The 543495-nt window shown below is 44.6% G+C and overlaps 4 protein-coding genes, 4 long non-coding RNA genes, 1 other non-coding gene and 2 pseudogenes across 18 annotated transcripts; 4 read left to right on the top strand and 7 right to left on the bottom strand.

Moving 5' to 3' along the window:
- Positions 1-11680: 11680 nt before the first annotated feature.
- Positions 11681-23427, bottom strand: Zbed3 (zinc finger BED-type containing 3). Of its 2 annotated transcripts, none has more exons than XM_076552081.1 (2): positions 23304-23427; positions 11681-14083 (listed from the first exon to the last, which is right to left on the bottom strand). In XM_076552081.1, the coding sequence occupies exon 2, from the start codon at positions 14067-14069 to the stop codon at positions 13341-13343; it is 729 nt and encodes a 242-aa protein (XP_076408196.1). In that variant the 5' UTR covers positions 14070-14083; positions 23304-23427; the 3' UTR covers positions 11681-13340. The 2 variants fall into 2 exon arrangements, with proteins under 2 accessions (XP_076408196.1, XP_076408197.1); XM_076552082.1 differs by lacking the exon at positions 23304-23427 and adding an exon at positions 23151-23226.
- LOC121823030 (small nucleolar RNA SNORA47) lies at positions 17100-17238 on the bottom strand. The gene has a single exon (XR_006064324.1). It is a non-coding gene; the product is annotated as a small nucleolar RNA SNORA47 (small nucleolar RNA).
- A 377-nt stretch (positions 23428-23804) lies between the features above and the next one.
- LOC143268707 (uncharacterized) lies at positions 23805-28989 on the top strand. Its single transcript, XR_013044817.1, has 4 exons — positions 23805-23943; positions 25611-25718; positions 26756-26866; positions 27370-28989. It is a non-coding gene; the product is annotated as an uncharacterized LOC143268707 (long non-coding RNA).
- A 68747-nt stretch (positions 28990-97736) lies between these two features.
- Positions 97737-324982, top strand: Pde8b (phosphodiesterase 8B). 8 transcript variants are annotated; one of them, XM_016000316.3, is made up of 22 exons: positions 97737-97929; positions 229441-229497; positions 242193-242383; positions 245251-245310; positions 248358-248415; positions 253765-253853; positions 259850-259928; positions 263616-263756; positions 265270-265358; positions 267309-267369; positions 292898-292940; positions 295680-295757; positions 298396-298472; positions 299752-299916; positions 303674-303719; positions 304113-304248; positions 305179-305377; positions 315272-315489; positions 316766-316886; positions 319636-319803; positions 322014-322143; positions 323144-324982. In XM_016000316.3, exons 1-22 carry the CDS (start codon positions 97903-97905, stop codon positions 323251-323253), a joined length of 2343 nt encoding a protein of 780 aa, XP_015855802.1. In that variant the 5' UTR covers positions 97737-97902; the 3' UTR covers positions 323254-324982. The 8 variants fall into 8 exon arrangements, with proteins under 8 accessions (XP_015855802.1, XP_015855801.1, XP_015855799.1 ...); XM_016000315.3 differs by having other exon boundaries at positions 229438-229497; XM_016000313.3 differs by lacking the exon at positions 97737-97929 and adding an exon at positions 127717-128369.
- Positions 103655-116070, bottom strand: LOC121822799 (uncharacterized). Its single transcript, XR_006064036.2, has 3 exons — positions 115586-116070; positions 107193-107606; positions 103655-105863 (listed from the first exon to the last, which is right to left on the bottom strand). It is a non-coding gene; the product is annotated as an uncharacterized LOC121822799 (long non-coding RNA).
- On the bottom strand, positions 176050-178568 carry LOC143268781 (large ribosomal subunit protein eL22 pseudogene; annotated as a pseudogene).
- On the bottom strand, positions 190255-190647 carry LOC143268775 (small ribosomal subunit protein eS12 pseudogene; annotated as a pseudogene).
- Positions 324983-327742: 2760 nt separating the features above from the next.
- Wdr41 (WD repeat domain 41) lies at positions 327743-381812 on the bottom strand. Of its 2 annotated transcripts, none has more exons than XM_076552079.1 (13): positions 381613-381812; positions 379383-379498; positions 353602-353650; positions 351411-351542; positions 348499-348561; positions 343118-343229; positions 340920-340982; positions 339273-339383; positions 334289-334473; positions 332338-332459; positions 331537-331625; positions 330406-330539; positions 327743-328154 (listed from the first exon to the last, which is right to left on the bottom strand). In XM_076552079.1, exons 1-13 carry the CDS (start codon positions 381661-381663, stop codon positions 328002-328004), a joined length of 1380 nt encoding a protein of 459 aa, XP_076408194.1. In that variant the 5' UTR covers positions 381664-381812; the 3' UTR covers positions 327743-328001. The 2 variants fall into 2 exon arrangements, with proteins under 2 accessions (XP_076408194.1, XP_076408195.1); XM_076552080.1 differs by having other exon boundaries at positions 327929-328154; positions 330328-330539.
- LOC143268705 (uncharacterized) lies at positions 370904-378192 on the top strand. The gene is made up of 2 exons (XR_013044815.1): positions 370904-371418; positions 376281-378192. It is a non-coding gene; the product is annotated as an uncharacterized LOC143268705 (long non-coding RNA).
- Positions 381813-381974: 162 nt separating the features above from the next.
- LOC143268706 (uncharacterized) lies at positions 381975-388389 on the top strand. Its single transcript, XR_013044816.1, has 3 exons — positions 381975-382182; positions 386888-387013; positions 387926-388389. It is a non-coding gene; the product is annotated as an uncharacterized LOC143268706 (long non-coding RNA).
- Positions 388390-498496: 110107 nt separating this feature from the next.
- Otp (orthopedia homeobox) lies at positions 498497-508340 on the bottom strand. Its single transcript, XM_076552076.1, has 3 exons — positions 508039-508340; positions 506387-506796; positions 498497-500676 (listed from the first exon to the last, which is right to left on the bottom strand). Exons 1-3 carry the CDS (start codon positions 508073-508075, stop codon positions 500146-500148), a joined length of 978 nt encoding a protein of 325 aa, XP_076408191.1. The 5' UTR covers positions 508076-508340; the 3' UTR covers positions 498497-500145.
- Positions 508341-543495: the final 35155 nt, after the last annotated feature.

The following is a 543495-nucleotide window of genomic DNA, read 5'->3' as shown; positions in this document are numbered from 1 at the left end:
AAAAAGGAAATAAAAAAAAAGCCTTTGGGGGTCAGTGTCTTATTTACCATCCTACACTGTTCACTGTGAAGCTAACACTGGAATTGTCTCTCTTTTTATGGCAGTAAGTATAAACCTTAGCTCTCCATCTGCAAAAAAAATGTCTTCAAGATTCAGAAGCAAGTGCAGGAGATGCTGATAATGAAAGAGATACGGTCATGGAAATAATTCACAATGAAAGGTTACCCGTGGAACTCACGCTGTAGTGGGACAGGGCATGTGGGGGTGAGCGCCGAGAAGTCAGTTATGACTAAAGGTGAGAAGAGGACCAATTAACAAGTCCCTAGAGGACTAGCGTGGGAGAATTTGGCCCTATGAGTCCTCATTTGGATAGTGTTTCTTTGTGCCCTTACACATGCATGCATGTACATGTGAGCCCGCGCACATGCACACACACACGCACACGCGCACACACGCACACAATCCACTTGGAGGATTATTTCCTCTAAAATAGAAATGAAATTATATTTTGGTGCTGGTTGCCTGAGTAGGTAACAGTAGGACCTTCAGGACAGGTTTTGCTTCTGGTGGGTCTCCTTCAACATGCTCAGTAAAATGACTGTGTTATTTCCCACCTTTAGTCCACTTCGGAGGGGGAAGTGTTCGTCATAGGCATTTTTGCTAAGAAAATGGAAAACTAGAAAACAGTAGTAAAAACGGAAATATGTGTATATAGTACTTGCATTCCTAAACCATTTTGCAGCTCTGAAGTCTCAGGACTTCACTATGAATTATTAATGTACCACCGAATAAGTGTCTCGGTTTCTGTCTGGAATTTTATCTCACATGTCTCTGTCAGACAACAAGAGAGATGTATGTGGAACCAGTTGGTAAACTGTAAACACAGAACATACGTGAGCGTCTATTAGTTTAGAAGCATAAATGTGAGCTATATACAATTTGGGTTATGCACAAAACTGTTTTAAATGCAAATTTTAAGTAGTACTTTATTCACATCGTGCAGATTTGCTAATTTATGTAGTAGCTTTTAAGTGCTTGTTTTAAATTGAACTACAAGTTGCTGAATTTTAAGCAATTTAACATCTTAATTTCGGCCAGAACATGAGAAATTTACAGTCGAGGACTGAAGAAGCCATCCACTTTAACAGAAATCGTTTTCTGGTATTCCACACATCTGGCTAACGGAGCGCTCCTCAAAAGGAGCACTTTTTTTTTTTCAGCTTTTGAAGCAGGCTCACTTCCAGCATTTCCTTTTTACTCTGATTCTGATTGCTTCACTCAGAGGCTTCCCGGTTTTCAAGTGAAAAGCTATTTATTAATTGGGCATGTTTCCCAGGGACAGGCGGAAGGTAGAAATCCCAAACAAAGGAAACCAGGAGGCATGAGGAACTCGGTCAAGTCTGGGATAGCAGGGGTACACATGGCTGATGGCCGGAAGCACTTTTGAACCTAGCCCCTAAGTTGTCCTCCTCAGGGACATGTGGACACAATCTCCTGGGAACCTGGCCACATGGGTATTTTTCTCTTAAATTGTCGCCTTCATTTCTGCTTTGAATTTGTGATTCAGAGCATTTCAGTTGCTTTTTCAGACTTTAGAATAAGATGCCACTGGATTCCTCAGAGTGAGATGGCGATATGGACCGGCTTATCAGGGCACGGGCTGGGCTTATTGCTTCCCTGCCTTGTCGTACTTTTGGCTTGTGGTGAACTGACTTGGGACTCTGGCCATGTCATTCATGTCTTAGGAGGAATGGGGCAAGTGTGGTGCAAGATGCCTGTTCTTTTCTGTCAGGGGGGCAAGTCCTCAGGCTGACACTGCCAGCTTCTTAATATCGCCAAGAGGCTCATTCAGAGCAAGCAAAGGTAGCCACAGCTGGCTTAAGCCGGTCTTGAACCATCCATTGGAGCTGAGCATGTTGCTGTTAGAACACAGTTGAGGGTCAATGGACAGTGGAAGTTTGGTATAGATCCTGAGTAAGCAGGTAACCATTGACCACGTGACCTAACCTCTCCTGAAGGAGAGGCTGCGGTTGGTTAAACTATGATACATCCTTACTATCTTTGTATCCATTCCAACAGAGACTCCTGTACACTGGTCAAGAAAAATATGTCAGTGCCTTCTGATGTTTAAAGGCAAGTTCAGCCGGGCGGTGGTGGCGCACGCCTTTAATCCCAGCACTCGGGAGGCAGAGGCAGGCGGATCTCTGTGAGTTCGAGGCCAGCCTGGTCTACCAAGTGAGTTCCAGGAAAGGCGCAAAGCTACACAAAGAAACCCTGTCTCGAAAAAAACAAAAAAACAAAAAAACAAAAAAAAAAAAAAAAAAAAAAAGGCAAGTTCTAGGATGTGCAGAATCTATTTTACAAACAGGGGCACACATTGAATTATTAGTGATCCAAGGAGTAGGCAGACTTTTCCTTTTAATTATACTATGTGTCAATTATATCTAGGGTCTCGCTCATGCTTACACAAATACCCCACTACTGAGCTGCACCCCAATGACTACTGAAGAGTTAAGCAGTGAAGGGCTTCCACTGGATTGTCCCTAGCAGGAGAACTGGTTGATTGAAGGAAGAAGAGGAAGGCTGGAGACTTGGAGGGTCCGTGTGGCTAGCAGATCCTCAGCCTACAGCAAGTGCCGTGCAGTCCTGGAAGGCAGGAAACCTTGTGTGTCTTCCTCACTGCTGTTTCTTAGAGCCTAGCTCAGGCCGGATGCTTGGCAGGTCCTTGGTAATTCAGGACTGGAATGTGGTGCACATTGCGTGTGTATCAGGGGCTGCACTAGACACTTAGCTTGTATCCCTGGCTCTCAACACTTAAGAATTAAAAAACCTAGGCTTAAGAGGTATTTTTGTTTGTTTTGTGGGGAGTGGTGGAATCCCCAGCATTGTCCATATTAAAAAAAAAAAAAAAAAAGATGGGGGCTCTATTTTGTTGAAGGTCAAAACCTGCTTGCAGGAAGTGGCCGTGATACCCCATCTTGCTGGCTGAGGGCTCTTTTGAAATGGGTGGAAGTCTCCGGTGCAGAAGCTGCAAAAAATCGGTCAAGTGCTGCTCTGTGGTGACATTCTTTGACTCTGGTAGCCGTGAGCCACTGGAGTGGGCAGCTAGAAGCTGGGTCACAGTCCCTGGGCAGCCCCCTGGCGCATCTCTAACCCTGCAGCACCAGTGTTAGCAGCTCGTCATCATTGTCTGCTGTCTGAGACCCTTGGTCCCAAACGCTCATCAGCTCCCCGGGACTCACAGGGAGCTCGCCGCTGTTCTTCCCTGGCTCCTTACAGCTCTTCCTGCTTCAGCCTCAGCCTCTGCTTTCTTGTCCTTTCTCTCTACTTCCCTTCTTGCCCTGGCCACTCTCACTGTCCAGCCAGGGGCTCCAAATGCTGGTCTTTATAACTTCCACACTGCTGCTCCTGTTGGGCCGACCAGGGTACCTGCCTTTTGGGGCACAAGACACCTCACTCAGTCTCTGTCTCTGTCTCTCCCTCCCCTCCCTCCCTCTTTCCCTCACCCTCCCTTCTTCCCTCTTTACCATTCCCTCCCTCCCTCCCTCCCTCCCTCCCTCCCTCCCTCCATCCCTCCTTGCTACTAGCTCAGACTCCTTCTGAAAGCAGATGAGCCCATTCTAAAGAAAAGCCTGTTCTTGGGCCTGCTTCCCAACAGCCCTGGAGGCAGCACAGGAGACAGACTGTTTTGGACAGTCACAGCCTTGTCTCAGCACCAGTTACACTCCTTGATGCTTTGGCTTTAGACCAACCACAGCCTTGTTTCTAGGCAACAGCTATGTCTCTCTGTTAGACCACCAGGGGGCGTGCTGCCCCTCTGGCCAAGGTGGAAGTAGTTGCAGGGTTATCATAGAGTTCTTCTAGTCTTACGGCAGCAAAGAGTCTAGCGCAAACTGTTTTGAACAGCCTGGCTGAGGTGATCTCTGCATCCGCGACACCACCAGGATTGATAAAAGTCCCAGTGCCAAGTAATAGGCCACCTCCTCTTAGCCCGTGTCTTAATCGGGGTTACTGTTGCTGTGATAAAACACCATGATCGAAAGCCAGCTGGGAAGGAAAGGGTTAATTTAGCTGACACTTCTATATCATAGTTCATCACTGAAGAAAGTCAGTACAGGAACTGAAACAGGGCAGGGACCTGGAGGCAGGAGCTGATGCAGAGGCCATGGGGTGGAGGGGTGCTGCTTACTGGCTTGCTCCCCATGGCTTGCTCAGCCTGCTTTCTTATAGAACCCAAGACCACCAGCCCAGGGAAGACACCACCCACAATGGGTCTTGCCCATCAACCATTAATTAAGAAAATGACTTACAGCCAGGTCTTTTGAAGGCATTCTTTAATTGAGGTTCCCTCCTTTCTAATGACTGTAGCTTGTGTCAAGTTGACATAGAACTAGTCAACCCAGCCTGCCTCACTGCTTAGCTGCCATTGCGGCCACAGTGAGACAGAACCAGCTGGAATCATTGGGTAGCTGTCCCAAGGTATCCGGAATATTCATAATGGCTGGTGCTGGCATAAAGGGTGGTCCCAGTTGTTTATTAGAATGAGTCTTTTTGTTCAAGGCAGCCAAGGAGGCAAGGAAGAATCTAAGGGCTGCTACTAGGGAGCCAAACTGCCCTGTCCCAGGATGCCCAAAAGGACTTTGTAGGTAAAGGTACCCCTGCCAAACTTGATGACCTGAGTTCCATCAGGACCAACTTGGTGGAGGGGAAGAGCCAACTCCAGTAGGTTGTCCTCCGACCGCCATACTTGCACCAAGGCATGTAAGCGCATGCCCACACAGGAATCAATAAGGGATAAAACCATGAAACTCTTTGTATTGCCACACCTTTAACATTGTCTTCTGTTTGCAGGAAAATGAAATGTCAGAAGTTCTTACAACGAAGACTTACCTCATAATTAACACTAGCTATTTTAACAGATTATAACCATGCTTAGCGCCTGCCCAGTGGCCCAGAGAGAGGTGTAACCCCCTTGTGCATCTCCACAGAGCTGGGGTTTTAGTCTTCCTTCTTTTCATCCCCAGGGGATGGGGAAGAGCATAAGGTGAAGTGTTTGGTGGATCTGGGTTCAAGTTAGAGCTCCAGTCCCTCTGACCTGAATGGCTATTGGAAAGATATTTAATCTCTGTGCCCTGGGTTTCCTTGTGATGACTGGAAAGTTAATGAGACGGGACTGTGTGGCACTGCATAATGAACCCTCAACAGTCAGAGAGTGTTGGCACTGTTTCCTTCTGTGCTGCTGAGCCTCCAGGTGTGTGTGTGTGTGTGTGTGTGTGTGTGTGTGTGTGTGTGTGTGTGTGTGTGTGCTCGTGAATGTGAGCCTGTGTATAGCACAGTCCTAGAGTGGAGATGTGGTTACAGGCATCAGGGAAGATTAGAAATGGGGTTATGACATGCACTTCATTCCCCACAGTGAAAGGCAGTAGGTAGTGAAAGGTGTAGACAGGAAGACTTGAGTTGGGAACTGAGTTTCTTAATGCATTTTGGAGAGTAAGTAGGTTGGTAGGGGAGATGGGGAGAAAAGACAGAAGCCATTGTAGGTGATCTTTACCATCCTCGAAGGAGGAGTGGATTTGACAAGACTTTAGAAAAGAAAAATAAGATTTTAGAAACTCGTATTTCAGCAGCATACATCGAGCTAAAAAACAGTCCTGGGGTGCTTACCACAAGCTGGGTGCTGTTTTGGATTCTTAGGGAGACCACAATGAACAAGGCATACAGATAACCTGCTGCCTTCATGAATCCTTGTTGTAAATATTATTTTAAGATGTGTTACATTTGTTTATGCAATGGAACATTTGTAAAGTGATGCAAAGATGTGTTGCATTCTTTTATGTTGCATTTGTCTAACTCTGTAAAGCTGTGTTACTGTGCCTGTCTAAAACACCTGATGGTCTAATGAAGAGCTGAACAGTCAATAGCAAGGCAGGAGAAAGGATGGGCAGGGCTGGCAGACAGAGAGAATAAATAGAAGGAGAAAACTGGGAGAAAAAAGAAGAAAGAGCAAGAGAATAAGGAGAGGACACTAGGGGCCAGCTACCTAGCCACACAGCCAGCCACAGAGTAAGAGTGAAAGTAAGTTATACAGAAATAAGAAGAGGAAAAAGCCTGGAGACAAAGGTAGATGGGATAATTTAAAGTTAAGAAAAGCTGACAGGAAACAAGCCAAGCTAAAGCCGGGCATTCATAAGAAAGAATAAGCCTCTGTGTGTGATTTATTTGGGAGCTGGGTGGTGCCCCCCTGCCAAAGAACCAAAGAGTAAAAAAAAAAAAAAAATCCAATAACAAATCCTATGTTTATTTTCAGGTAGATTTGGGCAAAATTCAAAGGCCAAATGAGGCATGAAAGACCTGATAATGCCATGGTTTTGATCCCCAATAATTTCTATTCATTTACAAAGTTTTAAAGCTAGATTTTTTTTGGGTGGCGTGTGGGAGTCAGCTGGAGTCCAGCTCTGACCTGTTGAAGGGTTCTAGGGAGGAGGAGAGAGGAATGAGAAAGTATTAGAAATATAGACCTAGGTGAAGAGAAAGACAGACACAAGATAGCTTCAGGAGGGCCCTGGGTCAATACCCAGTCATCTCGAGATGTATTCTAATGGGCTTTTTATACACTACCAAGGGGAGAGGCAAAAGACCTCCCTCTTTCAAGATCAAAGCACAATGTACAACCAAGTGTAGACCCTTCAAAATACCTGGTAACCACGCCCCTGGCCAAATCATCCTATTATGCAGCCCTGCTGGGTAAAGCAAGCTCAGATTCTCTGACCTTGAATAAGGCCTTCCTTACTAGGGATCCCCTGTGGGCCCCCACAGTGTATGTGTGTGTGTGTGGGGTGTTAGGTGGATTTTTATCTTTTTTCATGTTTTCAGATATATCTTCAAACCTATTTAGAAGACTCTTAGGAACTCTGTCTTTAACTATTCTTAGTCATCTTTTTGAGATTTGAGACAGGAGGATGACAATAAAATCTTGCCAAGGCTGTGGCCCCTCATTTGATAGCACATCTTATCTTAACACCCGAGGTTTTAGCAACAGCAGTGTAGACACTGGGTTGCACCCTTTTCAATCTAGCAGTAAATGATGGTCATGCCAAAAATCAAGACAGAAGCTGTGAGCCAAGCTGCTTATGCTGACTGAGATGGTCCCTGGAGGTCAAAGAGGGGAGGCCCATGTATGTGGACAGAAGGGTGTCCCCGCTTGCTCAGGAAGAAAGTGCTCTCAAAGTTATTCTATGGAGAAGTGAGCTCTCCTCTGTGTGAAAACGCCATGCACTGCTCAGTGAGCAGAAGACAGTGGCTGGTGGAATGTTATTAGATGTATTTGAACATGTGAGAGTGAATTACTTAACTGCCCATTACCGGCAGACTCAAAGGTTAGGAAGGTCACCGGCTCATTCACCTGAACATTACTTAACTTGACCAAAAGCCCATGAGAATCATTCTGAAAGAACAAAGCCCTCATTACCATTTAATGTTTCTTTCTTAAAGCCCTATTTTAATTCTAGGAAGTCTGATCTCAGAAATGTCGTAATTAAGGTTTTCATAAGAAACATTTAATACTGTTTAAGTACATAATTACTGCTAGTGTTCCATGTCATAAACCAACTAAAACGGCTTTAATCTCTTCCGTAACTACACTGCCTCACTTAACCCTAAGGTATGGTGCTGTCAGACCAGCTTATTAGGCACACAAAAATAATTACCATGGCTTTATTAGAATCTCACCTTATTAGTCAGAAGTATTAACCTCGCTAATCATGAACCATAGTCGCTGGGCTCTAGCACTATTTTTAAATATGAAAAATTTTCTGAAAGACGCAGATTTGCTAAGTCAAAGGCTATCTTAAAAAACTGGCTAGATCCAGTGAGTGCTCGGAGAGGGGTTTGGAAGCAGGGAGCACTTTTGAAATGACTGTATACTCTGCCAGGTCACTGTGTAGGGACAACTTTTGTGAGGCTTGTCATGTGACCTATAGTCATGGGTAACCATTTTGATTGGAGGGAGAAGTTCCTTTGGGGTTGGGAGAATGACTTTGTAAACTGTTTCTGTGGCCTCACTCAAGAACTCTGCCAGGGAGGGAAGCCTGTCCTTCCCAAGGGCCTTGGGGTTAGGTGTGAGCTCCTTTTCAGGTAAAGTAAGAAATGCAAGTCCTAGGCATGGGGCCTAACCTTATGCCAGTATTTGCCTGACTAGTATCCTCCTCACACCACCCTTGGCTGTTGTTAGGCCCAGATCACGGGGACCCCCAAAAGACCACCACAGAGACCAAATCCCATATGTAAAAGCAAAGAGCCTTTATTTCAAGCTCCAGCTTGGTCTCTGTTTGACACAACAATGATAGCAGAGAGCCCTGAGCCCAGGCAATGTGGGGTTATCATAGCAGAGGTAGGTAAGGGGACTTTCAGGGTTTGAGACCCTGATTTGTCTAGGGGTATCTGTAAAAGGGGACTAGGTATGTGCTAGGCTCAGGGACACCTGGCCATCTTATTTAATCTTATCTGACGGTTGGAATGTTGGGGATGTCAGGTTCTTTCCCTTAGATGCTGGCCCATCGCTGAGTGGATCCCTGGGTGATGTCAGCTTATGGCTTTCCCCGAATCAGAGTGTTGCCTGCCAGTAAGCCTGTCACGGCAGCTGTATCTGGACCTCTAAGCCTGTCATGGCAACTGTGTGGTCAAGTTGCTTTGCTATGCCCCCCCCAGCCATATGATGACATTGTTTCTAAATGCAGGTAATAAGGGAATCTTGTTAGCCAAGCAACTGATTCACTGAACTAGCGATTGTTGCTCTGGTGTCTTCCTTTAACAGTAGTGTATCAGAGCCAAGGGGACCTTAATTAGATTGTCTCATCCACGTTCCAGGAGGAAACACTGAGGGGAATGGTGGGTACCAAGTTCAGACCTTCAGAAATGGAGCTCTTGAGTCGGTTTGTTCCAGCTTCCTTTCTGTTGCTCCGATACAACACTCTGACCAAAGCAACATGCTGGAGGTAAGGGTTTGTTTGCCTGACACTTCAGGTCACAGCCAGTCATGAAGGAAGTCAGGGCAGGAACCTGAAGCAGAAGTCAGAAGCAATGCTGCTTGCCAGCTCACCCAAATGCTCATGCTTTGTTACTTACACAGCCCAGGATCGCCAGCCAGGGAACGGTGCTGCCCACAGTGGGCTGGCTTCTCCATGTCAATCAGGACAATCCTCGACAGACATGCCCACTGGCCAGTTAGAGCTGGGTAATCCCTTAATTGAGACTCCCATCTTTGGCTGGGTCAAGTTGACATTAAGGCTAACTAGGGCAGTGTCCAGGAGAACAAAACGAAATCCTAGGCAAAAGGCAAAACCACAACAGTGTCTGTGACTCCAGTCTGGGATTTTTTAAGGGCATAGCAGTCACGGTGGAAACTCAGTCCACGCCAATCAAATCCAAGCCAAGGATGACAGTTTGGTGGTATCACTGCCATGCTCCCCCTACGTTCATGCTTCTCCTCCGGTTTCCAACACAGAGTGCACGGAAACATCATGACAGGTGAGAGTTGTAATTTCAAGCACCCATATTCTCCTCTCTCATTACAACAGCAGGACAGCCCTGTCACCTTAGACAGCCCCGATGATACACGCAAGACATGTCCTGGTTACCAGCCAGCAATGACGGCTCCCTGTGAGCAGTCTGCCCTGGCCAGAGGGTTGATCCAAACCCTGACCCCACCTCTGAGCTCTCAGACTCCACCTCTGCTGACTCCAGAATGCCAAAATGCCAGCTCTTCCCAAGAGATGTTGTGTTTGCCAGGAGCCGTCAAGGCCAGAGGCAGGATGCCTGTAGAGGAACCTGGAGAGAGGTGACCTGCCACTGCCACTCTGAGTGGTCTGAGCTCATTTTCCTGTCACATGATGGCAGAGTAGACTAGGGATGGATTTCTCTCTAGGCTTTTTCAGAAATGGTGGTGATATACACCCTTGGGTTTGACTAAGGAAGTTGAGCACAGAGGGAGAGGGTTTGTCTGCAAATGTAGATGGTTTTATTAGATAAGTAAGGTTTGGCATAGGAAATTGCAACTGTTGATGTCTATAGACAGAGTTAGCCTCCTCCCCGACTCCCACAGACAGCACCCAATCCCTTCCAGCTCCTGTCGGTATTCTCTATAGTAAAGGGTCTAAAAGTATAATTCTAAAAGTGACTCCTTAGTTTGATGGCTCTGATCATTGGTGAGACAGAAAGGTAACACTTCTCAGGGTCTTCTTTGCTTCTAAAATATCTAACTCAGATCCTACAGCCTGATTTATAAATGTACCTGAAGCTAAATTCCAATCACTGGGAGAAATGACATTAGGCTAACATAAACACTGCAAATGATTAATGAAAGAGCAGGTTTTGGGAAACTGTCTTTCTGTTCTTAGACTGTGGCATGACATTCACATGACCTGTGCAAGAAAAGGGAGTATTACAAACTATTTTCCATGACAACCGAAATTTGTCTATTGGGGTCAAACCAATAACTAATAACCGGCACCTTTAAAAATCTTTGTTTATTGACTAAAGATTATGCAAAATTGAACAGGGGTGTGCTGCAAATGCCTTTAATCCAAACACTCTGGAGGCAGAGGTAGGTAGAGCTCTGTGAATTTGAGGTCAGCCCGGTCTACATAGCAAGTCTCAGGCCATTTGGGGCACGCGCGCTCGTGCTCGCGCACGTGCTCGCGCACACACACACTCACTCTACTTCCAGTTAATCTACTTTTCTGTTGGGAATTTTAGAGAATTAAAGACAAATGAATTATGACTCACTACAGAAGAACTTGTAAAGTATCAGAGTACACCTGATACCTCAGATACTTGTAAGCACAGGTAAGTGACACCCCCACCCCGCTGCTCAAGCCTTCCAGTAGGGAAGGCAAGAAACCAAGAGCTATGTGCTGGCTGGACTGTTCAGAGGAGTTAATACCTCTATACAAGAGTCGTGGTCTTACAAACCAGTGGGGATTTATCACATGCTAGGCAGGTACTCTGCCACTGAGCTGTACCCCAGCCCTGGGTAGGATTTATTCCTGGAGACTGAAGGGATTTAGAGGAAGGCAAAATGAAGCAGAGGTACTAAGAACAGGCTGTGGGCCAAGTTGAGAGATGGGGGCGGGCAGTGAGGCATGTCAGGAGGCGGAGCGTGCAGTGTTTCATAGGACTCAGTACTCCTTAGGATTCTGTGAACAAGTTCCAGCAACTGCTTCATCATGGTTGTGCATGGGTGAAAGCCTCTGAGCATGCCTTCTCCTCTACCCAATAACATGCCAGGGGTCACTATGTGGCTGAGTTGTGTATGTGTGTGTGTGTGTGTGGGGGGGTCTTTGGAGACAAGGTCTCAGGTAGCCCAGGTTGGCTTCAAACTTGCTATGTAGCTCAGGATGACCTCAAACACCTGATTCTCCTGCCTCTACCTCCCAGGTGCAGGGAGTCCAGCAGTGCATCATCATGCGTCTAGTCTAGCACAACTGTGGCCCATGGTGAATGCTCAGGAAATGTGAATGTCACTATTTTCACCAACTAGAAATGGAGGCAGGTGAGCTGTCCACACCCAGGGGACAGTGCAGCAGCTAGGAAGGACACGGCAACCTGCAGACAGCGGGCCACACGCAGAGCCTGCCTTGACCACTCCCCCAACTGTAATCTTGTACAAATTAACCTTCTCCCATTTTCTTTAAAAATATTTTTATTGCATTTGTGTGTGGGCGTGTCATAGTGCGTGCATGGACGTCAGAAAACAACTTGTGGGAATCGGTTCTCTCCTTCCACCATGTGGGTCAGATCCTGATTTTGGACTCGGGTCTTCAGGCTTGGCAACAAGCACCTGTACCCACTGACACCTTGCTGACATTTGTCTTGGGCATGACGCAGGCACAGTAGCAACACCTCACCGTGGAGCTGCTGTGTGCTTGATAGTGCTAGGTCCCCAGAAAATGCTAGTTATCTGGTGTTGGTGGTGGCAGATATGCAAGCAATGGGAAGAGCCATGGAACAGGCAACTGGGCATGAATGTCCAGATCCAGGGCGGACAGTCACGGCTGGGATAGCTCAGTGAGTTGCTAGCAGAAGTTACTTAAGCTCTCTAAGGAAATGGACCAGGGGCTGAATTTAGAAGTTGGCCCATCAAAACAACCAGACACATTTAAAATACAAGTGGATGCTTAAAAAAGCTCACATATGTGATATGAATGCATATATATTCATTTTATTAGCCTTTCAACTTTTCCTAGATGGTTCAAGTTAAAAAAAAAAAAACAAAACTTGAGTACAAAACTCAAGTAAAAACATTTTGGGAACTGTGTACACCTTTAGTCTCAGTGATCAGGATAAGGCAGGTGGATCTCTATGAGTTCGAGGCCAGCCTGGTCTGCACAGTGAGTTCCAGGACAGCCAGGGCTGCATAGAAAGACCCCGTCTCAAAAAACAAACAAACAAACAAAAAAACCACTTTAGAAAAGCATGTTCTACATCAAAAGAAGGGACCTCAGAAAGGGAGAACAAGGGCTGTGGAAAACCATATTTGGTTTTGGGTGGTAGCTTAGCCCGCAGTGACGCATGGGAAGGGACCAGTAGAATGGGACATGGTGAGTGTGGGCAACAAGGACTTCTTGACCTTCAGGGGTAGCAGGCATTGCTGGAAACAGGCTGAAGAAAGGGAGGGAATGAGATGGGTTGATGCTGTAAGGTGGCGGGGTGACGTGGCCTCAGGTTTCTCCTTTGGTTCAGGGAGAGGTCTTTGGGGGCCTGTAGGGCAAGGGACTGCTCTTCTAGTGACAGATGATGTCTTGCTAGTTAGGTGGCAAGAGGTGAGACAGGAAATGGGAGAATATACCTACCACTGGGTCCCATCCAGGGAAAGATGAGTTAAGGAAAGAGGTGCTCATGGCCTTGGGTGGAGGGGGGGGCCATGTGAGGTGACTGGGGCAAAGAGGGATAACTCTGGGATTGGCAAAGAGGCCCACTGTGGGGTTCTGTGGATGCTGAAGGCAGGGAGCCAGGGAGTCAATGAAAAAGTCCCGTTTGGGGACTTGGTGCTGGGCCAAGTTTAAACATTAGGAAAGAGTACACCGGATTCCTGGATTAAAAAGCCTCCTCTTCCCTCCCCTGCAAGGCGTATAGGCAGGCGGTGTGATGAGTCTTTGGTGTTTAGAGAACCTTCTGGCTTTAAAAGCCTCCAGCCCTAAGGCACTAGGCAGAGGTTGCTGGAGCCGGTTCCCCTTGCAGTGCGGTCCATCCCGTGCACCCGATCCAGGCTCCTGGAAGGAGTCCTTGGGGCGCTGCCGGGCGCCTGGCGCGGGGTGCTTAGGCTTACTCATGGAGCGGCCTCGCTACAGCAGGACCTTGGTGATCACGTCGTCGTCGCCCTCGAGGACGTCCCCGTCAGGGTCCTCCTTGAGGAGCGGAGGCGGAGGAGAAGGCGGCGCCGGGACCCCCAGCCCCGGGCTCCGCTCCCGCAGCCAGACGCTCAGCGCCTGGCGCTCGGCCTGCAGCTGGCGCCGCGCCTGCGCCATGGCCCGCTCCTCCTGCCGCAGAGCCCTGCGCCTGCGCTCCAGCGCGCGTTCGGCCTGCCGGAGGGCCGCCTCGCGCCGCTCCAGCTCCTGCTCGCGCCGGCTGCCGCGCACCGCCAGCTCGCCCATCTGCTCCAGCAGGCGCGCCCAGTCGCCCTCGGCAGCCGCAGCGGTGGTGGTGGCGGTGGCGGGCGGCGCAGGGCAGGGCGCGGCGGGCGGTGAGCCCCGGGCCCCGCTCTTCTCCAGCTCCCGCAGGTGCGCGCCGCTCAGGTGTCGCCACAGCGCCCGCGTCCACGCCTGGAAGCCCGGGTGGCCGCCCACCCGCTCCCCGCACAGCCGGCAGGTGGCCCAGGTGCCTGTCGTCGTCGTAGTCGTCGGGTGCCCGGGCCGAGCCGGGGCCAGATGGAAGTAGCCCCAGGCCTCCGTGTAGGGCGTCCCCAGGTGGCCCGGCGCGGCGGGTGCCAGCCCGGGACAGGGGCCGCCCTGGCCTGCGCTGTCACCAGGACTCCAGCTGTCTTCCATGGTCTCCAGGGGCTCTTCACTCCTCATTCCTTCTGCAGTGTCTGCATCCAGGGGGGAAGAGGAAGAAGAACAGTAACCCACTGGCCAATGACTAAGTTCTTTCCATGAGGAAGACAACTCACCCACACAACACACTCCCCCCACCCCCAAAGCCTTAAAAAGGTGGCATCTGCTCTTTGATGGACAAGTTGGAATGGACCAAATATATGGATCTAGACAAACTTTCTCTGAAAGTTAAAAAAGAAAATAATACTTAGACTCTGAGCTCTTCTGGGGACTTATCTCAGGAAGGATCATAGCCAAGGGAGAATCAGGCTTAGTGAACTAGCCAGTGACTGCTCATATTACCATGCTGCATATATACACACATACTTATATATGTATATACATAATTACACATATATGTATATACATACACATATACAGTGTATGTTGAGTTCCCTATTTTACAAAACAAATAATGGGCATAAAGGGCCAGAAATGTCCTGACATAATAGTTGATGCTTTCAATACCCAATGCCATCTCCAGACAGATCATCCAAACAAAAGATAAAATTTCAGAGTTAAACTATACTGTAAATTATAGATATATGCAGAATATCCACCCAAAAGACACGGGCTGTAAGTTCTTTTCAGTGGTCTATGGAACCTTCTTTAAAACAGGACTCCTTGTAGTTTTCAAAGAAAGTCTTAATAAATACAAAGGCATCAACAAATCATAGTGCAGTAGAACAAGAAGTCAAAAGCAATCTCTTTTGACTGTCCATACATTTAGAAGTAGACCACACTTTTTTTAAATGAACAGTGGATCTTGAAAAAAACTCAGGAAATTTCAAGTGAATATGAAAGCAGAACCTCTGGGGTACAGCCAAGGCAGCTCCAAGAGGACAACTTATAGCTCTGCATGCTTACATTAAAAATCTAGACAGGTTGCAATAAACAGGCTAATGATGTACCCCGGGGCCTTACAGAAGGAACAAGTTAAACACCAAAGGAGTAGATGGCAAGAAATTATTAAGACAAGGACAGAAATTAATGAAATGTAAATTAAATGAGTAATTTTAAAAATCAATCAAAAAGTCAGTTCTTTGAAAACAACAATCTCAGAATGACAACCCTCTAGCCAATATAACCAAAATAATGAGAGACTATCCCAGTGTGTAAAACTAGAGATGGACTGAAGGAGGGCACACCAGATCCTAATGAACTCAGAGATTAGCACGTGTTTTTGAAGATGTTTTCCAAAGCACTGTAAAATTCAGAAGGATTAGGCAAATTCCTGACTACATATAACCTACCAAAATTAAAATCTAGAGGATATGAACAATTTAAACAGCTTATTAGCAGGCAATGGCATTAAAGTCTCTCAACAAAGAAAGGTGAGGTCACTGCTGAATCCTATCAAACATTTAAAAGAAGAAGCTAATACAAATTCGTCTCAAAACTGTTAACATAAAATAGAAAGAAACATTACTAAACTCTTTACAAAGCAAGCATTCCTCAATGCCAAGTCCAGATATGGACTCAAAGAAGAAAACTACAGACCAATATCTCTGACCGCAATAGGTGCTGAAGTATGATCTGTCTTTCATTTCTTCAAGGCTTTCCTGCACTTATTGAGATCATATGGGTTTTCTTCCCCTGAAGCCTATTTTATGTATGCTCTTACATCTATCATCGAGAAAACCATCACCAACAAGTGATGGCCAAGACATGGGAAAAGGGAACCCCTCTCTAAGGCTGGTGGGAATGGAAATTAGTGTAGTTATTATGCTCACCAGTGTGTGTGGGGTGTTCCTTAGAAAATTAATGCCATAATACGTTACTATCTATCTGTACCATATGTGGTGTATATACGCCTGAACAATTCAAAGTCAACACACCACAGAAATATTTGCACATCCATGTTTATTGCTGAACTAGTCATAATAGTCAAGATATGGAACCAGGGGCTGAAGAGATGAATTAGCAGTGAAGGGCACACATTGCCCTCTCAGAGAACTCAAGTTCAGTTCCCAGCACCATTTTGGGTGACAACTTATAACTCCAGGTCCAGGGGTACTTATGTGCATACATCCCCAAATACACATAATTAAAAATAAAAAGTACTTTTAAGAAAGATATTGAACCAGCTTAGATGTCTGTCAACAGATGAATAAAGATGTGATATATAAAGAAAAGTGAAATTATGACATTCACAGGGAAATGGATGGAATTGGAGAGCTGTATGTGAAGTTAATAAGCCAGACTCAGAAAGACAAATGCCATGTTTTCCCTCAGATACAGAATATAGATATAAGTTTATTTATAAACGTTAGGTACTTGTGTAGGACATGGATGTAGAAAGTAGAGAAAGGAGTCTATAGGGTTAGGGAGGGGACAAGAGAGGACAGCAGAATCCATATGTCATAGGAGCAGAAGGTAGAATCATTTAGGGGAGAAAGAAGACCAGTAAGATGGTCAAGGGGGGCAAGAGTAAGAACAAAGTGTGGAGATATATCTATGTATGAAAGTGTCGCAGTGAAACTTGAATCTATCCTTTCCAGGGCTCCTTTTAATTACTAGATATAAACAGAAGACGGGATACTATTATAGTGAATCTAATTTGTTTCATAAGTGTAAAATGATTTGACTATCTGTACCATATGTGGTGTATATATGCCTGAACAATTCAAAGTCAACACACCACAGAAATATTTGCACATCCATGTTTACTGCTGAACTATTCATAATAGTTAAGATATGGAACCAGGGGCTGAAGAGATGAATTAGCAGTGAAGGGCACACATTGACAGGCATGTGAGCCTGCACATTCTTTTCACCTGTGTCAAGGGCTCAGAGTTCCCATTGCTGATGCACCTTTAACAGTGCCAAGGGTGACTCCTGACTGCCAAGCTTTTGGCATCCCCGTGAACTGTGAGCTGGGTTGCCTGTAAATTCTGAGATGCGCAGAGGAGTATCTGCCACATGTGCTATCTGCACTGGAAGAGTTAATGTGTGCAGAGCAGGAGAGTGCTGGTTTTATGTCCTTCACCTGAGCCAGGGACAAGCAACACTGAGATGTGGGCCAGCACAGTGCTGCCCCTCCAAGGTGCTGGAGAGGGACATCCTTTGCCTGGTCAGCCCTTTGCTGTCGGAGGTCTTAACCAATGGAAGGCAGCATGGTATGGAACTGCCCCACCTTCTCAGTCCTCCATAGTGGGCTGCATTCTGGCTCCATGTGATGGGACTTTATATCTAGGGTGGTACCCCAGTCCTAACATCTGTCCAGCCCTGGAATATAGCCCGAGTTCATTTCAGCTTCACCTGGAGCACGGCAGAAAGCCCAGGCTCATCCATCTAGCAGTGGAACTCCTCACCACCACAGAACACACCAGGAGTTCTCACAGGGGGAGTTTAAAAGGCAAATGATCCAATATAAAACCAGGCAAGAAACATGAGCAGGCAAGTGACTTCAGGGCCAATTCAAATGTCTGTGGAAAGGCAACTCTGTTCAGGGACGTGCTATGAGGGCAAGAGCAAAGTGTCATCCTAACATCCAAAGACAGGCAGGTGTAACTATCGAAGTCAGGAAGGAGACAGAAAATAGGGCACATTCACTTTCCTGCTGAAGGTTGGAGCGCTTTGAGGAAGGCCATCTGGAAGTTTCTACATTAGTTAAAAATAGATAAGATATCCATTCTGTAGAACTAAAGTTATATGTGGTAGACTGTTTTATTTCATCGTTATTTAGAATGGGAATCATGGCTGAGTATATAATGCCCGTTTGCAACAGAGAATATTATGCAGTCATTCAAAGGATGGGGAATCTGCCAGGTGTTCTAGGGGAAGTTTTGGGGGTGGGGAAGAAAAGCTAGATGTTGTAAAGTGTATACAAAATCCCATCATTTCTAGATAATACCAAATCACTATAGTATTGTAAAGATACAGATGTGCCTCAATTCATGATGCAGTTACAGCCTAGAACTCATCATATGTGGAAAACACTTTGAGGAGAAACTGCATTTAATATAGTTAGTCTACCAAGCACCATGACTGAGCACCATAGGGCACTACAGAGCATCTGTTGTTTCTTCTCATGACTTCCAGGCTCCGAAGAGCTGCAGCTGGACATTCCTGCCCAGATGCCCTTGCCATGTGCTGTGTGCTACTAGCCGGAAAAGATCAAGTGTCAAGATAAAAACTACAGCTTTTATGGAATGTCTACCTCTTGCACACCACCATCGCGTCCAAAACTAGATGGAGCCATCTCCACAGATTTAGGTTAGGAAACAAGGAGGAGACACTACAGATTGAGGCAGAAGGTGATGGGAAAGTAGGAACCACAAAAGCCAAAAAAAAAAAAAAAAAAAAAAAAAAAAAAGCCTCTAAGAAAGCCATATGGTCAATATACTTATGCCTTACCACAAAGTATATATACAGCAGGGTCTATATGTAAATAAAAAGTGACTTTTAATAAACAATCCTCGGCATATCAGCTATGAGTTCAGATAGGGGCAGACCTTACTTAAGGAGGCTGAAGGCGATGGTCCCAAGAGTAAAACCCCTGCTAAGGCACTTGAGAGATCCATATGCACAGGGAGATGCCATCGAGAGGAAGGAAGTGAATGTATAGGGTCAGCCAGTACAGCATGGTTTCCGTGTGCCTTGCACAAGCAGGAGATCCTGTACCCACCGGAAGCAGAGGACATGATGGGAGAGGAAGGGGTTCAACCTGTGGACCTCCTTGACACAGAGCAGACGCGTTAGCTGCACCCGCTGCAGGTGCCTCTCCCAGGATGAGGATTCCGTGCTTCTAAAGGGTGGCCGAAGTGGGGGATGCCGGGCTCCCAGCACCATGCAAATTTAAGGCGTGGACTACAGAGGAGAGACTGGCATTTCCTGCTCAGCTTCCCCTACACGGAGATTTCGGTGGCTGAAAAACAGTGTTGTGTTCCTCGTGGGCATTCAAAATGGGAAGAATCCCTAAGGATTCGTAATGCCAAAGGGAAACCAGCGAGGTAAGAGACCCATGACCACTGCTCCTCAGATTTTCACTTCCTAAATGGACCTTCACACAACAAATAGCCTGCTCATCACTCAGGTCCGGGGGACCCCGGGAAGGTGGGCTAGCCCCAGCTGGGCGATGTCTGTTCTCCTTTATCGAGCCCCAAATCACGATGCATAACCATTAATTATGTGTGCAGCTAACAGAAAGAAAAGGAAAAACAAGAGCGTCCTTCATTCTTTTCCTTGAGCATTTTTTAAAAAACAGGCACAAAGTGGCCAAGAGATGCGATTATTTTGCTTATGTCCACTTATTCCATCCCACTCTCTCGTCCAAATGTTCACTATGCACCCGCTCAGAGTTCCACACGAGCCTGCTGCCGACCAGACCAGCTGAGAAGGGCAGCACAGACTGCCTTCTGGTAACTCACTCACCACCTGGGAGGGGGTGAAGAGAGGTTTCCAGTGCTAATTCCGATATCCTTGGTTAAGGTTAGACCAGGGTTCGGCTCCAACGAGCTCTACTTTGTTAGTCTATAACTCGGCGTCTGAGTCACTGTTTTAACATGAAACATAGTCAAGCTACACCCAAGTACTGCTGGGATGAACGCAACTTAGCCACAGCAACTTAGCAGTGGAACTTTTGAGTCCAGTTTCAAGGGTGACAAAGCCAATGTGAAGTCTTTCATGGCAAGAAGGGAGCTGAGCTTCACTTGGGGATCTGCTCTCTGGAAGGAGGACGGGTAAGCTTACATCTGTGGGAGATAACAGATTCCCATTCATTATGCCTGCATTGGAGTCTCTCCTGAGAAATTCTATTCTTCTAGTAACCTATCAGGTTAAATCCAGAGTCCTCACTGTGACCTCCCCAAGTACCAACCCAGAAGCTGAAGGAAGCCACTAAAACCCGCTGAGGTGGCTCACCACGTTAGGCACCTGCCCCTAAGCCTGATGACCTGAGTTTGAGCACTGGGACTCACTTAGTATAAGGAGAGAACCAACTCCCACAAATTATCCTTAGACCTCTACACACGTGGGCACCCACACACATACACAGAAAACAAATGCAAAACTTTTAGAAAGCTCTTGGCATGGTCTTCTTATACACTATACATATGACCATATACATGTATACTTGTATGACTATAAATTTTGTCATAAGACAAGCAGACATTTCCACTATTGGCATAGAAGCACAATCTCTATTAATTCTTTCGTTGGCAGGGGTTCTTCTGTTTTCTTTCTGTGCTGTTGGAGACTGAACCCAGGATTCACACACACTAGGCGAATGCCCTGGCATTGAGTTACAGCCCCTATAAGTGGACTTAATAAGGAAAAAAAAATTATATATATATATATATATATATATATATATATATATATATATATATAGTCTCAAACTCAGGACAAAGAGCTGAGGTGCCTATCAAAGGGGAGGACGGCCTGGTGGCATCTCTCTCAACAGCACAATACCTATTACAGAGTCCTGGCTCCTCTCAGCACTTCTCAGTCTGCCCCTGACCTTAAACCCCCCAGCTCAAGGGCTGGGCTTCCCTTCCCCCAGTCTCTGATCCCCAGATAACCTCAACCATTTTGGCTACCCAGGCTCTTGGTGTCTTGCCCTCCTGGCTTTCTTCTGGCCTCTCAGCCCCTTTCTTCTCCCCTCTTCCTCTCTTAATCCTCCCCACACCCCCTCTCAAGAACCGGTTTAGTCTGGACCCTTCCAGATGCCTCTGGCTGTGTTCTCCCTCATCTCTGCAATAACCCTCCTCACCCCGTACCTAGGAGCATCTCCCCCATCCTTTCCACCATTCACTGCAAAGCCCCCTGCTTGGAAGTACACCTTTATTTCAGATACCCTGCTTTGTGTAGTTCATACAGTCATTCTACAAACGACCCATGGAAATGGATTTCGCTAGGGTATGCTTATGCTTGCACACCTTAGAAGAACTGGGTAGGCTAGGGGCCAAAGAACCAGGAAATGTTTTCCAAAGGCAATGGCAAGGGAGGAGGTTTGTCCTGCAGTCAAGGCTAATCACCTCAGTTTGCCGGGCGGAGTAATAAACAAATATGTGCTGATTGAGCCTAGATCTACCATGAGAAGCGGACACGATTATGAAATCCACAGATTATGTGGAAGCACTAACGGCATGTTCGTCTCCTTCATCCAACAGTGCTTTAAATCAGAGCAGACCACAATTGAACAATTAGCCACGACAGCTGAGGTGTCAAGGAAACTACAGTCCGTTCACCTGTGATCTGTCTATCTCCGAGAACCTATTAGTTCCCTGCCATGTGTTCATATATTTACAAATAGACCCAGACAACTAGAAAAATTAATCTGTAATCATCAGCCAGAAGGCACACATGAAATTAAAAGCCAGTAAAGGGGCTGGAGAGATGGCTCAGTGGTTAAGAGCACTTGCTGCTCTTCCAGAGGTCCAGCATTCCATTCCCAGCATCCAGGTCCAGCTGCTCCCAAGAGCCTGTAACCCAGCTCTGTGGAATCTGACAGTCTGTTTCCACAGGCATCCCTCATGTACATGCACACACACGGGGGCGGGGCATACACATAAAAATAAATCCCTTTTTGAAGTTGGTAAAAATGACTGCAAAGTGTAAAATGTATTGTGAAATAACAGGTTAATGTGAAAATATTAGAAAAAGGTTACATATGGGCTATAAAACAAAACACACACTGGACCCGTAGCTAATGACGTTACCTTAATGTTTTAAGCTGAATTCTCAGCTATTTCTACTATTAGCTAAAGGCCAGTAAAGAACTCTGTTAATACATTTTAAAATGAAAAGTATAAAGCATTGTGCCCTAAAGTGGACCTTTATTGCACTTGGGCATTAGTTTATTATATATACATATATAATATGTATATATGTGTGTGTGTATAACACACACACACACACATTCCCTTGAGAAAAGGTGGTGATCCAGTTTATCTTGAAGACCCTCATTTCTAAGGAATCATGAGGATTTAAAAATGCTCTGCTGCCAGGTGGTGATGGTGAACACCTTTATTTCCAGCACTTAGGAGGCAGAGCCAGGCAGATCTCTGTGAGTTCGAGGCCAACCTGGTCTACAGAGTGAGATCCAGGACAGGCTCCAAAGCTACACAGAGAAACCCTGTCTTGAAAAACAAAACAAAAATAAAATGAAATAAAATAAAAATGCTCTGCTTTGAAGACCTTTGTTTTAAAATATTTTTAAGTTGAGAATTACCTGGTTTTGGACTCTTGGTATTTTTACACAATTTCCTAACTTTTTTTTGTCACTTGCCTCGAACTATTTTGGAGGCCAAAAGGTGTACTAATACAGTGCAGGAAACTGCCAGGAGTGGTGGCCCATGTTTTAAATCCCACACTTGGCAGGCAGAGGCAAGTGGTCTCCCTGAGACCTAGGCCAGCCTAGTCTACAGGCAAGTTCCAGATCACCCAGGGATATACAGTGAGACCCTGTCTTTAAAAAAAAAAAAAAAAAAAAATCAGGAACACTAATTATTTCAATTTATGAAACTAACCTTTAACAGCTGTTCTAAACCCCGGATCTCAGCGATGGCAAGTACTTATTTCTTTTTTCTCCCAATGAGGAAACCCACAGCCTGTTTAGGAAAAACTCTGGGAAGGGTCACGGACGGCTTACACCACCAGCTCCAGACAGTGCGCTGGGAAGGATCGGGGAACTCTTTTGTTTGTGTCTAGTGGAGGAGGGGATACTGGCTCACACCGGTTTTCTTCCCTGCACAAGTGGGAAACACGAACTAAGTCCACACAATTCGTGCAAGAGGCCCCTGCTGGGCGCACAGCTACCGGCTGGGCTCAGAGTCAGTCTTCAGGGCAACTTTACCGGGATGGTTTTTCCTTCTTCCCCGGGAGCTGGGAAGCCCAGAGGCCTCTCCGCCAAGCCAGGGGTGGCAGGCACCCCCGGCAGGCACTCACGGATCCCGCCCGGGAGCAACACGACCAGGGGTCTCCCGAGGTCCCCGCGGTCTCCCCGCACCCCACTCACTGCGCTCAGGCCGCAGGCGTCCCTCCCCTCCCGCCACGCCTCCACCCGCGGTCTCCCCCGGCCCCCGCCCCCAAGGCTCCCCCCCAGGACCTCCAAACTACCGCAGCTCCCGGGTGTCCACGTAGCCCCGTGATGTCCTCGCGGTCCCCCGTGTCCCCCGTCCTCCCGGCTCCGCGCCGCAGGCGTCCCTCCCCTCCCGCCACGCCCCTGCCCCCCGGACCCGCCGCGCGCCGCAGTGCCCCAGCCAAGCTCACCCGGACGTCGCCGCGATGCTCGCCCCTCGCCTCCCGGCTCCTCGCAGACATTTTGTCCCGGACGGAAAGGGCCGCTTCCCCCCTTAAAGCCACAGCGCTCAATTCGAGCATCTGGGGGCGTCCGGGATTGGGGGTGGGGGAGCGATGACGCGTGGTCTGGACGCCCGAGCGCCTGGGAGCCCCTCTTAAAACCATCCCGGTCGATGAGGGGTTTAGAGGAGCGGGTGGAGAACTAGTTTAATGAGGTGAAATTTTTCCGGGGTTTTAAAATGATGCAAGAGCACAGTGATGCTGAACATGTTAACTGCGGTTCTGCACGTTTGCGTTAACCTTCCAAGACCTGGATTCAGCTGGTCCAGGTCCTCCTCGGGGCGCGGTGCTCGCGATCTTTCATCAGTTTAAGATCTCTGATGGGGGAAAAAGTCAGAAATCCTTGCAATCAAGGTCTGAAGAGGAAAAGGTGTTCACCAAAACATCAGCATGGGGTACTACTTTTATCTTGATTATATCCAGTAACAGCGTCTTCGTGATTTACAACAATTACATCAGCTGCGCGCGGCTTCGTTCTAAGGCGGTTTTCTGTCTTCCACGCTCTGGGTGGAAAGATAAACTTTTTCAGGACTTGCTCGCTGCAGTGCGGGTGAGCGCCCTGGGGCTTTGCAGGTCGAGGGAGGAAGTCCTGTTGTATAGTGTTTGCTGTTTCAGCCAAGTAAATATTCCCACCAGGTGGATTTTAATCTACAAATAGTCGTAAAGAAATGACTTTGCCAAGTTCCTGGATGCACCAGTTAGCTCTTGTGAAATGGCACATTCTGTTCTTCGTTTATTCATTTAAAAATTGCGCTTTTTTGTTTGTTTGTTTGTTTGTTTTTGTAATTACTGGTGTATTGGGGCAGGCAGAGTGGTGGATCTGTGCGTGTATGAGTGCAATGCCAGTGGGGTCCAGAAGAGGGCGATGGATCTCCTGTAACTGATTGGGCGATTAGCAATGGCCTGTAACTCCAATGTGGGCTAGGAATCCAACTTGAATTCTCTGGAGGGGTGGTGGTACCTGCTTTTACCCTCTGAGCTATCTCTTCAGTCCAAAGCCTTGCTAGCTGGGAGACGATGAGCAAACAAACATAAAAATAAAAGAAACAAGAAATGATTGGGTAAATAGTACAATCCATGTTGATTGCTTGGGTTCAGTAATTTAGAAATGGAATTGCTGGGGATGAACCCTTATCCTTGCTCACAATGAGTGCTTGCTTGCTGGGCCATGGAACTATTACTACAACCCTCCTCATTTTTTTTTTTTAACCTGATAGGTAAACCATGGAAAGTCTATTTGTTGACTTTTCTTTTTACTATGCCAAAAAAGATTTCAGAAGAAAGAAAAGCCTGGTTAGGTATCTCTAAAGGAATAATTTTGCAATGGAGAGGTTAACTATTAGATCCCTTACTACCTTTTAAATTGTATTTAAAACTGTTTTCATACACCATTTTTTATCATAGTCCTTTTTTAACCCACCAAATCAATAAAAAAGCACATAAAAACATGGTATATTATACTTATAGAATGAATATACATATTATGAGAATGACTTACAGGCTGTGGCCCAGATAATCCAGCAATGGCTGCCTATGAACAGAAAGTCCAAGAATCCAGTAGCTGTTCAGTCCATGAGGCTGGATGTCTCAGCTGGTCTTCAGTAGACACTGGAATCTCAAAAAAAGTAGGCTCTAATGCCAGTGAAGGAATGAACTTGCTAGCAAGCAGAGAGTAAGCAGGCAAAGAGCAAAAGCTTCCTTCTTCCATGCTTTATATAGGTATGGGCCAGATTAGAGGTGGGTTTTTCCACCTCAAAAAAAAAAAAAAATCGGGATTACAGGTGTATCGTTGCAGAGTGCATTTGTTTAACTATGTAAGATGTGTTGCATTTGTTTAATTATGTAAAGATGTGCTGCTGTTTTTACCTTGCCTGCCTAAGGCACCTGATTGGTCTAATAAAACGCAGAACAGCCAGTAGCAAGGGAGAAGGTATAGGAGGAACTTCTGGGCAGGGAGCGTAAGTAGGAGGAGGAATTTAGGCTTGGAGGAGAAAGAAAGAAAAAGAGATGCCAGGGAGACACCAAGGGCCAGCCAACCAGATATGAGGGAAGCAGGAAAGCAGGACACACAGAATGAAAGAAAGGTGAAAGGCCCCAAGGCAAAACGTAGATGAAGAGAAACCGGTTAAATTAAGTTGAAAGAGTTAGTGGGACAAGCCTTGGCTAAGACCTAGCATTTCATAGTTAATAATAAGTCTCTATGTCTTTATTTGGGAGCTGGTTGATGACCCAAAGAAAATTCCAACTACAGTGTATCTTCTTACCTCAAAAATCCTGAATGGAAGTGGATCTTCTTACTTCAAATTATGCAAAGCTCCCTCACAGGTATGCCCTCCATTTTTGGGTTTTAGTTAATTCCAGATGTAGTCAGGCTGATAACCAAGAATAGCCACCACACACGGAGATGGGTTTGTGTTGGCTAATTACTCGGAGCATGAGGCCTGGTGTGTGATTGATGTACAGTATTACTCTGTTGGCAAACAAATGTCCCCCTCTCTCTCAGGGGGAGTGGGACTTCGTGCGGACTTCTTCCCTGCACTGGGTTGTTGTCTGGCTGGCTGGTCCTTTTGCAGCCTTTACACCCTGTCACATCTCTGTGAGTTATTATGTGCATCAGCCTTACTATGTCTGAAGGATACTGTTTCCTTGGAATCATTCACACCTTCGGTCCTTACAATCTTCCCACCTCCTCTCCTACATAGATCCCTAAGCCTTGAGCGGAGAGATGTGATGGAGACATCCCGGTTAGGACTGAGTGCTCCGAAGTCTCCCACTCTCTGCACGCTGTCCAGCTGTGGGTCTGTGTTAATTCCTGTCTACTGCAAGAAGCTCCTCTGATGAAGGTTGAGTGCTGCCCTGATTCCATCTGTGGGTGCAGCAATGTGTCACTAGGAGTTGCTTATTGCTGTGTTAGTTTAGCAGAATCTTACTAGTAGGTTTTGCCTCAGGGGCCATAACCTATCTAGTTTCAGGCTCTTAGCCTCATTGACAGTGCCAGGTATGGCTTCTATCTCATGGAGGGAGCCTGTCTACCACTTTTTTTTTTTTTTCAAGACAGGGTTTAATTTTGGAGCCTGTCCTGGAACTTGCTCTGTAGCCCAGGCTGGCCTTGAACTGCCTGCAGAGAGCTGCCTGCCTCTGCCTCCTGAGTGCAGGGATTAAAGGCATGCACCACCACTGCCCAGCCCTGCCTACCACTTTTTATCAAAAGGACACTTAGCATTACAGATATCTGATGAAAAGTATCTAACCTGAGTGAGTTCAATTAAAACTGTCTCTTAATTCATGTTTTCTATATTAATGAACTTATCACACTTGGTATATTGTTTAGTAAGAGGCCTCATTTATTTGCTTGTTTTCAGGGGTGGCGACGGAACCCATGGCTTCTCTGATGCAAGTGCTCCATCCTGGGGCCACATCCCCAGCCCAAGGTGTCATTCTTTGAGTGCCAGAGAATCCATTTGGCAGCTCAGGTTGGTGGCACACTGTATCTGAGGCCTAGGCAGAAGGAGTCCAAGTTCTAGGCCAGCCTGGACAGTTTAGCCAGACTGTATCTCAAAATTGAAAAGAAGAAGGCTGAGGCTACAGGCCAATAGTCGTGGGTACAGGGTTCAGTCATCTGACTTCAAACCAACCATATAATGAAGTATATGATATTTTTGTTAGTTTACAGTATGGTGTATTCTCCTTTTTTTTTTTAGATTTTAAAATTATTTATTTGTGTGTGTGTGTGTGTGTGTGTGTGTGTGTGTGTGTGTGTGTGTTGAGGTCAGAGGACAACTTTCCAAAGTCGATTCCCTCTTTCTGCTATGTGGGTTTTGGAAATTGAACTCAAGTCATAGAGTTTGGTGGTGGCACCTGGATCCTGCTAAGCCTACTTCATTGGCCACCCCATCCCCCTTCTTTTACAATTGGTCTTATTATAAACCCAGGTTGGTCTGGAGTTGGTGACTGGTCCTTTGGTCTCCCCTTCCAGAATACTGGGCTTACCATTGCGTACACCACACCTGGTGTATCTTTTTCATGATGATGGAGTCTTGACCAAGTACCAGATCAGTCGGCCAGCTTTAGAATCCCTATTAGCTGGGATTGTGAACCTACAACGTGGCATCCACCAGACAAGCAGAAACTGGGAACTGGGAGTAAGCCCGGAGTTTCATAAGAGCTGCCTTCAAGATTTCAGCTGAGGGTGATGCAACTCCAGGAGAGCGACGATGACGTAAGAGGAAAGTAGTCCAGCCCCATAATGAATTGAGAACATCCAAAGACATTTGAAAGTGATAACATTTCAAGACCTGAAGATTTCGGGACTTGGTCTCCAGGCATTATGATTTGTTATGCTAGCTAGATGTGTTTGGTCTATTTTTTTTTAAACACCAGAGGAAAACGAGTCTGTCTTTCCTATGTTTGATATCACACTTAACAGTTTCTATAGTTAGACATCTCTTCTTTGTAGTTTTAAATTAATTTTTAAATCCAATTACAAAATATGCATCGAAGTAACTAATAACTGTAATAAACACTGCTTTCCCTTACGTTTTTTGCTTACATTCCAGCAGGAAAAATATTCTTCAGTTCATATCTGTTAGTTCACTCAGTGGCAGTGCTACAGACAATGGCTTATGATGATGGCCAGGCCCAACCCAGGCCAGATTCTTACCAGGTAAATGGAAACCTAAACTCAGCATTCCTCAGAAATCCCTGTGAGGTGGCCTTCTGCTTGCCAGAAAAGCTGCTGCTTCTCTTCTCTGCCCACAGTGGTCAACCATCTTGGGCAAAGTGCATCTAGTTCCCTATTAACCCAAACAGCCTGCTCAGAAACCCCCACAAGCTTCCGCTCTCTACTCCCTGAGGCCCCCAGCAGTGTGTCCCCTAATAAACTGTTTTTCTACACAAGGAGTGATCTAGATTGGTGGTTTCACTGGACCTGGCTTATAATATCTCGGTGGGGGCAAATCCTCTAGCTTTTACTGTTCTCTTAATAATATATAAATAGTATCTAATTTTCATTAAAAAAAAAGTCCCTCGGCCAGGCAGTGGTGGTGCATGCCTTTAATCCCAGCACTCGGGAGGCAGAGGCAGGCGGATCTCTGTGAGTTCCAGGCCAACCTGGGCTACAGAGCAAGATCCAGGACAGGCACCAAAGCTACACAGAGAAACCCTGTCTGGAAAAACAAAACAAAATAAAATAAAATATAAAAAAAATCCTTCATTTCTGTGTGCTACCCTGGAATTTGGCAAAGAGTAGGGGTTCAAATTTTATTGTTAAGACAGAATATTTGTAATCCAGATTCACGCCAGAAATAGCTCAAAATCAGCTGTGTCATATTTATTTAAAAACAAAAACTGTTTGAGAAAAGTATTTATGGAGATTGCCTAAGATATACAAGCCCTGAGCCATGAACTTGGAGTACAGCATTTTGGTGCATCCTTAATGTGGGTTTGCTCTGTAGTTTTTTGCTTTTTTAATACTACTTTATCTGGTTTGTGTACCAGACTAATCTGGCCTCAGTAAATGAATCGAGAAGTGCTCTTTTCTCTTCTATTGTCTTAAAGAGTTTATAATGATCTGGAAACACTTGAATGGCAAGAATATCTTTTTTAAACAGAGGGGGCCATCTGGGTCTGCCCGTCTCATTATGGACACACTTTGTTCTTGTCTCACAGTTCCACACATCTCTAGAATGAGTGTTAGTCATTTTCAACATCTCATTCCCTGTCTGGTCCCCACCTCTCTCCTCCTGAAACCCTTATTCTAGCAAATGCTCCTCCTGTTTTCCTGCCTTCGTATGTGGCCCACTGAGTTTAACTAGTTGTCTGCAGGAGTGTGGGTGGGGCCTACTTCCTGGAGCAAAGGTAACTTCTCAGTGGCCATACCACTGAAGAAAGTGACACCCTCTACCCCAACAGCCGATAGCTTCTACCTGTCCTTCAGGAAGAGGTAGAGCGTCTCATGGGCCCCTCCACAGCCCCGAGGGAATGTTATTGGGCCTAACCTCCTGACGTTCAGATAACCACAGTTTCAAGCTGTTCCTGAGTGCAATGGTCATCTTTTTGTTGTACACCTCCCAGTTCTCTGGCTCTTGCATTCTTCATGCCTCATCTTCTATGATGTTCTCTGATCCTTAGTGGGGGTGATACAGTGATTCCCTTTAGGGCTGAGCACACCACCATCACATATGGGTTTCTGCACTAACCACTGTCCACTGCTGTGAAAAGATTCTCTAATGAAGGTGTAAGGGACCAGCCCCCACACTTATTTACCCCAGGAACTCTTGAGGCTTGAGCGATAAGAGACTTAGAGAGTTGAGAAACAGAGAGAACACAGGATAGACTCAGGTGGGCCTGGATCCTTATCCACCGGTCCAGCACTTTATTCCAAAGTCTATCTATAACAATGCCAAGGGGTGGAGCAAAAGACCTCCCCCTTGCTAGGTACAGTCAAGTGTAGACTCTTACAAACACCTGGACCCAGACCTGTGGTCCAATCAACCTCTTATACGGTCCTGCTGGGTACAGCCACTAGGAAACCTAGTGGGCTCCAACATGAAGGCTGGCTGAAACTTTAATCTATGGGTATAACCATGAGGACTGAGATGACAGTTTGACAGTGTGACTCTGTAGCTAAACAATAGTACTAGCTAGATTCCCCAGTAGGGCCTATGACCTCCCAAGCCACAGACTCTGGACCAGATTTACAAAACCATTCTCTCCTTTGCAGAGGGCCTCAAATCTAGTCAGAGAGCAGTAGGTTGCCCTCATTTTTTAAAGATTTATTTGTTTGTTTATTTATTATGTATATAGTGTTCCTCCTGCATGTATGCTTACAGGCCAGAAGAGGGCACCAGATCTCATTACAGATGGCTCTGAGCCACCATGTGGTTGCTGGGAATTGAACTCAGGACTTTTGGAACAACAGCCACTGCTCTTAACCTCTGGGCCATCTCTCCAGCCCCATAGGTTACCCTCATATCAGCCATGCCAGTATTGTACTAATTAGCACATCTTGTCTGCAGTTCCTAACTATAGCTCACAGGATTCACAGCTGGATAAGGCTGTTGATCATCCCCCCCCCCCCAACAGTCTGCCCGGCACCATGAAAAGCTCTCCAGGAGGGAGGGGCTCCCAGCTCAGGTCCAGCTTGATTTCTCCATGTCCTGTGACCAACGCCAGTGGCGTGTTCAGCAATAGGGGTCTTACTCTCCAATGGGTAACCGAGCGCAATGGCAGTAGCCTGTATCCTTTCAGATGGATGTATCTGAACCTGCCTGGCCCACATCTCAGAGGGAGCTATCCTCCACCTGGCACTGGTTCTTCTCTTTAGGAGCCCGTGGCTTCTGGGAGGAGCATTATCTATTCACGGAGGGTAAAATGGATCGTTCTTTTTAAAAAAGTACTAATTACATCTCTTCATGTGTTTCAGGTCTAGATTGTTTCTTCTTGTGCCAGTTTTGGTAGTCTGATAGTGTGTATCTTTTAGGGACCCATTCATTTCACTTCATATGCTGGGTATAGTCGCTATAGCATTTAAGTCCTTTTTATTGCTGTCGGTTGATGGTGACATGCTCTCTTTCATTTGGTTCCCATACAGGGTTCTATCAAACTGTCTCTTGATGTCATACCATCTGCCTTCAGTGAGGCAGCTTGTAGGAACACTTGCATGAAGTTCATCATCAGATGCTGCTGCCCCCTTACAACTGACTACTGCATCCCAAGTTTCCTCTCTGTAGATCCGGAGACTTTCTCTGATGTCATAGTGTCATAGTGCAGTGCATCTCCAGGACAGCTAGGACCTGGTGTATATAACAAGCTGTCCTCTTGCTTTAGTTCTCCGGGAGGCTAGTTCAAATTTAGTGCATCAGTTTCACAAAAGAAATGGCTTAATGCATCAGATAGGCATTCTTTCATAGTTCAGGTGACTGGAGGTCAAAATCAAGGTGTCAGCAGGTCATGCCACTCAGTTTTTAGGAAAATATTTATGGAGATTTCTCCTGAGGACATGAATTATAAAGCTGTGTGTTTGCACCACTGTTTTGTAGCAGAAAAAAAGATGGCTGTCTTCCTATGGGAATTCTCAGAAAGTCATTAGACATCACTTTATATTTCTTAGAACTATTAGGAAGAAATGGTTTAGAGATTTGTCCCAGATTTCCAGCTCATTTTCAGAATCCATTAGTCCACTCTCCCGGCAAGCCTGCCTCTATTATGTATTATCTCTCACTCTCCTCTCCCGCGGTTCAAAGGTGCCCTGGAAAGGCTTTTCTGGCCGTTTCACTCGGCACCACACTTGCAGTTTCTGTAAAAATGCATTTAGGTGACCGGATCATCAGAATCAAACTCGTCTACTGCAACACATCCTGAGAATTGTTTCTGTCTAAAAGTAAGCTTCTGTTTTTGCCTTTTAGTTGTAAATTAAAGGACAGGGGTAAATGTTTTGGTTTATTTTCCACTGTCATAACAAAATCTCAGAGGCTGGATACAGTACAAAGAAAATAAGTTAGTTTAGCTTATTTTTTTTCTGAAGGTCCAAGCATATGGTACCGGTATCTGCTTCTCTCGTGAGGGGATTCACAATGGTGGCAGCCTATGTAGAGGGGTGAATGGCAGGCTTTCTTACAGACCCAATCCCTGGACAACTGATTTAGTCCCAGAAGACCTTCATTAATCCCTTCTAAAGGAAACGCCCATGACCTAATCAACTTTCCAGATGACTCCAGCTTTCAACATACCTATAATGGAGATCAAACTTCTGGGAAAAAATATGGTATTTGGGGGAACTTTTAGAAGAAACACATGTACTAATTGCTCTTCTCTTGTGGTCAAATACTTGACAGTAATAATGTAAGAGAGGAAAGAAGCAGGGGTATAGAATTGGTAGAGTGCTTGCCCAGCATGTACCATGTCCTGGGTTCAGTGCCCAGCACTTTATAAAGCTGAGCCATGCTGGCACACATCTATAATCCCAGCATCCAGGAGGTAGAGACAGGAGGACCAAAAGTTCAGGGTCATTCTCAGATACAGAATAAGTTCAATGTAACATGAATCTCAAAAGACCTTATTAATAAAAACAAACCCAGAGCCAGATATTGAGGTGAACGCTGAAAGATCAGAGAAGCAGAACAAGCCACAGCTAACCTCACCTCGCCAATTCCCCAGCTGATCTTGTTTCCTCAAACTGGAAGCCTCTGAGTCCTCACCTGAATGGATCTCAGCTGAACTGCTGCTAAAAGCCTAGAAGCTTAACAAGCCCTCTAGTTCCTGGTCCTCACACCTTATATACCTTTCTGTTTCCTGCCATCACTTCCTGGGATTAAAGGCATGCGTCTTTTCCAAGCAAGACATGAGATCTCAAGTCCTGGGATTAAAGGTGTGTGCACCATGCCTGGCTTCTATGTCTATCTAGTGGCTGTTCTGTTCTCTGACCCCAGATAAGTTTATTAGGGTGCACAATATATTGGGGGACACAATACCACCACAGGTCAAGACCAACCTGAGCTACTTGAGACACCGACTTAAGGAAGGGACTTACTTGGGCTGTGTGAGAGGGGCCAGTTCATCACCGTAGGGAAGTCATGGCCACAGGAGTGTGAGGTGGCTGGTTTTATCAGATGGGCAGTCAGGACACAGTGTGGGCAAGAAGCAAGCCTGAGAGAGCCCGCAAAGCTCATTTCCCGGTGACCCATTTCCTTCAGCTGGGCCCAGTCTCCTAAGACTTTCATAGCGTTTCAAAAACAGCACCGCTGGCTGGGGAACCAGGAGTCCAAACACACGAACCCAAGGGAGACATTTCACACGCATCCAGAAGCGTTCTCAAGTGATAGCACGAGAGGAGGGATGTGAAAGCAAATGGGAAGAGAGAGAGCAGCAGCCTCAGGGTCTCGTCTGGGATGCACAGAGGGGAGCAGAACAGGGGACAGGACACAGGGAGAGTCCCCACTGCTTGTTCTGCCCTCCAGAGTGACTGGCTGGAGCAGACATGGCTGCAGGCCTTGCTCTCTGAGATTTTAGGAGTCCATCTCTCCAGCTGTGGTCAGGGTTGACATGACCTGGCCCGGCTGGCCAGACATTTCCCACAGGTTCCAGAAGGTTTTATACATCCCTTTTGTAACAGGAAAAAGATACACTTGCTCAGAAGTGCTGGTTTAGAGATTTTTCTGAGAAAATTATAAAGACCAAGACAGGAATTAACTCATTTTTCTTTTTCTTTTTCTTTCTTTCTTTTTTTTTTTTTTTTTTTTTTTTTTTTACTTACTCTGCACCGGGAGAAAATTAAGTAATCACCCATGGATGTGAGACTTGGATTAGATAAGTAGATATCTGATATTCAGGTCCACAGTGTGTTGCTCTGTCTCCAGAGAAACTGTCAGAACACTATTACATTGGCTTTGTCTGGCTCTGCTTGGAGTCATCCAGCCTGCCTGCCTGCCTGGGGTTTAGTCATTCCAGAATCTTCTTCTCTGATCTCCCAGATGTACCTGTTATTTGAGTCCCAACTCTTATGAAGACTTTTTAGATCACTTTGAAATGGCAGGTGCCCCAAATGGTATATTTTATATATTCTCCTCCATAGAGCCAGGTATGGTGGTAGGCAATGATAGATTTCAGTAAATACTTGGAAGGGATCGAAAAATCCAACACAAATAACATGATTAGGAGTAGATCTCAGCAATGGAGCATGTGCTTAGCATGTTCGATATCTTGGGTTGATCCCTAGCACAGCCACCCACCCACACCAACACATGTGATGTACCACTTATGTATGGCAATAATAACCAGCTTTATGGACACAGAAAGCAGAATGGCCGGGTGGTGGTGGTGGTGGTGGCGGCGGCGGCGGCGGCGGCGGCGGTGCATGCCTTTGATCCCAGCACTTGGGAGGCAGAGGCAGGCCGATCTCTGTGAGTTCAAGGCCAGCCTGTTCTACAGAGCGAGATCCAGGACAGGCACCAAAACTACACAGAGAAACCCTGTCTTGAAAAAATAAATAAATAAAAATAAAAAAGAAAGCAGAATGGTAGTTGCTGGTAGCCAGAGAAGAAAGAGGGGGCCAGTGATTAATGTGGACAGTGTTTCAGACTGAGAAAGCCTCTGAAGTTTGCATAATGATGTGATGCACTGAATGATACCGAACCATGCTTTTAAAGTCCCACTTTGAACAGCATGTTGGGCAGACTCTAGCTCCAGAGCTCAGCATCCCACTTGCCAGCTCCATTTTTTTAAACTGAGAACCTTTATAGCAAGCTTTTAGTTTAGGTTGTTTGTGGGAGCCCATTCTTGGGTTCCTCGTGGCTTTACCCAGCAGGTCCGAATAGAGGATGATCAGGACCACGGGCCTGAGTGCAGGTGTCTGAGATGGTCTGCACTTGGCTGTGCTGGGGGAGGAGGTCTTTTGCTCCACCCCTTGGCGTCTCTATAAAAACCCTGGGCCAGAGACAGTCGGGGCCCGTTGGAATAGGTTCCAGGCCCTCTCGAGACTATCCTTTATTTTCTATCTGTTTATCTCCGCAAGGTTCTCCGCTATAAATCCTTCTATCTAGTATTTCCTGCTGCTCACACTCAAGAAAACTCTGGGGAGCTGTGGGGGTGGTGGGTGAACGCCCCACAGTTGTTGTCTTTAAAGTTCGTCTGCATGAGAAGAGTTAGGACAGCCGAAACCCACCACAGCAAAGTTTTCATGTCTCAGAGTCTGGGGGGGGCAATCTCAGGAATGACATACTCATGCATGGGAAGTTTCTGATCTGTTCTCTTGTTTTGTTTTTTCTTCCGTGACTTCTGTGTGGATTTAAGCACAGCAGACCCCACTCATCCCCTGGGATGTGTGCCCTCACATGTACCCAACCCCCTGGAAGGGCACCACACTGGTGGCTGGGCAGGGGCGGCGGTAGCTCCACCACCCAGAGCACCAGGGCTCTTTTCTTTCAGACTGACTGTCCCCACCCAGTTCAAGAAAGCCACCAGTGGCTCCTGGGCTTATGTGCTCATCTGTGCTCTTTTCTCTAGATCAAGTTAGAAAGTAAAAAAGTCGACTGACTCTCTTACCTCGGTGGCTGAGGTGCTATAGGCCACAATGGGAAGGGTAGTATCCCCTGTGGGAGGGGTCCCTTAAAAATAGGACTGTGGGTAGGGGAAAGTAAGTTCTCCATCCTTCCTGCACGCTGTGGGCAAGCCAAAGGGCCAGCAGCTGCAGACTTCAGCTTGAAGGCCCCCCTTTTTATTGATAATTATTAGTATGCTCTGACACCTGTTTCAAACTCTAGAAAGTTGGCATCTAAAATTATTTTTTGCCTTGGTTTCCTATTGGGACATTTATGACGTTTGACAGCAGAAATGTTTCATGAAAAATACTTCCAACAGACCCAAGACGTAGTTTACACATTGAGACGGCTATCATCATGCTTCTGTTTATTAGTATGATACTGTATTATTTTACCCCATTCCTCAGTACTATGGGATACTTCCCCCCTTTCTTCAAGTCGGTCTCCATTTGATGGTGACTGAGAGTTTCCGTCTTCTCCATAGGTTGTACATTTATAGCCCCGGGACAGAGCAGGGATGCTGGGTACCTCAAAAATACTGCTGGGTTTGAATAACATAAAAAACGACTTCATTGAATTCTAACTTGGGACCCTGTGCATGTAGCTAGTGCAGAGCGGAGACCAGAACTCAGGATTCTGGCCTCAGTCCCCAGTCCATCTTACCTGTTCTGAACGGAAACCGTCCACTACCACATGGGAAGGGCCCAGGAGCGAGCAATGGGGAGCAGAGGCACGTAGCTGAGGACACGGGCTTTGACAACAATGGCTCTGGAGTTGGGTTCCGCCATGCCCCGGCTCTGAGAGCTTGCTGCGGCCTCTTTGCCTCTCTGCCCTTGTGTGACTTTCCACGGGAGATTGTTCCACCCAGATGGAGAGGGCAGTGTCAGACCAAAGAATGAACTCCATCCAAGTGTAGTGGTGAACCAGAGATTTTTCTTCGAGTTGCTTATAGGACTTGGATGATCTTGCCGTTGTATCAAGAGGTTTGCCCCTCACAGGGTGGGGGGTGGTGCATGCCTTTAATCTCATCAAAAGCAGAGGCAGGGCAGAGAGATCCAAGGCTGCACAGAGAAACCCTGCCTTGACCCTCCCCCCCCAAAAAAAAACAACCAACAAAGGGAAGTTCACCTCAGCATGGGTGACATCCCCTGAGAGCCTCATTGCTGGTGTTTCCCATGAGGGTTATAGGCAGCTACAGTACTGAAGCATCTCCCCCAGTAATTATTGACCACTGTTGTGAACTCAGTGAATATGTCCACTTTATCTTCCCTCCACGAGGCTCTGCCAATAGGTCCCATCTCCTGAGGGTCTCCTGTGGTGATTCAAGATGGCAGCCATCATGTCCGACCCAGACGGAACCGCTACACAGCAGCTCCGTTTACCCCTTCTGGTAAAGTGGTTTTACTATTTTTTGTCTGTCTGTCTCCTCTGCTGCATCCTTGCATGGCTTTAGTGACTTGGACCTGATTGGGGTGGCCAGAGAATGAAGACAGACAGATGGCAGACAGACAAAAAGCTCAGATCAGGTGGCCTGGGCTCTCAGCTGGGAAAGCTTCAGCATCACAGAAGGTGCAGTGTGTTTATTATATGGAGTTGAACAGAGAGGTGGGGTTATTGTGTACAGCAGGACAAGGAGGTGGGGCTATTACAAAGAGATAAACAAGGAGGCAGGGTTATTACAAAGAGATAAACAAGGAGGTGGGGTTATTACATAGAGATAAACAAGGAGGCGGGGTTATTACATAGAGATAAACAAGGAGGTGGGGTTATTACATAGAGATAAACAAGGAGGCGGGGTTATTACATAGAGATAAACAAGGAGGTGGGGTTATTACATAGAGATAAACAAGGAGGCGGGGTTATTACATAGAGATAAACAAGGAGGTGGGGTTATTGTGTACAGCTTGGTTGAGGGGATGTCAGTCTGGATAGGAGCAGTCACTGTAGGGGGCAGTCTTCAGGATGTAAACATCTGAAGTGGGGGAGAAAGCTATAGTAGACACACTACACCCACACTGTCTCACTCACACTAGGCCTCCCAGGGAAGGCTTTGCCATGCTTCTGACTTCACTTTAGGGGAGGCTTTACCATTCCTCCGTGGGTCTAAGGCTCTGGGTTCTTTGACATGGCTAGCTCATGTCAACACATACACCTGCTCAGCCCCGGCTTTCTTCACTCCACATTCCCCTCTTTCCCTGCCTTTTTCTCAATGGCTAGGGCTTCTGATTGAATATCAAATGAAACTGATGTGAAGGGCATCCTTGTCTGTGAAGTTCCTTAGAGAAAAATATCCAGGTTTTTACCATAAAGTAGGGTAAATGACTTGTTGGTTCTTCACAGGCATGCTACAATCTGGTGTGTGTGTATGTTTTAAATAGCACCCTATCCGGTCAATTCTAAAATAAAAGCCAGTGATAAAATACTATCACACATACACCCAAATCTTTTGTTGGACTAAATTCTAAACAATTGCTGAAATTACTCTTGAAATTTCATGGATGTGTTATGTGCATTTCAAATGCACACATTTGTGCCAAGTATCCTTTAATGATGGTATTTTACATGGGCATTGAAAAGAATTACCAGTTAGGTCTAGGGAGATGACTGAGTTGGGAAGTGCTTGCCTCGAAAGCATGAGGATTTTATTTTGATCCCCAGAACCCCTGTAAAAAAAAGTCCAGGCATAGTGACCAATGCTTTAATCCCGGTGCTGGGAAGGCAGGGACAGGTGGATCCCTAGGGCTCGGTGGTCTGCCAGTTTATCCTATGTGGCCAGCAGAGGCTATCCTCTGGCCTCCACACATGTGCATATATGTCATCCATCATTCATACACAGGTGTACCTGCATACACACACACACACACACACACACACACACACACACACACACACACACACACTTCCCCAGTTATGTGGGTAGTGTTGTGTTCCCTACCTCTCTTCCAAGCGTACCCTGAATTGACCCCAATGCATGGTTCTTTTCAGGAAAAATTTTCTAACAGGTCCCTGTTAGAAATCCCTGCAACTTGCTTCAAGTGCACTTTGTATCTCCACTGTTGAAGATTCCCATATTCCCACATTTCAACCTCCAAGTCCTCCAAAAAATTTTTTTGGGCACAATGATTGAAAGATGAAGAAACAGAACTTCCCTCTATATGACCACTGGAGATTTTGTGTTTAAAATTTGAAACAGTGGAGCTGTCAAATGTAATGTTTTCATTTGGTGAGGGGAAACTTTTATTCCTATATTACATATTTTACTGATTTGAGCAAGATCTTTAAAGTTGAGAGTTTTTTCACTTTAATTATGATGATTGTTGCTTATTACTAATTATAATATCCATTTTTTTGGTGACAGATCATTATGCATGTCTAAGACTATTTTCCTTAAAAATACATCGACGTGTCTCAAGGGTATGGAACTCAATAGCAGAGTCACTGCTTCCCATCATCCATTCCCTGGGTCCCATCTCCACCCCCTCCAAAGTTAATGGAATGAAAAAAAGTCTTCATTTTTACATATTTGTACTGTAATTGCTTCTTTCTATTCTTATTTTTCTACTCTCTGATTTATTTGAATGCTTCTGTATAGAGGAGTCAATCAAAGAAACTCTTTCAGAGCCAGCTTTCTACCTCTTGGGGTTGAAGATGACAATTTTAAGAATTTGTTCTGGTTGTGAAATTCTATGAGTCATCTGATCAGGACATATAAGGAATTGTTCTTACTGTTGTTTGAATTAGTGAGCAACAAAAGAGACTCTGGAGACTTCTCAGATGGGATAGAAAGAACAGCAAGATAATGAAATATTGAAGCGCTTTCTAAAGGCAACAATGAGTTCATCCTCAGCTGTTTCAATTGTGCTCATTCCCATCACAGACGATGATTATACACTTTGTGCCCAAGGTGATGGGGTCTTTGCTAAGTTAAGCTGGAGAGGTAGACTCCAGTAGTGACTAACCAAAGCTGTGTCTATCCCCAAAGCTTCTTCTAGATGCTCAGCTCACATCCATCTCTGCCTGAGCTGGGAGATGAGGAAGAAACTCATGTCTGATGCTGTCCTTTTACTGACAGATTCATATATAGTATCAGAGGTCAGACCTCAAGATGTCCGTGGGCCAGCTGCATCTTCGGAATCACTGCAAGAGCATGCATAACCATGGAATCATATCTGGGAGCTGGGAGCTGCCCTTGAACGTATTTGTGGTTTGGAGAATACATGATGAAGTTTGAGCACCATTCATGTAGAAGGTATGGTCAGTGAAGGAAACAAGACTGGAACCATGGTACAAGGCTGAGAAAATAAAAATTAACATAGTTTTACTGCCTTTGTTACAGCACAATGCTTCTAATTACTAAATGGATATTCTTTTGTCCATAAGACTTATTCTGCAAAATCAAGACCTATTTCAAAGTAGGGCCAAGGGCTATAGACTCAAAATAGAAGATGCTGCTGCTAAGACAAGTTCCAAAGCGACACCTATCACCCGCAACCCATGGTGTAAACGAAAGGGCAGGGAAACCGTGGGTCTCTAATCAGAGTTCAGTCTCGTGAACTCTACTCTGAATAGACTTGCAATGGGGGCTTGGCCCCTGGGACTTAGTAGCTAATTATAAGTACTGCCGGGGAACAATGGGTAATCTGCATCTCAGCTTCACGTTAGATTTGTCATAATTGTGTCTGTCATGGCAGCCAGGCAGAGGGAATGGAGACAAGCTGCAGCTTTCCAGAGAGGTTCCAAGATGCTGCTCTGCAGGCTGGAGACGGGGTGCCAGTTGTCAGCCACAGATGAAGGCTGAACCTCTCGTGTCAGAGGATGCAGTACACGCCCAGGTGCCTCTGTGTCGGAGGTCAATGACCCCTTGCCCTGGGCCATGAGGTAGCTAGTTTTTCCCGACAACACTGCCTTTTTAGTTATATCTCTCACTCAGCTGTTTCCCTTCAGTAAGTTGGGTATCGGGCAGTGAGCTTCCAAGTTCCATGTCAAAATCATTTGATACAATTCAACATCTTTTCAAGATGAAGGTTCTCATCAGACTTGAAGCTGAAGATGCTGTAAGTTGCTACCTGGGCTCTTTTAATAATTAAGAAAAATCACTTTGACTATTAAATTAAGAATGGATTGTGGTAAGATAGGCAAACATCAAGGACATATCTAGGAAGGTATTATAGTAGGTCAGGGAAAGATGAAATCTAAGACTTTGGAGGCATTCAAAGAAAGGGAAGCTATTTGGTAAATTAAAATTGACAGGGTATATTCGGAGATTGGCCATGGGGATGAGAAAAATGACAAGGGTAGCATCCTGCTTGGTTAGATGGGCAGAGCTGCCCTTACCCAGGAAAGTCAGAGTGATGGGGAATTCCATTCTCTTCTGGAGGGACCCAGTCTGTGCCACAGGCCCCTAAGATCAATGAGAAGAGTCTGATATCTGTGGGAAAACTGTGTGATACGAATGGGCATGAGGTAATTCCAAGCATGTGAATAGATTTCAGTATGTCAGAATGTCGATGAAGGATGTTCTGAACAGTTCTGAAGCATATTGGTAGGAGGATGGACCATCATTGATGCCAACACCAGAGAACAGGTGAGAAAGGAATGCTCTGGGGGCCTTTACAGCAAAGCTCTTTACTATTATCTCATTTGGACATTGTTCTAGCCATGTGAGGTAGGTGTTGTCCTCTTTTAGGTAACTGGTGTCCCAGTTTATCCAATTATCTGCCCAAAGCTATTGAATAGTGAACGGGTTTTTAAATATAAAACTTCTGAAGCTGGAGATCCTGTAAGTCCCACTGAGGATCATTAGGAGAGCTGAATAGAAAACCTCTTTAAACCTCTGAATTAAGACATGGTCTCCAGCCGGGCAGTGGTGGCGCACGCCTTTAATCCCAGCACTCGGGAGGCAGAGCCACGCGGATCTCTGTGAGTTCGAGGCCAGCCTGGGCTACCAAGTGAGCTCCAGGAAAGGCGCAAAGCTACGCAGAGAAACCCTGTCTCGAAAAAACAAAAAACAAAAAACAAACAAACAAAAAAAAAAGACATGGTCTCCAATGCAAGTGTTAAAAAAAATGGAGAAGAAACACTATAAATGGGGAAGAAACAGATATAGAGGTCATTACGATTGGCTTTAGTGTGACTTGACACAGTTAGAATCACCTGAGTAGGGAGCCTTACCTGAAGAACTGTCCCGGCTGCATCGATTGATGTGGGGAAAGCCAGACAAAAATCATAAGGTGCAAAAATTCAAATATCTAAACAGATGAATAGATAGAACATGGCATTCACAGATAACGGAATACTTTGTAGTCCAGGCTGGCCTTGAACTCACTGTTTCGCAGGAAGGCCTTCCACTGTGGCAGTCCTCATACCTCAGCCTCTCAACTCCCGAGCTTGCAGGTGAATACACCATTCCCAGCTATCATTTATAGTTTTCAAGTTTTGGTTGGGAATCTTAGCATTTAGCAGCTAAACTATCTTTCCAGCTTTATTATTCATATTTTAAAGGAAATGAAATTCCAACATATGCTACAAAATATTTGAAAGCATGAAAGAAAAGGTTTTATATAATTCTATTAATACAAAATTCATAGGACATAAAGGTTATTTGTAGGTGGGGTAAGGGGAGACTGGGGGATTCTGTTTAGTGGACAGTTTTAGTCTGGGCTGCTGAGACTGATAGATGGTGGTCATGGCTGTCCATCAGTGTATGTATACTTAATAGCACTGAACTGTGCCCTTTAAATGGGCAAAGTGATAACCTTCTGTATGTTTTATCACAATGAAAACTGTCTTGAAAGTGAGCTCCGCATGTTCAAGGAGGAACTATGTCTGATTTGTCAGAACATGCCATTTGATGGTAGCAACACAAATTCAGTTTTATGTAGTGGTATCTATGTGTATTTCCTACAGAGCTAAACAATCTGTTTGCATAAATTTAAATTGCATTTCCTTCTATGATTTCCAAATAACATGTTCAGAGAGCTGCCATAAATGAACAGTGGAAAAAAACAAAACAAAACAAAAACCTCTTCCCATACTTCCACATCCCAAGGCTTTCCGCCTCCTTCCTTAATGCTATGTATGCCAGGAAGATTCTAGCATCTGGACTCGATTTATTGCAGATTGTTATTTTGCCAAAGTCTGAAGAAACCATCCTACTCTTGGATTGTTCCTTGCCAGGACATAGATTTAAGTCAAGGAAGAGAGCTCCAGCATCCACAGAAGTCTCTGTATTATTCAATTTTTTTTTTTAATTTCTATTCTTCCCCAACAGCCTCAAGACCTGGTGTCATAAGCATGCCTGGGTTCCTGCCCGTGTGCTTTAAGCAAGTCCTTTCATTTCCTCAATAAGTCATTTCCTCCTAGAGCAGAGCCACGCTTTGCCATCTGCCGAGCGGAGTCCTGTCCGTGATTGTGTTCCCGGAGTCCGAGAGTAGATGCGGGTGAGGGCTGGGAGAAGAGCAAGTATCTACTCTGCAGGGCAAGTGTCTACTCTGCAGGTTCAGGGTCGCCTAGCAGGGTGAGCCTGATCCCCTGGACGGTTAAAACACACCCCGTGATTCAGCATTTTCAAACCCTGTCTCGGGTCTTTAAACCTTCGAGTTTTCCTAGCAGGAGCCTGACTTTGAAAGAGGACACCGACTTTGGCTTTCATCCAGTCTCTTTCATAAGCATTACTGGATGGCTTAATTTTCAAGACAGTATCCCCTGCACCTGCAAAAGATGCCTCTTTCAACGTTGCCATGGCGATTTCTTTCTCAAGCCCCACTGCATTTGAGTAGTTAGTAAGCTCACCTGACTCTGTCATTTCCTTTCTTCAAGACTTCCAAAGCAAATTCACAAGGCTAATGACTATTCCGTTCCTTATGCTGTAATTAACATTGCCACCATTTTGTTCACATACCACAGCTACCACGTGACCTGGGGCTGCTCCGTCCACCTGTGTGTCACCCCTGTCCTCCACAGGTGAAAGTCCTGTGTGGCCACTCGGCTGCACTTACTGTCCGCAATGGCCTGCTCTTTCTGTCCCCTTACGACACCCCAACCACGGAGAGCCCAAAAGGAGGAATTGCCCAGCATTTTCCAACTGTGTACTTGTGCCTGCCCAGCAGCTACCCAGGGCATCATGGATGCTGGTGTCAGAGAAGTGCTAGAGTGACATCCGGAGGTCCAGTGTCTGGACTAAGACACCATCACTCTGTGTGAAGCTAGCCGGTGACTTCATGGAACGGTGACCGGACTGAGTGACTAGTGCTGTGGGATGGTCTGTATGTCAAATCTGTTGATCTGATTGGTCAATCAATAAAACATTGATTGGCTGGTAGCCAGACAGGAAGTATAGGCGGGACTAACAGAGAGGAGAATTGAGGAAACAGGAAGGCAGAGAGGGAGACTGCCTGGAGCCGCCACCAGAACAAGCAAGATGTAAGGGACCGATAAGCCACAAGCCACGTGGCAAAATATAGATTAATAAAAATGGACTAAATATAAGAGTAAGAGCTAGACAATGATAGGCCTGAGCTAATGGCCAAGCAGTTTAAATAATGTAAGCGTCTCTGTGTTTATTTTATAAGTGGGCTCCGGGACTGGTGAGACTTGGTGGGACCCGGAGGAAAAATCTCTCCAGCTACAGACTAGACTAAAGGGATGTGACTCTCACTGCTCAAGGTTCTGGTAGCCTCTCCCTGGGATTAGCTTTCTAAACAGTCTCGGCTCAAAGCTGAGCCTTTACTTCAGCCCATAGAAGTTGGAGGGCAATGCTTAGGTACGTTCACCAGAACAAGGACAAAACCTATTACATAACAAATATTCTGGCTCCTTTTTGCCTGTGTGGTGGTTTTGACCCTGAGCTTGGCCAAGTCTCAAGACCATGATCACAAATCTACTTCTCAGGGGACAGAGGAGATGGCTTAGCAGGTATGTTAGGACACTTGCTGGGTAGGTATGAGAACCTGAGTTCAAATCTCCAGCAACATGTAAAAAGCTGGGCATGGCTACAGGTATGTCTGTTACTGGGATGTGAGGGTTGGAAACAGGATGTCTGGGGCTTGCTGACTACGAGCCTAACTCTAGGTTCAGTGAGAGATCCTATCTTAAGGGCATAGTGTGGAGCATGATAGAGCAGGATGCCCAATGCACTCCTCTGGCTTCCATGAATGTACACAAGTGTATGTATGTTCCTGTCTCTATCTTTCTGTGTTGTTCTTTGACTCTGTCTGTCTGTCTGTCTGTCTGTCTGTCTGCCTGCCTCTCTCTCTCTCTCTCTCTCTCTCTCTCTCTCTCTCTCTCTCTCTCTCTCACACACACACACACACACACACACACACACACTTCATAGTGGATTAAGGTAGAAACTAGGTTTAAGAGTCCTAAACTTGACTGCCTTGTCATTAGCCAGATGGTAACTTAATAGTAACTTCATTTGCTAGCAGTTTGCAGTGTAAAAACAGCTCAGTTTCTTTGTTCAGCTATTCAACATGAAATCTGTTATGTGAGCTAATATGCTCACACAAGAAAATTAACAGTTTTTCCATGCTACTTTATTGCTGATGGGACCTCCCGGTTGAAAGTATATCTTGGTATGGGAAGAAAGACACACACTTGTTAGAAAGCCATCATGAGTATTTACCAGTGGTTGAAGTTACAGCTGTGTAAGGCTTTCCCAAGACATATGGGAAAATTCCAAACAGAACACAGAGAAGAATGAAATAATAAATCCCATCTTGCCATCAGCAGCATCTTCACCCAGATGCCTGAGGAATCTGGAATGCTAGGCATGCTTTTGTGGGTAGCTGGATGGTCATCGTAAGAGAGGAACATTTTTCTCACTGTTCTCATCCCAGCTTGAGTGAGCGATCACATCGCCTAGCTTGGAAATGGATTTTCCCCCTCCGCAGTAGGTTTATTTGCTCAGGTTTCTGTTTGCCAGAGGAAGCCAGAGGGCCCGGGGCCAGGCACGAGGCATGGCTAGCTGTGCACACTGGAGAGAGCCATGTCCTCCTGTGTTTTGGTAATTTGCTATAAATTGGTGCTGCTGATCCTCAGAATTTTATCTAGTTCAGTTCTTCTCCTGTTGGAATAGCATTCGTTTTCCTTGGCTGTGGGATACGGTCCGTGATCTTCGCACTGGCCCTCACATTACTGGCTGGTGTTTCACGGTCACCGAATTGGCATAACGTCACCCACCTTCTGCATAGTTGACTCTTGTGTTTTCAGCAGCAAGGGCTGCTCACTGTTTTCCATCTTCGTTCAGGGAAACCAGAAAAATGTTGCTTTGAAATTGATTTTTTTTTAAAAAAAAGTATGTTTTTCTAATGAGATTCTTCTGTGCCCTTGATTGTGTTTTCCCAACTCTCTTTTGATTTCACACCGAGACTCAGTTGTTTTCGAAGTCTGGAGCCCAGGGGAAAAAGTGGGGGACTGTACTCTATGCTGATCAGAAGCCATATGGGTCTCCGGGGTTTCATTCGTATAGAGTTATGGAGGGGAACTGCATTTAGAGGGATATTTTGGCAAACTGGAGTGCGTCGGGGGAAAAGCGAACAGGTTGGTCCAAGCAGTGCATGATGAATAATTAACAGGGAGAAGTAGGCCTGGGCGAGACAATAGCTGTCTGCAAAGGCTGTGCTGAAGTACAGATAGGACTGTGGGGCAGTTAGTGGGAGGCAAGCTTCAGCTTATTATGGGATTGCATTGCAAGCAGTCAGTGTTGAAGCTGGACCGACTCGTGGAGAAGTGCATTTCCCTCTTTAGAAGTTATACACAAAGCCAATATGCAAGCATCGAGGCAGGTGTGATGGATGTGACTGAAATCCCCCTTGGGAGGCTGAGTTAGGTAGGAAGGTCACTTGAGCCTGTGAGGTCCAGGCCAGCCTGTGCCACATAGGGACACTGCTTTTTTTCTTTTCTTTGCAGGTGTGTGTGTGTGTGTGTGTGTGTACACTTGTGTGTTGAGACCCTGGACATCATCGCCCAAGTGCTATGCACCATTTTATTGATAAGGTCTCTCACTAGCCTATGACTTACTGAATAAGGCTGGCTGGCTGGCCAGTGAGTGTCAGGGATCCATCTGCCTGTCTCCTCCTTTCCACCCCTGGGATTACAGCAGTTACCACCCTACCTATAAAAAATACCTTCAAGTTTTTTTCGACAGTTTCAAGCATGGACATAAGGAATTTTAGTTGTTTTCACCTCCCCCGATTCTCCTTGCTCATTCCCCTTCTCCTGATGAAGCTCTTCTTCCCAGTAAGTGCTCCTTGGGTTTTCATGTCTTTTTTTTTTTTTTTTTTTAAATTTGTTGTAGTTGGGAGGTTACTCAGTGGAATAAGGGCAAATTACCAGTGACTACAACACTGAAGAATACCTCCCTTCCCCAACAACTGTTAATTGCTAGCAGTTCCTCAAGGAGCATGGGGCATCATGGACTCCCCCCCCCCCAATTCATGATGAAGTGTTGATGAGCCCAGGCATCTGAAGGTATTGTGCAGCCCAGCTTCTGTGAGATCGTAAGTACAAGTGCTATGTCATATCCGGAAGACATCTTTTTGCTTCACGCCTTGCCGTTTTCTGGCTCTAGTATTGTTTCTATTCCTATTTCAGTCATATTTCCTGAGCCTTGATGGTGGTGATATAGCTACCCTGTTTACGGGGGAGCACCTCATTACCATGTATTCACAGCATTTTGGTCAGTTATGGGTCTCTACATTAACCTATACCCAATTCAGGAAGCTTTTCTGACAAAGGCTGGGTATGGCACTAACCTATGGGTATAAAGAAGGTTGTTGACAATGGGACCCTTTAGCAAAGCAGGAGTCCTAGATTCCCTCGCTCTCTCTGTGATTTCCCAAAATACAGACTTTTGACAGGGTTCACAGAACCAGGGATAAGTTCTCTCCTGTGGAGAGGGCCTCAATTCCAATCAGGAAGCGGTTGGTTACCCACATAACAGTCATGCCCCTGTTGCGCTAGACAGTTGTTTCTTGTATGGCATTTCGTAACTGTAGCTCACAGGAGTCACAGCTGGATAGGACTGCTGATCATTTTTTCTCTCCCAACAGTCTACATAACACCCTCTGGAGCTATGAAAGCTACCCAGTGGGGAGGAGGCTGCCAGCCTATCTCCAATTTGATATCTCTGTGACCAATGTCTTTAGTTTTTTTAGCAATGGAGTATTACCATCAGGTTCTGGTGGACAACCAAGAGCAATGGCGACAGCCTCCATTCTTTTGAGGGTGTCTCTGGGACCTCCCTAACCGATGACTTGAACGGAGATATCCCACTTCTGGCACTGGAATTTTTGTTTACTAGCTATGACTTCTGGGAAGAAATTATCCACCAGGAGGGTACCTCTGTTTAAAGCTCTTGTTTTTAAATAATAATTGTTTAAAAAACTTGTAAAGTAGTAGGTTTTCATGTGGCGTTTACACACATCCTTAATTTTGGTTACCCCTCCTTTCCACCTTCTCTTCTCTACCTTCCCAACCCTTCTGCTTAGACCCTCCCACCTCCTAGTATTCTCTTCCTTCACTATTGCGTATATGAATTACATCTTAATTAATTACCATCCATTGATTGACATTTGATCTGGTTACATTTCCTCACTCTTATGATCCACGGGTCCTATGGAAGTCCTGACTTTGGCTTTTTGAAGAACCTCCATACTGACTTCCATAGTGGTTGTACCAGTTGACACTTGCATCAACAATGAACAAGTATTTCCCCTTGCCCACATCATCACTGTCATCAGTTTTATTGATTAATAGCCATCCTGATGGATTAATTGTAAATCTCACAGTAGTTTTTTTATTTCCCTGGTGGCTAAGGATGTTGAGCGCTTTAAAAAAGTGTTTCATTATTCATTTGTGATCTTTTGAGGGCTTGCTGTTTAGTTGGGTAAACCATGTTCTAATTGGGTTGTTTGTTTTCTGGATGACGAGATGTTTTAGGTGCATGTATATTTTGAATATTAGTTCTCCGCCAGATGTATATCTGGCAAAGATGTTTTCCCATTCTGTAAACTGCCTTTTCATTAGATTGATGTTTTTTTCATTTACTGTGTGGAAGCTGTGCAGGTTGGTTTTTTATCAACTCGACACCACAAACCTAGACGTATCTTAGAAGAGAGAATCTCCACTGGGGAATTGCTTCCATCAGATTTGCCTGTAGACAGGTCTGTGGGGGCATTTTCTTGATTAATGATTGATGTGGGAGGGCCCAGCCCACTGTGGGTGGTGTCACCCATAGGTAGGTGGTCCTGGGGTATTAAGAGAGCAAACTGAGCAAGCCAGGAAAAGCCGAGCACACACACACACACACACACACACACACACACACACACACAGGTCCTCATATTGCAGTGAGTGTGGGACCACTCATCTCTGTGCCTGTTGCAATAATGGGGAGCTACTGGGTGTCATCTGCCTGAGAATTTCCTTCATCTCTTCGTGACAGATTTTCTACTTCCTGTCTTCTTCTCTTTTGGTTCAGTCTTTCTAAGTTTTTTATTCTCTAGTAGTTTTCCTGAGAAAAGACACCAACAGAGCAAATTAAATGGACTGCATGGCTCCAGCGCCTTTATTCTAGCCTATGACAGACTGGTGATTTAGATGGATCTAGGTATGAACTCCCTTCATTCAGAATGTGGGTGACATTCCATTGCTTCCATCTTTTGATGTTGCTTCTGAGAGGTTCTGCCAGTGTGCTTTTCAGTCCTTTGCATAGGATGACTGTTTCTCAGTGCTGGGATTTTGTCCGGATTGAACCTGTTTGCACCTGTGCATGCTGTCACAATTTCTGTGGGTTCATGTGTGTACCAGTCCTTTGGATCTAAAGTTCCACAATCGCGTATGTGATAGATTAGATTGTTCTTCACAGTATTTACTCCTTACGGGCCAAAGAGATGGCTCTGCACATAACAGAACTTGCTGCTCTTGCAGAGAAGGAGGGGGGGGTCATTTCCCACCACCAACAGTGGTGGCTCACACCTGCCTGTAATGCCAGCCCCAGGGAATTGGGCTCTCTCTTCTGGTCTCTGTGGGCATCTGCACATTCATACAAACAGACACATGAACACACAGAGAACATAAATAAAAATAAAATCTTTAAGAGACTTTTTCTTTTGTGTGTGTATCAGTGTTTTGCTTGTATGTATGTGCACCGTGTGTGTGTGTGTGTGTGTGTGTGTGTGTGTGTATGTGTGTGCTGTGTGTGTGAGATACCTGCAGAGACCAGAAGAGAATGTCGGATCCCCTAGAACTGGAATTATAAATGACTGTGAGTTATCATGTGGGTGCTAGAAATCAAACCCGGGTCCTCTGGAAGAGCATCCAGTGCTCGTAACTGCTGAGCCATCTCTCCAGCCCCCCAAAAGCAAAATCTTGAAAATATGGATCTCCTCTCCTCTCCCTGTCACTTACGTTGGCGGAATGACTTCCCTACTCCTAACTCCAGGCCTGGTCACTTGGCTGACTTTGTCAGTATGAGGAGGGCAGCTGAAGAGCCAGCAGAGGCTTAAAAAGCGCACGTGTGCTTGGGTTTATTCTCTTCTATTTATGCCATCAGAACAGAAGAACACGCTGGTGGTCCAAAGAGGAAGATAAATAGCATGTGAAATGAAGCCAGTTAGTTCTAGCCAAGCCAAGCCTGCATCAGAACCCAGCTGAGCCCAGGCTGCAGCTGCCAGCACTCAGCTGATTCACAGGTCACCGAGAATGTATTGCTGTTATTTTAGGCCACTGTGGTTTTGGATGTTTTCCACATGGCATTTTGTGAGGATAGCTTTGGGTATTGGACATTGGTACCTTATTGGCATGAGAAATTGATAACAATTATGTGAGACAGATACAAAAAAAAAAGCAAAAAAAAAATGGCTTTGGTTTGGGAGACTCATGGGCACAAGCAAGCTGTGATATAAGTTAGAAAGAAAATGGCTGTGTTATGCAGGGAGGAATAAAGTATTTTCAAAAGTATCAAACTTGGAAATTGGAATAGATACCAAAAATATTTGAATTTTTGCTGAAAGATGTCCAGGCAAAGGGGTGAAACTGAGAGCTAGCTGTCATCAGCTGCATGTATATTATAGATCCTGTTCATCAGAGAGAGAAGCGTTCAGGAAAGAGCCAGTTTTGAAGGAAAATGTACACAGACAGGAGAGAATCCAGGGAATTCTGCGATTGCTGAGTTGAAAAAATAAGGCTTCTTTATCTTGGGCCATTTGAGGGACCATATGGAAGTCTCCTATGGTAGAAGCTCCCTAAAATATATACACATATGAACAGAATCTTAATGGAGTCACCCAATAACAGGTGAGACAGAGCCCAACCAGATGGGCATCTCTTGCCACCAAGAGAAACCTCCAATGCCAGGAATGGGTTACATCTTGTTGAATTGTTGGCCAAAAGGACCCCCATGGAACCCCCCCCCCAACCTCAGGCAGTTGTCAAGGCTTTTGGTGGCTCCTCACAAACTGATAGTAAGGCCCTGGAAACCAAGAGGCAGAAGCAGAAGTGGCCTTGCGTACTATGATTTCTAATGACCCACTGAATTTTTTTTTTTTTTTTGCTTTGTGTTTCTGCATCTCTGGACTCCTCAAGGTTAGAAGTTCTGTTTCTCAAATAAAACATGCTCTTGACAAAAAGACATGCAGCAATGGCCTCATTGTGCCACATTTTTTTTTTTTTTTTTTTTGTAATTGTAATTTTTGAGATAGGGTCTTGCTATGTAGTCTAGGCTGGTCTCGAACCATGACCTTTCTTCCTCAGTTTTGCAGGTGCTAGGATTTTAGGGGTGGTGGTTTGAATGAGAAACACCACTCACAGGCTCATGTAGTGAAGACTTGTGTCCTCAGCTGACCGTGCTGTTTGGGAAAGTTATGGAACCTTCAGGGAAGGGAGCCTTGCTGGAGGAAGTGTATCCCCGGGGTGGGGGTGGGGTGGGAGGGTGGGGGGAGTGGGGCCTGGAGATTTGATAACGTGGCCTCACTTTCTGTTCCCTTCATCTACTTCCTGTGTGCTGATGAAATGTGACCGGTCTGCTTCTCAACTGCCAGGCCAGCCTCACACTCCCACTGCCAGGCCTTCACCACCTCGATGGGCTGTATCCCCTCTGGGACTGTAAACCAGAACAAACCGGTTTGTTTTGCCCTTTTGTTTTTCTCTAACTTGCCCTTTTCAGAGTATTGTGTCACAGCAACAGAAAAGGAACTAACACTCAGTCTGTATTTGTCTGCACTTTAGACCGTTTGTATCCTAAGGCCCAAGGTCAAAAGAGGAGCAGGATTCTGGCGGAGAAAATTGATTTTTGGTCAGGAGTAAGATGTGGGACTACTTGTACACAATGTGGGGAGAGAGGAAGGCATATGTAGGTCATTTGCAGGGATCCTCATGAACATCTTTTCAAATCTCATCCTCTACTTGTAAATAGACACCACAATCAACTGGGCTAAAAAGCTGTTATTACGAATGGCTAAGACATTTCTAGAACGATTGTAAATCACCAGGAGAGCCATTAAGAACTGCAGAACTGAGAGTGAGGGATCTTAGACTGCATGGTGCAAGAATCAATATTGCTTGTGAGCTCAAGACAAACAGTAGCACCAGACGTTATGGTCATCATTAGAAGAGAGGCCCATCAAAGTCATGGAGAGTTGGACCTGTACAGGAAAAATATGGACTATCTCAATCACAGAGGCACTGCTCATGCGTCCCTTTAGGAGAATCTGTCATGGAAGGCATAATTGACTGACAGCACCAGATCTCTGCCTTTGGCTCCACCACAATGTTGGACAGAGGCCATGTTTTCTTAGATTACACTGGCCAATTATTGGATAAGATGCTGATGCCAGGCTGTGCTTGCCTGTTACAGGACCCTCTAATGAACATTTGCTTTAGAGGCTCCCCTTTGCTGTGGCTGAGACCTTCTCAGAACAGTGTTGGAGTCTGAAGCATTTCCCAGTCTGGCTTGTCATTGCTATTTCCTGGGTACTGACCTGCACTTTGGTCTGAGGCCTCTCCCACCTGCTCCTGATCCCTATCCCTTCACCCTTTACAGGTAGTTCTCTCTGTAAATCTCTTCCAAACCCATTCTCATACAATCATATGCTCAAGAAAATCCAATGCTATAAATGCCTCGTGGCGCTTTATGGCACTAGCTAATTGATTCTGCATGCATCGTTTTCATCCACTGTGCTGAACAGGAGAGACTCTTCAGCTGGGGAACTTCAGACTTCCAGTTGGAGGAAATATGTGTTGCTTTTGAAAACCTTCTTCCCAAATTTCTCTTTCTAAATGTCCTAGGAGTTGAATGTCGGACATCAAGATCAAGCTTCTACTTTTTGACTTTCTTGTCTAGCTCTCATGTCTTTGTCTTCCAGCTCTGTTTTCTAGAGACTTCCACGACATCATCATTCCAATTTCTGTTCTTCACTTCTAAGAGCCTGTTATTGCGCTAGTTATTTCCTTTCCGGATGATACCATTTTCAACCTCATGAACGCCCCCCCCCCCCCCGCCCCCCATCTATTTAAGGATGGTGTTACTAGTTACTTTTCTTATGGCTGCAACCTAATACCCAACAAGGAGCTATGTTAAGGAGGAAATGTTTATTTTTGTCCTCAGTGTGAGGACACAGTGCACCAAAGTAGGGGCAAGGTGGAGACGCAGGTGGTGACTTCCGGATGTAGCCGCAGGAGTGTGGGGCTGCTTGTTCACATCTAGGAAGTTCTGGGAGCAGAAAGTGAGGAATGTCCATGTTAGTCTGGCTCCCCCAACCCTTCCCTTCTTAATTAGTCCAGGATCTCAGGCAGTGGATTGGTGTGTGGGTTCCCCCAATCCCTGTTAACTCTTGTCTGGAAATGTCCTCAGACATGCTCAAAGGATGCTATGGTGGTTTGAATTAGAATGGCCCCATGGGGTCACATATTTGAATGTTTGGTTCCCAATTGGTAGATTGTTTAGGAGGGGTTAGGAGGTATGGCGTCGCTGGGGGTGTGGGCTTTGGGGTTTCAAGAGCCCACATCAGGCTCAGTCTTCCTCTCCTTACCTCATACTTAGAGACCAGATGTAAGCTCCCAGCTGCTGCTCTGGTGCTGTGCCCATTTACCTCTGGCTGTGCTCCTCACCATGATGATAAGGAACTGATCCTCTGAAACTGTAAGCACACTCAAATTAAACACTTCCTCTTATAAGTTGCCTTGGTTATGGTGTTTCTAACCATCCATAGGACAGTAACTAAGACAAATGCCTTGATAATTAATACCTTGCATATTTATTTATCCAATCAAGTTGATAATCAAAATTAACCATTACAAGCCTACCACTTGTCCTCTTGACACCCAAACACATCACTTTAAACCATGATAGCTCAGCCCCTGGTCCCCAAAATCTCATAGCCATTTTAAAATGTAAAATACAATCAACCCAGCTTCCAAAGTTCCATAGTCTTAACAGTATCACATTGTTCAAAATTATTTTACTATAGTAGCAGGAAAAACAACTAAGACAGACTTCCTTTCAAAATGTTCATGTTAGACTCTTGCTCCTATGTGAACTCTTCTTTGCCCTCATATTTTATGGATTTTGTTCAATTGGAGAATTTTCTACCTGCAGGAGTAAATTATATATATTTATACATGTATATATATACATACATATATACATATCTGTATATATATGGTGTGAGGTAACATAATTAAATCACCCCAAAGTCCCAGTAGACTTAGGAGACAGCGAACCCTTAGACTCACCACTCACCACAAGTGTGTTGCTCACCCTAGAAGACATTAAAAACAAGAATGGGGGGCTGGAGAGATGGCTCAGAGGTTAAGAGCACTGACTGCTCTTCCAGAGGTCCTGAGTTCAATTCCCAGCACCCACATGGTGGTTCACAACCATCTATGATGAGATCTGGTGCCCTCTTCTGGCCTGCAAAGTGACATGGTGGCAGAATGTTGTATACATAATGAATAAATAAGGTTTTAAAAAAAAAAAGATCAATACTAAAAAAAAAAAAAAACAAACAAACCAAGAACGGGTACCCAGATACCAGAGAAGACAATGTCTACTTCCTCCTGGTCTTCTGTCTTTGTAGAGCATCACTAAGAATTCATGAAGGCAGTGGCTCGGTGAGCTGTCTCTGTCCTAACACTCGTCTGAAGCGGGTTTCAATAGGAGGTGGAGGTTTGTGTTCAGGAGGTAGGCTCTAGGAGGTACTGAAGCACAGGAGGCGGAGTCTATCGGGAGATTTGAAGGAGACACATGCCGAGAGACGTTTGTAGGGCAGCCGCAGGGTTATAGAAAGGTCAGGTACTAGAATAAAGACCCAAAGAAGACAGTGAAGGGCAAATAAAGGCGTGGAACAACACAACAACACGCCATGTTAAGAATTCCCCTGCTGGGGCTGGAGAGATGGTTCAGCGGTTAAGAGTGCTGGCTGCTCTTCCAGAGGACCTGAGTTTGATTCCCAGCACCCACATGGTAGCTGGCTCCTGGGACCATCTGTAACTGAAGTCTCAGGGGATTTGAGGCTCTCTTCTGGCTTCCTATGGCATCAGGTATGCACATCCTGCACAGACATATGTACAGGCAGGACACCCATACACATAAAAGAGATTTAAAAAATTAAAGGTCATTAAAAAAGAAGACTCTCCCTGCTGAGAGCAATCGCTAGTCTATCTTCTTTTTGTTTGTTTTTTAAGTTACCTTTTATGTATCTTTGTGTGTGGGGGGGCACATGCCACAGAGCATGTGTAGGAGTCACAGGACAACATGAAGAGTCAGCTCTCTTGTTCTGCCGAGTGGGTCCCCGGGGATTGAACTTAGGTTGTGAGACTTGGTGGCAAGCACCTTTACCTGCTGAGCCATTTCACTCTTCCCAGAATAAGAGAATTCTCCTCTCTAAACCCAGCCTATAATACCATTATTGCCCTGTGGATGAAACTGTCTTTTGCTGGCTGGACCAGGAAGTCCATTATCAGCTACAACATTGGTTCCATGAGAAAATGTACCCAAACACCAAACTGGAGGATCTACAAAGAAAGTTTTAAACACTCCCCATTATACTCCAAGGAGTCTTTAGGCGTGTAAATCTTAGTTACAGCGAGCTGTATTATAAAGGAAATATTTTCACAGAGATAACTCTTTTAATCTATAGGCAATATAGGTCATTAGAGCATTCTGCTCAGACTTGGGGCCCATAAGTGGAGGATGTTATGGAGAGATTGGAGTGGAGCCAGGGGAGACAAAGTGAATGATGAAAGGTTTTGAAATACAGCCCTTCAGGGAAAAGTCTCCATTAGCTCAGAAGAGAGAGGTGTGCATAGACTGAATATCAGCCTTCACACTATGGAGGGATGCTACATTATTGACACCTACTCGTCTTTTCTCTGTCCACAGAGGGCAGTATAGAAGGAAATGAGTTTAAAATGCAGAGGAAGGGATTTAGGCTGGTCATCTGCCAACCCAAAGATCAGAGACCCGCTCCAAGTACTCAAGAGGCCATCTCGCCAGGGAGCAGCTCATTCCTGGGACTCTTTTTGATTTCTCTGATTGTTTGCATGTCAAGTTCATGTAGACCTGCTCATCTGCTTACAGGTGTTTATTTGTTATATTTGTAAACTGGTGAGCTGGGTCCAAAAACACGAAGTATGAAGTGGACTGAAGTGTGAACAGTCCACATAAGAGCAGTCTCGGCCTTCAGCCTGTCTCTGACAATGCTGCCCAGAGGAGAATGGGGTCTGGAAATAGGGTGGTTGGCAAGATTGTTGATTTAGCTCTGTGATACACTTGGTACCATCAGGCCACATCTCAGGTCTTGTTGGGGCAGTTCTTTTATTTTTATTTATTTATTTATTTTTGGTTTTTCGAGACAGGGTTTCTCTGCATAGCTTTACACCTTTGCTGGAACTCACTCTGTAGCCCAGGCTGGCCTCGAACTCACAGAGATCCAGCTGCCTCTGCCTCCTGAGTGCTGGGATTAAAGGCGTGTGCAGTCCGTATGTGTTCAGGGGAGTGTGGACAACACAGAAAAGAACAACCAAGACGGAGAGAAGAATCTAGAAACTGGGTCACGTGGGACTAGTTGCAGGAACTGTGTGGTGCCTGGGAGGTGAGGGGCCAGGAAAGAAGCTGTTTGCAAAGATTTTCAAGGGCTTTCAGGTGGAGAGGAGATTAGAATGGTTGGTTCTCAGCAGTTCCAGAGGGCCAGCGTGGGGGCAAGGAGCCCAGGTTGCAGGGACAGAATGTCAGCCGAGAAGGGAGCAATTGTAATTATTGCAGATGATCAAAGGGATTGCGGTGTCTAGTGACGTAAGAAATACTTGTGCAGAGATTAACTATCAAAAGAACACTGGAGGGGGAATTTCTGAACTTTTTTTTTTTCATCTTGTTAATCAGATAACTTTTTTTTTTTTTTTTTTTGAGATAGTGATCCAGCAAGAAGCCCAAGCTGACTTTCGACTTGTAATCCTCCTGCCTCAGTCTCTCCGGAGCACCAGCATCAGATGCACAGGGATCACCACCACACCTGGCTGGGCTCAGATGGAACTTCTTGGAAAGTGAAGGCTTAGCAGAAGTCTTTTTTTCTTGTGGTGCTCTAGAGGGGTGAGCCTTGCAGTCTTAACCACTAGAGGGACTCAGGGCAGCAACATTGCTGGGCCACCATCCACTCTGCCGTGAAATCACAACGGACGCTAGCCCTGGTTTGGTCTCCACAGTTCTGTGGCCTGCCCTATCTTCCCCATAAATCTTGCTGGAATGAAAAGATCTTATTAAACTCATCAACTTCCTAGAGGCCTCTGTACATGAGGAACACTCAGGGCTATTTACCGTCTATTCAATGTTCCATTTGTATACTAAACAGGCCTCTTCTAGGAATCCAAGCACTTCTTAAATAACAACAACAAAAAGAATTAAAACCTGTGAATTTAGAACATATAAAAATTTGCAAGCATTTAAGCATTGCTTGATACGTGCATTTACATGTGCACACACATATATGTACATAAGCATGTATATGTATAAATGTATATATATATATCCATACACATATGTACATATATATATTTATTCTTCTAAAATCACAATATATCTGAGACTCTTAAATGCTATAAATGTCCTATAGGCAGAAATGCACAGGCGAACCATCAGAATGCTGCATACACGAAGTAAGCGGTGGATCTGGCTGTGCAGTTGAGATGATTCTCCCCCCTCCAAAATATTGACAGTGCCACCTGGTTTCTTCTCGGTACTTAAAGTAAAATGCTGGAGGGCATGGGTGGCAGGGAGGCGCTGGCAGGCAACAAAAGGCACCGGAACTCAATGGTTTTTGAAAATCCTCAATCCTTGCAGAGGCAAAAAGATGTAAAATTAAGAACTTTCCCTGGGGCGCTGGTGAGATGGCTCCATGGTTAAGAGCATGTGCTGCTTTTACAGAGGATCAGAGTTGGGGTCCCAGTATCTGCTTCCCTTGGCTCAGAACATCCTCTAAGCCCAGCTCCAGGAGACCTGCTCCTGTGGGCACCTAACTCACATACATAGGTCTACACACAAACAATTAAAATAAAAATAAAGTGCATGAGGGTGCACGCCTTTAATCTCAGCACTTAGGAGGCAGAGGCAGGCAGAGTTCTGTGAGTCTGAGGCCAACCTGGTCTACAGAATGAGTTCCAGGACAGCCAAGGCTATGTCTCAAAACAACCAAATAAAATAATGGAAACTTAAAAAAAGAAATTATGTTTGAGCAAGGAATTCAAATGGAAGGGGGAAAAATCTCCAATGGAGATTGAACAAGTTTTGTTAAAACTGCAAAGATGTCAGGCACGTGCAAGCCTTCCCAAGACACAAAGGATAAATGAAGTCCACAGTCTCTGTCTAGTGATGACGTCATTTGGAAGCTCAATGGAAATGTCCTTCAACCCCTCAGGAGGAACCCACATAGATAAAGAAGGGCTCGACTCAAAAAGAGCTGCGAACACAGCTTTCATGTAAGGGGAAATTCATGGGAAACCCACAAGGTATTTGAGGAAATCATTTCTGCAAAAACGCCACCAAACCGAAATGGATGGAAAGGGTACAAAATGATAAGGCAGCTGGTGGATCTCAAAATTGCACCAGCAGGGAGCAGGTTCCCTGAAAAAAGAAAGACCCAGAGGGTGTGATCAGCCTGGCCTGGGGGAATTCTTCAAGAAGCCTTAAGGTTGCAGGTTTTAAGACTGGCAATTTTATTTATTTATTTATTTTAATCTACTCTTATTTCTAGATAGGGTCTTGCAGTGTATCCCAGGCTGGCCTAGGACATGCAGTCCTCCTGCCTTGGCCTTCTGTGGGCTAGGATGTGGGAGCCCACAGAGGTTTCTTAGTGAGATCTGAGCTTGCTTTACACAGTAGGGCTGCATTAGGGGATGGCTTGACCACGTGCATGGTTAAGCAGGTATTGGGAATATTCTGCACTTGGCTGTGTTAGGGGGAGGTCTTTTGCTCCACCCCTCAGCCCTTGACCAGAGACAGAAGGAGCTGGTGGGTTCAGATATGGCACAGAAGCTGAGATTCTTCATGATAGACCTAAGCACACATGCCTGTCTGGCCCAGGAGTCAATAGACTGAAAGAGAATCTGGGGAAGAGTAGGTTCCAGTCCAGATGCCCATGCTACAGAAGAACGCAACTGACCAGAAATGAATATTAAATACAAAGTGATGAATTTAGCATGGTTTTAGTTTTGCTTGCAGTTGCTGTGATTAATCAACTTTAATAGAGAAAGGGTTTATTTAACTAAAAAACTCTAGGTTATAGACCATCATTTTGGGACAGTCAAGGCAGAGACTCCTAACAGCTACTCAAAGCCACAGTCAAAAAGCAGGGAGAGAATGAAGTACATGCATGAGACTCATCTCACCTTCTTCATTCTTAAACAGCCAAGGACCCAAACCAAGGGGATGGTGCCACCCACAGTGGGCAGAGTATTCCATTAACCAACATGATCAATATAACCCATCATAGACATGACCACAGGCCAACTTGACTTTGACAGTCTCCTTATTGACACTTTCTCCCAAGGTGATTCTACTTTATATCAAAGTTGACAAAACTATTACAGGTACCTAAACAGCAACACAGAACAGTCAACACATGTGAGTGTAATTGCCTTTTATACCTAACATTAAAACTACAATCTTCACTTTCCACAGCTCAAGTAGCTACTGTGTGGAGAGTTCTCTTACATGGCTTTACTAAACCATGCATCTCCATCTGTCAGTGTTAGTTTGGGTTGGTTCCAGGTGTTGACTGTTATGAATCAGCCACCACAAATATTAACATATAAATCTTTAGGGGGAATGCATTTTTAGTTTCTTGAGTAGGTTTCTAGTGACTGTATGGTAAATGCATGCTTAACTTTAAAAATAAATGTGGCAAATGATTTTCTAATTCTCCATTCCTATCAACAGTGTGGAACTATAGTAATCTCATTCACCTGCAACTCACACATACACGCCTTGGCTTTTCTCTCATCTTCCTTTTCTTTCACTTCTATGTCCCCAAAATTATTTCCCCCCAAACTATATGCACCACGTCATTGTTTCGAAGATACCCATCCTAAAGCAGTTCATCATGGGACTTGTTATAAGTTGGGGTGCATCTATGGACAAGGGACAATGGGGGACTCTGGTCAATAGAAGGTACAAGTGTGATATAAGTCAATTGCTGAAGGCAGAAACCCTGCAGAGGATTCTGGGAGGGCATCTGTTGACTGCTGGGGGCACGCACAATGGCATGAGATGTGGGGTTCGCGCTCCAACTACAGTCACTGGAATTCTCTACGAGGCCGTGAGCCTCCTGTCACAGAAAGAGCTCAAGGATTGATTGAATGCTCCCCTGTCAACGATGCTGTCAAAAAGACTCCTGGGAGAGTGGACCAGGTATCCCCGAAAGATACTAGCTTGCAGTTATGAAGCTACACACTAGCTCCTTCTCTCCTCTAGGTGTATAGTGTGCCTTTGTCATGCCCATTTCATCCATGAGGAAGAAAGACACAGGCAGGTTAGGTAGGTAACCAATGTCACACAGCATGCAAGGTGTAGGTCAGACACCTTTCTTAGTTAGGCTTTCTAGATACCTTACTCTGAGCCACTGTCCTCAGTGATTCTAAAACAGACGTAGTCTAAAGGCGTTCACATTTGGGGCAGGGTTGTTTTTAAGATATAACTCTGTATTTAAACGTGAAAAAGATTTCACATGAAGATCCTGTTTTCCAGTTTCTATGGAAAATCGGGGGAAAATCTGTCAAAACTGGTCTTGCAGACTCTGAGGTTAAGTCAACAAGTAGGAGGCGCTAAGGAGCGGGTGCCTCCTTCAGCTGACTGCTAGCTTGGGAAGTTTTGAACCTGTGGGAAGTGAAGGGTCCAGTCGAAACTGAGTTGTTTCTTGCAGAGCGTGGAGCTGGGCCCACCTGGGGCCTCAGTGGTTATCCAAGAGATGAACACCCACTCTGGGTCCTCTCCCCCTCCCCTCCTCAACTCTGATGAGGAGAAGCTGCTCACCCTGCTGGACTAAGAGATAACACACTAGAACGTTTTTTTCTTTTTGTCCCAAGCAGGACGGGGGCTCCAGAGACCTACACATCCCGGGCTAGGCCTGGGTTCAACAGGCATTTTTATCAACTGGAAATGTTTGCTTCTTTACCAATAGTGTCTGTGCCCGAATAACCGAATAACCGTCCCCAGGCAGGTGCTTTGCATTAGGTTGAGCACAATGAGTTCTTTGTAGAGTCCTGGCAGAAGGGAGTGGCAGGCAGCCTCCACTTCTTGCTCCTTAGCAGGGACTGGGCACAGTTCTGAGCCATGGGGCTCAGAGAGGCTGTGTGTGTGTGTGTGTGTGTGTGTGTGTGTGTGTGTGAGAGAGAGAGAGAGAGAGAGAGAGAGAGAGAGAGAGAGAGAGAGAGAGAGCACTTCCCTAAGCCACTTGCCACTCAGCTCAGAGTTATTCTCTCTCTCTCTCTCTCTCTCTCTCTCTCTTTCTCTCTCTCTCTCTCTCTCTCTCTCTCTCACACACACACACACACACACACACACACACAGAGAGAGAGAGAGAGAGAGAGAGAGAACTTCTCTAAGCCACTCAGCTCAGAGTTGCGCTCTCTCTCTCTCTCTCTCTCTCTCTCTCTCTCTCTCTCTCTCTCTCTCTCTCTCTCTCTGTGTGTGTGTGTGTGTGTGTGTGTGTGTGTGTGTGTGTGTGTGTAGGCTTTGCTCCAGTGTCGTCAGCAAAGCTCATTGGGAGAGGGCAAGTCTGGGGCATGGCCTGGATGACAGTATGACGCACACACCTAAGCCCCGAGGCCACTGATCCCCCGCGGAGCCAAGCCTGTCCTCCCTTGCTGGCCAGACTCCCAGGCCAGCCTTTCTCTGCAGAGGGCCACCTCCCTCATCCACACAGGAAGGAGGGAGGGCTCTGCCTGGAGTGGGAAAGGAGCCACACCAGTGTCCTGTCGTGTCCACACTTAGGAGTCCCCATACCCAAAGAAAAGTGCCTTGTTCTCTTACAGGCGATTTTTACCCAGGAAATAAGAGGACTATAATAATCTTAAAGTTGCTTAGCAGTCTCGTGCACTTATATAACAAATGCACATCATGTTCACCTCCCTTTTTCTCATGCCTCCCCCGCCCCCCGGGGGGGGGCTTCTCAACAGCCCCCCTCCATTTGCATGTTTTTATTTTGTGTGTGGCCCACTGAGTTTAATTAGTTATTAGTCCAAATGTGGGTAGGGGGTTGTTCAGTGGAGTAAGGGCAACGTACGGTCCCTGATGAGGGTGGGGCTTTGTGGGCCTCTCTCCCCGTCCATGATGAACTGTTCATCCCACCCATTCTTTCCCTTCCTCTTATGTGATGCTCCCTGACCTTGGGGAGGGGGACACAGCTGTCCCATTTAGGGCAGAGCGCTCCACCATCACTTACCCTCAGGCGGTTTTGGGTTTCTGTGTTAACCTCTGCCTGGTGCGATGTGAAACTTCTCTGATGAAGGCTTGGGAACCTGAAGCTGGGGCTGGAGAACGAGGATGTGGGGCCCTCTGTGACCCTAAAGGCAATCAGGCGCTGGTGGTGTTTTTTTTTTTTTTCTCGTGTGTGTGTGTGTGTGTGTGTGTGTGTGTGTGTGTTTTAAAGCCATTTTGCTCCCCTGTCTTCACCTCTTGAATACTGGGACTCAAGAGAACAATTTTATTAGTATATGTTGTTATACATAATAGATTCATTATGACATTTTCATACCCATGCATAGTATAGTTTATCATAGTCATACACACACACACACACACACACACACACACACACTAATTCTCTTCTTTCCAGCTAGCTCTCTCTCTCTAGTCACGCCTTTCTGAGGGTGGGGCAGGAAGGTAGCTCCGTGGGTGGAAGAGCAAGCCTGATGCTCTGAGTTTCATCCCTGGTGGAAGGAGAGATCTGATTCTCCAGAGTGGTCTTCTTACCTCCGTAAGAGTGGAGTGGCATGAACATGCCCACGTATACATACACATTGCATGTACACACACACACACACACACACACACACACACACACACACACATACACACTGAGTAATAAATAATAAATAAAATAAAATTTTGGTGGCCCCACGAGTTTCCTTAAGGCTGGTTACAGGACTCCCTGGAGGAGTTTGTTGACAGGATCAGGGACACCTTATCTGTGGCCCCACAACTGAGGAAAACGCCCCTCCCATATCAACCATCAATTGTGTATGAAAATCCTCAGAAAGGCGTGGAGTCCTGTGAGGCCCGCCCCCTTTCCATGGCAGACAGGGTGTTGACGGGCCCAGTCTTGTGTGAGGAATCACAGCTGCCATGGGTTTGAGAGTGCTAGAGCCGTGTTGTATTAGTCAGGGTTCTCTGAAAAGAACAGAATTGAGAGAATGAACATACTCTTTAAAAGGGGATTCATTGGACTAGCTTACACATTGGGGTCTGGGTAGTCCAACAATGGCCGTCTCACACTAGAGAATCCAGTAGGTTGCTCAGAATACAAACCTGGGTGTCTCTGAGGTCTCAATCCAGTGCTGAAGGCCTGAGGAATCCTGGAGAGCTGTTGCTTTTTATGGTGGAAGCCCTAAGGGGTTGCTTCTAATGTCAGTGAAGGAATGCCACAGCAGTAAGATAGAAGAATTACCAGCAAGCAGAAGGCAAAATTTCTTTTTTCCATATCGTTTCGTCTAGGCTGCCACAAAAAGTGCCACCCATGCTTAGGGTGGATTTTTTTCATGTCAATGATCTGATCAAGAAAATCTGTTACAAAGGAGAAGAAAGGTGAGGAGGAAGAGGAGAGAAAGTAAAAAGATAAGGAGAGAAGGAAGGAAGAAAGAAGAAAGAGAGAAAGAAGGGAACGAAGGAAGGAAGGAAGAGAAAAGGAAGAGAAAAAGATAATTTGTTACAGGTGAGCCTAGCAGTTTGCCTTTTAGTTCATTCCAGATCCAGTCATGTTGACAACCAAGATTCGCCATCACACCTCACGCCCGGAAGTCAGCATTCCTCACCACTCCCCATTTCCTCCAGTTCTTACATTCTTTCCACTCCCGCAGGGTTTCGTGAGCTTTGAACGGTGTGGTACGGACGCTCCGTTTATGGATGGGCCTTATTCTCAGTGCTCATGAGTCTCTCTCTGCTGACCACTGCGAAGAAAGCTGCCCCACGCTGACAGCGGCAGTCTTCTGTGAACATAAACGTAATTACTGATAAGGTCATGTGTTGGGCACATCATGCCCATTTGAATGCTGGGGATTTTGATGGTAGTGAATCTGGAGGTGCAAAGGGTTCACATGGTGGGTAGAGGCCAGGATACCGATGAACAACCTATCATGAATGGAAGGCCAGGTCAGCCCTAAGGCAACCACTTACTGCCAAGTGCCAATGACACCTGGGATTGAGAAACACTGTCTTGGAGGAAGGTGTCTGTTTGCTTTGCATTTGATTTTTTTGTTTTGTTTTGGGACAGGGTATCATGGCACCCAGGCAGGCCTCAGCTAAGGATGACCTGAAACTCCTGATCTCTAAGTCTCTGCCTTCCACATGCTGGGATTAGAAGTGGGGACCCCAATGCCTGGCAGTTCTTTTTAAATACTTTTCAAAATTTAGATATTTAAGATTTTTTAAATGATAAGGGCTTAGATGTGACTCGGTGGGGTAGCACCTGACTAACAGACACAGGCTCTGGGTTCCATCCGAGCACCGCCAAAAAACCAAAATAACAACCAAAATTTATTATTTTCTAATCCGAGGAATAAAGTAAGTTATTCAACATACAGGTAAATACGATGGAATTCACGAGTATCACCTCATTATTGATGGATGACAATCTTGGCGCACAGTGGGCTCTCAATATTTGTGCAATGAATGAATGCATGGCATTGTGCAATCATGTGTCTTTCTTGGCTTGTTATAAAGCTGTTATTGCCTTTTCTGAACCAGTCCACAGCTTTGTGGGGAGTGGGGGTACATACTGTACAGTCTATTTGTATTTCAGTACACTTGCTTAGTTTCCTGCTTTGGATTTTAGCAGCTGAAGCGCTGACTCCAGCCATGCTCCGTTTAATAAAATATTGCCAGATTTATTAGTAAGCTTGGCCTCTCCCCCTTCTCAACCCTTCTGCTATTGTTTGGGTGAGTTTGACTTGAAACGTTTCCAATGTATCTCTGCAAGAACAAGATTTGGTATTGATATGGATGGCAGGCATAAAGCTGTTTCTCATGGAGGAAGAAATATCCCATAATCAAACGATTAAATAGTTATGTATACCCCTTGACTCACACAACTCAAAGTTGTATGATTCATAGTGTTGGCAACTGGGGGCCTTGGTAAAACTGAGTCCCACTTCTGGTGCCCCTTGGCACCCTCCCAAGTTGCCCATGGCCCTGGGTCCCCGTGGACTGTTTTTGCCACATGGCAAGTGGCCCATAACGCTGTCACCACCTGAATTTCTGTCAGACTTGTTTTTTATTTTATAAGAATTGAACCAAAGGCTTTGAATATGCCAAGCAAATTCTCTACAACTGAGTGACATCCCAAGGCTCTGCCTGACACTGTCATGTGGCTCTCTGATCCTCCTCTAGATATGAGTTCTCTTGGGGCAAGGGCTCTGTCTCATCCAGCCATTTCTGTATTCTCAGTGCTTTGGATGGTAGAAGACATTCACTAAATATTTACTGAACTAATGAGTTGCAGGGCAGAGGGACTTCGACACTGAATGGTCTACCCAAGTCCATACCAACCCCCCGTCAGAAGTGGTCACATTGCCAGTGACCAGATGTATGGTCCCTGTGTGACCTACCCAATCTCTATTCGAAATACTGGATTCTTGGCTTTATATCCTCGAGTCCCTGGAGCCTTCGATGAGATGCAAAATTGCCAGAGAGCAGCATGGCACTGACACTATCCCAGGTTGTAGAAGCCACTGCAGAGTGATCTTGTGATGTCACACGAAGGCCAACCTGGTTTGCTTAGGACAAAGGAATTTCCTGGCTTGCAAGACTCTTAGTGCAGTGAATTGGTCACTCTATGTGACAACAGCCTTCCATTTCCGTGGAGATCTGTGATGTCCTGCAGTAGACACCTTCTCTGTCAAACTGTGTCCTGTTGCCAGGCAATCATGGTCCCTTCCTGGCATATGGGAGACATCTGGGTGGTCACTGAATTTAGAAGTCGCAGGACCAATATATCTTCACAGGGACAAATTAAGGCAGTTGCTACTCAATTTAAAGTAAAGGCTGTGTGTGTGTGTGTGTGTGTGTGTGTGTGTGTGTGTGTGTGTGTGTGTGTGAGAGAGAGAGAGAGAGAGAGAGAGAGAGAGAGAGAGAGAGAAAGAGAGAGAGAGAGAGAGCTCTGATTTTCAACACTGACGGCACTTTAGAAAAGTGCAAACATTATGGAAAGCAGCAAACAGTGCTGCAGGTGAGTCCTCTCCAGTGGCCCCTGAATGACAGCAGCAGCGGCCTGACTGACATGTTGCATAGGGAGAGACTGAAATGCAGAGTACGGCGAGTGTCCAGTCAGGGATGTGGGTCCAGGCCTATTAATCAGGGAGTATCCAGAGTAATTTTTATGAACACAAGTCAATATTCTTGGGGGTGTGAAGAGGAATAAAAATAAACCCTAACTTAGCTCCTGTTACACTTCTGATAATTGCTTCCTGATTTCCACGTGCACTATCACACCTAATTTTCATAATATCTTCTTGAGCAAGTTAATCCCTCTGACTGCTTCCTTATATGAAACAATACTAGTAAATAATTCATGAGGTCATGGTGAAGATTAAAGGAACGCATTTGAACCACAGAGCAAGCCTGTGTCCGCTGCTAGTGTCACCAAGGCAGGTACATCTTGGTTTCATATGAAAAGAACCTCGCCTTCCACATGTTACCCAACAGGCCTAGGATGGTCCCTCCGTAAACCAGAGCGGAGAGTCGCCTGAATCTCATTACCTCATTTCTTTAGCTCTAGGGCTGATATACATGTAATGTAAGAAAAATAAAACCAGGGCCAGCGAGATAAGCCAGAGGTTAAATAAGTACTTGGTGTGCAAGGCTGACAGCCTGAGTTGGATCCCCAGGATCCACACAAGGGTGGAAAGAGAGAACCAACGCCACAAAGTTGCCCTCTGACCTCCGTGTGCATTCCGTGGCATAGGTGTGTCTACACGTACCCAGATAATAAATATTTAGAAAAGAAGAGAGCAAAACCTCTCCGGGGGCTGAGGAGAGGGCCCAGTGGAAAAAGAACATCCTGATTGCTCAGGATGTGAGTTTCTTCTTTGGGACACCTGGAACCCACGTAAAGCCGGTTGGGGTCACACGCGCCTGTCGTCAGAGTGCTCCTCCGTCGAGCTTTGGGGCAGAGGCAGGTGAATCCACGGAAGCTTTAGCCTAGCCAACTTGATGTGTGCAACCGGGCACAACTAGGGACTCTGTCTTTAACAAGGCGGAGGGTGAGTACTGACCCCCGGGCTTGTCCTCCGACTCCCGCACATACGCTGTGGCGCATACCCACTTGCCCTCACGGACAACGTTGACAGAAAATCTAGTTTTCATCCTGTAGGGAGCACCGCAGAGACAATCAATTTCAGTTGTCGGGTTCAGTGGTATTTCCTTCTGCTGCAAGGATCGAAGGGAAAATGTTACACCGTTAATAAAGACAGCAGATAATAAAAAGACTTTTTTTAAAAAAAAAATTTTTTTGGCCTGGGCATTCATTATGCAATCTTGGGGGCAGCTAATTTGTTTTCCTAATTATGTTTTGCTTAAGCTGATTTTAAAATTAGTTTGTTTATCCTGAGCACACACTGATTAACAGCAGGGAGAGGTGGCCTCGAAGCATCTTGGGTGGTAGAGGGAAGATATTTTGAGATTTCAGGCAATTTCCACAGATCCTTCTCAAGTGGCTACAGAAGGTAGAAGGCTGAGAAGTTGACGGTGCTATGAGCATAATAACTATGGTGATTATTGTTGGGATTATTTAAATAGAAGCTCTCAGCTTGCAGACCCGGAGGTAAAGAGACCCCATGCTTCTTGCTCATTTTTCAATGCTAATCAGAGTTCAGCTAGTCAAGGGAGGTAGATGGGAAAAGGGAAGAAGGGATGGGGAGAGGGCTCAGGCTGTGTTCTAGTTTGCTTTAGTTTTGTGGTAAAGGCCACACCCAAAAGCCATCGGGGAGGAGAGGGTTTATTTCACCTTACAGCTTATAGTCTATCGTGAAGGAAGTCAGGGCAGGAAGTCAGGGCAAGAACCTGCAGGCAGGAACTGAGGCAGAAGCCATGGAGGAACACGACTTACTGGCTTGTTCTCTTTTCTTTCTTACACAATACAGGACCACCTGCCCAGGGGTGGTACTGCCCTCAGTGGGCTGGGCCCTCCCACATCAGTCATTAGTCAAGAAACTGCCCCCACAGACTTGCTTCCAGGCCAGTCTGATGGGGGCATTTTCTGAATGGAGGTTCCCTCTTTCCAGATGACTCGAGTTTAGTTAACAAGGTCTCACCAGCTCAGTGGGTAAAGAACTTGCTGCACAAACCTGCCTGCCGGAGCTGGATCCCAAACATCCATGTAAAAAGCTAATTACATGTTAATTAATTAATTAATTAAAAAGTTAATACTCATGTCTGAAATGCCATGCCAGCACTCAGAGAGAGAGATGGGAACTGAGGAGAGGAGACTCCCTGGAAACTCAGGGAACAGTAAGGTTGGCATAGGTCGTACTCAATAGCCCTGTCTTCAAACAAGGTGGAAGGGAATGATCCACACAGAGCTTGTCCTTTGGCCTACGGGACATGGGCATGCCTGCGTTTACTCACACATCACACACAGAGATTAGTAATAATAATAACAAATTTCAACGAAGAGGAGAGTTGGGATATAGCTCAACCATAGAGTACTTAGTAACACACACACACACACACAGAGCTCTGAAGGTGACGGAAGGAACTTTCCATCTCTATCCAAGGATGGTTGAGTGCCTATTGCGTACTGTGAATCATACCAGTTACTGAAGACACCAAAATGAACGAGGCCATTCACGGTTCGCTGCTCTGAAACCATGCACTCTGGTGAGGAAAGCAGAATAGGAAACAGAGAGGCCACAGCGGGTGGAATCAGCATTCTACCAAACTCAGAACCAGCGCTAAGGAAGCAGGAGGCTGCCTGCCTGAGGGAGGGGGAGAGGGAGCAGTTCCTTTGCCCCTCTTCCTGGCTCCCTCAGTTGCCAGGGGAGAGAAGTATAGAGAGTGAGGTAGTGGTGACAGGTGGGCTGCTGGGAACCCCTTCAGGTTCACAGTCTGCCAGCTTTCAGCTGTTTTAGCAGAGAGAGGCACTGAAGAGTCCGCAGAGACAGGGGTCAGAGGCCGCTCTCGTTCCTCTGGCTTTTGTGGCGTCTTCAAGATGAAGATCAGCTGGGTGACTCCACTTCCTGCTACACAAGGCCGCTGAAGTCCAGCTCAGCAGGGTGACCATGGCTTCTGGGCTCTGGTCACTTCCTTCAGTTGCCCTTTTAGCCTCAGGGTGTCACCAGCTCCTCACTGGTGCTAATTCCTAGTTTCCCTCACTGACCCTGGTTGGTGGCTCAGCTTTCCCACCACTTGGGAAAACACCACCCACCTGTGATTCACTCATTTGAACCCAGGGAGCTGTTTCTGTATTTCTAGATGGGCTCTGTGCTGCTTGGTCTCTGTCAACTCGACACAGAATTTAGACATAGTCTGGGAAGACGGAATCTCATGGAGGAATTGCCTTCATCACAATGGCCAGTGAGCATGTCGGTGGGGCATTTTCTTCATTATCAATTGATCAGGAGGGCCCCCGGCCTACTGTGGGAGGGGCTACCCCTGGGCAGGTGGACCTGGGAGGTATAAGAAAGGTAGCTGGACTTGAGCTTGGAGAGCAGGCTAGTAAGCAGCTTCCATCACTGCCCCTGCTTCCAGGTTCCTACCCTCACTTCCCTCAGCGATGGACAGGGAAATATAAGCTGTTATGGAATATTAGCTTAAGATGTGTTATATTTGTTTATGCTGTGGAATATTTGTTTAATGATGCAAAGATGTGTTGCATTCTTTCATGTTGCATTTGTTTAACTCTGTGAAGCTGTGTTACTTTGCTTGTCTAAAATACCTGAGTGGTCTAATAAAGAGCTGAATGGCCAATAGCAAGGCAGGAGAAAGGATAGGCAGGGTTGGCAGGCAGAGAGAATAAATAGGAGGAGGAATCTAGGGGAAAAACGGTGATTGAGGAGCAAGAAAAGGAGGACAGGAGGATGCCAGGTGTCAGCCACCCAGTCACACAGTCAGCCATGGAATAATAAGAAAAGAAAGATGTATAGAATAAAGAAAGGTAAAAAGCCCTGAGGCAAAATGTAGTTAAAGAGAAATGAGATAATTTAAGTTAGAAAAGCTGGCTAGAAATAAGCCAAGCTAAGGCTGGGCATTCATAAGTAAGAATAAGTCTCCATGTATTTGTTTGGGAGCTGGGTGGCGGGCCCCCAAAGAATAAAAAACACCAACAACAGTAAGCCACATGAACCCTTTCCTCCCCAACCTGTTTTTGGTCCATGTTTGATCACAGCAACAGAAAGCAAATGAAGATAGGCTGTGATGGCTGGGAGAAGGGTAGCTGAGGGGTAGGTAGGGATTGAGGGAGTCGGGGCCTCCCGAGGGATGGGGACGCTTGACTTGACATTGCTCTTAAAAAAGAAGACATTTGCTAGATAGACATCCAAGGAAGGCCATGTCATGAAAATGTTTGGAGGAGTGAGATGCTTGAGCATGAGGATCCAGGAAAGACAGACCACCCTAGCAGTGCGAGCCACCAAAAGATATTTAGAAAGGGAAATTTCCAACCACTTTAGCACTGACCAGCTCTGTTTAGCATGGGTGTGGAAGGCTGAGGAAGAGACTCCTCGCTTCAGACCAGAAGGTACCAGGACTTGAACTGCATGCATCAGCTAGATATAACAGAGGAGACACATCCTAGCTGTTATTCTCTCAATTCTAAAAAAAGAAATCTCTTGTTTCCGTGGCACATAATGGATGTTCAGTAAATATTTGTTGGGTGAATTAATTATATTTGAGTAGCTAATAGTATTTGAAATGACAAAATATCCACAAACACATGAATATAGCTGGGTGATAGCATTTGGGTGGTGCCTTTTCTTCCCCACATTTCTATCACTTAGCCACAGTTCCAGGGGCTGTGACAATATTGGAGGTCTGCTGGAGTCTGTGGCGCACTATCCCTGTTTTCTGTCTTCCAATTCAGGACAGCACAGATTCTCTCTGCTGGCATGCTGGTTTCCCAGCCCATGACAGTTTGCTTTAATTGTCAATTTGACCCAACCTAGGGTCACCTAGGAAGCCAGTTTTGCTGAAGGATCACCTACATTGGCTTGGCCTGTGAACGTATTTGTGTGGGATTGTTTTAATTCTGTGGATTGCTATAGGAAGACCCGGCCCATTGCAGGAGGCACTAGTCTATCAGCAGTGGTTCCTGAACTGCGTGAGAGTGTAGGAATGGAACTGAACCCAGCAAGTGGATGAACATGTACATGCTCACTGCTCTCTGCTCTTGGCCCTGATATGTGACTAGCCTTCCCCACAACACAGGGGCTGTAACCGGGAATTCTGAGCAGAAGTAACCCCTTGGTCCCCCACGTTGCCTTTTCTCAGGGTGTTTTATCACGGCAACTGTAATGAAACTAGAACACAGTCCCTCTCTGTTTACTTAATGGCCCCTCCTATGAGAGCTGTCCCGTCTGAGTTCATTTGCAAGCACCTATATATTTAAAGCTGACATTTCCTGAATACCCACAACAGGACCAGGCACATGCTAAAACGGGTCCTGTTTGTTCCAATTCCCCTGTCAGGCCCAAAACACAGGAGTTACTTTGTTTCCATTTTACAAATAAAGGTAAAGGAAAGGATGACTCAGCAGACAGTGCATGGATGGAGTAATTGCCTGAGTTCACACTACTGTTTCTGACTCCAGGGTCTAGGCTCTGAGGTGTGAGGCCACACCTCCCACCTCTGTATATTACATGTACTTGGAGATGGAGAGAAATGTAAGATATACGGGGGGGGGGGGGGCAAGATATTAATGCTCAGAGTAAATCTTGGTACTAAAAACGTACGGTAATTCCAGGCAAGAGACGGGGGGATGGGGGTGGGGGGGTGGGGGGGGGGAGTGTGCTACCACCTGGAGTGTGATTCCTGGCTGCAGGCACGGTCCGGGATAAGGAGAGATCAGCGGAGGCTGGAGCCAGCAGAGGGCTTAAGAACTGGGGTAGGGTTTAACCTATGGCCTTCCTGCCAGCTAAGCAGATTTGCTGAAGACCTTTGAACAAAGCAAGGGCAAGCAGGAGGTCGGGAGTGGGCTGATGAAAACATCAGTGGGAAGTTAGCATGAGTGTGAACAGGGCAAAGCATCTGCTTGGTTCTCCAGATCTGGGAGCTGGTGGAGGAGCCCCGAGGGGTGGACAGTGGGCAGAATGCCTTGACTCCCATAGCAGACTCTTTCCACAGGTGCACACTTCTAGGTTGTCTGTTTTTCTGGGATGCTAGCTTTTCCTTTTGGGTGTGGCCGGCCCCCATAATACCCACGTTCATAGCAGGGAAGACAAATCCCACGGCGGCTGAGAAAGAGACATCTCTCAAAGTTCACATGGGGGGATAGGCTGCATGATAACGTACTTCTTAGGCAACATACTCCTTAGGTGGCAGGAAAATGGCCCCAAGGATTCCAGAAGGAATTGGAAATTCTGATTATGGAGGGAAGATGGTGCTGGTCCTCTCTAGTAGCCTGTATCTTTTTTCACCTGCCCCTCATTTCTGCCCTTGGTGGTCCCCTTCACTGCTCTATATGGCTTAAAGGAGACTTGATCTGATATACTATCATACACAGAAGTATATGCCCCAGATGGCCAGTCCCTCAGACTATTCCTGGGCCATAGTGATTGAGTCAAGTACAGGCAGCCAATCTCTCTCCCTCCCTCTCACTCCCCGTCTCTCTGTCTCTGTCAAGGTTGAACCCAGGGCCTCATGCATTCTAGGCAAGCACTCTGCCACTGAACCCTGAAAGATGTCTGCAAGAGTCTCTTAGGTAGCAGCTATTTTGGAGATTTGGGACGTTCACAGAGTGAGGATGGTTTGTTCAATGAAGGTTAAATTTTGCCACCTGGGGTAGAAGTGCACAAACAGAGGCATAAACCAGGCGTTGAACCAGAGGTGGTTCAAGGAGCAAATACAGCGCAGCTATCTATAAACCCTACATGTGGACACTCGGATAAAGGGGCATTCTGTAAATATCGTGACAACTCTTCCCCCAGAGAGATTACAGCAGCTCATGTCCCTTCTAAAGTTCTAAAAACTTCTCTTCTTAACTGCCTGGAGGGAATCTGGGTATCTAATTAAAAAAATAGTAGATAAGAGGTTATGGGATTTCTGTTTTGATTTGTATTTCTTTGATCTCTAAAGAATTGTCTTTTTAATATTCATTGCCCATTTTTCATTTACAAATAGCTCCTTTGTTGCATCTGCAATATTCTATTGGTGTGCATACCATTTCCATGTTGTCTTTAAGGGCTCTTTCTAAACCGAGGACCTTACCAGCTTTCCTGCTTACAATGATGCTCTCAGTCTCAGTCAGCCATTCTCTTGACTGTTTGCTATGATTTAAAAATACAACATTAGCATAACTTATATGCATTAAAATGTATCCACCTTTAGTGTACAATTCATTGAAGTTTTTAAAAGATTTATTATTTGTATGTATGTGTGCCTGTGTGAGTTTATGTGTACCACATGAGAAAAGGAATCTGCAGAGTCCAGAAAAGGGTGTAGGATCCTCTGTAACTGGAGTTACAGGTAACTACGGGTGAGCTGCCAGGTGGGTGCTGGGAACTGAACTTGGATCCTCCGCAAAAACAATAGACACTCTAAATCCTGAGCCATCTCTCTAGTTCCTGACAATTTACTTAATTTTAATAACTGTATGTCCATATGACCATGGACGTCACAATCCAGAGACAGAATATTTCTGTCACCCTGGGGCATCCTCTTTGGCCATTTTATATAGATAGAACTTTCAAAACTTCTTGTGCATGTGTGTGAGTTTACGGATGTACATATGTTGGTGTGCATGTTCATGGGTGTGCACACACATGGAGGCCAGAGGTCAATGTCAGTCATCTTCATTAGTCCCTCTCCACCTTATTTTTTTGAGAGAGGATCTCTTGCTGAGCTGGGAATTCGCTGTTTCAGGTAGACAGGCAGGCCAGCAAGCCCCAGCAGCCCTCTGGTTTCTGCTTTTCCAGCGCTATGGCTACAGGGGCATGCATCCATGCCTGGCTTTTATCTGGATGCTGGATACAAACTGAGGTCCTTTGCCTGCACAACAAAAGAGTTTTACCAGTTAAGTCATGGTATCGCTTCTTGGCCTTTTGACTAAGGTCAAGTGCAATTAAGTCATGGTAAATGGAGGCAGAGTCTTTCTGTCCTGATCCCTGATCCCAAATACCCGGCGGCCAATTCCCAAATCATCACACAGAGGCTTAGATTAGTTATAAATGTTTGGGCTATGGCCCAGGCTTGTTACTAACTAGCTCTTACATTTAAATTAACCCACTTCTCTTCATCTATTTATTGCCATGTGGTCCGTGGCTTACCGACTCTCTGGCATCTTGTTTCTTGTGAAGTTGGTTTGTGTTTCTCAACTCTGCCCTTCTTCCTCTGAGTCCTTAGTTTGATTTTTCTGCCTAACCTTATCCTGCCTTGTCATAGGCCAAAACAGCTTTATTATCAGCCAATGAGAACAGCACACATTCACAGTGTACAGAAGGACCATCCCACAGCAAGTCATCACTCTAACCCAAATTTCAAAAGTATTTTTATTAGCTTTTCCAATGCTAGAACTTCACATATATGAAACCATACAATATGTACTATTTTACAAAACACAGTGTCTTTTAAATTCACCCATGCTGTGTATAGCAGTTGTTTATTCCTTTTCATTGTTGTGTAGTATTCTATTGGGTGACTATATGGCAGTTTGTTTATCCATTCTGCTATTGGCAAACCAGAGGTTCTCCATTGTTATTCTGAGTGAGGTTGACACGAGCATTCAAGTATACATCTTTTTGTGGACATGTTTTTGTTTCTCTTGCCTGAGCATCTAGAAGTGGAATAATCAGAATATATAATTAGAGTTTAACTTTATAAGACATTGGCAAATTCTAAAAAGAAGTGCTATTTTACACTTGAGCCAATACTGAGGAAACTTTCGCCCATACATCCACCTTCATCTACAATTAATATATTTAGTATTGGGCTTTGCTCGGTTTTAGCCATATGATTGGGTATTTCTTGGGATCTTGTTTAGGTTTTTTTTTTTTTTTGGTTTTTCGAGACAGGGTTTCTCTGTGTAGCTTTGCGCCTTTCCTGGAACTCGCTTTGGAGACCAGGCTGGCCTCGAACTCACAGAGATCCGCCTGCCTCTGCCTCCCGAGTGCTGGGATTAAAGGCGTGCGCCACCACCGCCCGGCTTGTTTAGGTTTTTATTTGCATTTCCCTCACAGCTAAGGTGACAAGCATCTTTAAGGACCCAATGAATATGTGTAGCTCTTTGGCTAGACACATTTTTAAAAAATGTTTCATTCATTTTTATTGTGTTGTCTTATATTGGAACAGTAAGAGATGTTATCTGAGGGAAATGTGGCCAGGTAATAATTCTGCGGAATATATCCCCCCAAATAATAAACTCTGCTGGGACTAATAATTGGACTTAGCAAGGTTGTAATATTAGAACTTGTGGCCAATATAGAACATCAATTATATTTATATGTACCAGCAATAAAATTTGGGTGTGAAATATTAAAGTACCATTTATGGTGTCATCAAAACTTGAACTATTTGGAGACAGTTTTATTTTATTTATTGATTTTTAAAAGTTATTATAAATGAATGAGTTTCTTTTTCTATGGCCCCTTAATATCTATGTTGTTCTTACTGACACGCCCCCTCCTCCTTCTGGTCCTCTTCTCCCCAGCCCTCCCCGCTTCATGGCACATGTATCCCATTGCCTTCTTGCTCCCCTTCTCCCTTCCTCTAAGATCTCTTTGTCCCCTTATGATCCCTTACACTCGCCTAGCCTTGCACAGATATTAAAATCTAGAATCCATATATGAGAAAACACACAGTATTTGTCTTTCTAAATCTGGTTTATTTTGGTTAGTATAATAATTTTCAGTCCATCAGTTTTTCTGATGGTGTCATGATTTCTTTTGTGTGTGTGTGTATGTATTTCTGAATAAAATTCCATTGTGCATAAGTACCACATTTTCTTTACCCAATCACCTGTTGATGAATATCCTGGTTCCTGGTTCCATTTTCTGACTATTGCAAACAGTGCAGCATTAAACATGGATGTTCAAATATCTCTGACATATGCTGACCTAGAGTCTTTTGTGTATATACCCAGGGGGGGGGCACAGCTAGGTCACATGGCAATTCTTTAGAGATAAACTTAGATAAAATATAACCAAACCTAATGTGCAGGGGAAAAAAAACACATAGAGCTGCTGAAAGAACTTGAAGATACACATCAGTGAAAGACTCTATGCGTTCGTGTATTAGATATAATATTGATAAGGCATTCATTGCCTTAAATTCATTTATAACTTTGGCCAACCCCAATTAATACCCCTGAAGTTATTTTATGGAGATTGACAAGTCAACTCTAAGACTTAGAGTGAGCTAAAGGTCATGTAGAATCGCTGAGCAAGGAGAACACAGTTAGAGAGCTCATACTGATTTCAAAACAGGGTAAAGTTGAACTAATCAGAACAATAGGGTATGGGTGGAAAATAGACCTGAAGTCAGCAGGGCAAGACAGTCCGGTGTACACCACACATTCACAACCAGGTGATTTGTTTATTTTCCAAGACCTTTTGATGAGGTAAAGATAGTCATTATTGACAAATGTTGCCAAACACTTGGACATCTGCACGAAAGAAAACTGTCAGTCTGGGTTCCATAGAACAGACCAAGATTCACTTGAGAGGAGCCAGAGACTTAAATGTGAAAGCCAGAATGCTAATGTTCTGGAATAAGGCCTTAGACAAACAGCTTGGAGACCTTGGTGGTAGACAAAGCTTTCTCGGTGCACAAAAGTTACTTAACCTCAAAGAACAGACTTGATAAATTGAATTTCATTAAGGGTTTCTGCTGTCAAAATAATGGAGAAAATTGAAAAGGCAAGTCTCAGAGTGGGAGAGCATTGAAAAATGGATGCACTCAGCAGAAGAGTGTATTGTAGATGCTTTTGATGTACAAAAGCTTACATTTCTTACATAGTCAAATGTATCAATCTTTTTTCTCTATAATATGCCTTTATTATTTTTCTTACATCCTATTAAGCCTACCTATATAAAAATTTATAATTTTGTGGCTTTATAATTAACTGGCAATATCAAAACCAGGCTTGGGACTGGCACTCAGTCACAGAATACTTGCTTGGTGTGCATGGGGCCCTGGGTTCAGTCTTCAGCACCACAAAAATACTATTATCAAATTACTCCAATTCTGCTCATTGTTTGTCTGCTTCCTCCTATCTTAAAACCCCCTGTTAATTGGATAGCAAATACTCACATAGAAACCCCTGGGTCTGCTCTGGGCTTTTATTCTGCTTTCAAGGCAACAGTCAAAGACTGTAAATTCTTTTTCTGTTTTGTACCTATTTATGTTAATCTTGCTTTCTCTCCCTCTCTTTATCAACCCCACTCTTTTCTCTTTCTCCTTTCTTTGAAGGCAGTGCTTCTCACAGTCTTCTCATTGTGGTGGCCCTCAACCAGAAAATTATTTTTGTTGCCACTCATAACTACAATTTGCTACTGTTATGGATTGTAATGTAAATATCTGTGTTTTCCAATGGTCTTAGGCAACCCTCGTGAAAGGGTTGCTTGACCTCTACAGGGGTCCTGACCCATGGGTTGAGAACCACTGCTCTAAGACAGTGGTTCTCAGCCTTGACCTTGAAACACTGCCCCTAGTGTGACAGCAAGTAACTGCCACACCTGCCTATGACCTGTCCCTGAGGTGTGGCCAAGAGGAGACCCCTTAAGACCCAAGGTGTGTACATGCTTGGCTCTCTCTCTCTCTTGATCTCTCATGGGCCTGGAGGCTGGACTGTACCTCATCTCTCCCAGATCCTGTAACCGACCCCTTATTGGCTGTAAGTTACCCCAGTAATAAACCTCTTTTGATTACCAGATAAACTACGTGGAATTACCCCATTAATAACAGTGATATTGGATTCTAATTGTTCTTTGTGGCAGCCTCTTTTCCCTACCAAATCATTTGACATTGTTTTGAGTTAGTGAGAATATTCTTGACTTTATTATCTAAGTCATGTTTACTTGGTAAGAGAATACAGAAATGGGGGTGCTAAAGCTAGGGGTAAACTAGCCCATTATTACTCAACAGTTCAGCAACCCTATTTCACTGGGTAGAGAAAAAAATGTGAACCACTTTTTTCAAATCACAGGAGCCTAATACATGAACAACCTTTCCCAAAGTGCAAATCTCCAGATGGGATGAGGAATTATTAACCATTCACAATAGCTCTTGGCAATAATTGAATTCTTTGTACCAATAACTGCTATTCATATTCATTGTGAGCAATCTGAGCACAAAATAGCATTGACGTAAAATGGAGAAGTCAGGTTCAAAGGATGAATTGATCTTACTCGCAGGAAAGTTAAGCTAAACTGATTTCTACATGTCCTTCAGAAATAACCAATTGCTATTGACTTTGCCCATAAGACAGGCATGTAAACCAACAAAAAGGACAGAGTATCTTCAGAGCCCAGTTTTGGGGTAAGGATGAGTGTTAACAATGGAATTCCAGGGGACCCTGTGGGACCCAACATTAGGACAGGAGGGAGCTGGAACAATGCTTGCAACACTCAGGCCCTCTTAGAACAATGCCTCCCCAAAGTTCTGTCTTTGGGAAGATTATGCCTCCACTTGTTTGGGAACAAGACCCCTTGGCATGGTGTTCCCATGACTCATTTGGGAGCAACAGAAAAGAATATAAAGATTGATACACCCTATAAACTCAAGATTATATTATTGTGCTCTGGGATGTGAAAGGTAGATGGGGAAAATTGAGTTACCTAGTTGTTGTATGAGTGTGGATAGCAGAGCTTAAAGAATAATCATTTCCCTTCAAATAACTACTGTTAACAGCTTGGTACAAGCATTGCTAGTCATATCTTATAAAACAAAAACTCCTATTGCAAGAATACAAGAAGGCGGTGGTTCTCCCAGCTCTTTGGGTCTGGCCCAAGGACTGTTGAGCAGCTGTCTGTGAAGCTGGCCATTCTCCTCCCTCTTAGCCTCGCTGTCCAACTGACCAGCAGATTAATAAGGCTTAATGTCATCTTGTCCTTCAGTCCAAATGAAGAAGCCCATGTCCCACAAGGAGTTTAGGCTATGTGGCTTCACTATTTAAGAACTCCGTGCTCTTTTCAGCAGAGTCTCCTTGGGACCCTTAGCGTTCTCCACAAGTCAGTTAAACGTGGCCTTGTGACCCATGGCCTTGTCTTCTCTGTTTGCTGGTGTTATCCATTAAGGACACTGAAGGCCAGCCTCTAATCTTACTTTCTAGTAACCATACTTTTTATGTGGTACACATGGACAGGATGGAAGTGGAAACAGCCTGATGCTGTGGGTCAGCAGGAGAGCTGGTGTGAGGGCCTGAGAGGAGGAAGGAGAGAGCAGTGACAGGTTCACTGGTGACTTCAGGATGACCCAGCTCCCTAGTTGGAACAAGGCGAGCCCTGGGGCTAAATCCCAGCTATCCAAGAAGCCAGCCAAGTGGGAAACTGAGTGGATGTGGGGCCTTTACAATAAATCATAATGGGGTCAGCAATGTCCTAAAAATCGTACATGAGAATAAATGATGTGGTTCTGGTAAGTGCACAAGGCCGAATTCTTCTGGAAGTGCTCCCCTTTGACTCAGCGCTCTGCATGAAAAGCCAAAGTCTGGAACTGGAAGCTCACTTCCCACTTGCTCAGTCCTTCACTTGCTGCCATCGTGTGTCTGCACACAGAGTGACCGATGTCTGCACACAGAGTGACCGATGACCACTTCAGCGTGTAGGACCAGATGGTGAGAAGAGATGGTATCACCAGGGTCCTGCATCCAAGATACCCTGTTAGCTCTGGGTTTCCCCTCTCACCATTCAGAAGCATCCCCTGTCCCCCATCCCTAGATGTCCTCCCGGTTTGGGTTGGTGCTAACAGTATTCACCAGAAGCCTAGGGCATTGACTACGAAAGTATATGGAAGGGGTTGGGTGTGTGGGTCTCTGAGGCAGGAAAAGGTACCGTGGGAGTGACTTGAAGAAAGCAACTTGAGGAAAGCCCAGGTGGGGGTTTGACTTGTCCATGAACTTGGACATTGTCGCTCTGCTGTTAGCTGACTACCGAAGCAGCTCTTGAACTTACTGGGGTCACAGCAGTGCTGTGCTGATGAATGTGAACAGTTGACTTGGAGAAGGGACAGTCAATATGGAAGCTTCCCAGAATCCCCAGGGTCAGCCCCAGTGTCTTGCTGTGGCTGTGCTACAATGCTACCCTACAGAGCCAATGGGCGTAAATGGCTTCAAGTGCATCCACAAGAGGAAGAACAGTATTGATTGCCTTTGCCTTTTACGTATTTGTTTAAATGTATGCCTACTAGATAATTTAATGTAGCTGTATTATTTATTTAATGTCGCTGACTACTGGCAGTGATTAATTACATCTTGTGAAATTCCCCAGAATTTGACACTGGGCTCCCACGAACCAGTCAGTGTAAGCCAATTCTAGTGTGCTACTCCCTCCAAAGAAAGAATGACAAGATGCTGAGCGTCATCTGGAGTGGAGCATCCAATTTCTAAAGAGAGCACAAGGCTCCTGGCTCCCATTTTACCCATTTTCTGGCAGGAAAACATCTCTAAAACAGGTCTAGAGCAAACAATAGGGTTTCTTTAACAAACTACAACAAACCATACAAAAATAAAACCCTTCCCCATCCAGGAATAAATTCCCCATCTCGCCTCACGGCTGCAAATGTAACATGCTGGCAAGGGTTATTCAAGAAGTTTGTTTTTGGGATATAAGAAACAAGGAAGCTTAAAGGGAGTCTAACTAGAACCTTCTAGAAGGTTCTAGAAGCCATTTGTGGTATTCAGATGCAGGATACTTGGGTTTGGGAAGAGAAGCAGGAGACAGAATGGAGGAAATCATCTCCTTGCCCTTCTGCCTCAGGCTGGTCTTGGCACAGTTCTTGAAGAAGAATATTCCTTCATGAGAGTCTTTTGATAAGGGGAAAAAAATCCTCCCAGAAATATGTCTTACAAAATGGGTCTCTCAGCATTCAGGCTAGAGCATCATCCATGGTGCCATAATGGAACACAAAGTGAGAAGGACTTGAAATCCATGCACTGCTAAGTAATCCTGCCCCACTGAGCTCACACAGAGAGGAAAATGGCCAAATGCCATTTCAGTCCATTGTCAATCCAATCTGCCTTTTCTGGTTGGGAACAGTTAGAAATGTAGTTCTAAAAATAACACTGAAAAGTGTGCCTTGGAATAATTACATGTATGTAAAGTTAGCTAAAGCTTCCTTTGTGTGCACATGTGTACATGCATGTGCGTGTATATGTGTGTGTTTGTGTGTGCACTCATAGGGCAGGGTCAGAGCATGAATACTACCTGACACACACATGAAACAGTTACTTTCTCTGCCATTTTTATGTTTTCTTTCTAGGCAGCAGATGCATCTAGATCAGAGACAGGGAAGAAAAGAAACCGCAGGTCTCCGTCGACATTTGTGAAGACCTATGAGGACGTAGGTACTGTGCACAGCACTTTCCATTGGTTATTCCTGGCACCACTTACAGACCTGGGGGCAGGGGATGTTCTCAGAGAGAAATGCCAGAGTCAGACAGCCAGGAAGAGATAGTGTGACTTAAACTTATCTATGGGTCACCCAAGGCCATTGGTTCTTTTCCCACGCTGTACATTGATTGTGTTGTGGTGAAACTCATTCTTCCCGAGTCAGCCCAGAAGTGTCAGAGAAGTAGGGACAGCATCATCTCCATCTGCCATCACCAGAACCCCCCCCCCCCCCCCCCCCCGAGAAAGCTGAGCTCACCGATGTCTATTGAATGCAGTGGTTTCAACGCAGAGATTTAACGTCTGGGTTTCTGCATAGTGAATGCAGTGGTGTGGCCCCAAGAGTCAAAACATTAAGTCAGATAATGGCAGACACTCATGGGGACTTGAACTAACTGCTACAGTGTATTCATATATACACTTCGTTTTTTGAGCTTCAGGGCACAAAGGCTGCTTAGTATCCAGAAAAACTTAATAAAAGAATAGTGAAATCATGAGGCGACAACTCAGGGAAGGCTTACACTACAAAATGTTTTCAGATGGTTGTGTGCCAAAGTGTGTTTAAAATGTGCACCAACACTCCTAGAATTATTTACACGCTGCTTTCCACCAGTACATCAAAACTGACCCTCCATGTGCAGGTCCCCCTCTCCTGTACTCCTTTTCTCCTATCTGAGAAGAGAAATATCACCTCATTAGTTTGTCAGGACAGCTTCTGGTAAAGTCTGGCTGCTGCTTCTTAGAAGAGAGGTATTTTGTTCTGTTTTATTTCATTTTATTTTGATGCAGGAACTTGCTATGGCAAGGCTAGCTTTGAACTTGCAATTCTCCTGTCTGAGCTTCCTAAGGACTGGGACATAGGCATTAAGTCAGATACGGCAGACATTCATGGGGACTTGAACTAACAGCTACATCACCATGCCTTGCTGGAACGGAAATTGAGGTATTATTATTATTAATTTTGTCAACTTGACCCAAGATAGAGAGTCATCTGGGAAGAGGGAACCTTAATTCAGAAAATGCCTCCATCTGATTGGCCTGTAGGCAAGTCTATGGGACATTTTCTTGATTAATAATTGAAGTGGCAGGATCCCATCTACTCTGGGCAGGATGCCACTTCTGGGCAGGTGGTTCTGGGGTCATGTAAAAAAGCGAGCCATGAGAAGCAAGCTAGCAAGTAGATTTCCTCCATGGTCTCTTCTTTCCTTCCTGTCTTGAGTTCTCTCAGTGAAGGACTGTGGCCTGGGAGGTATAAGCCAAATAAACTCTTTCCTCCCCAAGTTGCCTTTGGTCACAGTGTTTATCATCGCAACAGAAAGTAAACTAGAACAGAGAAGAACGTAGACTGGAGGACATCGAAAGGGTAAGCAGGAAGAATTATGGCATCTGCTAGAAATGTGTCCTTCAGCCCAGCAAATGTCCACTCCAGGAGGTGATACCTACCCCATGGGACCCTGAGGGAAGCATGGTCCCTATCCATGATCAGAGCCCCATCTGTTTTCACTGAGAGCTCCCACCACTCTGGGGGTGGGGGTGGGGCATTGAGCAGAGGATCTGTTGATGAGGAAGTGGAGTGGAATGTGAGAATCCTCGCTGCTGACGTCAAGTTAGCCTTTCATTTTATTTATACCCGTGACATTATGACACAGGATCTAATTTTTCCATTGTATTTTTTTCCCTCTCTCTCTCTGTTAGGAATCAAGTGATGACAAGTAAATTTATGTCTGAGCCTAGAAAAAATATTTCAATGTGAATCCACGGGCTATAGGGGATTCCGTCTCTAACACCCCGGTGCCTCTCTCTTTGAAGTGGTAAAGTAATACAAAGGATCAAGGAATCTTCATCCTGTGGGGCTGACTGCCGAGACTCCACAGTGGAAAAGCACTCAGTTGCCCACTCCTCGCTCTGGAAAGGCTGTGTCTTTCCGACGTGGACACTTGAGGCGCCGGGGAGCCGTGAGGCCACGTGACAGTCCTGGCACAGAGCATGAGCTGTGGCCATGCAGGGGAGCTCAGGACCAGCAGCGGGGTTGCCCTCCCTGAGCCGGAACTGCTGACGTGGGACTGCCCCATGGGCTGTCCTCAGCTGGGATCTCACGGCTTTTTACCTCCCCAAGGCAGGGCAGATTTCCGAACAAAGAGGAATCCAGAAGGCAGGAACAATGAGGAGATGTTGGGCTGTGAAGCAAGTGATTTCCCACGTACAGAAACCGCGTCTGGGGACGTGCCTACAGGGAAGAGAATGGCACTGTGCCCTACTAGTAGACAGCCGGCTTTCCCCGGACCCTTGCTCTGCAGCTGGAGGAGGGTCCTTAATCCTGTCCCTCTTACCTCTTCTGGGGGCCTCAAACCAGGGGCAGTTCTCTAAGCCAACCTGTGTCCCCGTTCCGACCCGGAAACGAAGCTCCAGGTGGATCTCCATGCACCTTCCACCTCCAAGGCCAGGTTGCTCACAGTGTTTTTCAGCCTCTGACCCTGGAGAAATTGGATTTCCTTGTACCCAGTTTCGAAGACGTTTGTTTTTCAGGCTTCTGATGCAGCGATCTGATAAGAGAGGCCCAGGGCCTTCCCCGTTAGAGAGAGAGCCAACAGGGGCTGAGGACCTAAAGCCAGAAGACAAGGACACCCCACCCTGTGAGGTGGCCCAGTGCCAGGTCCTGTCACCTGAAATCTTCCTGGGTATTTGGAAGGGCGTGTCAATGGTTTTCACTGCCCTGACCTTGGTGTGTCCTTGGTTTTCATTTTGTGCCTGGGTTTAAAGGTCTCTGTAGCACTAATGAAACAGCCTGTGTTTTATTGAGGACACACACACTTGACTTGAGGTTGCCTTCTATTTTCCTGTCATCTTTCTCTAAAAACTGAAGAAAATTGTCATAGATTAGCCAGGGTTCTATATTCCTACACCCAGAAGGCTGAGGCAGGAGGATGGAAAATGTGAGGCCAGCCCGGGCCACACAGTAAGTTCTAGGCCAGCTAGGGTTGCATGATGTTACCCTGTTTTAAAACAAACAGAAGGGGCATGGAATAGGCTGTTACCCAGCAACGGAGCTGGGGCAGACAGAATTTCATAGCCAGCACCTAACATCAAGCCCATTTCTGAATTCCCCTGTGGGTTCCATCAGGTCCTCACAAATGTTCCCCACAGGCAAAGTGCTTCCTACTGGGTACTGGGGGGAAGACATGGCCGTTTCTATCCCACAATCCTTTTGAGTATTGTCTAGGAGCTTCTGTGTGGTCCTAAAGACTCAGACAATAAACAATGAGCGATGCTATTGTTGAGGGGGATCTTACAGTACAGTTCCATTGGTCACAAGAAAGGGTGTGTCTACCAAAAAAATTTCTTCCTTCCTTCCTTCCTTCCTTCCTTCCTTCCTTCCTTCCTTCCTTCCTTCCTTCCTTCCTTTCTTTCTTTCTTTCTTTCTTTCTTTCTTTCTTTCTTTCTTTCTTTCTTTCTTTCTTTCTTTCTTTCTGTAGGACTAGAGCTCAGCAGTTAAGAACTCAAATTGTTCTTACAGGGTACCCAAGTTCAGTCCCCAGCAACCACACAGGCAGCTCACAATTGTCAGTAACTCTGATACCTTTGGCCTCCCACATTCAGGGTGATACCTGCACCCACATTCACATATACAGACAGACAGACAGACAGACAGACACACACACACACACACACACACAAATAAATCTTTGAAAATTATTTTTTCAAGGATATTGAAGTCTAGATATCTTTACCTATGTAACCAAGGCAATGCAAAGGGCAACACTGATTCCATGTCACACACACACTATGCCTGGAAGAGATGAATGAGACACTGGGTCACCAGGAACAATGCCAGCACAGCCTGGCTTGATCCAGTCCATGCTCTGCGTCATGACAAGCAAGAGTAGCCCAATCTGAAAATCTAGTATGGTCAAAAATGTTTTTGCTGCCCTACTTGATAGAATTATTATCTCAGTTTGTCAGCACACAACAAATTGCCTGAATCCTCCAACTTTTCTACCCTTTACTTATGTAAAAGGATAAAGGGGAGTTGTGGTTCAGGGGCCCTGGGTGGTGTCCCACAGTGTCCCCCTGGATGGAAGAAGGGGACTTGGCTATCTTCATGCTCTGTGAAGTGGTGGGCTCCATAAGTACTCCAACATCTCAAGGGCAGGGAGAGTCAGAAGCAGACTGGGCAGGAGAAACCGAAAGAAGGGTAAGTGTTTATTGAGTGCCGAGGGATGCCAGGTACAGCGTAAAACTCCAGATACACGTAGTCCTTACTTTCATAAGAACTCTTCTGCTAAGCAAGATATACTTTAAAGTTTAAAGTGGTTCTCAACCTTCCCAATTAATACAACCTTCCCTTTAATACAATTCCTCGTGTTGTGATGAACCCCAAGGATAAAATTACTTCGTTGATAGTTCATAACTGTAATTTTGCCACTGTTCCAAATTGTAATGTAAGTGTCTGTGCTTTTTGATGGTCTTCGGTGACCCCTGTGAAGGGGTCATGACTCTCAGGTTGAGAACTGCTGCTTTAAACAAACACACTGATGATCCTTCAGTTTACAGGCTGTGAGACTACTGCATGGAAGAGGACACCAGCAGGGGCCAGGATGGCCTGGGGACATGGGGTCAAGGAAGGCCTGTCTGGGGCAATGCAGTTAAGAGAAAAGCTCAGAACGGTGCTGGTCAAATGTCAACATACACCAGAAGAGCCCAACAGTTTGCTCTGAGGCTGGATCCTGGTCCACACCCCACAGAGGTTTTGACCAAGGATCTGAGTGGACCCCAGGAATGTGCATTTCCAAGCTCCTGGATGATGCTGAGGCTGCTAGTTTGGAAACTGCAATTTGAGAATTACTTGTCCAGAGGGCCAGTCTGATTAGCTAGTAAAGGGAAGAGAAAGATCAGAGTGGGTAGAGGGTGTAGTGTTTACAGACTCCCAGAAGTAAGAATTCCAAGAATAGAAGCCCAGTGTATGTGGAAGACAATGAGCTCATGGCCCTGTGGCTTTGTGGGCGTGTTAGAGATAATCTGGACCACACCCCCATCCTGAAACCCAGTGCAACTGAGCCATCACTAGTTGCTGTGTCTAAGAATGGTCCCATCGACTCTGGGGATGTCCTGCTGCAGCATGGGCCTGCAGACATCCTGAGCATTTGAAATGGTGAGGCAGCGGAATGGATGAGCATTGAGTAGATGCTCTAGCCTTGGTAGTTTCCCCTCCTCCCTCTCCTCTGAAATATGGTCCTATCTCAAGTTCTCTCCTTTAGTTCTTAGAGAATGTGCTCCCCAATCGGTGGTGAGACTCTCATCTCGCCCCCCTTCAGTAAGAAGCACTGATAGAGAAATGCTTCACTATCCTAAGGGGGCGCCCCAGGATTCTAAACCAGTGAGAGCACTGCTTCCATTTTAGGGTCCAAAGTACACAATCACCCTGAGGTCAGTCCAATTCTGTCCATGTCTACTGTGTGCATACCCTGTGCCAAGAGCAATGGCCAGTACGGGGGAGACTGAAGCAAAGAAGATGGGTGATCTGCCCACAAGGGACGTACGGTCACGTATGTACTTCTCGGACATACATATAAATTCCACAGAACAGTAGGATAAAAAGCTACAACAAAGCCCTGTACAAAGGGCAGGGAAACTCAGGGGAGAGAGAAGCTCTGCCTTAAGAAGGCAGAGGTCACAGATGGCTAATGATGGAGCCACACCTAGACAGGAAACTTCTAGAAAATGAACAGAACTGGAGAATAAACGAACAAATCCCCTTTAAGAACTTCCTTGTTATTGTTTTAAGCTATGACCTAAATCATCATCCTAAGCTTCTAGAAGATACATACCCACATGGTGTTGAATTTGATTTAAAATATTACATAACCCTTTATATATAGAAACACATATGGAAACAATCTGAAAATATTTCTTCTCAAATATAGTGGCATTTGCTTTCTGAATCTTCCATTTTTGGGTGAATTATGCGAAATACGGTTTGGTCTTCGGAGACTCGGAAGAAATTGTATTGCCACCTCAAGTGCAAATGATTTTGGTTGCTCATTCGTCCATTCATTTATTTCGTCAGCCAGCGAAGATTTAGCTAGAAATGTCAACTTTTGAAATATTACTGCGTGTCACGGGAGATGTCCGGCCCTCAAGACCTTTCAAAACCTAGGAGTTGGAAAAGTAACTGAGTGTAAATAATTCCGGCACAAGCAGGTGATGACATGTGTAACTACAAACAATGTGGCCCCAGGACATAGAAGAAAGCAAGTTACCGTCTTGGAGCTTGGCCGTTTATGGAGAAGAAGCCTCTTGCATGGGAGGTGTAAAGCAACCGAGCACACAAAACCAAGGCTCTGGGTATGCAGTCCATCCAGAGGGCTAGCTAGCTAAGCGAACAGAAAACTCGAGATCGTGTGGGAGTGGTGCTTTCTGCTGTTAGGAGCATAACTTGGAGAAAGAGCTGGCCTGGGTGATGCCTCACAGTAAGGGTGGAACGTGATTCCTCTGGTTGTGACTTACTAGAACTTGAAATGGCAAGCACTTGTCAGCAGCCTCCCTGTACGTGTGTTTCACTCGATGTCTTAGGCCTGGCCTTCGTCTTGGCATACTTCCATCCTATCAAGGAGAAGTTTGGGGTTTTTGTTTTGACAATCTGTTTGTTGGCAGCAGTAAAATCACGACGTACTTCCAGATACTTCTAAAGCTCACAGACAGAAGTAATATATTTTTTTTCTTGAAGAATTCATGATTCTGTATCTATAGGTTGAGAGGCACAGGATGTGAATCAAGTTCATCCTGGAAAGGGGTGAGTGGCTAAGAAGCAGGTGTGGGAGGGGTTAAGGGGTGAGCAGTACCTGTGAGAAGCTCTTCCTACCCCCGGGCAGGTAAAGCATGGAAGACTCCACTGCAGGGCTGCGTTTGGGAGATGCTGCTTAAGGGCACAACTGCCACCAGTGCTCTGGGCCCTGGGGTGGTGCTTCCTTGGCTAGACCTGCTTCACTGGAAGTCAGAGGGCCAGGGTCCCTCAAATGCCTATGCCAACTTCCTAGAACACAGAGTGGGTGAAGGAGATGAAAGTTGATCTTGAGGGGCACTTGGATATTAAACCACAAACCCATCCTGACCATCCTTAGCATCAGTATTTCTATGATCCCAAAGGAAACCCAAGTCACAACAAGCCTTCCTTCGACAAATATCTTCCAAACATACGCGCCATCCTGAGATTTTTATAAAAGGAAGAAACTCGGGGAATCAGCTGGACTGTGAAGGATGTCTGAGTTGGAAGTAGATTACAAGCTTGTCCAATATAGCAGCAGAGCCAGGGTGGCCATTGTGAAATTCCCAATGTCCAGCACTGTGCCGGGAACCTAACTGGCCATTAAGATTTCTCTGAACAACTCAACTAATGAAACATTAAGAACCCAAAGCAATATAAAAAACATTCATTCAGAACCTGAGGAACAGAGGAGTTCAAAGTTCTCATCAGGAGCCAGCATTCTTGGATCTGGGAGAACGAGGTGGATGACCATTGGCTCTTCTGCCTCCAGTCACTCTTCGCTTACAACTTCCACCTCCTTTCAGGCCATGTGAGGATGGTGGATAGCCCCTCCCTCAATCTTTTCTAGTCACCTAAAAGAACAAGGTTCTAACCCATGCATGCAGTTTTACCTCAGTTAATTCTGCCACTCATTTATGCAGTGAAGACAGCTGGGTTTGCCTTGCACCTGGAAACCCTCAAGTCAGACAGATGGAAGGGCTTTTAACGCAGTGGGAGCTGGGTACAGGATGTGCGAAATGGCAGCCCTGTCTGGCTGGGTGGAGAGTAGACAGCCAGGGGGGAAGCAGGACACTACACCAGGCTGCAGGTATCAGCAGGTGAGCTGAGTGCAGATGGAGTTAGTTCCCTCTTGTTCATTTAGGTCTGCCATTGTATCATGGCAGACAGCATCATGGTAGGGACATGTGTGCCCGTGAGAAGTCACATGACAAGATAGGAAGCCAAAGAACCTTAGGAGTGGCAGAGCTTATTGCTTTATAACAGCCTTCTTACAGGAACTAACTGGACTCCCATGAGAATTTTATCAGTTCTTTCGGAGGTCAATGGCATTATTAATGACCTCATACACTTTCCCTAGGCCCCACCTCTTAAAGGTCCACGTAGTCCCTTCTACTTCACTGCATTGAGAGCCCAGTTTTCAACACACTCAAACCACACGTGAACCATAGCACCAGTTCTTGGTAGAGAAGGGGATGAAGAGATCTGTCAGGTGGGTACAAAGTGGATGTCTGGGTTGGAAAGAGCTGAACACGGGTATGGACAGGTGTGGAATCCTCACTACCTACTTTGTTTTTGGAAAGCCAACACCTGGCCTCTAACCCTACACATAAATGGAAGGCAGGTGAGAAGGGTGGTTTGAGTCCATTTGTTAGTTGGGGTTTTAACCCCTAGCAACTGGAGGTAGGGTACAAGGCCCGCAAGCTGTTATTATTAGCCTGAGTAACCATATGAACACCAGACACCTGATTATGAAGGTGGCTGGCTGGTTTTAAAACATCAATTTGCTTTCAGAAGTCTTTGTTAAATGGGATATTTATAAATTTGAGGATGATGACTTGTGTATTAGTCTGGGTACTCTCTGTAACAGAAGGAAAACCAATTTGGGGAGTAGGAACAGAGGAAGCAGGGAGAAGAGCTGGTCAAAACCTAAGGGGAACGTTTTCTTAATTTGCCTGCATTACCTTCTTAAAAAAAAAAAAAAAAAAAAACAAAAAACTACTAAGAGTTGTGGGAATTTGATGAAAATGAATTTTTATTTTTAGTAGTAAATCTTGGGAAACATAAGTATTTTATAATTGACCCCCCGCCCCCCGGCACCCACACCTCATCTTTTAAAGGACAAAATAACCCTTCCATTAGAATGTGTTGCTTAGAACAGGGCCTGCTGGCATGTCTGTGATCTCAGTTATGCTGGAGACTAAGGTGGGAGGGGCCCAAGTCCAGAGGCTCCCTGGGCCACAGAGGAGTTGGAGACCCGCCTGAGTAACTTAACAAGAAAGGGCTTGGGGTATAACTTTGTGTCGGAGTTCTTGTCTCACATGCCGGAAGGAAGCCCTGCAGTCCACATCTCCCCCCTACATATTGTCAAAAGTAGGCTTTGGGTGAAATGTCTCTATTCTCAGTAGGTCCTTGCTTTGGAAGAAGTTATTCTGAGATCAGCTGCTGGCCCACAGGTGGATTCCCTTTCCACAGCCACCCATTCCGTCTCCCCTTTGGAAGCCGGCGGTCACTTTTGGGACTTGCTCCTTAGGTCTGTTCCTCAGAGCTTCCTTTGACCTGTGTGTTGATGCCTGACTTCCCAATCCTAATCCGAATATGTTTCCTTCACCTGCTGGCCTGCTGGATAGCTCTCTTGGGTGAAACATGGGCGCCTCAAACCCACACGCTCAAAACGCCCGTTCAATCTTGTTTGTATATAACTCATTTCTGTCTTGGTTGGAGGACTCAGCATCCCTGAGTTACCCACACACAACCACAAACTCCCAAATCCTAATTTACCCCAGAGTTTCTTTCCCCCTTCTTTTCTTCCCTCCTTCCCAACGCTGCTGACCTTATGAGCTCTTTCTGGATTGTTATGAATGATCTCCATGTCTCTGTTGGTCTTCTCCACTCCAAGATTCCCTCATCCACCCTTCACAGGTGTCGTACACAATCCACCAGCTCTTTCTTGTGTTGGCTCTTTCTGGGGCTCCCCGATTCCTAGCTCCTCCCATTAGTGGGCAAATCCCCTAGCTAACTTCACTACCTGTACATGTTTTCCTCCTGTCTTGCAGGCCCCAGCTCTCTGTGGGCTCTCCCTTCGCTACTCATCCTCTAAGAGCTGCCAGACCCAGAGTGTATTTCTCTGCCCTTTGCTCCTTTCTGGTGACTCCTCCTCCTCAGGTGACGTCATCCCGGTTTCAGCTCATAGGAACATCTGTACACAGATGGCTCCCAAGTTTATGTCTACAGCCAGCTAGCCATTGTTTCAAGTTATAGGTTCAGAGATCTAACTGCCTCCCTGACATCTTCCCTTGGATTTTGTGTTAGTTTCCTTTCTGTTGCTATGACAACCACCCTGACCAAAAGCAACTCAGAGAAGGAAAGGGTCTATTTTATCTTGCACTTCCAAGTCATGGTTCATCACTGAGGGACGTGAGCCACCACACTTGGCTAAACTTAATCTTTGCAAAGTTGTACCTGCAAACCATATTACTAGTGTTCATTCACATGACATCTGACTTTCCGTTCCTTTCTTTCTTTTTGACTTGAGACATCCCAAAGTCAGGGATACAGGCTGGGAAAATTTGGTCTACAACTCTGTAGGAAGTTTGTTTCAGTGATTATGTCAAGTATTTCTAGATGGTTATAAGAAATTGGGGCTAGTATCCTGGGTCTAAGGCGTTTTAGAGTAAGGTGGCCAGAGGTGACACCAAGTGGTTTCTCAAAGTCAGATGATGGGGTTGTATAGTCCTTCGGTTTGGGGCAAGGATAGTGATTATAAGGCAGTGCTGTGCCCACAAATGGATGAATTACAGGTGGGCATTTAATGCAGGTACTTATAGGGATCTCAATGGTCATGGAAGGCCAAACTTTATCTTCTCTAGAAACTGTCAAAGACCAGAAACACTCATCAGCACTAGCCAGTTGGTCTGCCTTCCTTTCCTTTCCCCGCCTTCCTTCCTTCCTTCCTTCCTTCCTTCCTTCCTTCCTTCCTTCCTTCCTTCCTTCCTTCCTCCCTCCCTCCCTCCCTCCCTCCCTCCCTCCCTCCCTTCCTTCCTTCCTTCCTTCCTTCCCTCTCCCTTTTCCCCCTTCTTTTCCCTTTTTCCTTCCCACTCCATCTCTGTCTGCCTTTCACAAGCTCTTGCTACATAGCCAAGGCCAGCCTAAGGACTGCCATTCTTTTATGTTAGTTTCCCAGGTGATGGGATTACAGGCATGAACGACTGTATCCAGTGTTTACTGGTCGTTCATATTGTGAGAAACACCAGCTTGTCAATGAGTACCTTTAACATCCTTTATCTTTGAGGAAGAGTGACCAGTGGCACACTCAATGGAACCTAAATGGCACACCTTGTTTTAGCTTTCTTAATCGAACCAGAATTGTGCCACCAATAGATTATCACTGCCGGAGCAATAATGGGTGACCAGGCACCTTGTTTCCTATGAGGAAAACCCTTCCTTCTTCCATTACATCTTCTTGCTGAATTGTAGACTTGCACAGCATGTCTGAAAGTCAGGAAGCCCACTAGCCAACAGCCAGTCAGAAGTCACCTGACTTCAGCTTATAGCCATCCAGATAGACACAGGGTCTTCAGCAAGGCTGTGAACTGGTGAAACTTGGTTTGGCTGTCCATTTCATTCACCTTCCCCAGCAAGATTCATCTTCCTAAAGAGAGCAAACTGAGAACAGAATGCCCAATGAATGGTCTTTAAAAACATTTTTATTATATTTGTATTTGTTTATTTTGTGTGCATGCATATATATGTATATATATATATATATATATATATATATATATATATATATATATGAGTGTGTATGAGTGTGTGTGTGATAATGCATATGCCATGACACTTATAGAGGTCAGGGGACATTGATTGTGGAACTCACTTCTCTCCTTTTACCACGTGGGTCCCCAGATTTGAACTTAAGTCATCAGGCTTGGCATCAGGCACCATTACCCAGTGAGCCATCTTTTGACCCTGATGAACATGTTATGGAGATTTTAGAGGGATGCAAAGTCCAGTGCTGAACCAATTAAAATAAAAAAGACATTGAGAAAATGTCAAGCTCTGAGAGGAGAAGAAATTGATAGGCATGAGTAGGGAGAGTGAATATTTTGGTGCATCTAGGTTGAATTTGTTGTATTGGCTTTGCCGATGTACCTGGCTTGGATCAGAGGAAGACGGCTGGGACCCAAATAGATTATTTCATCTTGGCATTAGGGTGCCCGATGAGGGACATGGGGTAGGGACACTACAGTGCAAGTGGTGGCTGATTGGTGTGGACAAGGAAGAAGGGAGGTGGGAGGCGGAGCTTGATTTTGGAGTCCTTACTCACTTGAGGCACCAGGTTTTGGTGGGGAAGCTTTGCTGTGAGCCATTGGTGAGATTCACACTCAGACACAGCCAGGTCAGGGACGGTGAGGAGCGAGAGCAGAGCTCCACTCTCCTGCACCCCGCCCGCCCCACCACACTGGAATTCTATGCCTGTGGTTCTGTGTCTCTTCCTCCTTTCCTGCCTCAGCTCTGCTTCCCTTCTTCTATCCTTTTCCTCCCCTCTTCCCCCTTTACCCTTCCTCTTTTAGAGTCATACTCCACTCTGCAGTGCCTTCGGAGGTACACAGTGGATAATAAATATTCAGGATTGGGCTCTATTTCACCACACACAACAGGAATGCAATAGAAAACATGGAAATGTCAGGCGTCCAAAGATGCTTAAAGCCTAACAATTCATGCCAGCTGTCAGAACTCAGGCTGAGGATGTCGAGACACTGTCTGGCTTTATGTAATATCTCAGGAACAATGGACCATTTGCAGCATGTACTGCAAATAGACACCCTTCTATCCAGCATCTCTTGAGAGCTCTTCTGGAAAACTCCAAGAAGCAAGTGGCATGGCTTGCATCTGTCTTTTATAGATCATTAGAAAAGGGATTTGGAGACTTTCTGTTTCCTGCATTCTTTCTGTTCTCTTCCTTTGTTTTTTTCTTAATTTATTTACCCTTTTTTTCTGGAAACACTTCTGTTCTCCATCTTTGAATCCAGTTTGGCAAAACATCCTGTTGTGAAATATTATTTTAGCTGGGCAAAGATGTGGTACATTTGTTTATGTTGCGGAATGTTACTGTTCATGTTGCGGAATGTTACTTTAACTGTGTAGAGGTGTGTGTGCTGTATTTGTTTAACGATGTAAGGATGTGTTTCGCTTGTTCGTGCAGCATCTGTTTAATTATGTAAAGATGTGTTTCACAGTTTCACCTTACCTGCCTAAGGCTCATGATTGGTTTACCAGAGTCAAACATCCAATAGCTAGGCAGAGAGAGGCAAGGCAGGACTGGCGGGCAGAGAGGACGAATAGGAGAGAATGAGGAAGAGGGAGAACAAGGGAGACGGAGGGAGGCACACCTGGGGCAAGATGCCAGGCAGCTGCCAGCAGACACAAGAAGCAGAGAAAGTAAGATACACAGAAGGAAAGAAAAGTAACAAGCCCAGAGGCAAAAAGGTAGATACAGAGAAACAGGTTAATTTAAGTGAAAAGAGCTAGCCAGAAACAAGCCTAAGCTAGGCCCATCACTCAAAACTAATAAGAAGTCTCTGTGTCGTGATTTGGAAGCTGATTGGTGGCCCCAAAGAAAATGCCTGTCCCCTTTGCCTGCTGCAGTCCACATTTTTCTCCATCCTCCACCAACTCTCAGCCTTGGCATGGCTCTTCACCGTTGATGATTTTCCTGGTCTGCGTCTCCTGGGCTATGCAGGCCTACAAAGGCTCTGAGCATGGCATCATAATACATTATGCAGCTACCTTAAATTGTTCTGGTCCCTTTAATTCACTTTCTCTTGTCATATTTTTTCCATCTGCAGAAGGGAGACACATGTCAGTTTTTCTTTCACTATACAACAAAACACTATACATGTACTAGTTTCAAAAAAAAAAAAAGAAAGAAAAGTTAGTTCAACCAGTAAAGTGCTTCCTGTGCAAGCGTGAGGACCTGAGTTCAGTGCCCAGCACCCACATGAAAGCTGTTGCTAATACTGCAGTCTGTACCTGTAATCCCAGCTCCCAGGAGGTGGAGACAGCGGGATCCTCCGGGGCTTGTTTGTCAGCCAGTCTTAACTGGATTTGTGAGCTCCAGGTTCAGTAGCAGACTCTGTCTCAAAACTAAACCTGGGCACAATAGAGGAAGATACCTAATGCCAACCTCTGGCCTGCAAGTGTACACACACACACACACATACACACACACATACACACACACATACACGCACGCACGCACGCACGCATGCACACATGCACGCACACACACACACACACACACACACACACACACACGCACACATGCATACATGAATGCAAACGTATACATGCACACACTCACACACTCACACATACGCATGAAGACACTGCTTACTGTCATAGTTCCTGTGTGTCTGAAGTAGGGTGTAGCTTTTTGGAGTCCTCTGTTTTAGCTTCTTATCTGAAAAGCTCAGTCAATTTATCATTTGGGGTTACAGTCTCAGCTCCAGGTGAACCCCAGGGAATGGTCACGATCAAGTCTCCCTAGTTGTCAGCAGAATTCAGCTCCCTTCCATCTGTGTGACTAAGGGGTCTCAGTTTCTAACCAGGTCTTGGATAAGGCATCCTTAGCTCCTTGTCATGTGGGCATCCTAACACAGCTTTCTAGTTCCCCAACGCCAGCAAGCTGCCGAGTCTCCCAGAAAGACTGTGTAACCCACTCTCTGTGGTAACATCACCACTGTCAGTACCACATTCCATCAGTAGGCAGCAAGTCACAGGTTCCACCCACACCCAAGGGGAGGGGATGACACAGGACATGTCACAGGAGGTAGGGACTACTGGGGGCCATCTTAGAATCTGTTCCGCAGAGGCACTGCTTGTGGGAAAAATATTCCACAAAACCCATAAAAATTGTATTAATATGGCTCTCGAGTCTTATGAGGGGACTCTGTATAGCAGCTAACACCAAGAAAATCTTTTTCTTTGTCTCTCCCCACATCCTGGGATGTAGGTGTTACTTCTAAAAATGGCTTCTTTTCCTGTTCTGCAGTTAGACATCTCATCAGCTTCTCTGGATGAGAAAGTCAGCAGGAACAGATTGTTTGGTCTTTGCTTTTGGCTGGACTGACTCAGTCCTGTGGGTAGCTCTCTAGGTCATTGTTAGAAATCCCTCAATTCTGGAGGAGCCAGGTATGTGTACCGTCTGGGATGACATCCACGGACAAGATGCCACCAAACCTTTTTACAGTGGAGACATTTGCGCAGGTATAAGGGGTTACTTTTTAGAAGAGCTTCACAGTATGTGCCTAGACCGCTAATGAGTCCAGATCCCTAAACAGATTGGTGGGGGCAGCTGCGGCAGAGGGGGAGGATTCAAGGATTATCAGTGTGCTTTTGGCTTGATCTGTGTGACTCATGTTTACAAATTGTCTGCCCAATTAAGGCTGAGGGTTCACCCCCTACACACACACACACACACACACTGGTGTGCTGTTTACACATCCCTTTAAATATGAAAGATACCCTTTACTGTATATAATACTACAAATGGGGATATACGTATATATACATACATATTATATGTGTAGGTATATATATATATATATATTCATACATTTATATACATATCTGAGCAGTATAACATTTCTTTAAAATAATATAAGCACGTCTGAGAATATAGTTCATATCACTTCGGGGATATTTCAGAGTACATGTGTAGCATGTACCAACCCTTCACAGTACCCAAAATATAGACAAATGGGGGGAGTATGCAAACAAATTTGAGTTGAGAGATGTTGTCAAACTTGATCGGCTGTTTCCTGGGGATAGAGCCCCAGCGAGGGGATTGTGGAGAGCCCTAGCTAAGGTCAGCAGATGTTTAGAACCTGAATCCTGAGTCCCAAGAAAGGCACCAGGTTCCGGAACGCCAGTGAGATTTGACTTCCTAGGATTTCCAGGAAGGCGTTGCTCAGAGTCCAGTAACTAGGAAGCCGCTAAGCCACACAAAGTCGGGGATCAACATCCTCGGAGGGGCGCTAGGACCCAGGCACTCGCTGGCCTTGGGACCTTTGGAGGAGTGAAGGCAGTGGAGGCTCAGATTGGCAGGCAGAGTCCCTTGAAGCGACCAGACCCTTCGCACGCTGGAGCAAGCAAGGCGCAAGGCGCATGGTGCATGGGCACAGCAGCTGGGTGCGCTCTATGAGTGGCTGCAACCAGGGGCACGTTGTCGGGACGGTAGCAGGTGATCGCAGCGGGCATGGACCAGCAGCAGAGCACGCGCCAGGTGAGCCCTGCACGCGTCTGCAGAGAGCTATCCCAGGGATCAGGCACAAGCTTGGAATCCTCCCCGGACTTGGCTTTGAACCCCAGGTGCTGCGATAGCCTTCCTTTCCTTCCAGTCTCTCCACGTTTGGTACCTGGCTCCTCGTCTTCCTTCCTAGGGAGGTACCTGGAGCGTCTAAGATGCCCGTGTTGCAATTTCTAATATTTAGCGATAAGCCCTGCACACGGCCCTGTGCCTGGCCTGGCGGCGATCATTGCTTCCCTGCACTGGCCTGTCACCTCCTGTTGCGCGCGCTGTTCCCACGCTCCTTCATTTCGCTGGTGTGGGGCCCCTGGCTGTCCGAATGTGTTTGCAGTTGCTACAAGCTTAGCTTCTTTTCCAGGAAGCGAGACACGCAGCTTTAGTCCCCCGGTGCGGGTGCGGGTGTAGGTGCGGGTACAGGTGCAGAGATACAGGTAGAGACGCAGGTGTGGGTGCGTGCATGTGTGCCTGGCGCCTCCTGCTGTCACGGATCCAATGCAATTTCCTGCATAGGAGGATTCCCATCGCGCCAGGTGCGAGAAGATATGTGTGTACCCGGGAGGGAAGCAGCGGTACCCGGGGTGGGGGCGGGGGGAGAAGAAGCTGCTTGTGAGGGTCTCGTGTCCTGGGGTCACAGAGAAGTAACCAGGAGCAGGGTGAAGGAAGGCGGGGCTTGGTCCAAGGCTAAGTGGGTATCGCTGCACTGAACTTGGGAGCATTTTGAGAAGGAGTTAACAGTTAACTGAAACACACTTAGTTGTTACTGTGAGAGGTGAGAGTTGCACCAGCCTTTAAAAAAAACACAGTCTTACTAAAGGGTCTTAAGCTCCTGTAGTCTTCTAATGCCTGTAGGAGTACCTGTGACGGTCTATAAAGTTTCTGGCACCAACTACACACTGGCTTACCTGTTCTAGGTTGAGGGCTCCAGGCAAACACCCCTCAGGGCTTCTGCTGCGAGCTGCTGGGACCGAGGACCTTCCTTATAATCATTAAGTTTGAACTCTGAGTCTCCCCTCAGTGCATGGGGGGGGGGGGGGTGGGGGCGGGGGGAGGGGCGGGGCGTTTGGCATGCCTGCTTTGAAGGCCCTTTGACAATCTGAAGTTTTAATTTCCAGTGCCTCTCTAAGACAGCCTGCCTCCAAACTGTGTTGGGAGCCAGTCAACAAAAACATTTACCCAGGGTGCCAGGGGAGGTGAGAGGCAGAGGACCCGCCCTCTAAGGTTTTATAATCTGCCCGTTTGCCATGGATAGTTCTTGCTTGACTGCCCTCCTGACCTTGAATGGGCTGTTTTCATTTTGCAGAGGCTGGGTTTTCCAAGAAGTAGAAACTGAAGAATGATAATTCACCAGCGGTGGGAAGAACAGGGATGGGAGACAGGAGCTGTGTGGGGCTAATCAGCTGTGAACAAAACAGGCCGCATGTGCTGTCACCAAGGCTGAAAGGGAGTCCTCAGTCCCAGTCCCGGGGTCCTCTCTGACAGGAGTTTGCCAGATTCAGAGACAGCCAATTCGTGTCTTCTGTTCTTTGCAGTCTTGCTACAGTGTGTGCTTAAGTTCCGAAAAAGCATTTATAGTCTGAAGAGACACCGGGTGAGTGTGGTTTAGTTAAATTTTGATTCCAGATGTAAAGTCACAGAAATCTTTCATGCTTATGATCTGGGGAAATAAGCTCAAGTGATGTTGTTGGTGCTCAGAACACACTGGGTTAAACCTTACGGAAAGGTCTGGCTGAGCTTTGAATATGGCTACATCCCTCTGAAAAGATCCAGTCTTCACTGTCTTACACTGGCCACCCTCTCTTGGGCATGAGGAGAGAGGCCCACACTTAGCTTCTGGAGAGAAGAAGGCACAGTGTGCTGCATGTCTCACGGTGTGTGTGTGTGGGAGGGGGGCGGGCGGTGTGAGCCTTCAGTAACATCTGATAAATACAATTTACTTACCTGGGAATGACTCAGTTAATATTAACTTCTCAGAAAAGCAGTTTATCAGTTCAGCAATGAAACAATGAAATTCTCTTTAGAAGCAACATTAAATATTGGAATGCCTAATATCACCAGAGCTTAGTGGTAAGCACTACTTTGAGAAAAACAGACACTAGCCTTTTTCATTTTATTTCAGGATGAGAAATAAACAGAATGATTTATAGGGTTTTTTTTTTAACTAGAGAATTTTTATAGAAATAAAAGAGCCAAAGTAAATACTAGTCAAACCACAGGAAATCTTGCTCCTCCAGGTTGTCAGAGATGAGCATCATGGGATGTGAATATTGATTATGTACCTGCACTGTGTGCATTGCCCTGGACACTTTTAGCAGGGTCTCCGGGAACACACTTAGCTTGATAGGAGACCCGTTTTTTTACTTTTTTCCCTCTGATATCCCTTAGCTAGTGGGTGGGTGAACTGCCCAGCTAGCTGGGTTCTGTTACAAAGATCCAACCAAGCACAATGAAAAAGGGAATAAAAAAAAAAAAAAAAAAAAAAAGGAGCCAGAAAGTGTAGAGGCAATTGATATGCCTCAGTGCACTTAAGTTAAAACATCTTCATCTTTGATTTTCGTGTTTTTATCAAAATGACATAAGTGTTTTACATCGGCGAAAAGACTGAATCCTTTATAATTATATAGATCTGAGTTGGGTGTGAACCATCATTTATTAAATCAATTCCCAGCACATTGGGCACTTGGATTACTTAAACACATATATTATTAGCATTGTGGTCTTTTCTTTATTTATACATGTGCATCTTTATAAGTGTGCATGCCTGGTGTGTGTGTGTGTGTGTGTGTGTGTGTGTGTGTGTGTGTCTATTCAGCTATTTCTAGTAAGTCAGTTCCTAGTGGTGGGATTGCCATGTGAGAAAGCACGGTTACCATTAGATACAGACTTCTCACTACATACTAACTGACTCACCTTGACAAACTTGGCACCTGGGCTTCAGTTCTTCAGCTGATGTGGTTTGGATTTTGGTAAATCATTTGATCTGAAGAGATCTAGGGTGTATTATCTATGACCTAAGGGAGGTAGGACTCATTGGTTGCCAAAGCCTTTTTCAACTCTAAGATAATGCAAATATATGCAATTAGAGGTTGAACAAATGAAATAGTTTGTATATGATTTTATTTTACACACAGAAGTGACAGTTTTATTGTCTACTTTTTTTTATAACTTCATACATGAGTACTACATTTATATCACTTTTCTCTTCTCCAATTCCTCCTCTGTTCCCACTACCCCTTCTTGAATTTATGACTTCTTTGTCTACTTCATATATGTACACACACACACACACACACACACACACACACACACAATTTATATTGAGTCCAAATCATGTTGCCTGTATGCACTTTCTTTAGGGCTGACCATGGAAAAGTGGAAACCAGTCAGGGGTGTGCCCCCCCAAAAAAACTGATTCTTCCTCTCTCGATAGCCATTCATTGCCTGTAGCTCTTCATCTAGTGGTAAAAATTGTTAAATATTTCATTGCCCACGTTGGCATGTCAACTAGTTTGGTCTTGTGCAAGCACCCGTATTGTTAAGAGTCACGGGTATAGTTTCCCTGACACAGCTAGAAGATACGGTCTTGTAGTGGTGAGCACTCATTCGGGTGCTCAGGGGCTTTAACTCATGCAGTTCTTCTGTGATGTTCCCTGAGCCGTAGACGTAGGGATTGCAGTGTAGATGTCCCAGTTGGGGCCTTTTGACCAGTTGCGAGTGTCTGCAGCAGCCTGAGTAGCTGCTAAAAGAAGCTTCTTTGGTAAGGAGAACTACACTTACCTATGGATGTAAGGATGAGTATTTAGAATACAGTTGTTGGAGGCTATATCAGTTTAGGAAAATGGCAGTAATATGTCCTCTGGGATCTATGACTTCTCCTGCCATGTGTTCTTGGCTAGGTTTGCAGTACCAGGAGTGAGTTTCCTTTCACTGAGCAGGCCCTAAGTCCAATGAGATAGCTGTTGGTTACCTCTAAGATATAAACAGCACTAGTGCACCAGTGGCAATATTTTGCTCAAATTATATATATATATATTATTTTTTGCTTTTTCGAGACAGCATTTCTCTGTGTAGTTTTGCGCCTTTCCTGGAACTCGCTTTGTAGACCAGGCTGGCCTTGAACTCACAAAGATCCGCCTGCCTCTGCCTCCCAAGTGCTGGGATTAAAGGCGTGCGCCACCATCGCCCGGCTTCAAATAATAATTTAACATGGACTCACTTGATATGCCATGAACTCCTAGCACTCTGGTGCCCTGGCTTTTGTGAGGTAGATTTGTATGTTAGAAGTGGCTGTGCTGTAGTTATAACTCAACCATGCGATTTCAGTGGGTTAAATTAAATAAATACGTCTCACATTTTATGTCCAAAGTAGGTTAACAGAGTGCTTGATTCAGGCAGCCTCTCAGAAAACCAGGCTGGCGGGAGCTCTGCCACCTTGTAACTCTACTACCTGGATCACGTGGTCTTGGTGGTCCCATGGCAGGGAAGAAGTCCGACATGGTAGAAAATTAACAGCTGCCTTTGAATATCTCAGCTCATGAATGAAGTTTAGCTCTTCTATTTTGTTTCTGTGCTTTGGTCAGAATGAGTTCGTAGACTTACTCAGATACATGGGCACAGAGAATGTTATCTTCCTTTATGATGATGAAGAAGAAGGAAGAGGAAGAAGGAGGAGGAGGCCGAGGAGGAAGGAAGGAAGAAGAGGAAGAAGAGGACGAAGAGGAGGAGGAGGAGGAGGAGGAGGAGGAGGAGGAGGAGGAGGAGGAGGAGGAGGAGGAGGAGGAGGAGAAAACACATGGTCTGGTCTAGATCAGTGTGTTAGGGCAGATGTAACAAAGTATCAAAGGCTTACAAAGGAGAAATCTGATCCTTCACAGACATTCAGATCAAGGTCCCAGCAGGCCTGCTTCTCTGAGGACCTCACTTCTGGCTTCCACACAGCCATATGGGCTCCCTCTGTCTTTAGTCTTCTCTCTGCATGACTGCCTTCTGATCTCTTCTCACAAAGGCACCAATCACACTGGATTAAGGCCCATGCTAATAACTCCATTTAACACTAATTCCTTTTTAAAGACCCTGCCTCCAAATGTAGTCACCTGCTGAAGTACTTAGGGGTTAGGACATCAGTAAACTCAGGGCATTGCAGTTCAGACCACAGTGCACTGTTCCTGTTAAACAACAAGTAATGAGATGCAGTCACTCCGTTTTTATTGGAGGAGTCCTGTAAATTTCTAAAATATTATAGAATTATTTTCCTCTTTACATCTTCACCCATCTCCCTGGTCCCCTGCCCTCACATTTTGCCACAAAAAGCATAGTTTTCTGGGTATTATTTAAAGGAACTTGATGTCAATAGATGCATCAAATTTCTTTTATTAATGGAGGTAGCAACTGTGTACATGCATGGTGAAGGGAAATCAAAACTGAAATCGTGGACAGTCTGAGAGCCTTCCTATAGGGCCACAGATACTGTGAACACTGCATTTCTGGACATGACTCTGTTCCGAAAGCTAAGTAGGGACAGTGGCGAAGCTCGTTGTGTCTTGGGGACTGATCACCAGCATGAATCTGTGACCACGGTGCTGCTGGCTGGCAGCATCTGATAAATGGCTACCAGCCAGGCAGTGGCTGGATGGATTTGTCATTGTCTGTGAATGTGTAGGTAGTTTTGGCTTTTTTGTTTTCAAATTTTCTATCAAAGGGGATGCACTGCTGATTAATTGCTGATGAGTTAATTTCAAAATGTTCTCCTATAGTTTGACATTCAAACTAAAAGTCATTGTTTATACAGAGAGTCAAGGAAATAGAGCATGGGGCATAAATTTGATATTGATGAAGTAAATATTTGTCAGTGAAGGAATGATGCAATATCAACTTTGCTTTCTTAGTCTATTTTTGCAAAGTACAAGCTTTTAAGAAAGGCAATCCCCAAGCACATATGGCTAGATTTTCACTATTTGAGGATTATCTATTAAATGTCAAGTATCCAACCTGAAGGCAGAAGAAATTACCTAACCCATTGGGGTAGATGAAAATAATCAAGAAATGGGAAGCCAGTGGGATTGATTCTTATATCCTGTAGGACTGGCCTTAGGCGGTCATATCGCTTAATAGACAGCAAGGATGTTTCTTAGTGATACAAAAGTGATTGTATTTTGTGTACCCATGTGCCTTAGAGGTGATGAAATCTAACAGCGGTGGCAAGAATGATAACCAGAGCCCCTGTCTCACAAGCTGAGTCCCTTTCCCTCGACACAACAACGTCTATGTCCTCTGGCATGGTGTTGTCTGGCCTCAGCTTTCTGACTTGTGAAAGTCACTTAACGTGACCCAGAACTGAGTGTCTCTTCGGGAGTGAGGTATAGAATGTCTTACTCTATTTGTACTACTATAACAAAATGTCCAAGGTTGGAAATTTCATAAACATTGAAATTGTATTTCCCATAGCTCTGTAAGATTAGAAAAATCTAAGATCAAAACATCAACAGGTTGCATCTTCTGATGAGGACTGCTGTCTGCTTCCAAGGTGGCTTTTTTTTTTTTTTTTTTTTTTTTTTTTTGCCATGTCCTCTGGGGAGGGAGTGCCATGTCCTCACATGGTAGAAGGGACAAATAAGGTAAAAAGTGACACAGTTTCCTCTGAAAACCCTTTTAATAACTGCAATCAACCCATTCATGAGGGTGGAGCCTCACAAAGGGCCCACTTCCCTATGTTGTTGTTCTTGGGATTAATTTCCAAAACATACATTTTGAGGGATACATTCAGACTATACCATTTTCCCTTTGGTCTCCAAAATTCCTGTCCTTCTCACATATAAAATCTACTTATTCCATCCCAATAGCCCACAAGTCATAATTCATCCAGCACCAACTCAAAAGTCCAAAGTCCAGAGTCTTATCTGAATCGCTTCTGAATGAGACTCTAAGCAAGATTAATCCTAAAGCAAATTACCCTCCAGCCACGGGCCTGTGAAATCAAACAAGTCATACAGTAGAGATAATCCCATTGTGTGTGTATATATTAGACTGTTTTCTATTGTTGTCGCCGAATACCCAAGATTGGGTAATTTACAAAGAAAACAAATTAATTTTTTTTCAAAGAAACTTAGTTAGTTCATGTGTGTGAGTGTTCGCCTGCATCTATAATGAGTCCTTACTGCAGGCCTGGTGCCCACAGAGGCTGGATTTCCTGGAACTGGAGTTATGGACATGTGGGTGCTGGGAACCAAACCCTGGTCTTCTTCAATAGCTGCAAGTGTTCTTAACTGCTGAGTCCCAGAAATATATTTCTTACAGCCTAGCCTAGAGTCTTGGGATCAGTCTTACCCCCGTGGCTCCAAGAAGCATTTCCATGGTTGGGGAACTCTGCAGCAATTCCAACCTCACCTTTCTCCTCTGCGTCCCCTTGTTCAGGGACTCCGTGGTGGCTCTGCTTCTGCCGCAAATGTTTACCAGGGCCCTCTCTGTTTGATGGAGCCTTTGGAATATAGGTCAAGGAAGCCATGGTTACATGGCTCATCTTCTGAATGTATGCAGCATTAACACCATGTGAACATTACCAAGGTTTTCTGTCTGTGCCCTTGAGCAGTGGCCATTGTGTCATTTGGACCTACTTCATCTGGACCTCATGACTGGGTCTGCCAGAGAAAGACCTTTTGTGGACCCCAGGTACCAGCCCACCCCATGAAAGCTTTCTTTGTGGAGTTCTGGTCTCCTACGATGGAACTGTGGCTTGATAAAGAGAGGAGGAGAGGCGTCCTCTGGTATCCCCGCTATCTCGTCCTCCACTATGTTATGATACAGCAAGAAGGTCCTCACCAGACCAAGCAGGTGCCAGCACCATGCTTTTAAATTTCCGGGCCTCCAAGAACCATGATCCAGCAGCAAACCTTGGTGGCATCCACACGATGCTAAGTCTGCGAGAGAACGGAGTTGAAAAGAATAAAAAGGCTAGTCCTCTAGCACGGTTATGTCTATGGAAGGTCTGTGGAGACACATTCCCTAGAAGGAAGGTGACTTAATAAATAGCTGTTCATGAGTTCCTTACCGCTGCACCTCTCCAGGAGGTCACGTGGGTTATAAATAAGGAAGAAATGATTTCTCAAACACCTGCTCTCTACTTCTACTTAGAAGTCTCTAAAGAAAATTCTATATCAGTTTTTGTTTGTTTGCAATACAGCATTTTGGACAGCTGGTGAGTCGTTCTGACCCTGTCCCTGCTGGTGATGGAATGATCTGAGGAAAACTTGAGATGAAACGTATTGACACAGAAGAGAGGGACCATTGCCCGGGATTTCTGTCCAAAGAGAACCATTTGTGGCACTCCTTTTCAATCCTCAAGAGAAAACTCAGTTTTATGCTAGAACAGCACTTTCCGAGGGACAGTGGCCACCAGAGCGTGTTCACCATCTATCTGTCTCTCATGGGGTGGATTTTGCCATCTAAGGGCACTTGGGATCTTGTGACATGGCATGCACTTGGAGTTCTCGGGGTGCTGCTTCTCCTGTTGTGACTCTTCCGTTAGAAGTTCACCGCGGATCCTTGCAAGAGCAGTAGAAATCCCCTGGCTACAAGAGATGCATGAGGGGTGGGGATAAACGGGACAGTGACAGCAGGGGAAGGCAGCTGTGCTCGGAGGAAGGGTGAAGCCGTGTGTCACACACAGCACACGGTGTCAGCAGTGACATTGTCCGGCGACAGCACGCACCACGCACGCATGCACGCACGGACGGACGGACGAGGCTCTGTGTCTGTTCCAGGCGTACCTGAGAGCCAGGTACGCTGGTGAGGACGCTGCGGGGTAAAATGAAGCCTCCAGGTGAAGGATGGAGGGGAAGAGGCTCGGGATGCCTCTTCTGATCCCACTTGTCTTAGACGGCCTCTTGCCTCAGCCCAGGTTTAGCTGCGCCACCCTGTCCTCTCCAGTCCCTTCCCCTCCCTTTGGAGGGACTTACCCAGACCGTGGGATCTCGTCTGCCTCCACCGCTGTCCATGGCAGTTGAAATCTGGAGACCTATATTCCAAGCAGGAGTAACAGCAGGCGTGGAGGCCCTACGGGAACTGTTCTTGTGTGTGAAGTGAATCAGCAGGCTAGCGGAAACACAGCAGGGGGGTGGGGGTGGGGGGTGGGGTGGCAGCGGTAAGGGGGGGCACTGGCAAGGGGGGGCAGTGGGGGCTGAAAGCAGACGGGTCATAGAGAGCCAGGCTTGTTGAGACCTGGTGGTCTCAGACTTGTTGAGACCCACCTGACGGGAGGTGATGGCTTCTAGAAACTTCTGGTGAAAATCCAGGGGCTCTAAATGAAGTTAAGAGATGTGCTAAGGGACCACAGCCACAATCCAGGCTGGAGATGCTGGTGTCTTCGGCCAGGATGGTGCGGCGGAGATGATGAGAGACAGGTGGATTCTGAGCCAGTTTCCCAAGTGGAGCAAACAGCGTTTGCAGGTGGGTGTTTGCAGTGTTTGCAGGGCGCGAGAAAGATCAGAGGTGGTAGAATCTCTCCGAAGTCCTTCCCAGAGCCACACGGGGTGAACGTTTACCCTCAGTCCATTTGTCGGGTTCGCTCCCTGTGCGCATCTGTTTTTTTGCTCATGTCTTCACGAATTCTTCCCCATGAGTGGCCTCGGAGAAGCTGGGCTGATATCAAGAACGATCATTGTCTGCGGAGATCGAAAGCCAGACCTTGAGTGCAACAGTTTACCATCTCATGGTCAAAATAAAGGGCTCCTTCTCCTGGAGTTCCAAAACCTTGAGAGCCTGTAAGATAACTACAGAAGAGATAGGGACTGTGCTCTGTCGACTGAAAAAATGAGAGCCAATGAATCACGGGGATTATTTGTAAAGATTTATCTTTATTTTATGCGTATGTGCGGGTGCCTGCTTGTATATATATATGTTTACCATGTGAGTATGAGTGCCTGCTTGTATGTATATGTATACTGTGTGTGCATGGTGCCTGCTTGTATATATATATATATATATATGTGTGTGTGTGTGTATGTGTGTATGTATGTATACTGTGTGTGCATGGTGCCTGCTTGTGTATATATATATGTGTGTGTGTGTGTGTATGTATGTATACTGTGTGTGCGTGGTGCTCAGGAGACTAGTAGAATGTACCAGATCCCTGGAACTGGAGTTGTGAGTGGTTGCGAGCGGCTGTGTGGATGCCGGAAGCTGAACCTGGGCCTCTGTGAGAGCTGTAAGCACTCCTAACTGCTGAGTCATCTTTCTAGCCCCCAGAAATCGTTTCTGGCACAAGGGATGAAAGGCAGAGAAAAAGGACAATGTTCTAGTTTCATTGTGTTTCTGCGTGTGACAAACACTGATCAAAAGCAACATGGCAAGGGAAGGAATTTATTTTTTATTACAAGTCACAGTCCATTATTGAGCGAAACCAGGGCAGGAACTTGCTTTCTGTTCCACTCAGAATTATTTCTAACCAGGGAATTTACTCACTGCCATGAAAGTATATCAGAAACCACGGACAAATACTGCCTCATGATCTTTCTCACAGGTTGATGTTCAGCTAGCTTCTTTACAGAGCCCAGGACCACCTGTCCCAGGCTGGCACCTCCCACCGTGGGCTAGGCCCTCAAGTATCAGTTGACAACCCACCCCAGACATAACATAGGCTCATCTGATCCAGGAAGTACATCAGCCGAGGCTCCACCATCATGTGACTCCGAGCTGTGCTAACTTGATGGTTGATGCTGACTAGGACACATCCTTTAATAGTGCAGTGGCCAGTTCCAAGAGGATTCACCAGAAGGCAAGAGCGCAGTGTCTCTAAAGTCTGATTTACAATGATGAGGGTGAAGGTTGTTCCCATCATCCTTCTGGGTCTCACATGTGAACAAACTATGCGACCTGTTTAGACCATCTGTAGAACTGTAACTGGGAAGCCTCTCCACATAGATTTGTGGGAGACCAGCTCCCACATTTTATGACAGGGAGCTCTTGAGGAGAGAGGGATAAGAGATTTAGATAGAAATACAGAGGGGAAAGAAACAGAAACACAGGATAGCCTCGGGAGGGCCTGGATCATTATCCACTGGCCCCTCCTGTCTCTTCTAAAGGGCTATTTATAGGAATGCCAAGGGGTGGAGCAAAAGACCTCCCCCTAGCTCAGCCAAGTGCAGACCGTTCCAGTCACCTGGTAACCATGCACATGGTCAAGCTATCCTCTAATGCAACCCTGCTGGGTAAAGCAAGCTCAGCTCTCACTGGGAAACCTTTGTGGCCCCCACATAGATTCTACAGGTCTGAGGAGAACAGAGTGACAAGGGGGCTGAGCTGTGTCCTGTGGTCAGGAGCCGAGATGTATTAGTCTTCCCACAGGTTGCTATAACAAAATAGTGCATGCCGGGGTGACCCAAACCACTGAAACTCATTTCTCACAGTTCTGAAGGCTGAAAGTGGAAAGCCAGGGTGCTGGGTGTCGGGGTTTCTTCTGGGGAGATGTTTCTTTCTGACTTGTACACACCCTGTCATCCTGCTGTGTCTTCGCATGACTGTGTGTGTGTCTGTGTGTCTGTGCATGTGTGCATGTGTATGTGTGTTTGCGTGTGTATGAATGTGTGTACATATGTAGATGTGTGTGTGTGTGTGTGTGTGTGTGTGTGTGTACTTTACAGTGTCTCTTCCAGAAGACACCAGTGTTATTGGATTAGAGCTCCTTATCCTCATCAAAGCTTACCTACCCTGCGGAAGTCTCTCCTGTATGTGTGATCCCATTAGGCTTTATGACTTCAACTGGGAATTTGGGGAGATAGTTTTGTTTGTAATAGTTAAATGCTGCAAATTAAAAAAAAAAAAGCTTGCTTGAACTCTATACAGCTGCAAATAAATTAAACCACACGCCTTTCAAAGTATACAATTCATGAGTTTATTTTTCTAAAATAGGGTCTCACTATGTGGTCCTGACTGGCCTGGAACTCACTACGTAGACCAGGCTGGTCCCCAGCCCACAGAGATCCACCTGCCTCTGCCTCCCGAGTGTTAGGATTAGAGGTGTGTGCCGCCACACCTGGCCTCAACTCATAAGTTTTGATGAAGAATTTCATCGTGTGATGTACAATCACTATCGTAATGTGATACAATCCAGGTCCACCAACCCAGTCCACGCTTCTTGAGGTTAGTTCAGGACAAGAGTCACCAAGCACCCACTGATCTCTTCTCTTAGGTAGCGTGGCCTTTACTGGTCTTCCATCAACACCACACACTGTCATGGAGTCGATTGAAACGCCAACCACAACCGGGCTCAAGCGTCTGGACATCCGGTCCCCTGACGTGGCGCTGTTTGGGAGGCTGTGAACCAATAGAAGTTGAGGCCTAGCTAGCGGAAGTGCATCCCTGTGGGGAGGGGCCTGAGGTTGCATAACTTCGCCTTGCTTCCTGTCCTCGCCTTTGCTTCCTGTGCCTCTGACACGTGGGCATGCAGCTCCGTATTTCCTCTGACACGTGGGCATGCAGCCCCGCGTTTCCTCTGGCACGTGGGCATGCAGCTCCGTATTTCCTCTGACACGTGGGCATGCAGCCCCGCGTTTCCTCTGACACGTGACATGTCAGCATGCAGCCTCGTGTTTCCTCTGACATGTCAGCATGCAGCCCCGCGTTTCCTCTGACACGTGACCATGCAGCCCCGCGTTTCCTCTGGCACGTGAGCATGCAGCCCCGCGTTTCCTCTGACACGTGGGCATGCAGCCCCGTGTTTCCTCTGACACGTGACATGTCAGCATGCAGCCTCGTGTTTCCTCTGACATGTCAGCATGCAGCCCCGCGTTTCCTCTGACACGTGACCATGCAGCCCCGCGTTTCCTCTGGCACGTGGGCATGCAGCTCCGTATTTCCTCTGACACGTGGGCATGCAGCCCCGCGTTTCCTCTGACATGTCAGCATGCAGCCCCGTGTTTCCTCTGACATGTGACATGTCAGCATGCAGCCCCGCGTTTCCTCTGACACGTGACCATGCAGCCCCGCGTTTCCTCTGACATGTCAGCATGCAGCCCCGCGTTTCCTCTGACATGTCAGCATGCAGCCCCGCGTTTCCTCTGACATGTCAGCATGCAGCCCCGCGTTTCTGCTGCCACAGTGCCTTCCTCGTGACGGCCTGTACATCATCTTCACACCACAGGCAGAAGAGGACTGGCCTCTTTCATTTGTTTCTTACCAGGTCTTCGGTAGTAAGAAAAGGAACGCATATCTGTGACCTTTTGTGGCTGCCCTGTTTCAGGCAGTATGACAGCGAGTTTCATATATATTGATAAAAGTGTCTGAAGTTGGTCATTTCTTATCTTTTAGTTTTTCATTTTATGGGCGCACCACATTTATTTATTCCTTGGCTAATGGACCTTCAAGTTGTGTCCAGTTTGGGGCTCGTATTTAAAAATCTTCTGTGAACGCCCAGAGGGAAGCCGTTGAACACAGCTGACTAGAGGAAGTGGCATGGTTCTGTGCTGAGTGTGCAGTATATTTAATAAGAAAATTAATACAGCAATTGTGCCAGCACATGTAGCCACATGTAAGAGTATGGAGCAAGTGCCGGTTAGTTAGCCACACTCATGGGTGTGTGGTGAGATATCCTTGTGGTTCATAGGCATTTTATTGATGACAGATGGTGAAGATTTATTTCCCCATGTTTATACTGTCCATTTTTACTTCTGATATTGTGAAGTTATTAAAATATTTTGTCCTATTTTTAATCAAGTTGTCTATCTTCTGATTATCAACTTACGTGTGTGTGTGTGTGTGTGTGCATGTCCATGTGTGCTTGTCTGTGTGTGCGTGGTGTGTGTGTGTCCACGTGTGCCTGTGTGTGTGGTGTATGTGTGTGTGTCTACATGTACCTGTTTGTGTGTGTAATATATGTGTGTGTCCATGTGTGCCAGTCCGTGTGTGTCCATGTGTGTATGCCTGTGTGTGTGTGGTGTATGTGTGTGTGTCTACATGTGCCAGTCTGTGTGTGTGGTGTATGTGTGTGTGTGTGTCCTTGTATGCATGTTCTCTGTGTGTGGTGTTGGGGCTTGAGCCCAGGGTCTTGCTTATGCTGGACAACCTCTGTCCCATCACCCACCTCCAATCCTGTGAGGTAGATATATTCTGGATGTCTTTTTCTCCCAGTCACTGACTTCCCTTTTTCTTTTCTTAAAAACTCTTTACAAGAACAGACTGCCAAGCTTCTGTTGAACTCCAACACACACTTTTTTCCCGTTTGGTGGCACATTCCTTTTGCATTTTTTTCTAAGCAATCTTTGCCTACTCCACGTCTGTAAACATCCATGTTTACTTCTAGATGTTTTTAAGCCTTGGATTCTTTGCTTAATTCTGTGACCCATATGGTTAATATTTGTGAACGGTATAAAGTAAGGGTCAGGGTTTTTATTTCTGTGCTGATTTTGTTTCATTGCCTTGTGTACACAGCCATCCTAGCACCGTGCTGAAAAGACTCCACATTACCAGTTGACTTCCATGGAACTGTTATTGAAACTGAGTTGATGCGCTGTCCGGTACCTGGACAGTATAGTGTTCCATCTGTCTACTTGTCCATCATCACACTGGCTCTACCTCCTTTGTTCACCGTGACTGTCTATTCAGTCTTAAAAGCAGGCGTAATCTTTCCATGTTGTTTGCAGAACTCATTGAGTTATTGCAGACCTTTTGTATTTCTACCCAGATCTTAGAGTCCTTTGGTCAGTTTCTAGACTGGGATGGCACTGAACAGATCCAACAGTCAGTTTTGGAGAACTGACATCCCAGCAACAAGGAGTCTGCCATGCAATCGAGTGGATCTGGATGAGCTTGAGTTTCTCACACCTTTTGTTGATGTTTTAGCTTTTTCGCAAGGAGAAATGTTTATGCTTCTCAATATGATCGTAAATGGCACTTCAAATGTCAAATTCCCAATTCCTCATTACTAGCCTATAGAAACCGGGTGACCTGTGTTCTGAGATTTGCTGAACTCACTTACTGGTTCCAGTGGTTGCTTTTGAGGTTGTTAGGGTTTTCTTTGCACACTCGAGTGCTTGTGAACAGAGCTCTTCCTTCCCAGCCCGTGTTGCTTTCTGTTCTTGCTTTAGTGTGGTAGTGGTGAGGGTCTCTAGTGTAGGTGTGGTACATGTTTTGTTATGGATATGAGAGGCACTGGATAATTCTCAGCTAAGAATGATACCGAGTTTTCTCCTTTCTTTCTTTTTTGATGCAGTGGATTGAACCCAGGGCCTTTCATAAATGGTTTATATGAGCACATATAGGGAATTGTCAGGTGCTTTCCCTACATTGATTCCACACTGCTGTGTGTTTTTCATTTGTTCTAGTAAAGTGGTAAGTGACATTGCTTCATGATAAGTTGTGCACAACTTAAAATCGCCAGTTCAAAGTGTCTGATGAAGCATACTTCACTTCACAACACCATGCAACCACACCCCCTGTCTAGTTCCAGCTCTTCAAGAAGAAATCCCCCTGAAAGGAAATCCCATGTCCCTGAAGCAGCCATTCTCTGAGCTCCAACTCTCCAAACCCTGACCACTACCTGATTTACCTGTCTGAACTTGTCAGAATAGACTGGATGTCGTGCGCACACAGACCTCTGTGGCCTTTTGGGTGGCTCCTTTCACTTAGTATGCCTACAAGGCCCAAGTCCGAACACAGGGTCATACCTGCGTCTGTGCCTCAGTTCACTATTGTTTTGTAATTAATTTTATCAGGCTGGCCTTGAACTCATGACCTCTCTATCTTCTAAGCCTGGAGGCTACAGGTTTTTAAGAGTTTTGTAGTTTTAGCTCCCAAATTTAGTTTTTTTTTTCTTTTTAATTTGATTTGACTTTTTAAAAATTTCATACACTGTATCTTGATCATATTCATCCTCCATATCTTGATCATATTCATCCTCCTTCCTGGTTCCACCCCTACCTCCTTATCCACCCAACTTTGCTCCTCCCCTCTCCCCACGTCACGCCAATTGGTATTGTGCACGTGTCCTTGGATGAGTGGCCTCCCACTGGAGCATGGTTGGCTTACCAGGGATGACACTCTCAGAGAAAACCCACTCTCCTCTCCCAGCCGCTCACCGTTGCCGATAGCTTCAAGGCTAAGGGTGGAATTTCGTGCCTACCTCCCCTCTCTGTGCTGAGATCTGGTCTGGTTTGTGCTTGCACAGGTCTCGTGCATGCTGTCACAGCAGCTGTGAGGTCACACGCGTCACTGTTGTGCTGTGTCCAGAGGATATTTTTTCCTTGTCATCATCCAAAGATAACTCCCATGTCACACATGCTCTGATGTGTCCCTTTCATCTCAAGACTCTATAGAGCTCTCTCTCTCTCTCTCTCTCTCTCTCTCTCTCTCTCTCTCTCTCTCTGTGTGTGTGTGTGTGTGTGTGTTTAAGCTCATGTTTATGCTGGGATTGTACAGGAATATACTTTCAGCCAAACAATTGCTGTCTTGGGGAGTTCGGCTGTGCCCACTTGCAAATGATCTCCCAGCTGGGCTGGTTGACTGTTTACATCTCCTCCTAAGGGGGCACACAGGGTCATAAGACCTTCACCTGTGAGCTCCTACTACCTGTTGTATGCAACGCTGTCCTAACTGCACTGGCCTTGGGGAGTGGCTAGACTATATATACACACTGGGGAAGACCAGAGGAGGCAGGCTTTATCTATGCGGCTATAGGAAAGTTGGTATCCCTGTTAGGTAAAGACTTTCTGGTGTGAGCTTTTGCAAGGGAGCACCCACATTCCTGTAAGTAACCCCTCACTTAAATGTTCTGTAAGTAAGCCCTATAAACTCATTGGCTCCCCAGAGTAAACTTTGGTGGAATTGTACCTTGGTTCAAGGAGAGGTAGGTGCCGCTTATGACTTCCCTGGAAAGGGACATAGTGAGGAGAGGTAGGTGCCTCTTGTGACTTCCCTGGGAAAGATCGGTAGTAACAGCTGGTGATTTAAATATAAGTAGATTTACTGACGTGAAGGCTTTGAGATCTCAGTGAGAAATGCGTTGTGCACAGCATTGGCCATATTTCTTTGTTAAAGGCTTATGTGGGGTTTCACTTCTAAAAGTGGGCGACTCAATGCTTAGAGAAAGCAAACAATTAACCACACCAGGTGGGAGTTCGGGTCAATGGTCAACAGAAAAGAGGTGTTGAAAAATTTCCTATCCAAAGACACAAACACAAGAGCAGCCTAGAGAAATAAGGCATGCAATGTTCAAAACTGTTGCTAATGAGCGGTTCCCACAGGGTGGCAAATTTACATTGTCTCTCCTTCACCTAACTCACCAGGCCTCTTTTTTACCTAACTTTATTGTTCCTAAAACACAGTGGACTGGTGTTCCTAGGTTTAAATGATTTATAGTAAGAAACATGAAATCAAGTGCCCTACTGGGAATGCATTGCTGTTGTGAACATCAATATCACATTGACGTCTGTGGGTAAACTAGTCCTCCTCAGACACACTTCCAGAGGTCAGGAAGCATGATTGGAGACCCCCCCAAATCTAACACATTCTCATCCTTCAGCTGGTAGTATTCTATGGCAATTCTCTGTGAAACGAAGCTTCAGCCAGTGCACAAGTTGTGTCTTAGAAAATCAAATATCACACGTGAAGATTTTTGCTGGGCCCTCCGCTTTTGTTTGTAATATCTTACCTTGTGTACGGAAGTGGTTTCCAAAGTGTGATCCTGAGTAAGTGGCAGTCCCGTCACCGAGGAAGGAGTTTGAAACCCACATTCTCTGGCCTCGCAACCTGTGTTTTAGCAGAGATCACCCACTCTGACGTCTGCTGAAGTTTGGTTGTCACTGGTTGGGAGAACCATGTGACTTACGCTATTTCTGTTCATGATATGAAGAAGTTATCAGTCAGGCCCCCAGCTACTGTTGCCTTGGAGACGTTTAGTGATATAATAGCCGAAGTGCCATGCTGCAGAGCAAATGTCAAATTCCAGAAGGAAGACACTTCCTGTCAGAAGGCTTCTAGATCTGCCCCCAGCAGCCAAAGCAAGAGGACTAAGACACAGGATCCTCAGAAGGGCCTAAGGCAGGGCCCTTGGGCTGAGCTGCGGCCTTGAGGCCCCTGCAACTGGTAATGAAGTGGAATTCCAAGGGTTTAAAAGCAGTTCTTGCAGCAAAAGTCTCCAAGGCTGAACTTAGCAATCCAAACAGGAAGCAAGAAACTAACATCCCTGGGTGTGCCTGGCTGTAGGGAAACCCAAGGAAGTCTTGGCAAAGAGATGTCTCTTATTCTCTCAGGGAAAGGGTGGGCCATCCATTTGTTGGTTGACAAGGAGGACCTGGAGACTGACATGTCTATCTGCCCTCTTCTGGTCTTTAAAACAATAACAAGGGGCTGGAGAGATGGCTCTGTGGTTAAGATCACTGGCTGCTCTTCCAGAGGACCCGGGTTCAATTCCCAGCACCCACATGGCAGCTCACAGTCTGTAACTCAAGTTCTTGTGGATCAGACTCCCACACAAAGACATGCAGGTCAAACACCAATGTATATAAAAATTATAATAAAAAAAGAATTTATAAAACAATGCTGAGTGTTTTTCCTCCCTAGTTGTAAATTCTCCAGGCCCAGCAGTAGACACAAAAGACCTTCTTGATGTCTTATCTCATATTCTAGTCCTGTTCTGGGGACAAATGTCAGCTCTTGTGTTGAGTAGATACTTTCTGGTTTCTAGACTCAAACTTCTGAGCCCCACAAAATTGCAAATCCAGGGGAAGCACGTGCCTGTGTGTGTATAGGGGAAACGCCCACTGTGAGTGCAGGGGAAATGTCCGCTGTGTGTACAGGGGAAATGTCCACTGTGTGTACAGGGGAAATGTCCACTGTGTGTACAAGGGAAACATCTGCTGTGTGTACAGGGGAAATGTCCACTGTGTGTACAGGGGAAGCGCCCACTGTGTGTACAGGGGAAACATCTGCTGTGTGTACAGGGGAAATGTCCACTGTGAGTGCAGGGGAAGTGCCCACTGTATGCACAGGGGAAGCGCCTGCTGTATGCACAGGGGAAATGTCCACTGTGTGTACAGGGGAAGCGCCCACTGTGTGTACAGGGGAAACATCTGCTGTGAGTACAGGGGAAATGCCCGCTGTGAGTACAGGGCAAGTGCCCGCTGTGTGTACAGATGTCATTTCTTACAGGACTACTCGGCGTTCTCATGCACTTTGCCCTGGGTATCTCAGCTGGGAATTTGGCAGTTGCTTTTGAGAACGCAGGCTCCTTGGCCCCTTGTCTAATCAGACACCAGATCCCAGGAATCCAGTCACAATAGGATCTGTCAAGTCCCTTACCCCCTTTACTCCTAGCCTCACAAATCCATCTATTCCACGTTATTGTATTGGCTTAGTGTGCTAAGACTGTCTCAACAAGATACCAGAGACTGGGTGGTCTATACAACAGAAATCCACTTTTTCATAAATCAGGAGTCTAGAACTCCCAGCTCAGGGTGCAAGCATGGGGGGTGTCTGGCCAGGCTCCCCTGTTGGCCTTAGACACTGTCTTCCCTGTATGAACTGACAGGCTCCTTCGGAGATGTGTGGGCAGTGCTGGGGCCCCCTTTTCTGAAAAGAACCGCAGTCTTAGTGGGTTAGGCCCCCACTTTTATGACTTCTTTTAACCCTATTACCCCCTTCCAGGTAATTAATTCAGTCATTATCACCTCGGGGGTAGGGGTTCGGCTCGCCTGTCTAGGACGTCTAAACTGGGTCTGTAAAGACCCCACTACCCCGGGTCTGCTAACTCCTCACTTTGGACCTCACTCCCAACTCCCTCAGGCCAGTCAGCGAACATGCAGTCATCTCCATCGGACAAATAGCCCTTGAGTTTTACTAAGAACCAGAGTGATTCTCATGCTTAGGATGGAGCCAAGCTCTGTGGCCTGGCATTTGGTTCCTTGGTAATAATAGTGTAGTAATAATAATAATAATAATAATAATAACACATTGTTATTATTAATGTCACTAACACAAACTAAGACACATAACACATGACAACACCAAAAAATGCCAAACACCACCGCAACACGTTTTAGAAAGTCCAGTGTAATCCTTTGTGATGCATAGTGGTTTTACCCCAAGGTTTTTGTTTGTTTGTTTGTTTTGCATAATTCTTTATTGATTCTTTGGGAATTTCACATCATGAACTCAATGCTACTCACCTCCCAGACCCTCCACATCTGCCCCTCACCCGTGCAGCATGCTCCTCCAAAAGACACCCCTCAATTAACTAAAAACAAACAAAAAACCCACCTCACTCCTCCATCTTTCCAACACTTCATTCATCCCGCGGCATCAGGAGCTGTGGTGTGTCACACAGTAGACCCTTTCGTCCAATCAGCCCCACCCACAACATGTCCATTGCAGTGAGTCATGGGTCTGGTTCAAGGCCTCCGGCACACCACCATCACTGGACTCTCATTGAAATGCCTCTCGGATGTCCTGCTGTTGTCCTAGTCATGGAGATCTACAGCTATCCTTCTGGGGACCAGTCCCTTTGCTCACCCCCGCAGGTCACAGATGGGGTATAGAGGTTAGGGTGGGCCAACCCAAGGCCCAGGATGTGGGTCTGGGTGGTAGCTGAATTGGTTGGTCCAGGCCACTGGGACCACTCCCTCAGGTGAGAGACAGAGCTAGCTCTCCTAGGCCCATGCCTTTGGGGGACAGTGCTCCCCTGCCCTTGGTGAGGGATGGGGCCATCTCTACCAAGTGTGTATGTGGAGGGGAGCCAGCTTCCCGTGGGGGACAGGGCCAGTCCTCCTGCTGTATTGTCCAGCGAGGGGCAGGGCCAGCTGTCCCAAAGCCAGTGAGGATGGATGGCTCAGCAAGACCCTTGGATTGCAACACACATGGTTCCTATGACCCTCTACCATAAGGCATTTAAGCCACCTCTTTTATTGTTCTTCAAGTATTCAGAGAATGTTCCCACCCCTGGGTCTTCATGGAGGTCTTCTGTAGTGCCTTCTTTTTCCAGATTCAAATCCTGCCCCTTCTTTGGGGAACTACACCCTTAATCTTCTTGGTGACATCTTCCAGGTCTCTGTCTCCCAAACTCACCTCTCTCTCTGGGTTAGGATTTTTATCTCACAGCAAGTATGAACACACTTATGTATACAGATCTTTGTTCCTTCCTGGACTGTCAGATGTACTTCTTCATCTCTCTCATGGTGCCCTGTGTCCTGGTGGTCCTCAGGGTCCTCGGTGTGTAGATGGGAAGATGAAAAACGAGTGAAGGAAAACCTTATTTGATAAAGTTTTCTGATAACCATAGCCTCAACATCCTCTCTGCTTAGAAAAATGTCTGTAACCTTACCCCAATCCATCACACCAACTTTATGAATTTATTTGTTTGTATAGTCAGGGTCTTACTGCATAGCTCTAGCTGGTCTGAAAGTCACTGTGGAGACCCAGCCAGCCTTGAATATGTAGCAATGTTCTCTGTCTTTGCATCCTCAGTGCTGGGATTTTAGGCATGTGCCAGCATGTCGGGCCTCTTTAACATATCAATGCTCTTAAATACCTTCACCACTCCCAGAGAATTTATTGCTTATCTTTCTAATCTTCCACCCCACGTAGTCTAAATTCATGGAAATTGAGACTGTTTCCTTCTAACTCCCTGGTGCAGAGTTGGCATTTGATACATAGTAGGCTGTCAGTAAATATTTGCTGAATATGATGGTATGTTTTGGAGTAAATGGCGCACTTCTCAAAATGTGCATCCTGGCCGGGGAGGGCTTACTTAGAAACCTGGACCTTCTTGTTTGCTTACTGTTTTCTACCTCTTTGCTTTCAAACAGAGTCTCACTCTGTAGCCCAGGATGGCCCAGAATTTACTATGTAGCCTTGGCTGGTCTTGAATTTATCCCAGTTCACTTGCCTCAGCCACCTCTGGTGCCAGGATTAAGCCACCACACCTGATGTGTTGATCCGTTTTTTGTCAACCTGACACAGACTAGAGTTTTCTGCAAAGAGGGAACCTCAGCTGAGAAAATGCCTCCATCAGAAAGGCCTGTAGACAAGTCTATGGGACATTTTCGTGAGTAATGCTTGATGTAGGAGGGTCCAGTCCACGGTGGGCGGTGCCATTCCTGGTAGGTGGTCCTGAGTTGTTTTAAGAAAGCAACTGAGCAAGCCATGGGGAGTAAGCCAGTCAGTGGCTGTTCTTCCACACTCTCTGCTTCAGTTCCTGTCTCCAGGTTCCTGTCTTGAGGTCCTGCCCTGACTTCTCTTGACAATTGTCAGTAACTGGGATGGGTAAGAGGGAATAAACCCTTTCCCCTCCAAGATGGTTTTGGTCATGATGTTTCACACAGCAAAGACAACAAATTAGGACATCTGAACAAACCTGGACTTTTAAACTTTTCCCACCGGGTATTTAGGGAATCTTAGGCCTATGTGCATTGCATATACACAAATATATGCATTGCAACTTGCTTTATATATTGTGTATACCGAAAACTTTTTATGTGGATTTAAAATACATACCTGGATCTGGAAAGTCTAAAACCTCAAGGACTGTATGTGAATATTCAAGGGGCCGTGTTGAATGAAAGGCAACACTCAATCACTTGGCAAATGGTATCATTAGCTAGACAATAGATTTGTTTTCTTGATGTAGATTTTTCACATTAGGGTGGTTCTGTAAAGGAAGCAACTTCTACATAGGAGGGCAGTTTCAGCACTTGCCATTTTCTGTCTCCTTCCCCCTTGGGTTCATCATCCCTGGCTCAGGAGTTACTGTCTAGTTGTCCTGTGTGTTCATGGCCTCTAGCTCCCTCAAAGTTAGATGTGCCTCTGTACCTTTGCTGGTACGACTCCCCTGATTAGTAAGCCGCCCTAGTCAGGGTTCAGCTAGCATTCCTCTTTCTTTAGAAAGCCTTTCCCAATTATCTTAATGACCAGAAAAGAACTGACAGTTCATTTTGTTGCTCTTATGCATTTCTGTTATTTCTTGTAAGTCCTAAATTCCCAGCTACTCTGGAAGCTTCTCTGTGGAGTGGGCTCTACCCTGAGTTTCATTTGAATATCTTTTTATGTCTTGGACATTTCTGTGAATTATATTTGCAAGACATTTGGAAAAGGATATTCCATCCTTCATCGCTTGATTGCTTGGGCCCAAGAGAACCTGGGGACAAAGAGCTAAGGGATTCTAGAATTCTCCCTGGGAGCTGGTCCAGCCCTTTCCTTGTGATTTTCTTGTGAATGGGAAGCACAGATCACTTTCATACCATGCAGATAACGACCCAGTGCTCAATGCCCTGCAGGTTTGCTGATGTTGACCTAAAGAAGTCAGAGATGTTAGCTGAATTTCCTTCTATATCTTGTCTGTTTTCCATTTCTACAATTGGCAAGAAAGATCTGTCCTATGGGCCAAATCCTTTCCTTAATTTCATTTGGTCTTTGGCAAAAAAACATCTAAAAAGTGATGCAAGCATAATTTAAAATACAACTTACTTTTCTTTTCCGTTGAAAAGCTGCATCTATAAATGCACTAGCTAGGAATATTCCACCCTAAAAATGTCTGCGTATGTCTTTCTTTATCTCTCCCCGTGTATTTGTGGGTCTGGTTCTGTGTTTCCCCTCTAAGTGTGTATCCATTAATTTTCCACGTCTATTTCTCATTCCTGGCTTTCTTCTCCCACCATCTTCTTCCTTATTTGATGGGAAAATTACCAATGAAATCCCGTAAAAGATAACCTGCCATTTTTTTTTAAAGAAGACAATTAGGAAACATGACACTTAGATTGTCTTAATGCAATATTTAGATCACATTTGACATTCACTTATGAACCTTAGTAAGTACATATATTTTCCCGTATCTGTAATTGAGGCATGCATATTGTATTGCTTTTTAATCTCATTTTCATTTAAACACACTGGAATAGTGATAGTCCGACAGTGCAGGTTGCTGGGCTATTCCTCAAGTGTTTGATCTATGGGTTTTTTTTTCACACTTCATTACTATAAATAGCACTGGTAAAAAAATCTATGCAGATGATTTTTATTTCTAAAAGGAAGATTTTTAAGTTAAACACATTTATTGACTTTAAAAACTAAAGTCACAGAACATGAAATTTCTTACTTAAAACAATAGCTCTTTTTAATTTTGAGCTGTGACAGTTAAGAGATCAGAAGGCAAAAAAAAAAATTCATTCTTCATTGAACAAATATTTGAATACCCAGCTGTATGTTAGGCACTGATACAACAGATATATGAGATCCAAAAATAAATAAGAACCTAGATTCCAGTGAGAAAAGATAGAAAGTAAATATTACAAGCGAGCGAATTCTATAGTAAAATGGAAGGTGACATATGTTATATGTCTTATAACATAAGAGCTAAGAACAACTCCAGGCCAGGGGGCTTCAGGAGGGCCACGGAGACTGTGGGGAATGTCGGCTGAAGTTTTAAATAGGGGTTGAGGATAGAAAACATGGATCAGGGGACATGTCATAAGAGACCTAAGGAAGAGAAGAAGTTAGCCATGCGAGTATGGAGATAAATGCATGACTGGCAAAGGGCACAGCTCCTGATGAGCGCTAGATCTTCTGGGGAAACAGTGTGAGGCGTGTGTGTGTGTGTGTGTGTGTGTGTGTGTGTGTGTGTGTGTGTGTGTTAGAAGAGAAGATAGCCAGGTCGAGACCTCTGGCCAGTGTTTCCAGGTTCTTGTCTCCGTCAAAGAATGAACTGGAAGAAAAGACAAATTAGGAACTGGGAGAAAATTTACAAATTTATGAAATTTCCAAAGGTACACACTCAAAGGGTGAGTACAGTAAATGATAGTAGTAGCTTTATGGTAGTTTGGATGGTTACTTTGGTGGCCAAACTGATGGAGGGGTGGATCATCGTGAGTCAAATTGAGGAAAAGGCAGGGGATTCTAGGAATGGGTATGAATCCCTCTGACTTTCTGTATTCATGAGATTTTCCTAATGTGGCATCAGATACTTGATGGGATAGGCACTTTTGAAGGTCATAGAGAGGGTATTATCATGGAACACTTTGTAGCCATCCACATCAGCCATGTTGGGCCCAGCTGGTGTAGGGTGTCGGATGTCATTACTGGTCTAGGGGTTCTGGTATCCTGCTCCAGTAAGCTCTGAGATCGCCAGTCTCCAGCCACCAGGCACTTGAGCTCTTTCTTTTGCAAGATCTATCTAGTCAACTTTAGCTGGAGCAGAAAGAGTGAGGGTAGAAAGCTCAGCCTGCGATGGGAGCAGCCTCATTGTGTGGGTACTTCAGCCATTTGCCTTGTATGGTCTGCAAAGAAGGTTGAAGTCGGGGCTCCACTAGATCCGCTTTCTTAGAAATGGCAGATGCTGGACCAGCCCTGAACACCCGCGGTGGGAAATTATTATATTTCTGACAAATTCTTCTGGGTGATTCCGATGTGCCCTCAGGGTTGGGACTGTTCTTTTAGCTTGAAGAAAGAAAAAAAAAAAGCCCAAGATTTTAAATTAAAAATCATTTCATAAGAAGATAAAAAGCTCTTAGCATCCCAAATGTCAGTGATTTCGAGAGGTCAGAGATTATGCAGGCAATTGCAGCTCAGAGGTTAAACGACTTACCCAAGGTTACACAGAGTCAGGTTTCAGACTGAACCTTCTGAGTTCAGTGAACCTTCTGCTGGGCTGGGTTGCCTAATAAACGGTGTCATTTGACCTGTCAGGTGGTTAGATTCCCAAGACTCTCCCATGAGGAACATTGTCTGAACCCAGAAGTTCTGTAAGGTTGATCGGTTGATTAAATGTTTGGTTATCTAAAGATCAATTAGATGGCTGTGGTTGTTTTAACCTTTGTGGTTAAAAATGATTCAAAATGTATTAATCACATTTTCTGCTCCTTGAGAGGAATTCTGGGAGATTCATTCCATTTTAGAAGTGGAATGGACCTTAATTCTTCAGGATCTTGCAGTGCTCTGGGTCATAATTCTGCAGCAAGCTCTTACTTAATATCATTATAAAACATAAAAGGCGCTCAGCTGACCTTGAACATGAGCTAAATTTCTTCCTTCTTTTTAAGTACAGTTTTTTTTTATTCAGTTAGCTTTCTTTTTATTTATTTCTTGGACATTGCTGCTAAAATTTTCTCACTTTAATTAATTTCCTTTTATAATGTTGGGTTTTCTGACCTTATTTTACTAAATTTTGCCTAAATGACAGCTGCAGTGTCTGAACATGCAGACATTGTTGTCACCCTGGGCTGCACTGTGTCCTTGTAGGGGGACCAGTTCAGAAATCACTCCCTGAGGCCAGCATTCAGGTCTTAGAACTAAGTGGGGGATACAATTTCAGAGCCTCATGTCTTCTCCATTTATATACTCCTGTAAGTTTCAGCAATCAGATCAGATCTGTCCCTGTCATGGGGGCAGGTCACACATTCCCACTGAAAACACTTGGAGATTATAGAGACAGAAAATATATGAGTATATATATTCCCAAGCCAGAATTGGAGGTGAAAGTTATGTCTGAGTCTGAGCTACTGGCTGCTGTGAAAATGGGATGTAAATGGATACGTAAGTACTTTCTCTCTGTCTTCTATCCCATGGAGAAGTCACATTCAACCAAAGGACCTGGTGCCAATATGAAATGTTCAGTCAATCCACTAAAGCTGTCGGTCCTATTCACTGGCTACATTGAGGTCATCCATCCCTCTCCAGGCTTACTCATTTTTTATAATGTGTAAGTTCAACCTAAATTTGTTTCTGGATGTCTGTGCAGTCATGATTCATCTGCAAGTGCTCTCTACCAGAAGATAGGGTGTAGTTTGTGTTTTTACCATAGTTCAGCCTTCTAAAGCATCGCTGACACTTTTCAGTGTGTAGTTTCGTTGAGTAAGTCCTTGAGAAGACTCTGAACATAGCAGCCATCTCTGATGCTCAGTTTCGTGAAGGATGGTGCCTGAGATGGGTGCATAGGAACTACCTGAGGAATAACTAACATCATACCAGGAGAAGGGATGGAGACTTTGTAAGGGTCTTGGAATTTAATTCTGCTATTGTTTGTTCATTCCTTAGTGATTCATTAGAAGGAAGGGCAGACGGTTGTTGCAGAATATTATTTTAACTAGGCAAAGATATGTTACATTTGTTTACACTGCCGAATACTTTAACTGTGTGTCACATTTGTTTATGCTGCATTTGTTTAATTATGTAAAGATGTGCTGCATTTGTTTCACTTTGCCTGCCTAAGGCACCTGATTGGTTCAATACAAAGCTGAATGGCCAATAGGTAGGCAGGAGATGGACAGGCGGGGTTAGCAGGCAGAGAGGATAAATAGGAGGAGAAATCTAGGCTTGCGGGAGAGAAATGAAGAAGAATGAGAAAAGAAGAAGAGAACAAGGGACATGCCCAGGGCAAGAAGCCAGGCAGATGCCAGACAGTCAGACAGACAGATAGAGAGAAGCAGTGAAAGACAGATAGGAAGAAAGGAAGAGGGCAAACAGTCCCAAGGCAAAAGGTAGGTAAAGAGAAACAGTTTAATTTAACTTATAAGAGGTAGCCAGAAACCAGCTTGAGGTAGGCCTAGCCTTCAAAACTGATAAGAAGTCTCTGTGTCATGATTTGGGAGCTGGTTGGTGACCCAAAAGAAAAACAAAGAAACCAACCAACCAAACAAACAAAAAACAAATCAACAACCTGTTACAGATGGTAGCGACCAGATTTAGTTTTAAGTGAATGACTGCCCACCCTGTTCTGTGGCAGTCTTATCTGCATGGTGTCCACTCCATTTGCAAAGAACTGTGGGGAAGCTGAGATGTCAGGACAGAAGGGCGCTGACTTACTCCTCCGGCTGCTGGGCACGCTGCCAGCAGGAAACTGGTTCTGTCGCCCTTTTATAAGGGGGCCTGCCTCAGCCACCTTGTCCAAGGTCACTGACATAGTTGGTGTGAAGGACTGGTCGACATGGGTGTATCAAGGTCCCTCTTCGCAGCCCCCACCTCAGGATCTCTCTGAAGTGTCATTCTAAGCATCAGAGTCCTCCTTGCCAGATGCCCAAGGCTGGGTCAGTTTCTCCCTCAGCTCAGACGTCACTTCCCTTTCTGACCTTCTCTAAATGTTGCTTTCAAGACCTCTGATAAACTGAATCCTTGCCAAACCCTACCTCAGAGTTTGTTGGGGAACTCAGCCCACCTGGAAATCCTTTGAGCTACTTCCGTGCCCATGAGGAAATACAACAGGGGTTTTCCCCACATTAACTGGAGAGGCCTTTTTTTTTTTTTTTTTTTTAATGTCATTAAAATGAAGGAAAAAAAGTGATAACTGAACTGAGATGCAAAACAAAAAGTTGAATAAGGTTGACTCTTTCTATCTGAACTTGAGATGTGGTGGTGTTTCTGCTTGTGTGTAGACAGGAGCCTAGAGCTCATGGTGATCAGATTGGCCTTGACCTCCTGTTGTAATCCTCCTGCCTCAACCTCCCAGTTTGTAGAATTATGGGTGTCAACTAGCATCATACCCAGCTTGAGCTTCAGATGTGTAGGGATGTCTATTTTGTTTCTCTTTGGCAGTGAGAAGATATCAACCGACACCTTCCTCCAGTAACTCTAAGAGCTGACGGTATGAGGGGAAGGAGGATAATGATGTCGTCTTGAACTGGATACCTCTTTGTATTTTGCACTGAAATTTGTCCTTACAGAAGTCTAACTGAAGTCCTTGCTTCACTATCTTGTAAACTGTGCCACCGAGATAGTGGCAAAAATTACTGAAGGGGCCCATGAGTAAGTGGGCAAGTGGTGCCTGGAGGCTAGAACGTGGGTTTCCAGAAGACAGTTTGCACAGCATAGTTGCTTCTAAAAGCATTCTCCTCTTCTACCAGGGGGGCTCAGCCAGCGTGGCCCTCACTGAGAGAACTGAGGGAGGCCATCTTGGATTGCCCAGTCCAGGGTGGAAGGAGAGCCGTGGGAGGCTGGGTGAGGTGGAAGTCAGGGTGAACATTTAGTGACACCCAGAGAAGAGCTGAAAACTAGGGGAGAGAGAGAAAAAAAAACAACAACAAAAGCAAGCAATCAAACAAACAGACAAAATAGGAATAGGAAAACAAATGAACATGCCGACAGCTTTTTGTTCTTTCCTTGGCTCTTTCACGGAAATGAGAATGTATTCCCCAGCGGGACTGCTGCCCATCTCTTGGCATGAACTTCCGAAGGAGATGCAGACAGGGAATGGGCTTTTTTCTAAAGGCTGGGCCACCACCCAGCTGAACCTTAAGATGAGCATGTGGATGCTGGTAGGACTGAAGTGAAAGCAGATATGTAAACTAGTCAAGAATGGGGTCTCTTAAGTCGTCCTGACAAGCCAATCAATGGCCTTGGTGGGCCTGAGCTCTGCGTTCCCTGCTGTTTGCCAGGGCATCCTGGTGACAAGTCAGGGGTAGGGTTGAAAATGTGGTTTTGAGAAGACACTTGAGGTCCACCCAGCCATCCTGGGCCTGGAGAGGGGCTTGTGCAGACTAGGGGGAGAGGGGCTAGGGCACTGGGGGGCCGTGTGGACCTGCCCCCACCCCCCCAAGGGACAAGGCCTCGGGGCAGCCAGGAGCTGGGGAGGGTTCCAAGGCACGGTGTCAGGCGCTGCGCGGGGCCGGGAGCGGAGTGCAGTGGGGCGGCCCTTGGGGACCCCAAGGAGGACCGAGACGGGAAGGGGACGTGCGAAGACTGAAAGTGGGGAAGACGGAGCCGGCGGGCGGGCGGGCGGGCTGGCGCCCCGGCCCGGGCGTGGGGAGCTGGGCGGCGCGGGCCGAGGCGCGGGCGGAGCGGAGGGCGGAGGCGCGGGGCGCGCGTTTGGGGCGCTGCGGCGGGGAGGGTGGCGGCCGCCGGGGCGCGCGGGCCGTGTGTGTGTGTGCGCGCGCTGCTGCTCCGGGAGGAAGATGGCCCAGGAGGGAAAGTTGGGGTGACGCGTGCTGCCCCCGGACGCTTGCCAGGGGGCACGGAGGAGAGCCCGACAGAGCGGCGGCCACCCGGGCTGGGGGGCGCGCAGTCTGGGCGACGCCGCCGTCACCGCGCCCGCCCCCTCACTGCAGGTGGCCGCGGGAAGCTCCGAGTCTGGGTGGCCCGGGGGGCGCGGGCGGGCGCGCGCTGGGGAGCCCGGCTGAGGGATGGGCTGCGCCCCCAGCATCCATGTCTCACAGAGCGGCGTGATCTACTGCCGGGACTCAGATGAGTCCAACTCGCCCCGCCAGACCAGCAGCCTGTCGCAGGGCCCCACGGCGCCCCTGCACGGCCTCTTCGTGCAGACCGACGCCGCCGACGCCATGCCCCCGAGCCGCGCGGCGGGACCCCCGGGCGCTGTCCGAGTCCGCAAGTCCCGGGCTGAGCTGGGCAGTGGCAGCAGCACCGGGTCCTCGGGCCCCGCCGTGACCACCTGCCGGGGCCGGAGGCGTCACTGCTGCAGCAGCGCTGAGGCCGAGACCCAGACCAGCTACACAAGCGTCAAGGTAAATGTGGAGCTGTTGGGGGGGGTGCTGCCCGTCGGGTCTGCACCGGGTAGGGGCTCGTGGGGGAGTTGGGCGATCGACTGGGGGAGAGTTTACTTTTCATTTTTGCGGGAGGTGAAGGCCCGGGGAATTGGGGAAGAAAAAGATCCTGGAGGGTGCAGGGGACCAACCCTGGCTGGTCCTGGGGTGGGGACAGGTGGAGTGTAGCGCAGGAGAAAGCAGTTGGGGCGGCCTGTTTCTTGCTAAGGGAGGGCGCCTGTGGCCCAATGGATGAAGCTGGAAGGATGGGTATGCATCACCAAGAGCATGCGAGTTTCTCTGAATGAAATCTGAGCGCTGAGCTGGATCTGCATGTGGTGCAGACCAAGCACCAGGATGTTAGAGCGCCTGGGGTTCAGATTTTCACCTGCAAGTCAGCTAGGCTGGCAGGAGTTCTCAGCACAGTGGCCCAGTGCAGGGATTTGTGAATGAATCAGGCTGTTTCTTTTTGAAGAGCTATAGAAAGGGACTAGGGGAGAGCCAAGTGGAACCTGTTGTCACTGTAGTGCTTCTCTGGGATGACTGTAGCCTGGGCATAATTGAGAGTCAGAGTTCGGAATGTCAGCAGAGCCACCGTGGAGGGATGTGGTTTTCAGTTCAGGGCAGCTACCTCAGGATGATGCTTCTGCACACACATCAGCCAGGGTGAATGAGAGTGTGAGGATGTGGAAAGGTTAAAACAGTCCCTAGATAGTTCTTGATGAAAATTTATTCCAACAGTGCCCATCTACATGTTTTCAAAGTACTGTCACGTCCAAGAGGGGTTCATCGTGTCAGATGTAATCGCTTGATAGCAAATCCAAGAGCGAGGACACGTCTCATTGTGCAGAGGAAAAAGCACGTCTCTAAACTCGTAGTGTTAGATAGACACAGCTTTTATGTAGTCGATTACCAGGGACCACTCCGTGATTCCTTGACAAAGACACAATTGTGTATCTAGTAGTTAAGACTATGCTCAACAGTTGGCCCAGTGTGAGGAGACTGAATCTTCCTGGATGGAGTGCACCCATCCTGGAGGAAAGGAAGGAGGAAGGACAGTGGGCTGCCTTCTGATGAATTCAGTTTTTTTGTGAAATGGAATCTCACTTGGCCCTGTAAAACTTAACTCGTGTTTACTAGTAGGTGTGATGTTTCTCTGGTAATAATTGTGAACACCTTTAATATAAACATACCGTCTAATATGTACCTACTATGTGCCAGGAATACATTTCTTTTCTGACTTTTGAATACTAACAGGTTATCCGAAGAGTAGAGACCTGGATTCCATTAGGTGGTTTTTTACAGAGACGTGTGGTGGGTACCAAATTTGCTTTTGTTTGTTGCTTTCTGGGCCCGCTGCCAGCAGAAACATAAAGTTAGCATTAGAAGAAATTTCAAGGTGTTAAGGAGCCTATTTTTAGCAGCATCCTTAACTTGGGGGCTTAAAAGGGAATTTGAAGGCCTGAAGCAGTAGTTGAGAACGGTGACTGCTCATGAACTTTGTGGTATTTTGTTTTGGTTGCTCAAGAGAAACTTAGGTATTTTTACCTTTCAGAGTAGCAGGGAACTCATTTTTAGTACCTGGCAACCCTGGCTACTTGGTGTTTGTTTAGTGAAAAGAAAAAAAAAATAATGAATGAGACCATTTTTCTGTGTCTTAATGCTTTCCTCAAGAGGCTACTTAGAAACCAAATAGAGTAAAAACTGATGGAGAAAATGAGCCCTGATTATTAGCAGTTACTATAAACTTGAATAAATCTCATGCTACTTGGCTTAAGTGTTAAAAGGCTTGACCTGGGAAGGAATTTAACCCTCTTTACTTTATCAACAAGATGTCCAAATAAGAGCTTAATTTATTCCAAGCCATTGCTAGGAATGTTGGAAAGGAGGGTGCAACCTCAGCGATTCCACATGAGTTTGCATTCCATAAACCTCAGAAATTGTACATTTGAAATGAGATCAGGTATATTTATACAAATGCTATAGAACTTCTTATCACAGAATTGCCCCAAAACATTGAATAGTATCCCTTTAGCCTCCGACTAATAGGCTATGGTCTTTTGCAGTCTGAAAGTTCACATGTTCTGTGCCCTTACATGGATGAATGGATGAGATGATTTTGTAAAAAATTTTTCTTTTCCTTTTTAGAGTAAGAATTCTATGAGCGTGTGATAGTTGGCAGTCACGTGGCTCCTCTTCCCTTTCTGACTGCTTGGCTAGAAAAAGAAAGTCTTTGCCATTTGGTCCTATTTACAGTCTTAGTGGGTTTCAGTAGTCTTTCTTTTACCTTCCTCTTTGTACGTCAATTATAAACACTATCCTTATTATCTAGCTGGCTTCTGGTATTCCCCTGAGTACAAAAAAAAGTGTGTTTGATCTCTCTCTTTTTCTAGCAATAATTTATTTCATTAAGCTTTTAGAATGATGAAGCATTATGATGTCAAACATGATGTCAACAGGAACCTTCTTGAATACCTAATTGGCAAAAAAGATTATCAACATTAATAATTCATATGCAGTGCAATGATATCACATGAGTTTCCATTTCTGGTAAGGAGTTTGTCTCCCAATCGCTGTAAAAAATGCAGCTTCCTAGCAATTCAACTCTCTTGCTTGCCTTTTTAAAATAGTACTCTAACAGGAGACTCCTGCAGGATGCTCACTCTTGGCGTGTGCCAGTTCTGTAATTCTTGTTCAGAAATCCTCGGAGGAGACGATGGGACTTCTCTTGGGGAGGAACTAGGAATCCGTACCAACCTTTTCCGGTACCAGCTGTTGCTGCTTGGAGCAGCCAGGACTGAGCAGCTGGTCCTAGCACAGTCTTTCCTGGTGGCACACTCAACTTGCTCCATCCTCAGCACAGGTGAGCGGTATCGTGGATGGAGATACAGTTGGTGTCACCTGTGCTGATGGCTGGCATCATCTCCACCTCCTCTCTTCAACTCCCTCACCACGTTCATTTATTCCTTCAGCTGGTGTTTATGCCAACCTCTACTGTAGATGCCGGGGATTTGGAGAACACCCATAAGATTTAGTGAGCAAAGCCTACATAGGAGACTAAATCTCTTCCAAAGGGGTGCACTTAAACCAGTGATTGGTGGCTTCCACAGCATTGTTCCGTGGCATTCTAGAGTCAGTGAGGATACATGTTAAAATGACTGTACATAAAGGGAAATAAATATTTATGTGATGTTACAGTAAATAATGAGACTTTAACAGGGGAGAGGGATTAGAGCTACTTTTTATAGTAGTTCTTGTCTTTCTAGTCACGATTCTCAAACCTGAGTCACCTGGAGACCCTGGTAAGGTGCACAGTGGGTCCGGGCCTCACCCCTGAAGTGTCTAAAGTAATATTCTTGGGAGGGACCTGAGAACTTCAAGTTTCAGGGAGTTTTAAAGAGATGTCTTGTCGCTGATCTGGGGGCCACACTTGGAGATCCCGTGCTTCAAATGAACGAAGTTGTTTTGTGGCCTAGGTAAATTATGTGTGGCCACCTGTAGCCGTGGATGTGGATCTCTCCATTTGTGGAGTCAGAGTCTTCACAGCTGTCCGGAAAGTCTTAAGTGGGGACAGTCCTGGACCGTGCAGCCCACTCAGGTTTCTTGAGGTTCCGTTCCCGGCAGGATCATCTTGAGTTTGCGTGGATCCTGATGCTTTGCTTTCTCATCCCAGTCCCTTTAGCTGCCTCTGCCTTGGAAGGACCACGCCCCACATGATGGGCATTTGCAAAGCGAGGGAAGATGCTGAGGCTGCATGCCAGGCAGCACAGCTGTGTTGTCTGCTCTTCACTCTTGGAGTTCTCAATACTCCTTTCGTCTTTTGTTGTTGTTTTAGTTTGCTTTTTTTTTTTTTTTTTTCTGCTCTGGTGAGTCCTATAATTTATGTTCGTTGGGCTCAGGTTTACTTTCCGCTGATGAGTATTTTATCAAAATTCGCCCCCTCCCAACACACAAAATTAGAGCCAGTGGTTACTTTCTTCTTTTTCTCCAGTGCTGGGGATTTTCTTGTATGTGAGGCAAGCTCGGCCAATGATCTGTGTTTCCAGCCCAAGTGATTCCATTCAAATTACCTTCCTGCTTTGTAGTGTAGTTACACTAATTTTTAAGGATGACTAGACAGTTCTTTTTAACGCCTTCCAATAAGACTTCAAATCAGAGTCTGGTAGGGGTGGCGTGCACTTTTATTCCCAGCATCCAGGAGGCAGAGGCAGGTGGATCTCTGAGTTCAAGGCCAGCCTGGTCTACAGAGTGAGTTCCAGGACAGCCAGGGCTACACAGAGAAGCCCTGTCTTGAAAAACCAAAGCAAAACAACAACAAAAGACTTCAAATCAGAAAGCAACACTGTGCATTTAGAGTAAGAAGTTTCTGCTGACATCTCCCCTCACAGCTCTAATGGGACAGGGCATACAGGTGAGGGCAGGGAAGATTCTGTGACACCAGCTTTGGTGAGGGCCAGGAATCCAAATAGCAAGCAGAGAGTGAGTCCCACAGGCCCAGCTGGGAATATAGAGTCTCAAGACCGGAAAACCAGCTGGGGAGGAAGAGGTGAGAACTTTGGGTCAGATGGGTACGTACAACCTAGAATTCAGGGTCTTCACAGAGGTGACAGCCACTCAAGCAGGTTGAGGATTCTGATGGAGGAATACACGTATTTACTTTCTGCTTTTGTGGGGATCTCTGCTGGGCACAAAGAGCTCACAGCCACAGGAATTGCTGTCACCAGCCAGAGACTATAGACAACCACTTCACTTGGATGAAGCAAGACGAGCCAGCCACGTCTTCCTCGCCCCCGATTCAACATTATCTGCACAGCACATGAGATAATAATCTCCGGAAGGAGCTACTTCTAAGTTGTTGGCAGATGGAAAGAAAGTCCACGGATGAGGCTGCAGGACCCCAGACTTGAAAAAGAGAGAACTACTACCACTGTAGGCAGATCGTGGGGTGGGAGTGGTTATGGAAACCCAGGGGATCAAGTCTACAGAAGCTCCCAGAAGCTGTGACCTGAAGAAGGCATGTGAGAGACGCAACCAGTGGATGGACTGACAGTCTTAGCTGGGTGTGACTGCACCATTTCTACCATTTCTTTTTGGAGAGAGACAGAGACAGACAGACACACAGAGACAGAGACAGAGATGCAGAGAGGAACAGACAAGTGGGCAAATAGCTGCATGGAATTGACCTACATTTTAGGGATCTCCTGCCTGTAACTGCCTCTCACCAAACACATCTGGGAAGCAGAGAGAACAGGAGAACCCTGGATGAGGAGTCCTGGGTTCAAGGCAGTGTGGGGAGTAGGGCCGGGGAAGCAGATGCTGAACATATCCCAAAGGCACTGAGAAGGGAGAAGAGCTGCTCCTGGGAGCTGCAGAGAGACGCTCAAAGTGCGGTGGACAGTGTGGAAGCTTGTCTCAGAGAGGAGGGTTCTTTACGTGGGCCAGATTCACTGCTTCTACTTCCCGCCTAATGACCGGCACTAAAACCTCTCCGGTGACCCTGGCTGGGGACCTCTGAGTGCTGCACACCCACCTTCCCCTTCACTTTCTTCTGCTGACTCCGGTTCCTCTGTCCTCCCTTGTGACCCCTCCCTCAGGGCTCCGTGGGGCCAGAGACATCACAACGCTGCCTCACCAGACCCAGCAGACCCAGCCTGGCCACCGTACCCGGCCCCTGCCCCAGTTTTTACTTGCCTGTACTCTGTAGGCGTCTTTCCTCAGGCCCCAAAAGTGAGAAAAATGATTTTTTAAGTATGTGTTTATAAGCTGATATTTTCAGTAAAAAAAAAAAAAATGCACGTTTTGATTGTATTTTAAAATATTAAGCTGTGTGTTGGAGACTTTATTATTTATTTATTTTGGGGGGGCTTGAGATTGAACCCAAGGCTCTTACATACTAATCAAGTGTTCTGGCATGGAGCCGCCCCCTCCCCCAGCCTTCTGGAGCTTGTTTTAGATGGGGGGGGGAGTTGCTTTTATGTTATAGTGGGAGCCTTGGTGGGTACCATGTTTAACAGGCAATGATGCAGCTTAAGGACTTGTAGTCTGCTCTACATGAGCACTGGCAGTGGTGGTTTCTCCTGTTGCTTCTCCCCTCCCATTGACTTAGGATTTTCTGACGTCCCCGGTTCCCATTCATCTCCACTTTTCTGCTTCCTTAGGGATAACCCACAGAAAAATAGCTCCTGCTGTGGAATGCTGCTGTTCTGCTCACAGTTGGCTTTGAGAAACTGGTGATTGCTGTGACAAAAACCAGGAAATGATTTTATTCTCAGCTATTCCATCAGTGAGAGAAGAAATGGTTTGTGTTGTATCATGTTTCCAAGGCAATATTGTAGATTTTTACAAGGTAAATAAGGTGGATATAAAGACATTAGCTGTTAAGTCCCTGCTGTTTCTGGATCCTTCCATCTACACTGTTTCCCCTAAATCTACTCCAAACGACAGATCCTTATTCCCATTCTTAAAAAGGAGGAAGATGGGGCCTAGGGAGAGGGCTTGGTGGTTAAGAGCACCTACTGCTTCTGCAGAGGAACCGGGTTTGGTTCCCAGCACCCATGTGTCAACTCACAATACCTTTTGACTTCCGCAGGCACCAGGCACTCCAGTGGTGCCCACGCAGGCAGACATAAAACACTCATACACATAAAGTAGGAAAAGTCAGTCTTTCCAAAGGTGGGAAATGAAGCTGTGATAAATAGAATAAGCGGCCCAGGGTAAGAGCTGGACTTTGAAGGAACGATCGAATCCACCTCGAGGTTCTAAAGCGCTGGTCTTTACTGCTCCTCAGCATACAGCTGATCCCTGGGGGTGCGGCATGGAATCTGTGGACAACGCCCGCAGTGGTTGGTGCTGGGGTACAGTTATCTGTAGCAGAGAGCAGAGGGGCCATAGAAGGGAGGCAGGGAAGCCAGGGGCCTCGAGAGTGGAGTTTTTCTTCATACGCATGCACAGTCGCCCCCTCTGTCTGTCTGGCCTGGAGTGCTGTGTTGAGGTTAGTGGAGGATGTGCCGTGCATGGAGAAGCCATGTAATCAACACACAAAATGTTTTCACTGACCTCATGATTCAGGGCTAATATTCTTGTGCTTGCCATCATTATCTTGGTAATTAAAATGAGATTAAAATTGAGATTCGGGTTATGCAGATATTTTTAAAAACATGGTGTTGTTTTCTATTGGAACATGAAAACCACACTTTCTAGTGGATTGACTTAGCCGATGTAGCCTAACTGAACTTACCGAGATGTGCTATTCAGGACCTGGAAAACCACCACCACTCATGGGTTTGGTCTGCTTCAACGGGAATTCGAAAGGGAAGACACACGCTGGGGTGGGACTCGTGAGTCTGCACAAGGCAGGGGCTGATGAACCAGAACCTTGCTTTCATCCTGAGATGGTCCAGCATGGGATTCTCTGGTGTCGAAGCCTCATTCTAGAACTGTTTTGAAGGAGAGCTGCTGGCTTCTGTATGCTGTTTTGTAGGTGATCTGGGGTGACGTATGCTACACCTGGGAAGATGATGTACTGTAGGTCCAAAACCTGTTTTCTTTCAGACAGGAGGAGAAAAATAACTGGCCACAGGGGTGCAGTTGTCTGGGTGAGTCACAGAGCTGAGAGGAACCCTAAAATCTGGAAGAAGTTACAGGAGGACACTAAGAGACTTATAAGCAACTTATTGCACAGAATAGCATGTAGTAACTTAATTTACACAAACATGATGCTCAGGAACTGAGAGGCAATGACCAGAGTCCAGGTGAAATAAAGCTTTTGTTTATCTCAAGACTCTGCCTTTGAGAGCTGCTTCCCAGAACAGAGCCAGATGGAAAGAAAGGTTGGCTTACTTTATACACATTTTTGAGACGTGGTTTTGTATGGAGCCACTGCTGGGCTGGATCTTGCTATTGTAGTGCAGGCTGGCCCCAGGTTCCGGATCTTCCTGCTTCAGCCTTCCAAAGTGCTGAGCTTGCAGGTCTGTGCTGCTACACCCAGCAGGAAAGAGAAGCGAGGTAATAAAAGCCAGTGACCTGGCATCCCTGACCTCACCCACAAGCGGTCTTTGGATCATGTGGGAGACAGTCCTGCCTAAGACACTGGGTGGCTTTGAAGAAAGCAAAAGTCACTAACTGCAGTTTGAGCTGAGCCTCGGTTAAAACTAGAAGTCTTTATATACAGCCAGTGGAGTGAGGTACTCAGAAGAATGATGATAAATAAAGATAGAACAAAGTTCCATGAGCACATTTGGATGGACACACACACACACACACACACACACACACACACACACACACACACACACATCACAACACACCCCATCTGCCATGGGGCATATGGCAGGGAGAGAAAGCTTAGATGGACATGTTTGCATACAGTTTCCTGCTCTCTCCTTCCAGTCTGTGAAGTGGGGTATGCAAAGCCAATTGCAGATCCCCCCACCCCACCCCGCATTGGCTTCACAGAGGTCCCCCTGTCCCTGGGATGGTGGCTCAGAGCATATGGAACCCAGGGTAAGTTCTCATACCCAGTGCCTTTCTCTAAAGTGGTCTGACCCAACCTTGAGATTTGCTGAATCTAACATGAAATTTTATATCGCTGGATGAGCTGGTGAGGTCGGGGTCTATGGTCTGTTTAGTCTGACTTCCTGAAGGGCACTAGAAGAAACACCATAGTATGCTCCCTCCTGCTTGTCCAGGGTGAAGGGAAGAAAAAGAGGTGCTTCCAAAGACCAGAACATCTGAGTATCACAGTGAGAGCTTAGAATCTTGAAGAGCCATCAGGACATATTTCAGATGAGTGTAAAAGGCAACCTTCACTTTTCTGTTGCGGTTTATAAGCAGACAAATCTCAAACCACCTCTAAAGCCCATTGCTGATCTCAGAGTGGATTTTCATATAGAAGTAATGCAATGTGGGCATTAAGGTTTCTAGGTCAGCATGAAAAGGGTATTTTAACCCGTTGTGTGGCTGGGATACATCTGTAGTGTAGAAACGATGCTGCTGAGAGAGAAACGTAAAATTGAATTAGGGCTTCTTTCTTTTCCCTGTCTGTCTTTTGGGAGAAGTGGGTTTAATTAGAGGGTGACGCAGGTGAGAGCGAGCCTTCGGGAGCTCTTCAGGAAGCGGCTACAGGGAGGAGTGATGGGCATTGATCCTCGAGCGAGCGTGCTGGGCAAGCAGAAGCTCGGGTGGTATTACTAACTTCACGGAGTTAGGAAGGACACCGAGGCATGTGCTCAGGTGGCTTGATCAAGCTCAGGTCCAGCACAGCCAGGAGTTCAGAGTGGCGTCTGTCAGATGTCCTGTATTCATTGTGCTGTTTTCCTGCAGATAAAGAGGTGTGCCTAATTTCCATATTTTCTCTTCCATTACAGATATTTCAGTACGTATTTTTCTTTTTTATTTATTGTATTCTTCTCTCATACAATGCATCCCAATGGCAGCCTCCCTCCTTCCACTGCTCCCAACTCCTCCTACCTCTCTTCTCCCCCAGATCCACTGCCCCTCCCTTCAGAAGAGAGCAGGCCTCCCAGGGATATCAACCAAACACAGCATAACACGATGCAATAAGACTAGGTATAAACCCTCATATCAAGGCTGGGAAAGGCAGCCCAGGGGAGGAAAAGGGTCCCAAGAGCAGACAAAAGAGTCAGAGACACCCCATTCCCACTTGTTAGGAGTCCCACAAAAACCGCAAGCTAAACAACCATAATGTATCTGCAGAGGACCTAGCACAGACCTATGCAGGCTCTGTGGTTGCTACTTCAGTCTCTGAACCCCTATGAGCCCTGCTTAGTTGATTCCATGGGCTGTTCTCCTGGTGTCCTTGGACCCTCTGGCTCCTACAGACTCCCCCCTCCACCTCTTCTGTGGGGTTCACTGAGTTCCACCTCATGTTTAGATGTGGGTCTCTGCATCTGCTATCAGTTCAGTTGTTTTTTTTTTTTTAAAGTCATAAGAACTGTTTGCAAATCTCAAAACCGTGATGTACCAATGATTTCATGACTCCTTAGTTCAGACGCTTTTGTCTAATCATCCTGTTCTTTATGCGTGCTGCTAGCCACATAAAATCTACCGATTGCAAATGGCTGGTCTCTTGTCTGTTCCCTTCCTGTCTCTCTTTCTCTCCACGTGCCATCCACCCGTTGGGGGACTGCAGTTCTGTGTCCTGTACACTCTGTCCCAGCCTAAGCTTTACTTGTTGCCTGCCTGAGGGGCAGCTAGTATGTTTCTTGGCCTTCTATATCTGCTAGGAAAGGACAGTTGGATTTAGAGGTGCAATCTGACTATGCTCAGTTTTGGGTGTGGAGGGTGGGGTCAACACACATTTTATTTTTTGAGATATATCATTTCTCCCTCCCATTTTCTCTCTCCAACCCCTCCCATATACCCCTCTTTGGCTCCCTTTCAAATTCATGGCTCTTTTTGCATTAATTGTTATATTCATTTGTGTACCCACACATATATATTTCTAAATATAGTCCACTCAGTCTCTATAATGTTGCTTGTATACACGTTTTTCAGGGCTAACCAGTTGGTACTGGATAAGCAATTGGTGTGATATTCTATGGGGAAGACTGTTTCTCCCATTCTCAGCTTTCCTTAGTTGTTTATATTCTTTGTGTTGGGTGGAGGCTTCGCGGTATTTCCTCCCTTCACATTGGCATGTGTATATTATCGTCTTGTTCAGCTCCTGTTTAGGCGGCCATGTCAGCAAAACTTTATAGGTGTAGCTTCTGACGTCACTGGGAGGCACAAACTCCCTGATCCTCTGGCTCTTAGATCTTTCCAACCTCTCTTCTGCAATGTTCCCCAAGCCCTAGGTCCAGAGTTGTTTTGTAGATGGGTTAAAAGCACACATTTTCCATGGTATTGTCTCCTCTCATCAGGAAGCACAAAGCAGTGACCTCTTCTTAGATGCCAACCCTCACGAGTGACCACTGCTTTGATGTACTACCTGTTCGGGCTGGCAGATGACAATGCTCTCATTCTATGATGTCTTCTTCATTTATCAACTGGAGTAACTCCGCAAAGAGCAACCTCCTTTCACAAACTATTCAGTTTCCCTGGGATACAGTTTCTATAGAAAAGACATTAAAAGCCTGTATTTTTCCTGATATCTCCGGTTTTCGAAATAAAGAGTTGGTTCTGCAGCATTCTTCTAAGGTGATGAGGACTTTTGGAGTGTTTATTTGTTTGCTTGGTTAGTATAATTTTGAATCCTTACGGGTTTAACACAACATATTGTGTGTCACAGCATCGCGGTGATTAGGCTTACGGGTGCCAAGTTGCCCATTTTTGTTTAGAGCAGTTTATTCAAGTTGGCGAGGAGCTTTTGCTTGAAGTAATAGTCCAGCTAGACTGGTTACCTTTTCTTCTTCAGTTCCAAAACCTTCTCCATAGATGAGGATTCACTGGCCATGCCAGAGGTACGCATAATATCTTGGTGACCACCCTGTCCATCCCCTGCTGTCTCAAGGCTCCAAACACTATAGATTCCTGTTTTCTTTCTGTTTTTTTTTTTTTTTGTTGTTGTTTTGTTTTGTCTTGTTTTGTTTTGAGGCAAAGTCTCCAGGATAACCTTTAATTCAATATGTAGCCCTGCCTAGGCTAGGCTTGGACTTGTGGTGAGCCTCCTGCCTCAGACTTCTGGAACCAGACTCCTCTTATAGCACTTTACCTGTAATTTATTTTTGTGGTGACCAAAGGGCAGCCTGGGGTGATGGGATGTTTTGCACTGTCCTGGGCTTGAGAGCCAACCCTGCCTGTATTAGTGACATTTGTATTCCTGCGATAAAATACCACGACCAAATAAACTTTTAGGAGAAAGGGGTTATTCGGCTTAGGGTTCCAGAGGGTTCCAGTTGTCATGGTGGCAAAGCATGGCAGGAAGCAGCATGGTGGCAGAACTGGGCTCTGAGAGCTCACTTCTGCTATGGTGCATACAAGGACGAGAGCGGGGACTGGAAATGGTGTGAGTCTTTAAGCTCTCAAAGCCGGCCCTCATAGTTCCTCCAGCAAGGCCACATCTCCTACATTTTTTAAAAAAATAGCACCACCAATTGGGGGAGGGGGGCCAAGTATTCAACTATATGAGCCTATAAGGGACATTCTCATTCAAACCACCACACTGTCCTACACAAATTTTGCGAACCTAAAGGATCTGCATAAACTCGTCCTCATAGAGTGGGAGTAATGTATTGGCACAAGTGTGACAGAGGGGTGCAGTGCCTATAAATAAGTTCTCAAGAGTGGGCGTTCGGTAGGGGTGGGGGTGGGACACAGAAGTGAGCCCCACATAGCTCTGGATTTTGGAAGCTTTCATTGTTTGTGCCCCGTGGTGCTTGTGTGTGTGTGTGTGTGTGTGTGTGTGTGTGTGTGTGTGTGTGTGTGTGTGTGTGTGTCAAGGTAGTCTATTGGCTGGGAGCATGATCAGCTGTGAGATGAGGGGTGTAAAGTCACCAAGGAGCAGGTAAGTGTATGGCCACAGGCACGGCAGCACCGAGGGTCCAGCAGCAGAATTAAAGTGTGTGTTCTCAGCCAAGAGCTCAAGAGCGCCAGATGCATATAGAGTCCAAGAGAACCTGTTAGGAATGAGCATGAAGTCTGGTGGCATTGGCAGCTGAGAACACCCTTAGGCTGTGTGGTTAGCAGGCTGCTAGATGGGGTTTATCTAGTATTGATGCTCTAGAGCAGTACTGTCCCATGCACGTGTAACGTCAGACACAAATGAAACCCACACAGGAAGGCTTTGAATGTTTTATAACTCAAAGTTTTTAAATATAAAAGGATATATATATATATGACTGATATGTTAAGAATATTGTCATATCAGCATAGTACAGAAATTGAGATAATTGCCATTCTTTAGAAAATTGGAACTAAGCCTTCACAATCTGGAATCTAGTTTGCAATTATAATGCATCTCAGTATGGACTAGCTACCTTTATAGCATGTAATGGCCACACAAGTAGCTGCCGCCATGGAAAAGGGGGCAAAAAAAAAAAAAAATGGAACTTCATTATCAGGCTTACCAATCAAACAATTACAGTTTGGCATTGTAACTGGACAAGAAATAGAGAACAAAGTTTTGTTCTTCTCTGGATGTTTCCCCCATTCTTTTGTATTGTTAGGGCTGGGAGTCTCTGAATGCTGTCTTCATGATGCCTTTGCTGGGCGGGCTCCTCTTAGATTCTGCAGGGAAATATTGCAAGAAATTAGAATGTGGGAGAAAGGAAGAGAGGCAAGCAGAGGTGCCTGCTAAGGGACAGTGGTAGCCCTTGCAGGGTGACAGCGCCACCCCTCCTGCTGATCAGCACTGGTGTGGGCTTGTAGGTTCCCACCCAAGGTGCGAGCGGTTTGGTGCCCAGGTATGCTACCCCTGCATCTTTTTAGCTCCTCCAGCCCCATTCCATGGTTTCCTTCACCATCTCTACCTTCCAACACCTTTGTGAACAATTCTTTATGAGAACCATTTTCTCTCTTAGTGTGTGATGACCTGAAGTCAGAGAGAATTAGACCATAATCTCCCGTAGACTGCCAACTTAGTTCTCTGACTTGACTTCTTTCTTTACACTTCCTTCCTCCAAGGAAGATAAGGACCATTAAGCTCACAAAGTCACTGTGTGTACAGTATAACTAATATGTATACTACCGTTAGCTCAGAGTAGACGTCTCTGTGTTACTGGTTAGAGATAACAACACGGGAGTCAAATTTGAAAGCTCATCGATCTATACATTTTTTATCATGGAAAAATCCAGACATTATACAGAGAAGCGAGAAAAGTACAATGACACTCCATGTTCACACCAGCTGGCTTCACCAGCTTCAAAATCAAGCCTACTTGTATTGATACCACCCACCTCCCCCCACCCGGCTCTGTGATTATTTTAAAACTCAAGCATAATATTACTTCAGCTTTTCAACATGTAACTCTGAACAATATACCCACCATTCTATTAGCAAGCCACCAAAATAAAGAAATGCCTTAATGTCATCAAATACCAAGACAGTGTTCAGATGTTCCTAACCACCGCATCAATGTTTTCATTTTAAACATTTTTGTTTTGATGGCTCTTTAGAATGAGACCCACCCATTGGAATTAGTTGACCTGTTTCTTAAGTATCTTTTCAACTTTACCCTCCCCCTTCCCTCTTCCCCACTCAGTTTATTTGTTTGAAGGAACTGGGTCATTCATCCAGCTGAGTTTCCCACATCCAGCAGAGTTTCCCACAGTCTGGTCCTCCCCTGACCCCCGCCATTACATTCCTGTGTGTCATTTGCCATGTTCTTCTGGCCCTGGGTTCCCTGTGTAGTCTTGGTCACCTTCAGAGGATTCATCAGGTCCAAGTTTACCTCCATCCTTTTGGAGAGCTTGTGTTACAGGCAGTGTTTGCCTTCAGGAGGAGGCACATCATGTCTGGCTGGCTCTGCAGGCATGTTGACAACCATTGCTGGCGGTTGCACCTATTCATTAAATCCTTGAGGGTTGCAAGGTGTCTCCCTCTGTCTAGAGCACTTCTGGGATGATTCTATAAAGAGAAACTTCCCTTCACCAACCCTTTGGTTTCCCTCAGGTACAGATCATGTGGGAAAGGCAACGCAAAATTTTGCTTCATTCTTCTTCACTGCCCAGGTACCTAGTGATACTTTCCATCTTGTATGAACTTGATAGTTTATAGGCAAGAGGTGGTTCCTGGTCCACCGCCGTTCCTGTCCTCACTGATGCTCATTTGTCCACATGGATGCCCATGTCCCTTTTCTCCTGCTCTGGTGACATTCAGTGTGTTCTTCTTGTTCTTTAGTCTGACAAGATGTTCCAGTATCAGGATGTTCATTCCCTGTTCCTAGTCTAGACTCAGTCACTTCTTCCAGGAACCTGGATCTTTTTACCATAAAGTAGGGTTTAGGGTCATGATCTGGACAGCAGGCTGCCTTTTATTAGTGAATTGGTTTTTGTTTTTGGACTTTCTAGGTGGACATAGCCAGAAAATGAATACTTTTTAAAGATAAAAATGTATCATGGGTTTTGACTTTCAATTCAAGTTCAAGAACTAGACATTTTTTCAACTCCACTGAGTTAACAGGTCTCTCTATTCACCATGACACACTCATTCTCATAAGCTTCTTCAAAGTTGTCATTTAGTCTGTTCTGAAAGACAGAAGTACGTGTGTCTCAGAAGGGCAGTGATCAACATTGGGATCAATATGACCACGGGAAACAACTTGATTTTTGTGAATAATTTTTAATGTCAGGATCATATCTCCTTAAGGAGAGCCAGGTAAAATATTGTTTTTGAGTAATTTTAATAAGTTCCATTTTGTGTTTTTTAGAGTTCTTTGTTTCATTTTACTTCTGATCATTTTTTTAAAGATTTGATTTTGTGCTATAAAAACCTAAGTGGTTTTCATGTCCCAAAGCAAAATAAAGAAAATATATTCAAAGAAGTTTAGATTTTTGTGTTCATGATCTCCATATATTATATCCATGTTGTAGTAGTAACTCACTTTTCTGTTTTCACTTAACTTTATGTTCTGGAGCTCAATGAAACTCATAAAGATAGCTTGTGTCCTCTTTTATAGCTGCATAGTGTATCATATGGATAAACAGATTTATTCAATAAGTATAATAGATCTTTCACTTTTTTTTTTTTATTTTGGGGACTTTCATACATGCACACATTTAGTACAAAAAGGAAGAAATTTCCTAGAAAGGGCCTGCTTTCCCACCCACAGCAGTGTCTTCTGCTGGACCACAGATAATTTACCTGGGGTCTGTGTTTCCCCAGGAGTCATAAACGGTTAACATAGCTTTAGTTCAAGCTCAAGCTTCAGGTCTCTAGCAGGGAATTCTCTGTGAATCAAACTGATTCTTGTCTATTTTTCCACTCAGCTACAAACACAATTTTCATGTCGCTGGGGAGTCCCTGGGTCTTTTTCCTAGGGAAGGTTGTATACCCCCACTTTTAAAAATATTTATTTTATTTTATGTGTATGAGTGTTTTTGCTTGCATGCCTGTCTGTGCACCATGTGTGTGCCTGGTAGCCACGAGGTCAGAAGAGTGCATCAGATCCCCTGGAAGTAGTTACGAACAGTTAGTTGTGAGCTGCCATTTAGGTGTTAGGAACCAAACTCAGATCTCCAGGAAGTGCTGTTAACTACCATCTCTCCAGCCCACATGCTGCACGGTGGATGGTAAACAAGTTGCATATGGAAATGTCCCTTCCTGCCACAGCAGTAATGTGGCATGGGTGGACTGGGGCACTGCCTTTTCATTCTGCCTCTGCCTCTCTGCTTACTTCAGAGTGCCATGTGTTTACATTAGCACAGACCCTGTCAGGCCACAGAGTGTCTCAGGGGCTCACCACTACCTGTTGTTGTTGTTGTTGACTTTAATAGATTTAAGTTGTATGTACACCTGTGGGGGGGTGTGGATATAGTTGTGCGTGTATGTGCACATGAGTGAAGGTGTCCGAGGCAGTTGGAAGAAGGTCTTGAATCCCTTGGAGCTGGTACTGGGACCCAAACTTGGGTTCTTTGCAAGAGCAATTTGTGCTCTTTTAAATTAATTAATCAGTGTGTGTGTGTGTGTGTGTGTGTGTGTGTGTGTGTGTGTGTGTGCATGTGCCTACATGGGTTTACATGCACTATGTGCATACATGTTTCTTCAGTCCCCTAGAGCTGGTTATAGATGGCTGTGAGTTCCCCATAGGGGTGCTGGGAATTGAACCTGCTCCTCTGGAAGAACAGCCAGTGCTCTTGACTGCTGAGCCATCGCTCCAGCCCGCTGCCTGCTGTCTTAAAGAACTTCCTGCAGCATTCACAAAAACTTAGCGCATGATTGATGCTTCACCCTGATATTGATCACCAAGACCTAAGTCAAGTTTTTTCCTTCTGTGTTAAAAATGGAAGGTTGATGAGATGGCTCAAATGATAAAGATACCTGTTGTGCAAGCTGGATAACCTGACTTCAATTCCTGGAACCCATTCAAAAGTGGAAGAGGAGAGCCAACTCCACAAATCTGTCCTCTGAGCTCTACATGCATGCTATGACATGCATGCCCACATACACATCATGCATGGATGTGTGTATTCATACACATAGACACAATAATAAAAAAATTAAAATGTAAAAGCTTAAAAAATGTAATGCATGGATATGTGTGTGTGTGTGTGTGTGTGTGTTTGAAAACTCTAATACTTTTTTTGTGATAAAAATCACAGGTCTGATTTATGGTACGTTTCCTAAGGAGATGTTTTATGTTCAATATCCTCTGTAAACTGATTTTGTTTTCCTTACACATATACATAACAACTATCAGCAAGCAATGTTCAAGGTGGCCTCTTGGTTCCCAAGTGTTGTAGATGAATGAGACACTGTGAAAAAGTTGGGATGGTGCAGAGGCAGAAAGGTAGGAGAAGCAGGAAAACAAGACAGAAAATATGAATTAGAATGGTGGGAGAGTTGGGGTATGGGGCACAGACGGGAACTGAAACATGGAAAAGGTGCTATAAAGAGTAGCTATGGGGCCAGCAAGATGGCTCCATGGGTAAAGGTGCCGGCCCACCGAGCTAGATGACTTGAGTTCAGTCCCCAGGTGGTGGAGGGAGAGAACCAGCTCTCCATGTGGTTCTCTGACCTCCACATACATAGTGCACACACATGCCTCTGCCACTAAATACAGTCTTACCCCAAATGTATAGGGGAAGTTGTGCCCAAGATTGTAATGTGAGATTACCTGTACACATAACATGGAGATGCACGGTAAATGGGGAGAATCATAGCTGTTGTTGCACAAGAGGTTTACAATAAGAAACAGCCAATTCATTCAAAAGGCAGTAATTTCATAACGCCTTGTGTGATGGTTTCCTCCAACAGAACCCTTGGTTCTGATAGGTTGGCCTCCTGAGCACTAGTTGTCACCTGCTGTATACTCCCATGGTCTTTTGCTACCAGCAGCTCTCAATAGCTCTGTGGGTAAAGGTGCCACCCACCGAGCTAGATGACTTGAGTTCAGTCTCCAGGTGGTGAAAAGAGAGAACCAACTCTCCATGTAGTTCTCTGACTTCCACATACATAGTGCACACACATGCCTCTGCCACCAAATACAGTCTTAAAAGAACATTTAAAAGAGTGAATATACATGTCCGAAGGAGGTAATCTTAGAGGAGGAGTGACATAGTGTGAGTCACTGAGGCTGGAGGCTGGAGGCTGGTTCAAGCTGCCTCTATTTAAGAATGAACATTGGGATTAAAAAATCTAGAGAATTTAAAGCAAGGGTAGTTCAGGCCTACATTTATTCAGGACCTGAGTGTCAAACACAGAATATAAAGATGAATATCTCCCTAGGGAAGCTTCTGTGCTAGTTGGGGTGTGAGGCTGGCATACGAAATCACTTTTCTATAGCCATGGGACACATGAAGGCAGATATGGATGCTCTTGGTTTCTGTGATCAGGCATGGCTCATCTGGATCCTCTATTTCAGGGTGTTTTATCAGGCTGCAGTCAAGGTGGTGTCTATGATGGAACCGCCCATGAAGGCCCAAATGGCAAAGATCTTCCAAGCTTCGAGGTTATTAGGCTGGAGGCTACCCTCAGACACATTGATCTCTCTAACATGGCAGCATGCCCTGCAAAAACCAACAAAAGGAACAGTCTACTGTTCACTAAGATGGTAGGCACAATCTTGTGCAGCCCATCATAAATGTGGAGGAAGGGCTTACATAAGGATGCAAGGCCCAGGAGGTGGAATTACTGGGGGTTGTAGTGGAGCCTGCCAGCCATACAGGTGGTTACCACAGTTCTGTAATGTTTAAATGAGGTACACTCCAGAGCAACCTGAAGGAAGGGCATCCAGCTCAGCCTAGCGTGGAACTGGGCTTCTCAAATAGCACAGTGTCTAGTGTCTGAGTATGTCCAGGAAGGATGAGTAAGTATTGAGTTGTGTGCTGAGTGGGGAAGAGAGAAGGTCCATGAAGGAAGAACACCATGAGAAACACCAAGAGGTGAAATCTGGTAGCTTGTCAGAGCACCGCCCCGCCAGTAATGGTGTGTGGTGGACGATGGGAACAGTCAAAAATGGAAGAGATGAAAGGTGAGGTCCAGCGCCTGAGGAAGGAGGCAGCTTCATCGAGGAGACACAGGCAGGGTTTTAAGCAAAGGAGGCTGGAGGCAGAGGTGTGGATGCAGGGCTGTGAAAGACTGATGTTGACAACTTTCATATTGACTCGGATACCCGGGGAAGAGGGTCTGTGTTAAAACAGCAATGGAGAGGAGGTGGTATGTTTTGATTTTTAAATTGTAGAGTTATTTGATAGTTGGAAAAGGCAGAGTAGGTGATAGAATAGTCCACAGTGATGTCCAGATTTTTTTTTGGCTTAGTTTTTGAAGAACAGCCTTGTTGGGACTCAGGGAAAAGAAGGAGACAGAAGGAAAGAAAAGCTTGGAAGGGAGAGGTCTGTCCATGTTTGTGTACATTTATACATTCAGTGACTACAGGATATCTTAACTCAAAATATTCTTTACAGCATATATATTCTCCATTTAATCAATGTAACTATGCAAATCTTTCTAGTTAAGCCATATGCTGTGCTGAAGGGAGATAGAGTCAAATATTGAATTCATTTTTCTTGCAAGCAGTTTGATAAAGGAAACTTAGTGACAAGATTCTTGTAAACATAGACCAAAGGTGGGAAGCCTGCCTTAGCCTGCTGTCTAGTGCTTGGGAAATCACAGTCTGCCCTTGCTTGCAAATGGCGGCACAGAACACTGTTTATGAAGAATGAGATTTCACATAACAGACGTCTTCCTGAAAACATAAAGTTCTCATTTTGATTTCCGTGACATTAATTTGTCTTGTGTATGTATGTTGGGGTGTGTGTAATAGCACTCACATGGGAGGTCAGAGGATGACTTGTGGAAATCCGTTCTCTCTCTCCATCATGTAAGTTCTGGGGATCAAAGGCATGTCATCAAGTGTGTTAGTTACTTCCTGTAGCTGTGATAAAATACCATGACCAAGGTAACTTATGAAAGAAAGTTTATTTTGGCCTATAGTTCCAGAGAGAGAGAGTGAGAGAGAGAGAGTCGTAATGCGAGAGGAGGCATGGCAGCAGACGGCCAGAGCAGGTAGATGCAGGATCACCTCTCCCTCCACGTGCAGGAAGCAGAGGGAGTGAGCTGGAAGTGGGAGAAGGTTGTAAACCCTCAAAACCCATCTGCAATGATGTACTTCCTCCAGCCAGGCTCCGCCTCCTGAAGATTCCATAACCTCCCCAAATAGTGCCACCAACCAGGGACCAAGTGTTCAAATACCTGAGCCTGTGGGGACACTTCCCACTTAAACCACCACATCAGACTTGCCAGTAAGCCTCTGCCTTAAATTAGGGTTTCTGTTACTCTGAAGAGACACCATGACCATGGCAACTGTTATAAAGGGAAACATTTAATGGAGGTGGCAGCTTATAGTTTCAGAGGTTCAGTCCCGTATCATCATGTTGACGCATGGTGGTGTGCAGGCAGACATAGTGCTGGAGAAGTAGCTTGAGTCCTACATAAGTGGTCTGTTTCACTGGGTGTAGCTTGAGCACAGGAGATCTGAAAGCCCGCCTCCACTGTGACATACATCTTCCAACAAGGCCACACCTCCAGCAAGGCCACACCTCCCATTAGTGCCACTCCCTTTGGGGTTCAGTTTCAAACCACCACATTCTACTCCTTGGCCCCCAAAGGCTTGTAGTCATATCATAATGCAAAGATACATTCAGCCCAACTTCAAAAGTCTCCATAGTCTATAACAGTCTCAAACTTATTTAAAAGTCTAAAGTTCAAAGTCTCTTCTGAGATTCATGCAATCTCTTAACTGTAATACCCTGTAAAATTAAAATAAAACCAGATCACATACTTCCAACATATAATGGCACAGAATATATATTACCATTCCAAAATGTAGGGAAGGGAGCATAGTGAGGAAATACTGGACCAAAGCAAGACTGAAAACCAGCTGAGCAAACTCCAAACTCTGCATCTCCATGTCTGATGTCAAATCACTTCCAGATCTCCAACTCCTTTCAGTTTTGTTGACTGCAAGATAATTCTTTCTTTTGGGTTGGTTCTATTCCCTGTTAGTAGCTTTTCTCAGCAGGTCTCCCACAGTTCTGGCATCTCTAACACCTTGGAGTCTCCAAGGCAATCCAGGCTTCAACTTCACAGCTTCATGTAGTGGCCTCTCTAGGCCTCCATTCAGGGACACCCCTGACACATGCCTGGCCTTGGTGGCTTTTCTTAGTCTCAGAGGCAAATTCCATAGCCCCTTTCTTCTATTCTTAATTCTAAAGCCAGAACCATATGGCCAAAGCTGCCAAGTTCTGCTGCTTGCTGGGGCTAGAACATGGCCCCCTCATTCAGTTACATCTTCCTCAGCTTTCTGTCTTTTCACTGCCTAAGCTTGACTGTCCTGAAACTTGCTCTGTAGACCAGGCTGGCTTCCAACTTAGCGATCTGTCAGCCTCTGCCTTCCCAGTGCTGGGATTAAAGGTGTGCCCCACCAAACCCGGCTTTAAGCTTTTCTTTAATTCCTTTTCACAAGTTGGAAACTTAGATGGGTGGGATCTTGCCCTGAGGTCACCACTTCCTTTATTCCATTTCCTAATCTGTTTATCTCCTTAAATACAGGACTTAGCTCCATTCTACTTCCTGGTGCTTCTTTTCAAATGTTTTTCCCTGCTCAACTTGCTCCTTTTCATTATAAATCTTCATTAGGGTTAACACTAATAACCACACAACAGAGTGCATGCTAGACTGTTTTGCTATTTCCTCTACCAAGGAAATGAATCCAAAACTCTTCACTTTAGCGTCAGGCAAACTTTTTGGACAAGGGCAGAAAGCCGCCACATTCATCACCAAAATATCACAAGAACAATTTCTAGGCCGACATACTGAAATTCTTCTCTGAAACTTCTTGAGCCAGCTGTCCACAGTTCAAATGAAACTCAGCACCACTGTCTTCCATATTCTTACTAGGATGGTCCATTAAGCAGCACTTAAAGCATTCAATTGCTTTTCTAATCAACAGTCCCAAGGTCCATATTCCCTCAAACAAAAGCATGTTCGGGCATACTACAACAATAGCCCAATCCCTGGTGCCCAACTTCTGTCTGTCTAATTTAGGGTTTCTATTGCTGTGAAGACACACCATGACCATGGCAACTCTTTTTTTTCTTATAATTTATTCTTATTTTATGTGCATTGGTGTTTTGCCTGCATGTATGTCTCATCTTGGAGTTACAGGCAGTTGTGAGCTGCTATTCGAGTGCTGGGAATTGAACCTGGGTCCTCTGGAAGAACAGCCAGTGCTCTTAACCACTGAGCCATCTCTCCAGCCCAACCACTTTTTAAGAGCAACTCTTAAAAAGGAAAACATTTAATTGAGGTGGCAGCTTACAGTTTCAGAAGTTTAGTCTATTATCATCATGATGGGACATGGTGGCATGCAGGCAGACATGGTGCTGGAGAAGTAGCTGAGAGACCTATATCTTGCAGGCAATAGGAAGTGGAAGTCTGTTTCACTGGGTGTAGCTTGAGCACAGGAAACCTCAAAGCCTGCCTCCACTGTGACATACATCTTCCAACAAGGCCACACCTCCAGCAAGGCCATACCTCCCATCAGTGTCGCTCCCTTTGGAGTCCATTTTCTTTCAAACCACTTCAGCCTCTTTACCTGCCAAGGCGCCCCACAGCCCCAACTTCTACATTTTAAAGTATACAGTTCTGCCTTTTGGTATAGCTGGTCCTTTATTTATGGTGGAATTATATCCCAACAAACACAACGTAAGTTGAAAATATTGTTAAGCTAAAAATCCATGTAATACACCTAACCTATTGAACATCATGTCTAAGGTAGACTCTATTAGACATGATTAGGACACTAACAGTAGTCAGCAGCTGGCCATCGACACCTAATATCGAAGACAAAGCCTTTTGTTGTTCCAGTACTGGGCATTAAACCTAAGGCCTTCTTCAGGCTAGGCAATTGAGCATATATAGCTGACCCTTAAAAATCTTTGTTTTGAGACAGGGTCTCACTCAGTTGCCTAGGCTAGCCTTTAACTCACTCTGTAGCTCAGGCATACCCTTATATTTGCAATCCTCCTGCCTCAGACTGCTAAGTAATTGGGAGTATAGTCTCCATAAAGGCTATTTTTATAATAAAATGTTAACTATTTTATGTAGAGATAGGTAAACATTTTGTAGACATGGCCCAGAACTTGACAAATAGGCCAGTCCCAGAGATCTGTCTGTTTTGGTCTCCCAAGCACTTGGATTACAGGTGGGGTGGATGCCTGGTTTCTTTTCTTCCCTCCCTCCCTCCCTCCCTCCCTCCCTCCCTCCCTCCCTCCCTCCCTCCCTCCCTCCTTTCCTCCCTCCCTCCCTCCCTCTTCCTCCTTTCCTCCCTCCCTCCCTCCCTCCCTCCCTCCCTCCCTCCCTCCCTCCCTCCCTCTTTCTCCTTCCCTCCCTCCCTCTCTCTTCCTTCCTTCCTCCCTCCCTCTTCCTTCCTTCCTCCCTCCTTCCCTCCCTCCCTTTCTCCCTCCCTCCCTCCCTTCCTTTCTTTCTTCCCTTTCTTTTTTAAAACGTGAGTTCTAGGGATCAAACTCATGTCCCCGTGCTTGCAAAGTGAGCAGTTTACCACTAATCCATCCCCTTGGTCCTTGTTCTGTGCACTTTGAGGCGTCTACAAATTCAACGAGGGGACAAAGTTAAGAACTGAGACTCCCTACTTGACTCCAATGTGGAAAAAGGAACTGGAGGGACCTTGAGAAGCAAGATTCCTAAAGCAGCACTTTTCTTCACTACCACAGGTGACGCTGCTGAGCAGGTACCTTTTGGGGGCTCTCAGAGCAGGAGCCTGGAGAGTCAAGGCACTCACTGATTTTTCCAAAAGCAGCAACTAGACACAGGTGTGTCTCTGTGAGTTCTAGGTCAACCTTGTCTACATAGGAAGTTTTAGGCCAGCCGGAACTACACAGTGAAGCCCTGTCTCAAAAGAAAATAATAAAGTTAAAATTTGGTTTGCAAGCTGTGCTGGCTCGTTTTATGTCAACTTGACACATGCTAGGGTCATCTGAGAGGAGGGAGCCTCAACTGAGAAAATGCCTCAACAGGATCAGGCTGTAGGCAAGCTGATAGAACATTTTCTTAATTAGTGATTGATGTGTGAGAACCCAGTCCATTGTGGGTGGGGCCACCCCGGGCAGGTGATCCTGGCTTCACTAAGAAAGCAGGCTGAGCTAGCCATGATGAGCAAGCCAGTAACAGCTCCCATCCATGGTCTCTGCATCAGCTCCTGCCTCCAGATTCTTATTTGAGTTCCTGTCCTGACTTCCTTCAGTGATGAACAGTGATGTGGAAGTGTAAGCCGAGTAAATCCTTTCCTCTGTAACTTGCTTTTGGTCATGGTGCTTCATCATAGCAATAGTAACCCAAGCTAAGAAAAGCCATTGGAATCACTACAGTTGTGTGCGCTAGTTTGGATACTTTTGTTTGTTTTGTTTTGTTTTTTGAAACAGGGTTTCTTTATGTAACCTTGTCTGTCCCAGCTCTGTAGACCAGGCTGGCCTCAAACTCACAGAGATCCTCCTGCCTCTGCCTCCCAGAGCGCTGGAATTAAAGGCATGCCCCACCACCGCCCAGGTTAGTTTGGGTACTTTTAATCCTGTAGTGTGTGCTGGTTCTTAATATTTATTTTGAAGAATGTAGAGAAATTGGTAGTTAAAGGTACTTGTACAAAATTCACCTGTCATGTTCTAAAGTGCTTTTTCTACATGCTCATGTGAAGGCAGATATGGCTGTCAGTATGGAATTTGGCTACACAGCCAACAAAACAAGACGCCAGGTCACAGTTCAAAAGGAACCAAGGGAAGTCTATGGCACATCCCATTCCCACATTTCAAAATTTCCTACTTCTTTCTTGAATAAAATAGTATCCTTTGAAGATTGACACGAGTATCTAAGGAAACGTTGTTTCTCTGTAGGCTGTCCTTCTCTGGTTACCATGGAAATAATAGGTTTGGGGGTTCAAGGAGAGACTTTCCATTTAATTTATTACTTTGGTGTGTCTGTGTCTGTGGTGTGCCTGTGGTGTATGCGGTGGGTGTGTGGACGGCTGTGTGAATGGGCACACGTACAGAGAGCAGAGCATTTTCCTCTGTGACTGTCCACCTTGCTCCTCTCCCTCCCCCTTCTCCTCCTTTGGAACAGGGTCTCTCTACATAGTCCTGGCTGCCTGGAACTTGCTATGTCAACCAGGCTGGTCTCTAATTTACAGAGATCCTCCTGCCTCTGCCCCCCTCCTGCTGGGATTAGAGGTGTGCACCACAAAGCCGGGCCCACCTTAGTTCTTTGAGACAGGGTCTCACACTGAACTGGAAGCTTGCTATCTCAGCTAGGCCCCCAGTCCTGTGACTGTAGACTCATGATAGCCAGGCTGGCTTGTTCAAAGTCCTCACACACCCACAGCGATCATTCTTACCCACTGAGCCTTCTCCTCTACTCCCCCAGGAGGGAATTTCAAACTGCCTTCTCTTTTGCATGGTCATCAAAGAAAGTGGAAATTATAATAATGCTAACAAGCTGGGCAGTGGTGGCGCACACCTTTAATCCCAGCACATGGGAGACAGAGGCAGGTCTGTCTCTGTGAGTTCGAGGCCAGTCTGGGCTACAGAGTGAGTTCCAGGAAAGGCGCCAAAGCTACACAGAGAAACCCTGTCTCGAAAAAAAAAGACAAAATAATAATAATAATAATAATAGTAACAATGTCAGAAGAGAGCTTCTGTGACAAACAGTTTTGCTACATGTTAACTCAGCACTGACTGCAGTTGTGAGTTCTATCAGTCCCTGTCCCAGGGGAAACAGTTTACTGCAATTAGTTGTAAGGAAAATAATCAGTATATGCTGTACACACAACTGAGAACAGAGATAAGGGAAGACAAAAGACATGCCCTGACTGTATGAAGCCTTCAGCAGCCCACATTCTGCTCATGGTAGAGTCTCTGGCGGATGTTGTGTTCTTGAAGGCACAAGCTAGCACAGGGCACTTTAGCAGACAGCGGGAAGAGACAGCCGGACCCTTCTTCCTTCTGTGCCCGGCTGGTGCCTGCCTCCGAATGCCCTTGCAATGTGTGCCCAGCCTGAGGGAAAGCTGGTGCAGGCTGCCAGTGTCAGCCTCTGGAGGCCCCAGGTAGGGTGTGTACAGGTATGGTGGTGTGTAGTTAGAGACCAGTGTGCATATATTCAGCTCGTTTTCAGTGATAACATATTTTTTTTGTTAATTTTTAGAATGTGATTGTTTTGAAAACTATGGCAAAATAGAAAAACATCTGCTTTTTATGTTTAAGAAATTCCACTGCATTTCCTGTTTGTGCGGACTCTTATCTTTTAGACTGTAATCTCCCACGAAGTCTCGTATATTCTCCTTTTCCTTATTTTCCCAATACATCTGCTTTCCAGAGAGGCAGAGAAAGCCTGGAAAGGTGGCTTCAGGCCTGTAATTCCTACACTTGGGAGGTTGGGAGAGGGAGAACAGAATCTCAAGACCAGAATTGATGACATGAGGGAGTTCAAAGCCATCCAGAGCCATGGGAGACCCAGTAACTAAAGCGGGTGAGGAGAGAGAGAAAGAAGGGGCGCTGAGGAGCAGGGAGAGGGTGGAGATGAGATGTGTGTGCGTTCCCAGCCCCTCCCCTCTAGGTGAATGTGTAGGTACTTGGGAACTGTCCACAGGTGGCCATTTATCTGCATGTTAGCCAAAGTCAAGTTGAGTTTCGCATCTTTTGTAACTGGTAGCTGAGATGGAGTTGTGGTAGAGACATCCACACGGCTGTGTGGGCCTTGCTGACACAGCTGGGAATTATTTTGCTACGCACAGGAATGAAACGCGTCAACTGGAAATGTCTGTGCTAGCCGAGGGCCCTGTTTTGCAAGCATTGCGTGTGCGTATTCTCCTGGGCCTGTGTGAAGGGCTGAGACAGAGGTCTGTGTCTCCGGATGCCTATGGGGTTGCTAGGAAATGATTTTCAAAGTGCTCTGTGGTGATGCAGCGGGTTGAACTTTTTTTTGTGCAGCGTTGTCATGGAAACCAAGTGCATCATTGCCTTGTCTGACTAATTTATGGTTTAATGATAAAATTTGTAATCCAGGGTTAATGGGTACAAAACAACAACAACAGTGTGGCAAGCTTTAAGGGAAACTGCTGCACGTACAAGTTTTGGAAAGGGAAGATTTCACCACGTAGCTGGCAAGGATACTGTGATGTTCACATGGGTGAGGGCTTGCCTGTGTGAAGTGACAATACCTCATGGGTTTGCTTTCTGTGTTCTTCGGGGAGGAAAGCCATGTTCGCCCTGTGGCTTATTGCCGTGGAATTTTGTTACTCTCCCAGGCCTAGCCCAGCAAGGGAAGCTTGGCCGGGCTGCTGGAGTTGGGTTCCTCAGTGGCTCAGTTGGCTGGCTTAACACGCCCATTCCTGCCACCCCCTCTGCCCTTCCTGTGGGTGACATTGTTACTGTGGGTGACATTGCTAAGCCTTGTCATCCATGAAAGCCTGCCACATGGACATTCTGCCCTGGGCTTGTTCTGTCTGCTGTTTGCCCTCTTTTATGCATCCCCCACCCCTGACCTCCTCGCTGTCATTTTAGGGGTCCTCAAGGAAGAGAAAACTTCCTTGTGTGTTGAGGATAAGACCTTCCTTCTACTACTACGTTAGACATCAATGGGTGTGGCTTATGGTTTTATCAATGGGTTACAGGGCTAAGCTTCTGGATGAAAGGAGAGGGGAGCTGAGCTGGAAGGAGATGTTAATACCCATTGAGTAGTTCCTTGACTCCCTGGGGGTTAGTTTAGCTCCTGGTGTTTGATCCCTACTTGCCCAACAGCTGACTTCTATCCTGTTAGATTAAATCTGCTCTGTGTTTTTAATATTTTCAAAAAAGCCTTTATTGATGTTTCCATGTCTAACGGATATGGTTTTGGAATTTTAGAGGGAAAAGTCTGACTGTAGGTCAGACTCCTGCGACAGGCAATGGAACAAGTCCACTTGGATGAATAGTTCACTGAACGCTGTATAAGGCCTACATGTATTTTCACTCTTTTATTTAGCATACGTTTTCTGAGCATCTGCTTTGTGCTAGATACATCTGGTTACCTCTTCTTTACAAAAATATCACCAGAAGCAGCAGGGACCTCCAGGGGCCTGAAAGTCAAGGCCAGCTAGAACATGGAGCTGCAGCAGCCCTGAGAGGTGCCAATGGACTGATCTCCCTGCTCAGGTTCCCGAGTGTCCAGTGCTCACATCCTATAATGTTAGCTGTTTCTTCAATAGCAGAGTATTTGGATGCAGCTCCTGTTGACAGCACTTTCCCAGCTTTTCTCTCTGACGTTCTTATATTGGCCTTCTGTAGACAATGCCTTTGTTAATAAAAAATGGAGCCTAGAATACAACACTATAAGAATTGTACTTTGACTTTGTCCCCACACCCGTATACCTCAGTGTGGAAGTAGAGACCTTCTTCGTCCCCAGGCTAGTTCTCTGGCCAACTCATACACACATAGATTGTATCTATACTTGCCAGGGCAGGGAGGAAGCAAACCTGTCATGTTCAAGGCCATCACTGAAGAGTTCTGGATGGCAGGAGAGACTAGGCAAGGTTTGCTTTTGGGTATTGGCAGTTCTCATCCAGTCTGCTAAGGATGCCAGCCTGGCCTTCCCTCTAGACTGTCATTGCTATAGAAGTTGGACTTTTCTCCTTCTCCCTTCAACATCCTGCCCAAGTTGTCTAGACACCTAAGATCCAAACCAGATGAGAGATGAGCCTCTCCCAGAATGTGCATCGTCTTTGAGAATATGTTATAGAATTCCAGCTCCCATCTTGGGAGATGGACAATATTTAATCATTTTCTTGTTCATTTAATGAAGGAGGGGAAAGTCCTGTCTTGGAATTGGTGGGGATTAAATGAGAATGTGACTTCAATGTGCTTGACACTTGGCATAAAAGGTTGTCACCATCCCCTTATTAGGAGGACTTGCCCCTCCAACGGTCTCCTACCCCCACTTAAGGGCCATCCTCAGCTCTCTTGGCCTAAGAATAACTTTATAACTTTGTCCCCAGAGATGCCCCACAGAAGCATATGATGTGTGGGTCATCTTCTACAGCAGCCAGGGCAGTGTAAACATGTGTTCATACCTTCCTTCCAGTATTTACATGTGGGTTGTGATTTGTTGGCACTTGTTGGTGTGTGGGCAAACCCCAAATTGGAAAGCATGGAAGCAGGGGCATAGACTCAAAACTGATCACATTTACCAGTCTTTTAACTTATTTGTCAGCGGATTAAGTATTCAGACTTACCATTTGTTACAACATGTTTCCACGTTACTCTAGTTTGCTGTGTGGATCTCAACCCTCTTCCTTCTAGCATGGGAACAAGATTCTCTAAGCTATGCTTAGGTCTAATTGTCTAGTAGTTCAAAGAGACTGCAGGCATAGCGTCATTCATTCATTCATTCATTCCTTTATTCATGCAGCCAGTTTGTATTGAATGAATTTTTGGCCCTAATTGAGGGGATAAAAACCAATCTTTGTTCTCATAGGGCTTATGTTGTAGTTCAGGGACCATTTTCATTCCTTCAACACATTGTGAAGTTCTGTGTGTTCATCTTGTGTTTCCTTCAGATTTCTGTCTTTTTTCCATTCATTTATTCAGTGAATATTGACTGGGGGCCTCACATGTGTCAGGCAGTGCTTGGGACACTGGGTTACCATTAGGAAAAACAAGCTCTTGTCTTCTTAGTTTACATCACAGTTAGAGGAGGCTCCCAAGGAAGAGCATAAACAACCACAACGGTAATACAGTGCGTGGGAGTGGGTGGACAGTGTAATGAAGAACTGATCGGGGAAGACACGAGGAAATGACCTTCAGAAATCCCCACGTGCATTATAGCCCATTGATTCTCAAGATGTGTTTTCTCAAAACATTTTCACAGCTCTAAAATTGGGCTGCACTTCATAATTGATGACATTTGCTATTTTAATTGGCAGTATTTCTTTAATAAGGGTGTGTCTCCCGATAGCATCTTAGCTATAATAAATGTGGCATTACTCACCGTGTGCCAGCCATCGTTATTAGCAATTAATGTGTTGGGTCTTTCCAACAGCCTTATTTGGTTGGCACTTGCTGTAATTTGAACGTGCTCCCCAAAGTTCACATGTTGGAAACCCGATCCTCTCCACATGAAAGATGGTTCAGCCATGAAGGTTCTGTCTACATGAATAGATTAATGCCATTATGTGGCACTGGGTTAGTTATTACAGGAGCGGTGTGTTACAACAGCAAATTCCATGCCCATCTCCTGCTCTCTGATGCCATGCTTTCCTTCACCATCACCATGTGATTCATTCTGCTGAGGCATGATGCAGCATGAAAGCTTACCAGCTACAGTCCCTTGATCTTGGGCTTCTCAGCCTTCAGAACCACGAGCAAATAAATCTCTGTTCATTCTAAACTACCCAGTGTTATTATGGTGTTCTGTTACAGCAGCACACATGGACGGATACAGTACTACGACTGTCTTCCTTCTCAAGGTAAAGAAATGGGAGAGAGTAAGTTATTTCCTTGAGGTCATACAACAGGCATTGGTATGCTCAGGGTTGGAATGTAGGCAGGTCGACCGGGCTCCTAACTGCTGAGCTGCGCCGCCAGAGCTCCAGGAGGTGATTTTTGAGATAAGAACTTGAAAGGGGTAAGTAAGGAAGCCAAGTGGACATATAAATGATGTATGGCCACAAAAAAATGTGTAGGCCTGAGTCTGGAATGTGCATAGCATTTTGAAGGAAGCCCATTTTGAGGAAGTGGAACAGGTGGGAAGGAGCCGAGAGGAAAGTGAGATTATAGAAGTGCTGGGGGAGGGTCTGTCTACAGACATACATTTGTGAGCCGTCTGCACATAGCTACGCATGGTGGATTGCATTGCCAAGGGAGTGAGTGTGGACCCGAACAGAAGGGATCTAAGTGATGGACTATACTTCGTAGTGTATGGATTGTAGAGATCGCCTTGCTGAATAGAACCTGGTTCTTGATGAGGAGTGGCTACCAGGAGGAGGAAAATAGTGTGGTGACCCAAGAGCCTGGTGAAAAATGGTATTTCTGAGGAGGGAGTTGTCACCGTGTCACATGCTGCTGATGGGTGCAGCAAGATGAGGACCCATGGTCAACCGATGGATTGCCAAAAGCCAAGGGCTTAGCGAACTTGATCAGTTCTTGACAGCGAAAGAGACAAAAGCCAGCCTGAGTGGTATGAAGAGGAATGAAGGAAAGTAAGCTGAGTTAGGGCTTTGAGTTGGTACCTGCCAGGGGAAGTGTTCTAGAAATGCCAGTTTAGTGCAGCAGGCTGGCATCAGACTTTCCGTATCATACTGATTTTCTACTTAGGGGCTCTAATGGTCGCTGAGAGGGAGGTGTCGATGTTCCCAGTTATCATCGTAGATTTGTCTATTTCTCAGTGTAGGTCTGTCAGATTTTACTCCACATGTTTTGAAGCTCTTTTGTTTGGTGATTATTCATGTGCCATGTCATGTCAGTTGTCACTCATTGTCATGTACACTTGGTGAATTGACCCCTTTATGATTGTGTGACATCCTGCTTATTCTTGATAATTTTCTTTGATCTGAAGTTGATTTGATCAGATGCTAACTTAGCCATACTTCCTTCCTTTTAATCAATGTATAACTTGATTAACGCGGCATAACTCTTGTCAATCTTTTACAGTGAACACAACTGTAACTATTTCTGGAGTGAGTTTCTCACAGACAGTATTTAGTTGGGTCCTGTGTTTTATTCTATTCTAACAACTCTGGCTTTTAGTCAGCTCACTTAGATCATTTATGTTTAATGTAATTATCAACACGTTTTAATTTAGATTTAGCATTTTCAGAGTTGTTTTCTATTTTCTCCTGCTAATTTTCATCTTTCTCTTTCCTGATTTTCCTGAGTTATTTGAACAGCTTTCACTCTTCAGTTTTACTCTGTTGTACCCCACACCATGTCTCCTTGGGTACATTTCTAGTGATTACTCTAGGGATGTATGTACATAAATACACATACACACTGATTTTTCCCAGTCCGCTGAGAAACAATGTTCTGCTGCTTCAAATGGTAGAAGAGCCCCATAAGTCCTTTTTCTGCCTCCTTTTTTTTGGTGACAGTTTGCTTATGTGCTGGATCTGTTTCAACAAAAACAACACCAAACAATGTGGAAAGCTTTCTTTCAACAGCGAAGCATGGCCTGAAGAACCCATGAGAATCGTTCACTGTCAGTGCCTAGGTGTTTTTAATTTCTATTCTTTCTTCATTCCTCATCTTCCAGATTTCTCTGTTGTCTCACTTCTATTACTCTGAAGAATTTCCTGTAGAATTTTTTTAGAGTGGATCTGTTGACAACCAATTCTTCTACTTTTCCTTCATTTGAGAATGCCTTTCGTTCACTTGTATTCCTTCCAGATATTCTGTAGTAAATAAAGAATCCCGAGTCGACAAGCTTGTTTCTCCCCAGGACTTTGATTATATCATTACATTTCCTTCTATGTCCTGTGGTTCCTGATGAGAACTCCACAGTCTTTGACATGTTGCCCTCCTATAGTAATGCATTATTTTCCTCTGGCTGCTTTCAGGAAAATCTCCAGGTCTTTGTTCTTTAGTGATTGGCTGTAACGCTTCTAGACATAGATTTCTTCAGACTTCTTTGGTTTGGATTTATGGGCATCTTGAATATGTATGGTTGTGACTTTCTCGGAGCTGGAAAACTTGCAGCACTATCTCTTCAGATGCAGAGTTTTTTCTCTCTGGAATTACCATGGCAAAATACGGAACCTTTTGTTACATTCCATAGGTCCCTGAGGCCCTGTTTATTCTTATTTGGTCTTTTCTTGGCATTGTTCAGATTGAATTTGCTCATCTTCAAGCTCACGGATACTTTCATCTCCATTCTAACCTTGAATCTTTCCAGTTATTCTATGTTGTGGACCTAAAATGTTCACTTGGCTCTTCTTTATATATTCTATTTTGTGCTTAGTCTTTGTATATTTCCAAATACTAATCCTTATTTATTGGACATTCTTGTGATAACTACTTAAATGTCTTTGTCAGATAATTCTAGCATTTTTGTGCTAGGATTTGGGTTGGAGATCTCCAGATAAACATAACCACTGGAACAGACTTTCTATGAAGAAGTGTTTTGTGCAAATATGGAGACTGAGAATTCGTTAGCTGCCCTCTCCAGACTGGAGGCTCAATTCTAGGCCAAAGCAGGCCTCAGAGCCGGAGAAATCAGAGATGTAAATCTCAGTCTGAGTGTGATGGCCCAAGATCCAGGAATATTGATGTCCAAGGGGAGGAGAAACTAGACATGCTGAATCAAGAAGAGATGGTAAATCCACCCTCCCTCTGCCATTGCTCTGTCTAGACCCTCTGAGGAGGGACAGATGTATACACACATTGGTAGGGGTAGATCACCTTTGTTCAGTTTTCCCATCCAAAGGAAAATTTCTTCCAGAAATACCAAAACCAAAACAAAACAAACCAACCCCCCACATTTTACAGGCTGTGTACTCATCTCTCAGTCCATGGCACACCAAATTTACCATCAGAATATTGGTTGCCTTCCCAAGCAAGCTGTGGTTTTCTTGGTTCTCATGTTCAACAGTTTTGGACTTCATTATATTAGGAGTGTTTGCATCTTAATTAAATCTCATGGTAAATCTTGATATTTTTATATGTTGAGTTCAGGCCACAAATCCCGTTTATCCTTCTGGATGTGGGAGTTTCGTCATCACTTTCATTTTCCAAGTCTAGGGTACTTTTTGCAGTTGTCTGGTGTGTGTGCTGCCCGGTGGCCTGGCTATGACCTCGGAAGTGACCTATACTACAGTTTAATTTTCAAAGTCTGTAGTTTGCTGCCCGGCATGAGACTCATGAGTGTAACTTGGAGGGGAGCCCAGAAGCACATAAACCAATCCAAGCTTTTGCGTTCCCAGGCCCTCCTTTCTTTTTAATCGCCTGCATTTCCTAGTTCCCTGGGACTGTCATTTTGGGTCCCATGGCAAGAAATAGGGGATTTCCTGTTCCTGGTTCTTCTGTACATGTGACTATGGCCACATTTGGGCCATAGTCAAGAAATGCAAGGACACAAAGGGAAAAAGAAAACATCAGGGATTTGCCTTCTTGTAGATCAGAGAAGGAAGTTCTTGTCCTGTACTGACACTTTAGTTTCCTATGGCTTACTGCTGCTGCCACCAAGGCCAGAGGAAGACTTCGGGTAGGAGAAAATAGTGCAAAAGAACAAATAGGAATCCCCTCCTCGTCCCCCCAAAAGAGACCCCTTTCCTAATCCTTAAGCCAAAATTAAAAACTGGTTGGAGTCCTTGCTGAGAGCATTGACTTCTCTGGCTGTACCAAGTAGACTTTGTGCACGGCGGGGCAGGAAGATGGCAGAGTCAATGTCGTGCTGATGGAACTTTGAATTCTAGATGAATCCCTAATCTACCTGCAGTTGCACACGTTTGTGTGTTTCCCCATGATTCTGTGGCTGCTCTGTGCTTCCTGTTCTGGTCTCATGGTTGCTGCAGAGTCGGAGTAGAGAATGCTTGCTCCCTCTTAGCTGGACTGTGTTATAGGAGGCACGTTCACCATGCATAGCATCTCGCTGAGCACGTTTGGGAATGCTCAGCAGCACAGAAGGTGTGTGTGTGTGTGTGTGTGTGTGTGTGTGTGTGTGTGTGTGTGTGTGTGTGTGTGCTTCTGTTGATGGTGCTGCTGAGCAGGAGAGTGGGTCCTTGCTGGCATCTCTTCCAGAAGCTTCTGGGCATCCATTGCTCTCTGGTAAAGTGATAATAACTTGGAAACTTTGAAAACTTTGCAATGTAAGTTGGCCAGACACTTGTGGTCTCCAGCTCACCAGCGTAACAGTGTTGCTGTTTCTTCCAAGCAGCCCTCCACAGGCTAAGGTGAACTTTGCTCTAAGCACTCATTATCTCATGAGAGGGACAGGAAGGGGGGGGCTGAGGGTTGGCCTTGGCCCTCACGCAGACTTGGACCCATCTGTCTTTGCTTGTCACTTAGTAACTATGTGACCTTGGTCCAGCTACAGAGCCTCTCTAACCTCTGTCCCTTTGTGAGTGAAACAAGACAATCATCACTGCACTTGGGGGGGGGGGCAAATGAGAGTCCCCGAGGGATGGCTGGCTGGGTCAGCATTAGTGAGTGTTCCTCACATGACGCTCTTGGAGCCCTAAGAGAAAGAACTTGGCCTTATTTTCTCTCTGCATCCAGTTCTATTCAATATTTCTTTTAAATGTGCTGAAATATGTGAGTTGGAGTCAGTCTCCTCTTAATATTTTGGCTCATATTAAACATCAAGTAGGATTCATTCTTGAGACTTAGGACCAGTCAGTACACATTGCACTTACGCTGTTTCTGTCCTAAACGTGTTTGAATAGCTATCTGGATGTAATAGGGAGTCATTCTAAGTACAGAGCAAAGGTAAACAATGGTGTGTGTGTGTGTGTGTGTGCAGAAGTTCAGAAAATATGTCACCCAGGCTGCCCCTCCAGCGCCTGTCTTAGAAAATAGCTGGAAAAAGCCTCCAAGTGGCCTCTGTCTCCTCCATTAATTGCAAGTGTCTTACTCTTCTTCATCCTTCATGTTGGCATTCAATAAACCCTCCAGTGTGTTTACTGATACCAATAACAATCTCATCCCTTGCTAGGAAGCTCTGTAAACAGCACTTACTTTGTAAACGGCTGTTTCCTTATAGCTATGCATGATTTGAAAAGCTCCTAAAACCTTTTCGCCCTTTATATTTGGAAACCTGTGTTTGAAAGGAAAAATAATTTGATTTTGTGCAAATGCAAATCAGCAAGGTTCTTGGAGGGTGAGAGTTATGTGTCTTTCTTTATTCCCTTTCACAACATCCACCATATAAATGGGTGCTGAATAATTGGGGGCTCAGTTGATTTAAATTTGAATGCTTTTGAATAATTAGTGTGTGACTAATACTTTATATTGAATATTCTAGTGGAGTTAATACCTAACCCCCAGTGATGGAGAAGATGCTGGCCTGGAGTTATCTGACCAATGATAAGGAGAGTCACACCCCAGCACACGGCAGGTTATGCTGTCTTCCTTTCTGCGCTGGTAGAGCCCCATCTTGGAGACCTCCTGTGAGCCCTGGGTTTTAATTAAAATTTAAATTGCCCTTCTGAAAAACTCTCACTTGAATGACTAAGACAAAAAAATAAAAAGGCTTCATTTTCATTTCTGTCCTAGGCTGTCACTGGAGAGCTTGTTGAAGGGGGGCGGGCGGGCAGGGGATTGCAGAAAGGGCCTGGTGTAGGAATCAAAGCACTTAGGTTTGGATGCATCCAAGTGCTGCCTGTGTTCCCGAGCTGAACTGAAGGACCCCTGCAAAACATTGTGTTCCAGGGGATAACAAGCCAGTAGCAGCAATAAATAAACATGCTTTACAAACCTCCCGGGTTGACAGAATTCTGGAGAGACCCACCCTGGCTTATGACAAGAGCCAAGAAAGAGTTCCAAACAGGAATGTGTTTAACCTTGTCCTGGATCTTCCCACAGAAGCAGTGTGTGTGTGTGTGTGTGTGTGTGTGTGTGTGTGTGTGTGTGTGTGTGTGTGTGTGAGTGTTAGGAGGATTGGAAAGCTTTCAAAGTGCACAGCCGTCGAAAAGAGATTTCCGTTGAAGGAATGGATTTTTAACTTCAGAGAGAGTGGATATTACTTTCCACACTACAATTATCCAGCAAAGGAGAAGCAAATCTTGGTGGTGGGGACTGTACACACAAATAATTAGAGAAGAGAAAGCTGGGTGGGAATCAGTAGCAAAGATGCTTAAGGAGACATTAACAGTTCCTTGCTAACCTATTTCTTCAAGAGCAGCATGCTTTGAAGTGTTTCAGAGAACACTGCTGGCAGAGAATATTAGACATAAACAAACAGAACACCAGGGGTCCAGAGGTATCTCAAATCAAACCGTGTGTAAATGGTGGATAATGAAATACTAAGTGCGATTTGGAGAGCCTGTTGATAATGCTCGGAGTTTACTCTGGGCTGGAGATGTGACGGCTCCCTTCTGTTAGGAGTGTTCTATTAAAATACTGGTAACTTTTCTCTTTCTCATTTAGCATTTTGGGAGTTTAAGAAACTCCAAGCAAAAACAAAAACCAAAAAACAAACAAACAAGAAAAAAAAAACAATTGCACTTCTAGTCGTGTGTGTGTGTGTGTGTGTGTGTGTGTGTGTGTGTGTGTGTATGTAGATAATGTGTACATGTGAGTGCTTACATGTAGAGGCCAGGGGTTGACAGTGTCTTCTTCAATTGCTGTCCACTTTATCTTTTGTTACATGGTGTGTGTGTGTGTGTGTGTGTGTGTGTGTGTGTGTGTGTGTCTGTCTGTCTGTCTGTCTGTCTTTTGGTACAGGATCTCTCACTTATCTGGATCATGACAATTCAGCTATACTGGCTGGCCAGCAAGCACCCCGCAGCCACCCACGGTTGCTTCCCAGGGCTGGATTTCAGACAGGTAGCCACGTCGGGGGCTGCAGAGCCCCACTTGGGTCAGATTTACCAATGAAGCCATCTCCCCAGCCTCTTTTGTGTTTTTTAAATATCAACTTTTTACATCAACTATAACATTGGGTTACGTTTTTAAAAGAACAGCTTCACTGAGGTGCAAATTGCACACTATGGGATCCATCTGTTCTAAGTGTGCACTTAAAGCTGAGTGAGTTTGCTCACTTTACACAGACATCACCATAACCCGATTTTAGAACATTCCTGTTCTACAAGAACCCTCGTATCTGACTTCAGTCCAGCTCCTCCACCCCCTAGAACCACGTGACTTGAACTTACCATTAAATGGAAGCGTTCATGTAATCTCATTTGCCTGCATTTTTTCACTTAACACAATGATTCCAATATGCACCTGTGGTGTAGCATACCAGAGTGTTCTGTTTTTTTTTTTTTTTTAATTACCAAATAGTGTTCTGTTCTATGGATACATAACATTTTATTTATCTGTTCAGCAGATGATGGGCATTTTTGTTGGCCTTAATCTGTTGCTTTTATCAGCAATGTTAATAATTGCATGTATGTTTTTGTGTGATTTCTGATTTCATTGTTTCTCTTGAGTAGAGTCACACCAGTAGAATCAGATTTGTGGGGTAGCTTTTTAAGATATTGCCAAACTGCTTCCCAAGTGCCTGTGATATGCCCCATTCCCACAGGCACCCTTATTTCATTTTCTTCTTGATTAAATGGTTAATGTTTGGTTTAAGCTTGCAAACAGGGAGTAGAGTATGGATAAGGGCTGGGGAGATGCTCTCCATAGGTCATCCTCTATCCTTGTGCCAGGAAACGTGCTGGGACGTGAGATGGGAGCACACAGCAGAGGCACAGGACACTCATGCTTGAATGCAGTAGAGCCCTAGACACTGTTCACAAGGGAGTTAGAGTGATGTAAACAGGCTGCAGATAACCCCCAGCTGTGGACTCTGCTCCAAACAGGATACTGAAAATAGGAATCCAGTGCAACAGGGCCCTCAGTGGCAGGACAGGACAGCAGCTCTGGACACACCTACATTTGAATAGAAGCATATACTTGATCTTCCAGTGACTGATGGCCATGGATCTCTGCAGCTGCTTCCAAGCCCCAGGTGGAGCTCCAGGAGTCCAATCAGCAAGAGAGGAGGGATTATATGAGCAAGAGATATTGAGACCATGATTGCAAAAAGCACAGGGACAAATAGCCAAATTAGTGGAAACACATGAACCATGAACCAATAGCTGAGGAGCCCCCAACTGGATCAGGCCCTCTGGATAAGTGAGACAGTTGATTATTAGCTTGAACTATTTAGGAGGCCCCCAGGCAATGGAACCAGGACCTGTCCTTAGTGCATGAGCTGGCTGTTTGGAACCTAGGGCCTATGCTGGGACACTTTGCTCAGCCTAAGTGAAGGGAGGAGGGGACTAGACCTGTCTCAACTGAATCTACCAGGCTGAGCTGAATCCCCAGGGGAGTCCTTGCCTTGGAAGAGATGGGAATAGGGGATGGATTGGGAGAAGGGCAGGGGTGGGTGGGAGGAGAGAGGACAGGGGAATCCATGGCTGATATGTAAAATTAAATTAATTATAATACTTTTTAAAAAAGAAGCATAAAGCTGAGCCCAGGTCTAAGTGCAGAGAATGAGAGACGCTGGGAGACTCAGTCCTAAAAGGGATGTCCCCATCAAATCTCTCCTCAGGGCTAAAGGAACTCGGTGGAAGAGGAGGTGGAAAGAATATAAGAGTCAGAGGGATGAAGGATGAAAACAAAGCCCTCTAAACCAACATGACTGACACAGACTGAGACAGAACGCACAGAGCCCGCACTGGTCTGCACTGGATGGGGCCTGAGAGCTGAAAGGAGAAGTGGACACATGCCCCCTCATTTCTCATGCTTTTCTTCGGCTCTCTTTGGCTCTGTTTGTTTTGACCTATTCTGGTTTGTTTTTAATCTTTTAATATTTTATTATTATTTTTAGTTGCCTGCTTGTATTCTAATGAGAAAAAGAAAGAAAGGATGTAGATTTGGGTGAGTTTAGAGGTAGGTAGGAGGGGAGGATGGGGGGGGGAGTTGGGAGGAGGAAACTGTAATCATAATTAATTATATGAAAAAAAATCTATTGGAAAAAAAAGGTGAATCCATGTCAGGGAGAAGGGACAAAGATCTGGGCCTAGGAAATCTGTAGCAAGTGTCAGAATCCATAGTTCAACAGCAGGAAAGGTTGTGTCGAACTATAGTCTGTTTGGAAAGGCACGCCACGAGGACTGCTGTGTTAATCTTCCTAGTAGTGCTGTGGTGTTGGCAAAGGGAAGGAAATCCGGGCTCACAGGGGTTGAATGAGTTGTAGCCGAGCCTGTACACGGTGGTAATGAGCTCCAGCCCAGGCACTTGCCTCTCGGACAAGGCTGTGCAGATGTAAGGGCATAGTTCAGATTCCCTGACCTTTAATGGCCATATCTACCAAGTGGCAGTGAGTGAATGAATGAATGAATGAATGAATGAATGAATGAATGGAAGAATAAAAAGAGCTCCAAGCAAAACCCTATCACCCAAGGAGAAGTTGGGGAATTTGGAAGGCTTTGTCTTTGTCCTTAATTTACCTGACAGCATTCTCTGAAGTAATGGATGTCTCAGAAATGTGTGGGATGCAGATGCCACATTTGCTGCGATTACTCAACAGAAGGAGGGCTGGGGAGGGCGTTAGTGGCACCCAGACTTATCAGCTGTCAAGGCCGCTGGCTCTTGTTCCCCCGAAACATGCCACTTTAGAAGTACTTCATTCTCCACTGGTGAGAAATTAGAGGAATGGAGTTCCTTGGGTAAGCATTCCAGCACGAAAGAAGCCATTTGGCCAAGTGTCTGCAGGCTTATGTTTGAGTCTTCAGAAATCAGGGAGGTTTACGAAAACAAAAACGATTCCACGTTGATGCTCAGCCAAGTGTCTCCTGTGGATAAGCTGTCCAAACACGTCCCCGGCACATGATGGCTGTGCACTTTGGGGTGACTATAGCTCCCCCCCAAACTTGTGTGTTACAATTCAAATGCCATCGAGAAGGAAACCTGTAAGAGGTGGTCAGGTCCTAAAGACATTCCAGTCCCATGAGGCTGAGTGGTTTTGCCCTTCTGCCTTCTGCCATGAGAGGATGTTGTACCCTGGAGCCTCCAGAACTGTAAGAACATGTCTGTTCTTCCTCAATTACCCAGCCTCAGGGATTCTGTTAGAGCAGCACACGCTGAGCCAAGGCAGCATTACTGCTTTTCTTGGGTATCTCCTGTGTCAAAAGAAAGGCAGCAAATACCAGCCCCTTCCAGCGAGTACATGCAGCCACGCACTGCTGATTTCTCATCTAACTGGGTACAGGTGCCCACTCTGTCAGGCTCTGTGCCAGCCACTGCAGATGGCTCTGTGGCAGTTTTGTCAGGGAGGTAGGCATCACACATTAAGGAACAGAGTAGTCCAATGCACAAGGCCTTTCTGTTTTGAAGTTGAAGATCGTAACTAGGTCATGTAATTCTGAAATCCTTGTTTTTGCTGTGCATGAAATCCAGTCACTTCCTTTTTCTCTTCGGTGATGATGGGGGCCAATGAGTCTTCCTGCCTCTCAGCAGCGTAAGCACAAAGGGCCTGGACAGGGACGTGTTTTTCCCTAAGTGCCATGCGCCTAGGTAAAAAGGCTTATCTTTGTTTATGTAAACAAACTCCTCTTGAGGGCCTAGGAGGCCTCATCTGCTTCATTAACTCATCCCCCTGGGTTGTAATGAAGGAAGCCCCTCTTTCCTGCTCCGTGATGGCTGCCCCTCTGCAGTCTGCAGTCAAGATGGTGTGAGGAAAGGCCTCAGCCTGACTCTAGTTGAGGAAGATCTGTGACCGGCTTGTCTAGACTTTCCAGCATGGGTCGTTGGTGGACCCAGGGTTCCTGAGAAGTGCAGAGGACAAGATGCATCCTCTTCTGAGGGGCAGGAGCAGGAGGCCAGGGGACCAAACGTGATTCTGGAGGGGCAGCCAGGCTGAACAATTTTCTTTCTGGGTCAAACTTTAAAAGCATGTAATATAGGTGCTCTTAGTAAATGACCATCTGCAGTGAGCATAATTCAGCACATTGTGGGCTCTCACGGCCACTGTTGGTGGTTGCGGGAGGCCATTTAACAATAGAGCCAAGGGCATGGACTGTGGAGTCAGGTGCCTGGGTTTTCTGTCCCAGGCTCTTGGCAGCTGTGCGGCCCTGGGCAACTCTTAACCTTTGTGTGCCTTGGAATCTTCATGCATAAGCCAGAATGAGGGCAGAGCCTGCCTGACAGGTTGCCGGGCACACCGCCCCGGAGCAATGGCTCCTTTGATGAGGACTCACTGGACATCACCTGACTTTTCCCCTCAAGGCAGCTTTGTCTTGGATTTTCTGCCATTTCATGGCGATGCGTGTAAGTTCGGATTCTTCTTGTTCATGCTGCTTAGGATTGGTTGGTCCCTCCTGAAGCCACAGAATTTTGATGTCTTTCATGGTTTCTGAATTATTCTCAGCCATCACCTCTTCACAAGACACTTCTGCCTCATGTTGTCACTCCTTCCTCAACTCCAGGTCCATCCTCGTTGGCCTTCCTTGTTGAGTCCGCCAAAACGCTTCCACCTTTTAATGGCTATGGCACGTACTTCTGATTTTTGCTGTGTAGCCCAGGCTGGCCTCAAACTCTTGGTTCCTTTGCCTCAGCCTCCCAAGTGCTAACACTACATACAGGTGTGCTCCATCGTGTCTGGTAGTGCTCCGGGTGTCCCGTGGCTTACTAGTTCTCTGTTCATTCACCTTTTTACCAGCTGTTAAATCTTTTCACTGACTTATCAATTTTAAATGTTACTTTTCCTTTTAGATCTAGACTTTCTAGTTGGATGTGTTCAGTTTCTGCCCAAAATACTTTTTAACGGGTTCTGTTTTCCCTCTGAAATCCCAGGCTGGAAATGTGGTAAGCCCAATTGTGTCATGGCCTGTCGCTCTGCGGTCTTGGGAGAGCCATCCCTCTCCTTCCTGCCTAGTGATGTCACATGTAATGGTGCCTAGTTGTCCTTCCCAGAGGTTCCCTCTTGCTTCTTTGCCAGGACGCTTGGCTTAGTAGCGGTCGAGGCTGGAACTCAGTTCCCTGCACAGCAAGTTGCTGGGTAGCAGAGTGCTCCAGGCTTATCTTAGGCGCTCCCTTTCTCTGAGTTATAGTGAAGATGTGGTCTACTGGATTCTCCACCTCTGCCCTCCCGGGATGCTTTAGTACCTGTTCCTTTTGATGCTGCTAAATGAGTTCGGCTTCACAGCTTTTTCTTCTCGACTAGCAGATGCTTGTGGTGGTTTACTGTGCACACCCAGCTCTGAGCACCCAGACTTTGGCCCTGTAATTTCTTCCTATATTTTCACTTTCAGAACTTTGAACACATTGCCTTAAAGTTGATGCCCCTGTGAAAGGGCAAGTCAGTTCTGTTCAGAGGTATTGCCCCTGTCAGGTAGGTTCCTGCCTGCTCTGGCGTGTGGCCCTACAGCAGATATTTGAAGCAATAATTGGACTTGGTGAGTCAGATAAAAAAGGACGATGTTAAGTTGAGGGATGTGGGAGGGGGGGTGATGCAGGGGCAGGAAGAGGGGGTAAGGGGTGAGTATGATCAAAATACATTGTTTACGTGTGTGAAATTCTCAAAGAATAGATAAATTTTAAAAATCCTATCTGGATTGTTCAGCTGAATGTTCTTCTTGAGCAAGTCAGCTCAATTTCCTTGAGTATCATACTCCTCCTCCTACAGCCTTCCATCGTGACATTAATGGCTACTGTGTTGGTCATGTTCTGTTTGTCCCGGAAGAAGCTATCGTGACGTAACTTTCTGTCATTTCTCTCATCGTTTGTTTTGTCTGTGGTGTGTGTGTGTGTGTGTGTGTGTGTGTGTGTGTGTGTGTGTGTAGGTGAAACAAGGCTCAGTTATCTCTCCCAAGCTAGCTTCAAACTTTCTGTGCAATCAAGGATGGCTTTGAACTTCTGACCCTCCTGCCTCCACATCCCAAGTACTGGAATTAAAGACATGGAACCATTCCACCATTTAAAAAATGATGGTGAGAATTAAATCCATGGCTTCACGCATGGTAGACAAGCATACAACCCACCGAGCTAGCTCTACTGTTCCCTGTCTTGAGAAAGGGCAGAAAGGAGTTGGTGAACATTTATTTCTTGGACAGGTCTAGAGAGAACTGTTCATCCCTCCTCTGGGCAGAGGTGGGCTGTGAACGGTGAGATTTGAAATGGCCAGACACAGGTACTTTGGAAGAAAAGAAGGATGCTTCTGCTCGATGTCACCATCAAGTTTTCTGTTCCCATCTCAGAAACAGAGTCTGAGCAGGCATTCTCCATTCCAACCTTGCCACGGAGGTCACTTTTTCTTAGACTTAGTCCATCTCTTTTGGACATCACATTCTATTGTAGACAAAATATTAGGTTGTCAGAAGAAAATGCCAATTATGTTGCAGAATTGACTTTTCCCTCTGAATAGACACAAACAAGGAAAACAGGCAAGAAAATTAAATGTGCAAGGAGTAGGGAGGGGTCAATCCCCTGGGCCACGGAATGGACGTTGATTTCTAGGGCAATGTCAGGTGTTCATTTGAAGCAGCATATATTTTCATACATGAGACCACGGGCGTGAGTAACTGAAGACACCCGTGTCTGAAGTGTGTCGCTGTCTGACTTGGAGTGTGAGCTTTAGAAGATGAGGGTCGGCCTCAACCAGGTGGCACTTTCATAGTGTACTCCTCACCTGCTGACATGTGAGCCTCAGGAGGAAGATAACTCAGTAGGAGAGGTGCTGTTCACCACTCTTGATCATTTTTTTTTCTTAGCGGTTTTCTCCTTTCACACCTTCAGATTCTGAATTATTGCCTCCAAAATATCAAGTTTCAAAATCATTGGCAACAGCCACTCAAAATATTGTTATTTTCATTCTTCTCATCATGACTCTCTCTTAGTCACTGTTCTGTTGCCGTGAGGAGACATTATCACCAAGGCAGCTTACAAAAGGAAGCATTTAACAGGGGCCTGGCTTACAGTTTCAGAGGGTGAGCCCAGGACCACACCATGGCAGGGAGTGTGGCAGCAGGCAGGCCGGCATGGTGCTGGAGCAGCAGCTGAGAGCTTACATCTGATCTTCAAGTAGCAGGCAGAGAGAGGGACAGAGATAGGAGAGGGAGAGGGAGAGAGGGGGAAGCATGGGCTTTTGAAACCTCAAAGTCTTCTGCTCCCAGTGACACACATTCTCCAACAAGGCCATAACAACCAGTCCTTCCCAAACAGTTCTACTAACTGAGGACCAAACAGCATTCAAAGATATGAGCCTATGGGGGCCATTCTCATTCAAACCACCACAGAGAAACAGAAATTGAAGATTATCCTCATATATATTGATTTTATTCATTTAAATTCATCTGTATGTGAAGATAACTTGCAGTGGACATAGTTCTTATTCGGCACTTGTGTGTGTGTGTGTGTGTGTGTGTGTGTGTGTGTGTGTGTGTGTGTGTATGTGTGTGTGTGTGTTGTCCCATGCTTTCCTTAATCACTTTTCACCTTATTTTTTTTGAGACAGGTATCTCACTGAACTAGTTGATCAGTAGCCACAGGGGTCCTCCTGTCTCTCCTTCCCCTGGCATTGGGACTACAGACATGCCTGCTTTTACACGGTGCAGTATTGCTACCTGGGGGGCCAGCCTCCAGCAGCTCAGGACTTAAAGAGAATTTACAGAGTCTGTGTGTACTGTGACTTTTTTAATCTGAGGGGGTAAAAGGAAAAGACTCTCTTTCTCTCTCTCTCTCTCTCTCTCTCTCTCTCTCTCTCTCTCTCTCTCTCTGTCTCTCTCTAGTTTTCTTCAGACCTTTTCCTTATTCTTCTTTTACACTCTCTATTTTCTATTTTCCTGGTGATTTCCTTCTCTCATTCTTGATATTTTCTTTCTAACTCTGTCTTTATTCTTAACGTTTTCCTTCTATTCCTTCTAACTCTCTCATTCTTGATGCTTTCCTTCTAACTTACTTTAACTCTATCTTTATTCTTTCACTTACAGATTATATACCCCAGCAAAACCTTTCAGTCAGTATAAAAAGTACAATGTGGTTACACTCTGTTTTTCAAGTGAGTGATTACAATGAATACAAGTAAAAAACAGCATGTTTTTCATATCCCTTACATGAGTAAAAATTTTATGTATTATAGTCAAAAGTCAAATTATCCCAAGAACCCACATACATTCACATGCAAGCAACTTGTTGTGGATTAACAGTGTAAGCAAGCAATTCTTTTTTTTTTTTTTTTTTTTTTTTTTGATTTTTTTGAGACAGGGTTTCTCTGTGTAGCTTTGCGCCTTTCCTGGAGCTCACTTGGTAGCCCAGGCTGGCCTCGAACTCACAGAGATCCGCCTGGCTCTGCCTCCCGAGTGCTGGGATTAAAGGCGTGCGCCACCAACGCCCGGCTACAAGCAATTCTTTTATTGGCAGGCTGCATTTTGTGGTTATAAAGAAGAACCAATCACTTTACTATCTTGAAAGGTAATCTTATAAGAAATCTTAAAAGAATCACAAATCTAAACTTTTATAAATGAAAAAACAGTCAGCTCTACTTTAAATCTTTAGGGTTTATACTCACTCAGTAGTTTTTTATATCAGGAGATTGAGAGCAGAAATGGGTGTAAGGAATTAATCATCACCTTTGGTCATCAACCCATCCTAGCAAGAAAGGCACATCAGCTAATGATAATTGGGCTGCTTTGTTCTTGCTCCCTGGCCTTAATGAGTCCCTCACTCAGCTATGTGCCTTTCTAACACTTTAGATTGTCTTCTTGGGTTTTTCACTTCAAAGCTATTCAACAAAAACATCTTAGTCTAACTTTAAGTTATTTTCAAAGCTTTGTTTCAACTATGATGCACTCTGAAACCTGTGAACTCCCAATATTAAAATAATTTAAGCTAGTTGGGCTACTGGGACTCAATTGTTTTTCTTAATCATTAACCTAAGTCATAGTCTATACAGCTCCTCAATAGAAACCCATGTGTTCTAGCTGTGTGACACTTCCTTGTTTTATTTTTTTAATCACCAAAACTCTATTTAAACTAATATTACTATTATCAACTAGACAGTACAGCTTAAGAGGAAATCATCTTCATAATAATCCACAGGTAAAAATGCCCAGTAGAATGGGATGTTTCCATGAGATAAACACATTACATTACAGGCAGTGGGGATCTCCACACCTGATCACAGCATTCCAGATACCAGAGAAAGATGGCAGCAGCAAACATGTGAAGGCACAGTAGAAGCAAAAGACATTTTGGAGTCTGTGGTCTCAGGGCCTTGCTTATCTGAGATTCACCCATCAGGGATTCGCCTCCTGGTGGGTGGACACCCTGAAGTCAACTGCCACCTGCTGCCCCTCTGATGTGGCTACCAGCAGTGCAGGGGTCAACCTCAGACCCTAATCCATACTTAGCAAGTGCTTTATCAACTGAGCCATTTCCCTAGCCCTGATTGGCCACTCTTTGTTTGACATCACCATCCAAAGATGGCTTGAGAATCCCAAAGCCAAAGTTCAAGAGTAAAAGCCTGGGCTACCTGAGGTTTTTAGCTGTATAACCCTGAGACTTTTGATGTGAAACTAAACCTGACCAAGAGGGGGCATTATTGGGTGATCACAAACGAATTGCAGAAAAAGAAATTATTTTCCCTTCTTTAAATCAGCGTGTACGTAGGTCTAATGTGACTGGATTTGATATAGTTATAGACTGGGTTGAATGACGTTTACATTTTCCTGAGCTTTCTGTCTTTAGTCATCGACAGGAAGTATGTATTCATATTGTCTTCCTTCTCAACATTTACTAAAAGGAAGCTGGGCACCCACACACAACCAATAAGCAGGATGAGTGTTAGCATGTGTCTTTTCTTTCTTTTTGTTCCTAAATTTTATTTATGAATTAATACAAAACATTCCAGATCAATGTGTCTTAGTCCTCCTCCTCCTCTTCGTCCTGGTTGATCTGGAAGTAACGCAGCTCGTAGCTCTCTTTGCTGTTGGCAACAACACGCAGCCAGTCTCGGAGATTGTTCTTCTTCAAATATTTTTTGGTGAGATATTTCAAATACCTTTTGGAGAAAGGCACCTCGGGAGTGACAGTGGTCTTGCTCTTGCTCCATTCGATGGTCACAACCCCTCCGCCAAGATTCCCAGCTTTCCCACTCACCTTGATTCTCTCCTGGAGGAACTGCTCGAAATTGGCAGCATCCATGATTCCATCTTCTACAGGGTGGGTGCAATCAAGGGTGAACTTCAAAACCTGCTTCTTTTTTTTTTGCCCCCCTTTGCCACAAGCTTTTTCATGGGCGCCACGGCGGCAGAAGAGGCAGAAAGGGAGCATGTGTCTTTTCTTAAACAATTTTATATGCACCTTTCAGATCCCTTCCTTCTGATCTACTGTGGGTCCCAGATACAAACACATCTAGTTGCTTAGCAACTGGATTATATAGGCTGGAAATCCTGGAAAGAACTTCAAATATACATTCCTTAGAAACTGTAAGACTTCTTGTATGTCACAGATTTCTTGCTTTTAAATGTAGATATGAAATGAGCTTGGGGAAGAACTGTCTCAGCCCTAAAAGGTGATAGAAGAGGACTGTTTGAATAAATGCTTTCAAACATGGAAGTTGTAGCCATCAACAGTTAAAATAATTATGCTGAAGAGTAAGCATGGCCACTCTCTAAGAGTCCCATGTCTAATGGGTCATCACCTTCCTGTGTTCTCGAGGCACTGTGTGGTAGTGGCTTCCCAGTCAGGGGCCTAAAGGTGCACTCTTGGGTTCTCCTTCTCCCTTTCCTGTGAGAGGCAAGCCATCAACTCTTGGTTTCAGTTTTTGTTTTTCCTCTATCAAGTTTCTACTTGATAGATAAAGTTAATTTTATTGTCAGAAAATGGATTGCATCTTGCAAAGAATGCTCATTGTAATGAATTTCTTTTTAAAAATCACCTTTTCAGCTCTCCCATTAAGTGAGTTCTTCTGTGTCTGTCTCCTCTTTCCTCTTGGAAGGCCCTCTATAGTGCATGGACCAGCAGATGATCCACAGATATTCTGTGCCAGTGTCTTGGTCCATGTATGCCTCTGTGGGCATAGGGAAGTACGGTTTACTTATTGAATGGTACCTCGGGCACAGGGAGATGGTGGGCAAGCAAATAAATACCCACAGGTCACCCATAACTTCTTATTTGGGAATCTTTTGTTTTGAAAGGATCCTTAGTTTTTATTGCTTGTTTATTGCTGCTGCTTCTGTCTCTTCCACAACCTCCTCCTCCTCCTTCTCCTCCTCCTCCCTCCTCCACCTACTCCTCCACCTCTTCTACCTCCTCCTCCACCTCCTCCTCCACCACCTACTCCACCTCCTCCTCCACCACCTACTCCACCTCCTTCTCCTCCACCACTACCTCCTCCTCCTCCACTTCCTCCTCCACCTACTCCACCTCCTCCCCCACCTCCTCCACCTCCTCTTCTACCTCCTCCTCCACCACCTACTCCACCTCCTCCATCTACTCCACCTCCTCCCCCACCTCCTCCACCTCCTCTTCTACCTCCTTCTCCACCTCCTCCTCCACCACCTACTCCACCTCCTTCTCCACCTCCTCCTTCTCCACCTCCTCCTCCTCCACCACCTCCTCCTCCACCACCTCCACCTCCTCCACTTCCACCTCCTCCCCCACCTCCTCCCCCACCTCCTCCACCTCCTCCCCCACCTCCTCCACCTCCTCCTCCTCCACCTCCTCCTCCACCTCCTCCACCACCTCCTCCCCCATCTCTTCTTCCACCACCTCCTCCACCTCCTCTTCTACCTCCTTCTCCACCTCCTCCTCCACCACCTACTCCACCTCCTCCTCTTCTACCTCCTCCTCCACCTCCTCCTCCACCACCTCCTTCTCCACCTCCTCCTCCTCCACCACTTCCTCCTCCACCACCTCCACCTCCTCCACTTCCACCTCCTCCTCCACCTTCTTCACCACCTCCTCCACCTCTACCTCCTCCTCCTCTTTCACAACCACCTCCTCCTTCACCAACACCATCTACTCCTCCACCTCCTCCTCTTCCACTTCCTCCTCCACCTCCTCCTCCACCACCTCCACCACCTCCTCCACCTCCATCTCCTCCACTTCCTCCTCCTCCACCTCCTCCTCCCCCATCTTCTCCTCCTCCACCAACACCATCTCCTCTTCTACCTTCTTCTCCTCCTCCTCTTTTTCTCCATTCGTTCACTGTCAAGCTTCCAGGGCATATGACTTTCCGAATCCCTGCCCTTCCAGATGTGGTATCTTCCCATGACCACACTTATGGGTCCAGCAAACCTTCAATGCAGACCATTCTCCCTCTGTTCATACCCAGGTGGAGAACATTCTGGGAGCCATGTTCATCATTTCCTCTCCCAGCTGCTATACCTGATACTCCTCTCTGGGAGGTTCCCATTGGCTTCTGGTGCTTACGTCATCTCTTTGCATTACATCATCTCCTGGGTGTTATGCGGGCAGGATTGCCCTCATAGGTACGCACAGGACCCGATCTTCAGAAGGACCTCATGTTCTGCAGTCCTTGTCCTCAAATTCTTCATAATTTCATCTTAGAATTTCTGTTCTTTAAGTGGAGTCTGACGGTGGGGCATGTGCCATGGCCTAGAAGCCGTGGCTACCACATGATCCCGGCTTTGCCACCCCTGCAGCCCTCTCTCCTTACCTCCCCTAGATAATTTCTCAGCCTTCTGAGCCTGCCCCTGCCCTGCCTCCACTGCAGTCCTCCTAGGCTGGGCTAGAGACGGACCTGACTGTATATAGTGGATGCTCCGTGCTCCGAGTCTTCCAGACTTGTCAGGGCCCTGGACGCATGTGTGTGAAGGGTTAACGTCCCAGCATAGCAGTACCCAAGTGCATTCAGTGGGTGGCTCGGGGGCCTCCTGTGTGCTGCTGACACAAGGACTTCTTAATTATGAAAGCTCGGCCTTAGCTTATGCTTGTCTCACCAGCTCTGTAACTTAAATTAACCCGCTTCTATTGATCTGTGTTTTACCATGTGGCTTTTCACCTTTCTTTCATTCTGTATGTCTGACTCCCTCCACGTCTTGTTGGCATCTCCTCTGTGCCTCTATTATCTCCTCCTTCCTCCTCTCTCTGCTCGGAAGTCCTGCCTATACCTCCTGCCTAGCTATTGGCCGTTCAGCTCTTTATTAAACTAATCACAGCAATATATCTTCACACTGTGTACAGATATCCCACAACACCTGTGGGTATTTCACAGCTTGCCTTTTTAAAGTTTTTTTTTTTTAAAAGAAATTTAGATTTAAGCCTCTCTTTCTTTAATTTGTTTTACTAATGTTCTTCATCTAGGAAAGAAAACCTACTACGACCACCTCACACATAGGTGCACTGTAAACCTGGCATGCTGTTCCCTCTCCCTCTTAAAGCTGATCTTGATAATGTAACACATATGAGACTAATTCTCTCCGCCCCTCCCCCACTCCATTACCTTCTCCTTCTTCGTGTAAGTTTATAAATGTTATCTTTCATTCTGCTAATTCACGTATCTCAGTAGAATTTACCTGATTAAGCCTGAAGGCTTAATGCTAACTCGGGAAAGCTCCTTTCTTCCTTCTTCAACGATGTGTTCTCCAGCACTTTCTTTTTTCCTTCAGAGTTATTGATGGCTCATTTTTTAACCCCCTAGATCTGTTTCCTTTCTGTTTCCCCCGTCGTGTGTCGTGATGGATTTTTAACTTGATCTTCCAGACCAGAACTCCACAGACTTCAGAACCTTTGCCAGACTCACCCCACTTCCTGTTTCTATAAATGCAGTTTTATTATATTATAACCTCATTTGCATGTGTTTCACCTACAGCTGCTCTCATGCTGCCGTGACAGGTTTAAGCAAGTTCAATTGACCATTTGGCCACAGAATAAAAGCTGTCTACTAACTGGGCATTCACAGGAACGTTTGCTAGGCCCTTCTGCAGATGGCATTTCATTCCCAGGAGTGAATGTTATCGGTCAGTTAGATCAGCTGTTCTCAACCTGTGGGTCATGACCCCCTTGGGGTCCCATCTCAGATATCCTACCCACCAGATAGTTACATTATGATTCATAACAGTCAGTTATGAAGTAGCAATGAAATAATTTTATGGTTGGGGGTCCCCATGACATCAGGAGCTGTATTAAAGGGTTGCAGCATACAGATGGCTAGGAGCCACAGAGTTAGATTATTGAATTTAATTATTTTTTTTCTCAAATGTTTTTAGTTCAGAAAGTCTTCCTTTTTAGCTGGACATAGTGGCACATGCCTGTAATGCTAGAACTCAGCAAGTGGAGGCAGGAGGATCAGGAGTTCAGGGTCAGCCTCATCTGCAGATTGAGTTCAAGGCCAGCCTGATCTACTGTACATGGAAGTTTGCCCGTGTCCTGCCTGGTCCTGCAGCTGCTCAGACCCAAGTAAACACACAGAGGCTTATATCATATCAATTGCAAATTGCATGCCCATGGCCTATGGCTCAATTTTCTTGCTAGCTAGCTCTTACAACTAAACTCAGCCCATTCTATTAATCTGTATGTCACCACATGTTCCTTGGCTTTACCTGTGCGCCATTACATGCTGCTCCCTGGATGGCGGGATGGCATCTCCTCTGCCTCTGCCTTTCTTCTTCCTGTCTCTCTCCTGCCTCTAAGCTGCCTTGCCATTGGCCAAACAGATTTATTTATCAACCAATCAGAGCAACACAAATTCACAGCATCCAGAAAGACATCCCACAGCAATCTACATGAAAGCCTGTCTTAAAAAACAGCAACAAAACCTAAGCCAAACCAAAACCCCAAACAACACAACAGTCTCTTTTACATGCTAATTGTGTCACTTTGTTGGTTTGTTCTGTCTTTTAATGCTCGCATGACTCTCTAGTATCAGTGAGACCTGTATGGTTTCAGTCTAGTCTTTTTCTCATACGGACTAAAGGTCTCTGTATTACAGGTTTTCTTTCCCAGTCTCCAGGTTGATGTCCTCTGCATCAATGCATGGAAGCCGTGGGAATCCCCAAGCAGTGTATACCTGGATAGAAAGGAAAGCAGAGTTGAAATTTTCTTTAGGCCACCAACCAGCTCCCAAATAAAGACACAAAGACTTATTATTAATTATGAAAGCTCAGCCTTAGCTTAGGCTTGTCCTGCTAGCTCTTTTAACTTAATTTAACCTGTTTCTATTCATCTGGGTTTTACCTTGGGGCTTTTTACTTTTCTTTCATTCTGTGTGTCCTACTTTCCTGCTTCCTCCATGTCTGTCTCTCTGGCCCTTATTGTCTCTTTTTTCTTTTTTCTCCTCTGAGTCTAAATTCCTCCTCCTACTTACTCCCCCTGCCTATACTTCCTCCCTCACCATTGGCCACTCAGTTTTTTATTAGACCAATCAGGTGCCTTAGGCAGGCAAGGTAGAACAGCAACACATCTTTACATAATTAAACAAATGCAACACATCTTTGCATTGTTAAACAACTATTCCACAATAGGAAAGCCTGGCGATCCTTGCCAGAAGATGTCCCTGACCAAAAGTGGAGAAAGAATTGTATTGGTTCTGATAGTGATTGTGGATGGTCTTTCCTTCCTGCTTTGACAGATGATGGACGGATATGACAGCCTTTTTTCAGTATGGAAAATGTAGACTGAATTCTCCAGATGCAGTAGGACCACAGGCCTCTATCTGGGGCCTTGCACAGTATGCTGGAGACACATCACCTTCCCAGACCACATGCAAACATGCACATTGATGCATGCAGGTGCATGGATTCTGCTTTCTTGGCCCTCCTGAGAAGGCACTAGATGTTATGTATCACAAATTACTAAGCCAAACATTAATCCAGCCTCTTAAAAACTATAGGCTTCAGTTGCTTCCCTACAGGCCCCATGCTTCCCAGGCCTCAGCTGAAGCCAGGTCACTCTTGTTTTCCAGATGTTAGTGTCAGTTAGTGACTTCAGAGACAGGGGAGACTCCTTCTTGGCTTCTAACATGGACATTTACTGTTGTTTGCTTGTCTGACTCTGCTGGGAAGTAAGGTGACAGGGGCAGTTCCAGAACAGATCAACCTGGGACCAGGCTTGGTTTTTATTAGTTCAGTGGCTCCTGAAGGGATTTTATAGTCTCATTAATTCATGAAGGAGTATGTTCATGGTCTTTTCATTGTAAGAAAAGATAAAACAAACAAACAAACAAACAAACAAAAAACCTACAAATATTCAGGCCTGGTATTTTTTGATTGTATAAGTCAACATTATAGTATGGGCACAGCAGGTTCTGGGTATGCTTGCATGGAAGCATGAGGACCTGAATTCAATCCTTCAGAACCCATGTGAATCAAAATAACACGCACGTTCACGCGCACGCAAACACACACACACACACACACACACACACACACACACACACACACACACACGGCAATGTGTACCTGTAATCCCAGCACTGGGAATCAGAGACAGGAGGATTTCTAGGCCTTGCAGGACAGTCAGTCTAGCCAAATTAGTGAGCTTCAAATTCAGTGAGAGGCCTTGTCTAAAAGAGAGACAGAGACAGAGAGAGACAGAGACAGAGAGAGACAGAGAGAGGAGAGGAGAGAGAGAGCTCAAACTAGGAAAACAATTGATATTGAACTCTGGACTCTACACACACACACACACACACACACACACACACACGTACACAAACACACATACACACAAAGTACACATATTAACCCCAGTATAGCCTGATCACAAAGGACAGTGAATCTCATAAAGACAGGTACTCAGGACCCGTTCAATGTCCTCCATGGAATAAGTCCCAGAGGTGTTTTTTGCAAATATCTAATAGCTAACTAATGGATGTTCATCATTGCTAGGACCAACAAAGAACAACCCTACTTTTGTTTATCTTAAACTACTCAACTTACTGAAAGTTCTTTTGGTCCAGGACTTTCATATTTAGGAATTAATCTGTATTTGTTGTTAAGCACTGTCTAACAGCTTTGGTTTAGATGAAGTATTAGTTAAATTTGTGGGTATATTTTATTTCTCCATAAATCATTATTTATCATCACAATTGATTATTGTAATAAATTATTTTTATATCTTCAGAATGTTTTGCCCTAAAGGAGTGATTTTCAACCTGTGGGTTGCAACCCCTTTGGGGGTCTCATATCAGATATCCTGCATATCAGATATTACAATTCATAGCAGTAGTGGAATTACAGTTATGAAGTAGCAACGTAAATAATTTTATGGTTGGAGTCACTACAACATGAGGAACTGTATTAAAGGGTCACAGCATTAGGAAGGTTGAGAACCGCTGCCCTAAAGGATGGCAAACTAGAAATAATGCATGAAAGCGAAGATGGGTCCCATTCCGTCTGGCACAAAGGACCACCCTGTGGGAGCTTCTCTCAGGCATCATTTGCTCTCCTTGTGCCCTGATTGTGTCTGAGTGTGTGGGCAGATTCCCGAGGCATTCAGCTTTGCTAGTGCATTCGTGTTCCCTTTCTATTCTCACTTGGTTCCATTTTGTGTTCAGGGTTCCATAGTGACTCCTGTGATTCCTGACAGGAAGGATAATTTCTTCTGTGTGTGGAGAGCAAAGGCAGCTAACTAGGCCATGTTCAGACTCTCTTGAAAAAAGAGAACTAGTTCTCACTGAGCATCCTGAATCGTGTACAGATTTATCTCAGTCGACACCTCTGCTTCTGTCCCTGTGTCCACACAGCAGTGTCACTGGTGTTCACATGTAAGATGCAAGGTGATAGTGTCAAATGCAGGCATATAAAATCGTGTTAAATGGAAACGTATTACTTACAAGGTGAAAATTGCCGGGCGGTGGTGGCGCACGCCTTTAATCCCAGCACTCGTGAGGCAGAGCCAGGTGGATCTTTGTGAGTTTGAGGCCAGCCTGGTGTACAGAGTGAGATCCGGGACAGGCGCAAAGCTACACAGAGAAACCCTGTCTCCCCCCCCCCTCCCAAAAAACAAAAGGTGAAAATTACCAGATAAAAGGGCAAAACTCAGCTGTATTCTTTCAACCAAAGAAATATCTTAAATTTAAAAATTCAGATAGAACAAAAGTAAAAGTATAGGAGCATATATACCACACTAATATTAATCAAAAGAAACTTGAAGTGAACATATTAAGTATCAAATGCAAAATATACTTCTGAACTAATATTACCTGTTACAAAGATCATTCTATAAAAAATATAAAGAAGGCATAATAATGCCACAATATTGTTCATCCAATCATAGGGCTTCAAATATATGAACTCAAAGTGGATGGGATCAAAGAGAGAAGTAGATGCATCTGTGTTGATAGCCAGAGACCTCAGGGACCTTTTCTTAATATAATTTGAACAAGACTGTTCCAGATAATAAAGATGCAGTGATCACATGGCCAGAAAGAGCCTGAGTATTAGAAGAACCCAGAGCAGCCCAAGTGTTTGGAGAAGAGCAAGTTGGCAGAGAATGGTCCACCGTGGACCAGAGGTGGGCAGCATCTAGATTGTGTGAGACCTTGTGGGCTCTTGTGAGGAGCTCCCAAAGAACTCAGCACAGGCCTGGGAGTGACAATGTTTGCTTCGAGCGATAACTTGATATAATGCTTAGTCCGGAGGTGACTCTTAGAAATTCTACACAGCCTAAAAAGGAAACACCAGCTGAAAAAGAGCCTCCCGTGCATGGTGAAGGGCTGGCTGGGCCTGGTAGGGTTAACATCAAAACACAGATTTGTTTTTCTCATCACTTTTTTTTCAAACTTGTTCTGTCTGATCTTTGTTCCGTGTGTCTGAATTGTGTATGTCACACCTTAAGTTTAAATATTAAGTGGTGTAGACTGAGCTTTAACACATGTGCACGTACGTACACACACACACACACACACACACACACACACACAGACCACGTGCCACCACCGCCACACACAAACACACCATCACCCAGTTCAGTGCTGCTTCTGCTCAGGACTGTCCCAGTCTCGGGAATTAGAAGAGAAGGGCTTCTCTTGTTCCTCCTTCCTGGGCACAGGTTTTGGTCCCTCGGGATCTAGGTGAGTAAGAAAGGTGAAAGGGGAAAGTTAATTCTCTTTGAGTTTTTGAGTTAACTTTTTTATCACATGTGCAGATGTATGCACATGTAAGTTCTCCCCCTACGCATGCACACACGCACACACGCACGCGCTCATGCCTCCATTACTCAATTAAGGAATGTACTCTCTAGCTGGCTTCATATTGTGCCCTGCTGTTCTGGCTTGGGCCTTGGGAGGATAGCCCCCCCCCCCCCGCCCATGCTGGTACCTCCTTATCACAGTGGCAGGAAGCCCTCCTAGATAGGGCCCCTGCCAGGTGATTCCTGTCTTCTGCTGCCTGCTGCCTTGTTCCCTTGGCCCACTAAAACCATTGGAAATGTGATCCGTTCTACTTCTTCTTGTCCCCTCTCTTCCGGAGCAGCTCCAAGCAGCTCTTCGCTCTATCACTCATGCCCTTACTCCTTTAAAGCCTACTCTACACTCCATGGTGGCAGTTATAGTGGTCTGTAACTTTCTTTCTGCCAGCCTCCCCAGAGGCAGTGGCATTCACTCTCTCGCTCAGGAGTTCTTCGATCCTCACTCGGGAACAGGAAGAAGGTCTTAGCCACTTTCCTACTCTAAAGAGGAGAAAGGGGGCTGCAGCATCCTCTACTGAGCTAGCTATTCTCAACAACAGTGCTTAACCAGCAGCTGCCCAGCCTTCGCTTACACAACCTGGGGGTGAGAGGAAAATCTGAGTAACACAGACGACATTCTCCACATCCTGGACGTGTTTTGTAGGCAAGTCTTTGTCCTTCAGGAACCATGTTTAGGGTTTAGCTGTCGGATCTTCTCTTTGTGCGGGAAAGTTTGCACGTTGAAATCTAGCTATCCACCACACTTCATTGTATGAATAAAACATATGAGGCAAAATCATTTTATTCAAGATTCTTTTGAAAAGCTGTGCTGTGGCAAAAGTCTTCCAAGACCTTGTTCAATGAAAAGTGTTTCTCAGAATTCAGCTCATCAGTTACCATCTGATTTGAAAAGGAGAGAGGCATCTTTGCCGTATGAAGCATTTTAAAAAGTTACATTTTAAAAATTAGCCACCATGTATGGGCATACGTCTGCAATGTTTACATAAGTCATTTAAAGATTTGGTAAAGTAGATAATAGTAAGAACATCTATAAATGCCAATTTTGTAGAAATTGAATGCTAACTAATTTTACAATAAAGAGTAAATACATCATCAGGCTTTGTATTGATGATTTTAACTGAGGCTCATTTAGTCAATAATTGAGCCATTTTCCCAAAGTGCCCTCTTTCTTTATTAGAAAAGTGATTAAAACATGAAGGAGTGGCTGAAGATGGAGAAACAGATTAGGAAGGAACTATTGATCAAGACTACCTTTCTGTGGGTGGGTTGTGGAGAGATCATTTTGTAAAATCTGTTTGAAACCCTTTGTATGCGGTCGCTCTTAAATTTCCAGAAATAAAAATGACAATATTTAGATAAAGATCGGTGACTTAACAAAACTAAAAAATCAGAATCCATCTTGTTAGGATCGTCTCATGAAGGTACTGGAAGCAGCCTGCAGCCCTTCCTGGGAGTGTGGTGGATACGTAGATGATGTGGAACGTCACTGCTACAGAGAGGGGAAGACATCTGGAGGGGAGGCTCCAACCGCTGAGAACCTTTGTGAAGCCCAAGCCTTTGACATGCAGAAGTAAATGTTGGCTAATAATGATGCCAACCAAGATACACTAACCACTGGCATCTAGAAGTTAGACTCTGGGGGTCATTCTTCTCTACATTCTTCTGTGATAGGACATTTTGTTTCTAATCAATCACTAACATTTCAACAAGTGCCTTTGGCAGCTGTCAGCCAGACTCTCTGTCCCCACCACTGTGGGTGGAATCTAGTGGCCTCCCTATTCATTGCCCAGCAACCCTCTTTCTCAGGTCATCCTCTCCTTTGGCACCACACCTGGACCTGTGAAGTGTCAGCAGATGCCTAAGAGGGTTTCAGGAATGGCCCCTTTTGGGGTGTCCAGTTGGGAGAAAGACCACCTGTGCCTTCTGGATCCAGGGGTCTGGCTGGGCCCTCTCCTAACTTGAAGACACCTGGTTGTGGCCACAGCTCCGGCAGCAGGGCTGACTTTGAGATATGCCTGTCCTACACAGTGGGACATGGGAAGGTGTGCCCCTGCTGGCTGTTGGCAGCTTCTTGGTTTTTGTTTCTTTTCTCTGCAGCTTTGATAAGGGTAAAAAAAAAATAACTGAGTTACTTTTTTTTTTTTTTTTTGCAAATGAAAAAAATATCTTTTAAAAAATGATAATGGCAAGCCTTAAAGATGCAGCGGGAAGCACAGCTGTATTCATTCTAACTGGTGATGGTTTCACACCTGTCTGGGGGCCTGTTGAGATGGAAACACCCTGCAAATGAGAATGGGCATGGGGTTAGTGAGGGTCTGGGGAGAAAAAAAGGTCAAAAAGCAGAAAATTGAAATTAGAAGATAGAACAAGGGTCTCACAGAGGAAACAGGGTATAGAAGAGGTGCTGTGTGTTCTTTAGTATCAGAATGCTCCTAAGTAGATTGTCTACATTCTCCCTGTGAGGATATTAAGCACCCTCAATATTGTTTTTTAAAAAAGGAATTGGGAGGTGAAAGCAAGTGTCCCTCTTACTTTGTGCAATAACTGAAATACAGAAGAATGAACCTATGCTAGAGACAGAATGCTTCTATGAATGTATGGTCATGTGAGAGAAGAAAGAACAGGGCCAGTGATATATGTCTCATATCTACATGTTATATATTTACACTCTCTATCAGGTGTGTACATTATGTGTCTTATTCAAAATTTGTGAGCAACATTAAGTTGGATCCTATTTAACTTGGTACCTGGGTTATCTTTCTAATTGCATATTTGGAGTTGCTTATACACTGACTTTATTGTATTTAATGACCCCTGGGTCTCATCATGAGTGCTCCTACCAAGAAGTTCAGGACAGCTGGATTCAGGGGAGACACTCTGGGAGACCAAAGTCTGTTCTGTAACCACGTGACCTGGGGACCTGCTTTGTACTTGTGTGGGAAGCTGGTCCTGTCACTTAGATGTACCCAACTGGTTTCACTATGCTAAGAATTTGTTAGTTTACATTGCATTTAACATGTGCTAGCACAAGATAACATGGCAGAGAGGACAAAGTGACTAGTGGATCCCGTGGGAGCCACTTGGGAAAGTGTCCAAGGGACCAACAGCAGACGAAAAAGTGAAGATGCATGAAGAGGCAGACATTCCTCGAGGCAGAGAACAGGAAAGATTTTGTCCTTGAGTTAAGAGCAGTGTAAGGTTCTGCCTGATCTTGCCAAGGCGCTAAATAATCTATCTGATATCTTACTGCGCCTTCATGGGACATCACTGAGTAAATAAAAGCATTTGTTCATTGGGTCCTCTTTAGGTGAGTAAAGGTTTTCACTCTTTGATACTCAGCTTTATACTAGAAGTTTTTCTCAAATGCTGTTATAGATTCTAGAAAGTCATAGAAAATCTATGTAATCTTTTTCTATGGAAAGACTAAATTACAGGACCTTGTTACCCTGTATCCCTCCCCGCCCATTGGAAGATGCGGTTATTAGCTTATGTGGTTTATTCATTGAAATTGAAGTGGTCTCATCAGATCATTGCTAAGAGTGCCAGTTCCTATGACTAGTAGGCATTTGGTGTTCTGTAAGATGGCCAGATAGAAAAATTCCTGGTGACAATTATTAATTAACTCCTTACTTTTCTGTGGAAGTTTTATTGAGATGTAATTCATCTATGTATATAGGTCTCTAGTATATTCTCAGAGGTGTTCCTCTTTACCCCATTCTGTCTTCTCCAAAGAGACCATGGGTTACGTTAGCAATCACTGCCTGTTTCCCTCATCACGATCTTCCAGTCCAAGGAAGCCACAGACCTGCTTTCTGTCTCTGCGATTTGCCTGGTCTGGACATATTGTAATGGATGGAGGTAGTGTGTAGTCTTTTGTGTTTGGCTTCTTTCACTTAGCACAATGTTTTCAAGATTCCTTCCCATTGTGGAATGCCAGTGCTTCATCCCCTCATGCAAGAATCACACTCCTACCCACGTATATACCACATTCCATTTCTCTTCCTCTCATTTAGTAGACATGGGTGCTGTTCCCCCATTTTGACTGTTCTGAATAATGCTCCCATAACCATCCATGCATAAGCTTCTGTTTCCATTTCTCCTGGTGTACGCCAGATTTTACCCTTTTGAGAAATTAGGCTACTTTATAAAGCAGCTATACCATATCTTGGCCAACACTAGTTATTCACTGTCTATTTTAATACAGGGGATGGCAGCTCTAAGTGTGAGTAGATTCCTACTGATTATGCAAGACATGAATCAAGTGTGTATATCCTGTAACCAGCTTACTCTGGAGTCCTAGGGAGTGGAGCCTACTCAGAGTAGCTGAAGGAGGAGGAAGCAGGAGGAGGCTTGGGATGAGTGGCGCTAAGTGCTACGAAGTAGCAGCTGGATATATTAAAAGAGGAAACTATGTCTTTGTCACTGTGGTGGTTTGGAAAAAAAGTGGCCCCTGTAGGCTCATAGGGAATGGCACTATTACAAGGTGTGTCCTTGTAGGAGTAGGTGTGGTCTTGGAGGAAGTGTGTCACTGGGGGTGGGCTTTGAGGTTTCAGGTGCTTAAGCCAGGCCCAGTGTCTCTCTCTCTTCCTGCTGCCTGCTGATGCAGGGATAGAATTCTTGGCTCTTCCTCCAGCACCATGTCTGCCTGCAGGCTGCCATGCTTTCTGCCATGATGATAATGGACCAAACCTCTGAATTGTAAGCCAGATCCAGTTACATATTTTCTTTTATGAGTTATCATGGCCATGATGTCTCTTCACAGCAATAGAAACCCTAAGATAGTCACAATATCCTGTAAGTAGTTATTGTTGGTTCTAAAGACTGGTTATCTATCTATCTATCTATCTATCTATCTATCTATCTATCTATCTATCTATCTATCTATTAAAAGTATTTTAAATTAGATGCGCAAGTGTATAAAATAATGGTTTCACTGAGACACTTTTTTAAAGAGCCATTTTTTAAAATTGTTCATTTCTTGCATTTGAAGTACTCTTTGGTGACATCCTTGGTCTGGCTCTCTTTGTCATAGTCCTTCACTGAACAACTGTAACCGACTACTTTATGGGGTTTCCCTCTCAGTTTCACAGAGGCCTGTCCAATCCCCTAGTTTCCTGTCATCATCAACCCCATCTAGGCTGATTCGGTGCAAAGGGCATCCACTGACTTGACACACAGGCTCATCACAGGTGGAGGCAAGCACACAAAGGTGAGCTCAGCCCTCGTCTCAGGTTTTGGTAGCTTTGTGAATTCCTCATGCTAGGTCATCATGGAGGAGGATGGTCCTTAGCATCTCTTGTAAAGCCACGTTACCATCTGTTATATCTCCCTTACACCTCCAGCAGCAACACCTTCCTGGGGCATGGCAGTGGGTTCCAGGTGAAGTCAGGTCTTGAATGCATTGGAGCCTGCCTGTCACTCAGAGATGGCAGCGAAGAAAGCTCACAGAGACATTTTTATCTATTCACATAACACACATTGTTTGTAGTCAACCCTATAGTGCCTGGATTCTACATCCTCTCTTCCCACTGATCCTTTTCCTCTTTCCTAATAGTTCCTCTATACTCTCATGCCCCCAACCCCAATTCCATATATAAGAAGAAAACATGTGAATCTTGTTTTTCTGAGCCTGGATTATTCAGTTAACACGTGGTCTTCAGATGCATCAATTTTGCTGCATGCAATATGATTCCATTCTTCTTTATGACTGAATACTACTCCACTAAGCATACATACCATACTTACTCATCCATTTATCTGTATATGGGCACTAAGGCTGTTATGATCAGTAAACGTGGTAAACATGGGTGAGCAGTTGTGTGTTGTACTTGTTGCTCTATGTGTACCCAAGAATGGTATATTTCAATCATATATATTTATTTTTAGTGTTTTGAGGCACCTTCATACTGATTTCCACAGTAGTTGGACTAATTCCATTCCTTCAGTGGTATATAAGGGTCTCCATTCCTTATTTGCTCTTCTTTGTTTATGGTCATTCTGACTAGAGTGAGATGGATCTCTGTGTAGTTTTAATTGGATTATCCTGATGGCTAAAAATGTTGACTTTTAAAAATTATTTCTTTTATTTTAGAGATTATAATATAATCACATCATTTCCCTTCCCTCCCTCCAACCTTCCTACATACCTTCCTTTCCTCTCTTTCAAATTCATAGTCTCTTTGTTCATTAATTGTTGTGACATGTGTATACCTGTATATTCCTAAATATAATCTGCTCAGTCTGTATAATGTTACTTCTAGGTGTGATTTCAGAGCTGGCCATTTGGTATTAGATAACCAATTGGTGTGCTCTTCCCTGAGGAAGACTGTTTCTCCCCCTCTCAGTCTTCCTTAGTTGCCTGTATTCTTTGTATAGGGTTGGGACCTCGTGGTGTTTCCTCTGTTTACATTGGTATTGTTGTTGTCTCTGTTCAGCTCACGCTTAGACAGTCATTGTGGTGAGTCTTTAAGGCTGTAGCTTCTGACATTCTGACACAATCTCACTTCATACTCCCTGATCCTCTGTCTGTTTCTGTCCCCTTTTCCCATTGTTTGCTGAGCCTTAGGAGTGGGAGTTGTCCTTTAGATGTACCCACTGGGACTCAGCTCCACACTCTGCATTTTGATTGGTTGTGGTTTTCTGAAAGAAATCTTCTTGTGGACCATGTTCTAATGTATTTATTGGCCTTTTATACTTCTTTTGAAAGTGTTTCCTCAATTCATCTCCCTGTTTATGGATTGAGATTCTTTTAAAAAAATGTTTTGTTTCTCTTTTTTTCTGGCTTCTTTATATGTTTGAGATATTACTCTCCTGCGAGGTGAATAGCTGGTGAAGACTTCCTTCTGTATTCTTTCCCTTTTCTCTGTCACCTCCTTTGCTGTGCAGAAACTTTGTAACTTCAGACAATCCTGCTTGTTAATTCTTGCCATTGTTTCCTGATCTTTTGGAGTTCTGTTCAGAAAGTTTCTGCTTATGCACTTACCCTTACAGCATTTTCCTGATGTTTCTGCCAGTCAAGGTTTGGGACTTTCATTAGGTCTTTGATCCACTTGGAGTTGACTTTCCACACAGGTGAGAGATACAAATCTAGTCTTATCCTTCTACTCAGTTTCTGCAGCACAATTTCCAACTCTTTCTCAAGAGTTGGGGAAATCCCCTTCATATTTCAGTAAATAGTCTTTTGGGGGTTGGGTTGGGGTTGGGACAGGATTTCTCTGTATAACCTTAGCTGTCCTGGAACTCACTCTGTAGACCAGGCTAGCCTCGAACTCAGAGACCCACCTGCCTCTACCTCATGAGTTCGGTAATAAAGGCATGTGCCACCAACATCCAGCTGCCCTGTGGATTCTTAGGTTCAGTCTCTTGATCATGTTCAGAGTTCTTGGGTGTTGTACTCATGCTTGCTTATTTATGCTTCTTTGTTGATATCTGATTATAGTACTGCCTCAACTCTTTCATTTCTAATATTTTCTTTTGTTGCAACTGCTTTTTTCTTTTCCTTGACATTAGGTCCCTAAGTTTCCTTGACTGTAGGTCAGTGCCAACAGATTCTCTCTAAAGATAGGAGATACAGTGAACCTTCTTTCCACTTCTCATCATCCAGAGGGGTCACCTTCTCATCAAAACCCTGAGTAGATTAACGGTTGTGACAAATGTGAACTTATCCTGTGGATAGAACGGCCCATTCCTCATATCAGACATACCTGGCTTACCTTTTAGATAAGACTTAGGATTCCTCTTTCTTTGTTGGGTAATGTATCTCAAGAAATAGCAAAACAACAACAACAAAAACAATAATATAAAATGACTGTCCACTCAGATGTTCATGCTGGCAAAGGTGAATGTTCATTGTGCCTAGCATTCCACACTTTCCCTCTGGGTTTTCCTGGGCTGTAACCCCCTCGAGGGCAGAAAAGTCTGGGGAGTATTCACCTCTTTTCTTTTTGGTGTCAGTTAGCTGAGGTCCAGAGCTTTAAGTTTGTCTGCTTCCTAGGACAAGGTTACACAATCTGAAGTCCCCACGCTACTGTATTCTCCAGATAGTTTAGTTCAGGGTACCCCAAGGGCTGGGCAGCATGGAGCTCCACTGCTTGTCTGATCTAAGCCATCCTACCCGCCACTGTGGGAAGGCCAACAGACTACTGGGGAGAAAGGGTACAGCAATTCCTGTGCTTCCCATAACTATGGCTCACACACCTGCCCAGTCTCCTGGCGGACAAGAATGACCAGCCTTAAAGGAAGAACAAGCTGAGCTCTGACATCTCCAATCCAAGTCCCACTGCATCTACTTTCCAGTAATCTTGCTTCAGTTGCTTTTCAACAGGTCACAAGATAGATACTGGCGGAGACAGTGTGGCAATACTTGCTCTGAAGGACAAGGGAAATGTGGAGACTTGAGTTTTGCAAAGCAACAAGCTTTGGGTGCACCCTTCTCAAGATGGCTCCCTTTTGCAGTGCCCAGTGTGGGGGACCAGCCCCCACACTTATTCACCCCAGGAACTCTTGAGGAAGGAGGGATAAGAGACTTAGTTAGAAATAGAGAGGAGAGAGAAAACACAGGATAGACTTGGGTGAACCTGGATCCTTACCCACTGGCCCAGAACTTTATTCCAAAGGTCTATTTATAACAATGCCAAGGGGTGGAGCAAAAGACCTCCCCCTTGCTAGTTAGACCCTTACATACACCTGGTACCCAGGCCCGTGGTCCAATCAACCTCCCATGTAGTCCTGCTGGGTACAGCTACTAGGAAACCTAGTGGGCTCCAACAACCCAACTTTCATGTTGAGAAATGTAGAACTCCTCTTACATACCAGCTAGCTATACGGCTCCCAGCTCGGCTAAGTTCCACCTGCTTTTCTGTTCCTGTGACAATTTTTCCAACTATGTCCCCCTTCCTTTGCCCCTGTTGCTTCTCCCTGTCTTGTCTACCAAGCAAGAGCTGGTGTGGTACTGATGCTTTCTGTCCTGTACAGCTGTGTCTCCTCCAGCCTCCGAGTGGCAAGATTAAACTTCAGTGCATTCTGTCAACTACCTTGCTGAGAAGGCATTGTCAGGTTTGTTTGCCTCCGAAGCCACTGAGAAGCTGGAAGGCGCAGCCTGTTGTTAATCTGCTCTCTTCATAACCTTAATTCAGAAGTAGTCAAGTCCTTTCAGGTCATATTTACAGCACCCACAACAATCAGTCTTAACAAATAGGTACAAGAGTATGAAAGGTATGTTATGTAGGCAAAATAAAACTTTACCCAGGTGAACCATAGCCAAGGTGTCCACAGTGGGCTCCTGGGACTGTTACATGACAGATAATCCAGTCAGAACTTGAACCACCCTCAATGCTGTTTGTCCCCTCCGTGTGTGTGTGTGTGTGTGTGTGTGTGTGTGTGTGTGTGTGTGTGACATCTTTTGATATTGAAGTGCATCTCTCTGCAAGTCATCTGACTCTCTAGTTTTGCAAAAGTTACCATCTTAGTTCACTTTTATGTTGGTAGAGCCCGGCAGGTTATGTTCTTGGAGATACCTTCTCTTCTATCCTGCTACTGAGGCAGCAGGCTTATTTTGCCATCAAAAGCTCTCTGTACGTCTAGGGACTAGCTAGGCTTCTCTGAATCGGGATAGCAGCTGACCTAGAAGCCAAGACACAGGAGGATTGATTGTTGATGCTGGCCAATGAATGCTTGCTAGATGTCAATACTCACAAATGTGTCCTAGACTGGAGGGTCTGCTGTATTGTTTCTATCTACTGGTGAAACCTGTATCTAAATGCATGTTTAATCTAAGTGCCAGAAAGCTCAGAAATTAATTTTTGTTCAACTAGAGTAATCTATTGGTGTCTCGATAAAAAAAAAATTCTATGCTCTTTCCATTATTTTAATTGTCTTAATTTTAAGGCTTTTAGGGACCATTAGCCATTTTAATATTATATAGTCAAGAGTTTTCTTTAAAGTATTATTTGGAAAGTTAGAGTTTAAATAATTTCCCAGATCTCTCTCCCCTAAAACATAGCTATTGTTTCTCTTAAGAATTGTAGGTCTCTTGCAAAATCTCGTGATTTGTTACAGTAAGCTGGCCCTTCTGGGGGCTCTTCCCTGTGCCTCTCCACCATCTGGGTCCTCCTTTGTCATGCTAAGGACCTATAGGGATTTTTTTGTTGTTGTTGTTGTTTCAAAGTTTATTTAGAAAATGCAAAATGCTTGATAATAGTCCCTTAATGTCCTTATTAGAACTTCTGTAGGAGTTGCCTCGAGTCTTCACTGGGCTCCTCTGATTTAGACTGTCCTTGGGGTAAAGTGTAGGGGCTGAACGGTCTCCTTAGCCCCCATCTCTTCTGGGAAGCAGGTGGGATGCTTCCTATCACTGTGAAGCAGTACTGTGCTCCTGTATGCTTTCGGAGAGCTCAGCTCAAGTCTACTTGGTGCCGCCACCCAGGAAGCAAAGGCCGATGACCTGAATGTGATGGGGTTGGCCTGGCCAGTGCTAGCATCCACAGCAGGTATCCTGCTGTGGAACAGTATGGCCTCTGGGGTAGAAAGACAGCACAGTTCCTTCCTTCATTGTTTGTACACTCTGTATTTGAGAATTTACTCACTTGCCAACTTTTATTTGTAAGTTTGTAGCTCCAGTGCTTGTAATTGGCCATTTGTAATCCCAGGCCCAACACTGAAGTGCTTCCCAGTTGTCTGTGGGCACAGGTGGAGCGGTGAAACATTTGAATCATCCCAGGCAAATGTCCCCAGCTGAGGTTTCTGGTTTCAGCTCTCCTGCCGAAAATAACTGTCCTTTGCTCAGTCTATTTAGTGCCATTTTCGCCCCCTGTCTCTGTGTTCCTTGTTGCTGACATCATCTCTAAAATGGACCCAGATACAGGGCAAAAATGCCGTCTTCCCTTCTACGTCTAAGAAGGCCATGACAGACCTTGGTGGAAAATGCCACTGCTGGATCACTATAAGAGCAAGGTGTAGTACTGTTGGCGTTGAGTTCAGTGTTAATAAACCAGCAGTATTTGATGAGTTCTTTAAACAAAAGCAAGCACAAAACATTATTATATTGATCATCAAATGTGGCCAGAGGCCTGCAAGCACATACTCCCAAGGAACAAGGATTCAGTATTTATTCAGTTTTTGAAGTGACTTTGATGTAAAGATAAGCCCTCAGCCAATTCTGTGTGTAAATATACACATTGTTCTGTAAGGAGATCTCTTCAAGGAATCACTCACTGCTTCCGTGTTTCAGAAATATCTTACTTGAATCTAACCAAACAGTTTCTCAGGCACCCTGTGGAAAACACATTGGCTCACTAAAGACATCGGCCTCACCTGAACCCGTACATGACCTTATGATATCACCAAATGCAACCACCTTGAATAATGGGGATTGACAGTATCTCTTTCTTGCCCTTATTAATTCCTCATGTTTGTGGGAACATGGTCATTGGGATAAACCACGGGCCTTTTTAATTCCTTGGATCAGTATTCTCTGGAGAATGTCACTTGACAAATGATGATTATTATTATGTAGTGTTGAGCTGAGTTTTGAGCTTTTGGAAAAAAACAAAACAAAACAAAACAACAGTTATCTCCACAGTTTTTGTTCCAGACATCACAATTTATGTGCTTGTCACGAGATTCAGAAAGCTGGCAATGTTTGATCACTCTGAGGCCTTTAAGCCCTCCTGGTACGTCTCCCTCATTCGGATTTATTTGCTGATCAGTTGAGTGAATCACTCACTGCTTCCCACTTAGATGTTTGGTACACTATTAAAAATAGCAAGAAAATGGCAGCAAAGTGCTTTCAAATACCTGTGCTGACAGCCGTAGATGAACGCGGCCCCCAGTGTTAGGCAGAGAGGCCGCCTCTTACAGTGAAAGGTAGTGAATGCAGACTCGTGGCTGCCAGGATGCAGAGAACCAGTGATGGTTGCAGGCCCAGCCTGAAGCACGTCATGCATACCGTCCCTCTAAGGCTGAGGGAATGTGTGGGAGAGGGCAGAAAGCATGTAAGAGCTAGGAGATGGGGGGGGGAGGCTACAAAATGCCTTCTCTAGACTAACTACAAGTGCGGCTGTTATTAACCCTCATCAACAGTAGTTCCTGTGCTGGGCCCACATGAGACTGGCTGTATCAACCGTCTCGGTCAAGAAAGAGGAGGGGTTCATGGGGCCCCAGCCTTTACCCCTAAACTGTAGGGCATTGGTAGATTCTGCAGGAGTGGGGAGTACTGTCATTAGTTCTGTGCACACTGTTGAGCCCACCAAACTCCAACAGAAAGATCTAAATCCCTGATCACACAGATAACCCTGGTAATCTCAATGTGTCACCAAACAGTATGAATAGGCATGACCACATGAGAGAGAGTTATGAAGAGATAGGTGTGACCGTGGTCGCTATGCATGGCCTACACCTATGAAATGTAAAATAAATAAATAAATAAATAAATAAATAAATAAATAAATAAATAAATAAATAAATAAATAAATAAAATCAAAAATGAAGGAAATATGAATCAAAGTGTAAGGCCTACCTCATTTCTGAGTTCGTGGCTCCCTCCCTATCCTGGACGGGGCAGTGGTGAACACGAGTACTCTTGCTTCACTCCCAGACTTCGATCCCAATCTGTGCTGGTTTCTCATAAGTCTCATCAGTCATCAAGCTACCCCAATCCCCAGACAATGGTTGTAATTAAGTCCAACCTTCTCAAGGCTCCTTACACCGTGTGAGAGGATTACCAAGAGCTTGCTTACAAGAGCAGGCAGAAGGAAGAGTTCAGGTGAGGCCAGTGTCGGGGATTGGGAAACTGTTTGGTCAGAGATTAGAATTAGATGTTTCCTGACACACACATGGATGAGCAGATTCCTGGAAGAGATTTTCTTACAGAACAGTACATGTTTATGTGTTGAATTAGGGTAGTGATTGTCCTTATTCACCAGGTTATAAAAGCAACCCCGTGGAAGGGTGGCTGGTTGAGAATGGGAGAGCTAGTTTGGCAAAGGGTTCGTAACTGCCACTGCCATTAAATAACTTCATTTGCTTTTGTATTTTTAGTGTCCCATGTCCTCCCATGCCATTCTTACTTACCCCCACCTCCACACGATGCCCTAAGCACTGAGGAGAGTGGATATCACGATAATACTTGGATGAGGAATCCTACAACTTTTGAATTTCACTCCTAATTGACCTTCCTCATTGATGAGGTTCCCAGGGAACACACGTGCCCAGAGGGTTATAAGTTCTTATGGCTTCTATTAGAATTGGCCCGCGCTCTAGCTGTGTTAATAGTCAATCAGAGGCACACCTTCTGAGTTTTGCCTCAATGGTGAGATCCTAACCTAAGCTTTCTCTGGATGCCTCTCCAGCTCCTGGCCGACTTTATCTTACCATATGGAGAGGGAGTTAGGCAGGATTGAGAGTCTCTGGGAAGTATCACTTATCCCACTGTAGATCATAGGTTCACCCCTACCATTTGCCCGGGAATTAAGTCAGGCCTGGCGGGATGACCCTAGTAGCAGAATCCTTGAAGTGATGGAGTCACAGACAACATCATGAAACTCCTAATAAAGGGGGACTGTGCTGTAAGGAGATGTGTTGTAGCTGCATTAAAATGCCCAGGCCCTGCCCTTGTCATACCATGTCCCAAGTCGTGACAACAAACCATCGAAGTCAAAGAAAATGGCAGGCCATCGGAAACCCTAAGTTTCCGTTGTAGGGCCAATGGTGGCTAGTTGGGCACATGGTTTCTCTTCATTGGAGTCCCCAGATGATAATGGCTTATGAACTTGGAGGCAGGGCCATCTAGAGACAGTTGAAGATAAGCATCTTCCACACTTTAAGTTCAACTGTGAGATGAAGAAGGTAGTAGTGATTGAGGTCACAGGGATAATTCTTTAGGATGAGGAAGAGAAATCGTTTTGAAGGTAGAAAAGAGTGGTATTTAGGGAATACTACCAAGTATGGAAATACTTCCCTGGCCAGGACCTGAGAGCAGGTGAGAAGGAATGAAATCAAGAAGAGCAGAGGGAAGGGAAAAACAGAACTATCTTCCCCTGCATCCCCCCAAAGGTGTCCACTACCCCCAGTGACGTCTACCATGCCCAAAAGGCTAACCAGACAGAAGATTGCCTTGAAAGGACATTTTCATAGCAGCCACTTCACATTCTGAGGGTGAGGTACCCAGGGCTTAGTGGAGGCTATTCAGGTGGAGCGTGGAAGGGGATCCTAGTCAATGCCACCGGTAGAGTCTGTTGTGGTAGCCCTTGCTACTAAGGGGTGGCCTTTAGACCACCTAGTACCTCCTGGCAGCCAGTTAGGTCAGTACTCTGCCACTGGGCACCACCTCTTAGTTCTCCACCTCTAGTCTTTGGGAGCCTGTTAGAAACATTGGCTCTCGGCCTCATCCTCAACTTGACTGAGCTAGGCTTGTGGGTGATAGGTACGCAGGTGGTAAGCTCAGAGGCCTTGTCTAGATCTCTGCTGTCCTTGGTTCTGAGGGCGTTAGGGGTGGGTGAGGACAGAGACCAGGATGAGGGGTGAGGCTGGAGGAGGAAGTATAACTACACTCAGAAATAGAATGGAGTGTGTCACTAGAAAAAAGCCTCCGAACGGTGAAGACACCTGCTAACACAGCTTCTGGCTAACCGAGGTGATGGCCGCAGGTAAAGGTGGTGTGAGCATACCTTCCAGAGTGAGTGCCCGAGTAAGCTTAGTTGACTCTGGCTTTTCTGATTGTCTCAGTTACTCGTTGTCCTGAGAATGTCAAACCACAGCTCACCGACCTGTCATCACAGGACTGCAGCCTTGAACGTGCCCTGCTGTTTTACAGAGCCCTATGGATCCGTGCTTTCTTCTCTGTCTGACCTAACCTTTCAAACATCTGGTGACAGAGCGGTCTCTTCCGAAAAGCCATCCACAATTTTATCTGGGCCCCCTTCCCTGTGTGCCTGCCTCCACCTCCCGTTGTGAGGTCGTGACCAGTAAATGGCCTTTGAAGAACTTGGTGCCTGGCATGCAGTAGTAGGTGTCCAATAACCATCAGCTTTTTGTATCCCCTAGAAGCAGATTGCATCGAGTTGAAAGATAGAGGAACACATAACTGAGAGGGAGCGGGGTACTCCAACAGGGGTGCCAGGAAGAGCCACGTTGGAATGGCTGCCTAAACGTTCTCTGTTGAGAAGGGCAGGAGTAGAATCTTGTGTCTTTAATGGACTTGTACATGCTTAAGGTGTAAAGCATGCTGTCTTGCTGTGTGTAGCACAGGATGGTTGGGATGGCTATGCTCACTCACATGCTCTGGTCAGTCATACCAAACAGCAGAAAGCTGATCATTTCAGCAGCTCATCTCCAGTCATTCCACCTTTAGGAAAGCTCTGGGTTTGCTGCAGCTGATTACATGACGCGTGTTAGCACTAGTCTGGGAGGCTGCCTCACTCTGTGCTGTGTTGAAGCCCTTGTGATCAGTGTATAGCACATTGAGCCCATTTACATATATTTCAGAGACTCTGGAGCCTAATTTGACCACTTTTAATAGTTATTTTATAGCTTTGAGTCTTTGCTCCTATCCTGTTAATTCCATCTGCAATTTAGTTCAAATCAATTTCTTAAATAGGCATGTAATAGATTATTATGTTATTCTTCCTACGGGAAAATATGATCAAGTTTATTAATTTAGTCTTTTTTAAAGTTCACGAAATATCTGTTACCTGGAAAGGAGGGGGATGAATGCTTTTAAGGGTGCAGTCCTGAACCAGAAATTACTTTTGTCCTTTAGGAGCCTAACAAGACAGCCTAGAAGGGGAGATGTCCCAGGTAAAGATGACAATAAACCTAACAGAATAAAGTATGCTCTGGAAGCTGTAGGGTAGAGCGAGTGCTGAATGGTGGAATCTGGGTTTGACAAAAGGCATTCTAGGAGGACAAAACAATTTATAAAAAATAAACTTTTTATTTTCATGCATATGTTGCGAAGGACATGGAGCATCACCAGGTGGCTCAGAACCCACAAGAAGAACTAACACTGAGTGAGTGCTGATGTTTAAGTACACATGCATTACCTCTTTGAGCCCTCCTAAAGCCCCATGAGATGGGAAGTTCTTTTGCTCATTTTGTAGGAAAATAAATCAAGGTTCAGGAAGGTTAAGTATTCTGCTCAGCGTCACCCAGCTGGTCACGGTATGCCTGGCGGTGCAGACCTGTCTACCTCCAAGCTCGTGTGTTCCCAGAAAACTGACATTTATATACTCCACAAATGTTTGTCAAGCATCTGGAACATCTCCAGATTTGGGGGACCCTGAGATGTGACAGAGAGCCACAGACACAGCTTCTGCAGCAGTACAGCAAGCTGTGTCCTGTCCCTGCTAAGGGCACAGACACATGGCGGCACAGAGGACACTTATATTCTTCTGGGGCATGGTGGTTTGCAGTTACTTATAAATTGAGGGGATTAATGTGCCTTGTTGACCTCAGCAAATGGCTTCATTGATTGTCCAGAGTAATTAGAAATGACACAGCTAAAAAGAACATTGGTGGAAAAATGGAGATCTTTAGATGTCATAATCAGGCATCTACAGCTAAAATATTTTGTTAAAATATCAGTTTTGGTAGATGTAGACCCAACTGCCCCAGAGGAAACTATACCTAAGCCACTGCCATATACTATGATATGAATGTGTGTGTGTGTGTGTGTGTGTGTGTGTGTGTGTGTGTGTGTGTGTGAGAGAGAGAGAGAGAGAGAGAGAGAGAGAGAGAGAGAGAGAGAGAGAGAGAGAAGAGAGAGAGAGAGAGAGAAAGAGAGAGAGAGAGATTTGACAACCAGCTGTGGTTTTGTGGTCTGCTGGCCTGCTTAAATAATTTTACAATACTGAGGAACTCAAGAACAATGTAACCCCTGTGAGGCATCACTGTCTACTGTGTGGGGCCAGTCCTCTAAAGTGTTATTCATGCTGAGAATCTTCACTTCTTCTTTTTCTGTTTGTATAAAATAGGGCAAATTTTCTGTCATTTCTCTATTTCTTAAAGTCAGATATCTTTGGTCATATTAATTTATCTTTGGCTTTTAGGAGAATGAGATTCCATTGTGCCCATGTGGATATAGATTCCAAACAGCCAATAACTGGTGTAGGCTGTACTGTGGGCCTTGGGCTCAGCTTCAAGGGCAGTGCTCTGTAGTAGGTGAGCCTGTGTGAGGAAGGGAAACATCTTGTGACTCAGCTCAAATACTACTACAGACTTGAGAAGTTGTAGATTGCTTCTTAATCCTCTAGTTGCTCTACTGTTCTCTGTACTTATTCTGTGAACTTGTGAAGATCCACCCCCAGTTGAAGTCAGGCTTGACAAGTCGTGAGAGGTGGTTGTGAGGATTGCGGGGTTCCTCGTATTCCAAGTGCAAAGCACTTCAGCAATGTTTCTTAAAATGCTGTTTCGCTTAAGCATCCCAACAAGGAAAAAATAACTCCAAGAGACCAGAAAGCTCACTTGAAAAAATTAACCTGTCTCATGAACACACCAAAAGATTCTTCAAAATGGCTTTAAAAAATGCTTTTTGAAAAAATCCAGAGTTGGGTAGAATATTAATGTATATACTGTTGTTCCTGAATGGAAACAAGTAGTATACATTAGTTATCCTTTGTGCTAAATTAATCCCATAAAGTTCAAAATATGAGCAGAGGGCTGGAGAGATGGCCTGGGGTGAAGCATATATACTGCTCTTACTGAGGACCCCAGTTTGGTTTCCAGCACCCATGTCTGTGTATCACAACTGCCTGTAACTCCAGCTCCAGGGAGATCCCACATCCTCTTCTGGCCTCTGTGGACACTAGCACTCACATATGTACACACATGCACACTTAAAAAGAAAATGAATCTTTTAAAAAGGTCAAGTTTAAAAATATGTGAGTGAGATGAGTCACCTGAATTACTCCGGCGGCCAGCATTTGTCATCCATCATTTATTTGCAGAGCCCAGTCGATTTTGTAAAATTATCTAGATGTCTTTAGGGTACGACATCTCCCCGTGCCTTTCTCCTCTTAGCATCTTGAATGTAATAGCACAGTAGTCTCTTTTCTGTCCCTTAAAACAAGCCAAGTCTTCTCTGGTCTCAGGACCTGCTTTCCCTCCACGGAGCTGCTGACACCTCACCCCATGTTGGGGGAACGCAAGCTCCATGTACTTCAGGTCGTAGACCTCAGACCATCACCCCCAACCTTCCCAGGAATGCCTTATCCCAAGTGGCGTTTCCCCTCTGCTGTCTGCCTATGACGCTTGTCACAGCCTATCATGTGTGCCCCCACCTTAAGGCCTACGGTGGACTCCTTGGTGAACATCTGTCAGATGAATACAGGACTTCCTGAGCATTCTCCCACATTCCCATATTCCCTTTATCCACATAGCAAGACCCGTTGTTACACACCAGGTGTCTCTTGTGCACGTGTCCTTGTAAGGAGCATTGTTCACTCATGGTGATCTCCACGAAACTGTCAGATGGTTAGTGCTTAGCCCTCAGACCACTCACTTTACCTGAAAGTAGATATTGGATGTAGGGGCTGGAGAGATGAATTAGTGCTTCGTGCTCTTCCAGTGGACCTGAGCTGAGTACCCATCACCCATCTTGGGTTGTTCACAATTCCAGAGGGTCTGATGCCCTCTTCTGGCCTCTGCAGGCACCTGCATACGCATGGCACACCTTACACACACACACAAAAAAAAAAAATTAAAAGGTATATTGGATATAAGTAAGGTGTAAGTACATAAGGAATAATAATAAAATGTTAAATGAAAATCTTCCATGGACATGTTATGTGTATCATCCTTAAACAGGAAGCCCCTGTCTTGCTATGGTGTAGTCCTCATTGTGTATATCATTTCTGTCCAGTGTTTGTTTTCTTTCCTATGTCCATAGTGACTCCACTTCCTCTGCTATAACTCTAACCATTTGCTCCAATGACAGCCTCTTCCTAGTCACTGACCTGTGTCTGTATGTCTATATCTATCTAGGGGGTGGTTCTTACCACCTCCTCCACCATCTGAGACTTCCTGGCTGGCTATCCAGCTCTGCCCTGTATTCTCCAGGAACCACTACTCCAGGGCAGCATAATAGAACACAGAAGAAGACTCTTAGAAAATTGCATTTATAGAGTTAAATGTTATCATCTTGTTATAAGACCACATTATATTTCTTTCGTAAAGCTAACCTTGTAAGGTGAGATTTATGCCAACATGTTAAGATGCGGGCGTCTTTAGAAAAGGGTTTGCAGAAGGCTCTTGTCTTCTAGGATTGGAGTTGTCAGATTACAAAGATTTCTTCCACGTAAGTAGCCCATTTCTGTATCTGTGTTTATGCTTAGTATTTCTGTGGTGCCGTATCAATGGCCTTCAAAAGGTTCATTGACCCATCTTTTGTTGCTGTAACAAAATGCCTGGGCCTGGGTATTCTCTAAAGAAAGGGTATTTATGTGGCTCAGTTTGGGTGGCTGGATGTCCAGTGTCCAGTGACTCCTGTCGTGACGGCTCTTCTCGGTTGTCAGCTTGACTCTATCTGGAATGAACTACAATCCAGAAATGGAGAGCACACTTGTGATCAGGATCTTGAGGCTGGAAGGCACACCTTTAATGTGGGCCACACCTTCTGCTGGAAGCCTATGTAAGGACAATGGAAGAAAGGAAGTTTTCTTCTTTGTCCGCTTGCCCTCCCCTTGCCAACACATCCATTCCTTCACTGCCAGTGGAGCCTACTTCAGGATTCCAGTGTATACAAAAGACCAGCTGAGATACTCAGCCTTGTGGGACTGAGAAACTACTGGATTCTTGGACTTTCCATTCCCAGCTAGCCATTGTTGGATTCAGCCTGCAAGTTATTCCCATAAACTACACACACACACACATACACACACACACACACACACACACACACACACACACACACACACACGCGCGCACACACACCTACACACACATCTATCTATCTATCTATCTATCTATCTATCTATCTATCTATCTATCTATCTATCTATCATCTATCTATCTAATCTAATACATACATACATACATACAAACATACGTGTGTGTGTGTGTGTGTGTGTGTGTGTGTGTGTGTGTGTGTGTTCTGGTACCAGGAGTGGGGCATTGCTGTGATAGGCTTGACAATGTTTTTGTTTGGAAGAATGTAGAATTTTAGGAGTTTGATTAGAAAAGCAATTAAATGCTTTAAGTGGGTTTTAATGGCCCATCCTAGTAGGAGCATGGAAGACAGTGGTGCTGAGGTTGATTTGAACTGTGGGGCCTGGCTCAAGAGGTTTCAGAGGAGAACAATTTCAATATGATGCCTAGAAATCGTTCTTACGATATTTTGGTGAAGAATGTGGCTGCTTTTTGCCTTATCATAAGAATCTGCCTGAGGCTAAAATGAAAAGATTTGGATTAATTCTGTTGGCAGAGGAAATCTCCAAACAGCCTAGTATAGACTCTCATGTGGTTATTATTGTTAATTCTAATGAAGATTTATAATGAAAAGGATAAAGCTGAGCAAGTAAAAATACAAAAATGTACAGATTAAGGAGAAAAGTAGCACCAGGAAATGGAATGAAGCTAAGTCCTCTGTGCAAGGAGGTAAACATTAAGAAATGGAATAAAGGGAGTGGTGACCTCAGGACAAGACCCCACCCAGCTAAGCTTTCAACTTGTGAAAAGGAATTAAAGAAAAGCTTAGAGCCAGGCATGGCCATGCACATCTTTAATCTCAGTACTCAGAAGGCAGAGGCAGGTGGATCTCGAGTTTGAGGCCAACCTGGTCTACAGATTAAGTTTCAGGACAGCCAAGCTTAGGCAGTGAAGGAAACAGTCAAAAGCAGAAAGTTGGTGAAGATGTAATTGAATGAGCAGGCCATGTTCCAGCCCCAGAAAGCGGCAGAACTTGGCAGCTTTGGTCACATGCTTCTGTCTTTAGAGTCAAGGACAGAAAAAAGGTATTATGGAATATTCCTCTGTGACTAAGGAAAGCTGCTGAGGCCAGGCATGTGGCAGAGGTGTCCCTGAATGGAGGCTTAGTAGAGAGGCCATTGCATGAAGCAGTGAAGGTGAAGCCTGGATTGCCTTGGTGACCTCAAGATGTTGGAGATGCAAGAACCGTGGGATACCTGCTGTGGGATGTTCTGTATGTCCTGTGGGAGCCCGTTCTTGGGTTCCTCATGGCTTTACACAGCAGGTCTGCATAGAGGATGATTAGGACCACGGGCCTGAGTGCAGGTGTCTGAGATGGTCTGCACTTGGCTGTCCTGGGGGATGGTCTGTATGTCAAGTTGCTCTGATTGGTCAATAAATAAAACACTGATTGGCCCGTGGCTAGGCAGGAAGGATAGGCGGGACTAACAGAGAAGAGAAATAAAAGAACAGGAAGGAGAGTGCCTGGAGCCGCCGCCAGGACAAGGAAGATGTAAAGTACTGGTAAGCCACGAGCCACGTGGCAAGGTATAGATTTATGGAAATGGATTAATTTAAGATATAAGAACAGTTAGCAAGAAGCCTGCCACGGCCATACAGTTTGTAAGCAAAATAAGTCTCTGTGTTTACTTGGTTGGGTCTGAGCGGCTGTGGGACTGGCCGGTGACAAAGATTTGTCCTGACTGTGGGCAAGGCAGGAAAACTCTAGCTACAGATACCTGCTGAGGAAAGCTGCTAACAGAGGAGGACAAGCCCAAGAGAAAGAAGTGTGCTGCAGTCAACAAAGCTGAAAGGAGTTGGAGATCTGAAGAGCGTTTTGATATCAGACATGGAGATGTAGAGTGGAGTGTGCCCAGCTGGTTTTCAGTCTTGCTTTGGCCCAGCATTTCCTCAATATCCTCCCTTTCCTCCATTTTGGAATAGTAATGTATATCCTGTGCTGTTATATGTTGGAAGTATGTGATCTGTTTTTTTATTTTGATTTTATAGAGGATTGAAGTTAAGAGATTGCATAAATCTCAGAAGAGACTTTAAACTTTGCACTTTTAAACATTGTTGAGACTATGAAAGACTGGGGACTTTTGAAGTTGGACTGAATGCATTTCTGCATTATGTTATAGCTACAAGCCTCTGGGGGCCAGGGAGTGGAATGTGGTGGTTTGATAGGTATGGACTCTATAGACTCATGTGTTTGAATGCTTGGCCCATAGGGAATAGCACTATTAAGAGGTATGGCCTTGTTGGAATAGGTGTGGCCTTGTTGGAGGAAGTATGTCACTATAGATGTGGGCTTTGAGATCTCATACATGCTCAAACCATGCCCAGCGTGACATTTCAATTTCCTGTTGCCTGTGGATCAAGATGTAGAACTCTCTGCTCCTTCTCCAGCACCATGTCTGCGTGCACACCATCATATTGAACAATGATGATAATGGACTAAACCTCTGAAAATGTAAGCCACCCCAATTAAATGCTTTCCTTTATAAGAATTGCCATGGTCATGGTGTCTCTTTACAGTAATAGAAACATTAATTAAGACACTGCACATCATCAGTAATCCCTCCCAAAGATATGTGACCTACTTGCTACCCACTAAAAGGTTATGCCACCCCCTAACATTGGCATACTGGGGATTCCATGTTGAACATGTGAACCTTTGGAAGACAAACCAAACTCAAACCATAGCAGAAGCATCTTCTAATTGTGGCATCATCTTTGAAAACATTTACATGTTTATTTGCTGGGAATTTTTCTAAATTTGTTCTTGTGTCTGTGAAAACTAATATTCTGTTTCACACCCAAAATTTTGACTTACTTTTAATTAGCCATGTTTTTGAAAGGTGTGTTCTATTTTAATTTAGTTTTTAATTATGTCTAATATTTTACCTTGTAGCTAGAGTTTTCCTGCCTGGCCCAGTCAGGACAAATTTCTCTCACCTACCAGTCCCACAGCTGCTCAGACCCAACCAAGTAAACACACAGAGACTTATATTGTTTATAAACTGTATGGCCATACCAGGCTTCTTGCTAACTGTTCTAATATCTTAAATTAACCCATTTCTATTAATCTATAAGTTGCCATGTGGCTCGTGGCTTACCGGTATCTTAACACCTTCTCATGGCGGCAGCTGGCAGCATCTTCCTGCCTCAGCCTTCCTGTTCCCAGAATTCTCTTCTCTCCTTGTCCCGCCTGTGAGGCATCACTGTCTACAGCGTGGGGCTAGTTCTCTAATATCAGCCAGTTATTCATGCTGATAGTCTTCATTTCTTCTTTTTTTGTTTATATAAAATAGGGCAACTTTTCTGTCATTTTTCTACTTTTTAAAGTCAGGTATCTTTGGTCATATTAATTTATCTTTGGCTTTTAAGAGAATGAGACTCCATTGTGCCCATGAGGATATAGATTCCAAACAGCCAATAACTGATGTAGGTGAGGCTGTAAGTGGACAGCGGCCATCTTAGTAGGACACAGGTGAGAGGAGACACACAGAGCTTGGTGTCATCTTGGTCTGCACTGTCCTTGAGCAGCATGGCCAGTGGATGTGGGCCACACCTCCTTTCCTCTGTGTGCACGTCCCTCTTTCTGAACATAGGTAGCAATGTCTCCCATTCGGCCAGCTTTCTCCCGATGTCCAGCACGTGCCCTAGCTCTGGGAGGGTATGCACCAAGGAAATGCAAGGAAAAGCGTGTACCTGAGAGCTGTACCCGTGCCAGGATGTGCTTGGGGCCTGTGCATTCTGTTACTCTTGTGGAACCAAACTTTATACTGACCCAACTTCTGGAAGGGATGGCAGATCATGTGGGTTAGTCACTCCCGTTTCCTCTTCTCTGACACCTGTATGTGGCTTCTCTATAGTTACCAAGGTTCCTATTGGTGGTCAAGAGCCAGCATTGTGGGTATTTTAAATATCTAGCTCCCTGCAGACCAGTGCTCATACAATACAATGGACTTCTTTGAAAAGCCATACAGAATGAAAGCCACAGTGTTTTAGAATACTGAACAGCAATAAAAATTATATTTCCAAAAATGTTGTGGCAATACCAAATTGCGGGAAGTTTCTAAATGCTCTGTCTCAATTTCTGTCTAAATCTTGCTGTTGGGTAACAGTTCCCAGACCAGGGCATCCCCTGCAGACTTTACTTTGAGATGCTGGTCCAGAGCAACCCTGATGGAGAAGGGTGGCTCATATGTGGCCTCTGTCCACATGTGGTAGATCTAGAGTGGTGCTTATGGCTGTGGACTAGGTGTTGAGGGTGCTTGGGCATGCTCCAGGCACAGTACCAATGGAAACACCAGTTTCCTGTGGGGTCGCAATTTCTCTAATCTTTGGGACATGACCTCCACTTGAGTTCCCAGGTTCATTCTGTGTTCTCCTGGGTCTGGGTTCAAATCTGCATGGTATGTCCATGGCTCTGAGAGGGTCTTGCCAGCATCCTTCATCTGAGTTCTGCTGTCTCAGTGTCTGGTTGTTGGCCAGGAGTCTAATGAAATGAATTCATTGCTAATTGCTGGCATAACAAATGACCACTAAGTAGAAGTAGATGGCTTAAAACAACAGATACTTTTTTTTGAGACAGGGTTTTTTTTGTGTGTGTGTAGTCATGGCTGTCCTAGAACTCACTCTGTAGACCAGGCTGGCCTTGAACTCACAGAGTTCCACCTGCCTCTGCCTCCATGAAGGCTGGGATTAAAGGCGTGCGCCACCACTGCCCGGCAATATTCATCTTCTTACTGGAGACCAGAGGTTGGAGGTAAGGTGTTGTCACAGCTGATTCCTTCTTGCCTCTTCTAGATTCTGCTGCTACCTGCATCCTTCAGCTTGGGACCACGTCACTCCAATCACCATATCCATTGTTGACTTGCCTTTTCCTCTTCTATTGCCAAATCCCAACTCTCTCTTACAAGAGCACTTTTGATTACATGGAGTGACCCCCCCCCATACAGACACCAATTAATCTAAAATTTTCCATCTCAAAATCCCTAATCATATCTGCTGCTAAGCTCCTGTTGCCTATAAGGTAAAACTCCATGAGTTCTAGGATTAGCACCCGAGTCTATGGAAGATATTGTTCAGCCTACCACGGTGTCTTTGAGAATGCATGCCAATGCCAACTAAACCACTGTAAACTTTATTTCTGTTATATACCACCAGACCCCACCCCCTACCCCACCCTGAATTAGGCCACCTGAGGGGTGGAATCCTCTGTGGTATCTAAGGTGGTCGGGATCTGGGACAAGACTTAGTCATCTGCTAAGGACTTTATTAATCACCCCATTAATACTCATAGCATCCAGGTACTGTGGCTTCCAACACAGAGTAGAGGAAACTAAGCCTGAAGCAGGTCACATAATGACCCACAGTCCCATGCCAAGTAGACAGGCAACTGCAAGCAATTCTGGGCACTTTGGCTGTAAAGCCAGAGCTCTTGCCCATTGTACCAGCCTTGGGGACAAAGACAGGCCTTGAGATCAGGCCCACAAGCATGTCTCCCTCCCCAGGGACTAGCCCATGACAAAGCTTATGCTCCTCCATGGGCCTCTGCTCCAGCTTCTCCCTCTCCAACCAGCCTTCGGATGCACCTTCCCAAGTGGAGTCAGCCAGGAAGAACCTGTCGGTTTCAATGTGGCAGCGCTGTGTTATTCATGAAACGGCCCTGTTACCATGTGAGAAAAGCCATGAGGCACGACAAAACCCACCATCAGAGCTTTATTAGGAGAAGAGAGGGACAGAAGAGAGCATGACCAGATCTGTGGAAGACATGTGCAGAGAGAGAAGGTGGGGAGGAGAAGAAGTGGGGGGAGGAGTCTGTGTTGTGCTTCTTATGGATTCCCCTGCACATGCGCATATGGGCTTATGGAGCCTCGCCACACATGTGCACAGATTGCCTGATCACACAGTGCACAGATTACGTAGGTTGTAAGGCCCCTTACTTGGTTACTGAACTGCGCATGTGCGGTCATTTAGCTGGGGGAGTGGCCAGGAATTCCGACAGAACCTCTCAGCTTTTCCTCATCAGGGCCCCAGGGAACTCAGATCGCTAAGTCATGAGACATGGCTGGAGGTCAGACATTAGAGGGCCCTGGAGAATGTTCATACCCTTACTGTGAAGAGACCCTCCCTTCTTTGAGGCTGCTGCAGGTGTCCTCTGGAGCCTTCTGTTTGCATTTGGGAGGCAGAGGTGTTAGCAGCTGTGGGGACAAGATGGATGTAGTTCAATGTCAGAGTCACGCCATGATTGCCCTTTCATGGCAAAATGGAAAAAGTGGGCACCATTCAGCTGGGGAGAAGCTCAGTGGTAGAGAGCTTGCCTGCCATGGGCAGGGCCTTCTAACCCCCCAGCACCGTAAACGAAGGCAAGCATCTGAACAAAACAAAACTTGAAGACTCAGCAGGCAGACTACCCCCAATTGCATGTGTCCATTCACTCTCCAGAGCCTAGGCTTGTCAGTTTGGGTCATTTTCTGGAGTTTCTCATGCTGTTGGTGAAAGAGCAGGAAGTTTAAGAATTTTCTGTTTCTTACTGGAAGAGGGGTATAGTTCATTTACATTAAATATATTAGTGGTGTGTTTGCATTTTGGGCTGTTATCTCCCTGTTTGCTTTCTCTTTCCCCGCTTTCTCTGGGCTCAGTATTTTTTTTTTATTTTTCTGGTTTCTTACAGTTTAAGTATTTTATTATGCCTCTCTGAGAGCTTCATAGTTATATTCTCTATATAGTCTTTTTGTAAGTAATAGAAATGACAAAATCGACTTCAACTTTCCAACCCAATGTAAACACCTCTATGCTTCCAGACATGAGAGTATAGAATTCTCAAGCCCCAATTATTTCCCTCCTGGTTCTGTGTTCTTGCTGGCAGGCATTTTAATTCTTTCTTAAAATTATTTAATTTAATGTCTTTTTAAATTCCAGGCATTGTTAACATTGTTTTCTACCCAATACTCAATATTTACTCACACACTTACCTGTTCTGGGGACAGTTACGATCTTTCCCACCCATAAACCTACAGCTAGCGACATCGTCTGCCTAAAGTGTCAGGGCAGAGTGACATTCTCTGCAGTTCCAGTTTTGTTTGTCTGAATTTTTAATTGTTTTCTTACTTTGGAACTATACTTTCTTAAAGCACAGATTTGCAGGTTGTCGTGTGTTTTTTACTTAGCATGCTGAAAATGTCATTTCATTGTGTTCTGTTTCCCATTGTTTCTGCTAAGAAGTTAGCTGTCTGTCTTATTCTGTTGCTGCTGGGAACCAATTTGGTTTCTCCCTTGACTTTATTATTATTATTTTCAGACAAGATCTTGCTGTGTAGCCCGGATTGACCTTGCATGCAATCCTCCTGCCTCAGCTTCTGAGATGCGGGGTTATAGTACATGCCACTATGCTTGTCTTAAAATTTACAGGACAATTTTTACTTGTACTGTAATTTCAAGAAATCTCCTATGGTGCAGTTAGGAATGGGTTTTTTGTTTGTCCATTGTATTCATTCTTCTTAGGGGTCAGAGTATTCCTGACTCTGTGCCTTGATTTATTTCTTCAATATCAAAACATTACTGGCCATTTTTTTTCTAAATATTACATGTGCTTCATTGTCCCTTTAAAATCCCTCTGAGAGACAAGCTACCTGTGTGTGACACCATTTTCCGTGTCTGTCTTAGGGTTTCCCCATTGCTGTGAGTAAACACTGAGACCAAACGCCACTTGGGGAGGAAGAGGTTAATTTCTTCTCACAGATTACAGTCCATTATTGAGGGAAGTCAGGACAGGAGTTTAATGGAGAAACACTGCTTACTCCCTCATGGCTTGCTCAGTCTGCTTTCTTATAGAACCCAGAACCACAAGCCCAGGGATGGCACCATCCACAGTGGACTGGGCCCTCCCACATCAGTCACTAATTAAGAAAATACAGTAGAGACTTGCCTATGGGCCAATCTTATGGAGGCATTTTTCAATTAAGAGACCCTTTCTCAAATGACTCTAACTTGTCTCAAATTGACATAAAACTAGCCACCACAGTGCCCCAGATGTCCTTAGAGTTCTCACCTTATTTTCCACGTTTGTCTCTCTGGGTCTTTTTTCTGATGTTTTCCAGTTCCCCAGTTCTCCATTCACTGTGCCTGATTTTCTTGTGGGCTCCATTCATTTAGTGCCTAATTTTGACTATGGTATTTATTAAAGATTTTATTTTCTCAATTATTTGTGTGTGTGTGTGGGGGGGGGGGGTATTACATGAGCGTATAGTGCCCGTAGAGTCTAGAAGAATGTGTCAGATCCCTTGGAGCTGAAGTTACAGCTGTCTGTGAGCCCGATGTGGGCATTGAGGACCAAACTCTGGTCCTCTGCAAGAGCAGTTCGTTTTCTTAACTACTGAGCTATCTCTCTGGCCTCAGTATTTTTCTATTCTGCTTTCTATCAGTTTCAGTATTTTATTCTCCTACTCCAGTTGCTTATTAGTTATGTTTTCTATATATCCTTTTTGTAAGTAATATGAATGACAAAATCACCCTTAACTTACTAACCCAATGTAAATACCTCTACTATTCCTCCAGACATAGGCATATAGAACACTCAAATTCCAATTATTTACCTCCTGGCTTTGCGTTCTTGCTGGCAGATATTGCATGTTTTAGTGATAAAATTTCTGCTGTTTTTTTTTTATAGGTTTCCAGATTTTTGCAAACATTTTATGTCTTTAAAAAATTCTCTGAACATACTAACAATAATTTCTTCAAATTCTTATATAGTAATCCCAGAGTCAAAGTGCACTCACTATGTGTCTATTTAGTTTTTTCTCATTGTCTTTTAGTCAAGGCCTTTCCAACGGTAACTGGAGGCATTGAGTGCTAAATATTAAATGCTCAGCAAAACATTGAACACTTTTTTTAAAAAAATTGATAAACAAAAGGGAGGCATGCTTCTTCAGACAGATGTCACATTTGCTTCTAGTTGGCAGCTGGGTGAAGGACAGGGATAATAATTCAGTCAGTGAGTTTGAACCAAAGAAGAGCTTGTCCCATGTAAAGGCTGCTCTGTTGCATAATCAGTTCTGTTTCCATGTTGCCTTCCATTGGTGTCCCAGCTGAACACTTCACATGTCCCCATGCCCCCTCCCAGGGGAGCCACAGACTTGTGTTGTCCTTTCATGTCTGTGAGGTAGGTGGAGGCTCTATTCAGCTTCTCAGCTGCTGCATTCCCAATTATCAGCATCCTCGCAGAGGACGTGGGCACCAAAGATTACACTCTACAAAAGGCCTGGGGACGGGAAAGAAGCCCTTCCCGGTCTGCCCAGAGACTTCAATCACACCCCACTAGTGTGTGACCTTACACATGTTCCATACCTACCTAGGTCTTATTCGGCACTTTGTAATAGGAAAGGCTGGATGAAATGATGCCCTAGGAACCTTTTAATTCTCAGGTTCCTGGAAGCCATTCTTCATCGTAAGGTCAGGTCTGGAAAAGCATTTTGCAATGGTAAAAGAAAGGGCCTAGAGCAGCTCATATTTTCTATGGTATCGGGGTGAGGTGACGGCAGCTGATTTAGAATCTGGCCTTTCTAGTTCAGCGAGTGACTCAACTGTGCTGGGGTTATGGATTAGAGAAAGAGCATGTGCTAGGATGGCCCAGGCGATGGAGGTAACAAATGCCGGGCACTGTTTCATTTCTGGTTCACTGTGGGGCTCAGTAAGGGTTTTCCAACAGGATGAGTGAGAGGCCTTCATCATAATGCCTGTCACTTACCAGCTACCTGCCTGCTGTGCTGGGATTCTTGTAAGTTACACAGACTCGACATCTGTCCTCTCTATAGGGCAGCTGTCATGGGAGAAAGGAATTACAGACTGCTCATGTATTAGCAACATGGTTAGCTTTAGTTCTCCAGGAACCTACATTTTAGCCAAGGAGCAAAGCAATCATCTACTTACCAAGGAGCCTCTTGTGTGTTTTTAACGATGTATTAAATTAAACACCCACTTACCAAGTATCTGTGAGTGCTGGTTGCAGCAGATGGATCCTGGCATCGGGTGCTGGAAAACACCCTGTCACAAGCTGATCATGTATTGGCTCTCTGTGGAGTTGGGTGGACATGGCGTCTGTCTTTCAGGGTCCTCTTGCCCTCAACAATGTATGGTTACAGTGACCAAATCATGGTGTGATCGATAATCATGACAGATGTATGAAGAGAAGAATTGGGAAGAGACCCCCAGTTGAAACGCCATCACATCCAGTTTAGGCTCTTAGCTGTTTGGGTTGTGAAGGCCTAGGATGGTATGTGGAGTGTATCTAGAGTTCATGGGACAGTGCTCTTCTCCCTCCAACAGGGAATGAAACGCTGGCCCCGAACTCTTCTCAAGACCTGTGGTCTGTGGAATTTGATGAGCAGAAGGTAGAATCTAGTTGTTTTGATTTGCATTTCTGGATTGCTAGAGAGGCCGAGTGTTATTGCATAATTTCTTTAGCCTGTTCGTGTGCCGCTTTTGTGAATCACTCGTCCCTCTCTTGACCTATTTTTACTTAGGATGCTCGCCTTTTTTTGTTTTTTTATCTTACTAGAAACTTAAAAATTTGAGCAAGAGCACCAGTTCCTTTTATATCATGCATTACTTGTGTTTTGTTCTCAGTTTATGTTATATTCTATATTTATTATGCTTTTTAATATATTTTTATTACTAAATTCTAATGGTATTTTCTTTCTGAGCTTAAGCTTTTAATTTTTCTTCTTTGCTCTTATTTAGTTTGGTTTTGGAGTCAGGGTCTCAAACTGACCTGAAACACACATTCTTCCCCATATCCCAACAGCTGAGATTATGGATGTGATCCACCAATACTAGATTAAAAAAATAAATAAATTATTTATTTGCATGTGCGTGCACCTGCATGAGTGTGTTTACATTGTGTGGAGGAGCCTGTGGAGGCCAGAAGAGGGCATTAGATTCCCCTGGAACTGGAGTCACAAGTAGTTGTGAACCACCATGTGGGTGCTAGGACCCAAACCTGTGTCCTTGCAAGAGCAAGAAGTACTCTTAAATCACTGAGCCATCTCTCCATCCCATTTTGGGTACTGGGATCTGAACTCAGGTCCTCATTACTGGGCAGCAAATGTTCTTAGTGGTTAACTAAGCCATCTCTGATTTTAACATTATTTTTAGCAAAAGCCTGGGTCCTTAAATGATGCATTTGTCTATAGTGTTTTTTAAAACACCATTGCATTTTATATTAAAAATTTTAATCTATTTAGAACTAATCAGGGTATATATGGAATCGATTTAAAATTTTTCTTTACATAGTTAACCAGTTATTCCCAATGTCATTATTGAAAACATTACTCCATTTCATTCTTTTCATGGTGACTTTGAAGTCAAAAAGTTTTAATTTTAATAAAACCCAACATTTTAATTTCATGGGTCATACTTTTATAATTTATATATATATATATATATATATATATATACATTCATAGAAACAGACAGAACAATAATGTAAACGAAGCACACAATTTATAAGCAGTGTCTTTTGTAAAACTAAGCATCAAAGTATGTCTAGAAACATAGAAACGTGAGCTGCTGGGGCCACACTCCTGGCAGAGGCGAGGGACTCGGGTGGGAAACGTGGCTGCAGACAGGTGACATCAGATGGCCCTGAGAGCTGAGCACCCACACCACTGTTTTCAGCACCCATCCAAACAGCAACAGCCACTCACCCCAGGAGAGCTCGCTGCTACTTTGGGAGCAAAGGCTTTTACAGGAGCCCACTGGTAGACAGTGAAGACATGAGAAAAATATGCCAATAAAACTGACTACAAACTGCAATCCAACATTCAAAATGATGTAGAAGGAATTAGGGAAATGATTAAAAGTAATAAATTTTAAAAATGAATTCAAACGAGAAAGGCACAGATTAGATAATAGATATGAATGATTAAGAGAGGTGGAAATTTAAAAACTTAAAAAAAAAATTTCTTAAAGAAATCGTGGGAGCCCACAGAGGTTTCCTAGTGAGATCTGAGCTTGCTTTACACTTTAGGGCTGCATTAGGGGATGGCTTGACCATGTGCATGGTTACCAGGTGTTTGGCATGTTCTGCACTTGGCTGTGCTAGGGGAGGTCTTTTGCTCCACCCTTTGGCATTCCTTTAAATAGCCCTTTAGCAGAGACAGAAGGGCTCTGGTTTGACCCAGGCCCCTCCTGAGGCTATTCTGTTTTTCTGTCTTTCCTCTCGTTGTCTAGGTATCTCTTTCTATCTAAATATTTCCCAGTTTTCCTGCTCAAGAGTAGCCTGGTGGTAAAAGTGGGGGCTGGTCCCCTGCAAGAAATGAAGTTCTACCCGGAAGAAATACAAATATGAATATATACCCTGTGGAAAGCACTGTATGGCCATGACCTCACTGACTAGAACAAGACAAAGCCAATAAAATCAGTCATTCAATATCCCAATAGGTAGCACTAATTGGAACCAGTGGGTGTCAAAAAAAAAAAAAAAGGAGAGGATATGAGGGGAAGAGGGGGTGTGTTGGGGTGTATGGGGGAGTAGAAGAGGGTCAAGGAAGGTAGATATGGTCAGGATGCATTGTTTACATGTGTGAAATTGTCAGAGAATGAATTAAAGATATTCTGTTTACAAAAGAAAGCACTGTGTGGTGAACAGAAGTAGGAAAAGAAGAAGAGGATGATTTGAAAAGGATTTGAGAGGATAGGTAGGAATATTGGCGAGGAGAGCCGCATAATGAGCCACTGTAGAAGGTATTTCCATAAGTATCTACTTATTTTTTTTCAGTGGATCCTATATACAGCACATGTGCATGTATTAAGTAGTGAGGTTTCTGAAAACAAATCACATTGTTTACCATCAAAAAACTAGTGTGAGTAATATTAATATATAGTAAAGTAAAAGAATTCTTTTTTTTTTTTTTGGTTTTTAGAGACAGGGTTTCTCTATGTAGCTTTGCGCCTTTCCTGGAACTCACTTGGTAGCCCAGACTGGCCTCGAACTCACAGAGATCCACCTGACTCTGCCTCCAGAGTGCTGGGATTAAAGGCATGCGCCACCACCGCCTGACTCAAGTAAAACAATTCTACTATAAAGAAAAGAAATCATTTGGGAACCCAGAAAGAAGACCAAGTAATTCATAAGGGAAAGAAAACTAGATTGACATCAGGCTACGACAGCAAGGCTGTAACAATCCGCATTTATATAATGCTATGGAAGAGAGTAATGCCATGATTCTGTCTCTAGCCAAGCTGACATTCAACTATAAAACTGCGGATCAGCCGCTCAGATGAGCATCCAGGGATTCTTTCTTAGTGTGTCTTTCCACGGCCACCTGACTGGAGCCTGGCCTGGGGAAGCTGGTTGGAATGTCAGATGTTGCTGCCTCTGTTCAGACTCCTGACTTTCTTGGAATTACTGCTGGGGGTCACCACAGGGGTCATTTGAGTTGTGGTTGTTTCAGATTCCTGCTTTAGGGAGCCACATGCCAATGCAGCAAGAGTTTGTGTGGTCTGTTCTCCACCTAGGGGACGTGTGGTCCATTCTCCGCTCGGGAGATGCATATCATTGGAGCTCTTTCTGTTACTAACAAGGGGATTGATTTATTTCATTGGGATTCTGTTTTAAGCTAATGAGAAGAAAATAAAAGAAAGGGGAAATTTATCGACTTGCTGAGATGGAAGGTCCAGAGGGGGCTATAGTTCCTAGCGAGGCTCGATCTGGTGACTTGATAGCTATCATTGCAGAGAGTGTGGAGCTCTTTCTAGTCCGTCACCTGCTTTCCATCCTCACGTGGTGTCAAGTCATGAGCAACAACCTGGCTGCATGGCTTCTTTGAGAAGCACTAAGTATAGATTCCCAAGTCATCTGACTAGTCCTAACTGATAGCCATACCCAGGGGAATGGAATGCTTAGCCACACTTACAAGTATCCACATCTTCTTTAGAACCACAAAGATTCCGACAAAAATCAATGTCCCTTGAGAAGATAAAGGAGGAAATGGATGGTGATAAAAGAATTTTCCCGTAAGTGTTGAATTTTATGAAATTTATGACATCTTGGCCATCCATTTCTGGAGATGATCATCATTGATTCATTCCTTGTGAAGAATTGTGTAGATAGATACTCTTAGTTACAGGACAAAACTCTAGCATCTTCGCCCTGCGGTTTCAAAATGGCTTCCTTTCCTCCCAACCAGTATGTGCACTTACTGCTCGGCCACTCTTCAGCCCTCTGACCCTGGTGAAGACAGGGTTGTCGTTGTGTCTCTTGCATGCTGGTATTGCAGCCCCTGACCATGCACTCATTGTCTTGTGGGTGGCCCAGAGGTATCTCGAACCTCCCATGTCCAGCACTTAACTCATATTGTATCATAAGCCTGCCATGTCCCCTGTATTGTCTATCACCCTACACGGTCACTGAAGCTGGCAGCCTTGACCTCCACTCTCTCCCCTCCCTTGCCAAACGTGTCTCACAGAGTGATGACCCTGTCTGTTCCAATAACCCCCCATTTTTATACCCCTAGCCCCCATACTGATCTCCCTTGCAAGCAGTCGACACCTCGTCTATACTGGCCTTCCTCAAACTCAAGTGAGAGCTGCAGTTGCCTAAAAAGCTAATCAGTGCTCACCCCAAGATTCCAATCCAGTCCACCTGGAGTGAGGCCTGTAAAGTAAATAACTTTATAAGATCCATCGTGTTGATGCTGTGGATTCAAGGAGTGCCCTTTGAGAGGCATGCTGTAGCTCCTTTCTGATCTCTGTCTTTCTGTCCTGGTTCAGTGGTCTGTCCACATCGCCGTCATAACAATCATCTAGCTGCCAGCCCAACAATGCTATGCCTTTATTCGCCTAGAAAAGCCCAAGTTTCTCACCCTAGTGGCGACCTGCAACCTGCCTATAATATTGCCAGGGGATCAGAATATAGCAGTTGTGAACAAGTAGTTCATCAGACAGTCTGATTAAGTCAGCAGTTCACAGGTGGCATAGGCCTGGGGTGTTCTCAGTGTCAAATCCAAGAGATGGGAGGCCAAGTTCCTGGATGCTGGAGCATGATCAGAGCTTGGCGCTGGCCCAGAGCCTGTTCCCTCTCTGAAGAAGGCATTTTAATGCTGTGTGTACAGACAGGTGGAACCCCAGGCACATGGGAATGAGCAGGTGGGCAGAGCCTCTGAGCAGGAACAAAAGGAAGCTTGGCCCTCCCTGCTGGCCCAGACAAAGGCACATAGCCAGCCCGTTTTCCTGCCAAGAGATTCTATGGATCCAAGCAGGATTGGCTGCAAACTGGAACCCTTTTAAAAGAGCAATGTACTTTGGTCAAACATAAAATGGTCTTTGGGGACTCACTTACTCCTCTGTTGTACTTTGGGAGCTACAGAGTTTGTTCTCTGTCAATGAGTGCGTTCATTCTGTACCCCATTTCCAGATCTTCGAGATTCTGGTAGGCGGGGAATTACTGTCATTTGGAGCCCTTCCTTAATGCCAGCATTGTCTGTAAATAGTCTGCTTCGTTGGTGACATCCCCACACCCTCCTCTCTACCTCTTTAAAATACTGTAAGGAAGCAGTAAGATAATGGGAATTGTCTTGTGGGCGTCACACTATCAAGGCATGATGGGGAACTGTCTTCCATCTGTGTTAGCCGATGGGAAGGTGCTGGGAACTGGGTTTTCATCCCTGGGGACCTTCCCAGGAGAATTTCTGCAGATTTGGGGGGCTTCTGTCATTTTTGCTAAGTTTCCACAGTTGTTGAGGATTTAGATGTTCACTTAGGTTTTATATCTTTAGGATGCATCTGTAAATGCTTGGAAATATGATTATTTTGGCTAAGCAAGAAAAAATACTTTTCAAAACAGTGTGCATTTGCATTTTGCAGATGATTTCACAAGGGTTCTTTTAAAATAGGATTCATTTCAATAAATTAATCTTTCCATGGGAACCAGCACTCCACACACATTCATCACCCCTGGTGTCTACATGGACTGGCTGATGGTTATGGTTCATCCTTGCATGAGTGCAGAAAGGAAGCGTGGTTGGATTCTGGGTAGGGAACCAGATGTGACCCAAAGTCCCGTGCTGCTTCAGGGTCATCAAGTCCTTCCTATGAGGTTATCTTGCAGCCAGGCATGGAAGACATTTCACTCTTGGCTCTCCAAGGCAGCTCTAACTTATCAATGATAACAATGAGGACAGAGGCAGCATGGGTAATTGAAATCCACAGGAAATCTCAAAGCTCATTTTTAGCGGATGGTTTCTTTCCTTGCCTATCAACTCTGTTTATAAGAACTGCTGACCATGGATAAAGATGGACTGATTTGAATTTCTTCCCTTCCAGCCTTTCCCCACTTCAGTTAGGGCTCAGGAGAAAGGAAAGTGTCAATGGTGGATGACAGGACAGATGAAGACCAGAAACTAATATTGGGGTTTTTCATAGTCGGAGTAATTGGATCTCAAGTAACCAGAAGTGGGCCATTCTTTGGGTGTTCTCTGATACACAGCGTAATGTTACAAGCTTGAAGTCATCGAGCTGTGTCTATTAGCAACAGTGTCCTCATAAAAGGAAGGAGGTTGGTTGAGAGATGTCACATTTTAGCCATTGCCTTTGACTTCCTCTGCTCTCAGGCTAGACCCTGAGTTTGGTCATTAGTATCTTAGGATGGGCCTGACTTCACACTCAGCCTAGGGACTGCATGAGAAATGTCGCATGGATGGGAGCTTGGTGCCTTAATGCTGAAGATGTGTGCAGGGTGGGCAGTTTCCTGACGCATCACAGTGCAGCTGGGTCTACATTTCTTCCTTAGAAGTTAACTCTCTAAGGCTCTTGTGCTGGCCTCCATTAGGCATTTGTCATTTATGGGTTATAATCTAGACTTTTATTTTAATCTAATGCATTATCAATATCCAGCTGACTTCTTTTCTCATGTAGTAGATAGCATGGCTGTACTATATGAATGGTTTCTTTTTTATTGGATATTCATGTGGGAAATGGCTCCTTCATCGGATCATGCTGGCCAAGTTTCTGATGTATGGCCAAGGTGACCTCGGCGTGTGTCTATTGCCCCAGCACTGATGAGATTTTCTAGGTGGGGGTGGGGGGCGTGGGGGGTTGTAACATCCTCTTCTCCCATCACTTGCCAAGACTCACCAGCAGCAATGACTCCATTTCTTAAAGCACAGTCTTTTCTACCACAGAGGTGGTGGGGAATGGAGAGGTGACATGGTGTGGTTGGCGCCATCCTCTCCTCCCTTGCCCTGGCAGCTTGATCTCATGGGTGCACTCTTGGTGGCCAACATCTGTACTGAACAGCTTGAGCTGAGCTTCCGAAACTCGGCATTTCTCAGCCAATCTTTTGTATCTCATTGATGAGTTACCTTGCAATTTTTTTTTAAGACATATGCATATCATCTGGATCATTCTGGAACAAACTGAAGTATAAGTAAACCCACAACCAAGAGCACAGCCTTCCCACTAAGACAAGCGTGGGCCTCTATCTCAGCTACACCCCTTGGGGTGAGGTGTTCACTTCAGCTATGAAAAGGGGCCTATGATGGGATTGTTGTAACCATGCCATGAGATGATGCACAATGGAGAATCATCGGCCCCCTCTCACCTTATGGAGGCACAGAACAGGCACACATCTCTAGCAAGGTCCCCGAATCTCAGCCCACTTTTCTATTATTTTATTCTACCAAGTTTCAGAGAAACTATCTGTATTCTTAAAATAGTATCTTATTTTTTATCAAAAAAGGCTTGACTGGAAAACAAAATGGTATGTGTAGAATATTTATATGTTGTCTAATAGCTAATGTTAGCCTATCTAGTTAGGCTGATCTCTACAAGATGTAGCATATTTTACTTTGTAATATTTAAGCTATGTAATCTGAAAGTATACAGTTTATTAGCTGAGAACTTACTACCTACTGATTTAAAAATAGATCTTTATATATTTGAAATGCCCCTGTATGAAGACATACATTTCCCCTCTCTTATTTTCCTGTAGAATCACCAGCCTCCACTGAGAACATGTTGGCATTGATTTGAATCACCACAATGGAGTCTTTAACTTTTGTTGCCGCTGTTTTAAAAGTTTAGACATTTGATCTAGGTAGTATTCTAAAGTATTTACTCTTTCAAAACTATCCTGTTGTCGTCGTCTTTTAACCAGTGTGGTCGTCGAGGTCGGTTTATTTTGATAGCTGTGCAGATCCTTTTTCTTCAGTGTTACCTACTGATAGATGTTAGTGGATTGTGAATCAGGATGTTTGGAAATGTTTTTTATGGCTAATGGGATTCTAATGATCTTGCAAATGCCTTCATGTCCCCTAGAAGACTGCCATAGGAGACTGAGCTCTAAAATGAGCTCGTCTTAGTCTTCCCTAGAAACCCCCAAACTGCTTTATCACAGTGTCAGAACCAGTTTACCCATCTCCCAACCACATGCGAGCTTCTCTGTGGGGTCTGCCATCTCCCCGTGAGCTAGTTTGCCATGCTAACTACTCTATATATTGAAATGTTTGGATATAAAATTATGTCACATTATAGTTTAAAGTCTTCACTTTGCCTGGTTACCAACAAGGTGAACACCTCTTTGTACTTGTATTTCCGTTCTTGTGGGATTTTCTTTCAAATCCCTTTTTATTGATGTTTTAAAAACTTTTAGATATATATTATAGTTACTAATATTTGTTGATTTTTCTATATTTTAGGTTTTATCTCTTCATGGACTATGCCCCTTTTGTCTTTGTTTTTGGTGAACAGAAGTTATAATTTTAAAGTCAAATTGGTTAATCTTCTTTTTAATGATTATGTCTTTTGATGAGAAGATATTTCCATATTTACATCCATGTGATAAAACATACTATGAAGCATCAGAGCCTAAAACAAGAAGAATATTGCCTATCATCTTTGATTTTTACTCATCTTCCTCCTATAGATGTGTAAGAAAAAAATGGACTTTAAAGAACTTGTATTGCTCTTTGTTATAATCTAGGGGTATTGTTTTGCATGGATAACTCTCCAGGTATCTTCCTCTTGCCTGATCGTAAACAACCTGTGCTTTCGAAGAGTGCCTGTGTACAGGTCCAACAGCGGAATGTTGGTTGGGCTTTGGGGCTTCCACACTGTACCTATTCATACACGTAATAGAATCTGTGGGAGAAGCCATGGAAGAGACCTCCGTGACTGACATGTCTGCTCAGCAGAGGAGACTCAAACCTCTTAACCTCCTGCACTCACAGAGATAAGATATACTGTTGTTAGGGCTCCATCTTTGGACTCTCTTCCTGTAGAGTTGGAAGCAGGACTTGATTCATTTAAAAAGTCTCCCTGTAGGTTTCTTGTATAAAGAGCAGATGCAGAACATCAAGACCAGAGATAGAAGTGGAAAGGGGATGGGATCAAGAGCCTCCTGTTGACCTCTCGGGCTCTGAAGTGTGCGGAGTTTCAGAGGTGCCAGGAAGTACTGGAGAGCAGACAGCCAGACCCAAGCCAGCAGAGTGCTAGGGGCTAGTGTGACAGCAGAGCCAACAGGTAGGCCATGGCTGAGGAAACAAAAGGAAGTAGATGGTGCCTGGAGGTGATGGACATAGTTATCCAAAGGAGGCATTCAAGGTGCAATCGGGTTCCCACATTGGAATACGGCTTCCCAGGCTCACATGATGTCACCGCATGCTTTTAGTGCTGGGGCCTCTCTGCCTGGAAGCTGGAGGGTGGATGGGGTCCATTCAAAACACAGGAGCAACACAGCCAAGTAGACACGAGGGCTGATGGTGGTCTGAGGGCGTCTTGAGAGGATTAAAGTGCTGTTTAACATCAGGGCCAAAAGAAGAGCAGAACAAGAGGAAGAGAAGAGAAGCCGCTTCCTTCTGGTTTGAGGATAGCTGTAAAAGTCGATGCCAATGAGCTGGCTTTTTGGAGCCCATTACCTATGGTGGGACACCTTGCTCAGCCTTGATGCAGGGGGTGGGGGAGTGGTCTTGGTTCTGCCTCAACTGAGTGCACCAGGCTCTGCTGACTCCCCATGGGAGGCCTTAACCTTTCAGAGGAGGGGATGGGAGGGGAAAGGCTGTGGGGGAGCAGGAGGAGGGATGAGAGGGGGATCTATGGTTGGTATGTAAATTGAATAAATTTCTTAAATAAAAAATGAAATTAAAAAAAAAAGTCAATGCCAAGTTACTCAGCAAGTTTCCAGGAGCAGAAACCAGTGAGGGGTGTGGCAGTCAGTACCAGAGAAGGCAGCCCCTGCTAGGTGGATCAGGAAGCCCCAGCAGCTGTGCTTTCTCTTGCACACCCATGCTGCACTAGTCGGCAGCGTGCTGGAGCTCGTGCCTGTTGAAGGGAAGTCAAGCCGTGTCCTTCCTCCCTGCATTGTGTCTGGTCACCGTGACGAATTTTCCCATTTGCTCTTCCCTCCGTCACTTGTTCCCACTCAGAGGATTATTTGCTTTGTGTCATTTGGGTTGTTATTAAATCTTTGCTCTTGTCTGTTCAGGAAGTGGGCAGGCTTGGTTTTTCTGGTCACAAATGCAATCATGGTAACTCGGAATCCTACACTATGGGGATTGTTGCCTACAGAATGAAAAGGCTCCTCCCTGGGGTCTCCCTCACCCCCAGATTTCCCCTTCATGCGCCGTAACACAGCCGCTCTGAGCACTGTGTCCCTCCCCCAGGCACGCCTCTGCCTTCCTGTCTGTGCGTAGGCTCTTCCGTGACTAGACTCTCCTCCCCAACCTACTCTCATCTTCCTATTCTCCATGGCTTGCCCGACTTCACGGATGCTTCTTCAGTCTCCCCAAACCAGAATTAGCTCTTCCGTCTCAACTTCAAATTGTAAAGGAGAATTCTATATGCAACTAAACTAGCAAATAAAAATAAGCAATGGATATTTGCAGATCAATAAAAACTGAAGGAGCTCACCACTCACCAACTCTCACTCACCAACTCTCATGCGAAGGACAGGTGCATTCCCAGGCGCAGCGCCAAGGGATCTCTCTTTTTATGCCAGCATAGCCAAGCTCTATGGCCACTGGTGAAATCAGCAAATGCTAAAAGCAGGGCTCTTTCTTATCTACCCTAGAGAACTATCTCATCTGAAGGGGAGTGCATGGCCCTGCGGACAAGCATGTAGTTATAGGTATATTCTCATTTACACATGCATGCATACACACAAATGCACGACATGGCAAATGTTGTACAGTGTGATTAAGCATACGCTGTACTAATTAGGTGACTCCGGAAGCCGTGTGGTTGACATGGCCTAGAATTTTATCTCATCACCTCTGTCCCCATCCTTCCCTCTTTCTGAGCAATAAGATTTTGTGGTCTATGGCCTTCTCTCTGGTTTGGCTTCTCTGTCCCTGGCAGAGGTGCTCAGTTCCTGCAGGCAGAGCCAACTTGCCCACTTACGCATCTTCAGTCGCTCCAAGTTCACCCTCTGAAGTAGACTCTTGGCTTGGCCACTCAGGAATCCGTGTATTTGTGTGATGAGGTGGCAAATTTTGAAACGGAGCTTTGCAAAGCACTGCAGCTATCCTTTGCTGTCCACTGCCTGGGCCATCCTGAAGAGTCAGGTTCCTTTGAGACAGTTGACCTCCGTGGATATTGAGGCCAAGGTCAGATGACCCAGAGCATAGCCTGAGAAGGAAAGGACAAGACAAGGGACATGAAGCAAAGTATGAGTCAGGGTTAGAGGAGTTGGTAGACTGAGGCACCCAAGCTGGAGTAAGAGTCGTAGGTGGGGACAGATGGACAAGGAAATGGAAGGAGATAAGTAGGGGACAGTTAGGAACCTGGGACAGGACCTGGCTCTGCATTCCTCTTACTGAGATCACAGCCTGGCTTCTGCCAAGTCGGTCCAGGCAGAGGCCAAAGTGGGGACCATTGTGGCTGTATGAGAAATCTATGGTCTCTCCTGTCTTGGGGCAGGAAGGTAGTATCTTCTAGAATGAGTGTCACCTTTAAGATGGTGCTGTCCATCAATGGCCATTGCTTGGTATCCTGTTAAGGCCACACCTTAGCACAATGCCTGGGACAGAGAGGCAGGGTATGTTCATGGTCATCATATTGTCTCCTGGTGGATTTTGTTTTGTTTTTTGAGCCAGGGTTTCTCTATGTAGCCTTGGCTCTCTTGGAATGAGCTCTGTAGACCAGGCTGGCCTCAGATTCACAGAGATCCTCCTGGTTCTGCCTCCCAAGTGCTGGGATTAAAGGCGTGCACCACCATTGCCCAGCTTTCTGGGAAGTGGAAGGCTTAGTCAGAGAGACACCATGAGAAGATATTAAGATACCAGTAAGCTACGAGCCACGTGGCAACTTATAGATTAGAAATGGGTTGATTTAAGATATAAGAATAGTTAGCAAGAAGCCTGCCATGGCCATACAGTTTATAAATAAGTCTCTGTGTGTTTACTTGGTTGGGTCTGAGCAGTTGTGGGACTGGCGGGTGAGAGAGATTTGTCCTGAGTGTGGGTCAGGCAGGACTGGAGAAAACTTCAGCTATACAGCTTCCTGGTGGATTTTAAACTAGCTGCCTCCCACTACTGAGGGAGGTTAGCAGGGTCACACATCACGTGCCTGATGGGGACTTGCCAAAGGATACGAGGCAATGTGTCAAATGGGGGCAAATTCTCTTTTGTCCAGGCAGCTTGAGTTCTTCCTGCAGGCATCCTACCCTCGGACTCTTAGCCTCCAAAGAAAGCCCTTTTTATTTTATTCCTTTGATGCTTCATTTTTCTTACATTTAAATTTTGATTTATTTGGTATATGTGTATGTGCATGCACTCACTCATGGTGCATGCCACAGAACACATGTGGAGGTCTGAGGAAGACCTTGTGTAAGTTCTCCCCTTCTACCTGTATTTTAGTTCTGGGGATCAGACTCCTTAGGCTATGGGGCTTTTACCTGCTGGGAATCTCTTGGGTCTTGGATTTCTGCTGGCCCTATTTCCTAACAACGAGATCTGAAGTGAAGTGGAAAATCCACCCTCCAGAGAAAAGAAAAGGGGCACATAGGAGGGGAATTACAGCTTGAGTGACCAGAGTTAAGTATGGGGAGGAGGAAGAAAGGGGGAAGGGGAAATGGTTTGGATCTTCTAAAGTACAATTTAAATTCTACCTTGGAGTTATTGTTGTTTGGTTTTGGGTTTTGAGGCAGGATCCCACGTAGGGCTGGTTTCAAACTGAGGTGGCTGAGAACAACCCTATATTGCTGTGCCCATTTGTGTACTACCAGACCCAAGGCCTCATGCGTCCCAGCTCTCTACCAACTGACCACATCCCCAGCCCAGGAAGCTGGACTTTTCTTGTTTATTTTTTTTAATGTATCAAGCCTGGCTCGGGATCATTGCCATGTCCCTGGTCACATACTGCTTGCTGATGACACTTCTTCAGACAGACAGACAGACAGAGGCCGTCATAGTGTGTTTCAGACAGGATAATCTTCCAAGTGGGAAGTCACTGTAGTCACCTAGAGAAAAAAAAAAATGGATCCTTGGAGATGAGATCCAGACCTTCAGCCAAATTCATTCGGAGAAAAGTCACTTTTAGAAATCCAAGTAAAGTGATTACAAGTAAAGGCAAATAGGCATTTGCTCTCCACTGCAGCCAAGGGCAACTAGGTAGTGTGGACTAATGAGCAACTGATAGTTCCAGTCTTGCCCAAGGAACCTGAGCAAAGGTTAGCCTTTTGTGGTCCTGGTTTGATACCCCTGTGTCCTCTTGAGGAAATACCACTGAGATGGAGGCAGTATCCATGATAAGAATGAGCTGTTTATTCCTCATGCTAAAGCCCAAAGAAAAAGAAGGTGTGAATGGAGAGGCAGCTCTTAATCAGTAGGCATGCTCTAGCATGTTCCACTCTCAGAATTTCAGAATATCAGTAGGTACAGTATATAGTATAGTTATAATAATGATGCTCCTAGTATACAGTAGGTGCTCAGCTAATAATCATCAAATTGTTTTCTCCAAATAAAACAGCTCATGCTTATTATAAAAATCTTGGGCCTGAAGTAAAAATACCCCAAAGTCCTGCCATTTACCATTGGAGACATAGCCTTGTGGATATTCCCAGTGCATACAGTGTATGGATTCACATAAGTGAATGGGAAAGGATTGTATAGGATGCTTCCTAAATTGTCTCCAGGTCAGTGAGTTAGGTTCGTCCATCATTTATGAAGTGGCATAATATAGTCTACTGTGTACGGAATGTTTTAGCAACCTCTACTCTGAAGACGTGGCACTTCTCACGTGTTGTCCTTTATTTAGCAGGTGTCTTCTGCGGAGGTACGCATCGGGCCCATGAGACTGACGCAGGACCCTATCCAGGTATAGTTCCATCCCTCAGGAGGGGCTTTGCTCTCAGGGTACGTGGCTATATGGGCAATGTTTGAGCAGTCTTCTGGATTAACAACAGCTAGCCATCTTTGCCCCTCCCCAATATACACACACACACACACACACACACACGTGTGTGTATGTGTGTGTGTGTGTGTGTGTGTGTGTGTATATGTGTGTGTGTGTGTGTGTGTGTGTGTGTGTGTGTGTGTTTGTCTTTTCAGTATCATGCTCCAAAAATCAGATTGGTTTTTGAGGACTCAAACAACACCCTACTTTGCCCAGTGGATTGTGGGGAAGAACAACCCAACATTCTGCCACCCACAGAAAGGGAGGAAGTCACTAACATGTGTTGAGGGGTGTGGCTTTGCTGAGAGCCACAGCTGGTGTGACTCTGGCTCGGCCTCTTCAACAGTATGAGTTTGTGCATATTGTTTCCTTCCTCTGTCTCATGCCCTGTTGGCACAGGGGAGATGAGATTTCCTTTCTCACAGAGGATTATCAGTGTAACAGCCCTGCCTTGCATGCTACTGTAAAACACTGTCTACCTGTGGAAGATGCTCAGTGATGACACCTGGTTGTTTGGGAGTGAAAATGATGTGGGTACAGTATGCATGTAGGTGATTTTTTTGGTTGATCAGTATCTTTATTGATAAATAAAGATAGCGGGACCATTCCCTTTTGTAGTTCACCAATAAAAAGGCAGGAAGATGGTGATTGCCCGGGGAACAGGGAGTTTGCTGTGAGATGATTTTCCTAGGAGAGTCAGAAGCCTCACCCATAAAGTCTCTACAACAAGAACAAGGACAACAATAGACATGCCCAAGTGGCCTGAGGGAAGCCCATGAGGCCTCAGCCCTACACAAAGAACTAGAGGAAACTAAGGGCTGCTGAGAGTGGGAGAAACAGTCTTCCCCAGGGAAGAGCACGCCAAGTGGTTACCCAGTACCAAATGGTCCGCACCGAAAACATACATCCAAGTAATGGTAAGCAAGGGGAGAGTAAAGCCATGGAACTAGACCACTCCGTGGGTGGAAAGAAAGGTTTATTGGGGAATTTTAAAGTGCAGTGGCTTTCTTGGGGGGGCGGGCAGAGAGAATAGCAAAAGGTGGGGAAAGCCTCGCCAGTTTTAAAAGGGTATGTTTGCATCAGGAGGAAAACCAGTACGTAAGCAAGGTCTGGAAGTTAGAGAAGTTGGAGGCAGGGGGCTGTGGACCAGAAGAGCCCGGAAGCTGGTATGGGGACTTTGGTGTGTATTAGAGGTATGTGTTACTAGAGACGGTAGCAGCTCTGGGCTGTAGAGGCAGATAAGGGTGTAATGGCTGTTCCTGACAAGCAGAAGCCCTCTTCCCAAGTTCCTGAGCAATGCTGAGGTTAGGCTCTTGTTTATCCACTAGCAATCCTTCTGTTTCCCCAGCCACGGTCCAGCCTGAGCTGAGCCCAGACTGTCATTTACAACATTGTGAGTGTCATTATCATTTGGGGGGTTGGGGGCCACTTTGGACTTAACAGTAGTATGTAACAACAATTAGTGAAAAAAGAGCCCATGGTTTGAAAGAGGGGAAGGATTGGTGTATGGAAGGGTTTGGAGGGAGGAGAGGGAAGGGATAAATGATGTGATTATATATACATCTAAAAATATTCAGAAGTAATATACAAATTAAATAAGGAAAAGAAAAAACAAAACTATGCCTAGGCTTCTCTTCTTGGTCAGGAGCCAGGGACTAAGATCTATAGAAAATAGTTACTTATCCAACTTATATTAGTAATTCTTAAAAAGAATAATTAAAAAAGAGGATAAAAAGCCCCCCTTTTGTGTCCCTGGTGATTTAAGTGAGTAGCCTACAGGGCTCTGAGATGGAAGGGCTGGGTGCCAAAGCCAGGAAGGCTACTCGGCTGCAGTACTGGCCAGCTCCAGCACTGACCACTGAGCTGCTGTTACTCCCTCAGGCCTCTCCCTTCCTGAACTTCTTCCCCGTTTAAATCATTTGCACGCAGTAGCCAGTTGGTCCTGAGTAAGTGTGCCTCTTTCTCATCACAGCCGTAGCTTGTCAGAACCTGGAGGCTGATTCTACCCTCGGGACAAGGGAGATGCAGGCACACCACCCAGGCTAACGATGACGGCCAAGACCCAACTAAAGACACGTGCCGCTTGAGACTCGAGCAGAGGAAAAATAATGCTTCATAGTTGCTCGAAAGAAATTACAGATATAGGGGAAAGAAAACAACCAAAGGGGGAGGCTTAGTTTGGGAAAATTTGATGAGAACAAATTTAGGAGCAGAGAGAGAGAGAGAGAGAGAGAGAGAGAGAGAGAGAGAGAGAGAGAGAGAGAGAGAGAGAGAGAACACAAGTCACAGCTATTTGCATAGAATACAAGCAAGTGGAAAATTCTGGTCATCGTTCTAAGGGCTCGCACTTTGAACTCCAGTTTTGAATCAAAGCAGTGACAAATAAGGGGGCTGATACTGTGGGTTTAGTCTCAAAGCCATTTCCATAACACTTCCTGGGGGACTACTTCAGGCTTACGTCAATCTCATTCACCTCCATTTTGCCCTGTGCTGTGCTGGCAGAGAAGGCTCATGATAAGGAGACATTGTTCTTTTAAGAATGTAACTTGCCAAACTCTAAACTGTTTTACTTGCTTCTATCGAATATTAACATCATGCCCTATTTGTTTCAGAGAACCTTCCCCCTCCCCAGTCAGGAGCAACATTGTGGACACTGTTTAAGCCCTTAATTTAGCTCCTTGCTCCTTTTTCCCCTCCGAACACTGTAACTCATATTTATATATTTACCCTTCATATTTATGTGTCCATTCATAATAGTCATTCTTTCCTCAAATGTTTTTTAGGTTTATTTGAAAAATATATCTTAAGCATCCTTCTGAAGTTTATTCTCATCATTTGGTGTCCTTCAATGCCATACTGGGGGATTTCAGGAAATCCCTTGTCTAACCTGGAGGTTTATTTTGCCTTCTTTTGAGTGTTCTGTGGTCTCACCCTCTCCCTGGAGCTGTGCAGTCCATTTTGAATTAGCTTTGTGGTATGAGATAGAGCTGGTTCCTTTCAGGATGGGCCATCCAGGTATCCTGGCAGTGACAGTTCAAAATACTCTTGCTGCTGCATTGTCTTGGAGCCTTTGACAACCAGTGGTCCACCAGGAGGCTGAGAGATGGCTCATCAGTTAGCATGCACTGCCCCTTCGGTGGACCCGAGTCCAGTTCCCAGCACCCATGTTGGGCAGCTCCCAAGTACTGTAATTCCAGCTGCAGGGCCTTCCAATGCCTCTGGACTCAGTGGGTTCGGTACTCATGTGCACACACCCACACTCAGACTACACACTTATAATCTTAAAAACAAAAACCAAACCAGTCAACTATAAATTACATTATATGTCTGTCTTCTGGCAAAGGGCTTGAAATTGTGAAGTGAGTCCCAGTCACCAACTTGATTCTTAGTTTTCAAGATGGCCCTGGGCATCTCCAAGCCTACACCCTTGCTGAACTCATTTAGGGGCTCATACAATCCTTTTAAAAACTATTCACTTATTGGCAGGAGAGTATACAAGTGCCATGGTGTGTGTGTGTGTGTGTGTGTGTGTGTGTGTGTGTGTGTGTGTGTGTGTGTGTGTGTGTGTTAAGCATGTGTGCACATATGTGGGTGGACATGGTGCTTGTGCGTGTGGAGGCCACTGGTGGGTGTCACATGTCTTCCTCTGTCACTCTCCACCTTACGTTTTAAGACATAGCCCACCAGTTTGGCTAGACTGGGCGGGAAGATGCTCTGCTCTCTGCCGCCTAGCCGTGGGGTTGTGGACCACTGCTGGGACCAGCTTTTCCATGGGTGCTGGGGGGGGTACAAAGTCAAGTCCTCATATTCTTACAGCCAGCACTTTGCCCGCTGAACCACCTCCCCAGCCCAGAAGAAATTCTGCATGTGTACTTGTTACAAGTTCTTTGACAGAATTTTTAGAAAACCTTTTCTCCTAGGCTGTGGCTCTTTCCTTCATTTTCATAACTCTGGCTTTTGGTGAGCCAGTGATACATTCCAGTAAGAATTTGTATTACACAATACATGCATACATATGTCGCACATGCTAAGTGGTCAAACTTGATCACATCTCAAGCTACATTGCATGTCTGTCCTTTCCTATATGATCTGTCCTTTGCAAGACTAAACTACCATTTCATAACCATTTCTCGGTAACTGAAAAAGTTACCTGAAACTTTAAATTGATTGCATATATATATATATATATATATATATATATATATATATATTCTTGAGCAGTACTCAGTTTTTCAACCATAATAAAACATATAGTGAGAACCCACCACCCAGAGAAAAGACTAGAATGTTAGTCCTGTTGCAACATAGACAGAGTGATTAGAGATGCACATAGGCAAGAGTGTGTGTAGGGGCTGAGATGACTCACTCAGCAAAGTGCTCACTGCTCATGTATGGGGACCTGTGTTCAGATCCCCAGGACCCACATGCAAAGCTGGGCATGGTGACACACACTTGCAGTCCTAGCACGAGAGAGGTAGACCCAATTCCTGGGCTTACTAGCCAGTTAGTCTAACTGAACTGGGGAGCTCTAAGTTCAGGGAAATTCCTAATGGGTAGCAATGTCTACCGCCATGCCTGACAACCCTGAGCTGGTGTCCTAGGACACATTTGGAGAGAGAACTAACTCCAATGGTTGTCCTCTGACTTTCACAAGAGAGTCATAGCACGTGAGAGTACACACACACACACACACACACACACACTCTTACATATACGTATGGGCATGCGGCTCTCTGAGTTCAGGGGGAGAGGAACAGAAGGGTTTTTTAAAACTTAACAAATATGTAGGACATTAAGAATCCGAGTCACTACTATATGCAAAACTCGATGCACCATAAATGGAGATGGCAAGATGCTCTCTGGCCACAGACAGAGGTTCAAACCCTCTAACAGCAGGGGCATCGCTAGCTGGTCATGGGTTGTGTTTCTACTGCTGATTTTGTAACTGCCTCAGAAAAACAAAGCTATGTCCTAGTGCTTTCATTTTTTGTTTTTTGTGGTTTTTTTTGTCCCACCCCTTTTGAGAAAACATCTATTCTGTTACTTCCCTGCAATGTCAAAAATATGAATTGGCTACATCAGTCAAGCTTGGGAGGAGACGGCGAGATAAGAGTCTCTCAGTATGTGCTTGCTTTGGGGTGCATTTCCAAGTTCACCAGGGGAAACTGAGGTGTGGAGCATGGGGCTGAGATATGCCACACAGTGCTGCCAGGAGCACGGTGGGAGGGGGGAGGGGGCAGCCTCAGAATGTGCCAGAAGAGCAGTGTGAGCTGTGCCGTGCATCTCTCCCGGGTGAGTGGATATGACTCACCGAGAAAGTCGTGGTTTTCAATCTTGGCCCAGAAAATAAAATGTGTGTGTGTGGGGGGGGGGGGCGTGTATTATGAAGCAGTAAATTCATATCAGTGTGGCACCTTCTAGAAATCAAGCGGTCTTGTCTTCATCAATGCCTGGAGCATGCTTATTTCCCCAGCGGGTAGAATCTATGGGCCTCTTCTTGGAGTCCTGTTTCCACTCCCCTCAAACCGGGCTTTCCAATAAATGTGGAGCTGGATCCCCACAGCCATGGCCTAAGCTTTTCTTAGCGAGGCAGATTCCTTCAAAAAAAAAAAAAGTGTTCTTCTGTGTTTATATGGGTATCAAGTTTTCCACAGCCATTTAATATGGGTTTTGTGTGTTTTGAGACAGTGTTGCTGTAGCCTAGGCTGGTCTGAGCGTCACTGTGTAGCCTAGGTTAGCTCCAGCCTCACAGGGGCCAGGATGGTAAGCATGAACCACCATGCCTGGCTTATGTGTGGGTTTTGTGTCAGAGAAGCACATGGCCTTGGGGGTAGCCGGCTGCCACAGAGCAGTGGAGATGAAGTGAAGCAGGGTCTCCCTTCCTGTCTGTCCCTCCTGCTGCCACCACATTGTGCCTTCTAGCTTGTCCAGCCAGTCTGGGGTCATCTCGGCCTCGACTTACACCCTGTTATTTGTGTGGCTATGGATGTGTCTCTTAGTCATCATCCAATATGAAGTCTATAAAAGGAGAATGGCGGCCACATTCAAAGAATCACAGCCCTTTGGGTTTAGTGGCTGGCCGAGGAGAGGAAGCTCCCATCAAACCCCAGCTCCCCCAGCATCGTTTTCCTAGGAACATTTGTAATAAGTTCCAGGTCAATGATTCGCCCCACCCCAATGCTTGATTGGCTCTGCCTCAAATCAAATTGACTAACAGTTCAGTATCCTGTGGGTGCGTCTTACATGATCTGAGTATGTTGATATGCCTCAGATTACTCTAGTTATGCTACCTAGAGGTATCTTACAACCCAACATACTGCACTGAAAGTTGGGTGTTTCACTATAGACGTTTAGAGTCTATTTGAAGACACACCGACAAACCTTTGTTAAGAAAGACACAAATCGGGCTGAGGAGACAATTCAGTGGTTAATGTGTTTGCCTTGCAAGTATGAAGAAAAGCTGAGTAGGCTTGCCTTTGATTCCAGTCAGAAACAGAAACTGGGGGTCCCCATGGCAGGGTGGCCAGTGACACCAGCTGTATTGGTGAACTTTGGTTTGTTTGAGAGACCCTGCCTCAGTGAAAAAAGTAAAGAGTGGCCAAAGAAGATTCCCAACATCACCCCTGGGCATACAAGAGGATGCCAATGCATGCATGCATGTGCACACACATACACACACAATGGAAAAAGGAAATAAAGAACACAAGCCATACGAACACTAACAGCACCTCCTTCAGGTCAAGAAGAAGGTAGTTTTGTTCGCATCTTTTCCTCAGGAAGCATAGCTTCATTATCAGAAGGAGACTGTTGGTAGTCTTACAAGGATAGTCCTGAGTTTTTTCTCAGGATTGTGACCAGGACTCACAGTAAAAGCAAAATGGCCTGGGCTGGCAAGAAAGATTGCTGAAGGAGGGTGGGAAGATGTGGGGTCCCACGACGCTGCTTAGGGCAGTCCCTAATCCCAATCTGTGAACTGTAGTTGCATGTGTTTTTCCCAGAGTCCCTTGCTACCCAGGGACTCCTGCAGCATGTGACCATGCATGGCCCTTATGGTTTCTCCCAGCAGCCTGTTCACCTCGTTCTCTCTTCCAGCCCTGCCTCAGCCCTTATTTCATCATTCTACCTTAGGGTGAACAACCAATGAAACTTCATGGTTATAAAAAGATTTTGACAAAGTTCTATGGGCACTGGAGGGCTTGTTTGCCTGGCAGACAAGGACTTCCACTTCCATTGAAAAGCAGTGTGGGTAACCCAGCGTGCACCACGTCAAGAATACTTAAATACCTCTAGGCCCCTGACTTCAGAGCACAGTTACCCGGGTGTCTTACATGTTAATAGTTATGTAAAGTGTGGACCTTACCAATAGCTCTTCAGCCCACAGATCATGAATAGCGTGATCAGTGTCTGTCCATGTCACTCTTTCAAGATCTCTGTCACTGGTTCCTGCCCATCTGTCATTCAGATGAAGCATGGACAGCAGACGGTACAGTTGTATTGCCTCCTGGGATTCGATGCTAAACCCACACAACCTACCACAAAAATAGATCACTGATGGAGGAACGGACCAACAAACACAACTCAATCCGTGAGAAGTAACGGTGCTGAGACATGTCAATCAAATAGAAACAGGGTTAGAGGAGGAGACATTGCTGCCCGGGGAGAATGCCGCTACCGCCGCCGCCGCCGCTGCTGCTGCTGCTGCTGCTGCTGCTGCTGCTGCTGCTGCTGTCGCTGCTGTCCTCTTTGAGGGACACTGGACACATAGCCAGTGTGGATACAGTTTATTGATGTGGTAAGGGGGATGAGGGGCCACAAAGTCAGTGAAGCTAGCCAAACCTGCCACAGTCATTAAAGGTTTTCCAGGGATTGATGCATGACATTGGCAATACCGAAGACAATTTGTCAAGGCTTAGAAAAGATGCCACCTCCCTGTGGCCAACACTGTTGAGCTGTTGCTGAGACACTTGGAGAGGAAGACAACACATTGCACCCAGTGTCCCTAATGTCCTCAACAACAGCATGCTGAACGAACAGACTTTTTCCATTTGTCTGTGTTATGACCAACAGGCCAAACCTCACAGAGGTTTTAAAGAAATCTTCAGAGGTTACAGTGGTTTATGTACACTGTACTTTGGCTATTTTTATGATCTGGTTCTACCATGCAGAAGGGGTTGCCTGTAGTTCTGTTCTTACCTGGACAGAACCCAACATGGCAGAGGTCAGTCTAGAATGGAGGATGTGTCCTGGTTGTCATTTTCTTCTCTCTCAACTCTCTCCCCTGCAGGGTCCAAGGAGCAGAGGCTGGACTCTGGCTGTCCTCTCTTCCATAGCAACTCTTGGCACCTTGCATCATATGTCGCTAAATAAATATACTTCAGATGAATGCTGAATGTTATGTTTAGAGTAAGCGGGAGGGTCAGTTTGCCTTTCCTGCCTACAAAACAAATTCAATCATATGCCTTTAATGATGAGTTCTAAGAAATACATTTTGTAGAATTCTTTTATGAGATTTGCCCTGGTGAATGGCCACTAAATATCCACAAATGACCATGAGTCTATAAATATTTAAAGCTGATTGGGGCTGTATGTCTTACTTTTTAAAATTTGCAATAACAGCCTTATGCCCAAAAGTAAGTAAGTAAAGAAATAAATATATTGGTACAGCTGGGTCTGATGGCATAGGCCCATAATCTCAGCTATTCCATAGGCTGAGGTAGGAGGCTTGCAAGTTCATGACAGAAACCTTCAGAGGTCACGGTGCTTATCTAGACTGTTCTTTGGCCATTTTTATGATCTGGTTCTACCATGCAGAAGAAGCTGCCTGGCCATAGTTATGGCTCTTACAGGGACAGAACCCAACATGGCAGAAGTCAGCCCAGAATGAAAGATGTTCTCTTACAGCTCCAGACTGTAAGTTCAAGGGAAGCCTGGGTAGTCAGCCAACAGGACCCTGGGACTGGGACACACACATGCTAGGCAATCACTACCCCTGAGCTCCAGTCCCAGGGTCTTGAGTACTGTAAACACACACACACACACACACACACACACACACACACACACACACACACACGGGGAGGGAGAGAGAGGAGGTCCAGTTTTTTGCAGAATCCAGGGAAGAGTCGCAAAACCGTGGCTCAGAAGAGGTGGCAGTGGGACCACTTCTAAGCACTTTGACAGTGATGATTTCAAGTCCTTCCTCCAATATCTCTACTCTTAGTGGCCACAGTTTTCACTCATCACCCTCTGTGTTTCACTTCTTGGAATCCACATTTCTGGAAACGGACTATCCTTAGAGCAGCTGTGATCTGGGAGCTGGAGACAGAAGGTCCAATCCTGGTGACTCGGATCCACCACCTTCTAGGAGAAGGAATGATTTTTCTAGAGTAGGCCAACACATCACAAGGTGGTTGCTGTAGTTTTTTGTACTCTGAAAAAAAAAATCTATGGACTTTCACTTTGCTTTGGGGTTGATTTTTCTAAATCAATGTTTTATAAATGGAAAGAAGTTTAAATATCACCAAAGAAATTTTCTAGCAAGTGCCTTTCTAATATAAATAATCCATTTCAAATGTAAAATTTTTTATTATTATATGTATAAGCTAATACATCTTGGAAAATATGCCATTGAGAATATGGCTAAAGTTTCCAAAAGAAAGGAGACCATCACACCAATAGGACCCCTCAGACGCTCTCCAGTCAGGACTCCCAGGGACCAGCAAGTGAGAGTTACACGAACCCTTCCTGTGTTTTTATGAGAAAGTAAGGACAGGCCGCATATGCTGTTTAAGACTGACAAATTTGGACAATTGTCTGGGCAATTTGGGGGCTGTGGACATAGGGATTGTTTCTGGTTGGTGGGTGCCTGGTCCTGAGCTGATTAGGGCAGGAGGACAGAGTCCTGAATGCTGAGCCCCTGGGCAGTCAGGAACTCATAACTCTGAGAAATATTGTCTCCCCGGTGTCAAAGCCCCAGGTGTCAAAACATCAGAAGGGCGTGTGTATTAGAGTTCTCTATAGGAACAGAACTGGAAGAATGAACATGCACGCACACATCCAATAGGAGAATAGACCTGTATTCTTACTGTACTAGTCAATACTGAGCCATAACCATCAGAAGGAAAAGGGTGTGGTTTGTTGAGATTCTTGTTTATAGACCCATCACATAGCCAGACAGACGTGAGGCAAAAGATTCTGTTGGCTTCTCACTCTTGGCTTCTACACATTGTTTCTCATCCTAATATCACAGTTGGACCAAGGAGGAGGTTAATCATGTTTTGCATGAGAAAGCTTCAACCTGATCTTCCTCATTGTCCTTGCCATAGCAACAGTTTGGTCTGAAGACTTTCTTTCCAATATCATAACCCACCAGGCAGTGCCCTTCGCCTCTCTCGGGAGAGCTCCCTCCTGCCTCTTTCTAGTGGGGTCTCAGTGTCTGCAAAGGTTAGAATCATCCCAGACTGGAGTGATAGACCTTGGCCAGAATGAGCTCTGAGAAAAATAGAGCCACCCCATGTTTTCTGGCAGATGGTATTAAATCATGTGCTAGAAAAAAAAAGATGTTAAAATCATACTGAAAAAAATATTATTCTGCTCCTGGAAGCATGATATTTGAGAAAACAGAAAATTATTCAGAGTGTAAGATGATTGACATAGATGATATATTTGGATATTACTAATGTTCAGGGATTATTGGGGGAGCTTTAGGTATGAAGTGGTGTTATGGTTTTGTCGTTATAGGAATGAATCTTTCTGTTTAACAGATATGTGTGGACATGATGTATATCGACTGGATTTGCCACACACACACACACACACACACACACAGGATTTGGGATAGAGTAGTGGTTCTCAACTTGTGGGTCGAGATCCTCACAGGGATAGCATGTCAGATACTTACATTATGATTCGTAACAGCAAAATTATAATTATGAAGTAGCAATGAAAGTAATCTTGTGGTTGGGGGTCACCACAGCATGAGGGACTGTGTTAAAGAATCGAGGCATTAGGAAGGCTGAGAACCACTGGGTTAGAGGGAGGGATAGAGCAAACCCATATTGGCTTTTGCTGAAACTGATTGATGGGTGGATGAGACTCATATTATTGTGTCTACTTCCTTATGGGCTTCTAATGTTCAAGTAATAAGGTATTTTTAAAAAATAATAGTAGCTGTTGGGCACTTTGGCTTGTTTCTGTTCTGATTATAAATGAAACACTTTGGGTATCTTACCATGACCTATGGTATTGCCTTAAAAGCCCTCCATGCTGAGAGACTACTGTTCTATTCCCAATTATTTAAACCAGAAATGGATGCTGGAGAATATTAAATGCCTTAGCAATGCCTTCAATGACTATGTTTTTGTATTGTACCCTATTGCTGAAGGATGCCTCACTCCTACATGATGAGAGTGAAGCCCTTGGCAATGGCGCATGCCTGTGATCCCAGTTACTCAGCCGGCTCAGGAGCGATGAATTTAAGGCTACCTGGGGCTTCGCAGCAAGACCCTTTCTCAAAAATAAAATAGAAATAGCCTTCTTGTAGTTCTTATAAACCCTATAAGTAGTCACTGTCTCAACCATCAAGCTTTTACTGGGCAGCTCATAAGTGCCAGCCTTCTCCTGGGCACGGGAACATGGCAACGAACAGGACTGGCCACCCTCGCTCCCCTGAGGCTTCATTCTCAGTGCTCAAGATAGACCCTAAACAGGTTCATGTGCCGGTAAAGCTTCCCTGGCTTCCAACTGCCAGAGACTCTGGATTCCTGAGCTCAAGAATGCTGAGGGGCCGGGCGGTGGTGGCGCATGCCTTTAATCCCAGCACTCGGGAGGCAGAGGCAGGCGGATCTCTGTGAGTTCGAGGCCAGCCTGGGCTACCAAGTGAGCTCCAGGAAAGGCGCAAAGCTACACAGAGAAACCCTGTCTCAAAAAACCAAAAAAAAAAAAAAAAAAAAAAAAGAATGCTGAGGGGAATCTGCGCAAGGTGCCTGCCGCCTTTTCCATGGGTGGGGCTGTGCTTTGCAATGAGGCGAAGAGAGGCAAGTCATCCCCGGTTTCATTGCGTCAGCCTCACAGTTCAGGATCAGTCTTTGCCCGTGTTGGCAAGAGTTGGTTGTTTACATTAATCTCGCAGGTTGTTGTCAGTACTTTGAAGTCCCTGTGTCTTTACAGATATTTTAGTGCTGAGCTCGGGGAGCCTCCAGGGACTTGGAAGCAAATACCGTTTGCACTGAACCAGATGTGTACATTTGCAAATCATCGGGTAACCTGCATAACCCACGTTACTTACCCTGTCAGTGGTTCTGCTGTTTCCCTCATTTTAAAAATAGCCGAGCTGTAAGGAAACTTACAACGGCAGCCAGCAACATCCATCCATTCCTTACTAGACTGACTGAGCACCTACCTGTGTCCAATCCTCTGTCCTCCCAGCTAGCTCCCAGCCAGGCCAAGAAGATGGAATAGCTTGTTTGGAGATGCCAGGGATTATCAGAGGAACCAGATTTGAACCCAGACAGATTTCCTCTCGAGTCCTGTGTTTTAGTCAGTGTACCCATGGCCTATTTTCAGTGCAGAACTAAGGGTGGGAATTTGTGTTCAAGAGGCTCTTCTTTCTGTTTCAGGTTTTGCTCATCTTTGCAAAGGAGGATAGCCAGAGTGACGGCTTCTGGTGGGCCTGTGACAGGGCTGGCTACAGATGCAACATTGCTCGCACTCCAGAGTCAGCCCTTGAATGCTTTCTGGACAAGCATCATGAGATTATTGTGATCGATCACAGGCAATCTCGGAACTTCGATGCAGAAGCGGTGTGCAGGTGCCTTTCTCTGTCTAAGTTGCTTAGTAACCACCGCCCCCCCATCTTCTCTAAAAGAACTTCCTCTACAAGCAGCTTTGGGTCCCTGCACTGACCTGGGGGTCATAGACCTGGACTGCCACGATGAAGGCTATGGCTCCTTCCTATAGATGCATCCTACCTTCCCATTTCTGCACATTCGAATTGCATTGAATTTAGAAGCTGGACTCATCCTGAAGCTTGAGCACGGTCCCCTAGCCCCTCCCGAGTATTGCTCATAAAAGAGTCATTAAAATTCACACAGTTTTTACTACACGTAGTTTAGATTTAAAGTAAGTATTTTAAACTTCATTATTCTGCCCCAAAATGAACATCAGAAATGTGTGAAACAGAGATTTTTTCCATGCGTGACACAGATGGGTAGATCCTGTAGCAGGCTTCCCAGACATGGAGAGAAGAAGGCAGCCACTTTAGCAGCAGAGTCTTCCTGGGGTCCACGCCCCCACTTGTTTGTACAGATGCTCACACTCTGGGGAGCAAGTACCTGTCTGTTCATAAATAAACATTGTACAATGTTAAGAGTTTGCTCAGGATGGACTTCCATCAGCAGAAGTGGAATGCTTGGAAGTTGGCCTGAAAGACTCACTAATTAATCAAGAACAGGACAGAGGCCAGTTACAAAGAGGGCTGGACTTTTATTGACTATTAGTAAATGAAAGGTCGAAAAATTGATTCCTAAAACTTTTGGTATACTGGCAAAAATATTAATGGATTAAGAGTTGGGTTTGTTTTTTTTTAATCACAGGCATTACCTTGCTATTTTTTTATGACTTGCATTTTCCCAAAGAGTTTTTGTTAATTAGCCAGTGTTTGTTTTAAAGGTTTCAAATCTTGCTTTTCTCCATAGAAATATCTTCCTATTTAGTAACACACACACACACACACACACACACACACACACACACACACACACACACTGCTGTTTTTACTATTAAGAAATAGATTTTTCTTTCTGACCGGGTATAATGAAGCACATCAGTTGTCCCAGCACTTAGGAGATTGAGGCAGGAGGATTGCTGAGTTCAAGGCCAGCTTGGGCTATACATCAAGACACTGTCTCAAAGAACAAAACCAAACCAAACATACCTTCTTTCTAAATGATTTTCAGGGTAGAATGGGGTCCTGACTCTCATAGGCTGGTCTCATACGGCTCTGTAATCAAACGCTGCTGCTCATATGCATGCGTCCCCTAGGGCCTAGGTTAGGTAATCTTTGTACTCTTCCTTAGCTGTAGAAACATGATGTTTGTGCCTTTGTTATAGCTGCTCAGAAAAGCAGTGGGGGGCGTGAGGTTCAGAAGGAAGTTGTGTGTCTCTGTGTGCTTGCTGACTGCTACTGATCCTGTTAAGAGAAGCCAGATTCTTAAATGATTGACAGCCAGCAGTGTTCTGTACAGAAGTGAGTGGGGACATGCGCCAGCAGAAGGACATCCCTTACTGTTGTCTGTGGGCCTGGGTCCCAGGCTTTTTAGCTGTACTTGAACCTTCCTTCATGTAGCATACTGACTCCAGACTATCATACCTCTCGATCTCCCTTAGTCCTCTTATCAGGAAGACGACCAAGTCCCTCTTAACACAAATACCTCTGGGGAGCAGGAAGTAACCCAAAAGATGGGCACCAGTCACAAAGGAAGCCAAGAGACTGTTCCCACTCAGCACATTCAGTACTTGAGTTAGCCTCCTGTGTAAGTCCAGGCTCTTTGAAGGTGACCTAGCAGTGTGTGTCCATGGCATGTCCCTGGGTGGGAGGAGGCTACATGAAAGGGAGATGTGTACAGCATCTCCCTGGATCTCAGAGAGTGCCTCTCAGACACTGTATTTTTCATATGATGGAAACGGGTACTTCTCTGAGTGTCTATACATTAGGCTCCTAATGTAAACTGAGTCTTCGGGAACCTGCTCTGTGGGAGGTTGGATGAGAACAAGAAGTGATGAGTGCCAGCCCTGGAGTGGACCTGTCTAGACTCCCTGCCCTTGGTGATGAATAGTCCCTCTTAGAAAGATCTCAAAATAAGCAGAAGTCAGACCACAGGTATAGGCTAAAACAGTCAATGCCGCTGTCCACGGATTCAAGAATGCGGCCCTTTATTAAAAGCTTGGCCAATTCATGAAGCCCTGACCAGACTAGTCTAGATTCTGAGCTTCACGCATCTTGTAAGGTTCACAGACCTCAAAATCCTATAATCTGCATGCATTTGTATACTGTGAAATTGCTAAGGAATAAATTAACTGTCTACAGGTGCTTCCGGTTTAGCAAATCTGACAGTTACCATTTAATCTTTCTCCAGCCCAGCTGATGGCCAAGTATAGAAACATAAAGGACAGACCTACTGGGGGAGGGGCACCCTGAATGACCTTTAGCACTTGTCTGTTCATCTGCCAGCAAGTCCTTTAACTTTTATTGTTAGGTTAGTCTTCTGTATGACCTCCTGTTTTGAAAGAAAAGGAATCCAGCCTCGTTTGCTGCCTAGGCACAAACCGATCGTTAAAAGACTGTAGTACTGCCATACTTTTAAAGAGAGAGTCAGATTTCAATCAGAAAACACGAAATTCAAGTGGAATTTGCCAATTTTGAAGTAGAAAAATGGCAAGTGTGAGCTGTTGGAAAATTGCTCAGGATTTGAAAACAGACAGACAGACAGACAGATAGATAGATGCTATTATCCCAGTTCACAAGGTCGTCTTTCTTTGCTGTCTCGTGTGTGTTCTGAGACTTTTTCTCTGAAGGACGATTTGATTCGGAACCACTATCAATGCAGAGAAGTCTCCGTAATAGTTTAATGTAACAGAGCCCGGATCGCTGCTTGACTTGAAGCTTCTTTTTGACAGATCAATCCGGGCCACTAACCCCTCCGAGCACACTGTGATCCTGGCCGTGGTTTCCCAAGCGTAAGTACACCCCCACCCTACCCCAGCAGCAACCCCATCCCCTACAGCATCCTTACTCCAGCGGCAGCTCCCAGACACAACAGTACCTCATACCTCCATCAGCACCCCACCCCAGCAACACCCCCCACCCCCAGCTGCACCCCCCACCCCCAGCAGCACCCCCCACCCCCAGCTGCACCCCCACCCCAGCAACACCTCCCACCCCCAGCTGCACCCCCACCCTCAGCAACACCCCCACCCCCAGCTGCACCCCCACCCCAGCAACACCCCCCACCCCAGCAACACCCTCCACCCCAGCTGCACCCCCCACCCCCAGCAACACTCCCCACCCCCAGCAACAGCCCCCACCCCCAGCAACACCCCCCACCCCCAGCAGCACCCCCCACCCCCAGCAACACCCCCCACCCCCAGCAGCACCCCCACCCCAGCAACACCTCCCACCCCCAGCAGCACCCCCACCCCAGCAACACCCCCCACCCCCAGCTACACTCCCACACCCAATATTACTATTCCATCTGAGACACTTATATGATGCAATCCAGTTTTTGAACCAGCTCTGTGATGGGCATATCTTAGACTGTACAATGCCACTTCTAGAACTTTCTCTGAGGGCTTTGTTTTCCAAGTTTCCAAAAATATTTAGGGTTTTTTCCCTCCCCCCCCCTTACATAATTGCTGCTAGCACGTTTTCACACACTTCAGGGGGAAAACAGGTTTCTCATCATCATGACATGCCAAAAATGAGTAGAAAAGCTGAGAACTCTGGAGAGAACACTGTTCTGGTTCATCTTTTTTTTCTTTGAGGAAAATTAGAGATGGGAAAGCGCTTGGGTTTTCACTTAAGACTGTGGCATGAGAGTACAGAGACACTGAGTCCATTGGAAGTAAAGGATTGGGGGGCTTCGTTAAGGACTGTTGTGTGGCTAACAGCAGCACATAAGCTTAGGTTGGTTTGGAACTGCAAAGAAGATTGGCCTGCCTGTGGGTACACTGACACCCTGGAATGAGAACCTGTTCTGCTGGGCTCAGTGTCTGGAATGTTCTGCACTTAAAATGGAAGGGCTGGCTGAAAGAAAGAAGTAGTTTGTATGTGCTACAATGCTTGAATCCTTGCCAGTGGCAAATTTTGTTGTAGTCAGTCAATGGCTGTCATTAGCTTCAGAGAGACTAAGATCTTAGTTGGGACCCAGGACCTGTTGGACTTGGCTGTAGCTAGAGTTTTCCTGCCTTACCCATAGTCAGGACAAATCTCTATCACCCACAAGTCCCACAGCCGCTCAGACCCAACCAAATAAACACAGAGACTTATATTGCTCACAAACTATATGGCAGTGTCAGGCTTCTTGCTAACTGTTCTTATATCTTAAATTAACCCAGTTCTATAAATCTATACCTTGCCATGTGGCTCATGGCTTACCAGCATCTTCACATGCTGCTTGTCATGGAGGCGGCTGGCAGTGTCTCCCTCACTCAGCCTTCCACTTCCCAGAATTCTCCTCTCCTTGTCCTGCCTATACTTCCTGCCTGTCCACTGGCCAATCAGTGTTTTATTTATACAGAACGATATCCACAAAACTTGGCTCCATTAGGGCATTTGGCACAACTTCTGCCACAAAGGAGCAGATAGGCCAACAGCTCTGACAAGGAGGTGTGGGGTTCTCCAGGGCAGGCTAGCCCAGGGGGAGTTGATATATGTGCCCTGTAGGTCACACTCACACAAGAGGAAGCCATGGCTGCAGGGCCTGCCCTGATCAGAGCCCTGTGTTGAAATGCTACACTTTGAGGCTCTTTGCTTGGTGGCTCCCACGGGCTGTGGTCCAAATAAGGTGAAGCTCTGTCCTCATAGGTGTCGGATCCCTATGGTCCTGGTGGGAGACTGATTCCAGAAAGAATGAGTGGGGAACTGAGGGATGCCAGTCTCCTCCTCCACTTATCTCCAGAGATCTGAATAGGGCCATACAGCCTTGGACATGATCTGGGAAACCACACAGCACAGCATCTCCCAAGGCCACTTATTACCTGGGTCCCCAAATGCCTTCTGTCCTTTTCATTCATCAAAAATGCTCATGAGTCCTTGACTAGGAGTGGTTTTCTATGGCTGCTATGATATTTCTGCGGTTTTGTAGTCGAATGCTTCTTATATAGAGCATGATGCTGAAAGAGTGCCTTTGCCATTTGGTTTAGGAAACAGGATATTATTACATTGGAATCTTTACCGCCTTCATAGAAGGCAGAAAGTCAGGAGTAAGGGAAACAGTTTCTCTGGCAGGATTCAGCTCTGGGTAGAGCCACAGACAAACTGAGCACTCTATTCTGTTTTCTGATGACTTTCCCACCCAATGCCTCTCCTGCTTGTCTTCCCTGATTTTTAAGGTATGTACCCTATGCAAATTTCTGACTGTCTCAGGGACCCTCTTTCAGTTTCTTGATGGTGACAGTTGAGTTTTGGGACATCCTCATGACATGCTGGTCCTCACCCTACCTTTTTATTCATGGCCCAGCTCCAGGCTCAGTATTGAAAACTGTCTCAGGAGAGAGGTGACCATGGCCAGTTTTTGTTTTCCTTCCTTCTGGATTTCTGTTCAAATTTACACTTCTTTCCCATTTGGTTGTACGGTCCTATAGACTGTAAGGTCAAGTGTCTGTGTCACCTTGAGATTTGGGCCCAGCTAAATCTTGGGGTAGGAGTTGTGCATCCAGTTGGGTTAGGGATGCCAGCCTTGTGATAAGCAACATGCTTGACATCTCCATTTATGGGACTGCTCTCCTATATCTGCTCTGACCCCAAAGGGCAACCCAGAGTCCCAGCGGCTCACCCCTGTGCCAGGACCACTTCCAGAACACTGCTATTGCTTCCCCTCCTGCCTGTGTTCTGCTGACAGATGTGGGTTCTGTGTCCCTGAAGGCAGGTGCTCCCTAGGCACACGCTGCTCGGGAAGCCTCTCCAGAGCGAATGCCAATGGTCTCATTGCTCTCTCTCCATGTTTCAGTGTGAGGAATCCTGGTTTTGTATCTGCTGAGTGACCACCTTTTCTGCTTTGCTGCAGATCTGATGACCATGAAGAGGCCTCAGTTCTTCCTCTTCTCCATGCAGGCTTCAACCGGGTATGTACGAGGGGACCGAAAACCTCTCTCGAGGGTGGGCAGCGCCTCCCTGGCTCTCCCTTGAGAGCAAAGCACACAGCCATGAGAGCTGTAACGGGAAACAGGCCCCAGAACTGTGAGCCAAGGAATGGGAGCAGCTGCACGCGAATGGAGTACCAGTGAGCAAGCGACTAGCACGTGCCGGTCCACCGTTTGCTTCTGGCCATCTTAATTCCATCTATCATAGCAGCTGATACACAATGGCAATAAAATACCTCTTCTCTCAGATCAAAATCCAGCAGTTTCAGAGTGACCCAGATAGCTCCATCTTACCAATCAGCTCCAGCATGTATGTGGGGTCATAGAGAGATGATGCGCCAAGTGGCCACTTAGGTTCTGTGCTCACTGGGAGGCTGCCCAGAGCTTTTAAATTGAGAGCAGGTTCATGGTGGATTGCGAACCATTGTTTAACGCTAGAAAAAGAGAAGTCTCTAATTTGAAGGATAACTATATGAAACACACAGATATCAACTTAAAGATTAAAACTGATTGTCCTAGGCAAGGAGATATAAACATATAACTAGGATTGCAAGGTAAGGTAAAAACTGGATTTCAGGCAAAGCTATGTGTGAGCAAATAGAAAGAAGACAACGGAATTAATTTAAAGTAAAGAAGAAAGAGTGGAGTGGAAAAAGACAGAGTAATACAGAAAATGTATGGAGTCCTTCACATTTTTATGATAAACATATTCATTCCTGCTATTTTAAAAGATTGCTTTATTTTAGGTAAAAAGAGAGTAGCGATCCATAGTTGATTCTGTAAATTTTACTGATAGTCTAAACTCAGACAGATGATCCTATGGGTTCTTGGTGTTTGGAGTAATAATGGTGTTTTACTGTTCTTGACTGAAAATGAAAATCCCTGGTTGTAGATCACGGAGAAGCGGTAACTTCCTTTGTGTAGCAGTCTCTCTGTGCTTTGGCATGCTTCAGCCTGCAAACAGAGCCTATAGAAAATGTGAGGCAGCCTGGGTTGTAACGTGTAATAGAAATGAACGTGTCTAGGTTGCAACATTCCACGCATTCCTAACACTCCTCCTTGTGTGTGTCTGCCGTCTCTTCCTGTGACGGTTGGCATTCATCTCTGAGAGCTTCCCTTATGTGCAGTGCCTGAATAGGGATGCCTAAGAGAATACCTCCAAGTTTGGGAACCCAGAAATGCCAGAGGACAGTCAGCAAAGAAGCCGTGTGACTGCCATTTAAAAAAAAAAAAAAAGAAAAAGAAAAGAAAAGAAAAGAAACTCATTCATTTTCTAGAAATAACTCTGCAGTTATTCACATGTTTTATTGATCGTCTGTGACTCCTGGGCCACACCACTCCACCCGCCTCCCACACTGACCTTTCCAAGTGTGACTCAGGACTATGAGAGTATGGGGACATTGGCTTTCCAACTGAAGGATAACCTTGATGTGCTGTTGGCTTTATCAGTTAGCAGGCACATTGGTCTCTTGAGTGGCCTTGGAATTCTGCTTCTGTTCAGTGATCTTTCTTCCAAGCAGTTTTGTGGTTGTGTCATTTGGAGGATAGCTTCTTCACCAGAGGATGGACATTGTACATCTGTTGGCAGGAAATCTTAAGAGGGAATAGTTGTCACTCTTTAGGTACAAATATTAAGAAAACAAAGGTTGACTTTTCTTTTGTTTGTTTGTTTTGTTTTGTTTTGTTTTTCAAGACAGGGTTTCTCTGTGTAGTTTTGCGCCTTTCCTGGAACTCACTCTGTAGCCCAGGCTGACCTCGAACTCACAGAGATCCGCCTGCCTCTGCCTCCCAGTGCTGGGATTAAAGGCTGCGTCACCACCGCCTGGCGACTGTTTTCTTTTTACATTGTGCTACTCCACAATGCCTCCTGTGCCCAGGTCCACATGTGTCAGTTCCCATTGAATGAACCCATGGTGAATGGGAACTTACAAGACAGTGCCTATCAGGGATTACCTGATGTTCTGAATGCTGAGTCTGATTTGATCAAGGATCAGGATTCCCCCAACTCCTCAGGTTTTCTCCCAGGGAAACACACAGTATCCATGATGGCTTTCTCTATGTGTTGTGGCCTCGCCACCATGGAGGAGGATCTCCAGGCAGCTGCTGTACTTGTTGGGGGAAGATCTTGTCTTTGGCAGCTCTCTAAGTAATTTCCGGATATGCCAGCTAGTCTTGCCTTCTGTGAGGTTGTTTCTCTTCTTCCCTGATTTGTTTTGATTAAATCACTTGCTCAAACTTGGCTTTGTATTACTAGCTACTGGGCCAGCACGTTGGTCTGTGATCCCTGAGTGGGGATCCAGGAAGGAACTGTGTCACCCATTACACCCCAACAACTCCCTCCGAAGCCTTTGGAGCCCCGAGCACGTGGCCAGCTGTCGTGATGCCCAGCCCACACTGTGCTTTTGGAAACCAGCATCTTACCCAATGCAGCTGCTCTTACATTTACCTTCATGTGCCTTTTTTTTTTTTTAAAGCCTGAAATGATGCTTATTCATCTCAACAAGTATTTATGGGGCTCCATGTGCAAGGCAATGTGTAAGGCATGCTGGGCTCACAGCTGTGAGCTACACTTCTCCCTGGAGAGACTTCCTTTGGAGTGGGAAGTCGAGGAGCTACAATGTATTATTTATCAGGCCCAGTTCCAGGTGATGTGCTTAATTTTTCTCAACATATGAACGATTTGACATTTTCTCCAGAGGAAACAGACTCCAAACTCTGAATAGCTTGCACATTCATAACAAAGGCAAGGATGCAGATGTACATTCCCTCCTCATTCTGTCTTGGGTCCACCCACTAATGGAGTTTTCTGCCAGGCTGTGGAGTACTCTCCCAAGAGCTCCTGTGTTCCAGGAGGCCCCCAGCCCTCCTGGGCGAAAGTGGTTTTGGTGAATCTGTAGACTAGGTCTTCCTCCTTCCAGTAAGAACCCTCAGCACACATTGGCAATTGAGCATGTTAGCCTACAAGATGTTCTGAGGGCTCCCAGAGTCGAGACCCGTGCACCTCAGCATCATCTAAACTCGCTTAGCATGGAAATTTCAGTTTTCTCTTGTGTAAAAACTCAGGCAGATGTGAATCTTGATCAACTTTGCTTTGTGGCTGAAAGAGCAAGCATTTCCTTTCTGCCTGTGTTTGTGGCTTTTCCTTTTCTTAGCCCCTCTCCACGCCACTTGGAGAATAAGAGGCCTATGGGAAGTTAGAGGGCTTTGACTGTATTCCTCAAGGAAAGACCATCCACTCCAGGGAGTGTGTGTGTGTGTGTGTGTGTGTGTGTGTGTGGTGTGTACACACTCACATGCTGAGACAGAAGGGGAGAGAGGAATTGGTTTTTCTCTCTGGCTGACTTGACTGAAGAAAGTTTATAAATGGACCTTTCGGCTGGGTCTGGCTTGCTCCCCTCCATCTATCTAGCTGCCTGAGGAGCACTGAGGTAACTGGGTAGTTTGGAATCCTTTTTTTTTTTTTTTTTTGCTCCATAGTGTGCTAGCTATATGCTTGGAAAGTTTTGCAAAGTTTATATATTCTTTATGAGTTAAAAATGTAAGACGTTTTCTTCGGTCATAAGGAAATCTGTTTCCTTACCATTTTTTACTGGCTTTTTTTTTCTGCTTTCCTTGTTTCTCCTAAGAGCGTTGCCATGTTCATATATGAGAGAAATGCATGATTTCTTGTATGTCCTACACCAAGTAATGTGCTCAATTGAAAAGCTGTAAAGAAGGGCTGGAGAGGTACTCAGCAGTTAAGAGCACTGGCTGCCTTTCCAGGAGACCCAGGTTTAATTCTCAGCACCTACTTGGTGGCTCACAGCTGTTGATAACTCCAGTTCCAGGAGATCCAACCCTGCCCTGGCCTCTGTGGGCACTACATGCATGTGGTACACATACATAAATGCAGGCAAAATTAAAAAAAAAAAAAAAGATGTAAAAATGAGTTTGGAATCATTGAGAAGCTTCTGCCGTCTCTCTCCGGCATGAAGTGCACGTCACAACTCTTCCATGAATGGTGTTGCACATTGTGTTTTGTTGGACTTTAGGCTTTGCTTATGCATTTACTCAACCCACTACGGGTTTGTAAATATGTGAAAGCTTTTTTTTTTTCTAATTGACGTGAAAGTAAGGCCATTTTAAAGTGAACAATACGGTGACATTTCGAGCATTCGCGATGTGCAATACCCACCTTCAGCCTCGTTCGAAAGCTTTTCCCTTAGCCTCAAGTTCCTACTAAGCAGTCGATCCCGGCCCTGCTTCCCAAGCTCTGGCAATCATCAGTCTGCAGTCCGTCTGTAAGGATGCATCTGTCTTGATAGTTTGCATAAATGGAATAATATAGTGTGTGGCTTTTGGTGTCTGTCTTCTCTCACTTAATATTCTTGAAGGTTTTGCATTTCCTTCCTATCTTATGACTGAATAAAATCCCACTGTATGTACATGCCACAATTCATCTCTTCATAGACTGTTATTCTACCCCATGTAAGTAAAGCTGGTGTGGACCTGATTCTACAAGAGTTTACTTGAGGTAGCCATTTTCAATTCTCCTGGTTTATATACCTAGAGTTTAATTTTTGAATAACACACACACACTATTTTCCACAGTGACTAAACCACTTCATATTGCCATTAGCAATGCATAGGACTTTGATTCTGCACATTTTTACTCATAGTTATTTCTCTTTCTTTAATTGTACCTATTCTAGTGGGTATGAAATGACATCCTATTATGCTTTTGATTTCTATTACTTTAGTCTGGTGAGGTTGGACATCCTTCATGTGTTTGCTGAACAAATGTGATACGTTTTCTTGGAGAAATGTCTGCTTCCCTCCTTCGCCTAGTTTTTCATTTGATTGCCCTTCTGTTGTTGAGCGCACCGATACCTCGAATAAGCTCTGCATTCGGCACCCAAAAAATTCAGAACGAGGTCAAGAACACTCCCATAAAAGTGAACCAATGGCACATTGCAGCCTGAGCACACTGCATATCAAGTTGCAGGCGATGGTTAGGGGACCAAGCTGGGATGGTTCAGTCTTTAACATGGTTGGGGAGTCACGCTGTGCTCTTCTTGTATGCTTGCTTTGCGCTGACTCCTTGTAATGAAGTTTCCCCCGTCTCTGTTATACAGTGAGCCAAGCCAAGGGCATCACCTGCTCCCTTCTTCCTCCGACATTTGAACAAGCACTTCACGGTCCTTGACAACTTTCCTCTGTCACCCCTCCCTACCTACAAGATGTCTTGCATAATGAACTACCTGGGGGCAGGAACAACTGTTAAGTTTCTCTGTTTGACTCTCTAAGAAATAATTGGAGATGTCTTATGCATTATCTTTGCTTTCTTTTCAGAGATTTATGGAGAATAGCAGCATAATTGCTTGCTATAATGAACTGATCCAAATAGAACACGGGGAAGTTCGCTCACAGTTCAAATTACGGTATGTAGCAACATAAGACAATACATGAGGTTAACAATGCTCTAGAAAAATCTTAACTGTCAACAGGCCAGAGTACACAGGTTTATAACTGATGTCTGGGATTTTGAAACTGTGAGGCTGGCAGCCAATGGCAGTACGTTAACTGGAGCCCCTTGGGGTGATGAAATAAATTGAAAGCATGGCTTTTTTGACAATATCTTCTGCTATTTGTGGCATGTTAAAATCATAGCCTAGGAAGTCTGGCTCAAGTTTTATATAATTAGATTGAGATTAAGAGCCGCCTTTGAGAATCACTTTCAACTTCTGACTTCCAACTTCATAAATTCCTACTTGGGTTGTTATAGTCGGGGAAGCCAATAAGTACATTTGTTACACTAGCCACCATAATGGCTATGTGGCAATTTCATGAAGTCTGCCTGTGGCTTCGGTATGCATGGCGTATCATTGAGACACCAACTTTAGGTCTCTTGGTTTGTATGCAGTGCCTTCAGAGGTGGTTTCTCTCTGGCTCTCCATTCTGCATGGAGCTCGTCATGTGTCATCTCTACTTCTGGGCTCTCTTGGAATATCAGGGTCTTAGCACCCATCTAGTTTAGTCCAAGCTCTGTTCTGACTTGCCGCTAACACCTAATTTCTTCAGCCTGCCCTCTTCAAGCCGGAGAACATGAGTATACCTTTGGCCCTGGGGAAAGAGCAGTTTTATGGGCTTCCTGCTTCCTTCAGGGACATCTCTGCATGGCTTCTCTCTCTGGGCAACTAAGAGGCACCTCTTGGTACCTTGTGCCCAGTGTGAAGACCAAGAGAAGACCTCTCTACCATAATTATACTTTTAATCTTCATTACTTATTTTGTATCCAAATCTGACAGAGAATCTTTAAAGCTAATTCTTTCCAGTCCCTAGGAAACAGGATGATTGGCACAGAAGCAGGTGGCCCACGTCTGGGGAGTTGCTTTTGGTGACTACAGTGGCATAAGAAATGAAATGGTAGAGTAAGCAGTCAGTCTCTTAGATGGGAGTGTGGTGGTTTTTTTTTGTTTTTGTTTTTGGTGTGTGTGTGTGTGTGTGTGTGTGTGTGTGTGTGTGTGTGTGTGTGTGTGTTTTAAGAATGTTGATGCTGCCACCAAGCTTTTACTTTCTGGGACCCCCCTATGGTGGCAGAAGCAGATGATTCCAACAGGTTACCCCTTGACCTTCATGTGTGTCATGCCATGAGTGTGCATAACACACACACACACACACACACACACACACACACACACACACAAATATACAAATAGTAAGTAATAATAAATAAATAATTTTTTAAAAAGTAAAAGTATGTCAAGACAGTGGGGTTCTGATATGTGAGGAGTACTGAGAGCTCGGGGCCTTAAGGAATAACACCAAAGACATTTTGAATGTTTAAATAAATTAAATCCCTTGGTTTCATTTTATCTGTATGTTTATTTCAGGTAAGTTCACACAAATTTTCTAAAAAAAAAAAAAAAAAAAAAAAAACCAAAAAACCCTTCACTTTGCTTCAATAATTTATTCTTTTTAATAGTGTACATTAAGTGTATGTACTTCCTGGGAAGCTCTGTTGATTTTAATTGAGATTAAAACAACTTAGAACTTTGGATTTTGATGTTTTTGCAATAAATAAAAGGAGGAAAGAGATTTCATTGTGGTTTGATCCTTTGACTTTGTTTCTTACGCTAAAAGCAGGTGACCCATCATTTTGTCACTGTCACCAACAACCCCTCCTGCTAGTTTGAATCAGTGCTTCTGTATTCTTAGGACCAGAACATGTGATGGCCCCTGTTAGATGGTGCCCTAATCCAGATTCTGCAGAGATTCGGGCACTGGGGGTTCCTTCAGGGAGGCTTAGGACACCTTGAGCATGGTTAGTAGGACACAAGCAGGCCTGGAGGTCTGAAGCAGCCCTGCCAGCCCCGTCTTTAGGTCAATGTACTGATGGGATCTGCATAGACCAGGACGTGTGTGGGAGCACTCATGGTCTCATCATATCGTAACTGCAAGTTTCTCAGCTCCTAACAGTGTGGGCACTACAGCTGCTCATCTGCTCTCCCACAGGAACTGGCTGGGGGAGTTGGACCCATTGCTGGGGTCATAAGGGAACACTCATATTCTTCATGTAAATTAGCTTGGAACAGTGAATGGACTTAAGCCAGGAAGCAATGGCCCCAGGAAGCAGTGGCCCCAAGAAGCAGGGCTTCCCTCATTCTTGGATGCTCTTTCCTTCTCCACCTGTGATACTGTTGGTTTTCTGTCTTTCCCTCAGCCTTGCTTCAGTTCACTCTCTTTGGGGGGCTGGGGGTGCATGCACATTGCTTGAATCTCCCTGGACCTACAAAATTTAGACCCAGCAGACAGAGGACAATGATCTAGATAATGACCTTGCTCAAGCTCTTGAGAGCATTCAAGGACACGTAGAACATCTACCTACCTGTACCCCAAGGCAGACAAGCAACTATGGCATTTGTTAAAGACTGGGAAATGAGCTCTTTGTTATACAATGCCAGAATAATTATAGTCTAATTATGTAATACTTTCCCCTACAATTCCGCCCCCAGCTGCAGCTAAATATGTAGCATGCCTGTCATTCTGCAAGGACACAGCCTGCGTTGCAGGGTGCGACCAGCGTTGAAAGCTGGACACTTCAGTCCAGGACTTGGAGAACAGTGACTACCATCTATACTTTACAAAACAAACAAATCACCCAAGTCTGACCTAATTGAGCAAATGATGGGGTTTAACTGTAAACTTCCTCTGTGGAGAATACATTTTAGGGACATCAGACCTAATCCCTTCTGCGCACATTAGTTGAGTTCCTCTACTGAACCAAGTTCATGAATGGCAGTGTCCAGGATGAGCCAGGATAAATGGTGAGCATCATGTCGCTCTTCTAATGTTCTTGGGCTTTTTTTTTTTTTAAAAAAATCATGAAAAGTCCTTGTCACTAAAATAAAGACAGTGATTTATCCACCTAATAGGAGTTTATGATCATACAGTTCCAGTGTTTCTTCCCATTATTAGTGTAAGAGTTGGCACAGAAAAAATGTTTATTTTGCTTCAGACCTCAGGACAGCAGCAGTCTTCAATTTTAGAAAGGATCGGGGCCTGATGGGAGAAGGTCTGCCTTGTGGAGCACCACATCTCTCCTTATGGACACACATGCAGAGCCTTTATCTTCACGTGGGTCCTGTGCAGTGGCCGATGTGGTGCAGCTGTGGGCGCAGAGCTGTAAACACTTAACATAACTGTCCCTTCTCATCCTTGCCACCACCCATGACTGCCACCAAGCAGCAATCCCATGATTCCCCATGCCTGTTCTTCTGTCTGCCTGGATAATTGTGAGCCCCTGGTTGGATGTGAACTTGTGTTCAGAGTCTTCTTAAAAGCCATTGCCTTGCTTAATCCTACCCTTGTTTAAGGTGGTGTGTGAATGTATGTGCATGAGTGTGTGTGTGTGTGTGTGTGTGTGTGTGTGTGTGTGTGTGTGTGTGTGTGTTTGAGTAGAATTCAGATGAAATACCTTTCTAAGATATGTAGAACAGTACATATCCATCCCAGCCACAATTGACAAGAAAACATTGAGAGCCGGGAGTACCTTCCATGTGATCCCAGCTGCCTACCACCCTGGTTGCAGGGCTAGAGCACAATTGGGCATTCTACATGTGCACGTGTGTGCTTTACATCCCCTGTACCACTGTGCTGTGTATGGACCTTGTACCTATGACGGTGTCTTTTTCATCTGAACCTTTGAAACTCTTAAGGCACAGTATAAATGATTACATTACCCATTATCTTCTCTTCTGTTTCTTTTTTCCTCCCAATTTTCTAACCTCTAACCTTAAGGATAAAAATTAAGGACATCTGAGATGCAATTCATGGTTCCCAAGAACAGAAACTAATAAGGCTACAGTTTTCTGCCTGAAAAGTATGAATAATTAATACAAGCAATTAGGTTCCGTGGTTCTAGGAACATGACTCAAATTGACTGCCCCATTTTTTTCTGTGGGTTTACTTAAATAGAGCCATCAACCTAAAGAAGTTGAAAAGCCCAAATATCACAGCTGATCATTCATGGCGTGGTGGAGATAGGAAGGAGAATACACTGTTGTTCCTGTTCCTGACACTGTCCCTTCGTGTCAATGGGCAGTATTGGGATTTCCTGTGTCCTTTGGGCATTATATCTACTGAAGAGTTTAAGTTGTATGGATAATCAGGAATGTAAGGTTGAAAGCTCTTAGACTTATTTAAGAACTGCCTTGAGCACAGACAGAATGATCACGTCTGCAGCACCTGTTTGCACATTTGGTTGAGATGTACAGCTAACCTCCTGGAAAACCCCACGCCAGAGAGGAGCCTGACAAGATGTGTTCATTAGAACTTAATTACCCAGCTCTCAAAGTTGACAAATTAGCCTACGTGGAGTCTGTGTCTCCATGCATCACTTCTGAAAGGTAGTTAGTCTCTGGAACGGCTTTCCCATGGAGCTGAGTTCGATCTAGACCAGGTGTCTGTTTTGATAAAAGCCTGGCTCTTGCTTGCCCCTCAAGAGGCAGTGCAGTGATGACGGTGATAACAATCTCAGCATCCTCTTTGGATGCTTTGCTGATTTTATGGAATGTGTTTACAAACACTGGCGGCGGTGGCGGTGGTGGTGGTAGAGGTAGACAGTATGCAGTACACATTTATTGGGTGGGCAGTTGGAATAAAGAAATGACCTGCAGGGATGAGGATTGTCAGTGGCATTAGGTGAGTCCCATTCTCTGTCCCGCTGACCAGAGCATGGATGCTTGTCTTACCTACCCGTTTGCACGTAGCCTCATCTCTGCATCCATAGAAACAAGCATCATCCTTCGGTGGGCTGAGGTCCTTCTGCCTGCAGGCTGGTTGGCTTGCTGTGACGAGTCCCATTTGGATAGACTCAAGGGAGAAGATAGGTTACAATTAGTTTTTCTTTTCTTTGGAGGCTTCAGAGAACAAAGCACTATGACTCTGTGATCTTATGAGCAGTAATACCTACCACACTGTATTCTTCCGTATGTGGTCCCAGGTGCTTTGAGAAATGCCTGCATAAGTCATCCATTGCTTCAGCCGTTACAAAACCCCATGAAATACATATTCTTACAATAATTCTGTAGATGGGGAAAACAAGAACAAGCAAAACTGGAAGCTGCCCAGAATCCTGTAGCTGGGAAAACACAGTCCAATTTCACCCAGGGCACTGTCATTTTCTTAACAAATAGGTCAAAGTGGCAGCAAATTACACTCCCTCATGGTAGGAAAATAGCAGTGAAGAATTTTCCCTGCAAGAAGTAATATACATCCCATAAATCAACATTTTCCTTTTTTAAATTTTTTTTTCTTTGCACTGTGTAAGAAAACCTTCCCTGGGATTCTCTAAACAGTCCATCTAAATAGCAGGTGGTTGTTGTGTTGGCTAGTACAGAACTTAATGAATTTGGAGTTGTTTTCTATGGGGAAGCTAGTTAACTGAAAACCACAATTGGAGTCTGATTTCTAATATCTCAGATACACAGGGGAGGTCCGCACGGAAGGAGCCAGGTAGAAAGCTGTACAGGCGCAAAGAAACTGGACAAGGGGAGTTCGGAGCCACCTTCCACCCCTGCCTTTCTTCATCCCGGTGGGTGTGGCTGGCGGCCAAGTAGCGTTGCAAACCTAAGAAAAGGAAGACAAATGTTTCTCTCTGTGTTGCAAAAGGTTAGACTACCTCGAGGTTGTTTCGGGCCAGGCTAGGGTCTTCTAATTGATGGGAACGTGACCTTCTCCGTGACCATGACCGTGACCCTACTGCAGCGTTATACATTGTATTGAAATGTCAAGGCTTGAGGGAATGCCAGTCATTGGGTCGTGACAGCAACAGAATACATAGTGCCAGTGACTCCGGGGTCTGTACATGTTGCTAAATTAACAAAGTGCAGAGGATGTTTGTATGCAACTAACCCTCATCTTATGCCTCTTTCAGGGCCTGTAACTCAGTGTTTACAGCATTAGACCACTGTCACGAAGCCATAGAAATAACAAGTGATGATCATGTGATTCAGGTATGGGAAGACGCTCTTTGCATCATTAACACTAAAAAAGGAGCCTTTTGGCATTTATCCACCTCTTTATTTCAAATACTTTCCCATAATTTTCACATATTTGCACATTTTTTTGAAGAAAGGAAAATCAGTGTATGAGATGACTACTGATAAACTTAAGAACTGGCTATTCAAAGTAGAATAAAAGTTATTTTATAATTTATTATTTTTAAAGTGTATGTGTGTGCATGCGCACGCTCGTGTGTGTGTGTGTGTGTGTGTGTGTGTGTGTGTGTGTGTGTGTGTGTGTGAACATGTATGTGGGGGTGCCTGCTGTAGAATCCAGGAGAGGGTGTCTGAACCCCTGGAGCTTGAGTTATGGGCAGTTGTAAGCTGCCCAGTGTAGGTGCTGGGAACTGAGCCCAGGTCCTCTAGAAGAGCAGCCAGTGCTCTTAACCATTCTCTCTCTAGCTCCCATAGGAGAAACTTATTCAGATCAGAACCTGTTATTTCCTAGGTAGAGGTGGGAGAAAATTTGGGGCCATCTGTAAAGACAGTATTCACATAGGGTTGTTGAACAAATGCTTCTAAGTGGCTATGGGTGTAGAATACTTAAAAGAAACCATTCACCTGCCATTGGGGTTCTATTATAAAGCACTTTAATACTAATGCAATCTTTCTAAAGAAATGCATCTTTTACGTGCCGTAAAGAGTACTCTGAAATGTACCCAGTCTACTGATTAGTCCTGGCCTGACTCAACTGGTGTGCAGCGATCACTGAGGAGCTCTTGCTTTTATCAGTGACCAGCACACCACGGCCCCTGTGGCGTCGACCTCCTTTTGAACCCTCTGACGTCCCCACTGCGCACACAGGCATGCCTTGCTCATGTTTCCAGGGCCCACACCTCATCCCTATCATGAGCAGTTTCATTAAATAGTCTCCGCTCAGCTCTGTACCTTTGAAAGGCAGCTGAGGAATACGGAGACCTAGCAAAGGAGAGGACTGTATACAAGAAGCAAGCCGTGAGCGCTGGTGTCAAATTCCTTAGCCCTATTTCTGACTCCAAAGCCTGCCTGCCTGGCTTCATTTGGGGCTATATGTCAGACTATATTTGACTGTCCCTGGGAATAAAACCAGAGGCTTCTGGACATTGCTGGCTGTGTGTACACTTCCTACCCACTGCTCCGTATACGAAACCACACAGCAAGCTGGGCTCAAGCCCTGTGCTCACATGCAGACAGGGCCCTTCAGTTCTGCTCGTGAGGACGTGGGCTTTGCATCTCCCTACTCCATGGTGGGAAGCTGGGCTGTGATTCGGAACTGATTAGAAAGAAGTAGCCCTGCCTTCCCATGCCTTCTCCACCCTGAACAGGAACCGAGTCCTTCACCCCATGGCCACAATTTGTGCTTAGCAAACTTGAATCCCTGGGAGAAGTGAGGCGGTGATGTATCACATGACATACATCATCTCCCTCGCTCCAGTCTCTTCCGTGGACAGAAAGAAATAAGTGTGAGGCTAGCTGGTGCCCACACAGGGGAAGCCGCTGCACTGAAAGGGGATCTTGGATCCTGAAATAAGTTGTCCCAGCGAAAGGAAGGAAGGAAGGAAGGAAGGAAGGAAGGAAGGAAGGAAGGAAGGAAGGAAGGAGAAGCAGAACAGAGGATGTCACGTGGAGGGGACACTCAGCTGACCCTCACCTGGGTTTCAGGATGACACATCAAGAACACATATGTTATTGATTCACATCAGCGCCCCATCTCAGGGCACTGGAACAGATGGCCGTGTGCTGTGGGCATCGGTGATACACTTCAACTCTAGAAACAGCATCTTACCTATCAGTCTATCTGTCCCTGCCCCTCTACGCCTCCTTCCACGTGAACCATCTCTCTGCATTGGCTCTGAAAACATTCGCATGTGCTGCCCATGTGCCAGCACAGTTGTCAGCATTTTATACTCATTGATCTCTTTAAAACAACCCCGGGAGCCAGGGAGTGTTATTGCAGTTGAAAAACAAAAACAAAGAACAGAGAGAGGAGCAGAGAAATGGCGTCATCTTCTAATGGTTCCAAAGGGTTTGAGTTTAGGTGCATTGGCTCCGATCATGTCTGTTAGGCCTCTGAATTCTGAGGTTCTAGGATCCCCAATGTAAATAAGAACCATAACCATTACTCAGATTTACAGAATGGGAGAACAGAGTCCACACATATGACAATGTAGGAGACTATTGACAGATCAAGAAAAGTACCCATTTACCCAGTGGGTGTTTGCTGAAAATGTGTCTCCAAACACAGCTCTAGCCTTCATACTTGAGGATTTCAGTGTGCGATGAGAAAGACAAATTTCAAGTTCTATGTGATTCATTAGAATTAACTACACAGAAGTCTGTGGGAGCCCTTAGGAATGGCACCAACTCAGACTGAGCAAGGTCAAAGACGGCTTCCTGAAGGAAGAGGCACATTGGAGTTGGTGGGGGAGAAATGAGGGACAGAGAAGGTAAGGGAAAGCCTAGAGGGAGACCTGCTATCAGCTCAGCCATGATGGGAGTGATTCCTGCCATGCCCAAGGATAGCAGTGCCTGCCCCATGGAAGTGCCAGGCTGAGCGGGATCTGGAGGTCATGACGATTGGTGTCAGGACCTCCTCCCTCTCAGCCGCTCCCATAGTGTCTGATAGCCAGAGATTCCTCCACATCTCTTCAGCTCTTAGGGCTGATGGGTTCATAGAAGCTTTGCTCCCATGGGAATACCCTCCCCTGCTGCCCCGAGTGTCCCTGCATTACCCACTTCCTGATGGATTACCCTAGCCAAGAGGAGAGTGGGAATGGCTAGTGAGAATGTTTCTGAAGCAGCAGATGGATGGAAAATTTTCCCAAAGCCACTGTTGACCCAGGTGCAACGTGCTCACATCGGCCGCCACTTGTTCTCTCGGCGGCTGCGGCTGCTCATGTGGTGACTGTGATCTTTAAAAAGAAATTGGTGGAGAACTGGAGCCTGGGGCCAGATAGGGCAGTCGCTCCAACTCCCAGAAGCCCCTGCAGAAGTTTGCCAATGACCCTCTGAATCGGCTGACCTCTGAGCGCACCGCGGGCATCCTCTCTCCTTGCCCACCCTAAACCCAGCACTGAAAGAGCATGTCCTGGCCCTATAGGCTGACTGCATTTGTTATCCACATTAGGTCAAAGTGCTCCCAACCATAGCATCGATTGATAGATAGGGAAAGTGGAAAGGCACGTAACGACAGACAGCTGCTTTGCACAGTGTGACTAACAAGATGCAACTTGATGACTAGTATGTGTCGGCTTATTTGTCATTTAGTGATGCCCGGGGGGACCTTATATGTGCCAGGCAAGCACTGTGCCACCAAGCCACAAAACGAGCCATCTTCCTATTTCTGATTTCCTATGAGGGGTTCCTGATTTCATAAGGTGGTGGACAGCAAATAAGATCCGCCAGAGGCCAGGGCTATTAGCTGAGGGCTTCCTGCTCCTTTCCTGCTGAGATTTCTTTGCATCTCTCATAGAGGACCAGGATGTCAGGTGAATGAATAAACTGCCATATGTGTGAGGGTACTGCTCCTACCAGATGAAGGAGGAGGGGCCTGCAGCACCGCATTAGAGAGCATTGTCCGGGGGACCTTTGGCTCTGTGTACCTGTGTCCCCACAGCCTCCCTGTAGGGCACACTGATCTGTGACCCCTCCTCCTCACAGTATGTCAACCCTGCCTTTGAGAGGATGATGGGCTACCACAAAGGGGAACTTCTGGGGAAAGAGCTTGCTGACCTACCTAAGAGTGACAAGAACCGGGCAGACCTCCTGGACACCATCAATACGTGCATCAAGAAGGGAAAGGTGGGTGGAACCAACAGCTCGTCCACACTCCTCCCTTAGCGTCCCCCCTGCCCTCTGGATGTTTTAGTTTTTTATCTTTAAGACTGACTTCTTTGGTAGCATCAAAGTTCCGTGAAAGAACTTCAGTTTGCAGTTTGCAAAAGGAGTTGACGGGTTAATTGTTGATGCCAACATGATAATGCAGGAGCTGGTTGTTTTCTGACAGGTCACTTGACCCCTTGCATGGATATACCTCACCTATCCTAGCACTGCATCCCTAAGCAGGGTTCTACCCCCAGATAGCTGCTTTCCACTTTTGGGCTTCTTGGTATTTGGCGGGGCTGGAAGGACCTGATCTCCACACTGACTGGTAGGTAGGCCCTGTCGATTTAGTCGGCTATCTTCCGTCTTCCCACTGCTCTCTTTACTCCTGTAAACTATCCATGGGTAACTCTTCTTTCCCAGCCTTCCCTGCCCCAACCTCTGTACTTTTCTGCTTCCTCTGGGGGAGGTGACAGACAGGACAGTGGAGGTGAAAGAGATGTTTCCTGGGCAGTCGCTCTCCTCCCTCACAGCTGCAGCGACCTCTTGCTTCTTCTGAGGCATCTAATGCTTCTCCACAGGGTTTGGCTGTCTTCTTCTCTGCGCTGTGCAATCGTTAGCTTCATCTTCACTGGAGATGGGATCACTAGCTGGGGTAGAATAAATCTGGACTATAAGAATGTCCAAATTACTTGTAAAATCAGATCTATTGGACTTAAAAATGAAACAGGATATTGTAAACTACTCCATTTTTTTTTTTTGCCAAAATAACCCAGCCACATGTAGCAAACACTCTTTATTCACTTCATATACAAGAGAGAGCAAAATATGGCCACAGGGAACCTCAGTTTCAGTGTTATCTACACCCTTCCAGAAACAGTGGAGAAAACTCCCCACCCTGAGGCTTCCTGCCTCTTTATTCCGGCCTAGTTCCCAGGGTCCTGTGGCAGCAGGAATATTACCCTTCCCTTGGTACCATCTTATGGAAACTGCAAGGGACCATAGTGACTCTTGCGGGGGAGGCCCCTAGGACCCCAGAGAGCTGACGTACTTCGAGAAGGATAAAAGAATTACACAGTTATGAACAGATCCTTTGTGTCCCTGTGTGGACAAGGTAGTCGGACTCTCTGAGCCTCAGTTTACCCATCTGTAAGTGAAGAATGATAATATCAGGCCCACAGGTTGTGGTGAAGATTTTGAGACTGGCTACTGAACTCTGACAATGGTGGCACCCTGAGGGAACTCCAGCTGGTGTGTATAGCCAGCTGTCCTGGAACTCAGGATGGGCAACTTGGTGGTGTACATGCTGGCCTGGTGCTCTTACACTTGGAAATTGTGATCTTGATAACGTTGTTGTGGGTACAACCGTACAGCAGTTTGGTGACGTGCAATGGAAGGCCGTGGGAAGTGCTGACTCGGCATGTAAAGACGCAGTGGGGGAGCAGATGTGGCCTCGACAGAAGGATCTCAAGAGCTCTCTTTGTCCATGTAGGAGTGGCAGGGGGTTTACTATGCCAGACGGAAATCCGGGGACAGCATCCAACAGCACGTGAAGATCACCCCAGTGATTGGCCAAGGAGGGTGAGAGCAACCTCTTCCCATCTCTCTGCTGCAGATAAGGACTCAGGCCCTCGGGGGGCATCGTCTGGCACGCTGAAATGCCACTGTAAGGCATAGGACAGCACGCACAATAGCATTTGCCCTGTCTGACGTGGCCAGCAGCCATCTCCAGACATGGTTTCCCTCTGCCCCGACCCCTGTCTCCTGTTCATGGTCTTTCATGTGGCATCAGCCTTTTCTCCAGCTATCCACCTGCTCATGAATTGGCCCCATTGTCCCCGACACCTCTCAGGGTCTCTGGCTGTCCTTCCCCTCGGCAAGTGAACAGCGGCCAGCACTACTGGCTTCTGCCCTCAGCCTACGGGTGCCGACCTTCTCTCTTTGAGGCCCCAGTTTGTTCCATATTGACTCTGAGCTCATGTGAGGTGGGCCAGATGGGACCCCTAACTATATCCCACTGATGAGCCTTGCAACCAGTATGAAGGTCAATGCTACCTAGTGGTTTGACCTTATAAGGGTGATGTGTGACATATTGGTGAAGAAAAAAGATAGTGGTTACCAGGAACCAGATAACCATGTCACATGTAGTTCCCAGGACCAGCTGAGTTAATTTCAGATCATTATGGGATTAGAAAACCAGCCGACTCCACAAGATCGCCCATCTATTCTAAGGTTGTTTCTCTCCAGTTTTCCTTGCTGGATTAGTTTGGAAATTGTTCTCTGGTCACTTAAGAGGCCACAGCCTAGTGCTGCTTCTGCATCTCCTCTCTGGCTGGCTTCTGGAGTCTGTGGGTCCCGACAGGCTCCTAAACAAGGCTTGTCCACCATGGAGACAGGCTGCCTGCTCCTGGACACTAGCTCAGCTTAGCAATCCCAACAGCGGCAGAGGCTGTCACATTGTCCTTATGGCCACCCTTAGACTGTCTTCTTGGGAAAAGGACACACAAGTCCTTTTCTGTGTGTTTGACTAGAATGGTGGGTCTTCAGAGTGGAGGCGACATGCTCTTGCCTGATCAATCTCTATCAGAATAATTTTTTTTTCCTGATTTTTCAGATGAGGGAAAGACTTCCTTTTATCCAGACATGATTTTGTGTGTGTTTTTTTCCCCTAATTGTAGACAGTGAGCTCTCAGAGGCAATGCCGATTAAAAATAGGGACATTTTTACCCCTCCTGGCTGAGTGATGTTCATACGATAGGACCCATGAGTGCTTTCCCATGCTCTCGTCAGAGAATCCTCCAGGGTAAAGCGAACCAGGAAGAAGGAAGACACAGGGAGGAAGGGGTGCTCAGAGGCATCTGGGGTGTGCACTCCTAAATCCTGTACTTCACTAGCTTTACTCTCAGGTGAAAATCTGCCTCGAGCTGACCTGCATGGGCTGGGGCACCGGGCATCTTTTGTCCTACCTCCCTTGTGATAATGAGCAAGACCACAGGCTAAGTTCCTGGACTCAGTTCATGACTTTTTAATCAGAGGATTTTTCCCCCCTCTGGCTGAAAAACAAACGAACAAAACAAAACAAAAATGCCATCCTTCTGATGAACCGCAGCGTGCAGAGCAGTAGGATTAAAAGACCACCACCAGTGTCGTCATTACAGTGAACCGTAGTGTGCCACACAGGATGTTTAAAAGAGAAACAGCAACCAGTGAAATGCGGTCCCTGTCCCAATGAGTCTTTTTGCTTTTCACGTAGGCAATGAAATATTGGGGCCAGCAGCATTAGAGCCGACGTCCGGCGATAGCCTGTCAGTCTCTCCCGAAGAGATCCAGCAGTCAGGCAGCTGTCGGGGAGGAAGGGGTGGCCACACCAGCTGGGGTGGCAGGGAGGCCAGGCTTCTGGAGGAGAAGGAGGTTTCGTGGCCAGGCCTGCACGGGGAAGGGCCTGGAGCTCAGCTTTGTCATGTCCGTGTGCTGCCTGCCTCACTGCATCCGCCCTCTTCCTGACTAATCCCTGGTTGTTTATGTTATCAGGAAAATTAGGCATTTTGTGTCCCTCAAGAAGCTGTGTTGCGCCAGTGACAGTAACAAACAGGTACGGTATTCGGTGTCCTCTGCCGCCTGTCAGCTTGCCCGTGCGTCACTCTCCCCCATTCTCTGCTTGTCTTTCCTTCTCCATAGTTTCCTGTAATTGCTGTCGAAGGTGTGTCGGGAGAGACCTCTGGCAGGCATTTTTTTTTTTTTTTAAATCCTGTTCTCCACCAGCCTGTCTCACTTTGTTAGGAGGGCGCTTTGGTTATGCTGTGCCTCACGGCTCTCTCCAGGCTAGTACGTTTTATGGGGACATAAGATTCTTCCTCAAAACCAAAAAGGAAAGGAAAAAAAAAATGTTCCATTTCCTATCTTCATTTCTTAAACAAATGAAAAGTATCTATGCATGTGAGCATTCACTCCTCCAGCTCGCAGCCAAAATAAGAACCGTTCCAAATTAGTACTGTGATTTTTTTTTCCCCCTGACATTACATCATGGAGAGCAGTCCGTGCATTTTGAGTGCTGTCTTCTGAAGCGACAGAAACTTAGCAAGTTTTCAGTTTTAAGAATGTTTTAAGGGAGCTGGGCGGTGGTGGCGCACGCCTTTAATCCCAGCCCTTAGGAGGCAGAGGCAGGAGGATCTCTGTGAGTTCGAGGCCAGCCTCGGCTACAAAGTGAGTTCTAGGAAAGGCGCAAAACTAACAGAGAAATCCTGTCTCGGAAAAAAAAAAAAAGGGAGAGAAGAATGTTTTAAGGGAGTTTTATAATGTGACAGTATTGTGTGAAGAATTTTTATGAGATTTATATTTTTACTATTTGATCATATAGTTTCTATCTCATACCTTATAATTTGTGGACTATGACGTATGAAATAAATATGGTTATTAATGAGCTACTTTTAATGCATAAAATATGACGTTTGACTTTGGCTTTCAAAGAAGGGACAAGTGTCTCTTAGGAATTTCGAAGGCACCTGGGGTATAACCCATCCTTTCCTCACAGAGTGGGGACAATGAGGGGAAGGATGAGGTGTGGCCAAGTGAGGAGCTAAGCAGGCAGGCAGCAAGACAGAAGCCCCCAGGGCTCCTCTTAGAGAGGGGCAAAGGAGCTGAATCATGTGACCTTCATGGAGCCCCAGATGTCAAAAGTATCTGTGATATATGCTTAGTTCATAAGATTGAGTCCAACCCAAAATGTGTCCTTCCCCACTGAGAACCTAATCAGGGTCAGGAATGACTCTGTTAATAGCACACAGCCTTGGAAAGGAAGTGAATGGATTGTCACAGGGAAAAAGCACCATCAGACAGCCACACTGAGGCACATTAGGAGGAAGAATGAGGTTGGCATGGGAGGCGATAAGCAGAGGGAGAGGGACATGTAATCCTGGTGTGTCCCCTTAGAGATGGACTTCCATATACATGTGAAGAGGTGCAGGCCACCATTTTCAGCCTCTGGACCCCCAGAGGGGACAGGGCGACTTAGTCCCATCCGTTCTCAGGCCAGAAACTAAGCAGGGACAACTGATGTCCAAAATCCAGCATGCTCTTCTCCCACAGAAGCTGTGGCAGAGGTTCCAGGTCAGGCTCTATGCAACGTCAAGGTCAGCTCATGGCCTTGCCTTTTAGCAAGGGATGGAGCTGAAAGTCAGGCAGGTCCCATCTCTCCTCCTCACGCCGCTCTTTCCTGTCTTTCTCATCTAGTGAAGCGATTTCCAGTGCCCCTATTATCAGTCCCTGTATCTCCACATCGCCCAGTTCTACTGGTCCTTCACGGCTCAGCCCAAGAATCATGAGGTAGCCCTGTCTTCCCAGACCCCCAAAGCCCCGTTCTGGCTTTGTCTCCCTCCGCATTGTCGTGGCTGTCATTGTACTCAATGGCCTTCCCCTCTCCAGCAGCGTCGCAGGCTTTGTGTGCCCAGCTGCCAGCACATAGGTAGGCCTGGGGCTGTTGGTTAACTTGGGGGCAGTGGAGTATCCCAGTCCTGGCCTCCTGTGAACCCTGCCTGCCGCCCACAGGGAGCGGGCAGGCCATTAGCATAGGATGCCAGGACACGGAGGCTGCCTCTCCTCTGCAGCTCTAAATAGAAACCCCTTTGCCACCATGAATCAGTTGCTGTTCTGAGCAGAGTGAAAACACAGAGCTTGGATCTCCTGAGCCATTGACGTCACCTAATGGTGCTGCACAGGCCTAAGAGACTCTTAGATTTTCCAGTAATAAAGCAACTTGTCCCTCTGGCTGGCTACAGTACTTTTCTTTATCCCCAAAGAAGACTGAAGCCATGGAGATGGCTCCGGGCCGGGGAGGGCTCTGAGGGCAGAGCAGACTGTCTGCAGGCATTCGTTCTGAGGTGCTGCTTCTGGGGTCCAGTCCTGACATCAGAGTCAACCCATGGGCTCCCATTTGAACAGGGAATGGAGCCGTGTACCAGGCAGTTCACTTCTGGTCATGCTTGTCCAGCTGCAAAGATTCTTTTTTCATCTCTGAGCCCTGAGCTTTCTGCCAAGAGGCTGGGAAGCTCAGCGAGATGTGTCTGCCACACGTGCCTGCTCCCTTCACATAGGCTGTCCCCAGAGCCTCACCAGACATGTGTTCATCACGGGCACCCAGAAGCCAGGTAAACCGATTAAACAAAGTGTAGCCCAGAGGGAGAGAAACTTAAACTGGATAGGTACCAAACCCCAGGTCTGGGGAGGCTGGAGAAGGTATCTGTTGGGGCATGGAGGACCTGGGCCTTCAATGCCTCCAGTATTGACTGTCTGACTCTTTACAAGAAGGTATTTGCTGACTTCAGTTCTAGAAGATAATTTTCTTCCCTGCATTTCCCACTTGCTTCGAGCATTCACAGCTTAGGTTTCCCAGACAATTCTCAGACTTACCCAGTCCCACAGACGTTGGACATCCTTTATCTTCATGTCACCCCTGCATCCTGTCTCAGAGTCTTTTTCTACTGCCACATAAAGCATCTAAAACTCTAAGTCCCTTAATTCATTCTCACAAGGTCAGACTCCAAATAAGAAACCATGGGTAGAACTACAGGAATCCAGCCCTGCACAGCCAGGGCCCAGGCAGATTTGAATGGGGGTGGGGGGTGGGGCGTGGAAGCCATCACCCTGCCAGCTGTTCCTGAACTGGCCCAGGGCCTGGCCTTGAGGCAGGAAGCCTGTTGGAAGCAGAGGGGCCTCTTCACTGCTGGTTCTCCACACCTGAGTGCTTGCTCGCTCCTCTCAGTCTCGACTGGGAAAATATGGTGAATGTGAATAAGATTGCAAAAGTCGGTGTGCTTGAATCCGCGGGGAGAAAGCATTGGAAGCCAGCGTGAGGGAGGACAGGGCGGCAGTGTGCAGTATCTATCCATCAGTCTTCTTGCAGCAATATGACACATGGGGCCATGGAGGAGCCACTGGGGAGGGGCCATTGTCTCCCGTCCCACAAGGATGTAATTTCCTTAAAGAGTCAGGGAGCAGAGCTCTCTGGAGAGACACTCCACAGTGGGTATTTGTGAGGAGGGGGAGGAAAAAAGCAGCCAGGCTCCGAGGAAACGTTCCGGCTAATCAACCATCCAGGTTGGCCGTTGATGGAATCCGGAAGGCAGCCACTCTGGCCCAATGTTACACAGTGCTTCGCAGAACTAGACAGTGGGGTCCCTACTTCTAGAACCCCCTCAGCCCCCACCTCCACCTCCCTTTGCGGAAGAACTCTTGTTTCCACTCACCTGACCTCGGGATGGAGAGCAGCTATTGAAACCCCTTTAAGCTGGGCCACTTGGGAAACCTCAGCACTTCTACTACAATGAGACACCAGCCTGGGTACTCATGCTGGGGGACACAGTGTCAACAACACATCATCTTAGCCATAGCTCCCTCGAGAACAGTGGGGCCAGCAACGAGAGCTGAGGCGGCCAAGCCTATGATGATAAAAACCTTACTTTGAGGTACAGATGGGGGGGTGGGGGTTGGACATTGCTAGAACTGTGAAGTCAGAATGTCCTCTAGGGTGGCCCCAGCACCCTCTTATTTGAGATCTAATGGCAAAGGTGACTGGCTTCAAGGCTCAGGGGCAGCAACTAGCCCTGGCTGATGGCTGACTGATCACCGGTCCAAGAACAGAGTCTGTGCTGGGTTTAAAAGTCAAAAGGACTGTCTTGAGTACGGACTTCACCCTCCAGGCCTCCGCCTGCCAAACAGACTCCATGTTGAGTTTGACCCTTATATGAAGCCGTTAATGTCTCATGAGGCATTACAAACAATATCTGCATATTCTTCAAGGTGCACGCCCAAGTGTGACTCCATACAGCTGAGGAAAGAAGGCTACCGTAACTTCAGTGGCCTCTGCGAGTGGCCACGCCCATTTAGGAGTGAGCTCTCTGTCACTGGTCTGCTACCCCGAGGCAGAGTTTAGATGTACGTGACTTGCAGCAAGCAGGTGTCCTGAAATAGTTGTTGACATGTTTGGGGAAAAAGCCACTAAATCAACAAAATGACCCACATTTTTCCATTTAGCGGCCGTATATATTTATTTATATGAAACTATTTGAGGAAAGGCCTCTGATATTGGAACAGCACATTGTGAGCACCAAATGGAGTGCCTGGTAGCTGGAGGTGCTGAGGGCACCAGGCACAGAACAGGGAAGGGGCACACAGACGGGACAGTGGGGGCACTGTGGTTGCACCTGCAGGATTGTGGGCATGGAAGGTCTTGGCTCTGAGAGAAAAGTGTCTGGTGGTGGTGGTGGCTGATAAGGCTGGTTGTGACAGACTTTGTGAGGCTCCATAGTCTGATGCCGAGAGAGTACATCGCCTAGCCAAGGGGAGGGTAACCTGAAGACACCCGAGGACCTCCACTGAGGACACTCGGGAGGTCACTGTTCAGGTAACAGTAGACCAGCATTATGGGATTAATCCACAGAGTCTATTTCATGATCCAAGGAATTTATATGGGGGTTAACTCACAACCACGGGAGATTTATCATAGGGTCTGGGAAAGCTGAGCTACATCCCACTCTGAACAGCTTGGTCCCAGATCTCAGCATTCCAAAACCACGAGGTAGCCAAGAGAGAGGGCATGCATGCATCCCCGGTCTTAAGGGTCCTCGGTGGCCCCACCCCAGGGGCGGGTACCTCAAGGTCATAGGCAGGTGTACCAACTACAGCTGCCTCACTAGGGGCGGGGCTTCAGGGCCCAGCTCACACAGCTGTCCATTACACCAGTAGACGTCAGGGCAGCTCAGGCCTTGTGGCTGGCAAAGCAGTGTTGACTGCTTTGAACATTGAGGGGGTTCCTTTGCCCCCTCTGTTCTTTCTTCATGACCTCTCTGTCACGTCACTAGATGTTTACAGGGCACTTGGACAGTGGTGGAAGATGAAGGGAAAAAAATCAGAGAAGGAACTGTGAGTCTGAGCTGGGAACTACGTTTTGCCTCTGTGAGAACCCATACGTGCCCTTCCCAGTAACACCATGCTCCAGCAAGGAGGCTCCTCAAGGTGAGCCTTGGTAATGGAGGCTGAAGCAGAGGGAAAAGTTAATGTGCCCTACGAGAGGTGAGACAGGTTGGGAATGGGTGTGATAGATGTAAGTCAACGGGTTTTGTAAAAGTTAATGTTCTCTGTTTCTCTCTCGTGTGTTTAAGCGAGCAAGAGTTAAGAGGCTGTGGTGGTGTTTGGGGAAGTCTTGGCTCTGAAATTTAACTTAAATTTCAAGGACTGCACTTTTATTTGGTATGTATCATCTGAACCATTATAAATTTCTACCAATTCCCTCAACCTGAAGAGAAGTTGGTCTTTATTAAGAAACCATTTGAATACAGATTTAAGCACAGACATTAGGAACAAGATTGGGAAGGGGCAGAGACAGAGAGACCAACTGACCCACAAGGTAAGGACCAGTGTTGGCTTCTCAAAGCAGTGGCTAAGACCTGAAAATCTGAGTTTTGTTCACTGACTTTTTATATAATGTATGGAAGCTTGTATTCTTGAAAAGCAGCAGCCAGTAACCAGCCTGCCAAGAGTCCTTCCCCTTCACAGGAAGGACCTGCTAAGGTCTGGACGTGCTACTCACTTCTTAATGTAAAATACCACATTACAGACCAAAAAAAAAAAAAAAAATCAGCAAAAGTATTTTGTAAGGATCAGTTGTTGTAATTTACAATAGAATTTGCAATAGGAGTATTTTAATTTTCATAGTATTTAGAGATGATGTGTTACGTGCCTTTTTTCAATCAGGGTCTGGGGAGTTTATAACTACACAGCTCAGATCTGTCATTATGCTGAAAAGGCCCCCGCAGACCAGGTGCTGATAAATGACAAGGGTGTATTACAATACAGTTATTTTTAAAAAGTAGTCTTGGCCAGAATTTCTTGACTTCCACTTTCTACCAGTAAGATTATGATAGACTTAGTTAGATGACGCCACCTGCGTTTTGCAGTGAGCCTATGGTTTAGGCCTTTTCCTGCATGTCACTGTCCTCCTCCTCCAGGGTCTGGTGCTCTTTGTGAAGGCACTAGGAGTCCCCAGGACATCTAGGAAGCAAGCGATGGATGCATTTTTAAAGGGGATATCCCTGCCCATGTGCCCTCTGTCATGGAGCATCATAGGTCCCTGTGTCCCCAGCGCCTCTGTGACTGAACTCACTGAGTTGTTCTGACACTCCGTAACCCTTGCTCTGTCAGCCCTCATTTGTCCCGTGTCCTCTCCTGTTATCATCATCATCATCAGCCCCTGTAAGGACAGCGCCATCATTTTTGACACCTGAGAAAACTGAGGTTTGAAACAGTCAAGAAACACATCCAGGTGTCACGTAGTATAAGTGACAAGGTCATGATGTCACCCCCAAAGTAGTCAGAAGCATGGCTATAGAGGAATGCATGGGTTTGTTTGGAGCCGTCGTGGGGAGCACTCGTCACCCTCGATGGGAAGCAAGGGATGACGTCATGAAGAGACATTGACTGAGATGCAGGTTTGAAGTGTGGTTGGAATGTGTCTTTATGGGGAGGGTAGTCCCCTGCAGACACCAACGGTAACTAGATCAAGAGAAGAGGGCATGGCCAGGCTTGGCTAGATCCCTTGCCGAGGGAGAGCAGGGAGTTAAGAACTATGAATGTACTTGGGGCTCAGCCTAGGGCTACTCGCAGCCTTTGCCAGCTTCTCCGCATGCCCTACTCTAGGGGCTTCACGATTGTGACTGTTGTCTCTGGATGTTGGGACTGAAGGAAACCGCTGTGTGGATGTGGATGGGGCCCTAGCTCTGTGGTGTGCATAAAAGAAGGTTCCTGTCAAGCCGTGTAGAGATGTGGAAGGCTGAGGGAGGGAGTTAGCGCACTAACTGTGCCCAGAGGTCTCTCTGAGGGAAAGCCGGAGGCTCGGAGCAGCTCACTCCAGGGATCTTCGGGCATGCGGTAGCATATCGTCACTGCTGACTGTGGCGTTTCAGAAGTTCATTCCGTAATGAGTTACCTTTGTGTTGCTGTGACCGGATACCTGAGGAGAAGCGAGGGAGGGAGGGCCTCTTTGAGCTAACAGTTTGAAGAGATACAGCCCACATGGAAGGAATGTTCCTTGTCTCCTCACACCGTGGTAGAACAGGAAGAGGAGACAGGAAGTATGGCATGGCTCTACAAGACCTGCCTACCTCCAATGACTCACTTCCTCCAGGAAGCTTCCACCCCCTCCCGGTTTCCCAGTCCTCCAAAACCCTGTCACTGGCTGGGACTGTTAGCCTTCAAACCACAGCACATTCCCTTCATCACACTTCAGCCATGGGTAGCCAATCCACACCGGAAACCCGCACCATGGTGCTGCCAGCTCTTTTGCATAAAGTGTCTTTTGCTCCGACCACAGCCAGCGCATCCCTCGACGCTGAGGATTATACACAGGCTTCGTGCCCTTCCCTCATGTGTGACTCATTTAGATATGATTTCTAAAAGCAAAGTTTCAAGAAGCATGCTCTCTTCCCGTGTCACTCATGGGAAAGGGAATGTGGATGGCTGCTGCTCCGTGGGTTTCTTCCACTACACTGGAGAAATCTCGTGTTAGCCTCTCATTCTGGCTAATTAGGGGAACTGGGATTCGGGGTGCGGCACAAGGACACCCAAGAAAGCTGTATGCATAGACCTTGGCTGTGACCAGCATGTCCCTAAAGCCAGAAGGAGTGGCTTCTGTGGTGCTTTTCCTTATTATTTGTTAGTCAACATCCGATGGCTGTGGGCTGGGAGGACCAGGGCTGGGAGGCAGGTGTGACCTGTGTACTTGGGGTAAGTAGGAGTAGAAGAAAGGTTAGTTCCCATGGGTGCTGTTCCTTCCACAAGTGCTATGGGGTCCTTCACACCATGCATAGACCAGACCTAAGGGGTGAAGAAGACAAGCCATGGGTGATACACAGCACTCCAGCTGCTTAGGGATTTGTAGGGGACCATGAGAAGGCATCCCGGGAAGAACTGTGGAGAGGACTTTAGGCACTTCTTTACAGGACACTGGCCCAGAGAGGAGCCAGAGCGGACACAGGCTACAGAGGTGGAGGGTCTAATGCAGCAGCTCTCGGGTCTTGGCTGCAGCTTGCAATTACCTAGGGAGTTGAAAATGACAGAGTGGCGATGCCCGTGGCCCAGGGGCTCTGAGGGAGGGTGTCTGGGTGCAGGCTGGACAAGACGGTGCCTGAGATTTCCCCAAGGGATTCCATTGGACTGCCTGGGTGGAAACTCCAGGCTAAGAGGAATCTTGGCAGGATGTGATGAGGTGTGATCAGGTTCTATGAGTTCAGGGCTTTTCCTGCTGGAAATGAGAGAGGGGGAGACGAGGGGAGAGTTTGACCAACAGGCCGCAGCAATGTGACCTCACTAGTTTCTTCTACTTCCAGTGGGGAGTAGACATTGAGGAAATGCCAAGAACGGGGACCATAATGTGACCATCTGTGTGCCTTCCTCCTGGGCCTTGGCATGAAAAATGGCTGTGGGGTAGATGTTTGCATCCAGGGAAATAAATCTATGCTGCAGAGTGCCCAAGAATGGTTCGGTTCCTGGGACCCAGAAGCCCTGTGCCATCCCACGGGCCTAAGAGACGAGCCCAGCCTGGGTTTCTGGAGCTGTCATTTGGCCTTACAGTGGGCCAGCATGGGAAGCTGCTCTTTTCTCTGAGCAGGTAAATACCATGGATGAGACCCTGCCTGGGGTCCCAGCTGTGTCTCGAGGCCCTGGGAAGTATCGGGAAAGGGGTGGCTTTTGTTTGTAACACTGCTTTTCCCTGGCCTTGGCTGCAGGTCCCAGCACGTCCCTTTCTCCCACGCCTGACCCGACAACACAGTCAGATGCAAATCCCACTCATCCTCATCTCCCTCCAAGCCCGCTGTCTGATTCAGCCGACAGGTGTTTGGGTTTTTTATTTCTTTTCACCATAAATGTTTCATAGTTGCAATATATGACAGGGAAGAAAATGGCACGGGTGCGATTTATTTAGTTTGCTGTTTAATTTAAATTTGAAAAATTCACCCATAACCCTTTGGGGCATTAAAACTATTGTTTTTTAAAATTATCTTTAATAAATAATTTTTTTTTTAGTGGGCTATGGGGCTGAAACTCCAAATCTTATTTCTCTGCCTGTCACTGCTGGGCTCCAGGTGACAAACTGTCTGCCCTATTATCTGCAGAAGCGCAGGATTCTGTGCACAGAGTCACATGGCACTTAATGAAATGACACATCTGAGAGCCACGCCGGTGGCTGATTTGGTCACCGTGCAAATGTCATAGCGTGTATGCGCTCAAGAGAGGGTCACACATGTCATCAGTTAGTATAATCTTTGGGATCACTGTTGTATATACATGGTCCAACACTGACAGAAACGTCGTGGCAGTTGACAGGAACATCCAGGTTCTGTCCCAGGACGGCACTTTGCCGAATAGGGGTGGTGTGGCCTGCAGGAAGGGGCCCGGAAACAGCACAGTGAGCAGGCCTGAAGGTGGGAACCTGAGCCAGTGTTCTACTGAATGCCTGCATCCTTCCTGGGGGAAGCTGGAGAGCGGAGGAGCGCGTCCTACAGCCTGCAACCCCTGCCTTGTGCAAAGGGCTGCGTTCTTGTGGGTGAACTCATGAGTGCAGTCCCACAGCACACGTTCTGGCTGTGACCTTGGCCTCTGATTCTGGAAATTCATTTGGCAGCCTGGAGAGCGTTCTGTTTTTCTAAGCCTCCTAAGGGCCCCGAGGTGCAGTCTGGGCAAGGCAAGGGGGAGCAGGAAGCTTTGCAAGGCCTTAACGGCCCATTCATCATTATTGTTGCTGAACCTGCACCCTGGCTACCATGACTGTTGGTTCCAGGGGACTGGCTGGGGCCAGTGAGACTAGGGTAGACTTTGCAGCCTCTGTGTCCTTTCAGGGGAATGAGTAACTTCAGGTATGGAAGTCACTTGGGTTCCTGGGAACTTGACCTTTAACCCTCTGTCTTCGGTAGCAGCATTTCCAGAAGAAAGTGTGGTTTCCTGTTTGGACTCTGACCCCTACATGTCTCTATCAGAAGAGTCTCTATTTTCTCCAGAACCCTTGAGCTAAAGGCTCCCCTCTTCCCTGGTGTACCCCACTCTCACCCAGTGTCATCCCTTCAACGTGACACTTAGACCATTTACTTTTTTCTTTAAGATTGAACCTAGCCCCTGAAGCCCCGAGGTCTGTCTGGGTCTTGAGTCCCAGCATACTACCCCTTGGCCCTCCTGTGACCTGGCCTCCTCCTCCTCTCTCTCCAGAGCCTTTGCTCAAGCAGGCCGATCCATGTAGGACCCTGTTAGTTTCATGTCTGGATTCCCCTGTATGTATTCAAAAGGAGAAGGGTGCAGTCCTTGCCTCCATGCCCGGGTCTTGGGTTTGATTCATTTCCCAGGACCCCAACATGGAAGGAAAGAATGATCTAGTTTTTCCCATGAAGCATGCCCTTGACAGTGAATGCCTGTCATTTGGTTGCCCCAAACATTTAAAGGAGTCGATAGACTCTAAGTGTGCCTCTGCATGTCTCCTGACAATATGCATGCCTGTGTGACCTGACCCCTCACAAGGCAAAGCATATCACTGGCATTCTAGAAGTTCACTCATTCTTCTTCCTCCACTGATCTCTGCCCCTCCATCCTCTAGTTCCTCCTCCACCCTATCATAGATTAAACAGTCATATAATATGTACATATTGTGTAAAGCATTTTTTATGTTTTTAAGACCTATGCTTTTTGGTATATGGGCTCCATACACCATACACTACTCAGTTTTTATCACGGAATAGTATTCCATTGGGTAAATACATGCCGGTTTGTTTATCTGTTGTCTTATTGGTGGCACCTGAACTGTTTCTATTCTTGGGCTATTATGAACAAACCTGCTACGAACAGTCTTCCAAATGCTTTGTTGTAAACGATTTTCATTTCCTTTGGGAGCATGCCCAGCATTTTACTCACCAAACCACAGACTCGGTGCATGGCTGCTTTCTAAGAAATTGCCAGCTCTTCCCCCCAAGAAGTTATATCATTTGACAGTCCCCAAAGCAGTGAGCAGGAGAGGCCACGCACACTCTTGTCGAGAGTTGCTATTGCCGTGAGTGATTTTCGCCATTGGTAGGTGTGTCGGATTTAGTTTGTAACTGTGTCTCCGCACAGTACCTGATGATGTGCACACACTGGGGACCAGTGACTGAGACATTTTCCATGTGTTGCTGGTCTCTTGTTTATTAACTTTGTAAAGTGCCCATTGAAGGCCTTTGGCGTTTCAATTAGGTTGTCTTTATTATTGAGTTGAACTACGTTATACAGCAATCTACTGCCAGATATGTTTGCTTGTGTTTTCTGCTATTTTCTTTTCATTTAACAATATTTTGTTGAGTGGTTTTTAATTTGATGGAGTTTACTATGTCAGTGTGTGAGAGTTAGGACTTTCTGAGGCCTTGTTTGCCTGTCCCCGAGTTCTAAAGATGTTGTATATTTCTCTTAAAGGACTAAAGTTTGGGCTTTTACATTTACATATACATTGCATCTAGAATTGCTTTCATGGTGTCAACCGGGGTGAACTTAGTATCTTCCTATAAAGATAACTGATAATTGAAACTCAGGCATTTATTGGAAGTACTTTCCTTACTGAATTACTTTGGCATCTTCAGAAAGTAATTGCATAGTGCTGTCTGCCTCCAGACTCTGCCAGTGTGTTGCTCAGTTTATGAATCCATACACCAATTGCATACTTCTACTCTCTTACCCACTGTAAGTCTCAGAGTCAGGTATTTTAAGTTCTTCCTCTAGTTTGGTTTCCTGTGTTCTTTGCATTTCTATATAAGTTTCAGAATTAGATCTGTAATGTTTACCCCACAAGCATGCACTGGAGCTGTAGAGAAGTTAGAGAAAACCAGAATTTAAGTACTGAGTCTTCCAGTCTATGAGCAGAGTATAGCTCTCCATTTCTTTCGAGTTTTGCTTTCTCTCTGAAATAACTACTTTGTGTGCATCCCAGAAATGTAGTTATGTTGTTTGGGAGCCTCCAAGACTGCCTGTTTGTTTTATGGTTCATTAGAAAGACTCAGAGTCTAAGGCAGTGGTACCATTTTATTACAGGGAGTGGATGGGCGAACACAAAGCCATGGCAGGTAGAGCTGGGAGGAGTCCTGGCCACGCCCACCTTGCTGCTCCTTCTCCAGCATTGGAAAGAAACCCATATGCAGTGTCATGAAGGGACTCAGCTTCTCGTTCTCTTTCAGTTCACAATACGTTATAAATTCCTTTTATTTTCTTCTTTGGTCCATGGGCTATTTAGAAATTTTGGTTTGAGTTTGTTTAATTTTTTAGATAGACATTTTCTAGATATTTTTCTGGAAATTCCTAATTTATTTCCATTTATTGTCAGAGAACATACTTTGTGTTGTTTGAATCCACTTAAACTTTTTTGTTGGAGCCAAATGCAGGTCTCTTTCAGTCAGCATTTCAAAAAGATTCATTTGAAAAGGCTGTGTTCTTCTTTTGTTGGGTGGGATATTCTATCAGTCTCAGTTAGATAAAAGTGATTACCATATTCTTCATATCACTATCAGGAACAGGTCTGTCATTTTGCCATTTGGTTTTTATATGTTCTCCTTTTGTTTTCATTTCTCTATTTCTTTATACAGACTTTCTTTTTCATTATTTGAACAACTTTTAAAATGTCATTCTTTGATCTTTTGGATTTGAGTTATATCTTATTTTTTTAAAGATTTATTTATTATGTATACAGAGGAGGGCGCCAGATCTCATTACAGATGGTTGTGAGCCACTATGTGGTTGCTGGGAATTGAACTCAGAACCTCTGGAAGAGCAGTCGGTGCTCTTAACCTCTGAGCCATCTCTCCAGCCCCCATATCTTATTTTTAATAATGCAGAATTATTGAGAATTTCTTAACAATAGAGAGTTACTTAGAATTATCATACAGCTTTAATTCCCCACAGTGTTTTTTGTAACAAGAATTGCTAAACGGTCTTATTAATATAAAACCTGGGGCCAGATATTGGGGTAAAAGCTGAAAGATCAGAGAAGCAGAACAACCACTAGCTTACCTCTACAAAATCCTCAGCGTCGGGAAAGAGAGTTCCTGTTTCCTCATGCCTTCTATATCTTTCTGTGTCCTGCTATATTACTTCTTGAGATTAAAGGTGTGTGTCACCACTGCCTGGTTCTGTTTCTCTCATGTAGCCCAGTGTGACCTTGAACTCACAGATATCCAGAAGGATCTCTGCCTCCTGAATGATAGGATTAAAGGCATGTGCCACCACTACCTGACCTCTGTGTCTAATTTAGTGGCTGTCTCTGTCCTCCCATCCCCAGGCAAGCTTTATTGGGGTACACAATATATCACCACAGTTTTTAACCTAATAGTCTATCAAATAACATAGAACATAAAGCCTTCATGTTGTAAGACCCAGTTGGTGCCTATCCACCTATCTATTATGCTGTAGTTTTCATATATATCATATCTACATACATAGTAAACGTCACCAGACAATGTTAATATTTTTGTTTTGAACATACATGTTTTACAGAAATTCAGAGAAAAATACCAAGTATTTGCCATTCCCTGAGCACCGAAGTTTGGGAGAAAGGCAATGTGTATATGTGTTCTGTTCTTCCCTCTCTCTAGCTAGTTTTGTGTGTTTGGGCAAATTCCACAACCATTCAGCCTCACCCGCCTCCTTCTGTGACATGTCAGTAGGACCCTTATGTGCCTGCAAGGCTTCACAGAGCCATATAGTCTCACACACACCCTCTCCACTCTGGGCTCTCTAATTCTTGAGAAGTTTCATAGGAATGTGACGTTTTAGACACTGAAGCTGTTGCCAAAGGACATAGACAATTTCTCCATCAATCCTTCAAAAATCACCGCCATGCATGTGAGGATTAGATGCAGGCAGAGTGATGTGGCCACTAACAAAGCCCCTGGCTGTATTTCTGGTCTCTCTGCTGGCAGTTTTGTTGCAGGGTGATGAACAGTGCCCTGGATTTATACCCACTGTCTTCTCCTCTCTGGCATAGAGCTCCTGAGTCTTGTCATGGGGAACAGTTTTATCCCAGAGGTGTGTTGTGTCTCGTGGAGACCTCTCGTGATGAAGGCTCAACACTCACAGCTCCAGTAGGCAGAGTCAGGGTAGACAGGTGGCCCATCCAAATGATCCCCAATAAATTATTACCCAGACAACTTTAACAAGAAGTTCTCTAATTCTTGCTTTGAGGCATGAATTCTGAATGGAATCTTTTGGCATATTTTCAGCACAGTGGTGCCAATATCTGCAAAACTGAAAAGTTAGGATTAAAAAAAATATAGCCAAGTTTAGCTCTATTTAAAGTCAGAATGCCACCTGATTGAGCTGGCTTCCACCTGTGACCCTGTCTCCCTCCCATCATCCAGGTCTCCCAAACTTGAGCAAGGAGGCTCTTGCTTGTGCTTGGGTGAAGTTTTGTGTTTGGCAGGGGGTAGAAATCCATCTGGGCCGCATGGGATTGATGTGATGTCTAGAGAGTCTAAATGCTGCTCCATTCATGTTTTTGTTTCCCTTTGTGGGGGTGGGGTGCTGTCTGACCCCTCACATGCCTTCATTTCTAGTGGGGCATTTCCAGAACAAATTGGATGGGCCATCACCATGTCCTAACATTTCTCGGCTGACGGTGTCAACCCTTGGACTGACTAGTCATGGCTGCAGTGTTCCAAGGAACAAATGGCTAAATGTATGGTTCCGTTTTCTTGTCAAGATTGGGGGTGCTTCCAGTTCACTTTTTGTTCCTCACCCCTTGGGGGCCACCTCTTCTTTCCCACATCCCCGTGCCTGGAACATGGTCTAGCACTTTCTAGATGAATGAATTCATACGGGTGACACACCTGATTTTGTCTCCTAGTAGACAGTAAACAGGACCTAACCATCTTCACCAGCCCAGTCTTTCCAAGTTAAACTAGAAGATGGCAGTAATTAAGCATTCTTTTTGACTCTGGGGGTGATTATTTACAAGATGTAAGCAGGAAATCTGATGAAAGATGTTTCCAGAACCTCAGGTCACAGAATCACAGAACTGTCTTTTGCTGTTGGCGTCTCATTACTCACTTGGGTGCACTGGCCCTGCCTATTCGCTGGCTCTCCAGAGAGCTGATTTATTAAGCACTGGTCTGGAGGCTCACTTCTAGCTTGCATTAATCAGAGTGAAATGAAGCCCTGGTGTCATTCTGTAGTTCTGTGACTCTCCTGTTGAGACTCCTACAATGGGACACTGGATCTTTGCAATTCCCTCATCCTGTTGACAAAATCTAGCAGGCACGTGGCCTTATACTTTGTTTGGCAAAAGTCTCATTTGCCATCGACAATTCTTTAAGAATGAAACATTAGGCAAAAAAGAAATGTCTTACTAAGTCTGTTGTCCATAATGTCTTCTTGTCACTGGGCAGTGACGGGACCTAGCTGGGGGAATGACAGGATGAACGGAGAGGCCCCAAGTGTGCTGCTGTGTGTGCACCCCCCAGGAAACCATCCCACCTGAGCTCAGCTCTGAGCTTCACAGGAAGTGAGGTCACAGTACCAAGTCACCAAACCCAGATTCCTGAGACACAGAATCCAGCCCTGAAAGAGAAAGCCAGAGAGGACGGCATCATTCCTGTGGTCACAAGTCATGGGTCATCCCACGGGTTCGTTAGCACAGCCCCTGGGTCTGCACTTTCAGCCTCGTCTTGGGACTTGTCAGAAATGAAGTTTCAGCTCCACGACTGGGTCAGAAACTGTAGGGTAGAACCTGGCTGTCTTGGCACCCCTTTCAGGGACCTCACACATCCCATCTTATTCCGTCCTCAAAAGAAGGTGATTGCTCTTAGATGTCAGCTTGTCTAAGTTAAAGAACACCTGAATAGCTCTCTCTCTTGGTATGTCTGCCTGGGAGGGTAGTTCCCGGAGAGGTGGGATCTGAGTCAATAAACTGAGAAAGAAGCGCCAACCCACAACTGATGTGGATGAAAACGACCCGAGGGACATTAGAAAATTGAAAGGCAGAGCAGGTGTTTTCCTAGCCTGGAGGTCCATCGTCACTTCCTGCATGATGCTGCTGCAGGTTCTTAGTGACTCAGACCCCAGCACCAATACATCGGACCCCCCTGCCCTCTTGCTCACACACAGCATCTTGTGAAACTGCCACCTCCAGCATTTCATCCATCAATGTGCATAACAAATCCCTGTGTCTTTCAATGTACCTGTGTCCCCTGAGTAACTGCCTGATGGAGTGAATGCTGTTGCTTACACCGTGAGGAAGAAGCAGAGGCATGGTGAAGCCCCTAAGCACTCAGATTTATAGCTGCAAAGGGAAGGATCCATACACCTGTCGCCAGGTAGGCTCTGGCTGAGGGGACAGTTCGGTGGGAGAGCTCTTGCCTAGTTATTTAAGTCCCTGGGCTCTGTCCCGCATACTGCAAAATGAAAAACGCCCAAAAACCTATTCTTTTTCTGCTTGAACAGTGTGGTCTCAAACTCTAACGTGGAACGGAGCCCCTGGAGATGGTTATTAACATGCAGGTTCTGATTCTGTAAGTCTGAAAAGAGGCTGTTGGTAGTGCGTTATAATGAGCTCCCAGGTGTTAACAATGCTGCTGATGCACTGACCGCACCCTGGGCATGACTGTGTCCTGAATTACCTCATGGTCCCCAGGCCTATAGACCAGCCTCAAATGAGGCTCAGAGAGCCCTGAATACTTGGGGTCAACTAAACCAGGAGGCCTGACTCTTGGGTGAGGATGGCACATTACACATTTAGCAAAGTCTGAAGAAATAGCTTGGTGTTTAAGACTGCTTACTGCGCTTCCAGAAGACTAAGTTCGGTTCCTAGCACCCATGCCAGGTGACTGACTCCTATAACTCCAGCACTAAAAGACTCTACACCCTCCTTTGGATGCCCAAGTGCACCTGCACTCGCGTATGCAAGCCATTCATATGCATAATTGTAAAATAAAATAGATTTAAAAAATCATTTCCCTGAGAAAAGCCATGAAAGCATATCTCTGTAAAGGCCCTTCCAAATGAGCGGCCACCAGCCTGGCAGGTCAGGGACGCTTGACTGAGGGACACCTATAGTATCTGAACATGTCACTGTGGCATTGCAAAGGACAGTGACGCTTCAGCTTTCCCAAGAAAATATTGGGCAGCAGAGGAGAGTGAGCCTGCAATGAGCTGGCATTCACTAAGTCTCGGGGGAAGACAGCTTGGGATTTGTCTTTTGAATCTTGTGTCACCCTAAACATTCATATGCCCTTTCATCCATGTCCGACCGCTGCCCGCTGCTTGGACATGAGTGATGTTTTGAATGTTGTTCAGATAAAAAGGAAGAGACGCTGTCACACCGCCTATTAGGTTCACAGCTGTAACTGTGGGGAGGAAGCCTGCAGCCCCTCCCCACCCCCTGCCTGCCAACACACACACACACCAGGATCAGCATCAGTGCACCCAAGTCGCTGTCTGTCCTGGTATTGTAGGTTGCTGAGAACCAGCTCAGAATACATAAAAAGGAAATAAGCTGTGGCAGCGGCGGGAACTGAGCTCCTGGATGCTGACGAGGTGTCTTGTTCCATGGCGGGAGGCTTTTCTGGCAGGGCTTTTGAGGTGTGTGAATCTGCAAGTGGGTTTGGAAAACGACAGCAGACTGAGAAAAGATCTTTGATCTGTGCATCAGAGCCTTTTGTTTCTTGAGAAAATGCTCATCATGGTGTTTCCACTGAGGAGAGATGATCAAAGATGTCTGCGTGACGCCATGATGCCACTTACGGTCACTTCACTCGGGGCACGTGAAGGAGGGTCTCCAGGGACTCGGTTCCTGTTGTCAGAGCTCTGCACCCAGTACTTGAGCTTGGTTAAGCACCAAGTACTTAACCAGAGTTCTGTCACATTCAAGAAAGCCTTCGTGTTGTAGTAAATAAGAATATTGATTATTTTTTGAATTGTTTAGCAAGCCAACTCTGTGAGCTACCCTGATTATTTAAGCAAATGATATCTTTGTTCATCCCAACCATCTATTTACTGATTTCTGTAATATTTGTGGGGCAGAAGAAACACAGAAAAATTTGATAGTACAGATAAATCTGAGTTTGAAAATAGTGATCAGGGCTGAGGAGATGGCCCGGTGGTTAAGAGCACTGACTGCTTTTCCAGTGGACTTGGGTTCAATTCCCAGCACCCACATGGCAGCTCACAACTGTCTCTAACTCCAAGATCTGACACCCTCACACAGACATACATCCAGGCAAAATACCAAAGCAAATGAAATAAAAGTAAATAAATTTAAGAAAGAAAAGAAAAATGGTGATCAAAACTTCCCTTCAATATAGCCAGCATTATTTTTAAATGACTGTACTGGTTATTTTTCGTCAATGTGACCCAAGCTGGAGTCACCTGGGAAGAGGGAACCTCAAGTGAAAATTTGCCTCCATCAGATTGTCCTGGGGGTATGTGTGTGTATGGGGGGGTCATTTCCTTGATTAACGACCAATGTGGGAGCGCCCACATCTCTGGGCTGTAGTCCTGGATTGTATAATGAAGTAGGCTGAGCAAACCACGGGAATAAGCCCATTAGCAGCGTCCCTCTGTGGTCGCCACTTCAGTTCCTGCCTCCAGGTTCCTGCTTTGAGTTCCTACCCTGACTTCCTGTAACCTGAGAGTCAAATAAACCCTTTCCTCCCCAGGCTGGTTTCGATCAGGGTTTTATCACAGCCACAGAGAAGCAAATGAGGACAATGACCGAGGAGAATTGCTCTCACTTCCCATTTTATTACAGATGTGTGGATGGATACGGCACTCTTTGTTTATTAAAACATGCCGTTCATTTTAGGATGAGAGCTACAGTACGATGTGCCCTAGAGACGCTCTCAGAGGCTCAGAGAGCCAAGGCAGGCCTAATGGTGTGCTCCGGTATTTGGTGGTCTTGATTTCTCACCTTTATCAGACTTGGCATTATCAAAGAATAAGGGTGCATTTTTTTTTCTGTACTGTATTTGCTTTTCACTTTTTTAGAAATATGACACTTGACAGAAATTGCTTTATCTGTTTTTTTCCTGTGAAACTTTTTATGAATTAGTGTTTTTAGTGAGAGAAGTATTAAGTATAATTAACAAAGGCCAATGTGATGGCCCAGTCATTAATAACGATGTCTTCGCCACAGGTGTAAGGGAAGGACCCCAGTTAACTCCAGTCTCTTATGGATTCATCTTAGACCTAACAGCCACTACACCCCAGACACTGTTAGCACTGGATACACAATAGTAATCAAGTTAGACATAGCCTCCATCCCCGCTGCAGGGGACAGATGAGTCAGAGAGACAAGGTTACAGACTGTGTTAAATCACTAAGAAGAGTCCACTGAGAGCAAGTCACTGAAGGGCTTGACCTCATGAGGGACTGAAGTGGGAGGCAAGTGTGTGAAAACCTTCCTGGTGGGAGCCACGTGAGAGCAAGACCAGCCGAACAGGGCGAGAGGAAGAGAGCAGACTGAGAAACTTCCCCGCAGAGACTGGGCCCATATGAACTGGAGACAACAGAAGCGTCAGAGAATCAGAAGATAGAAAGGTGGCCAGGAGAGCCTGCCGCTGAGAGCCCAGGGAGTGTGGCTGTGCTCAGCAGTGCAGCTGGGGAGCCAGCCGGAGCCAGGGCCCTGGAAGTCTCACTGCCTGCTTATATATGCATTGCTGAGGCCAATGAGAAGAGGACGTTTTTGTTTTATTTTGTTGTTGTTGTTGTGAGACAGGGTCTCTCTACCTAGCCCTGGTTGTCCTGGAATTCACTCTATAGACCAGACTGGCCTCAAACTCAGAGATCTACCTGCCTCTGTCTCCCGAATGCTGGGATTAAAGGAATGCACCAGACAATACTTTTTTAGGAAAAGTTTATATATAAAAAATTTTGTGATAAGTTTAAAAGTTTTTAAAGTGTTTTTTAATAAAAAATTGGAAGACATATAAGTGACTACCCATTCACTTACACACTACCTCAGTACAACGTGAGCATGTGACTCCGTCATGATTCCCTCTGTGGTCCTGAAACCATCCCTCATTGCCTCCCATTGTCTTATGGCTTACCGACTACTAAGCGATGGGCACACATCAGTGTAGCTCACTGCTTGTCCTAACGGCATGCATAGTAACTAGGGTTTAGTAATGGTTTTTGTTTCTAAGGTAGAAAATGGACAGATCTTATAGTTTCTCTTGAGTTTGACGAAGAACATAACTCTAACTCCCATATCATCAGAAAACAACCGAATTTTAGCCTCTCACAAGTTCCCCTGAAACCCTTTATAGCCTGTCCCTACCTACACCCCTTCTCCTGCTGCTCCAACAGGGCCAACAAGGCCTATTCTGCAACAATATCAGGCTTTCTAGAGCTTCACACAGTGTGTTCTCTGCGGTCTGCCTCCTTCTGATTACCAGCTTTCTGAGATTCATCTGGGTTGTGTGCATCAGCAACATCTTCCTGTTCATTTTGTTGTTTGTTTGTTTGTTTGTTTGTTTTTTCAGTATATTATCCTGTTAATGGAGCCCTGGGCTGTTTCCAGCCTTGGGCTTCTTTGAGCATCCTTGAATGAGTTACTTTTGTGATGAAACATTTTTGTATCCCTGGGGTAATATTTTGTCATGGAGCTGTTCTTATAAATTGGTACAAAAGAGCCAGACTGGGTATTTATTCAAAGGGATTGCGTGATTCTATCTTCCCCGCAACATGTGAGTATTCCAAGTGTTTATCCTTGACGGCTGCTTCTCAGCTATTCTGTTGGGTAAGGGGGCGATATGATCTTCCTTTAAATGTAGAAAATCATTTATTCAAGGACTTGATGGAGATTCATAAAGCCAATGGGAATCCCTGAAAATGTGGAAAAAATATTAAACTCGGTGTCACTGAAACTTACCCAGCTTCATGACATCTGGGATTTTTGTCTCTTGTAGGATAATCTAAGAATGTCATAAACCCTTTCCACGTACCAATTTCTTTTTATCCAAGATAGGTGCAGAAAATAGGTATATAAGTCATTTACTGATAATAAATCATACAGAGAATTTAAAGCAATTCTTTACTATATGCATACTTTTAACGTGTGTTAAAGACAACAGCAAATTTGCATACTAATTAGATTTACATAAAGGACTAAATGTTGGCTGAGCATTCAATATTGCAGAACACAGATCATTTTCCAGGTTTTTGAGGGTCGGTCAATATTTTAATTTTATAACCGTCAATGTTGAGAATGCCAATTCACAAAAATACATAGTACAAAATGATAGACGCATGCTTGGGGCCATTTCAGAAGTTATCAGATATCCTGTCCTAACCCAAGTCAGAATTCAGGAAGATTTGCTGAGACTTGAGTGTGGTACGCTGGTCTCAGGGAGACTTTGCCTGCTAATAGTTGAGAGCATCTTGGACTGTGAAGGATAAGAAGAGAAAGACCCATGCCACCCTGATCTAAGCTGACTTTGTTACTAAGACAATAAAATCATGATGTTTTACTCACTTTGAAAACCAAACATCCTGACACAATGCAGGCCAAGGAAATACTAACTGATACTTACATGCTGAGGAACAATGGTAGGTTCATAGTAAATCTTTTTTTCTATAATTAATGTTTCCATCAGAGCAGAAAAAAATAGCAATCCATAACATACACCAGTCTGGAGTCTGAGCTGAGGTGCGGCACTCAGCGCTGTTGGCACCACGTGGATGGCGGTGTGTGTAGTGCAAACTGCCCAAGTTGGTGTTCTGGACCAAGGCTTTGGTGAAGTCATGTGATGCAGTACAAGCAAGTACTGCTGGAACACCTGGATTGATTATGTGCTATTTTTGAATTAATTTTGGTTCCTGTGCATTCAGAAAGCTTTTATTATTGCCAAATATTTCATGCTTTCCACATTCCCATGACCCCATACGCCCATATACAATTGTGACCCACAGTTTGAGACGTGTGGGTCTAAGTGAACCCAAGAGGCTTTCACACCACAGTAAACTGAGAGTATCGATTGTAAAGGAATATTCTTTAAGAAAAAAATGACTCTGAAATTGTACACATATACACAGAGAGAGAGAGACAGAGAGAGAGAGAGACAGAGAGAAAGAAGAGAGAGATTGTAATGCTTTTTGGAGTTGAGCATAATTACAGGCTGAAAGTGTAGCTCCATGATAGGGAACTTGCCCTTCATGTCCAAGGACCAGAAACTATCTCTAGGACTATGAAAAAGGAAGACCCAGCCAGAAAGGGAGGGTGGATCGTGTGAAGGTGAGCATAATCAGGCATTAGTAAATAAAGCATTTAAGCACAGGGCAGCAAATTTTGTGGAAACCTATGATATTTTAATTAAGGGTTTAAAATTATAATTATACACACACACACAAGCTGCAAGCTTCTAAGACTTGCTCGAAAATCACAGGTCTGAGCTCTGACCGTTTCACGGACCGAGGACAGTAGAATTCACTGCAGAAACTATCGCTTTCAAAGCCTGTGGCTCTAGCAGCAGCGTGTCTTGTCACCATGCCCAGGCATTCCTACACAGAAACACACTACATTTTAACCTTGACAAGAAGGAAAACATGTGTGTGCTAGAGAAAGAGACAACCCTGAGGATGGGGAATCCTGATCTTGCTAAAAGCACATGACAAAGCTCATACCTTCCCAGAGTTCTGGGGAAAGGCTCTTTGTGCTGATCTGTGAGGTAGTTCCAGGCTGTAAGATGATACCAGGCCTGGGACAATGCATTGGAGCCCTTTGCCTGAAGAACCTATAACAGGCAATGGGCTATCAAACTAGAGAAACCATGGTTAACAGTTCTGTGCACTACCTGTGTGGTAAAGCAGGCAGGGCACCAAACTTTAAACCTCAGTCTCCTGGCCATGCAAGTCCAAGGGAATGGTTTGTAATGATGCAATTGTAAGCAGAAAGCTCCAGCACTCGGCTAACACAAGAAACGGCTGTGGTCGTAGGACGAAGCTCATCCCTCTTCCTGCCCCTCAAGTCCCTGAGCCTCTCCTGGACCCCTCAAAGATTATGGCGCTACCCATCCCTTGCTTGTATTCTCCATGAAATCCACTAAGGGTTAAGAGGGAATTCATTTTGGAATAATTCCTCCTGAATTATGAACTTAGATCTCCAGGAGAGATTCTTGTTCTGAGTGGGGATTTTTTTTCATCCATGTGAATCCTGTAAAGTGAGGGTACTCAGATGAAGCATGTAGATCATCAGTCAGAGAACATAATCTGAAAAGCCCAAGCTTGATGGGATGTGACAGGAGGGGAGCTCCCACTATGGTAAAGTGGGTCCCCAACGTAGCATCCCGGGCGGAGGCTGATACAGCCTGGAAGACTGTTGTTGTGAAGCATGGAGGGTCTCTAGCCCCTGCTGCTGGCAGTGGGTACAGAGCCCACCAGAGGCCCGTGTGCTCATGTGGAGGCAGCAAGTTCAGCTCAAAGCACCAAGCGCTAAACATTGTATGTGGAGAAAGATGGGCCAGAGCCATCCCAGCCAATGGAACTATACCTGTCCTCTATGTCCCTGGTCCACCCCACCCCACCCCTCAGTGGCTGGGACACATTTTTAATCCCCAATTAGAACTGTGCTGGCTCCAATCTAGAGAGAACTCACGACCCACAGTGTTGGCCATGGGAGCCATTTTGATGAGCTGTGAGCCTATGAGAAATGAGAGAAGAGTTTGGGGTCATTTATTATTGTTTTTGTTTTTCATAATGTGGGAAGCCATGGGCTTTGCTCCTAGAGGTATATGTATGTTGGTTAAAGACAGAAAGCTTTTAAGCAAGAGCTGACTGAGGAGAAAGAACGAGGCAAGGGTTTTATTCATATTGAACATATAAAAATGTGCGTTGAGCTTGGTGGCTTTGTAGAACATGGTCTTTGTTCCTGAAGGAAAACATGAAATGATGTTCATGGAAGAAATAATAAAAGGTGCCATAATTATGGGGTGAGAGTCAACAGCCATGACTAACATGACCGAGATATCACAGGTGGGCCATGGGTTCTGTATGGACATTTTGTGAAGATGTGAAATGGACCGAGTAGAAGGGGGTTGTAGGAAGCCTCATTGTAACACCTCAGTTGGCCTGGCTGTTTCTGTGTGTTTGTGTGCATGTTACTGTGGGTGTGTGCATACAGGTTCACACCTGTGGAGGCCATAAGTGGATACGAGTTTCTTCCTAGTCACTGTCTACCTGCGACATTTTGCCTATATGTCTGACATAAGGAAGCTTCCCGGCCATCACAGATGATGCAAAGTCATGCTAGTCTTCCTTCACTGTCAGTCCCCTGCATTCGCCTGTCTTGTGAAAACTTGACCTTGCCTCTGCACTGAGTGCTGCACAGGCTGACTGGCCCGAGCCCCGGGTGGAAGCAGATGGATTTAGCAGCGAAGCAGTGGGATTCTAAGTGTGAATGGCAATGTGCCCACCAGCAGGGCCTTAGTCAATTGTAAATGCAAGAGATGCAGAACCCATGAAAAGCATGTGTGTTCTTCCTAGTGTTGATGACTTCGTTGGGTCATTTGGCTGATGTCTATTGAACATTTGCACCAAATCATTAGCATGAAGCAAACCTGATAATGAGAAAAAGAAGTAGGTGCAAAATGGCAGCTAAAGTTCAGGCCTCGTGAGGAAATGGTTCATCAATTGACTCTGTCAGCAATTGAGGAACATTTCAGGAACAGTTCTAAGAAACAGAAACTTTAGCTTTATGCTGGACTTTGTATTTCAGAAAACAAACGTGACCTGCCTGAAACAAACAGGTTGCATATCAGGTCATTAAAATCTGACTTGAGGCCTGGCCTCTGTTCTTCCGCATTTCTACAGACTGTCAAGATGAGCTAGCTAGCGGGAGGTTTAGGTCTGCCTGGAGAGTTCCTCCCTTGGGCCCTTTCCTGCTCTTAGGCTCCTGACCGAGTGTCTGAAAGCAATAGAGCATTTGTGGTCTTACACTTGGCGTGTGTCTCTCATCCCGTCATGCAATGCGTGCAACACCTTGCTTTCTGGAAGTCTTCAGAGCCTTTTATCTAAGTTGTGGAATTCGACAAATGACATACAATCTCTCTTTCTCTTTTACCCAAACTTCGGACTGACTCTAGATTCACAGGATCCATCGTGATTCCGGGGATAACTCCCAAACAGGTGAGAGCATTGAATGTTTACTCTCTGCTGAGGGGTGCTTGGTCAACCCAGTTTATCTTTGCTCGGAAGGGGTTCAAGATGACATTTGTCATCCTAGAATGGGGACTGCTAGAAATCTAAGTGCTGGTATTGGAGGGCTAGAGAGCCCGAGGGGCAGCAGGAATCTGTTACAAATCGTCTCTTGGTTTGTGGCAACCTTCCCTCCTAAACCCCTCCCCTTCTGGTGGTCCGTTCCCCGCCCCCTCCCCCGAGACCATGTAGAGCAGATGAAGCCAGCATAGACTGGTCTGGGGGAAAGGCAGACCATCAAGGACCGGTGAGAGAGCACAGTTAGGGATTACCCATGTTCGCATCCCTTTCTCAGTAGTAGTTGGTAACTGCTTTTCCAAATGGAAATGTGGCTGGACGCTGGTCCAGGAGGCTAAGCACTGGGTTCCCATTTCAGCTCCCTACTCATAGCTTAGACCTTGAACAACACTCAGATCTCTGGTTTCTTTATCTACAAAGTGAAAGGGTGACTTGGTGCACATCTGCTTGGTGGAAGGCCTAGAATTATCTGACCGCTGGAGAGGGAAAAAGTTAATTATGAAAGCTTTGCAATTCTTTCTCCTGTAAGGATGGCCGTCAAGCATTCTCTTCTGCCTGGGCACCTGATTAGACCCTGGATTAGTTGTACAGTCCTTCTCCTTGATTCCAGAATGATTACAGTTAGCCTACACTGAATGAATTCATTTGCACTTTCTGGCCTTCAGAATTTCATTTGCAAAGTGAATTAACAGCACCTGCCTCGCTGCTGTGATGACCAAAGAAGATGTACTTAGCTGTAGACCATCTTTCTTCTCCTTTCAAATGTTTCCTAGGCCAGAACAGCCTTGAATGGTACAATGACAATTCATGTACAGGCACCCTTTCTCAAATACTTCCATTAATTTATATCACATTTAGAAGGTACTACCAAAAAAGCTGCAATAAGCATCCCCCTGTCCCTTACAGTGCCCAGCATGACCTTGCACATCACAGACACTCAGCCAGTGCTCAGAGGTCCTTCATCAGTTAAAGGTCTCCTTCTAGGAAGCATACAGTCCACTGTTTATCAGCTCTTTGACCTTGTCCTACCTTCCTCGTCTTTACAGCCTCAATTCCTTGTGGGTATACTGGGACTAGGACTATGTAGCCTTCAGAAGGGATGTAATTGTTAAATGAGATCAATGTTATATTTAAAATACACAGCACAATGTCTGGCGCACAATAGGTTCTCAGTAAGTAACTATTTTTAATGGGAGGCAGAGTCCCTTTGCCACTGAGTTCTTTTCTATGATTAAAATTTTTACTTCATTCTATGGGCATCTGTTAAGAATGAATAATGACTCAGGCGGTGGTGGTGCATGCCTTTAATCCCAGCACTCAGGAGGCAGAGGCAGGCAGATCTCTGTGAGTTTGAGACCAGCCTGGTCTATTGAGTAAGTACCAGGACAGCCAGAGCTATATAGAGGGAAAAAGGAATGAACAATGAATTCTCTAATGTAAATGCACCTCACTGAAGAAAAACTTCTTCAGACATAACCAGTTCTGTTGCTATCAAGTCTTAGAATCTAAGAATCAGGAGGAATCATAGCATCTAGCTTTGATCATTTTTGTGTGTTGTACAAACGAACCAATGTACCTGATAGCAGGTACACTCTGTAGCCTTACTGTGTGGCAGGCACTGTTCTAAGGGCTATTCGGGGATTAACTCGGGTACGGCCCACAATAGCCTCTGAATGAGAAACCATAATTATTCCCTTTGCAGACGATGAGACACAAAGTTAAGTCACGTCTCCAAGGCCGTACAGCTACTCTTTGGCAAACTAAACCAGAACCCGGACACTTTGCCTCTAGAGTTGTTTTCTTCAGTTTTAGGTTGCCTCAACCTTTTGATGCCACTGGCAACTCTTACAGAAGTGAGCACTATGACACCGTGCTGGTTTTCCTGCATTAAATCCTGCTTTAATGGCCCCTGAGAACTACTCTCATCCTGCTGGGTCTTGAGTTGCCTTCTCTTCAGAGTGGTTCTGTCTTAGGGCTACACTTCTCTTCTCATTCAGGAGTTACCCGCAGGAAGCGAATGTGCCCACGGTGCACATTTCTGAGGCCAACACTGTCACCTTGGCATTTTTCAACAACCTGGTACTCATTGGTGATGTGTGATTCTGGCATCAGCACCACAGAATATTTCAGTGTTGAGTCTCCCTTCCCATGGTCAGCAGGACATGGTCACTTGATGAATCCACTCCCAAAGAAGGTAGATGGACGCCTAGAGGCCTGACTTTCAGAAGTGTCCCAAACTTGTCCCAACTAGCTTCTCAATGCAAATATCCATGGATTTCATTAGGAGTTTATTTCTCCCTGACTGTTCTCCTAAGAGCTTCCTTACCCAGGCGAGTAGAGTCAAGATGAACCCCCAAAACATTTCCTTTAAATTTTATTTTCAGGATGACATTTTAGTTATGGAACTAAATAACCCATAATAAGCACTGCTTCCACAATGTAACGTAGTCCCAGAAGAAAAAGACATTGTTTTCACACTAGATCATGTTGTATGTGACTGATCGTTTTGTGTTGATTTGAAGAGAAAGTAGTTTCTCGATTCTTGAATTTACTTTCTAGAGTTTCAGATCTTCTTTAGAGCATAAGGGGAAAGGTGTAAGTTCACACTCTAATACGCTGACAGCTGACCTCTGTCTCCTCTGAACTCCCCAGAGCCTCATTCATTCAGACACAAGAGCCGAAGGAAAGAGTCCATTGATGTGAAATCAATATCTTCTCGAGGCAGCGATGGTAAGAAGTTCCTCCGATTTCTTTGACCTTTTGAAAGTGTAGAAAATGACAGAGGGCACCAGCGTACATTTCATCCACATAGAAACTCCAAGGAGAAAAGATTTCAGCTGGAGGAGACTTTTCTTCCAACAAACGGAGAGCATTTTAGGATTTAAGTAAATAAATTCTCTTGGCCTTCTATAGTTGTTTTCTTCTCCCTGAAGGGACCATGGGTTGTTTCTTTCCTGGCCCAAAGTGTGTCAGACCACATAATTACACAAGCCAAGCAGTTTCAGCCTCTAGGCAAGGTCATCCTTTGGGGGCTGGTGGCAGGGTCCAGGCAGGGTCCCGGCTTCCTAGACTTAACACACACCCATTAATGAAAGGCCAGAAACTGAGTCAGGATCTCATGAAACACTCTGTGAGTTTAATGAATCAAGCCCACGTAACCAGCTGGATTTGTAGGGGTGGAAAGGGCAGCGTCAACCTGCAAAGTCGTTCCTGGGAGTCGGGAGAATGGGAGACACAGAAGTGCCAGGGTCGGCAGGTGCCTGGGAAGCTGCAGGCAGGGGCTGGGGCTGGGGCTGGGGCAGGGGGCAGGGGGCAGGGGCAGGGGCTGGGGCTGGGGCAGGGGGCAGGGGCAGGGGCTGGGGCTGGGGCTGGGGCAGGGGGCAGGGGGCAGGGGCAGGGGCTGGGGCAGGGGGCAGGGGGCAGGGGGCAGGGGCAGGGGCTGGGGCTGGGGCAGGGGGCAGGGGCAGGGGCTGAGGCTGGGGCAGGGCCTGGGGCTGGGGCAGTGGCTGGGGCTGAGGCTGGGGAAGGGCAAGGGCAGGGCCGGAGCTTCTGGGGCTGCAGAGAGGCCTTGCCAAGGGCTGTGCACATGTGAGCACTTGTGGGAGGGCAAAGAGCAGAGGGTCTGAGTCAAATCTGCAGGTGCGCCCTTGTGAGAAACAGAGGAATGTGGGCGGAGAGAGAAAATGTGGGAGTGGGTATTCCAGGGGCCAAGAAGGAAAGAGAATGGAGTGGAAGGGAGCTGCGGAGGAACGTGAGCTGGAGAGTAGAGAGCGGGGTGTGTGTGTGTGTGTGTGTGTGTGTGTGTGTGTGTGTGTGTGTGTGTGCGTGCCTGGTTTTCCTGTGGCGCTGAGGATGGAACCCAGGATCTCACACACATTAGGCAAGCTCTGTACCACTGAACCACATTCCAGCCCACATTAGATTTGTTTTAATTTGGCAACTGGAAAGGCAGTTCCAAGGGCCTGAGAAGGAATCCTTAGTCCTGCGATGGAGGGGAGGGTGTGATTTAAAAGAATACATGGAAAGGTCAGGGGAAGGAAGTGACAGACTTCCCAGTCCTTTGGGTCGTGATGGAAGGACTGAAGACCCTAGAGACAAGCCAGAGAATCTGCAGAGCAGGACAGGCTGGCAGGTGGCATGCAAGTCACAGAGAGCAGGATGATGAGATAGACAGGGTGTTAGTTATTTGGCCGCATTGTGTTCTTACCCTGCAAGGAAATGTCACGAAACATGACAGAATCGGCTAATAAGAGTTTTATTAGAGATAAAGGGACAGAGAGTGTGCAGGCCTGTGGGAGAAGAAGAAGGAACCGGGAACATGGCGCTGGTTTTTTTAAAGGCTGGGCGTGCCCAGGTCATGTCACTACTCCACACATGTGTGTAGATCACATGGCCACATTGCGTGCTTACGTCGCCATGAAACGTCATGGATCCTGGTCACGCGAGACGCCTTGACCCGGAAATGGCTATTTTGACCTGGAACTGGCTAGACGGAAGTGTCCACTTGGCATATGCAAACACACCTGGCCATGGGGGTGTGTTGTGAACCCTTCACAGAGCATATTAGAGAGGACAATGGCTGAGGGCATCTGACCCAGGCTGGACCCTAGAGTAGGCTCTGTGGTCCCACACAGGCAAGGTGGGAACTGGGAAGTACAGCAGAGTCTGGCAATGGCTGAACCCCGGGTTCTAGAGCCCCATTGAGGGTGACTCGATAAAGCTCCCCTCTCTGGAGCAGGTCTGACCTCTAGAGTGCCCCACAGGGAAGTTAAAGAGTTGATGAAGACAGGCCTTTAAAGGAAAGCTTCTACTATTTGAATCTTAAACCACATCTAAGAGTCACCTACTCAAAAAAAAGACATTTTAAAATCAGGCTGTCCCAGTTAGAGTCAGAACCGTTAGGTTCTGAGCGTCATGAACCTTATAGCCAAGGAAGGAGCGTGGATGGCCAATTCATACGGAGACACTTATTCTCCAGTTCTGACATGGGGTAGGTGCATGCTCATGTGTCCTGTGTCTTTGGAAGGAAAAGGCAGGACTATCTGAAAGGGGTTTTAGTGACCATGGGAAAGGGAGTCCTGTGACGTCTCTGGGCTATAGAGACAAGACAGCAGTGTCTCTCAGCCTTCTCAGAGTCCCCCTGGGGAGTGGGTCATGCCAAGCCCTCCACCGTCAGACTTTCAGGCAGAGCACCTTCCATGCATGTGGGCCTGAGTGGTCAGCCCTGTAGGGACAAGGGCCGGTCAAAGGCACTGAATTGTGGGGAAGAAGGTCCTAGAAGAACAAGGCCTCGTCTATGAGGGGGACTTCTCAGCTAACCCAAACCAAACCACTGGCTCCAGATAAAACTCCCCTGCCTTCTCTCCAGCTCCAAGCCTACAGAATCGACGCTACCCGTCCATGGCAAGGATCCACTCCATGACCATAGAGGCCCCCATCACAAAGGTAAGTGACAGCTGCTACCTCCACTGCACAGTTGGTGCTCAGGCCTGGGTTGTGCTCCAGATCAGAGTTAACAACCTCGTGGGAAAGACAGGTATTAAGCAAACACATAAAAAAACAAATGTGGTTACACGATCCAGTCAGTGCCGTGAAGGGCTCTGGGAGAGACGTCAGAGCCGGTCTAGAGGAAGGCTGGGGCAAGTCATGTTTGCAGCAAAACTAAAGCCCGAGAATCACATTGGTGAGAGGGAGACTTCTGGGGCAGGAGCAGCAAGGCCCAGCATGGAGAAGGTCCATCCCTGAAGTTGCACAGAGACGGTCCACGGAACTGAGCAGAAGCCAGGGAGCCTGGGGTGTGGCCCGCAGAGGCGAGATGATTATGGCAGAGCTATGTGGGCTCTGTTCCTTCTGGTCACTTGGACCAAAAATAGGTGGTTTGTATCTTATGTGTAGGAAGAGCCTTTAAGGGGTTTAGGTAGATACGACATGGTCAGGTCCACACGCCCCTGTGAAGAGTGCAGCCACCAGGCTAAGGATGGGTAGGAAGTGACAAGATCAAAACAAGCCAAAAGATCACGTGGGCCTTTTCCGGAATTCCATGCAGGAAATGGTAGTGGCAGTTTGGCTAGCATTGAGGTGGCAGAGGTAGGGAGAAAGAAAGAGATCAGAAAATGTCTAGGGGGAGAATCACTTGGACTTGGTGAGTTGCAGGATGGGGTAAGAAACCAGGAAAGATGTGTGAGAGACAGAGCAGGCCTTGGGTAGAAGAGTGCTTGTCTTCAGCCCAGGAGAAGAGCTGGTCTCTCACGATGTTACCATTTGCTTGATTTGTGAGAAGGGAGATAAGGCTGGGCTTTGATTTTAGGCACAGAAGATATCATAGTAGGTGAGTTAGGAAGGCTTTTGAAACTCTCCAAGTCTGGGGTCTGGAACGTAAACTTGAAAATCTCACTATGGATCTCTGGATTGTGTGTGTGCCCAGAGTCATGGAAATGAAAGGTCATTTCTGGAAGGGCCACACCGTGAGAGACCCAAGGAACTCCAACCCATGGAAGAGAGCTAGGGAATGTCGTCAGCAAAGGATCCTGGGAAGCAGGGTCCTGAGGTGGGATACCACAGGGCAGTGTGGGCTGTAGAGCGTGCTTCAGAAAGGGGGGTAGAGTGAGTCTGCCCTCTAAGCTAGGCGTGTGGTCACTGATTTCTTCTGAATATGTCTGCCTTCTGAGAAGAAAGTAGTATCTCAGTGTCCTCAAGTTTATTCTTTCTCTTTTGGCTTTCTTAGGTTATAAATATAATCAACGCAGCTCAAGAAAACAGCCCAGTTACAGTAGCAGAAGCCTTGGACAGAGTTCTAGAAATTTTACGGACCACAGAACTGTACTCCCCTCAGCTGGGAACCAAAGATGAAGACCCTCACACCAGTGATCTTGTTGGAGGTCTGATGACTGTAAGTGATAAGGAAAAACCAGAAATGCAGCATGGTGGCTAATACCCTCTAGCCTTTAGAGTCTTCACACTGCACTGTGGCCTCATGTAGCAGAAGCACCTCTGTATAGATGGGCATCAGCATAGCTTGAGGCAGCTTGTTAATTTCTTTAGGTCATATCTAAGATGCTTATCTGTCCAGCTGACTAACCACAGCCATGGAAAGAACCTTCAGAAGTCCTATTAGAGTGGGAAACTGGCAGATGACTGAGGACTAAATATACCAGAGAAACTCCCATTTCTTGGTCTTCTCTGTCTGAATTAGAGGGCTGGGTTTGAAGGTTATAGCTGCATTTCCTTGAGCATCAGACTGTGTCTATACAATTAGCCCCTCCCAATCAATAGGCTCTGTATCTCGTGAATTCAACCAACCCAACTGGAGAGAGAGAGAGAGAGAGAGAGAGAGAGAGAGAGAGAGAGAGAGAGAACAGAAATGTGAGTGAGAGACTGAGAAGTGTACACTTGCACTAGGCATGGCATACACACACACACACACACACATACACACACACACATACACACAGATACACACACATATACACACACATACACACACATATACACACACACACATACACACACATATACACACATACACACACACACACACACACACACACACACACACACACACACACACACCTGTTATCCCAGCACCCAAGGAAGCTGAGGCAGGAGGACCAACGGTTTGAAGCCAGCCTGAAACGCACTGTAGCTGAAGTTATCTCCACTCCCGCCCAGGCAGGCAGCCACTCAGACTCAAATAAACACACAGATGCTTATATTACTTACAAACTGTATGGCCATGGCAGGCTTCTTGCTATCTGTTCTTACATCTTAATAAACCCATTTCTATTAATCTATAAGTTGCCATGTAGCTTGTGGCTTACAGGTATCTTGCATCATGATTCTCATCATGGGGGCTAGCAGCGTCTCTCCACCTTAGCCTTCCACTTCCCAGAATTCCCCTCTCTCCTTCTCCTGCCTATACTTCCTGCCTGGCTACTGGCCAATCAGTGTTTTATTTATCAATCAATCATAGCAACATAGATTCACAGCATACAGGACATTCCACAGCAATGTACAGTAAGACTCTGTGGAAGGGAGGACAGGATGGAGAGAGGCAAAGAGGGAGAAAGAAAGAGAGAAAGGGAGAAAGGGAGAGAGAGAGAGAGAGAGAGGGAGGAGGGAGATAGAAGGAGGAAGGGGGTACATTTGTATGGAACAAGTAGATGCATTTGTACTGTTGGATGCAATAAACAATCCCAAGATTTTACACAGAAGGATGTACATTTATTATGTGTAGTTATGATTCTGTCTTACAGAAGATGCTTATGGTCCCTTGGGTTTACTAAGACTAGGATGGTTCTGTAGATAAACCCCTGTGAGGACTCCAAGAAATGACTGTTTAATGAAAGGGTTTGTGTCTAGATGATACCTGTTTCCAGTGACAGTTCTGTCCTTTGAGAAGTTCACAACCAAGTTCCATTTTGTTTTGTTTTTAGACAGGGTTTCTCTGTGAAGCAGTCCTGTCTGTCCTGGAACTCACTCTGTAGACCAGGCTGGCCTCGAACTCACAGAGATCTGCCTGCCTCTGCCTCCTGAGTGCTGGGATTAAAGGTGTGCACCACCACTGCCCAGCTCAAGTTCCATTTCTTTTTTTCTTTTTTTTTCTTTTTTTTTTTTTTTGGTTTTTAGAGACAGGGTTTCTCTGTGTAGCTTTGCGCCTTTCCTGGAGCTCACTTGGTAGCCTAGGCTGGCCTCGAACTCACAGAGATCCGCCTGCCTCTGCCTCCCGAGTGCTGGGATTAAAGGCGTGCGCCACCAACGCCCGGCTCAAGTTCCATTTCTAATCATACAGAAGCAGAATGGTGCTATTTGGACTCAAAGCAGGGACATGGGAGGACCGTGCCTGCCGGTAATCTGAGACATAACTAGGCTGTGGACCCAGAGGCCGATGGCTAAGGTCCACTTTACCCTATTGTTGTGTTCTTGGCTTTGAACATCACCTGTCCACAACTGAAGAAGGAAAGTCCAACGTTTCATCATGCTCCTTCCTCAGAAGCTGAACTAGGAGGATTCTCTAGGGAAAAACCATGACCCTGAGTTATCCCGGTCTCTACATATTTCTTTTTCTAGCCATCCTCCAAAAGCTGGGTTGACAGGCTGCCCAGCCCATTCACACCCGTACTTGGAGTGGCCTTCTGTTGTTTCTGATCCGTAGGCTTGACACTGGCTGGCCCATCCAGTTTCTAAAGAGTGATGATCAGGGGCAGTCCCTTCAGGGCTATAACCAAGGGACTCTGTGAACGAGAACAAGCTTTTCCCCCACCTCCACCCGGCCACTGCTGTTACCATCTTGTGCTTCCTGTCTGGATGATGCTGGGAGGAGCCAGTGCGGGACTCCACCTCATTTGGACGAGGCTTAGGGAAGTGGAGGAAAACAAGAAATGCACATTTGCTGCAGAGGCGGAACAGTTGTGGCTGAAGTTTTTTATCTGCTCATCTGTTTCTGAAGATTAAGATCTCTGCACAAAGATCCAAAGTGTGACTTCAAGGGAGTCCTGTATTAATTAATGCTACTTTAAACGTTAGCACTTATTTTCTAGGGATAACAAGCAATTCCAGGAAACTTTTACACAAGGATTTAAGTAACGAGGGAATCAGGCACAGAAGCAGAGGCAAGAAACAGGTTCGAGATCATCCAGGGACTGGTTCAAGCTCAAGCTCCAGCAAGCGGCGGGGCACTGAAACCCTGTCCACTTTTACCCTCATGACCATGTCGTGGTCATGATCAGGACAAACGCAGCTTAAAAGGAAGTATTTCTGCCTAGAGTTGCACAAGGGTCAGTCCATCATGGTGCACAGGAAGCAGAGTGAGCAGTGATAGGCAGGGGCCAGGGTATGATAGACTCCCCGAGGACCCAGGGACCAACTTCCCCCTGCCTATGGCCAGCCCCACTTTGCACAATTCTGCTACCTCACAACAGTTTCGATAGTTAACATTCAGATTTTTGAATCTGTCAGTGGACTGAACCAGCTCTCAGGTCAGAGCCTCCTGATCTACTTAGCTCTAGGAAGTCTCCAGCTTGCACAGCTGCGTTTTACTAATAGCTCATGTAGGTCTCTCGATCCACCCAAGTTGACGGTGAAGATCACCCATCATCTCAAGATCTTCAAAACCTCAGCTCCAGAAGCACGTCTCTCAGAGCTTAGCAGCAATGCCCATGCTTTGTAGCAGAAAACGTAGTTAGAAGAAAAAAAAAAAAAGACCCGGTGTTTAAAAAGACGTGACAAGGCTTCCCTTCAAATGTAGCTCTTAGTCTTTTCACGATGTATACACGAGTTCATAAAAATGTCTTGGTACAGATAAGGGGCTTTGGACAGGTCAAACTCACACATATCCAAAGTAAGATCACTTCCGTGATCTTCCATTTATGTGGCCTTTCAATGCCAGGAGAGAAAGTGGCCATAAAAATTGAGCCAGCTCACAGCTCAGATGTGAGTCCTGCTGGCACTCATGACTGACTGTTTCTCCCCATCCCCTCACCCCTGGGACTAGTACTATGGAAGATAGAGGAGCCCCTGTCTCTTCCAAAGTCTACCTTGTCCTGGACTGCAGCTTGGGCCAGTCAGGGTTCAGCCTCTTGCTAAGGAACAAGCTTAAGAGCATGATGATGGGTCTGAAGCATGCATCTAACTGCATCTCTTTCTTCCAGGACGGCTTGAGAAGACTGTCCGGGAATGAGTATGTGTTCACAAAGAGTAAGTGTTCGTGTGCCACTTGTTACTGATAACTGAGCTTCAGCCTGTGCCACGTCCAGGGTTGTGCCTATTCCGTGATGGTCCTGGTGTTGCTTCCAATGGGTCTCATGAGTTTATTCCTCTCTGTGGTCTGAGGCCTCCTGGTTAAAATGATTTCTCAGAGCCTTGCTAGATAAGAAGTGCCATTCTCCATACATTTAAATGGGCCTTAGAGTTATTTTTCTGTTTATGGCCTTGAGATTTCATAACACGAGGAGAGCCCTGGTATGAAAATCTCCCTACCAGTGGAAGTTGAAGATTTTGTTTCTAGTGGCCCCCCTAAAGATAATGAAATGCTTAGGACACTGGTGAATCCACACCTAACTTGCCTCCTGTAACCTTATGTCTGCTCAGATGTACACCAGAGTCACAGTCACCTTTCGATGCCTATAACCATCAATGATGTCCCCCCTAGTATCGCCCAGTTACTGGATAATGAGGAAAGTTGGGACTTCAATATCTTTGAACTGGAAGCAGTTACACATAAAAGGTACGCGACATCTCTGCTTGAAGGCGGGGAGGGGGGTGACAGCCACGCTCAAGCCTTCATATCTAGAAACTTTGATGGAATTATGTGTCCTGAATATGCTCTTGTATGGAGAGGAGGTATCTGTGGGTAAGGTACAGGACCGGCATGCACTTCCTCACGCTACTTTTTTTGTGCCCATGAGCTGGGAGTTTGAAGTTTTCTCATCCCTCTGCCCTATAAAAATGGATTGGAATTCAGGTTCAGTCGTACACATAAGCTATTTGGGAGACTGAGGCAAGGTTATTCAAGCCCAGGGATTCAAGACTAGCCTGGGCAACAAAAATTTGTAATTCATATTCTCTCTCTCTCTCTCTCTCTCTCTCTCTCTCTCTCTCTCTCTCTCTCTCTCTCTCTCCCTCCTCTCTCTCCCTCTCTCTCTCCCTTTCTCTCTCCCCACCCACCCACCCCACAGAGGGATTTGATAGTAGCATAGATTTTCTTGGAGCGCATCCCGTCAGCAGGGTGAGCAGCTTCTTTTGTCTTAGGAGAAGGCATTTCTTCCCGGGATGTTGGTCTGTGGAGTATTAACTACTCACCTATGCAGTGACATAATTCTAAGTGAGGTGATTCTGCTGAAACCATGCAAACCGTCCCTTTTGCCCTCAGGCTCTTCTTCAGGGCATAAAGCGTACGCAGGACTCTGTGGAAGTGGAGGTGGAAAGGGGCCAACAGAGGTTCTGTGACTTACAGATAACCCAAAAATAAGCTGGATTGACTCCCAGGCGGCGCCTGGTTGCAAAGAAGGAGCTGGAAACGCTGCCAGTGTTTTGGTGCCCGGAGCACATTTGAGCGATCACGCACGAACTCCTCCATTCTCTCATGCCGTTCGTTAGAGGAAGCACTTTCTGGACCCCTGAACTCAGTGACCCCGTGTTTGTTTCCTGTTTTCAGGCCGCTGGTGTACCTGGGTTTAAAGGTCTTCTCTCGGTTTGGAGTATGCGAATTTTTAAACTGTACCGAGACCACTCTCCGGGCCTGGTTGCAAGTGATCGAAGCCAATTACCACTCCTCCAATGCCTACCACAATTCCACCCACGCTGCCGATGTCCTCCACGCCACGGCTTTCTTCCTTGGAAAGGAAAGGGTGAAGGTAGACTCCGGATATCACTGTCTAGCTGTCTGCTAGGGTGGAGAGCCAGGAACTCACGCTTAGCAAACACATTAGACATATTGTAACCCATTTGACAAGAGGGTTGGGTTTTTTTGGGGGGGGAGTACGTTATAAAACTGTTTTAGACACAGAACTTTCCCCTAGCTCTCCACTCTAAAATGCTTAAAATATTAACTGTGCTGCTGCCCTTTCTGTGGCCGATCCATGAACCCATACTTAACTATTTACCGGCCCTGGGAAATGGGGTTGCAGGACAGACTTCATTTAAAGCACTCTGTTGCTAGGACTTAGGGTTAAGTTCTAGTGTCAGAATTTGAACGGTATGTTACATTCCTAATAGGAACCACACAGCTTTCCCCGGGCCGATGTGCATTCTGGGTAGGTGTGGGTGTGTGTATCTGTGACTTTTGCCTAATTGTGAGTCTCACATCACTTAGTCTTATTTGGGGTTCAGCGCTGTTGTGACAAGGTACTGGTTTTAGGGTGGCCCTACACATGTCCACTGGCAAGCTGGGAGGATTCATCACCCTCTCTTCTCAACTTTTCTCAGCTTCCACAGTGACACTCTGATTCCCTTGCTGTGGTTCAAACTAGAGCTTAAAATGTGGGACTGGGAGTGTCACTCAGAGATGCAGCCTGTGCCCAACATGCGCACAGCCCTGGACCTGATTCCCAGCACTGCCAAGCCCCGCAAAGATGTTCTTAGTAGACATTCTGTTGATGTAATGCTGGAACATCAATCTGTGAAGAGGGCCACTGGATTATTTTCTTGGAACAGGGCTTGTAAGGGATTAAGACCCTGGTACTTAAGAGAGAGTGGAATGGGTAGAAGGAACAGAAATGGGTAGAGCGTCCCTCTCAGGTTTGCCAAAAACTCATCCTGGCAGTTATACAATACATCAAAGAATGTATTCCAATAATAATGCATTTGAAGGTTGAAAAAAAAAAGGAAGGAAGGAAAACAGAAAGATAGATGATCATGGTATCCGCCTGTGTCTGTAATAAACACCTGTTGGAGCCACACCCCTCTGAATCCCTGCTGTGGGTTCTAACACATGAGATGAGATGCGACACAGCCGAGGTCCCACCACTAGCTGAGCAGAGACCCGGTCACTAGCACCAAGGCGGGACTGATCCTGCCGCTGCTGCAGTTTGGAGTTGAGGTGAAGGTGACATTCCCTTCACAGCCCTTCTGTCGGAAACCTGGACGAGGTGCGCTGCAGAGTAAAGGATGTGTCGCTGTCATCCCCCTGCCTATTTTTCCTCAGAGTCCCAGAGTCTGAAATTCTCAAACAGCCCCAGAACCGAGATTCTGACTAATTGCAACCCACTTACAATTCAAAAGATGTCTCCTGGCTTCAGCAGTTCCTGCCAGTGATTCAAAAAGTGCAGCTCAGCAAGGAACCTGGGAGACTTGGGCAAGGAACCTGGGAGACTTGGGCAAGGAACCTGGGAAACTTGAACAAGGAACCTGGGAGACTTGGGCAAGGAACCTGGGAGACTTGAGCAAGGAACCTGGGAGACTTGGGCAAGGAACCTGGGAGACTTGGGCAAGGAACCTGGGAGACTTGGGCAAGGAACCTGGGAGACTTGGGCAAGGAACCCGGGAGACTTGAGCAAGGAACCTGGAAGACTTGGGCTGTCGGCAGCCAAGTTCAGCCCAAGTTCAGCCAGTCCACCGAGATGCACTTGCAGTGGGAGTCCCTGCTGGGGGTTCTTCATTAGACCTCCTGCCCCGATAATGTCAGCCAGGAAAACTGTATTCGTTCCTGTTTTTTGCATCATCAGTCCCTATAATCTCCTAGGGGTGATAAAAGTCAAATATAATCTATGAGTTCTGGGGATTGATGCCTCCGGCCACTCAGTTCCACTCCCAGTGCCAAAGTTAAGTTTAATTTTTTAAAATCTGTTCTCTGAAATTTTCAAACAATATACTTTGATCATATTCTTTCCCCTCTTCCAGTTCCTCCCAGATCCTCCCCCACCCCCCTATCCACCCAACTTTATGTTCTTTCTCTCTTAAAAACAAAACAACAAAACATGGAGCCCAATTTGTGTGGGCCACCTGCTTCTGAGCATGGGGCCTGCCCTGGAATATGGCTGATAGACTCATTACCAATCTGTTGGAGAAAACTGATTTTTCCTTTCTCAGCGAATAGCTTCTTGGGAAAGGGAGACCCTTTGTGTCCACTTCCCCTTCTCCATGCCGGGGTTTTGTTTAGCTTGAGTCTGTGCGGGTCTTGCACAAGCTATCATGGTCTCTGTGAGTTCATATGTGCATCAGCCCCATGTCTGGGGGACATTGTTTCCTTACGTTATCTGCCACCTCTGACTTGTAAGATCTTTCTGCCTCCTCTTTAGCACAGAGCCCTGAGCCTTGAGGGGCAGGGAATGATAGAACCATTTCATTGAGGGCTGAGTATTCCAAAGGCTCCCACTCTCTGTACATTGTCCAGCTGTGGGTCTCTGTGTTAATTACCATCTACTTGAGGCAGTAGGAGGTTGAGTAATCTGTGGGTATAGTAATATGTCATTAGGAGTCATTTTATTACTACGTTCCTTTAGCAGAATAATAGAAATAGGCTTCCCCTCAGGACCTACATCTAGTCTCAGGTTTGGGGCTCATTAACAGTGTCAGATATGCATTCCTTCTTATGGACTGGGCCTTAAATCCAATTTAAAAAAAAGTGTTTGGTTACTCCCATAGCATGCGCCAGTACTGGACCGGTGGGCGTATCTTGCCAGAAGGGACATTATTATAGTTCATGGCTCTTCTAGGTGGGAGAGATTGATGGTTTCTTTTCTCCTCACCCCTAAATGAAACACACATATCTAAAGGTGTAAAAGCTAGCTTCCACACATATACAAGAGGAAATATGCACTGCTTGTCTTTCTGCGTGTGAGTTACCGTATTCATGATGATTGTTTCTAGTTTCATCTATTTGCCGGCACATTTCAGTTTTCTTAACAGCTGAATAATATTCTATTATGTAAATGTACCACATTTTTATTATCCATCTGTCAGCTGGTGGGCATTTACACTGTTTCCAATTTCTGGCTATTACGAATAGAGCAATGATGAACATGGCTGAGCAAGTATCTCCGGAGTTAGAAGCAGAATCTTTTGGGTATATGCCCAAGAGTGGTATAGTTGGAGCTCTTGGTAGATCTATTTCCAGCTTCCCGAGGAACCTCCACACTGATTTCCATAGTGGCTGTACAAGTTTGCATTTGCACCAGCAATGAATAAGTGTTCCCCTCTCCCCACACCCTTGCCAGCATAAGCTGTCATTTGTTCTGATCCGGGCCATTCTGATACTGTGGTAAGATGAAATATCAGAGTAGTTTAATTTGCATTTCCCTAACAGCTAAGGATGTTGAACATTGAAGTGTTTCTGAGCCATTTGTGATTTATGTCTTGAGGATTTTGTTTAGCTCTGTCCTGGTGGGTTTTTGTCAACTTGACACAAACCTAGACCGATTTGGGAAAGAGAGAATCTTAATTGAGAACCACGCCTCCACCAGATCGCCTGTGTGAAATCTGTAGTGCTTTTTCTCAATTAACCATTGATGGAGGTAGGCCCATCCCCCAGGGGGCAGTACCACCCCTGGGTAGGTGATCCTGGGTTATATAAGAAAACAGGCTGAGCAAGTCATGGAGACCTTTGCATCAGTTCCTATTCCGACTTCCCTTGTGGTGGAATGTGACCTGAAAGTTATAAAGTAAACCCTTCCCGCCCCCCCCCCCCCCCAAGTTTCTTTTGGTCAGTATTTTATCACAGCAATGGAAATCCTGATTAAGTTCCATGCTGAATTTTAAAAATTGGGTTGTTTTCTTATGTTCAGGTTTGTTTAGTTCTGTGTATATTCTAGGTACTAACCCTCTGACAGATGTATAATTATTACAGTTTTCCCCCCATTCTGTATACTGCCTATTCAAATGATGGTGTCCTTTGCTATACAGAAGCTTTTAACTTCGTGAGTCCTTTTTATTATTGGTCTTAATACCTATGCTTTCAGGATCCTATTCAGAAGTCTTTTCCTGTGCCAGTGAGTTCAAGTCTGTTTCCTATTGTCTCTTCTATCAGGCTCAGGGTATCAGGGCTTATTTTGAGGTCCTTGGTCCATTTGGAGTTGAGTTCTGTGCAGAGTGAGAGAGAGATGCAGATCTCTATGCATTCTTCCACATGCAGTCACCCAGTTTGGCCAGCACCATATGTTGGAGACAGTGTCTTTTCTCAAGTGTGTGTGTTTGGCTTCTCCGTCAAAAATCAGGTGTCCGTAGGTGTGTGGACTTAGGACTGAGTCTTTTATTTGATCCCACTGCTCAACATGTCTGATTTTTATGCCAAGACCACACTGTTTGTATTACTAGAGTTCTGTAATCCAGCTTCAGATCAGGTTGGTAAGATTGCCAGCAGTTCTTTTATTGTTCAGGATTGTCTTACTATCCTGGGTATTTGTTGTTTCCACATGAAATTTAAGATTATATTTTCATTTCTATGAAGAATTGCATTGGATTTTGATAAGGATTGCATTGACTCTGAAATTGATTTTGGTGGGACATCCGTTTCCACAGCATTAATTCTATCCATCATGACCATGGAAAAGCTTCCCGTCTTCTGATGTCTTCAGTTTCCTTCTTCAGTGTCTTAGAGTCTCTATTAGACAAGTCTTTCTCGTGCTTGGTTAGTTAGCTCACATTTCTTTTTGTAAAGGTATTGTTTCCCATGTTTTTTTCTCAGTGTGTTTCTCATTTGCATACAGGAAGGCTACTGATTTTTGCTTGTTTTGTATCCAGCTACTTTGACCAACATTTTTATCTCTAGAAGTTGCCTGACAGTTCTTAGGATCTTTTATGTATTACAGCCATATCACCTGCAAATAAGGATACTCTAGCGTCTTCCTTTTCTGTTGGTATCCGCTTGATCTCCTTCTGTTTCTTACTGCTCTAATTAAGACTTCAAGCACTATATTGAATGGGTATAAAGTGGACATTCATGTCTTGCTTCTGATTTTTGTGGAAATGCTTTGAGTTTCTATCCATTGATAATGATGTTGGCTGTGGGCTTGTAGTAAATTGCCTTTATTTACTGAGATATGTCTCTCATATCCTGAATCTCTCCAGGACTTTTATCATGAAAAAAAGTTGGGTTCTGTCAAAGGCCTTTTCTGAATCTAATAAGATGATCATGCGGTTCTATCCTTTAGTCTATTTATGTAGTGGGTTATGTTTATGCACTTACATATGTTGAACTATCCCTGCATCTCTGGGATGATGCTAACTTGATTGTGGTGGATAATCTTTTTAGTGAGTTTTTGGATTTAGTTTGCAATTGTTTTATTGAGTTTTTGCATCTATTTACATAAGGGTTGATCTATAATTTTCCTTTTTTGTTGTATGTGGTTTAGCAATAAGGCTTCATAAAAAGGACTGGGGGATGTTTCTTCAGTTTCTATTTTGCAGAATAATTTGAGGAGGGGAGGTGTTAGTGCTTCATTGAAGGTCTGGTAGAAGAATTCTGCACTGAATCCATTTGTCCCTGGGCTCTTCTCAGTTAAAAGAGTTTCCATTACTGCTTCTATCTCACTAGGGGTTAACCATCTTTTAAAAATATTTACCCATCTTGATTTAACTTGTTAGATTATATATATTAAGAAATTCAAGCGGGGTGTTGGTGGCACATACCTTTAATCTCAGCACTCGGGAGGCAGAGCCAGGCAGATCTCTGTGAGTTCAAGGCCAGCCTGGTCTACAGAACAAGATCCAGGACAGGCACCAAAACAACACAGAGAAACCCTGTCTCGAAACCACCCTCCTCCCCCCAAAAAGAAAGAAATTCATTCATTTCTTTGAGGTTTTTCTGGTTGGCAAAATACAGATTTTAAAAGTATGTCCTTATAAGTCTTTGAATTTCTTCAGTGTCTGTTTTAATGTCTCCCTTTTCATCTCTAATTTTATTAAATTGGATTTTTTTTTGTTAATTTAACTAATGTTTTATCAATCTTGTTGATTTTTTTCCCCTAAGAACCAACTCATTGTTTCAGTGATTCTCTGTGTCTGTGTGCTTGTTATTATTTATATTCATTGATCTAAGCCCTGGGTTTGATTCTTTCTTCCCTTCTATTTTTTTTCTGGGTGTTTTGTTTTGTTTTCCTAAAACTTACAAGTGTATCACTAAGTTATTAATATGAGATCTTGCCTGTTTTGTGGTGTTGTTATTGTTGTTTTTTAATGTAGCAGTGCTGTGAGCTTTCCTCTTAGAACTGCCTTCATTGTGTCCCATAGATTTTGGTATGTTGTTTTCAATTCCAAAATTCTATTCTAAAAAGTTTAAACTTTTCTTAATTTCAGCCTTGATCCAATTTTCACTCAGTATTGTGTTGTTTAGTTTCCATGAATTTGTGTACTTTCTGCTGTTTCTGTTGTTGTTGATGTCCAACTTTATCCCATGGTGATCAAATAGGATGCTAGAAGTTATTTCAGTCTCCCTCTTTCTGTTAAGACTTGCTTTATGGAGGGATGCATGACCTCAGCTAAGACTCGTAGCAATAGTGGAGAGGGTGCTTGAACTGGCCTTCTTTTATAATCCAATCAGTGACTACCCTAATTGTTATCATAGGACCTTCATCCAGTAACTGACGGAAGCAGATGCAGAGATCCACAGCCGAGCACCAGGCCAGGCTCCAGGAGTCCAGTCGGAGAGAGGGAAGAGGGATCATGGGAGCAAAGGGGGTCAAGATCATGACAGGGAAACCCACAGAGACAGCTGCCCCCAGCTCATGGGAGAGCACAGACTCTAGACTGACAGCTAGGGAGCCTGCATGGGACCAGCCTAGACCCTCTACATGTGGGGGACAGTTGTGTAGCCTGGTCTGTTTGTGGGATCCCTAGCAGTGGGACCAGAACCTGTCCCTGGCACCTGAGCTGGCTTTTTGGAACCTGTTCCCTATGGTTGGCTGCCTCCCCCAGCCTTGATGCAGGGGGAGGAGCTTGGTCCTGCCTCATCTTGATGTGCCCTGCTTTGTTGACTCCCATGGGAGGCCTGACCCTTTCTGAATGGAGGTGGAGGAGGAGTGGATGGGGGCGAGGGTAAGAAGGGAGGTGGGGGGAGGGAACGGGAGGAGAGGAAGGAGGGGAAACTGTGGTTGGGATGTAAAGTAAAAAATGTAATTTAAAAAAAGGAAGCAAAAGACTTGCTTTATGTCCCAATATGCGGTCGATTTTGGCAAAAAAGTCCCATGGGCTGCTGACCAAAAGTATATTCTCAGTATTTGGGGAGGATGTTCTGTAGATGTCTGTTAGGTCCGTTGACTTAGGATATTATTTAATGCCAGAGTTCCACTATTTGGTTTTTGTCTGGGTGACCTATTGGTGAGAATGAGGGTGTGAAGTCACCCACTGTCCCTGTGTTAGGGTTGAGAGGTGACTTGGATGCAACAGTGTTTCTTTTATGAAATTGGATGTTCTGTGTTTGGTGTATAAATACTTCGAATTGTTCTTTTGGGTGGTATTTTTCTTTAATAACTATGTAGTATCTTTCTTTGTCCCTTCTGATTAGTTTTGAAGTCTCTGTTGTTAGACATTAACATAAATGTGAAACTTCTGAATACTACCATTACAAAGCATCAACCTAGCCAGAGCCAATGTGCCAGTGTGGCCAGACCCCTTAAGAAGAGGTTGCAGACCACATGCTCTGGCTGCTCTCACCTGGGTCCTGAAGCCGACTGCACGCAGATAGGCCTCGACAGCAGCGCCCTGTTTATTATCTGGGCCAGAGTGACGATCTGAATAAGGAAGGGTTGGGAAGGTCAATTTCTCCCGGTAAAGAACAATGCAGCCATGTCCTTGTTGTGTCTGGAGGCTTAGAGTTGGGGTTGTACTAGCTGCAGGTTTGGGGTCTCATTCTCCCTCTCTCTCTGACACACACACACACACACACACACACACACACACACACACACACACACACGCACGCATGCGTGGGCGGTCTTGCTTGTTTCTCCTCTGTTCTTGTTTGTGAGCTTGCCTGGTTTTCTTGCCTCACCTCCCAGTCATGTCTTATCAGACAGTGTATGGTCAGTGCTCACAAAACGGTAGGACAAGACACATGATTGGTAGCTCAGTAGAAGTTCCAATGCCATTGCATTGTTGGGGTTAAATAAGTGTAAGGTTGGAGGAGAGGCAGGTCTGGACAGTACAATTTGTATTTTGTAGCCACTTAGTATCTCTCCCATCGGCTAGTCTGAAAAAAGGGTTGGCCGGGACTTCCATCAGAACTGCATTTACCGTAGCCAAACCACCTGAGACCCACAGCAAGGGCCCTGTGTCCTCACTGCTCAGGTAAAGTCACTTACAGCAGGGGACAAGTCGGGGCCGTTCCGGGTTCTGAGCTTGGAGGTAATGGGCTACACCTCTAGCTTATGGTGGCCTCTTCTGACAGCACTGAGGAGAACCTAATGCTTTCATTCCCTGGCCCCTCTAGTCTTCAGCTCATGCAAAGTTCCCAGGGAACACCCAGGCTGCTCACTCGGGAAAGCTGGTATGCTGGCTGGGCCAAGCCAGGAATCCTACCTGCTCTGTGAGGTTAAGGTTTAAGGTGGACGTGACTCCCTTCCTGGAGAGAGAGAACATTCGAGAGAGTCCCACTATAACCCCAGACCAGCACCAGCAGGTGGTGTGAGGTGGCCTGAGGACATCATTTGGACAGAGCTGAGCTTCAGGTTTAGTCTTCCTTACCCAGTGTTCCCTCCCACGAACTTTGAGACCACCAACAACCCTGGCTAGTCTTCCCTGAGGCCTCCTTCCCTCTTGGTTCACTGTTCACCCCGAGTGGCGCACTTGTCTGTCTCGGTAATTTCATCTGGGATTCTGTTCGCCTAGACTTCTGTCCCTAGCCACTTGTTACTTCATCGCCTGCTGCTTATCCATCATGCTTCAGCAATGAAAATCACTTTCTTAGGAAAGCCGTCATTGGCCATTCTGTAGACCTCTGCTGGCCAGTTTGGTAGTCATTAGCCATACATGGCTATTAAGTAAAGCTATGCAGCCCCTTCCTCACACTAGCCCAGCCATCAGTCAAGTGCTCAGGGTTATGTGTGATGAGGGTTTATCTGCATACCACACATGCAGGGCATTCCCATCATCACAAGATGCTCAATGGTCAGTGCAGCCCTGATCTGCCCAGCCCTGTGGTTACACTCTCAGAGTGTTTGGACTCCCCTTAGCATATCTCACAAGTTAGTACCGCTTCAGCTTCATACCTGGCACCTTTAGGCATCTGATACTGAACTCACAATACCGTGTCTTATGTAACACCCCTTTTGCCAGCTTTCTATTCGCCTACAAGCTAAGAAAAACACTTTCTGTCATTTGTGTTCCCTGTTAGCTCAGTGAAAGCTCCGCTCCGGTGAGTTTCCTTTTGCCTTTGCTGCCCAGCCCCACCTGGCTCCTGCCTCACTGCTAAGCTCTGACCACTGCCCCATCCACATAACGTGTGAGTTATCTGTGCTGTTTACAACTAGCTCTCCAAGATGCTTGCAGAAGCCAAGAGAGTGTTTGTGATGCCGGCCACTTTCTATCCCTCATGGCAGAGGGTCACCGCAGCCATCCAAAAGGCCTGCTTGGCCTCTTTCTCACAAAGCCAGCAAATGAGCTCTAGATGAAGAGTCCAGGGTTACTGCAGCTCTGGCTCCCATGGTCTCAAGAAAACACAGGGCACAGGAAGGTGGCAGCATGTGCCCAAGGCCACCTTTCAGCTATGGCTAGGAGGAAACTGAAAGACCATTCTCGAAGTTCCAGCCCCAAGACAGAGATGGGTGTTGTCTCCAGGAGCCCGTGGCTAATGCTCGGTGTCTCTTTCCTTTTCCCAGGGCAGCCTGGACCAGCTGGATGAGGTGGCTGCTCTGATCGCTGCGACGGTCCACGACGTGGATCACCCCGGAAGGACCAATTCCTTCCTGTGTAACGCAGGCAGCGAGCTGGCTGTGCTCTACAACGACACCGCGGTCTTGGAGAGTCACCACACCGCCCTGGCCTTCCAGCTCACGGTCAAGGACACCAAGTGCAACATTTTCAAGAACATTGACAGGTACGTTAGCGCTGGACTCCTGTGCTTAGGTGTGTGACGCTAAAGGGGAAACTAGGTTTTCTCTGACTACTCAGCTTCCTCGAAGATGGAAATAACAGTTATCCACTGCATAGGATTGATTATCAAATAGCTTTGCCGCCTAAACTTAATTGTCCTTTTCAGGCTGCTTTTCATGTTTTAAAAACTCATTTTTTTAGTCTTCGGAAAGTCCATGAAAATAAATTGTTGTTGTTGTTGTTGTTTTTGTTTTTTATGCACTGCAAAGCACGACCTGACTGTTGACAGGGTACTGACAAGTCTGCCAGGTATTTTTACCTTCCCAGGAGGGCACCCCATCTTTTCTGTGGCTCAAAGACAATGCATCACCCTGCATTTCCAGCTGAATCTGGGCCAGTAAGCACCCTTCCTCAGGAGGAGCTCTCAGTGAAGATGCTGGGGCCCAGCTGGGCAGGGTTCCCTGTCCTGTCTGGTCTCCTCTGCAGAGAGCAACCCAATGTGATGAGACAGAGCAACTCTCGCCTGCCAGCAACATGTGTGTGACTATTTCCCTGCACACATCAGCTGCTGGGCAGTCCTGGGCAAAGGCCGGGCGGTCACTTGGGTCTCATGACGTTGTCTACATGAACATATCAGTTTAGGCTCTAGAAAAACCTATGAAATTATGGAGAATGGTTGTTCTAATTTGGACTTCAGTTCTATCAGTATCAAGGACCTGTAGAGAATTATTTCTTCTCAGGAGCCAATTTGCTTAGCTCCTCCTTCGGCCTCTTCAAGTTAGTAAAAGATAGGAATTCTCTGATAACCTTGGGCCATTGCTCCAACCACAGTAACATCTATCAATTGCCAGGCTAGAAAATTAGAGAAAAGGAAAAGCTTCCTCTAGACTATCAGAAGAAAGCGTGGCAGTTCTCTCCGGTGGGAATCGGTCTGCATGGAATGCAGACATGTCATCAGGCTGCCACTTTGGTCTGCCCCTCCCTTCTACTTCCTCGTCCTAGTGTTTGCCAAGGAAGGGGTGGGAACGTCCTTTGGAAACAACTGTCCACCACATGACACGTGCTTTCTTTTAACATCCGTGTGAAGAAGAGTCAGCTGTCCTGGAGAACACGGAACGGCATCCACAACTTGGGCTTACTGGGAGCATGACCAGACGGACCCTGGGGTCAGGAGTCACTTGACTCTGCCCCCGCTGTGTCCTAGGTTGTAGGGGACATGGCAGCAGGGCCGTTCTGACTTAGGACATGATGTGAACCGGGACCTTTGTCTTCTTATGTAGGAACCATTACCGAACGCTACGCCAGGCTATTATCGACATGGTTTTGGCCACGGAGATGACAAAGCACTTTGAACACGTGAACAAATTTGTGAACAGCATCAACAAGCCCCTGGCAGCTGAGGTGAGCATCCCTATGTAACAGGACACAGCAGTGTGTTTCCATGAGAGCCTGCTCCGGCAGCAAAGCCTTTCCTCCTTTTGGAATGGGAGGTGATGATCAGCCTAGAGCTGGGAAAGGACTGCAAGTCCAGGCGCTTGTGTTTCTCGGGGATGAGAACAGACTGACAGCTGTCTACTGCAATGTCGTGCTCCTTGAAAGAAAGGCCCTGAGATAACGTGGCAAAGGGAGTTAGGCCCAGAGTATGTAATAGTAGGAGCCCACAGATGAGCCGAGACTAGCATGAATGGTGGTTCAAGCTGAGACTAGCGTGAATGGTGGTTCAAAAGGGACTAGCATGAAGGGTGGTTTGAGCCCGAGACTAGAATGAATGGTGGTTTGAGCCGAGACTAGCATGAATGGTGGTTTAGGCTGGGACAGCATGAATGGTGGTTCAAGCTGGGACTAGCATGAATGGTGGTTCAAGCTGAGACTAGCATGAATGGTGGTTCAAGCTGGGACTAGCATGAATGGTGGTTTGAGCCAAGACTAGCATGAATGGCGGCAGAGACCCAACATACTTTTTGTCCTTTGATCTTAGGATTGCAAAGTTAAAGAATGCTTCAAAGACCTGTACTCTTCTCACCATCTGAGGACTACAGGGAAACACGTCTAGTATCTCTTTTCTGTTGCCGTGATAAAATAACCTGACAAAAAGTGTGTTAGGGAAGAAAAGGTTTATTTGGGTCCTAGGTCAGTCTCTCACTGAGGGAACTTAAGGCAAGAACTCAAGACAGGAACCTGAAGGCAGAAACGCTTGCTCTTTCATGCAGCATTAATTCTGACCAGGGAACTCACTCCCAGCCAAGGAAGTATGGCAGACACCATGGAAGAAGGAAGCTTACTGACCCACTCACCAGTTCATGCTTAGCCAAGCCATGCTTACCTTACAGATCAGAACCACTTGTTGGGGGATGGTGCCACCCACAGTTGGCTGGTCTTCCCACAACCATTAACAATCGAGACAATCCCCCAGAGATGGGCTATCGGCCAATGGGAACTGGGCAATCCCTCACTTGAGATTCCCTTCTTGGAAGAACCGAGGCTATGTTAAGTTGACAAGTAAAGCTAACTAGTACAGAAGTGTATCATGTTTTCCCTCCCTCCTTCCCCTCACTCCCTCTTTCAAAAATGAAAATAATAAAAATAGGGCTGGAGAGATGGCTCAGAGGTTAAAAGCACTGACTGCTCTTCCAGAGGTCCTGAGTTCAATTCCCAGCAACCACATGGTGGCTCACAACCATCTGTAATGAGATCTGGCACCCTCTTGTGGCATGTAGGAATACATGCAAATAGAATACTGTAAACATAATAAATAAATAAATAAATAAATAAATAAATAAATAAATCTTAAAAAATAATAATAAAAATAAAATGAAAACCAAGAGAGACAAACTAACAAGAAAAACCTGTGGGGAGGAAGGGAGGATCCGGAGAAGGGAACAAGATGATCAAAATATAGTATATAATTTTTTTTCTTAAATAAAAGTTTTTAAAAGAGAGAAATTTACCATGGACCTGCTTTATGGGCCTTACAAATCTGGGCTTTAGAAACACAGACATAATGTTCACTCTTCACTAAGATGAAATCAATTGCCCTCAGAGATCATAAAAGTTATCCAGAGCTCTGAGAAAGCAGTTTCTGGTCTTGAGGAAAAGAGTCTGGAAATGGTAAAATAAATGTTTTCAAAATAAGTTGATGATCAATGAGGACACTGTAGAACCCATCACCATGACCAGCCTAGGGGAAAGAACAGTGTCTACCTCACCGGTGTGGAACTCCATCTCTCACGGACTCCACCACACAGTGCCAGGGCTTTCCTTCCAACAAAGGATGGAGGGGAACAAGCATCATGATGTTTTGAGAGAAAACTATACAGGATGGTAGGATTTAGAATCGGGAAGGTCCTCTCTCCATGCCTCCAACTCCATGCTGAGATTTACTGTCTGTCACACTGTCTACTGTCAACAATGCCGTCTCAAGGTACTGGGAAACAACTTCCCAGCACAGGGTCCCCATCAGGGGTCCAATAAATAGGACCGGCCTCAAAACAAAATCCCACTATACGTCACGCTGTCTTTCAGCTTGGCAGAGCTCTGGAGAGCTAATGAACTGTTTCATACAAATTGATGGTGCCTTTTAGAGCAAATATTTTTCCAGGCTCTGTGTAACTGGCTTGTGAATGCATACACATCCACCAACTCACCGACCTGGTTTCATGCCCCAGGGCCACTGGCATTCTCCCAGTAGGTACACACTACTGTATAATCAGGTTGTCGGAGGCTGCTGAACACACATTCGCTTGCATTTTGGCCCAAATGTACATGTTTCACACTTCATACTAATTACCTCTCAGGGAGAACCAGCCAAGAAAACACAAGAATGCATGCGTGCCTTAAGGCGTGGGGGTGGGAAGGCAGGGAGGGGAAACACGCAAAAACAAATAAAGAAGTAATTGAAAAATCACAATTTCCCTACTTTTGATGCATTAAAGAAACTGAAGGTTGTGTTTTCACACATTTCTGAGGAGTCAGGGGGAGGGGGGAGAAAGTCCTTTTTAGGGTAATCTTCTAAACTGCTCCAAACAAACACGGCCTGTAGCTGTTATGGCTGACAAGATGGGTGTAAGTGAGCGAACGGGTGGTGACAGGGACCGTTGGTTGAGTTAGCTTTTGCAGGCTTCACCGGCCCTGGTCTGATCATGTTTTCCAGAGTGAGGGCAGCGACTGTGAGTGCAACCCCGCTGGCAAGAACTTCCCTGAAAACCAAATCCTCATCAAGCGCATGATGATTAAGTGTGCTGACGTGGCCAACCCATGCCGACCCCTGGACCTGTGCATTGAGTGGGCCGGGCGGATCTCCGAGGAGTATTTTGCACAGGTGTGCTGCTGTGTGAGAAGTGTCCCTTTCCTTCTAGGAACGGGGCCCCGGGCCATAGAACCCTGTGGGTTCCACAGCTAGCGATCGCCTCTTCTCTGGAAGGGACATACTTCAGCCCTGAAGGCTAGAGCAGACTTGGGATTCCCTCAAGGGACAGGCCCATGTGCTAGTCCACTGAACAACATCCTCTAGGACTGGAGTGATAGACTAAGACTTTGTTAGTCAGTTCTGTAATAGTTGGACCCTGAACATTCATAAGCTCATGGATACAGACATAGGTAGGCCCACACCTTGGTTCAAAGGGGTAGGGGTCTAGAGAGATGGCTCTGTGGGTAAGAGCACTTGGTACCCAAACATGAGACTTAAATTCAAATCTTAGCACCCATGCTGAGAAGCAGGCCATGGCCACGTGAGCGCCTTTGGCCTGAGCACTGTGTAGGGGCACAGACAGGACTACTGGGGTTTGCTAGGTCCAGAGAGACCTTGTCTCAAAGGAATGAGGCACAGAAATGATAGAGCAGGGCCGTTTGTGCACATGCACACAAACGCACATGTGCGTATATTCCACACACAATACTCACATGTATGTTTGCACACATACATATCAAAAACTAACGAAGAACTACTCCTGAGGCTCTATCTGTGCTACGTTCTACAGGGATTCAGATTTCTTTCCTAAAGGAGAAAGGGGCTTTACAGAGTGAGATTAGAGTTATATTTTTTGATGGATTTAAAAATGTAAAAACAGGATAAAAAGAGAAAACTCCAGAAGACAATAAACTGCCAGGTGGCTTCTGAAGTAGAGTCCTACTTTAAAGAAGAAAGTCTTTAAAGACTAGGGTCTGTATGAGTGATGGAAGACAGATCATTAGCATCTGTAAGTGATGCATAGGGGTGCGCACTCTCTGGCTGGAATGTATTACTGAGGCAGGATAAAGAATAGCTAACATCTTATAGCAGGGCTGTCTGGGAAGGAGCCTCTGAACTGCAGAAAAGTAGGGCAGGCATCTCTGAGCTTACCCATGTTGGGGAGGGGAAACCAGGGGATGGGGGCGGGAAGGAGTAGAGAGGATAGGGGGGGTGAGGTATGGACCAAATTACTCCAAGAATACCAGTGGATATTTTAAGGCTACTTGATGAACTGAGTGAGCTGAGCCAGAAGTCATTAATGGGTTTCCTGGGACCCACATGGAAAGAATTTGAAGCCTTACTCCTAGTTACTGACACTGGGACAATGTTCCACTGTTAAGTTCTCTGCTGGAAGCTCCCAACTTAGGTGTCCTTTTTCCTAACAAGAATGTAGTGATGGTACCAGTACGACCTAAAAATCGGATCGCAAATGAAGCCTGTGATGAGCTCCGGGCATTATCAGGAAATGCGGATCTCACCATTCAGCTTCCAGAGTCCAGGCAGGAACACACACTGCAACATCTTGGGCATCTTGACAGCCGTGTGTTAAGGCTCCCTGGGGAAGAACGGCACTTTCAGCTCACAGTGTAACTCAGGTCCCAGTCCTAGGGGCGCCCTGGCTGTGGCTGGAGTACGAAGACTTTCTGTACTTGCCAGCTTGCCATGCAGACTAGTCAAAAGACACATACTGAAAGGTTATGATTTTTAAAACAGGTCATTCTCGCAGCTGTGTATATGTCATTTTTAGGTGAAACTAGGTACAAACAAACAAACAAAAACCCGCAGAGCATGCAGCCGGGAATAGAGTGACTACCATTCCTGACTCGTGCAGTCCACTGCCTCCCTTCCATGGGCTATGGGCAGTTTGGCCTTGGCTGCAAATGCCAATTAGTGGCAGCAGGCTAAGTAGGAGTATAGATCCGACTTTAAAAATAAAAATGGGTTACAGAAAAAGGGGCTAAGGTCCACTAGATCAGTGCTTCAGGAGGAGCCTTAGATTAGCACAAAGTGTGCCATGAGGGCTAGTGATGACGCGGCTCTTGGGGAAACACTGCCCTAGCATCCCTTAGGTCCTGAGTTTGGGGGGGGGGTTGGGTGGCGGGGGAGGGGGCAGAGGTGAGGGGGAGAGAGGGACCTGAGAGCGAGGAGACCTGCACACGATCGATCGCTGTGGGTCATCTCAGGAAACTGCTAAGCCTCTCTGCACTCTGGGGTTCTCCTGAGAAACACCCCATTCCCGTGAAGGCTTCTCACGTGCCCCACAGCCCTGTGCAGTAGTGATTTTGTTTTCCCTCTCCCAGACTGACGAGGAGAAGAGGCAGGGGCTCCCTGTAGTGATGCCAGTGTTCGACCGCAATACCTGCAGCATCCCCAAGTCCCAGATCTCCTTCATCGACTACTTCATAACGGACATGTTTGATGCTTGGGATGGTAAGTTGGCTGCTGTTTTATCACCCATGAAGGACATTTCATATACTTAATGAAGATCGCCTTTAGGGGCATAGGCTGGGTCTAAAGGTAAATGAAATATAACTATATTTATGTGTGTATATGTGTGTGTGTATATACACATGTGTACACACGCACACGCGCGCACACACACACACACACACACTATGAGCCCTTTGTGGTGTGGGCCATTAGAGTAGGTACATCCTGGTATCTGGCACAATCTTGAGTGCATTAGGCCCAATGAACGAGCATTACTAGACAAATAAGTCTTCAACTTCTCAAAGGACAGATCCCCAAAGTGGACAACTGTTTCATTCTCACACTGGAAGAAATTCCATTAAGCAAAATGTATTTCATTCTCTGTGACAATTTCAGGGTCAAGAGAGTTACGTTAAAAAAAAAAAAAAAAAAGCCTGTTTGTTTCAGCAGCTAATGGGTGTAACTCATAGCTCAGGGTGGAGGACTGCTTCCCTAGTGTACAAGGCCCTAGGTTCAACTCCTAGCACTACAAAACAAAACAAACAAATAAATGAAAGAAAGAAAGAAAAAAGAGAGAGAAACTAGTGTTCTCATACATATGTTGACTTGAAGCCTGAGGCCTTGAAGATGTCTGTCCTGTTCTTTTTGTGGGGTACATATGCAAACAGACATCAGGGGTCATCCTTGGGTGCTGTACCTCAGGAGCCAGCCACTTTTCTTTATACAGGGTTTCTCATTGGCCTGGAGCCTCCCAACTGGGTTAGGCTAGCTGGCTAGTGAGCCCCAGGGATATCTACCTCCCCAAAGCTGGGGTTACAGGTGCATGCTACCATGGCCAGCTTTTTATATTGTCTGGGGACTGCACTCAGGTCTTCAAGACTGAATGGCAAGCAGGTTGCTATCTCCTCTACTTCTGATCCCTGAGGCCAAACCTAATGAGTACTCCTGAAATCCAACTGACCGTGATGTGTTTTTTTGGATTCTGTTCATGCCCTGACAGCCTTCGCGCACCTGCCAGCCCTGATGCAGCACTTGGCAGACAACTACAAACACTGGAAGACCCTGGATGACCTCAAATGCAAAAGTCTGAGACTTCCATCCGACAGCTAAAGCGAGGCCAGGAAAGGGACCTCTTGATCTACGATGGACACTGTGAACCACGGAGGAGTATGAACAGGAGGGTTTCCTTTAGAATGAAAATGACGTGTGTAGATTAAGGAGCTGGTGTTTAATATCTGACCTGAATCATGCACGCCCCCCCAATTCATTTTTCAGAGCATTTATATTCCATCAGTAAAAATATGTTCTTTTGAATCACTTAGTAACCAAATGGCCCGCCTGGCAGCCTCCTCTGCCAGGCTGTGTGGGCCCCTACAGAACCACGGAGCTGACTGACTCACTGTAGTTACAAGCAGGACACGGGAAGCAGAGACCTGGCATCTGTGAGTCCATTCGTCTGATGGAGAGCAGGGAGGGAGCTTAGCCAGTGTTCAGTTCGACTTTCACCAGAAAACTCACTACTGATCTTTAGCTTCACTGCTCTCCTCCATGGCAAGAGTGTGAAGGACTCCTAAAAAGCTTCTCTGAGGAGATATGTGCAAGGAAAAAAAGCTACGTTAAGATGGGTAGAACAGGATGAAATTGTCAATAAACTAGTTAGCATCACGGCTCTCAGGGCTCCATGGCAGGTAGTGTGATGCTCAAGGAAGAACACAGCCTTGGCCTGGGGACTGTTCCTCAGACTGGCATCAGCCACCTGTGGAGCCTTCTTTCCTAGAAGGATCTCGCCTTTTAGAAAGCCAAATGATGGGGAAGGAGTGGGATCCTGCTTGGGGGGCGGTGGTCCTTGAGTGTCCCTGACTTCAGGCTCCTGGACACCGCCACAGGTCAAGAGTATCTATAAAAGCCATTAAATCTGAATGCTCATGGGCAAGCTTTTTTTAAAAAATACAAAATTTAAGAGAAGAAAAAAAAATTTATATATATATATATACATATATATATTTGCTGTTCAAAGATTTTTATTAAAATAATCTAAATGCCCTGGATCTTCACCCCTCGAGTTTGCTGGGCATTACCTGTACATCTGTATTTGGGAAGGAAATGGGGAAGTGTCAAGGTTCAGAGAGTTTTCATTTATATTTGAGATCATGCCATTTGCTTTAATGATGTAAAAAGGGATTGCAAGAAGTGTAAATATATCAGAACATAGGCATATGGAGAGGCAGTAAATACTATTTTAAGCTACTAATTGTACGGTAAGCTTCTAAAGCACAAGTGCATATTTTTATACAACTCTTTTCACAACTTTCTGTGCTCTGCGTAAAGTCAGACTTGAGATTTTTCCTTTCTCTCTTCCCAGCCATCCCTTCTCTATGTATTACGAACATCAGAAATGAAGTAAACAAAACCCCTCAGTTTTATTTTATCTGTACTCCATGATGCATCCTGGAGAGGCACAGAAACTGAACTAATTGAACCGGTAGCTACATTCTTCCAAATGAAAATTGGACTGCAGACTATGTAAAAAATCGGTACATGGGGAGGAAAAGGACAACTTATCACTACGTAATGTGCCAATGTTTTTTTTTCTATGTTTTGTACCAAAGTGTAAACATGTATGACAATTCCATGCACAGAAATGCATCTAAATTATTTTTGTTAGTCAGTAAGAGGGCTTGCGTGGCTGGACAGAGCTGGCTTTGTATTGTAGTGACGCATTGTGTACATGTGATGAAATGTTTTGTGACGTACTTGTAACTAAATTCTTACAGTCATTTTTCATTCCCTACAGCTGTTTTTATTTTATCTCTTTGGCCTAAACTTTTCATAATTTCAAGTTTGGGGTTCCAGTGTCCTTTATTTCACGAGTCGCCAAGCCTGTTTTCAGACACCGACGTCAGAGTGCAGGATCTCAGAGACAAAAGCAATCTCCTTAGCCTTCAGAAATTTGCCGGATACAAGGACAATCTTTTTCTGAGCAGCTTGCTTTCGGTCCCACTTGGGAAAGAACACTTGCCAGGCACCTGACATTTCCTATATAAAACATTGAAGCCTGCTCAGGGTTTCGTAGGCTCGATTTCATGTTAACTTCAAATGTTAATAACATGTGGGTGTAAAGTGCTGGAAGTCATCCAGGAGGTAAAGGTTCCCTATACTGTGCGGAATTATCAGTGTCAATTACAGAGATCTTCTGAGTTGCTAAGAGGCATATTTACTAGAATCATGGACTTTCAGGTAATGTTCACACACCTCAGATAATTTTTATGTGATACATATAAACTATTGTAAGTGTCTCTTACTCCTGTTTACTGTGACACCATGTGTGGAGAGGACCTATATTAACTTAGGAAAACGTAAAGGCAAGCAAAGTCATGTTAACACTATTATTAACTACTCTGCTAAAAAAGGGAACTTAGCTGTAAAATACTGTTACATGAACCAGAATGGTTCCACAGCTTCAGCCACTCCTCAGTCAGGGGTGGCCACCCTCCCCAGCAAAGACCAGGTATCATCAGTTCAATTGGCACCCATTCAGCCTGTGAGCAACAGACAAGACTGCGTTGCACAAATGCACCCAGAGACCCAGCTCAAAGTATTTTAAGGGCAAGCGACGAGGCACACGATACACAGAGATCTGGCCCAGATGGCTAAGTGAGCGAAGCAGGAAAACATGTACAGAATATATACTGGCCTTAGCTCGGATTGTCTTCCTCTAAACTGCAAGTTCAAGTCTTAGGAACAGTCTACATGGAAATACTCAACAGCAAAGGTGCCGATCCTTGCCATGGTCACACCTATCATGCTCCATTTCCCTGACCTCAGCGGGGCACTCACACCAGGTCTCTCAGTTGGCTGGCAGTTCCCCTCGGAACACACTAGTTCTCACCAGTAGTGGGAAACTAGTTAACTAGAGTGAAACAACAGCAATGCTTGACTCAGATCCTACCTGCTCTTAAAACTCAAGCACTGCCTGGTGGTGGTGGTGGTGGCGCACACCTTTAATCCCAGCACTCGGGAGGCAGAGGCAGGTGGATCTCTGTGAGTTTGAGGCCAGCCTGGTCTACAGAGCGAGTTCCAGGACAGCAAGGACTAAACAGAGAAACTCTCTCTTGAAAACAAACAAACTAACTAACTAACTTGAGCATGGCTTCTGCCACTCCATTTAAATCGATACAAAACACGAATCCAAAACAGACTAGGAAACAGTTATTTAAAACAAAACAAAACAAAACAAAACCCTGTAAATTCCTTGTCTTACCTCATTTAAGAAAACATCTTTACTAACTAATGGCCTAATACAAAATTTGCAAAGAAAAAAATAGTGAGTAAAAGGGAAAGTTTATCTATGGAGCAAAATTCAGAGCTTTAAGTGAGTCTAAAATTGATTCGCCAGACTGACCAGCAAGCTGATGCATCGAGCAGACTACATGTCTGCCCGGCTGACGGGTGCTAGCCACATTTCATCTTCGGGAAGAAGGATGAGAAATCGGCCTCTTGTGTTGACTCCTCAAATAACAATGGTTTGCTGGCTAAAAGATAGTTAATTTTCTCATTCACACGCTGCTATGTCCTAATTAAGGTAGCTTATATTTTAATATTCCTTTTTCCTACTTGTAAAATGATGAGTGATGTTAGGCATTTCATTGTGAAATACAACAGCAACAAGGGCTGTGGACACTGACTTTCCTAACACGGTCACCATGAAGTCCTCCCAGTCTCTCTCACGCTCTTCCTGAACTGTTTTTAAGGCTGTTCAATGCTGATGGGCACTAGAGAGCGGGCTACCCTCTCCTGGTCTTAGTTTCCTCATTTCTAACATTTTGCCATTGACCCACCTACAGTCTTAATGCTACCAATCTTCGTAGGCAGCTGTGAAAGTGAACATTAAAAGCAGTGAAAGGAAGAATTTACAGCATCCATCTAGGGAGCAGAGTGCACACGTGTGCATACACAAATGTGCAGACATACTCTCAGTGCCTAACATCACTCCTCTTGCCTGTCTTTAATAAGATTCCTTAATCATTAATTCAAGAATAATCCCCACGGCTGTGTAGAATACACTTTATGTTTTAGTGCTGAAAGTGAGAATATTGTCATAAGGCTGGTAGGGAGATGGAGATGGTCCAGTCTTCGTGGATGTTCAAAGAACCAATAGTGAGGCTGTCCTTGACCATTTCATATTAAGGCAAGGGCAGAGCAGATGCCAGAGCAATTCCCCTGCAGTTCCTGACCTCAAAAGAGCTGTGTCTCTTTCCTAGTCCAGGGCTCACCCCAGAAACACCCAAGTACTATTCTGGCCAATGAGTGTTCCAGCCAGTTCACACTGAGAAAGAAATACACCCTTAGATGATGCCTGTGGACTGGAGCACAGAGGGATTTTGGTAGGCACAATTAAATTTTTTTCAGTGACTTAAAAATAGTTGGTACCAAAAAGAATCATTGTATTTAAAGAAAACAATTCTTTTTTTTGGCTAATATTCAAGTTTAGAACTAGTGAACACTGATAGCTACTAAAGGACAGGAGAATTTGTAGTAGAATGGATATATTTATCCTGACCATTCTTACACAGTCTTTAAAGGAAACAAAAATAAAACGTGTAAATAATGTGACTACTTTAGGTATCTTTTTTCTATCATTTTAAAAAACAGAACACAGCACCCTCCACTTCCAGCAGCAAGGCCCAGTGGAAACTTGTGCTAGGTTCTTGGTGGACACACTTGTTGCTGACAGACAGACAGAACTTCATAGGCAAGAACATTACAAATCTAAGTGATCGGTATGTTATGGTTTTCAGAGTGCCGCTCTGTATTTGATGTCCAAGGCTTATACATATGTATTTGTCCAGTTCCTTCAACTAGACAGCATGGTATAAGTCACCGTCCTCTTCTAACTTCTGAAATAACTTGATACTTCGGAATCCAGATTCCCGCTCTCCATTTTTCCACAAAATAATGAGATGATCTGCAGAGCATGTTACCAGTCCATGATCTTCGAAGTACAGAAACATCTGTGAGGTAAAGTGAAACACTAGTTTAAACCCATCAAGAAGAGGCTAAAGCTAGATCAGCATGTGTGCTTCTACCAGACGAGGGTTTCTTTGGATTTGAATGCCAAGTCGTTTCATTCTCTAATGAGAGACTTTCTTGTCTCCAGTGCTGGTGAGCCAAGCTAGGGTCCCGTGCGACTGCTCCACCCTGAGCCCTCTCCCCAGCCTGTGCTGTTGTGAGCCAGGGCTCACTGCTACCGTCTAGGCTAGCTCAAGGGCTACAGCCTCTTGCTGTCTTGGCCTCCTTCGTGCTGGGGTGACAGCCCTATGACACTAAGCCTAGTGAAAATTTCCCTTTTCAAAAACCTATTGGTACAACCAATATTTTATATTTTAATGGGTTTTCTTGAGCAACTATAGAACTACAGTAACAACGATTTTTCAAAACATCTTCCGAGTTTACCACAATCTCATCATTCACGTACTGGCTTTAAGATCTGGTCAGGTGCGGGTCCCCTCACACTTGCGTTATTTAGTAAAAAAAAAAAAAATGGCTACCAACCAAATTTCCTGAGATAAACACTGGCTTGGGTGATTTCTGTCAAGCAGAGGTGCAGAGTCAGTGCACCGCATTTACCAAGTGACTCCAGCTTGGAAGCCAGCGCCAGCTGCAACCACGGGGTCCCAGTGACAGATTCTGTAATCAGTTCTGCCCTGTGGCATGCCACAGGAGATTGGAGATCCAGCACAGCACTACAATTGTCACTGGGAGAAAACTCTCTAAATAAAAGGAAAGGACGTGCTAGGGAAGGAAGAGGAAGGAGGCTAGGTGCAGAACGGACAAAGGATGGAGGCTGCGGATGGAGAGAGAGCCGAGGTTAGAGAGAAAAACCTAGGAGTAGGGTGACGCCCTTTAGTGACCCAGTGTAAGACAGGACAAGAGAGTAAGGTCAAAGGTCAGGACTTCCTGATGACTATGGAGCAAAAGAGAAGAATATGGGGGGGGGAGGGCAGAATTTCTCGGGGGACTGGGCCATCAGTGCATGGGTTAGCAGGGCCGGGCTGGGCAGCAAGGATGAGAACAGAAGCTGTGAGGTTATTCAGGAAGCAGCACCTGGTAACAAGGGTCTGAACTTGCCAATGAAGCCAAAGGTGCTTTTTACAAATGCTGCCATGCAGGATGAGGGCCAGCTCGGTGGATGACAGAGTGCCTGCCTAGCATGCAGAGGATGGAATGCCTTGGGGGACAGCGAGGAGACAGAAAGTATAAACACTTTCAAGGACGTTCTTAAACTTTTCACTTATATAATGATAAATGCGCCATTTCAAAAGTCTCCTCCACCGCTTCAAACTTCTAATGGGGTGTAGCTGCCCACATTGGGCGCCATTTGTAGCTAGAGTTTTCTCTCCAGGACCCGCCAAGCCCCAGCAGTCCGACAGCCCATTTATAAAATAAACATACAGACGCTTATATTAACTTATGAACTGCATGGCTGTGGCAGACTTCTTGTTATCTAGTTCTTCTATCTTAAATTAACCCATTTCTATTAGTCTATAAGTTGCCACGTGGCTTGTGGCCAGTGTGGCTGCTGCTTCTAAGTATGGATGCCCATCCAAATGAAAAGCAATTTGTTCCTCACTGGCTAAGAAACAGGAAGAACAAGTCAGGAAATGTATCACTTAGGGCCCCTTCACTGCTCTCCGTACACTGTTACCAGGTCCCGTCACCCCCTCCTCTCCATTCCTTCCTTCCCTCATTGCAGACAATGGTGCGTACTGTAAACTACGGAGGTGTTTGCAGTTCCACAGTGAGACTCTCCTGCAGAGTTCCTAAACTTCAGAATGCAAAGTGGTAAGGTAACAGGGTTCTACAACTAGTATTAATCAAAGGCAGTGAAAACAACCTCTGATCGAATTTGGTTACGAACCCTGGGATTAGATCCTGTTAAGGCTTTTACCCTCCACATATAGCCACAGCATTCCATGCTTCCTCTGTTGACTATTGTGATACACCTTCCAATTCACTAACATCACCCTATGATCGATCAGCTACCTTCATCTCCTATACAGTGGTGACTAAGCCTGTTCTTAAACCTCTCTCTATGAAGGGTGATCCTAACCGCTTGTACTATCACTGTCTTATTCTATAGTCTGATCTTGAAAAAGCCTACAGCTGAGAACGTGCGAGTCTTACTTAGAGCAACTGACTTAAAAAAGAACGGTGATGCAAAAGCAGGAACTGCCCAGACGGCATGCCCACTGACAGTGGTACCTCCACGGAGGACGAGTGTCCGATCAGATCTCCAGTGAGCTCCAGGGAACACGTAGTGCTGTTTTCTTGCTGTTTTTTAACAGGCTGGCTGGTTTGCTTGTTCACTCGTCCAAATCCCCACATATTAAAAAACCCTACAAAGAGACAATCGTTTCGGTCATTTCGAAAACTACTGTGCTTTTTCCTTACAGAAAGGCAGAACATTGAAACACAACCACGTCTCATAGTTCTGTCTGTCAAGATGAAGGCACCGGACACTAGCTAAGATCTGTGAATTTATTATGTTGTATTGTTCTTAATGAACCTAGCTCCACATTTCTTCCACTGCCCCTACTCACTCACTAGTGGCAACAAAACAGACAGACACTGGAATGTAAGAGAAGTGAACAGCCTGAAAGGTTGTAACGATCAAAAATCAGTGGAGAAGCGCACTTCAGACCTATCAACAAAACACAGAGGAAAGTCTGTATGTGTGTGTGTATGTGTATGTGTATGTGTGTGAGAGAGAGAGAGAGAGAATATCCCAGAATTTCAAGTAAACTGAAAAATACAAGTACGAACACCAGTATTTGACTTATTAAGGATTAATAATTAAATTCATTCAAATATTCAGATTTATTTTTCAAACCAAACACCTAAAAGACCTCATAAGATAATGACATTAACAAAGAAAGGTAAGTTGTTTTTTTCTGTAAATTGCATTCAGTGTGAACAATAATGCTTTTATATCAATGGTAATAAATTGTGCTTATGTCAGTCAGAATTATAGACAATTTTATAAATGTGTAATTACTTTGGTAGGCTACCTGGTCATTCGGATTACCTGAAAGTCACACTTTTCTCTCAAAATAAAAAAACTGTAATTGATTTCACTTGAAATTAAGAGATAGTTTCACACTGAAGGAAAATTAAGACAATTTCTAATCCCAAGAACCACTGGCATCCCATAAATGTCTGATGCCTGCACTGAGCATATCCTATACGGTTCCTGCGGCTCTCATTATCACCTTCCAGTTTCCTGTCGGATGAGATGGAAAAGGGAAGCAGGGGAGAGGAGGGAGGGAGAGGGAGGAGGGAGGGAGAGGGAGGAGGGAGGGGGAGGACCACACCGCTCTGTGGGAAGGCACACACCTGTAGGGACAGGTTCAGCTGCCAGCTGCTGTTTTTCTCGGACCTCCCAAATGCGTACACTGCCATCTTCTGAGCATGAGATTAACTGCCTGTCAGAACGAAAAGCCAACAGAGAAAGACAGGAAGAGCACCTCGGAAGGCCGAGCGCTAACTGCTGAAATGGCTGGAGCCCTCGGCTGACTGTGGTCGCTTTTGCCAAGGCGTCATCACAACCTGGCTTTACAGTGCAAACTGAAACCAGCTGCAGGCAAAGAGCACGTGACACTCCGTGACATTGGCTCAGGTAACGCAAAAGTATCATCTCCACTCTTTAAAGACCATTCAGAAAAATGGCATGAACTATACAATGCCCTAAGCAGTTTCGCCCTTCCCGCCTCTTATCACATCTCTTTCCGCAGCGCCTCTCATCTGAAGGATCCTGCATGGAAAATGCTACTCTGTGACTTCATCAGTGGAATCTTAACTGCCAAATGCCCTGGGTTAGTAGTCTCAGACAGTAAGCGCTGCAACCTGATTTTAGCCATTCTCATACACCACTGTAAAAAAACGAGTTTATAGAAAATATAAAAAGAAATCCTTCTTTAAAAAAATAGTGTAATTCATTTAACCTTGCTCCTGTAGATTTTTGTCATATATTGCTACAAACTCTTCAATTACAGTCAGTCATGGAACATTCTCTATTTCTAAAAGAATACCAAGGTCAAAGCCATGGAGCCAGTTAATTTGGCTACTGCAGAAATTACGTTGGTGGCCCCGGGGACCGTGACTGTCTTTCATCTTTGCTGAGATGGGAACGTGTACCTGTTGGGAAGTTTGTCGATGTGCAGGATGTTGGAGTCATGCGCAGTTTTCTGGCAGGCAATCACACGCTTCAGTTGTAGGTTATACACATACAGCCCCCTTCCAACTGCAGCAAATATGTTCTGGGTGGCAGGGATGGAGAAAGTTCAGAAATTGGCATAGAACTAGTCATGACTACCTGGTATAATAGAATTCCCCCCATGTGACACTGGGGAGGCACTGTTACCTTCCCAGCCTTCAGACAAAAACGACAGTCCTGCCCTGTGACACCCCCAATGTCAAAGTCACCAAGGAAGGCTTGGCACACTCAGCAAGCCCGAGGAAAGCATGCCGGGAAGGCTCCGCACGGGGCAGCTCAGCTCTGCCTTCGTGCTCTCTGGAGACCAGAGCTGCAGGAGTGGTGGCTGCTACCAGGGCCCTGCAGCAGAAGGTGCCTAAGAGCAGCCTGGGCCTCCAAAGAACACGATACCCTTGGGAATTTACTCAGCTGCTCTTGTCTGGAAACGTAGGCAAAATGACTTGCTCTGCACATCTTAAGCAACCCAAAGGCCTACAAACAACCTGAAGAAGTCTTTGCTATGGTGGCACTATCCTAAGGTCATCCGAAGAATTAAGAGAAAAAAAAATTCTAAACATAGTGCTAGAAATACTTTCCTATCAAGACACTGGAATCTTTAGAAAGTATTTTTGCTAATGTTCACGTCACCTCCACCGTATAGCCTCTGTTAAGGTGTGAGAGGAGAGCATTATTGTCACTTTTCAGATTGGCAAGTTAAAATGGAAGAAACTGAAGGGCTGGTGAAAATGGCTGGTAAGGGCGCCTGCCACCAAGTCTGATGGCCTGAGTCCCGTCCCGGGATCCATGTGATGAAGAAGAGAACCAACTCCACGTGGGCCACAGCACAACTCTCACACACACACACACACACACACACACACACACACACACACACACACACACACACACACAAATAAATACATTTTAAAAAGTTTTTCAAATGAAATAACGTGAAAAGTGACGGAGGAAGAAACTTGGCGCTGACCCCCAGCCTCCGTACTCACACCCCTGCGTTGGCCTCAGTGCCTCGTGCCAGCACCCACATAAGCACACAAACATGTACACATGCACACAAAGCAGTGCAAAGAAAATAAAAGTACTAGTCCTGAATTTTTTCAGTGCAAATAACAAAACGGTAACAAGGATGTAAATGAGGATAGAGAACAAACAAAAGAAAGGTTTCCTTTACTTCCTTTCTCAAGGCTATGAACACAGAGAAAAATAACTCCCTTTAGACACATTTTCTGAGCCACTGAGGCTTAAAGAAAAGTCTTTTTCAGATCAGAGGCAAGAGTCGGCACTGGTTTTTCAGCATGCACTTCCAAAGCACCACTCACTGCCTGCCAAGCCAGGCGGCAGCTCTTCTCGCCCGGGTGCTCTGGCCAGGATGCCAGCAACCAAGAAGGGGAGCATGTCTCAAAGTTCTCACTCTTTCCCTCTCTAGGAAACGTATCTGAAAACAAATGAAACAGTAACCTCAAGCACGACGGGATTGCTTAATCCAACCCAAACTGGGTATGGAAATTTGTGTTCTAATCATTTCTTTGCGTGCAAGATTAGAAGCAAGGATGAAAGTGCTCTTTTTAAATATAAGTGGTACACTCCTTGTACAATTGTCAGGCCACTTCAGAACCTGAAACCATTGGCGGTAACCTTTTCGTTACTCTGCGTGTGCGTGTGCGTGTGTACACGTGTGCTCAGGTACATTCATGTACTGATTCTCTCCACCCTGTGGATCCTGTCAATCACTCAGGTTGGTGGCTGGTGGCAGGTGCCTTTTCCACTGAAGTGCCTCTGCCCCTCTCCGCAGCCCAGAATCACATGTCCAACATACTAGGCTTTAAATATCGGAGACTGATTTTACTTGTAACAATTACAATTTATACTTTTTACCTCTTCATCACAGGTGGCATGATTAATAGAAATGTCATTTTGTTTCTGGCAGAGTTTTATTTCCTGCTGGGCATCCAGCTGTGAAGATGGGTTCCAGAAGCTGCGCTCACAAGCTTGCACAGTCCAGTCCAGGGCATCCCAGATGATCAGCTCTCCAACATGGGAGCCAGTGGCGAAACTCGTATCTAGAAAAGTTCACAAATGCTCCAGTACTGATCATGTTCTCTAGGCTAAAAATAAAAAATGAATGGGCTTCCTAACTGTACCTAGACAAGCTAAACAGAAAGATTAATATGACAGTAGGAGGCTAGAAACAGACTAGTTCACTGACTGAAGATAAATAGTACAGTTTGGGCCAACAAAAATGCCATCTATAATGTTTGGTCAACTTTTACAGGAATAAAAATAAAAGAATCTTCCTTAAATGATATGCCAAAAAACTGTCAGTTAAAACACTGAGGGTACTTATAGGCGTGGATAAAGTAAGTAGTTCTATGAATACAGCGTGTTAAAGGGCACTAAAAAAGGACAGAGGAGACATACAAAGAAATCTGCTTGGCAAAGAAAGATACACATATGATTTAAAAAATGGGGAGAATTGGCAACTTAAATATTAAAACAGCTCATTATACTCAATGCATATGGCACTCCTGGGAATGAATAAGAATAAAAAAATAGATGGAAAATGAATGTGATAACATTTTAACTACTTTAATAAAGAAGTTTTAAATGATATATAAAGTATAGGTGAGAAATATGTGGGAATCGGTGTGTTTATATACTACTAATGTCTTAGTACATTTTGGCACAATATCACACAATTATTTCAAAGATTAATTTAATAATAGGAGTCAAACTGTAAAATAACAAACATATTGATCCACCAGTTCCATTTCAAGGAATTTATCCTGAGAGAAAAGCATAACAATGTATGTACAAAGCTGCAAGACATAATCCTAAGAATTTGAGGTCAGCCTAAATATCCAACTGCAGGCTAGATAATATGACAACCATAAAATAAAATACTAGCTATTGAAAATTGATCTGTAAAGTTATATTTATATTGACATGGAACTAAGGTCATACATACTCATAAAACAGTAAAGCGTGTATATACAAATGCACATACGTATACACATATGAAATACATAAAAAGATGTACCCTAGTATTTAATTCTGAATAATGGCACAATTTTCACTTTAATCCCATTTTTAATGTAATGCTATGTTTCTTGCTAGTGCCATATTTTTATTATGACTATGTTTAACTTGTAAAATAATAAGCTTTAAAACCCTCAAATAGAGTTAAACTAAGGCCTAGACAATTTATACATTATACATTTAATAGATATATGCAACTGCTAGACTAAAAATTACTCTCAAATGTAATTTATTAACTATTCTTACATATTTAAGGCAAGTCAGAACAGAACAATGCTCTGAGCATAGAACTCACGTTACACTTCTGGCTCTGCCTGTTACTAGCCAGCTAGTCTCAAGGAAATCACTAACCTTTCTCTGCCTTGGATTCCTCTGCATTAAATGAGGATGATTATAGAAAATAAATAAATAGTAAATATCTAGCTATTTTAAAAAACATCTACGTGATTTTGAGTATGGTTAATACTCTACATTAACAGTATTTAACTGTACAGTGATTTACAACTTAGAAATACACAGATGGGTAATTAGAACTTTATTATTCCATCTGTCAAATAAGCCAGCAGCACAGAAATCTGCTATAGCCAGATGAACAATCTCTTAGAAATAAAAGTCACTAACCATTCTAGATAGAAACACTATTTTTATCTTGGTCTCAGAGTCATAATAGGTAGCTTATTGATGTCTGTAGTTCCTGACACACTATAGAATGTGTTGTGTGAAGAAGTAAGTTTATTTATGGTCTCTGGAGGGAGACAACTTGCTAGTTTTAACTATGGCAGTTTGGGGTACCTCAGCGGCATTAATCTTCCCATGCCTCCTCCAATTTCACTCAACTCCAAAAGAATCAAAGAAGTTAAGGATGAAAAAGAGGCTCCTCGACTCCAGGTCTGGGTCTATAGTCAACCCTGAATTAAAACTTTGAGACTGACCACACAGTCGCCCGCTCTGGGGTTCTTTAACACAACACAAACACAGTTATCAATGACCTCTTGGATCTTTTCACTCAAAGCAAAAGATTGGCATTCACCTCAGCATACAGTTTCTCCCTGTGTAAATCGTATTTCCAGACAGGTCACTCAAAATGTTTCACACCAAACATCCTCAGTGATATAACAGTGGACGTATTTCATCCTGTAGTAGGAAAATCTCTCCAGCATCCATCTAGCCACACCTCCCAAGTGTGAATGCTCTGTGATTGCCACACTGCCAGCACAGAGCAAGCCAGGGTGCCAGAAGAGAGCAGGAACGTCAGCTTATGTCTTAGGAACCCCCCACCCCAGGACATTCAGACCCCTTCAGCAAGTTTAGTACATATCAAACATATTTGGGGAGTTCAAGTACATCATTCCAAGACTGCCCCGGGGCCCCCTCACTAAAAATGCACTTCGTTTTAGAAAACTGTGTGTGGGTTATATGTTTCTATGTTGCACGTGTGTGTGCAGGTATGTGAGCCTCTGCACATGCATGTGGAGGTGAGAGGAGAGTCCGGACGCCCTGAATAGCTCTCCACCTTATTTCCTTGAGACAGAGTCTCTCACTGAACCTGGTGCTCGCTGGTTTTTAGCTAGGATGGCAGCCCACAAGTCCCAGTGACTCCCTTCTCCACCGTCACCGTCACCCTTGGTGCAGTTACAGGCACGTCCAGCTTTCCTAAGAGCTCTAGAAATCTCGTGTTTGCACCATGAGCCCTCTGACCACTGAGCTTTCTTCTCAAGCCTTAAAAAATACCAAGTGGTCATCCCTGAAAACATACACACGAGTAACATTATACAGACTTAGCGGGTCATAATTACACACACACACACACACACACACACACACACACACACACACACACGTAACAACAATTAATGAAAAACAAGGCAATGAATTTTAAAGAGACGAAGGAAGGCTATACAGGAAGGTTTGGAGGGAGGAATGGGAAGGGGGAAATGGTATAATTATATTTTATTTATTTTGGGTTTTCGAGACAGGTTTCTCTGTGGAACTCACTCTGTAGACCAGGCTGGCCTCAAACTCAGAAATCTGCCTGCCTCTGCCTCCCTAGTGCTGGATCAAAGGTGTGCACCACCATCACCTGCCAAGAAATAGTGTTTTGTTTTTCTTTCTTTTTATTTTTTTTTAATGCACCTTTGTTGTGATGCAAACCCAGGAACTGGCCACTGGTATTAGATGGGCGAGTGGGAAAGGAGCAGGGCAAAAAGTTAAGGGGAGAACTGCAGAACTCAATCACACAAGACCGCCAAAATCTGCAGCACTCCCACATACAAGAGCTGAACAATAGCCAATCTTTGAAACATCGCCAGACCACCTAACTGTGTGGTGTGTGGTCCTAAAAACACTTTTGCCTTATTTATCACTTGCTGTTCCGTTTTACAGTTTATAAATCAGAAGGTACTGTGGATTTTCTGTAACCTTCACTAGTAGCTCATTAATTCACTTCTCTTAGCTTTCCAATTTCCATAAGATCCTGACAAAGAGCCGTGTGGGAGTCCATGCTTGGAGCAGCAGAACTCCGGAGGTCAAAGTGGCGAGACTGCAAATTCAAGGTCAGCGTGGGTTTCGCAGAGAGACCCTGTCAAGGAAGGAAGTGCGGTGAGGGGGAGAAGAAACCTTAAATTTTAAATCCGTGTAAGCCTCAGGTCGAGGTAGACCCAGCTCAGTGGAACACACTTGCTCAGAATGCACTGGGCTCTTACCTCAGCCAAAAGTAAAATAAAAAATGACGAGAAGCTATAAGCCTAGCTGTATACTGCACAGCAAAAGCTGGGCCATGAAGCTAACTAAGGCTTGTCTGGTCATAACTGGTTATCTTCATTTAAGTAACCATGCTGTTTCAGTGATACCAGCACTAAAATAAGACATATAACTAGACATAACCAACACAATGGGCCAGAACCTGTCTTGCTTCTTGTGGAAGCTCCAGGACCTTGTCATTGGTCAGGATTATTTCCACAAAGGCTCAAAGAGTCGCCCATATAAGAGCTTGCCTTTGGAGCTACCATTCATGGGTAGGGGAATCTCTACAAAGAGTCGCCCAACCACTGTGACTTCCAGCACCACAGACAATCTGATCCTTGGGAAGCCATGCACCTGAGTTTGGTAGGATGTTGGCTGCTGAGGGGAAGGCTCTGAAGCTGGGAAGGATGCTCACTGACACATCTAGAAACAGGACCAGGCGGTACAAAGGACAGAAAGCAAGTCTACATGGGGCGTTCTCCATGCTCCTTTCACCCCATCTCCAATTATACAACACATTCCTCCAAAAGAGCCAGCCAAGCCCAGCTCTCCAGGGCGCAGGAGCTGGGTCTCCTCCTGCTGTACCATTTTCCCAGCAGTCTTACACAACCCGCTTGCAGTCTCCACCACAACTTGCATCTGACTCATCCACAGATCACCCAGTTCGGTTCTGATGGTGTCAGCCATCACTTATCTACCAGAACTAACTAAACGCTAAGAGCCAGAGTTCGCGATCCTCCCCTGCCATCGGACGTCATCCCAGCTCATTGGTAGTGACGGAGCCAGAGCCGTTGGGGAAGAATGCTAAAATGCTACCGCATCAGAATTCACAGCCTGTGATGAGCAGCCACAGCGCCCAAGCAGTACCTTAAACCCTACTCTGCCTGTCGGTGCCTAAGTCTTGGCCCTGCCACACTCGGAGCCTTGAGCTAGGCTCTACTGTCTCAAAGCTTAGAGTAAAAGAGAACAACAATCTCCACTAATCTAATCTATTATTTGAGTGGTCATTCTGAACTATTGGAACAAAACAAGATGGAAATCCTGAAATCGTTTGTCACATAAAGGTACACAAAGAGCTTACCATTGATATTGACCAATGACAAAATATTATCCTGGTGATCAAGAAGGCGTTTAACTTCAATGATATCCCATTCCTGCAAATCTTCTGTGGGTGCTAGTAACCTAAAAATTACTAAAAGATGGTTATTTTACTAAATGTTTAAAGAACATAAACTACCTTTCTACTCCAAAAACATTAAGTGCAAAGTACACATCACACGGAAAAACAAAAACAAAAACAAAAAACAAAAAAACTCCAAAAAGAACCTATTTATTTATACCAGCTTACACCATTTCTTTCAAATGCTAGAGACACTTAAATGACCTCCTCAAACTTTAAGCCAGGGTTTCCTTCGCCTTGCTTCATTTACTGACTTCCCAAACCCACCCTGACACCTCCACTTTCCCCCAGGCTTCATTACATGTCAGGAGTAGCACTCTGTTCCTGCTCAGGCCAGTGCCTGGTCACTCCCCTGGACCATTTCCACTATCAGCACCCTCTACACGTGTGTCCAGGCCGGTATGCACTGCTACAAAACAAGCTACAGATTCCAGCCTCCAATTTAGCAAAGGCTTCAGCAGGGGCCAAAAAATAAAAATAGCAGTTAAACAAGAAAAGAGGACTTTTCAGTTTGGGGGCATATACTATTATAAATTATAAATCTTCTAAGAATATAGCTTCTACTTTCTTGACTATAGATGTTGAATGTGTTCTTTGATTTATTATCTGACTTTAAAAAATAGTTTTATTTATCTGGGCAGTGGTAGCACATACCTTTAATCCTAGCACTTGGGAGGCAGAGGCAGGCAGATCTCTGAGTTTGAGGCCAGCCTGGCTATTTAAACTATAAATTCTAATTTTAATCAACACATAAAACCTAAAATCAAATCAAGTGGTTCTATCAACCAATATTTACAAAACATCTATGATATTCTTGGTGTTCTAGCTACCAAATGTGAATAGGCCCATTACTGCTCCGAATCCACAGCAGACATGAGACCTGTGTACAGGCTGACCATCAGTAAACTACATGATCCGATAGGCCACTGGAGCCAGGGCTGTGGATGCCCAGAGACAGGTATGCCTGATAGAAGAGGTGGGAAGGTCTCACATCCTTTCCAAGTGGTGGGAATCAACTATCCAAGTCTCTCTGTTCCTCAAATTCCTCTCTGGAAAATAGGTCATGGCACATTTCTTTCTGTATCTCTGACAATATTTCACCAACTGTCAAAAAATTTATAAGATTATGAAATTCTAATAGCCTTTCGTATTTGAATTGTGGTTGTCAGAAATTCTCTCAGCTACTACCAAGAGAAGTCTTCTTGACATGGATAAATTCTGAGTGAAAATACTGTGGCTAACTGACTTTAGAATAAGTGATACATTGTTTAAACAAATTATTAGGAGACAGTAATAGTGTAATATATTGACAAGAAATCTGACCTAACACCTTGAAAATGGTTCACCCCATATCATTTTCAACAACTCTAAGAAGCCAGAGTAGGGCAGAGGCAGGCATCTCTGAAATAAAAACTTTTTGTTGTTGTTGTTGGTTTTTTTGGTTTTTTGGTTTTTTTTCTTTCTAGCACACCCATATGTGTGTATTCATGTAGCTATATAGACATGTATGTGTGCACAAATATAAAGAAAATATACACATATACTCACTCAGTTCTTTGCCAACTGCTGCTACAACACAATCCCTAGGGATTTCAACCAAAGCACTGATCCCTTCAGAAAAAAAAATATAAAACAAGGCAAATCATTTTCTCTCCTGGGTTACATCAGAAACAAAACTTTCTCAATTTTATGTTAGTCATTTCCCATAAAATATATTTGAAACCTATTACATAAACACTTCCTTCCTTGCTTATACCTGGAAACTGAGTTATAAGTAAGTTTCTGATACCTATGGAAGACATTTTTATATATATATAAATAGGCTCTGAATATTTCTCCTGTGTGGTAACATGGTATATTCAACCACTCCCATATATTTACTAAGCATCCCTTATGATAATCACCATCAACCATCACATGATGGCTAGTTCAAAGAAATATAGAATTGGGGTTTTCCCTCAGTGTAACTTCAAGACCATGCATGCCCACTGGCACTAACTTAGACAATGTAATGGCGGAAAAGCCTTATCTGCCTCTATCCCGTTCCTTACATAACTCCTAAAATCCTTTGACTCTCTGAAGACACCATTTTTCTGTGTCCCAATGAGATGACTGGTGTCCGTCCCTGGTAGCTGGGGAATGAGAGCCGTTCACTAGGACCAAGGCAAGAGGAGAAAGTTGGCACTTTTAGCCTCATCGGTCAACTTCCAAGGAGAGAGGGACAGAAGATAATGTTGGTCGCTGGTGAATAGTTTGATTAACCACATCTACGGAATAAAGCCTCCGTAAGAGCCAGGACAGGCTCAGATAGATTCTGTAAAGCTGTACTTAGGACAGCTCCTACAGGGTGGCACACTTTGGGAGGGCACAAAGGCCCTGTGCCCCTTCCTCCCCCCTTGCCCTTTATATTTCTCCTTTTGTACTCTTGTGATAGATGTAAGTGGGTAAATGTGATTCCCTTAGTTCTGTAAACCACTCTAGCAAACTGAATCCTGATTTATAACCAGGGGGACAAAATCTAACAAAACAAACAAAACAAAAGAAAAAAAAACGGGCATGTAAATGGTATGATGGGAAAGGGAACTATTGAGGACTGAGCTTTTAGCCTGTAAGACTGGACACTACTCCAGGTAGACAGTGTCGGCCTGGGCAGAGGAGAGGGCAGGAAGCTGGGTACCCTCTCCTGAAACGCTGACTGCCAGAGCATCTGAAGAAGATCACAAAGGAAGTGATTCTTCTGTGGGGCGGCCAGTTCTTCCCAGCTCAACACTCTTCCTTCTAGTCCACAGCCATGGAAGTAGCCTTCAAACAGTATGTTTATGGCTAGTTAGTGCATTTCTAAAACGACTCACTGAAATGTCTATCCTCTACACCACCACACTTCATTTATCTACGTGCAGATTTTTTAGTAAGTGGGGTTTGGTTGCTGCTGTTGTCCAGACTGGCCTATCACAGTCCTCAGTTCAGATCCTCCTTGTCAGTCTCCTGAGCAGCTGGATGGCTGCTCACGACACTGTACTTGGCCTTAAGCACAGAGTACTGAATATCTTTTCATAGCTGAATCATAAAATGGTTTCAGACTAAACTTAACTTCAAGTATTAAAAGTTGAAATACTGGAACCCATTAACAAGAAATTGTTTAACAAAGTTAGTCTTTCCCCTTTGCGGTATGTAATTTATAAATATAACTGTTAACATATATGCAAATCGGGATGTTCCGCTTACTTTGCACACACACACACACACACACACACACACACACACACACACACACAGGAGTATTATCAGCCATAAAGGACACAATCCTATTATTTTCAAGAAAGTAGATGAAACTGAAGGTGATCATTGTAAGTAAAATAAGCCATAAGCAGAAGACGACGCTGCACGTCTTCTCTCGTATGTGGAAGGAGGGCGGCATCTGGGGGAAGAATATACTAGTGCAAAGGCAAGGCTGATAAGGGAGAGCGACAGTATGGGTGGATAGCACTAAAATCCATTGTGTCCATGTATGAAAATACCATACTGAAACCCAACACTTGGTATAAATAAGATACATGCGGATGTAAATGTTCCTTCAGTTATTTGTCACATGAAAATATTAAGTGGATATGGCTACCCACAGTCCTCAGAACTAAGAAATTCCTACATGGAATTATTGCATTATGTTGTGATATGTCTCTCTAAAGATTCAACTGTCTTTTACAGTTTATCAATCGTGTCTCATAATTACCTTGACTGGTTTTTACCTGTCTCAGAAAGATGGTCGGTCTTACACAGCAGATCTAGTTTTCGGTTCCACACACCTAAGTCATTACCACCCGAGAGCCAAACATCTAGTCTCCGCAGGACAGTTAGGCACTGCAAAATTGATTGGAAATGCATTATCAGTTTAAAAATTCTAGTATTCGCTGTCCCACGGTTTTCAATAATGTCCTCAAGTTCTTTCAAGGCCCTCCCTGTGATAGGCAGTTTGTTTGGCTTCTGATTATCGGTTCTTTAAGAGAATACTGTCTCACAGGGTACGGAGCAGAGCGGCCATGTGATTTGTGAGGCGGTCACAGCCAACACTGGGACTTTCCTGCTCTCTCTTGGCTCACTGCCCCAAGGGGACACTAAAGAAGTCCCACAGCAAGAAGCTGAAGCCTCTGAACAATACACAGCAGCAATGTCCGAAGCCACTGGGAGCCTCTGAGTAGGTTCCCAACCCAGACAAGCCTTTTGGTGGCAGTCAACGACCCTGAGCCAGCACCACTCAGCTAAGAGGTTCTCTATGTCAGAGCACAGACCCCACATGTTTATTATAGCTTTAAGTCACTAAGCGTTCAGGTGACCTGTGAGCCACTAATAGATAACTTCCTCACAATCCTTAAAGGCCTTTTAAAAATAAAATGGAGAGCCGGGCAGTGGTGGCGCGTGCCTTCAATCCCAGCACTCGGGAGGCAGAGCCAGGCGGATCTTTGTGAGTTTGAGGCTAGCCTGGGCTACAGAGTGAGATCCAGGAAAGGTGCAAAGCTATACAGAGAAACCCTGTCTGAGAAAAAACAAACAAACAAACAAACAAACAAATAAATAAATAAATAAAATGGAGAATATGATACTGTTTTTACTTTTTCAATTAATTCTCAATAACTCTGTTTGGTAGACTTAAAGTCTTCCCAGGGTATAGAATCCTTTACTTTACACGGTACCTTAGGGTCCCTTCCTTCAAGAGTCATGTCCTCACCCACAAACCCCGAGTGAGACGGACAAGAACCGAATTAGAAAGAAGGGGGGGTATGATGATTGCCTTGGCTCAGGATGAGGCTTCTTTTAAAACAGATGAAAGAAAAACGTGAAGGCAATCAAAACAGTTTATATTTCAAGAGTCTACCCTGTCTAGTCTCTGGGGTTCTACATTAGCTCTTTATTCTGTTTTTGGGCAAGTAATAGTCTACTGTGTGGATATGCGTGTTTTGTTTACCCAGTCATTAACTGATGGATAGTCTGGTTGTTTCTGGTTTTTAGCTATTATGAACACCGGCGCTCTGAACATTCATTATACACATATATGTGGGCACGTTTTCATTTGGGATGGGATTATACATAGGAGGGTTATTGTTTAACATTACTGAGTTGCCAAACTTGGAAGGTCACTGTAGTATTTTACAAGCTCACTAGCAAAGCATGAGCTACAGTATGACTTTTCCATGTGTTTATCCACACTCAAGCCCTGTCTTTTAGACATTAGTGGTGCCAGTGTGTACGAAAAAGGAGCTTTGATAAATCATGGCTTTGATTTAGATTCATTCCTCTCACTAATAATGATGAACCTTTTCTCATACATTTATTGCCCATTTACATATCTTTTTTGGAGAAATTTCTTTCAAATCATTCTTAATCGTGCTACTTTTCTTTATGTTAAGAGTTCTTTGCACATTTTAGATACATGCTTGATAAATGATGTATACATATTTCCCCCATTATTTGGGTTTTATTTTCAATTTGTCAATGGTATTCTTTGAAGAACAAAAGTTTCCACTTAGGCCAAATTAATCAGTTGGTACCAATTGAATCTATTCCGTTTTAGATGTACATGTCCATCTGATTCTGCTTTTTCTTTCTCCTTAAGACAGAGTCTTACTATGCTGTCCAGGCTGATCTTGAAATCATGAGTTCAAATGATTCTACCTCAGCTTTCCATAGCAGGAAGTCCAGATGTGAACACTACACCTGGCTTGCTTTAATAAATACACTCATTTATTAAAGACTAGTCTTTCTTCCATTGAAAGGTGTTAGCTCCCTTGTAAACAAACTATCTACATGTGTGAGGTTTTATTTTTGGACCCTCAATCCTATTCCACTGATCTGTATTTCTACATCATTATGCCAGTATCACACTGTCTTGATACTACATCTTTAAGGAAATTTTAGAATTAGGTGTTTTCTCACATCTGTGTGCTTTCTGGCTATTGTTTTGGCTATTCTGGATCCTTTACACTTCCATATCAGGTTTCAAGTTAGTTTGCAAGCCAGATTTAATTTTATGATAGAGATTGTATTCCATCTGTAGATCATTTCGAGTAGTGTTTAAATCTTAATATTAATCTAACCCATTAACATATGATAGTTTTCCAGTTAACAATGTTTTCTAGATTATTTGTATGAGTATTTTGCCTGTATGTATGCAAGCACATCATGTACATGATTTACCCACAGGAGCCTCAGACCGCCTGGAACTGGAGTTAAAGATGTCTGTGAGCCACCGTGTGGGTGCTGGGTATTGAACCCGGGTCTTCTGCAAGAACAACAAGTGTTCTTAACTGCTGAGCCATTTCTTCCAGCTTCAAGGTTTTCAATTTATTTATATATTCTTAAGTTTCACCGAACAATGTTTTAAAGATTTTAATTTATAAACTACCTACTTTTAAAAACTAAGTATTCTAATTTTTTTGGATGTTACTGTGAATAGAGGATTCTCAATTTGATTTTAGAGAATTACAATTATTTTTGTACTGTCAGCCATGTGCCCTGAAACCTTGGTAGGTTAATTTACTAGCCTTCACAGTTTTGTGTGGGTTTGTGATTTTCTACATATAAGGTCTTGTCACGTATAAATCCGGAAAGCTTTAGTTCTTCTTTCCCATAAAAGAGTCATAAAACAACCATTTGTTTCTTTTTTATTCTCTAATTTTGCTGTCCAGATCCTTCAGTGCAAGCTAAACAGATGTGTGCTGAGAGCAGATATTCCTATTTTATTCCTGAATTTATGGAGAAAGTATTCAGTATTCAGTATTAGATATTCATAAATGACCTCTGTGGGTCATGTATGGGTATAAATTATCTTCATGGTGAGACTGCACCAGAGTTGGTTAAATGCTTTCTCTGCCTCTACTGAAATGATCATGTGGTTATTGTCCTGTACTCTTACTGGTCATTGACTGACTTTCAGATATTCAGCTAAAGTCATATTCCTGGAACAAATCTGCCTGGGTTGTGCTGCATCCTCTCTATATGTCGCTAGTTTTAGTTTGTTAATACTTTATTGAAGATAACACGCTGTTTTAAATACTTAACATGTTATCACTACATTTTCCAAAGTCTTTTTAGAGTCTCCTAAAATACATTTAATGTGTACACACACCGTACTTTAACTGTTTCCCTTTATAAGACACTAGAACACTTTCGTCACCCGTTTACATAAACTAATTTGCAGCACACACTTCTGTTCATACACCTCCACCTAAATTTCTCATTGCTTCCTTTATTGTTGGGGGGGCATCAGTAGAGACCCTGATGTACTTGATGTACATACTCACTGTTCAGAGCACAGATTCTCACCCTTCCCAGTGCTGCGACCCTTTAATACTGTTCCTTATGTTGTGGTGACCCCCAACTATAAAATTATTTCGTTGCTACATAGTTTTGCTGTTACGAATCATAATGAAAATATCTGATATACAGGGTATCTGATATGTGACCCCCTCGGGGGTCATGACCCACAGGTTGAGAACTAGTGCATTAGAACCTTCATAACACCACACTGCCTTCCAAGAAAAGCGTATCTATTTATCTACAAACAAGTAGGGGGAAGAAAGAAGCCAATTTTACTACAACTCCTTGGTAACTCTAGCTGTCATCTAAAAAGTTTATTAGGTCAAAAAATAACAGAGTTGTATTGTAGATCTGAGTTGCTCTGAGAAGTCACTTAAGAAGAACTGAAGCGTGAACTACTGTGAGCAGATCTGATTTGTAGACAGTCTTACATGAAACAAACATACGGGAAGAGCAAGCAAAGACCAAACCTCTTTTGAAAGTACGTTGACCGCACAGGCATAAGATCCGTTCTAATGGACCAGCCCCTCTTACCAGTGCAGCCAAGACCCCCAGACGGATCCCCTGACACATCATCCTATTCTTCTCTGTTCCTGCAACTCAAGGAGTCTCCCTGGAGAACTAATGACTTTAGCTCTTCAGAGAGTAAGAAATATTTTTACAGGAAAGCAAAAGCAGCACTTTTTTCATATCACATAAAATACAGGGACTACGTCGAGACTTCTTCAGACACCCCACTGTTGGATCAGTAGGAACACGGCACACGGCACTGTCTTCCACGGGAACTTCAGCACACTGGCATCAGAACAGCACAGTGCTGCTGTGTTTCTAGGAAATAATGAATGAGCCTGACTACTGGCACTCAGAAAAAAAAAAAAGTAGGGGGAGGGGACAATGGCTGTCAGAAGGCCAGCTGTCCCCAGAGCTGTGCCTTTCCCAAACTGGCTAGCAGTGAACAGTGCTAACTTCCCCAGAACAAACGACGTTTCTCCCGTAGGAATCACAAGGAAACGAGACCTGGCCGCATCTGTTTCTCTCACATATGGCAGCATTCCTGCCATAAAAGCCCCAATTAATATTTGTTTATAAAAAATGAAATGGCATCAACACATTAAAGGTTTTGGTTTTGAAATAAGAAACCAACATGCCCTCATGGCCTTAGAGAAGGCAGCGGTCAAGGGACAAATGCTTCCTTATCTCAGTCAAAGCATTGAAAACAGAACAGCTCCTGCTACAGTTCTGTAAATGCTGTCTCCTTCTAGGAGGGCCTGTTATAAACTCACCAGGCCCCGCCCCCTATAAGCACACCAGGCCCCGCCCCCTATAAGCACATCAGGCCCCGCCCTCTATAAGCACACCAGGCCCCGCCCCTATAAACACACCAGGCCCCGCCCCCTATAAACACACCAGGCCCAGCCCTCTATAAACACACCAAGCCCCGCCCCCTATAAACACACCAGGCCCCGCCCTCTATAAACACACCAAGCCCCGCCCCTATAAACACACCAGGCCCCACCCTCTATAAGCACACGAGGCCACGCCCCCTATAAGCACACCAGGCCACGCCCCCTATAAGCACACCAAGCCCCGCCTTCTTGCTTGTCTTCCCCTGCTCTCATTTCCAACTGAAACATTTTCACACTTAAATACATATGATCCCAAAAATGTTGTCTTAAAATCAAATGGCTGTGTGTGTGTGTGTGTGTGAAAGCAACAATGTGTAAAACCTAAAGAACTAATTTCATCCAATTTATTAAACCATTTTGAAGACAACAAAAATACTATCATAAAAACCCAAATCTGCTTCAGACTTTACCTTTACTGTAGACTGCAAACAGGAGACTCTCTGGATTTGTCTGCCGGTATCGCAGTCCCAAACTTATGCCGATGTTAAGAAATAATTTCCAAGTAGAATTTTAAGTTTAATTATGAGATAACATTTCTGATTAACAATTAAATCACAAGTATAAACAGTCAGCAAACCTTTAAATACAATCTAAGCTATTTGGTGTTCATACTGCCCTGGATCTATAGGGCAGGCAGGTCGTCACCTAGGAGCAGGTTGAGCTACCATTGGACTGTGAGGTCATTTAAGGACACACCAGAGTGAGTGCTCTGAAGCACTAATCTTCATGGGCATCACACACTACACCTGCTTAAAGTGTACTCTTGAAAACAGTTTACCATAATGTAGAAAACATGTGCATAATGTTTTATATAAAAACTTCCACATCTTCCAACAGTTTCTGAAAGTTCACTACAGTGTACATGCATGGTTTACTACTGTTATTAACAGTAACTGTGTGTTAGTCTCTCCAACTGTGTGTGCACTGAGAAGAACTATAAGGCCTCTAGTCACATGGTGAGGGTTTAGTTTGACTTAAGGAACATGATGATCTTTATAAACTCTTAACACTATTTCCTATGGCGTTTCGCTCCATATCATATAAATATATCATATACTTGTAATGTAAATAATATATATGTGTATATATGTAAATAATATAAATGCATGTCAAATACATTTTATATCTTGTATAATGTACATTTTAAATTAAAATTTTAAAGTTAATTTTATAATCTAGTTAATATTATATCTGATTATTTTTTATTAATTCTACTTCACACTTCAAATGCAGTTCATTATAAAAAGGAAGATACCTATATATTCGTATGTTTGTGTCACACTCAACAAACTACTCAGTCATAAGAAAGCTCTCTCCCTAACTAGATGATAATGGTGATATTTCATTTGTGCTCTACCAAACAAAGCTTGCCTGGAAATCAGAGTGCAGAGCTAGCCACTAGAGGCCAGACCGTGGTGGCACACACCTTTAAACCCAGCACTTGGGAGGAGGAAACAGGAAGTGATACGGCTGGGCAGAGATAGGAAGTGATAAGGCAGGGTGGAGACAGGAGCTGGGTTCTTTCAGTCTGAGGATTCCTATAGGGAAGAAGTATTTCTAGTGGCTGGCTGCTCTGCTTCGCTGATCTTTCAAGCTTCCACTCTGATATCTGACTCCTGGTTTTTATTAGTAAAACCAATTAGAATTCGAGCTACAAGAGGGTATTTTTCTAGCTTTAAGTTTCTCAGTTCTAATACCCTCACAGTCTTTCTACAGACTTCACTGTTGAAAACCTTAATGCTCAAAACTAAGAAACGTGGACCATTACTTGACCAAAAACAACAAAAAACAAAAAACAAAAAAAAACCTACCATCAACATTTAATTAACAGTGAATGTCCATGGAGAGTAAATTTAGAATCCATCTGGATAAAATGAGCGTCAAAGTTCTCTGGGATTCTTTTAAATAGGAGTGACCCAGTAACAGGAATGGCTGTGTGTGATGTCACAGCTTACAGGCAAGTGGCCCAGCATCTCACCCCTGAACCATGACAGCAACTTTAATAATTGTCTCTAACACTAGCACAGTGTCTTAGGAATGGCCTAAAAAAGATGCTGTATTTTAAATTCTACTTCTGCAGAAATTATAACAAAGAGAAAAAGACAAGGGCTTGAATCCAGAAGATAATATTTTCCTCAAAAGAGCAGCGGTGATGGTCTAGCCTGGCCTAAGTGTCTGACTGCATCCCACGTGAGCACACAGAGGTTATCCCACTTAACTGTTTTCTTGACATTTTCTCACCTATGGACAATTTATCTAGAAACTGTTTCAAAGTGGGACACCAAGTCACATGTCCTGGTTCTAGAGAGGCCTAGGAAACCACGCCCCCTCTGGGCTCACTTCTAAACTTAACAGAGATTTCAAATAGGCCTAGACTGGTCCTGGCCAATCTGATGCTTTAAAGGGAGTAATAGAAACTGCACTCACCACACACTGTTTTATCAGGAACGGGTCTGCCACAGCTTCAGAACCCTGACAGCAGCCCGGCTGCTGGCCACTTGGCCTTACCTGCCATGTGCCTTGGGTGAGTTGCTCACCATCTCTGTCTCTACCTTCTCACTTGTGAGAATGGCAAAAACTCCAACTTCGTAGGGCCACTTTAAAGACTAAAAAAGTCAACGTGTAAAACACAGTAATCTGGAGCAAACAAGAGCACTTCACAGAACATCGGCATTTCTGTCATATTGTAAATTCTACCTGGAAAGTACAGGAAAGCAAAAGTAACTTCACTTCAAAAACTGTTTTGAGCCGGGCGGTGGTGGCGCACGCCTTTAATCCCAGCACTCGGGAGGCAGAGCCAGGCGGATCTCTGTGAGTTCGAGGCCAGCCTGGGCTACCAAGTGAGCTCCAGGAAAGGCGCAAAGCTACGCAGAGAAACCCTGTCTCCAAAAAAAACCAAAAAAAAAAAAAAAAAAAAAAAAACACTGTTTTGAAATGCCAAGATTTAACTACAGTGCAGACAGAACCACTCAGCAGCAACTCAGGGTCTCACGGTGAGGGCCACACATGAGGAGGAAATGAATTCTTTCCCGGCCCAAATCATCCTAATTTCCCTAAACTGAGATAACATTTAAGCCCACAACCTCCATCCCTTCATTTTGCACAACGTGACGTAACAGACTCTAGAACTGTAATTTCACACTCTACGAAGAGCTGCTTCAGTCGCGGGTCTTCAGAATCACAAGACCTGACCTGCTGCCTCCTCACCTAACACTTGAGGGAGCATCTCATAAAGACTGGGAGAAAATCATTCTGCCATCAGAATGCACAGACACATGCAGGCACTGGGCCCCTGGCCACCGCACTCTCGGGGTAAGGATATACAGACGGTCCTGTCAGCCGAGGCCGTCAAGATGAGCTGACTGCCCTCCTCACGGGAGTCCAGAGGGGGAAATGCAATGATGGCCGTTAGCTTCTGGGTGTGTCCTCGGAGTTCCAGGAGCTTCTCTCCTGTCTGCAACACAAGTAAGAGTGTTAACAAACTTACCCTTTCCAACGTGAAGGGTCTTAAACAACAATAAGAATAGCTATGTAGAAAATAAACATACATGCCATTTAAAATTATGTGTTTGGAATTAAAAAATTTAAGTAATCAAATATAATCTGAACAAGTATCAAAAAGCAGCTGTGAATATTTTTGACTATTTTCTAGCTAATATGCTAACTTAGCATATTTTCATAGTCAGTTTAAAGAAATAATCTTTCCCATGGTTTTAGGAACTGTGTAAGTTCTGTAGCAACAGCAGCAGCAGTTTACTCTGTAGAGTGAAAACAGGGAGTCTTTGGTATGTGTGTGCATATGTCCAACCTCTTTACAGCTTTAAGCGCAGAAGAAATAAAGGCACAGTGGTCTCCAGCATACATTACCCAGAAACATTTCCACCCACTCAATGTCTTCTTCCAAGGCCTCTCTCTGACCTCCCAAGTGGAAACATACAACATAAATAAACTTCAGATCTTCCCAAGGCTTCAGGATTTCATGACTGTGTTTACAATACAGCTGGTCTTCTGCACCCATCATTTTTAGAAGCATAGATTCAACTTATTTTACTTTTTGTTTGTTTAGAAACAGTAATGTAGGCCAGGCTTGCCTCAAATTTATCTTGAAGCTAAGGCTAGCCTGGACCTCCTGGTCCTCCTGGCTACACCTCTAATATTACGGGCATGTGCCACTGTGACTGGCCTGATCCAACTAATCTTAGCTAAAATTACAGTGGTTTTTTTAATGTGTGTGAGGTTGACTGACTATATATATCTGTAATCCCAGACATCAATATACTAAAGCAAGGAGACATAAGTTCAGGGCCAATCTTGGCCAGTCCATGTCTCAGTCAATCAATCAAAACAGAATAAATTGATTGTGCTGAACATGAAAAGATTTTCTGGTCATTATTCCCTACAGCATTTGCATCGTGTTAGGCATGATATATATTCCACAGATGATTTTAAAAACGTGGGAGCGTGTGTGTAGAGTACATGCGAAATGTTGAGGGGGCACTTGAACACCGGGTGTGGGGCGAAGGAGGATGGAAGCCACCGGGCAGACACTGTGACGTTAAAGGATGCCTCCATCTAAGAAAGACTACAGAGAAACGAGGGCTGGCGGGGAGATCAGATAACCGGAACGAAGGAGCAACCTGCACAAGGCAGAACACAGGGAGAGGCCCCGGGAAATCTGGGCAGTCCTTAAGTACACTTGAAAAACAGACTTCCCATTACACAGATTAAAGTCAAATGTGAGAAGAATTTCTACTATGCGATCATACAAAGTTCAATGAAGAAGTGTGCCCTCTTACAGAAAATAGCAATTCATTCTTGATGTCACTGCATAGCTGAATGCCTAAAGTCTGTTCAGTGAGATCTAAACTCTCAGAGCCTGGAGAGATGGCTCCACGGTTAAGAGCACTGGCTGCTCTTCTAGAGGACCCATATCAGAGACTCACTACTCCTGTAACTCCAGCTCCTGGGGTTCAGACCTCTTCTGGCCTCTGCAGACACCCCCCACAACACACACACAGTTATTCAGACCTCTTCTGGCCTCTGCAGATACCCCCCACAACACACACACACAATTAAAATAAATATAGTTTTAAAGATTAATACTTTTTTCACAAAATAGCATTTGTTTGTCAGGGTAGAAAAATCTTAGAGAAACCTTTCTCTCTTAATATGAAATACTAGCCCCTGTTGCAAACTGTAAAAAGCCAGACATGGCTGTGTGTGTCTGTGACAAAGAACACATTCAATGTCCCCTTCTGGCCTCTGTACACACACACACACACACACACACACACACACACACACACACACACACACAAAACAGCACTTAAACTTCTCTCTTTATTATGAAATACTAGTCTCTGTTGCAAACAAGTTTCTCTAACTCACCTTTTCAAGTACTAATCAATCTCAAATGATGATAATATGCCAACATACCCTACACAGTATTAGTGAATAAGTATTTGACCATACGGTTACGTACTCATTACAGTCCACATGTAATTGGTACTTACCTGGACATTCCACACAACTATGATTCCATCATCGCCAGCAGATGCAAATCTGAGAAAAGAGGCCAAGAAGAAAACTCATTAGTGATAGTTAAGTGATGAGACTTGTCTAATGTAATATCATTTTAATAAAATTATGTTTGGAAATGGGTATTAATATCTGGTATTTTGTTATAGGAATATATCAAGGCTATCAGCAATATAGTAACTATAATACATAGATTAAATATTAACAAGACTTTTTAGTATCTTTGTTCATATATTTGTGTTGGCTTCAATATGTTGATCAAATATTAACATGTTGATATTATATTTATATTACTATTAGTAGTGGCTAACAACTAATTGAATTATTCCCTCTGTGTCAGGCTTTGTGATACATTTTTTTAAGACTAGCATACAATGCATAAGTCTCATTATGGCGTTTTCCAACAAAGTTTGGTTTTGTTGACTCTTCTCCACTCCATCAGCCTGCTTTCTGCTTTCTCGTCACATGCTCTTCTGCCCCACCCCCACCCCATGCTCTCCACACTCCTTTCTAGCTTCATAGTCTACACTAAAGCTCACACCCACACTCCTTTCTAGCTTCATAGTCTGCACTAAAGCTCATACCCATGCAGACTTAAACATTAAAGGCTTGGATCCACATGAAAGAAAACACGTGACACTTGCCTTTCTGAGTCCTGGACACACTACTTAATATAATACTTTATAGATCTGCCCATTTTCCTGGAAACTTTATACTCCATTTTTTTATAGCTGAATCAAATTTCATTGTGTACATACACAACATTTTCCTTATCCATTTGTATGGCGATGGACACATGTGATGATTCCATTTCCCTGACATTCTGAATAATCCATCAGTAACATGGATGTGCACATCTGTCTGTGACAGGATATAGAGTCCTTTGGGAATGTATCTAGAAGTAACATAGCTAGGCTCTATGGTAGTTCTACTTTTAATTTTTGACTAAACCTCCACACTAATTCCCATAATGTCTGTATGACCATACTCTTTCAGCAGTAGTGAATAAGAGCTCCTATTTCAGCACACCCTTGCAAGCAGTTATTGTCACCTGTTGTCTTAACAATATGCTCTAAGAGGGAATCTTAAAGCAGAGTGTGTGTGTGCGTGTGCGTGTGCGTGTACGTGTACGTGTGTGTGTGTGTGTGTGTGTGTGTGTGTGTGTTTATGAGTATGGGAATTTTCCCAGGGGCCTGCCCTGAGAAGGTTCCTCCCAGAGTCCTGGGGAAGACGTGGGGTTATCTGAGGGAAAAGAATCTATGTACACTAGTTTCTTATGTTCATTTACTTTTTTTTTTTTTTTTTTTTTTTTTTTTTGGAGACAGGGTTTCTCTGTGTTATTTTGGTGCCTGTCCTGGATCTAGCTCTGTAGACCAGGCTGACCTTGAACTCACAGAGATCTGCCTGGCTCTGCCTCCTAAGTGCTGGGATTAAAGGCATGTGCCACCACTGCCTGGCACATCTGTTTACTTTATTTCTCTATAACAAACTTGTATCTATACAGCTTCAGTTCCGTCCTGACTGACAGTCAGTTCCTCTCTGTCCCTTCTTTTTCTGTCCTCTCACAGTTTTAGTACGCTCCTATGCTTTCAATCTCATCTTCATCTGTCCATGCTCATTTCTTCTCTTCCTACTCTCTCTCGACCTGACCAAATCCTTATTCTCTATGAAAGATGTGCCTTGTTCCTTTCTCTCCAGCCATGTGACTCTGCCCTACCATCTACAGAAACTCTGCCTCGTTCTCTTCTCTCTGGCTATGCCATTCTGCTTGGACCAGGAATTCTGCCCTGCCTTCACTCATACCTGGATATACAAAAACCCTCTGTCCTGAGTCAAATGCTCTGGAATGTCATTTGGCCAGACTGGGGAAGGAAAGTCTGAGCTTCATTTGCACAAGAAACAAAGCTATGCATCTACAGTCCATCTGTCTCCTAGGCTCTGCAGGGGTGTTACCTAGTAGATCAGCAGTAGATCTGAGAAGTTTAAGCATTTGTTATATGACCTAGTAGTATATGAGCACACAAGAAATTCATAGCAAGAAACAGCTGAATATTAAAAGATGAATAGCACCAAGTATTCCTTGATAAATGGCTTCCCTCTAGAAAAATTCCTTGATCTTTATAGGTATGGCTTTATTATATACAGCTGAATCTCTATAAAATATTCTTGTGGCTTGCAGCATATGAGAGGGAGAAAGATGCATGCTCATGAGTGTAGATTTAAGTGCGTGTGTGTGTGTGTGTGTGTGTGTGTGTGTGTGTGTGCGCGCGCGCGCGCGCACATGCTCCCAGAGGCCAGAGGGGAACATTTGGGTATGTTCTTCATCACAGGCACACACAGCCAAATCTGGCTTTTTACACAGGTGTAGGAGATCTGAACCCAAATCCTAATTCGAGTAGGCAAGTAATCTTGAAGTCATCTCCCAGCCCCTAAAAGCAGTTTTAATTTGAATTCCCTTGATGGCTAAGGATATGGAATGCCAATTTCGCTTTTTTTTTTTTTAGTTCTATGTGTGTGTGTGTGTGTGTGTGTGTGTGTGTGTGTGTGTGTGTGTGTGTAGATTTGGTTTTTCGAGACAGGGTTTCTCTGTGTAGCTTTGTGCCTTTCCTGGAACTCGCTTTGGAGACCAGGCTGGCCTCGAACTCACAGAGATCCACCTGCCTCTGCCTCCTGAGTGCTGGGATTAAAGGCGTGTGCCACCACCGCCCGGCTTCTATGTGTATATTTGTAACATGTGTGCACACACATACATGTAGAAGCCAAAGGCTGGCATTAGATGCCTTCCTGTACTACTCTCTGCCTTATCTTTTGAAATAAGGTGTCTCAAAAAGTGCAGCGCTCATCACCTGGCTGGCCTAGCTGGCTGCAAGCCTTGAGGATCTGCCTCCACCTTCCTCCTGCCAGGGGTAAAGATGCACTTGACCCTCTAGACTTTTGTGTGGGTGCTGAGGATCTGAACTGTGGTCTTCAGACTTCTGCGACAGGCACTTTATCAACTGAACATCTACCCAGCCCCTGGAACACTTACAGATACTCATTGGTCACTTGGGTTTCATGCTTGAGAACTGTCTATTTCATTAGCCCGTTCAGCAGTTTGGGGGATTGATTGCAGCTCTCCCTAGATCCTAGGTATTAACACCTGTCTGAAGCATTTCTGGCAAAGACTTTTCCTCAATTCTTCAGCCATCTGTTCACTTTGCTAATAGCATCCTCTGCTGTGAGGACTTTTTAATTTCATGGATTCCCACCTGTTAATTTTCTGGACTATTCCTTGTGCTATTGGGAATCATATTCACCAAGTTCTAACCCACCTGTATCTTGAAGTGTGTTCCATTTTCCTATAGCAATTTTAGTATTTCCGATTTTAAATTAAGGTCCTTGATATGTTTTTTTTTTTAATATTTCATTGTGCAGAGTGAGAGATATGGACCTGTCTCTTCAGATATGGATTCTGTCTTTCCACAGGCTGGTATCCAGGTGTGTTAGAACAACCAGTTGAATAGGCTGTCCCTTACCCTCTGCATACACTTTGACACTTTCGCCAAGCATTAGGTGGCTGTGGCTGCATGAGTTTATTTTTGGGTTCTTTACTCTGTCCCGCTGGCTGGTGGGTCTGGTTGTATGGAACTACAGTGGCTGTCTGTGCTGACCACAGCTCTGTCATATATATAATTTGAGCTCAGGAATTGTGATATATTAAGAACCATGAAATCTTTTCAGTGATACTTTCACTTACACTAACAAACATTGCATTCTGTAAACTAATTTAACAAATGTTTGTATCTTGTAAATTCCATGCCAGGTATTAAGGGTCCACAGATAAAGCACAGACAGGATTACAAAGAAGAACCTGCTAGAATGTAAAAATAAGGTAGATACGGAGAAGATGTTTAGTCTCCCACTGGTTAACACTGTGACGTAAAGCAGTCCAGGACAGTACGCTGAGGAGCTGACTCCCCTGACAGGGATGACATCCAGGGATGGAGCTAAATTCTATTATTTCCTCTGTAAAGACCTGTCAACTCTGTTTTGAAAGGCAAGACCTCTCCCTTGCTCATCTTGACTTCTTGGTCTTCTTAAAATATAAACTGGGTGAGGGTTGTAGTTTCTTGGCGGTTATTTTCAGTGAAGATATTTCAAATGCACAGAGGTAAGAAAAGTGTGTCTGGGGCCAGGAAAAGGAAGCAACAATGAACTTTGCTAGAGCTCAGCTCCTCTCCACCCTCATCCCCTCCACATTATGTAGAGTAAAACATCCCATGTGTAAACCTATCAAGGAAACAGTAATATTCATCATAATGACTATATTATAACAAAATCAAAGTGAGCACTCTTTTCAAGCAGGCCCCCAACACAGTGCTGTACAGCAATCACACTCCACGTTGTCAACTTGTTATTAATAACAACACAGCAGTTATTAATAATAATAGAAGCACAGCAGTCTTTTAATGAACGATAATGATTCAGAATTATACCTAAGTTGTCTTCATACTATTATTCCCATCTAGTTGAATTCAGGCTTTTTTAGTAAGAGAAAAAAGAAAGCCAACTATGAACTGCATATAACTGCTCACAGTTAACAACCACTCATAAATGGAGGTCCACTAAGAGCTATGTCATTTGGACAATCTGAGGTTCTTCCCTCTAAGATCAGTAATGGACTCCATAAAACAAGCTCTCCGAGGTCTTGAGTCAAGTCAACAGTGTTGGTGGGAAGCATCACTAGGAGAGAAGAATGAGAAATGAATGGAGACGGCTCTGTCCTACAGGACGGTCTCTCTAGTGGACTTCAACCTACATGACGAGCACAGATTCTCACTTCCTCCCCAACACCTTCCTTAACCTCCACCCGCTCGAGCTCATGCTCAGCCTCAGTCTCCTGCTGTCTTCACAGGCTCAGGGGATCCCACACTCAGTTCTCACTTCAAAACCCTCATCAGATCTCCCACAGTTACAGGTAAGAGATCAAATACAATCAGGCAGATGCTAAGCAGGTTTTCTTTTATTTATTTAATTTTTTTTCACTTTACATACCAACCATAATTCCCCTTCCCTCCCTTTCCTCCAGCTCACCCCTCACTTTCCCCCCACCCCACCCCTCATCCACTCCTCAGAGAGGGTAAGGCCTCCTATGAGGAGTCAACAAAGTCTGGCATACCAAGTTGAGACAGAACCAAGCCCCTCCCCCCTGTACTGAATCTGAGCAAGGCATCCCTCCATAGGGAATGGGCTCCAAAAAGCCAGTTCATATACTAGGGATAAATCCTGGTCCCACTGTCAGGGACCCCACAAACTGCCCAAGCCACACAAGGGGATGGTCCAGTTGGGGGAGGAACAGAGAAGGAACCATTATGGGGTTAGGGAGAAACTTGGTGCTAGGGAAATTCCCAGAATTCCACAAGGATGACCCCAGCTAAGACTCCTAGCAATAGTGGAGAGGGTGTCTGGACTGGCCTTCCCCTGTGATCAGATTGGTGACTGCCCTAATCGTCATCATAGAACCTTCATCCCCAGTACCTGACGGAAGCAGATGCAGAGATCCACAGCTAAGCACTGGGCCGAGCTCCTGGAGTCCAGTCACAGAGAGGGAGCAGGGACTACATGAGTAAGGGGGGGGGGGTGTCAAGGTCATGATGAGGAAACCCACAGAGGCAGCTGACCCGAGCTAGTGGGAGCTCACGGACTCTAGACTGACAGCTGGGGAACCTGCATGGGGCCAAACGAAGCCCTTTGAACGTGGGTGACAGTCGTGTAGCTAAGTAATTTTTAGTGAAACACTACACAAGACTTAAGATGCCTTAGCTAACTAGTTAGAAGCACACAACAGTTCATGTCAAATGCATATACACCGTTCATGTTCGTCACTTCAAAACGTGAGGTTTACAAATTCTGGTGAGTAAAAAGAGAATGGCTGTCCTAAGCCCATATATACACCAGCAGAAGTAACTGATTAAAAAATAGCCCATTAAGTTACGAAAGCAATGTCTGGGAGGGGCGGGGGGGGGGGGAATACCAGTAGAGTTGGAAGGGAGAGACTAAGGGACAAAAATCATCAAAAATATGTTGTACACATTTATACAGCTCTCAAAGAACAAAATGGGGGAAAAATTTTTAAAACTTCATTTTTCTTTGCTTAATGACCTGCTCTCCAAATCCAAATACTCAACACTACCTTGAGTATCAACAGTAATTGCTGGGAGTAAATCTTGAGTGGCTTGGTTTGGGGGCCCATTGATGTCTTTGTATTATAGAGTGAGAACAGTGAGGGCTGGGCTCAAGGTCTTAAGTTTCCTTTGGTATAAGACATCAATTTCTATTGATTCCGCAAACCCTTATAATTGCTTTTCACCCATTCAGAAAGGCTGCCGGTTTAAACTACTTTTTTTTTTCCCTACACCCGATTTTTAACTTCTCATTATTGGTTTATCATGTTTGAATCTCACAAAAAGAAATGAGTTCTCCATGAGAGTTGAGCCCAAACTGTTGAGGGCTTAGAAATGAGACAGGGAACACCTCGCGGCCAACTGGAATGTCATCAGCAGCAAACCAAGTTAATTCTAAACAATGCTCCGTGCTAATGCATGAAAGCACAGCCAACTTTTATTGATCAGAGGTCAATTACCCACTTTGTAGATTAGTCAGCCTTTCAGCTCTCTTATATATATTCTATGGCTGACTTATTTATTGGCCATCTCTGTATTTACTGGTACTGTTCCAAAGTGGAAACCATGCTCTGAAAAGCAAACCAATTACTTTGCTACACACTGGCATCTCTCATAAGATAACTAACAAAAGGTTAGGAGGTCATCTGTGGGCTAGAATTATCTATTTAACTCTAAAGATCACTAAAGAGTAGTCATATTACAGCTTCTCATCCAAAACTAAATCCCAGGTGGAACTGTCTGGTGGATTAAAAGGTACAGCCTTGTTGAAGTAGGTGTGTCTCTGGGGATGGGCTTAGAGATTTCGAAAGTCCACACCATTCCCAGTTAGCTCTCTCCACCTCCAGCTTGTGAATCAAGGTGTAAGCTCTTAGCTACTGTTCTAGCTCCACGTCTACCTGCCTGCCATGCATGGTCCCTGACGTGACGGTCACGGACTCTAACCCTCTGAAGCTGTAATCCCCCAATAAACTCTTTCTCCCATGAGCAGACTTTATCATGGTGTCTGATCACAGTAACTATGACAAGTACTGTATCTATGAATCTTTATCATGCAGCACTTCCTAGTCTGATGAATCGCTGTGGGTTTAAACTGTTAGAGATGTGCTTGTTACATGTTTTCATTGGTAATTAATACATCCAGAATGCAGAAACTCATTAATGTACACATGACTTGAAGAACACATAGAATACAAATGTAACAGCAGCAGAATACATTGCCCTCTCGAGCTTTTGAGAAGTATTCCCCAGGAAAGACTGAATTACAAATTATAGGAGAAACTGCAACTTAAAACAAACAGGAATTATACAAAATATGTCACCAGGACACAGTGAATTTAAACTATAAATCAGTATCAAAATGATAGCTAGAAAGTATCCCAAGATATTTAAAATTTTAAAAACACTTCTAAATAATATAAATGGGTAAAAATGTTTGAAGGTTTTTAGATAAATGGAACTGAGAATGCAAGTCCTTATGGTGTCCTTGTTTGTCTCTGCCATCTTGAGTTCAAGCGTTCTTAAATATTAGTCTTGTGTTCTCTCAACTCTAAGACACTGGGATGGAGGGCAGATGCGGGAAAGCGCAAAGTTTTATCACTCAGCCCAGTCTTTGGGGGGCCTATGTAGAAGGCCTTCTCTGGCTTCACACGTTGCTTTTCACCCACAATGTATGGCAACCCATCACACTCCCTGTTCCTCTCCCTGGCTGTGGCTGTGCATTCTCAGTGGAATTCCGTGAAGCCTTGCTCCTGCTGACTGATTCGCATCCCTTAGCTACTCCAATGAGCCACGATAGTCTAGAATTTCTGTGCATTTGATAAGATTGTCAATCCCTAAAATTGTGGAGATTCCCCTAAACATGCAGTCCCTGGCATCTCTCAGCCTTGAATTAGTCTAATTTGGATTTCCAGAAATTCATCAAACTCATCCTTTCCACGCTGATGACCCATCACGGGACTGATGGGTCTAAGAATTACTTGCTTTTCAGGGATTTTTGTCATTGTTAAGATAAAGTTGATGGCCGGGCGGTGGTGGCACATGGCTTTAATCCCAGGCGGATCTCTGTGAGTTCGAGGCCAGCCTGAGCTACAGAGCGAGATCCAGGACAGGCACCAAAACTATACAGAGAAACCCTGTCTTGAAAAACCAAAAAAAAAAAAAAAAAAAAAAAAAAAGATAAAGTTGATGATTTCTTTACATGTAAGAGCTTATACCTGAAGTCATACTTTAATTTCAAAATAAGCATTTTAAAGGTGATTAAATGATATGCTTGTTAAAGGAACAAATAAGCAAACATTTAAGTGTTACAGATCACTGAAAATTGGAATCATTAATGCTATTAATGTAACTTTATCTTTTCATTTTAGCATGACTAATATATCAATATATTGCCTTTAATTAAAACTGGATCCCTACCGCACAAAAATAAACTCTTTGTATTTCTCACACATTCCCACTCTTATATATACCTGGGAGGTTTTCTTAATGTGAAACCAAGTTTGTTGGATTGTTTTTGCTGCATATGTTTTGAATTATTTCTTTTACTTTTTTGAGATTCTAATTTTATCATTTCTCATTTCTCTTCCATCCCTCCAAATCCTACCTTGTACTCCTCCTTGTTCTTTCAGATCCATTGCATCTGTTTTCATTATTATTTTGCATATATAACAGTAACAATATGTTGTTATATATGTGTGTATGTATTCACATATATTCATGAATACTCAGTCTGCTCAGTCTGTGTAAGGTTACTTGTGTGTATGTTTCCAGGGCTGACCATTTAGTATTAGATAACAGTTGGTGTGCCCTTCCCTGGGAAAGACTACTTCTCTCTCAGCATTCCTTAGTTACCTTCAAACCAAGTTTTTAAAAGTATTCAGGAAGTAGAGGCTAAAGGGAGAAAAGTCTGAAGTCAGTCTGCATACATACTGAGTTCAAGGCTAGCCTGAGCTACATAGGGAGACTTTGTCTTAAAAACTCAGGGGATAGGAATATAGCTCATTGATAGAATGCTTGCCTAGAATTTAGAAGGCCGAAGTTCAATGTTCAGAACCATGAAAACTCTTTAACATAGTCTTTGAGATGACATAATTAAACGGCTTATAAAAAGTTACATACATGGAAAAACAAGTTTCACAGGGAGAGGCAGTTTAATAAGGAGCTGTAGCAGACCTAGACGGCTCCACCCTCTCCTATGCTAATTATAAAAGTAACTTTGTCATTAGGGAACCCATCTGTGTAGTCTGTGTATACACACACCTTAGCTGAAACCAGGATGAGTAAGGAACAGTCCCGGTCCTGCAGGAGCTCGCAATGCAGCATTCTGAATCCCACTACAGGATCTCGACTGAGTCCACACAGAAGTCTCATGGTGTCGATGTAAGAAACTGCTCCTCTGACACCTCCACTTTGAACATCTCAGAACACAAGTTCTTATTTTTGCCAACTGTATGCTAAGAGTTCAGCAGAGCTCTACAAAGATTGATATGAAATAAGGCCGTTTCACAAAAATTTGTGTCTACTACCTAAATGTTCATTCAGTATCTGTTACTCATGTGAAGCAATTTCAACTAGGTCAAGTCCTACAAATTCAAGGACAAGGCAAAAAGTGTAATCCAAAAGCCTAAATGCAAATCTTTCTGTATTCAGCATCTGCATAAACTGTAAGGAGGTGGAAAAGCCAAGGGTTGATGCAGTTGTGGCAATACAGAAACCCAGGCTTTCCTTGCAGAACGTTCTACAACACATCAGAGCTAGTGTGTGCCGCTTCATCGGGAACACAGGCTGCTGCTCCAGCAGAGGAGGGTTCACATGGGGTGATGGGGGGGGGGGAGTGGGGGGGGTGAAAAAAAAAACATTCAGCACGTGTGCCACCCCAGACACTTCTTGCGACAAAGTCAAGGAAGGTGGTGAGAGAACGCCGGAGGAAAGCAGTGCATTTGGTCGCCATGGAAAGAATGTTCTCCATGGTCAGTTTTGTGCGCCAGCCTGGTTCTTACCACCGCCAAGGCTGAGCCTCGCCTGAGGGCAGCTGGGCAATGTGATAGGGAAGGTTCTGGAAAGCCTCTGTCTAAGTAAACTGAGGACGTTTCTGCTGTCTGTGGTTTTACTTTGAACTTTTTGAGGTGTAAGTTAAAAGCTCGACTTACAAAAGAAACTGTGTCCTCACAGAGGTTGTCTTCACTGGAGAAGCCGACCTGCATTCCTTCAGCCTTCAATGCATGCTGACAGCACCTCGCTCCATCTTCTGCACTAACGGTCAGTCTCCTTCTGAGCGCCAAGGAGGGCGACATCAGCGAGAACCACTGCTCAGTGTGTACCCTTTATCTCCCACTGTTTATGACTCTTATCCCACATATGTGCTTTCTAGATATGGGGGAAATGAGATTATTGATATTTTGCTCTCAATGCGGTATTGAGATTCAGCATTCCTCATTCACTCCCCCACTGGCAGGATAGTAATCAGAATGAGAGCTCCTCAATCAGCTGCAGTCTCGCTGGCTATTTAAATGCTGTGTGTCTGCTTTTCTTCTTTGGTCTTGAAGCCAACCTGCAGTTCACTGCATAATGACTAAAAAACGGATGCAATTGTAGCTGGAGTTTTCCAGTCCTGCCTGGCCCGCGGTCAGGACAAATGTCTCTCACCCGCCAGTCCCGCAGCCACTCAGACCCAACCAAGTAAACACAGAGACTTACATTGCTTACTAACTATATGGCCGTGGCAAGCTTCTTGCTATCTAATTCTTCTATCTTAAATTAACCCTTGTCTATTATTAGTCTATAAGGTGCCACATGGCTCATGGCCTTCCGGTACCTTACATCTCTCTTCTCATGGCAGCAGCTGACAGTGTCTCTCTGCCTCAGCCCTCCACTTCCCTGAATTCTCTTCTCTGCTTGTCCCACCTATACTTCCTGCCTGGCTACTGGCCAATCAGTGTTTTGTTTATTAACCAATCGGAGCAACACATCTGACATACAGACCATCCCACAGCACGCAATCGTTTGTCCAACTGAACACACTGGATTTCAGAAGAACTGAAGGCCAACCTTCACTCAGTGTAACAGTTCTCTGAAGCAGGAAACAAACTTTGTTTTAACCTTTCCACCCCTGCCAAAGAAATCAACAGGAGCAGCACCCCTGCCGTAACTCTTCGGTATCCGTCACCCCTAAAGGCGCTGCCCACAGACATTGACTTTCCCAACATTTTCATGTACTCAGTGGGCACATTCCCCTCACTGTCTCCCAGGGCTTTTAAGTTTACTATTAGAGGCAAGATTCAGATAAGGTCCATGTATTACCATTGTTGTACAGACTGCTAAAGTTGCTTTTAGTCTACGTATTTGCTCTTCATATGATTTTCCTTGCAATTTGTCCTGCCAAGAGTCTTCAGTCTGGCAGTATTCTTAAGTCTGTATTTTGCTGGCTACATCCCTGTGATGTCATTTCACATGTGCTTTTATCTTGTGTTTTCAGTAGATTGACCTATCTAAATCTAAAGATGTCACTAGATTCCAATTGGATCTGTTAGTAAGGTCCCCTCATAGGCAATCTGTATCCTCCATCATGAAATATAACTGAAAAGTATATATGTTCTCAAAAAAGGAAGTCCTTTTGTGTGTGATGTAAATAACCATCCATAATCATTAGAAAAATTATTTCACTTGAGGAGACTCATAGTATATAATCCCCAAATATACCTAATGTAATTATTTACAGCAGAAGGTAATTGGAAAGAAAGAAAGGAAAGAAGGAAGGAAGGAAGGAAGGTAGGTTCTACCTACCCCATCCCTCTGAAAACAGCAAGGATCATCTTTGTGGAGGGTAGCAACCTTCTGACTGGAGATGGGCTGGGACTGATAACACCTACACATGCAGACTTGATTCACTCATTAGCTCTATCCAACCAGTAGTTTCCCCAAAGTGTCCATCTGTCTTCTCAGGTCCCAATCCTTTGCCTCATCACTTCTGAACACACTGATTGTTCTCCTTGTGATGCTAAATAAACCCCAAGTTTTAAGTACAGTTGAGTTACTCATCATTAAGAACTTGCTGTTCTCTCAGTAAGATACCACCTTAGGGGTGCTGGAGAGATGGCTGAGCAGTTAAGAACACTGACTGCTCTTACAGAGGACCAGAGTTTGATTCCCAACAACCACAGAGTGGCTCACAATTGTCTTTAATTCAATTCCAGGGGATCGGATGCCCTCTTCAGCCTCTGTGGTACCCAGCATGCAAGTAATACAAAGACATACATGCCAGCCAAATACCCAGATGCATAAAAATAAATCTGAGGTTCTCTTACCACCGCCCCCCACCACCACACTCATGGTATAAGTTTCGTCACCACCTTGAGTTTATTCATCACTGAGAACTCTGGTATGTAGGCATAATGCACACATTACATGTGTATTTCTCTTGTTAATCAGTTTAACCTATGAAGCTTCTGCCAACAAACCTACGATGCACACAGAAGAATGCTTTCTTTTTACCCCCTGCACATCAGAGGTTACAAAATCATGATACTCAATTCCACTATTCTTCCCAGCTTCAATTCTTCTACGAGGAAGATTTTTCTTTCCCTCCCAAAATATTACTGATACTGATCCTAAGACAGTTTAAATACAAAAAGCAATAAAGGTCTTGATTTTGGTCCGTTATCAATTTCATTCTCCTACAGTAAGCAGTAAGTTCCCTTTTTTAAGATCATTATGAACACGTAGGATTTAGACATGTGTGAGACGCTGCAACTCGCCACGGTTATTTCCTTATCCACAATCAAACTGCCATACAGGCTTGTGAACTCTAGTTTAAAGATATTAAGGCAGTGATTTTCAAATAAGGGATTTTTTTTTCAGCTGAGGAAGAGTGATTTTACCTAGACATTATACAACTTTATTGCTAAAAGGTAGGATTTAAAGCTGAAATGTGAGTATACAAATTCTGTGTTTATCCCCAAATTTAATGATGCTACAGCATCCAGCAGCTACAATGTCCCCACTCTTGTTACCCTCTCTAACCTTACATGTAGCTAGCTGAACGAAATGTAGCGGCACTTCTAAAATACAGTCAGAAGACAAAAACTGCACCCAGAAAAGAGGAGAGGATGGAGAGACACATGGCAAATGACAAGGCCACGCTCTGAGTCACTCCACTAAAGTACACCCCAAAACAACAGGCACATCTACACGTCACTTGAGAATCTTGGACCCGAACAAGGTCGGTTTACTCAGCATTAAATTTACATTATCCATTTACTGGCATTAAATGGGCTTTAGAAAAATCTACCACAGTAAGTCAGAATGCCAGACTGGAAGGCATACACTCTAAAAACTTGCTACAAAGTCTGTTAATAACTGTTTGGCTACTGAAACTTGTGATAAAAAGGGTTCTGTTTATAGCTTTTCCCAGGTATAGCTTCTTAAAAAGCTGCCCAAAGGCCCACATGACTGTGTTTACACAATTTAAAAATTAAATTGCCTAACATGCAATATTGGAAGTATATCAGCTCCAAATAAGCACCTTCCAGACTTCAGGAGGGGACTAGCTGCCCAGCTGTGAGGAACGTGTTGTCCAATTGTGTCCAGCTGTGGACTTCAGGTCCATTTCAAAGTCAAACTGGATTGTCTCCAGGGCTGGGTACTAAGCAAGGCGTTACACTGGGGACCTGCTCTGCTTGATGAATCTCAGTACAGGGCCATCCAGGGAAGTGATGCAGCCCTCACTGTTCTGTCCAGAGAATGCACCCAACTACTTACCATGGGGCACAACCAGGTCTCATCAGCATTCAGACAGCATCCTCTGTCCGATCCTGCTTTGTCCTTTTTTCTAATAATGCATACACGTAACGTTACTATAATGTTTCTATGGGAACCTAGAATGCAAGACAGTCTGCCTCCTTAATTTTACTGAACTCTCTATGATCTTCAGAACAATTTTTAAAATTGTTTTTCTGAGACAGGATGTTACCCTACAGCCTAGAGCTCAGTATATAGTCCGGGCTGGCTTCAGACCTTCTGATCCTCCTGCCTTGGCCTCTCTGATGCTACAATTACAGGCACCTGCCACCTTCCTCAGCTCTCTGAGCCATTTTGATTACTGATTTCTGTCCTCTGAATGTAGGAAGTGAGAAGGGATATTCTCAACTTAAAAATACCTTCTTAAAGGCAGAGCACACTTTTCGCTCTCAGTGGGTTGCCAAACAATACTGTCTTAGAAACTCAGCTTCCCCAGCTCCCGAGAATCACCTTTTCCTGCAGTCTAGTGTTTCACGGGTCATCGGCTTCTTCTCCAGTCATGATTGTCATCCTATATAACCTTGTCTGCTTCCTGGAGGAGCCAGGAACGGGCAATGAGCAACAGAGCGAGCTAGCCTCAGACTGCGCTGTGAGCTAGTGTGATGTGTCAGCCAGAACACCACATGCAATTTCAGCACAGTCCATGTTCTGGAAGAGTCTTGCTGAGGCTTAGCCTTCTGAAGAAGAGCTCCCAATCAATATGACCCTCACTTCATGTTCAAAAAATACCAAAGAAGAGAAGAAAAGGCAGCTGTCTGTTAGGTGATATACGGGATTTATCTGGTATCTTCAAAAACCAATCGAGAAAATTTTCCACTCACTGATTTTAGGCGAGCCACTGAGAAAACAAGAAAATCCTTCTGCAAAATTTTCAATCAGATGATATTATCTAAAGATCTGAAGCGTGAAACCTGGATTACAACAGCTGGCCAACCAGAATGTAACGCCTACAAAAACTACAAATAAGTAAATAAAGAAAAAGTGTAACACGGAGAATTTGTTTAAAAATTAGGTAAGTATTTTCTGGAAATTAATAATGTGCTAACACAACAAAGACAATCCCAACTATTAGAAATGAAAACATCCCATCAATAGGCACAAACATTATTTATTAAATTTCTTAAAAGCACTTTGGGGGCTGGGCATTGGCTCAGCTGGTACAATGCTTGTCTGGAATGCATGAAACCCTGGGTTCAATCTCCAATACAGGGGGTGTCAGGGAGGGCACTAAACTTTACAGGAAAATCATTGACAGAGATCTAATTATTTTCCTAATATTGCAATTAATAGATTTTTCATATATTTGTTATATCTTTATTTTTGAGGATTTTTTTTGCTCTAGAATAAATTTTTTAAAGAACATAGAAATTCAATGTCCTACAGGTCTGCAACTGAGCTTTTTTAACTACATGTGTAAATTCTGATAAATTGATGACTTGATCAGAAAGAACTTAAAGTGATTTGGGAAGGTCCGTCACCACTGTATTGCTAAGGGCAAAAGCCTGGCTTCTTGTCCATTCTAGACACTGAAATTCACTGCAGCACATAGCAAACAGGGCCATAAACTACCCCCTACCCTACAGTCACACATACAATAGGATCTAGTTGTCCACACATGGAGCACTGATTCACCTCGGTGGACCTGTGTCACCTCTTACACGACCTGGTCAACGGAACAGTGGCAAGCATGGCATCAGCAGAGACATGTCTGCTCTGGAGCTGGCCCGTCAACGTCCCAACTCCACTTCACTCCATGAAAAGCACCAGGAAGGAGAAAGTTGCCATTCTTCCGCCCGATCTCACCTTAGCCAGCCGACCAGCTGGCCACAGACACCCGCATGGACCTGATTCAAATCCCAAATGAAAAGACTTGACCAGGTGAGTCATGTCAAAACCACCATCCGACAGAATAAAAAACTAAGGCTAAGTACGTGGTGGTTGCTTTGCTTTACACCAGTAAGTTTGGGGTGACGCTTGAGCAAGCAACCTCTGCTGCTCTCAGCTACAGCTCTGACTGGGTGCAGACTGGTCCTGTCATTAACGAGCTGAAGTATTCATGAGTCACGTGAAAAAATGCACTATCTGTCAGCACTTGCTCAATAACCACTACCCCACAACTCAACTCTGTTTTCAGATTCTTCTGACTATGTAATAATAACCCAGAGGACATATCATAAAGGACAGACAGCACAAACATGGAATCCTAACAGTCTGTATACAACTTAAGAGTTACATCCTGAGAGTATGCTCTATATTTATTACCTAGTCTTACAAACAAAATGATTTTAGTATTCCTTAAGGCCTATATAATAGTGGCTATAAGTTATTATCTGGATGTTTTTAACTCAGCAACTTATTAGGATAAAATATGACACATGAAACCTGCAGTTGCTCAAAACTTCCAGCTTTCAGAAATGCTGTTTCCCACAGAATTGGTCATTTCAATAGATAAATATTATACTTCCAAAGATTTAGTGAAAACAAATACTAACCAAAGGCACACGCAGGCTGTGTTACACTGCCATGCTGGGACTTGGTTATCTTCCAGCACACTAAGAAAACAATGCAATCTGGCTAGTAACACGCATAAGAGGCAAATCTTTTCAAAGGTTGAGACATACCATATAAGTATTTTGTTGGCCTTGGCCCTCAGTTCCTAGAAGGGGGCCTCTGAACCCCTGGAATTTCCTTAGTAATGGAAGTAGCTTCAATGCTAGTGGATGACTTGGTCTACAATAATGTGGCAAGGTAGTGGGCTATGCTCAAGAGATGAGCCGTGAGAAGTCTTGGGCTCGGTGATACCACAGGAGAGCAGACCAACTTTCCAACTTCCAAGGAAATGACCCGAGTGATGTGATTATGACTCGCTGCACAAACACGCCTACACGGTGACGCCCACTCAAAAACTGCAAGCCCAGCGCTCCAGTGGGCTCCCATCCTGGCAGTCCACACCGTGTACCAGGAAGGCAGCAAGCCCCGAGGACCTGGAGCTTCTGCATTTGGGACTCGACCTCCCTCTATGGCGATCTACCCAGCAGATCCTGATGTCTATAACAAAACTGTAACCATGAATTAGTACAATTCTTTGCTGAGTCCTTCCAGTGAATTTTCAAACCCAAGGAAGCGGTTGGGACCTGTAGCTAGCTGGTTAGATGATGTGGAAAGACAGACGGTGGCTGGCATTCGAGGTGAGGGGAATGCTGGGAAGCACTCTCTCTCTGAAACTTGGCCTAACTTCATTTGCATCAGAATTAAACTATACATAATAAAAAATTTGAAAAGATGGTCACCACACAGCAGTAGGAGAGTGACAGTGAAAGATCCCAGCATACTAGCTTAGCCTAACGCCATTTCAAGTAAGGTCTGAAAAGCGCAGGGTGTCTACAGCCGGCCTCCTGGCCCCAGAAAAGGGTACTAAAGGTCAGAAAAACAACTTGGAGCCAGGCAGCAGGCGTGTCAAGCTCGGGGAAAAACCACGAGCTGCCCTGAGTTTGAACCCGGCCTCATTTGAATCGTCCAATCAGAGCCCTGTAAACCATGAGTTGCCCTGAGTTTGAACCCGCCCTCCTCGTGCTCCTGCTGCCCGACCCTATAAAAACCCTCCGCTCCAGCCCGGGGGCGCGCCAGTCTCTTGAGCTTCTTGAGGGACTGTGTTGCCCCGGGTACCCGTGTTCCTGAATAAAGCCTCTTGCTGTTTGCATCTGACTTGTGGTCTCGTGTGATCTCTGGGCGAGGGTCTCTCCAGAGGGAAGACTGCCTTCGGGAGTCTTTCATTTGGGGGCTCGTCCGGGATCTGAGACCCCCACCTCGGGACCACCGACCCACTGTCAGGAGGTAAGCCGGCCTTGGTGTATGTCGTTTCTGTCCTGTCAGAGTGTTGTCTGTTTGCGCGCCTGAATCGGTCTGGAGTCAGTGGGGCTGAAGGAGCTGACGAGCTCGGACTTCGCCACTGCGACCCTGGAAGACGTTCCACGGGTCTCTGAAGTCCCCTTCTGGGGCACGGGAAGTCCCCTTCGGGGGCACGGGAACTGTTGTCGGTTTGTCTGAATGTTAAATGTTATCTGTTTGCGCGCCTGAATCGGTCTGGAGTCAGTGGGGCTGAAGGAGCTGACGAGCTCGGACTTCGCCACTGCGACCCTGGAAGACGTTCCATGGGTCTCTGAAGTCCCCTTCTGGGGCACGGGAAGTCCCCTTCGGGGGCACGGGAACTGTTGTCGGTTTGTCTGAATGTTAAATGTTATCTGTTTGCGCGCCTGAATCGGTCTGGAGTCAGTGGGGCTGAAGGAGCTGACGAGCTCGGACTTCGCCACTGCGACCCTGGAAGACGTTCCACGGGTCTCTGAAGTCCCCTTCGGGGGCACGGGAAGTCCCCTTATGGGGCACGGGAAGTCCCCTTCGGGGGCACGGGAAGTCCCCTTATGGGGCACGGGAAGTCCCCTTCGGGGGCACGGGAAGTCCCCTTTTGGGGCACGGGAAGTCCCCTTCTGGGGCACGGTTTTTCGGGGCCACCCCCGTATCAGAAGGATACGTGGTGCTGGCAGGGGACGGAGAATTCAAACACTCCGTGTCCCCATCTGAGTTTTTGCTTTCGGTTTTACACCGGAGCCGCGCAGCGAAACTGTTTCTTGTTTGTGGTGTCGTTTTGTTTTGCGTCCTTTGTCTAATCCTTCTCCATCCAGGCGCGGCGCCTCCTGTCATGGCGCCAGCCGCGACCACCTCAGCGGCTGCGCTGGCGGCGCCTCCTGTCACGGCGCCAGCCGCGATCCCGGCTGCTGCGCTCGCGGCGCCTCCTGTCATGGCTCCTGTCATGGCGCCAGCCGCGACCACCTCAGCGGCTGCGCTCGAGGCGCCTCTTGTCATGGTGCCAGCCGCGACCCCGGCGGCTGCGCTCGCGGCGCCTCCTGTCACGGCGCCAGCCGCGGCCCTTCCAACGGCTGCGCTCGCGGCGCCTCCTGTCACAGCGCCAGCCGCGGCCCTTCCAACGGCTGCGCTTGCGGCGCCTCCTGTCACGGCGCCGGCCGCGACCACCTCAGCGGCTGCGCTTGCGGCGCCTCCTGTCACGGCGCCAGCCGCGATCCCGGCGGCTGCGCTCGCGGCGCCTCCTGTCACGGCGCCGGCCGCGATCCCGGCGGCTGCGCTCGCGGCGCCTCCTGTCACGGCGCCGGCCGCGATCCCGGCGGCTGCGTTCTCGGCGCCTCCTGTCATGGCGCTAGCCGCGATCCCGGCGGCTGCGCTCGTGGCGCCTCCTGTCACGGCGCCAGCCGCGATCCCGGCGGCTGCGTTCACGGCGCCTCCTGTCATGGCTCCTGTCATGGCGCCGGCCGCGACCACCTCAGCGGCTGCGCTCGCGGCGCCTCCTGTCATGGCGCCGGCCGCAACCCCGGAGGCTGCGCTCGCAGCGCCTCCTGTCAAAGCGCCAGCCGCGACCACCTCAGCGGCTGCGCTCGCGGCGCCTCCTGTCAAAGCGCCGGCCGCGACCCCGGCGGTTGCGCTCGCGGCGCCTCCTGTCAAAGCGCCGGCCGCGATCCCGGCGGTTGCGCTCGCGGCGCCTCCTGTCAAAGCGCCGGCCGCGACCACCTCAGCGGCTGCGCTCGCGGCGCCTCCTGTCATGGCGCCAGCCGCGACCACCTCGGCGGCTGCGCTCGCGGCGCCTCCTGTCACGGCGCCAGCCGCGACCACCTCGGCGGCTGCGCTCGCGGCGCCTCCTGTCATGGCGCCGGCCGCGATCCCGGCGGCTGCGCTCGCGGCGCCTCCTGTAACGGCGCCAGCTGCGATCCCGGCGGCGGCTGCGCTCGTGGTGCCTCCTGTCACGGCGCCAGCCGCGACCCTCCCAGCGGCTGCGCTCGCGGCGCCTCCACGGCGGCTCCTGTCAAGGCTGCGCTCGCGGCGGCTCCTGTCATGGCGCCGGCCGCGACCACCTCAGCGGCTGCGCTCTCGGCGCCTCCTGTCATAGCGCCGGCCGCGACCACCTCAGCGGCTGCGCTCGCGGCGCCTCCTGTCATGGCGCCAGCCGCGATCCCGGCGGCTGCGCTCGTGGCGCCTCCTGTCACGGCGCCGGCCGCGACCCCGGCGGCTGCGCTCGCGGCGCCTCCTGTCATGGCGCCAGCCGCGATCCCAGCGGCTGCGCTCGCGGCGCCTCCTGTCATGGCGCCAGCCGCGATCCCAGCGGCTGCGCTTGCGGCATCTCCTGTCATGGCGCCAGCCGCGGCCCTTCCAACGGCTGCGTTCACGGCGCCTCCTGTCACGGCTGAGCTCGCGGCGCCTCCTGTCACGGCGCCGGCTGCGACCACCCCAGCGGTTGCGCTCGCGCTCGCAGCGGCTCCTGTCAAGGCTGCGCTCACGGCGGCTCCTGTCACGGCGCCAGCTGCGACCTTCCCGGCGGCCGCCCCCCCCATGATGACCCCGCTCGCTGGGGACTCGGAGGAAGAAGAAAAACAGAGAGTTTTCCTGGAGACCTAGAAGCAGGTTCCGGGCGATGACGGGAGGCCAACCCAACTCCCAAATATCATCGATGCCGCTTTTCCCTTGACCCGCCCAGACTGGAACTTCAATACACCTGAAGGTAGGGAGCATCTACGTCTCTATCGCCAGTTGCTCTTAGCGGGTCTCCGAGCGGCCGCCAGAAGGCCTACCAATTTGGCTCAAGAAAAAAAAAAAAAAAAAAAGAAAAGGAAAGAAAAGAAAGAATCACCCGCTGCATTTTTAGAGAAGCTGAAGGAGGCTTATAGGATGTACACTCCGTATGATCCAGATACCAGTCTAGCTCAGATATCCGAACCAAATTGCAGCGGTTGGAAAGTTTGCAAGCGCTAGGTTTGCCAGATTTATTGAAGGAAGCAGAGAAAGTGTTCAGTAAGAGAGAAACTCTTAAGGAGAATAAGGAAAGGAGATGGCAGAAACGTGAGGAAAGAGACAAGAAAACAACATAGGGAGATGAAAAAGGTTTTGGCCACCGTTGTGTCTCAGGGACAGCAGAGAGAGGGAGATAGGTTGGGAGAGCGAAGGAGGCCACCCCTTGATAAAGATCAATGTGCTTACTGTAAGAAGAAGGGACCAAGAGTCACAGGTCCTAAAGGAGACCCCCTACAAATCCTTGCCCTCAGTTTAGAGGAAGAATACCGTTTGTTTGAGGCAGAACCCACGGAGAAGTCACCTGAGGAGCTACAGAACTGGCTGAGGAAGTTTCCTCAGGCCTGGGCAGAGACTGGGGGCTTGGGGTTGGCACGCGATCAGCCACCGCTGATGATCTCACTAAAGGCCTCCGCGACTCCCGTTTCAATCAGACAGTACTCAATGTCACGGGAAGCTCATGAGGGGATCAAGCCCCATATTCGGAGGCTCCTGGACCAAGGGGTGTTAAAGCCCTGCCAATCACCTTGGGACGCCCCTCTCTTGCCTGTTAAGAAACCGGGGACAGGAGACGATAATCTCCATCCCCCCTCCTCGGAACCCCCACCGAGTTCGAGAATTCCTGGATACGGCTGGGTACTGCCGCCTTTGGATTCCTGGCTTTGCCGAACTGGCAGCCCCATTATACCCCCTCACCAAACCAGGGACCATGTTCCAATGGGAAGAGAAACATCGGAAAGCATTTCAACAGATCAAAAAGGCCTTACTCGAGGCCCCGGCTCTGGGTCTGCCAGATCTAACCAAGCCCTTTGAGCTGTTTGTGAATGAGAACTCAGGTGTTGCCAAGGGGGTACTGATGCAAAGACTGGGACCTTGGAGGAGACCTGTAGCGTGCTTGTCCAAGAGATTGGACCCGATGGCTACAGGATGGCCTCCATGCCTCCGCATGGTGGCAGCCATTGTCGTATTACTCCCGACAACCACCGGACAGATGGCTTTCTAACGCCAGAATGACTAACTATCAGGCCTTACTGCTGGATTCAGACCGGGTAAATTTCGGGACCACAGCCTGAGAGAGACCCCGTGCCCTATAGCCCAGAAGACCATGAGCTAGCAAAGAAAATGGGGGTGGACTGGGAACAAAGAAGACAGGCATTGACCCATTTGAGCAAAAACAAGATAAAGACCTTATTAGACAGAGAAAACACCTGAGCAGTGCTGCTGAACCAGGATCAGGTACTCCAGCAGGTAACTTCCACCTGCCCAGCCTGTGCTCAAGTCAATGCAGGAAGGGTTCATCTAAACAAGGGGGCCCGCCAAAGAGGCCATCGTCCTGGTGTTCATTGGGAAATAGACTTTACAGAAGTAAAACCTGGACTCTATCTCCTGGTCTTCGTGGACACCTTTTCTGGATGGATCGAGGCATTTCCAACCAAGAATGAGACGGCTAACGTGGTAACAAAGAAACTGTTGAAAGAAATCTTCCCCAGGTATGGGATGCCTCAAAATATTGGGGTCGGATAACGGGCCTGCCTTCGTCTCCCAGGTAAGTCAGAAGGTGGCCAAACTATTGGGGGTTGATTGGAAACTCCATTGTGCATACCGCCCCCAGAGCTCAGGACAGGTAGAAGGAGCTAATAGAACAATTAAGGAGACTCTAACCAAATTAACGCTTGCAACTGGCACTAGAGATTGGGTGCTCCTACTTCCCTTGGCTCTCTATCGAGCCCGAAATACTCCTGGCCCACACGGCCTAACCCCTTTTGAGATCATATATGGGGCCCCACCTCCTGTTGTAAACTTTCTCCATCCTGATATTTCCTCTTTGGCCACCACCCCTACTTTAGAGGCACATCTTCAAGCCCTCCAGTTGGTGCAGAAGGAGGTCTGGAAGCCCCTGGCCAAGGCTTATCAGGAGCAGCTGGACAAGCCGGTGGTGCCCCACCCCTTCTAGATCGGGGACTCCGTTTGGGTCCGACAACACCAGACCAAGAGCCTGGAATCACGGTGCAAGGGGCCCTACACTGTCTTGCTGACCACCCCCACTGCACTCAAGGTCGACGGGATTGCTGCGCCCGCGGCTCCTCTTCCTCCCCCTCCTCTTAATCTCTACCTACCCCCAGGGGACTAGGGCGGCAGAGAGCCCGCACCTAGCTAAGAGGCTCACTTGGCAGGTCATCTCACAAACTGGGGAGACGGTCTGGCAAACGACCGCCTTTCACACCCCCTTTACATGGTGGCCTAACTTACATCCAGATCTCTGCCAATTAGCAGCAGGGTCAGAGGACTGGGACATCCCTACCACTGACCCCATGAACCCCAGAGCACCAGACGTCTGTCAGGATGGTAAGGGAACTTGCAAATGTAGTGACGGGAGATACGGATGTGGCCACCCTGAAGCCAGGGCAGCCCTGTCACAACTATCCTTCTACGTCTGCCCCCGGGATGGTAGGGACAGAAAGCTGATTAGCCAATGTGGGGGTTATGAAAGTTACTTCTGTAAAGCATGGGGATGTAAAACAACTGGCAATACCTATTGGAAGTCTTCGTCCACTTGGGACCTCATTAGGGTAAAAAGGACTACCCAAGGGGAAAGCCGCACATGGCGCCCACTCACCCGAGCACATTGTTGGGGTTTCCCAGGCGAGCTTAGTACATACTGGGAGGGGGAGGGCCCCTGTATAAACTTCATCTGCAACCCCCTAAACATATCCTTTACTCAGAAAGGAAGGGGGACGGCACAAGATTGGATTAAAGAAAAAACATGGGGACTTAGATTTTTCATGACAGGACAGGACCAGGGATTTACCTTTATGATTAAACTTAAAATTGAGGAGCCCTCCGCCTCTATAGGCCCCAACCAGGTTCTCGCTGACCAAAAGCGCCCCTCTTTACCTGCTCCAGCACCCCCGAGGGCTACCACCCGACCCAATTCGGTCATTCGCCCAAGCACGGCTCCGAATGCCGCTGTAACCCCTGTCACCCTCCAACCACCCAGACCCGGTACGGGAGACCGGCTATTGAATCTTATAGAGGGCGCTTACTCAGCCCTCAATGTTACCAGCCCAAATCGGACTCAGGAGTGCTGGTTATGCCTAGTTTCCACACCTCCCTATTATGAGGGGGTGGCCGTAGTCGGAAGTTTCACCAATTCCTCTTCACCCCCATCAGGATGTGCCTCAACACCTCAGCATAAGCTTACAATCTCTGAGGTGTCAGGACAAGGACCAATTTATCAGGGAACGTGTTTCTATTGTTCAGACCTTGGTATTGACCCAACAATACCAACGACTCAACCAGGTGGAAATGGAGCCACATCCCTATTCTTCCCCATGAATGGAGGATTCCATTCCCTGAGATAAGAAAATGGGGGAATGAAAGATCCCAGCATACTAGCTTAGCCTAACGCCATTTCAAGTAAGGTCTGAAAAGCGCAGGGTGTCTACAGCCGGCCTCCTGGCCCCAGAAAAGGGTACTAAAGGTCAGAAAAACAACTTGGAGCCAGGCAGCAGGCGTGTCAAGCTCGGGGAAAAACCACGAGCTGCCCTGAGTTTGAACCCGGCCTCATTTGAATCGTCCAATCAGAGCCCTGTAAACCATGAGTTGCCCTGAGTTTGAACCCGCCCTCCTCGTGCTCCTGCTGCCCGACCCTATAAAAACCCTCCGCTCCAGCCCGGGGGCGCGCCAGTCTCTTGAGCTTCTTGAGGGACTGTGTTGCCCCGGGTACCCGTGTTCCTGAATAAAGCCTCTTGCTGTTTGCATCTGACTTGTGGTCTCGTGTGATCTCTGGGCGAGGGTCTCTCCAGAGGGAAGACTGCCTTCGGGAGTCTTTCAACAGCAGGCACTCAGGAGCCCAAGAGAAAAAAAGCAGCGAAGTCAGCAGAGGGACCAATCAGCAGAGGGACCGACCGCAGGGACGGCAGAGCTGGGGCAGCTGAGGGCGGGCTGCAGGCCAGCGGCATACGCTGGGGAGTTACTCCCTCAACAGCTACCTGGCAGCACAGACTGCGTGGTAAGTCACTGTGCTGAGTTCTAAGACTAAGGAATAATAAAAATCATAGTAAGTAAGAGCGGAGTCCTCACTCGCAGCACTTCGAGATCAGGTTAGGAAATTACACCATCAGTGATGTAAGTGCAGCTAAACGGGCCTGGCGATAAGCCCGGCCCTCGGCCCTCAGACCTGAGCACCTGTCTCCACTTGCAGACACGGCAGACACAGCTTGCAGGCCACCCAGGAATCGGAGAGCAGCAAAGGGGTTCGTAGACAGAAATTCAGGTAGAAATCTTACTTCACCTGCCACTAAACCAGCGGATTCCAGCAGGTGCCTAATATTTAAACACCATATTTGTTCCTCAGATTTGATGGCCAGAAATTCTTTTTTTTTTGGGGGGGGGGGGGCGTTTCAAGACAGGGTTTCTCTGTGTAGTTTTGGTGCCTGTCCTGGAACTCGCTCTGTAGACCAGGCTGGCCTCGAACTCACAGAGATCCGCCTGGCTCTGCATCCCGAGTGCTGGGATTAAAGGCGTGCTGCGCCTGCGCCGCCGCCGCCGCCGCTGCCACCGCCGCCACCGCCGCCGCCCATTCCCTCAATCAAATTCTTAAAATCATTTGCTTCTTCTAAACTAGTATGAATATTTCTAAAAACTCATGACAATTTTTTTTCCAAAACATCAAATAAAAAAGCAAGCAAATATAATCTACAAGTCCCCGGACGTGACAACGTGACACTGGGCTTAAATGAATTAAACATATTTTCATCGGGGTTCAAAGCCCGTTTCAACTTTCTACTAAATGTTACTACTTCCAGTTGGTTGTGTCTCTCTAATTATCATCAGAATCTTAAATTTTCTTTTTACAAAAGATGAATTAATTTTGAAGTTGTTTTTTAACAGAAATGCTCTCAGATGTCTTTCAGAACAGTGGCCACTAGCCGAGGTAAGCTTCTTACCTGTGGTCATCCAGCTGCACCAGGAACCGGACAATGTCATGATGGCCTTTCAGAACCAGCAGCTCAGTGTAGGGGTTCTGACTTTGGTCTTCTCCTATCGTCTGCAAAGCAGCTTTCTTGTCATGGGAAAACAAAGCAAAAACAGAAAGATAACTTGATTTATAAAGCTGAAGATTTTTAAAAGCCACATGCTATGACATTCTAATACTAATACATACGTTTCTACACTGTCAGGTGGATAATTTGCCAGTTCTGCATGGAATTATTTCTCTTACCAAAAACTTTTAGTATTTTTAAGCCACAGTAAACTTGCAAAACTGTAAATTTTATTTTGTTGAGTCTCAATAAGCCTGACTTTAAAACTACTGGGACAATCCAATACAATTTTTTTTTTAGGAGTGTTTCTCAATCAAAATTTGTTGGAGACCAAGGAGACAGCTCAGCAAAGAAAGGCACTTGTCACTAAGCCTAATGACCTGCGTTCCATCCCTGGGCCCTTATGATGGGAGGAGAGAACTGACTCCTACAAGTTGTCCTCCGTCCTACACACAAGCATGCAGCACGCGCACACACACACACATACACACACACACACTTGTTGGAAACAAAGCTGCAGACTGTATCAAACACCAGACTATAGCCGCACACCCACAAGCATTTGGAAGATGTCTGCTTAATGAATAAAGATAGTAATGAAATAATTCAGACTCCTGGTTCCACTCTGGACAACCAGATTGATAAAGGTAGCTCCACCATGCCAAGTGTTATCTGGAAGGCTGACAGCAGACACTGTGCTAAGGACACACGCTGAGTAACTTAATTCTCAGGGAAGGTCTTATCAACCCCATTTCTGGAGTCAAACCCCGGCACAATTTCACCAAAACAAAAAAGCTTTGTTATTAAGAAGGTTTCCTAAGTTTGACATAAGTGACATTTGGGACTAGATAAGTCTTTGTTACTGAGGCCTCTCCTGGGTGTTAGAATACTTCCAGCACCTCTCTTTTTCACACACTGCCCCCATCACACCTGACCATGGCCAACAGCAGACACTGTACTATTCTCGGGGGACAAGATTACCTCAGGATTGAGAATCGCTTAGACTGGGAGGCTGAAGGTAATGTTGCATATGTTAGGGAAAATCAGGAGTACATATTGGGCAGTTGCACAACCAAGATACTTTTACATGGACAAAATGTAAGAACCAGCACGCATTAATGCTTTCTGAGAAAGTCCACCCCGTGGTGATGGTTTTGCTCTCATCCTGTCTCCCTTTACCAGATGCTCAATTATGGAACCTGCTTCCCACAAGTGAGAGTTTACCAGGCATGGCCAAACTGGTTAATAAAAATACTGTATTAACCAAACAAGCAGGTTAATTTAAATTGTCATATATATGTTACATGACCATTCAATAATCAATAATTCTTCCATAACCTGAAGGATTTCAGAATCATATGAAATAAGTGGTTTTGTTTTGTTGGGTTTTTTTGCTGTTGTTGTTGTTTTAAATCACGGTGTCAATGACAAAGCTCAAGGGGTTAAAACTGCCAAGTTGTTCGCAATAATCCTAACTGTAAAACGCTTCCTATGAGAAAGGAAATGTAGCACAAACTGTTCCGGGTGGCACACGAAACAAATTTCAGACGTCAACTTTTGTAAGGTGTCAAAATCATTTCACTATTTCAAGTAAATGTGACAATGAGACCATACACGTACTAAATACACAGAAATCATTTCCTTGACTTGGTTTCTCGAAAAGCAAGTAGTTAATTCCACATTCCTTAAGCAAATGCCAGTCCATGTAGGCAAAAGGTGCTGGTTTGTAGGATATGTCCCACTTTTCTGAACTGACACAAGTTGGCCCTTACGCAGCCCTCTATTTCCCCAGGCTGCTACCCACTTCCGGAGGCCCTGCCACACCCTGCCCCGCCCCTCGGCCGGACCCGCCCCGCCCACCCCACCCCGCAGCCAACCCGACCGCGCCCCTCAGGCAGACAGCCCCGCCCACCCCACCCCGCAGCCAACCCGGACCAGCCCGCCAGCCCCGCCCCACGGCCTGGCCCCGCCCCGCAGCCACCCAAGCCCCGCCTCTCAGACCGCCCCGCCCCGCCCCGCCCCGCGGCCTGGCCCCGCCCCGCAGCCACCCAGGCCCCGCCTCTCAGACCGCCCCGCCCCGCCCCGCCCCGCGGCCTGGCCCCGCCCCGCAACTAGCCCGGCCCGCGCCGATTACCTCGGCCAGGCCCTGCGGCTCGCGGCCTCCCCCGATCAGCCAGCGCAGCATCCGGCCCGGGGCGTCGGCGGCCTCCGCAGCGAGGACCGGCGCAGCGCAGACGCTGGTGCTGCCTCCCGGTGAGCCGGAGGCGAGGCAGCGGGAAAACAGAAGTCTAGTTCGGGAGCCCGCACGGAAAGCCGCCGCGGCGGAGGCGAAGGTGCCGCGGCCCCAGTGAGCACGCGCGTGGGGGCCGTGCGGTTGGCGCAAGAGCTCAGGGCGTGCGGGCGCCCCCTGGTGGACGTGCGCTGCGGCCACCACACTGAAGGGCCTGCCTTGTCCAAATCTTGTGATGCCCTCTGGAATGCGCACCAGGAAACCTTCCCGATTTACCGAGAGCCAGATGGAGAAGGTGTGCCTGCAATAGAATTCTGCACCTGAACAAATCCAGTGGCGCTCTCGTACATCAAAAAAAGCAGCCAACATTGTGTGCTCCAGTCCAAGTACTGTGCCAGTGCGGTCTGCATAAATGCTCACACAAATAACGCTTTCCTTGTTATAGATGAAGAAACTGAAGCGCTTAAAGATTAGGTAATATGTCTAAAGATAAACGCTAGTAAGTGGCCATGATGGAATTAAGACCTAACCTATAAACTCCAAAACCTTGTTCTTAACCGTAGCCTAAACTGTTTAAGACAGTCTCCCAAAACAGAAAGTAAAAGCCAAGCAATCCGTGTCACTCTGTCCCTCAGCAGCGACCCTCCCTCCCTGCTTCATTCCAGGCACGCTGCAGCTCGAAGCCAGGGCTTTGCATTAGCTGCTGTACCACTGAGCAGCATTTCTAACCCCAAACATTCTATGTCAACCACTGGATGTTCTTAACAGTGAGAGGACTGTGGCTATACACCGTGGCCTTTGTATCAGAAGTTACCTGGATAGCGTTTGAAAATGTAGGGTCCAGGCTTCCGCGCCAAACTTAGAAAAGTGGTAATATCTGTGGTTGGAGCATAGAAATCAAGGTTTGGAGAAAGTCCTTTGGGTGATTCTCTGGAATAGCAAGGCTTGAGAATTACTGCTCTTAATATTTGTTACATACCAATGTGTTGGTTAAAGTTCTCACATGGGTGTGTATTTGTTAGGTGCAAATGAGACTCCTTGCAGTAGATTTCTGTGGGGAATTTATGTAAATGTCCCATCCAGTGCATTAATATATAGGATATGGATTACTAAGATGTAATAAAGAATCACAAAAACCACTGCCTTTAGGGGGAAAGTGGAAAGGCCTAGGCAAAAATAAGACTGAGCTATTTTTTCCACTTAATATATTATCTGTGAGCAACTGCTCAAGACCTAGGGGCCTCTGGGGCCTAATGTGATTATTCCTATTCAGTCTAAGTGCACTCTGTAAAAATAAAAACAAACAAACAAACAAACAAAAACACTCCAAAGTCTGTTGCTTTTCATATCACTGTGACCAAATACTTAACAAAGACAACTTAGGGGGAGGGAGAAGCTGTGTAGTCTATGGTTTCTTAGATGTCAGAGTCCATCACGGTAGACCAGGGCAGTTTACACCAGGGCCGCCAGGAAGCAGCGCTCAGCTGCCTCTCTTCTTTTTCCCAGCCCAGGAAATGGTGACGCTCATTTTTCTCTACAGTTAATTCTCTCTAGAATTATTCTCAAAGACGTGCCTAGAAGTGTACCTGTCCCTCTTATGTCATTTTTTAAACCCAGTCAAGACGACAGTTAAGATTAACAATCACATAACCAGGTAAAGGTTGTGTTCTATTTGCTATCCAAACAACCCAGTGAAGTGAAAAAAAGACAGACAGAAGAATGACTAGCCCCTGAGGAAGGAAAGTCTTGCCTTCCTCGAAAGGAAGCCCAGAAGTGTTGGAATTTCGGTTCTAGAAGGACTGCCTTCAAACAGGCAGGATGGCTGTCCAGACAGCAGAAAATTTATTCTGACCTTCCACTCTCCTCCAGGGCTTGTCCACCTTCACAATGGCTGAAGCCAGGAACATTCTGCCTGCTCTTGAGGGCACTGAGAAGGATGAACACTTCCTCTTGGTGAAGAAAGAACTCTGTGTGGTGTCTGGGAAGCTAGAGGAGGGGCTCAGGAGGAATCACCCTCTACCTTGGAGACAACTGTGACAGCAGAGACTGTCAGAAGACACTGTGAGGGATTCTAGAGTCTGTTGAGAAGCTTTCGTCCTCCAGGAGCAAAGTGACTTAAAATTTACACAGGCCAACCACTCCTGTTTCCATCCTCAGCAGATGGAGAAAGGGCAGTATCTTTCCTGAATTTTCCACTCTTTCCATTTAAGAGGCAGATGATTAGGGGATGGGATATGTCGAGGCAGCCATGTATATAAGTGAATTTAGGAAGAATTCACCATATATACCCAAGGAAAGCACAGATTCAGAAAAGACCCAAGAAAGCCTTAAGCTTCTTCCTTGGGTTAATCCCTGGAATAGAGACCCTTCAGCAGTAATTTCAAACCAAGTTATAAGATTCAGATGGCCAGTTTTCAAACGGAAATAAAGGCTCGGAAGAATATCAAGAACCAGGAAGGTGTGGCCTATTAAAAGGAACAAATCTGGGCTGAGCAATCAGTTCAGTCAGGAAAGAGCTACTTTGCAAGAATGAGGAGTCTTGAGTTTGATCCCTGGAATCCATGTTTTTTTTTTTTTAAAAAAAAAAAAAAAAGCCAGGTGCAGTGGCATGTACTGTACTCCCAGCACTTGGGGGCGGGGCAAAGACAGGGGCGGGGCAAAGTCAGGCAAATGCCTGGGACTCCCTGGCTTAGCCTGTGTAGCAAGTTCCAAGCAAGTTAGAGACCTTGGCTTAAAATACAGTTGTACTCTGGTCTCCACATAAATGTACACACATGTACACATGAATATACCCACACACCAGAACACACACACACCCCAAGGGAAAATCCATCAACAGTAACAATCTCTAAAGAAACTTTAACACTAGACTTTAAAACGTTGGTCACAAATTTAGAGAACTAAAGGCATATAAACCCGCAACGCCCAAACAGAATGAGAAAAGTAGAGGATGAGTGGGTCTCAGGGTGCCATTGCTTAGTGTGGCGCTTATGCACATAGAGGGCTGAAGATTGTAAAAAGGAAATTCTGGAGGAGAAAAAAAAGTATATACAAACAAATGAAAACAGTTCACTGGAAGAGTTGGAGAGTGGAGCTGAGCGGAGAGAAGAATCAGTGAACACAAACTAACAAAAGCTAGGATGGATTAAAATGACTTAATGTAAGGAATGAAAAACATGGGGGGGGGGGACAAAGAATTTAAGGGGCCTGTAGAACATCAAGTAAGCCAACATAAGAAGTCTAGTATCACCAAAGGAAAGGAGAAAAGTGGGCAGATGTCATGTCCGAGCAATAATGGCTCCACAAAAACCACACCGACTTTGATGTTCCTCAGACTTCCATCACGGTCACCAAAGCTGATAAAGTCAGCCAAAAGAGGCAAGGGTTGTCTTGGTTTGGTTTCAGAGGGTTCGGTACATGTTTGCTTATGTGCATCACTTGGGATCCGAGGTGATGCTGAGTCTCATGGCAGAGAACAGGTTGAGGAGCGACACTACTCGCCTCATGGCTGCGGAGAAGAGCATGGAGGGGCGCAGGGATGTGATCCATCTCGTCAGGGCGTCTCAATTCCCCCCACTAGGCACTGCCTCCTAAAGACTTCATTCTTGTCCTTCATCGCTGTATCTGGTAATGCTAGAGGTTGGTTAATTTCATCATGGAGCTGATTCATTTCTTTTGTCAATTTATCTGGAGATACTAGGAGCAGTCAACTAACATCATTTGAGAATTCTGCAAACTCTCCAAAGTTTGTATAGAGTGTCACTAGATCCCTTCCCACAATGGGTGAATCAGGGTAATCAAATATACTTGTCTTGATAAGTTTGTGAAATAGTTCACACCATGGGCATGCAGGGCTCTCCAAGCTTCTAGGAGGAGCTTTAGTAACTGTAGATGTTGGCATATTGGAAAGCCTGTTACAGTTACTTAAAATATTCATTCTTATACTTCTGTTGCTCTAGAACCACATCTGGTACCAAAATCTTAAGTCAGGGTTCACTAGAGAAACAGGACTGATAGAATGAATATATGTGTATACAGGATTTATTAAGAGTGGCTTCTGGGTCATGCTCGGGCTATTCCAACAATGGCTGTCTCCTGATGGAAAGCAAGCAAAGAGAAAGCACTTCCTTCTTCCGTGTCTTTTATACTGGCTGCTACCAAAATGTGTGGCCCAGATTTAAGGTCCTTCTTCGATCTCAAAAGATCCAGATTTAAGGGGGACTTCCCACTTTAAATGATTCAATCAAGAAAAATCCCTCACAGGTGTGCCCAGTTCATTCCAGATATAGTCAAGTTAACCGCCAAGAATGGCCATCACAATGATGTTGTGAATCTTGTCAAAGCTATCAGACAAAAAGAAATAAAATGCATTTAAATTGGAAAAGGGTGATACCATCATTAGGATTGTGTAGCACATGAGTGCACATACAGAAAACCCAAAAAAATCTGCAAGTACTAGAACTTACGAGTTCAGCAAAGTTGGAGAGCCCAAGATTAACACAAAAACAGCTGTGTTGCTATAAATTAGCAACAAACAACCTCATAAGGAAATTAAGGAAGCTACTCTATTTACAATAGCACACTTAACAATAATTACTTAAGAATTCATTTAACCCAAGATGTAAAAACTTGTATATTGAATACTATAAAACATTGCTCAATAGAATTTAAGCAATCTAACAAAGTGGAAAGTAATCTCATGTTCATGAAAAAAATGATACAAAAATATAGCCATACTACCCAAAGCAATGTTCAATGTTTCACAAAAGTGGAAATGATGATCCTCAATGATGTATGTATTCATACATACAAATTCTAGAAGTCTCAAGTAGCCAAAGAAATCTTGAAAAAAAAGTTAATAAGGCTCACACAATTAAAAAATTGGCCAAGAACTGAAATAGACATTTCTTCAATGAAGAAGCACATGAAAAGAAACTATGCATTAGTCGTCAGAGAACACAGATCAAACACAGTGGCATACCTCTCCACACATACCAGGATAACTATGCTTTAAAACCGCAAAGCGACAAGTGTTGGGGGTGTGGAGACATATGAGATCCTTGAGAGTTTCTGGCAGAAATGGAAAACAGAGTAGCCAATATAAAAATAGTTTGGCAATTCTTCAAAAAGTTAAATACACAACTACCATGTGATCCAGCAAGCTCTCTCTCACACACAGGAAACCAAAGCAGATACTTGTGCATCCAATGTTAATAACAGCACTGTTCACTGCAACCAAAAAATGGAACAACCCAAATGCCCATCAAAGGTGAATGACTAAATAAAACACAGGATATGCATTTAAGTGAGTATATATTTTACCATAAAAAGGAATGAAAATTTTATATGTGCTACAATACAGACTTTGAAAGTATTATGCTACATAAACTATGCCAGTTCTATAACAAATACTGAATGATTTGTCTATAATAAATACTTAGTCTAAGTTAATTCATGGAAACAGAAAAAAAGAATAGAGGTAATGAAGGGCTAAGAGAAGGGGGTGGGGACTTCTGATTTAAGGACTACATAGTTTATGTTTAGGATGATTAAAAAGTTTTGTGCATAGATAGTTTTAATGGCTACACAACCTTGGATATTTAATACTATTCAACTGTATACCTGTAAGTGATTTAAATGCTAATGTTACGCATATACTTTTCTACAATGAAAAGACAGACATGCTAATAGAACAGAATACAGGAACCAGAAATAGAGTCACAATTAGAGATAACGGATATTTTACAAAAGTGTGAAAGCAGTTCAGAGAAAAATGTATTTGTTTTTCAACAAAAACTGCTAGAACAATTTGACCACCATGTCCAAAAATAATTGAAATTCAACCGATATCTCACTTTATATCCAAAATTCAAGATGCATTATTGGCATAAGTGTAAAACCAAAAATCTATAAAAATTCTGGAATAAAGCATGTTGGCACACTTTGTGACTTCATGTTAGATGATTTCTTAAATATGACCTCAATGGTACAATCCATAAAAGAAAAAACTGATAAATGCTTTTTTATCAAAATCAGCATATCTGTTCTTTTAAAGACACTGCTAGAATAAAATAATAAGCCATAGACTATAGAAAATATTTGCAAGTCATATGACTGATGAGCAACTTGTATCTATCTAGAATATGTTTTTAAAAAATTAGTAAGAATCCTTTTCTGGGGTGGAATGAACCAAATACATATAATCTTTTCTTTCCAGGTTACTCAACTACAAAACATCAATTGTGTTGATCCCAAAAAACTCTAAAAAAGGTGAATTGGGGGAAACACCGGAGTTCACAGCACCATGGAGTCCTTGTTTCCTTTCCTCTGGGAAGTTCCCAGCCTGAAAGGATTCAGACCTTGGAATGAGCTCTGTGGTGCAGCAAGACATAGGAACAGCTTCTTGTAGCTGGAAATACTGAGAAAAGAAATCCATAAAGCGTTGTTGTTGTTGTTGTTGTTGTTGTTTTTTCCTCTTTTGGCTCTTTGAGGGGGCTGCCACCCACCTCCCAAATAAATCACATACAGAGGCTTATTCTTAATTAAAATACTCATCCTTAGCTTGGCTTGTTTCTTGCCAGCTTTGCTTAAATTATCCCATCTATCTTCTGCCTCTGGGCTTTTCCTTTTCTATTCCAGTATACCTTTCTTTGTTTCTTACTCCATGGCTTGCTGTGTAGCTAGGTAGCTGGCCCCTGGAGTCCTCCTCCTCCTCTCACTCCTTGATCTCTCTCCTTCCTCCCAGATTTCTCCTTCTATACATTCTCTCTGCCTGCCAGCCCCGCCTATCCTTTCTCCAGCCTTGCTATTGGCAGGTCAGCTCTTTATTAGACCATCAGGTGTTTTAGACAGGCAAAGTAACACAGCTTCACAGAGTTAGACAAATGTAACATAAACAAAAGCAACACACTTTAAAATAACATTCCCCAGCAGTAAAGCTCAGAGAGAATTGAGGAATCTTCTAGGGTTTCCCCCCAACACACATTTCCCCACACTCTCCCATGCCCTGTATTTCAAGACACCCACAGCAATGGCCACAGCAGTGACAACAGCTGACAAGAGAACTCAGAAACCGAAACTCTAAGAAAATAAAACATGGTCTCTATCTGATGGATCCAATTCCCATTTGCCATCTTTCCACCTCCATATCAGCTGGCACCAAAGACAAAAACGTTGTAGAACTGGGTGGTTCCTGGCCAGGATGAAAAAGAGTAACCTAAAAACACCAGAAATCACCGGAGCACAGTGAAAAGACTTTCAGAAGGCAACCTTCCCGTGATTTATGCGAATTTACTCTCCTGCCTCACCTTTGTATGTATGTATCTTACCTTAAAGTGTACACCCAAAACCTTGAGAACAGAGCTAAAATAATTCTACCCATGTTCAAAACAAATTATTAAAGAGGACAAACCCAGTTAGCAACACAAAACTAAAATTGAACTGGCATTGGAACCATGGCTCACAGTTAGGATGTGTGCCTAAGTCTAACGAGGTCAATTGTTATGAAGATAGAAATGCCTGTGCAATCCTACAGCATCCTACTAAAACTAGTATTCCATAGGTCACACTCCAAATGGGAGCATAAACCCAAATGACATGTGATATGCAGATAAAGTTTTCAAACCGTGGGAAAACACAATTTGCCAATGACAAAATTATAAAGCCAGTAAGACTTTAAAACAGCTGTTAGAGAAGTTGGGAATTGGGCTGGAGAGATGGCTCAGTGGTTAAGAGCACTGGCTGCCCTTCCAAAGAATCCCGTGTTCAATTCCCAGCATCCACATGGCAGCTCACAGCCATCTTTAGCTCCAGTCCCAGGGGATCCACCACCCTCTTCTGGCCTCTGTGGGCCCTGCATGATCACAGTGCACAGACATACATTCAAATAAAATGCTCATACATATAAAATGAAAATAAATAAAATCACACAAAGACTTCAGAAGCTGCTAATTAAAACCACTTTGAAATTCCATCCCACCCCAGCCGGAATGACTATGATCAAGAGAACAAGTGCTGGAGAGGCTGTAGGAAGAAAAGGGACCTCTCCCCGCTGCTGATGGGAGTGTAAACTGGTGCAGTCACCTCCATGATCGGTACAGAGGCTCCTCAGAAAAACAAAACACAGAATTACCATATGACTCAGCTGCACCTCTCCTGCCCTACAGTAAGAAGAGGCTCTGCTGACCGCCAGATACCTACACAGACACACTGTTCACAATAGCAAGGAAATGGGCCCAGCCCAGCTGTCCAGCCACAGAAAGTTAGAGGATGAAAACGTGGCACACATACACAATGAAATGCTTAAGAACATGAACGGAGCGGAAAGGTTCTATTAAGTGAGACGACCTAGTCTCAAAGAGCCGAGCACTGCATGCCCTCTCCCATATGTAGATCCGAATTCTTAAATGTTTGGATGTGTGTGTGAACAATGGGTTGGAAGGATGGGTGTAGACACGGCACTGGATTGGAGCCGGGAGGTGGGGTGGAGAGTGACAGAATGAGGTGTTGGGGGTTGGAGAGGACAAAGGCCCAGTGTGACAGAAAAGTGGGGAGGGGCCTGGGGGTTGCTCGGTGTGGAGGGGCACAGGGCGGGACGGCAAAGGAGAGGTTGAAAGAAACAACAAAAACAAACTATAATAAAACCTCGTTCTTTATAAGCTAATAAAAACAAAATGATTTAAAAATAAGAAAAGTCTACAGTGGAACCACAGGCTGCAGAAATAGAAACAGAATTGAAAAACTAACACTTTACCTCAAAAGGGTGTTAAATTAAACAGGATTATTTATTTAAATAAATAAATATAAATGCTTAAATGGAAATTGTGAGCATTCCTGATTACAATGGAATATTAAAAAAAGACAAAATAGAGAAAACAAATAGAAAGAAATCTGAAAGTTAAAAATAATAAAGAATTTCAACTTATTGGACGGGCTCAGCAGCACAATGGAACCGACCGAGTCAGCAAACCTGAGTGGAGAAAAATCAATGAGACCCAGAGCGGGGCTATTTTTAAAGATCATTAAAATTGATAAGCTTCCTAGCAAAACCAAAACCCGACACAGAAATTAGACCTCTAAGGACTGAGAGGCGGCGTCACTACAGAGCCTGCAGACACAGGAAGAACAGCAGTGGTCAGGACAGAACCCACCTGGGTAAGGAACAGTTTCTCAGGTGTCCCGGGGCAAACAGGAGCCTCAACAGCCTCCCAACCATTTGCAAAATTGGGCTCATTACTAAAATAATCATAACAAGACTATCAGAATAACCAGAGAACATATATGAATGAAAATGCCAACAGGATTTCTTCTCAGAGCCAAGATACTTCTAAAGTATAAAAGGACAGAGAAACAAGAACATTATGTGAAGAACCAAAAGGAATCGGTCCCTGTTCTCAAAAGCTACTGACCTTAGAGTGACAGTGAGTAGATAGCTGCGTTTTAAGAGGACAAAGCCAAGAGGAGATGCTCACATATAAACCAGAACTGAGTGGATGGAAGGAACATATTCTAAGGTGATTTAAAAACAGTCGGAGTCCTAGAGCCCGGCCACACAATGCTGAGTATGCTAAGCAAGCTTTACACTTAAGATTGTTAAGGTATTTTATGTTGTGTGCATTCTACCACAGTTAAAAATGGAAAAATACGATCAATGAAGTGTGATAAGGTTTAAAAAGTTAGGTTGCATTTTATGGACATAAAATTATGTACATGTGTTTAAAATCAAATTGTCTAGAAATCACTCCCAGCCTCGGGCTGCTCCAAGAGTCAAGCCGTTTTCCTCCATGTTTCTGAGAGTTCGCATGTATTGCTCTTATTCTTAAGGCATTACTTATTCTTGACATTATTTTGTGATCTTTGGAGTCATTATTTTGAGATGAGGACTAATACAAAAATCCTTCCCTGGTAAGCCTTCAAATTAAACTACCTCCACCTCACCCTCTTATCTATACATATCATCTGTGCTCCTAATGCTCTCAATATGGGTATCACAATGCCTTTGCTAATCAATACTTCGTGTTTAACATTCTTAGGCTATAGCCTCAGGTGTCAATGTCATTCGATACTGAGTAAACTAGAATATCATCATTCCTTGACTCATGATTGGTCTAGATCCCAATAAACCTATCACATGTATGCTGAAAATAGTTTAAACCAAAAATATAATACACTTAATCTACCTTACACCACAGGTTAGACCAACTAACCTGCCCTTAAGATATGTGGACCACTTACATTAGCCTCCAGTTAGGTGAAATCATGGAGGGGGGGTGCCAATTGCATATAATTTTAAGTGTTCACTGTTCCAATCAATTTGCTGAATATTATTCTGAAAGTGCAAATGGAATAATCATATAAGTACCCCGTGCCCCATCATAAAATCAAAAATCATGAACTGGATCTTAGTAAGCTTAGGGCTGTGCAATTGGATCATGTCCTCTTGGTGTGTCTTTTCATGTTTACCCTACTTGGAATTTATTAAGCTTCTTAGAGATGTAGCTTAATGTTTTTCATCAAATTTGAAATTTCCAACCATTGTTTCTTCAAGTATTATTTCTGCTCCTACCTTACTTCTTGTAGGCTTCTTATACATAATGCTATAAAGGTATCCCACGGTTCCCTAAGGTTCTTTGGCTTGCTTGATATCTATCTGTCTAGCCTCAAACTGCTTCTCTTTGTTGTCCGTTCAAAGCTACTGCTGTGCCGAGCAGTGGTGGCACATGCCTTTAATACTAGCACTTGCGGGGCAGAGGCAGGCGGATCTCTGTGAGTTCGAGGCCAGCCTGGTCTACAGAGTGAGGTCCAAGACAGGCACCAAAACAACATAGAGAAGCCTTGTCTCAAAAAGCAAAATAAATAAATAAATAAATAAATAAATAAATAAATAAATAAATAAGTTACTGCTATGTGTAGACGAATTTCTAAATGGTCTTATTAAATAAGAAACACAGAGCCAAATACAGGGGTGAAAGCCTTAGAGATCAGGGAAATAGTGAGAGCCACCAGCTAGCTTTAACTCACCACTCCGCCATAGCTTCCCAAGAGAGCTACTTCCTGTCTATCCACGCCTTTATTGCCTTGCTGTCCTGCCCTCTCATTGGCTCTTAGCCCAGCTACCTCACTTCCTTGTTACTGCCTGTCTGTACAGACCTCCAGGTCTCTATGGTTGGTACTGGGATTAAAGGCATGTGTCACCATGCTTGGCTGTGTCCTTGAACACACAGAGACTTTGCCTGACGTCTATGTTTACTTAAGATACCCTCACAATAGACTGCTGGCAATGGTCGAGAGACAGCCAGAACTGACCTACTCTGGTGATGGGATGGCCAAACACCCTAATAGTCATGCAGAAACCCCATCCAATGACTGAGGGATCTGGATGCAGAGATCCACAGTTAGGCCCCGGGTGGAGCTCTGGGAGTCTAATTAGCGAGGAAGAGGAGGGTTTATATGAGTGAGAATTGTTGAGACCAAGGTTGGATAAAGCACAGGGACAAATAGCCAAACGAATGGAAACACATGAGCTATGAACCAAAGGCTGAGGGGCCCCCAACTGGATCAGGCCCTCTGAATAGGTGAGACAGTTGATTGGCTTGATCTGTTTGGGAGGCATCCAGGCAGTGGGACCAGGTCCTGTGCTCATTGCATGAGTTGGCTGTTTGAAACCTGGAACTTATGCAGGGACACTTGGCTCAGTCTGGAAGGAGGGGGACTGGACCTGCCTGGACCGAGTCTACCAGGTTGATCTCAGTCCTCAGGGGAGGCTTTGCCCTGGAGGAGGTGGGAATGGGGGGTGGGCTGGGGGGAAGGGGAGGGGGGCAGGAGGGGGGAGAACAAGGGAATCGGTGGCTGATATGTAGAACTGAATGGTATTGTAAAATAAAATAAAAGGGAAAAATAAAAAATAAACATCAGTCCTTTTTATTGTTCTTAAAAAAAAATGGCTGGCTATGTCCTCTGATCTCCAGACAAACTTTACCAACATACAAATAAAATATCACATTTCAGCACAAATAAAATATCACCACAGCTGTGCCTCTCACAAACTTCCCATTTTGCTTAGTTTATTTACATTTCGCTTTCAACTCCAAAGTTTCTATTTTGTTATATTTTTAATATCAAAAGAAAGATACACGTGTATCTTTTGAAAGCTTGGTGTGCACTATCGCTAAGATAATTTCCATCACAGCATCTTACTTCTGCAAGCACAGTTTTCTTTAGTTGTTTGAGCATATTTCCAAAGCCTGCTTTGTCCATTCATCTGGGTCTGCCTGGGCAGTCTCATAGGCATTTCTCTGTCTTCCTCCTCCTTCCTGTGTCTGGCTCACACTTCCCTGATTTTTCCTGGTTTTCATTTGTGCTGTGCTTTTTGTTTGGCTTGGTTTGGTAAACTGGGCATTTCGGGTAAAATACTACAGATATTGGCTACTGTGTTCCTTTTTCTGGTTGGTTTTAAGTCTTCTCCGCTCCTGTTAGTCTGCACTGGTTATTGGTGATTGTTTTTACAACGCCCTGGAATACAAATGCAGCTAGAATCTGATCCAATTGAATTAGGAATTATTCTTGGGGACAGTGTTTGAGGTTTGTCCCGGGGAGTCTTCCTTTTTAATTGTGTATTTCCCTGGTTGTCTGGGAAACAAGCTGGCCTATGATTTAGCTTGTTTCTTTCAACATAATTTTCCAAACAATTAGACCTGCAATATAAAAGTTTCTCTTTCTTCCTCTTGGAGACACCTTTCAACAGTACATTTTTCTGACCCAGTCTGGATCTGTATTTCTCTAGGCCTGTTAAACATGTATCACTGTATAATTTCCTTTGTCATTTTTCTGATAATTCCCTTTGTCTTGGGGAACCCCAAAAATTCTACTCCTAAATTATTACCAGAGAAAAGACTTAAGTCTACCGAGAGGGAAAAAAAATAGATATATATGTTTATAGCAGCACTATTTAAAATAGCCCAAAACATAGCAACTCAGAGATCCATGACTGGGCAAACAGATAAAATGTAATATAGCCACATGATAAAATATTATGGCAGAGAGATGAACGCCATGCTGATGGTTGCTACAACTGGATAGGCCCCAGAAATCTGAAGTAGAAGTGGATTACAGAAGACCATGTGCTACAATCCCATCCACAGGAAAGGCTAAAATAAGAAATACATCAGTCAGGGCTTAGACCATGTGCTGCAGGTCCAGCCACAGGACAGGCTAAAATAGAAAGCGCATTAGTCAGAGCTTAGGGCTAAGGCAAGCCAGGTAGGAAACAATAACCAAATAACGTGGGATTTCTTCTCTTTCTATTTTACACTTATGTCTATGAAATACTTTACTTTTTATTAATCAAATAAGCAGATGAAACAATGAATTTTGTTATGATACATGTCATTGGATTTTGTGGTCTATTAATTCACACAGACCCGTTTGTTACCCGCTCTCCTTTCCCCTCCCTCCATCTAGCTTGTCCCCCCCTCCCTCCATCTAGCTTGTCCCTTTCTTCCCTCAAATAACCCCCTTCTGTTTTCCTGTCTTACATGTTTAAGATCCAGATTCTACACAGTAGAGAAAACAGGCAATGTCTGTCTGTCTGTCCTGTTTCCCTCCACCACCCTTTCTTGGTCCCATCCCCCCACCCACTAGTCCCTTTCTTCCCCCATGTGCTGCCTCCATTTCCACACCTTACACATCTTTATTCAGCGGTGTTCCTGTGTATGTGTGTGATGTGCGTGCAAGTGTGGAGTTCAGAGGACAACTTTCGGCGGTCAGTTCTATCCCTCCACTAGGGATGGGATCCAAGGACTAACCTCAGGTCAGCAGATGTGTGCAGTGAGTCCATTCACCCTCTGAGCCATTGCGTCAGCCCACACTTATTTTTTAAAGTCTAGATTCCACATATGATAGAAACATGTGATGTCTGTCCCCCATTTGCTCCTCAGCCAATCATTCATTTGGAACCAGGGTGGAGTCAGATTTATTGTGACTTCCTGTAGAACTGGGTGAGTTTCTAAATAAAATCAAGGGTCTGCCCTTGAATAACAAAGGATGTAGTTGGACAAGTCACTGAAATGTGTGCCACGTGCTTGCTGAACATTTTCACGGTTCAATTCTGTTCCGCTATCCTGACTTTTCCTCAACACCCCCTATTGGTGTGTCAGAGAGACTGGTATGTTTACAGATGTGAACTCACTTTACTGCCTGCCAAGAGATGATGCCAAGACTTAAGCTGATGTCTCTCTGACTTAAAGAGGCCATACTTCTAAATTTCAGTTTTCTTAAACTCTGTGCCCTGAGTTATGGAATTTGGAGGGAGCGACATTACTTACTATTTAGATCTCCACACTGACACACACTCCAGACGATAGCCCTCCTTAATGCTCTCTCCTACTCTCCTCTTGATAACAGAGCAGCCCAGTCTCTCAGCTGACCTTCTTCCGGGGCTCCACTGCACCAGGATCTCATGAGCTCGTTCAAATGGGGACTTGTGCAGCTAAGGAGTTTGCCCTCTGGCTAAACAGTTTGTTGTATACGTCATGGAATTAAGCAGACTATAGTGGTAGAATTTTAAATTGAGTTCTCCATCTCTATCTGTAATGGCTTTTCATTCATAATTATAGTATTTGTAATTGCATTTGCATTGGTGATGATAGAACTTCACCATAACATATTCCACTGTCTGGATTAGCTTCAGACTCTTATTTAATGACTTATTAATCAACTACAGTCAATGGTGTATTGCATTAAACCTCTGAACAGCACAGGCAAAGATTTTATTTTCCAATCCGTGGAGTAATCCTTAACAATATGAGTCCATTCAAGCATCCATCCACAGTTCCATTACATCCACAGTTCTGTTAGCAAAGGTCACCATAGGTGAGTTCACTGTCGGCAGCTAGAAGCTGTAAGAGCAGATGAGCTAAACTGCTCCATGGTTGCTATCACTGTGACTGTGTAGAAGTCTGGTACATAAGACTTCCAAGATACTAGATCTCTATTTAAGCTACCAAGAAACATTAGCTGAATTTGGATTCCTACCCAGAAGGTATTCTGGTTATTATACTATAGATGATGACATATAAGACTCTTTATAAATCAGTAGTGGGTAATACATATTTAAATTACATTACCACCTGTGCTACCATAATCTTTAGGGGCACGAGCATTGACACACTCGATAAATACAACATCCTTTTGAGCATTCACAGTTAGTAACTATAGATACCAAATAACAGTGCTGTAACTAGACAAAATGAAGATAAATGAATTTATGTTTTTAGTTCACTTATTGTTATAGAAAAAACAATTCCAAACCTTGGTGCACAGTGGAAATCAATGAGAAAGCATTAAATTTATGCCTGGTTCTACTCCAAATCTCATGTTTTTGATAGAAGGAGCAGCATGAACATTAGATTTCTGTAAGCTCTTTACACAACTGTAACATGAACCCAAAGTTAGGAAAGTCCATTCTCTATAATTATACACTATATGTACACATGTTACAGGTGATCAGGAAGAAAGAATAATAATCACTTAGAAGTCTTTGAGACATAAAAATCAAGTGGGGTGATCTAAACTTTCTTAGTTACTTTTCTGTTGCTGTGAAGAGACACCATGACCAAGGCAACTTATAACAGAAAAAGTGAGTTTATTGGGACCCACGGTTCCAGAGAGTTAGAGTCTGTGACCGTCACGGTGGGGAGCATGGCAGCAGGCAGGCATGGCACTGGAGCAGTAGCTGAGAGCTCACATCTGATCTATAAGGATAAGGCAGAGAGCAGACAGAGCTTTTTGAAAATGATGTGAGCTTTTGAAACCTCAAAGGTGGCCCCCAGTGACACACCTCTTCTAACAAGGCCACACCTCCTAATCCTTCTCAAACAGTTCCACCGACTGGAGACCAAACATTCAAACACATGAGCCTCTGGGGCCATTCTCATTCAAACCACCACACTTTCCCTATGGGAGAATTATATTTAAATTTCTAGAAATTGAAGTCAATAGTTAATATAAAATGTATTATCTTATCCAGTGCCCACATACTACCTTCTTGAGACATGTCAAGCCCTTTTATTGAGTACAAGGGTTTGAGGATGTGTCTGCCTTTAGAGGCTCTTAAGTAGCAATGGAAAATTTCTTATTGAGACAAAATAAAAAAGCTTATGATCTCTTTCCTATGCATCTGTAAACTAATGCCAGAATTTAAATGAGACATTCTTAAGGTCTGGCCTGTTTTGAACATATATGCATTTATTTCAACACCATATTCTCTTTAACTTATTTTATATTTCCACATAGTTTCTTCTTCGAGATTTTGTTTAATGGTCTGACTCATGGATCCGAATGTCTTGTTACTGTGTGGCAGTCTATGAGACTGAGGCCATTGAAAACCTGAATCCATTTATGGCACTTCTTTTTTGTTGATGCTAATGGTCAGAATACACCAGGTAACCAAATTAGCTTTTACACCTTAAAAGGATCTATAATGCAGCTGCTTCCTTCTTTCAAGATTAGACAATAGCATGAGAAAAGTTCACAACAGTCTGGATTCTTTGCCATGAGTTCCAGTTAGCAGAAGGGTTTCCATGGAAACTAAATTATTAATCCTCATTCATCTACCTGCCTCCTTCCTCCTTACATTCAGGAAAGGTATAAAATACAAGAAGGGACACAAAGAAGTTACCCAGCCTTGATCTGAATCAACCTTTGAAGAGCTACATATTCCTTTTTTCCCTTCCATGAAATCTGAAGCGTATTTTAACAGAAACTAGCTCTACATCATATTGCTCAGATTTTAAAATCTGTTTTTAAAATGTTCTTTGGTGCAATTTATTTTTTTTACCTTCTTAAATTTTAGCATATCTTCTCTCTATATGGGTATATGCCCAGTGTATGCATTGTCTATATACACTTACACAAGTATGTACATTCTATTCCCTCTCTGTTCATGTGGAATAGCCAACTTTTTACAACCTCTGCTTAGGTCCACAGGACACACTCTTCCATGTCTTTAGTCAAACATTTATTTTCCTTCTTGTGGTTTACAAAAATCATTAGCTTTCTTCCTCCTTGTTCTTTAAGAGTCAACCCCTCCCTAGATACACTATGCTAATCAACTTATGCTTCTCTAGTAATAAACACCTGCCCTTACATTTTGTCCATAAAAGTAACTGCAGCACATTATAGAGGAACAGACAGATATATGAGGAGAAATTACCCAGAATTCTCCTACCTTTAAACCATTCCCAGCATGTTGATGTATTCTAGACAGTCATATTGCAGATTCATTACCATGTCTTAAGCAATGTCTACACCAACATGCAGCATCCATATCTTGTCTCATAAACCTCTTGCCATTCTTCACACTTTAGTTAAAGGCCACATCTTTGCCATCTCAGTACTTCCAGGTTCCTCTGACTTCGCTCTTACAGAGTCCTGTCCTTTGCCTATATAGGATAAACATCAAGTGTTACTATTATCTGTCTTCCCCCACATGGCTAAGCTCTATGAGAAGCAATATGTACATATACTTTGCTCACCATTGTTTGACCTGAACATTCCCTCCAACAACTGTACTTCAGAATTATTTATTGAGATGCCACTGTGTGCCACCAAATGTAAATGTGTTGAATATGTGAATCTCTCATTTTCAATGGCCATTTGATAATCTGTCCAATATTTATTACTGTTCCATACATATCTCATCCCTGTCTGGACACATAGATTGCTTTCAATTTATCATCTTATTAATAGTGCCTTAATGAATATCTGAGCAGATGACATTTCAGTATTACAATTATTTCCTCATAACTGTTTCCCAGAAACAGAACTGCCAAATCAGAAGACAGGTCTTTTTCTGCTCTGAACATTTTTTTGAAAAATGTTTAAAAGACGGATGAGATGACCCACATCTGTAATCCCAGTACTCAAGAGGCTAAGAGGGAGACTGCAAATTTGAGGCTAGCCTGTGAGATAACTGTCTCAAAAATAATTTGTTGCTGTAATAGATAAAAATAATATAGTTTTGATTTGTATTTGATTATCTCTGATTATTCTAGTATATATTGTTTGTGTATTTATCAACTGTAAAACAGAACCTTTCTAGTAGTATAACAGTGCTTCTAAGCTACGAGGTAGGTAACAAGATAGGTAACACATGGATGTATTTTATAGAGATTAACTTTAAGATATATAAACACACTATTTTGAAACAGTATTACTATGTAGCCAAGGCTGGCCTAAAAACTGTGGTCTTCTTGCTTCAGTTCCTAAAGTGCTAGGATTAGAGTCTTGTGCCAACACACCCAGCCCCATAAGTTTATAGCCAAGAAATGAATCTGCATTCCCATGGCAACTATCTTAGTCAATATGTCATTCACAGGCAGTTGCACATAATCCAAAATAAGAATGCCACAACAGAACTAAGGTGATGTCTCAATGTTAAGAGATGCTATTCCAGAGAACCCAGGTTTGATTCCAGCACCTACATGGCAGATGTCTGTCATAACTTATGGCAAAGAATACTTCCTGTATGCTCACGCCTTACATATTTCTATGCCCTGTCATGTTATTTCCTCTTTCTGCCCAGCTCTATCACTTCCTGTCTATCTGTATAGACTTCCAGACCTCTATGGTTAACTAGTGCTGGGATTAAAGGCATGCCTGGCTCTGTTCCCAGTGTGGCCTTGAAGTCACAGAGATCCAGATGAATCTCTCCCTCCTGAATGCTAGGATTAAAGGCATATGCTACCACTGCCTGACCTCTATGTTTAATATAGTGGCTGGCTTTTTCCTTTGATCCTCAGGCTTTTTCCTTTGATCCTACAGCTAGCTTTATTTGTTAGAGCACAAATAAAATATCACCACACCTGACCATGATTACTTTTCATCACTGTAACAGAATGCTTGACCATAAACAACTTAAGGAAGGAAAGATGGTTTCTGGCCTCAGTATCAGAAGTACCTACCATATATCTTTGTCAGAAAAGTGGCAGGGAAGATCTGTTCACCAGGAAGCAGAGGAATGAGAATACCCGAAGAGGCCCAGGCATAATCCAATGACCCACATCCTCCAGCTAGGCTTCACTTTCTACCTTTGACCACCTACCCACAATGTTATTGCACTTTGACTCTATTAAGGGGTTGACCCATTCATAAGGCTGCATCAAGACATAAGCAAGGGTTTGTTAATGTCCTAGGCCATCTCAACCCAGTCACGTTAACAAGGAGGCCTGCCCACCACAGGTAGAATAAATGGATCTGGAAAACACTCAAAGAGGAGGATCCAGTTAAACCATAAGATATCCTCAGAGTGTCTCAAAATGACTTTTAAAAGACATCAAATATAGAATGCAAAAATACTGTAGCTAAGGACATTAGCAGCTTCTCTAGATTTTCAGTTTGGGAATGATACAGACTATCTCCTGACATAGCCTCTTTTTTGTCCTTGGAAATGTTCAGACCTTCAGTGAAAACTACTAAATACTGAGTGCTAATGGACTCCTCAAAAAGGGTGTAACTGGCTGGGTGGTGATGGTGCACACCTTTAATCCCAGCACTCAGGAGGCAGAGGCAAGCAATTCCAGGCCAGCTTGGGCTACAAAGTGAGTTCCAGGAAAGGCTCCAAGCTACACAGAGAAACCCTGTCTCAAAAAAACTAAAAAAAGAAGGGTGGGTGCAACTGTAACTACTTCTCAGATGTGATCTTCCCAAGGTGGCCCTGCTCTTGTGACTTTTTATATATTTTTAAGGTTAAGCAGGAAAGAAAAAGGGAAAAGAGACCTTTTACTACCATAGCTGTATATTATTAGTGATTATTGAGTTTGTTTTTATTTGACTCCTTTCCCTTGTTTCTCATAACTTGCCATGAATTTTAGAGCTCCAGTACTACACACACTTTGCCTAGCCTATGTTATGCATTCTCCTATATTATAATACTCTATCTGTCCTATATTATACACACTCCTATGTTACACACTCTGTCTTTTGTTATACATGCTCCCATGTTACATGCAGCCTGTCTTATACTATACACACTTCTATGGTACACACACTCTATCTATCCTATATTATACACACTCCCATGTTATACACTCTTATCTGACTTGTTATATATACTCATATGTAATATACACTCCATCTATCCTATGTTATACATACTCCAATGTTAATACACTACCTGTCCTATGTTATACATACTTTAATGTTAACACACTACCTGTCCTATGTTATACATACTTCAATGTTAACACACTACCTGTCCTATGTTATACATACTCCAATGTTAACACACTACCTGTCCTATGTTATACATACTCCAATGTTAACACACTACCTGTCCTATGTTATACATACTCCAATGTTAACACACCTGTCCTCTGGTATACATACCCCAATGTTACGCACACTATATGTCCTATGTTATACATACTCCTATATTACACACACTCTTATCTGTCCTGTGTTATATATATACTCCTATATTACTCACAGTCTTATATTACACATTCTCTGTCCTGTCATATATATTCTTATGTTACACATCCTCTCTTATGAGGAAAATTACTGTTTGGTTATAGGAAAAAAAATTCTCTATAATACAGATTACTTTTAAAGGATAATACTTTGAGCTGTATTTCTTTTGTGTAATTACTATTAAAATCAATAAAAAGAAAAAATCAACAGTAATTACTGTTTCGAAGGGCAAATGAAGGTAATGATATATTACCCTGTATATTTTAGTGAACTGTGATGTCACTGGAAGCCCCCAGGTGGCATTATAGCCTTGTTTTTCCTAAGTTACTTGTACTCACATGGCACAGGACAAGATCCACATTACCAAGAAATGCCTTTCTCCAGGGTAAATACGAGTATAAACGATATTTTGTTCTTAGTTTATGTTACCTTGAAAAAGTACTTCCAATCTGAAATAGCTATGAATTTAAATATTTTATTGAAATAAACTAAAGCATTTTCAAATGAAATAATTCATAAACCAAATTTTAATGCAATTTTTACTTTATGTAAAAAATTGACTTAAGAAATCAATAATGCATGCCTTAAATATATATGCATACAATGTAAGTTTACTGCCAAATAAATAATCTTAATGAGAAGTAGCAGTTTCCACACAACTGTTACCAATTTGTAGCCTCTAAAAACATTAATTTTTCTAAGTTTATATTCTCTGATTTTCAAACAAGAATATTACATTTATACAATTGACAAACATTTTTGAGGTATTTAGCAAAACATCAGGAGTAGATACGGTAGCCCACTTTTCAGCTAATATCAAATAACAGAATCCATATAGTTAGAAACACATTTCCAGAGCCTGGCTACAGGGCACAGTGGTTAGCATTGTCTCACACACACATGGGGTGGCTCACAACGGCCTGTGACTCCAGTTCCAAGGATCTGACCCCTCAGGCCTCCACAGGCACCTCTGCACATACATACATGTAGGCATTCACACATACCTATACAATAAAATAACATTTCTAGTATATATTTTCTAACATATGTATATGTATATATTCCTTAGGCCCTTGATAAATATAATGTAATAGTGAATTACTGTAATGACTATGAAAAAAATAATTAATAGGCTTCTTGGTTATTTATTTTCAGGAAAATAAACTTGCTAAAACTGCTAAAAGTAATGAGATTTTTATATTGAAGTATCATATAAATTATTTTGAAAGTATATATTCTAAATTTATCAAAAGTATATATTCCAAATTTACTATACTTCAGAAGTAGGTTACTATAATCATTTATATGGAATGATTTTGCAAGGATATTTTTATTCACTTTATTTAGTAAATAATCAGCATAATTTAATTGAAAGTTCAGTTTGCAATTTAACTATAAGTATTTGGTCTTTAATCTTCCCAAATTCTATGTCCCACTGCATTATCACTTTATCTCTAGTATAATGTAAAAAGATTCAAACAAAATTGTATGTTGGGAAGTAATAAAGGTTCAACTTGCAAACAGCATCCTGTGAAGATTCATAACAGCTTAACTTTTTTCTAAAATATTTTTCTAAGATTTACTCTTTTTAAAATGTGTGCATGTGCATGTATGCATGCCTCTGTGTGTGTGTGTGTGTGTGTGTGTGTGTGTGTGTGTGTGTGTGTGTGTTTGTGTGTGTGCCTACAAAGGCCAGAAGGGGGCATCAGATGCCCTGTAGCTGGAGTCACAACTGGTTGTGAAGTCCATGAGGGTACTGAGAACCAAAGTTGGGTCCTCTGCAGGAGGAGCAAGTGTTCTTAACCACAGTGCCATTTCTTCATCTCCTTTTACTAAAACATTGGTAGAAATTCTCTGGTCTGAATTCAAATTGAACAATTAAAATTATCTCTAAGATCTTCTGGCTGTCCTCTTTATTTAAATGAGTTTACTTTTATGTTAAATGTGAAGCCCACTTCAAAAATTATTCTAATTTTAGGAAGTATTCCCAATATATTATCTCCTAGATGTTTCTAGATCATAGAAGTTCTGTGTTTTTTAGTGATTGACTGGAAAATACTTTAAAATCTTGGGTCTCTAGCCAGGTACGGTGGCTCATGCCTTTAGACCCAGCACTCAGGAGGTAGACAGGCAGATCTCTGAGGATTCAAGGCTAACCTGGTCTACATAGCAAGTTTGAGGCCAGCCGGGGCTATATAGTGAGACCTTGTTTCAAAAACTAAAATTTTAGTCTTCTAACCTAATTTATTTTTAAGTCACTGAGGTGTTGGCCTTGGTCAGCCACAGCCTCACTGGGAAAACACAGGTAATTAGAAAACAATTAGTCCAGAAAGCCAGGGCAATTATCTATCCTTACCCTTTTGGTATAAAGTCACTGTCTGGTGGGGTTGCAGGACCATTAAAATAGACTGAGTAAATAAATTATATTGATTAAATTAGAAACCATAGTTGTAACTTGAAAAAGTATCTACTCCAATAAACCAGTTGGACAGTACCTTAGTGATCTCTTTAGAACTATGACTTCAGAGTCCAAATTACTCTATTCTGTGACTGATAGCAGTACTTTTACCTAATGGAGTTTTTTTAATTTAAGAAATTTTTAAATTCATTTTACATACCAACCATAGATCCCCCACTCATCCTTCCTCCTGCTCTTCTCCATCCTTCCCTTCCCCATCCTCTCCTCCAAAAGGGTAAGGCAAAGCCTGGTACATTTAGTTGAGGCAGGACCAAGCCCCTCCCTGCTGCATTTAGGCTGAGCAAGGCATCCCACCATAGGTAGTGGGCTCCAAAAAGCCAGCTCATGTATCAGGGATAAATCCTGATCACATTGTTGGGGGCCCCTCAAACAGACCAAGCTACACAACTGTCTCCTGTATGCAGAGGGCCCAGTCCAGTCCCATGCAGGCTCCACAGCTGTCAGTCTAAAGTTCGTGAGTTCCTAGGAGATTGGTTCAGATGTCTCTGTAAATTTCCCCATCGTGATCTTGACCCCCTTTGCTCATATAATCCCTCTTCCCTCTTTTCTACTGGACTTCTGGAGCTCAGCCTGGTGCTTAGCTGTGGATCTCTGCATCTGCTTCAATCAGTTACTGGATGAAGGCTCTATGATGACAGGGTATTCACCAATCTGATTACCAGGATAGGCCAGTTCAGGCACCCTCTCCACTATTGCTAGTAGTCTAGGCTGGTTGTCATCCTTGTGGATTTCTGGAAATTTTCATAATACCAGGTTTCTCCCTAATCCCATAATGGCTTCCTCTATTAAGATATCTCTTTCATTGCCCTCCCACTCTGTCCCTCCCCCAGCTTCAACTTTCCTGTTTCCTCATGTTCTCCTCCCCTATCCCTTCCCCTCTATTGCCCCCACCTCGTTTCCTGTTTACTCATGGAGATCTCATCTATTTCCCCTTCCCAAGGTGATCCATGCGTCCTTCTCAGGGTCCTCCTTGTTACCTAGCTTCTCTGGAGCTGTGGGTTGTAGTCTGGTTATCCTTTGCTTTATATCTAGTATCCATTTATGAGTGAGTGTATACCATGTTTGTCCTTCTGAGTCTGGGTTACCTCACTCAAGGTGATATTTTCTAGTTCCATCCATTTGCCTGCAAATTTCATGATGTCATTGTTTATTACTGCTGAGTAGTACTCCATTGTATATATGCACCACATTTTCTTTATCCATTCTTCAGTTGAGGAGCATCTAGGTTGTTTCCAGGTTCTGGCTATTATGAATAATGCTGCTGTAAACATAGTTGAGCAAATGTCCTTATGGTATGATTGAGCATTCCTTGGGTATATGCCCAAGAGTGGTATGGCTGGGTCTTGAGGTAGATCAATTACCAGTTTTCTGAGAAACAGCCATACTGATTTCTATAGTGGTTATACAAGTTTGCACTCCCACCAACAGTGGAGGAGTGTCCCCTTTGCTCCGCATCCTCTCCAACATAGACTGTCATTAGTGTTTTTGATCATAGCCATTCTGACAGGTGTAAGGTGGTATCTCAGAGTCGTTTTGATTTGCATTTCTCTGATGACTAAGGATGTTGAGCATTTCCTTAAATGTCTTTCAGCCATTTGAGTTTCTTCTGTTGAGAGTTTGTTTAGCTCTGTAGCCCATTTTTTAATTGGATTGTTAGGTATTTTGCTGTCTAGTTTCTTAAGTTCTTTATATCTTTTGGAGATCAGCCCTCTGTCAGATGTGGAGTTGGTGAAGATCTTTTGCCATTCTGTAGGCTGTCGTTTTGTCTTATTTACCATATCCTTTGCCTTACAGAAGCTTCTCAGTTTCAGGAGATCCCATTTATTAATTGTTGTGCTCAGTGTTTGTCCTGCTGGTGTTATATTTAGGAAGTGTTCTCCGGTGCCAATGTGTTCAAGACTACTTCCTACTTTCTCTTCTATCAAGTTCAGTGTAACTGGATTTATGTTGAGGTTTTTGATCCACTTGGACTTGAGTTTTGTGCATAGAGATAGATATGGATGTATTTGCAATCTTCTACATATTGACATCCAGTTATGCCAGCACCATTTGTTAAAGATGTTTTCTTTTTTCCAGTGTACAGTTTTGGCTTCTTTGTCAAAGATCAGGTGTTCATAGGTGTGTGGATTAATGTAAAGGTCTTCAGTTCGATTTCATTGGTCCACATGTCAGTTTTTATGCCAATACCAACCTGTTTTTATTACTATAGCTCTATAGTAGAGCCTAAAGTCAGGGATAGTGATGCCTCCTAAAGTTACTTTATTGTAAAGGATTTTAGCTATCAGGTTTTTTGTTTTTCCATATGAAGTTGAATATTTTTCTTTCAAGGTCTGTGAAGAATTGCGTTGGAATTTTGATGGGGATTGCATCGAATTTGTAGATTGTTTTTGGTAAGATTACAATTTTTACTATGTTAATCCTACCTGTCCAAGAGCATGGGAGATATTTCCATTTTCTGATATCTTCTTCAATTTCTTTCTTCAAAGACTTAAAGTTCTTGTCATACAGGTCTTTCACCTGCTTTGTTAGAGTTACCTCAAGGTATTTTATATTATTTGTGGCTATTGTAAAGGATGATATTTCTCTGATTTCTTTCTCAGCCCATTTATCATTTGTATATAGGACGGCTACTGAGTTTTTGAGTTAATCTTGTATCCTGAAGTTTTATTGAAGGTGTTTATCAGTTGTAAGAGTTCCCTGGTATAATTTTTGAGGTCACTTATGTGTACTATCATATAATCTACAAATATGGAAAGCTTGACTTCTTCCTTTCCAATTTGTATCCCCTTGATCTTCTTTTGTTGTCTTATTGCTCTAGCTAGAACTTTGAGTACTATATTGAATAGATATGGGGAGAGTGGACAGCCTTGTCTTGTTCCTGATTTTAGTGGAATTGCTTTGAGTTTCTCTCCATTTAATTTGATGTTAGCTGTCAGCTTCCTGTAAATTGCATTTACTATGTTCAGGTATCTTCCTTGTATTCCTTATCTCTCCAAAAATCTTTATCATGAAGGGGTTTTGGATTCTGTTGAAGGCATCTAATGTGATGATCACAATTTTTTTTCTTTCAGTTTGTTTATATGGTGGATTACATTGACAGAGTTTCATATATTGAACCATCCTACATTTCTGATCATGGTGGATCATGATCACCACTTGACTATGGTGGACGATTTTTTTAATGTGTTCTTGGATTCAGTTTGCCAGTATTTTATTGAGTATTTTTGCATCAAGGTTCATGAGGGAGATTGGTCTAAAATTCTCTTTCTTTGTTGCATCTTTATGTGGTATAGGTATCAGGGTAACTGTAGCCTCATAGAAAGAGTTTGGCAATGTCCCTTCTGTATCTATTGGTGGAGCAATTTGAGGAGTATTGGTATTAGCTCTTCTTTGAAATTCCGGTAGAATTCTGAGCTGAAACCATCTGGCTCTGTTTTTTTTTTTTTTTTTTTTTAGTTGGGAGACTTAATGACTTTTTATTTCCTTAGGGGCTATAGGTCTATTTAAATTGTTTATCTGGTCTTGATTTAATTTGGGTATGTAGTACCTATCTAGAAAATTGTCCATTTCTTTAGGATTTTCCAATTTTGTGGAGTACAGGTTTTTGAAGTATGACCTGGTAATTCTCTGGATTTTCTCAGTGTCTGTTGTTATGTCTCCCTTTTCATTTCTGATTTTGTTAATTTGGATATTTTCTCTCTGCCTTTTGGATAGTTTGGATAAGGGTTTGTCTATCTTGTTGATTTTCTCAAAGAACCAACTCTTTGTTTCATTGATTCTATGTACTGTTCTCTGCTGGAGATGTCTTTCTGTATGCTATGAATGTGTTGCTCTGGTTGATTGATAAATAAAACGCCAATTGGCCAGTAGCCAGGCAGGAAGTATAGTATAGGCAGGATAAGTGAGAGGAGAATTCTGAGAACAGAAAGGGAAAGTTAGAAGTCACCATCTAGACACAAAGGAAGCAAGATGTAAAATTACCAGTAAGCCACAAGCCACATGGTAACCTATAGATTAATAGAAATGGGTTAATTTAAGATAGAAGAACTAGATAGCAAGAAGCCTGCCATGGCCATACAGTTTATAAGTAATATAAGTCTCTGTCTATTTTCTTGTGTCTGAGTGGCTGCAGGAGCCAGGTGGACAGAGGAAAACTCCAGCTACAAATTGCGCCAGAACGTGAGGCAAGATTTTCCACCTAAACCCTGAGAAAAAAGACTCTAAAACAGAGCTAAAAACAGCTTCCTAGTTGTCTCTCTCAAGTTAGCCTCAGCCTACAGCTTGAGCTACTCTGTGGCACGTTTGTGGCGTGCGCTTGACCTGCAGCATGGTGGGAATGAGGTGTCTCCAAGACTCATAGAGCACTACGTGATAGATTTAGCTTTTACTAGGACAAAAGAGAGGGGGGGGGGGTTCTGGGCTACCTGCTGCTTTGATAGAAGCATAGACCCACTGCTTCTGAGAGTTGATGGTACACATGGCTCCCAGACCCAGAACTGGTAGTAAACACATCACCGCCATGTTGGGAAGCTAAGGTGGCAGAAATGCTACAGTTTAAAGCAATAGATTCACAATAAGACAGATTCAGATGGGATAAACCTCTAAACAGTTTACAATGTGTGTAAAAATGTATAGGCTTAGAAGAAAGAAAAAAGTAATATATGAAGTTATATAAAGGAATAGTTTTAAAAAATAAAGTCTTTAAAGAGAAAGTAAAAGTAATATAAAAAATAAGCCACATAAAGATGGATATTACACAGAGAATCTGGATTGTGTTGTCTTTGGGATTTTTAACTGCAGAATGACATTTGATTGTAAAGACTGCTCAGTTAAACCAATATGTATATTTCAAAGGTACCTTGACTTCAAAATTCGGATCTAAGGATATGTTGCTTTGGAAAGAAGGCTCTGCTTTTGTTTCCACAGAAAGCAAGAAGTTATGGATTTGTTCCAGATTAAGATACATCAGGTTTGACCAGCCAAGACCTCCTGAAAGTTCTCCCATGACACCATGGCCCAGATGATCCAACATCCAGAACAGTTTCAGGGCAACTGGCTCAGACAATACAGCCTCACAGACTACCCCATAATCCTAAAATTTTCTTTGTGTCCCCATAAGAATACAGTGCCCTCATCCAGCAAAAAGTAGTATGAAAAGCTATGCCCAAATTCCCAAAATATTGTTTTTGAATGTTTATTTTTATCTAAAACAGGTTGATTATAAATGCAATCTCTTTCCAAAGAAGAAAAGGGGATAGTTTAGATATGATAGGGAATGTTTTATATTGCTGTAGATTTTAGTTTATTGATACAAATTTGAAGTTAATTTTGTTATACTGTATATATATTTCTACTCTCATTTGAGGAATTCTATTTATGTAACTCATTTAGATTGTAATGGATAATTAAAAAATACAGATTAATAATTAGTCTTCTATGATGGTCAAACTTATAGTTATGTTAAGTTTTCTAGGTATGCATAGATACAATTCAATTAGGTAGGTAATCTTTAAACACTTCAAAGACCTACAGAATATGGCATTTAAAATGTTTTAAAAATTTAGACTTTCTGGACAGTGAGACATGTCTGCTCCTGGCAGCACTGATTTACTTCAGAGAGGAGGATGGGCATTGAAGACACTCTATATGGAGTTTATTTCTTTTTGGCAAAAATAGCCATTTGGGCAAGAAACTGTTCTTGCCTGGACTGCTTGATTGACAGGACATGCAGGACCCATAGGAAGGTGACCACTGAACTTTGCTTGGCAAAATAGTCCTTCAGGTTCCTGCTTCACAGAAGAAACTGCCAGATGTTCTACAGGACACAGAGAGCAGTGACTGAGAGACTCTAGGCCTGTGGGCTGAAGACAGATGCCCCAACTTTAAAGAGGAACTTTGGATGACTGTCTAGGCTGCTAGCTGTCTCTGTCTACTCTCTCAAGACTCCCAAAAGTTGCTTGTGTCCTCCTCCCATTTCTCAGGTAATATTATATCCTTCTGAGGTCTTTGATGTAGTTGAAGACTAGTTATAATTTTCCTTGGTTATGATAAAAGATAAGTTAGATATGAAACCTTAGACTCACAAATATAGAATAGATAGGATATCTTCTTTAATTTTGCCAAACACAAATAGACTAGATATTATAAATAGGATAGATATTGTAACTGTAATTCTTGCTTGATACTTGTTTTGTTATATGTAATTTTACTATGTTAATGTTAAAATCTTCCTTTTTGAAAAAAGAAAAGGGAAAGTGCTGGGGATGTCTTTCTGTATGGTGTGAATGTATTGCTCTGATTGATTGATTGATTGATTGATGATTGATAAATAAAACACTGACTGGCCAGTAGCCAGGCAGGAAATATAGTATAGGCAGGACAAGGAGAGAGGAGAATTCTGGGAAGTGGAAGGCTGAGTCAGGAGATGCTGCCAGCCACTGCCGCCATGAGAAGTAAGATGTAAAGTACCGGTAAGCCACAAGCCATGTGGCAACTTATGGATTAATAGAAATGGGTTAATTTAAGAACTAGATAGCAAAAAGCCTGCCATGGCCATACAGTTCATAAGTAATATAAGTCTCTGTGTGTTTACTTGGATCTGAGTGGTTGCAGGAGCTGGGTGGACACAGAAAATCACTTTGGGTCTGAGTGGCTGTGGGCCCTGGTGGGACTAGAGAAATCTCCAACTACAGCTCTCTTTGTTTCTTTTTATTGATTTCAACCCTCAAATTGATTATTGCCTGGTGTTTACTCCTCCTGGGTGAGTTTACTTCTTTTTGTTCTAGAGCTTTCAAGTGTACTGTTTAAGTGTCTAGTGTGAGACTTCTCCAGTTTCTTTATGTAGACATTTAGAGCTATGAACTTTCCTCTTAGTACAGCTTTCATGGTATCCCATATGTTTGGGTATGTTGTACATTCATTTTCATTGAATTCTAGGAAGTCTTTAATTTTTTAATTTCTTCCTTGACCCAGCAGTGATTCAGTTGAGCATTATTCAGTTTCCATGAGTTTGTAGGCTTTCTATAATTTGTGTGTTGAATTCTAACTTTAAACCATGGTGGTCTGATGAAATACAGAAGGTAATTCATTTTTTTTTATCTGTTGAGATTTGCTTTGTGACTGAGTATGTGGTTCCATGGGGTGCTGAGAAGAAGGTATATTCTTTCATGTTTGGGTGAAATGTCCTGTAGATATCTATTAAATCCATTTGAGTCATAACATCTGTTAATTCCCTTATTTCTCTGTTAAATTTCTGTCTGGCAGACCTGCCCATTGGTGAGAGTGGGGTGTTGAAGTCTCCCACTATTAGTGTGTGGGGTTTGATGTGTGATTTAGGTTTTAGTAATGTTTCTTTTGCATATGTGGGTACCCTTGTATTTGGGGCATACATGTTCAGAATTGAGACTTCATCATGATGGATTTTTCCTGTGATGAATATGTAATGTCCTTATTGATCTCTTTTGATTAATTTTAGTTTGAAGTCCATTTTGTTAAATATTAGGATAGCTACATCAGCTTCCTTCATAAGTCCATTTGATTTGAAAATCTTTTCCCAGCCTTTTACTCTGAGAAGTGTCTGTCTTTGAAGTTGAGGTGTATTTCTTGTATGCAGCAGAAGGATGGATCCTGTTTTCACATCTATTCTGTTAGCCTGTGTCTTTTTATAGGTGAATTGAGTCCACTGATATTAAGGGATATTAATGACCAGTGATTGTTAATCCCTGTTAGTTTTTGGTGGTAGTGTGTGTGTGTGTGTGTGTGTGTGTGTGTGTGTGTGTGTGTTTCCCTTCTTTGGGATTTACTGCTGTGGGGTTATTTATTGCCTGTGTTTTCGTGGGTACATCGAACTTCCTTAGGTTGGATTTTTCCTTCTAATGCTTTCTGTAGGGCTAAATTTGTGGATAGGTATTGTTTAAATCTGGTTTTACCATGGAATAACTTGTTTACTCTGTCTATAGTGATTGAAAGTTTTGCTGAATATAGTAGTCTGGGCTGGCATTCATGGTTTCTTAGTGTCTGCATAACGTCTGTATAGGACCTCCTGGCTTTCAGAGTCTCCAGTGAGAAGTCAAGAGTTATTCTGATGGTTTTGTGTTACTTGGCCTTTTTCTTTTGCAGCTCTTAATATTCTTTCTTTATTCTATGTTTACTGGTTTGATTATTATGTGGTGAGGGGACTTTTTTTTGAGGTCCAGTCTATTCGGTGTTCTGTAAGCTTCTTGTATCTTCATAAGTATTTCCTTTTTTTGGTTGGGGAAGTTTTCTTCTATGATTTTGTTGAATAGATTTTCTGTGTCTTTGAGCTTGTATTCTTCTCCTTCTTCTATCTCTATTATTCTTAGGTTTGGTCTTTTCATAGTGTCTCAAATTTCCTGGACATTTTGTTATGACTTTGCTGGCTTTAATGTTTTCTTTGACTGATGAATCTGTTTCCTCTATCATATCTTCAACACCAGACATTCTCTCTTCCATCTTTTGTATTCTGTGTGCTGTGCTTGCATCTGTTCCTGTTTATTTACTCAGATTTTCCATTTCCAGCATTCCCTCTGTTTGTCTTCTTTTTTGCCTCAATTCAAGTCTTGAGCTGTTTCCTTCACCTGTTCAATTGTTTTTTCTTGCTTTTCTTGGCTTTTTTTTTAAAGGGGTTTATTGATTTCTTCCAATTTTTTGTTTGTCTATTCCTCAATTTCTTTAAGGGAATTTTTCATTTCCTCTTTAAAGTCCTGTATCATCTTCATAAAATCATTTTTAAGGTCATTTTCTTCTGCTTCTTCTATGTTAGGATGTTCAGGTTTTGCTGTTGTAGAACTGCTAGGTTCTGGTGGTACCATATTGCTCTTTACATTGCTGAATGTATTCTTGCACTGGCATCTACCCATCTCTTCCTCCAATCGGTGCAAGTGATGTCTATGACTCAGGGAACCACTCTTGGTCCAATCAGCACTCTTGATCCAATTGGAGCTGGCAGAGTCTGTGTTTCAGAGAGCAGTTGTAGTCTCGGGAGATGAGTGGGTTTGGGGGAAGGAGTAGGGCTTGTAGATTACAAGATCCGATGAGGGTGGTGGTGGGCAGGCCTGTCCACAGGAGTCTTGCCTGCTGGCCTGCCACTGGGACTGCAACCTACCTAGTGGTTTTAAAACTCTTTGCCAGCATCAACCCATTTCACACTTTTCCTGCAGATTATTCTTGGTGTTATTTAACCTATCAAGACTACAACTAGGCAACAGTAAAGAAAAGCATACAATACACCCTCACAATGCCTATAAATCATAGTCAATAGCTCAGCGTATTCTGACACACTTGTTTTTTCCATTTTTATACTAGAGAAAAGCACACAATTCACTCTCATAATACCTGCCAATCATAGTCAATAGCTCTGAGTATTCTGACACACTTGTTCTTTCCATTTTTAGAAGTGGAAGAGCCAGAGGTGGTGGATGACTTCAAGGAAACATTTTTCAAATACAACAAGTCTGGTGAACATATGTAAACTCACAGGAACTGTGACAGTGTACAAAAGACCTACCCAAGAGCAAGCCAGACAAAACCCCACCATGGAAAAGGGGAACTGAACACAAAGTTTCACCCCTAACCAAGAGTTATTAGCAACTGATTACTTCTGGGGGAGGGAAAAATGTTTTCTTTGATGAAATGGCATTGAGTTTATCAACCACACTTCAAGACAGACAGACTTCATCCTCGGGTGAAACTAGCCAAAACAAATCAGACTCCATGGTTCTGTGCTTTGAGGGGGAGGAGGTTTGTTTTGTCTTGTTTTTGAGAGAAAGAACATGAAGTTGGGTGAGTAGGGAAGAGGAATGGAGGAGTTGGGACAGGGAAAGGATATGACCAAAACATATGTATGCATGAAAAAATTTAAACTCAAATATCATTTTATATCACAGATTTTATATATATAATTTATATATGTAATATAATAAAGTGAATCATATATATAATTATAATTATACTCACACCACTATAATTATAATTCAATGACCTTAAAGTATTTTCTGGTTCTATCAGTGCCATATTGAAGATCAGGTTTGGTTAATTTGAAACTTAGTATGTTTCCTTTCTTGGTCTGTGTTTCTAATAACTATCCTATATGGAATCTAATTTCTTTAAATCTCAACTTAAAACCATACCCACTTCTTCCTTTTTTATAGAATATTTTAAATTAAAAATGTAAGTTTTCTCAATACTTAGAGACACGCCTAGAAGGTATGAATCCATAATAAATATTTCAGAGAGGACTTTCTAATAAAAAAGTTAACTCCAGGTCCTCTTATCAAAGAAGATAAATAATTGTGCTAAGTATCATTGGACTAAATTCTCTTGTGACAGACTGAAGCCAGAGAGACAGTTTAGCTGTTAAGAGCACTATTACTAACCACTACACTACTCTTGCAGAAGACATGAGGTTTGGTTCACAGCAGGCACATTTGGCAGCTCACAACTACCTGTCACTCTGGTCTCCGTGTGCACTACACACTACACTCACATGCACAAACCTAGATTCAGACACACACACAAATAAAAAATATAAAATAGTCTTTAAAAAATAAAGAATAAAAGATTATCAAATTAGATTTTAGAACACCTAAGAGTAGTGTTCAAAAGGGTACATGGTAAGTAGGACAAAACAATATTAAGAGATTAATAAAAGGAAACATACTTTGCAAACACCTACAAAAGGAAGCTCATATGCACATAGTAATTTCTGTCAAAATGTTTAAGACATAAAAGTAATATTGAAGATAGAAAGTGATACTTCATAATAACAGATATTCATTTCATATAAAATATGCATTTTTTTTATCCTGGTGTGATCAGACACCAGACGGCCTGGGAATTGAACCCAGGTCCTCTGGAACATCAATCAGTCAGTGCTCTTAACCACTGAGCCACTTCTCCAACTTAGAATATGTATTTTAATTTATATGTACCTATTAATGTGCCTTCAAATATATAAAGCAAGTGTTATATACAGAAGTAGAGGCAGAAACTGACCCATGATCGTGAATAGATATTGATTGACTATTCAATTTATACGATTTCGATATAAAAAGAAGAATCCTGACCTGACTGACATAAGTGAAACATTGCATCAAGTAACCCAAATGTACACAGAACATTTCCAAAATTTGACAAGTACTTCAAAGCAAATCTTAACAAATTATTGTACAGAATACGTTCTCCAGCTACAATGCAACTAAACTAAATATTAGAAGAAAATTTTGGCCTGCAAGATAGCTCAGTAAGAAAAGGACCCATGTTAGACCCCCAGAACCACAAGAGGCTCGATATTGTGATTCAGAGCTGCAATCCCAGCACTACGAGGCAAAATGGGAGGTGGAGACCGAGAAGTCACTCAGAAATCCATGGCTCAGCTAGCCTAGAGGACAAACAGGGGCAGATACGAACAACCCTGCCTTAACAAGGTAGGGGCCGCCCTGCTCCTGAGAGGTGTCCTCCGACCTCATTCGCACCAGGCCACAAATGTATCTGTACTCACAACACATGCACCGGGTAAAAACCAAAACCAAACTTTAGGTGGCTGGGAAATTGATTGCTCAGTGAGAATGCTTGCTAGGCAGGCATGAGCACCTGGGTTTGAATGCACAGACTCAGAGCTAGGCATGGCCAACCCCTACCTGTAACCCCAGCACTGAGGGGCAGATCCCAAGCGCTTGCGGCCAGCCTGCCTGGTTGACATGGAGAGCTTTCAGTTCAATGAAGGACCCTGCAGAAAGGGAGTCAGGCAGAGCGTAATGCAGGACAACACCCAGAATCTCCTGTGGTCTCTGTGTGCGTCCTCTCGGGCTCATACGCCAAATACACACTTGCGCGCGCGCGCGCGCGCACACACACACACACACACACACACACACACACACACACACACACACACACACACACACCACTTCAGCCTGGGGAGAGAGCTCACTGGCTAAGTGCCTGCCACGCTCGCATGAGGACCTGTGTTTACTGGCTGATTTCGAAGCCAGGCACAATGGAACACAACTGTAATCCCAGCCCCGGGTAGGCAGGGACAGCGATCCCTGGGGCTCATCAGTTAGCCAACTAAAGCTACTCAGAGAGCCCCAGTCCAGTGAGGGACCGCAGCTCAAAAGAAAAAAAGAAATGAAGTTCCTCAAGAAGGACACTTGAGATTGTCCTGTGACCTCCACACACACTCACATAATAATGTGAGTGCGTGTGCACACTCACATGTGCGTACTCACACACACATACGTAAATACATCCACAAAAAAAACTTTAAATTTTTACATGTGTGAACCACTTCTAAGTGACGCAAGGGCCACAGAAATGTATTTAAGGCTTCATTTTCTTATTAACACACACTAATTGTGCATAGTTTACAGGGTGTAGTGTGATGTTCCAGGACATATACTCTGCATAATAATCAAATCAGGGTAATTAGAACATCTGCCACCTGATAACATTCAAAGTTCTGCCTTCTACTTTGAAATATAGTGATTTTTTAAAAGCTACAATCAATCTTATACCCTATCTCAACTCATAGAAAAAAATCTCGAAACTGAAACTAAAAGTACAAAAACTTGCGAGAATTAAAGAAGTACTTATGAGAAACTGATAGCACTAAATGTGTATTAGAGATAAGACTGAAAATTAATGATGCAAGCATTCTTCACAAGACAGAAAACAGAGTTTATACAAAAAACAGATAAAATGGTAAAATCTTACAACAAAAATTTAATTTTAATTTTTTTTGTTTGTTTTTTGTTTTTTGTTTTTCAGGACAGGGTTTCTCTGTGAAATAGACCTGGCTGTCCTGGAACTCACTCTGTAGACCAGGCTGGCCTTGAACTCACAGAGATCCGCCTGCCTCTGCCTCCCGAGTGCTGGGATTATAGGTGTGCACCACCACCACCCAGCAACAAAAATTTAATTTAAAAAAGATTTTATTATGTCGGGCAGTGGTGGCGCATACCTGTAATCCCAGCACTCGGGAGGCAAAGGCAGGCTGATCTCTGTGATTTTGAGGCCAGGCTGGTCTACAGAGCTAGTCCAGGACAGGCTCCAAAGCTACAGAGAAACCCTGTCTCCAAAAACCAAAAAAAAAAAAAAAAAGATTTTATTGAAAACACTATTAAAACTGACAACTGTAGGTTGGAAAGACGGCTCAGTCTACAAAGTCCTTGCACAGCATGCCTAAGACCTGAGTTTGTAAAGGCCCGGCAAGGCAGTGCATTATAATCCCAGCACCGAGAGAAGACAGAGCTCACTGGCTGGCTAGCCTCGGGGATTGGTGAGTTCCAGGCCAGGAAGAGATTCTGTTTCAATATTTTCAAGTGGATGGTACCCAAGGAATAACATGTGAGGCTGCCTTCTGGTCTCCACATACACATGTACATGTGCACACACACATACCGGGCACATGTGCACACATATGCACACGTGTATACATGCATATGCCCACACATACACATATATGTACACACCCACAAATGGCAAGCCCATGAGAAAGAAGGCTGACCAAGGCAAGCAGACAGAATTCATAGATACAGAACACAGAAGTAGAAAAGACATGTTACAGATTTGTAAATGGAGATTATAAATAATTTTATGAATACAAAATTGAAGTTTCAAGTAAAGTGAACTTCTTAGAAAATGTAATTTGCCAAAATTATGTAAGAAGTCAAAAAATACATAAATAACTTTGTTAACTATTACTAGAAAATGAAATTCATGCTTTCACAGGCCAATTGCATCAGTCAAGTAAGAAATACTATCCATCTTATGTAATCTTCCAGAAGTTGGAAAAATAAGGACAATTTTCTATTACTTTTGTCAGACAAAATTAGCTTAATATCAAAGATGGCAAGGACATTTTAAGAAAGAAAAATTACTAGCAGTAACATTCATGAATACAGTAGAAATCCAAAACAAGATATACACATCAGCAAACAAAATACAACACAGAGATATTCCGGAAGCTGCATCATGGCCAGGACAGACTTACCACAGAAATGCAGTGTTGGAGAAGCACTCAGAAACCAGTCAGTACATTTCAGAACATTTATGCAGAGAAAAAAAATCACATGTTCACGTGTGACAGTTAATCTTCATCGTCAACCTGACCGGAGACAACCTCTGGGCAAGTCTGTGAGGGTGTTTCCATGGAGGTTGAACTGAGGAGACAAGTCCTACCCTGAACCTGGGCAGCAGGACCCCGTGATCTGGGGTCTTAAACTGGCTAAAAAGAGACACTGTAGGAAGCGAGCTCAGCTCCAGCATTCACCTCTCTCTCTGCTCCTGACAGCTGTCACAATGTGAGCCTCACATGCCTGCTCTGGGCCTTCCCTGACAATAAGGACTATACTCTGAAACTGTGAATCAAAATTAACTTTGCTGGACCTTTAATCCAGAACTCAAGAGGCAGAGGCAGGTGGATCTCTGAGTTAGAAGCCAGTCTGGTCTCCTGAATGAGTTCCAGGACATCCAGAGGTACAGTGAGGTACAGTGAGACCCTGTCTCAAAGAAAACCAAAAGAGAAAAGAAAAGAAATGTGGTCTGTAAGAGAAAACATAAATAATCTAAATAAATGTCCATAGTAACTTTATTATAATATAAATTTTTTGAAACCCAATTCCTCATCAGTATTAGAGTATGTAAATGAGCTTTGGCATATCACATGGTGATTTTACAAAAGAATATTATACAGCAGCAAAAATATACTAACTACACCAAGTGGTGGTGGCTCATGTCTTTAATGTCAGCACTTGGGAGGCAGAGCCAGGTGGATCTCTGTGAGTTCGAGGCCAGCCTGGTCTACAGAGTGAGATCCAGGACAGCTAGGTCAACACAGAGAAACCCTGTCTCTAAATAAATAAATAAATAAATAAATAAATAAATAAATAAATAAATAAATAAATAAATAAATAAATGGATTTACCTACAGCAGTAGTTGATAAACATCAACAGAGTAACAAGTCAAAGAAGCCAGACCCAAAAGAACATGTCCATACTCCAAACTAGGAAAAGCTAAATTACAGTGGGTGAGCATGACTTCTCGGGTAAATGTAAGAAGAGAAACAAGAGAGCAATTCCCATAAAAATGAAGGGGGAAGGAGGGGGCCAAGGGCTTGACAATATCGTTCATTTGAATGAATAAATTTTCACTTTCCAGTAACTGATAAAAGGCACACTCACGTGCTTTTTACGTATTTTATAGTTCAAATTTCTAAAAAAACCACATATTTAAAATCCATCTCTGAAGCCGGGCGGTGGTGGCGCACGCCTTTAATCCCAGCACTCGGGAGGCAGAGGCAGGCGGATCTCTGTGAGTTCGAGGCCAGCCTGGTCTCCAAAGCAAGTTCCAGGAAAGGCACAAAGCTACACAGAGAAACTCTGTCTCGAAACCACCACCCCGCAAAAAAAATTCATCTTTGTTTAACAAGAGCGTGAGGAGCTGGGATCCTTATGCGTTGCCAGTAGATGTACAGAAACCAAGACACGCGTTGCAAAGATCTAAGTTCTGTTGGTGGCTTTCAGGAGACAGGCTCCTTGCCACCCAGCCATGCTGCCGCAGGCCACCTACCCTACAGAAATTCCCCTTCAGGGAGAAAGCTGCTCTTTGCAACATTTACTTTCTTATTTGATTGGGTAGTGTGTGGGGGCAACTTAAGATATTCTTTAGCAGAGGAACTGACAAGTAAAATTGGATGGATACATCTTAAAAGATGAGCAGTAGTCAGAGCAATGAGCTAAAGGTGCAGGCAGTGGCATGATGGATGTTTTAATGCTGTTGGATAGAAAAGGCAACAAAATTATATCAGTGCCCTTCATAAAACACATATACAATGTAAAACACATGTACAAACATATGTGCTTCAAGTGTTTATACTTTCTGTGTACATACATTTATACATATGTACGCCAGATAGTTGCTAGAGCAGGAGATTCCTGTGAGAGGGAAAGAAATGGATTAAGGCCAAGGTTGAGGGGATATAAAAGATAAAATAAAAGAGGATCCTAGCATGAATGGTGTTGGTAGCATGTCATATACAGAAGAATGTAATTGAATATCAACTGTTGTTTGTTTTTGCTCTTTTGGGGGTCTCACCAACCAGCTCCCAAATAAATCATACACAGAGGCTTACTCTTACTTATAAATGCCCAGCCTTAGCTTGGCTTGTTTCTTGCCAGCTTTCCTTAACTTAAATTATCCTGTCTATCTTATGCCTCTGGGCTTTTCCCATTCTCTTACTTCTGTAAATCTTACTCTTACTCCATGGCTTGCTGTGTAGCTAGAGTCTTCCTCCTTCTCTGGCTGCTTTTCCTTCTCCTTCTCCTTCTCCTTCTATATATGCTCTCTGCCTGCCAGCCCTGCCTATCCTTTCTCCTGCCTTGCTATTGGTCATTCAGTTCTTTATTAGACCATCAGGTATTTTAGACAGGCACAATAACATAGCTTCCTAGAACTAAACAAATGCAATATAAACAAAAGTAGCATACCTTAAAATAATATTCTACAACGGTCAACTCTTAAGAAGGCTCAAAAAGTAGGACAAGTTGTTCAGACCCTAATGAATAAGCTACAGAACCCTCATGCCGATGTGGGGCATCTTCCACACCTTTAAATTCTATCGGATTTGTTTCTCAGGGTTCCCAGTGCAGTGGCCACTTCCTTATGCCATGTCTGTGCTCTTCAGAACCTTAAAGAATTAATGTCACCAACTCTGAATCTTCCTTTGCAAGACCCACAGAATCTTATGGGACTATTAAATTCCACTTTTGAAAATGAGGGATATGTAAACATGCACATACACAGATTTACCAGAGACTGACCTATGGCCTTGTGTACACTAGCCAGTAAGTCCACACCTCACCCCCTGATTTTTTTTTTTTTAATTTTGACGCAAGGTCACACTAAATTGCTGAGGTTGGTCTTGGTCTCACTCTCAAGCCTATATAAGCTTCCATCTTGTAATTCTCCTGCGTCAGGCCTAGAAGAAGTTGAGATTATGGGCCTGCTTCACCAGGCCAGCAGATGTATATTTTATTAAAAAGAATACTCATGGAGGTCGGAGAGACGACTCAGTGGTTAAGAGCACTGGCTACCCTTGTAGAGAACCCCGGGTTGATTCCCAGCACCCACACAGTGACTCACAGCTGTCTGTAACTCCTATTTCAAGGGATCTGATGCCCTCTTCTGACTTCCACAGGGACCGGGCACACACATGGTGCAAGACATACATGCAGGGCAAAACATTCATACACTAAAAGTAAAATAAAAAATACAAAAAAAAATTTAAAGCATTCTCAGGTTAGTTACTGTATGAATACTAACCTACAGAATGCAAGATAATGTTTTCGGTGAAATTTTAAACAATTCTAGGTAAAAGCTCTATACTAAGGATACAAGTTTAAGCGGGGTCTTTTAGCATATATTAATACCTGTGTGTAATGATGATCAACACTGCTGGCCATTAAGAAACCTTAAAACTACAATGACCTATCACTATACACTTATCAAAATGACTAAATTAACAGTACACAAGGATTCGAGAGACAGCTCAGTGGACAGAGATACTTGCCACCAAGCCAGACAGGCTGAGTTTGATTCTGGAATCCCACATGATAGGAGAGAATCAGCAAGTTGTCCTCTGACCTCCACAGGCATGTGCCCCCGAAACACAGAGAGAGGGGGGGAGGGAGGGAGAGAGAGGAGAGAGAGAGAGAGGAGAGAGAGAGAGAGGAGAGAGAGTAAAATAAGTGTAAAAATAATAATAACACTAATACTGGCAAAGAATCAGAGGAACTAACTTACTCATATTTTACTACTGATAGGAGTGTAAAATGGCAAGCAGTCCACCAAATAGCTTGACAGCTACAAAACTGAATACATCAGCCAAAAAGTGAAGATTATTTTTACACAAAAAACTTAAACAACATGAATGTTGAAAGCAACTTTATTTGTAACTGATAAAAGCTGGCACCAACAGGTAATTAAAGAAATTATGGCTTGTACACCGCGGGAGAGTGCTAAGCAATGAAAAACGAGCCGCCTCTTGCCACCCACACAGTTGGAATGTGTCTACAGAACTTCACTGAGTAGGGGTGTGGGTGGGGGCAATCTCAGAGTTACAGACTGTGAGACCCCGTTTGCACAGGATGTTTGGAGTGAAAACGTCTTTAAATAGAGGACAGATTCGTGGCTGCCAGGTGTCAGAGGACATAAAAAAAAGGGAGAGCTCTGATCCAAATGTCTGTGTCCACCCCAAGTTCTCCTGTGGAAACCTAATCACACATGGTGTGGTACTAGGAGGTGGAGCGTTCCATGATGATAAGGGAAAAAGACACCCCCTCCCCCCAAAAAAAATTGCTCCATGGGATGACACATTGAGAAGGAATTCTATGACCAGTAAGAAATCTGCACCAGACCTGAAATTTGCTGTGCCTTGATGCTGGACTTGTTAGCCTCCAGAACTGTCAGAAATACATTTCTGGGGTTTGTTAATATATAGTATTTTAAATATACAGTGTATCTTCTAGTGGTAAGGTGTTTCTTGGATACAGCAGAAAAAAATGGGGGGGGGAACCCTGATTTTTCATCTAATTTGCTAGCCTGTGGAATTTCATGGAGGAGTTTAGTCCACTAGTATTCAGTTATCATTGACAGGTGTGTGCTCATTCCTATCATTTCGTTGATTTTGTAGAGTTCCGTGCTTTCTCAGTCTTCACGTGCTTCACAGATGTCTTGGAATCTTCTCTGTATCTATAGCACTCCCGCGAGTGTCCTCTGGAGAACTGGCTTAGGGACATGACTGGCTTTCACCTGCCTTTGTCCCCGGAAGTGTTTCTGTCTTCTTCCATTTGGGGTGGTATTGTTGGGCACAGAGGTCTGGGTTGGCAGTTGTGGTCTCTGAGAACGTGAATACATCCTTCCATGTCCTTCTGGCCTTTATGGAGTTTTCTTTGAGAAACCAGCTGTTAAGCCGACTCTTACATAGGACCTGGCCCTCTTCTCCCTCAGCACCTTTTCCCCTTTGCTTTTGTTTGTTTGTTTGTTCGTTGACACAGGGTTTCTCTGCATGGCCCTGGCTGCCCTGGAACTCACTTTGCAGCCCAAGCTGGCCTTGAACTCACAGAGATCTACCAACCTCTGCCTCTCCAGTCCTGGGGTTAAAGGTGTGCACCACCATGTCTGGCTGCCTCATCACTTTCCATTCACTTTTCTTTTTAAAGATATTTACTGTTTTTGACAATAACATGGCATGGAGAAGTTCTTTTCTGGTCCTATCTATTCAATCTTCTGTACGCCTCTTGAATAGGTTTTCCTAGATTTGGGAAATTTCCTTCTATGATTTTGTTTAAAATATTTTCTGTCCTTTGGCATGGAGTTACTCTCCTCCTATGCTCACATTTCACAAGTTTGGTCTTTTCATAGTGTCCCACAGACCTAGTATGCTCCATTCACACACTGTTTGGTTTTTTTTTTAAATTTGTCATTGACTTTAACTGAGTGATCTAATTCCTCTACCTTGTGCTCAGACCCTCATATCCTGTCCTTCATAGTCATTCTTTGGGGAAGGCTTTCTACTGAGACTCATATCTGGCTTACTGAAGTTTTCATTTCCAGTATTGTCTCAGTAGTGTTTTCTTCAGTCAATGTTGAATTCTGTTTGCATATCCTGAATCGACTTCCTCATATCATTCACCAGGTATGTTTTAATTTATTCAGGGTATTATCTGTGTCCTCTTTGAATTCATTCACACATTTATGTCTTCTTTGAGATCTGTTTAAAATATTTATATTCATTCTTCTGAATTCCTTGGAATTTCATCTAAGTCACTGTCATCGGTGACCATTGCTATGGAATTAATAATTTTTGAGAGAGATTTTTTTTTCAGCTTTAAATATTACTAAGGTTTTTTATACTGGGATTTATCCATCCGGAATTAGTCTCCTGGATAAAACTTTCTGGCATACATTAGGTAAGTGGTCATTTATTTCAGCTTGTGGTACTCTTTCCGCTTCTTGGATCTTGGCTCGGTTCATCATTGCTTAAAGTTCAGTTCTAGAGGCATTCAGTGTTGGGGAGCATGGATTCTACCCTCAAAAAATCGTTGTGCAGTATGAGGAGGGTTGTTCCAGGAACAGTGATTTTGTGTGTCCTCTGATCCCAAGAGCCAGGGTTTGTGAAGTATGATGGGAGTCTCAGTTAGGGCTGAGGATTCCCAGCCTCTAACTTTATTAGCTAGGATGCACAAGGAGCACTGTGCACGCATGCCAGGTGTATGTCGGTTCTGTGTCCTCCTGCCTCTCCAGTAGGGGCATATGCACAGTAATAGTGCACACTACAAGTAGGAGCGAGGGCCAGGCTCCTCTGGATTCTCCAGCAGGGGTGTACACAGGTCGGAGGAAGTTGCCTGAGGGCAAGAGGTCTCAAGACCTCTAACATGCCTTGCCCAGTGAGCCAACATAGCATCTCAAGTGGGCTCCCAGGAGGTCAGAGGGCCAGGGAGTGCTAAGCTCTTTGGCTTCAGGTGGGCATGGGGTAGCAGAAGTGTATTGTGGGAGTCAGAAGGGCTGGGGACTTCTAATCAGTCTGTGTGGGGTGTGGTCTTTGCAGAGTAGTGAAGGTGTAGAGGAAGGTCACAAGCCAGGGCTTTGATTTCTTACATTATTAAGCATTCTGATGTGTAATTAATAAATCTGCTCCACAGAGAAATAAGTTTATTTTTAATAAGGATGATCTTTGGAATGATCCTATGATTTAGATTGTTGAAATAATTTACTTCACTAATTTTCTAGCATATTCTAATCTTAGCATTACTTAATAAGGCAATGAGTAACGGGCTAAGCCATTATGCAAGACGCAAACTGCTTAGTAACTTAAGATGATTCGCTGCTCCCCTCCATCTACAATAATAAAATCATCGAAAGGAACTTTTGCATTTTGCAATTTGTCTTACAGTAGGGTTTAAACTTAATTTTTGAAATTTATCAAAATGGTTTAAATTCTTCTTTGGAGCCAAATATGCATTTTATTTATTTTTTTTATATAACTTGTGATAGCTATTGTTACTCTCTCAACATAGTTCCCAAGAATAACAACAAGAAAGCATGGATTGAGTGCCTCTTCAATTATTATTATCAAAGGCAGTAGTAGGATTTGAGCAATCAATTATAGATAAGGGGGAAACTTTTGGATTTGTAGCATTTGCTGGCTTCAGTGGTATAAATGTTCCTTCCATGGCCAATATGATATTCCTAGATGTAGAATTGAAAGGAAATGTATAGCAGCAAACCATTGTGGTGTATCTTCACCTCATCACTACGAAAGACAGATGCAAAGGACCTAAGAACAATGAACACATTAAATGGAATATAATAACTAGACAGTGGGATTTTTATAGTTCACCACTTTGTTTCATTGTAACTTATTTATTTTAAGTTCATAGGAGTTTGTTGTCAATAATAACTGTGCTTAAAACAAGCCAGCAAGACTCCTGAAATTTCACACTAGCATAACACTGACTAGAAAGGCATTCCAGGTGAGGTACTCAAACCAGTACACCAAGGTGTAGATGACAAAGTTCGTTTTTCATAATGAGTCTCTATGTATTCCTACATACCCATGCCGTGAATACAGGGAGGAACTCCAAAAGCTTTCCCTATGGCTATTGCTTAATAAACTATCTACACAATCCAATGACATACTAAATTGATTGTTTTACAGATAACAAACTTAATTTTCATTAATCCAGGCAGATCAGAGGGAATAATGCACCACATAATTCTGGGTTCCTAAAAATGTCATCTAGCCGACCTGAAAGAACTCCATCACTCCCAGTCTGGGTAGTCCATAGATAAGACACAAGGTTAGAAAGAAGAAGTGGGGGGGGACTCCCAAAGGATCCCTTCCTCAATTAATTATGTAAATCACAAGTAAATTAGACACTAAAAATCTAAGATTGATTGAAAGCCTTGCTCAAATTGCTTTAACTGTGATTCATAAACCAATCACGCAAATTCGTATGTTAGGTTGTGTAAAAAAATTAGAAAGCTGTAGAATGGAATAAGATTACCTTAATTTAAATGTGAAAGACATGGTTGCTGAAGTATGAGTCTCTTAGACTGTTAGCACTAGCCGATCAGATGTTAACAAAATCCGATATGCAACAGTTCTACATATCCCCTTGTGGGAGAAAGATCAACTTGTGACCTGCTTTATAAATCAGCTACAGTGATAGAGTTAGGCGACTGTAGCTAAATGGCTTTTAGCTATGCTTCCTGTTTTAAGCTACCATATTTACAAATGAAAGCTTTTTCAAACCACGGCTTTTAATATAATTTGCATATTTAGTAATACATTGATTAAAATTAAACACGGATTCTTGCAATTTATTTCAGAAACAGATGGGCTGCATTAAGTGAAAAGCCAGAGCCTTTAAATGGAACAGACTCACTAGCTGACTACTGATAATGATGAATACAAAACTTTGTAAATTGGCACAAAAAAAGAGGAGGGGGGTGTTAGCCCATTGAGCCTATTTCAAAGCTTTCCTAACTAGTGATTCCATAAAATTAGTAATCAAGTTAATTTAAAATGAATAATGTATATTAAAGGTGTGCGTCACCTTAATGAAAGTGAATGCTTCCAGGAACTTTGCATTTTCCTAGTGTGCACAGCACATCCGCGTGTTTTCCTAATTATGAGCTTGATAGAGTTTGCCAGTAGAGGGCGCTCTTCCATTACATACATTCCTGCTGAACTAGGGTTTTAGACCCGGAAATTAACCGCAAGTTTATTCAATGGCAGAGATAGCTGGGTTCAAGATCTCTCTCTCTCTCAAACGACCTGTTTTCAAAGTAGGCTTTGCGGCCCTGAGGCAGACTGGACTGTAGAGAGTGTTTCAAATGGAGTCTGCTGTGTGCCGTTGTGCTGAACAGCATTTGCAAAAGCCGATTTTACTGTAAGCATAAATGAATCTCTGAGGTTAGCCCTCTGTCAGTTATCTCTCCAAAGTTAGGACTAAGCTTTTGCCTTCTTCCCTGTAGCAGTGTGACATAATTCAATCAGATCATATCACCGAGTTAGCCCGGTCATGAAAAATCCCTTTCTAGGTTTAGTCCTGTGTAGCAGAGGCATTTTCCAAGTTAATGTAGTAAAGTTCAGCATAGGACTCTATGTTATCCAACACTTCCTACCTATAGGCAATGAATTCTCAGAATGATACCAAGGAAAATCTATGAAGGAGAGGATTTATTATTTAAATTTTATATCTATTTCCTTCTTGATATTTTTTCCTGGGTTGCAGGTGAAAAAGAATTCAATCTATAACATTTAAATAATGTTTATATTCTTCAAAAATCCTTCACTGTACAGTAACAAAATCCTACAATTGGGGAAACTTGGATTCACTCACTTTAACTGAACAGGGTTGCTACAGGTGAATTTGTGCCAAACACAAAAATTTATTTCCTGTTTAATATTAATATAAGCATAAATCTTCAGAATAAGCAAAAAAAAAAAAAAACAGTTTAAGAACTAAGCATTTATTTCATGACAGATCAATGACACAATTTTCAAAGTAGGAAGCCCAATAAAACTTTTTATAGAAAACAGATGATTTCTAAAAACACACATGAATAAAAGAACAACAACAACAACAAAAAAAAAAAAACCCCAAAACTTGTTTTCATCAAAACCATCATCACAGTAACCCCTGACTGTGGAGGTTTTATTTTTTTGTTACATTTTGTTTTTAAGTATAACAAACTCCCTTCGGCTTTTTCAAAGTTTGATTAAATAGTCAAAAGTGCTTAAGAGGTCAGCCTCTGCTTGCGCTGCTGTGGATTACTCTGACATGAAGTGTTTGTCACCCATTGTGAGTTGTGAAAATCCCCCTGTAGCCAATGTGTTTTGTTTGGATTGAGACGGCATGCGGTTGATGGCTGTGACCTTCATGGTGGCTTAGATCCCTGGCTGGCACTGATTTTTGATTTAGTGCCGATCTGCTGCGCTTGTCACAGGCTGCAAGGTGCTTTCCATGCGCTAATGGAACAGCTCAAGGGCAGAGGGGCCCTGTAAATGTCTATCTCTCGCCAACCACGGGCTAAATAGAGAGGCGAGTTTTCTCCATGTGAATGACAGGCTCTGAGATTACACACAGAAGGTAATGCAGGGTTTTCAAACCTGTGCAGACTTGGCAAAAATAACGAGTATTGCAAAGTGCACGTTCTAGGGCTATCTGTCTGCTAATGAATATGTATCTGCTCTGTTAAAATGGAATATTTCACACAAATACTGATAATATATCTTCATTTGGTGGCAGGGAACTAACCATCAGTTCATGTGTCCTTTGGTTCAGGCGCCGCTGTTAATAAATCCTGTTACTTAATGGTGTCTTCAACGGGAAATTGCCTATGTCCAAACTTTTCCTTCTAAGAAAGTACAAAATGAAATGATAATTGTTATAGAAGAATAAATGTAAAGACAAAAATGTTTCAAGTTAGCTTGTAGATCATCTTTGCTAGGCATCTTGGCCACGGTAGGATATTCTGGATACCCAGAAAAAACAACAACAATAACACGTATGAGTGCTGCCTTCTACACGCAGACTAGCTTAGATAAGAGCAATTCACATCAACGGGGTAGTAGCCTACTACTAGTACGTCAACGTAAGCAAATCCTGTTCATCCTGTAAATCTCTGCTCAAACGCCAGCTTCTCCAAAAGCGATTCCTAACTCCCCGAAGAACTACTTTTTCTTCGAACCTCTAAGTATTAGACGCATGCATCATTGGCCATTACTATTATTTTTATGTTGTCAGACAGTCATGCTTTGTCTTATTTTCTACAATGGACCATAAGCGCCATAAGAAGAAAGTACATCAGTTTCATCTTCATAACCAACACCTTATCTAGGCCGGTGTCTGACACATTATATATTCTCAATATATGTTTGTCGAATGGATGAATAAGTGCATGACTATGACCCGGTAGCAGCCTGCAGGTTGATGAAATTTTAAAACTATTAGTGTTTGCAGTGATGCTGTCATTGACATTAAAATGCCTGGTTGAGTTCCCATCTCTTTACCAGCAGTAACGGCCACTTCTCAGGTTCGTAAGTTTCGCTGCAGCGCTTCTAACTTCTCTCTGAACCTGCTTCCCATCAGCAAGAACACATGCTCATCTCAGAAGCGCTGCCACCAAGGCCCTGCCTCTTTCATACAATACCCTTAGTGCACTCCCTAAACACAGTGGAATTAACAAATTATAAGTGTCACACACTTCTCAGAAGTCTGTCAAATTACCCCCCAGGAAACTGCCTCCTCGGTACATTCCAGCTATGTTTTATTAACATCATTTTATCATTTCCTCACTGAGTGACCACTGTGTCCCAGGTACTACAACTTTCAGGAGGGACCAGTCTACCAGGAAGTATCCAAAGCCACTGCAGAAACATGGAATACTCTCTTAGTAGGGAAATAAAGTCATTTAAAATGCTATTTTGCAGGAACTGAATCACCACATGGTATGACATAAATACATATAATTTATACATAAATACAAATCTTAAAACTGTTTAAAAACTAAGGAAAGCAAACCACTACTTTTAACATTAGAATGAAATAAGGATTGGGATGCAAAATTTAATGAATTTTTAATATAAAATTTTCAAACAAGTATTACTCTCTGTTGACTACCTTTTGTCTACCAAGTGTGAGAATTCCTACTTCCTGCCAGTCTGGAGAGTCCACTTGAAACTGTTGACAAACTCCAGAAAGAACGCGTGTGTTTGGAATAAAGAAAATCCCACTCGGCATCTTTCCTATTACGTATCTCTGTATGAGTTATTCAATCACGATGAGCTCGAATCTTCTCATCCTCACAATATGCATGGTAATACTTCTCTTTCAGGAAAGCTCTAAAGGTTAAATGGGTGATTCCATGTGACGTGTAAATAAAGGCCGCACCAATCACTAGGAACCTTGCTCGGTCCTGGCAGGGAGACCTGTCACTTACTTAGGTTACCATTTCACACCTTGTCACTTAAACCCCTTGCATCTAAATCACTCCTGAAATAATTTCATCGTCGAGTTGCTTTTTCCCACAGCGGAGTCATTGTCCGCATGTGGAACATGGTCAAGCTCACAGACTCCACTGAGATGGTCTACGCGGTTTTGTAGACCATCTACCTCTACTCAACTGTCTCACTTTCAAAATGGCCTAACTTCTTTGTGGCTCTTAACAGGCCAATAGGAAAGTATCATTCAAGATTCCACTCTATTTTGCATGTGTAATAGGGTCACTGTGTAGCCCAGGTTGGTTGCAGACTCCTGGCAGGCCTCCTGCCTCCACTTCCCATGTACAGGAATTACAGGGGTGAGCCCCCACACCAGGCTCTGTGTTCCCCTTTCCAGCTCACCCCTCAGCGGACCTATACATTCTAATAGCTTCAGCCACCATCTCTGTGCTGGTGACCACAAAGTCCTTTTGTCCTCAGCCTTGACCTGTAATTGATGCTCCAGTTTTTAGATTACACCAACTAGTGGAATATGTGCTAATTAACTTATGTCTGCTCAAACCCCAAGGGCCCACGTTGTATCTTAAACTGTTTTTCCTTCCATCTGAGTATATACTTAAAGGTAACTTTTGACTCTTTTTTTTTTTTAATCCTCTGTGATCTTTCGCCAATTTCTTTCTTTATGATGGCATTTAAATCTGAATAGTCCATTCCATTTCTAGGGCCACGCCTTTCATGGCCTCGAGACACTAGGCTCAGCACTTCTTAAACCCCACCATCAATCACAGAGACCTGAGATTCTTAGGCCACCCTGGCTAAGAACAGGAGCCCATGTCAAGCTCTCCAAGTTGTTCCCATGCGCAAATGAACTTAGAACCAGTTTCCACTGGCCCTCTGTCTCCAGTTACTGCGCTTACAGCATATGCTGTTTTTAAAATGCCAGTTCTGCCTCGGTATCTCAACACTAGCCATCCTTTAAAGATGAACTCTTCCTGAGGTTCTCATCACTTGTCTTCTGGTCCCACTTTCCTACTTCCCCTCCTGTCTTCTATCACAATTTAAGCTAGCACCAATCTTTTCTATAACCGCTTAAACTTTTCTATTTCGATTTAAACTAGCACTGTGCTTTTTAAAAATGATACTTTCATAAACCTCTCCTTGGATTGTAAGTGCCATGGAGGAAAGAACTATGAATTGTTTAAATATTTACCTCATAATATTTCAAAGCGTTCCATATATGCAACAGATAATTGTGATACCACTGAATTCTTACTGCACACTAGACATCCATATTAGCTCATTTAATCCATTAACAACCCTATAGAGTTTTTAATTATTTCTTTTATTTTTGAGACTAGAATTACTTCATTTTCCCACTTGACTTTTTTCCCTTCAAACCCTCCCATATGTTTCCTCCTTGCTCTCTACGACCTCTTTTTCATTAATTGTTGTTATATACATGTATGTATGTGTCTATGCATCTATATCCCTAATACATAAACACAACCTGCTCAGTCTGTATACTGTAACTTGTATGTATGTTTTCAGGGATGACTGCTTGGTGTCAGATGATCGGTGGGTGCACTCTTCCCTGGGGAAGACGTGTTTCTCCCGCTCTCAGCCTTCCAGAGTTGCCTGTGGTTGTCTGTGTAGGGTGAAGCCTCGTGGCCTTTCCCTGCCCCCTTGAGCAGTGTATTGTTGTCCTTGTTCAGCTCATGCTTAGGCAGTCATATTGGTGAGGGCTAGTGAAGCTGTGTATCTTGGGAGAGAACCACCAACTGGCATTTTAGTAAACCAACATAATTCCTAACTGCATTCTAATTATTTGTCCTTATATCCGCAAGTAAGTGTAGTCCTCACCCCTCATCAACATATTTCCTAACTGCATTCTAATTATTTGTCCTTATATGCACAGATAAGTGTAGTCCTCACCCCTCATCTAGGAAACTTCTCTTGGCAACAGATGGAGACTGTTGCAAAAAACCACAACCAATCAAAATGCAGAATTGTGAAGCCCAGTTCCAGCTGTTATATCTACAAAACACCCCATCACCTAAGGCTTCGGATCATTGCAGGGGAGGGGCAGAAACATCACAAGAGGATCTGGAATTTGCTGTGAGAGTGAGCATCTGGGGAATGTTAGAAGCTCCTCCCACCAAGTCTCACCAAAATGGCTGACTGTAAAAGTTGTGATATGAAACTCACTTTCCAAATGAGGAAACAAATATAGAAGAGGTGAAATAACTTAGCACGGCTCACAAGAAGAGCTAAAACTCCAACCTGAGCAGTCTTCCTAAGGCCGGTGCTCGTAACAACACATCATAGCATCCCGGAACATGAGCCTGGAAGGGCGTTAGCGCCACCTGCTTTTCTATCTAGGGCCTGGTTTTCTTTCTTTCTTTCTTTTTTGTTTGTTTGTTTTCCTTTTTGAAACAAGGTCTCACTACATAGCTAAGAACAAGTTTGTCACCATCCTTATTACCTCTGCCCCTGCATGTTGGAATTACCAGCGTGTGTCAGTATGCCCAACTTAAGAAGCTATTTTTAGTGACTAGGAAATTGTTTCATTGGTAAAATGTCTGTGGGTTAAACACAAAGACCTGAGTTTGCTATTCAGTGTCTACATACAAAATCAAGCATGGTGGAAAAACATTTGTGCTCACAGTGGTAGGAAAGTGGAGACCCACAGATCCTTGGGACTCCCTGGCCAATCAGCTTTGCCTAATTAGATAGCCCCCACTCCTAGACAAGAGACCCTGACTCAAAACACAAGGTGGTCAGTTCCTGAAGAATGATAGTCAAGATTGACTCTGGCCTCTACATATGTACATATGTACTCATACACTCACCTGCACTGAAAACCCAGACACAAAATTAAAACATTAAACAAAATACACTTTTAATTAACTAATCTTAATGTGTTTATTTAAAGACTCATGCTTTCTATTCATTTTTTGTTTGTGCCTCAGGTCTCTTTATGTCTCTACTTACAATAATATTACGTGACTTTAAAACTTATGTGTATATGTGTATGCCTGGGTGTACACCATGTGCATGAAGAATCTCCATGGAGATAGGACAGGCATCAGATCCCCTGGACCTGTGAGCCACCATGTGGATGCCAAAAACCAAGTCCGGTCCTCTGCAAGAGCACTCAGTGCTCTTCACTGCTGAACCATCTCTCCTGCTCCAAATGTGTGACTTTTTCAACGACTCTTGAGATGTGCGTATTAGCCAGAGCAACCAATAATAAAAAGCCTAGCATAATAGTTGAGTAAAAAAGATGAAAATAAAAATTTCCCTAAGGATTGGGGATGTAGTTCAACAGAGTTCTTCCTTAGCACATGCAAAGCTCTGTGTTCAGTCTCCCAACTCTACAAGAAAAATATTACTATGAGTTAAATTAAATAAAACCTTGAACTGAACTATCCATTTGGAAGGGTAAAAACAAGTATTCATTTAAAGGACTTCCTTTTCAACATTTCTAGGCCCTTAGTGCTGTTTTTGAAGGTAAAGTATTTATTACTCATGACTTGGAGGGATGTTTGTCTTTGTATGTGATTGCTTTGCACTGGGAGGAGGAGTCAGAGGGCTACAAGAATATGCCTTTCGGGTGGTGGTGGTAGTAATGCACGCCTTTAATCCCAGCACTCGGGAGGCAGAGGCAGGCAGATCTCTGTGAGTTCAAGGTCAGCCTGGGCTACAGAGTAAGTTCCAGGACAGCCAGGGCTACACAGAGAAACCCTGTCTTGAAAAACAAAACAAGAGAACAAGAAGAATATGCCTTTGAAAATAGTGTAGACAGCAAAATTTGTTCATATCAGGGCAGTAAGTGACTTGTTTTCTATCCTGTCTCCACATTGTATACTTCTTAGACAGACAGACAGACAGACAGACAGACAGACACACACACACACACACACACATACACACACACACACAAAAAAAAAAACTGCTAATAACTCGGGATGCACAGACAGAATGCACTGCAGTCAAAGTCTGTGCATGTGTCTAAGGTTGGGGGTCTAGTTTTCCTTGTGATCAGCATGACCCAAGGGCAGGCACCAGAGTCACTAGACTTAAATGGCACCACATGTGACAGATTAAGACACTGCTATCAGCTTCCATCGTGGACGGAAGTAAGTTTATCCATTGCAGAGGAGAGTCTGACAGGATAGTGCGTGGATCTCCTATCTTGGATCGGACACTGAAAAGCTAAGCCCCATTAAAATACTAAGAACACGTGAGCTACAGTGATGAGTCCGCTGCTCTGTTTCTATCAATATTGACTTGCTCATAACTTACTGGTAGCTCTACTAGAGCAGGTAATAAACAGGTCTTGAATCTTCATGCTTTGGAGTTTTGGAATAGCATGGATAACTGAAATCCATAGATAATACCAACGTTTAATTTTAGTCAAAATATTAAGTCATCTCTTCTTCCATAGAGGTTCTTATTTATATATATATTTATTATATTAGCTAACAAACTGTAACTGACCGGGCTTGCATTTCAGCTCAGAGTTTGTTTCTAGTTTTTTTCCTACATCCTTGAGCGGGTGTCACCAAGACACTAGCAAACAAGACCTCTGCACTTGGCTTTGTTCGCTGTAGCCAACTGCTATGTTAACATCTGAGTGATGGCTGGCTGCTGCCGGTACCAAAGACCATTGCTCTTCGTCTTTGTGTAACTGCTTGACTCATATACACAGCAGTCCTATGGGATTAGTGCAAATGCCTGTTCCAAGAGGCAGTACACATGCTTCAGGAACAGAACTGTTTTTAGTTAAGAAATAAACGTTATCTTTGCAAACTAATTATATATTAAAGCATATATAGTATAGTGTGGGTTCCTCGTGGCTTTGCCCAGCAGATCCACATGGAGGATGATCAGGACCACGGGCCTGAGTGCGGGTGTCTGAGATGGTCTGCACTTGGCTGTGCTGGGGGAGGAGGTCTTTTGCTCCACCCCTTGGCGTCTCTATAAAAACCCTGGACCAGAGACAGTCCGGGCCCGTTGGAATAGGTTCCAGGCCCTCTCGAGGCTATCCTTTATTTTCTATCTGTTTCTCTCCACAAGATTCTCAGCAATAAATCCTTCTATCTATTATTTCCTGCTGCTCGCACTCAAGAAAACTCTGGGGAGCTGTGGGGGTGGTGGGTAAACGCCCCACAGTATAGTCAATCTAAACCAGCTCTTTACATCCATCCCTCCAAAATCAAGCAAGGAACTACTGTTATCCTGACTTAGCTGGGAATCCGGTTTAAAATAAAGATTTCTGAAGTGTCACTTGAGGGAGTCCAGCTCTTTAGCTTTGTACCAAAAATATTTTCATAAGTACGTTTCCCCTCACTCAGTCTCTTCCCCTTCTTTCCCATGCCTGCTCCCCATTTGCCCATATGTGATGTAGATATGGAGGATGCATGGACCATGAAAAGTCACTGCCTAGCTCATGAAAAAGAGTTTGATGGCCCTGCAGTTGGTTTTCCGAGTAAGAGATTATTTTGATTTGGGGTTCCACAATCCCCGGGTAAGTCTAAGCAACTGTACTGACAGAGATTCATCGCACAGAAGTGTGTGCTTTTAGGGTGTGAGGAACTCTGAGCCACAGGCTTGATTTAAGGGCAGAATCGGGCTTACGGCTGATAACATGTACAAGACAGTGATGCTGTTCAGCCCCGATCCGACTCGGCTACGCTGTGATCTGGGCTGAACAAACAGCTGCCCGGGCCAAGCATGACAAGGGCTATTTTGCCCGTGACATTGGAGAGTTTATTCAAGAACAGTGTCCCTTGTGGCAGGAATTCCACAGTACCGCTGCAAAGGTTGCTTAACCCTTGGTTTATTTGCTTTCCCGTGTTCTCGGATATCTAAAAGAAACCCAACCATTCTCTTTGTGACTATAGGCCCACATGACCTCAAGTACCTGGGGATGAAACAGTGTTCCCTGTTTCCTCTGGTCCACGTGCTCTGAAGGGCAGTCACATTGCAGTAACTGTAAGTTGTCCAAATGGCAACTTCCTGAATGAGAACCACAGTAAGGGGGAGAAAGTGGTTTCCCCTCAAAGACGCATCATTTCTGGAAGAGTCTGTGAGAGTTAAATAATACCGTGCCCATAAAACAGTCTGCAAACCATATAATGACACAAAAATGTCAGAATTGTTAAATATCTTCTAACAGAAAGAAGCTAAGCTATACCTATCAGAATGGTGACTTTTTTTCAGTGTTAGAGATCAAACTCAGGGCCTTGGGTATAAGACACTTAGGCAAGTGCTCTACCACTGAGCTGCATCCTCAGACACGGTGATGTTTTCTATAACGTAGACGTGATTGACAGACTGTCCTCACCAAGAAAAGCCGCACTGGTGTGTGTCTGGCTTCCCTTTCCTAATGAGGAGGCACACTCTAAGTCAGATGCGCTAGGTTTCTGTGGACAGTGCAGGGTTGGCAAGCCCTGAACAAGAACGAACCTTCGTTCCAACCACAGACCACCAGCATCCAGTCTTCTCCACATCACTGGTCCTGCCTCTCCCTGGTCCTGGCCTGCTGCTCAAGCTCTTAGGCTCTTTGCAAATTATGCTTTCAGGTTCTCTCATCAATTTAAGATTAAAAGTCCTGTGAAATATTAATGAAATTATGTTTTTTAAAAAGGAAGAAAGAAAAATGTTCCTACAATACTGCAACATTTTAATGCCTCATTAAAATCATTAGCAATGCTAATATTAAAGAACTCACTTCATCTTTCAGGGAGCCAAAAAATAAATCATAATAAAATGTTTGTTAACATTACATCTGGAAAAATAAATGATATAGCATCTCACTATATGGGCTTTACATAATTTAAAGACGACACTCAAAGGTCACACTATTAAGCACATGTGAGTAGCTTCCCTCATGGAGACTGAGATTGCACTATTTTATAATATTCATTAAACGCTGTGAATATTGTTTGTGTTTTTCATTTATGAGAAAAATATATGGTGTGCCTATCAGCTGGGGCTCTCATGAAACTCAGGTTACAAACAATGACATGCTTCACTAACCTGGATGACTTACAAAAGCCATTTATATTCAGTACTCTCATTTGTGCTATCTTTAAAAATGAGTAAGAGACATATATTAATAGCAAGAAACTGGTAGACGATTGCATCACTTCCCATCTCCAGACTTACTGCGACGCTTCACTTTCCATCAGCTGAACTGACATGGGAATGGAAATGTCGTATAGACCAGTCACACGAAATTTTACTACAGAAGTAAAGAGGGCAAGTGTTGTAGTTTCTTTCTCTTTGTTGACCAACTTTCAGTTGGAGAGAGCAAAGAGGTGTCATGGTGTGACAAAGTTGTAGTTAGGTGGACAGGGAAAGAAACATCTCACCACTGACTGGGACCAGCGGCAGAGGAGTATTCTTAGAAAGAGGTCCACAACGCCTATGACAATAGCATGATAAACTCAGAATGTGGGGACACCCAGATCTTGGGAAGTCTAAGAAAGAAGTATCCAGTCATGTAAGCAAAAACAATGTTTTAAAAAGAAATAAGGAGGGGGCTGGAGAGATGGCTCAGTGCTAAAACACTAACCACACATGCCCAGTCACCTGAGTCTGATCCCTGAAACCCACATAAAGGAGTAAACCAGCTCCCCAAAGTTGTCCTCTAACCTCCTCATGCATGCCATCACACACACACACACATACACACACACACACACACACACCACACACCACACACCACACCACACACACACACACACACACACACACACACACACACACACCAATAAGTAAAATTAAACACATAAAAATATAGCTCAGAGGCAGATACTTGTGCAGCATGTATGCATCTGAGTTTGACTTCTGACACTACAAAGATTGAAATTAAAGATAATACATAAATAAAAATTCTATGCATTGAGTTCTTATATGTACCAAAACAAAAGTAAGCACTAGACACTGAACACGTGAGTACCTCACAGACAGTCATTTGACATTCAGTCTTGTAAAAACAAATACTTGGGTGTCTTACTTAGGGTTTCTACTGCTGCAACAAAACACCATGACCAAAAAGCAAGTTGGGGAGGAAAGGGTTTATTCGGCTTACACTTCTTCATTGCAGTACTCCACTGAAGGAAGTCAGGACAGGAACTCAAACAGAACAGGATCCTTGAGGCAGGAGCTGATGCAGAGGCCATGGAGGGGAGCTGCTTCCTGGCTTGTTCCTCATGGCTTGCTCAGCCTGCTTTCTTATAGAATCCAGGATCACCAGCCCAGGGATGGCACCACCCACAATGGGCTGGGCCCTCCCCCACTGATCATTAATTAAGAAAATACCTTATAGATGGATCTCATGGAGACATTTCCTCAACTGAGGCTCCTTCCTCTCTGATGACTCTAGCTTGTGTCAAATTGACACACAAAACCAGCCAGTACATTTAGTAACACTGTGATTTTGGTAACACTGAGCCTGATTTCACTCAGATTCATTGTCATTGGCTTGTTTTTTGAATGATACTTGGGGGGCGTGGGGGTGAGAATCAACCATGGACTTACACATTTTCTTATTAATACTGGGTCTGATGGCATAGATTGCAGCTACTTGGGAAGCTATCACAGAATAATTCAATATTTAATACCTGCCTAGACTACAAAGTAGGTTCAAGGCCAACTGGGGAATCTTACTGAGGTCATGTCTCAAATACAAGTTAAAACTGGAATAGGTATATAGCTCTGATCTAGTGCCTGCCTGGTGTGTGCAAGGTTCCAGGTTCGATCTCCAGTACTGAAAAGATGTGTGGGTGTGGGTTCGATCTCCAGTACTAAAAAATATGTGTGTGTGTGTGTGTGTGTGTGTGTGTGTGTGTGTGTGTACATAATAAAATCTCTTTTTCAATGTTAATAACTATTACTCTAACCATTGTGTGACTAAATGATGATTGCTTATTTGATGGGGGCAACAGCAGAACTTAGGGACAGTTGCTTACAAACGAAGCCAGAATAACTTATTTGGCTAATACAGCGTTCATCAAGAAGGGGAAGAAAGGGCTGGAGAGTTCACTCAGAGCACTTGCTGCTCTTGTAGATGACCCAGGTTTGGTTCCCAGAACCCACATCATGGCTCACAAAACTCCAGTTCCAGGAAATTCAACACCCAGCTTGCTGACCTCCAGCACCGAGCATGCACGCGGTGCACATACATACATGCAGACAAAACATTCATAAACATGAAAAAGAATCTATAAAAAGGGAATGATGAAGATTACTGTATTGAGTAATATATTATGTAATACACTGCAGATGTCACCAGTCTTTACATTAATGGCGCTCTTCTACATGGGATTTATATAATGTTGAGATTCCATGTTAACATAGCTACATCATTTTAAAATGCTATTCAAAATTCTTAAAGTCCAAGGATTTAAAGGTATGAGTCCATAGTTCTAAATCAAATGACCTGGTTTGGCTCATTTAATTCAAATTATCATTAGGTCTACATAGATACTTAATAAAGAGGTTTTTTTTTTAAATCACATACTTAAAACATAGGCAAGCTCTAAAGATGAAATAATTTGTTAAAAACTTCAGTTATATCTTCCTTACTCATCCATCTCTTTAGAGAACAAATTAATTGTTCCAATCTAGTAAGCAATGAAAGAAAGAGTCGGCAAAGGGTAAAATATGAACATCAATGGTAAGTTTTGAATTTACCCTATTTATCTTGAATGTAAGATCTCATGACCCACTAAAACTCAGTTCACAGTATTTTATGAAAAATAATGGCTGAAATTGAATGTCTTAATTTACATTTAATGCAATTAAGAATGGTTTAAATGATGACTGATGAACAGCACACACAGATGTCAGTCAGTCTCATCAGAATAAATTGAAGTCAGTGTCAATGAATGCTCCGCTGGTAAATCCCACTTTACATAAAATTAATAAAAATAAGGAAATATAATCCTTAACTAATTGCAAAATGGTCTGGAATTCCCTTGAATTTTGAAGGGGAACCATGTGACTGAGAAAAACCACAGAGCTCATTTGGATACTCGATCAGCAAACAGCCAGAGAGTTCATCGAGAGAGGCAAAGTGGGAAAAAGAAAAGAAAGAGAGAAAAAAATGAGAAGAACACGGAAGAGTAAAAAGGAGGCAGGGCTGTGGAGGGGGGGGAGGGGCTGTGGAGGGGGAGGGGCCGTGGAAGAGGAGGAAACCAAAGGGTGTAGAAGATATTCTCTTTTGACGCTCTGCTGGCCCGATTCATGCTCGCAGAGATCTCTCCCTCCACAGTAGACCATGAAGCTTTGTGGATTAAAGCAGATGTTGCTGCTTTTGAAGTTAATAGAAACTTTATGGACCATTTTTCACTCTCTCATCTAGGAGCAAATGTCAGCTGTAGTTTTATTCAAAACCTGAATTCTTGGCTCAAGTACTAATTGCTGTTAATGTGTTTAAATCCCAATTCTCAAGGAAAGAGGAAAAAGTGTTTTTCCAATGGAAAAACTGGATTAATATTTGCATTCATAATGCTTGAATAAACAGGAAAAAATGCTAAGTTTCCCAGATACACAATTCTGTAAGTAACCAGGGAAGGCCTGAAAATTAGGTGACTCTGAGTTTACTAGGTTACTATATTCAGAATGAAATAGGTATTGACACTTCAAAAGATAAAAGAAAAAATGTTAAGAGGTTAAAAGGGGAGAAGTTCACTTTATAAACTGCCTGTGTGTACCCATGTGCACATGTGTAGAGTGCACACACACGTGTGTGTATGCACATGGGCGTAGGTGCTTGTGTGGAGGCCAGAGGACAAATGTCAAGAGGAAGTTCTCTTCCTTCACCCTGGGTTCTCCGCATGGAACGTGAGTTCTGTGTAGCAAGCATCTGCCTGCTGTGTCCTCTCCGCAGCCCTAACCTTGACAGTAGCAACAACCACTGTCCCCACTACACCTAGCAATGTACTCCCGTTGTGACACACAGTACCTCTAATGTCTTCTCCACCCATGTGAAAACTGTGTGAGGAATTCAGAACTTAGGGCACAAGGCTAGAAAGAAGCAAGGCCGACTCTTGAAGAAGGTCCGTGGTTCCAAACCTTCTACTCTGATGTACCTTTTACAGATCTCTGTTCTGGCTACGAGGCTAACAGCTATTTTAACACTTGAAAGAGCACTCAGCAATGGTTGCTACTTTATAAGAACTGCAAATGTTGGCCTTAAAAATGTTAGCTACCCATTTTTGTCTTGTTTCACATTGTAGACCTATAACTTACTTTGGAACTCCTAATATCTGATATAGAGTACTGAGTAATTGTAGACATTTTCCAAGCACAATTTTTACTTAACCTGGTTTCTGACCATAGGTTACAAATAAGGAGAGAAATGGTCAGTCTTAAGGGGAATCTTAAGGAGAGTGTATTAATTGTAGTCAGTCATCTGAGTACTAAAAATTTGGGGATTAAAATTATGCCTACTACCAAGTTTTTCAGTTCAAAAACAATTACTTGTATTGGGGCAAAATCTCTTTTTTTTTTTTTTTTTTTTTTTTTTTTTTTTTTTTTTGCTTATTTGTGGTGCTGAGGAATCAAACCTAGGGCCTTGTGCATGCCAGACAAATCCTTCACCTCTGAGCCCAAAGCAGCATTAAGACTGTTGATATCATTAGACAATTCCTTGAGCTGTTATTAGGCATGGATTAGATTAAAGTGTCGGTCACCAATTGATTTTTGAGTAACCAAGTATATGATTTTCATTGAGCATGTTTTGTTAGATCAATCCAGTCCCAACTGGTGTCTACCATGAGGTCTCTGTAGCAGTTCCCTTTATCATCTATGCTTTTTCTTTCTTTTTTCTCTCTTCCTCTCTCTCTCCTCCCCTCACCCTCCTTCTTGCCTGTGGTGCTGGACACCAAACCGAGGGCCTCACTCATGCTAAGCAAATGCCTTACCACCAACTCTATCCCCTCTGTTAATCTCCTCATTTTACCAACAAAAGCATTTACTCACAACTGTACATGATGCCACAGCGCCCCAAGATGTCACTGCCTCAAATAATTCATAGTGAAAAGTCTTTTGCTGGGCAGGACAGACTTTTTTCTTTGTAACTACTTTTTCCCAGCGTCCTACACCGAGCGGGGAATCTGCAAAAAGTGTGGGGAAATTGATCTTCAGAAGCCACGTCAGGCATCCATATGGAACCTGCTCTAGTGTAATACAGCTTTCCTTTAATACCAAGGGTTTCCCAGCACACCACCAGAACACGCCTAGATTCTACTCAGTACGTACCTTCCAGGTGAGTGAGTTTTCTCTCTCCTCTCCCAACTGCAAAAGAGATCTAAGAACGACCATGCATGTAGCTTCTCCCCAAGCTGGTGTCTCTCACAGAGGCCCCTTTGCTGGATCCCCTCACTCTTTCCATGCCACAGACTATCCTGCTCCCAGGCACACACTTTCCAGTTGTAGCTCAGAACTGCGTCTGGAAGGATGTCAGGAGGGGATGAAATACAAAGAGCCTAACATCAGCAGTTTCTGTCAGAACTGTGTGCTTGGGACAGCATCCCCTCCTTTCCAGGACCTCTGCCTCAGTACCACTCAGAACATTTGAACAAGCTTATCAAAGGACCTTACAGGCATTGCTACCTGACCAATTCCCACCGCAGCAAACTTTCTAAGAATAAACCGTTTACTGCCCTCTCCCTCCTCCTCCTCCTCCTCCTCCTCCTCCTCCTCCTCCTCCTCCACTCCTGCTAAGACACAGCAATAAAGTTCCCTTTCCGTTAGAATTCCACAGGAAGGCTAACTGTGTTTAGCACACCGGTTTTTGATCTGGCCTCTTCCTCTACCTGAAACTCTGCTCCTCGGGTATGGGACCAGAAGCCTAGAGGAAAGAAAGTATCTAGCACGGGTGGCATGGAAGCTGGTGAACTCTGTGTCACATTTTTATGTACACTTTAAAGGGACCTTACTCAGTTGACTTTATCAGTGTTATTTCTCATACTGAAAAAAAATCTAAGGCTAATGCTTTGACTGGATTTTAAAGACTGATTTTTTTTTCCTGCTGGTATAAATAGTATGGACACAGTAAAAGTGCTTGAGAGAGCCTAATGAAGCATTTCCTACACCCCATTACCTTTAGTCTGATATGACGGAGTGCAGGCACTAATCACCCTTTCACACAGTGACACGGACCTACAGGAGTTCTTAAGATAGAGTCTCCCATATGTCTCAACACTCCCTTGAAAAACACAGTCCTGTCCTTTTCCCTTTGTTGCAATTTTTTTTATTTTTTTTATTTTTGGTTTTTCGAGACAGGGTTTCTCTGTGTAGCTTTGCGCCTTTCCTGGAACTCACTTGGTAGCCCAGGCTGGCCTCGAACTCACAGAGATTCGCCTGGCTCTGCCTCCCGAGTGCTGGGATTAAAGGCGTGCGCCACCACCGCCCGGCTCCTTTGTTGCAATTTTAATAATCAGGTTCTTATATTCCTATACTTTTTCTAAGTACAAATACATATAGCTGATACTTTTTAACCTTATAAACAAAGTATAACAGTATACACAATAAGAAATGGGTTTTTTAAATTACAGAAGTCACATTTCACTATAGTCTCCATTCGAGAGAAAAATAACCTAAAACATGTTTAGACAATTAAATAAGTATTTAATACATATATTATATTTTCTTCTGTAATATCTGAACTATTTCTAATATTGTACCTTATTTACAATATGTTAAGTATATGCTACAGTAGAATGTCTAGTAATAATTGCTCCAAACATTGTAACATGCTAATTTGTAAAAGAAGTATCTTTACAGATTCTAAAAGAGCTAAAGTATAAGCTGTGGCCAGAAATTCAATAAAATATTATGTTAAAAAATAGCACTATCAGTAAAATGAATAGAAAATCTCTTAATAATAAGGGGGGAAAAGAAAAAAAAGAATGTTTTCCAGAAAAAAATACCACTATCTTAAAAAAAAAAAAAAGAATAAGCTGTGGTACTTATATCAGATTTGAGACAGTTGGAAACAGAAAAGAACTTCACAATGAGATAATTTAGTAACCTATAACATATATTTGAATGCAGATGATCCTGAAGTCACATTTATGAAGGAGACGTGTAAGGACATAGCAAACCATCTGCTGTTAGTATCTCAGTATCCCATTATATTTAATTTTGAATAGTTTGGGTAAGGATTTCAGAAGCACGAGTAGATCAGCGATTCCTTCATTATATAGCAGAAACTTAGCAGACACCAAAGAGTGGGGAACAGCCCTTAGGAGAGGGGTGCAATCAGAACACAACGCCACACCGCCCAGTCACACGGGAATATTCCACTGTACCGGGTCTTCAAAGCCCTTATCGGTCCCTGAAACCAGCCATGAGCAGTCTGTTCACCCCCGTGTGCAGACTTAAATGCTATCCTTGGTTTTCTGTGTGTAACTATACTTCAGAAGCACACTGGGAACACAACAGAAGCATCTCTATACCTCGATTAATCTTGCTGAAAACACTGACGGTCTCTTCATGGAGTTTGTAGATGGTAACGAGGAGAAAGGGCAAGTTAAAAGCTGGCTGTTTCATACCTCCGGCCATATTTTAACACAGTCGAGGAAACGGAGCCTCAGAAGTACAATGTCTACCAGACCCCTAACCTCAGGGATCGTAGGCAACAAAGCTCACGTCTGTGGTTCCCCGGGGATTCGGGCTACACTGGCAGGCAGGTGGGCAGTTATACCAGATGCAAAGGAACTCTTAGAAGCAGTCTTCCTAACCAAGAGTTAACTGCTATGGGTCCTGGACAACCTTCTGCTCTGTGCACACCTCATGGCATACTTGTAACACATGGCTATTTGTCATGTAACAACATCCTTGTTACATGAAAAATAACAGAACATCCTTGTTCTCTTTCTCATTAAAAGGAATCTTTTATCTGGGTTCTGACCCGTTCCCTCCAGTCTCCTGAAATCATGTCTTCATTGTGTCTCTATTTCTTGATTATTTTTCTGGCCTCTCTTCCCATGTCTCCCATCTTCTAACACAAAACCCCTCTGAATACCATCTTGCTTATTTTTCTTCCTTTCACATCAAATGCCTCAAAATAATTTTCTATGCACACAACTGGTCCATTAGCCACATGCCAGGGAGGATGGAAAAGTCGCTCCCAAGACCTCACCCCTCCCAGGATAGGCAGGCAGTTGCTAGGAGAGAGACTTTTCTTCTATGGCCTAGCCTCCCCACAAGATGACCATGCTCCTGTAAGTAACCCCGGTTAAATGCATGGGTTTACCAAACTCACATGGGTAGGATCACTGTGCCTGCCGCCGGGGCCCTGCCTGAGGTGAGTGGCCAGCTTATTCACATCGACACAGGAGGAGAACACACAATAAGTAAGAAAGTGAATCTATTTCATTTTGTTTTTAATTTCACATGTAGATGCCTTACACACCGACCATTCTAACCCCCATATCCATCCCCACCACCCCAGTCCACCCGCACTATAGCTCACCAGTCTCTCTCATACATCTGCATCTGTTCATTTTGTGACCTCCCAAGATGAACCAGAGCCATCTATCTGGGGGACCGGGGTTTGCAGCTGTTTTGATTGGGCCCTGGAGGCTCAGAAGGACACAAAGACAGTGATTTCCTGTTCCCAGAATCTATGGACAGTCAACAGTTAGTAAAGGGTAGGTAGGTCCCCATGAGTCCCTCGCCTTCCTTGACTGACTCTGGACAGGACTGGTCTTGTGTGGGCCCAGTACAAGTCACTACACTCAACGGGAGTTCATGACGGCAGTTGCCTCAAGCCTAGGGAATGCTGTTTACAGTCCTTCACTCTATCTTGTGGCTCTTAAGTACTTCCTAGTCCCTCTTCCAGAATGTTCCCTGGACCGTAGAGCACGCGGTTAAGTGACTTGCTGAAGGCTGGGCCCACATCTGTTCCTTATTTTCCGTCGTGGAAACGGAGCCCCTGCCTTCTCCCCGGTGCACAGTGAGGAGGGGTTCCTCGGCTTACGGCTCGGTGCCGCTTTTGTCTGAGCACAAATGTCAGGAGTTAGAAGGCAATTTGCTGCTATTATTAGTTGAGTTAGTCATCAGAAATAAATTTGCCCGCATGCGTCTCCTACTTTTCTATGCCCGGGCTGCTCACCAGGCTGACAGTAGCAGGCACTGGCTCCCCCCGACCCCCAACTGGCCCTCCTGGAGTGGGTCTTGACCCCATTCAGAAGGCAGGTGCTTACTCCCCTCACCCAACGGACAAACTGCTATTGCGTGGGTGGGCATGTCCTGCTTTCCAAATGATTTCTTTATACTCCTTTTACCCCAGTTAATGCGGCTCCCATCCCTCTGCCTCATCTCTCCAATCCTCCTCCCTCCCTCCCTGACTAAACCTTCCCACCCACAGTATCGCCTCTCTTTTTCTTTTTATCGGTATTCCACGGTTTCCCTCCCTTTAGGTAATCCACATCCTACTCTCTTGCTTCCGGCCTTGCACACCTACTAATGTATTGAATCAAGGATCCTCACAGGAGAGAGGAAACGTGGCATTTGGGGGCCTAGGTGACCTCCCTTAGAATAATTTTTTCAGTTCCATTCATTTTCTTGCAAATTTCATAATTTCACTTTTCTTTATGGTCGAGTAATGTTCCATTGTGCATATGTATCTTTATTTTCCATTCACCAGTTATCGGGCATCTAGGCTCTTTCTTAGCTATTTGCATAGGATAGCAGTGAATGCAAGTGTGTCTCTGTTATAGAGAGTCCTTGGGGTAGATGTTCAGGAGTGGTACAGCTCTTTCAGTGCAGTAGTTTGATTTCAGCTTTTTGAGAACCCCCCCAGACTTAATTCCAGAGTAGCTTCATTGGCTGACTTTTCCCCCAGTGTATGGGGGCTCCCTTTTGCCCACACCCACACCAGCATCTGTTATTATTGGTATTCTTGTTCATAGACGTTCTGACTGGGGTGAGATGGAATCTTTTTAACTTGAAAACGATTTTGTTAGCATTTCTAAGACACCCCACCTTGGGGGAAGGGGCAAGCTGTAAATTTCTGCAGCTGCCAGAGAAGGAGACTGGAGAGAATTCAAGAGCCATGTAATTTGAGTTACCTACATCAAGTCCACCACATGACAGTAAGCAGCCACATTGGGGGTGGGGGGTAGTGGGACTTTGGGGAAAGAATAAGAAGCCCCTTTGGTGTCCTTACCAGAGATAGCATGCTTAGGTCTGGCCAGCACCCTAAAGGAAGAACTCAGAAAGATGGGTAGACCCAGGCCAACCTGACAGTAGCTTAGATCACAGGATTACACCAAAGGGCAGGAAATCTCGGAGGGAAAAGTACAATATCTCATTAAAGGAATAAACATTCTGTCTATCTCTTTAATACAGCTGAAGGTGAGCCCATCTTCCAAAGAATGGTCCTTTGGTCAAGTGATTGATTTAACCTAATTAAAATGTTAAGTCTCTACCCAGCCAGAAATTGTATTCTCTTAACCCGGAGTTTACCCTTAATGGGCCTTTATTGACATTCTAACATCCTTCCTGTCTTTAGAGTTACCTCAAAACTTAGGAGTCAGAGGATGGACAAGAACCCAAACTCTTCTGGCAACAAGTTAGCCAAGAGGTCCAAGGATATCTCTGGCTTTTGGGCAAGAAAGAAACTGGGTACTTTTCTTTAATATCTTTTTATTCTAAACTGCCTAGCCAATTTCTACTTCCTGTTATCATCATTTCTCCCTTCTGAAGAGGTAGTCAGAACTGCTATTATGTAACTGTGGTGATGACGGACATGCCATTTTGCATGGTGAGTGTCTTAGATAGGGCTTCTATTGCTGTGATGAAACAACATGACCAAAAACAACCATGGAGAAATGGGTTTACTTACCACATCACAGTTCATCACTTAAGGAAGTCAGGGCAGGAACTCACACCGGGCAGGAACCTGGAGACAGGAGCTGATGCAGAGGCCAAGAAGGATTGTTGCTTACTGGCTTGCACAGCCTGTTTTCCTATAGCACCCAGGACCACCGACCCAGAGGTGGCATCACCCACAATGGGCTGGGCCCTCCCACATCAATCACTAATTAAGAAAATGCTCTATAGGCTTGCCTTACAGCTTGATCTTCTGGGAGTATTTTCTCAGTTGGAGTTCTCTCCTCTCAGATGACTCTAGCTTATGTCAAGTTGACATAAAATTAGCCATCACAGTGAGAAACAGTTTTATAAATAACATTTCCTATAGACTTAAGCCTAATGCCTGGAAAGTGAGATCCCTTGGAACGTTAAATCATTTTAATCTTTGGTTATACTTTCCTGTTGGGTATGTATGACCATGCATGCAGCCAAAATTAATCATTTTCGTTTTACTATGAAGGCCAGTTAAAGAGATGGAATCTTAATATGGTTTTCACATACATTTTCCTTAGTGGCTAAGGATGATGAGCATGTTTTAAATGTTTCCTAGCCATTTGTGTTTCTTCTTTTGGAAACTTTATTCTTAGTTCTATAGCCCATTTTAACCGGTTTTTTCTTTAGTGATATATATATATATATATATATATATATATATATATATATATTCCAGACACTAATCCTCTGTCAGATGTATATAGCTGGAAACGATTTTTTTCCCATTCTGTAAGCTGCCTTTTTACTTGGTTGACAGTTCCCTTTGCTGTGCAAAAGCTTTTTAATTTTGTGAGATCTAGTTTGCTAAATGCTAGTGTTATTTCTCATCCTAAATGGAATCCTATTCAGAAAGTCTTTACCTATATGTTGAAGTATACTCTAAATTTTCTTCTAGCAGTTTTAAAGTATTGGGTCTTAGGTTGAGGTCTTTGACTAGCTTGGAGTTTTGTACAAGGTGAGAGATAGGAATCTAGTTTCATTCTTCTGCATGTTGATAGCCATTTTTCCTAGCATTGTGTGTTAAGAATGCTATCTTTGTTCCAAAACCAAGAAGTTATAGGTGCATGGTCATATATCTGGGTCCTGTATTCTATTCCATTGATATGTGTGTGTATTTTTGGCCAGTACCATGCTGATTTTATTATTTTGGTCATGTAGTATAACTCAAAATCAGATATGGTGATACCTATCACCATGTTCCTTTTGTTCAGGATTGCTTTGGCTATCTTTGGTCTTTTCAGTTCTCACATAAATTTTAATATTTTTCTTAAATTTTAAGATAGCCCTGGAATTCTGAATGGGGATGCATTTCATCTATAACAAGCATGAGGACCTAAGCTCAGACCCTCTCAACCATGCGTGTGAGGAGCGGAGACAGGAGGATTTCTGGCCAACCAGCTCCCTGAAAAACAGTGTGCTCCAAGATCAGTAAGATAATCTCTCTCAAATGAATAAGGTGGAGGGTAGTAGAGCAGATCCCAGTGATTTCCCTCTGGCCTCTACAGATACACGGGCACTGCAGTCACACAAACGTGCATACACCATACACATACACACCGAGGAAAATCATTTCAAGGAGTGAGGAAATGGCTGAGTTTGTAGAGGGCTTGTTTTGCAAACACAAGTGCCTGAGTTCAATCTCCAGAACACCTGTGAAAATAAGCTGGCCTGATAGCATCTATTTACAATGTCAGTACTGGGAAGGCAGAACAGGCAGACCCCCAGGACTGTCTGGCCACGTGGCCTATCCTTCTTGTTGAGTTCCAAGCCAGTAAGAAACCTAGCCTCAAAATTTAAAAGTAGACATTGCCTGATAAATGACATCTGAGGTTGTCCTCTGTCCTCAACACAAATGTACACACATGTATACATGTATGAGCACTTATACATACATCTAAAAACACATGAACACACACACACAAGGTTAAAAATAAATATGCAAATATCAATTTAAACTTAGGGAATGTTCTTAGTAATACCTAAAACAAAAACTTATGAGACAGTAAGAATAGTATTTGTAAAGTACTAAAAGAGTGACTTGGAAGAAGTATTTCTAGTACTAAAAGAGTGACTTGACAAGAAGAGTAGTTATGAGCATGTATGGTGCTAACCAGAAGAGCACCAGCCAGGGTCAGTGGTCCTGGCTATTAACAGACTGAAGCAAGAGGATAACTTGAGCTTGGAGTTTGAGATGTGTCAAATGAATGAATGAATGAATGAATGAATGAATGAATAAAAGTTGAAGGCTACAAGATAAGACTGTTGAACTAGATGGAACGCCAACAAGGAACAGCTGGGACAATATTGTAAAATAAGCAGACCTAAAAGATAACTCCAACCAGTAGGAACTGAAGACACAGTGCTCTTGCGTACAAAATTCTCAATGATATACCACATTCTAAGTCATAAAACAAGCTTCAATAAAACCTAAAAGGACAGAAATAATACAAAATATGTTCTCTGTCCAAAAGGGAATGAAATTAGAAAAAAACAAAAATATAAATATCAAATAATAATCATTTATCAATATCAAACATCATATCAATATCATAACCAATACCAAATAATTAAAAATTAAAAAGTTACAAATAAATTAAAAATAAATAACACAGTCCTGCACTAACCAATGGTTTGAAGGCGAGATCATAAAAAATACTTTGAAAGAAATGAAGATATTCATCAGCCCCTAACATAGGGACCACCTCTAAAGCAGTGATCAAAAGGAAATACAGAGTTGCAAAAGCCTATCTGTATTTAAAAAACAAAGATCTCAGGCCAACAGCCTAACCTTGCACCCTAACACACAGCAAAAAGAAGAGGGTGGCAGAAGATGGTCCCACGAATAAAAGTGCAGTTGCCAAGTCTAAAGACCCAAGTGTGGTCCCCAGAGCCACTAGGGAAGAACCATTTGTCCCCGACCTCCACAAGAACACACACACACACACACACACACACTAATAAAAAAAAATGAGAAAGAAGAGCAAACTACACCTAAAGGGACAAAAATCATAATAAAATTTAGAGTAGAGATAAATGAAATAAAATAGAAACACAATGAAGAAAAGTCTATGCAATAGAGAGCCAGTTGTCTGAGACAAGAAAACTGTCAAGATTTTAGCTAGAGAGAGTTTGGACTGTAACTAGTTCTGTGATCAGTGATACAGAAGTGATTATCTGAGTGAGTTAAACAACTCAGTTGTTTCAGCTCTTTTGAGGACATGCCTAGCATGAAACTGTTAGTTCATATGATTACTTCATGTGTGACTTTTTGAGGACCCACCAATATTTTCTAAACTGTATTGGAGAGGGCGGGGTGGGTGGTGGTGCTCTGTGATGTATCACAATTGAGCAAGACACAGAAAAAAAGTAGCAAAAATGTAGATTAAAAGTGAAAATGTGCCGGGCGGTGGTGGTGCATGCCTTTAATCCCAGCACTCGAGAGGCAGAGCCAGGCAGATCTCTGTGAGTTCGAGGCCAGCCTGGGCTACTAAGTGAGTTCCAGGAAAGGCACAAAGCTACACAGAGAAACCCTGTCTCCAAAAACAAAACAAAAAAATTGAAAATGTAAGCAAAAAGTTCTTCATAGTATAGGAGCAGGCTCCAGCAAGATACACTTGGTTTCCCTGTCTAGGGCTCCTACTTACACAGAAAGAAGGGTCTTGGAGTGGGGTTTTCTTTGACTGAGGAGATAAGTGACACTTCTAGGTCATGTTATGTTTATGTGAATGTGCTATCCCATGACCCTGCCATAATCGTCTGCATAAGATATAGTCCACATACATTAGCCCTGAAGTGGTTTGTGATATCCCAAAGGCTACCTTTGAGACAACACTTTTTTTTAGTGCATATGTGTGTCCCAGGGAATCTTGTACTGGATTTTACTTTCTTATTATGATCAGACACTTTTTGTTCATTGGAGGAGCTTTGTAAAATTTGAGGAGTGACCTTGAGCAGTCCAAGGGACAGTCATATTGGATGCTGAGTTCCAGAATTAGCATTCCTATGATTCACGGTGTGACTGTTACCTTCCTGTTCATTTAGTATCCCATTCAATAACTAACATTGTGTATACTCAAACATCTTCTCCTGTGTTTGTTGGCCTCTTATCCTCTTTGAAGACTTTGTTTCCTGATAGGGATTAAATCCAGGACCTTGTAAATGCTTGACAATCACTTTCCCTCTGAGCTTCATTCCCCAGCCCTGGAGAAATATTTATTAAAGTTGCTTCTCCATTTTTCCCCCAATTTTGTATGTTGGATTTTCATTTTCTTAATAGTTTAGTATTAGGAATTTAGTATTTAGTATTGGTATAGGAAACACAAAAAACTCAGGATGGCTAAAAACAATCCTGATTAATAAAAGAACTACTGGAGGTCTCATCATCCCCAATTTCAAGTTGTACTACAAAGCAATCTACAATCTGTCCTACCTGCAAAATACGCTAGGACAATGGTAGCACAAAGCCTGTGGGAGTAACCAACCGCTGTATGATTTGACTAAAGGCTCACTCCATGAGGTGGGGACATACTTATACCCCACACTGCTTGGGTAACCAAGAACCAAAGACGAGATAGGCCAAAGACCTAGGGTAAAAGCAAATGCTACTGGTCTAAAAATAAAAAAAGTAACAATAGAATGGCTCCTAATAACATTCTGCTATACTCATAGATCAGAGTGCCTTATTCACCCATCCTCAGAGAAGCTTCCTCCTGCATCAGATGGGAACAAATTCAGAGAGCCACAGCCAGACATTATCAAGAGACCTTAGAACACTCAGCTCTTAACAGGATGCCTCCATCAGATACCTCCCTCAGAGTTCAGGGAACCCCACAGAACAGGAGGCAGAAAATGTGGGAGCCAGAGGGGATGGAGAACACCTGAAGAAGAAGGCCATCTAACTCATCTGAGCAAGTTCATATGAACTCACAGAGACAGAAGCAGCCAGCACAGTGCTGACATGGGTCTGCACCAGGTCCTGTGTTTTTATTAGAGCTTTCAGTTTAGTATTTTTATAGGACTGTTGAGCTGTGTAAAGGTGTGTGTTATCATACTACTACCTGTTTTTTGTTTTGTTTTTAATTTTTTCCAAGCCAGACAGTGCCATGAGGCAGTTTTCCTGGAGAGATTAGGAGTGTTAGTCCATTTCATGCTGTTCTATCAAACTGCCACAGACTTGCCAATTTATAAAGAAAAGAAACGTTGTTTTCCCCACTTTCCCCCCACTTCTGGAGGCTAGAAAGACAGGGTTTCTCTGTATAGCTTTGCACCTTTTTCCTGGAACTCACTTGGTAGCCCAGGCTGGCCTGGAACTCACAGAGATTCACCTGCCTCTGCCTCCCGAGTTTTTAATAGAAAAATACTGAATAAAATCACCAGTCATTAAGCAAATACTTTTTTCAACCGCCATTGGTCTACGAACCAGGCAGAGTTTTTGGGTGCTACCTTGGAACAGACAACAGCAATGAAGTTCGGCTCTCAGAGAGTTTAAGTGGCAATAATAAATAAACAGAAGGAAATGCTTAATGCATTGGGTAAAAGGGAGTGGGCGTTAGAAAGAGGAAACTCTAAGAAGGTAGAGGTTGCTAGGGATGCTGTTCGGATAGGATACTCAGAACAAATGTTAGGGAAGTGTCCTTTAAGCTGGGAGCTGAAGGACACAATAGAGCAAATCGTGCAAATGTTAGGAAAAAGTGTCCCAGGCACACCAGTAAACACCAGAAGCAGCTTCGAGATTTTATGCTGAGGCTGGTTAAATCCTTGGGAGAGGTTTGGGGGTTTTTTGGTTGATTTTTGTTGTTGTTGTTGTTGTTTTTCCTGAGACAGGGTTTCTCTGTGTAGCTTTGCGCCTTTCCTGGAACTCACTTGGTAGACCAGGCTGGACTTAAACTCACAGAGATCCGCCTGCCTCTGCCTCCCGAGTGCTGGGATTAAAGGCGTGCACCACCACCGCCCAGCACTTGGGAGAGTTTTAAGTATAGCAATGCTACCATGACACAGAGTAGAAAAGGTGTGTGCTCACAAAGTTCATAGGCCAGTCTGTAGGAGATCAAAGTGGGAAAGGGGGACCAACTGAACTATGGAGAAGGGCATGGTGGCATGTAGCTATAACCCCAGCACTCTGGAGGTTTAGGCAGGAGGATTACTGGTTAGCATGGCCATAGCAAGGTATGACTATAACTTTGTGTCCAGGGACAGAGCAATAACTAAAGGAACCATGATAAAAGTTATACAGTGGGATATGATACAGCTATTACAAATGATGTGAAAGAATACTCAAAGATATGGAGAAATGTTTACAGCATTAAATGTACAAACAAAGCAGGTTACAAAAGTAGATTATTTTCTGGGTCATGTATTTACCCAGGTGTAGAATTTGATGTTAGTATGTAAAACTTTTACACATAGAGAGTATTAAAAGTAGAAGGGACTAAAGAATTAGTCCTCAGTTTCTAAACTGTGGGTTGTAGCCACATGTGGAGTCACAGAAACTGAATGTAAGGGTCACGGGGTGGGGGAGCAGAATCGGACAGTAGTAAAAGGTTCTGAACACGTAACTAAATCTGGATTCAAAACCAAATGCATAACTAGCCTGGGGCTTTTCTGGCAGTACATGGCCATGTCGCATCCATGACTTCCCTGCTGTTTGGTTCCGAGCACACAACATGCCCCTTACAGTGCCCATGCCTCACAGCTGCAGTGAGTGCCGCCTCAGACACCTGGGCTCAGACTTGAGACCACTCTATTACATGAACTGCACTTTCTGCTCTACATATAAAGCTCTCTGTTTTCATATAAACATAGCTGTAACTACAGCAAGCAAAGAATGAGTATTTTCCTACCTTCATCTCTTGGCATGAAATACCAAGTTAGTGTATCTTTGGAACTGTGTTGTGTTAGAATGTTTGACTTTAAAACTTGCTGTTTGAGTTGCTGCTATGAGTTTCATTTAAAAAAAAGGGGGGGGGGCTTTGAATGATCTTGGGTTTGGGCTTAAGACAGAATTTCTAACAGTTTCTGAAATGGTCATATACATATTTCTGCCATTTTGTAATAACATATTTAGGCAGTGATAGTCTCAGCATTGATCAGCCCTGAAAAGCATTGAAGATGTAATATCAAATGTTCAACCAACCATTTGTGGGGGGCAGAGGAAGTCCTGAGTGGATGCATATTATGGGCATGAACATGGCCAGGTCAAGGACCCCAGTACCTCAGACTCACAGAAATGGCAAGGCTTTCCCAGTGTGTGCAGGAACTATGAACAGCATCCTCCTCCTCCTCCTCCTCCTCCTCCTCCAGGTTGACTGCAGCCAGAGACTACTCCCCACAGATACCGCGAACCTTATCCAGCTCCTGTTCATTTCCGCTGTAGTAATAAATGCAAATGTGCTGGTTCTGAGTTATCGATGCATCTCTGTCTGACAGCCTAGCCCACCTGATCCCAGCTGGGGTCTGGGTATCTGTCTTCACTGTTGCCCGTTGCATCAATCCCCAAGTGATGAACGCTGTGGCAAAGATTTAATTCATTAGCTAAGAAGAGTGAGCACATCCATTTTATTTTCATGCAAATTTTTGTCTTTAATCAATAGTAAAATTATATGAATATCAAAGAATTGTTTGAAAATAAGCTTCAATTTTTTTTTACATTCACTTATTTGCATGTGTTTGTGTGTGCACACGTATGTGCGCTCTCACTTACGTGCATATGCTTCTGTACACATGCCACAAGTGCATGTTGGGGTCAGAGAAAAACTGAGTCAACCGTCTTCTGGGACTCAAACGCAGATATGTCAGACATCAGGCCTTCTTGCTTGAGTCAGAAAGTAAAGGTCTTTATATTATTGGTAAATGTTTGATTTGTTTATCTGTATTTTATACCTATTTATGTAAGGTCACAGGATTCAGGGGCAGACCAAGAACTAGGATACATGTATGACTTATGTATGACTCTGAGTCCAACCCTGACCACTCACCCATTGTCAGATGCTCAATCTTACACTTATTCCATCTCCCAAGTACTTCGACTTCTGCTGATATGTATCTAAATGGGAAATTAGAGGTAATAGATCTTTACATTATTCATAATATAGTACAAATTTGCTGAATTCCAGATTTTTAAACACTAATCTACACTAGACTGAAACCATGTTTGAATAAAAAAACGGGAGGGGTGTCTCAAAATATTGATACACAAATAATGTGCAGGACTTTCCACACTAATCCTGCCACTGAATATAGATAAATACAATACACATTGGCATACATTATAAAAAAAATTTGATGGTCCATGACCTTTTAAAAATTCTAGTAATAGAGCACAGACATTATCAAGGAAGCAACATTCTTGGGAAGCAAAATGTTGTTTCTGTGATACCAGGAGCCATGTAAGCCCTGAATCTGCAGGTTTCCCTGACGTGTTTGTGGACCAAGAGGACCAGAACAGCCTGCTAGGAAACCAACAGCTCAAGTGCCTCCTATCTTTGGTAATCTGCACAGCCCTTCACTGTCTGCTCTTTGGAGGAAACTGCTTGTCATTAACCATTCCTGACTTGGATGCAGCCAGTATTACTTCAAGAAAATGTGTTCTTTCACTGTAATTTAGAAGATAACATCTGAGATTCTAAAGTACAAGAAGATAGATTCTATAAATACATTTAAATAATTACTCCCCTTCAGTGATTAGAAATGATTCCTGAGCTTAGACATAGCAGACCCCCTCCTCTGTTTTGATAAGAAAGATGATAAATGTGGAAATGGAGAGTTTTCCTTGAAGCTTTTCCCTGGACAGAAAGTTTTGGTTTTTGTTTTGTTTTTGCAGCTATCTGGTGTGGTAAAGCAAACTTCAGATGAAGTCCTAGGGAGTGCTAATAAAATCTATTTGAAATTTAAGGTGTTTGCACTTTATTTACTCTAAATGGTTTAAAGATATTTGAATTTGTGTACTAAATTAGATCAAATTGAAAATAGAAAAGATTTGTCACAGGTATAGAGTGCATGACCAATGAAATCAAGTCCAGCTAGGAGAAGGAGTATTCATAAATATGGGGGGAGTTGCCTCAATATTTTTATAATTTTATGTGCATTATTCTTCACATCTTAAAGCTGCCGAAGTATAGAAAAATATAGGACTTCAATAATAGTTACCAGCATGATTTGCTTTTATTACCTTTCTGTTCAGGACCCTTGTTTCCCCTTGTAGCATGTCAAATTGCCCCCAAAACCATATTATACAGCAGAGAAATGTTGTTCACACTTCACTGGCTATTGATTTACTTTATTTATTGGCACAAAATCAGCTTGAGATAAACATTTTGTCCCCCATTTCCACTATTGTAAATGGTATACTTCATTGCAAGATAGGTAAGCCCAAATGTGCAGGGTCGCAATTCGACATGGCTTTCTAATCAATGTGTGAAAAATTATCTAATGAATAATGGGTTGCACATTTCCACAAACAAATTAACCAGGGTGAGACTGAAACTAATGATTATATTTATCTAATGTAATTTCACATCTGTTACTAATGGTAGTCTCTTTTTTTTCTTTTCATCCATAGTGTCCTCAAAATTACAACTCAGCTCTTCAGAAACAGTGATAGGACATCAATTTAACCAGAAAATAGACAAAGTCGTGGGAAATTTTTTTAAATGCTAGTGGCCCTAAGAAATATGATGCAATTGTATAAAATTTAAGAATCTGGATACTTCTTGGTCATGACTTCTGCTGTGTTTCAAAGCATTACCTATGGGCTTGATTTCATAGACGATGTGAACAAGTCTGTCATTTGATCTTGGGAGAAGGTTGCAGTGAGATGTCTCAATGGGCAAAGACATATGCTGCCAAACCTAAGAATCTGAGTTCAATCCTGAGACCCACATAAGTGAGAGAGAATTGACTCCTTCAAACTCCCTCTGACCTCCACAGATACACTGTGACACCCTGCCTGCCACTAAGTAAATAAATATTTAAAAGAAAATTTAGTTAAAAAAAATCCTTTCAAGAAGCAAAATGAGTCCACTTACCACTGTAAGACCATTCTTAATTTTACTTGTTTTTATCATATTTAATCCTGATTTTAAAGATTGTTTTAAGGCAGAAGCTAGTCTAACTTAGAAAAACAGTTTAATTTCAAACTTAAAAACAACAACAAAACCACTTAGGATACCCGAGGCTCCCAGGAAAGCCAGACCAACCAATTCCATCAGAAAGTACCTAGTTCCACACAGAATAAAGCCACCCCCCAGAAACCAATTTACACCAAAGCACATTCTTTCCATCATGGTCTCCTGCATTCAGGCCACCTGCCAGGGACCCGGGGGAATCTCCTACTTTGACACCAGTAGCCCAAAGGATAGAGCCTGAAGTCAAAGGGAATCCCACATAGTAAGAAAGGAGAAGCTGGAGGGACAGAGTGTACACCAGCGCTTCCTTGGAATACTTGCTAGCCCACATAGCCTACAGTTTACTTCTAAAACCAAGTCCATTAGTCTTTCTCCAAGGTTTCATTAGAAATCAGGCTTTGAAATCCAGAGTGGGGCGTACTCGGAGCCACGCCACCTGAAGCATGGCTGTGACGGAAGATGGCAGTGGCTGCTAGCACCTGCCAGCTCCAAGGAGCCTGAGAGAAGAGCCCTGGAGGCTCTGGAGGGAGGTGTAGCAGCAGAGGAGGAGTCTGCAGAGACTTGAAAAAGGCAGGTCCTATGGGAAGATGTTTTTAAAACTCACTTGTGTTTGGTTCAATCCCAGGTCTCTGGGTCATCTAGCCTGTGGGTCCTGGCACTCCAGGCAGTGTCAGGGTGTGCTGACCCTTCTGGCATAGGTTTTAGGCTAGACCAGTCCTTGGTTGGCCACCCCCTCGATCTCTAGGTCACCCTTACCCCAGCATATCCCATAGGCAGGACAGACTGTAGGTCAAACGTTATGTGGCTGGGTTGGTGTCCTGTACCAGGCTTATCCTTTTGGGCCACAACCAGCTCCCAAATCATGACACAGAGACTTATTAGTTATGAATGCTCAACCTAGCTTAGGGTCATTTCTGGATCTCTCTAACTTAAAATAACCTGTTTCTCTTTATCTACCTTTTGCCTCAGGGCTTTTATCTTTATCTTTTCTTTCTACATGTCCTACTCAGTGTGTGCTGGCTGGCAGCTGCCTGCCTGCCTGGCCCTGGGCTTCTTCTCCCTTTTTTTCTCCCTCATTCTCTCCTCCTTCTCTCGAGCCTAGATTTCTCCTATTTATCCTCTCTGCCTGCCAGCCCCGCCTATCCCTCTCCTGGCCTAGCTATTGGCCTTGCTATTTTATTAGGCCAGTTAGGTGCCTTAGGCAGGCAAGGTGAATCAGCAACAGATCTTTTCATAATTAAACAAATGCAGCGCAAACAAATGTAACACATCTTTACATCGTTAACAAAGGCAGCAGAAACCAATGTAACACACCTTTACACAGTTAAAATAATATTCCACAACAGTGTCCCACTCCCTCCACTGGAAGTCTTGCCTGGTCACAGGAGATGGCCAGTTCAGGCTACATATCCGCTATTGCCAGGAGTCTTAGCTGGGGTCATCCTTGGAGATTCCTGGGAGGTTCCCTTGTGAATACACCCCTCTTTCCAGTAGTCTCTTTCAGTATTCTCTCCCTCTCCCCTCTCCCCTACAACCTGATCACTCATGTTCCCATCCCCATTTGTCTGCAGTCCACTCCCAAAAATCTCTTCTTTTTCCCCTTCCCAGGGATATCTGGGCATGCCCCCTGAACCTTCTTTGTTACCTAATCTCTCTGGGGCTGTGGATTGTAGCATAGTTATCCTTTATTTTATAGCTAATATCCACTGATGAGTGAGTACATACAATGTTTGTCTTTCTGGGTCTGGGTTACCTCACTCAGGATGATTTTTTTTTCTAGTTCCATCCATTGCCTAAGAATTTCAAGGTGTCATTGTTTTTAACAGCCGAGTAATAATCCATTGTGTAAATGTACCACATTTTCTTTATCTTTTCCTCAGTTGAGGGACATCTAGGTTGTTTCCAGGTTCTGGCTATTACAAATAATGCTGCTATGAACATAACTGAACAAGTGTCCTTGTTGTATGATTAAGCATCTTTTAGTTATAAGTCCAGAAGTGGTATATCTGGGTCTTGTGGTAGATTGATTCCCAGTTTTCTGAGAAACTGCCATATTGATTTCCAAAGTGTTTGTACAAGTTTGCACTCCCACCAGCAATGGAGGAGTGTTCCCCTTGCTCCACATCCTCTCCAGCATGAGCTACCATTGTGTTTTTGATCTTAGCCATTCTGGCAGGTGTAAGATGGAATTTCAGAGTCATTTTGATTTGCATTAAGTGCTTTTCAGTCATTTGAGATTTTTCTGTTGAGAATTTTCTGTTTAGATCTATACCCATTTTTTAATTGTATTAAAAAATATCAATGTAATAATGCCTAACAATAGTCTGCTAGACTGGTGCCTATCCTAATTGTCATCAGAGAGGCTTCATCCAGCAACTGATGGGAGCAAATGCAGAGACCCACAGCCAAACGTTAGGCAGAGCTCAGGGAATCCTGCAGAAGAAGAGGAGGAAGGATTGTAGGAGCCAGAGCGATCAAGGACACAAGAAAACTCACAGAATTAACTAACCTGGGCTCTTAAGGGCTCACAGAGATGGAAGAGACAACCAGAAAGTCTGCATGGGACTGACGTAGGCCCTCTGCACATACGTTACAGTTGTGTAGCTTGGTCCTCTTGTGCGACTCCTAACAGTGGGGACAGGAGCTGTCCCTGACTCTTTTACAGGCCTTCGGGACCCTACAGCTTGTGCCTTGCCCAGCCTTAATACACTGGGAGGTGCTTAGTCTTACTGTAACTTGATACGCCATGTTTTGTTGATATCCATGGGAGACCTGCCCTTTCCTGAACAGCAACAGAGGAGGAGTGGATGAGGGGGTGGGAACAAAGGGGACATGGGTGGGAGGGGCTGAGAGGAAAGGAGGAAGAGGAAACTGCCTCAGGGATGTAAAATAAATAAATAAATAAAATAAGTGGACTCACAAAATTGAAAGGAAAGATGGTGGAGCAGAGCTGTCCATGTGGGGGAGAATGGTGGAGCTACAGATGTGGTGACTAAAGGTATGGCAGCCATGTGGAAACATGGCCTCAGTGGACAAAGAACATGGCATTACTGAATAGGGCCGGTCCTTGGCCCTCGGGCCTGCCCACAGCATGCATGGAGCCGCTGGAGCCATGGCCGCTCACCCTGCTGGAAGAAGGGGAGCGCAGCTTTTAGGCTGCAAGCAAAATGGTCGTGCCCGTTGATCCTCGAGGGGAGAGGTGTTTGGTGGACTGAAACGCTCCCCTGCCCAGACCCAGACACTCTGCCTAGCCACGAGATCACCCTGACTCTGGGCAACAGCGGTATATCTAAGAGAGTCTAGGTGATGGTCCGGTATTTATGGTGCTTCAGAAACTTTGAATCAGACCAATGGCTTGTTGCAATGAGCATTGCGTGTAAAGCTGTTTAGGAGATAGATATACTGGTGACGCCCAGCAGTTTCCAATGTGAGAAGAAGCGGGAAAGATGCAGGAACACAGCAGTGCACGTGCGGTGGAGAAAGGAACTGGAACTCCACGGTGGTGACTGGTGTGGGAGAAGGCTGCAGTGGACAGGGAAACGTGTCGCCGAGTAGCGCTGACAGGGAGATGCAGCAGCAGCACAGACTCAGCCCCAGAATGTGCTGCCCAGCTGCACAATTGCCCGGTCTCTGAGCAACGGCAGGATGTCTGAGATAACGAACGCTTCATTTTCTGGACTGGACCTCCTCGAAAGACCTCCACGGTCCGTGCTGCTCCCAGAGGCCATGGTGGGGCTTGAGGTGATCTGTCCTGCAGCCAGAGGCCCTGCTGATGTCTGTGGTCTGTGCTTGAAGCTGTGTTGATGTCCACAGTCAGTGCTACTGCTGAGGGCTATGAGGGTGTCTGCGGTGCGTGCTGCAGCAGAGGGCAGTGTCGATGTCCGTAGTCTGTACTGCCCCTGGGGACCATGCTGAGGTCCACAGTACATGCTGGTGCCTGCGGCCATGTGGATGTTCATGGTCCATCCTGTCACCGGAAACCGTGAGGAAGTCCATAATCTATGCTCCTGCTGACTGTAAATAGCAAGGAAGCTTCCTTTGCAGTCATGTTGATGACTGCAGACTCACAGCTGAGAATGAGAGACACAGAAGGCCTCTCTGACAACCCCCCCCTACCCCTACGCCCCACACCCTACCCCACTCCCCAGATGAAAGAGCCTTGACAGGAAGTCATTGAAGAGAACTCTTAAAAATTGTGATAAGGATGCTGAAGTGTAGCTCTTCACAATGAAGGCTCTAAGGTGGGGGCAGAGGATGATGGAGGGTGTGGGGAGGACTCAGTTTTCTTTAAGGGGTGGCCACTGGGAGTGTGACCATGTTCCAGTGAGTATTGGGGCAACACAAATTGGACTTGGTTATTTTTCTTCTTTTTTTGTGTGTGTGGGGAGGTGACAAGGGGGGGGGTAACCAGGAAGGACGGGGAAGTGAGTGTGATCGGGGTGCAAGATGTGAAATTCCCAAGTAATCAATGCAAACAGTATGTTGGAACAAAAGGAAAGAAAACCAGAGTGGGCCTACAAACCCTACTCCTTGATTTGGTTTACAAACAGAAAAGCAGGGAAGAGAGACGTGTTTGATCCATAGAAAGAAAATGCTTCAGCAGGAGCAGGCCTCAGTTTGATGAAATATCAAACTGTCTTGAACCCTAGAAATATAGGGCCCCAAAGACCTTTTATTTATGGGTTATTTGGATATGTGCAGTATTAAAAATTAAAACTGATGCTGGGCAGTGGTGGCACATGCCTGTAATCCCAGGACTTGGGAGGCAGAGGCAGGTGGACCTTTATGAGTTCGAGGCTAGCCTGGTCTAGAGTGAGTTACAGGACAGCCAGGGATACACAGAGAAACTCTGTCTCAAAAACAAATGTGCGTGCGTGCGTGTGTGCGTGCGATTCTCAAAGGTATTTACTCATTAATTCATTTTAAAATCATGAGAATAAGCCTATTATATGTTAACATAACTAAGGTTGTATTTAAATAACTGTAATTCAGGGGCAGCAAGATGGCTCAGCCAATAGAGGCTCCTGCCATGAAGCCTGATGACCTGAGTTCAGTCCCCAGAATCCACATAGTGGGGAGGTGGGAAGCACATATTCCTCTGGCCTCTGAACTTGCACACACACAAAAATAAATAAATAAATAAACACAAATGTTTAATTAAAAGAATTCCTTCTTCACCTTCCCTCTCCCACCCCCACCCCCCAAAAAATACTGTCTTAATAAGAGGACAGCTTGAATCTTATAAATGAGCCCGGCTTCAATTTGTCAAGGTATGTTGATTTACTGAAATATATAAAGTGAATCCAGCCACATATGTGTATGTGCGTGTGTGTAGTGGGAAATGAGATATTATTTTGCCCTGGGAATTATTGCAGGTAGATTTAATAATAAACAAAGGCCTCTGGCTGTCAGTCTAAATATAGGATCAGAATCGTATTATGGATATTTTCATACCTGGAAGCATATTTAAGCTGGCTGTGATGATGCACTCCTATAATCAGCATTTGAGGGGTGGCAGCCGGAGAATCAGGACTTTAGGGTCCTTCTTGGCTACATAACAAACTGGAGGCCAGCCTGATCCTGTTGAAAGGGAGGGAGGGACGGAGGGAGGGAAGGAAGGAGGGAGAGAGAGAGGAAAGAGAGAGGGAGGGAAGGAGAGAAGGAAGGAGGGAGGGAGGGAGGGAGGGAGGGAGGGAGGAAAGGAGAAATGGAGGGGAGGAGGGAGGGAAGGAGGAATGGAGGGGAGGATGGAGGAAAGGAGGGAGGGAGGGGCTACATTAGTTCACTGTGCACTTTGGTCTTCTTGTTTGTTTGACTTCTCGGTGCTGGGGCTCAAACCAAGCCTCCAGCACTGAGCTCTGCCCTCAGTCCTCATCTGAATAGATCTTTCACTACCATGCGTGAGTTATTGGTTCACTGACACAGATCTTTCAAGTGATGTTTCATCACACCATATTTTACATCAATTAATATGAGTACCAGTCTCATCAGGAAGTCTTTAGATGGTGGGATGCCATCAAGCTCACAGTTCATCCCAGTTCCCTAACTTGCTAATTTTTACTTGAGTTTAAAAATCAACGCTAGCAATACTATCAGTTGTTTCATCGAAAATTTTCATGAAAAAATCACTTTATTGTTTGAGATATCTTCCAGCTTCTGAACTCTGAATAATTACCATGTGTCAGCTGGTCTAAGAGAAAGTATTCCAGGCCAAGGACACCTGGTTAAGTGCATAGTTCATTCATACAGAGCGTTATTTGGGGAATCACCACACTGTGATGTGCGGGCAAAGGCACTCCATGCAGGCTTCGCTTTCACCATCCAGAATATTGTAAAGATGTTTACACAAGAGTTGAGACACCAACAATTGTCTTGAAACATTTTTTCCTTTCACCACACATATGTTAATAGAAATACAATCACTGCCAGCACAGGGGGGCAGCATAGTGCTGAGTCACTTCGAATATGAGTGGCTTGATCAGCCATTGCTTCTGACCCATCAGAGCAAAGAGCCACAATGCGAAAGGAGAACGTTTGTCATCTTAGGAAAGGCTTCTTGCTCCCACAGCTCATGAAAGGGGGCCCACAGACCTCTGCAAACCACTTTGAGAATTGCTGCCCCAGAGTTTACTATGAATGTATATACAGGGAAGGCACTGACAGAGGCCAGGAGATGCTTTCTAAAATCAATGCAGAAATTTTAGGAAAAGGTATCTGGAACATAATTGAATGTTCATTTAATTTAGTTATCTTTATAGTTGGTCTAATTTTAAATAATTACGCCATTTTGTTCTCTATCATGCCCTGACCCTAATCCACTCCTCAATCAGTAATGTTACCAGAATCAACCACTGTAAAATTACAAATGAAATTTCATGGTTCTGCCTACACCAGCAAATGCTTCTGAGGGTCTGGGCCCTGAGCTGGCTTCTTTTAAGTCGACTTGACATAAACTAGAGTCATCTAACAGAAGGGAAGGGATCTTGACTGAGAAATTGCCTCCATCAGACCAGGCCGTGGGCAAAACTGTAGGACTTTTTTTTTTTTAATTAGTGATTGGTTTGGGAGGGCCTAGACCATCGTGGGTGGTACTATCGATGGGCTGGTGGTCCTGGATGCTATGAGAAAGCAGGCTGAGCAAGCCAGGAGGTGCAAGCCAATAGCAGCGCCCCTCCATGGCCCCTGCATCAGCTCCTGCCTTCAGGTTCCTACCCTGTTTGAGTTCCTGTCCTGGCTTCCCTCAGTGGACCGTAATTCAGGATAGGTAAGCCTTTTCCTCCCCAAGTTGCTTTTGGTCATGTTTCATCACAGCAATAGTAACCTTAACTAAGATAAGCCCCCTTGGTAATCAAAATTAAAAGAGAATCTAATTTTCTCTAGATATTACATACCTCTTTATGTGTTCTGTCTATGTTCGAATGCAGTGTGCCCTGAGACAGGGACTTGTTTTGTTCATTACTTTATCCTTAGTTCACACAACGGTACCTGGCTCATAACAGGCACTCAACCAATATTTCCAGAGTACGTGTGCCAGGTGAGTAAGCGCCACACAAAGAACAAGCTTAAAATGACGTAACTGATCTTTTCATAAACACGTCCAGATGAGCGCCTTAATCTTCAAAATAATCGCTTGGTGAGACTGTAGCATTTTTAGTGATGCTGCCCTTGGATTCTGAAATACTTCAGCTTGAATTCTAGTTTTAGCAATTACCACCAAATGATATGAAATTGGCCAATGACTAAACCTCTTTGACATTGTGTCCTTGATTGAAAAATGAGAGGAAAATTACTGTTTCACAGAGGTATTGTGAAAATGAAATTACATCTGTAAAAATAATTCCTAGCAACTAGGATATAATAATAAGTACATGTTAAGTTAAATGCTGGTGTCTACCTTCTTCCTCCTTTTTTTCCCCTCTAACCTCAAATTGCTTCTATACAATGTCCGTCCCTACTTCTCAGTCTATATGGTTTGACTGGCACTTCAGAACCAGATGAATGGTTTGAGCCTACATGGTCTGTGCAGCATTTCCCTGGGACTACTCATTTGTAAAGGTGACTGCATACCTTGGAGTCATTGAAATGTGATGATATTATTGTGTAGAATCCTGGGAGGAAGCACAAGTGGGGCTATCTTTTCCTCTGACAATATACAGGCTGGAACTGTTACAGCCATCCTAGAACCAAGGGAAAGAACGTTTCTGAGAATGGAACCCAATCAGAAGTCAGAACTGAAGGATACAGGTACAGGATAAGGAAGAACGAGGTTCTGAGAATATTATTTGGTAATGAATTCAGCCTGGCCCTTAGAGTCATGGGAAGTCTTTGGGAATTCTAGGTGATTTTCAATGGGCCATTACCCTGGGATTTGTTTTTTTGTTTGTTTGTTTGTTTGTTTTTTGAAACGTGTTATTTGCAAGGGAGAAGGGTGTTGCTTTTATTTCTGAATTGAGATTTGCCTATTTGGAGTTAGTTTGCTGACTGAGTTTTTCTTTATTTCTTCTTTATTCAGGTCACCTTTCTTCTTTCAGCTGAGGTGTTTACAATGTTCACAGAAGGGCTGGGATGTTGATTTCCTGTTGGGACTACAGCCTCTACCCCAGGTCTCCTGCTTATCAGCTGCAGTCTGGTGCTGCTAGCATTTTGGTCAAGAAGCTTGGAGCAAGTTTGCCCTCGCAATGTGCACTGGTCCTGTGTCTTAAGGCCAGAGAGGGAAACTGGAGAGTCCCAGTCAGGCAGCTGGCAAAGTTCTGCTGAGTCTGGAAGGGAGTAAGTAGCCGGGGTCTCCCCAATCCCCTGTGCTGGCTGGAGAGTCCCTTGTGGGAGGGAAAGGGGCCAGGAGGAGGTGGGAGTCCCCAGCACGCAGCCAGTGGGTGCCAGGATGGAGGAGGCTTGTGAAGGGAAGCAAGCACACATCCACAGACTAACGTAAGTGCTGCTGAGGTGGATGGGAGCATGGGAGCCAAGTCTGCCTTGCTGTATTTGGAATTCCTGTGGCTCTAATTACGCGACAAGTCTAGGTTCTCAAAGCATTCAGTTAACTTTTCAAAGAAACCACAGAGTAATTCCAACTCAAGTCACACCTTTAGAGATATGCAATGTAGTGATGAAGCATTTCAAGCTATTAGTAACATTTATTTATAAAACAAAACAAAAACTCGAGGCCCAGTTGCATATGTTCCCTTGTGGGGTTACTAAGATCTAAGTGCTAGAGTTCCACACAGTTAATGCTGGTTCTCATCTACATATCAGAAGGTCTTGTTGTCAGACACACAGACAGCTAATTAGTGACAACACTAATTTTCCAAATATTTTTAAATGTGTATGATGTGGGTGGGTGAGATGGCTCATCAAGTAAAGGCACTTTCCACACAAGCCTGGTGAGCCAAGTTCAAGTCCCAGGACTCATATAAAAGTGGGAGAAAAAAGAATCAACTCCACAAAGTTGTCCTCTGGCCTCCACATTCACACCATGACAACTGACCTATACGTGTGCGTGCGCGCACATGTGCGCATGCGTGTGCATGCTACATGATGAACATAGGGTGGGAGGACAAGTGAAGAATAAAAACTCTCTTAGGTATTTGTTGGAGAAAAGAATGAAAATTGTAATAGTAGGTAGAAGGTTAGCCCTCTTTCTTTAAGGTCATTTGTGGGAATGGCACAGAAAGACACAAGAGTGGCTTCGTGGTCAAGTTATGTTGAAGCCACACCTGACAGCACTCTGGATGACCTCTCTTTAGTCACCCAACAATGACTGAGGCCTTCCGCTGGTACTGAAGCCTGAAGTCGTCTAAAAGAGCATGCTCGGGCTCTGGAGGACCTCGGGCAGTGCTTACGCTCCCTCACTGATCTTAGCATCACCTGTGGGTCACGACAGCCTTCTTCCTTGTGCCTCCAGGTGTGACTCAAGTGATGCCTCTACACATCCTGTTTCTAAAGAGAATGTATGATTCCTGTACCAAAACGTACGTCTGAGTTTTCATTGGATAACCTGGATGTGATCATGGGTGAATTGATCACTGACCTACATGTTAAAACCTTACCCCTATACCCTAGTGTATTCACTCTAGATGAATACACTAAAAACAGCGGGCCTTGCTAGCTCCTTGTAACAGAATCTACTTCACAATAACCAGTAAGAAAATACAGATACATGTTAAAATGTGAACTGAAAATCATCATGCTATGAAAGACGCCAAGATCGAAGAATGTACTATACTATAGTCTCCAGTCTCTGGTATTCTAGAAAAGACAAAATTTAAACAGGGACCCAGGCAGATGAGGAGTAAAGAACAGGACAAAAGGACTTAAACAGGGCATGACAGAACTTGGGAGGTGATAGAAATATCCTATATTGTTAACTAGGTTGTTACACATATATTTTGTCAAAACTCAGAAATAACTAATCAATGGTTGTATCTTGCCTTCACTTAAGTCAGCGTAAGTTTTTAAAAGGCTAAAAACATAACTGCAGAAATGGCTCAGTAGTCAAGCAAGAGTATCACTCTTTCAGAGCATAACTGTCTTTAATTCCAACTATAGGGGATCCAATATCCTCTCCTGGCATCTGTTTGAACGTGCAGTCATGTGTACACACCCTCACACACACAAACATATAATTAAAAATAAACTGTGGTGATATATTTTGTACCCTAATACAATTTGCCTGATGATCAGAGAACAGAACAAGCCACTAGATTAAACATAGAGGCCAGCAGAGGTGGCACACACCTTTAATCCTAGCACTTGGGAGGCAGAGATCCATCTGGATCTCTGTGAGTTCAAAGCCACATGAGATTGACTCAGTCTAGGAGAGAAACAGAACCAGCCAGAAACACCTTTAATTCCAATACTTGGCAGTCACACACCTTTAATCCTAGAACTTGTGATCTCATGCCTCTGCTACCAGTATTTGGTAAACACACACGGCATTAATCTCAGCACTAGGAAGGAAGTAATATCACTGGGCAGAGAAAGGTATATAAGACATGAGGAAACTAAAGCTTTTTCTGCTGAAGACTCAGCCCTTTTTAGCTGGACCCCTTTCGGCAGCGGACTCAGAGGCATTCATCAGAGGATTCGTGGAGTTGGTGAGGTGAGAAGTGGCAGTGGCTTCTTTGTCTCTCTGATCTCTCAGCTTTTACCCCAATATCTGGCTCCAGGTTATTTATTATAAGACCTGTCAGATTTCGAGCAACAATAAATCTTTTTTAAAGGACACAAAAATGATGTTCTCTAGAGTTCTTGAAGTTTTCAAGAATGACTAGGGGTTATGCTCCCCTTTAAGACAAAGGATTAATAACTAAGTTAACATGGAGATGCAGAAACCACAAAGCGGGAATAACACTACTGCCTAAAGTCATTTGTGACATTGTGCCTTAGTTCCTTTTCAGTTGCTGTAACCACACAGTATGCCCAAGGCAACTTACAGTAGACAGAGATTATTGGGGACTAACAGTTTCAGAGGGTAAGTTCGCGACCCACCATCACGGTGGGGAATACAGCAGGCAGGCAGGCATGGTACTGAAGCAGTAGCTAAGAGCTTACATCTCAAGCACAAGGCAAAGAGAGAGAGCTAAGTGGGAATGACCTGGGCTTTTGAAACCTCAGCCAGCCTCCAGTGACACGCCTCTCCCAACAGGGCCAGGCCTCCCAACCCTTTCAAAACAGTTCTACCAATTGGGAACCAAGTATTTAGACCTATGAACCTATGGAAGCCATTCTCATTCAAACCACCAAAAAACTGTCAGTAAGAAAGTTTTAGGCTGGGCAGTAGTGATTCACACCTTTAACCCTGGCACTCAGGAGGCAGAGGCAGGAGGATCTCTGTGCGTTTGAAGCCAGCCAGGTCTACAGAGTGAGTTCCCGGACAGCTAGGGCAACACAGAGAAACCCTGTCTCAAAAAGACAAGCCAAAAGGAAAAAGATTTTAGAATAAAAACTTGACCCTTCATTGAATTTTTGTCTGTCAAGACATACATTCTGAAATGAGATTAATTCCAACTAAAGTGGTTCTGAAAGCTGGAAATAATTTTATTTTAGCTGCTGCCATATCAGTCAGTTGCTTTTGACTTCCCAACAGGAAAAAGAATCACATAAAGCTATATATTTTCTCAAAGTCCTCATTAAAAGGAGTCCCAAGGTTGCTAATAAAGCATAGAATATAGCTACAATGAATATATAAAATTACATAGTCAAAACATTAAATTACAAGGAATTTAGTAATGTGGGACAAAAACATTCTAAAAGCACTGCTTCTGCCTTCACGACTATAGTGGGAAATCCACGGAGTCTGTTTAAAGGGCAAAGGAATTTATTATTGGGTAAAGCTCACCGCACAGAACGGAATAGTCACAGGTTCTGGAAAGCTGTTCCGGCTGCCTGAGTCAGTCCCGTCTCCAAAACCACAAGGGAGAGAAGAGAGCACATATGTGCATCTCAGGTCTCGAGGGTCACCAAGAGGCCACGCCCCAGGGACATGGACTTCAAGGTCATAGGCAGATAGAGCAGTTACTTGCTGCATCTCTAGGGGCGGTGCTTCAAGGTCGGAGACAGAACAGCTACCCACTACACATGACAAGCCGAGCATTTGGGATTTTAGAGGGGATGCTGTTTCTTCAGTACAAAACTACTTTTCTAACATAGGTAATCCCTCATTTCAAGGTTAATGTTTCATTTCTCCTTGACTCTAGATTTCTTCTTTGGAAACTTAGAACAAAAATTAAGCTTTTTGTTTTAAATCTTCCTCAGCTTTTTTTTTTTTTGTCAAAGACTGAGACTTTGAAAGTCATCCTTAGTAACTGTCAACCTGGAATTCTCATTAAGTTGCTGTTCAGACTGTAAATTGTTAAACATCCTGGATGGCAATTTTGCATTATCAAAAAATTGTAAATGTAAAACTCTAGCCTACTTCCAAGAATTATTCAACAAATACATGAAATGATTAAGTGTTTAAGATTACATACTACAAAATAATTTTAGGAAGTAGACCAAAAACAACTTAAGTGCTCATTAATAGGAGCCTTAAGTAATTCTACTATATACATACACTGTAAATATATAAGAAAGTCATTTGTGTACTAATGTAAGAAACACTAAGTGCCTGGCACTCTGCTACACACCTATAACCTTAGGAACTTCAGAAGCTAAAGTAAGAGAATCACAAGTAGTTCGAGGACAGACTTGGTACTTAAAAGGCCCTTTCTAAAAAAAAAATTGTTTTGATTTAGGGACAAATGGAGAACTGGAAATACAGCACCATAGAGAAGCACCGATTCAGTACATGTCAAAAAAAAAAAAAAAGACTCTTCATATACATCAAATACAGAATGATAGGATGGAATGTTACGATTTGTGTAAAAACATAGAGGAAAAAGCCAGGCGGTGGTGGCACACATCTTTAATCCCAGCACTTGGGAGGCAGAGGCAGGGGGATCTCTGAGTTCCAGGCCAGCCTGGTCTACAGAACGAGTTCCAGGACAGCCAGAGCTACACAGAGCAACCCTGTCTTAAAAAAACAAACAAACATAGAGGAAAGAATACGTATCACATTTGTTTACACTGTATTGTGATTTAAACCTCTAGAAAGCCCAGAAGAGCAAAGTGGAAACTAAGCTGTTAAGAAAGAGAACTCTGGTGTCACCACCGCCACCTGCCTTGGACTTTATTCTTATTTTCTGCTGAGACCGCAACAGACTCTGATAATTCTGCCTGTGTGGTGGTGCATGCCTTTAATCCCAGCGCTTGGGAGACAGAGGCAAGTTCAAGACAAGTTTGGTCTACACAGTGAGTTCCAGGGCAATCAGAGTTACATGTTGAGACCCTGTCTCAAAAAATGAATAAATTCAATGAATTTTTTTAAAGCGGGGGAGAGAGCATGAAATTGAGTGGGTAGAGAGGTAGGGGAGGATTTGGGAGGAGTTGGGGGAGGGGAGTGACTGGATTAAAATTATATGAACTTTTGAAGAATTAAATATTATTTAAATCTATGGTAAAATACACAAAAATAAAACATACCACTTTACCCATCTCTAATAGTATAGTTCACTGTCATCTTTTCACAGAATTCTTTTCATCTTACTAACTGAAATTCATTAACCATTAAACCATAATTCCCCATTTTCCTCAGAGGCCCTGGTAACTATTCTACTTCCTATCTAGATGACTCTTACAACTGTACTTTCCTCCATATGAACAGAATCACATTTATCCAATGTTCTCAAGGTTCATCTGTGTTATAGCATGCAGCAGAATTTCCTACTTTATGTTGAATAATATTCCATCATGTATGTCTACACGCATGCTGTGTGTGTGTGTGTGTGTGTGTGTGTGTGTGTGTGTGTAAATGCACACCATATTTATCTCTTGACCCACCGAAGAATACAAGGTTACTTTTGCCTTTCAATTGTTGTGAACAAATTTTGATTGTGATGTATAAATATCTTATCAAGGTCTTGCTTTTGACCCTTTTGCCTACACACCCATAAGGGGAACTGCTGGGCCATGTAGAAATTCTATTTTTAATACTTATAAATAACGGCATATTGGGGCTGGAGAGACAGTTCAGTGGTTAAGAGCACTGACTGCTCTTCCTGAGGTCCCAGGTTCAATGCCTGGCACCCCCACATGCCAGCTCACACCCATCTAAAACAGTAGTCCCATTGGATCCAATGCTCTCTTCTGGAGTACACATACACATGCAAGCAAACATCTATGTGCATAAAACACATAAAGGAATCTTTAGAGCCAGGTGTGATACACACCTTTGATCTCAGCAAGCAGAACTCTGTGAGTTTGAGGCCAGCCTGATCTACACAGTGAGTTTCAGGGCAGCAACATCATACTGTTGTGTTTAGTGGCTGCATTATTTCATATTACACAAAGTTCCAATTTCTCCACATCTTTGCCAACACTAGTAATTTTCTATTGTGTTGATAATCATTATTCCATTGGCATCACGATGGTTTTGATTTTCATTTCCTTAATACTTAGTGTTCCCCCTGGTTTTACCAAAAGCACACACATGCTAATATACAGAGCTCCTATTAGCCAAAGATGAGATGCTTCGGTCATAATAAAAGATAAGTAAAACTGACTAATGTACACTAAGTAAATGCTCTGAGTTCATAATGACACTGAAAAGAAAACAACCACACTGAGCCCCACTGAAGATAACTAGGGACACATTCCTCTATAAAATGGTAGTTAAAAAGCAAAAAACTAAGTATCTGTCCTGCTTGTCCCATAACAACATATACTATAGGATAGACTAATATTCCTAGTTGATGGAAGAAAGTTCTTTGCCTAAGAATATTAGGAATTGGCCATTGTGACATACACCTACAACCAGAGGTAGAAGAATCAACAGTTTAAGGCCAGCCTGGGCTAAATAATTTTTTTAAAAAAGGAGAAAAGAAGGAATAATAGCTAAGAGAAGAACATCAGTATTTTGCAAAGCCTAGTAAAATGACAGCTTCAGATGACATTCCTACGTGACTGTGTCCATTAGTAAAATGACTACTTCAGATGGCATTCCTACGTGACTGCGTCCATTAGTAAAAAATACTAACAGGGAGTTGTTAGAATGCAGGTTACACCATCATCACTTTGAACCCGTGCAACCCTGACAGTGGAACAAGCAAACCCTTCATACCTCCTAATGTGATGTGACACAACACTGAGCACATGACACTTTCTAGGAACTGTCCATGCCCCAAACACTGGACTCAAATCCAACTAGGACCCTACAGCTGCACTAATAACAGTGCTGCGGCTGTATTTAACGGCATCAATTTAAGATGTAAAATTCAACTTTTCCATGATAGCAGCCCTATTTCAAAGGGCGCAGAAGCCACAAGGAGTCACTGGACAATGCAGACAAAGAACGTTTACATAGTTGCAAAAATTCTCTTGCACGTGCTGCTCTGTAGCTAAATTCCGTTGACAAGCACTTTGAAGGGCAGGGGACTAAGCAGCACGCTGAAGAACACAAGACAGTAACGAGAAGTAACAGTAAGAAAAGGAGAGGGAAACAACACTAGGTCTAAACCAACTAAAGTGCACCCCGTCCAGAAAGGCAAATCTGTGCAAATAGAAAGCAAATCCAGGCCGTAAGATGGCTCCGTCTATACAGTGTTTGCTGTGAAAATGTGGGGATCAGAGTTTAGATTCACAGAACTCATGCGAAAGCTGAGTGAGCATGGAGGCCTAAACAGTGAACCCCCAAAATAAGCTAGCTAGGCAGGCTTCAAAACAGCAAGTTCCTGGCTCAGTAAGAGACCCTCCCTCGGTGTGTAAGGTGGAGAGCCATCAAGGAAGATATATGATGTCGACCTCCAGTCGACAAATGTACATGCACAAATGTACATGCACATACACTTGACCCACATGTGTGAAAACAAATGAACACACACTGCACACACATACATATGGGAGGCGGGGGCAAGCAAATCAGTGGTTGCCTAAGTCTAGAGGAAGGAGCAGGTTATTAAACAGAGACAGGCTGGAGGGAATTTAGGGTGGTGGTGGTGGTAATGTCTGAAAAATAGGGAGACAGTTCAGTTGGTAAAGTGCCTGCCATGAAGCCACGAGGACCTGAGTCTGAACTCCAGAACTCATAGAAATCTGGGCACTATGGCGTGCACTTGTAATTCAAGGGCTGGATAAGTGAGAATAGGTAGAGCCTGGAGCTCACCCGCAAGCCAGCCTAGACGAACTGGTGAGCCCGGGTGCCAGACAGAGACTCTGTCTCAGAAAACAATATAGACAGCTCCTAAGGAATTACATTGCAAGATGACTGACTTCTCTCTCTCTCTCTCTCTCTCTCTCTCTCTCTCTCTCTCACACACACACACACACACACACACACACACACACACACACAAATGGATTGTGGTGATGGTAACCCAATTCTACCAGTTTACTAAAATCGCAAATTTGTCTTACAAAGTCAGAGGAGAGAACTATTGTGTTTGTCCCAGATTCTCTAATTCTAAAAAGATACTTTGAAATAGTCCAAGAAGTCTGTTTATGCATCAGATGATACTCAAATTATATTTTATTGGGAACAAATGACATGTTTGCTCATGGTTTTATAGATGCTTCTGAAACGTGGACTGTCCCAGACATACTTCAATTTACTGCAGCAGAGGAAAACAGAGCAGTAAGTGAGCAACGTCGTGGAAAACCGCTGCACCCAGATGACACGGGACTGCGTTAAACTATTTTCTCGGCTGAATTTTTTTCTATGGTTAAAAAAAAAAATCAATGTCTACTGCGATACTCATAAATCCAGTCAACACTGATTTTTGTTCTTTCCCAACATTGCCAACAAGTAACATATGACATCATCATTTTAAGTAAGTTTCTATTTTTAAAATTATTTTAGTTCTCAAAGTAAAAGTAAAATTTTTACCTTTAAGTCATCATTTGAAACTTGAAAGTATAAATCTTAAATATATCAACCTTCTCTGTCTTTGGGGTTCCTTTGGGGTGTTTCCCTACCTACTAGCTCAATCTAGTCTGTGTTCATCACACACTTTATGCCGCATAGGTCATAAAGTAAATCCTTTGGGATTCATCTATGCTAAACATGCCTGGCACAAGTGCAAGAAATACAAGCCTTTTGAACTGATTTTCCTTTGTGCACATCTGCAGGCTTACCACACACATCTGCATAAGGAATCCAAAACCATGATCTGAATTATAACTAATGCAGCAGCACATTTGACAGTGTCCACAGGGGTTTGATGCAGAGCCTGCTTTAAGATCTTCGGGGGACTGAGGGTGCTCCAGGGAGAAAGTGAGGTTAATTTCACTTGAGGCTTAGAAAAGCTGAAAGCATTAGGCAGTTGTTTTCCTAAAACAGCAAAACATTGCTGAAGCAAAATTAGCATGTGCCTGTGTTTGTGTTACAAGCATGCACTTTACCTCCAATTGTTATTGCTGTCCTTGCACACTACAACATCCCTCATATATTCACTCTAACAGACAACGGTATAGCACCAACACTCACGTAGAAATACAGGTACAGCCTTACATCAAACACCTTTTTTCATTACTATTGACAAAATCATTGGCGAATGGATTTGAGCAGTGATACAAAGAACAGACAAGCTAGACTTGAAATGCACATTCCTCTTATTCTATAGTCTCAATAGTTAAAACACCCTTCATGTGTGCCCTTATCCCCATTTTTAAAAGTTCTTTTATTTGAAAATGTAGACAGAAGTATGGAGAAGGGGCTGGAGAGATTGCTCCGTGGTTAAGAGCATATATGGTGCTCACTAGCCGGACAGTGGTGCTGCACATCTCTAATCCCAGCACTCGGGGAGGCAGAGGTCAGCAGATCTTTGTGAATTTGAGACCAGCCTGGTCTACAAACTGAACTCTAGAACAGCTAGGGATGTTACACAGAGAAACCCTGTCTCAGAAAAAACAAAAACAAAAACAAAAAACAAACAAAAGCACTTGTGCTGCTCTCACAGAGGGCATGGGTTCAATTCCCAGCATCCACGGGTCAACTCGCAGCTGTCTGTAACTTTAGTTACAGGAGATCCAACATCTCTTCTGACCTCTGCAGGCATCAGGAAATGTATGCAGTACACAAATATACAAGCAGGAAAACATTTATACATATAAAGTAAAAACCTGAAAAGAAAAAAAAAGAAATAGGGAGAGAAAAGTTCCTACTCACATAGCTTTGCTCATAGGTCCTCAGGAACACTTGGTGCCCTCATACATTGCTTATTCAACACCTAAAGCATACAGTAAGCTCCCATAAAATGCAGCAAGAAGCTGAGCAATGTGATTCTCTACTTCTCTTGTCCTGGAATGCTTTGAGTAGCATTGTCCAGAAAAAACTTTCTGCAAGCTACCCACATAAAGTTACAGCTGAACACATACAGGTTTGAGACACTTGAAGTGAATATTGTGGAGCTGGAGAGATGGCCTGGTGGTAAAGAGCACTTGATGCTTATAGATGACATATCTGGGAGAAATACTCCTTATTTATTCTATCTTGATGAATTCAAAGGTCTGTATCTAATTTATCTTCTATCATAACTAAGGAAAACTGCAGCTATTACTACCTAGTCTTCAACTCCATCAAAGACCCCAGAAGTATATGACATTACCTGAGTAAACAGGAAGTGCATTGCAAGCCACTTCCAAAACTCTAGAAATAACAGAGACATCTTGCTGCCTGGACAGTCACCCAAGGTTCCTCTGCAATGTTGGGATATCCAATCTTCAGCCTACAGACCTAGGACAGCTGGAATATTTTTCTATGAATCAGGAATTCTGAAGGACTGTCCCACCTTGTTTTGGCAAAGTTCAACAGCCACTTTCCTGCGTTTCCTGCAGAATGCCTGGCAGACCTTCCCATGAAGCAGGAACTTTAAAGGGTTGTCCCACCTTATCTTGGCAAAGTTCAGCAGTCTTTTTTGTGTGTGTTCTGCTTGCCTAGTTTGTATAGCATACTGTCAACAGTAAAGAGCAGTTTTTTGTCCAAATGGCTAGTTTTGACACATTGAAGCAAACTCCATATGGAGTTTCTTCGATGCCCATCATCTTCTCTGGAGTAAACTGGTGCTGCCAGAAGCAGATGTGTCTCATTGTCATGAAAAGCCCTATGTTAACAAAACATTTTTAAATGCCATATTCTGTAGGTGTTTGAAGTGTTTGAAGATCTTCTATCTATCTAAAATATGTCTCTATTTGACCTTGAAAACATACCTAACATGACTACAAGTTTTATTGTTATAGGTGACTGTATTTCTTTATTATCCTAAATAGTTTGTAATAACAACTTTCAAGGACTAGCAATTTGCATTACATTGTTAAATGAGTTGCATATACAAGGTATATATACCTTAAATAAGAAATAGAAACATAAAATATAGTATAACAAAAATAATAACCTTAAGCTGGGCGGTGGTGGCACACGCCTTTAATCCCAGCACTCAGGAGGCAGAGGCAGGCAGATCTCTGTGAGTTTGAGGCCAGCCTGGAGTACCAAGTGAGTTCCAGGAAAAGGCGCAAAGCTACACAGAGAAACCCTGTCTCGTAAAACCAAAAACAAAAAAAAAATAACCTTAAATTTGTACCAATATATAAAAAATATCTTACACAGGAGTAAGTTGTATACAGTATAACAAAAATGTTAAAATTATATCAAAATTTGTATACAAAATCCATACCACTGTAAAATATTTGAGACTAGTTATTTTCATAGTTTGAAAGTAGATATAATAATCTACCCTATTATCCTATCATTTCTATGTCCCGTCTTTCTTCCTTCAAAAAGAGATCTCTGAATCTAATCCCCTTTGTTTATCTTTCTCTCTGACCATGACCGATAACAACTTGGAATCAACTCCCCCAAATGATGACAAACATCCATAAGCCACCAAATGATCAAAAACCACCCACCCCAATCTCTTGGGAATGTGGCTGTTGTATTCTCTAGACTGCTTCCTGTTGTCTGGGGATGATGGTATCTTTGGGGGATCCTGAGAAAATTAGGATAATGGTCAAGTCATGGGAAAGCTAGCCATAACATTTGTTGTCCAGTCTCTGTGCAATGGGAAAGCACAAGGCTTATCTATAGTCCTGGCTAGAATATTCTGTGAGGCTGGACCATCTCATCCAGTAGCCTTGAAGCTATTCTGGATACAGAACTCTGAGGAAATTGCAACAGAGGCATCTAAGAGGCTGGATCACCTGGGCCACCCATTTTCATTGGTGTCTGGTCCCTTTGTTCTGAAAACACACAAACTTTCAAAGATAACATACATATCTGCATTAACACAAGTATGGACTATACATTGTACACAAGCCAGCTAAAGATGATTTTTGTTTTATGTTTGAGCAGGTAAAATATACGTTACCTGTAGTGATGTTTTGTTTGTGCTCCAACAAATAAAGCTTTCCTGGAGATCAAAGTACAGAGCTAGCCACTAGAGGCCAGGCAGTGGTGGCACACACCTTTAATTCTAACGCTTGAGATCTCATGCCTTTGATCCCAGCCCTTGGGAGGAGGAAACAGGAAATAATATGGCTGGGTGGAGAGAGGAAGTGATAAGGTGGGGTAGAGACAGGAACTCAGCCTTTTCAGGCTGAGGATTCCGAGAGGTAAGAAGTCTTTCTAGTGGCTGGCTCCTCTGCTTCTCTGGTCTTTCAGCATTTACCCCTATATGTGACTCCGGATTTTTATTATTAAGACCAATTAGGATTCGCACTACAGTCACCTGTCTTGTCGTTTTTCTAGGTTTCTTTCTTTATGACTGTAGCCAGGATTTTCAGAGGATCTCCTGCGATCAAACCTGATCCTCTTTAACCTGGAACAAATCCACAGCCTTCTGTTTTCTTCCGAAACAAAAGCATAATCTCTTCTCTGACTTCCATTTTGAAGTTAGGACATTTTTTAAATATATAGGTTGGTCTAATTTAGCAGTTCCCATAATCTAATATTTCTCACCAGCTATTGTTTGTTCATCAGCAATTAGAAAATTCAAAGACAACACAATAACACACAGGATCCAGACTCCCTGTGTATTTGCCATCTCCATATGGCTTACTCTTTATTATTTTACTCTTTCTTTAAAGATTTTATTATTTTTAAACTATGTATTTATTTATTTTTATGACTGACTATATCCTTTTTCATTTTCTTTTTTAAGCCTATGCACACTGTTAAACACACTGTAACCTGTTTAGAGGAATTTTCCATCTGAATCTGCTGAACCTGCTTTACTGTGTATCTGCAACCTTTTCTGTCTGCATGAGCAAAATTCAAACTGCCGCACAGCTTAGCTCATGACAAGCTGCCAGCTCAACCCTGAAGGCAGCAGCTGAGAGAGGCATCTCTGTCTACCATGGCCTGCATGTGGGACTAGGAAGCTGCGCTTGGCTCTGTTTTTGTGTGTTTGGAACCTTTTTTAAGCTTTCTCGGGTCTTATGGGGAAATACATGCCTGGACATTGGGCACTATAAGTAATTGGACTTTTCTTGTCCTGCCAGCCAGCTCCCAAATCATGACACTGAGACTTATTATTAATTATGAAAGCTCAGCTGATAGCTTAGGCTTGTTTCTAACTAGTTCTTATAACTTAAATTAACTCATTTCTATTCATCTATTTGCTTCCACGAGGCTCATGGCTTGTTACCTCTTTTGGCTGCATGTCTGTTCCCTCTGCATCTGCTGGCGACTCCACCTTCTTCTTCCCAGCATTCTCTCTCTGCCCTGAAAATTCTGCCTAGATATTGGCTGTTTAGCTTTTTATTCAACCAATCTGAGGGACACTTCTTCACAGTGTACAAAAAGATTATTCCACAACAAGGTGTCATGATTGGCTATACTAACTGGACAATATAGCAGGAAGTAGGTATTCACTCAAGAGAGGTTTTGGGTTTTTTGTAATAAAACAATTTTATTCTAACAAACTCACAAATGCAAACAACATGCAGCTACAACCCGTCACCAGCCACAAACTCAGTACATCTCAGTGAACCTCTATTTGGGTAGAATGGCCTTTCTGAAGCCAAGGATCCTCAGTACACTTTTACATGTTGGCTATCAGTTATATTTTTATACACACACACACACACACACACACACACACTAATGTATATATATTCAATTATATTTTATTCAACCACAGAAATAAAATAAAAGTCTATGGTAGAGTTTAAACTTGAAAAATAAATTAGGTAAGTTGTCTTTGCAGTACTGTTGGATAGGAATGCTGTATTATTTGTTCCTTTCTTCTGTGACATAACTATGTATTTACTTTGCCAAACTAAAATATATTTGAATTCTGAGATAATGAAACAGATTGAGTTAATGTCTATAAATAAAAATTATATTAGATATTAAAGACCAATCCTCCCTAAGGATTAGAGCTAACTATTTCATACATTGCTGGGAATGTTTTTCTGTATGCTGTGAAGATGTTGCTCTGATTGATTGATAAATAAAGTGCTGATTGGCCAGTAGCCAGGCAGGAAGTGGAAGGACAAAGAGAGAGGAGAATTCTGGGAATGGGAGGCTGAGTCAGGAGACACTGCCAGCTGCTGCCACCATGGGAAGTAAGATGTAAAGTACCGGTAAGCCATAAGCCATGTGACAACTTATAGATTAATAGAAATGGGTTAAATTAAGATATAAGAACTAGATAGCAAGAAACCTGCCATGGCCATACCGTTTATAAGTAATATAAGTCTCTGTGTGTTTACTTGGGGGACGCTAGTGGGAGAGATTTGTCCTGACTGCTGGCAGGCCGGGACACAGGAAAACTTCAGCTACCATACATGGTTATAGATATAGAACCAAACAGGCCAAAACCCAACTAAATTAAAAGACAACAGATTCTTTTTTTTTTGGGGGGGGGGGTTCGATACAGGGTTTCTCTGTGTAGCTCTGGAGCCTGTCCTGGATCTCACTCTGTAGCCCAGGCTGGCCTGGAACTCACAGAGATCCACCTGCCTCTGCCTCCCGAGTGCTGGGATTAAAGGTGTGCGCCACCACCACCCAGCCAGAGTCTTTTAAATACTCCAAATATAAAATAAAAAAGAATACAGCCAGGTGTGGTGGCCCAAGACCTTAATTCCAGCACTTGGGAGACAGAAGCAGATTGGGTCTCTGTGAGCTGGAGGTCAGCCTTTTTGACAGAGTGAGCTGCAGGACATCCAAGGCTACACAGAGAGGCTCTGTATCATCATCATCATCATCATCATCATCATCACCACCACCACCACCACCACCACCACCACCACCACCACCACAATAATAATAATAATAATAATAATAATAATAATAATAATAATAATAATAATAAATAGAATACAAATAACTATATATACAGGGGAAACAGTCAGACTAGTATTTTTAAGCTTCCTTGTTATTTTGTTTTGTTTGTGTTTTTTGAGACAAGGTTTCTCTGCATAGCCCGGGCTGTCCTGGAACTCATTCTATTAACCAGGTTGGCCTGGAACTCAGAGATCCGTCTGCCTCTGCCTCCCAAGTACTGCTATTAAAGGCATGTACCACCGCCACCACCCAGCTGACAGACTAGATTCTTTCTGTAAATTTGGGGAACAGTGAGATGTTTGTTTGGTGGCTAACGGTGTTTACCTGACAACCTCTACTCAGTACCTGGGAGCCACATGGTGCTGCCCCTTCATCACTACACATGCATGGTGGCCACAGGAACCCACACACTGCACACACAAAATAAATAAAACGTAACGATGTTAATGTGAACTGCGGTTAGTTAAAGCACCCGTTTATGTCATCTTCTACCTTCGCTTCATTAAGCTGGGTGATGCATCTACTACCTTACCCCAGGATGTCACAATGATCGAAAATACAGAGATCTGGAAAAATCAAACCCACCTCACAATTCAGGCTCATGGACTTTGATGATACAGTCCAGAGGTGTCTTCCTTAGTGGCTTTAGCAGCAATCCTCTTTCCCAAAGACTGTTTTCTTGCCCCCTACTCAGCCTCATTTATATCAGATCAATGAGCGTTCCTAGTGATGCAGGACATTAAAGAACATTTTTAAAGATATTTGGTCCTGCCAGGTGGTGGTGGCACACACCTTTAATTCCAGCACTCAGGAGGCAGAGGCAGGCAGATTTCTGTGAGTTCGAGGCCAGCATGGTCTACAAAGCCAGTTCCAGGGCATCCAGAGCTGCACAGAGAAACCCTGTCTTGAAAAAAAAAAACTAAAAAATAAATTTAAAAATTGGTCCCTGCATGCACAAAATGTGATGCTTTTCTAACAGAGAGACTATAGATGGAAGTCCCCAAAAAGAAGCTGCAACTTCAAAGGGTGATGGATTGATCAGAACTTCAATGATATAGAGGAACTGGAAGGCTTCAAGTCCAGGGCCAAATTAACTGAGGCCATCTTTAGTTCCCTTAACTGCCATTTATTACCCATCTCTGTATAGAACCTAACATCTTTGTGCCTATTAGGTGAATCCTTTGGAATATATAAACAGACCCCTAGCTTCCATCAACCCAAAGCCAAGAATATCATCAGATAGCATCTGTGGCCTAGTTCAGAATTCCCCCCCTTTGCTGTAACCCACCTACCTGATGTTCGACCAATGTAATTACAAAGTGTGTCCCTGTATGATCTTTTTGTTCTGTTACTATGTGTTGTAGAAGATTATTTTAAGGTATGCTACTTTTGTTTATGCTGCATTTGTTTAACTCTGTGAAGCTGTGTTACTGTGCCTGTGTAAAACACCTGATGGTCTAATAAAGAGCTGAACGGCCAATAGTGAGGCAGGAGAAAGGATAGGCGGGGTTGGCAGGCAGGAAGAATATATAGAAGGAGAAATCTGGGGGGAAAAGGAAGAAGGAGCCAGAGATGGAGGAGGACATCAGGGGCCAGCCACCCAGCTACACAATCAGCAACGGAGTAAGATTTATAAAAGTAAGACAATGAGAAAAGCCCAGAAGTAAAAGGTAGATGGGATAATTAAAGTTAAGAAAAGCTGGCAAAAAAAAACAAGCCAAGCTAAGGCCAGGCATTCATAGTTACAAATAAGCCTCCATGTTTGGTTTATTTGGGTGCTGGGTGGTGGGCCCCCCAAAAGAGTAAAAGAAACAACAACTATAAAACCTTCATGCAACTACTACCACATTGGAATACTGAATTTAATCTAAATCTGTGTTCCCAGGCCATGGTTATTCATATTTGGCTTCAGAATAAATCTTTTTATACCCTTTACACAGAAAAGTCATCTTTAAATATAAGGGAAGTCATTAACTAATAAAACATGCAGTGTTTTTGTCAAGGCATGGAAATAAATCAGTAAAGGTGGTAGCTCCAATGGGAATGTTCTAGGGCTGAAAAAAACAGCTCAGCTGTCGAGGGCACTTGCTGCTCTTACAAAGGACCCAGGTTTGGGTCTCAGCACCCACATCATTAGGATTACAACTGCCTGTAAGTCCAGTTCCAGAGGCTCCAATTACTCTTCAGGCCTCTGTGGCTGCCTGCCTGCAGACATGTGGTACACATACATATCACACAGAGAGAGAGAGAGAGAGAGAGAGAGAGAGAGAGAGAGAGAGAGAGAGAGAGGGAGGGAGGGAGGGAGGGAGGGAGGGAGGGAGGGAGGGAGGGAGGGAGGGAGGGAGGGAGAGAGGGAGAGAAAAGTATCTTAAATGTTCTAGAAGAAATGTGATCCCTAGGATGTGTTTCCTGCCCCTTCTATCTATCTTATCCTCAATGACCATATTTGGTCTAAATTTTGTATGAATAATCAGCACCAGTAGAGGAGATGATCAGTCATCTCCCTCCCTTGGCATAGCTACCTACTATATAGTAGGATTTACAAAATAGAAGTCAACCCTCACTTGAAAATACCTCCCCTTGCACACGGGCTTCAGTGCCTATGGTAACAAGATAAGCAGCTGCTATCAGTGTGATTTTTACAGGCCTGGGGGCGACACAAACCTAAGGACCTGAGTTCAGACTCCAACTTCTGCATAAAAAGCAACACCATGCCTGTAATTCTGACTGTAGGTAAGGTTTCTCCAGTCCTGCCTGGCCCACAGTCAGGACAAATCTTTCTCACCCCCCAGTCCTGCAGCCGCTCAGACCCAACTGAGTAAACACACAGACACTTATATTGCTTACAAACTGTATGGCCATGGCAGGAATCTTGTTATCTAGTTCTTCTATCTTAAATTAACCCATTTCTATTAATCTATACTTTGCCATGTGGCTCGTGGCTTAGCAGTACTTTACATGTTGGTACTCATGGCAGCGGCTGGCAACATCTCCTGACTCAGCCTTCCTGTTCCCAGAATTCTCTTCTCTGCTTGTCCCACCTATACTTCCTGCCTGGCTACTGGCCAATCAGCATTTTATTTATACAGAGCGATATCCACAGCATCTGGCACTGGGGAAACAGAGACAGGAGGACCCCTGGAGCTAGCTTATAACCCCTGCTAGTCTTGCCAAATCAATGAGTTCCAGGTTCAAAGATCCTGAATCAAAAAAACTTGTAGTGATAAAGGCATCTGAATTCCACATGCATGAACAAATACACATGCACACACAGACATGCACAATTTTTTTTTTTACTTTTACTTGGCAAGTTGTTTGATCCCTCATTTTTTTTCTGATACCTACTATCAGTCAGTATTACAATTATTTCATACCACTCCAGTGTCATTTATTCAACAAATTATTTCTTACCACTTAGTATAATATACCATGTACTCAGGCCAGAAAGTAAGTGGCCAATGCCGACAAACTAAGATAAATCCTGGATCTGGTTCTCCCCAAAGTCAGACTGCACCGTTTCTTTATCTCATGCTCCAGGGAAGAGTTCCCTGTGTCACACACCCATGAAGTCCCCATCTCCCCTCTTACCTTACCCCAGTCACCTGATCGGTACTTGAATAGCAGGTCCAGCTTCTGTGTCTTCCCAGCTTAGCAGACAGCTCCAGGTCTCTGGTGTAGTAGACATTAGGGGCCTGGAGGAGACAGATTGTGTGCCTCCAACATGTGGAAGAGGAGGAAAGTTCTAAGGAAGGTATTGAAAATGGACTCTGGGGTTCCATGCAGAAGAGCAGAGATGAGAAGTGAGAATTTTAATGAGTGATGGGGAAAGGGACTAGGGGAGACCCCAAGACTGAAGTCACTCTAGGACCCTGAGATTCATCTAGAAGTCCTAGACGAATGCTAAAGGTGCCTTTTTATGTCTATTTAGAAGCTTTGAGGCACTCAAGCCCTAGGAGATGTAAAGCGTTAAAACTCTACACAAGCACTATTTAAAGATGAGACACTGGCCAGGCAGTGGTGGCACACACCTTTAATCCCAGCACTCGGGAGGCAGAGCCAGGCGGATCTCTGTGAGTTCGAGGCCAGCCTGGTCTACAGAGCAAGATCCAGGAAAGGCACAAAGCTACACAGAGAAACCCTGTCTCAAAAAACAAACAAACAAAAAATAAATAAATAAATAAATAAATAAATAAATAAATGAATGAATGAATGAATGAATGAATAAATAAATAAATAAATAAATAAATAAATAAATAAATAAATAAATAAATAAATAAATAGAGACGCTAAGGAAAGAGGTCTAGAGTAAAAGAGCCAATGAAAAAAAACACACCCTGGCCCGAAACCAGAGCCAAAGTAATACACTCTGCCCCAACCAACTCAGCACAAAAACTAACCAATCCCTGAGTAAGAAAACCAACCAATCCCCAAGCACAAAATCCACCCAACCTCTGAGCTCGTCCAATTTCCACCCTGAAAATCTTCAACCTGGAAAAGTTCCACCCCTAAGAAGCCCAGCCCTATACCTGTTCAGTTGGGAGCAGCCTTTCTCCACCTTGGCAGAGGCAGCCACCCTCCTGAATTCTTCCCTCTCAATAAATCTCTTGAATGAGGTTTGGGTGACGACCTTCTTTCCCAGGAGCGGAGCAGAGAACTAACTACTTTTGCCAGAGCCAGGGCGGAGTGGAGCAGAGCAGAACTGTACCCTTCCGCTGGGGAGACCTTCCACCTGAAGATCCCTTTCCACCTGAGCTGCAATGCTTATGAGAGGGAATCACACCCAGCGCCTTCTTCTGCTATTAAATATGTTTGGGAAGTAAAGGGTATATTTAAATTACCATCTAAATAATTAAACACCCAAGTTTCCACATACAGAGCATTGTTCTCCATTCTTTTTTCCCCAGATCCTTGAGCTTCTTCAAACAATTCAAGTCTACACATCTCAGATATGTATCATTTCCTCATACTGCAGAATGTCATGGTACACTTATTGTAGCAGGAATCTTAAAAGTTCTTATTAATAAAATCAAACCCGAGGCCAGTTATTGGGGTCCACGCTGGTAGATCAGAGAGACAGAACAAGCCACAGCCATCTCACCTTGCCAGTTCCTCAGCTGGTCCTGTTTCCTCAGACTGGAAGCTTCTGTGTCCTCATCCCAATGGTTCTCAGCTGAACTGTGTTGCTCCAAAGCCTGAATGCTTAACCAGCCACATGCTTAACCAGCCAAATGCCCCTAGTTTCTGGTCCTGACGCCTTATATATCTTTCTGTTTTCTACCACCACTCCCTGGGATTAAAGGCTGGCTTTCTGGGATTAAAGGCGTGTCACCATGCTTGGCTGTTTCCAATGTGGCCTTGAACTCACAGAGATCCAGAGGGATTTCTGTCTCTGGAATGCTAGGATTAAAGGCGTGTGCTATCATTGACTAACTAGTGGCTTGTCTGTTCTCTGACCCCAGGTAAGTTTATTAAGGTACATCTCCTCTCTTTTTGTCTAAAATTAAAAAAGCTTATAACTAATACAAGAAAAACTATCTAATAAGTATATACAATATATACAGACAAAAATTACATTAATGATGTCTAGTCCATTAACATTTGACAGATTCAGATAAAAACTCCATTATATATATTAACAATGTCCAGTCCAGTAACATCTGATAAACTCAGACCAAAAAATTTTCATTACTTATCTTATTTAAAACAAGTAGTTCCTTTTTAAAAGTAGATTCCATAATCTCCCTTTTTATCTTATCATATCCATATTTTCTCTTTTTTCTTTTCATAATAGATTCAGTAGTCTACCTTTTGTCATTTTTATATCTTCCCCTTTTTCTTCAGTGTAGATTCAATGATCCACCTATTTATCCTATTATTTCTTTATCTTTTTTCTCAGAGTAGATTCGATGATCTATCTCATATCTATATTCTCTTTTTCTTTTTGCTTTCTAGGGGTGAAGATATCTTTAGGGAATCTTGAAAAGAAAATTTTTGAGTTAATTGTCAAGTCCTGTATCATTTGTCCATTCTCTGCATAAAAGAAAAGTTCGGGGCTTGTTTCAAGTCCTTGTTTGAGTAGTCTGTCAGGCTGTATCATCTCAGCTAGCCATCTCAAAATTGTCCTAAGCAGTTTGTAGTCCAAAGCAGATCTTTCAGCTTAATGGCTTTACCATAGTCCTTTTGAAGATTTCAAAGTTGCTGTTAGGTGTGGTCATGGTTCCATGCAGACTTTTTTTTTTTTTTTTTTTTTTTTGCCTCCTCTGTGGTTTGGAGCAATCACAGTCTGATAAATGTCTCTCTCTTGGAACCATGAACATTCTTCCCTAGTACAGGAAATCTTCACAGCAATTTCTCCCCACCATTTTTCTTCCCAAACTTTTCCAAACTGACCTTTGCCGATGCTTTCTTGTAACACGATGGTCCTGGCAATTCTTCTCTGAACCAACAGCAGTAAACCCTTCGTCCCAGGTAGCAGCATCACCGCAGTCACCAACACGATGAGAAGGAACTGGCAACGTGGAGCAGTAGCCACTGCTTCCATGGTCCCACCACTGTTTGTGGTTCAGTCCGGGCCAAAGCTTCTCCCAAGCCTCCTAGGCCGGCCTCAAACTCGGGATCCTCCTGCCTCTGTCTCCTTCAGCAAATCCTACCGGTGTGCGCCACCACAACCGCCTGAGTGTAGCTTGGGCCTGAGCTGGGGCTCACAAGGCCACAGGCAAACAGCTTTTTCATGAATTCGTAACACGAACGTTGGGCGCCAGATGGTGGCTGGAGAGACAGCCGTGGGTGCTGGGAACCGAACTCTTATATTTTTGGTTGTGAGCCTAGCCTTTAACGGCTGAGCCATCTCTCCAGCCACGTTGGAAGTTTTTTAGATGAATTAAAATAAAAGCATTCTTTCTATACTTAAAGTTTAAGATTGTAAGTCAGCATATTGTAAATTCATTTAGTCAAAATGTAAATGACCCAACTAATTTCCTGTTTAAGTAGAGGGAAAAAACATGAAAGATGAGGTCCTGTGACCCCCACAGATACCTAAGGAGGAAAGAAAGCTGGAGGTTCTTCTTCACCAGTTTCCCCTGTAATTGAACTGCTAACCTCAAGCACAAATAAGAGGAGGTTAGGAGCAGAGCTGTTTCCTAATCTCTGAACATGTGTTTACTCCACGGCCACTAGGCCACCTGTAACCACTAGGCTGCACATTCTTTTCATTTTCTCATGTGGTCACAAACACCTGGCACTGCCTTGGTAACTCAATATTGCAAATAAATAGCACTACTCCTTCTGTCTTCTAAGTGTTTGACCAGTTGCTAAGCTAATTTTCACACGAAACTGGTATTTTTTCAAAATCCACCCAATCAAAATGTATTGAGTGCTTTCTATGTGAGAACACATCTAGATTGGTCTTTCACTCAAATTTCCCCGTTTAGATTTAGACTATGGAGTCAACCATAATCTACTGGATGACACACAAAATCCACAAGTTATACACTTGCCTTTTTACCCCTTTGCCAACACATTGACTTGACTCAGAATCAATCTCTATCCCCAGGATAAAGGACAAAGGAACAAATTAAGTAACACTAGCCCAGACACTGATCAACAACCATTTTACAGAGTACTATCATTATTAGACATGGCTGGGCCAGGACCACACTGTCAATACTGGCTAACCAAAGACTGTAGTTAGGTTTGGAAAAGTATGCTGAATTTCTTCTCAGTTCTCAGTTCTAAGATGTTCCCAAAATCCATTTCTCTATAATGAAAGAAAAACCTACTTCATTGAGAAGTGTGCTGGATAATTTTATGTCAACTTGACACAAGCTAAAGTCATCTGAGAGGAGGGAGCCATGATTGAGAAATTGCCTCCATAAAATCAAGCTGTAAACCAGGCATGGTGGTGCACACCTTTAATCCCAGCACTCGGGGTGGGGGAGGGGGAGGGGCAGGCGGATCTCTATGAATTTGAGGCCAGCCTGGTCTACATAGTGAGTTCCAGGACAGTTAGAGCTGTTACACAAAGAAAGCCTGTCTCGAAAAACAAAAACAAACATACAAACAAAAATCAAACTGTAGGCTAGCCTGCAAGGCTTTTCTCTTATTTTGGGGGGGGGGGTCTCTCTAAAGAGCCCTGTCTGTCCTAGAACTCAATATGTAGACCAGGTTGGTCTCGAACTGGGGATCCTCCTGCCTCTGCCTCCCAAAAGCTGGGATTAAAGGAGTGCGCCACCACACCTGGCTCTTTCCTATTTAGTGATTGATATGGGAGGGCCCAGCCCACTGTGGGTGGTGCTACCCTGGGCTGGTGGTCTTGGATGCTGTAAGAAAGCAGGCCGAACAAGCCATGAGGAGCAAGTCAATAAGCAGCACCTCTCCACAGCCTCTGCATCAGCTCCTGCCTCCAGGTTCCCACCTTGGGTTTGAGTTTGGGTTCCTGCCTTGGCGTCCCTCAATAGATGGTGATTTAGGATGCGTAAGTCAAATACGCCCTTTTTTCCAGGTTGTTTTTGGTGGTGTTGTTTCATCACAGCAACAGTAACCCTAAGACAAGAGCAACGATCTCTTAACCTGGGTCAAAGCAAGCTCTACCTGAAGTTATCCTTTGCAGGTCTTCTGCCTAAAGGGAAAATGCTGGCCATAACTCTTCAAATCTGAAATGTCTCATAGCATACAAAGAGTTCTCAGAGAAGCTGCTAGGTTGAAAATGAAAATGACGCTCTTAAGTCTTCCATCAGGGAAATCTAAGCTAGATGGTTTCCTGGCAAGTGTGTTCTCCTCCCTCTATTGTGGGAGACAATCTAGTCACTGGAGTTTCCAAGAGTGGCATATTAACTCTTCCAACATACCAGGGCACCATTTACTAAATTACCTTTTTTAAGATACTACATGGTCCCCCAGTCCTTTGGAAAAGGTAATTAGCCTCCCACAGGTGACTAGTTTATTTGGAGTGAGCACTGTGTGCACTACAAGCTATGGATGATCTCTTTTTGTGAGAATGAAAACATGTTACTTGCTGTCGGAGTGACTTTTTATTATCATACAGCTCATTCTCCCCGCCCCCCCTTCTGTCTGCTCCCTTCCTTTTTTGGAACTGCTTATATATACTGCCTATTTTTTTTCTATTGCTGAGATAAAGACCATGACTCAAAACCAACTCAAGGAGAGAAGGGTTTATTTGGCTTATGTGTACCAATCACAGTTCATCATCGAAGGAAGCCAAGACGGAAACCCACGCAGAAACCTGGAATCAAGAACTGAAGCAGAGGCCATGAAGGAACATTGCTGGATTGTTCTTCATGGCTCTCTCCCAGGACCACCTTCCCAGGGGTGGCATTGCCCACAGTGGGCTGGGCCCTCCCACATCAATTATTAATCAAGAAAATGCCCCACAGGCTTGCCTACAGGGTGATCTGATGATGACATTTTCTCAATCAAGGTTATCTTCCTAGATGTGTCAAGTTAATAAAAAGCCATAACAACAACAACAACAACACACACACACACACACACACACACACACACACACACACACACATCTACAAATCATTACCGAGTTAGATATGCTGGGAACTGTGACACCAACAGTTACCCTACACACAAGCACTGTATGAGACTACAGATCACTATTGAAATGAGTCCAGGACATGACCCATCATACCTTGCCCAGATCATTAGAGACCAAATTTAAAGTTTCCACATTTAAGAAGATAGGAGATTATTTAGTGGTGATATGCATAAACATCCAAAACATTCTTTATAAATGTAAACATAAGACCCAGAAGAATTCCAGCAAGGGACAAGGACATTCTAATCAGTACCTTGCTGTCCTGTAAACTTACCTCCTTCAGGAAGCCTTGCCAGGAAGTCATCCCTGGTGATGATCTGCTTCTTTGGGTTCCTGTTGCATTTATGATTAGATCAGAGCACATAGTGACTGATCAACCTATTAAAAACTGCCACTAAAAATAGGTTTAAATATATTGGTCTTGTGTCCCCAATCACATGGTAAACTCCTTTAGAACTCAGATGTCACATACTTCTCTTGCACCCTTACCTTTGTGCCTTGTAAATAAACACAAAACTTGTTATTGACTTGTAAGCATAAAAAACACGTTAGATGTGGCCGGGCGGTGGTGGCGCATGCCTTTAATCCCAGCACTTGGGAGGCAGAGGCAGGTGGATCTCTGTGAGTTCAAGGCCAGCCTGTGCTACCAAGTGAGTTCCAGGAAAGGTGCAAAGCTACACAGAGAAACCCTGTCTCGGAAAAAAAAAAAAAAAGTTAGATGATAAAACTGAGGGTCCTTACCATGAAGAAAATAAGACTGATTAGAGATGAATTCCCCCCACTAAATAGTGATGTGTATCCACATCTGCTAGACTCTTACAATCAGGAGAGTCAATGGAGTTGTTCCCACTGCACCAACTGCAGAAGTTTCTGGGCCAAAACCATTCAGGCTAGTTCACAACTTTCTAACTTTCTCTTACCAACAGAAGAAAACACTTGGAGTCCCCAGCAGGCTCCACCCCTCCCCACATGCAAACAGCTCACTAGCTGACTCACACTGGAATTTATGAGAGCAAGAAGCAGCTAGTAGGTATGCTGAGCCTCAGGCATGAAGTCTATCAGGCATGCTACCATAGTCACCAAGTGAAATGCCAGCTTATGAAAGTACTAATTAACAAGTCTAAAAAATATTCATTCCATTACTAAGAGATACAACAGTCCTTAATAAGGTGAGACTATAAACAAAGACCTCAGGCAGACTAGGCTTAATAAAAGAGCTTCCTTATAGTAGGGCAAAAATAGATACCCATCTTGTCCTAATGAGAGTCTACAAGACCACTTGGTGAGAAATTCTTTAAAGGACAGCAATGGACATGGAATCTCAATGAGAAGATTTCAAAGATTCATTCGAATGCTGAGGTTTTCTATGTATGATTGACAACATGTTTCTAACGTCCACTTTTAACTCATGCAAAGAGGAAAGGGAGAGATGGCTTATCCTGAGTTGTAACTACTTAATGTCATCCAGAAGCAACCCCCAAAGGTGCCACTCTAAACCCCTGCAATGGAGAAGCCGACCTGGGACACCGAGGAACAGAGTGTCCACTACCTCCCTGTGCAGAGGCAGAGCTCCCCTTCTCAGTCTGCACGCCACCTTTCACAAAGCGTGGAGTGATCCTGGAAGTTTCACATCAGCCCAGAGCTCATGCCACACGGCCAAACATTCACTGACAAAGACTGTCCACAGCAAAGAGGTTTCTGTGTGGCACACTTTGACTATCTTGACTTAACCTCTAGAGAGATGAGGTTCAGAAGGGAAGGGGTGCTTCTGGACTCTTGAAACTTATTTCTTACAGCTATCATGCCCCACTAACACATCCCTTGTTTAAATTACAAGGGTGAATTATTAACTTCAATGTTAGGTCATTTCTTTCCCTGCACATCTGCTGAGAGGGAGGGCCACATGTCACATACACTGTATCGCTGGATAATCTGAAGACTGGCCACACGTCACATACACTGTATCTCTGGATAATCTGAAGACTGGGCACAGGTCACATATACTGTATTGCTGAATAATCTGAAGACTGGACTTGAGGAAACATCTCTGCCACTTGCTAAGTGACCTTTGGTAAAATACTTAGTTTAGATAGATCTCAATTTCTTCATTTACAAAAACGGGAATATACTTTACATGTGTGGCATGATTTAAGTGAGATCATGTGTTCTATAAATCAGACATGGAATCAAATGTAAGGGACTGAAGGGAGAACAGTGACGTAAACATCTTCTGAAAACACTATTTCTAAAATAAATGTTGAAATATCTAATAGGCAGAATACATGACATTTAAAAAAAGACAAAAAAAAAAAACCAAAAAACAAAAAACAGTAATCCCAGAACTCAGCATGCTGAGGCAAAAATGTCTCAAGTTTGAAGCCAGTAAGACCCTCTCACAAATCTTGCCTAATTAATTAAATTGAACAAGAATATTTTTTTTTAAAAAAAAGGTCAGTTCAGCTTCACTGACTTCATTCAGAATCTTATTATTACAAAAGTCTAGAAATAACTTAATCCTAGTATTTGTGCTGTGTTTTGTAGTTTCCTATTTTTATTTTAATTTTGTAAGTATCGTATATAATCTTTTAAATGTTAAGGGTTTCTACAGAGTTTTAGTCTGACCTTGAGTTTATCTTAAGTAGATTCAGTAAGTACTGTGAACAAAAGCATATAAAGCCCTATGACATTTCAATGGAAGATATAAAGAACATATATTGAGTATGTCATGCAGGTTAATTATGTATTTCCTGGTACTTATAAGTTACTTCAGAAGAGAACTGAGTGAGATTATGGCATTGAGAGCAGCTACAAGTGTAATGCAAATCCAGTATGGCCTCAAAGATGAGAACTTAGATATATGTATGGCCATGAGAATGGAAGACACAGCTTAGCTACACAAACAACTAACTGTGCCTGCTTAAGACTGTGACATCATCAAAACCGGAAAAGATCCTCTGTGTGGCTCACACGTGGATTTTCTTAATGTTATTATTGTACGGGAAATCTTATAAACCCACACTTTATTTTGATAGTGCATAACAATAAAAGGAAAAAAACCCAAAGGCATTGTTCTGCTTCTCTGCTAAATAGGCCACAGTTCCTCTACTGAAAGCTCTGCACTGATGAGAACAGAAAGCCAGGCAGGGGGGTTCCCCTTTGTTGCTGCTTTCGTTTTTTAAAACGAAGCATAATTTCTGTATTGGATATGAAGATGGGTTTACAGCTATTAGCCATCATATTAATAATTTAGAAAATACATGCCCAATCACTTGTGTTCTTTCAATTCCCTATGAACACAGCTGCAACCCAAATTAGAAGCGAGAATGAATGGATATTTTTCAGATGAGATATTTGGGCTGAATTATTAGGGTAGCCTGTACTACAAAATTACTAATAAACATTGCTTCTGGCTCAATTTAGCCTGAACTCAGTGAACCTAGCCAATGGTGACAAATCAAAACTCTGAAATACCCTATGAATGAATCTACCTAATCAGGGAACCCTGTAGGAAGGAGATGCCAGGATTAATGAGCCAGTAGTTCCACCATGCCATGCTGTTATTTCTTCACATAAATGCCCTCAGATGAGGGTACCTTTGTCGGAGAGGAAGTAAAGGAACGTTACACTCTTTCCACTTTCTAACCACTGCCATAAGTAGGACACACATCTGTGTGAGCTGAGTTTTTTCTTTATCCCCAAAATTAAAACAACGGGTCTACCACACAGACTAAAAATACATTTTCATTTTCAGGGTGAAAAGTCATTGAGAGCAACAAACACAAATCACCTCAGAGTCAGAACTGCATCTCTCTTTCTTCTGTAGATCTAGGTTTCTCAGTCTCTTGATTTACCCAAAGCGTTCTGCATCCTACTTAAGATTCACTCTCTAACATCATCTCTAGCAGGCTGAATTCCTAAATCATACACTTTCCATCAACAACAAAAAGTAAATGCAGCATCATTAGTACATTATTACACCGTTACCTGCATGATACATAGGATACTTAGTGCCAATTTGGAGAAGAAAATTAAGATACAATGATAAATATGTATATTAAAATAAAGCAATCATATAGTTATGTCATGATAGACTTTGACTTTTCTGGCTAGCATATAGAGACAGATGTCAAGCAGGCTACTCAGCAGAAAAGTACAGCTCATCAGAGGCTGGACATCTTGCAGGCTGTACTCATCTAACCTGCACTCTGATATTTCACAGCGCTATATTCCTTACTAACTTTAGTTATAACTAACAAACTAGAGTTGGGCTCACTTTCAATAATGAGTAAAAATAATATGAAATATTATCCTGTTGGGTTTTTTTTTTCTCCCTCAAAAGGCAAAAATCTTCCATGCTTGTAATTGAGATTCTCAGTCTCTGCCTTTATCTTTGTTAAACTGTCAGCCTGAACACTTGGGCCAGGCTAGCATTCCCCTACCCTAATAGCACATATGACTTTAAAATGTTCAGGATTCTTAATACCAAAAGACAAAAAAAAAAAAACTATTGCCATAGAAACAAATATGATTCCAGAGTCATGTCAAGTGAAAAACTCTGTATACTTTCATTCTGATGTTGACAAATAGCCACTATATTACAAAATGTAAGTGTCTTTGAAAACCTCTATCACTTCATTTGATTTGCAACTTCTCATCAGTGTTCTGAGTTAGCCCATTTTTTTCAAATGAAAGATCCTATTTCCCTTGCCTTTGAGAAATCCAAATTTTAAAGATTCCATTTAACATCCTTTATTGCATCCCTACATCATAAAGTTATGCTTTATAGCAACATAAAAAAGCTGTAAAATTAGCATCCTTGTAAACAACTTCCCGTGCTCACTGGTGAAGCCATCAATGGTGATTTGTTCTGATCTCTTAAAGGCAACTTGATGTTATGGTATCCAAAAGGTTTTTTTTATGAATTAGCATAAGACAAGGGAGAACATAAAACATGTAAAAAAAATAGTCCTCATCTCCTGATGTTTTATAGACATGAAGGCTGTCCTTCTTAATTTTAGGAAACACTCCAAAAGTACAGGAATGTCCGTCCCATTTTTTTTGTCTGGCACAGTGTGCATCTCTGTGATCCCAGCACTCGGGAAGCAGAGGCGGGAAAAACACTTCAAGTTCCGGGACAGCCTGGGCTACATATCCAGATCCTGTCTCAAAACAAAAAGTTGCATTTTAATATGAAGCCAAAAATTAGCGACTTTTTCTTAGCATGTTAGTTTCTTTAGAAAATACAGAACTGAAATATCCTGTGAACTCACCAGCTTGCCTCTAATTAACATCCTTTAAGTAATAGTAATAGTATGGTTGTTGTTTTGTTTTGTTTTCATCAAAGAAAACCATTCTTCTTTGCCCTCACCTTTAAGGCGATCCTTTGTGCTCTGGTGGTTGAGTAATGATTACATGTAGTTTTCTCAAGGTTCATATTTAGCCCTGTGGCAGAAAATGATAATCTAGAATATGGGTGCTTTTAGGGTTTGCACTCTGGCAACCAAATGAGAAACCCTCCCGTGGGAGAGGGGGTGCCCTCTTCAATGCCTAGAACGACCATTAGATTTCAGATTGATTTGGTGAGTTTTCCAAAAGCAAAGACTGTGCTATCGATTTGCCTCCGATTCTAAAACACGCCGCCGCCCGGCGACCTTCCCGGGCAGACTATGGCAGAAACAGCCATGTCCACCACGCCTGGAGGGAGCACTCCCGGAGCACGTGGCTCACTTCGAGGTTAGCTGGCATGGAGCATGGACGCAGGGAAAACCGGAGCAGACCGGCAGGGGGATGCCCCGGGGGAGCAGCCAGGCATCGTCTGCCCTGGTGAGGGCTGTCCGGGATGCTGGGAGCGGAGCTTAGCACGGGGACACCCGCGGCCCTTATGCCCTCAATGCCCTCGGGGAGCTGCGCCCACGCTCGCCCGGCCCAGGCGCGACCTTGGGCGGTGGCCGAGCTCCGGGCTCTCCAGGCCCAGGCGTCTCCACCGCGGCCTCCTCCTGCCCTCCGCCCGCCCCTCGGGCGCGCCTGCAGGCCCAGGCCGCGAGGGGCGCCCTCCGCGCCACCGTCCCACCGACCCAGTCGCCGCCGAGGAAGCCGCTCCACTCGCGACCCCGTGCAGCCCTCCCGCCCGGCCCGGGGCCCAGCGCTCGGCCCAGAGCCTCGCGAGACTCCGAGCTCGCGTGGACCGCTCCAGGCCGGGCTTCCCGCACTTCCAGCCGGCCAGGGCTTGCAGGGGCGCCCCGCGGTGTCTGCTGCTGCACAGCGGGCAGCGTGGCTGGGGAGGCCTCACGGTGCAGCCCAGAAAAGTAAACCCAAGTCTCTGCAGGGGCGAAGGGCCCGGGCACCCCAACCACCACCGCACCAGCTGGGATTCCTCCCCTCCTGCCGGGCCAAGTTACACCAAAACCCATCGTCCTCTGTATCACATACTGAAAATGATTTTATTTTTTTTTTAAACCATTTACATTTAACTTGATATAAACTTGTCCGGGAAAAGTCAAATAATATGCTTTATATTATTAGCTCAAACATTTATTAAGAAAAGCAAATTCCATAAATAAGCACAGACAGTAAGTTAAAACATATCACAAATTGACCAGTATGTAACAAGAATGCTTTATCTACACAAAACATCCTATTTCACGTTTGTTCATTCTTAGAAAGCGCTTCTGTTCTCTGGGTTTGGAATTTGACCAGCACATGCAGAAAGAGCTGATTGTGTTTCTCTGTACAAAGTTGCAGGGTTGTAGATGTCCGCCTGCACCCACCGGCGGCCGGCGGGAGGCCGAGGGGCGGGCGGGCGGGCGGGCACGAAGGACGCGAGAGGACGACCACGAAAACAACCAAGGGCACGGAGCAGCGAGAAGAGAGAAACAGAAAAGGAAGCAAACGAACACCAGTCCTGAAGGATCTAGAAAAGACATGTGGCTTCTGCTTTTACAAAAGGAAAAAAAAAAAATCCCTTACGTGTGTGTTTTGTCCTTCCTATAAAGGCCTATCAAAGTGGGAAAGATCACCTCTTCCTTCGTGACTGCTTCAGTCTGCTCCAGCCACCCAATCCTCTGGCATTGTTCCTCCTGAGAAGCCTTCCCTTCTATACCCTCACACATGTGTGCTTAAGAAAAGAAAAAAAAAAAAACCGAGCTATAACGAAAGCGGTCTTTTTGCAAGCCAATAGAGGGTTGCATGGACGTGCCTGGGTAGACAGGGTAGGGTGGTGGTCCGGGAAAGAAAACGAGGGGTTCGGAGAAAAAATACAGGGGCTAAATCAAATTACATCAGTTGGGCCCTCAGATGAGGCGGCGGTTGGTTGCAGATGCTTGTCCACCTTTAAGACAAAAATCCCTAACGTTGTGCTGTGCCTTGAACACGTCCGTTGTGTGACCAAGATGCACTCTGTGTGTGTGCGCGCGTGTGCGCGTGTATGTGTATGTGCACGTGTGTGTATATACGCGCGCGCGTGGAGTGTCTGAGCGTGAGCTATGGTGTGTGTGCGCGTGTGCGTGTGTGTGTGTGTGTGTGTGTGTGTGTGTGTGTGTGTGTGTGTGTGTGTTTCTGCCCACAAACCAGTCCATTGGTGTCTGATTTCAGATCCTGAGTCGACTCCCTGGTAAGTAAAATGGCGGGAAGGATGCTTTCTGCCGGGCGCGGGTGCAAGGGTGCGAGGAGCTGGGGAGAGAAGGAGCCCGAAGGGAGGCGCGGGCGAGGCGGGGTCGTGGGGGACGGGGAGGAGGAGTGTCGTGACCAAAGTGTGGCCCGGGGGTACGCCGCCAAGCCAGGCCGAGGCCGGGAGGAGGGTGCGAGCACGACCTGGGCGAGCGGGAGCCTGGGGGGCGCGGCGGGCAGCGCTGGGCTAGGGGAGCCGGGCGGGATGGGATGGGAAGTGGGAAACTCGGGTGGCGGCCTCGCTGGGGCTCGGGGAGGACCGGGGACACCGGGCGGGGGAGCTGGGAGCCCGGCGCGCGCGGCCGGGGGTGTGGGTGGATGGAGGGGGGGTTAGGGGAGAAGGAGGAGGAGGAAGAGGAGGAGGAGGAGGGCGCCCGGGGCGGAGCGGGCTGCGCGCAGCGGCATTAGGTGAAGCTCATGGAGACTGTGTGCTCGAGCGCCTTGCGGCGCAGGGACGCGATGCTCGTGCCCCGCCACACGTCGCTGCTGTCCGGAGAGCTGCAGAGCTGGGGCGAGCCGGAGACGTTGCTGGGGCCGGGGAGGGAGGCGGGCACCATGCCGGGGAAGGCGGGCTGGTAGAGGTGCGACTGCAGCCCCGCGCCGTTGGAGCCCGCCAGGCTGTTGGACAGACCCATGGAGTTGGGCGGGGGCCCCGCCGCCAGGCTACACTGGGACAGCGACTGAGCCATGGCCTGCTGGCGGCCGAGCGCGGGCGGCAGCGGCAGCTGGGACACGCCGGGCATCGCGGCCGCCGCCCAGCGGGTGTCGTTGGCGTGGAAAGAGCACAGGCTGTCGCCCATGGCGGCGGCGGCGGCGGCGGCGGCCGACGGGAACTGGGGCAAGCCCGGCGTGGGCAGCAGCGTGCCGGGCGCGCGGAACACGTTGGTGGTCTTCTTGCGCTTCTTCCACTTGGCGCGGCGATTCTGGAACCAGACCTGCAGCGGGCCGGGGGAGGGGGGGTGCGGGCCGGGGTGGGGGTGGGGGGTGGGGGGAGAGAGACAAGATCCGGCGAGGTTAGCGACCCGGGTGGCTTAGTTTGAGTCCCGAAAGCCCGGCTTCTTACCGTCACTCAGCGCCTGGCTGAGCCGAGGCTCCGGGCTCGACACGCCCCCCACGCCCAGAGCGAGCTCGGGGTTCTCCGCCTCCGCCGAACGACGACGGACGCCCCTTAGCCGCCACCAAGCCGCAGACTCCGGCGCTCTCGAGTCGCGGTGCCCACTGGCGCGGAACGCACCGAGCAAACAGCACCCCACATAACCACCGTGTGCAGCGTCCACCACCACCCCCTGCACTCTGGCACAGCCTGTGCATTGTACAGACGCACCAGTCTGCAGGCAGGCATGTGTCAAGGCTCGACCCACAGGTGTACAAATGAAGATAAACATGAGTACCCATGCGGCTTAATAGCATGTCTTATAGCACTGATGGGGTATAGAATTTTCAGAAACACTGGAAATTTGGAAATTGATGAAAGGCCACGAATGACATAAACAGTTTCAAAATCGAAAGACAAAGGAAACCCCCTAACATCACGGTTGACAGAGCAGAGAGGTTAATATAGTGACCCGTGTGGCAAAGTGAGCCACTGAGCTGCGGGGTTGTTTCTTGCCACCTTGATTTCTGATTCCTCCCTCAGTGCTTGGTGGAACTGCCATAATGCTCCTCCCCATCTCACTCCCAAAACACTCTGAGGGCACCTTTGTCTGCAGTGCGAGTGTGCTGGAACTTGCTGCCACAGTCCTGAACCCCTGGGTCTTCGATCTATGCCTCCAAGTAACTTACCTCAGATCCCTAATAACATGTCCTCTAAGGCCTGCAAGTTACACACACACACACACACACACACACACACACACACCAACACACCTCTCATACTATAAACTAAAGCAAATTTTCTGGCCAATACAAAGGAAAGGAGGTCAACTTTAAAACGCACTGGTCATAATGCAAATTTAAATTTGCTGGGACAATGGACATATCTTTCTTTTTTAATCTAGGAAATACTGTTTAGTAAAATATACCTCAAACAAGTCTCCTCTTTTTTTCCCCCCCCTGATTGTGGCCCAGGAATTTCAGCACCTACCAGGCAAATGTGCCCACAAATGTGAAATTCACTATCACAGAGCGAAAATTCCTCTGAATAAAATAATAGACAACCTATGTGACCTTGATAATTTCCCACGTCCACCTATCTGAATTTTATCTTTAAGGAGAAAGGGGTTTCGGTACGCTTACTTAGCAGGCTTTCTGTTTAAAATCTAGTTAGCCGGATGACTACTGATACTAAATATAGAATGGTGTGGGACTGAGATCAGATTTGACTAGTCCTGTTAGAATTTGGCCAACACAACCTGCTCTCCATTTTTGTGGCCCCAAAAGTGATTTATCTGGTCATCTGATCTGTGTCGTATTTGCTTCCCAAGCTGAAGTGTCAGGAATATGGACTCATTGGCTTTCGTTCTTGGTAAACCAAGAATTTGTAGCTGTGTGAGCAGGCGTCCTCCTGGTTTACTCTAGCTTTGCAGGTTAGAATTCTGAGTCCACCCTTGTCTTCCTGTCTTACCTGAGACTTTGCTCACCGATTTATCTTTCTCTAGTTTATACACCATCTCCCACAACTCTGCTTAACCCAGTGTTGGTGACGGATAAGGGATAAGTATGCTGCACCTCTTGAGCTGATGGTACAGGGATTAATGAGGCTGCAGGGCCCTTGATGGTGGTGATGGGATCAATGTGGCCGGATTGAGCTGTTAAGCAGCCTTTGGCCTTAGGTGGAAAGAAAGTGGGGAGACCTAATGTCCCAAAGACCCTCTGCAGCAGTCACCCGACACTAGTTTGGGGATACACCCTTGACTGACACTTGTCCATGTCCAAAACATTCACCCAGTTCACGTGCAGCCTCCCAGGAACATGTTGAAACAGAGAGTCAAGATCAATTCCTAACACTCTCAAGAGCTAGTCAGTCCTAAAGGGTCAGTGTTTTGGAGGTGGTAACTTGGAGAAGGGGTGGAGCAAGAAGGGAAAAAGAGAAAGAAAAAAAAAAAGCCAAACTGCCCAGCAGAATTTCAAGAGCAAACATTGCTGCCAGAAAACAAAAACAAAAACAAAAACAAAAAACAAAAAAAAAAACTTCTGAACCCAGAGTCTGCTCATGCACATAAGGAAAAGAACCACCGCTAAAGGACTAAAGACTAGAGGAATAATCGAAAAACCATGCTCAATTATGTTTGAGGGTTAGTAGTCAAATGATGGCTACAAATTTTTTTATGTTTCATGGTTTACTGAGATTCAAGGGGGGAAACTCGGCATGGACTCTGAGCACCTCCATTCCAAGCTATGATGCATATGTTTTTAAAATGTGAATGTTTCCACTTGAAAACTAGAGCATGACGGGTTAAAATGCAGGCAAAACCTAAGGGAGATTTTCAGAACGCACAGATGACAACTCCTGGAAATATATTAACCACAGATCCAACTTTGTACTCTGTTTGAAATGCAGCTCTCCTCAGAAAATGCTTAATACAACAGTGAGAATCTAATGGAGGTTGGAATCTAAAAACCCACTTTCATGATATCTGCTGTTACAGTAATATAGACATACTGTAAATGTATTTTAAAATATATAGCCCGTTTAATTCTCCAGCTACAAATGGCTCGAGAATTGAGAAAGAAGGGGAGAAAGAAAGAATATTACTCCCACACACACTTGAAGCAAATGCTTTATGAAGACCTCATTGGAATCCAGCAAATGATTAATGTGAAGATTTCGGAGGAAATCTGGGGCGCTGTATTAAAGCCTAGATCTCAGGTTCATTTCGATCAGCCAGCCGTGAACTCTGGGCCGAATTCATTACACTTTAATAGTGCTGGGAGAGGAAGAAAATGCAATTTCTCATTCCATTAGAAAACTAGAAAATACTCTCAGCTTGTCCCCCTATTAAGATGTGGCAGGTGACAGGGCCATTCTGGGGGACACGGTCAATGGAATTACAGCACATTATTTTTGTTCGTATAAAATATTGAAAGGCAAGCCTGACTGTGCAGAAGTTATTTCACTGATTTGGTTTTTATGTAAATAAAATATTGAAAGTTAATTAATCCGTGCTAGAGACTAATGATTATGCTTATTATATTGCATTTGATCGCATAATTTGCATGATTCTCGCATTGCTGCTTAATAAGCCATTCCAGGTTATAAATAATTCTGAAATTGGTTTCTAATAATGGCATGCTATAAAAGGAATGGTTTTATTACACTAGCCAGAAAAGGGGAGCAATATCATACACAGAATTGGCCTCCATGTGAGGAGAGGTGCTTTAGTAAATACTTCAAAGTGTGATGTAGTCCAGATAAAGACAAAAAAATAAGTATATGGGGTAATTTAGTCTAAAACAAAAAGCATCTTTGAAAACATACAGTTGCAAAGAGTTAAGTGTTTAGATTATTTTTAATCAGTGCGGTGGCCCCCATCCTGGAAAGAATGTGTGGCAATCTGTTAACTATAAAGAAAAGTATGAAGCGCTCATCATATAAGAATGTAAACCAATTACTATTTAATTTGAATTTGGTCAAGGAGCAGTGGTACAGTGAATTGTGAAGTAAATACATTTTCCATAAATTATTTTTGCATTACGTTACATAATGTTAATCATTTTGAAATGTTAATTAAGAAGGTTATGTTGATCTGATTACTTTTTAAACTATGAAACATTATTTTTAAAAAATATTGAAATTGCCATTCTATTAAATTGTTTCTATCAGTAGGCTCAAGCTATTATCTTTGGTTGAATATTATGCCAGAACAATTAACATAATTTGTCTCTTTCCTCTTGCATATTCTTTTGTGTACTTTTTGAAAATAGCTACTACACAGTGTATATTTTATTTCATTTATAACTTTTTCTATTAAAAGAATCACTGCCATTAACCTTTGGAAGACCTAATAAAGTTTAATAGACCTCATTTTCTTTTTTCATAAAATCAGCCGTCCAATTATATTTTATTTGTGATTCTAAGTTCTATTTTAATTTGAACTAATTACCAACATGTCTAGGTTAAGACCAGCACTGCGCTCTTTAAAACAAAAATTAATAGCTAAGATTTCTCTTGAGGACAAAAAGTGAATTTGTGAACTTTTATTCTCCGACATTGAGCCTAAAATCAAGTATAATCATTGGCATGTGTTGAGATTGCATATTTCTATAACAGTTTGAACCCATACTTAAAAGGGAGTGTAAGGTGAAAATTTACAGAACAGTAATATACCTGAACAATGTCATTAGTACTCTTCATATGTGTAATGTCTGTGCCCCATTGTTCAAGCTTTTCAGAGTTTACTAATAAACACGAATATTTGTGTTAAATAAAGATCTTAATCATTGTGAATATTTATCTGTTAATTTGACTATTTTAAGTCCCTGGTGATATTTGTTTCTTATTAGAACAAAAGTACGTATTCCTGTTTAGACGATCTACAAAATGCCAAATGGAAACAAATTCTGATTTCCTGGTCAATCAAATGTAAACTAACTGAAGTTCTTAAAGTTAATTTACAAAATCAGGTAGCACTGGCTTAGCAAATTAGTCAATTTAGCACCCAGGATACTGGACAGAAAATAAAAATGTCCAAAGTAGCAACGAAATGTTTTCAGCACCGTGGATAGCTCAAGGGTAAGAGCAAGGTTTCATTCAACCGCCGGCCTATGAAATAGTGTACGTCAGTCTTTTGAAAAGAAAAAAGAAAAGAAGGAATTTGGGATTCATTAATCTTATACTCCCCCCCCCCAATTTTCAGAAGAGGTACAAGTGACATTTCCTAGGTTCTGTATAATTACACCTTGGAGGGTGGCTGGATAAAAATAAGGACACAATAACTATTTTCTCTTTTGCAGGTTAATCTTTCTGGCCTGAAAAGTTCCTTCTTCGGGTCAGATATCCCAGTCAGACAGTGCTCAGTTCCTGCCTTCATCCTTAGGGGAATCTCAATTATTTTATTAAAATTAAAAACCCGGAGTTCATAGGTGGTGTAGTAGTATTTTGGGCCAGTCCCAGAGACCTTGTAGACCAAGCCAAAAGCCTTTGAAAACAATAAAGCTGGGGGTATTTTGCTTGAAAGATGAGAGGGTGGTATTTAAGAGAATAAAACCACATTTGGAAGTTTGAGTATGCCACCCCTCTATTAAAAGCACCCGTTTCAGAGTAATTCCCCTCTTTGCTGTTTTCTGTAAAATTGTGACATTTCCCTCATTTATCCAAATTCGTAATAGAAACTCATTACGGGGTAATGAAGCGCTTGTCAATAGTGAGAACTGGAGCAAGGTGAGCGCTGGGCTTAGCTGCTGGGGAGACGAGGAGGCTCCCTTCTCTGGAGGAGAGCTTTGAACCCCGCAGCCCCAGAACGCTGGGCTTGTGTTTTGTTTTTGTTTTTTAGGGAGTTGGTGGGGGGTGGTGTGGATGTGGCTACAATGGAGGAAGTCCACTGGGGCCTGTCGATCATCCTCACCCGTGTTTGGACAGAGAAAGAGCTCATCCTACCCAGGAAGTGCACAGCCCGGGAGCGCAGCCCGGCAGAACACCTGGCTGCCAGTGTCCGGGTCCTCCCGTCCCTCCTGGCCTTCCTCCCCTGAGCCCAAGCCCGGGTGTACCTGCACTCGCGACTCGGTCAGCCCGATGCGCAGCGCCAGCTCCTCCCGCATGAAGATGTCGGGGTAGTGGGTCTTGGCGAAGCTCCTCTCCAACTCGTTGAGCTGCGCTGGGGTGAAGCGTGTCCGGTGGCGCTTCTGTTTCTGTTGGCCCTGCTGCTGGCCGGCTTGGCTGGGGTTGGGGCCGCCCTGGGGCCCCGGCTGCTTGTCCGGGTCTTTGGCGCTCACCGCCAGCGAAGCGGGAGTAGAGCCCACCGTGGTGATGTCCTCGCCCGGCAGCAGGGTGGCTCCTTCGACGGGGTCGGAGCTGGGCGCCAGGTCCCCCGGATGGCCCCCAGGGTCAGAGCCCCCCACGCCCAGCCTGCACTTCACCGCCTCCCGGTGGCCCAGAAGCTCGGCGGCATCTTTCATACCTGAGGAGGAGGGAAGGGGATCTCGGTCACTACTTTCCTGGGCGATGTCAGGAGCGGGGCGTCTTCCCTGAGCGGCTCGGCTTCAGCCCCATCCACCGCTCCCTCCGTGCCCACGCTCGCTCGCCCTGCAGCGGAAACCGCCTGGTCCTCAGCCGGGTTTCCCAGGCTTCGGACAGCTAGGTTGAAATAACATCTCCTGGCCTTCCCCTTCTCTCCACCGCCGGCTCCGGCGGTTCACAGCTCCGGCTTTCGTGTCTCCCACACACAAACACTCCCAGGCCCGGCAGTAAAACAAGCCCGGAGTCCTTTCATCCACTGCATCCCCCGTGTCCCAGGAAACCTTGAGCAAAGTCTCGGACGGGGGATGCGGGAGAGAAAGGAAATCGAGAGCGATTCCTCGGAGGCGGCCCCAGGCGCTAATGAATTCTGGCCGATTCCCTCTGACTTTCGGGAAGATGAATGTCTCCAAGCCTTCTACCCCTCAAAATAAACCCAAATCAGCTCCGCCTCCCCCTCAAATCAGAGAAGGTGTTTGGGAAATGGAGTCACATCCATCACTAAAGCTTCCCAAGCCGGAAACCCAGAACCCGATAACCCAGATAGTTTTAAAGAAAGTAAACTCTATAGCCATAACAGTGAATCAAACTTCAGAGAATTCAACTTTTCTCTCCCGAGAAATAAACGGCTCGTCTCTCGCAGTCATTGGCAACACCGAGTCCCTTGCAGAAGGCAGGATGCCTGGAGGATCAGTTGGGCTTTCTCAACCAAAGCATTTAGCAAATCCACCTTCATCTAGCTATTTCTCCTTCAGGCCAGTTTTTTTTTCTTTTCTTTTTTTAAGAAAACAAATCTAACCACACTTAGAGGAGGAGGTGATAGAAAAGAAAAAAAGAGAGATGAAGGAAATTCCAAATCAAAGCAAACAAGAGAAAAAAGGAAGAAACACCTCCAAACAAATTATCACTGACTAGAACTCCTTTAAAAAAAAATTAAGGGGAGAGAGGAAGGAAAAAATAAGAAAAACAAAAAGTCCAAGCATCCCCAACTCCTTTTTGTTTTGGGATCTACATATTCCATAGATTTTTTTTAAAGACGACGTTAAATCAAATTAAACTTTAATACAGCACAATTACTTTTAAAGAAATTAGTCCATTTAGGGCGCATTAAGGTAAAATAAGGAACAAATTGACAATTTCCTGCCCCGGCTTCTCCTGGCTGCCCGGGTGAGAGGCGCTCACTCACCTAGCCTGGCGTCCAGGAGGTCGGCGTGAGACAGCATCGCGCACCGCTCCAGGGCGAAAGCTGTTCCCCCCCAAATTTTAGCGGCTTTAAGTTATTTAAAATAGATATAAGCTATAAGCTATACGATATAGATATATATAGATCACCTAAATGAAAGAAAATTCGGTTTGTGGTTAAAAAGGGGGCTTCTTGCATTATAATGTCCTTTAGAGAGACGGGGAGGTGCTTAACAGTTGAATGAACCCGTGAGCAGCTCGGCGAGGGGACCAATCAGGAGGGCGGCCTGCAAATGTCAGCGCCCGGAGAGTCCCCCACTCCGCCCGCCCGCCCGCCTGCGCCTGCCGGGAGGAGGCGGCGGCCGCAGCCCAGGCAGCTCCAGCCTCCAGCAGCCGCTAAAGCAAGCAGCGGCCACCTTGGCCTCGCCCGGGGCCTCCGGGCCGAGCCTCGGTCAGTCCTTCCCTGGGATTTTCTCCAGGCACATCTTCCCTTGCCTCGTCCTGTCTTGCTCGCTGCGCAGCTCTGTGTTTCAGAGCTAGGATGTCCCTGGAACACGGGCAGTTCAGACACGGGAGCAGGGCATGACCTCCGCGTGACCTAAGGGTCTCACCCCCCCCACCCCCACCCCCACCCCGCCAGTGCCAGCTAGGCGACACTGGACCACGCCAGGCGGGCGAGCTCTGGCCTAGAGAGCCACCCTACATTTCGCCACTGCTCTACAGGCTGGCTAGGGATCCAGACTCCTCAGCTGGGCCCCGGGGCCTACTGAGTCCCAATCCCACCTCGGGCCTGGAGAGTAGAGAGGAAGTTGGTTCTCCTTACTCTGCCAGGGTCCCCTGTCCGCTTTTTTTTTTTTTTGCGGGGGGAGGGGGTGTGCTTCATGAAGTGTGCCCTCCTCCAAACCTCCAGAAGCTGCGTTCTAGGATCCCCTGCCCCATGGGCCTTCAAGTCTCACCTGGGTTCCCAACCTGCCTCGGTCAAAGTTTCGAAGTTCAGTTAGGCTACCAAAGCCACTTAAGGCGATAAACAAAGTTAAACGCTCTTTCTTTTCCTCTTGGATACGTTAAACTACTTGAGCAGTTTAAAGTGTTCTTGCACAAGGGAAGCGAGCCATTGCTAATGTCCTGATTTTTCAGAGCCAGCCAACAACAAAGTTTAGATTAGTAATATATTTCTAACCAGAGTAATTTTCAAGATCATTAGGCATTTATGTAATTAGTGCCAAATCTATAAGCTTTTATTACGATTATTAGAGTAAAATCAGTATAAATTTGTACTAATTTACTACTGTTTAGACTTGGCTGTCAAGCCCAGAGGTTCTTATTGTAAATGATAACTGAGGAAATTAAGTGCAAAATTCTGTACCGTTTCTGATCTGCTCCCAAACAATCCGTTTCAATTGTATTTGCAGCAGAACATGATGCCCCTTTAAAGTTATTTGACTTGTATTTTTATTTGCAACACAAGAAAAATGCCCTCTACCCAAAGCAAAATGAAAACTGATATTTACTACTCCCAACTTGATTAACATTGATTTTTAATTCGAGAGTGATGCAATTAAGGTTATTCATTTAGTGCAAATAAAGCTCCCACAAAAGGGTGGCCCTCTGAAGTCTGCTTTAAATAATACCGAACAAATGGCTTTTTTTGTTCGTCGTCCAATTGACTTACACAAAACATTGGAACTGCTGCCTGAGAGCAGATGTGAGTGTGTGTGTGTGTGTGTGTGTGTGTGTGTGTGTGTGTGTGTCCTTTACCGCGCGTGTGTGACAGGGAAGAGGAAGGAGACAAAGGACGCGGCGAAGCAACTCTGGAGCAGTTTTGTTTCCGCCTTCTCTTCCTCAGCCCTTTTCTAAGTCCTGCGGTACACACACACACACACACACACACACACACACACACACATACACGAGCGTGCACGTCCGCACTGGTGCAGACATGCTTGTGAGTGCAGGGTTTCGGTTTTGTCTGTGTCTTGGAGCACGGGACACCGCTTACCCGGAAGCTCCGGACTCGGTGAGGCTGCAGCCGCAGCAGCAGCAGCGGGTACCGAGGCGGCCTAGCTGGAGCTGGGGCCGAAGCCCGGGATGCGCGCTAGGCGGAGCCCAGGCGCCTGCAGCAAGCCTGCGAGCCTCGAGGGCTTTCGGCAGGCGCCTGGTGCCCTATGCAGAACGGCTTTGCCTGGGACTGAGCCCCATCTGATGGCAGCTTGGTTTTTCTCTACCCAAACCCCCAAATTTGACAACTCCAGCGGGTGCGCAGCAGCGAGCGTGGACAGTTCAGCGGCCCAGGGCGGGGCTGTGCGCTCAGGATCTGGCACTTGAGCATGCACCTGGGGCTGGCCCTGGGTTTCGAACCACCAGGGTGGGGGTTTCTGGGTATTCAGGCCTGAAAGCCTGACAAGCGGCTAAAGAAGCAATCGGGAAGCGGGACCCTGCAAGCGTAGAAGAGTCTGAGGAGTCCGGTGCTTCGGGACCCCGCTGCTTTAAGTGAGAGGCTTGAGAGGTCACCGGGGAAGAGAACGGGGCCTCGAGCCTACAAGTGTGTTTGTGTGCTCACACGCGCCCATGTCCGGGTCCCGCAGCAGCCCTGCATCTGCCGCCGTCGGTGCCTCGCGTCCTGCCACACGCACTCGCTCGTATATTCTGTTTTGTTGTATCTTTCAGGTCGATAAATAAATGTGTAATAGTTAATGTGAAGACACATCAGAGTAATAACAATGGGACAAAATCAAAGGATTATCCATCTCTGTTAGTAACCACTGAATAACAATGTTGCGGCGTGATTGATAGCCCGCTTCATTTTATGACTTTTCTATTGGTCTTGATTTTTATAGCAGTATAAACAAACTAAATCATTTCTTCCAAGACTTCAGAGCATAAGCACCTCAGAGAGGAGGGAGGGAGAGGAGCAAAGAGGAAAAAAGGAAAAAGGGAAATCTTAGGGTGGGAGGGGGTGAGGGGGCAGCTTGGGGACCTTGAGGTGGGGAGGGAGCAAGCTGGAGCTGGAGCCGGGAGCTGGCAGCCAGCAGGCGTGGCGAGGAAGCCAAGAGTCTGGGTGTGAAATGCTCGCCCCCCACTCCGGGTTCTCGCTTTGCAACTCGGTTTGGCCAATGTCTGAATCCACCTGGGCAGCGCCTGAGATGTATTTACCAGAGTTTTATTCCCCGTCATCTTCTCACGTTCCTGGGGCAGCCGGGAAAGTGCCGGTCAGGCCCATTGCTGTTGATAATTCAAAGCATTTCCCACATGATCATGGGAACTGAAGTCCCTAACAAGGCGAGGCTTTAGCGCAATGGCCCCCAAATCTTCGGAATGACAAGAATGTCTTCAGAAATCACTTCAAAGCAAAGTAAAAGGATTTTCTATGACGGATCCAGTGATTTTTCCTCAATAAATAGGTTTTAGATTGTTACACACACGTAGAAGTGGAACAAAGGGAACGACCAGAAAATATATTGGTTGCCCCTAATAAAATTTATTTAGACAGTTTACTTCTCATAAAAAATAGAGATTGAATTTTGTACAAGAGCCTGCCAAGGGACGATGCACAGGGAAATCTTTTTTCTTCTTCTTCTACCCTCCTCCCTTCCTCCTTTTTAAGGAAGCACAAAGAGCCTTTAAAGACCAGGGAACCGGCTTCTAGCTCCTGATGCAAGAGTGCCCAGACCGAGCAGAACTTGGTATCTCTGTCCAAAGACGACTTTGGGAGAGGGATGTTTCTTTAAAAAACAAACAAACAAAACCTTATAGCTATGTAAATTACAACTATATCCGCTCTACAAACAATGCCACATTATGTTTGGCATCCAGTTTTGGAGCAAGACTTAGAAATAAGGTGTGGCTGTAATAGGAGGTGGGATGAGCCCGCAACAAGCCCCAAAGATGAATTTATGCAGATTGGGTTTGAAATTCTGATGTTCTCTCTAATTGTGTTTCTGCTACCATTGCAAATCCTTTGTACAGACAGAGACAGGGAGAATAAAAATATATAGAGGGTGCTCCAGGAAGAATTGGGTAGTGTGCCCAGAGCCCTAATTGCTTTTTCCACTTACAGAAATCTCGGGTGTTTATTAAATGTAACTTTCAGCTGCTTGCGTTGTTTGTAAACGGCTCTTTTCTGTGTAGACAGTGGGCTGAAATATGGCGCGTTATTATTCACATTCCTGCTATTAGATGCTGAATTGTAACATTGTTCCCTTTAATGAGAAGCGCCTCCCTCAATAATTAACGATCTCACATTTTCCTATTTTCTTGCCTGATGAAAAGAATCAATTTTAATTCGTGGTAAATTACAGCCAGGCTTTGGGGTATTATTTGCTTACTGAAAACAAATCAAGTGACTTGAACAGTCCTGTTTACTTTTCCAGATAAGCAGTAACCCAAAAGCAACTGTACATCAGATCGAGTTGCTCAGGCCCACTTCAGAGCAGAAGAAAAGACTAAGGGCGGGGAGGGGGTGCGCGGGCGGGCGGGCGGGGGGGGGGGGGTTTGGGGGGGGACGGACTCGGGAGGCCAAACCGTTTGCAACAATGGTGACCAGGATTTCTTCTCCCAGACCAACCTTAGGCGCCAGAACTGGTGCTCCCCAACCCTCAGTGTCCACCCTGTCCTGATAAGGGTCCTTAAATTACATATGGCCATCCTGGACATTCGGACTGCTCCAGGGATGGCTTGTTTGTGGGAGTGGGTGAGTGGAAAGGAGAGCTGAGAGAGCCAAGTCTCTACAAAGGCGTGCCGGGTGCTTCCACACTCCTCTGCTTGAGAGAACTGGAAGAAGACGCGGCTGAATGCTCCTGCCGGTCCACTGCGAAAGCGCCCTCCTCTTCCGGCGGGGGCTCTCCAGGGCAAGATAAGCATCTGTAACTCTTAGTCAAACCGGCGTGGGCCTAGCCCGAACCTCCAGATGCCCCTGGCCCGGGAGCTGAGGGACTTGAGGTGCAGATGCATTTAGCCTGTATTGTGTCCACACAGAACCGACGCAGCCTAAGGGGGGGGGGGTTTGCAGGCGGGGGGGGGAGAAACAAAACAAAACAACAATTGACAACAGGCCAAGCTCCCAACCTCCCCCCCCCCACTTTCTTCTCCCAACACAGAGCTTTATGCATGACCTTGTGTACTTGTGTGAGCGCTTTTGAAAGCAGTGCATTGCAGGTCCATTGCTTGGTCACCTGCAAGGCTGGGGCTTGCCAGTGGTGCTCAGAAGCAAGAAATCGGTCGCAAACTAATGCCATAACCCAGGAGCTTTGGGCAATGCAGGAAGAGATAGGTGGATGGTGGGTGGACGGACAGATGATAGTTTCTCTTTGAACATTTTTTTTTTTCACACGTTTGCTTTTGCAAACCACAAGCAGACAGTCACCGGCGTGACTCTTCATGGGCGCAGCCACCAGACCTTGGCTTGTTTCTTTCTCTGGTCTTTCTCTTCTGACAACTCCAGGCCCTCAATGCAGAAACGAGCACACCAGACAATGAGGACTCACATCTGCCCTGTGACTGTACTGGTTTCTCTAACTTCCCTTTGGCCGTGTAGTTTTAACGGGCCCAATTAGCCACATGGACTATAATAAGTGGAATACAGATTTTGCTTCGTGTGTTAAGTTCGTTGCTTTTCTTATTTCTATTTACTTAGGATAAATAATCATATATCAGTTATTCAGCTAGGTGACAAGGCTAGTAATTGGAATCAAAAGAAAAAAGTCTCATCCCTACTCTTTCTATAACTAGATATAGCGCTAATAAGACTGCATCAATCTTATGTAGCAAATAAATAAAATAGACAAACAAACAAATTTGCCTCCAACAAGTTAATGCGGTGTATCTGAGTGGAAAGTAGATATTTTCACGCATTCTGGAGATGAGGAGTGACTTTTAATAAAATCACAAGAAAAACAAATGTAATCCTGTAAGCCATTTCTTCCAGAAGCCAGTGTACACCGCTCCTCACTCCACCCCCACGCCCCGGCCCCAGCTCCTCCGTGGCAACCTTTCTCTTTTCCTAAGTAGTTGGTCTCGGGTTAAGAATGCCAAGGGGCTTGGCTTCTCCGGTCACTTCGGCTCACACTTGGCTGGGTGAGATGGGGAGGGAGACAGGATTCTATAGGTAATTAGCCATCCGCAAGTAGGATTTTTCTCTGCCCTCGGCTTTCCCTCCGTTCTTGCTTTCTTTTTTCCCCCCACTTGGCGCTGTTCTTCCTTCCTGTCTCTATCTCCTCTTTTTTCATCCGCTCCTTTCATCCTTTCCACTCTCCCTCTTCCCCTCTGATCCCACGTCTCCCGCCTTCCTTCCCCCCCCCTTCCCCTCTCTTCTCTCTTCCCCCCTCTTTCCCCTCCGCGCCCCCCTTCCCTGTCCCTTGTCCCCTCCCTGCAGCCCGAGTGCAGCTAATTCCGGGCGTCTATATTCACTCAATTAGAGAAATCTACAGAGAAGATCGATCTTCCATCTGCAGACATGCCAGCTTAACAAATTAGATTCTTGTTTCGTGCAGGTGATTTGGTGACAGTTGGGGAATTAGAAGTAATAAGTTGTTGTGTTTGAGCCCGGGCCCCCGCCCCCCGCCGGCGCCCCTCCCCGCCCGCCGCCCCGCGGCCGCGGCCGCCGCCCGGCACCCCCGCCGCCCCGGCCGGCCCGCGCCCGCCGCCGCCGCCGCATCCCCCGCCGTAATTAGTGCTGCTGCCCTCCATGTGGGCTCGATTAAACCGTGATTTAGCCGAAAGAAATATAATTATGGCTGCAAATAAAATAATCAGCATTGAAGAGCGATTTCCTTAATGAGATGGAGCGGTTGCACGTCACGGAGTAAAGGGGTCTCATTAAGAGGTGGTAATGAGGCTTGGGTGGATGGTGCAGTCACAAAATAGCCCGAGTCCCCAGCAGGCCGGGACCGCCCTGCGAAGCGGCCGCGGGGCTCGGCCACCCCGCCCCACCCCGCCCGGCCTCCAGGGGGCGCTGCGCCCTCCTCCAGGTCTCCTCCAGTGGCCGCGGCTCGGAAGCCCTGTCCGGTCCTCGGCGACCCGCGGAGAGCCAGGCTGTGGCCGCGTCTGCCCGCCCACGCGCGCCTGCTCGGGTCGCCTTTCCCCAGACAACCCGGAGGACAGCAGGCTGGCTGAGCGGATGGCAGCCTGCTCGGCGCCGGTGCCAGGCAGGGTCAGTCCCGGATTTCTGCGAGCAGGGGGAAGCCTCATCTCCCAACACCCAGGGGCTTCCGACCCCACCCCGAGTCCCCTCGGAACGCGGGAGCCAAGGCAGGTGCCACACTGGAGCTCAGAGCAGTCTTGGAGCTTTTCCAAGTAGATCAAAGTCCAGGGAAAGTCACAACCGTGTGTTTTAACTCCAAGTTTCTCACCTGGGTTCCTCTGATCTTCCTGGTTTTGTGGCCCAGGAGCCCTGAAATCCTTTTCTTCTATCAAGGTGTGCATACATATGCACACTCCCAGATTCTCGGATGCGGTGGGTGGGAACTCATGGTGTTTTGTTCGTTGTTTGTTTGTGTTGCTTTTGTTTTTATTTGGTTTTTCTGAGACAGAGTCTCACTATGTAGCCCTGGCTGGCCTGGAACTCGCTGTGTAGACCAGGCTGGCCTCCAAATTCACAGAGATCCACCTGCCTCTGCCTCCTGACTGCGGGTATTAAAGTCGTGGACCGCAACAGGCAGCCGGTCCTGAGTATTTGTTTCTGATTGGATTGTTAGCCTTCTCCGGAGTTACAGTGTTGGACAAGGGAAGAAACGTACAACGGGACTTTCAGACACTCTTTATCTTATTCACCTTGCTATGTGCTAGGCACTGTGTGTGTGTGTGTGTGTGTGTGTGTGTGTGTGTGTGTGTGTGTGTGTGTGTGTGTGTGAGAGAGAGAGAGAGAGAGAGAGAGAGAGAGAGAGAGAGAGAGAGAGAGAGAGAGAGAGAGAGAGAGAGAGAGAATTTGTTTTGGTGGGATTGCAGACCAGCACCGCCTACAATGAGTTTTTCAGCAATGGTAGATGCTGTGTATCAGGCATTTGCTCCCTGGGAAGCAGCCATAACTAGGAGAAGCTCGAGTTTTGGGTTTTATTTGTCTTTGTGCTGTTCTGTCTCTGCAACAAAGTGCGGGAGATAAATAATTTAAAGGCAGGAAAGGTCTTATTTACACTCGCTGTTTCTCAGGTTACAGTCCATTGTGGTGTGGCTCTCCCTGGCTTTGGGCTGCTGCTGAGCATGTGGCAGAGTGAGACTGTTCACTGCATGGTAGCCAGGAAGCAAGCAGGGAGCAGACCCTGGATCCCAATAACCCCTGCCAGGGCACTGTTCTCTACCCCCCCCACCCCGAACCCCGCTAAAAAGACCTAATTTTCTTCAACTAGGCTCCTCCTCCTGTAAGTTTGCTGCCTTTCAAGACCTCGCAGGCTACCAAACCCTAACCCTAGCCCTTCCACATACGTCTCTGTGAAACCCAGGGGCCCCTTTCTGCTCAGCACGGACCCTTCCTGAGCTGTGCTGCTTGGCTCCCCAGTTTGTTTTGGGGTGTTCTTTCGCCTCTTCCATCAGTCATTTGTTTCGACCCAGAATCCTAGCATCCCAGGAAGATTAGTATCACTCTCTTCCGTGCTCCTAGCTAATGGAATATCTTTTGTAGCATGTTCTCATTTTACAAGGGACCAAAAGGAGAAGCATGCTGCCTGGATAAGCACTTGGCCCTGTCTGTCTGGTGATGCCAAGCTTGAGGGAGGCCTCCCAAAGTGCTGCCATCTTAGACACCCTTTCATCCAAAATAAATCTAGGTTGATTTTAAAAGTCCAAGCCTCGGTCAGGAGTTTCTACTTTTACAGAGTGCTGTCAGGAAGCCGACTTTGTGTGTGGACAGCTTCTGCCCCCTAGAAATAGGTCCTGGGCATCTGGTATAGCTGGGGTGGGCCCCTTACACAATGATGGGTCATGAATAAGCGGACCTTACGCTGGGTGGCAGTGCAAGTGAATTCGATTAACATTCACACCCGGGGCCCCGTGGAATGGAGGGCGATTAAAGTCTGCCCTAAGCCCACTAAAGCCCCAAATCCACAGCTTACGCTAATTCTCTCATTCACTCCCCCAAAGGCATTTCCCACCCTGGAGCCTGAAAGCCAGCAAGCCAGCACTGGGGCTGCCTTCTCCATCTCTCACGCCTTCCCAAGTAGCTAACATATGGAACCAGAGAGTCATTTCTGCTCAGGGGGTAGGGGTGTGTGTATGTTTCCTGGATGCTTTAGCATGTGGATTTGCTCTTCACCCCACCCCCTAATTTTCAAGAGGTCCCCAAGTCACCCATTAGGAATGACATTGGCTTTTGCATATACATTTTCCTTTCACAATTCTTCCTCGCTCCCTGGGAAGCAGGGGCAGGAGGGAGGGGGGGCTATGTGTTAGGTAGGACACAGTTAAGCTGCTGTAATGGAGATCCCAAAATGGAGTGGCTTTGGACAGATGGAATTTTATCTTTCTCTCACATAGCAGCCCAAGCAAAAAGCAATCCAAAATTGCTAAAAGGGACACCGCCCTCCGTCTTCTCTGTCGATGCTCTGCCTTCTGTAATGCTTGTCCTGTGGCCTAAGTGGCTGCTCCAGCTCCTGACATCACCTCTGCATTTGGGGGCAGCTGGAAAGGTTGATGGGAAAAAAGATACTTGTTCTTTTCTTTTAAGAGGATACCTCAAAATTACTTCATTTCCTCTCACAAGACATTGGTCAGAATTGAGTCACATGGTCTTATCTGACTCAAAGGAGACTGGGAACTATTGTCTTTACCGGAACTAGTTAAAACATAAGATCATACTCTCCTGCTCGGGGGCAGACAAAATTCCCACGTTGAACATGACCCTTACTGATGACTTGACCCCTTCTCACTCTTCCTCAGTGTTTACACTGAAAGGTTAGTGTGTGGCCAGGGGCCGAGGACAGTGGGCAGGAAATGGATGCAGGCTGATCTTAATTGTCAATTTGATGGGATTGAGAGCTCCATAGATAGTAAAGCACAGTTCTGTGTGTATCTGTCAGGACAGTGACCTGCCCTGAATGTGGGCAGCACCCAGAGGTGCTGGAGGCCCAGATGGAAAAATGGACGAAGGGGGTGACCTTTGAGCAAAGGCATTCTCTCTCTGCCCCCTGGCTGTTGTGAGGTGTGCGGCTTTGCCCCACAACACGCTTGCCTCTGCAATATTCTGCTCACCCTGTCAGACCCACAGGGAAGGACAGACCGACTATGGGTAGGAACCTTTGAAATCAGGAACCTAATAAAACCTTCTCTCCTTTTAAGTTGTCTCTGGGGTACTTGTCACCATGCTGAGAAGTCTGTCTAAGACGAGAGGGCCAAGAGAAAAATGATGGCTGCTTAAACAAAACCAGAGCAGTGGTTAGAATCGGTAAGCATTTCTTAGAAAGCCTAGGATTCCCTTGCCAATGTGGACGGTGAGAGAACGTGGGGTCAACAATGCCATGCGTTGCTGCTCCATTTAGCTATTGGCTATGTTATAATTCAGATATGAAAATTTTGTCTACAGGTTCATGTGCTGGGTACTTGGTTCCCAGCAGGTAGAACTTTAGGAGGTGCGTCCTAACTGGAGGAAGTAGATTATTGAGTCTTTGGGGATATTTTGGGTCTCTCTCTCTCTCTCTCTCTCTCTCTCCCTCCCTCCCTCCCTCCCTCCCTCCCTCCCTCCCATCTGCCTTGAGGTGAGGACCACCTCCTGTTATACACTCCCACCATCAGGACATTGTCCAAGCACGTGGGACCAAATAACCATAGACTAACCCTAAGAACCTAGAAACCGAAACAAGCTCCTCCCTTTAGTTGTTCACATAATGTATTTTAGTCACAACTATGAAAAGTAACTAATGCAGGATCTCATTCATTCACTTCATTCATTCACTTATCCATTTACCAAATTGTTATTGTGCACTGGCTATGAGCCAAGCACAGGGCTTGAGCCTGTAGATATGAAATTATGATCATGCTTGTGTAGCTGATAAAGACAGGCAATAGAGAAGTAAATGTGACTATGATGTGTATAAGATAATAGCTCAGAGAAAACTAGCCTAGTCTAGAATCCTGGAAGTGATTTTATAGCTGAGACAAGAATAATGTGTAAAAGGTGGCCAGCCCATTAAGACTAGATGGAGCAGAAAGAGACAGGGTCTCTATAAAAGAATTCTCTGTGCCAGGTATAATGGTTCATGCCTATATTCTTAGCATTCAGAAGGCTGAGGCAGGAGGATTGTCATTAATTCAAGCCTGACTTTGGCTACAGGCTGAAACTGTGTTTCAAAACAAATAAACAAGAAAAATAAGATAAAGAATTATGTCCACATCCAGTTTTCTCCAGCCTGTGTCATGAAGTCTAGATCCCTGGATTTAGTTCATGATGTCCCTTTGAAAAAAAAAAAAATAGCCAGGTAGTGGTGGTGCATGCCTTTAATCCCAGCACTCAGGAGGCAGATGCAGGCAGATCCCTGAGTTTGAGGCCAGCCTGGTCTACAGAGTGAGTTCAAGAACATCCAGAGCTACACAGAGAAACTCTGACTGAAACAAACAAACAAACAAACAAACAAACAAACAAACAAACAAAACTTTTCAGGTTCACTTCAAGTTAATTCAGTAAGCATTTGTAGCTTAAGGGCCACATTTCCAAACCAAAGATGTATGGTACTATTTAACAGAGAGCAGTAAAACCAGCAAAGCTGTTCAATTTTAGAAAATGCATCCTATGGTAATTTGGATGTATTTGGCCCCCACAGACTCACAAGGAGTGGCACTATTAGGAGGTGTGGCCTTGTTGGAGGGAGTGTGGTCTTGTTGAAGGAGACTGAATAATACACACCTTTAATCCAGAACTTGCAGCTGAAGGGGACACTTTTAATCTGGGCCACACCTTCTGTTGGAAGTGTGTCACTGTGGGGGTGGGCTTGAGGTCTTTTTCTCAAGTTTCACTCAGTGTGACAGGCAGTCAATGTCCTGTTGCCTGCAAGATGTAGGAGACTGGGCTATTTCTCCAGCACCATGCCTGCCTGCATGCCGCCATGCTTCCTGACACGATGGACTGAACCCCTGAACTGTAAGGGAGCCACCACATTAAATGCTTCCTTTATAAGAGCTGCCGTGGTCATGGTGTCTCTTCATAGCAATAATAAACCCTAAGGCATATTTTCTATGAAATCGAATGCAGAGGATTTCATCAGAGAAAGCTGGACTGAAGGATAAGGCAAGTGAAATCTAGAAGGTGACAAGAGAGTAAGTCTGGATTAGGAGACAACTTTGAATCTTCACTGAAGACCAACAAAGAAAAGGAAGTTCTCGAGGGGAAGGAAACCTCTGGGACTCATCTCCAAGAAGTGGTAAAACTTTGATGGTGTGCGTTGGGTGAGCACTCAAGGGCCACCACAGAGACAAGGGCAGAGGTGGCACACACCTTTAATCCCAGCACTCAGGAGGCAGAGCCAGGCGGATCTCTGTGAGTTCGAGGCCAGCCTGGGCTACAGAGTGAGTTCCAGGACAGGCACCAAAACAACACAGAGAAACCCTGTCTCAAAAGAAAAAAAATATACAGGACCATTGTGGTAGGTCTATATATCAAGGATCTTCTGTCTGTGTCTGCAGGAGTGCCTACACTAGGTATGTGGCATCCATGAGGGCTGGCTACCATGTCACATTCTTGCAGCAGGAAAGGAAAGAGAACAGCAAAGAAGATCTATTTCCATCAGAAGCACAACCCAAGGCAGCAGACTGAGGCAGGAGGATCAGGAGTTCAAGGACAGTCTCAGCTACACAGTGAGTTTGAAGCTATCCTGGGCTACGAAAAGAAGTAAGTAAGTAAAGCTGAGGGGTAGTGGCACACACCTTTATCCCAGCATTTGGGAGGTAGAGGCAGGCAGATTTCTGTGAGTTTGAGGCCAGCCTGGTCTACATAGTGAGACCAGGACAGTAAGGACTTTTGTTCTCAAGAAATCCTCTTGAAAAAACAAAACAAAACAAAAAAGTAAATAAAGAAATAAAAGCAACATGAACTAGAAAGTGTACACATTGGCTGAGCAGTGGTGGTGCATGCCTTTAATCCCACCACTCGGGAGGCAGAGGCAGGCGGATCTTTGTGAGTTCGAGGCCAGCCTGGTCTAGAGAGCGAGATTCGGGAAAGGTGCAAAGCTACACAGAGAAACACTGTCTCAAAAAAAGGAAAAAAAAGTGTACACATCACCTCTGCTTAGTTTACTAACCAGAACTTGGCATAATGACCATCCAGGAACCAGGAGGTTGGGAAACTGTTTTTGTCCTCAAGAGTCATGCTGTGTGACAGTCACCACAGAGCCTTCTGTCAATGATGGAAGAGGAACATGTGTCCGGCTCCTCCTTTTCTTACTCAGAACCTCCAAGGTCAGCACTTGAGAGCGCGTCTTCAGGAGAACGTGCAGAGGGCGACTGGTGGCCTCTGAATCGCCATCTTCTCCGCCCTTTCACATCAGTTCCTGCTGGTGTCCAGGTGCTGCTGCCTCCTTAGATGTTCCGGCTGAAGCTAGATCAAATCTTCCCTGGGTCTTCCCTTGGCCAAGAAAAAATGGAGCTTTTATAGGGGTCACTACATAGAGATGTGAAGAATCAAAGAAGGTCAACACAGAAAGAATAAGACACCCTCGACTGTCCCAGTTACAAAGCCTGTGTGTGGCATCTCTCGGCTCTTCTTCATTCTTCTCTGGTAGAACTAACTAGTCAAGTTTCTTGGGCACCTTGGCTGCAGCTCACATTCCCTGGTTGCTAGCTTGCCTCTCTGTGAAGGACTCTTGTTCACAAACATCTACCCTCAAGGAACTTGGTGAAGTAAATGCCCTCATCCCTGGGCAAAGAAGCATCAGGCTGTAGATGGCTATGTCCAGACTTTGTCTAGCCACAACCCACTCAGAATTCTTTGCTCAGTAGTCTCATTCCTGTGTCCTGGGCCTCTCCCACATCTGCCCATCTGCAGATGCACAGGTGGAAAGGACAGCTGTATGAGGGGAGTGGGTGGGGCTTGGACAAACGGATGAGGGATCATGTGTGCACGCGGTAGGGCTTTGCTGTGCTGGTCCACCTGGTCAACAGAAGCAGAAAGGGCAAACCTGGAGCTGGGGACCAGGTCTCCCAAACTAAGGAATTAGATTTTGAACTTTGAGATCATTCAGAAGGTATATTGGTGCTGGTTATGCTTGTAATCCCAACATTTGGAGGCACAGGTAGAAGGACTGTGAATTTGAGGCCCGTTTGGGGCTACACTGTAAGACTCTGTCTAAAAAGAGAAAAGAATGAATGAATGAGGGAAGGAAGGAAAGAAAAAAAGGAAAAAAATTAATGTATTACCTTGATTTACAATATTTAGACATATTAAACTGTAATCTTAGCACTTTGGAGGTGGAGGCAGGGGGATTGGGGATTCAAGATCATCCTTGGCTACATAGTGAGTTGAAGCCAACATGGGTTACATGAGACACTGAATCAAAACACAACTGGGACACGTAGTGTTGAGATATTTATTTGTACCCTTGCTCCACATCTGCACACCACAGTCTGTGGGCGGGTAGGCTTCGCGGTGTTACTCCTTGTTTGTGATCGTCAACACCACACTGTATGAGAGTCCTCTTCCACAGCCCTTGCTTATTATTTCCAACATGTGACCAAGCAGACTGTGAAGGAAGGGCCTGACCCCTCCTGCCAATGAGGCCAATGAGCGCACGCGCGCGCGCGCGCGCGCGCGCACACACACACACACACACACACACACACACACACACACACACATACACATCTTCTCTCTTCCTTGGACTTATTGCCTCACCCACCGGGAACCTCTACTCCTGTTTGTTTGTTTCTTTCTTTTCTTTTCTTTTCTTTTTTTTTTTTTTGAGATCTGCTTTACTAGACTTCCATATGATGATCTCTCTGTCTCTGTCCCGTCTCGTCTCCTCTCTCTCTCCTCATTTACATCTCTGCTCAAATAGTATCTCTAGAGAGTCCTACCATGAAACTCCTTCCCCAAACCTACAAGAGTTTCCTGAAAATGTCAAATGTGTCTACTGTAACACGAATCTTAGAAGGTCTTAGTAATAGAAAACCCAGAGCCAGATATTGAGGTGAACGCTGAAAGATGAGAGAAGCAGAACAAGCCACAGCCAACCTCACCTGGCCAACTCCTCAGCTGATCTTGTTTCCATGAATCCTCAGACTGAAAGCCTCTGAGTCCTCACCCCTGAGGGTCTCAGTTGAACTGCTGCTTGGTTCCTGTCTCCTCTCTTTCTATACCTTTCTCCACCCTGCCATCACTTCCTGGGATTAAAGGCCTGTGTGCTTCCCAGTACTGGGATTGAAGGCCTGTGCCACCACTGCCTGGCTCTGACGGATTTCTGTCTCCCAAGTGATAGGATTAAGGGTGTGTGCCACCACTGTCTGGCCTCTATGTCTAATCTAGTGGCTGGCTCTGTCCTCCGATCCCCAGATAAGTTTATTAGGGTTCACAATATATTGGGGTACACACTATATCACCACAGTCCACACCTTCCCTAGCTTTCATTTTTCAGCACATCTTTGTCTGAAAGTATGCTGCTTATTTAGTTGTGGCTTTCTTTCTGAATAGAATGCAGGGCTGGAACTTTGTCCTCAGATTTCATTTTCCCCAGAGCTATGTCCAGGGCTTGATGCACAACAACCTAATAATTCAAAAGCAGTTGAATGAATGAATGAGTGAATTAATTAATTAATTAATTAATTAATGGAGAATGATCTAGAGGACTGATTGTTCCAAGGCATGTGAGAATCAGATTTCCCAGCTCAACCTCAGCTGCGTAACCAATCTGAAGAGAAATTCATTACTATGAAAATTCATGCCACCCATTTGGAATGTGGTCAGTCTGACCAAGTCCACATGAGTGTGATGGTCCAGGAGGAGAAAAGACCCTCTCCTGAGAGGTGAGGCATCATGATGGGCCTATTGTTAAAGACCCCACTGTAGTTTAATAATCTCCCAACCTCCCTCCCTCCCTTCCTTCATCCCTCCCTCCCTCTCTCCCTTCTTCCCTCTATAGCCAAGTTCAAGGCTTCTGATGTACTATATTAGTATTAGAGACAATTGTTGAAATGGCTACTATAGAACAGAGGTGAACAGCTGTGACAGTCACCTGTAATCCATAGAGTTGAATCACTTGTACATGACAACACAGGATCATTGCCTTGATCAAACAGGAAAATCTCAGATGACTTTGCTGGCGGTGCATTTAATCTGAGTGAATTCTAAGTTTCCTCTCCTTGGGCCTCTCCTCTGTACTCAAACTTAAGTCTGGACGTCAGCTGGGTGCAGTGACAGCTTTCTCATGAGCTGGAGGTGTGGGGCTCACACGACACTGAGCTGAAACTAGACAAAGACAACATGGAGAAGGCTAAATAGAAAGTCCTGTGCTGTCAAAGCCAACAGAGCCCTTAGGGCTGAGGCCAGCGTCTCTATGGTTTCTTCTTCTCTTCTTTTTTGTAAATTTTTTCCAACATAATATTTTTATTGACTATTTGGGAATTTCATACAATGCACCCTGATCACACTCACTTCCCATTCCTCCCAGGTCCAACCCTCCCACCCTAGTGTCCTCCCCTAAGAAAAAGAAGATACACCAAGACCAGTTTGTGCTGGCCATATCCTCACTGGAGCATGGCCAAACTCCCAGTGGGCAGCCCCTTAAAGCTAACTGAGTCCTTTCCCAGCCCCTCCAGCCAGAAGCCATCAACTGCGGAGAGCTACACTTCAGTATCTTTATCACGGTTTCTAAGGACTCTCTTCAATAGCCTCCTGTCGGGACTGTTTTCTTTGTTATTTATTTTGTATTTTGTTTATTTATTTTTTGTGATGGAGAGATTGCCACAGAAGCCTTCAGTGTCTTTCATTCTCATTTATGAGTCCGAAATCATCAATGCCACTTCAAAAGAAACTTCCTTGTCAGTGCCAGCACGGACCACAGACATCCACACAGCCTCCAGCGCCAGCACGGACCACAGACATCCACACAGCCTCCAGCAACAGCACGGACCCCAGACATCTACATGTTCTCCTGAGGGATCCCTGATCACAGACATCAACATGGTCTCCGGTGGCAGCATGGACCACAGACTCCAACATGGAGAACCTGAGGTTTAGAGATGTACCTATGGTCAAGGTCCCCTAATGGCTAAAAGAAATGGGGTAGGCTCGAGTCCTCATCCGGAGGTCCATAAGCACTCTATGAGATTAACCCTGGTGAAGTTCAAAGAAACCTCCAAGATGGGCATGAAACCCAACATTGCATATACTGACACTTATTTAAAAAACCCATACTTGCAAACTTTATATGTGTGTGTGTGTGTGTGTGTGTGTGTGTGTGTGTGTATATATATATATATATATATATATATATATATATATATATATATATATATATATATAGAGAGAGAGAGAGAGAGAGAGAGAGAGAGAGAGAGAGAGAGAGAGTTACGCTATTGTATCATAGTTCTTCCGGAGACAAAAGATGGGCCGGTGGAGCCTTGTGCTAACCCATAGGCTATGGGGTCACGCTCCAACCTGGCCCAATACTGACACTGCGCAAGCTCCCACAAGTCCACAGTCCCCGCCCCGCAAGAGCACCCTGCTCCCCCGTGCCGGGAAGCATAAGGTGCTGCTTGGCACCAAGCTGCTCCTCAGGGGGCAGGGACGTGCCACAGCTGCAGTCCTTGGAGATTCCCACAGTCCTCGTTTTCAATTTGGGCTTTGTAGCTAAAGAGGTAAATTGAGAATATTGATCAGCTCATCAGCTCACAATTAGGCTGTTCTTTTCCCTTTCTGAAATTTGGTCTAATGCTTGTGGTGGGGGAGGTGACTGAATGTGAGCTCCCAAGCCACTTCTAGACTATCCCGTGGCCATGTCAGGCACGGGTGCCTTGATCTGAGCGTTCTTGTCGTTCCTTCCCATCTGTCCGTGGCATTGGATTTTTTGATTATCTGCACGAAGGAATGGGCGCGAAGTGGGCAGGGCTTCAAAGGAGGAGGGAACAGGTTCGCTGCCTCAGAGAGAAGCACCTCAATATTGTCGGCCTGAGTTGCCAAAGAATGCCAAGTGCTCTGTCCTCCTGAGGTGGGGGGCAGTGGAGGCAGGACAAAGTGCTGAGGAGTGTGGACAGTGTTTGCTCTCTGAAAAAGACGGAGGGCCCAAGCTGGAGCAAAGACAGGGTGTGTGTGTGGGGGGGGGTAAAATGGTAATTGGAGTGCCAAGCCTATCTAGGCCATGCTATTTTTTTTTCTTTTCCTTTTTAAAAATTTTTATTAAGAGACAGGGTTTCTCTGTGTAGCCCTGGTTGTCCTGGAACTCACTGTGTAGCCCAGGCTGGCCTTGAACTCACAGAGATCCGCCTGCCTCTGCCTCCTGAGTGCTGGGATTAAAGGCGTGTGCCATGTTCACCACTACTGCCTGGCTCCTTTTCCTTTTTAAAAACCTCATTTATTTTGTGTGAGTATGTGTGTGCGTGCATGTGCACACACGCGTGATGGTGGCACACACGTCCAGAGCAGAGGACAACTTGGAGGAGTCAGTTCTCTCCTACCACGTAGGACCCAGAGGTTGAATTCAGGCCATTAGGATTGATAGCCAGTGCTCTGCCATCTCGCTGCGCCCCCCCCCCCCTCAGGTTTCTTCTTTATAATTTTTTCAGTCCTGAGGGTTGAACCTAGGACCTCAGGCACACTAGTCAAGTACTCTCTACCACCGAGCTACCAGCTCTCGGTCATATTGTGGCAGCACACCATACCAGCTACCTAGTTTCCAGATTTTTAGACCACATAATATATAAAGATGTAAAACTTTTGATCCTGTTGCTGGTAAGAATTGTGCACATCACACACACACACACACACACACACACACACACACACACACACACACACACACACAAAGAGCTCCTCCTCTAGCCAATAAGTGACAGAATTCCTGAGTTCTCTCTCTCTCTCTCTCAATCTCTCTCTCAGCTTCTCCTTCTTTTTTTTTTTTTTTTGGTTTTTCGAGACAGGGTTTCTCTGTGTAGCTTTGCGCCTTTCCTGGAGCTCACTTGGTAGCCCAGGCTGACCTCGAACTCACAGAGATCCGCCTGGCTCTGCCTCCCGAGTGCTGGGATTAAAGGCGTGCGCCACCAACGCCCGGCTCCAGCTTCTCCTTCTTGGTGGATACATAGAATCACTTTAACCTCTTAAAAGGTCACAAAAGCACATTCTTCTGGCTCCAGGCCACAATCCATGCTCTTCCCTTTCCCATGAGTGCTTTTCCTCTGTCCTTTGAATAGTGGCCTTCTCCAGCTTTCAGAACCCAGTTTCAATATGGCCTCTCAGGCTGTGCCTTCCGGTCTCCCTCTGGGTCCTTTCCCCCTGCGGTTGCCTTCCATGCCTATCTGGGCTGCCGGCAGCTCTTAGAGTGCCTACCGAGCTGATCGGGTGCTGACTTATTGCCTGTGACATGGTAGTTGCCGAAGGGCAGAAAGCAACAGGTACTCAGTACCTTTTCATCCCTATGCTCTAAGCAAGGAAACTGAAATCACACTTCACTGATCCCAAGCCAATCTGATAGCAAACCTTGTTTCTACTTTCTTCTTTTTAATGATTCCCCCCCCCCCAATCCCACAGCCAATCCAATAGCAAATGTTGTTTCTTTCTTTCTTTCTTTCTTTCTTTCTTTCTTTCTTTCTTTCTTTCTTTCTTTCTTTCTTTCTTTCTTTCTTTCCTTTTTCTTTCTTTCTTTCTTTCTTTCTTTCCTTCTTTCTTTCTTTCTTTCTTTTTAATGATTTTTTTATTTCAGTTTGGTTTGGTTTGGTTTTTCAAGATAGGGTTTTTCCACGTAGCCCTGGCTGTCCTGGAACTCACTCTGTAGACCAGGCTGGCCTCAAACTCACAGAGATCCCCCTGCTTCTGCCTCCCAAGTCCTGGGATTAAAGGTGTGAGCCACTGCCACTTGGCTTAATGATGTATTTTTATGTGCATTGGTGTTTTGCCTGCAGGTATATCTGTGTGGGGGTGTCAGATCTCCCTGAAACTGGAGTTACAGACAGTTGTGAGCTGCCATGTGGGTATTGGGAACTGAACCCGGGACCTCTAGTAGAGCAGCCAGTGTTTTTAACTGCTGAGCCATCTGTCCAGCCCCATTGTTTTGTACTTTAAATATCCATCCCAAGATCTGCCCACTTCTCGGGGTGGAGCCTCCGGCCCCTCATGTGGGCGGTTGCTGGAGCTGACAGCTTCCTACTCTGCCCCTGCCTTCCTTCTCTCTGGTTCCAGGCTGCCGGGAGCACTGCAATTGCAGCGTTAACTGTTATTGCTCCTCGCGCAAAGCCTCTCCTGTCTCCATCACAGTATTGCTCTGCACAATATCACCCCAAGTCCCTCCCCGGGACTTACAGAGCCCACGTGGCCACCACTCAGCACACCTCTAAGCCTGTTCCCCTCCCCTCATCCCAGGTGACACTCTGGGGACTGTGATGGCTTTACTTCCCTCCTAAAATACTACCTTTCCCTAAGGTGCCTCCATAGCTCTTCTCCGACTCCCTTCTGTCTGTTCTGTGAATCCTTCCCTCCATGAGTTTACCTTGCCACAGTCCACACCCTGAAATTTTCTCTTTTTCTTTCAGATGTCTTCCTTTAAAGGCACATTTATGATTTGGGGGGGGGGGGGGCGGGAGTATTCAAGGAACTTGCCTTTCATGAATAAATAATGATGTGGTCCAGAGTTCTAAACCTAGGGAAGAGCACATAGTAAAAAAATTGTCCTTTTGTTCCTGTTCCAAAGTGAGTCAGCTCCCTTCTCAACAGCATGGAAACAGCTTTTTGGTGTATGCTGATATAGTTTAAGCAGGTGCAAACAGATAGGTATGTGTATCTACAGTATTTAAATTTTTTGTTTATCTTAACGATTTATTTTATTTTTATTTATGTGTATGCATATATGTGTGTGTGTGTGTATGTACACATTTGTGCAGGTACCTAAGGAAGCCAGAAGAGGGCATTAGATCCCCGGAAGGTGGTGGTTGTGAGCGGCCCAATATGGCTGTTGGGGACCCAACTTGGGTTCTCAAGAGTACAGCAAGCACTCTTAACCACTGAGCCATCTCTCCAGCCCAATTTTATCTTTCCTTGAGACAGAATCTTGCTCTGTAGTTGAGGCTGGCTTCAAAGTCACGATCCTCTGCTTCAGTCTTCCCTCAGTTGGGATAACTGGGATGTGCCACCACATTCAGCTCTTTTTAGGTTTTGGTTTGTCAATCTGTGTATCTTTCTATATACTTAACATAGTTTTTACTTAGCTTTATACAGGTATCCTCATATAGAGTTTCTTATTCTGCATCTAGTTAGTACTCCCCAGAAGCCCCTACAAATAAATATGTGAATTGTTTCCAATCTTTTGCTATTAAACACAGTGCTGTGCATTGGGGATATAGCTCAGTGTTAGAACACATGCCTGGCATGTGTGAAGCCCCTGGGTTCAAGCCACAGACCCACAAAGCAGCATGCTGAACTCTTTCACACTTGTGCAAATAACTGGTGTTATTTGCACCAGAAGAAATTCCTAGAAGTAGAATAGACCACTGGAACAAGATGTTGGTGGCAAAATACCTAACACAAGAAAGTTATGTCTATGTAAATGTCTACCAATGGCATATAGAATGCTTATGTTCTCTGATTGCCTCACAAACATATGCCATCAAACTTCTGGATCTTTCCCAGTTTGATGAGCAAAACACATCCTCTCACCCTTTTTGAATGCATGTCTATCATTACTTATTGTTGCAGGTGAGGTTGAGCACATTTTCCTCCTAGCACCACTGCAAAGTGGGCATTTGTTTCTCTGCTTGGCCTGCTTTTATTGGCTTGCTGAAACCAACACGCAACAGGAGAAGTAACTTTGGCATACAGGAATGGAAGCAGAACTCAGCTATGAGTTCACTGAACAAGACCGAGGGGCACCCAAAGGTCCACAAACAAGCAAAGGAGTCACAGAATTCAGGTTCCACTGTGCAAGACGAAGTTGGTCTGCAGGCCTTCAGTATCTTCCTTCATGGAGGGAAATGTTCATCATGAGGTGACTTGGATCCCCTAGACGCTAAGGACTATTGGAAAGTTGCTATCACAGCGATAAACATTGCCAAATACACTGAGGGCAAAGTGGAAATTTGTTCTTGTAATGCTCCTTGCTACTGCTGAGGTGATCCTGTAGAGCTAGACCAAGCTCATTTGATTTTAGGAGATGTTTTCCTCCTTAGGAGAAGCAAATGGCATTAAAAAAAACTTTAACAATTGTTTTTTGGAATATGGCTCCAAAGTCCCTGACCCTTCTCTCCGAAGACAGTATGAATTAATGGACCTCACCAGGTGTGGTGATACATCTTTTAGCTTTTGCAATTTGGAGTTGGAGACAGTATGCCAGGAGGTCATGGTTATCTTATATAGGGAGGTTAAGGCTAGCCCAGACTACATAACACTGCTTCAAAAACAAAAATAAAATAACCAAACCAAACAACAAAACCAATAATGACAAGAGCCCTAATCCAAGGGTTTTGGTTGAACTTAATCTATTGCCTCCACAAATAAACTCAGAAGAGACTTCTGTTGTGAAGAAAGAAGATTATAACAAAATGTATAAACAAAAGTTTCTTGTCCTGACCATGTGCTCCCAAATAACCACTCTGAGGCTTATATTAATTGTAAATGCTCAGCCAATAGCTCAGGCTTGTTATTAGCTAACTCTTACATTTAAATTAACCCATATTTCTATTTATGCTTTGCCACATGGTGGTACCTTTATGAGCATGGCACTTTCATCTCCTGCTCTCTCTGTGTCTGGCTGGTGACTCCTGACTCCACCCTTCTCCTTCCCATCATCCTTAGTTTGGTTGCCCTGCCTATACTTCCTGCCAATTGGCTACTGGCCAATCAGCATATTATTAAACCAATCCAAGTGACAAATCTTTACAGTGTACAAGAGGATTATTCCACAGCAAGAATGTCCCCAGAGAGCAGCTATGCCTGTGCCAGGGAAGGTAAGATTCCAGAACTTTCCTCCTTGCCATTAGAACAAGTTCTAATGCATATTGACTGCATAGTCCAGGCTCTGGATTCTGATTCGCATTATGCTGCTATATCATGGCTTGCATGGTAAGAGGAGAATAAAAACAGAAACTCTTGTGGACACACCTTTCTTTAAGGTCCTGTACCCTTTTCCTAATGAACACAGGCATTAAGGAGCTGTGTAGCCCAGAGGAGCCATTCCTAACCACGGTAAACTAAAAGGTAACTGTGTGTTTTGAGAGGCATCTAGCACTCAACAGGCACTTAATCAATACTCACTAATAACATTAGGCCACTCAGCACCAAGCGGGAAGATAAGGCCATTTCTTTGTTGGCATATATTTAGGTAATTGATAAAAAAATAATTGCAAGGCTTTAAATGTTTAGCAATGATTAGCTAAAAAACCATCACCCCTAAGCCCTTCCCACTTTGATAAACTCATTCCCATGAGAATACTCAGGCCCTCAGGAACAGCAGGGAGAACAGGGAAGACCTTGCAGCTCAAAGAATCGTCCGTGAGCTCTGTGAGCTGTCCAGTCTGGCCTTTGTGAATGATCTATGCAAATGAGTTACACTTTTTAATTAGGTGGCTTTTCACTTGCATATTGAAGTTTACCACTAATTACAGCGAGGCAGGAGGTCAGTGGATTGGTATGGGAAGCAAGGGGCCTTTATTTCACTGAACTAAACTACTGAACAGTTAATGTGTAGAGAAAAAAAAAACTGTAGCGTTTATGCCTGTTTTCAGAATTCAAACTGTGAAGCTCCTATTCATTTGTTTTATGTTTTTTGTTTTTGTTTTTTTTCTGACTCAAATCTCTTTCTATGGCTCATTGGGGGATTTTTCTTTGTAAATATCAGAAGGATTTCTACCAAATGACTCAAAACTATCATGGCAGAGTAGCTCGAAAGCCTGGAGTTTTACATTCCTAATGCCAGAGGGAAAACACCCACCCTTTCGATATCAGTCACATTAAATGCCATTTAATTGCTGGCACAGCTGTTTCCAGATGTGACTTTATTTTGTTTCTGCCAGACAGTCTGTGAGTTTCATTAACTTCATCATTAAAATATAGAGAAAGCTTTCTTTCCATACTTCATGGGAAGCAGAATATTCTTCAATTAGCAGAAGAGAATGGTCATTGCAACAAACAGACTGTGTTGAATATCTAAGGCGGCATTTTGTAAATCTCCTCATTTGTTTTTGGGAAAAGATTTTATTACTATTTTTATTTGTGCATGTACATGAGCATGTCGTGTGTGTGTGTGTGTGCGCGCGCGCGCGCGCGCATGTGCGTGTGTGCATGCGCGCACATGTTCCCTGGAGCTGGAGTTGCAGGCAGTTGTGAGATTCCTGGGTGTGGGAAACTAAACTTGAATTCTCTGGACTAAGAACTCTCCAGTTCCCTTTCATCTGACTTTTACGCCATCCATGGGGATCTCGATTTTCTATTCTCTTCCCATATTTTGGTGATACATGCTATCTAATGGTGGCTACATAGGTAGGGAGATATGTAAGACATATTTGCTGACTCAATATGCAATCTTTAGAAAAATCAGGACTGCTAATTAGAAACCACAGAGTGAATAAAAGTCTTGTCCCAAAGGAATTCTCCCTCTGTCACTCAGAGGGGCACTCATGTTCACACAGACACACAGGTATCAGGCCATCCTGGGAACGTAATGAATCTGTGAATGTAATGAATCTGCACTGACCCACTTTCCTCTCAGGCTAAGGGCTCCCAAGCTCTTCTAGATGTCCAGGGAAACTGTCCACCTCTCTAAAGTCTAAGGCCTTTTCAAACCACATCCAGCAAGGCAATGTAGTTGGAAGGGCAGGCCTGGGCACCTTGCTTCTAAGTGTGGTTCTCTAGTCCATCCAAGGCTGCTTCTACTGAAGCTTGAGTCTCATCCAATTTGCCTCGGATTTGTCTCCATGGCCAATAAGATCTTAGGAGGTAAGGGTCTGATTTTTTTTTCCTTTCCTGGTCCCTAAAACCTAAAGCCTAAACACTGTAGACATGCCATAAATATTTGTTGAATTACTGGGATTATGAAAATCAAGACCCTGAAACAATACATTTTATTATCATTGATACTAATAATAACAAATAGACTCCCCTTTCAGAGAACATATGATAAACTAGGCATTATGCTAAATGCTTTTAATAGTTTGCCCGAGGTCATCAAAGGAGACCGTCTCTTATCCCCTTTTCCCTTCCATAGCAGACACCACTAAATATAATCCATTCACATCTTTGTCCTTAAATAGAATCTCCGTTGTGTTTGGAGCAGCAATAAAATGTCAGAAGCAATCATCTCCCCCCAGAAACCATTGTTTCACAGGGTAAGCCATTGGCTTGGAGCTAGCTGATAAAGCAGAGGAGAAATTTTGTCTGGCCCTTATAGGTAAAAAGAGCTCTTGGCTGGATGTTGAATTTGACATTTTACCTCTTCTTACTTCCTACATGGGTCTTGGAGCATGTACCTATAGGCAGATGGATCAGCCATCTTATTTCATAGTGGATGAAGGCCTGGTGGGGGTCAGTAAATTGGCTCAGTTGGTAAAGGCACTTGCCACACAAGCCTAAGGGTCAGAATTTAGTCTCCGGAACCCACATGAAGGTGGGTGGAGAGAAATGATTTCACAAAGGTGTTCTCTGACTACATTTGTCACACACACACACACACACACACACACACACACACACACACACACACACCAATATAGGGATAGGGTGTGGTGTGAATCCCGGATCCTTGGTCACCTCCTCCAGTGGAGGCACCAGCCCTGCGTGTGCTGACCTCTGGAGACTTCTGGTCAGATGAGCAGCGAGACTTACGGACTGGTGCGTTGTACTATCCTGTAAGATGCATCCCTGGATAATAGACACGCAACAGCCTGGTATGAGCTCCCCCACACAAGCTTAACTGAAGAAAACGAGGGGGGGGGCACGGCTTTGGGGGAGAGGGGAAACAAGTATTTTACTGGGTTCTTGTGAAAGGCCATAACAGGCTGCTCAGTCTTCTCTCAGAGATCAGGCCTCAATGTCAGTTTCCTGAGACTTGAGCAAACAGTCTCTGGGAGGGCCATGAACAAAAGACACAGTCCTTGCAGTAGCTCCCTTTCTGCATGTACTCTGACCGCTCAAGGTTCAGCCAATTGTTTACTGTCTGGGACCCCTCACCAACTTAGAGCTACGTGCATGGGTCAATGTTAACATGCTAGGCCAGCCAGCCTCCATGGCAGCTCAAGGACAGAGCCTGGGACTTGTCTAGGCCTGCCCAAAAATGATAACTGTAACCACCAACCAGAAAATTCAAAGGTTACATACCCTCACCCAACCATATGACAGGCTATTATTACCTTGCTTGTGGTTTTTCCCTTAAAAAATCCCTCACTCTGTGAGCTTAGGGCCATCCTCCTCCACCCATTTGCTTGTTATCAATAAACCCCTGGTGTTTTGCCTCGGATATCAGCTCTGTGGTGGTCTTGCTCAGGGGTCTCGTGACACAGGCACAATACTTGGGCTTGTTACTATGAAGATGCCCCCAACCCTGAAATCTTGTCCTTACATTTTAAGGGGATTTCCCTTTGATACAGATGTATACCAGTCGCCAGATCATTTCTGGCCATATCTTGTTCTATCCTGTTCCCGTTGAGGGGTGGCTTCCCCCCTCCACCTGTGATAACAGTTGGGGACACACTTTTATGTTAACTACTTTTATATGCCCCTACTGTTTTACTGGCATGCTGTCCATCATGGCCAATGGTGCTTCTTGACCTTTGCTCTTCTAAGCTACGACTCACTCACTCACCTACCAAAACCACACTGCAGCAGGCTGCTTCTGAGGACCTTATCTCAGGCTGGGATGGTTTCACTGTAGACACTAGAATTAATTTCTCTCTCTTTCTTTCTTTCTTTCTTTCTTTCTTTCTTTCTTTCTTTCTTTCTTTCTTTCTTTCTTTCTTTCTTTCTTCCTTCCTTCCTTCCTTCCTTCCTTCCTTCCTTTCTTTCTTTCTCTTTCTTTCTCTCTCTCTCTCTTTCTCTCTCTCTTTCTCTCTTCCTCTCTCTCTCTCTCTCTCTCTCTCTCTCTCTCTCTCTCTCTCTCACTCTCTCTCTCTCTCTGTCTCTTTCTCCCCTCTCTTTCTTACAGGGCTCTTCTGTGTAATTCTAGCTGTAACTCACTTTGTAGACCAGGCTGGCCTCGAACTCACAGAGATCCTCCTGGCTCTACCTCTCGAGCTCTGGGATTAAAAGTGTGTGCCACCGCTGCCTAGCTGAGATTGGACTTGGTTGTTTTCTGTATTCTTGTGGCTCTGGCATCTGGCAGGGAAGGGATTGGTCCTCTCTGGTCTAGCCACTCCTCAGAAACAGCAAACAATGATTTGGTAGAAGGAAGCTAATGGAAGGCTTCCTCTAAACTGAACTGCTTTCTCTTTGTAGTTTAATATTCGCAGAAGGCACTGTGTCTGTATCCTTACCTCAGGCCTGCATGCTAGACAAGGATGGATCAAGCCCGCAGGCAGATCCTACCAAGAGGACCCACACTATCCAATCCTCAGCTTCTTGCCCTGCCTTGGAATTCCTTTCCCCAACTCCACAAAGCGTATGGCCAGGCTTTCTCTTGGCCTTGCCTGGTATAGCGCACACAGCCTGGTTTGGAAACTGTGAGAAACAAACCACCTTCAATGGCAGCAGCCTTCTCACGAGTTCCCCTCATCCAGTTTGAGTAAATTTTACATTTTAAAGCAACTTCCGATCGCTTTATTGTCTCCAGCTCTCCAGCCTCAAATGACTTCTGGAGACTCAGGCAGGAAAGAGAAGACACTGTCTCCCTAGTTCTGTTTTCCATACTGACCTTGACACTGCTGTGCATCACGGATCACGACTCCCTTCACTGGGAGACATAGTTCTTCTCTTGGTGGATTAAAAGTTTTTCTTTCACAAAAGATCTCTGTAAGTCCATACCAAGTTAGATGTCGATAGCAACATAATGCTGTTATCTGGAAGCAAATGGTCAAATGCAATAAAGAAGCTGGACACAGGACTTCTTAGAATGTGACACCAGAAAGAGACATTAGGAATCACCCAGATATTAGATGCTAGTCTCCTTCTGTGACCCAGAGAGGAAGAATGTGACACCAGAAAGAGACATTAGGAATCACCCAGATATTAGATGCTAGTCTCCTTCTGTGACCCAGAGAGGAAAAGTGATACTTATCCCAAGGCACACAGGAACCAACGATACAAAAGTGTAATTTGTACAAATGAATTCCTTCTTTGTTGAATACTCAGTATATAATGTGTTGCAGGATATTCAGTCACACTGTGAATCCTGAGTTTGCTTTTGCATTAATTAAATAAAATCAACTTTGGGTCAGAAGGTGGAGCCAGCAACTAGTTGACAGAAAGTAATCATAGAGAGTCAGAGAGAGTCTGGAAGATAGATAGAGAGACTCACAGGAAGTAGTAGAGAGGGACATTTGCTGTGGGATTATAGTGTCTTTGAGATTTTTAACTGCAGAAAGACATTTGATTGTAAAGACTGCTGAATTAAACATATATATACATATATATACATATATACATACACACACACACACACAGCTGTCTCTGTCATTCCCAGAATTTTGGAAGTTGCTTACAATGCATTTCCTGTTTACTTAGGTAATATGATATCCTTCTGAGCTCTTTGATGTAGTTGAAGACTATATAGTTATAATTTTCCTTGGTTATGATAAAAGATAAATTAGATATGAAACTTTAGACTCACAAATATAGGATAGAGGATAAAATATTTTCTTTAATTTTGTCAAATACAAATAGACTAGATATTCTAACTGTAATTCGTGCTTGATAACTGTTTTGTTATATGTAACTATGTTAAAGTTAAAAACCTTTCTTTTTGATTAGACAGAAAAGGGGAAGTGCTGTGGGGTGTCTTTTTGTATTCTGTGAATATGTGTTGCTCTGATTGGTTAATATGTAAAGATGTATTAGCCCATGGCAAGGCAGCTTAGAAGCAGGCAGGAAATAGAAGCAGGTAGACAGGAAGATGTAGCTAGAGTTTTCCTGCCTTGCCCACAGTCAGGACAAATCTCTGTCACTCGCCAGTCCCACAGCTGCTCAGACCCAACCAAGTAAACACAGAGACTTATATTGCTTACAAACCGTATGGCTGTGGCAGGCTTCTTGCTAACTGTTCTTATAGCTTAAATTAATCCATTTCCATAAATCTATACCTTGCCATGTGGCTCATGGCTTACTGGTGTCTTCACATGCTTCTTGTCATGGCGACGGCTGTCAGTGTCTCCTTCCACCTTCCTGTTCTTTCTTTTCTCCTCTCTGTTAGTCCCGCCTATATTTCCTGCCTAGCCACTGGCCAATCAGTGTTTTATTTATTGACCAATCAGAGTAATTTGACATACAGACCATCCCAAAGCAGGAAGAAGAAAGGCAAAGGCAGAGGAGACATCATCCCAATGTCCAGGAAGCAGCATGTTAATGGCACACAGGTAAAGCCACAGAGCATGTGGCAACATATAGACTAATAGAAATGGGCTGAGTTTAGTTATAAGAGCTAGATAGCAAGAAAATTGAGCCATAGGCCATGGCCATGCAATTCATCATTGATATAAGCCTCTGTGTGTTTACTTGGTCTGAGTGGCTGCAGGACTAGGTGGGACACAGGAAAACTTCTGACTACAGACTTTGTGGCAATCTTTTGTTTGGCGAAGCAGGAGGATGTCCTCTTTCTGAGACATGGCAAAGAGGGAAGGAAGGTCAGCTAGTTGTTCCTCAACCTCTCTGAGCTAGCAGGTTTTCATTCCAGCCTCTGACTCCTAAGTGTTATTGATAAATAGAACAATAGAGACTTAGTTAAAACTACATTTGGTGGCAGCGGCAGGAGGCAGATCCTGCCAGACATAAAAGTCTTACCAGCTGCTGCCTGAGAAGTGGGGTCTGGTAATTACTGGCTGAAACAGCAGTAGATTCAGGTGCAGCCACTGTGCCTATGGAAAAACAGCATATATATATATATATATATATATATATATATATCACATATATGATATATGTGAATATATATAAAGACATATTTGTGAGAATATGTGATATATATATAAAGATACGTGAAGATATATTTGTATGAATATAGAAAGAGAGAGTCAAGAATGGGTTTGGTGTATGTGTGTATCTGACATAAAGATAAAGCAGACCTTCACCATGCCCTGGAGGAAGCTACTATCTCTTAGAGGAGAAAATAATAGTAGGAAGTAAGCAGAGCTCTGGGGAGAAACAAGACCCTCTGTACAAATGAAGAAAGCAACCACATTGTGTTACTCTCTTTTTACAAAATCTCCACTGAGAAAATGCTAAATAATTTTAAGTGACTCATAAGAATAACAAAAACAGGAGAGGTGAGAGCAAGAGGTGAAAGGTTTAAACAGTGTTAAAAAAAATGAAAGTTGGACAATGGTTGCACACACTTTTAACCTCCTGGGGCAGAGGCAGGCAGAGACCTATGGGTTTGAGGCCAGCCTGGTCTATATAGCAAGTGTGGTGCGAGCTGAGGCTACACAATGAGATTTTGTTTCCAAAAAACAAAAAGATTAATGGCAGAAAGCCCAGTGCAGTGTGATGAGCTAGCAAGGGAAAAGACAGTACAACTTAAACTTCCAGGGAGACCAGAGGACAGAGTCTTCTCTCCACAAGGCAGCTGAGATGCTGAGGATGGCAAAAGGCACCCATGTCAGGTGACCACATCGACTTGCTAAGAACAGAAGGTTTACTCTCCACTGAGACTAGATTTGGAAACACCGAGAGACCCAGAGATGTAGGCACTGGGGACAGTGGACATACGTGACTAGTGGACACGTGGCTCCTCACACCTGCCTCCCAGGCCCCACACTTCAGTCCCAGCGTCCCCCCACGCCCCCCACAGCTCCCCTAGACAGCAGCCGGAGGAGTCTGCCCTAGAGAAGCAAACAGACCCAGAGAAAACCCTCTACTGCTGGCACTTGGTGTGACATCTGTGGTTGTGTGTCTCTCTCTCCCTCTCCAGTCCTGGAGGAGACTTTGGTGAACAGCCACCCACACGGCATCTCCAGGCAGCCTTCTGGCTGCTAGACTAGGAAGGCAGGCTGAGAAGTACTGCACACACCTGAGAGATGCTTTCGGAGTGTAAGTGGAAGAGCCGATCAAGAGCATGAAGAAGGCCAGAAGAAGCTAGACGATTGCAATTAAAATGTGAAAAGATTCATGATATCGCAGGGATGAGAAAATACCACACTTATAAAACATGCATGGATGCTGTGTAAAAGGAAGGCGGAGAGATCAACAAAGGCTCTTAGAAATAAAAATAATAAAAGAAAAAAGTCAGTAGAAGGATGAAAGGTGACATTGAGGAAATTTCCCAGAAAACAACAAATTAACAAATGGAAAACAGAACAGGAAAATAAAAATATATTAGAACTATGCTACTCCTTAGAACACATTACCAGCTGGGTGTGTTGGCACAAGCCTTTAATCCCAGCACTCAGGAGGCAGAGTTAGGTAGATTCCAGTGAGTTGAGGCCAGCCTGGTCTACAGAGTGAGTTCCAGGACAACCAGGGCTGCACAGAGAAACCCTGTCTCGAAAAAAAAAAATTCCCAATCACAGTTGTTAATTTAGTTTTCTGGTAGCCAAATTCAAAAGGGAAGAATCAGCTTGGAGAATTAATTTTAGTAATCACTTTAGCCCGCTACATCTAAGACTCTATCGTTTTTAACAAGCAGTGTAAAATTATCATAAAATATTTTATCATCTTTTTTTCCATATTAACACAGAATGTCTCAATTTGAACAATCCTCATTTCAAGTATTTAATAGACTCAAGTGCCTTGGGGCTACAATAGTGGACAAAATGGATACAGAACAATCTAGAACCCCTAAAGTTCAAAAGAGAGGAAGACACAGAACTGGAAACAGAAGATCCAACATGGAGGAGGCAGGACCATGCCACCAGAGAGCAGGTGTTGCTGGGAAGGAGGCTCTGAGAGGGAGGGCCTACGGCAAAACCCTAGTGTGCTCCATTTTAAGTTTGGGAAACTTGCCTCCAGCTGTTTGACAGATGTGTGAAAGCATCATCCAAGAGTCGTATGCAGTTTATAGAAAGCTAACATTAAAAATGGAGGCTATTACTAACTATGAGAAAAATAATTATGGGTCGATCAAACATAATCATAGCACATTGATTGGCCCAAGAGCATGAGATCCCTGCTGTCATTACAAGAAATCAATAAATGCTATAGAGCCATGAGAAGCAGGCCCCACGAGCAGGAATCCTGCCTGGGATCCAGAGTACTTCAGATTCCAGAACTTTCAGGATTTAGAAATATCTGTACAGACTTGGCCTAACCTGCCCAGTAAAGTCACGTGGGTTATGGGGAAGTTTAGATTTCAGGCTAGGGATGCTCTACCTGTGTGATCCTTTGCTTAGGGACATGGAGGACTCCACCCAAAGACACAGGCAGAGTGAGGCTGAGAAGATGGTAGGAAAGGAGTCTGCTGTGCTCTGTAACCTTTTAGATGCTCAATTTTAAACACTTTCTCCATGCCGGGCATGGTGGCAGTGGCACACACCTTTAATTCCAGCACTCAGGAGGTGGAGGCAAGTGGATTTCTCTGAGTTTGAGGCCAGCCTGGTCAACAGAGCAAGTTTCAGGACAGTCAGGACTACATAGAGAGAACCTGTCTCAAAAAACTATATATATATGGAATAATGTGTGTGTGTGTGTGTGTGTGTGTGTGTGTGTGTGTGTGTGTGTGTGTGTAATAATAGGGATAGATCCTGAGAGTCAACAGAGGAGGGACTAAATGCTTCCAGAAGTGGGGAGTTGAGAGGGTTCCTTTAATGGGGGTTTGAGCAGGGTCTTTATTGCTCCTTGACAGATCATTACACCATCTAGGGTCATCATTCCCAGCTCTGCCCCTCACCTAGTGAGGTGAGGAGAATCATTGAAATAAATAAAGAAATTCATCTTCAGATGCTTATGAACCTGGAGGGAAGAATGGTAAAACCACTGCATGCTCAGAAGTTATTTTTCCTTCTTGACATCAAGTGATGCTGCTTTTGGAATATGGAGCTCTAAGTTTTCTCATAAATTTTCTAATTCTTTGGTGAGTCCTCTGCAGGGGACGGGGGGAGTTGTTTAATAAAAGTTTGGTCCTGACCTCATATCCACGTCGACTTCATCAGAATCTCCAAGGATGCAGCCCACAAGCGACATCATTACCAAAGCCACCCAGGAGTGATGTACACCCTCCCCAACAGCCATTTATTCATTTGAGAGTTTAGGGAAACTCGAAGACAGAGAAGCCAAGTCTTTCAAAGTCTGGTTCCTGATCAGCACCTTCAGCAACATCTGGGAACCTCTTATATGATAGAACTTGCTAGAACTTGTGACTTCTCAGGCCTCACTCCAAACTTATTGATCATGAAGTCTTGTGAATGAGGCCTGCAGGTGACTGTGGCCTGCAGGCCACTGTGATGTATGCACAAACGTGCACTTTGGGCTTGAACTTTTGCTGAGGGATCATCCTAGGGAAGCAGTTGGGACACTAGCTCCCAGAGGGGTCTTATCCTTCACTCAACCACATTAAGCTTTATCCTAGAGAACTGGAAAACTTAGATGCTTTGCCCACTTGGTTCAGTACCTACCAGGGGTCGGTGTGAACACGTAAGAGGTGGAGACAGCCTGAGATTTCAATCCTATCCATGACCCACTGCCCTGAGTTCAGAACCATCCACTCCCAGGCTCCCAGTGGTGTGAGGACCTTGTTAACCTGTATCATATTAATCAAAACTGCCAGGCATTCTGTTGCTAGCAGCTGACACATCCCTTGTGACCCAGAGGTCTTCTGACCCTCTCCAAGAGTTTATCATAGGATCGGAAAATCGCAATCCCTTGGGCTCTTGTGTGTTCCCGTAAGACCCGGCATGACCTTTATCAGAACCCTCGGTCCATTGCAATATGAGGATTGGTTCTGAAACCCCAAGCTTCTCAACCTCATGACCGAAAAGCTTAGCTCAGTGTTCACCCCACAGTAGGTGCTGGAAAAATGGCTGTGGAGCAAGTTTGAACACCATCTTCAGCCTGTGGCTCCCATTTGTCTTTTCCTTCCTTTCTTTCTCTTAAAAAAAAAAAAAATCACATTTAAAAAGTGTATTTATGGCTGGGCGGTGGTGGTGCACGCCTTTAATCCTAGCACTCGGGAGGCAGAGCCAGGTGGATCTCTGTGAGTTCGAGGCCAGCCTGGGCTACCAAGTGAGTCCCAGGAAAGGCACAAAGCTACACAGAGAAACCCTGTCTCAGGAAAAAAAGAAGAAGAAGAAGAAGAAGAAGAAGAAGAAGAAGAAGAAGAAGAAGAAGAAGAAGAAGAAGAAGAAGAAGAAGAAGAAGAAGAAGAAGGAAAGAAAGAAAGAAAGAAAAAAAGAAAAAAGTGTCTTTATTTAGTGGGACGCGTCACATGCATGCCATGGTCATAGGTGTGGAGGTAAGAGGACAGCTTGTGGGAATTGGTTCTCTCCTTCTACTCTGTGGATCCCAGGAATTGAACTTGGGTCATCAGGCTTGGCAGCAAGTATCTTTAACCACCGAGCCATCTCACCAGCCCCTCCTCTTTTCTTTTTTCTTTTCTTTTCTTTTGGTTTTTTGAGATAGGGTTTCTCCATGTAGTTTTGGTTCCTGTCCTGGAACTTACTCTGTAACCCAGGCTGGCCTCGAACTCAGAGATCCGCCTGCCTCTGCCTCCCGAGTGCTGGGATTAAAGGCTGTGTACCACCACTGCTTGGCACCCCTCCTCTTTTCTGCAGGCCGATATTTTTCTCACTTTTAACTTTGCTAACCTCCCTACTTAGAAACAACAGTTTCATTTTCAGAAACATGTAGCTTTTGCTCTTAACCATGTTCCTATGCCCCTGGAATTACCTGTTGGGGTGGGGGGAAGCAGAGGTGCAGGAGGGCAGAAGAGAACAGCTTCTAACCAGATTGACTTGCAAACTGAGCTTTGCCAGGGCCCTGGAGAAATGGATGGTCTACAGCGAGTTGGGAGAAGTAGAAAGTCAGGCAATCAGAGTGGTGGGGTAAGTGGCCCTGCCAAGCTGGGAGGTCTCTGTAAGGAGGCCACTGAAGTCCCTGGGGCCAACCTGAGGCTGAGTGACAATGCCTAGGGTCCTTACAACAGATTCTTGTTGTTGTTCTTGTTTTGTTTTTGAGACAAAATTTCTCTATGTAACAGCCATGGCTGCCCTGGAACTCACTCTGTAGACCAGGTTGGCCTCCAACTCACAGAGAACTGCCTGCCCCTGCCCTTTGAGTGCTGGGATTAAC

The sequence above is a fragment of the Peromyscus maniculatus genome, chromosome 15, assembly GCF_049852395.1.
Source record: "Peromyscus maniculatus bairdii isolate BWxNUB_F1_BW_parent chromosome 15, HU_Pman_BW_mat_3.1, whole genome shotgun sequence".
NCBI lineage: Eukaryota > Metazoa > Chordata > Mammalia > Rodentia > Cricetidae > Peromyscus > Peromyscus maniculatus.
This window is presented reverse-complemented; position numbering and strand designations above follow the sequence as displayed.

Bases quoted from the DNA above. Each gene is read 5' to 3' on its own strand.
- Zbed3 (XM_076552081.1), bottom strand. From the start codon at position 14,069: ATGAGGAGTGAAGAGCCCCTGGAGACCATGGAAGACAGCTGGAGTCCT.
- Pde8b (XM_006981758.4), top strand. From the start codon at position 128,031: ATGGGCTGCGCCCCCAGCATCCATGTCTCACAGAGCGGCGTGATCTAC. The intron at 315,490-316,765 runs GTACGTTAGCGC...CTTCTTATGTAG, and splicing joins ATTTTCAAGAACATTGACAG to GAACCATTACCGAACGCTAC. The intron at 316,887-319,635 runs GTGAGCATCCCT...CATGTTTTCCAG, and splicing joins ACAAGCCCCTGGCAGCTGAG to AGTGAGGGCAGCGACTGTGA.
- Wdr41 (XM_076552079.1), bottom strand. From the start codon at position 381,663: ATGCTGCGCTGGCTGATCGGGGGAGGCCGCGAGCCGCAGGGCCTGGCC. The intron at 343,230-348,498 runs GTAAAGTCTGAA...TCAATTTTGCAG, and splicing joins GTTTGCAGTCTACAGTAAAG to TGCCTAACTGTCCTGCGGAG. The intron at 339,384-340,919 runs GTGAGTATATGT...ACCATCTTTTAG, and splicing joins AGCAGTTGGCAAAGAACTGA to TAATTTTTAGGTTACTAGCA.
- Otp (XM_076552076.1), bottom strand. From the start codon at position 508,075: ATGCTGTCTCACGCCGACCTCCTGGACGCCAGGCTAG. The intron at 506,797-508,038 runs GTGAGTGAGCGC...CCTCCTCCTCAG, and splicing joins CCTCCTGGACGCCAGGCTAG to GTATGAAAGATGCCGCCGAG. The intron at 500,677-506,386 runs GTACACCCGGGC...GGCCCGCTGCAG, and splicing joins TGACCGAGTCGCGAGTGCAG to GTCTGGTTCCAGAATCGCCG.